This window comes from Myxine glutinosa, chromosome 4 (genome assembly GCF_964187855.1).
Source record: "Myxine glutinosa chromosome 4, kmMyxGlut1.1, whole genome shotgun sequence".
NCBI lineage: Eukaryota > Metazoa > Chordata > Myxini > Myxiniformes > Myxinidae > Myxine > Myxine glutinosa.
This window is the reverse complement of record NC_136264.1, coordinates 211,177,769-211,623,021: the sequence shown is the minus strand read 5'-3', so window position 1 is coordinate 211,623,021 and position 445,253 is coordinate 211,177,769. Positions and strand designations below refer to the sequence as shown.

The 445,253-nt window shown below is 47.1% G+C and overlaps 3 protein-coding genes and 1 non-coding gene across 12 annotated transcripts; 3 read left to right on the top strand and 1 right to left on the bottom strand.

Moving 5' to 3' along the window:
* Positions 1-170,214: 170,214 nt before the first annotated feature.
* Positions 170,215-378,752, bottom strand: TMEM184C (transmembrane protein 184C). 4 transcript variants are annotated; one of them, XM_068114361.2, is made up of 11 exons: positions 378,605-378,752; positions 364,181-364,311; positions 363,926-363,962; positions 363,565-363,770; positions 360,624-360,698; positions 360,143-360,236; positions 359,623-359,735; positions 357,285-357,384; positions 354,803-355,016; positions 352,553-352,797; positions 170,215-170,291 (listed from the first exon to the last, which is right to left on the bottom strand). In XM_068114361.2, exons 1-10 carry the CDS (start codon positions 378,713-378,715, stop codon positions 352,568-352,570), a joined length of 1,311 nt encoding a protein of 436 aa, XP_067970462.2. In that variant the 5' UTR covers positions 378,716-378,752; the 3' UTR covers positions 170,215-170,291; positions 352,553-352,567. The 4 variants fall into 4 exon arrangements, with proteins under 4 accessions (XP_067970462.2, XP_078633106.1, XP_067970461.2 ...); XM_078776980.1 differs by lacking the exon at positions 170,215-170,291 and adding an exon at positions 191,707-191,724; XM_068114360.2 differs by lacking the exon at positions 170,215-170,291 and adding an exon at positions 350,707-351,876.
* On the top strand, positions 240,473-240,544 carry TRNAM-CAU (transfer RNA methionine (anticodon CAU)). The gene has a single exon. It is a non-coding gene; the product is annotated as a tRNA-Met (tRNA).
* PRMT9 (protein arginine methyltransferase 9) lies at positions 241,379-346,711 on the top strand. 2 transcript variants are annotated; one of them, XM_068114351.2, is made up of 14 exons: positions 241,379-241,573; positions 247,394-247,542; positions 305,512-306,081; positions 309,035-309,199; positions 309,507-309,612; positions 311,077-311,177; positions 323,235-323,332; positions 323,466-323,599; positions 325,153-325,327; positions 335,654-336,433; positions 336,615-336,756; positions 337,053-337,206; positions 342,758-342,880; positions 345,817-346,711. In XM_068114351.2, the coding sequence occupies exons 1-14, from the start codon at positions 241,448-241,450 to the stop codon at positions 346,036-346,038; spliced, it is 3,045 nt and encodes a 1,014-aa protein (XP_067970452.2). In that variant the 5' UTR covers positions 241,379-241,447; the 3' UTR covers positions 346,039-346,711. The 2 variants fall into 2 exon arrangements, with proteins under 2 accessions (XP_067970452.2, XP_067970453.2); XM_068114352.2 differs by lacking the exons at positions 241,379-241,573; positions 247,394-247,542 and adding an exon at positions 298,917-299,176.
* B3GLCT (beta 3-glucosyltransferase) lies at positions 378,740-443,967 on the top strand. Of its 5 annotated transcripts, XM_078776985.1 has the most exons (14): positions 380,782-380,995; positions 387,818-387,867; positions 387,957-387,996; positions 392,683-392,792; positions 394,930-395,006; positions 409,118-409,229; positions 410,852-410,988; positions 411,608-411,671; positions 424,719-424,841; positions 425,937-426,006; positions 429,980-430,093; positions 431,779-431,881; positions 442,049-442,171; positions 443,799-443,967. In XM_078776985.1, the coding sequence occupies exons 1-14, from the start codon at positions 380,959-380,961 to the stop codon at positions 443,839-443,841; spliced, it is 1,203 nt and encodes a 400-aa protein (XP_078633111.1). In that variant the 5' UTR covers positions 380,782-380,958; the 3' UTR covers positions 443,842-443,967. The 5 variants fall into 5 exon arrangements, with proteins under 5 accessions (XP_078633109.1, XP_078633111.1, XP_078633107.1 ...); XM_078776983.1 differs by lacking the exons at positions 380,782-380,995; positions 443,799-443,967 and adding an exon at positions 378,740-378,860 and having other exon boundaries at positions 442,049-442,429; XM_078776981.1 differs by lacking the exon at positions 443,799-443,967 and having other exon boundaries at positions 442,049-442,429.
* The last annotated feature ends 1,286 nt before the right edge of the window (positions 443,968-445,253 follow it).

Below are 445,253 nucleotides of genomic sequence, written 5' to 3'. Positions count from 1 at the left end.
GAATACATGGCCGTGTAGATGGGAAATACAGTTTGTTTGAAATAAATCACAAATATCAGATGCAAGTGAAAAAAAACCTATGTGGTGTGAATGGCAATGTTCCTCGCTGAAATGTGAAAAAACTGAATTACGTGCGAACGCATAACTGTGAGATTATGGCGGCAAAGTTGGAACATCACGTGATCGCTCTGAGCGAATCAGCGCGCTGCTCTGCGACCAGCTGAGATTCCGTGTATAATGTTCCTCGCTGAAATGCGCTGAGGTAAATATGAATAAAAAATTCGATATATTTTCACTTTTACGTTTTGGCTAACTCGCTCGCGAACCTGACGAAGATCCTGAGCAAGGATCGCTACGTTATGCTAACGCTACGTTAGCTACGCTACGTTACGCTACATTCGCTACATTATGGCTAAAAATATGGATCTAAAGATGAAAGAAAAAAAAACCTATGTGGTGTGAATGGCAATGTTCCTCGCTGAAATGTGAAAAAACGGAATTACGTGCGAACGCATAACTGTAAGATTATGGCGGCAAAGTTGGAACATCACGTGATCGCTCTGAGCGAATCAGCGCGCTGCTCTGCCATTCCGGTCATAATATTCCTCGCTGAAATGCGCTGAGGTAAAAATATGGTTTAAAAATATTATGAAATAAATTTTTAGGTCGACCATGTTCGTACCAGGCTCAATGGCCATGTTTGTGCCAAATATCAAGTTCGTGAGCCTCTCCGTTTAGGAGTCTATCGGTAACATTACGCGCACACACACACACACACACACACACACACACACACACACACACACACACACACACACACACACTGTGTTTTATATATATATAGATTTCAGGATATTTCGCTCACAAGGTTCAAATATATATATGGTGGCAGCCATCTTGGATTTTGACGTGGCGACTCAATTTTCAATAGCGTTCTTCCTTATGCGTAGATACACCCACACACCAGATTAGAAGTTGGTAGTTCGTTTCTTTTTCAAGATATTTCGCTCACAAGGTTCAGACATATGTATGGTGGCGGCCATCTTGGATTTTGACGTGGCGACCCAATTTTCAATAGCGTTCTTCTTTATGCCTAGATACACCCAAACACCAGATTAGAAGTTGGTACTTCGCTTATTTTTCAAGATATTCCGCTCACAACGTTCAGACATACATGGCGGCGGCCATCTTGGATTTTGACGTGGGTTACACCCACACACCAAATTAGAATTCGGTCCTTTGCTTACGCACGCACACACGGACGGAGGGGAAAACCATAGTCCCCCTTTCGCTCCGCGGTGCGACGGGGGACAATAACCCCCTGGAATGCTTGGTGTTTTTTGTTACTCTTCTTTTCGAGTTGTTGTTGATTCCCATTATTTACCATATTATGTTCACCTAATGGTGTTTTTGTTACTCTCATTTTTCAGGTTGTTGTTATTCATTATTTACCACATAACCTTCACCTAATGGTGTTTTTGTTACTCTCATTTTTCAGGTTGTTGTTATTCATTATTTACCACATAACCTTCACCTAATGGTGTTTTTTTATTGTCCCCCGTCGCACCGCGGAGCAAAAGGGGGACTATGGTTTTCCCCTCCATCCATGTGTCCGTGCGGACGTGCGCGCGTGCGTGCGTAAGCGAAGGACCGAATTCTAATTTGATGTGTGGGTGCAACTAGGCATATTATATGGAAGAACCCTATTGAAAATTGGGTCACCACGTCAAAGTCAAAGATGGCCACCACCATATGTCCGTCCGTGCGTGCGTAAGCGAAGGACCGAATTCTAATTTGGTGTGTGGGTGCAACTCGGCATATGGAAGAATCCTATTGAAAATTGGGTCGCCACGTCAAAATCCAAGATGGCCGCCGCCATGTATGTCTGAACCTTGTGAGCGAAATATCTTGAAAAATAAGCGAAGTCCCAACTTCTAATCTGGTGTGTCTGTGTATCTAGGCATAATAGACTGGTGGAAAAATGTTCAAATTCCACTTCAGGGGGTACGGAATGTTAGGAGCAGGCATCCATGTCAGCTAGTTAATATGACCCATACTGAACATATTTCAGGTGGATGCCCATTGATTTGGGCCTTTTTAATTTTTTTATACCAAAAACAAAATGGCCGGACAAATAGAAAATGTATAACTTAGAAAATGTCTGATAACTTCAGTTGTACTGAAGCTGTGGTTCTGAAATTTGACATATATCATCGCAGCAATACCAGTAAAGTGTCCAAGAAGTATTAGGCCATTCCATAACGAATTGATAAAGTTATATACAGATCAGTCACAAAAATGTACAAAAAATCTCAAAGCTGAACTCTGTTAATTTTCAAATCACGCGACTTATCTTGACTTTTACTGTGGGTATGTTTGTGTAGTTTGGTATATTTTACTCCAGTGATACCAGTAAGATGTCCTGCAAATATCATGCCAAACTATACATATTTGATAAAGTTATGTGCATATTTATATACAATAGTCAGATTTGACTATTAAGAAAAATATGTTAACCTTTACCAAAAATATGGTTCTGAAATGTTGCATTTGTATCTCATTGATACCTATGAATTGTTCTAAATATATGAATTGTCCTAAATATATTGATGCAAAGATATTATGTTTTAATCACATGTTAAAATCATTTATTATATAATAAATTATTTTAGCATAATGTGATTTTAGCATATGTGTTTAAAACATAATTTCACCAAATCATTAGGCGTTAAACCTCTCACAAACTTGAAACTCATTATGGAAAGATTCACGTATTTTCTGTTCGTATCCACCATGTTGGGCGCGGCCGGAAGTGCCTCGTTATCAGGTCAGCTTCACTTCCGGTGTTTCCGCTTCCGTTCAGCGTCAGTGTTGCCTGATGTTCAGACCGATGACCGATGTTTGAGATGAACTTCAGCTTTTCACCAGCTATACAGGTGCAGCATTGATCTTTTTTGGCTTGAACACGGACATCTTTGCGACGGGAAAACGCTGATTGAAAAGTTTGATACCTACAGCCCGCAGTCCGGCTATCGTGAAGTCGGGCTGCACAAATTTCAATTTTTTATAGGATTCGACATTACGGCAGTAATGGGACGGCACGGTCGGGACGCCACATAAAAATGCCGGCAGAAACTGGCTATCATATTATGCAATTTCTGATGTTTGCAGGATGTGGTGAACTGAGTTGAGCTTCAACATGGAATCCAAGGTAAAATGCCAGAGCCAAAAGCGGCGTTCTGACACAAGTACTGACTGGACCCTCTGCATCTTCTGTCAAAACAGAGACCCAAAGAAACCAACGAGAAACCTCGGAGACGCCGGAATTCAAAGAGTCCGTGAAGCCGCTGCAGAGCGCAAGAAGTACAATGACTCTGAGAACTGGCACACTGTTGAAAGAATTCAAAACATTGACTTTAAGGAAATCACAAAACAGACTGAAGTCCTGAATCACAAAGACTGCTATTCGACGTTTACAAGTTCGTTCAAAATAACTCGACTCAGGAAAAAATATGAAAGCACTCTTGCCACCTCAAGCAGTGCACCTGAGACAAGTTCACCACCGAGACCATCTCTACGCAGTAAACTGTCCATTATGGACACTGATTTGTGCTTTTTCTGCCAAGAGAAAAGTTGCAAACAAACGTATTTGGTCGCTACCTTTGATGTTTCTGACAAAATTCTCCAAGGAGCTCAAACAGACCCTGTGTTGCGGTGTCGCCTGGCAGGAGTAAGTGATCTCGTGGCTGCTGATGCCAGGTATCATCTTAAGTGTTATGTACAGTTCAATAGAAAAGCATCGAAATCTAGTACAAGCACAACTCAAACGTCCAGAGATATCTGCTTTGAGAAAGTCGCATCTGAAGTATCGACTGGACTGGCCCGAGGTGAAATCTATACGCTTCTAGACGTTTGGGAAAGGTACAGGTCTTTGCTCAGCGAATTCGGCATTGACGCTGGACCATACCGGGACAATAAATCCCGCCTCAAAGAGAAACTACACCGACTTCTTCCAGGACAGATCAACTTTGTACCTCAACTCGATCCACATCAACCACAATTGTTGTTTTCCACACTGTCATCTAAGATCGCTGTCCAGACACAGAAAAGGCGTTCGGATGAAATGGAGACAAAGATAAATATGGATGATCTTAGGCCAACCCAGTTCTCGCGCTCAGAGACAGAAGAGTTGTTGACCTTGCATCACTGCGCGTTACGCATTAGAGGTGACATCAGTTCTCGTCCAGGCCTAAATAATTGCACGTCAGTTAGTAAGGAGAGTGCCGAAAAGATTGTACCGGAGAGCTTGTTTCTATTCCTCAGTATTTTGCTGTCTGGGGAAGTGGACGGACAGGCTGACGATAAATTTGTGAAGCGAACTGCTTTGAGCATAAGTCAAGACCTAGTCTACGCAGTGTCGAAGCACAAAACGCTCACACCAAAACACGTTGGACTTGGCCTAGCAATTCATCAGGCAACACGTTCAAAATCGTTGATTGAACTCATCCATCACGCAGGACACTGTCCCAGCTATGACCAGATACGTAGACTGGACACAACTCTTGGAGTTCAAAATCTGCAACACTTCGCAGATTGCAACAATACTCCTGTCCCTTCAAATATATCATCCAACAAGTTTTGCCAATACGCTGCTGATAACATCGACATTATCGAAGAAACGTTAGATGGTATGGGGACGTTTCATGCGACGCAGATGGTAGTTTACCAGAGAGGGACCCCTCAACATCAGCAACAGGAAGTACTTCCTCTTGGAAAGTCAAGGTTCTTGACGGTCCCTCCCGAACTTCATCGTTTGGAGAAAGTCACTCGCCAATCTTCTCGAGAAGATCCTAAATTCACAGCCACCTTGAATGAGACGATGTTTACCCCAGATGATCAGGTGTCTGACGAAGCTTCTGCCCGAGATATGGCCTGGATTCTCTCTCGCATCTATGGCTCTAACAGTGACGATGTGCCAGCGTGGACCGGGTTCAACCAAGTTACAACACAAGACAAACACGAGCTCTGCACAATCGGGTATTTGCCGCTCCTCAACGCCCCGGCCCACGAGAACGACACGCTGTGGACAGTTATGATGCGATGCCTGAGGATTTCCAACATTATAAATCCTGGCCAGTCCACAGTCATTACTCTGGACCAGCAGCTGTACTGCAAGGCCAAGGAAATACAGTGGGCAAACAGTAATGAATGCAAAACGATATTCTTGCGACTTGGGGGGTTCCACATTGTCAAGAATTTCATGTGTGTGATTGGAAATCATTTTGCAGACTCTGGTCTTACGGAGGTGTGGGCGGAGAGTTCCGTTTTTGGAGAGAATACAGCTCAAAATAACATGCAGGCCAAATCGTACAACCGGGCTATTCGTGCACACAAGCTAACATTTGAAGCTGTTTGGAAAACACTCTGGCCGACATTCATCGTATGGGCTAAAGATCACCAAGTAGAAGAAGTTGAGCTCCAAACATTATCAGTCCACGTCGTAGAAGCTTTGGAAGCACACAATGAGCGAGATGTGACCAGCAACAAAGTCAAAGCACTGAAAGACGCAGTTCAGCACTCCAGAATAACAAGACTGTTGGACGACTTCCAAGAGACACAACCACCCACTACCAGATTTTGGGTGACGTACATCAAAATGATCTCCATCTTGTTGCTGTTCCTGCGTGCAGAGAGAACTGGAAATTGGAACCTACATAAATCGTCCTTTGCTGCAATGTTACCCTGGTTTGCTCAGTATGACCACGCAAACTACACTCGCTGGGGGGCAGTTTATCTTGCTGACATTATGATCCTTGAAACAAGCCACCCCGATGTTCACCAGGAGTTCATGAATGGAAATTTTGTGGTCAAGACAACCAATAACACATTCAATCAGCTATCGACGGATCAAGCCTTAGAGCACGTCAACAAAGTCGGCAAAGTTGCCGGTGGTCTTGTAGGAATAACGAGATCAGAAGGAGCAAGAGATCAATGGTGCCTCACATTCAACGAACGGAGCAGAATAGTAGACGACACAAGCGCCATGTTGGACATGCATGCTACAGATGAAGACTACAACCCTTCTTATGTAAAAGAAGCCGGACCCTCAAGACTAAAGCGGGACAAGGAAGATGTTCAGAAGATTGTCGACCAACTGAAGAAATTCGGCATTTTTCAACACCAAAATCTAGCTGTCGTTAGCCTGGCCACTCGAGATGTAGCTTCTCCTCAAATAACGGAATGTCTTCTGACAGCACATGCACAAGGGCAAGACAAATTGAAAGAATTTGTGGGCTTACGTCTCATCACGAAAAAAGTGGGATTCCATGACAAGCTCAGACAGTCGAAAAGCCTGACGCTGAAAAGCATGTATCAGGTCCAGAACAAAAATTCGACTCTGAAACAAAAACTCGTCAAAGCAGACCGTAACCTCTTTCAACGCTTGCTTGTTTCAAAAGAAGCTGGACGCGAGGTGGACCTGAAGGAAATCCTCAGCCATGAACTTTCGCCGGTTCCTCTATCACTTGCAGACACATCCGGAGCAATGCGATCCACAAACAAAGCAGCTCTCGGAAATATCCTTCAGACAAGAACAACTGTAGAGAAAGAGCCGCCGACAGCAAATCTGAAAACGTGTGTAATCATCGATGGCCAGGCACTTGTTCAAGCAATCGGCAAACCTGCAAATGCCCACAATTTTGGACAACTCGCAGACTGGTTCGTAGCCTCTGTCTTCAGTCACTTCAGTGACACTTGCTCCAGAGTTGACGTTGTGTTTGATAGGTATGAAGCACATACCATCAAGGACACCACTCGGATTTTACGGACCGGGAAAACCCGGCCAATACGTCGCAAAGTGGACAACAGGGATGTGCCATTACCCGTCAACTGGAGGCAATTTATTGACCTCCCAGAAAACAAGCAAGACCTGGAACACTTTTTGAGCATGGAGCTCATTCGTCAAGCAAGGTCGACTCAACCGAATCGTGAAGTCGTGACATCTGGCGGATTCCATGACCGAACGGCGGTTGAGTCATCCCGTGGAACGGACGTCAACTCCCTCAAATCAAACCACGATGAAGCTGATACCAGAATATTGTTACACGCCAAGTCTGTGACAGATCTTGGGTTTGAGCGTCTGATCATTTGTTCCAGGGACACAGACGTCCTTGTTCTCCTCGTTCACTTTGCCAGTGACTTATCTGGAGAGCTTTGGTTGCAAACGGGAACAGCGAAGCAACGGAGCTTTGTTGCTGTGCACGCTGTAGACCTTGATCCAGCTCCCCGCCACAATCTTCCAGCATTCCATGCCCTCTCGGGCTGTGACACAGTCAGTCAATTTTGTGGCATTGGCAAAACAATAGCATGGAAAACGTTCATCAAGAACTGTCCCTTATTGGACGGGCTCGGACGCGGCACACTTACTGAAAGAACACTGACAGATGTAGAGAGCTTCATCTGCAGACTGTATTCAAACAATGATAACAACACAAACATCAATGACGTGCGTTTCAAAATGTTCCTCAAAGGTCACAAAGAACCAGAGAAGTTGCCACCAACCCGATCTTCTCTGAAGCTGCATATCAAGCGAGCACACCATCAGTGTACAATTTGGCTCTCTTCACTGATCGCACAACCAGATATATCTTCCCCGGTGGGAAATGGATGGAACAAGGACGGTACAACTGGAAATATACTTCCTCATTTGATGAGTGATAAACCATTTCCAGAGGTTTACCTCAAGCTTACACAATGCCAGTGTAAGAATTGCGAATCTCACAGATGCAGTTGTCGTCTTAAGGAGCTAAGATGTACCGCTGGTTGTGGTTGCGCTGACGGAACGTGTCGGAATCCTTTGAACAGTGCCCAAGATGACTCGGACTACACCACCGAAGACTGATGTTAATATTATCCCAACACAGTTTTTTTTTTAAATCAAACGAACTTCATCAAAGTATGTCCGTACATTTGTACAAGCTCAATATAATGCATCAAGATGTAATTTTCTTAGATTTTCAGAGCATTTTTTCATGTTTGTCTCTCCATAGGGAAAGAAATAGATAAAATATCACTTAGATCGTTTGAGGAAGATGTGTGTATTATTATAATATGTCCAAATACAGCAAATTTCATTGTTATCCTGTATAAACACAAAGTTGTGTAATTTTATTACAATCCGGAGTTTTCGGAGTTTTCGATAATGGCGGCCACTTTGTTTTGGCTGTATAATATTTAAAAAGGCCAAATTTGATGGGCATCCACTTGAAATATGTTCACTATGAACCACTTTAACAGTCTGACATGGATGCCAGCTCCTAACATTCCGTACTCCCTAAAGTGATTTCTAGGCCCCTTTTCAGATTTTGCCTCTAGTCTATAAGGAAGAACGCTATTGAAAATTGGATCGCCACGTCAAAATCCAAGATGGCCGCCATCATATATATGTCTGAACCTTGTGAGCGAAATATCTTGAAAAATAAGCGAAGTCCCAACTTCTAATCTGGTGTGTCGGTGTATCTACGCATAAGGGAGAACGCTATTGAAAATTGGGTCGCCACGTCAAAATCCAATATGGCCGCCTTGCGTCTTCCACTTTGTCAACTCACATCACTTCACCGACAGGGGACCTCGGCGTAACGCTTGTTGACCCCCGGCGCACCGCGGAGCGAAAGGGGGACTATTTGATTTTGTTTTTCAGGTTGTTGTTGTCATCCATTATTTACCACATTATGTTCACCTGATGGTGTTTTTGTTACTCTTGTTTTTCAGGTTGTTGTTCATTATTTTCCAAGTAACATTCACCTAATGATGTTTTTTTATTGATTTTGTTTTTCGGGTTGTTGTTTTCCACTATTTACCATGTTATGTTCATTTGATGGTGTTTTTTGTGACTCCTGTTTTTCAGGTTGTTCATTATTTACCACGTAACGTTCACCTGATGGTGTTTTTTTATTGCTTTTGTTTTTCGGGTTGTTGTTTTCCATTATTTACCACATTATATTCACTTAATCCTGTTTTTTACTCTTGTTTTTCGGGTTGTTGTTATCCATTATTTATCGCATTATGATTCACATGATGGTGTTTTTAATTGCTTTTGTTTTTCTGGTTGTTCTTTTCCATTATTTACCACATTATATTCACTTCATCCTGTTTTTTACCCTTGTTTTTCGGGTTGTTGTTGTTATCCATTATTTATCGCATTATGATTCACATGATGGTGTTTTTAATTGCTTTTGTTTTTCGGGTTGTTATCCACTATTTACCACGTTATATTCACTTAATCCTGTTTTTTGTTACTCTTGTTTTTCAGGTTGTTGTTATTCTTTATTTACCACGTTATGTTCACCTGATGGTGTTTTTTATTGCTTTTGTTTTTCGGGTTGTTATCCACTATTTACCATGTTATATTCACTTAATCCTGTTTTTTGTTACTCTTGTTTTTCAGGTTGTTATCCACTATTTACCATGTTATGTTCACCTGATGGTGGTTTTTGTTACTCCTGTTTTTCAGGTTGTTGTTATTCATTATTTACCGCATTATGTTCAGCTGATGGTGGTTTTTGTTACTCTTGTTTTTCAGGTTGTTGTTATTCATTATTTACCACATTATGTTCACCTGAAGGGGTTTTTTTGTTACTCCTGTTTTTCAGGTTGTTGTTATTCATTATTTACCGCGTTATGTTCACCTGATGGTGTTTTTTGTTAGTTCTGTTTTTCAGGTTGTTTTTCATTATTTACCGCATTTTGTTCACCTGACGGTGTTTTTTGTTACTCCTGTTTTTCAGGTTGTTTTTCATTATTTACCGCATTTTGTTCACCTGACGGTGTTTTTTGTTACTCCTGTTTTTCCGGTTGTTGTTACTCATTATTTAACACGTTATGTTCACCTGATGGTGTTATTTGTTAGTTCTGTTTTTCAGGTTGTTGTTTATTATTTACCGCATTTTGTTCACCTGACGGTGTTATTTGTTACTCCTGTTTTTCAGGTTGTTTTTCATTATTTAACACGTTATGTTCACCTGATGGTGTTATTTGTTACTCCTGTTTTTCAGGTTGTTGTTTATTATTTACCGCATTTTGTTCACCTGACGGTGTTATTTGTTACTCCTGTTTTTCAGGTTGTTTTTCATTATTTACCGCATTTTGTTCACCTGACGGTGTTTTTTGTTACTCCTGTTTTTCCGGTTGTTGTTACTCATTATTTAACACGTTATGTTCACCTGATGGTGTTATTTGTTACTCCTGTTTTTCAGGTTGTTGTTGTTCATTATTTACTGTGTTATGTTCACCTGATGGTGTTATTTGTTACTCCTGTTTTTCAGGTTGTTGTTAATTATTTACCGCATTTTGTTCACCTGACGGTGTTTTTTGTTACTCCTGTTTTTCCGGTTGTTGTTACTCATTATTTAACACGTTATGTTCAGCTGATGGTGTTTTTTGTTACTCCTGTTTTTCCGGTTGTTATTCATTATTTACCGCGTTATGTTCAGCTGATGGTGTTTTTTGTTACTCCTGTTTTTCCGGTTGTTATTCATTATTTACCACGTCATGTTCACCTGATGGTGTTATTTGTTACTTCTGTTTTTCAGGTTGTTGTTACTCCTTATTTACCACGTTATGTTCAGCTGATGGTGTTTTTTGTTACTCCTGTTTTTCCGGTTGTTGTTATTCATTATTTAACACGTCATGTTCACCTGTTGGTGTTATTTGTTACTTCTGTTTTTCAGGTTGTTGTTACTCCTTATTTACCACGTTATGTTCAGCTGATGGTGTTATTTGTTACTTCTGTTTTTCAGGTTGTTGTTATCCACTATTTACCATGTTCGGTTCACCTGAGGGTATTTCTGTTCTACCCTAAACTGGTCTCTTTTAAAATATAATCGAAAGTGATCATCAACATTTCACTCACTTCCGATGGTTCGCAGAAGATACGACATTCAAATCCTCAAGTCGCATTTTGATATTAATCTTCAATAAGTTTTCAGATTCGGAATTGATTACAAGGTATGTGTGTGTGTGTGCGTGTGTGTGTGTGTGTGTGTGTGTGTGTGTGTGTGTGTGTGTGTGTGTGTGTGTGTGTGTGTGTGTGTGTGTGTGTGTGTGTGTGTACAGTATATATGTAGGAACAAAGAAGGTCGACAAACGCTGCACATACAGTCTGGTACGTGGAGGGACAGCAAGTTCTGTTGGTACAATGATTGTGCTCAAGCAGCTCCAATAGTCATTAAATTCAAGATTTCTTGTGATTTAAAACAAATACACCTCATTTAAAAATATGGAAAAGATTCCATGAAATAAAGGGAGGAAAATAAATAACTCGTGTATGGCAATTGAGGGAAAGTGAAGTGAGAAAGAATGAGAGAGGGGAAGGAAGGGATTATGACAACTCTGTGGGAGGAAATTCCCGTGTGTATCAACTAACTTTAGATACATATGCAAGTTGGAACGTGGAAACAATACATTCATTAACCAATCGGCAAGCGTGTTTCCAATTAGCTCCTTTTGTCATCACTGTATAATTATTATCCATTGGTGCAACGTGTGTGTATGCCCTGCAGGGAGTGTATCCCCAACGTCCCTGCTGATACCAAGCTCTCAAAAATCAAGACACTCCGTCTGGCCACAAGCTACATCGCGTACCTGACGGAAGTACTGGCACGAGGGGAGGTAGCTGGTGGTGGATTTCGAGCGGACATACGGCGCAGCGAAGCACGTGATGAACGACGGAGGCGTGAGCTGGTATGTCATGGTTTAAAAGTCTCTGCTCTACTTAATTTATAGAATAAGACCAACTGTAAATAATAGGATGTACTTGTTAGCCCACCAGTGTGCTTCAGTAAGCCCACCATTGGTGCTTCAGTAAGCCCACCATTGGTGCTTGTTAGCCCACCATTGGTGCTTGTTAGCCCACCATTGGTGCTTCAGTAAGCCCACCATTGGTGCTTGTTAGCCCACCATTGGTGCTTCAGTAAACCCACCTTTGGTGCTTCAGTTAGCCCACCATTGTGCTGCAGTAAGCCCACCATTGTGCTGCAGTAAGCCCACCATTGGTGCTTCAGGAAGCCCACCATTGGTACTTCAGTTAGCCCACAATTGTGCTGCAGTAAGCCCACCGTTGGTGCTTCAATTGGGCCACCATTGGTGCTTCAGTTGGGCCTCCATTGTTGCTTCAGTTAGCCCACCGTTGGTGCTTCAGTAAGCCCACCATTGGTGCTTGTTAGCCCACCATTGGTGCTTCAGTAAGCCCACTATTGGTGCTTGTTAGCCCACCATTGGTGCTTCAGTAAGCCCACCATTTGTGCTTCAGTTAGCCCACCATTGTGCTTCAGTTAGCCCACCATTGGTGCTTCAGTAAACCCACCTTTGGTGCTTCAGTAAGCCCACCATTGGTACTTGTTAGCCCACCATTTGTGCTTCAGTTAGCCCACCATTGTGCTTCAGTTAGCCCACCATTGGTGCTTCAGTAAACCCACCTTTGGTGCTTCTGTTAGCCCACCATTGTGCTGCAGTAAGCCCACCATTGTGCTGCAGTAAGCCCACCATTGGTGCTTCAGTTAGCCCACAATTGTGCTGCAGTAAGCCCACCGTTGGTGCTTCAATTGGGCCACCATTGGTGCTTCAGTTGGGCCACCATTGTTGCTTCAGTTAGCCCACCGTTGGTGCTTCAGTAAGCCCACCATTGCTGCTTCAGTAAGCCCACCATTGTGCTGCAGTTGGGCCACCATTGGTACTTCAGTTGGGCCACCATTGTTGCTTCAGTTAGCCCACCGTTGGTGCTTCAGTAAGCCCACCATTGCTGCTTCAGTAAGCCCACCATTGTGCTGCAGTTGGGCCACCATTGGTACTTCAGTTGGGCCACCATTGTTGCTTCAGTTAGCCCACCGTTGGTGCTTCAGTAAGCCCACCATTGCTGCTTCAGTAAGCCCACCATTGCTGCTTCAGTAAGCCCACCATTGTGCTGCAGTTGGGCCACCGTTGGTGCTTCAGTAAGTCCACCATTGCTGCTTCAGTAAGCACACCATTGTGCTGCAGTAAGCCCACCATTGTGCTGCAGGTGGGCCACCATTGCTGAAATACATTGGACCGATATCATTATCCAGGGAAGTATGATCTGATTTCACGCTTCATCGAATAACTGTCCTGGTCGTTCATCTATTTGAGAAAGATGCTGTGAGATCTTCAGTATCCTGCACAATGGAATGCAAGCAGACAGGACAGCCTGCTTCCCGCCTCCTCCAAAGGATGACGACGCAGTGCTTCCTGCAGTTTATAAACACCTAAACCCATTCTGTTCCAGCCCGATGCAGGATGAAAGCCTCGACGCATATTGAGGGGGGTTTGCCACACCCACCATGCTCGCCACGTCCGAGTTGGCGGAGCCAGTAGCTGCGGGAATCCAACCCAGCTCGGCCAGTGAAGGACAAAAAAAACAAGTCTAACTACTAAACCAAGCACTCAGCTCTAATTGGTCATCAGCTGCCAGTTTTAGTTGCATTCCAAAAACAAGGTAGAGCTTCGGTGGGAAGATATCGACCAGATATCAGGAATGAAAGTTTTGAACTTTGTTGTTGTTTCTGGCTTCAGCTAAATCATGAAGTTTTCCAATTAACAGTTAATCCAGAATGTCTCAGATAAAGGAATGTTCGGGAAACTCACCTTTTGGAGCGGCCATGCTAAATGAAAATTATGATGGGGCTAATTGCATCCGCATCTCGTAGGCCCAAATCACCGGACGCCATCAGGATGGTCAAAGCACGACCAACCTCCAACCCGTCCTCTCTCTCTCTCTCTTTTCCTGTGACCTCCTCCCCTTAGCAAACCTCCTCCGTACTTTGCCGTTCCCCATTCGACGATCACTTAACCATTCCTTGCTTCAAGAAGGGCCCCCACAGCACGGTCGGCCTAATGCTGACCACGTGTGAAATTGAGGATTTTCTGCAAGATGTCGTAATTTGGCTCCTCGGCCTTTCGAGACTCTCATGGCAGTTTGAGACGAGCAAACACGTAATAGGTGTACCTTGCGGATACATCCATCGGTTTATCCTAATAGTTTATGAATGTATCCATCGGTTTATCCTAATAGTTTACGAATGTATCCATCGGTTTATCCTAATTGTTTACGAATGTATCCATCGGATTATCCTAAAAGTTTACGAATGTATCCATCGGTTTATCCTAATAGTTTACGAATGTATCCATTGTGTTTATCCTAATAGTTTACGAATGTATCTGTATCCATCGGTTTATCTTTATAGTTTATGAATGTATCCATCGGTATATAATAATAGTTTATGAATGTATCCATCGGTTTATCCTAAAAGTTTATGAATGTATCCATCGATTTATCCTAATAGTTTACGAATGTATCCATCGGTTTATCCTAAACGTTTACAAATGTATCCATCGGTTTATCCTAAAAGCTTACGAATGTATCCATCGGTTTATCCTAATAGTTTACGAATGTATCCATGTGTTTATCCTAATAGTTTACGAATGTATCCATTGTGTTTATCCTAATAGTTTACAAATGTATCCATCGGTTTATCCTAATAGTTTACGAATGTATGCATTGGTTTCTCTTAATAGTTTATGAATGTATTCAGTGTGTTTATCCAAATAGTTTACGAATGTATCCATCGGTTTATCCTAATAGTTTACAAATGTATCCATCGGTTTATCCTCATAGTTTACGAATGTATCCATGGGTTTATCTTAATAGTTTACGAATGTATTCATTGTGTTTATCCTAATAGTTTACGAATGTATCCATCGGTTTGTCTTCATAGTTTACGAATGTATCCATCGGTTTATCCTAATAGTTTACGAATGTATCCATCGGTTTATCCTAATAGTTTACGAATGTATCCATCGGTTTATCCTCATAGTTTACAAATGTATCCATCGGTTTATGCTAAAAGTTTATGAATGTATCCATTGGTTTATAATAATAGTTTATGAATGTATCCATCGGTTTATCCTAAAAGTTTATGAATGTATCCATCGATTTATCCTAAAAGTTTACGAATGTATCCATCGGTTTATCCTAAAAGTTTACGAATGTATCCATCGGTTTATCCTAATAGTTTACGAATGTATCCATTGTGTTTATCCTAATAGTTTACAAATGTATCTGTATCCATCGGTTTATCCTAATAGTTTACTAATGTATCCATCGGTTTATCCTAATAGTTTACGAATGTATCCATTGTGTTTATCCTAATAGTTTATGAATGTATCCATCGGTTTATCCTCATAGTTTACGAATGTATCCATGGGTTTATCTTAATAGTTTACGAATGTAGTCATTGTGTTTATCCTAATAGTTTACGAATGTATCCATCGGTTTGTCTTAATAGTTTACGAATGTATCCATCGGTTTATCCTAAAAGCTTACGAATGTATCCATCGGTTTATCCTAATAGTTTACGAATTTATCCATTGTGTTTATCCTAATAGTTTACGAATGTATGCATTGTGTTTATCCTAATAGTTTACGAATGTATCCATCGGTTTATCCTAATAGTTTACGAATGTATCCATCGGTTTATCCTCATAGTTTACAAATGTATCCATCGGTTTATCCTAAAAGTTTATGAATGTATCCATCGGTTTATAATAATAGTTTATGAATGTATCCATCGGTTTATCCTAAAAGTTTATGAATGTATCCATCGATTTATCGTAATAGTTTACGAATGTATCCATCGGTTTATCCTAAAAGTTTACGAATGTATCCATCGGTTTATCCTAATAGTTTACGAATGTATCCATTGTGTTTATCCTAATAGTTTACGAATGTATCTGTATCCATCGGTTTATCTTAATAGTTTATGAATGTATCCATCGGTTTATCCTAATAGTTTACTAATGTATCCATCGGTTTATCCTAATACTTTACAAATGTATCCATCGGTTTATCCTAATAGTTTACGAATGTATCCATTGTGTTTATCCTAATAGTTTATGAATGTATCCATCGGTTTATCCTCATAGTTTACGAATGTATCCATGGGTTTATCTTAATAGTTTACGAATGTAGTCATTGTTTTTATCCTAATAGTTTACGAATGTGTCCATCGGTTTGTCTTAATAGTTTACGAATGTATCCATCGGTTTATCCTAAAAGCTTACGAATGTATCCATCGGTTTATCCTAATAGTTTACTAATGTATCCATTGTGTTTATCCTAATAGTTTACGAATGTATCCATTGTGTTTATCCTAATAGTTTACGAATGTATACATTGTGTTTATCCTAATAGTTTACAAATGTATCCATCGGTTTATCCTAATAGTTTACAAATGTATGCATTGGTTTCTCTTGATAGTTTATGAATGTATTCAGTGTGTTTATCCTAATAGTTTACGAATGTATCCATCGGTTTATCTTTATAGTTTACGAATGTATTCATTGTGTTTCACCAGCTATAGGCAGTCGCCAAAGTTTTCTTGACTTTTGCAGTTTATTCTGTCATTAAAGAGGAAAATTAAAAGTAAGGTACATACGTATAACAGGAGGGATTATTGCTTTGCAATATATGTCCCCTACTGATGTGATATTTTCCCTACCTAAGTCCAAAACGGGTACCACCTGTGAAAAATTGACGAAACGCCTTGTAACTCGAACTTGTTCTGTAACTTATCCTAATAAAGCCATGTACCAAGTTTCAGTTGAATATGTTAAAGGGTTTGGGAAAAAGTCTGGAAAACCACAGGTGGGACGGACGGATGGACAGACAGAGAGCAAACCTATAGTCCCCTCTGGTGAGACCGGAAGGCGACTAATAAATGGATTTTGGGAATTACAAGTACTGTACATAGAGATGGGACAATCTCTGGAAAAGATAGTTAAGCTTGACGACTGAGCCAGGATTTTTCTATTTACCATTCAATCCTATCTACTTTTCCGTCATTTCTAGTGTTTCTCTCCAAATCTTAAATAGTAGCCTTGTTTTAACCATCTGGATAAAAGTGCCGCACTCATGTCATGTGCCTCGCACTCCTCTTGCAGCAAGATGAGATCCAAAAAGGAGTCGCCAAATGTAACGAGCGCAAGTCCAAGGGACGCAGCGGCTGGCCGCAGCACGTCTGGGCGCTGGAGTTCCAGCAGTGATCTCCTTCGACCCTCGACGGTCGACCTCACCCCTCGACTTCCACATCGTCGTCCTTCGTGAGAAAAGCTCCCGTGTCCTTGGCTACGGCGCGATGAGTGACGTTTCCCTTTCTGCGATGAGCTCGTGTGCGTAATGCCCTCGGCCTCGTTGGGCCCTGTGCCAACCTGACGAATGGCCTTGTCTTTCCTTCAACTGACAGCTTAACGTTTCCCTGCTGCTAACCCAAACATTCTGTATCACCTTCTGCCGTTTCCTTCATGAATTCATTGTTCCATCGTTGTGCTCCTGCTAACTGGCCAGGAGAGCCTTCTGTACAGCCTGGATAGTATTCCATGTCCCCCCCGCTTACCTGTCAACGGAATCCTAAATGAAATGTTCCAAAGCTTGGGATCCCATTCCATTATTGTTGAAGAGTTTAAAAAGTACAAATTGGGATAAACAGTTTTGTGCTAAAGGATGAAATCGATCAATGATTTGTGTACTCAGGGTTGTGTTGACAAATGCAAGTACCAGTACCAGGCCCGCACAGTATGGAGGGAGGCCCGGGGGGCATCTTATGTAATGTGTACAGGAAATTAAAAACATTTGTCTTAAACATAGTACATCGATTGAACCTTGAATTGTGTCGATTTCGATTCTCAAACGATGAGGATAGCACGGGCTTCAGTAAAACTATTCCACTTCTGCTCTTAGAATGCATGACCACTGTGTAGGTATACAGTTCGCAAAGTGTCACGTGATCAATATTTACCTTAATGTGATTATTTTATCGTCGACCTTTTACCTATTTGGACGTGAATGTATGATGTCGGTGTTCTCTGTGGCTTTGTTCGGGATTTTTGGACATTTTGTCCTATAAGACGATGTATAACTCCTCCTCACTTATCCTCCATGAATCGACAAGGAGAGATCCTTACACCTGTATTTCCACAGCTAGATTACCAAAGCAGTATTTCGATTTTAAACACAACTGACGTGTTCAGTACATACTTAAAAATCTATATTATAAATGTCACGTGTTGTATAAATATTACGTCGATAAACTTGACCGACGGTAGGTGTAAACACTTTGTGTATTTTAATTTAAAATGGAGTTTTAATTGTATGTATATTATTCATCCATTCTTTGCACACCTATGTGCGGTTTGCTGTGTTATACCTGTCCAGTTCGATGTGCAGTGATCCAAACCATAAAGTGTTAATAAAACTTTCTATCCCAAGTTACAAAGAACCTCATCTTCGTTTTTGTTTCAGTACTTTTCACACAGGTTTCCGATTGTGGTTAAAGTTATAATTCCATCTTTTCGTCGATCTTCTTGATGTACCATACTCCGACTACTTCCTCGACAATCCGAATTGTTCCCACCTTGTGGGGTCGGCTGGGGGAGGCTTTTTTGGGGTCCAGGTCTTTCATTAACCGGGTGGCTGTGCGTGACATCCGATTGAAGGTGACAGGAATTTGTGATTTGTCCAGGGTGCCGACGATAACTCGCTCACCCTTCACGAATGAAACGGTTGGATCTTCAACGTCCACCAACGACCAATACTGATGGACGAGGCTTCCGGTTCAACGGCCATCCAAGACACGGCAGCAACATCAATGGTATTTTATGTGAAACACCAGCTCAAACCCAAACCTAACAATTCAAACCCAGGATAGACGAATCAGAGGTGTGTGTGCGCACCTCCAGATCATCCTGCCAGCCACTGACTTGAGATGTACAATAAAGTTTACAAACAAGGTTATCCAGTCCCTGGGACTGAAGATTTACATGATATTATAATCCATAATAATGTAGTGTGTGTGTGTCTGCTCCATAACTCCAAAACCATGAAACCTCGTGGTCCCAGGCTTTGCATGCATACTTATCGAACTCCAAGGAAGTGCATGAGTGAAAACTGGGTATTTGGGTTAAAAAAAACCCTTTTTGAAGATGATTAACAGGGTGCTCATAACAATAAAATAAGCCTTACCAAAATGGTGGTACGCCATCTTTGTCAGCCCTCTGTGACATCGCTGGATTCTAAAGCTGCCATTTTGTTTCGGGCTATTGAAACGTGCTTTGGCTTGGAAACACTATCTACTCTCACGGACGAATTAAAGTATATAATGGAAATGTGGATTCTGATTTTATGATCGGATCAAATACATGATTAGGCGGAAGAAACAACCGTCGCAATATGTAAGACAATCTCTGCCAAGCTACCAGAATATGTACATGAGCGATTTGAGCGTTGAATCGAATACCTTTGTTGGGTCTTCCAGTGACCGATCTCACCTCGGCAGATGTGGTGGCTAACATCATCGCCACCTTGCCCTACACATCTGAAGAGCTCAAAAACCCTAGTTAACATTCCCAACAACCACCCCCTCCACCATCCTCCCACAATCCCCCATTAAGAGTCACCATAGCTAACAATCCCCATGACCACCCAAAATCCCCCCCCCCCCCTCCACCATTAACCGTCACAATAGCTAACAATCCCCACAACTACCCCACTTTCTCCTCCCCCCCCCCCTCTCCCCCAATCCCCCATCATCCGTCACCGCCCACCCCCCCCCCCCCCCCACAATACCAACCGTCATCATCAATACCCGTAAAAGCGTTTCCATCACTAATTTAGTCTTCAATCGTTTCTTCAAAATCCCACTGATCAGTTTCAACATACTGAATACTTTCAGAGTTGCTAATGACGGAGGAATTAGTATTGGAAGCCCAGCTCAAAATAATATACTGTTTCACTATGTAAACTGCCATTTGGATGAAGGTGACTTCATAATGTGACGTCACTGGCAAAATGAAAAATCAACACTCAAAGGCTATTTGGCACTTTCTGATTGGCAAAAATAATTTTTTTTTTTTAAATCATTTAATTTAAGCACGACTGTCCTTCCTCTTCCATATTGCCAAAGCATTGAACACAACTTTTTCTACTGTTCCAACAATTATGTTGAGTGAAGAAAATATTAGGGAATGAGTCCAAAGTGTAACTTTATTGAGTAAAACGAAATTAATGAACCAGTGGGAATTGAGTACAATGTACATAATTAACCAGCAGGATCGACGTCAAAGCTTCCGCAGTCCCGCCTGTGTACTCTGTGGGGACATCTCAGAGTAAGGAAGGCAAAATTAATCAAATTTTAAAAACGAATCAAAAGAACGTGGTCCTGCTCCTGCTATCGTCTATTTAATTTATGTCTTTCCTTTAAAAAGTAGAAAGTGCATCGATCGATGAACAAAGGCCTGTTTCAAATTCAAGGTAAACCTTTGGTGCTTTGGTGCAAGGTAAACTCGGTGGAGGTGTTGTCGTGTTGATGTAGTTTATGCTTTACTGCAACAGTACTTCGAACAGGCCACGGTGCACTGTAGGTGTGTGTGTGTGTGTGTGTGTGTGTGTGTGTGTGTGTGTGTGTACCCCCTGACACAGTTGGTTAAAGCAGGGACTGCCCCGTCCCAACTCCTCCTCTCAGAAACATATTTCTGTGACACGAGTCAGGTTCACTATGTTTTTTTCGTTCTAAATTTTTGGAGATGAGCAAAACTATACATTTTTGGAATATTCAGAGCATGAGGAATCCAAAAATTAATGTTTACATTTGCGTAGACACCTTTACGAAAATGACACTCAGGACAGTGATGAAGATCTGTAAAAGCATATTCCTGAACGGTATAGACCAGGTAGATCCTGTGTATAGGACTCCTAGTTCAATCTGATACTAACACGGCTGCTTTCTTGCTTTATAAACCCAAACCTATAACTTCAAAGGACTTGCAATATCATGTGTTATGTTATACAGTTATATTACAAATATAAAGACAATGGTTTTCAATTACCCTTGTTTGTTGCTTTTCTATAATCCTGAGCACTATTTTGAGGCCTTTATTGGATTCCGTGACCCAGAAAACATAGGATTAGCATATTTAATTAAGTTTCTAGGTTGACTCGAAGCCGAGATAGCGCAAAATATGTATTTTATGGTGGCCATTTTGAAAATCCAAAATGGCGGCCATGCAGGTGTCTGTGCTATGCCAACATTGATTTTCGGATTCTCCATGCTCTGATGATTCCAAATATGTACAGGTTTGCTAATCTCCCAAAATTTTGAACGAAATTATATTTGTTAACACAGTGAACCTGACTATACATTCTCTTGCTCCTTAAAACCAGAAAATCCATATTATTATAAACACACCTTTCATATTTTCTCACCTTGCTGTTGCGCATCTTTGCCCCTTCTGTTGCTAAGAAAAACGATTTTATTATATTAGATCGTACACCCGTCATTAAGGAAGTTATCAGTTCCTTGTAGTGCTCTATATTTATCGGGTTACCGTTTCAGGTTAACTGCACATCGGTACACGAGTATACATCGGCACACCCAACCGCATGCTGGGAATTAAATCCTTTCCACTTGGTGCTCCACTCGCTCGACATTGCGACACGATCCTCAAACATAACAAACTGATTTAAATACCTATATGAACTCCTATTTGAGATGTAATTCAAAAGGTGTAGTGTAGGTATGACGTCATGACTGAGCCAATTGTGAATTGAGATTGCTGGTCGGGAGGTTGAAAAAAGTTAAACCTACCAACTTGCTAAGCCAATGATATTTAATGATTCCTTTAAAAGGTAGGCCTACTCTAAGTCATAAATGTCGAGGAATGTTACATAATTGCTCTTCGGATTGCTTACCTGGAGTAGCGGCATCTCAGAAATGTATTTAAACAATCTCCAGGGTGTTCCTCTCCATTCATTTGCTCCCTCTGTTTCTTTTGATTGGTTCACATGTTCCATCCTGCCAGTGCATGATACAAGTTACCTTCCAGCAATGCATTCTGGGAGATCTGACAAACGGTACACTCCGCCACTCATTGATGCAAAGGCCCAACTGCATGGGGAGCACCAACCCAACGGTTTAAACTTGTGTCGGATATTTAACCCTTCGATGCAGGCGTCAAAAATCCTACATAAACGCAGCCATTGGGCCTCGGCGGCCCAACAGATGTATTCGTGTAATGTTTTTGTATTTTTATAGATTTATTTTCTTTCATATCCTTTTTCAATCCAAGTCGATGCTCATAGGTGTGCATTTGCTCAGAAAATGTGAATCATTGATCCTATTAGTTGGAAGAATCCCATACAAGTAATGAATATATATTTATTTTTTTTGCAAAAAAAATTTTTGGTTCTTGATTTTTAAACTATTTTTTTCTCTAAAACGTTGAGGCTCATGGAGGAGTATTTGCTCAAAAAATACGATTCACTAATCCTTTTATTTAGAATGTATATGTCCACAACTGTCAAAAATCCTACACCTATGCAGCCATTGGGCCTCGGAGGCCCCACAAATGTATTCGTGTGAAGTTTTTAAATTTTCATATTTTTGTCACTGAATTATTTGTATCCAAGTTATAGGAGCATATAATGAGACTCATATCAAGAAAATAATGATATAACATAGAAGTACAACAACATTTATGCGGGGCCTCGAAGGCCCCAGGCCTGCATTCGTGTCGGATTTTCGGGTTCTAAGTGAAGAATGAAGATTTTCCCACGAGCCTGAATGAATATTTTTTAAATGTCACTGAATTTTGTGTAACAACATGAAAGTCGGTGAAAATAAGGCTCATTCCCAAAAAAATAATTGTACAGCATAGTTTTTGCAACAAAAAAAAACCTTGTGGGCCTCCGAGGCCCAATCACTGCATCCAAGGGTTAAACAAGACTACAGACAACTCAAAACCTTAGATCTGAGATATTCTTTTGGCTCATTCAAATGGATGGAAATACATGAAAATCAGGTTTCAGCATCTTCATAAAGAAAGAAAAAATATCTGTATAATTCAAGCCAGTGGAGCAAATTACTGAATCAAAATGGCTATAAAGCCATGGATGTTTGTTTTCCATCTGTCAGCATTCATAATATATACCAAGTTTCACTCCAAAAGTACCTCTAGAGTTGAACTTTTAAGGTAAGGCCAAGGAACCCCCCCGCCCCCCACCCCCCAGCCACTAACCCTCACCGCTTTTACACAGAAATATGTGTGTAATCATGAATGCGTTTGTGACGGTGTGCCATTTTGTATACACCAGGGAAGAGAGGAGCTTGCAATAACTCAAATTACCGAAAGGCGAGAGCATCGAGTCTGGGAACTGCCAATGAACCGGTGACCCAGTGGGAAGTTAGATTAGGGTTTTATGGAAAGTATGAATCATAGGCCTGTAATACTGAGCTAATCGCAAGTGAGTTATGTGGTTGTAGCCAAGAGAGTCCAACTGTAATCACAGCATATTGAGGAAGAGTGTGCAAGCAACCTAAGGGAGAGAAAGAGAGAGGGAGAGAGAGGGAGAGAGAGAGAGGGGGGGAGAGAGGGAGAGAGAGAGGGAGAGAGAGAGAGAGAGAGGAAGAGAGAGAGAGAGTTTTTGAAGCCCTTTTATTACAAAGGTAAATAATTCTCTCATTTCATACCTGCAGATATCATCCACTTAAACTCGCCTTAAAGCAAAAAAAAAGTGCACTTTCATGACTAACACTAAACTACTCAGGCTTGTATTGCTTTGTTTGGTAATGCCAGGTAAGGAGATATATATGCTGAGAGAGGGAAAGAGAAAGAGAGTGTGCATGTGCTTCATTACCTCCGCTACCGAAGGTGGATGGAGGTTATGTTTTCACCCCTCTCTGTCTGCCTGTGAACAAGATATCTCAAAAAGTTGTGGACGGATTCGGACAAAATTTGGCAGTGAGGTCTTGTATGTGACAAGAACGAAATTATTATATTTTGGTGAAGATCCAGTTCCGGATCCGGCTGCTAGAATTTTTAAAGTGATTCTTCACCATTGAGTGATAGGGCTAAAACCGATACATAGCAGGATATCTCAAAACGTTATGCATGGATTTGGACGAAACTTGGTGGACAGGTTGTGTGTGTGACAAGGACAAATATATTCGATTTTGGTGAAGATCTGAATATGGATTCGGATTGAAAATTATTTAATTTTTAAGCGATTCTTCACCGTTGATAGATTGGGCGAAAAGTGATATATGACACTAGCAGAAGTACCCGGCGTTGCTGGGTGGGGGAGGGGGGAAGTGGAGGTGTGGGGGGGAGGAGGTAAGGGGAGGGGTGGGGGGAGAGAAGGGGGACAGGGGGAACAGGGGGGGGGAGGAGGTAAGGGGAGGGGTGGGGGGAGAGAAGGGGGACAGGGGGAACAGGGGGGGGGAGAAGGGGAAGGGGGAGGGAAGTGGAGGGGAGGGGGAAGGGGAGAGAGGGGGGGGAAGGGGAGGGGAGGGGGGAGGAAGCGGGTTCATATATATGTTGGTGGGTGAATGTGGCGTTCATCACGTTTCTGCGTTGAGTGTGATGCCGATCAGGAAAAAGAAGAAGCTGTACTACCAACTTTGTGCACTTCCAGAATAGTTTGATTTATTTGTATTCAAATGTCTGGTGATTGTTTTGTATTTATTTATGCGAATGTGTGCTTGCATATAACTGTCATTAATTTTAAAAGGCTTAGGCACGATCAAGCGATTTTTTTTTTTAAACCTCCAAAAAACCGATCTTTTTTTTTCATTATTTTTTTCCCCCTAAAACACTCCCAGGCACTCAATGTTGAACCTCTGAAAGTTTGACGAAGATTCGTTCAGCCATCTCTGAGAAAAATGGTGACACACAGACAGACAGACATCTCTCTTATATAGTAGATGATATTTATAAAAGTTATGGACGAGTTATGAATAACTTGGTGGACGAGTCGGTTAGGTGACAAGAACAAGCCGATTAGATTTTGGTTCGGGTCCAGATCCAGATCCGCCTATCAGTGGATACAAAACATAAACTGTTCACCAATGGAGGTATGCGCTCTACTGAGTGCCGTTCTAGTATTCGCATTGCCATAACCTCTGTCGAGAAAGACATTTTCTATGAATAGGTACTACGCTAATCACCTGTACTTCAACCTAAAGCACCCGGTCATACAAAGCTTATCAAAACAAGAAGAAAAGGAGAAAAATATCATAGCCCCCGTGGTTTTAGTAATGTCGTGCGATTGCCCTTGGTTAATACCGTGGGATCGCGGATGGCCAAACGAACTTTAATGGAGGCGCTCTTACCTCACGGCTGCGACGGCAGCCCTCGATCCTGTAGGAAATGAAATCAAGCGAACGAAACCCCGAATTCAATGTACAAAAAGAAACGATTTATTATGCGGAACCCGAGAACAATGGACGCGCCAGTAAATAACTATGATTCCGAAATCGGTATCCCGCACACCTCACTTCAACAACAGCAAAGGGGAATGAATTAAGCAAAAATAACCATTGTGTGCGCGTTTGTGTTGGCATATCTTTGTGCGCCAGGAATCGTCCGGTCTCAGCACGTCATCCGAACACAGCTCCGGTTGGTGCGAACTGCTCGGTCGATGGCGCGAGCTGCTCGGTCGTTGGCGCGAACCACCCTTGCTCGCTCGGCCCCGATGAAGGCCTCCGGCGCGAGGCGAACGAGTGCACAGCCTGCTCCCCAACTGTGCCCTTCTTCACGAACGCGGCACGGAAAACGCGGCTCTTCGTTCTTGGGGCTCTGCCGTTTTACGAACACCCCACACGCAGTCTCTCCTCAGTTCGCAACCACAAGTCCCATCCCGCACACAGTCGCTCACCAACGTCCGACACGAAGCGGGGAGAGTCGATGGCAGAGGAATACACGAGGGCCAAGCAAGAGTATCCAACAACGACACAGGAAGGAGAGGGATGTCGATGCAGACAGAGGCAAAATGCGACCGCTCGCTTTGGATCCAGCATGAGAAGGGTCAAAATGTCGGCTCGCCGTTCGTGGAGTCGCTTCTCCTCTGACGTCATCGATCCTCCCTTCCAATCCTTCACAAGGTGGGCGTGGCCTCGGCCTGCCTGTACGATGTCTGCCTGCCATGGTGTAACACTGCGCGGCCACTTGCTGGTGCTCTTCCGGTCAGTTTTATCGTCTTGTGGCGGAGGGGGATTTAATTAATGTGGTGCACTAAGGGCCTATCTAATGTCTATGGGATGTATTGGCATAAGGGACACTGGGATGCTCACAGAGGGAATGACACACAACGGAATTTTTCCCCATAATCCCTGTACTAATTAGCATGCCCCGCCCCCTCATACAGGGACAAAGATACAAGCTTAATCCGACATACGGGCTAAACACAGAACTTATTACAGGTGAGGTTCCCTATCACGACAGACGGACACCTACCTATGCAGATCTACCTGGATCTAGATATTCCTTTACCCCTAATTTTTATAACCGTAATTTTCCTGTACGACCGTCAGTCGGCCATCTTTGGTCGGATTAAAAAACAATCTTCTGCATATGTAAGATGCATGTCCGAGAAATGGTAAATGCAATGTCCGAGATCGGTAAATGCAATTTATATTTGTTTGTATGTTTGTACGGTAAATGCAATTTACCAATCTGCAATCAGTAAATGCATGTCCGAGAAATGGTTGAGTACATGTTCAGTATCGGATTTTTTTACAACTAAAATGGCTGCCAGTCTACCAGTCGACCATCAATTGATCAGAATACAAAATAAAACAAGAAAAAACCAATCAGAGATTGCAAACCCTCACCAGGATATATTTTCAGTGGTTTTAAAGAATTTTCTGTTAAAACAAATATGGCGCCCGAACCGCGTGACCGATGACGTCACCATTATTATTATTTTCTCCACTAATTTATTCCTAGATTATGCTCAAGAAATTTCATCTTGATCAGATGACGTTTTGTACTTGTCGAATTATGACATCATAATGGAGGCACCTATGACATCATCATTAACATATTTTATTCACCATGGATAGTTCTTTACAATGAGCCATGTCTCAATTTTGTCTATTCAGCGCTTTCAGAAATATAGAGGTGCAAAGTTTTTCGATTTTCAAAGATGGCGGCCAAACCACGTGATCTATGACGTCATAATTATCATTAAAATTCTACAGGTGGAGTTGCACCTATGGTGAAAATTTCCTGTCAATCGGCCAACGGTTGCAGAGAAAATCATATTTATTCTGTGTGGACAAACAAACAAATGAAAAATCGGTCAGAGACCGAGGACTTGCCGGAATGTACTTTTTATCGGCCATTTAGAACAAATATGGCGGCCGAACCACGTGACCGATGACGTCATCATTAACATATTTTATTCCCCATGGAGAGTTCTTTACAATGAGCCATGTCTCAATTTTTTCTATTCAGCACATTTGGAGATATGGAGGTGCTAAGTTTTTCGGTTTTTCCAAGATGGCGGCCGAACCACGAGACTGATGACGTCATCATTAACATATTTTCTTCCCCATGGAGAGTTCTTCACAATGAGCCATGTCTCAATTTTTTCTGTTCAGCACTTTCGGAGATGTGGAGGTGCAAATTTTTTCGGTTTTTCCAAGATGGCGGCCGAACCACGTGACTGATGACGTCATCAATTGGGCACAGTATAGGGTGGTTCAAAAATTAAGTAATGTTATTTTTTAGTAATCTTACTATAATTCACCAAATGTCCGTCCGTCTGTCTGTCCGTCCGTCTGTCTGTCTGTCTGTCCTTCTGTCCGTTCCCAGGTACCGCAAAAATGGCTGAACCGATCGCAACGAAATTTTGGCCGGGTAATCCTGGGACCTCCTGGAGTAAAATAGGCTACATTGTTTTTTCCGATTTCAGCTTTGGTCTCCAGCATTTTCAGGTTTGGACTCCTGCCTAATGTTATTGTCCCGGGTGCCACACAAACGGCTGCACCGATCGCAATGATACACCTCCATGCCCGTGGGATTCCCACGGGTGACCCCACTAGTTTGCATAATGCAATGCTTGGTTACCATGCGTTCTGACGGCCTTGATTAAACCTTACTTTTATTTAACATATGATTCGATTTTTTGGGGTCCCTCATCATGATAACAATCGACCCAAACAAAGCCAATGGAAATCCGACGCAACAAACCTGAGCAGTGTATAATCCGCAGAGGCCACCTGACCGAACGTGTTAGGCCCACCAAAAAACCAAGATGGCGGCCATATCATTTTGTCTTGGTATTATGTAGGGGGGAGTCGAGCGATAGATGTGGGTGTGGTCTGGCAGCTGTCTGACCAAAGGGTGCACATTTCAAAAATCACCCCCAACAAGAATCCCAATAACAACAACAACAACAACAACAACAACAACAACAACAACAACAACAACAACAACGCCAAGCTCTTGTAAACCTGGGACATGTCACAGGTAGAAATACCAAATATAGAACTAGTGGGAAGAAGTACCTGGATTTAAATCCATTAAAGTAAGGGTGCTGAAAAGACAACAACCTTTAGTGGCAGAGATAGACAAAAACAGCTCGATATAAAAGGGGAAACAGAAAGAAAAGGTCAAAAACGATAAGAGATCGAATGAGAGAAATGTTTAAAAAGTTTTTTCAGTATAACTGGTGATTTCTTTCCTGTTCGCATGATCTTATTGATACTTTGGTATTGTAGAGTAGAGATGTGAACAATCGTGCTGATGTCAGAGCAGTTTGGCCATGGGTTTCATTCTGTGTTTTTTTTTTGTTTTTTTGGTATTCAAGATCAAGGCTCATGCAAGAGCTAACATTAATGACAAAAAAACAAACGGACACATAAGACATAATAAAGGGGGCGGGAGACAAGATGGGGAGAGAGAGGGAAGCACACAAGTACAAAATTTGAGAGCAGGGACATCGGGAGATCTGAGGGAGGGAGAGGGCTTGGGGGGAGGAGGCGTGGGAAGTGGTGGGGGGGGGGGGGTGGGAGAGGTAAAAAAAACACATGGACACTGCTAGAACTTCCAGGAAAGAAGTCGCTATTTCAAAAAAGTGGATCTGGGGTGAATTAACCGGGGTAGAAAAGATCAAGGTTTTGGATGGGGGCAGATAAGAGATGGTGGTGACTGGCAGTGATATCAAATTGGTTTAAAACTGTATTGATGAGCAAGTTTCTTTTTAAGCACCAGTCCTCAGGCTTGCAATGCACATTATACTATTCCATTGTATATATTCAATTATTAGGCCTTCGGCTCTGGCCCAAGTGCTTGGGTTTTCCCATCTCACCCCAAGACCGTTTTTGAACCTCAACTGCTTTTGCCATCACCATGCGATATTTAAAAGGTGAGATATGGAGGTGAGATACGGAAAAATAAGGACAATTTTTTTCTCAAACAAATGTTGTGACAGGGAGACAATAAAAATGCTTCAACCAACAGGATGCGTCCCTCACACAGATTAGGCAAGCCATCACTGGCATCCTGGCCAAATTCCACAAATTCCTGCGCTGACTTCCCGTGTTGGATTGGCATCCCATCCAGGATTGTAGCCAATAAACTGCTTCGTGTAGAACCGACCCTCGGTATGGAGCATGATCCATGTTGATGATATTCCAGCAGGATGGCCTGATGTACTATCCAAGACTTGCATGCAGAAAAAAATCTTTAAAGGAATTTCCCTTTATCTTTGGACTAATTGCACGGTGCCTCCTTTGAGACCATCCTGTTGTGCTGCATGCTCTGGCCTGTGAAACTTGTAACATTTGGAAAACTTTATTATTTCAGTTTCACAAAAACTTCCTTCCAAACCCTTGATTTTGTAATCCCACAAGACCATACTTGCAGAGAAGAAATCATTTGTTGGCTGTTTAATGTTCCCAAAAGAGTTCTGAGTTCATGATGTTGTTGTTCCAACGTTCAAAAGCCATGCATAATGTTGTTATTGGCCATAATATATAGGCCTACACGTACTTCATGTAAAAGTAAACCGATGTTTTCTAATGTTCTTGCTCCATTTGCGAGACATGCAGAAGCTTCTCCACAATTCACTGACACTGTAAATAAAACAGCTTCTGTTACTGGGTAGTCTCCTCTAAACATCCATCTTATCTCTCATTTACTCCAGTCCTCTTTCACTCTGTCTCAACTCCGCAACACAAACAGTAAAAGCTCCAAAAAGTCCCAAATGAGCTCCAAGCAACATGATTTGTGTATACGCACCTCGTGTAAGAAAACAATAAAACACCTAAATCGTTGATGAATGCAAACCATGAAGTCCTTGTGGCTTATGCAGTGCAAGGATGTAAATTGACCTGGCTTGTGAAGGCCTGAAGCTTGTCCTGTGTTGCATGGTAATGTTTGCAACTCTGCAGGTGTAATGGCGCCAACTCAGCTCGAACTGGAGTCGTCGGTTAAAAAAAAAAAACTTCATTATGTGAAAGAACAACTGAGGCCGTCAGATCGAGGTGGAAAATAAGGGGCGATCATCATGATGTACGACAACACATGTGTGCGCAATCCCAGCATGCCTATGTATGTCTAGAAAAGGCAGAAAACTACAGGCAACAAATGGAAAAACTACATGGTATTCATAGAATACTTCCCCCACGCAATGAACCTGGTGCGAGCCAACTCTTCTCGTTTTTAAGGGTTTTTTCTTTGATCTAATATGGCTGCCAGACCACGTGGCCGATCATAAATTTACATTCTTGAATATAATTGTTGCGTTGATCACGGTCAAGAAATTTCAAACCGATCGGACGAAGCGTTGTACTTGTCGAATTATGACATCATAATTAAGACAACAATGACGTCATCATTAACAACACTTATTTCCCATGTGGAATTCTTTATAACGAGCTAGGTTTCAATTATTTCCATGGAGCGGTTTAGGACATAGAGGTTCAACGTTTTTCGGTTTTACCAAGATGGCGCCTGTACCACGTGACCCACGACGTCATAATTATCATTAAAAAATTCTACAGGAGGAGGTACTTATATGGTGAAAAATTCGTGTCGATCGGACCAACAGTTTCCGAGAAAAATTCATACTGATTGGATCAAGCATTGTACTTGTCAAATTATGACGTGTTAATGAAGGCACTGATGACGTCATCATTAACATGTCTTATTCCCCATGGGGAGTACTTGAGAATGAGCCATGTTTCAATTTTTTCCATGGAGTGGTTTCAGAGATATAGAGGTGCAAAGTTTTTACAAGATGGCACCGTTACCATGCGACCTATGACGTCATTATTATCATTAAAATATTCTATAGGAGGCGCTCGTATGGTGAAAATTTTGTGTCCAACAGTTGCATAGAAAAAAAAAATTATACTGATCGGATCAGGCATTGTAGTTGTCGAATTATGACGTCATAATGAAGGCACCATTGACATCATCATTAACATATCTTATTCCTAACTTGACAACGCAATATATTTCAATTTTTTCAATTGAGCGGTTTCGTAGACCTGGAAGTGCAACGTTTTTCCAAGATGGCACTCGTACCACGTAACCTATGACGTCATAATTATCACAAAAAAAAAATCTACAGGAGGAGCTCGCTCTTCTGATGCAAAATTTCGTGTCAAGCGGACCAACACTTGCTGAGAAAATGTAGACATGTATGTACAGCATACGTACATACCTATGCCACACGTATGTATGCAACAGATCGCTTAACCCTGCTTTTCGCTTCACGGGCGCAGGGTAATTATTACAAATTGCCATCAAATTTGGTGTTAAAAAAAAAGATAAACAACTAGAAAGTTCATAGAACACGATACCCCACAGTGTTCAAACAAAGCAGGATTCTGGGAAATCCAGACACAAAAATATGATGATGTGAGGGATCATTAATGCAATGAGGAAAGGACAGTGATGGTAATGTAAGTAGCGAGGGATAAGTTTCATAAAAGTGCATATGATCATCTGGTTGGTGGTCTATCTGTCCTCTGCCGCTCCCTTTCTGGTCTTGCACCCTCTGCTCTTTTGGTGCTTTGTCCTCCTCCCTCACTCTCCCACCTCCACCCCCCCTCCCCCCTCCAGGTATCTGCAGGGCTAACATGGTCCATCATCAACACCCTTCTGGTGAAACTACCTAAATTCAGCTCACCTCCACTCATTTGTTCCTCTTTTTCCCCCACATGTGGAATCAACTTCCATATCCTATTCAATGTCATTCTTTCCACCAATTCTTCAAGACAGCTGTTCACCATCATCTCAGATCGTCCCCAATCCAAAACCATGATCCTTTCTACCCTCGTTACCCACACACAAATCCCTCCACCTTCCAATTTTCCCTTCTTGGAGTTTCCTTCCGTATCCATCTTGTCCACCCCATGCATCATTTTGTCCACCCCATGCATCATCTTGTACACCCCATGCATTATTTGTACACCCCATGCATCATCTTGTACACCCCGGCATCATCTTGTACACCCCATGCATTATTTGTACACCCCATGCATCATCTTGTACACCCTGGCATCATCTTGTACACCCCATGCACTATTTGTGCACCCCATGCATCATTTTGTCCACCCCGTGCATCATCTTGTACACCCCATGCATTATTTGTACACCCCATGCATCATCTTGCACACCCCATGCATCATCTTGCACACCCCATGCATTATTTGTCCACCCCATGCATCATCTTGTACACCCCATGCATCATCTTGTACACCCCATGCATCATCTTGCACACCCCATGCATTATTTGTCCACCCCATGCATCATCTTGTACACCCCATGCATCATCTTGTACACCCCATGTATCATGTTGTACACCCTATGCATCATTTGTACACCCCATGTATCACTTGTACACCCCATGCATCATCTTGTACACCCCATGCATCATGTTGTACACCCCATGCATCATCTTGTACACCCCATGCATTATTTGTCCACCCCATGCATCATCTTGTACACCCCATGTATCACTTGTACACCCTATTTATCATCTTGTACACCCTATGCATCATTTATACACCCTATGCATCATTTGTACACCCCATGCATCACCTTGTACACCCCATGCATCATCTTGTACACCCCATGCATCACCTTGTACACCCTATGCATCATTTGTACACCCCATGCATCATTTGCACACCCCATGTATCATCTTGTACACCCCATGCATCACCTTTTACACCCTATGCATCATTTGTACACCCCATGCATCATTTTGTCCACCCCATGCATCATCTTGTACACCCCATGCATTTATTTGTGCACCCCATGCATCATCATGTACACCCCATGCATTTATTTGTGCACCCCATGCATCACCTTGTACACCCTATGCATCATTTGTACACCCCAATCACCCCATGCATCACCTTGTACACGCCATGTATCACTTGTACACCCTATTTATCATCTTGTACACCCTATACATCATTTGTACACCCCAATCACCCCATGCATCACCTTGTACATGCCATGTATCACTTGTACACCCTATTTATCATCTTGTACACCCTATACATCATTTGTACACCCCAATCACCCCATGCATCACCTTGTACATGCCATGTATCACTTGTACACCCTATTTATCATCTTGTACACCCTATACATCATTTGTACACCCCAATCACCCCATGCATCACCTTGTACACACCATGTATCACTTGTACACCCTATTTATCATCTTGTACACCCTATACATCATTTGTACACCCCATGCATCATTTGTAGACCCCCCACCCCTCTCTCTGCTGTTCCTTTTGTGTCCTGTTTTCGTCTGTTACATCCTGATCTGTTCAGTGTACCAGCTCTTCCACGAGCCTCGACTATGTATCCAAAAGAACAAACTGTTCAGTTTGGCGGAGGTTTGCGTTCTCCCGAGTGCCGTTCTGGTTTTCACTTGCTCTAATCCTATGTGTTGCTAACATATTGTTACATTTATTATAATGATTATTCTATTTATTGTTACATTCCGGCTTGTATATAAATTGGAGACAACACCCAACTAGTTATGAACATTGTGAAAGCTAAGAGTTAACCCTGGCAGTGAGTTACCAAAGCAATCTCAAGGAGGGCAGTAATTTGGGATCTTCAACTTCCACAACTGAATGGTCTTGTGAACATTGAGTAGATGATGTCTCCACTTGTTTGTCCAAGTATGATAATTGGTTGTTGACTAGATCGACCAAACAGCTTGTCCAGAGCATGACAGAACTCCAACATATGGTGACTTGAAATAAGAAGAAAGATATATCATAAACAAGCCAAAAATGTCCAAACATGAGCAGCGTCACCACCATGGAAGCAATGAGTAGAAATGGTCCAAGAATGGTCTTGATGGAAACTTTTGTAAACCCACGTGACCGGTCCACACTGTTTCTTTCCATTGGTGATGGTAATTCTCTGTGGAGATGAAAGACTAATCCGCTGATAAATACTCCAGGAGAGAAAGATGAGATAAAGACTGTTTGTAGCGATCTGATGGTTATAAACAAACAAACTTATCCTCGTTTTAGTATCACACAACATAAACAAAGGAATGCCATGAATCCTCATTCCAAATGAAAAAATACTCCCCAAAATAACCCATGGGCCATGCAAACAAACTTTGAACAAAACATGGAATTATAGAACAACGACGAAGGTTGTGACTTGGTATATTGCATTTAGCTGGGCGGCTTAGCTAAAAAATTCGGATCGATTGTGCCTTTTCCCTTAAAAGCATGAAACTTGGCACATGGCTAGAATACCCGAAAAGAAAGATTTTTAGTCCAGGGGGCATCCCCAATTTCACCCCATATGGCGGCCATCTTGAAATCCAAGATGGCCGTCATACAAGACCTATTTTGATGAATATCTCCATAATTAGAACAGATATCAAAATGGTTGAAGTGCCTATACCTACATTTTTAGGGTCTAGGAATCCAATGGCAACATAAAATATTCAATAGTATATGGCAGCCATCTTGAAATCCAAGATGGCCGCCATAACAGACCTGTTTTGATGAATATCTCCATAATTAGAACAGCTATCTAAAATGTTATCTGGAATGCCAACCTGTTAAGAGTATTTATATGCATTCCCAGTATGCATGATACTATGCAAAATTAATATTTTCATATGACTGCTTAATATTTTATGTTACCATTGGATTCCTAGACCCTAAAAATGTAAGTGTAGGCACTGCAACCATTTAGATAGCTGTTCTAATTATGGAGATATTCATCAAAATAGGTCTTGTATGACGGCCATCTTGGATTTCAAGATGGCCGCCATATGGGGTGAAATTGGGGATGCCCCCTGGACTAAAAATCTTTATTTTCGGGTATTCTAGCCATGTGCCAAGTTTCATGCTTTTAAGGGAAAAGGCACAATTCATCAGTTAAGCAGCCCCACTAATTCACTTGTAGAGGAAGTGAGGAAATGTTAAAATACTCTCGGACTTAGGGTATACAAAATGTTATATGAACAAGAGGCTCACAATAATCTGACGTGCCAAAAACAATATATGAGGCTTCTGTACGAATGATAAGTAATTATATACTTTCTTACAGTGTTTGCTCCTAGGAGGAAATAATAATGAAACTAGTGCTAAGCGCTAGGGGGGTCCAGGTGCTGTTCCCCCCACTGTTCTCAAGACAATAAACACAACAACCTACCCGAACCCCTTTCCAAAAACCTCTACCCCCCACCCTATTCTACTCCCCATGGGGCCTACACTATCCTTGAAAAGTTTGCTTCTTAAATATGTTACCTCCTCCCCCACTTCCAAATCCTCCCCACTCCATTCAATCTCAATAAAAACTAATAATTCTTCTTCTTTTTTTGTGTACAAGATCGAGGCTCGTGTAAGAGATAAAAACCATAAAAATATTTTATCACCATAAAAATTGTGGTCTATGTTGGCATTTATCACCATAAATTCTCCCAAAGGGCCCCATTATGTCTTCCAAATTTGGTGGACCAACAATGTGACATTCTCGAGATATTCAACATAAATGGAAGGAAAGGACAGACAGACAAACAGAACAACACAGGGCAATCAAAGGTTGCACTCCCTCGGTAGGACTTGCTTTGTGTGGTTTTATAGTACGTATTTAATAGACGTACTCACGTACATACTTTATCGAGGTATTCAGTTGAAAAAAGGAAATTTGTAAAAATTATGGTCTATGTTGGCATATTATGTGCGGACAAACAGACAGACAAACAAACGGATCCAAATGCAATATCCTCTCCTGTGGCGAAAGTAAATGGAGTCCGACAATAAGGAAAGCTTTGTGTTTGTATGAGCTTTGCCTAATGGGAGAATGGTTAGCAAACACACGGCACATGAACCCAAAATGGTGTGTCTTGGTTTATTGTGAGAACTAGCGAGGGGTGGAGCGTCATGCGGAGATTGCTTTATTATCTGAAAGGGTATGAAGTAGGAAAGTGTATCCTTTATTAAATGATTATGTGTTGTCACACACCTCCAAACAGAACTTCGCAATGGCCTGACGACAGGCTCGTATCAGTGGAGCTGGGGCAGCCAAACAGGTATGTGGATACCTGTTCTCTTAACCTCAAAAATGGTTTAACTTCGAGACTAATTGCACCACTGCGGTGAATGAGAAACACCACCTTGATTATAAATAAATAATTTATAGGCATGCAAGAACTGAATTGAAATAACCCAGAATAATAAATAACCAATAATAATCACTAATTAGAATTCTGAGGGCCACAGGGGAAGCTAAAGGCCAACTTTGGCCTTTAAGGAAAAAATAAAATCAAAACATGGTGGAAGGTCAGAGCTCCCGGAGCATTGGAGATAAAGAGCCGCTTGGAGCAAGTTGAGGGAGAGATGACGATTATCAACCAAGGTTACGGACACCATGTTATTGTTGATGTTGTTGTTGTATAGCCCCAGACAGTTCCTTCAAAATCTCCCATGGGGACAGCTGATCAATCTCCCATGAACGACGCAGAGATCCCCCACATCCAGGATGGTGTACCCCACCTTCATGAAATCAGGGCTATGACAGAGTTAGAGAGCGAGAGAACGAGAGAACGAGAGAGCGAGAGAACGAGAGAACGAGAGAACGAGAGAACGAGAGAGAGAGAGAGAGAGAGAGAGAGACTTTTGAAGCTCTTTTATTATAAAGGTAAGAAAACCATACAAGTCATGCAAATAATAAAGTCACCACAATTCAAAACATGTGCAGCCAAACAACAACAATAAAAACACCAAGCACTAAAATAAAAAACTTAACAAACCATGATCAAGTTTACAAAACCCACCCTTTGCACACCATTTTTCCACAAAGGTTTGTAAATCATCTTTCATTTGGCAAAAAGAAAATTCCAAGCGTAACCTTGCCATGACTAGAGCCTTAAACACAATTACCACATCACATAAAATATCAGCATTTGCCAGGAGCTTTGCTTTTCTTGTTTTGTAGATTGCTAATTTTCCAATAGAAATTAAGAAATTAGCAAGAGCAGTCTCAGAGCGTTTTTTATAACTAAGTGGTGTTCCAAAGATAAAAACACGTGTAGAAAAAGAAAAGTTCATACGATTAAAAAAAGTTGATAAAAAACCAAAGAAGGGAAAGAGTCTTGCACAATCTACGTAAGCATGGAAAAGGTCTTCAGAAATCATACAAAAGGGGCATTCCACTGAATTATCCTCATTAAAACGATGTAATAAAACATTGGAGGGCAACACCATATGGGCGAGTCTCCAAGCAATATCACCAGTCCTTTTAACAATCGGTGAAACATACATTGCAGACCATTGCGGATGGGAGGGAGACCCAGAAGGCAGTTTCTCTTTCCATCGAGCCCCAAAAGAAAGAGGCTGTAACGAGGGAAACCGAACTGAGATACACAAACGATACAGTCTCTTTTTATCCTTGCTGGAAAGTGGCGATGAGGATAGCAAGATAGATGTTGTGGTGCTATCAGCTGGCAGGCTAGAGCTAGCACAGATCTGTGGTGGTGTATGGTGGTCACCAATGTTGGCGGTTGAGCTCAGGCCCAGGTGCCTAAAAACACACAGGATTTCCTGTAGGACCTTGGCTACGCTCCTCAAAGATCTGATGCCAGTTCTTACTTGAAGATGTCCTGCGGAGAACCAACTGTTCCTGTTACAGTCACGAAGGTCCCGAGTCGTTTTCACGCCAGCACTCACAAAACGTTGCACAAAGGCACGTGAGCGAGGAATAGCAGGAAAGAGGGCATTGTAGAAAAGGGGTTCCCGGAGGAACCTTTCACTGTTGTATGTCTCCATTTGGCGAGTTATTGAAATGGACCGCCAGACGTTCAAGACATCTTGGTAAAAGTCAGGGAGCAGCGAAGCATCGACATGTTGCAGCTCCATGAAGAAGAGTTCACAATTGTACCCAAGCATGCCGGCTTGTTTTAGTATACAGTTTGCAGTCGATTTCCAGGGCAAGGCCTCCAGAAATATAAAACGACGAGCTGTGGAGACTCGGAAGGCCATCACCCGACAAAGAATGTCCACAAGCCCATGACCACCTTCTGCCAGTGGGAGGCAAATAGTCTCTGGCTTTAGCCAGTGTTTGCCATCCCAAAAGAAGTCAAGTAAACATTTTTGGATTGACGACACCAACGTTGCAGGTGGCTGCAAGGCAATCATTTTATGCCATAAGAGAGGGGCCACCAGGTTGTTAATGACCAGGGCACGACCTCGGAAAGACAAGGTCGACAAAATTCCTCTCCATCTGTTTAATTTGTTGCTGATTTTGTGGAGCAAACCATCCCAATTCCTTTTGACAAAGCCTGGGGTTCCAAGGTAAACACCGAGGTATTTCACACCTTCTTTTTCCCATGTCAAATTCATAGGGAGAATTGGAAGGGCAGAAGGTGGCGTACCGCCGACCCAAACTGCTTTGCATTTCGACCAATTAATTTGCGTTGTACATGCTTGAGAGTAAACCCGTAGGCACTCAAATAGCAGAGCAATGTCATTACTGCTGCGAACAGCAACACATACATCATCAGCATAGGCCGAAATGATAACGGGATTTTCTGAGGGAGTCACTGAAAATCCCATAAGAGAAGATCGTAAACGAATCAAAAGGGGCTCAATGCAAAGAGAGTACAATATTCCAGATAAGGGACAGCCTTGCCGAATTCCCCTCCCAATCCGCAAAGGTGAACAGAGACCATCATTGATTTTGATCAAGCTAAAAATGTGATTATACAATAAGGATACATATGAAATAAAGGATGCCCCAAAACCAAATTGCTTTAAAATGTGAAACAAATACTCATGATTAACAGAGTCAAAAGCCTTTTCTTGGTCAATAAAAAAGAGACCGGTATGTTGTTGTTGAAATGCACACACATCCCACAGGTCTCGTACCAAAAAAATGTTATCGTGCATAGATCTGTGCATAACACAGTACGATTGATCCTGATGTATAACTGTGCTTAGAACAGTCTTTACACGGTTAGCTAGCGTTTTGGCAAAAATCTTGTAATCTGTGCAGAGAAGAGAGATTGGACGCCAGTTCTGTATCAATTGCAGGTCGTTTTTCTTAGGGATAAGGCAAACAACTGCACGCCGACAACTAAGGGGTAACAATCCCTCACGCAGACTGTATAAAAACACCGAGTGCAAAGCAGGACCAAGCATGTCCCAAAAGGTTTTATAAAATTCAGCTGGTAGCCCATCAAAACACAAACTGTCAATTTCCCGACCCGGATTTCAGTCAACGGAGCATCTTCTCTTCTGGACTTGGTTATGACTAACTTCCCTGAAAATGTCTGCTGCTCTTCTTCTGCTCCAATCGGCTCTTCTGATCATGTGCTTGTTAAAGTGGACATCTCTCTGACCATTCTCAGAGAGCCTCCTCAGCGTCGACGAGTCTGGCATTTCACTAAGGCCAACTGGCACGGTCTTCAAGCAGCCATCAATCATCTGGACTGGTCTCCCATCTCTACTGCCTCTGACATAAATTCTTCCTGGGAATTCTTCCAAAGCAAACTGCTCTCTCTCATGCACAGATTTATCCCATCTCGTCTTCTGTTGTCATACCCTTCCTCCCGTTGTCATACCCATGGTACACGGAATCTTGTGGTGAGGCTATTGCCCAGAAACAACTTGCTTTTGTCTCCTGGAAAGCAAATCCAACGGAAGGAAATCTCATTTCCTTTCACAAAGCCCGAAACAAGTGTGTGTCCACCCTCAGGAGAGCCAGGAAACAATATCTCTCCGTTCTCAGGACCGAACTCTCTTATCTGTCTCCCTCTTCCAAATCCTGGTGGCGTCTGGTCAAATCTGTTTCTGGTGTTTGTTCCCCCTCCATCCCCTCCCTCACCTCAAATGGCCACACGGCTGACTCCGCACGTGAAAAAGCTGAATGCCTCAACTCTGTGTTTGCCTCTAAATATTGTGTCCCAAACCCATCCCTCTCTGTACCCACCGTACCCAGTCGTACCCAGCTGCTCCTGGACTCTGTGTCCTTTCCTCCTGACAAGGTGGAAAAGTTTCTGTCAACCCTCGACTCGGATTCTGCAACTGGACCTGACGGCATCAGCCCACGGGTCCTTAAATCCTGTTCTTCCGCTCTTTCACTCCCTCTCTCTGTTCTCTTCACCCTCTCTTTTGCTCAAGGTCATCTTCCATCTGCTTGGAAATCTGCCAACATCACCGCTTTGCACAAACAAGGTGCAAAAACAGATCCCAGCAACTACAGACCAATCAGCCTTCTCCCAATTATCAGCAAAGTCATGGAATCCATCATTGCTTCAGATATGAAATCTTTCCTCTTCTCCAATGGCTTGATCTCTGATCATCAATTTGGTTTCAGACCTGGACACTCTACTCTGGACATGCTGCTTCTGCTTTCTCAACAATGGATGGAGGTCCTCAATGCCAAACAGGAAATTAGAGCAGTCTCCCTTGACATATCACGTGCCTTCGATACGGTCTGGCACCCCGCTCTGCTCACCAAACTCTCCTCTTTTGGTATCCATGGAAATCTCCACGCATGGCTGGCGGACTTCCTCTCTAGTCGTAGTCAACGTGTGGCCCTGAATGGGTTTCTCTCATCTCCTCTTCCTGTTCAGGCTGGAGTTCCACAATGGAGTATCTTCTCTTCTAGACTTGGTTATGACAAACTTCCCTGCTAATGTCTGCTGCTCTTCTTCTGCTCCAATCGGTTCTTCTGATCATGTGCTTGTCAAAGTGGACATCTCTCTGGCCATTCTCAGAGAGCCTCCTCAGCGTCGACGAGTCTGGCATTTCACTCAGGCCGACTGGGACGGTCTTCAAGCAGCCATCAATCGTCTGGATTGGTCTCCCATCTCCACTGCCTCTGACATCAATTCTTCCTGGGAATTCTTCCAAAGCAAACTGATCTCTCTCATGCACAGATTTATCCCATCTCGCCTTCAATTGTCTTACCCTTCCTCCCGTCCATGGTACACTGAATCTTGTGGTGAGGCAGTTGCCCTGAAACAACTTGCCTTTGCCTCTTGGAAGGCTAATCCAACTGAAGGAAATCTCAGTTCCTTCCACCAAGCTCGGAACAAGTGTGTGTCTACCCTCAGGAGTGCCAGGAAGCACTATCTCTCCTCACTCAAGAATGAACTCTCAAACCTGTCTCCCTCCTCCAAATCCTGGTGGCGTCTGGTCAAATCCGTTTCTGGTGTTTGTTCCCCCTCCATCCCCTCCCTTACCTCAAATGGCCACACAGTTGACATCGCACGTGACAAAGCCGAATGCCTCAACTCTGTGTTCGCCTCGAAATCCTTAGTCCCAAACCCATCTCTCTCTGTTCCCACCTTTCCCAGTCGAACCCAAATGCTCCTGGACTCTGTGTCCTTCTCTCCTGACAAGGTGGAGGAGTTTTTGTCAAACCTCGACTCTGATTCTGCAACTGGACCAGACGGCATCAGCCCACGGGTCCTAAAATCCTGCTCTGCCGCTCTATCTCACCCTCTCTCTGTTCTTTTCACCCTATCTTTTGCTCAAGGTCATCTGCCAGCATCCTGGAAATCAGCTAACATTACCGCTTTACACAAAAAAGGTGCAAAAACAGATCCTTGCAACTACAGACCAATCAGCCTGCTCCCAATTATCAGCAAAGTCATGGAATCCATCATTGCTTCGGATATGAAATCTTTCCTCTTCTCCAATGGCTTGATCTCTGATCATCAATTTGGTTTCAGACCAGGTCACTCTACTCTGGACATGCTGCTTCTGCTGTCTCAACAATGGATGGAGGTCCTGAATGCCAAACAGGAAATCAGAGCTGTCTCCCTTGACATATCAAGGGCCTTTGATACGGTCTGGCACCCAGCTCTGCTCACCAAACTCTCCTCCTATGGTATCCATGGAAATCTCCATGCATGGCTTGCGGACTTCCTCTCTGGTCGTAGTCAACGTGTGGCCCTGAATGGATTTCTCTCATCTCCCCTTCCTGTTCAGGCTGGAGTTCCCCAAGGAAGTGTGCTGGGCCCTGTGCTTTTTCTGGTCTTTATCAATGATCTCTCTGACTCTCTGGAAAATCCTCTCTATCTCTTTGCTGATGACTCCACTCTCTGCCGCTCCATTCCTCTTCCCTCAGATAGGCAGTCTGCAGCCTCCTCACTCTCTGAAGACCTGGACAAAATCACAGACTGGTCAAACAAGTGGAACATGTCTTTCAATCCTGCTAAATCTCACTCTCTTACTATGTCTCTCCGAAAAGATCGACTGGACAACCCTCCCATCTACTTTCTCAACAATCCTCTCCAAGAAGTTCTGTCACTCAAGCTTTTGGGTCTCACTATCTGCCATGATCTTTCTTGGGAAAACCACATTTCCAAGCTGGCCTCCAAAGCCAGTCGCCGACTGGGCATCCTCCGTCGTGCGAAGTCCTTCCTCGGCACACCTGAGCTCCTCACCACATACAAGGCTTTCATCCGCAGCTCAATGGAATACTGTTCTCCCCTATGGGCTGGTGCTCCTGCCTCACACCTGGCTCGGCTTCACGCTGTTGAATCCAAAGCTTTCAAAATCATTGGAATCTCCCGCGATGAAGCTATCTCTGAGGGCCTTTCACTCACTCACCGCAGGCAGGTAGGTGGTCTTTCTGTCTTCTACCGACTCCTCTCCGGCCTTGCTCCCCCAGCTCTCTCCGTGCTCTGTCCCCCAAATATTCCTACAGGTCGCACAAGATCTGCCAGCAACCCTCTGATGGTTAAACTGCCGAAATCTCGGCTCTCTGCTCACCTTCACTCTTTCATTCCTCTTTTCTCCCGCCTGTGGAACAAACTCCCACACTCCCTTCAATCCCTCTCCTCCCTCCAGGTCTTTAAAACAGCTGTTCACCACCATCTCTTATCTTCCCCCATCCATAACCTTGATCTTTTCTACCCCCACTAATTCACCCCAGATCCACCTTGTTTGAAATTCCAACTTATTTCCTGGAAATCCTGGCAGTGTCCATATGTTTATACCTCTCCCACCCCCCCCCTTCACATGCCTCCCCCCCTTCACATGCCTCCCCCCTTCACATGCCTCCCCCCCAAAGCCCTCTCCCTCCCACAGATCTCTCGATGTCTCCATGTCTCTCGGTCCCTGCTCTCAAATGTTGTGTTTGTGTCCTTCCCCGTCTCTCCCCATCTTGTCTACCGCTCCCGATGTTATTTGTTTTATGTGTCTGTTTGTCTTTCTGTGTGATTAATTTTCGCTCTTTCACGAGCCTCGATCTTGTATACAAAAAAAAAAAAAAAAAAAAAAAAAAAAAAGGCAGTGTTCTAGGCCCTGTCCTTTTTCTGGTCTTCATCAATGATCTCTCTGACTCTCTTGAAAATCCTCTGTATCTCTTTGCTGATGACTCTACTCTCTGTCGCTCCATTCTTCATCCCTCAGATCGGCAGTCTGCTGCCTCCTCACTCTCTGCAGACCTGGACAAAATCACAGACTGGGCAAACAAGTGGAACATGTCTTTCAATCCTGACAAATCTCACACTCTTACGATGTCTCTCCGAAAAGACCGACTGGACAACCCTCCCATCCACTTTCTGAATAATCCTCTCCAAGAAGTTCTGTCACTCAAGCTTTTGGGTCTCACTATCTGCCATGATCTTTCCTGGGAAAACCACATTTCAAATCTGGCCTCCAAAGCCAGTCGCCGACTGGGCATCCTCCGTCGTGTGAAGTCCTTCCTTGGCACACCTGAGCTCCTCACCACATACAAGGCTTTCATCCGCAGCTCAATGGAATACTGCTCTCCCCTCTGGGCTGGTGCTCCTGCCTCACACCTAGCTCGTCTTCACGCTGTTGAAACCAAAGCATTCAGAATCATTGGAATCTCCCGCGATGAAGCTAAGTCCAAGGGCCTCTCACTCACTCACCGCAGGCAGGTTGGTGGTCTTTCCATCTTCTACCGACTCCTCTCTGGCCTTGCCCCCCCAGCTCTCTCTGGGCTCTGTCCCGCAAATATTCCTACAGGTCGCACAAGATCTGCCTGCAACCCTCTTATGGTCAAACTGCCAAAATCAAGACTCTCTGCTCACCTTCACTCCTTCATTCCTCTTTTCTCCCGCCTATGGAACAAACTCCCTCACACTCTTCAATCCCACTCCACCCTCCAGGTCTTTAAAACAGCTGTTCACCACCATCTCTTATCTTCCCCCATCCAAAACCTTGATCTTTTCTACCCCCGCTAATTTCACCCCAATTCCACTTTTTTGAAATACCAACTTCTGTCCTGGAAGTCATTGGTGTCCTTGTGTTTTATACTTCTCCCTCCACCCCCCCCCCCTTCCCATGCCTCCTCCCCCCAAGCCCTCTCCCTTCCACACATCTCCCTGCTCTCAAATGTTGTGTTTGTGTGCTTCACCTTCTCTCCCCATCTTGTTTTCCGCTCCCGCTTTTTATATATTTTGTTTGTCTGGTTGATTTGTTTGTGAAGTAAATGTTAGCTCTTTCACGAGCCTCGATTCAGTATACAAAAAAAAAAAAAAAAAAAAAAAAAAAAAAAAACCAGGAGCCTTATGATCAGCAAGGCCATCGAGCGCAGTTTTAAGTTCACCGAGAGTAATGTTCTCATCCAAGACATGCCGTTGATGCTCATCTATCTGCGGTAAATTGGTCGTAATATTCTGCATTGCAGGCACATCATTGGGCTTAAAGGAAAACACATTCTCAAAATAAGACCGAACAAAATGAACAATCTCCGTATTATCACTAAGAATATGCCCATCACTAGCCCGAAGACTAAGCATTTACTGGCTCGCCTTGGTCGTCTTCTCAAACATAAAGAAATCTTTACAACATGTGTCTGACGACAGTAAACCATTCACTCTCAGCCTGACTAAGGCACCAATACCATTTCCTTGAATTAATTCCTTAAGCAGAGTTTGTTTTTCAAAGAGGAGTTGACACCGTTTTTCATCACTGAGGACCTCAGCACCTTCCTGCAATCGTAGAATTTCTTGTTTCAAGGCATCAATACATAATTGTTTACTTTGAGAGCAATTGGTTTTGTATTGCTGACAGAAAACACGGATCTGCGCTTTAGCATAGTCCCACCACTGACAGAGATTTAGGAAACGATGTTGGAAATCCACAACCTTGTCCCAAAAAACCACAAAGGATGATTTAAAGAAAGGATCGCTCAGAAGTGAGGTGTTAAAGGACCAATACAGGGTGCGGCGTTTGAAACGAGGAAAAGAAAAGCTCAGTTTTACCAAAGAATGATCAGAGAAGCCTGAAGGGACAATAGCCGTATATGTCACAAGGTTGACAGCAGAGTTAGGAATATAAAATTTATCAAGACGAGCAAGTGAAAGATGATTTAGTAAAACCCGACACCAGCTAAATTGCTGCAGGTTTGGGTGTTGTTGCCGCCATACATCGTTGAGGTCATGCCGCGAAGTTATACTGGAAAGAGGCCTACTTGAAGCTGGATGTGGCTCTGCACTGTTCCTATCTAAAGTTGGGTTTACAGTACAGTTAAAGTCACCCCCTAAGCACAACAACGTATCAGAAGAGAGGTGTCTCAGGAAATTAAAGGACTGATTAAAAAAAGTTCCTCTATCTGTGCTATCGCTTGGAGCATAGACGTTAACAAACATAAATCGTTGCTGATTGTATTCAAGCTCTACAGAGGCTAGATAGCCTGGTACGATTTCCTTAAAGATGGGGGGGGGGGGGGGGGGGAGACAGCCAAACGTGAACTGACAAAAAAAGCAATACCCGCACTCACAGAATCTGTATTACTAAAAAACCAAGTGCCAATCAGCTGTTGCTGCCAATCAGCCATGCAGTCTGCAGTGGCACGAGTTTCTTGCAATAAAAGTACATCAATCTTTTCCCTCCTGGCTAATTGCACAGTTTGGGACCGACGCAGCTGACTGCACCCACCATTAATGTTCAAGCTTGCTATGTTCATAGAAACATAGGCAGCAACACCGGCATTACAGGTTTAATTCTTTCCTTGCTGTGACAAGGTACCTCTTCAGTCTTTTCAGTGATTGATCAGAAATATGAAGGGCCGCAGATTGTTGTACAACTTCCTGAGCCCCACTAATGAAGGCGTGAGTATCAACGAAGAAATCGCAGATTTTCACGCGCTTTTTACGGTAAGTTTTTTGTAGGAAATCCACGATTTCAGCAGGAGGGACGGAGCCTCCAGAGACATGCTCCGATGAGAAGTCGGCCTCACCATCACTCAGTGAGGCAACGGAAGAACCCCCATCAGAGTCACAATCATTGCATTGAGAGTCCATTGCTGAGGCAACAGGCTCATCGACGTGAAAATCTGAGACTTCAGCACTATCGCCCTGCTGACCATGAGCTTGACAAGGCTCAGCTGCCTCAATGGAGGATTCCACAGACAGATCACTAGTTCCAACACACTCACCACTCCCCACAGAGGGAGGGGTGGCACAATCAACACAAGCTTCAGCAGGGGACACACATGGAGGCTCAACCTCACATGGAGGTTTACCCTCAGAACACTGGAGAGACTCAGGTGCTGTCTGGCCAACACATACATTTTCAGCATTTATCACATTATCCTCAGAGTATTCTGAAGGCGGGGGAGGTTGAGCAATTTCCTCAACTGGAGGAAACAGCTGAGGAGGAGGTCGTGCTCCACCATAACCTTCACTAACCACTTGAGCGAAGGTTGGAGGACAGGCCAAGACCTTATTATCAGGCTCGTTGAGGTCGCTAGAAGGTGGGAGGGTTCTTATCCTGGTTCTCTGTTTGTCTACAATGGGGTTTGCATCAGCACCACCCATACTGTTTACCTCATCGACAACGATCTCAGTAGAGCCCTGCTGTTCATCACCATTCAGGCTAGTGACTCTATCTGCGGACTTTTTCGGGCACGAGTCCTTTAAATGACCATATTGACCACACTCAAAACAAACTAGAGACTCTGTGGAGACAAAGACCCGATAAGTGTGACCTTCGACCTTGAAGGGCAATACCGCATTTAAAGAGGTTACACCACGCGGTAAGATCATATAAACAAAACGACGAAAGGACATGACGTGTTTTAAACGGTTATTTTTCCCTCGTACAGGAACCAAAGTAACTGAAGAGACGACAGAACCAAGTTTGTTTAGTTCAGTAACCAGTTCTTTGTTCTTAAGGAACGGAGGAGCGTTAGAGAGAGAAACCCGAACTGCCGGCGTGTCGAGTGGACATACCTGAACAAACACGTCGGGAGCAAAGAATAGCCCGTGCTCGACTATTTGAGCAACCATGGGCACTGTGGAAACAAAGATTACCACATGTTTATTCATGCGAGAAGCCGCTTTTACATTATCCAAACCGATTAACTCTCCGACCGCAAGGATAATGGCCTCCACATCGATTCCCGATGGAGGTGAGCAAACTAACCCATGCTTCCGGGTTAGCGCTTCAAGAGACGTGTAACGAGAGCTATCCGCCATCGTTTGCACGTTTAAACAAAGGGTAAATGTATAAAGGTTAATGAAGCCAAAAAGCTCCAGTAAACAAACGAAAAATAAAAATATTTACGAAAAAAGAAACGGAAAAAGGATTATGATTTGTAACACGAGGCGAAAAAAACCCGAAGAGGGAACCGCCCTAAGGGGGAACCTTTACCGGTCTCACCACGTGTGCTCTCTCACTTTCTCACTCTCAAGAGGGGGGGGTATGATAACGTGGAAGGGTGACACACAAAAGACGGAACAAAGGTGAGAAAAGGTAAGTGGAGGGTAAAGATACAAACCACGAGCACGGAGCTACAATGCCAAGACACGAACAGACGCCATGACACCGCACCCAGCGCACCGACAGCCGATAGGTGTGAGAGAGAGAGTGAGAGTGAGAGTGAGAGTGAGAGTGAGAGTGAGAGTGAGAGTGAGAGTGAGAGTGAGAGAGAGAGAGAGAGAGATAGAGAGAGAGAGAGAGAGAGAGAGAGAGAGAGAGAGAGAATTTTGAATTTGCAACACCATTTATTTCACAAAAAAAACACACCAGGTCAAGTTACATTTTTACAGGAGAGAAAAAAATAGAAAAAAACAACAGTTCTTAATGTTAAAAAGAAAAGCACAAATTCGATTCATTCACAACACATAAGGCTTCATTGATACACCATTTGCATTCAAAGAGTTTGACATTTTCATTCGCCACATAATAATCAAACTCTAACCTTATTCTTGCAGACACCAGCCCTTTAAACATAGGTACAACATCGAACCCATGCCCATTATCAATTTTAATTTTCCTCGATTTATATATTGAGTATTTTGCTACAGCAGCTAAGAAGTTTAGGAGGACACCAGAGTCCTTGCAGGAGGGTCTGAAAGATACACCAAAAATAAAAGAATGTGAAGTAAAAGGAAAAGACAACTGATCAAAAAGGTGTGTGAGAATCAAGAAAAGAGGTATTAGTCTTTCGCATTTCACATCGGCATGAAAGAGATCCTCCTTCTGTACACAGAAGGGGCATGCTACTGGCACTGAGCTGTCAAGGTGATGAACAAAGGTGTTCGTAGGGAGAGCCCAATGTGCTAGTCTCCACTGGATATCTGCGAGGAACCCGTAAATAGGTAATTTGTACATATTAGGCCACAGTGGCGTGGCAGGAGACCCTGGCCCTAACCTTTCGGACCACAAGGCCACTCTTGTTACTCCGGAGAAGGGTGATGCTTGGTTTTCTCGAAGGAGCTTGTGAATACCAGCCTTTGTTGCCAAATGAAAAGGAGAGACAAGTTCACCATTCGACTGGAGAGCTGGGAGCACCTTAATTTCAGAGAAAGACAGCCGAACATCCTCGACATTGTTTATACCTTCCCAGCCAATATTTAACTCCTTAAACTTCCTCTTGACGATGCGTATAATTTGGCTGACAATACGCACGGATCTTAAACCAAGAATGGCCGCCACCCTGCCAGCAGACATCCATTTTGTCCCAGATGTATCCCTCAGGTCACAAACTTTGCCAATTCCTCCTTGAGTAAATTTCCTAATCAAAGTCGGACTATGAGGAATGCATGGAAAAAAACCGTTATAGAAAATAGGCTCTTGGATAAACATCCGGCAATTATAAGCCTCAAGGCAACGATGAACCCCAAAACCTTTCCAAACTCTCAGCAAACCCTGATAAAAAGTTGGGATTGAAACTAAGCTGACACGGTCAAGGTTCACCAGGAACAAGTGCCTATCATAACACAGGCCTCCCGCTTGTTGCAACAAGAAAAACGCAAATGAGCGCCAGGGCAGCTCTTCAGCATACAACAGACGTTGCACAGACTGTAGGCGAAAAGCCATAAGCCGGGTGGACACCTCCACAATTCCATGTCCACCCTCCTTCCGAGGATGGTACAGTATTTGCGGCCGAAGCCAGTGGTATCCATTCCAAAAGAAATTAACCAAGACCCGCTGGATGGCTGGTATCAACTCCTTGGGTGGCTGCAAGGCAATTAGTTTATGCCATAATCTTGCTGCTATCAAGTTATTTATAACAAGAGAGCGGCCTTTATAAGAAAGAGATCGCAGCAGTCCTTCCCATCGTTTCAACCGGTGTGTAATTTGTTCAATCATTCTTTCCCAGTTCTTCGTTTCTACTTCCTGGTTGCCGAGATAGACACCAAGATATTTGACTCCATCTGTTTTCCACTCTAGATTATGTGGGAGTGACGGTGGCAGTGTTAAAGAAAGGTTATCTGAACCGCACCATAAGGCTACACTCTTGCCCCAATTTACTTCGGCGGAAGAGGCCGCAGAGTAGTCTTTAAAGCAACGCTGCACCGCAGCAACACTACTTGGGCCCTTAATCAGAACACATACATCAGCATAAGCTGTGACCACAAATCTTGAACCAAAAACGGCTCCCACATCCTGAGTTATTCGCTGCCTGATGGATGCTAAGAGTGGTTCAAGGGCAATTATATACAGAAGTCCAGAAAGGGGACACCCTTGACGGATACCCCGACGGAAAGGAAAGGGGGGACATAAACTGTTGTTTACTTTCATCATGCAGAAGGTGTTAGTGTATAACAGCTTGACATAGGAAATGAAAGTTTCGCCAAAACCCATCCGCTCCAGAACAGAAAACAAATATGTATGATCAACACGATCAAAAGCCTTTGTTTGGTCAAGAAACAACAACCCAAAACTGGCACGCACGTACTTATTACAAGAAATAATATCCCTTATCAGAAAAATATTGTCATAAATTGACCTTCCTGGTACACAGTAGGTCTGGTCAGGGTGCACAATAGAGCTGATCACAGTTCCCAAACGGTTTGCTAAGGCCTTCGACAAAAGCTTGTAATCCGCACACAGCAATGAGACAGGCCGCCAGTTCTCGACTAGTTGAGTGTCCCCAGCCTTTGGCAACAGGCAAATGACTGCTCTTCTGCAGGACAGGGGAAGCTCTCCAACATGAAGGCATTCATCAAATACCTCAAGCAGGTCAGGTCCCACAAGTTTCCAAAAAGTCTTATAGAACTCTCCGGGCAAACCATCAATCCCAGAGGCTTTACCATCCTTCAAGCTCCGCATAGCAGTTTCAAGTTCAGCAGCCGAAACTGACATGTTCAATGTGCGTTGCTGGTCTTCCTCAAGTCTTGGAAGCCCGGTAGTCAGCTCCTGCAAGGTCTCATTACTTATGCTCTGGGGGGAGTACAAGTTTGTATAAAAAACCTTCAAAACAGACTTAATCTCCTGTTGGGAGGTCACTATTGGCCCATTAGCAGCACGTAGCCCATGAATCTGTTGTGATTTTTTAACAGAGTTCTCCAAACCAAACAAGGCCTTATTTGGCATATCCAACGTTAAATAACTCATTCTCATGCGTACCAGGGTGCCCATTGCTCGCTGCCGTACCAGTTCAGTCAACATTGCCTTTTTAGTCCATAGCAGCCGGTCACCTGTAGTGTCTTTCCCAGCCGTATTAATGTTTTCCTCCAGGGCTGCAATTTCAGCCTTTAATGAATCAATCGAGAGATTTTGCAATTTAGTGGCATAAAGACTATATTGTTGACAGAACGATTTGACCTGACCCTTTGCGAGGTCCCACCACAGTCGAAGGTTAGCATGTTCAAATTTGGAGGACCGAATTCTTTCCCACACGGCTCGAAAAGCCTCTTTGAATCTCATATCATTCAGCAGGTGGGTATTAAGTGACCAATACGCACTACCCCCTGAGGTCAGAGGCAAATTAAAACCCATTGAAACCAGGTAATGGTCTGTGAAACCAGTTGGGAGTATCTGGGTTGTGGCCATCACATTTAGCATTGGCTTATTCACGTAGAATCTGTCTAGCCTTGCCATTGATATCCTCCCATCATGGCATCTGCACCACGTATAGCACCGTGAAGTTGGGTGTTGCAACCTCCAAACATCTTTCAAATGCTGATTTTTGATGATGTTCTCCAAAATCCTCATAGAAGCTGGATGGGGTTCATGACCGGTCCTGTCTACGGAAGGATTGATAGTGCAATTGAAATCACCAGCAACACAGATGAAAGCGGTTGTATCCAGTCCTTTTACAAAGTCATGCAGAGTGGAAAAGAACACTCTTCTTTCCATGGGCTCACTCGGTGCATATACGTTCACAATGATGATCCTTTGCGTGTTGCAATAGAAATCCACCGCTATCAGATGTCCCTTATAAATTTCCTTAAAGACAATCTTCCGAGCAGGGATTCTATCACTCAAGGCGATGGCAACACCAGCTTTGGGTGTGGTAAACCCACTCAGCCTCCACTGCCCTCGATAAAGTTTTCCCCATTCAGCAACCAGGGTGTTCGTAGCATGAGTCTCCTGTATCAGGATGATGTCGGCTTTCACCCTCTCCATCGCCTGAATTGTCTGAATTTTTCGTAAGGGGGTACAACCCCCATTGATATTCAGGGATGCGATACATATCTTTCGCAAAGCCATTTACAAAGGTAACTCACCCTCCGCCTGCAATTCCTTATTCGCCTTTGTGACCGCTTTCCGAAGACGCTGAAATTGGGCCTCCGAGATTTCCATTGGGTCATTTCTTTGCAGGAGGGGTCTTGCAGCCCTGATGAAAGTTTTCACATCGGGAAAATGGTCTTTGATCACAACGTAGCGTTGCCTAAACGTCTCGTTTAGGAAACTGATGACGTTTTCCTTTGTTGCTTCCATCTGTTCTTCTCCCTGATGATCATTCACAGACACAAGGCTTTGAGCTTCCTCATCCAGCTCCCTAACCACATCAACGTTGAAACTCCTTTTTTGTGTGTCAGGAGCAGGCACACCTTCTGTGTCATCACCACTGCAGTCTTCTTGTTGCATCACAAGGGGCACATCTGTGCCACCACTGCTGCCTATTATAGGTCTGCTTGGACCATCATCCTTGGTCGTTTCAACCGGATGTGAGCAACAACCGTTGTCACTCAGGCCCTGGGACTGCTCGTTGTCACAAGGGACAATGGTGCCATCATCACAACCAATACTGCTGCATTGATTTTCTTCAACAAGAGCAAGGGGTGAAGTCCTACTCTCCTCTGTTTCGTCACCACCCTGCCCAGCTTGCTGAGAATCATCAGGATAGTCTGAGATACTGTTTGTTTGTACGAGTATCACTTTGCTACCTTTGTCTTCCACCTCGGCGCTCAAAAAGGTACGTTTTAGGTTCCTCTTAGCCTCGGTGCCTTTCATCAATACCTCCTCAAAGACCATATTCTCTTGAGGTTGCAGCCTCTTGTCCTCATCGACTGGGTGCACCCCTGCTGCACTAACCTCAGCAACACCGCCACCACTTTCCACACCCTGGTCTTCTGGTGTGGGCGTCTGTACTCCACCAGGCTCATGAACGGGGGGCACTGCATCAGTTACAGGGGGGGCCGACCCAGCTGCTGTAGCGTACGTCTTCTTGGCGTCTGGGCAATACTGCTTAGTGTGTCCGTGTGCTCCACATCCGTAGCAGATCAAGGTCTCGGTCGCCATGAAGATTCTATATTCATGCTCGCCTACTTTAAAGGTGTGGGAGGTGTTCAACTGCTTCGCTGCGTCTTTTAGAACAACAAAACAAAAACGTCTAAACGATTGTACGTGCTTCAACCTGCCGTTTCTCGTACGTAGAGGAACCCTAATGATTCGAGAGACGACAGTGCCAAACTCACCTAGCTTGTGTAGGATTTCCTCGTTACCTAGGAAAGGCGGAACATTGCTCAGAATGACTTTAACTGCCGGCGTGTCCATCGACGACACAGGAACAAACAGATCGTTTCCCAAGGTCAAACCATTCTGCACAACAATATCGGCCAGACTTATTTGCGAAACAAAAACCACAATTTTGTGATTCATACGAGACGCGGCACGAATGTTACTCACGTCGATCAAATCCCCAATCGCAAGCAAAATGTCATCCATTTCAACTCCCTCCGGTGGGACAAGGCACAGCCCGTGCTTACGCGATAAACCCTCATCGGTAACACGATCGGCAGGCCTTTGGCTACTCCTATTAGCCATATCGTCAAAGGAGAAACGAAGTGAAAGCAAATAGATTTGTATAATCCCAAAAAAAAAAAGAATAGAAAAAAATATATATATATTAAGTAACTAGAAACGAAAGCACGGTTTAAACCACGTTAGGAAAAAACGTGGTTCAAACAAACCCTTACCGTGCTGGCTCTCCCTCTCTCTGTCTCGAAGGAGGAGAAAAAAAACGAGGGACAGGTGGTAACGAAGCAGGAAGGGAGGAAAAAGGTCAACATACACGACAAGAGTACAAAAGGAAAAAAACCAAAGGAAGGGGAAAGGTAAAAAGGTTGGTGGGGAGAGGATGAAAAACAACACGAGCCAGGAGCTACAACACACAAGCACGAGCACGCGCCATCTTGCCACGCCCAACACACGAAACGGCCAGCAGGGGGCGAGAGCGAGAGAGAGAGAGAGAGAGAGAGAGAGAGAGAGAGAGAGAGAGAGAGAGAGAGAGAGAGAGAGAGAGAGACTTTTTTTTTTTGACTTTTGACGTCCTTTTATTCCAAAAAATATAAAGTGCATGGATGTACAGTGTATAAAATCAAAAAATCCAAACACAAGAGAAAACGATGAAAGCGAGGAAACAATAACAGATACAAGCGTTGATAAGTTCAAATTTTACCAAAAACAAATGCAATCTTCTGCAGCAATACTACGAAGTGTAGAAATTATGAACAATCAAGAGAAAAATAATACCAACTCGTTTTGGCGGACTTCACAGACACTTTTCAAACACCATTTTTCTACAAATCCATCAATTTCACCCATGATCTTGGAAAACTCAAACTCATGTTTTAGCCTTGCAGCACACAGTGCATTGAAAAACGTCATGACATTGCATTGATGAATGGGCATACCAATCCGCTTCTCCTTTCTGGACAGGTAAGTAGCAAGCTTTGCTGTATCTACAAAAAAGCACAACAGTTCATATTCTTTGTTGTGTTGCCGTCTCTTTTTGAGCCCAAAAATAAAGGATCGAAAAGTAAATCTGAAATTCATTTTGAACGACACAAAGTCTAACCATTCAAATAAAGGAAAAAGTCTTTCACAACCAATAAAAAAATGAAAAACATACTCATTTACAGAACAAAAGGGGCAACATGCAGATATTGGGGCAAAATTCCATACATATGTATTGCATGGGATGATCCAGTGGGCAAGGCGCCACTGAAGATCACCTGTTCTTTTGTTAATCAGCTTACAATACATTGATTCCCATACAGGTTCATTGGGGGGCCCGGCAGGGAGTAGCCTCTTCCATCGTGCTACTCCATTTAGCGGAGAAATACCAAGAACTTGAGATAACCACCACCTATACAGGCTCTTGCTGCTCTCAGCGTGCAATTCATTTGTCCCTGTGCTAACAGGTGGAAGTTCCTTGGGAAAGCAGTCAAAAATCAGTTTCGGGAAGGGGACTCGTTGGGGTGTCCAAAAGTATTCCAAGTCCAAAGTTTCTGTAGCTGATGACGTTTTTGAACAACTTTCCTCAAAATCATTCCAATTGTCCTGTTGGACCGAATCGCCGTCATGGTTGAAATTTCCTCCACATTCCTCCACCCGACAATGGAGTTTGGCCGAAGGTGCCATACTTTGTTTATGCCTGCCTCAATAAAGCGTTGGCACAAATGAGGACTCTTGAGAACATCAGGGAAGAGAGGATTGAAGAACAGGGGTTCAACCTCGAACATCCCTGGGGAGTAAGTGTCCGCTTTACGGCTCACGGAAAGTCTTTCCCAGGCACTGAGAAGGCTCTGGTAAAATATGGGGAGCGTTGATGTATTCACGTACTTAAGGTGAGTCAGGAATACTTCGAGACCATAGCCGAGTCTACCCGCCTGCTGTAAAATATGGCAAGCCAAGGCATGGTTTGGCAGGTTTTCACCAAATAGGAGGCGTTGAATGGAGCACAGGCGAAAGGCCATGAGACGGGATCTCACGTGAACAAGGCTCTGACCACCTTCAGATGAAGTATGGCATATTACGTTTGGCCGCAGCCAATGATGGCCTCCCCCAAAAAAGTCCACAAGTTTGGCCTGTATCCTGTCCAGCAGCACTTCTGGTGGTTGCAGGCAAATAAAGCGATGCCACAACGTTGTAGCAACCAAGTTGTTTGCCACTAAGACTCGGCCCTTAAATGAGAGGTGCGGTAGGGTTCTTTTCCACAGGTTCAGCCTCCTGTCTATTTCTCCAGTCACACCTACCCAATTCCTTTTCTCAAATTGTGTAGAGCCCAGGGACACACCAAGGTAATCAACACCATCTGCTTTCCACTCTAAGTTTTCTGGAAGAGCAGGCAGATGTGTTGAGACAGGTAGGCAACTATTAAGGTATGGCACCCAAAGAGCTTTGCTTTTCGTCCAATTAACCTTCAGAGATGAAGCCATGAAAAAGGTTCTTAAGGACTTTACAAGAGCAACAATGTCTTGGTGGTTTTTTATAATGACGCAAACATCATCTGCATAGGCCGATATAGTCATTGGTGGGCTTCCAGGAAAACAGGTCAGGCCAGAGATATTCTTTCTCAGTGTGCAAAGTAATGGCTCCATTGCTAACGCAAAAAGCAAACCTGAGACTGGGCAACCCTGCCGTACCCCCCTCTGAACCTTTATGGGGGGAACCAGTTCATTGTTCACCTTAATTACACTGGAGATGTCAGTGTACAATAGAGTTATAAAGGCCCTGAAAGTTACCCCAAACCCACATGCTTCAATAACATGGCACAAGAAAACATGGTCAATGCTGTCAAAGGCTTTTTCAAAGTCTAGAAAACATATTCCAAAATCATTTTGGTCATGGCGAGCATACATTAAATCCCGCACGAAAAAAATGTTGTCGTAAATCGAACGACTGGGGATGCAGAACGTCTGATCAGGTAAAACCAGATCACCAATGACTTTTTTCAAACGATTTGCCATTGCTTTCGAAAACATTTTATAGTCAGTGCACATTATTGAAACCGGTCTCCAATTCTCCATCCGCCGGAGATCTCCTGACTTTGGGAGAAGACTCACCACTGCTCTCCTTAGACTTAGTGGCATTACACCTTTTCGCAAGGATTCTTGGAATACAATCAATAGTTCCGGGCCCAAAATTCCATGTAAAACGCAGCTGGCAGGCCATCAATTCCTGGAGCTTTTCCAGATTCCATTCCAACCAGGGCACGCTGTAACTCATCAAGGCTTAAAGGCACATCCAGCTCCAGGCGTTGAGTCTCAGTTAGGGTTGGGAGATGGGAGGTAAAACATTTTATTTTATCCTCATATATATCTTTTTTGCAAATAGTTCAGAATAATACTTTCTAATAGTGATTTTTACCCCATCAGAATTTGTAATTTCATTCCCACTGGGGTCCTTAACTGATAAAATAAGCCGGGGAGGCTTCGTTTCAGCTTCTAAGTGAAAGAAGGCTTTGCTAGAACTATCCGATACTTTAATGCTTTTTACTCTCAGTCTAACTAGTAGTCCTGCAGCCTTCTCCTGTAATAGTTACCAGAGTTGGGTCCTTTTTTCAAGGAGCAATTTATAATTTGTCTCATTTTCTTGCTCTGCCATTTTGTTTTGCAGTTTTAGAATTTCGGTTTCCAACCATGCCAATGTGATTTGACTTTCATGAGTGATGTGGGAATTAAACTGTTGACAAAACAGTCATATATGAGTTTTCATATTATCCCACCAAAGGTTAGTGGAAGCAAAGAGGGGCTTTTTTCCAACTATAGCTATCCATAAGATGCGAAAGGCTTCCTTAAACAGGGTATCATCCAAAAGACTTGTATTGAATTTCCAATAGGCGCTCCTCCGTTTGAATTGAGGGAAAGATAGGCCCATCGTGACCATCTGGTGGTCAGAGAAGATGGAGGGGGTAATAGTTGAGGAGGTTACAATATTCCTTAATCGTGGGGTGATGTACCAGCGGTCAAGCCTCGCTAAGGATACTTGGCCATTGGAGCATCGACACCATGTAAACTGCCGGTCATTTGGGTGCATCAATCGCCGTACATCCAAAAAAGCCCCACCTGAAAGAAACTGGGAGAGGTCACCATGGGACTCGGGATGTGGTTCCGGTGAATTTCTGTCTATTTTGGGCTCTAGCGTACAATTGAAATCTCCCCCCATGCATATGCACTGATTGGGGTCAAACAAATTTAAATGGTTTATCACTTCAGTAAAGAAGGCTTTACGGTCAGTACTCTCACTTGGTGCATATACATTAAAAATAATAAGCTTCAGGCTATTGATCACCAATTCTAGGGAGGCAAAACGTCCCCGAATCACCTCCTGAAAGAGGCAAGATTCAGGTACAAGCCCTGGTTTTAACAAAAACCCAACTCCAGCAGATACAGATGACATATTACTGAAGAAACATTTACCTTTGAACATGCTGCACCAGTCATGTTCAACCTTCTCAATAATATGAGTTTCTTGCAGTAATATTACATCAACTTGTTTCCGTTTGAATAAACTATTCACTTGGATCTGGCGGACGTGACTGGCCCCACCACCATTTATATTGAGTGTTGCAAGATTAAGCGTCTTCATCACTCATGAGTAAATTTTGTCTGACGCTGTGAGTCCTCACTCTTTGCCTTTGTTATGATTTTCTTTAGACGATGAAACTGTGATTTTGTTAGGTTTAGTTCCTCAGATTTTTTTATGACTAGTTTTGCAGCCTGAATAAAGGGAGCCAAATCAGGGAAATGATCCCCAATGATGACATTTCTCTGTCTATACGTTTCATTGAGGAATGAGAGAACAATATGGGGAGGGGTTGGGGGTTGATCTGCCATTAATTGTGAATTGTGATAATGCGGTTACCTCCACCTCCTCTTCCGATTCTGATAAATCAGAAAGTGGTCCAATGGGGTCTGGGTCAATACCGTTTTCTTCTCCTGCTATGCAACCTAGCCTTCCCTTGTCTGGGGGGTCCACACAGTGCTGGGTTTGGGAAGCATCAGCACATTGATTACTGATTTGCTCAATTGGCATGAAATCATTATTCCCACATTCCTGTGGATTTATGTTTCCACCCTTATCTGCTATATTGGCAGATTTATTATGGATGTCAGCCTGTTCGGCGACATTCGTTTGGATCAATGATGCACCATTCACGGAATCGTTGCCTGATTTATTTACATCATTAACGTCGTCTGTGTGAGTAATGGAAGCGCGTTGTTTTAGCGGCTGAACCCTGATGCTCTTTTCTGGGTTTTCCTCTTTATTTATTTGGTCCATGCTTTGTAGAGAGAATCCACCAGGTGCATCCTGAAGAGTTTTTCCACCAACAGCCTGCAAATCGAGCACGACCTTTTTACCTGCTCCAGATGAGTCTATCATCCGGAGCCCTTCGTTTACTCGTCCCCAATTTACTATCAGTGTCCATTTCAACATTTTGCTGAGGAGGAATAAATACATTCGTGCTTGGAACACTGGATTCAGCCTCATTAGGAATTTTAAGCGGTGGAAATGCGTTAACCTCCCCCCCCCCCCACTGGGAATCTCAATTAGTGGAGCAACGTTAACCTCCCCCCCACTGGGAGTATTAATTAGTGGAGCAGCGTTAACCTCCCTCCCACTGGGAGTATTAATTAGCAGAGCAACCTCCTCCTTACAAACTATGGCGGTGTGACCCGTCTTGCCGCACCTGACACACGAGGCTTTGGGACAAGAACGTTTTAAATGTCCATACGCTCCACACTGAAAGCATGTTAAGGTGGTGGACGATGCGTATAGCTGGAAATTTGCCTCTTCAAAATTAATTTTGAAAGTGATCTTGAGGCCTTTGTCGTCCCCACGGTCTGGAAGGACCATATACACCTGTCTGCGGAAGCTCATTACGTGCTTAACACGTTCATTCCGATACCCAAGAGGGATTGTTGAAATCCTCGATACCATTTTACCGTACTGTGATAGCACGGTCATTAACTTGTCATTTGGGATAAATGGTGGCACGTTGGAAATAACCACTCTCGTCGCGGGAGTTAATAGCGGCGACGCCATCATAAAGTGACCGCTTTCCGTGGTTATTCCCGCACTTACCACGTCATGGACGAGTTCCTCGTCCGAAACGAACACCACCACTTTCTGTTTCATACGCGAAGCTGCACATATATTTTCATCCCCAACAATGCTCCCTACAGCGAGGATGATGTCCTCGACAGGGACTCCATCTGGAGGCACGCACACAAACGCATGCTTCCTGGTTAAGCCTTCAAAGTCATCGCGACGAGAGCGAGCATTCGCCATTCCGGCGAAAATACCCCCCCCTCCCCCCCTCCCCCCGCTTGTCCGAGCCGGACAAGAGGGTATCAAACCTAGATAAACGAACTAAAGTAAATAATAAACGTGCATTATAAGCACAAAAAAGGCTTACAACGCGCCGTCAACGCCAGTAGGCCACACCCAAAATGGGCCCGCTCTCAATCCTCTCTCTCTCTCTCGAAGGCAAAGGTGTAGAACAGATGAAAACAAATGCCAAAGCACACAGGATGGAAAAGGAGAGGGAGGGGGGGCAGGGGAAGGCAGGAGAGGGGGAAAAACTCACGACGGACTCACCAAAACACAGAGCAGTTGCTCACAGCCGCCATGACGCTACACCCAACGCACCGACAGCCGATAGGTGGCGACAGAGAGAGAGAGAGAGAGAGAGAGAGAGAGAGAGAGACTTGACTTTTATGTCCTTTTATTACAAAAGTATAAAATGAAGATTTTTTACAGTCAAAACAAAATAAACAAAACAGTTACATGCAATGTTACCATCGGGGAAGTCAAAACCAACAAACCGTTAAGCTACCAAAAAAACACAAAAGGATATTTAGTAAAAACTAGAGAGAAAGCACCAAATGACCCTCAGATATTTCACAAAAATCCTTTACACACCACATTCTTTCAAAAAGTTCAAGTTGGCTGGAAAGCGAGTTACAGTAAAAATCAAGTTTTATCCGGCTTTCGCAAAAAGCTCTGGACATGCTACAGTATCTGTACTGTACAAGTCATTCTTTATCTTTGATTTTCTGGTTTTGTAAATTGCCAATTTTGCTTGGGAAATGAAGAAGTTTGCAAGAATTGTTGCTTGGATGTTTAAGGGGCCACTTGGACCTAAAATAAACATTGGAAAATTGAAATCAATGGAAAGACGTGCAAATAGCACTTTCAAGAAAACAAAGAGAGGAGTTAAACGACTGCATTGAATATACGCATGGGGCAAGGTTTCTCTCTGTCCACAAAAGGGACACTGATCACTTGTCGCTTGTGAAAAGCGGTGAATGAGAGAATTTGTGGGTATTATCCAATGTGCGATTCTCCATTGGAGATCACCAGCACGTTTTGGCACAGGATTTTTATAATACCATCCCCAGTTTGGGGAGAAAGGAGGAGTGTGTGGCAGGACTGCAGACCACTTGCAAGGTGCTGGGGGAGACAAGGAGGGGAAAAGAGCTTTTAAACATTGGAGATATAAGGTTTTGCGGTTACCACTGGAAGAGGAAAAGGAACAGCCAAAATTTATTGGCTCTAAGTTTTCAGAGGCCGACAAAAGAAGGTTGGGGAAAGGAGAGAGGCTCGGCTCAAAGGGAGGTACAGGACGAACCAACCAAGGTTGGGAGGTACCAAGGCACGAAGCACCACCCTTAGACATCTGTCTAGTTGGCGAGATGATCTGACGCCAGTCGCCAAGGCAATAGCAGCAACACTTAGCCACTTATCATTTGCATTGTCTCTAAGGTGGCACACTTTGGTTATTGATGCAGCCACAAACTTTTGAATGAAGGCCCTGCTGCTTCCAAAACCTTCAAAAAGTGAGTTGCAAAACAGTGGCTCGTTGAAGAACATGGATCTCTCGTACGTAGTATGATCCCGATGGCTTTTGAGAGCTTGCCATGCTTTTAACAAACTTCGGTAGAAAGAGGGGAGTGAAGAGAGATCAAACATTGTCAAGTCCATTAGGAAAAGCTCCTTAGCATGACCGAAATTCTCAAAACGACCCAAAATGCAGCATGCAAGTTGCCTCCAAAGCACAACAGGCTCGTGCAAAATGGACCATATCGTGCGTAGACGAAAAGCCATGATTTGGCATTTTACATTGACAAGTCCTTGACCACCCTCAGGTATCGGCAAATTCAATCTTTCCGGTCGTAGCCAATGCATTCCAGACCAGAAGAAATGAGTGACGCTCTTCTGTATTCCGTTGATTAACCCAGCAGGTGGTTGCAGAGCCAAGACCTTGTGCCACAGAATGGAGGTAACCAGGTTGTTTATGACCAATACTCTGCCACGGTAAGACAATTGGCGGAGTAGGCCTTTCCATTTTATTAAAAGCAGTTCAATGCGTTCAGGCAAACCTTCCCAGTTATGCCTGATGAAATCTCCAGGACCTAGAAAAACTCCCAAAAACTTGATCCCATCTCTTCTCCAAGCAATATTTGCGGGGAGAAGCGGGGGTGAATGGGGGGGGGGGGATGGGGAGAATGGGGGTTGGGAAAGGGATTCGAGCCACAGTGCCTCAGTCTTTTTCCAATTGATTTTTGCTGACGAGGCTCTGTTAAAAAGTGCTAAAGCATGCATCATCTTAGCAATATCATCAGAGTTTTTGATACACACACATATATCATCAGCGTAGGCAATAGTCTTTATAGTTATAGTATGGTTTAAACCTCTCACAGTGAAACCAGTCAAAGACTTTCGAAGCGTGTTTAAGAGGGGTTCAAGGGAAAGGGTGTACAAAGCACCTGACAGTGGGCAGCCCTGCCTAACACCTCTTTTAATACAAAAAGGGGGCACAAGCTCATTATTTATGTTTAGCAGGGCAGATACGTTTGAGTAACACATATGTATACATGATAAAATAAAGGGTCCAAAACCAAATCGATTTAAGACTTCGGACAAGTATTCATGCGAAACGTAATCAAAAGCCTTCTCCTGATCTAGGAAAACAAGGCCAACACTTTCATGATGAATATCACAAACATCAATCAAATCGCGAATAACAGAAATACTGTCATGGATATTACGACCAGGAACACAATATGTTTGGTCCATGTCTACAATGTTCTTTAGGAAGGGTGAAAAACATAAGGCAATAGCTTTGGAAAAGATCTTGTAATCAGTACATAGTAGTGATATTGGCCTCCACTGGGAGATGAGTAAAGGGTCGCCTTTCTTTGGAAGCAAGGTAAGTACTGCTCTTCTGCAGCTCAGCGGGAGTTCCTTCTTTTCGAGGCTTTCCTGGAAGACTGATAGCAGTTCAGGGCCAATTAGGTCCCAGAAAGATTCGAAAAATTCTGACGGTAGACCATCGATGCCAGGTGATTTTCCTTTGCCAAGGCTCTTTAATGCGATGGAGAGTTCCTCAAGTGTGAGTGGTTTCTCCAGGCTCTGCCTTTGCTCTGGGGTTAAGGTGGAAACACCGTCAAATAAGTGAGAGACACCATTTAGGTCAACTTCTTTTGTTTTGTAAAGGTTGGAGAAAAAGAGTCTAGCTTCCCTCTTGATTCCTTCAGGGTGAGTGATGACAGAATTGTCAGGGTGTTTTAGAGCAGTAATTTGGGGGTGAGGAGCCTTCGATTCAAAATCAAAGAAGTATCGGGTTGGCGTGTCCAAAAGATTGAGCTGCTGAAACCGTAATCTTTTTAATGCCCCTTGGGTTTGGTTCTCAATTATTGTATTAAGGAAAGTTTTCTTTTCTTTCAGTCTCAGTTCTTGTTGGGGAGAAGAGTGAGTTTTTAAATTTGTTTGAATTTGTAGAATTTCCTTTTCTAAAGTAGCCTTTGTTCTACGTTCCTCTTGTGTTCTTAGGAAACAAAATTGTTGACAAAATCCTCTACATTGGGCCTTTATGTTGTCCCACCACAAACGCTGATCTGTAAACTGGTGTTTTTGATTTAATAGAACAGACCATACATCTTTGAAAGCAGCCCGAAAGGAGGGGTTTTCTAAGATGGTGACATTAAGCTTCCAGAAAGAATGGCGATTCAAGGACAGATGTGAATGGTAATTCACAGTAATTAAATGGTGATCTGAAAAACCAGAAGGCAAAATTCCAGTGGTAGGAGAGAGATTAAAAAATGGTGAATTTATATAGATCTGGTCGAGCCTAGCTAGGGATATTTGGTTGTTTGTGATCTTGCTCCAGGTAAATTGATACGTCGTGGGATTTTGTTGCCGCCAAAGATCCTGAAGCTTAAAATCCCTTATTATCTCTGCTAATAATTTAGCTGGTCCGGGATGGGGTTCCGCACCCGTTCCTATCTAGGTTTTGTTGTAGAGTGCAGTTAAAGTCACCTGCCATTACAATACACCTGTGCAGGTCTATTTGCCTCATATAAGGCCCTAATCTAGCGTAGAAGCGTTGCCGCTCAGTGCTATTTGAAGGGGCATAAACGTTCAACAAAGTAAAATTTGTGCTATTAATAACAAATTCTAGGGAGGCTAGGTGCCCTGGGATTATGTTTTCAAAGGAAAGTTTTGATGGATGGAATGGGGAAATGGGGGCTTGATATGGGTGAGAGAGAGAGAGTGAGAGTGAGAGTGAGTGTGAGAGTGAGAGAGAGAGAGAGTGTGAGAGAGAGAGAGAGAGAGAGAGAGAGAGAGAGAGAGAGAACGAGAGAGAGAGAGAGAACGCGAGAGAGAGAACGAGAGAGAGAGAACGAGAGAGAGAGAACGAGAGAGAGAGAACGAGAGAGAGAGAACGAGAGAGAGAGAACGAGAGAGAGAGAACGAGAGAGAGAGAACGAGAGAGAGAGAGAGAACGAGAGAGAGAGAGAACAAGAACGAGAACGAGAACGACAGAGAGAGACAGAGAGAGACAGAGAGGGAGACAGAGAGAGACAGAGAGAGACAGAGAGACTGACTGTTTCTTCCTTTTATTACAAGAGTACAAAAAATCAGTAATGTTCAGTCATAAAGAAACAAAGCACAATAAAAATGGTCTCAAGGAAAAATTATTATCAAATCATCATCATCAAGTGTGCATATGACATCATTAAAAACCCACTTTTCTTTAAAACATGTTAAATTCTTGTTCATTTTTAAAAACCGGTACTCTAGCTTTAGTCTTGCATTTACAAGAGCCTTAAAGGTGAGCAGTACATCATATGACGAGTCAGAAGCGTTTCCCATTTTTTTCTTTCTGGATTTATAAATTGCAAACTTGGCCTGGCCAATTAAAAAATTCATTAAAACCACATTTCTAAGGGAAGACGGTCCTAAAACACCATAAATAAAAACATTGTGATTGAAGAGGGAACCAAGCTTCACAAAGCGTTCCTGAAGGAATGTAAAAAGAGGTTGCAATCGTTCACACTCAAGGTATATATGCGGTAGGGTTTCAATGGATGCACAGAAAGGGCATAGATTAGAGTTAGCAGTAGAAAACCGGTTCAGTAAAACATTATAAGGTAAAATCCAGTGTACAAGTTTCCATTGAATATCTCCAACATACTTTGGAGTAGGCAAAAGATAAAAACTTCGCCAATTGGGGCAATTGGGGGGTATTGGGGGTAAAACATCCCGCCATCGAAGCCTCGGGTGCCCAGAAAATGTTTTTGCGTATAAAATTTTAACGTACGCGTTGTACAAAGTTTTCTTTGGAAAGGCGGGAAGGGATAATGCAGTATCATCAGGGCTGTTCAGGCCAGGGGACAGATTAAGTGGCGGGCTGAAGACTAGGAGTTTGGGGAAGTCACCCGCTGTTTCCTCGGGGGAAGGGCCAAGTTCCTCGCAGGTATTACGATACGTTGTGGATATCCCTTGAAGGAACCGAGAGATGATCCTGACAGATTTTATTCCGGTTTTTTGTGCCACAGCGGCAGCACTCAGCCGGTAGCTCCCAGACTCTGTCATGAGGTCTTTCACTCGCAGCAGCTTGGCATCAACAAAGCGTTGAACGAGTCCCCTATTATTCAAGCTGTTTTCCAGGAAGGGGTTGTAGCATAGGGGCTCATTCATCAACATTTCCATGTTGTATGTTGCCATTTCACGGGAAAAGGACAGGGCTTGCCAGGCGTTCATCACCCCTTGGTAAAAGGTGGGCAGCAAGGATGAATCGATTTGATGAGGGTTCATCAAGAAAAGTTCTCGGTCGTAACCCAGCTTGCATGTAAGCTGTAATATGCAGTTAGCCAGAGGCCTCCAGAGTAGGGCTTCATCTCCATATACAAGTTGGCGCACGATATGAAGCCGGAAGACCATAATCCGGCTGCGGATATCAATAAGACCTTGGCCACCTTCAGTGAGTGGTAAGTATGCCACGGGGGGTTGGAGCCAGTGTTTCCCGCTCCAGAAAAAGTCGACAATGCTCTTTTGCAGTGTAATAAGAAGGCTCCCGGGCGGTTGTAGGCATATCATCTTATGCCATAGCATAGAGGCGACAAGATTGTTAATGACGAGAGTTCTTCCGCGGTACGAAAGTTGAAAAAGAAGTCCTTTCCAGCGGGCCAGTTTTGCCATTACCTTGTCTGGTAATCCCAACCAGTTCTGTTGCTCAAAGGTGTTGTCTCCGAGGAAAATACCGAGGTATTTAATGCCACTTTTCTGCCAGTTCACTCCTCCTGGTAGGACAATTGGCGGGCAATCTCCAGGTCCTATCCAAAGGGCTTCACTCTTCTTCCAGTTTACCTGGCCTGAACAAGCCTGACAATATGTTTTTAGTGCTTGAGCCACCGCAGTGACGTCAGCACTATTTTTTATATAAATACAGACATCATCTGCATAGGCAGAGACTTTTAGCGGTGTGGTAAGAATTGATCCAGTGAAGCCAGAAATGTGCGTACGTAATTGGAGCAGAAGAGGTTCGATGGCAAGAGAGTATAAAAGTCCAGATAGCGGGCAACCTTGCCGTACTCCCCGTTGTACAGCAATGGGGCTACACAATACTTGATTAATTTTAAGAACACTGGATATATTACAATACAAAAGTTTAACGTACGAGATAAAAATAGGTCCAAACCCAAAATTCTCTAAAACTCTAAAAAGGTACATGTGGTCAATACAGTCAAAGGCTTTTCCTTGGTCAATAAAAAACAGACCAACATTCATATTAAAATTGTTACAAAACCGAATGGTATCACGGATAAGAAAGATATTATTAAAAATAGTACGTCCAGGAATACAAAAGGATTGATGTTCTCCTATTAGTACATTCATAAAAGGTTTCATTCGATTAGACAAGGCTTTGGCTAAAATTTTATAATCCGTACATAAAACAGAAATAGGACGCCAGTTCTCTATAAGTTGAGTGTCCGCTTTCTTAGGAATTAAGGTGGTGACTGCTCTCCGGCAACTCCACGGCAGTTGTCCATCCTCTAAACATTCATTCAATACCCGCAGTAGGTGAGGTCCAATGGTGTCCCAAAAAAACTGGAAAAATTCACTTGTCAGCCCATCCAGTCCAGGGGCTTTATCAGGTTCTAAGGCCTTCAAGGCAGCAGTGAGCTCAGGTAACCTAAGAGGATCCTCCAACTGCTGCTTCTGATCCTCCGCCAATGTTGGAAGGTTAGAAACAAGTTCCGATATTGCATCCTGGTTAATGTCATGCCGCATAAACCGTTGTTTAAAATGTTTCCGGGCACATTCCCTGATTCTGCCATCTTCATAAAGGAGTTCCCCATCATGGAGCAAGCGTGTAATCATTGACGAAGAGGCCCCCCTTTTAAGGCTGAAAAAGAATTTGGTTGGAGCATCAAGGTCGTGTATGTACCTCATCTTCAGGCGCAATAAAGCATTTTGTGCTCGCCTTTCGGATATGGAATTCAGTAAGGCCGTTTTTCCATGGATTTGTTGCCTCATTCCCTGGTAGCTCACACTTGCGGTTCCCTGAAGCTGTTCCTGTAATTCCAGGATTTCATCTTCAAGTAAGGTTGTGGTTTTTCTTTCCTCTTGAACACCATACGCACGATATTGTTGGCAGAATAGTCTGATGTGCGTTTTGGCATTATCCCACCATTGTCTGAGGTTTGAGAAATTCCCTTGGGAGGCAACCAGAATATTCCAAATTTCTGGAAAAATGTCCTTAAAGGTACTATCATCAAGTAAGTTGTTATTAAATTTCCAAAAAGCACTCTTGTGTTTCGGGCAGGGGGCAGAAATTGAGAAATGTTGCGCTGTGGTCCGAGAATCCTGATGGGCAAATTTTGGATGACAGAACGAGGCGTTCAAGTGGAGGATTAATATAAAACTTGTCCAAGCGAGCAAGTACAATATTACCCTGAATGCATCGACACCATGTGTATTGCCTGATTGATGGGTGCTGTACCCGCCATATATCTGTCAAATTCATTTGTTTTAAAAATTTGGTGAGAGGGATTGTGGAGGCAGGATGGGGCTCTGCACTGTTCCTGTCTAGTTGGGGTTGAAGGGTGCAGTTAAAATCTCCACCAATACAAACATGATTGTCTCGGTTTTTTAGGGCGTTTTGGCTGTCGAGGGACGTTAGGTGTGTCCCAAGGTCATTAAAAAAAACTCGCCGAGCTACAGGCGTACTTGGGGCATAGATATTAAAAATAGTATAGAATTTTCCACAGTAGTGGAATTCTAGGGATGCTAGGGATCCCTTGTGTATTTCGTCGAATTTAAGCGATGAAGGCGAAAACGAGGGGCTAAGAATTATTGCGACACCGCCTTTGCGGGAGTCACCGTTACTAAAGAAGGACAGGCCGGGGAAGAGCCTACACCACTCTGCGACACAGTAGTCGTTGGCATGGGTCTCTTGTAAGAGGGCAATGTCAACTTTCTTCTGTAATAAAAAATCCCTTACTTGAACTTTGCGGACAGAGCTACATCCTCCGTTAATATTCAAGCTACAAATGGAAAAACTCATTACAGCTATAAGGAGGAGTGACCACCACTCAATTTTTTGATAGCAGTTCATTCTTAGCTTTTTGCGACCACTTCTTTAAACGGTGACGTTGGGAGGAATTGAAATTTAAAACGTGGGGCCGTTTTACCATCAGTCTAGCGGAATGTATAAAATCAGGTAGCTCCGGAAAAAAGGTTTCTATTACAACATTCCTTTTTCGGAATGTGTCCTTAAGAAACCTTTTTATCTCGGAGGGAGGGATTGGAGGGATTTCTTCTTCCTTGAGGCTACCACATTCACTAACAGAGTCATCTATATCAGATGGCTCAGATGGTGTGTCACACTGGTTTTCATCATTTATCTCCTCACCGTCATCACATCCCTCCACGTTATCGGATGGGGCATAGTCCATAGAGGGGGGGGGGGACGGGGAGGGCATCTTCAGGGGAGCAGGGGGGGGGTACTAATTTTTGCGGTTCAACCATATCAGTTTCTAGGTCAGTAGACAAGGGCGAGGATTCATCCACATCTATGTCCTCCAATACCGAGAAACGATTTTCTGTGACGAGGGACAAATCTAGGCCAGAGACGGGGGGCTGTCGGTTTTCAGTTGTAGGTTTTTTAAAGAGATGACCGTTTTCATCTGTTGTTTGCAGATGTCTTTTTCCTTTTGGGCAGACTAATTGAAACTCGTCCTGGTTAGTGGGAAGAGATTGCAAGGGTTTGGGGGGAGGGGGGGGGGGAGGGAGGACGTGATCATCGGGAGGGGATTCCCATCGGCTACCACGGCGGGAGAGGTAGGATCAGTTATAGCAGGCAACAAGCTGTGATTGGACGATGTCGCCTGGGGGGTGAGATCTATAGTTAACAGGAGATGGCTGCAATTAGATCCTTCAGTAGAGGGAGGGGCCCCTGTTTCAAGGGGAGGGGAAGGGGGTACGGCGGGGGGGTTTGGATTGGTGGTAAGAGGGCTTGGGTCGGTGGTGGACAGATTGGGATCAGTGGTGGTAAGGCTTGGGTCGATGGTGGGAAGGTTCGGGTCGGTGGTGGGAGGGCTTGGTTCGGCGGCGGGAGGGCTTGGTTCGGTGGTGGGAAGGCTTGGGTCAGTGGTGGAAGGGTTTGGACCGGTGGTGGGAAGGTGGGGGGGTTGCTTATTCCCGGTTCGGAGGGGAGGTTGCACTTGTGGAGAATTCTCTTTTCGGGGGCAGTCATGCTTAACATGCCCAAATTGTCCGCAGCCAAAACATTTTAGAACGTTGGTGGACACGTACACTGTATATTCGTTCTGTTGATGTTTTAATTTTATTATAAGGTTTAAATCCTTCTGGGAATTTTTTAAAATCATAAACACTTGCCGCCGGAATGAAACCACGTGCCTTAAATCGTTGTTTCGTGACCCAAAGGGAATCATGGAGATACGAGACACGATGGTACCGTATCGGGACAACTCTTTAATTAGTACATCGTCGGATACAAATGGGGGGCAATTTGATATCACGACTTTTATCGCTGGGCTATCTAGTGGGGAAATCATTACAAATAAATCTGGATCGATTGTCAAACCCTGTTCGACAATTTGTGGGACACAATCCACGTCGGACAAAAAAATAACGATCCGCTTGTTCATCCGCGAAGCGGCAACAACCTTGTCGATCCCGACAACACGACCGGTTGCGAGGACAACGTCCTCGACACTAACCTCACGTTCCGGAGGTACACAAAAGAACCCGTGCTTACGGGTCAGGCTCTGAAAGGCCGTAAATCGAGATAGTGCAGCTGCCATGCTGGAACAGCTGCACTTACAACCCCTCCCCAACTCGGGGAGGGTGAATATATAATACAATCTTCCCTACCCGAACTCCGGGAATGGGAAGCAATCAGACCTCTCCGATTTCCCTAACTTCGGAAAAGGGAGGCAACAAAACAAACTGAAGGAAGGATAAACGAAAGGAAAAAAAGGAAATAGAGGTTTAAGATGAAGGAGCAAACACCGATCGGGCGACGCCCAAAAACGGCGAACCCTTACCAGCGATCACCCTGTGCTCTCCGGCTCTCTCTCCCGTCTCAACGTATATGGGAATCACCAGGAAGACTCCACGAACAGGTACAAGGACACAGAGGGGGGAAAACGGGAGGGGGGAGGGGGGGGATGGAGCAACAACACAGAGCACTCACAGGCCTCCACAAGCACGGAGGTATATAATAAACTGGAGAGCCAATGACGGCTGTCGGCTGAAGCTAGCGGAAGTTGCTTGGCGGCCATATTGGGAAGCCGATTGTGTCTGCGTCCGTGTTTGAATACGATGAATACGATCCAGTCATCAAAGCTTTCGCACTCACTCTTCAATTTTATTCTGCTAAAGGATACGACTATGTTCGAGAGACATTCGACTTGGCACTGCCAAGTCCATCCACAATCCGGAAATGGTACAGCGCAATTGATGGTTCACCTGGTTTTAGTGCAGTTGTATTCCAAGCACTAGAGAGCCGGTTTAAAACAGAGAAGGAGACTGGCAAGAGAACACTGTGTAGCCTGATGTTAGACGAGATGGCCATCATGAAGGCAATTGACTTTTTAGGGGACAAGGTATTGGGGTACGTCGACATCGGAAACGGAGTCCAAGATGACAGTGCTCCCCAGGCCAGCAACGCACTGGTTTTCATGCTGGTTGCACTGAATGACAGTTGGAAAGTGCCTGTAGCATACTTTATGATAAATGGATTGTCGGGGAAGGAACAGGCGAATTTGGTGACACAATGTCTACTAAAATTGCATGATATCGGTGCAGAGGTGGTTTCCTTAACTTGCGATGGACCGTCCGCTCATTTGACAATGTTACGTGAGCTAGGTGTCGACATCACGCCGCAGAATGTGAAACCAACATTTCCCCACCCAGCAAATCCCGAAAAGAAAATTTGTGTTGTACTCGATGCATGTCACATGCTTAAACTTGCAAGAAACTGTCTTGGATCCATGAAAATGATGGAGGATGGCAACAAAAAAGTCATCGCGTGGAAATACATCCAGGCACTCTTTGATCTGCAGAAGAGGGAAGGCTTGCGTCTGGGAAATAAGCTCTCCCGGAAACACATCGAGTGGAAGAGCAATGTCATGAAGGTGGACACAGCTGCTCAGACATTGAGCACTAGTGTGGCAGATGCAATTCGGTTTTGCAGGGACACTTTGCAACTATCAGAATTTCAGGGCAGTGAGGCTACCTGCCAATACATTGAAACATTGGACAAACTGTTTGACATTCTAAATTCTCGCAATCCATTGGCACGAAACTACAAGGCACCACTCATGACATCACGAGAAGGACTTTTCCTGCCATTCCTGGATACTGCCTACAGTTACTTGTCCAACATCAAAAACATGAATGGTCAAGTTATGACCAATACGCGTTTGAAAACCCCCTTCATTGGTTTCATGATCTGCATAGAGAGTGTCAAAATTTTGTATTTCACATATGTCAAACCTGCCTCATCTCCCCTGCGATACCTGCTCACGTACAAAATGAGCCAAGACCACATTGAACTTTTCTTTGGAGCGGTCCGCATTGCATGTGGAAGTGGGAATAACCCAACGGCCCGGCAGTTTGTTGCCGCATATAAGCGCCTCTTGATGCGACATGACATCAAGTCTGCAAGTGGGAACTGTTCTGCACAGGACTCAACCAGAATCCTGAATGCGGCTTCCTTCAAGTGCGTTGCAAAGCAGGCTGTGCCTGACGAGAGTCACGACATGTTGGTGGCCAGACGATACGACCTGGAGTTGAGATCGCCGGCAAAAGAGGACCACGACTATGCGGATATTCCAAATTTTGAGCAACTTTCCATCTTTACAGAGTCATGTGTTGGCTATATTGCCGGCTATGTGGTGAGGATGGTGAGGAAGACTCTGAAGTGTAGCCAATGTCTTTCTGCATTGACCAGTAACAACGAAGAATGGCAAACCACACCAATGTACAGCCTGATTGTTACCAAGAACAGGGGTGGCCTCATAGTTCCCTCGCACAGTGTTGTTCGTGTCTGTGAGGCGACTGAACGCTGTGTCAAGAGGCTCCTGGCTGTAAGCAATGGCAAAATGCCTCGTGAAAGTGGGATAAGAGCGGCAATTTCCACTTCTGTCCTTTCTGAGGTCGGTCGGTCTACATTTGCTTCCTTGGATCGGCACATGTTTGACTGTGAGGCAGACAGCAACCATGTGTTTGCTTTAATACATTCTGTATCACAATCGTACAGCAAGATACGTTTCCATCATGTTGTGAGAACACTCGATGATGACATGAAGGAAGAGCGCATCAGGAAAAAATATTGCAAACTGGTCCTGTTTGCTCACCAGTGAGGCAACACCAGAGCAAGCTGAAATATAAGAGCGACCTCATCTCTACATGGTGTGGGTGTGTTTTGTGGGTTAACTGTGAATTGTGTGGGTTAACTACATGACAGCGTTTCATGTCATTTATGTGACTGACTCACTGTTGATGTGTTGCTGACCCATGTCAGTGTAGAATAAACTCTGGTTATCATTATATCTGCGTGGTTTCTAACATCTCGGTAATAGAAACATACACATCTTAGTTACAATATAATGACTGAATTAAGTAACATCATATAACATGACAACAAATCAGATCTTTATATTGAGGAATATTATAGAACAAGCCAAAGAATGGCAAACGACGATGTACCTCAATTTTATAGATTTCTAGAAAGCTTTCGACTCCTTGCCCAGAGAAAGTCTGGGTCATAATGAAGAAATACAGCATACCTGGAAAATTAGTGAACCTTGTAAAAGCCCTTTACCAAGACTTTCAATGTGCGGTCGTCGACCAAGGTGAAACAACAGAATGGTTCAAGGTGAAGACAGGAGTTAAACAGGGGTGTAACATGTCAGGATTCTTATTCCTACTAGTGGGTGATTGGGTCATGAGAAGAACGATAAAGAACACCGAGCGGTAATTTTGGGCACTTTTTTTTCAAACAAGCTCTAAACCATTGGATTCCCCAGGAAAAATGCGTCTAGAACCAACTTCAAACTTAATGAACACCATTTCCTTAAAGAACGGGATTCTGAGCCCGAATATCAGTTCAAATATTAGTATTCTATATTAATTAAATAGTCGGCGGTCCTAAAATTCGCTCCAGCTGCATCATCAGTGCGCCACGCCTTTGCTTTGACAGGCTTACGATCGGCTTCCCAATATGGCCGCCAGACTATTTCCGGTGGCTTCACGGTGGCTAATGCTGCGAGGTGGCCAATTGGCTCTCCATATTATATACCTCCGTGTCCACAAGCAGACGCCATGACAGTACAACCAGCATACAAACGACCAGCAGGGGGCGCAAGAGAGAGAGAGAGAGAGAGAGAGAAGAGGGAAAGGGCCGCTCCATGGAGACTGATCGACACTCTCACCGTGATTGCGGCTGCCCTAATAAATCCGGGCAGCAGGAAAGAAAGGGGAAGATTTGGCCCCGGACTTGCGTTGGTGTACAACCATCATGAAGAGGTATTAAACACTCATCCAAGTATAAAACTACAACTCAGTAGAGAGCATACCACCACCAGGCTGAACAGTTTATGTTTTGTATTCCACTCATAGGCCAGATTTGGATCCGGGACTCCAAAATCCAATCGGCTTGTTCTTGTGACGCACCCAACCTGTCCACCAAATTTAATTTGAATCGGTCCACAACTTTTTGAGATATCGTGTTAAATATTGTTTTGAATTTTGGGGTAGTAATATATAGATTCAGATAGATCTGTATAGGTAGATGCTCCGAAGATCGGGGGTAGGAAGAACCATTTCGATGTACATAAGTCAGGAACCTGTTCAGCCCGGATGTCAGATTAAGCTTGTATATTTGTGGTCATACGAGGATGGCCTTGTGCTGATTATCATAGGGATTAGGCTAATTCCCCTGTTCATGAGACCTTGTGATTTATCCTTCATCCCATATGGCAACGCACATAGACACGAGGCAGGCCCAAAGGCACCACACATACTAATTAAATTCCCCACAACAATAAAACTAACCGGAACCCAGATGACGCACTTGGGCTGACAACCCCGACTTGGCAGACACACATAGCACAGGCAGGCCGGGAGCCATGCCCAGAAGGACTCACTATTGGGCAGGAGTCGATCAACCAAAAGCCAGAGTAAGGAAGGACTTGTGATTGGCCAGGGGCGGAGCAAGAAGCAACCTGCTGATTGGTGGAAGGAAGTGAAGCACTGATTGGCCACCGACCAATGGCATGAGAGAGAAGCGACGTGGCCATTGGTGGAGAACTGGGTGAAGTGCGGGTGGCCTGTGGGGGTTGGTGAAAAGGACTGATGACGTCAGGACTCGGTCGATAAAAGCACGCTCTGACGGACATTTTTCTCTCTTGCCCTGGACTTGCCCTCTTGCCTTCTCTCCCGCTTGCCCCTCACGCATTCCTCTTCCATCGACTCTCTCCTCTTGGTTCTGGACATTGGCGAGCGATGGTGTACGGGACGTGACCTGTGGTCGGAACGAGGGGAGCTGCGGATTGTTCACTCACTCACGCGACCTGCCTGGAGGGGGCATGGACGTGCCGCGAGCACACGAGTGAACGGAAGCCTAGCAGCGCGGGAATGGGCGGTTCCAGCCAATGACAGGGCGGTTCCCGCCAACGGACTGGACGAGCCGACGAACCCTGACGAGACGCCGAGTGGTTGAGCTAAGCACACACACACACACACACACACACACACACACACACACGACGCTTTTATTTTTCATATATTGTCCCCTCATGTGTGTTATAAGTCTGGTGTGGGGACATCCCAATTTAGGACATTAATTATCGCGCGTTTTATTTTGTATTATCGGCATCCGTGGCAATAAAGCCTTGTATTATTTTCACTGTACATTTTAAATCCGGTTTTCGTTTGAGTTACTTTTTGCAGGCTTTGAAGACTGCCCAGCAAGATCGCGTCAGGTAAAAGCTTCCAGATTCTTATTCTTCTTCTTTCTTCCTCCCGCGCATATATAGTGAAATCCGCATTTGGGCATCGCCTTTGGAGTTAAAGCTCGCTTTGGCTATCCGTGATTTCCCCGGTATTAACCAAGGGGGAGTCACGCGACAATATCATTTTTAGCCCGATCTCTCAATGGTGAAAAATCACTTTTAAATTCTCAGATCAGGATCCCGATCCAGATTTTCACCAAAATTGAATCGATTTATCCCTGTCACATACCAAAGCTCTCCACCAAATTTCGTTCCGAATTCATCCACAAGTTTTTGAAATATCATGCTATATAGCGTTTTTTCAGGCCTATCTCTCAAAGGTGAAGAATCACTTAAAAATTATCGGATCCGGATTCAAATCTCCACCAAAACCTCCAATCATCATTTCGTCCCTCTCACACACTCAAGCTCTCCACCAAATTTGGTCCAAATCTGTCCATAACATTTTGAGATATTCTGTTCACAAACAAACAGACATACAGGGGTGAAAAAACATCACCTTTGTCAACCTTCGGTGGCAGAGGTAATGCAGGTGTTTCAAGGAAGGAAGTGCAAAAAAGTAATTTAAATAAATGTCTGTGTGGGCGTGTAGTGCATAAAATCGTCAGTTATAAAATAAAATAAATAAATAAAAAATCATTAAATCGTCATTAAATTAAAATCGTTCGAGTTAAAAAAAATTCATAACATTGTCATAAAATTAAAACCGTTAGAGTGTCGTCTCTGAGTCTGGGAGGTCGGTGCTTTGAATCCTGGCCGAATCATACCAAACACTTTTAAAATGGTACGTGCTGCCTACTTGCTTGACATTCAGCATTTAAAAAAAGATAGAGCACTGAAAACAACCATAGGTTGGTAATAACACAGGCTTTGATAGGCCTAATGACGTCCTCCTACATCAAGGTTCTTGTAAGGGAACTCATAATTAAGAACTAGATTGCATTCTTAGAATATTTACCCTGTGCAGTCAACTTGGTGTGAGCCATCTCTTCTGCTTTTGAAGGTTGTTTTCTTATTTGATCCAATATGGATGCCAGACCACGTGAGCGATTACATCATAACTTTATATTCTCTAATATAATTGTTGCAAAGATCACGCTCAATAAATTTCAAACTGATCAGACGAAGCATTCTTCTCGTCTTCACGCTGTTGAAACCAAAGCGTTCAGAATCATTGGAATCTCCCGTGATGAAGCTAACTCCAAGGGCCTTTCACTCACTCACCGCAGGCAGGTTGGTGGTCTCTCCGACTTCTGCCGACTCCTCTCTGGCCTTGCCCCCCCAGCTCTCTCTGGGCTCTGTCCCCCAAATATTCCTACAGGTCGCACAAGATCTGCCTGCAACCCTCTTATGGTTAAACTGCCAAAATCAAGACTTTCTGCTCACCTTCACTCCTTCATTCCTCTTTTCTCCCACCTCTGGAACAAACTCCCTCACTCTCTTCAATCCCACTCCACCCTCCAGGTCTTTAAAACAGCTGTTCACCACCATCTCTTATCCTCCCCCATCCAAAACCTTGATCTTTTCTACCCCCGCTAATTTCGGTCCCCTTGTGTTTTATACCTCTCCCCCCCCCCCCCTTCCCACGCCCCCTCCCCCCAAGCCCTCTCCCTCCCACACTTCTTCCTGCTCTCAAATGTTGTGGTTGTGTGCTTCCCCTTCTCTCCCCATCTTGTCTTCCGCTCCCTCTTTTTGTATATTTTGTTTGTCTGGTTGATTTGTTTGTGAAATAAATGTTAGCTCTTTCACGAGCCTCGATTCAGTATACAACAAAAAAAAAAAAAAAAAAAAAAAATTGTCCCTGTCAAATTATGACGTCATAATTACGACACCAATGACATCATCGTTAACAACACCTATTCCTCATGTGGAGTTCTTTACAATGAGCCACGTTTCAATTTTTTCCATGGAGCGGATTTGGAGATAGACGTGTAACGTTTTTCAGTTTTTCCAAGATGGCGCCTGTACCACGTCATCTATTACATCATAATTATCAATAAAATATTCTACAGGCGGAGGCGCTTTTATGGGGACAATTTCGTGTCCATCAGATCAACAGTTGCAGAAAAAAATATCAAACTGATCGAATCAAGCGTTATACTTGTCGAATTATGACGTCATAACGAAGGTACCGATGACCATCATGAACACATCTTATTCCCCTTGGGGAGTACTTGACAATGAGCCATGTTAAAAAAAATTCCATTGAGCGGTTTCAGAGATATAGACGTATGAAGTTTTTCCAAGATAGCACCTGTACCACGTGACCTATGACGTCATAATTATCATTAAAATATTATATAGGAGGAGGTGGCTCCTATGGTGAAAATTTTGTGTCAATCGGACCAAGAATTGCAGAGAAAAAACATTTCATGCTGATCAAATCTAGTGTTCTACTTGTCGAATTATGACGTCATATATAAAGTACTGATGACATCATAAATAACATATTGTTGCGGTTTTGCGTTTTGTACAGTCAGTATAATAAAGGTTAAAATTTCCCCCTCATAGTTAGTCACACCAGCAACATGTAGCCTCGCGATAGTGTAGTTATTTCTTAGTATTTGTGAGCTTAGTCCTTTTCCTATGTTAGTTCTGCGTTGAGTAGAGTAAGGAGAATAGGTCCTACTTCTACTGACTATCCCGCCTCCCTAGCCTCATGCCCCTTTGCGCTGACTTTGGTTCATTTTGGGCGAATTAACATGAGGCAGGCCTAGGAGGGTCGGGGCGGAGCCGAATGAGGGGCGGCAGAGGAGCTGACGGTAAGCACGAGCCGCCAATCAGGGCTCAGAGGTTGTGGCGGCAGCACTGCGTCACAGGGCGTGGTTGGAAGGTTCGAGAGGTTTCAGGAAGGTTCGGGGCGTATCTATATAACCCATCACACAAAGCCCCCAAGAGGACTGAAGGACTAGCACGGGAGGACTCGCAAGGACTCGCTGTTGAACAAAGGACTAGCGCGGGAGGACTTGCCCCCGAGAGGACTCGCGCGCACTGACCAACCAGGAGGAATCGTTGACGAGCAGGAGTTGAGAGCATCAAAGAACATTGAGAGATACGCGGTGAAGAAAGACGCGCATGAACCGGAATACACGCTATTATAAAGTGACGCTCGGTTGAGGTGGAGGCCGAGCCACGTACAGTGCATTAAGTCGCACGAGTGATAACAGCTGTGTAATCGCCAGCCACACTGAGAGACGCGTATTTGCCGTTCTACCTCATCGGCTGCTCTTGTTCGGGAGACGCGCTACAAGGTTCCTTCCACCACCTGCTGCCATCTTCGCGGGACGTGCTGGGACCATGAGAGCCGGACGGGGCCGTTCCTGGACGACCACGTCAACAGGTCTGGCTGGAACATCAACCCATCTGCAATTCCCTGTGTGAGTGTGATGGGCCCGAGTCTGGGGGATAAGATAAGACTGACTAAGTGCTGCTCTGTGTCTCTGCGTCCCGAACATTGTACATACTAGGGCATGCCCGTACTATATATATATCTAAAATTATATCCCCCCCTCTATTTACATGAAATGGTTTGGTCCAAAGCGAACGGCTTGCGAGTACGGTGACAATCCCCCCCCCTCTATTTACATGAAATGGTTTGGTCCAAAGCGAACGGCTTGCGAGTACGGTGACAATCCCCCCCCTCTATTTACATGAAATGGTTTGGTCCAAAGCGAACGGCTTGCGGAGTTTGGTAAAGAAATCGCCATAGCGTGCACAAACGCGCAGGAAAGCGAAAGAATCACAAATTAGTTTTAATTAGTTTTAAAACATAGTTTAACGCCAACATAGTTTGCCAACGTGAAATAAATGAATACGCTCTCAAATGTGCCGTCCGAGGCAGAGTCTGTTCGGCACGTTCGGCACACGTGATAGCTCGCTGCTCTCTGATTGGTTGAATCGTTTTTTGGACATAGCTCGGTAACTACTTGTCCGATTAATATGAAACCCTGAAAAGGCACATCCTCGGGTCCCCAGCAATATACCTGGCAAGTTTAAAGTATATCGGACCCGTGGTTGTCGAGAAACAGCGGTCACAGACAAACAAACACACAGAGATTACTGGAATTATAGATAGATGTGTGGGAATCATAATTAAACCAGTGTTCTTCCTTTTTCCATTTGATCGTTCCTGTGATTTCCTCATTGGCTAAGCGTGGTACGAATAGAACCGCTCAAATCGGGTTCCACTACCTAAATTGCATGGACCACGTGGTACTCAATCCGCTCGGTGTACCGAAATCACACGTGGCTCGTGCAAGGCTTGCTTCCTCGCTTCCGTTGCGGCACAGGGATTTAGGTACGAGCGAGACTTGGTCCCAAAACCCTACCTTGCATTTTGCCCGGAAGAGGCGTTTCAAGTCTCTCGGTTCCGTCAAGCCCAGAAAGGACAAGGGGATTAATCCCCCCTTGGTAAGGGGAAGAAGGGCGGCAGTGAACCGTAACAATATCTTATTCCCCATGGGGAGTCCTTTACAATGAGCCACATTTTAAATTTTCCAATGGAGCGGTTTCAGAGATATGGAGGAATAAAATTTTTCGATTTTTCCAAGATGGCGCCTGTACCACATGACCTCTGACGTCATAGTTATCATTAAAATATTCCACAAGAGGAGACGCTCCTATGGTACAAATTTCGTGTCTATCGGACTAACAGTTGCAGAGGAAAATTATTTTTTCATACTCATCAGATCAAGCGTTGTACTTGTCGAATTATGACGTCATATATAAGGTACTGGTGAAGTCATCATCATATCTTATTCTCCATGGTGAGTACTTGAAAATGAGCCTTGTTTCAACGTTTTCCATTGAGCGGTTTGGGAGATATAGAGGTGTAACGTTTTTCCAAGATGGCGTTTGTACCACATGACCTATGACGTCATAATTATGAATTAAAAAAATTCTACAGGCAGAGGCGCTCCGATGGTAAAATTTCGTGTCAATCGGACTAACAAGAAAACAAGAAGACGTCATGCGGAGCACGATACTTGCAAAATCCCCCCCGCCCCCCCCCCCCAAAAAAGTTTCCATTCATACAGCAAATTATCCATTTCATGAAGATTAACATTTACGATCTTGATCAAAGCTCGGGTCAACAGGATGAAAAGTGACGATTTTTCAGATGAAAAATGACGATTTTAGAAGTTTGACCTTGAGTTGACCTTTGACCTTTTGACCTCAAAAATAGTTGGTTTTCTCATTTATTGAGGCAATGCACAAATGCTGTTCTATTTTCAAGTCAATCGGATGAAAATTTATGGGTTTTCAGATGAAAATTAATGATTTTGGAAGTTTGACCTAGAGTTGACCTTTGACCTTTTGACCTCAAAAATAGTTCGTTTTCCTATTTAGTGACGCAATTTGCAAATGCTGTTCAATTTCCAAGTCGATCAGATGAAAATTGACAGGGGTTTTTCAGATGAAAATTTATGATTTTTGAAGTTGGACCTTCAGTTGACCTTTGACCTTTTGACCTCAAAATAGTTGGTTTCCAAATTCATTGAGGCAATATGGAAATGTCGTTCAATTTCCAAGTAAATCAGATAAAAACTGACGGTTTTTCAGATGTAAAGTGATGATTGTGGAAGTTTGACCTTGAGTTGACCATTGACCTTTTGACCTCAAAAATACTTCATTTACCAATTTAGTGACTCAATATACAAATGCTATTCAATTTTCCAGTCAATCGTATTTAAAATGGCGATTTTAGAAATTTGACCTCAAGATGACCTTTGACCTCAAAATCAATAAGCCTCTCAATTGGGACGACCTATGCAACTTGGTTGAGTTTCGTGACGATCGGTTTTGAATTGTGACTTGTAGGCCGGTGACAAACAGACAGACAAACAGACAGACAGACAGAACCACAAACGCAACCGACCAATATACTTGAAAAATCTTCGATTTTCGCAAGTAATAATCAGTCGATCAGTGCAGTTTGTTACACCTGTTCAGCACAGATAGAATAAAGGTTGCAATCACTAAAGTTCAACTCAGGCATCCTCAGCAGAACACACCAGCATACATCTCTGGTTACCTGTGTCGCAGAATCCTCAATAAACACGAATTGCTGTCATCGTGTCTGGTTTGCAGAAAGACTCTTCTAACAAGTGGTGCTGAATTGGATGATCCCGCCTTGCTCTTCATTCACAACAGGGAATACCACATCCAAGTCCAACTTTCGATCTCTGATAAATCCCATCAGATGAGTTCCTCGCTTTTTGTTCACACTGTGAGGAGGAAGCGTTTCGTACTGAATTCAGTGAATCTAAGATGACGAGAAACAATATCTGTCTCCTGCTCAATGAAGCCATCATCTTGAGGTCTACAGGGGGTTTGCATGGCTGCAGTGAGTGAGGGAAATCCAGAATAGTTGCAACATTTGTACGTATCCATCATGTCCCTGTCTAGAGGAAGTGTAGAAACGTTCAAAAGGTGTCGCTCAAATAGGCACCAATATATGGACAGTTGCAAGTGGTTCTCGTAAAGACGTTGGACGATGTGCACATGTAAGGGCACATGTAAGGCACATGTAGGGACACATGTAGGGGCACATGTAGGGGCACATGTAGGGACACATGTAGGGACACATGTGGGGACACATGTAGGGACACATGTGGGGACACGTGCAGACACATGTGGGGACACATGTGGGGAGACATGTTGGGACACATGCAGGGCACATGTAGGGGCACATGTAGGGGCACATGTAGGGACACATGTGGGGACACATGTAGGGACACATGTAGGGGCACATGTAGGGACACATGTAGGGACACATGTAGGGGCACATGTAGGGGCACATGTAGGGACACATGTAGGGACACATGTGGGGACACATGTAGGGACACATGTAGGGCACATGTAGGGGCACATGTTGGGCACATGTATGGACACATGTAGGGCACATGTAGGGCACATGTAGGGATACATGTAGGGCAGTGTGGTCATCTTCATCTTGATGAAGCAGAACTTATACGGAAGAAAGAAATTAAGGTCAATTTACATACACTTGACTGAAAATTTTGGTTCATCATTTTGTTTGTATCAATAGAAACGGTAAAGTTGATGCTTGAAATTGAAGGATGTGAATAGTGGAGATTTTGTAAGTTATTTTCTTCTTAGTAAGTATTTGATGGATGGTTTAAAGAAGATAGGTGGTGGTCGATGCACTCTGAAAAAGTTGTGAGTGTAGTAAATAAAATGATTGTGGTATTTTGTAAATGTAAGACCGTAGAGAGAAAAGCCTGCCAAGATTGAGTGATTACGGAATGAGAGAGGATTGATGCGGATATAATCTCGATTATGTGAATGAAACTGTAGAGACTGAAAGTTTTGCTGTTATTGTGCACATTCCTTGGCATTATAATGTGTGTGTGTTTGTGGGGAGGGGAGATCTGTGGACACCACAAGTCTGAACATGAATACAAAAGAAGGGGAGTATGGACTGATGCCATATATTTTAACTTCCTACCCATCCCTCACCCTCAAAACAGATTATTAGAATTTTTTTTTCAAATTAAACAGAAAAGCAAATATACATCACCAAGGAGACAAGTCAACACTGTTCGAGAAATTTGCAAGTTGCAGTTTAAAGCAAATTGTTGTTTTTTTGTTCTTTTTCATTCCTTTCTTGTTACAAAAACACCGGTGATTCTACCATTAGGTCATTCTGCTGTTGTACTTGTGTGCTTCCCTCTCCCTCCCCATCTTGTCTCCCGCTCCCTTTTTAAAAGTTTTGTGTGTCGGTTTTTTTTTTGTGTGATTGATGTTAGCTCTTGCACGAACCTCGATCTTGTATACAAAAAAAAAAAAAGTCAACAAAGTAAGACATTTCACTCATAATGCAATTAACCCCATTGATTTACACACGTAAACTAACAAGAAAAAAACTGCCTTTAAATTGATATTCCTTCCCCTCCTTTGCACCAAAAGGAAAAAGAAAATCCTTCACCATTCTGTGTTACGTCAGTGACGCGGTAGTGATGGAGCGCCGCAGGTAAGTTGCTTATTAAAATGGCGGCCGCTCCACCTCAGTGCGTACTTCACTCTTTTATATGGGTTTACGGCCTAGTGGTTCATCTTGCTCTGCTCTAGTATCAATGGTACAGAGTACGATTCCAGGAACGGTTTTCAGGACGACAATAGTACTGAAGTATCTGATAAATTTATACGCCAAGAAAATGACTGGATGAAGTATGAACTCCGATAGGATTTGACTTTGTGGGGAATTTAATCCACAGGGAATTCGCTGTGAAAATTTCGGTGGGAATTTACCTCAGATCTGGTCAGATGATGATTTCACCGTCTCTGAACAAGGAAATGAAAGGAAAAAGAAACCCTACAAAACATGCCGGTACGTACACGGTACACCGTCACCAATCAGCACGGCATCAGCAAGGGTAAACATGCGGTACGTACACGGTACACCAATCAGCACGGCATCAGCAAGGGTAAACATGCGGTACGTACACGGTACACCAATCAGCACGGCATCAGCAAGGGTAAACATGCGGTACGTACACGGTACACCAATCAGCACGGTTCGTACACCAATCATGGTTCGTACACCAATCAGCGTGGTACGTTCACCAATCAGCGCGGTATGTTCACCAATCAGCATGGTACGTACACCAATCAGCGCGGTATGTTCACCAATCAGCATGGTACGTACACCAATCAGCATGGTTCGTACACCAATCAGCGTGGTACGTACACCAATCAGCGCGGTATGTTCACCAATCAGCATGGTACATACACCAATCAGCATGGTTCGTACACCAATCAGCATGGTACGTACACCAATCAGCGCGGTATGTTCACCAATCAGCATGGTACGTACACCAATCAGCATGGTTCGTACACCAATCAGCGTGGTACGTACACCAATCAGCGTGGTACGTTCACCAATCAGCATGGTATGTACACCAATCAGCATGGTACGTACACCAATCAGCGTGGTACGTTCACCAATCAGCGCGGTATGTTCACCAATCAGCATGGTACGTACACCAATCAGCATGGTTCGTACACCAATCAGCGTGGTACATACACCAATCAGCGTGGTACGTTCACCAATCAGCATGGTATGTACACCAATCAGCATGGTACGTACACCAATCAGCACGGTACATACACCAATCAGCATGGTACGTACACCAATCAGCACGGTATGTTCACCAATCAGCATGGTACGTACACCAATCAGCGTGGTATGTACACCAATCAGCATGGTACGTTCACCAATCAGCGCGGTATGTTCACCAATCAGCATGGTACGTACACCAATCAGCATGGTTCGTACACCAATCAGCGTGGTACGTACACCAATCAGCGTGGTACGTTCACCAATCAGCATGGTATGTACACCAATCAGCATGGTACGTACACCAATCAGCACGGTACATACACCAATCAGCATGGTACGTACACCAATCAGCACGGTATGTTCACCAATCAGCACGGTATGTTCACCAATCAGCACGGTACATACACCAATCAGCACGGTACATACACCAATCAGCATGGTACGTTCACCAATCAGCACGGTATGTTCACCAATCAGCACGGTACATACACCAATCAGCATGGTACGTACACCAATCAGCATGGTACGTATACCAATCACGGTTCGTACACAAATCAGCGCAGTACATTCACCATTCAACACGGTTCATACACCAATCACGGTTCGTACACAAATCAGCGCGGTACATTCAGCAATCAACACGGTTCATACACCAATCACGGTTCCTACACCAATCAGCGTGGTACGTTCACCAATCAGCACAGTACATACACCAATCAGCACGGTACGCACACCAATCATGGTTCGTACACAAATCAGCGCGGTACATTCAGCAATCAACACGGTTCATACACCAATCATGGTTCGTACACCAATCAGCGTGGTACGTTCACCAATCAGCACAGTACATACACCAATCAGCACGGTACGCACACCAATCATGGTTCGTACACAAATCAGCGCAGTACATTCACCAATCAGCACGGTTCATACACCAATCACGGTTCGTACACCAATCAGCATGGTACGTTCAACAATCAGCGTGGTACATTCACCAATCAGCATGGTACATTCACCAATCAGCATGGTACATTCACCAATCAGCATGGTACGTTCACCAATCAGCATGGTACATTCACCAATCAGCATGGTACATTCACCAATCAGCATGGTACGTTCACCAATCAGCATGGTGCGTTCACCAATCAGCGCAGTACATTCACAAATCAACATGGTACGTTCAATCAGCACAGTACGTACACCAATCAGCACGGTACATACACCAATCACTGTTCGTACACCAATCAGCATGGTACATTCACCAATCAGCATGGTTCATACACCAATCATGGTTCGTACACCAATCAGTATGGTACGTTCACCAATCAGCACAGTACGTACACCAATCAGCACGGTACATACACCAATCAGCACAGTACGGATACCAATCAGCACGGTACGTTCAATCAGCACAGTACGTTCACCAATAAGCGTGGTACATTCACCAATCAGCGCGGTACGTTCACCAATCAGCACGGACTGTTCAGTGTTCACCAATCAGCACAGTACGTTCACCTATCAGCACGGTACGTTCACCTATCAGCACGGTACGTTCACCTATCAGCACGATACATTCACCAATCAGCACGGTACATTCACCAATCAGCACGGTATGTTCACCAATCAGCACGGTACATTCACCAATCAGCACGGTATGTTCACCAATCAGCACGGTACATTCACCAATCAGCACGGTATGTTCACCAATCAGCACGGTACATTCACCAATCAGCACGGTATGTTCACCAATCAGCACGGTACGTATACCAATTATGGTTCGGTATTTCATCTCCTACCCCCACAGACGTAGCAATATCCTTTTAAATTATAAAATAAAAAGAAATGGCATTGACAAAATTATTGACACCCTAGACTTAATATTTGGTAGCACAGCCTTTGGACTAAATAACTGCAGACAAGCGCTTCCTATAGCCATGAATGAGCTTCCTCCATCTCTCTACTGGTAGTTTGACCCACTCTTCTTGTGCAAACTGCTCCAGTTCTCCCAGACTTGAAGGGTGCCTTCTCCCAACAGCTGTTTTCAGATCTCCCCACAGGTGTTCAATGGGATTTAGATCTGGACTCATTGCTGGCCACTTCAGAACAGTCCAGCGTTTTGTCTTGAACCATTCCTGGGTGCTTTTTGAAGTGTGTTGGGCTCATTGTCCTGCTGCAAGACCCATGACCTTCGATGGAGACCCAGCTTTCTGACACTGGGTTGAACATTGCACTCCAAAATGCCTTGGTCATCTCCTGATTTCATGATGCCATGCACTCATTCAAGGTACCCAGTGCCAGAGGTAGTACAGCAACCCCAAAACATCACTGAACCTCCTCCATGTTTGACTGTAGGGAAGGTGTTCTTTTCTTTGAAGGCTTCATTTTGTCTTTTGTAAACATAGAGATGATGTTCTTCACCAAAAAGCTCTAATTTGGTCTCATCTGTCCACAGGACATTCTCCCAGAAGAATTTTGGCTTGTTCAGGTGTGCTTTGGAAAAATCCAGTTGGGCTTTCTCAGCAGTAGGGTCCTCCTCGGTCTCCTACCATAGAACCCCCTTTCATAGAGTTGGCGACGGATGGTGTGAGTTGAAGCTGTAGTACCTTGTGTCTGAATGTCAGCTTGAATCTGTTTGGCAGTTGATTGAGGTGCTTTCTCCATCATTTGAAGAACAATCCTTCGCTGCAATCTTCGATCAAGTTTTCTCTTGCGGCCACGTCTAGGGAGGTTGGCTAAAGTGTCATGGGCCTTAAACTTCCTGATAACATTGCGTACGGTGGACACAGAAACATCAAGGTCTCTGGAGATGGACTTGTAGCCTTGGGATTGTCCGTGTTTGGCTACAATCTTGTGTCTGACCTCCTCAGACAATTCTCTGGTTTTCTTTCTTTTCTCCATGGTCATTGTGGTACACGCAGTGACACAAAACAGACGAATGTTCTCCTTTTCTCTATTCAAGCTGGTTGAATGAGTGATTTTTATATTGTAGGCACCTGCAACTCACCGTAGGTGAGTTCAATTCCAAAATAAATGAGAATCACCTGCTTGAAATCTAATTATTTCTAACAACTTCTGAAAGGTGCCAATCAATAATATTGTCCGGGCCATTTTATGATTTCTGTGTGGAATAAGCTAAGATTTAGTAATTTTTTCACCTTTATTGTTTTGTTTCACTGCAAACCAAAGAAATACAAATGTCGATACCAAAATATTTTTTAATTTCAACAATTTTCTGGAATAAATGGTGCATTATTTGAAAAAGGTGGAAGGGTGCCAATATTTTTAGCCACGACTGTATACAGTATGAGGCATTATATACAGTACAAGGCCTTATGTACAGTATGAGGCCTCATATACAGTATGGTGCCGTATATACAGTATGCGGCCCTACATAACAATACGAGGCCTTACATACAGTACAAGGCCTTAGACACATGACAAGGCCTCATTTTCATTACGAGGCCTCGTATGCAGTACGACGACTCATATACAGTACGAGGCCCTATATGCAATACGAGGCCTCATTTTCACTGTGACGCCCTTTATACAGTGTGAGGCCTCATGTACAGTGTGAGGCCTCGTGTACAGTGTGAGGCCTCATGTACAGTATGAGGCCTCATGTACAGTATGAGGCCTCATATACAGTACGAGGCCCTATATGCAATACGAGGCCTCATTTTCACTGTGACGCCCTTTATACAGTGTGAGGCCTCGTGTACAGTGTGAGGCCTCGTGTACAATGTGAGGCCTCGTGTACAGTGTGAGGCCTCGTGTACAGTGTGAGGCCTCATGTACAGTATGAGGCCTGATATACAGTCCGAGGCCCTTTATACAGTATGAGGCCTCATATACAGTATGAGGCCTCATATACAGTATGAGGCCTAATATACAGTACAATGCCTTATATACTGTACAGTATAAAACCCATCCGTGTTATCTGGGTGGGAGTGTGGTCCCGTCCGTATAAAGATGGTGGCTATATTCCTGACCCTTGAGGGAAAAGATGCCATTTCACGGGTGGATGAGGTCGAAGAGCGGCGAGCAGGGTTACATAAACGCCGTGCCCCCATGGCCTCCCTCTCCCTCCATCACTCCGCCTTATCGGCCGCCTGTCCGTTCCACACTCTCCCTCCGTAGCCATCGCGGGCTTGGCGCCTGCACTTCCATCACTCCATCTCAAATCCACCAATCACACTCCTGAAGAACTCTGATTAGTTTCTCGAGATTCTGGATTACAGTGATATCAATGGATTAAAACGAAATTCCTCTCATTCCTGTTGTTTCAGGACCTGGGTGGTGTTAGTATTCCCAGTTTGAAAGTAAATAAAGGAGCATACAAAATAAATAAATTGTTCATAGAGAAACGGTAAAAGGGAAGACAAGTTACAACAAATGACATGAAGTGAAAGAATATGAATGAATGATCGTTTTAAGGCCATTTTCCCCGCTAGAGCGGGGGTTAGCCTTGCGGGCCCCATGACAATCATGGTTCCCTGTTTGAGGCAATGTTTTTATGGCCGGATGCCCTTCCTGACGCCAACCCTTGGCCGCCTCTTACGATGCGCAGGGATACGGTGTACCTATTCTAAATCGGGGTACACACCGTGATCATTCATCCCAGCAAGCTGGTACTCAATTTGCCGACCTCGGAAGGATGACAGGCTGAGTCAACCCCCCCGGCGTTAATTCAGCGATCGACCGGGATTCGAATGACATGAACGGGACAATATTAATGGTGGCATGTAGTTCATGAAAAGAATAGCGTGGTAAAGCAAGGTGTGGTAAAGCACGACGTGGTGCAGCATGGTAAAGCACGGCATGGTGCTGGGGGTGAGGCGCAGCATGGTACAGCATGGTGCTGCGTGGTAAAGCTCGACGTGGTGCTGCGTGGTAAAGCTCGACGTGGTACAGCATGGTGCTGCATGGTAAACCACGGCATGGTGCTGCGTGGTAAAGCACGGCATGGTGCTGTGTGGGAAAGCATGGCATGGTGCTGCGTGGTAAAGCATGGCATGGTGCTGCATGGTAAAGCACGGTGTGGTAAAACACGGCATGGTGCTGCATGGTAAAACACGGCATGGTGCAGTGTGGTAAAGCATGGCATGGTGCTGCGTGGTAAAGCATGGCATGGTGCTGCGTGGTAAAGCACGGCATGGTGCTGCGTGGTAAAGCATGGCATGGTGCTGTGTGGTAAAGCATGGCATGGTGCTGCGTGGTAAAGCACGGCATGGTGCTGCGTGGTAAAGCATGGCATGGTGCTGCGTGGTAAAGCACGGCATGGTGCTGTGTGGTAAAGCATGGCATGGTGCTGCGTGGTAAAGAATGGCATGGTGCTGCGTGGTATAGCACGGTGTGGTAAAACACGGCATGGTGCTGCGTGGTAAAGCACGGCATGGTGCTGCGTGGTAAAGCATGGCATGGTGCTGCATGGTAAAGCACGGAATGGTGCTGCGTGGTAAAGCATGGCATGGTGCTGCGTGGTAAAGAATGGCATGGTGCTGCATGGTAAAGCACGGCATGGTGCTGTGTGGTAAAGCATGGCATGGTGCTGCATGGTAAAGCATGGCATGGTGCTTCGTGGTAAAGCATGGCATGGTGCTGTGTGGTAAAGAATGGCATGGTGCTGCATGGTAAAGCATGGCATGGTGCTGTGTGGTAAAGCATGGCATGGTGCTGCGTGGTAAAGCATGGCATGGTGCTGCGTGTTAAAGCACGGCATGGTGCTGCGTGGTATAGCACGGTGTGGTAAAACACGGCATGGTGCTGCGTGGTAAAGCATGGCATGGTGCTGCGTGGTAAAGCATGGCATGGTGCTGCGTGTTAAAGCACGGCATGGTGCTGCGTGGTAAAGCACGGCATGGTGCTGCGTGGTAAAGCATGGCATGGTGCTGCGTGGTAAAACACGGCATGGTGCTGCGTGGTAAAGCATGGCATGGTGCTGCGTAGTAAAGCACGGCATGGTGCTGCGTGGTAAAGAATGGCATGGTGCTGCATGGTATAGCACGGTGTGGTAAAACACGGCATGGTGCTGCGTGGTAAAGTACGGCATGGTGCTGCGTGGTAAAGTACGGCATGGTGCTGCGTGGTAAAGTACGGCATGGTGCTGCGTGGTAAAGTACGGCATGGTGCTGCGTGGTAAAGTACGGCATGGTGCTGCGTGGTATAGCACGGCATGGTGCTGCGTGGTATAGCACGGCATGGTGCTGCGTGGTAAAGCACGGCATGGTGCTGCGTGGTAAAGCACGGCATGGTGCTGCGTGGTATAGCACGGCATGGTGCTGCGTGGTATAGCACGGCATGGTGCTGCGTGGTATTGCACGGCATGGTGCTGCGTGGTATAGCACGGCATGGTGCTGCGTGGTATAGCACGGCATGGTGCTCCGTGGTATAGCACGGCATGGTGCTGCGTGGTATAGCATGGCATGGTGCTGCGTGGTATAGCATGGCATGGTGCTCCGTGGTATAGCACGGCATGGTGCTGCGTGGTAAAGCACGGCATGGTGCTGCGTGGTATAGCACGGCATGGTGCTGCGTGGTAAAGCACGGCATGGTGCTGCGTGGTAAAGCACGGCATGGTGCTGCATGGTAAAGCACGGCATGGTGCTGCGTGGTAAAGCAGGGCATGGTGCTGCGTGGTAAAGCACGGCATGGTGCTGCGTGGTAAAGCACGGCATGGTGCTGCGTGGTAAAGCACGGCATGGTGCTGCGTGGTAAAGCACGGCATGGTGCTGCGTGGTAAAGCACGGCATGGTGCTGCGTGGTAAAGCACGGCATGGTGCTGCGTGGTAAAGCACGGCATGGTGCTGCGTGGTATAGCACGGCATGGTGCTGCGTGGTAAAGCACGGCATGGTGCTGCGTGGTAAAGCACGGCATGGTGCTGCGTGGTAAAGCACGGCATGGTGCTGCGTGGTAAAGCACGGCATGGTGCTGCGTGGTAAAGCACGGCATGGTGCTGCGTGGTAAAGCACGGCATGGTGCTGCATGGTAAAGCACGGCATGGTGCTGCGTGGTAAAGCACGGCATGGTGCTGCGTGGTAAAGCACGGCATGGTGCTGCGTGGTAAAGCATGGCATGGTGCTGCGTGGTAAAGCATGGCATGGTGCTGCGTGGTAAAGCATGGCATGGTGCTGCGTGGTAAAGCACGGCATGGTGCTGCGTGGTAAAGCACGGCATGGTGCTGCGTGGTATAGCATGGCATGGTGCTGCGTGGTAAAGCACGGCATGGTGCTGCGTGGTAAAGCACGGAATGGTGCTGCGTGGTAAAGCACGGAATGGTGCTGCGTGGTAAAGCACGGCATGGTGCTGCGTGGTAAAGCATGGCATGGTGCTGCGTGGTAAAGCATGGCATGGTGCTGCATGGTATAGCACGGTGTGGTAAAGCACGGCATGGTATTTATATCGCCTCCAAAGGAGCAACATCTCCCAAAGTTTATCCAGTGCCATAGACACTCCACATGGGGGATTGAGATTAATCACGTTCCTTAGAACAGCAACGCTTTTCTTGGCTTGCTCTTCCCAAGTGTAAAGTAAACATTCTTTGTTTTATTCATTAGGACCGACTTCAATTACTCTCTCCCGCATCTGTACCGATAGCAAAAAATTGGGGGTAATCAGTCAATGAACGAAGTGCTCAGCCTGAACTAAAAGTCATCCAACGGAATGACTCTCTTCCCCTTTTTTTACAACTTCATTACTTAAAAAATCACTCAAAACAAATATTTAAAACTTTCAGCTGAAAAAGAATCCTCATTTCATATTCTACTTCGACATGACGTCACAAACATAGTGCGGCGTTTTCTTTGTCCAAAACACAATTGAACCATCTTGTTGTGGAGTGCAAACTGCGTGTTACACTCACCATCAGTGACACACACACACCCCCCACACCCGCCCCAAACCCCACCCCCCCCACACACACACACACACCGCCCCCCCCCCAATGATCAATGTGCGGCCCGGTTCTCCAACCTTTTGTTTAACAACCGCAATGTCCAAGCCGGTAAATTAGCGGTAACACTAATCGCTGCAATTTGGTTTTCTCCATTATCCCGTTGGTTGCGACTCCAACGATCCATGCAGTTGTGGGTTGAATTCCTAACAAGGGTCATGGTTATTTTGGTGACAGCGACAACACCATCAAGATCAGGTTAATGTAAATACTCGCGGAACTTGCAACTAACTTTTCACTGAATAAAAGAGGATGTTGAGATTAATAATGTGCGATGAAAACCACCGCGGAACACAGACATCCGAACCACCGCGAGACACAGAGATCCGAACCACCAAGGGACACAGAGATCCGAACCACCAAGGGACACAAAGATTTGAACCACCAAGGGACACACAGATCCGAACCACCAAAGGACACACAGATCCGAACCACCGCGGGACACAGAGATCCGAACCACCGCGGGACACATAGATCCGAACCACCTTGGGACACAGAGACCCGAACCACCAAAGGACACAGAGATCCGAACCACCGCGGAACACAGAGATCCGAACCACCAAGGGACACAGAGATCCAAACCAGTGCGGGACACAGAGATCCGAACCACCGCAGGACACATAGATCCGAACCAGCGCGGACACAGAGATCCCAACCAGCGCGGGACACAGAGATCCGAACCACCGCGGGACACAGAGATCCGAACCACCGCGGGACACAGAGATCCAAACCACAAAGGGATACAGAGATCCAAACCACCAAAGGACACACGGTCAGAGATCTGAACCACCGCGGGACACAGAGATCCTAACCACTGCGGGACACAGAGATCCAAACCACCAATGGACACAGAGATCCGAACCACCAAGGGACACAGATATCCGAACCAACAAGGGACACAGATCCGAACCACCGCGGGACACAGAGATCCGAACCACCGCGCGACACAGAGATCCGAACCACAAAGGGACACACAGATCCGAACCACCAAGGGACACAGAGATCCAAACCACCAAGGGACACAGAGATCCAAACCACCAAGGGACACAGACATCCGAACCACCAAGGGACACAGAGATCCGAACCACCAAGGGACACACAGATTCGAACCACCAAGGGACACACAGATCTGAACCACCAAAGGACACACAGATCCGAACCAGCGCGGGACACACAGATGCGAACCACTAAGGGACGCAGAGATCCGAACCACATCGGGACACAGAGATCCGAACCACCGTGGGCCACAGAGATCCGAACCACCAAAAAACACACGGTCAGAGATCCGAACCACCGCGGCACACAGAGATCCGAACCACAAAGGGACACAGACATACAAACCAGTGCGGGACACAGAGATCCGAACCACCGCAGGACACAGAGATCCGAACCAGCGCGGGACACAGAGATCCGAACCAGCGCGGGACACAGAGATCTGAACCACCGCGGGACACAGAGATCCGAACCACCAAGGGACACAGAGATCCAAACCACCAAGGGACACAGAGATCCAAACCACCAAAGGACACACGGTCAGAGATCTGAACCACCGCGGGACACAGAGATCCTAACCACTGCAGGACACAGAGATCCAAACCACCAATGGACCAATGGACACAGAGATCCGAACCACCAAGGAACACAGATATCCGAACCACCGCGGAACACACAGATCTGAACAACTGTGGGACATAGAGATCCGAAACACCGCGAGACACAGAGATCCAAACCACCAAAGGACACAGAGATCCGAACCAGCGCGACATACAGAGATCCGAACCACCAAGGGACACAGAGATCCAAACCAGCGCGGGACACAGAGATCCGAACCACCGCAGGACACAGAGATCCGAACCACCAAGGGACACAGAGATCCGAACCACCAAGGGACACAGACATCCGAACCAACAAGGGACAGAGAGATCCGAACCACCAAGGGACACACAGATTCGAACCACCAAGGAACACACAGATCTGAACCACCAAAGGACACAGAGATCCGAACCACCAAGGGACACAGAGATCCAAACCAGCGCGGACACAGAGATCCGAACCACCGCAGGACACAGAGATCCGAACCAGCACGTGACACAGAGATCCGAACCAGCGCGACACACAGAGATCCGAACCACCAAGGGACACAGAGATCCAAACCAGCGTGGACACAGAGATCCGATCCACCGCAGGACACAGAGATCTGAACCAGCGCGTGACACAGCGATCCGAACCAGCGCGGGACACAGAGATCCAAACCACCGCGGGACACAGAGACCCGAACCACCAAGGTACACAGAGATCCAAACCACCAAGGGACACAGAGATCCAAACCACCAAAGGACACATGGTTAGAGATCTGAACGACCGCGGGACACAGAGATCCTAACCACTGCGGGACACAGAGATCCGAACCAACAAGGGACACAGATCCGAACCACCGCGGGACACAGAGATCCAAACCACCAAGGGACACAGAGATCCGAACCACCAAGGGACACAGAGATCCGAACCACCAAGGGACACAGACATCCGAACCTCCAAGGGACACAGAGATCCAAACCACCAAAGGACACACAGATCCGAAACACCGCGGGACACACAGATCCGAACCACCGTGGGACACAGAGATCCAAACCACCAAGGGACACAGAGATCCGAACCACCAAGGGACACAGAGATCCGAACCAGCGCGACACTCAGAGATCCGAACCACCAAGGGACACAGAGATCCAAACCAGCGCGGACACAGAGATCCGAACCACCGCAGGACACAGAGATCCGAACCAGCGCGTGACACAGAGATCCGAACCAGCGCAGGACACAGAGATCCGAACCACAGCGGAACACAGAAATCCGAACCACCAAGGGACACAGAGATCCAAACCACCAAGGGACACAGGGATCCGAACCACCAAGGGACACAGACATCCGAACCACCAAGGGACACAGAGATCCGAACCACCAAGGGACACACAGATTCGAACCACCAAGGGACACAGAGATCCAAACCACCAAGGGACACACAGATCCGAACCACCGCGGGACACAGAGATCCGAACCACCGCGGGCCACAGAGATCCGAACCACCAAAAAACACTCGGTCAGAGATCCGAACCACCGCGGCACACAGAGATCCGAACCAGCGCGGAACACAGAGATCCGAACCAGCGCGGGACACAGAGATCCGAACCACCGCGGGACACAGAGATCCGAACCACCAAGGGACACAGAGATCCAAACCACCAAGGGACACAGAGATCCAAACCACCAAAGGACACACGGTCAGAGATCTGAACCACTGCGGGACACAGAGATCCTAACCACTGAGGGACACAGAGATCCAAACCACCAATGGACACAGAGATCCGAACCACCAAGGGACACAGATATCCGAACCACCGCGGAACACAGAGATCTGAACAACTGTGGGACATATAGATCCGAAACACTTCGAGACACAGAGATCCAAACCACCAAGGGACACAAAGATCCGAACCACCACGGCACACAGAGATCCGAACCAGTGCGACACACAGAGATCCGAACCACCAAGGGGCACAGAGATCCAAACCAGCGCGGACACAGACATCCGAACCACCGCAGGACACAGAGATCCGAACCAGCGCGTGACACAGAGATCCGAACCAGCGCGACACACAGAGATCCGAACCACCAAGGGACACAGAGATCCAAACCAGTGCGGACACAGAGATCCGAACCACCGCAGGACACAGAGATCCGAACCAGCGCATGACACAGAGATCCGAACCAGCGCGGGACACAGAGATCCGAACCACCGCGGAACACAGAGATCCGAACCACCAAGGGACACAGAGATCCAAACCACCAAGGGACACAAAGATCCAAACCACCAAAGGACACACGGTCAGAGATCTGAACCACCGCGGGACACAGAGATCCTAACCACTGCGGGACACAGAGATCCAAACCACCAATGGACACAGAGATCCGAACCACCAAGGGACACAGATATCCGAACCAACAAGGGACACAGATCCGAACCACCGCGGGACACAGAGATCCGAACCTCCCGCGGGACACAGAGATCCGAACCACAAAGGGACACACAGATCCGAACCACCAAGGGACACAGAGATCCAAACCACCAAGGGACACAGAGATCCAAACCACCAAGGGACACAGACATCCGAACCACCAAGGGACACAGAGATCCGAACCACCAAGGGACACACAGATTCGAACCACCAAGGGACACACAGATCCGAACCACCAAAGGACACACAGATCCGAACCAGCGCGGGACACACAGATCCGAACCACTAAGGGACTCAGAGATCCGAACCACCTCGGGACACAGAGATCCGAACCACCGCGGGCCACAGAGATCCGAACCACCAAAAAACACACGGTCAGAGATCCGAACCACCGCGGCACACAGAGATCCGAACCACAAAGGGACACAGACATACAAACCAGTGCGGGACACAGAGATCCGAACCACCGCAGGACACAGAGATCCGAACCAGCGCGGGACACAGAGATCTGAACCACCGCGGGACACAGAGATCCGAACCACCAAGGGACACAGAGATCCAAACCACCAAGGGACACAGAGATCCAAACCACCAAAGGACACACGGTCAGAGATCTGAACCACCGCGGGACACAGAGATCCTAACCACTGCAGGACACAGAGATCCAAACCACCAATGGACCAATGGACACAGAGATCCGAACCACCAAGGAACACAGATATCTGAACCACCGCGGAACACACAGATCTGAACAACTGTGGGACATAGAGATCCGAAACACCGCGAGACACAGAGATCCAAACCACCAAGGGACACAGAGATCCGAACCAGCGCGACATACAGAGATCCGAACCACCAAGGGACACAGAGATCCAAACCAGCGCGGGACACAGAGATCCGAACCACCGCAGGACACAGAGATCCGAACCACCAAGGGACACAGAGATCCGAACCACCAAGGGACACAGACATCCGAACCAACAAGGGACACAGAGATCCGAACCACCAAGGGACACACAGATTCGAACCACCAAGGGACACACAGATCCGAACCACCAAAGGACACAGAGATCCGAACCACCAAGGGACACAGAGATCCAAACCAGCGCGGACACAGAGATCCGAACCACCGCAGGACACAGAGATCCGAACCAGCGCGTGACACAGAGATCCGAACCAGCGCGACACAGAGATCCGAACCACCAAGGGACACAGAGATCCAAACCAGCGTGGACACAGAGATCCGATCCACCGCAGGACACAGAGATCCGAACCAGCACGTGACACAGAGATCCGAACCACCAAGGGACACAGAGATCCAAACCACCAAAGGACACATGGTCAGAGATCTGAATGACCGCGGGACACAGAGATCCTAACCACTGCGGGACACAGAGATCCGAACCAACAAGGGACGCAGATCCGAACCACCGCGGGACACAGAGATCCAAACCACCAAGGGACACAGAGATCCGAACCACCAAGGGACACAGAGATCCGAACCACCAAGGGACACAGACATCCGAACCTCCAAGGGACACAGAGATGCGAACCACCAAAGGACACACAGATCCGAAACACCGCGGGACACACTGATCCGAACCACCGCGGGACACAGAGATCCAAACCACCAAGGGACACAGAGATCCGAACCACCAAGGGACACAGAGATCCGAACCAGCACGACACTCAGAGATCCGAACCACCAAGGGACACAGAGATCCAAACCAGCGCGGACACAGAGATCCGAACCACCGCAGGACACAGAGATCCGAACCAGCGCGTGACACAGAGATCCGAACCAGCGCAGGACACAGAGATCCGAACCACAGCGGAACACAGAAATCCGAACCACCAAGGGACACAGAGATCCAAACCACCAAGGGACACAGGGATCCGAACCACCAAGGGACACAGACATCCGAACCACCAAGGGACACAGAGATCCGAACCACCAAGGGACACACAGATTCGAACCACCAAGGGACACAGAGATCCAAACCACCAAGGGACACACAGATCCGAACCACCAAGGGACACAGAGATCCGAACCACCGCGGGACACAGAGATCCGAACCACCGCGGGCCACAGAGATCCGAACCACCAAAAAACACTCGGTCAGAGATCCGAACCACCGTGGCACACAGAGATCCGAACCAGCGCGGAACACAGAGATCCGAACCAGAGCGGGTCACAGAGATCCAAACCACCAATGGACACAGAGATCCGAACCACCAAGGGACACAGATATCCGAACCACCGCGGAACACAGAGATCTGAACAACTGTGGGACATATAGATCCGAAACACTGCGAGACACAGAGATCCAAACCACCAAGGGACACAAAGATCCGAACCACCACGGCACACAGAGATCCGAACCAGTGCGACACACAGAGATCCGAACCACCAAGGGGCACAGAGATCCAAACCAGCGCGGACACAGACATCCGAACCACCGCAGGACACAGAGATCCGAACCAGCGCGTGACACAGAGATCCGAACCAGCGCGACACACAGAGATCCGAACCACCAAGGGACACAGAGATCCAAACCAGTGCGGACACAGAGATCCGAACCACCGCAGGACACAGAGATCCGAACCAGTGCATGACACAGAGATCCGAACCAGCGCGGGACACAGAGATCCGAACCACCGCGGAACACAGAGATCCGAACCACCAAGGGACACAGAGATCCAAACCACCAAGGGACACAAAGATCCAAACCACCAAAAGACACACGGTCAGAGATCTGAACCACCGCGGGACACAGAGATCCTAACCACTGCGGGACACAGAGATCCAAACCACCAATGGACACAGAGATCCGAACCAGCAAGGGACACAGATATCCGAACCAACAAGGGACACAGATCCGAACCACCGCGGGACACAGAGATCCGAACCTCCCGCGGGACACAGAGATCCGAACCACAAAGGGACACACAGATCCGAACCACCAAGGGACACAGAGATCCAAACCACCAAGGGACACAGAGATCCAAACCACCAAGGGACACAGAGATCCAAACCACCAAGGGACACAGAGATCCAAACCACCAAAGGACACACGGTCAGAGATCTGAACCACTGCGGGACACAGAGATCCTAACCACTGAGGGACACAGAGATCCAAACCACCAATGGACACAGAGATCCGAACCACCAAGGGACACAGATATCCGAACCACCGCGGAACACAGAGATCTGAACAACTGTGGGACATATAGATCCGAAACACTGCGAGACACAGAGATCCAAACCACCAAGGGACACAAAGATCCGAACCACCATGGCACACAGAGATCCGAACCAGTGTGACACACAGAGATCCGAACCACCAAGGGGCACAGAGATCCAAACCAGCGCGGACACAGACATCCGAACCACCGCAGGACACAGAGATCCGAACCAGCGCGTGACACAGAGATCCGAACCAGCGCGACACACAGAGATCCGAACCACCAAGGGACACAGAGATCCAAACCAGTGCGGACACAGAGATCCGAACCACCGCAGGACACAGAGATCCGAACCAGCGCATGACACAGAGATCCGAACCAGCGCGGGACACAGAGATCCGAACCACCGCGGAACACAGAGATCCGAACCACCAAGGGACACAGAGATCCAAACCACCAAGGGACACAAAGATCCAAACCACCAAAGGACACACGGTCAGAGATCTGAACCACCGCGGGACACAGAGATCCTAACCACTGCGGGACACAGAGATCCAAACCACCAATGGACACAGAGATCCGAACCACCAAGGGACACAGATATCCGAACCAACAAGGGACACAGATCCGAACCACCGCGGGACACAGAGATCCGAACCTCCCGCGGGACACAGAGATCCGAACCACAAAGGGACACACAGATCCGAACCACCAAGGGACACAGAGATCCAAACCACCAAGGGACACAGAGATCCAAACCACCAAGGGACACAGACATCCGAACCACCAAGGGACACAGAGATCCGAACCACCAAGGGACACACAGATTCGAACCACCAAAGGACACACAGATCCGAACCACCAAAGGACACACAGATCCGAACCAGCGCGGGACACACAGATCCGAACCACTAAGGGACTCAGAGATCCGAACCACCTCGGGACACAGAGATCCGAACCACCGCGGGCCACAGAGATCCGAACCACCAAAAAACACACGGTCAGAGATCCGAACCACCGCGGCACACAGAGATCCGAACCACAAAGGGACACAGACATACAAACCAGTGCGGGACACAGAGATCCGAACCACCGCAGGACACAGAGATCCGAACCAGCGCAGGACACAGAGATCCGAACCAGCGCGGGACACAGAGATCTGAACCACCGCGGGACACAGAGATCCGAACCACCAAGGGACACAGAGATCCAAACCACCAAGGGACACAGAGATCCAAACCACCAAAGGACACACGGTCAGAGATCTGAACCACCGTGGGACACAGAGATCCTAACCACTGCAGGACACAGAGATCCAAACCACCAATGGACCAATGGACACAGAGATCCGAACCACCAAGGAACACAGATATCTGAACCACCGCGGAACACACAGATCTGAACAACTGTGGGACATAGAGATCCGAAACACCGCGAGACACAGAGATCCAAACCACCAAGGGACACAGAGATCCGAACCAGCGCGACATACAGAGATCCGAACCACCAAGGGACACAGAGATCCAAACCAGCGCGGGACACAGAGATCCGAACCACCGCAGGACACAGAGATCCGAACCACCAAGGGACACAGAGATCCGAACCACCAAGGGACACAGACATCCGAACCAACAAGGGACACAGAGATCCGAACCACCAAGGGACACACAGATTCGAACCACCAAGGGACACACAGATCCGAACCACCAAAGGACACAGAGATCCGAACCACCAAGGGACACAGAGATCCAAACCAGCGCGGACACAGAGATCCGAACCACCGCAGGACACAGAGATCCGAACCAGCGCGTGACACAGAGATCCGAACCAGCGCGACACAGAGATCCGAACCACCAAGGGACACAGAGATCCAAACCAGCGTGGACACAGAGATCCGATCCACCGCAGGACACAGAGATCCGAACCAGCGCGTGACACAGAGATCCGAACCACCAAGGGACACAGAGATCCAAACCACCAAAGGACACATGGTCAGAGATCTGAATGACCGCGGGACACAGAGATCCTAACCACTGCGGGACACAGAGATCCGAACCAACAAGGGACGCAGATCCGAACCACCGCGGGACACAGAGATCCAAACCACCAAGGGACACAGAGATCCGAACCACCAAGGGACACAGAGATCCGAACCACCAAGGGACACAGACATCCGAACCTCCAAGGGACACAGAGATGCGAACCACCAAAGGACACACAGATCCGAAACACCGCGGGACACACTGATCCGAACCACCGCGGGACACAGAGATCCAAACCACCAAGGGACACAGAGATCCGAACCACCAAGGGACACAGAGATCCGAACCAGCACGACACTCAGAGATCCGAACCACCAAGGGACACAGAGATCCAAACCAGCGCGGACACAGAGATCCGAACCACCGCAGGACACAGAGATCCGAACCAGCGCGTGACACAGAGATCCGAACCAGCGCAGGACACAGAGATCCGAACCACAGCGGAACACAGAAATCCGAACCACCAAGGGACACAGAGATCCAAACCACCAAGGGACACAGGGATCCGAACCACCAAGTGACACAGACATCCGAACCACCAAGGGACACAGAGATCCGAACCACCAAGGGACACACAGATTCGAACCACCAAGGGACACAGAGATCCAAACCACCAAGGGACACACAGATCCGAACCACCAAGGGACACAGAGATCCGAACCACCGCGGGACACAGAGATCCGAACCACCGCGGGCCACAGAGATCCGAACCACCAAAAAACACTCGGTCAGAGATCCGAACCAGCGCGGAACACAGAGATCCGAACCAGAGCGGGTCACAGAGATCCAAACCACCAATGGACACAGAGATCCGAACCACCAAGGGACACAGATATCCGAACCACCGCGGAACACAGAGATCTGAACAACTGTGGGACATATAGATCCGAAACACTACGAGACACAGAGATCCAAACCACCAAGGGACACAAAGATCCGAACCACCACGGCACACAGAGATCCGAACCAGTGCGACACACAGAGATCCGAACCACCAAGGGGCACAGAGATCCAAACCAGCGCGGACACAGACATCCGAACCACCGCAGGACACAGAGATCCGAACCAGCGCGTGACACAGAGATCCGAACCAGCGCGACACACAGAGATCCGAACCACCAAGGGACACAGAGATCCAAACCAGTGCGGACACAGAGATCCGAACCACCGCAGGACACAGAGATCCGAACCAGCGCATGACACAGAGATCCGAACCAGCGCGGGACACAGAGATCCGAACCACCGCGGAACACAGAGATCCGAACCACCAAGGGACACAGAGATCCAAACCACCAAGGGACACAAAGATCCAAACCACCAAAAGACACACGGTCAGAGATCTGAACCACCGCGGGACACAGAGATCCTAACCACTGCGGGACACAGAGATCCAAACCACCAATGGACACAGAGATCCGAACCACCAAGGGACACAGATATCCGAACCAACAAGGGACACAGATCCGAACCACCGCGGGACACAGATATCCGAACCTCCCGCGGGACACAGAGATCCGAACCACAAAGGGACACACAGATCCGAACCACCAAGGGACACAGAGATCCAAACCACCAAGGGACACAGAGATCCAAACCACCAAGGGACACAGACATCCGAACCACCAAGGGACACAGAGATCCGAACCACCAAGGGACACACAGATTCGAACCACCAAGGGACACACAGATCCGAACCACCAAAGGACACACAGATCCGAACCAGCGCGGGACACACAGATCCGAACCACTAAGGGACGCAGAGATCCGAACCACCTCGGGACACAGAGATCCGAACCACCGCGGGCCACAGAGATCCGAACCACCAAAAAACACACGGTCAGAGATCCGAACCACCGCGGCACACAGAGATCCGAACCACAAAGGGACACAGACATACAAACCAGTGCGGGACACAGAGATCCGAACCACCGCAGGACACAGAGATCCGAACCAGCGCGGGACACAGAGATCCGAACCAGCGCGGGACACAGAGATCTGAACCACCGCGGGACACAGAGATCCGAACCACCAAGGGACACAGAGATCCAAACCACCAAGGGACACAGAGATCCAAACCACCAAAGGACACACGGTCAGAGATCTGAACCACCGCGGGACACAGAGATCCTAACCACTGCAGGACACAGAGATCCAAACCACCAATGGACCAATGGACACAGAGATCCGAACCACCAAGGAACACAGATATCTGAACCACCGCGGAACACACAGATCTGAACAACTGTGGGACATAGAGATCCGAAACACCGCGAGACACAGAGATCCAAACCACCAAGGGACACAGAGATCCGAACCAGCGCGACATACAGAGATCCGAACCACCAAGGGACACAAAGATCCAAACCAGCGCGGGACACAGAGATCCGAACCACCGCAGGACACAGAGATCCGAACCACCAAGGGACACAGAGATCCGAACCACCAAGGGACACAGACATCCGAACCAACAAGGGACACAGAGATCTGAACCACCAAGGGACACACAGATTCGAACCACCAAGGGACACACAGATCCGAACCACCAAAGGACACAGAGATCCGAACCACCAAGGGACACAGAGATCCAAACCAGCGCGGACACAGAGATCCGAACCACCGCAGGACACAGAGATCCGAACCAGCGCGTGACACAGAGATCCGAACCAGCGCGACACACAGAGATCCGAACCACCAAGGGACACAGAGATCCAAACCAGCGTGGACACAGAGATCCGATCCACCGCAGGACACAGAGATCCGAACCAGCGCGTGACACAGAGATCCGAACCACCAAGGGACACAGAGATCCAAACCACCAAAGGACACATGGTCAGAGATCTGAATGACCGTGGGACACAGAGATCCTAACCACTGCGGGACACAGAGATCCGAACCAACAAGGGACACAGATCCGAACCACCGCGGGACACAGAGATCCAAACCACCAAGGGACACAGAGATCCGAACCACCAAGACACACAGAGATCCGAACCACCAAGGGACACAGACATCCGAACCTCCAAGGGACACAGAGATGCGAACCACCAAAGGACACACAGATCCGAAACACCGCGGGACACACTGATCCGAACCACCGCGGGACACAGAGATCCAAACCACCAAGGGACACAGAGATCCGAACCACCAAGGGACACAGAGATCCGAACCAGCGCGACACTCAGAGATCCGAACCACCAAGGGACACAGAGATCCAAACCAGCGCGGACACAGAGATCCGAACCACCGCAGGACACAGAGATCCGAATCAGCGCGTGACACAGAGATCCGAACCAGCGCAGGACACAGAGATCCGAACCACAGCGGAACACAGAAATCCGAACCACCAAGGGACACAGAGATCCAAACCACCAAGGGACACAGGGATCCGAACCACCAAGGGACACAGACATCCGAACCACCAAGGGACACAGAGATCCAAACCACCAAGGGACACACAGATTCGAACCACCAAGGGACACAGAGATCCAAACCACCAAGGGACACAGACATCCGAACTATTGTAGTGGAAGTGGTGAGTGAGACTCAAGACGCCAATGGTCGGAAACAGGTTTTACAAAAGGTCATGACTTTATTATTAACTGGTTATTCACTTCATTCCATTACCAAATAATATCGTTTAACTCAATGGACCAGGTTAACTCTATCCGCATAGTCCTTCTTGTTCGGCTGCAGCGCCGAACTCGTGGTACGCGTTCATTCCGTCGTGCAGGGCTTCTGAGGATGAGTGCTCTCTCTCAGCGCTGTTCACAGGGTTCCGTTCCGTTCTGTAGGTCAGAGCTTCTGGTGACCAGTCTCTTGACTCATAGTTTGCTCTGGTTTTTATGGGCCTTGTCGCGCTAATCCCTTCTCCGCTAATGCCCCGAGGTCATGCATGCACCGAGTCCTGGCACCAGCTCGCTCCCCTCCTGCTGCGAGTTCCATTTACCAAACGATAGGGGGGTGCTCCAGCCTGGGGCTGTGACCAGGTGAACAAGAGATTACCATGTTCGTGCACATTCTTGGCATTCATTTACGAAATCGTCTATCTGCTTCGTTACCAGTCTTAATCAATGAGTTACCAGTGCCAATCAATAAGTTACACTGAGTTACACTTCCACAATTCCCTCATCTTTTTGTTTTTGTTTATATTAACCATTAATCTAAACATCAATATAAGTAAACAATCAATCACTACAAGTAAACATCATTACAAGTATAAGTAAATAATCAATCACTGCAAGTAAACATCATTACAAGTATAAGTAAATAATCATAACTTTGGTAATCAAATTCCCTTAGGCATACACCGTCATCCTGCAAGAATCACAAAACATTTCGTTGGTCATTGACTCCTTCCATATTGTTCAATCTATTGCATTTGCATCACAAATATATTTTCAAAACAACACTTCACCATCACCAAGATACAACAATTTCACTTCATTTTCAAGTTTTGTAAAGCATCTGCACCATCTGGCAAAAACGTTTGCCTCCACACAAATGTTGACTTTGTTTGAAAGGAAGGGCTGATCACTTGTGTTTGAATCCAGGTATGAAACATTTTCTCCTAATGTCTTCATAGCTCCTGCACTACTTCGTGTAGGATTTCGCTGTTGTGGTAACATTGCGGAGTCATAGACTGACCCTGCTCTCCTTGTAGCATTCTTGCCACTTTTTGCTGTAAACCATAGTAATTCCTGAACAAGGCCTTCACCCAGTTGTAGTTGACTTGCCTCCTCCCTCATTGTGAGTGGGCAGCAAGTATTGGTGTGACGTTGATTGGCCAGCAAGATGTGGAACAGGGATGCCGGATGCATCCACAATGATGTTGGGACCATGGTGTTCAGGTCATCCATGGTCCATACCAGGAGTGGCCCGCAGAATCGCGCACAGCTGTTGTGAAAAGGCACAGCCATTGGTTTGCAGCTCCATGCTGGCTCCCCGGAAGTTGGTGAAGTAATAACATATGTCCCCGCATTTCACAGAGGTTGCAGGTAAAATGTCGTTGTCCTGCAACTTCTGATGTGATGAATGTTCGAAGCCTTCGAACAAGAGTAAGTGATCGCCTTTCTTTCATATGTTGCAGTGTGATCCAGGCAAATGGTCACATAAATTTCCTTGGTGAAGGTAAGCATCCATCTCCAAGTTACACGGGAGAATGTCTTCATCATTCTTTGAGAAAGAGGGTGTATGCCACGTTTAACTTCATTTTTTAGCCACAAATTTTCTTTCTCGAACTTCTTCCCAATTCCCAAAAAAAAAAAAAAAAAAAAAAAAAAAAATTCCGTTAGCCCCCCTTCAAATGTGATCTCGTCTTATCCTTATGCTCAGTCACATCTGAATCTGCTTTCCACACACACTGAATCAGATAGGGTACATCTTACCATGAAATCAGCATAATCATGTATATCTTCCGACAGTTTCACATTCAACAATTTGTTGTTTTCCCTTACAACATTCAAAAAGTTATATTCATTTATATGCGTCACACAAATAATATTCAATCAGGTATGTATTTCACTACTAAACTAAGAATAGCATCCACAATTGCTTTCAGGTTAATATAGTTCAAAAATTAACTCATGCAGGTATTTTAGCACTACTCTAAGAAAATAAATTGTATATGATTACAATCACAAACGGGAATATCTAATTCCCAACAACAATTTTCCCAAACCAACAAATTAAGCATAATGTATTATTACCATAATTCCTCTCCACTTTTTCTTTTCCCTCCTTTTTTTTTTTTCTAACAGTGTGTCACTCGTGGTGATATGAGTTCACTGATATTGTAATTGACACAACTCATAACATTGTTGTTATGCCATTATCTTAATTCTACTGTATTCATTTGCAACATCACTTGATTTAATCTTTTAATCTCAGTAATTATGTCGCCATAAAAGTCTTCCTTTTCTGGTTCCACATTTCTTTCCTCATTTGTCACTTCATGCGTTATCATCGTGTTGTTGGTTACCTTATTCAAACACACCGTCACTAAGGCTTTCAAGCAAGCCACCACTAAAACAATTGCCAATATAACTACTAACCCAACAAACAAGTTTGCTACTCCTTGTATATATTCATACCTATGACATAATTATATGTCGTGACATTCAACATTATATACCAAACTAACAAGCTTCCTAAAAGGTAAATAAAGAAAATCCCTTCATATGTAACATAAATCAGATTATTTGTCTTGCCCTTATCCCCCTATCTCCCGGGGTTGAACTCAATCCCCTGATCATGAGTGTAGTTGTGATACATTTTTCACTCATGTTGTATTAATATCAGCAGGTAATTGTATGTCATGTAGGCAAATAAATGTCACTATCCCAAGTGGGAATATCACATGTTGAAAATGTAATGTTTATCAATGCAAGGGGTGTTAAAATGTAATTCAAATGACTGTAAATCACGACTATCATTTATCTGCCACTGAATGTTCTGCTGGGCTGCTAGGTGCAGCCTCATTTTCTGTGGGATCGTCCACCTTAGCCCCATGTGCTTGTTTGCAATGAGAGGCATGAATCCAACTTTATATTTTGGGTCCATATTTGTTTCTATTCTTATCAATCTCCTATGGTTTATCATTTCGTTCCAAGATACCGCAACCAAAGGTTTTAACCAAAGCTCTACCAAACTATTTCCAATTTGAACAAAAAATGCCAGTGAAACAATGATTCGAAGAATTAACTTCAAGGGGTCAATAAATTTATTCTATAGCCAGATCTAATTTTCCCATCCAATAGTTTGCCTTGCCACATGTCATATTATAACACTTTAATAAACCTTCGAAAAATGTTTCCCATCTCAACAAATTTCCTTTTTACAAATAGCCATGTGTAACTTACGTATTTAACTACAATTTCCTCTCAATTTGTTTGGCCTAGCTGGCCGCAAAAGTGGCTGCCAGCATGCAGTACCGTTTTTTATCTACCAAGGAAGTGCTCGTCCACACAAGACCTCTACCAAAATGTTGTTTGTAAAAACAAATCTGGGATTTCTGATTACATGGATGCACACTCTCAGGACATTTTCAGGCTGCTGTTAACAATCCACTACGATAAATTAATTCCTTTACCCACAATCAAATAATTAGTACAAATTGAGGATATTATCCCTATCACATTCTTTTATAGATTCATTATGTTGGATCTAATTTTTTCCAATAATTTTCCACTGCTGTAAGGAAGAACAATAGCTCTCATAAGTCTTAGTAATATCGTACTTAATTTGCCCAGCATCGAATAATTTATTTACTATCCTTTCTCATCTGTTAACCAGTGACTTTGTTTGAACTCCAGAACTGAAAACCCACAATAGTTCAAACCAGCAAAATTTTCTTTACTATTTTCCCATATCATCTATGCCTAAACCACATCCATACATACAGCACAATTTATATGCTGATAAAATTCAAGTTTATATATATAAAAATCCATGAGCAGAGTACTCTGGGAAGTCAGTGTAAGACCTCTCCATAATTTGGCTAATTTTGTACTCCCACATTTTTATGAAGCTCATATCCATAAATAGCTTTGATTCTCATATAAATTCGATCACAATGGAATCCCAAGATTACTTCCAATTTTTTACTATTAATGAATAGCTGCTCATAACTCAGCAAATCAAATCTTTATTCTCCATCTCCCTTGACAAAAGTGATAATTTTCATAATCAAATTATATTTCTATTTTTATTTTTTATTTTTATGAATTCTCTCGATATGCGATCCCTTCCCCATGGAACTATTTATTTTTCAGACAAGGCACACTGTCGGTGTCAACAATCTTGTAAGATTGATACACAAAAACAAAAACAACAAACACAAACATTGATACACAAAACACACACACACGCATGCATTATGCATATTTGTTTGCGTTGGAACCATTATTTACAGATCCGGATGGGTGTCAACTTTATTTCAATTTCTCAAAATTTGTCCTTCAATTTTATAAATGCTAATACGCAAATGGACCAAAAAGTTTATTTTTTAGAAAACCCCTATGATGTCACATTGAAATTACCCTTTCAGTTCCCACCATAATTTATCCAAATTTGACTACACACCCATTTGCATGTCAGTCGACCACTGACCTATCAATCATGTGGAACACTAGTCCGAAATTCCCACCTGATCATCATGTGACTCTTGTTACTTGGTTTCAAAAATTTGCAAAGCAATTGTTCCAACTTTGTAAATTTAAAATTTTGTGCCCAACATAAAAGATCCAATTTCGGCATTTGATCAATTAATTACTAATTTGCTTACAAACAAAAGAAAAAATGAATAATTCTTGCTCCGAAAACCTTTTCAGACACAAGAATCATCGACAGTTATTCATGTTTGTCCAGTAATCTAATCTGTTGAGGTCAATCGTCATTTGGGACCTGCCGCAATGAAGGCCTAATCATTGTCTGAGGTATCGGTCAGCACTGGTACCCTTGATCTTAGTTTACCCTATGAACTTGTCTTCCTTTTGGTATACGGACATCCTCTTTTCCAATGTCCCATCTGTCCACACTTGAAACACCGGTTTCTGTCGTTGCCTGGTCTGTGTGTCAAGTAGTAGATTTGTTATTGCCTAAAGTTCAGTTATAGACGTTGGTTGCTAATGTGTTATGATTTAAATGTTGTTTAAAAATGCTATTTTCATAAAGTTAATAAAGGGTTTTTGCTTCGTTTTAGTTTTGGATGAGGAAAGGCTCGCTGAGGTCATGCTGGACAATTGTATACGTGTGCTTTTTTCGAGGCTAGATAAGGCCGGTCGTGAAACCACGCCCACATGCGCGTGATTTTGTGTAACGCGAGTAGAATGTTTAGAGTGCAGACATAAACCTATCGTTAACCATATATATTTTGTATTAATCACAGCGACGCATGACTCTGTATAAACATGCTTTGAATTACTCATGTAAACAAACCCATAAAATATATGGGTTTGTTTGGCCAAGCATACACTCTTCTCTTTGTGAGTTACATTTCTGTTTTCTCGGAGCCCAGAGAAACATTTGGTCCGAATGATAAGGAAGGGCTGACTCCCCCGAACAGCGGATAACGGTGGGAGGGACTCTCGCCAGTCGCTTTGTTCTCTCGGAGATTTTCTGATAATCGTATTCATATATAAGTGAATGAGAATCAATGTGTTTCCAGGAAGGCTTGACTTGGCATGAAGCGGATTCTTGCTGTAGATGTCTGTCTCCTCCGGATCTGTATAAGTTGGTTTTAATAAAAAGCTGCGTCATTTTTCAGGCTATTTGTGGACTTCTTTTCCAAACGAAGAGCTGCTTCTTCACAGATGGTACCAGGAGTGGGGTCAGCACCGGACGACGGGAAACGGAGCCCGAGGGACAGGAGGAAGGCTGCCTGAGGCCGGCGCCGGCACGTTGATTTGATTAAAGGTGGGAGTTGTTTTATATCAGAGGGCTATTATTCCAAATTCGTACCTTCCTCCCTCGAGCGGTTAGAGTCTCCTTGTCTTCCGCGCTGCCTGCACTCGAACAGAAATTGTAAGTAAAGGCTCATTTTAGGCCTCAGAATGACGTGGCTTTGTTAAAGCCAGGATAAACAAGTAAGGATACCAGTAAGGACTTAACAGTAAGCTTAAAGTTACAGTTAGCACCAGGAGGGGAAAATGAGGTCGGACAGCCATATAGGCTGAAGCCAGGTGGCCAAGATTTTTCCAGGAAGGAACAGCCCAGAGACAAGATGGGGTATGCCATTGCATGCCAGGGAACGAAGGGCTGTGGCTAACTTAGATAGAAGGCCATAGGAACATAGAGGCCATAAAAACATGGCCAGTAAAAGGATTTGCGCAGGATATCGGTGAAGATAACGTTCGGTACAAGGGAAGGGGGAAAAGTGAGGTCGGACAGCCGTAAAGGTTGAGCCAGGCCGAGAACTTTCCAGGAAGGATCAGCCCAGAGCAATAAGATGGGAAGCAAGCTAAGGAAAGAAGGGGAACCCCTTAAGGGAACCCCGGCATCTTTCATGTTTAAGAGGCATCATTTTGCCGCGGTAAGACCAGTAAAGGACTGGGCTGTGTTAACTAAAGATTTAAATAATCCCTGGCCAGGGGAGGGATCGTTTGCGCTTGACAAGAAGGAAGCAAGCAACAGAGGTCCAGATAAAGCAGGCCAGGATCTGGTGGACAAGAGAAAAATAAATAAGCTCACAGGAAATGGGCCAGGTGGCCACAGGGTGAGAAGGACAGGAATGGTTTTTGAAATATTGAAATTTTAAGCATTGCAGCTATGGTTATTGAAGCTACAGGACAGAGGACAATTAAGTAAGCAGTTAAACAAGTAAATCAGCGGTTGATGCCGCTGGACCAGATGCCAGACCAAGACCCCCCACCCCCCCAAGACCTGAGCTCAGTCCCGGGGCTCTAGGCAACATCCCCCACCCCCCCAAGACCTGAGCTCAGTCCCGGGGCTCTAGGCAACACCCCAACACCCCCCGCCCTGCCTTCCCTTTTTCACCTCAACCCACCCCCGTCCAACCCGTCCCAAAAAATCCTTTTCCTTGAATGAGAGACGTAACATGAATGAGCAAAGATTGTTTGGGAGTGGCTGGAGAAAGGCATGATTTGAGTCGATCTGAGTTTCGCGCGAAGTCTGGGAGACTTCTATGAGTATATGAATGAGGAATGAATGTATATTGGGATGTTAATTGACGTGTGTATCTGGCCAATGTATTTGTCTGTCATCTGTTTGGGAGTTGTTTGGGAAGCGAATTGATATAAATCGGGTCAGGAAAGCACTCGGAGTGCCCTTGTCGACCTACTGTTGATATGAAGCGGTTTCTTGGAGATGGTTGCAGGATGGGCTGTTTTTTTCTTTCGAGCGGCAGTCGGACGGAGATTTGGAATTTGTTGAACTAAATTCAGAATTCGAATCAATATGTGTGTTTTACTTGAATTGAAGAGTTCATTCAATGGCAGATATTGTGTATTGTATGTGTGGGGTAGGCCTATATTCCTGAGGCAGCTCACCTTTAGGATGATGATGTCACATAGTGCATTTTGGGTCAGAGAGGTGGAGCGTCGGAGATCCTGTTTTTTGCGATGTTTACGAGCTAGGGATGAGTTCTGACAGCTCAATGTTCTGACAGCTCACTACATGCCAGGTCGTAGATTTGTTATGACAGCTTTTCGCACTTTGTTATGACAGCCGACTGCATGTCCCAACGTGAGGTAAACCCCGCCGTGAACGCGAATAGAGCGGCGTGCAGGGAGTGTTGGGATTCGTGTGGAGGCACGAGGGTGCGCGCCAAGACGGGGGGCGGCGTGGCGTCGTCGCGTTGAGATGGTTGTGCCAGGTCGATCGGCGATCTCTGAATTTAAATCGGATTTTTGTCATGTGTGTTGTGAAATTAAACGTCTATCCGAGAATCCTGGCAATGTTCGTTTAATTAAAGTGTGGTACAAACCTGTGTTTCCGCCGTGCGGCTCCGTGGAAGTTTGGGTAGAGGGATATTGTGCGTTCGGGCAGGAGCCGAGCGAGCCGCGAGTCACGGGTGTGCTGTATGAGACTTGCTCAGAGTGCCGGCGATAACTCGCCCACTCTCAGAGGAGGATGTGTGCCCCGAGAAGATTGTGGGTCGCAGATTGGGCACTCTGGGTGGACACGGGGGTTGCAGTTGTGTGGGCGCGAGGAGGCTTGTTGATGAAGCGTTGTGCGAACGAGGAGGGATGTGCGAAAGGTGCACCAGGTAGAGAGGTGCTGCATTGTAGAGCACGCCTGGAAGTTCCTGGGCGGATTGTGACGGTTGTTGGATTCGTAGAAGTTAGCATTTTGCAATGTGGAGCCACAATAATGGTCATCTGTCTGTCTGGATGTGGAGTTCTTGCAGGGAATGTCGCCGGACTTGTAATTGTATTAGTTGCGGAATAATAAAGCGCTGGTTACCCCAATTCGAAGTTTGACCTTTTAAAGTTTAGTTGACCTTTGTTCGAGATTTGTAAGGGAAAGAGGTCGGAGATAATTCACTAACCTTGGAAGAACGACAGGCGGAGTCAGTCTACAGGGTGTTGCTTTAACGACAGGATATATAGGACTTAAATCTGGAGAATATCGGGACATTATATTGTGGGTAAAACCAAAATCATGTACGTAATTAATGAACAGAGAATATCGAGTCCTGTTTGTCGTTGTAATTGTCGTTGATGTCCCGATTCAGGGGTCTCAAGAAATAAACAGACTTCCGGTGCCGACCGGAAGCGTCAGGTACAGTACGCTTGAGTTTAATTTAACCGGGCCGAGCACAGTGACGTGCGTGATCGAGCAATGGGGATAGTCAGGGTCAGTGAAATGGAGGTTGAAATGCAGTGAACATGTCCGATTTTGGCTTCGCGAGGCTCCGGATAGAAATTGGCATTTCGATACTGTGGATTATATTGTGCCTGCCCGGAAAGGTGATGTCCTGTGCTGGGGCTGGCGACATGCCTCTGTTATTTGTCTGTCTGTCGGTCTGATTGTAAGTCTTTGGTACTGGGAGGGCTAATTGAGTGCTTAGGCGTCATTGTTCCATGGAGGCAGGAGCTGTGAGTCACAAAATGTAAATGTAACACAGAGAGATGGACAGGACAACAATGGAGTTTATATGGACGGGTTTGGGGCAGTTTCAATCTGACGATTACAGAGTGCTTTGTTCCGTTCACGAAACATGTAAAATTCATGGAGTTGAAGTGGTTTGCAAGAAGGTAGCAGAGTCAGTACTGGGATGCAACCTCGTCCAGGGGTTTTGGTCCAGCCTGCAAGGAGTCCAGGGGCTTGTTTCAGGGCTGGGTCGCCAAAAATGGGATGCTGTGCCCATCTGGATGTAAAATTATCCATCAAGGACGGGGAATGATGTGCAGTGTGATTGATTGGAGGTAATAAGGATTTGTGTTGATTTCCTGATTTGAGTTCATCTGGAAACAAAGACAGATGGGATTAATGTGTATATCAGGAACATTTTGGAAAAGAAATATGGATATATGACATTACTAAAATATAACCAAGCAATTGAGAGTTCTTGGGTTAATGGGATATAAATAAATGCATCTACAAGTTGATGGTTTATAAAAATTTAGTTCTGGATGATACTTAAACGATGAACAATGTTGGCAATATACAAAGAATGTGACTTGTTTTTTTGGGGGGAAAACATGTGGTTTAAAAATGGTTGGCTAAGTTTTAAAGATGGAGATGTTTCGCAGAACTCTTATGATTATTTATATGAGTGGTGGACTATTCCATGGCGAAGCATTTTCCAGTTTATTGAAAGTTGGATTTTGTAAAATAATGGTTTAATATAACCACAGTAGAAAATAATATACAGATTTGGAACATTTTGTAAACTTTCGAATAATGAGAAGATTCATAAAATTCATAAAAGGTGGATACTGGGAAACCATCGATGTTGGGGGCAAAGTTATGGGTGGTTTTGGGCAAACGAAGATTAATTTAGATTTATCATAGTTAAGTTCGAGGAAGTTGATTTGAAGCCAGAATTTTATTTGGATGCCAGAAAGGAGAAAGGAGATGCTGAAAGCCAGAAAGGAGATGCTGTTGTCTACTCTGAATGACAGGTGGTGGTATCCAGGGCGCTGAGGAGTTTTGTTCACGTTGTAATGTTTGTTTATTTATTTGTTTATTTAGTTTGTTTATTGTAGAGAAGAGTGCTTTTGGGATTCCGGAGCCAGAGTGGATAATTTGAGAGTAGTAGGTGGTCCTTGTAGGCTTGGGAGTGAACTGATTTGGGTTTAATAGGCACAAGCTGGTCTAAACAGGGTGAGGAGGATGGTGTGATTGATGATGTCAAAGGAGGCGTTGAGGTGAGGAGGATGAAAATGTTGAGGTTGCCGGCGCCAGAGGAGAGAAAAGGTCGCTGGTGATTTTGAGGAGAGCAGTTTCAGTACTGTGGCTGGAGCAGAATCCGGATTGGGACGTTTCATACAGGTTATTGGCAGAGTGGTGATGTTTGAGTTGAGTGGCCACAGCACGTTCCAAAACTTTTGACAGAAAGGGTAGATTGGAGATGGGTCTGAAGTTATTTAGGGTGTCAGGGTTTAGTCCAGGGTTTTTCCAAAATGGGGGTGAAGTTTCACGAGTTTTTGGGGAAATCGGTATGTGAAGCTGGATTAAGTTGGAACTGCTTGATGAGCCATGGAGATGGATTGGGTTTTGTTGTTGGTTGTCTGGGAGTTCGGTTGTTGCATTGCCAAAGGTTTCTGTGTGGTGGACACACTCGTTGGCTGTTGTCTTGTGTGACGTGGAGGGAGATGTATGTGGCTGCGTGTGGCTGCCTGGAGTCGGGAAAACGGCTACAGTGGTTGATATTGGTTGTGGATCGTCCGGGGTGCTTCGATTTGCATAGGGGGTGAAGATTGGGATATTACATTATTTTAAGTAAGTATTGGTATGAGTAATTACATAAGTAATTATGAGTTATTATGAGTATTAGTTATGAGTAAGTGATTATTTTAGTAAAGTTACATGTTTCGCTGTGTTGTGGATCTGGGGACAAGCTAGTTTGATGGGTACCCTGGGGTCTTCGGCGTGTCTATGTGTTTGGCTATCTGTTACACCGGACTCTTGAATGGGTTTTCATGAGACGAATTTCAGACATAACAGTGAGAATCTATTTTGAGCGAATCACAGTGGGTGAGGAAAACATTGTGTGTGACCAGACACCAGAACTGACCAGAATTGAAATTGGAAGTAGACCAGGTTATTTCTATTATTTGTCTATTCGTGAAAATAAATAAATAATAGGGGGAGGTTAATGGAGGTTAATGGTGGTTTGTTTGTGTTAATGGAGGTTAATGGTGGTTTGTTTGTGTTAATGGAGGTTAATGGTGGTTTGTTTGTGTTAATTCTAGTTGAAACTCTCGCTGAAGTAATTTTCGTTTATTTTTATTTTTTGATTCGATTTGAGAGTTGAGATGATTGATTTTTTATTAATTTTATAATTTTATTTTTATTGATGTTGGAAACAGGTAATGGGATGCTGAGAGAAGGATTGAATTTAATTTGAATTGGACTGGATTAAATGGGATTGAATTTAAAAATTGAATATTGGATAAAATTGGATCCACTTGAAAAAAAGTGGATTAGGAAATTGGAGAAAAGGTGTTCTATGAAACTATGAATTGAATGAATTGAATCTATGAATTGGAGACCTGTAGACCAGGCGTTCCCAGGAGACTTGTGGACCAGGTGTTCCACCAGAGGAAAAGACCAGGTGTTCGTGGAGCACTTCACCTGCAAGAACGCCTTGGAACCAAGGTGGAAGGGACCAGTCCAGGTGTTGCTGACTACACCAACGGCAGTCTTTTGCGAGGGCAAGACTTCGTGGATCCACGCCACGCACTGTAAGTTGGCCATACAAGCACCAGACACTACACCACAGCAACCACAGTAAGGATGGGCCTAATCATAGGTACAATACTATTGATAGCGACAGCAGCTAGGGGAAACTCCGATTCCAATAGATGCGAAAACGAAACCCGACACCTCACCGTAACATGGGGACAAAGAGTATCACTACCATGTTTCGAACAGAAAGCCCTGCACACAAATTGGGTGAACATAAATTGGCTAGCACTGTCGGCAGGGCCTGGACGCGTTGGCATGGTACTACAAAAGCAACGAGAGTTCCGGGAAGATGGGCAAGCTAGCATTAAGACCTTGGCCCAACCAGGATACAAATGGGGAACCCCTGATTTTAAGCTACAAACACGCACGCGCCTAGAGAAAGGCATGACTATGCAGGTCCGGTGCAGCGTCTGGACCCCTGGCGCGGCCGGTGGCGAAAAGAACTACATACCATGCATCGAATACATACTCACGCCACAACCCCAGAATAAGGCCCCAAAGAAGGGTGAAAACACATATTGGAAAGTGGCCAGGGAAGTGGCAACAATTCAAAATAGGACACACTGCTGGTCGTGCATGCGCTTTCCCCAAGCAGGCACCACAGGAATACACATGATAGTGCTACCCTTGTCCCTCAATGACCTCTGCTCACAACCTATCGATTCCCCATGTTTAGTCACCACGCTGGAAAGAGAAGGGGTTGACAACGGCAAGAGTTGCAATCGACAATTTAATTATCGCCCGCCAATGATTGCCCATGTGGCCGAGAGGCCTGCCCCCGTCTGGGTCAAACCACAGAAAGGGAGGGTCTGCCTCCAGGGTTCCGGCCACTTGCGTATGGGAGAATCAGAATGCGCCTACACTCTCCCCGGGAAGCTGGGACAAGGGAGCTCGGGGATTACATTACGAATAGTACTGCAAGATAAACGCAACCACAACATAACGGCTATAACATTCTCTAGGGGGGTTAGTAGGATTAATGGGGTGGTAAAGGGACTCCAGTGCTTATCCACCCACCTGGTCCCACCCCATGGGACAATGTTTATATGCGGCGACAAGGCTTACCCCTATTTACCAAATAATTGGGGGGGCACATGTTATCTGGGTTCAGTCCTTCCTGACGTTGAGATACTGGATGAGCTAGACCCAAAGTCCTTGGACAGGCGTTATAAGAGGTCAGTCATGAACGAAGATGGAACCACTAAACTACACGGGAGTCTATGGGAAAAGGTGTTTGGTTTCTTCTTCCCAGGAGCGGGCACAGTCATGGATAGTTTCCGGATAGACAAATTGGCTTTGGCCCTAGAAAAGGTGGCAAACGACACCGCTACGGCTCATGACATACTATTGGATACGGTGATTCACATGCGTACAATGGTGATGCAGAAGTGAGACTAAGGGAAACTAGCCACGCCCTGACGATCGATCGGATCGCGCGCGAAAATTCTTATACATTTAGCTGGCTCACTGACTGGTTCCGGGGATGGACGGGCACCATAGTGAAGTGGTTATTGACCGCACTGGCTGTGATAATCGGGGTAGTAATTTGGGGGGCACTAATGAAATCTCTAGTCCTCCTCTGTATGAGAAAGTATTTTACAGGATGGAAAGTGAAGAAGCCGCCGACAACGACTATGGCTCTGACCACAGAGGCCGTCGACCTGAACGGGTCCTTCAACAAGGCAGTTGCGACCAACGCTCCAGAAAATTGTATTGAATTTTGTGACGACTGTGATACTTGTGTGGATCCCATGTGGGAACTGGCTGCTGCCTGTAACGGTGTATGTGATGACTGTGATACTTGTGCTATAAACCCCTTGCGTGTACTGGCTAACGCTGCTTATGTATTACAAGCTGACAGCTGCACGCCCCCTTTCAACCCAACTATGGATCTGATTGCGACGCTGGGTCTGGCGGTCGAGGGACCCGACGTGGATATCCTAGACCCGCAAGCCGACCAGGCGCCCAAGGGAGACTTTGACATAAAGGAAGTTCCTCTCTTTGCTTCATATGTATTAAGTTCAAATGCTTCAAGTGAATCGGATTTTTACGCTCTGTACCCTGACCAGGAAATTGAGACACAAGATACTGACAATATTATGTATTCCCCAGAACAGCAGCACGTGAGGGACCTCATGGGCATGATCGTTGATTAACTTCGAAGATCTGCAAGGACTGGGTCTGCAAAGGGTGGGGGGAGCAAGTTCCGCAGGGGAGGTGGTGGCCCCCTGGTGGAGCAGAACCTCATCTGGACCAGACACCTTCGTTGTGGATCCGAAACGTTAATGGACTTTCATGTTCTGAGCCCTCAGGCTCCGAGCACGCACCACACGACACGTTCGCCAAATGCACGGGCGAGGCGCTTTGGGCGCACGATATGCCCTTGGGAGATACCCGCATTACACAATTATTTTTTCAATACCCGCATTACACAATTATTTTTCAATAAAGCCCGATGTGGCACGTTGTCTCTTAAGATACTTTGTCTCGACGAGACAAGAGGAAGGAATGTCAAGTAGTAGATTTGTTATTGCCTAAAGTTCAGTTATAGACGTTGGTTGCTAATGTGTTATGATTTAAATGTTGTTTAAAAATGCTATTTTCATAAAGTTAATAAAGGGTTTTTGCTTCGTTTTAGTTTTGGATGAGGAAAGGCTCGCTGAGGTCATGCTGGACAATTGTATACGTGTGCTTTTTTCGAGGCTAGATAAGGCCGGTCGTGAAACCACGCCCACATGCGCGTGATTTTGTGTAACGCGAGTAGAATGTTTAGAGTGCAGACATAAACCTATCGTTAACCATATATATTTTGTATTAATCACAGCGACGCATGACTCTGTATAAACATGCTTTGAATTACTCATGTAAACAAACCCATAAAATATATGGGTTTGTTTGGCCAAGCATACACTCTTCTCTTTGTGAGTTACATTTCTGTTTTCTCGGAGCCCAGAGAAACATTTGGTCCGAATGATAAGGAAGGGCTGACTCCCCCGAACAGCGGATAACGGTGGGAGGGACTCTCGCCAGTCGCTTTGTTCTCTCGGAGATTTTCTGATAATCGTATTCATATATAAGTGAATGAGAATCAATGTGTTTCCAGGAAGGCTTGACTTGGCATGAAGCGGATTCTTGCTGTAGATGTCTGTCTCCTCCGGATCTGTATAAGTTGGTTTTAATAAAAAGCTGCGTCATTTTTCAGGCTATTTGTGGACTTCTTTTCCAAACGAAGAGCTGCTTCTTCACATGTGCACCTGTGCACTTGTATTGCTGGGCTGCATCTCTACATCCCTGAGTTGCCACTGCAATCTCTCGTTATCTCCTGAAACACGAAAAAATTATCTGTACCGTCCTTTTTGGGGAGACAACTGGAAATCAGATGGGACAACTGTCACTTTCATTCCTAATTTCGAGGGCAGTTGTGCATTTGTCTCCTCCACTGTATCCTGTATCCTTTTTATTTTAAGTTCTAGATCCGTTATCCGTTCTTGCTGTTCCCGTTGTCTGGATTCACCATCCCAAAGATGGAATGCAAGCCAGTCTACCGTTAAATTCTGTCTCTTCCTGGCTTTCAATCTTTGTTCCAATCTTTCCAATCGACTTCGCTCAAATGTACCATCTCTTGGAAACTCCTCATCATGTCCCTTTGTCCACAAATACCAATTCTCGACCTGCCTTATAGCTTCGGCACCATAACGGTCGTACATATGATGTGTACAAGTACCTTTTTGTGGAATCTCTGGTTGTCCTTGTGTATTCTTGCAGGCTCCATTTCCCATTTTGCCTTTTATCAAAGTAGCGTTGGATGTGTTGTAGTTTGTTCCTCTAAAGCTTCACTCGTACCTCCAGGAAGGATCTCTCCACCTGTTCAAATGGTGATTTCCAGAGAATCTCTCTCACCTGTGGCTTTTGCCCAATCCAATCTCACAGATCAGTATTTGCAGATGAGCCAGAGGGTCAGTATGAAATGGGTGAATCCTCAGGTGTCCGCTCTGTTGAAGGGGAAATCATACAATGGTAACCGCACATATATATCTATATATAAACTCACCACCTTGCTCAATTTTCCAAGGTTGTCTTCACATTGATAATATCTCACAAAGATATTAAAGCTTCTTTCTTGAGACCGCATTTTCATCAATGAAACGATCAATATATTCAATTTAATTTATTCAATTCAATTTATCCAGTTAAATTTATTCCATTAAATTCAATCAATTAGATTCAATCAATCAACAATTCAATCAATTATTTAATTTCAATTAATTCATCAATATTCATCAATAAATCAAATTAATCATTTTGGATGACTCCTTGCATAAGCCCTTTCCCCAATGATGTCAGGGCAGGTCCATCCATTGACTGAGATCGAATCTCATCGGTCGTCACCTCTGGTTCATACCTCATGTCAATTGATGAATCACCGTACTGTCCTAGGGTCATATCTGACATATTTCCCCATTTTGCCTGGTCTCCACAAATTTTCTTTGCAACCACTAAAGTCAACTCATCCTTCATTCGTGAGACAGCCAAAATGGATGGCAGATATTAAAGTTCATTGGGAAAAATATCTCATCATTTTTTTTTTAATAGTACCCAAAATCTCTTGGCAATATAAATTTCGTAAAACTCCTGAAATAAGACTGTAAAATTCCTTCAATCATGCTAAATTTTGAAACTCCATCGCTTGTAACACCCAATTTATCCCATAGGGCTTAAAAGTTCTTTCCCAAGTTCATGCAATCATTCTGCATTTGAACCCTATGATATCATTCATAATAATCATCATGATTTTATAGTCATGGTCCTATCATAATCATCTATTTAAAACGAACATTTCCTTTATCACCACAGACAGCTATGTGGTATAATCAACAATAGAATAAAACTGTACATAGCAACAGGCTACCTCATGGCCACTTAGTATACCTATTGACAATAAGTCATAACAATATCGAATAATCATTGAACAATTCAAAATCGCTTCCACTGCTCCAGCCGCAGCATTCGTCATTTTGTCTGCTCATCCGCGTGACCAAAACGAAATAAAGGGAGCTCAACCATTACACAGCGCTTTTAATGGCGCATGCCATAGGAACTCAACGCAATTTCGACTCGGCCAGAAAACGAGCAAATTTTGTAGGATGTTAACTGGAATTAGTCGTGAAAATATATCCAAAATACACAAAAATACACACCCGCAAAAATAAACAACAAAACCCAAACAAACCCAAGGTCGACCATATTACACAATTAAATTACACCTTAAATTATTCATTAAATTACTCATTAAATTACTCATTAAATTACTCATTAAATTACTCATTAAATTACTCATTAAATTACTTATTAAATTACTCATTAAATTACTCATTAAATTACACCATTTCAGCATCGTATTGATTGCTGAAATGTTCATGGGTTTGAACACACCTTAAAAGAGGTATGCTTTGCGGTGTTGCCCACCTACCACGTTGAATTAAATTACATCATTTCAGCATCGTATTGATTGCTGAAATGTTCATGGGTTTGAACACACCTTAAAAGAGGTATGCTTTGTGGTGTTGCCCACCTACCACGTTGAATTAAATTACATCATTTCAGCATCGTATTGATTGCTGAAATGTTCATGGGTTTGAACACACCTTAAAAGAGGTATGCTTTGCGGTGTTGCCCACCTACCACGTTGAATTAAATTACATCATTTCAGCATCGTATTGATTGCTGAAATGTTCATGGGTTTGAACACACCTTAAAAGAGGTATGCTTTGCGGTGTTGCCCACCTACCACGTTGAATTAAATTACATCATTTCAGCATCGTATTGATTGCTGAAATGTTCATGGGTTTGAACACACCTTAAAAGAGGTATGCTTTGCGGTGTTGCCCACCTACCACGTTGAATTAAATTACATCATTTCAATTAAAAAAAACATCGCTTCTACTGCTCCAGCCGCAGCATTCGTCACTTTGTCTGCTCATCCGCATGACCAAAACGAAATAAAGGGAGCTCAACCATTACACAGCGCTTTTAATGGCGCATGCCATAGGAACTCAACGCAATTTCGACTCGGCCAGCAAACGAGCAAATTTTGCAGGATGTTAACTGGAATTAATCGTGAAAATATATCCAAAATAAACAAAATACACCTGCAGAAATACACACCCACAAAAAATAAACAACATTTATTCCATTCAACAGAACAAACATTTCCTATATCATGACATGCATGTCTTCAAAATTATATGACCAAGAGAAAAAGTAAAACTAATTAAAACTGCGGGCAGTGATGATCCGGGGACCATACCGCTCCATCCTGATTGGACGAGTGCATGCTAGAGTCGTTAACAACGACAGACAACGAAAGTGAAACGTTGTAGCGACGTTGTGGACACGTCAGCAAAACCCAACATTTGAATGTTCCCAAAACGTTGGAGCAAAACGTTGCAACAACGAAAGTGAAACGTTGTGGCGACGTTGTGGAAACATTAGCAAAACCCAACATTTGAATGTTCCCAAAACGTTGGAGCACAACGTTGCAACAATGAACAAAAATCCTTAATTTTCATTCGATTTACTTGAAATTTGAAATTGGATTTACATATCAGTCAATTAGTTCAATTGAATTCCCAATGATCATGTCCGGCCTTGTACATTCCACGAATCCCGCACCAAATTTTCTCATACTCACTCAAATTACATCCATTTCACATATCTGTTCATGAAATTTCACAAATGATCACAAGTAATTATCACATTGCAATGACCTCTAAACATTCCTAAACCAATAAGCTAGTCTGGCGATGCCAAATACCTCACACGTCTGTCATCTTAGAAGTCGCTGTTTGCTTTAGACAAATACTTATCAAAGCCTTCAGACAAACTATTAGCAATATTATTCCTAGGATTAAAATTATTAGGATTATTATCAAATATTTATCAAAATATTAGGATTATCATCAAACCAATGAATGACTCAATTTTTTTTTTTTTTTTTAATGACTACATCCAAACCTAGATATTTTGAGTTCCGTAACTTTAATACTTCAAATTTTCCATTCCTTCCCTTCCTGATCCTTAGATGTAGGGATGGGTTCTTTTTAGGATCATGTTGCATCGAGCATTATTTTCCAAAACAGTGTGAACATTAAACTACACCATTACCTCTGACGTCCCACAATTAACATTAGCTTTCCCATGATGTCGCGATATGACCTTATAATCCCATAAAACTCTTCGTTGCTTTAACATCCAATATGAAAATTCTCATTTAATAGCAATTCTAATAATTCCGACCATAATTGAAATAAACAACGTCAGAACATCAACAAAGATATGCAACATCTTGGTTGGTCAACGTCTTTATACTCATTTTGCTTGTCTGTCTACTTTTGTTTCCTGGTAACACCTGAATACTTTTGTTTCCTAGTAACACCTAGTTTCCTTGTTACCTCTACCTATGATTTAATAACACTTTCCACAGTTAGACCCATCAAAATTTTTCTAATAATCCTAAATTATTCACCTTCATCCGTTTTTCAACAAAACTACATGTGAAAAATGGAGATTTCATCAGTACTTGAAGGTGTAAAAATTTGACTTTGAAATTTTAAATCAACAAGCATTCTGATATGTGCCTAAACTATCAACAACTATTCTGCCATATTTTGCCTAAATTATGTCCGTAAGTCTTCAGATATATTTTTCTAGGTAATTAGTATCACACCAACACCGAAAATATAATTTCATCTCATAGCAATTTTATATTAAAATAAATAGTATGTCATTTCTCTTGAAACAATCCAGCCATAAATATTATTTGGAAGTCTTCTGCTGTCAGAACACAATTTCTCTGCCGTCAAAGGTTAAAGTTTGGCCTCAGTGACTCCTCAGCTAATTGTCACTTTTTCTTGACAAAAACAAATATCTTTTATATTTATCCCATTAAAATCCCATTACAATCCCATATCTTGTCACCCTTTGCATTGTTGAAAGCAATTAATTCCATAACTCAATTTTACCTTACATCCTTACATTACATTACACCCTTACATCCTTACACCCACTTTTGTCCAAATTTTTGTTTTTAGAAGTGAAACAAAATTTGTCTGTACTTTGTCTCATAGAATCCACAGTACCAGCATCGCAACCTCCCATCTGTCTACACCTTGTCACAACTCCAATTCATTCCTCAAGGCACAACCCAGAGTGATTTGAGAACTATACCCAGAGTTCTATACACTACCCAGTTTCAGAGAGTAAACAATTATATACTTTTTCATTATTTTTCCATTTAACTTGTTCAAAGAACGTTCATTTCGCAAAATCGAACCAACCACAACCTTCGCCATTTATATATATTGTAAGCGTGCCGAATCAATAAGTATCACTTTTCCTATGAGCCTCGACCAGAGGGTGGTTGTTACTCACAAACACTCGTCGCTAGCTGTTCCATTGTCTGTTGATTTTCATTCTGCTGCCGATTTCCATTGAGCCATCAGAGTGGAATTTGGAAGTATTATTTCTCTGAGCTCATGAAAGTGGTGACCCTGTGACATTGGGTGGTTTGCCATTGCTTTTCCACAAAAGCACTTAATTATTGTCTTTCATTCAACCGTGAAGCATGTCTCAAAGGCTTAGTGATGGACCTGGACAAAATTTGATGCAATTTTCATCCAATCGCCATCTTTCATAATAATTCTGGACCGGTATGAGATGGGGTTGTCTGTCATGAATTTATTTGTTGATCAAACGAGTTTTAGACATGGCGGGAAAACTGAAAAAAAATTATTTATTTAAAACGGGTGTACACGATTGTACACGTGTACGGACCTTACCGAACCTTACCGAACCGGCAAACAAATCGCCTCATGGTGCACTTCATGAGCCGATTTGCCTGCAGACCAGAGTAAGGCTTTTAATACCCAGCGTATAATGTACATATCCTCGCAAGCTCACGAATAATAGAATCATTTAAAACGTTCCATCCTTGGATTTTGTCCGCTTATTCACTATTCCTGATTTGCCAACAAGGACCTCGATCATTCCCCGGCGTACTAACTTCCGCTTTTGTAAATGAGATTTCAACAGGATTACGACTCAAAGGAAAAAGAACGAGCAGACATTTTGTAGGACGTTACCTCGGACGATCGTTAAAATCGTTACATCTTAATCATACAAAAAAATGGTTCTTTGGGTAGTAGCCACAGCACCCGGGAGTACCAGCTCAGCAATGGTTCTTTGTGATCCACTACCCAGCACCCTAGACCAACTCAAATGGATCTCTGTGTCGCGAGCACATCACCGGAGCCAAAAGGTCTCATCTATATCTTCCTTCTGAGGGCTCTCCTGCACCAATTGTACATGGAGAAGCCCACACACCAAATCCTCCATGTATATACAACATAACTATTCCCAAGTTCGTAAATCATACTGGACAAAAACAAGACACACTCACCTTTAAAGGTCTTGTATGTGTCCAATTGATCTCAGCGGTGCCTCCATATTGTAGTGGAGGTGGTGAGTGAGACTCAAGACGCCAATGGTCGGAAACAGGTTTTACAAAAGGTCATGACTTTATTATTAACTGGTTATTCACTTCATTCCATTACCAAATAATATCGTTTAACTCAATGGACCAGGTTAACTCTATCCTCATAGTCCTTCTTGTTCGGCTGCAGCGCCGAACTCGTGGTACGCGTTCATTCCGTCGTGCAGGGCTTCTGAGGATGAGTGCTCTCTCTCAGCGCTGTTCACAGGGTTCCGTTCCGTTCCGTAGGTCAGAGCTTCTGGTGACCAGTCTCTTGACTCATAGTTTGCTCTGGTTTTTATGGGCCTCGTCGCGCTAATCCCTTCTCCGCTAATGCCCCGAGGTCATGCATGCACCGAGTCCTGGCACCAGCTTGCTCCCCTCCTGCTGTGAGTTCCATTTACCAAACGATAGGGGGGTGCTCCAGCCTGGGGCTGTGACCAGGTGGACAAGAGATTACCATGTTCGTGCACATTCTTGGCATTCATTTACGAAATCGTCTATCTGCTTCGTTACCAGTCTTAATCAATGAGTTACCAGTGCCAATCAATAAGTTACACTGAGTTACACTTCCACACCACCAAGGGACACAGAGATCCGAACCACCAAGGGACACACAGATTCGAACCACCAAGGGACACACAGATCCGAACCACCAAAGGACACACAGATCCGAACCAGCGCAGGACACACAGATCCGAACCACTAAGGGACGCAGAGATCCAAACCACCTCGGGACACAGAGATCCGAACCACCGCGGGCCACAGAGATCCGAACCACCAAAAAACACACGGTCAGAGATCCGAACCACCGCGGCACACAGAGATCCGAACCACAAAGGGACACAGATATACAAACCAGTGCTGGACACAGAGATCCGAACCACCGCAGGACACAGAGATCCGAACCAGCGCGGGACACAGAGATCCGAACCAGCGCTGGACACAGAGATCTGAACCACCGCGGGACACAGAGATGCGAACCACCAAGGGACACAGAGATCCAAACCACCAAGGGACACAGATATCCGAACCACCGCGGAACACAGAGATCTGAACAACTGTGGGACATATAGATCCGAAACACTGTGAGACACAGAGATCCAAACCACCAAGGGACACAGAGATCCGAACCAGCGCGACACACAGAGATCCAAACCACCAAGGGACACAGAGATCCAAACCAGCGCGGGACACAGAGATCCGAACCACCGCAGGAAACAGAGATCCGAACCAGCACGGACACAGAGATCCGAACCAGCGCGGGACACAGAGATCCGAAACACGGCGGGACACAGAGATCCCAACCACCAAGGGACACAGAGATCCAAACCACCAAGGGACACAGAGATCCAAACCACCAAAGGACACACGGTCAGAGATCTGAACCACCACGGGACACAGAGATCCTAACCACCGCGGGACACAGAGATCCAAACCACCAATGGACACAGACATCCGAACCACCAAGGGACACAGATATCCGAACCACCGCCGAACACAGAAATCTGAACAACCGTGGGACATAGAGATCCGAAACACCGCGAGACACAGAGATCAGAACCACCAAGGGACACAGGGATCCAAACCACCAAGGGACACAGATATTCGAACCACCAAGGGACACAGATATCCGAACCACCAAGGGACACGGAGATCCGAACCACCAAGGGACACAAAGATCCGAACCAGCGCGGGACACAGAGATCCGAACCACCGCGGGACACAGAGACCCGAACCACCAAGGTACACAGAGATCCAAACCACCAAGGGACACAGAGATCCAAACCACCAAAGGACACACGGTCAGAGATCTGAACGACCGCGGGACACAGAGATCCTAACCACCGCGGGACACAGAGATCCGAACCAACAAGGGACACAGATCCGAACCACCGCGGGACACAGAGATCCAAACCACCAAGGGACACAGAGATCCGAACCACCAAGGGACACAGAGATCCGAACCACCAAGGGACACAGACATCCGAACCTCCAAGGGACACAGAGATCCGAACCACCAAAGGACACACAGATCCGAAACACCGCGGGACACACAGATCCGAACCACCGCAGACCACAGAGATCCAAACCACCAAGGGACACAGAGATCCGAACCACCAAGGGACACAGAGACCCGAACCAGCGCGACACTCAGAGATCCGAACCACCAAGGGACACAGAGATCCAAACCAGCGCGGACACAGAGATCCGAACCACAGCAGGACACAGAGATCCGAACCAGCGCGTGACAGAGAGATCCGAACCAGCGCAGGACACAGAGATCCGAACCACAGCGGAACACAGAAATCCGAACCACCAAGGGACACAGAGATCCAAACCACCAAGGGGCACAGAGATCCGAACCACCAAGGGACACAGACATCCGAACCACCAAGGGACACAGAGATCCGAACCACCAAGGGACACACAGATTCGAACCAACAAGGGACACAGAGATCCAAACCAGCAAGGGACACACAGATCCAAACCACCAAGGGACACAGAGATCCGAACCACCGCGGGACACAGAGATCCGAACCACCGCGGGCCACAGAGATCCGAACCACCAAAAACACTCGGTCAGAGATCCAAACCACCGCGGCACACAGAGATCCGAACCAGCGCGGAACACAGAGATCCGAACCAGAGCGGGACACAGAGATCCGAACCACCAAGGGACACAGAGATCCAAACCAGTGCGGGACACAGAGATCCGAACCACCGCAGGACACAGAGATCCGAACCAGCGCGGGACACAGAGATCCGAACCAGCGTGGGACACAGAGATCCGAACCACCGTGGGACACAGAGATCCGAACCACCAAGGGACACAGAGATCCAAACCACCAAGGGACACAGAGATCCAAACCACCAAAGGACACACGGTCAGAGATCCGAACCACTGCGGGACACAGAGATCTGAACCACCGCGGGACACAGAGATCCAAACCACCAATGGACACAGAGATCCGAACCACCAAGGGACACAGATATCCGAACCACCGCGGAACACAGAGATCTGAACAACTGTGGGACATATAGATCCGAAACACTGCGAGACACAGAGATCCAAACCACCAAGGGACACAGAGATCCGAACCAGCGCGACACACAGAGATCCAAACCACCAAGGGACACAGAGATCCAAACCAGCGCGGGACACAGAGATCCGAACCACCGCAGGAAACAGAGATCCGAACCAGCACGGACACAGAGATCCGAACCAGCGCGGGACACAGAGATCCGAAACACGGCGGGACACAGAGATCCCAACCACCAAGGGACACAGAGATCCAAACCACCAAGGGACACAGAGATCCAAACCACCAAAGGACACACGGTCAGAGATCTGAACCACCACGGGACACAGAGATCCTAACCACCGCGGGACACAGAGATCCAAACCACCAATGGACACAGACATCCGAACCACCAAGGGACACAGACATCCGAACCACCAAGGGACACAGATATCCGAACCACCGCCGAACACAGAAATCTGAACAACCGTGGGACATAGAGATCCGAAACACCGTGAGACACAGAGATCAGAACCACCAAGGGACACAGGGATCCAAACCACCAAGGGACACAGATATTCGAACCACCAAGGGACACAGATATCCGAACCACCAAGGGACACGGAGATCCGAACCACCAAGGGACACAAAGATCCGAACCAGCGCGGGACACAGAGATCCGAACCACCGCGGGACACAGAGACCCGAACCACCAAGGTACACAGAGATCCAAACCACCAAGGGACACAGAGATCCAAACCACCAAAGGACACACGGTCAGAGATCTGAACGACCGCGGGACACAGAGATCCTAACCACCGCGGGACACAGAGATCCGAACCAACAAGGGACACAGATCCGAACCACCGCGGGACACAGAGATCCAAACCACCAAGGGACACAGAGATCCGAACCACCAAGGGACACAGAGATCCGAACCACCAAGGGACACAGACATCCGAACCTCCAAGGGACACAGAGATCCGAACCACCAAAGGACACACAGATCCGAAACACCGCGGGACACACAGATCCGAACCACTGCGGACCACAGAGATCCAAACCACCAAGGGACACAGAGATCCGAACCACCAAGGGACACAGAGACCCGAACCAGCGCGACACTCAGAGATCCGAACCACCAAGGGACACAGAGATCCAAACCAGCGCGGACACAGAGATCCGAACCACAGCAGGACACAGAGATCCGAACCAGCGCGTGACAGAGAGATCCGAACCAGCGCAGGACACAGAGATCCGAACCACAGCGGAACACAGAAATCCGAACCACCAAGGGACACAGAGATCCAAACCACCAAGGGGCACAGAGATCCGAACCACCAAGGGACACAGACATCCGAACCACCAAGGGACACAGAGATCCGAACCACCATGGGACATACAGATTCGAACCAACAAGGGACACAGAGATCCAAACCACCAAGGGACACACAGATCCAAACCACCAAGGGACACAGAGATCCGAACCACCGCGGGACACAGAGATCCGAACCACCGCGGGCCACAGAGATCCGAACCACCAAAAAACACTCGGTCAGAGATCCAAACCACCGCGGCACACAGAGATCCGAACCAGCGCGGAACACAGAGATCCGAACCAGAGCGGGACACAGAGATCCGAACCACCAAGGGACACAGAGATACAAACCAGTGCGGGACACAGAGATCCGAACCACCGCAGGACACAGAGATCCGAACCAGCGCGGGACACAGAGATCCGAACCAGCGTGGGACACAGAGATCCGAACCACCGCGGGACACAGAGATCCGAACCACCAAGGGACACAGAGATCCAAACCACCAAGGGACACAGAGATCCAAACCACCAAAGGACACACGGTCAGAGATCTGAACCACTGCGGGACACAGAGATCCTAACCACTGAGGGACACAGAGATCCAAACCACCAATGGACACAGAGATCCGAACCACCAAGGGACACAGATATCCGAACCACCGCGGAACACAGAGATCTGAACAACTGTGGGACATATAGATCCGAAACACTGCGAGACACAGAGATCCAAACCACCAAGGGACACAGAGATCCGAACCAGCGCGACACACAGAGATCCAAACCACCAAGAGACACAGAGATCCAAACCAGCGCGGGACACAGAGATCCGAACCACCGCAGGAAACAGAGATCCGAACCAGCACGGACACAGAGATCCGAACCAGCGCGGGACACAGAGATCCGAAACACGGCGGGACACAGAGATCCCAACCACCAAGGGACACAGAGATCCAAACCACCAAGGGACACAGAGATCCAAACCACCAAAGGACACACGGTCAGAGATCTGAACCACCACGGGACACAGAGATCCTAACCACCGCGGGACACAGAGATCCAAACCACCAATGGACACAGACATCCGAACCACCAAGGGACACAGATATCCGAACCACCGCCGAACACAGAAATCTGAACAACCGTGGGACATAGAGATCCGAAACACCGCGAGACACAGAGATCAGAACCACCAAGGGACACAGGGATCCAAACCACCAAGGGACACAGATATTCGAACCACCAAGGGACACAGATATCCGAACCACCAAGGGACACACAGATTCGAACCAACAAGGGACACAAAGATCCGAACCAGCGCGGCACACAGAGTTCCGAACCAGCGCGACCCACAGAGATCCGAACCAGTACGGCACACGGAGATCCGAACCAGCGCGGGACACAGAGATCCGAACCACCAAGGGACACAGAGATCCAAACCAGCGCGGGACACAGAGATCCGAACCACCAAGGGACACAGACATCCGAACCAACAAGGGACACAGAGATCCGAACCACCAAGGGACACACAGATTCGAACCACCAAGGGACACACAGATCCGAACCACCAAAGGACACACAGATCCGAAACACCATGGGACACACAGATCCGCCTGACCAAGGGACACAGAGATCCAAACCACCGCGGGACACAAAGATCCGAACCACCGCGGGCCACAGAGATCCGAACCACCAAAAAACACACGGTCAGAGATCCGAACCACCGCGGCACACAGAGATCCAAACCAGTGCGGGACACAGAGATCCGAACCACCGCAGGACACAGAGATCCGAACCAGCGCGGACACAGAGATACGAACCAGCGTGGGACACAGAGATCCGAACCACCACGGGACACAGAGATCCGAACCACCAAGGGACACAGAGATCCAAACCACAAAGGGACACAGAGATCCTAACCACCAAAGGACACATGGTCAGAGATCTGAACCACCACGGGACACAGAGATCCTAACCACTGAGGGACACAGAAATCCAAACCACCAATGGACACAGAGATCCGGACCACCAAGGGACACAGATATCCAAACCACTGCGGAACACAGAGATCTGAACAACTGTGGGACATAGAGATCCGAAACACCGCGAGACACAGAGATCCAAACCACCAAGGGACACAGATCCGAACCACCGCGGGACACAGAGATCCAAACCACCAAGGGACACAGAGATCCGAACCACCAAGGGACACAGAGATCCGAACCACCAAGGGACACAGAGATCCGAACCACCAAGGGACACAGACATCCGAACCTCCAAGGGACACAGACATCCGAACCACCAAAGGACACACAGATCCGAAACACCGCGGGACACACAGATCCGAACCACCGCGGACCACAGAGATCCAAACCACCAAGGGACACAGAGATCCGAACCACCAAGGGACACAGAGACCCGAACCACCAAAGGACACACGGTCAGAGATCTGAACGACCGCGGGACACAGAGATCCTAACCACCGCGGGACACAGAGATCCGAACCAACAAGGGACACAGATCCGAACCACCGCGGGACACAGAGATCCAAACCACCAAGGGACACAGAGATCCGAACCACCAAGGGACACAGAGATCCGAACCACCAAGGGACACAGACATCCGAACCTCCAAGGGACACAGAGATCCGAACCACCAAAGGACACACAGATCCGAAACACCGCGGGACACACAGATCCGAACCACCGCGGACCACAGAGATCCAAACCACCAAGGGACACAGAGATCCGAACCACCAAGGGACACAGAGACCCGAACCAGCGCGACACTCAGAGATCCGAACCACCAAGGGACACAGAGATCCAAACCAGCGCGGACACAGAGATCCGAACCACAGCAGGACACAGAGATCCGAACCAGTGCGTGACAGAGAGATCCGAACCACCAAGGGACACAGAGATCCAAACCAGCGCGGACACAGAGATCCGAACCACAGCAGGACACAGAGATCCGAACCAGTGCGTGACAGAGAGATCCGAACCAGCGCAGGACACAGAGATCCGAACCACAGCGGAACACAGAAATCCGAACCACCAAGGGACACAGAGATCCAAACCACCAAGGGACACAGAGATCCGAACCACCAAGGGACACAGACATCCGAACCACCAAGGGACACAGAGATCCGAACCACCAAGGGACACACAGATTCGAACCACCAAGGGACACAGAGATCCAAACCACCAAGGGACACACAGATCCGAACCACCAAGGGACACAGAGATCCGAACCACCACGGGACACAGAGATCCGAACCACCGCGGGCCACAGAGATCCGAACCACCAAAAAACACTCGGTCAGAGATCCAAACCACCGCGGCACACAGAGATCCGGACCAGCGCGGAACACAGAGATCCGAACCAGAGCGGGACACAGAGATCCGAACCACCAAGGGACACAGAGATCCAAACCAGTGCGGGACACAGAGATCCGAACCACCGCAGGACACAGAGATCCGAACCAGCGCGGGACACAGAGATCCGAACCAGCGTGGGACACAGAGATCCGAACCACCGCGGGACACAGAGATCCGAACCACCGCGGCACACAGAGATCCAAACCAGTGCGGGACACAGAGATCCGAACCACTGCAGGACACAGAGATCCGAACCAGCGCGGACACAGAGATACGAACCAGCGCGGGACACAGAGATCCGAACCACCACGGGACACAGAGATCCGAACCACCAAGGGACACAGAGATCCAAACCACAAAGGGACACAGAGATCCAAACCACCAAAGGACACACAGATTCGAACCAACAAGGGACACAGAGATCCAAACCACCAAGGGACACACAGATCCAAACCACCAAGGGACACAGAGATCCGAACCACCGCGGGACACAGAGATCCGAACCACCGCGGGCCACAGAGATCCGAACCACCAAAAAACACTCGGTCAGAGATCCAAACCACCGCGGCACACAGAGATCCGAACCAGCGCGGAACACAGAGATCCGAACCAGAGCGGGACACAGAGATCCGAACCACCAAGGGACACAGATATCCAAACCAGTGCGGGACACAGAGATCCGAACCACCGCAGGACACAGAGATCCGAACCAGCGCGGGACACAGAGATCCGAACCAGCGTGGGACACAGAGATCCGAACCACCGCGGGACACAGAGATCCGAACCACCAAGGGACACAGAGATCCAAACCACCAAGGGACACAGAGATCCAAACCACCAAAGGACACACGGTCAGAGATCCGAACCACTGCGGGACACAGAGATCTGAACCACCGCGGGACACAGAGATCCAAACCACCAATGGACACAGAGATCCGAACCACCAAGGGACACAGATATCCGAACCACCGCGGAACACAGAGATCTGAACAACTGTGGGACATATAGATCCGAAACACTGCGAGACACAGAGATCCAAACCACCAAGGGACACAGAGATCCGAACCAGCGCGACACACAGAGATCCAAACCACCAAGGGACACAGAGATCCAAACCAGCGCGGGACACAGAGATCCGAACCACCGCAGGAAACAGAGATCCGAACCAGCACGGACACAGAGATCCGAACCAGCGCGGGACACAGAGATCCGAAACACGGCGGGACACAGAGATCCCAACCACCAAGGGACACAGAGATCCAAACCACCAAGGGACACAGAGATCCAAACCACCAAAGGACACACGGTCAGAGATCTGAACCACCACGGGACACAGAGATCCTAACCACCGCGGGACACAGAGATCCAAACCACCAATGGACACAGACATCCGAACCACCAAGGGACACAGACATCCGAACCACCAAGGGACACAGATATCCGAACCACCGCCGAACACAGAAATCTGAACAACCGTGGGACATAGAGATCCGAAACACCGCGAGACACAGAGATCAGAACCACCAAGGGACACAGGGATCCAAACCACCAAGGGACACAGATATTCGAACCACCAAGGGACACAGATATCCGAACCACCAAGGGACACGGAGAGCCGAACCACCAAGGGACACAAAGATCCGAACCAGCGCGGGACACAGAGATCCGAACCACCGCGGGACACAGAGACCCGAACCACCAAGGTACACAGAGATCCAAACCACCAAGGGACACAGAGATCCAAACCACCAAAGGACACACGGTCAGAGATCTGAACGACCGCGGGACACAGAGATCCTAACCACCGCGGGACACAGAGATCCGAACCAACAAGGGACACAGATCCGAACCACCGCGGGACACAGAGATCCAAACCACCAAGGGACACAGAGATCCGAACCACCAAGGGACACAGAGATCCGAACCACCAAGGGACACAGACATCCGAACCTCCAAGGGACACAGAGATCCGAACCACCAAAGGACACACAGATCCGAAACACCGCGGGACACACAGATCCGAACCACTGCGGACCACAGAGATCCAAACCACCAAGGGACACAGAGATCCGAACCACCAAGGGACACAGAGACCCGAACCAGCGCGACACTCAGAGATCCGAACCACCAAGGGACACAGAGATCCAAACCAGCGCGGACACAGAGATCCGAACCACAGCAGGACACAGAGATCCGAACCAGCGCGTGACAGAGAGATCCGAACCAGCGCAGGACACAGAGATCCGAACCACAGCGGAACACAGAAATCCGAACCACCAAGGGACACAGAGATCCAAACCACCAAGGGGCACAGAGATCCGAACCACCAAGGGACACAGACATCCGAACCACCAAGGGACACAGAGATCCGAACCACCAAGGGACACACAGATTCGAACCAACAAGGGACACAGAGATCCAAACCACCAAGGGACACACAGATCCAAACCACCAAGGGACACAGAGATCCGAACCACCGCGGGACACAGAGATCCGAACCACCGCGGGCCACAGAGATCCGAACCACCAAAAAACACTCGGTCAGAGATCCAAACCACCGCGGCACACAGAGATCCGAACCAGCGCGGAACACAGAGATCCGAACCAGAGCGGGACACAGAGATCCGAACCACCAAGGGACACAGAGATACAAACCAGTGCGGGACACAGAGATCCGAACCACCGCAGGACACAGAGATCCGAACCAGCGCGGGACACAGAGATCCGAACCAGCGTGGGACACAGAGATCCGAACCACCGCGGGACACAGAGATCCGAACCACCAAGGGACACAGAGATCCAAACCACCAAGGGACACAGAGATCCAAACCACCAAAGGACACACGGTCAGAGATCTGAACCACTGCGGGACACAGAGATCCTAACCACTGAGGGACACAGAGATCCAAACCACCAATGGACACAGAGATCCGAACCACCAAGGGACACAGATATCCGAACCACCGCGGAACACAGAGATCTGAACAACTGTGGGACATATAGATCCGAAACACTGCGAGACACAGAGATCCAAACCACCAAGGGACACAGAGATCCGAACCAGCGCGACACACAGAGATCCAAACCACCAAGGGACACAGAGATCCAAACCAGCGCGGGACACAGAGATCCGAACCACCGCAGGAAACAGAGATCCGAACCAGCACGGACACAGAGATCCGAACCAGCGCGGGACACAGAGATCCGAAACACGGCGGGACACAGAGATCCCAACCACCAAGGGACACAGAGATCCAAACCACCAAGGGACACAGAGATCCAAACCACCAAAGGACACACGGTCAGAGATCTGAACCACCACGGGACACAGAGATCCTAACCACCGCGGGACACAGAGATCCAAACCACCAATGGACACAGACATCCGAACCACCAAGGGACACAGATATCCGAACCACCGCCGAACACAGAAATCTGAACAACCGTGGGACATAGAGATCCGAAACACCGCGAGACACAGAGATCAGAACCACCAAGGGACACAGGGATCCAAACCACCAAGGGACACAGATATTCGAACCACCAAGGGACACAGATATCCGAACCACCAAGGGACACACAGATTCGAACCAACAAGGGACACAAAGATCCGAACCAGCGCGGCACACAGAGTTCCGAACCAGCGCGACCCACAGAGATCCGAACCAGTACGGCACACGGAGATCCGAACCAGCGCGGGACACAGAGATCCGAACCACCAAGGGACACAGAGATCCAAACCAGCGCGGGACACAGAGATCCGAACCACCAAGGGACACAGACATCCGAACCAACAAGGGACACAGAGATCCGAACCACCAAGGGACACACAGATTCGAACCACCAAGGGACACACAGATCCGAACCACCAAAGGACACACAGATCCGAAACACCATGGGACACACAGATCCGACCGACCAAGGGACACAGAGATCCAAACCACCGCGGGACACAAAGATCCGAACCACCGCGGGCCACAGAGATCCGAACCACCAAAAAACACACGGTCAGAGATCCGAACCACCGCGGCACACAGAGATCCAAACCAGTGCGGGACACAGAGATCCGAACCACCGCAGGACACAGAGATCCGAACCAGCGCGGACACAGAGATACGAACCAGCGTGGGACACAGAGATCCGAACCACCACGGGACACAGAGATCCGAACCACCAAGGGACACAGAGATCCAAACCACAAAGGGACACAGAGATCCTAACCACCAAAGGACACATGGTCAGAGATCTGAACCACCACGGGACACAGAGATCCTAACCACTGAGGGACACAGAGATCCAAACCACCAATGGACACAGAGATCCGGACCACCAAGGGACACAGATATCCAAACCACTGCGGAACACAGAGATCTGAACAACTGTGGGACATAGAGATCCGAAACACCGCGAGACACAGAGATCCAAACCACCAAGGGACACAGATCCGAACCACCGCGGGACACAGAGATCCAAACCACCAAGGGACACAGAGATCCGAACCACCAAGGGACACAGAGATCCGAACCACCAAGGGACACAGAGATCCGAACCACCAAGGGACACAGACATCCGAACCTCCAAGGGACACAGACATCCGAACCACCAAAGGACACACAGATCCGAAACACCGCGGGACACACAGATCCGAACCACCGCGGACCACAGAGATCCAAACCACCAAGGGACACAGAGATCCGAACCACCAAGGGACACAGAGACCCGAACCACCAAAGGACACACGGTCAGAGATCTGAACGACCGCGGGACACAGAGATCCTAACCACCGCGGGACACAGAGATCCGAACCAACAAGGGACACAGATCCGAACCACCGCGGGACACAGAGATCCAAACCACCAAGGGACACAGAGATCCGAACCACCAAGGGACACAGAGATCCGAACCACCAAGGGACACAGACATCCGAACCTCCAAGGGACACAGAGATCCGAACCACCAAAGGACACACAGATCCGAAACACCGCGGGACACACAGATCCGAACCACCGCGGACCACAGAGATCCAAACCACCAAGGGACACAGAGATCCGAACCACCAAGGGACACAGAGACCCGAACCAGCGCGACACTCAGAGATCCGAACCACCAAGGGACACAGAGATCCAAACCAGCGCGGACACAGAGATCCGAACCACAGCAGGACACAGAGATCCGAACCAGTGCGTGACAGAGAGATCCGAACCACCAAGGGACACAGAGATCCAAACCAGCGCGGACACAGAGATCCGAACCACAGCAGGACACAGAGATCCGAACCAGTGCGTGACAGAGAGATCCGAACCAGCGCAGGACACAGAGATCCGAACCACAGCGGAACACAGAAATCCGAACCACCAAGGGACACAGAGATCCAAACCACCAAGGGACACAGAGATCCGAACCACCAAGGGACACAGACATCCGAACCACCAAGGGACACAGAGATCCGAACCACCAAGGGACACACAGATTCGAACCACCAAGGGACACAGAGATCCAAACCACCAAGGGACACACAGATCCGAACCACCAAGGGACACAGAGATCCGAACCACCACGGGACACAGAGATCCGAACCACCGCGGGCCACAGAGATCCGAACCACCAAAAAACACTCGGTCAGAGATCCAAACCACCGCGGCACACAGAGATCCGGACCAGCGCGGAACACAGAGATCCGAACCAGAGCGGGACACAGAGATCCGAACCACCAAGGGACACAGAGATCCAAACCAGTGCGGGACACAGAGATCCGAACCACCGCAGGACACAGAGATCCGAACCAGCGCGGGACACAGAGATCCGAACCAGCGTGGGACACAGAGATCCGAACCACCGCGGGACACAGAGATCCGAACCACCGCGGCACACAGAGATCCAAACCAGTGCGGGACACAGAGATCCGAACCACTGCAGGACACAGAGATCCGAACCAGCGCGGACACAGAGATACGAACCAGCGCGGGACACAGAGATCCGAACCACCACGGGACACAGAGATCCGAACCACCAAGGGACACAGAGATCCAAACCACAAAGGGACACAGAGATCCAAACCACCAAAGGACACATGGTCAGAGATCTGAACCACCACGGGACACAGAGATCCTAACCACTGAGGGACACAGATATCCAAACCACTGCGGAACACAGAGATCTGAACAACTGTGGGACATAGAGATCCGAAACACCGCGAGACACAGAGATCCAAACCACCAAGGGACACAGATCCGAACCACCGCGGGACACAGAGATCCAAACCACCAAGGGACACAGAAATCCGAACCACCAAGGGACACAGACATCAGAACCTCCAAGGGACACAGAGATCCGAACCACCAAAGGACACACAGATCCGAAACACCGCGGGACACACAGATCCGAACCACCGCGGACCACAGAGATCCAAACCACCAAGGGACACAGAGATCCGAACCACCAAGGGACACAGAGACCCGAACCACCAAAGGACACACGGTCAGAGATCTGAATGACCGTGGGACACAGAGATCCTAACCACCGCGGGACACAGAGATCCGAACCAACAAGGGACACAGATCCGAACCACCGCGGGACACAGAGATCCAAACCACCAAGGGACACAGAGATCCGAACCACCAAGGGACACAGAGATCCGAACCACCAAGGGACACAGACATCCGAACCTCCAAGGGACACAGAGATCCGAACCACCAAAGGACACACAGATCCGAAACACCGTGGGACACACAGATCCGAACCACCGCGGACCACAGAGATCCAAACCACCAAGGGACACAGAGATCCGAACCACCAAGGGACACAGAGACCCGAACCAGCGCGACACTCAGAGATCCGAACCACCAAGGGACACAGAGATCCAAACCAGCGCGGACACAGAGATCCGAACCACAGCAGGACACAGAGATCCGAACCAGCGCGTGACAGAGAGATCCGAACCAGCGCAGGACACAGAGATCCGAACCACAGCGGAACACAGAAATCCGAACCACCAAGGGACACAGAGATCCAAACCACCAAGGGACACAGAGATGCGAACCACCAAGGGACACAGACATCCGAACCACCAAGGGACACAGAGATCCGAACCACCAAGGGACACAGAGATCCAAACCACCAAGGGACACACAGATCCGAACCACCAAGGGACACAGAGATCCGAACCACCGCGGGACACAGAGATCCGAACCACCGCGGGCCACAGAGATCCGAACCACCAAAAAACACTCGGTCAGAGATCCAAACCACCGCGGCACACAGAGATCCGAACCAGCGCGGAACACAGAGATCCGAACCAGAGCGGGACACAGAGATCCGAACCACCAAGGGACACAGAGATCCAAACCAGTGCGGGACACAGAGATCCGAACCACCGCAGGACACAGAGATCCGAACCAGCGCGGGACACAGAGATCCGAACCAGCGTGGGACACAGAGATCCGAACCACCGCGGGACACAGAGATCCGAACCACCAAGGGACACAGAGATCCAAACCACCAAGGGACACAGAGATCCAAACCACCAAAGGACACACGGTCAGAGATCTGAACCACTGCGGGACACAGAGATCCTAACCACTGAGGGACACAGAGATCCAAACCACCAATGGACACAGAGATCCGAACCACCAAGGGACACAGATATCCGAACCACCGCGGAACACAGAGATCTGAACAACTGTGGGACATATAGATCCGAAACACTGCGAGACACAGAGATCCAAACCACCAAGGGACACAGAGATCCGAACCAGCGCGGCACACAGAGATCCGAACCAGCGCGACCCACAGAGATCCGAACCAGCGCGGCACACAGAGATCCAAACCAGCGTGGGACACAGAGATCCGAACCACCAAGGGACACAGACATCCGAACCAACAAGGGACACAGAGATCCGAACCACCAAGGGACACACAGATGCGAACCACCAAAGGACACAGAGATCCGAACCACCGCGGGACACAGAGATCCGAACTACCGCGGTACACAGAGATCCGAACCACCGCGGGCCACAGAGATCCGAACCACCAAAAAACACACGGTCAGAGATCCAAACCACCGCGGCACACAGAGATCCGAACCAGCGCGGAACACAGAGATCCGAACCAGCGCGGGACACAGAGATCCGAACCACCAAAAAACACACCGTCAGAGATCCGAACCACCGCGGCACACAGTGATCTGAACCAGCGCGGAAAACAGAGATCCGAACCACCGCGGGCCACAGAGATCCGAACCACCAAAAAACACACAGTCAGAGATCCGAACCACCGCGGCACACAGAGATCCGAACCAGCGCGGAACACAGAGATCCGAACCACCGCAGGACACAGAGATCCGAACCACCACGGGACACAGAGATACGAACCAGCAAGGGACACAGAGATCCAATCCACAAAGGGACACAGAAATCCAAACCACCAAAGGACACATGGTCAGAGATCTGAACCACCGCGGGACACAGAGATCCTAACCACTGCGGGACACAGAGATCCAAACCACCAATTGACACAGATATCCGAACCACCAAGGGACACAGATATCCGAACCACTGCGGAACACAGAGATCTGAACAACTGTGGGACATAGAGATCTGAAACACCGCGAGACACAGAGATCCAAACCACCAAGGGACACAAATATCCGAACCACCGCGGCACACAGAGATCCGAACCAGCGCGACACACAGAGATCCGAACCACCAAGGGACACAGAGATCCAAACCAGCGCGGGACACAGAGATCCGAACCACCGCAGGACACAGAGATCCGAACCAGCGCGGACACAGAGATCCGAACCAACGCGGGACACAGAGATCCGAACCACCATGGGACACAGAGATCCGAACCACCAAGGGACACAGAGATCCAAACCACCAAGGGACACAGAGATCCAAACCACCAAAGGACACATGGTCAGAGATCTGAACCACCGCGGGACACAGAGATCCTAACCACCGTGGAACACAGAGATCCAAACCACCAATGGACACAGAGATCCGAACCACCGCGGGACACAGATATCCGAACCGCCAAGGGACACAGAGATCCAAACCACCAAGGGACACAAAGATCCGAATCACCAAGGGACACAGATATCTGAACTACCAAGGGACACAGAGATCCGAACCACCTTGGGACACAGAGATCCGAACCACCAAGGGACACAGAGATCCGAGCCACCAAGGGACACAGAGATCCGAACCACCAAGGGACACAGAGATCCGAACTACCAAGGGACACGGAGATCTGAACCACCAAGGGACACAGAGACCCGAACCACCAAAGGACACACGGTCAGAGATCTGAACGACCGCGGGACACAGAGATCCTAACCACCGCGGGACACAGAGATCCGAACCAACAAGGGACACAGATCCGAACCACCGCGGGACACAGAGATCCAAACCACCAAGGGACACAGAGATCCGAACCACCAAGGGACACAGAGATCCGAACCACCAAGGGACACAGACATCCGAACCTCCAAGGGACACAGAGATCCGAACCACCAAAGGACACACAGATCCGAAACACCGCGGGACACACAGATCCGAACCACCGCGGACCACAGAGATCCAAACCACCAAGGGACACAGAGATCCGAACCACCAAGGGACACAGAGACCCGAACCAGCGCGACACTCAGAGATCCGAACCACCAAGGGACACAGAGATCCAAACCAGCGCGGACACAGAGATCCGAACCACAGCAGGACACAGAGATCCGAACCAGCGCGTGACAGAGGGATCCGAACCAGCGCAGGACACAGAGATCCAAACCACAGCGGAACACAGAAATCCGAACCACCAAGGGACACAGAGATCCAAACCACCAAGGGACACAGAGATCCGAACCACCAAGGGACACAGACATCCGAACCACCAAGGGACACAGAGATCCGAACCACCAAGGGACACACAGATTCGAACCACCAAGGGACACAGAGATCCAAACCACCAAGGGACACACAGATCCGAACCACCAAGGGACACAGAGATCCGAACCACCGCGGGACACAGAGATCCGAACCACCGCGGGCCACAGAGATCCGAACCACCAAAAAACACTCGGTCAGAGATCCAAACCACCGCGGCACACAGAGATCCGAACAAGCGCGGAACACAGAGATCCGAATCAGAGCGGGACACAGAGATCCGAACCACCAAGGGACACAGAGATCCGAACCACCGCGGGACACAGATATCCGAACCAACAAGGGACACAGAGATCCAAACCACCAAGGGACACAAAGATCCGAATCACCAAGGGACACAGATATCTGAACTACCAAGGGACACAGAGATCCGAACCACCGTGGGACACAGAGATCCGAACCACCAAGGGACACAGAGATCCGAGCCACCAAGGGACACGGAGATCCGAACCACCAAGGGACACAGAGATCCGAACCACCAAGGGACACGGAGATCTGAACCACCAAGGGACACAGGGATCCGAACCACCAAGGGACACAGGGATCCGAACCACCAAGGGACACAGATATTCGAACCACCAAGGGACACAGATATCCGAACCACCAAGGGACACAGAGATCCGAACCACCAAGGGACACAAAGATCCGAACCAGCGCGGCACACAGAGATCCGAACCAGCGCTGGACACAGAGATCCGAACCAGCGTGGCACACATAGATCCGAACCAGCGCGGAACACAGAGATCCGAACCACCATGGGACACAGAGATCCAAATCAGCGCGGGACACAGAGATCCGAAACACCGCAGGACACAGAGATCCGAACCACCAAGGGACACAGAGATCCGAACCACCAAGGGACACAGACATCCGAACCACCAAAAAACACACGGTCAGAGATCCGAACCACTGCGGCACACAGAGATCCGAACCAGCGCGGGACACAGAGATCCGAACCACCAAGGGACACAGAGATCCAAACCAGCGCAGGACACAGAGATCCGAACCACCGCAGAACACAGAGATCCGAACCAGCGCGGGACACAGAGATCCGAACCAGTGCTTGACACAGAGCACCGAACCACCAAAAAACACACGGTCAGAGATACGAACCACCGCGGCACACAGAGATCCGAACCAGCGCGGGACACAGAGATCCGAACCACCAAGGGGCACAGAGATCCGAACCACTGCAGGACACAGAGATCCGAACCAGCGCGGGACACAGAGATCCGAACCAGCGCGGGACACAGAGATCCGAACCACCGCGGGACACAGAGATCCGAACCACCGCGGGACACAGAGATCCAAACCACCAAGGGACACAGAGATCCAAACCACCAAAGGACACACAGTCAGAGATCTGAACCACCACGGGACACAGAGATCCTGACCACCGTGGGACACAGAGTTCCAAACCACCAATGGACACAGAGATCCGAACCACCAAGGGACACAGATATCTGAACCACCGCGGAACACAGACATCTGTACAACCATGGGACATAGAAATCCAAAACACCGCGAGACACAGAGATCCAAACCACGAAGGGACACAAAGATCCGAATCACCAAGGGACACAGATATCTGAACTACCAAGGGACACAGAGATCCGAACCACCGTGGGACACAGAGATCCGAACCACCAAGGGACACAGAGATCCGAACCACCGTGGGACACAGAGATCCGAACCACCGAGGGACGCAGATATTCGAACCACCAAGGGACACAGATATCTGAACCACCATGGGACACAGAGATCCGAACCACCGTGGACACAGAGATCCGAACCACCATGGGACACAGAGATCCGAACCACCAAGGGACACACGGTCAGATATCCGAACCACCAAGGGACACACGGTCAGAGACCCGAACCACCAAGGGACGCAGAGATCCGAACCACCAAGGGACACATGGTCAGAGATCCAAACCACCAAGGGACACAGAGATCCGGACCACTAAGGGACAAAGAGATCCGAACCACCAAGGGACACAGAGACCCGAACCACCAAGGGACACAGAGATCCAAACCACCAAGGGAGGTACGGGACACTTGGAATCTCCCGCGATGAAGCTATCTCCGAGGGCCTTTCACTCACTCACCGCAGGCAGGTAGGTGGTCTTTCTGTCTTCTCCCGACTCCTCTCCGGCATTGCTCCCCCATCTCTCTCTGTGCTTTGTCCCCCAAATAGTCCTATAGGTCGCACAAGGTCTGCCAGCACCCTCTTATGGTTAAACTGCCGAAATCTCGGCTCTCTGCTCACCTTCACTCTTTCATTCCTCTTTTCTCCCGCCTCTGGAACAAACTCCCACACTCCCTTCAATCCCACTCCTCCCTCCAGGTCTTTAAAACAGCTGTTCACCACCATCTCTTATCTTCCCCCATCCAAAACCTTGATTTTTTCTACCGCCGCTAATTCACCCCAGATCCACCTTGTTTGAAATTCCAACTTCTTTCCTGGAAGTCCTGGCAGTGTCCCTATGTTTTGTACCTCTCCCACCCACCCCTTCCCATGCCCCCCCCCCCCCGCCAAAGCCCTCTCCCTCCCACAGATCTCTCGATGTCCCTGCTCTCAAATGTTGTGTTTGTGTCCTTACCCCTCTCTCCGCATCTTGTCTACCGCTCCCCATGTTATATGTTTTATGTGTCGGTTTGTCTTTCTGTGTGATTAATGTTAGCTCTTTCACGAACCTCGATCTTGTCTCCAACAAAAAAAAAAAAAAAAAAAAAAAATGGGATACAGCGATCCGAACCACCAAGTCACACAGAGATACAAACCACTGCGGGACACAGAGATCAGAACCACCAATGGACACAGAGATCCGAACCAGTGTGTGACGCACGGTCAGAGATCCGAACAAGCGTGGGACACAGATATCCGAACCATAAAAGGATACTGAGATCTGAACCACCAAGGGACACACGGACAGAGATTCGAACCAGCGCGGAACACAGGGATCCGAACCACCACGGGACACATGGTCAGAGATCCAAACCACCGTGGGACACAAGGTCAGAGATCTGAACCACCGCGGGACACACGGTCAGAGATCCGAACCACCAAGGGACACAGAGATCCGAACCAGCTTGGGACACAGAGATCCACACCACTGCGGGACACACGTTCAGAGATCCGAACCACGGCGGGACACACGGTCAGAGATCCGCAACCTCCTTGGGACACACAGTCAGAGATCCGAACCACCAAGGGACACAGAGATCCGAACCAGCGTGGGACACAGATATCCGAACCAGCGTGGGACACGTGGTCAGAGATCCAAACCACCAAGGGACACAGAGATCCGGACCACTAAGGGACAAAGAGATCCGAACCACCAAGGGACACAGAGACCCGAACCACCAAGGGAGGTACGGGACACTTGGAATCTCCCGTGCGGGACACATGGTCAGAGGTCCGAACCACCGCAGGACACAGAGATCCGAACCAGCGCGGGACACACGGTCAGAGATCCGAACCAGCACGGGACACACGGTCAGAGATCCGAACCAGCACCGGACACATGGTCAGAGATCCGAACCAGCGCGGGATACACGGTCAGAGATCTGAACCAGTGCGGGACACATGGTCAGAGATCCGAACCAGCACGGGACATACAGTCAGAGAGCTGAACCACCACCGGACACACGGTTAGAGATTCACGGGGCATACGGTTAGAGATCTGCCGGATATGCGGTGAGAGACCCACGGGACACACGGTTGGAGGTACGGGACACACGGTTGAAGGTCTGGGTCACACGGTTGGAGGTCAGGGACACACGGTTGGAGGTCAGGGACACACGGTTGGAGGTCTGGGACACACGGTTGGAGATTGGGGACACACGGTTGGAGATCGGGGACACACGGTTGGAGATCGGGGACACACGGTTGGAGATCCGGGACACACAGTTGGAGATCCGGGACACACAGTTGGAGATCCGGGACACCCAGATGGAGATCCCGCACACACGGTTGGAGATCCGGCACACACGGTTGGAGATCCGGCACACACGGTTAGAGATCTGGGACACACAGTTGGAGATCCCGCACCCACGGTTGGAGATCCCGCACACATGTTTGGAGATCCCGCACACATGGTTGGAGATCCGGGACACACAGTTGGAGATCCCGCACACATGGTTGGAGATCCCGCACACATGGTTGGAGATCCGGGACACACAGTTGGAGATCTCGCACACACGGTTGGAGATCCGACACACACGGTTGGAGATCCACGGGGCATATGGTTAGAGATCTGCCAGGTATGCGGTTAGAGATCCACTGGACACATGGTTATAAATCCGGGACACACGGTTAGAGATCCACGGAGCATACGGTTAGAGATCTGCCAGGTATGTGGTTAGAGATCCACTGGACACACGGTTATAAATCCGGGACACACGGTTAGAGATCCACGGAGCATACGGTTAGAGATCTGCCAGGTATGCGGTTAGAGATCCACTGGACACACGGTTATAAATCCGGGACACAAGGTTAGAGATCCACGGAGCATACGGTTAGAGATCTGCCAGGTATGCGGTTAGAGATCCACTGGACACACGGTTATAAATCCGGGACACACGGTTAGAGATCCACGGAGCATACGGTTAGAGATCTGCCAGGTATGCGGTTAGAGATCCATTGGACACACGGTTATAAATCCGGGACACACGGTTAGAGATCCACGGGGCATACGGTTAGAGATCTGCCAGGTATGCGGTTAGAGATCCACTGGACACACGGTTATAAATCCGGGACACAAGGTTAGAGATCCACGGAGCATACGGTTAGAGATCTGCCAGGTATGCGGTTAGAGATCCATTGGACACACGGTTATAAATCCGGGACACACGGTTAGAGATCCACGGAGCATACGGTTAGAGATCTGCCAGGTATGCGGTTAGAGATCCATTGGACACACGGTTATAAATCCGGGACACACGGTTAGAGATCCACGGAGCATACGGTTATAAATCCGGGACACACGGTTAGAGATCTGCCGGATATGCGGTTAGAGATCTACTGGACACACGGTTGGAGATCCGAAGATTTGCTGTGAAATTGCGAACATTTCAACATGTAGGAAATGTTGAAGTCGATTAGCAATGACTTGTTGCCTGCTGTGTTCCTCGGACCATCTTTTAAAAATTAAATGTTTTGTGTGAAGCTTTTCGTCGATGAATCCTCGTTTAATAAAATTAATGATTTGCCAATTAAAAGTGTGCCCAATAAATACAGTTGTTATTCTATCAATAATCCAGACATTTAAAAGCTGTGAGTTTTTTTTTTTAAATCACGTGTGATCATTAAGTCCATGGCTTGATGTGAAAAACCCATTTAATGAAACTGTTTTTGTTTTGACCTGGTTCATTTACACCAATTCTAACCTTTGACCATCCATCCATGCACCCTTATTTTACCGCTTGGTTAAGCTATTAACTTACTGATCAACTGTTTTTGAGTTGTCAGAGTGCAGGTGTGCGTGGTGTCGGACGTAAATGAATGTATTAACGGTTACGAGCAGGTATGCAACAACACCAAAAAGAATGCATTATGTCGATCACAAGCCGGAGTGAAAGTTGAGCTCTTCCATGAGCCTGAACTTCGTTGAAAAAAAAAAGCTCTGGTAATTTGAAAGAACAGTTTAAATCAAAGTGTTCCACGAATGTTTTGAATGTGCAAACTTGTGACGAGCGAATGCAGTATTGGACTAGCACGTACTGTGCTTGTCGAGCATCAGCCGAATGAATTATAATTCCGATAATTATCCGATAATTAATCGATAATTATCGATAATTATAATTCCGAATATAATTATTATAATTCCGATTATCAGCCGATAATTATCGATCATAAATAATCGTCAGACAAGAAAATGCCTGTAAAAAATCATTGCAACAAAAGATGACATTGCTCGCAGGAAAACTTTAAAGGATGACGAAATGAAGCAAAACACAAATCAACATTCCCTGAACACGTGGAAATGATCAGTAACAAACGCAATTGGAACATCATAGACATATTAAAGCTGCAAACTTTGAATTATAAAAGAATCCTTAAAATGATCTTGTGCATTGTGTATCTGTAAATTTCGATGGAATGAAGAAATCATTCAGAAACTATTTTGTTATTCAATCTTTGTGAAAGTATTCCGAATTCAAGCATTTCCATGAAACTGAAACTTCCTTTTAGCTTCATGCATGTAATTGTTGGAACCCATCTGTGGATCGGTCCCATCGGCCGATGGGTCTGACCCATCTGTGGATGCACGAGAAATGACAATGCAGACCCATCGGCCGATGGGTCTGCGCCATCTGCGGATGTGTTGCTCACCTCGAAGGAATGTGTATGCATCAATGGTGGATGAGTATGTTTATTTGAACCTAAAAATAAGCAATTGATGTCATAAATGTTTATAAAGCAGTCCGTGACATGTGGTTTGTCGATAAGATAAAAATAAGATAATATTTTTAGGTTCAAATAAACATACTCATCCACCATTGATGCATACACATTCTTTCGAGGTGAACAACACATCCGCAGATGGCGCAGACCCATCGGCCGATGGGTCTGCATTGTCATTTCTCGTGCATCCACAGATGGCGCAGACCCATCGGCCGATGGGACCGATCCACAGATGGGTTCCAACATAATCATTCATGTTCGAATCGTGAGAGGCATTCATGTTTGCACTTCTTGGACATCATGACGTCATGTTGTGTACATGACGCTGCAGCTTTGTTTGCAGCCGTTGCATTTGTTTTTGTAACCTATTAGAAAGTAGGAAGCAGCTGCAAACCAGGAATAGCATTTCAGAGTTTCCAGCAGATTGCGGAGTCTATATGAGCAGCCTAATGATGCACACCATGTTCCATGGATTCCACGGGACCCTGCGTATTGAACAATTCCCAACTATTTCGTCCTGACAATAGCTCGGCCATCCTCAAGTGCTTTCGGACAATCTTACGTGATCTTGTACCTCCAGTGTGCTGATGTTCGGTTGTGATGGAAACACGATGTCTAGATATCGCACGTTATTGTCAGGGAAGATTGAGGAGGGCGTGGGGCCACTGATTCATGATCCCTCTTAAATATTTTGGGCCAGGGTCAAACAACTTTGAGGATTCCTTTTAGTATCCGGCTTTTTAAGGCAGGCGTCATGGGTCATAGGTCGTCTGATAATTGAGGAGTTTAGGCCGCCCCTCCTCCTACAGCTCACGTGTATGTAGAACTTTCCCTCCTCCTTCCAGATCTGACACTTAAAGGAGAAAGACTAAGTTACAGACTGGGGCACAATAGTCATGTTGGAAACGCAGCGCAAACTTTGGGGAATACAAACTTAAACAGGTAACCTTGAACAGACAAGTCCTGTTAAGGGCTCGTTTATAGGTAAATGCACATAAAAGGCAAAACGTAAACATTGTATAATCGTGTAAGACGATATATTGATCCATATATTGATCAGTTTGTTCACGTCACACACTCAACCTGTCCACCACGTTTTATTCAAATCCCTCCGTAACTTTTTTAAGACATGCCGCTCACAGACAAACAGCGCAGACAGACAAACGGGGGTGAAAACATGACCTCCTATTACCTTTGGTGGTGCAGGTAAAGATCATGTGTGTCGACTGAGTTGGAAAATCTGTGTTCAAATCAAGACGTGAGCATTGGATTTGTCAAATTTGGGACAAAACTTCAACTGAGAGTCAAATGCAAAAGCAAGAGGAAGGTAAACAAAGGTATAAATAACACGGATATTTTAATGCTCCTTGAGTGTGACGTCTTTGTCTAATATCACCGCATCTACTGTTTTACTCGTCTTCATTGAATAAATAACTTTTTGTGATGTAAGGCAAAGTAAACTATTAACATCGGATTCTTTGCTGTTCCTTGTGTCATTTTCTTCTTGTGATCTGTGCACCGTGTATAATTATGCTTTTGCAAATAATCTGAAAATATTCAGAAAAAATGTAAATGGAAAATATAAAAGTCTCCTGAGACACAATTTCAGTTGTTGTTGTGGCTTTATGTACTATAGAAACTAAAACAACAATAAACCTTTCTATATTCAAGTAGAACTACATATACAGTGCATTCAGAAAGTATTCAGACCCCTTCACTTTTTTCACATTTTGTTATGTTGCAGCCTCATGCTGAAATCGTTTAAATTCATTTTTCCTCATAAATCTACACTCAATACCCCATAATGACAAAGAGGAAACAGGATTTTAGAAAGTTTTGCTAATTTATTAAAAAGAAAATACTGAAATATCACATTTACATAAGTATTCATACCCTTAGCTATGACACTTGAAATTTAGCTCAGGTGCCTCCCATTTCTCTTGATCATCTTTGAGGTGTTTCTACACCTTGATTGGAGTCCACCTGTGGTAAATTCAATTGATTGGACCTGATTTGGAAAGGCACACACCTGTCTATATAAGGTCTCACAGCTGACAATGCAAATCAGAGCAAAAACCAAGCCATGAGGTCGAAGGAACTGTCTGCACAACTCAGAGACAGGATTGTGTCGAGGCACAGATCTGGGGAAGCCTACAAAGAAATTTCTGCTGTGAAAATTTCTGCTTTCTACTTATGTAAATGTGATATTTCAGTTTTTTCTTTTTAATCAATTTGCAAAACTTTCTAAAATCCTGTTTTCTCTTTGTCATTATGGGGTATTGAGGTTTTTTTTTTTTTTTTTTTTTTTGGATACATAATCGAGGCTCGTGAAAGAGCTAACATTTATCACACAAACAAATCAAACAGACAAACAAACAAATTATATAATAAGGGGAGCGGTAGACAAGATGGGGAGAGAAGGGGAAGCACACAAACACAACATTTGTGAGGGACATCGGGAATGTGTGGGAGGGAGAGGGCTTGGGGGGAGGAAGCGTGGGAAGGGAGGGGGGGGGGGAATGGGAGAAGTATAAAACACAAGGACACCAAGGACTTCCAGGAAAGAAGTTGGTATTTCCAAAAAGAGGATTTGGGGTGAAATTAGCGGGGGTAGAAAAGATCAAGGTTTTGGATGGGGGAAGATAAGAGATGGTGGTGAACAGCTGTTTTAAAGACCTGGAGGGAGGAGTGGGATTGAATGGAGTGGGGGAGTTTATTCCAGAGGTGGGAGAAAAGAGGAATGAAGGAGTGAAGGTGAGCAGAGAATCTTGATTTTGGCAGTTTAACCATTAGAGGGTTGCAGGCAGATCTTGTGCGACCTTTAGGAATATTTGGGGGACAGACTTCAGAGAGAGCTGGAGGAGCAAGGCCGGAGAGGAGTCGGTAGAAAATGGAAAGCCCACCAACCTGCCTGCGGTGAGTGAGTGAAAGGCCCTTGGAGTTGGCTTCATCGTGGGAGATTCCAATGATTCTGAACGCTTTGGTTTCAACAGCGTGAACACGAGCTAGGTGTGAGGCAGAAGCACCAGCCCAGAGGGGAGAACAGCATTCCATTGAGCTGCGGATGAAAGCCTTGTATGTGGTGAGGAGCTCAGGTGTGCCAAGGAAGGATTTCGCACGACGGAGGATGCCCAGTCGACGACTGGCTTTGGAGGCCAGATTTGAAATGTGGTTTTCCCAGGAAAGATCATGGCAGATAGTGAGACCCAAAAGCTTGAGTGACAGAACTTCTTGGAGAGGATTATTCAGAAAGTGGATGGGAGGGTTGTCCAGTCGGTCTTTCCGGAGAGACATCGTGAGATTTGTCAGGATTGAAAGACATGTTCCACTTGTTTGCCCAGTCAGTGATTTTGTCCAGGCCTGCAGAGAGTGAGCAGGCTGCAGACTGCCGATCTGAGGGATGAGGAATGGAGCGGCAGAGAGTGGAGTCATCAGCAAAGAGATAGAGAGGATTTTCAAGAGAGTCGGAGAGATCATTGATGAAGACAAGAAAAAGCACAGGGCCCAGAACACTGCCTTGGGGAACTCCAGACTGAACAGGAAGAGGAGATGAGAGAAACCCATTCAGCGCCACACGTTGACTACGACTACGACTACGAGAGTTGAGTTGAGATTGAGATTGATTAGAGACAAAAATGAATTTAAACGATTTCAGCATGAGGCTGCAACATAACAAAATGTGGAAAAAGTGAAGGGGTCTGTATACTTTCTGAATGCACTGTATGTATATAGGAATATACATACATTATATATACATATATATATATTGTTGCGGATCTCGGGTTACGGCGCTCCCTTTACCGAGGGGGGGTTAATCCCCTCGTCTATTAAGCTGGCCGTCCGAGTCCTGGAGCTATGACGTCACTTCCGGTCAGCGCTGAATAGGGTGGTAGGCCAATTGCTCCTATTACCTATTTACCAGCGCCTTCCGGTAAGCGAAGAAATGAGCCTCGCCCGAGCCGCGGCTGTAATGGACACGCTGAGCGAAGCGAGCCACGGCTCAGGCCGTTAACAAAGACTAGACCCGATTATAGCGGTTCCTATATCGTGCCACAGGTTTTCAATTTGGGACAGGACGAAAGCGATCGGATGAGAAGAAATCAGGTAAAGAAAGAACATAGGATTTATTATACAAGAATGAAGAGGAAACGAAAGGGCAAGAATATACAAAAGAGGAAATAAAAGGACATAGGGCAACCTTATACATTCTTATATTATCACTCCCAGGACAGAACAAACACACTTACACGAATGGGGTGGTGGTGGTGGGAAGGAAGAGAAGGGTCCAGGCAGCTGGTATGCGTCGATGGTAGGCGGTGAGGTCCGGCTCCGACCTCGCGCTCCGGTCCACGCTCCGGGTGTTCACTCGTACCGCGGCAACGAGCGGCCGGCAGCTTCGCGTGGCGTTTAACGTGAGCGGACAATTATATCGCGGGGGGGGGGGGGGGGGGGGGGAAGACTGGGATGCGGCGTACGTAATAAATTGACCCTTAGCCTTCGGCCAGTTGTGCGCCTCGAATGGTCGGTGACAACAGCAAGCAGGGACTCATTCACCACTCTCAGGTCTTCCGTGTCTGCCGTCCTCTTTTGTATCACTCATCTCCCTAAGTAGTCCCACACGCCCGCTTATATTGGCCGATCGCGTATTAAGCTGCTTGCCTTTTTGGATACGCCCATCGGTGAGCTGCCTCGGCCCTTATTGGTCGTGAGGGCTCACCGGTCCGCCCCTTGATGGTGTGTTGGTGGGCCACGCCTCATTCCTGGCGCTCCTCCCTTCTTCTCCAACTCTGCCACGTGGCTTATGGTGGCTTGCGGGATAGAAGACCACTCGCACTGATGTTGAAAGGAACTTTGGGGCCTACTCTTATTTAATTAATACAATGCAGATTCAACTATTGGAAACAGATCCTTACCTGAAACACATACTAATGAAATAACTAAAGAAGAGCCTATGGTGTCCTACGTGTTGCAATATGACCTAACTAGGGTGCGACCTTTGACCTTTACACAAAAATGGGAATATTTAAAGGGGATTATTTATAAGGGATTATTACAAATATTTACAAAGTGGAGGGTTCGAAAAACCGCAACAATATATGTATGTATGTATGTATGTATATATATATATATATATATATATATATATATATATATATATATATATATATATATACATATATATTGTTACGGTTCTACGCCGCCCTTCTTCCCCTTACCAAGGGGGGATTAGTCCCCTTGTTCTTTCTGGGCTTGGCGGAACCGAGGCTTGACACGTCCCTTCCGGGCAAACGCAGAGTAGGGTCTCGGGACCAATTCTCACTCGTACCCCTTTCCCTGCGCCGCCACGGAAGCGAGGAAGCAAGCCTCACACGAGCTACGTGTGGTTTGAGTATGCCGAGCGGATTGAGTACCACGTGGTCCTTGCAGTCTTAGTTAGTGGAACCCGATTTGAGCGATCCTATTCGTACCACGCTTAGCCAATGAAGAAACCACAGGAACGATCAAATGGAAGAAAGGAAGAACACAGGTTTAATTATTCCCACACGTATGTACAATGATCGGGGACGCAGAGACACAGAGCAGCACTTAGTCAATCTTATCTTATCCCCTGGACTCGGGCCCATCTCACTCACACAGGGAATTGCAGATGGGTTGATGTTCCAGCCAACGCGTCGACGTGGACGTCCAGAGATGGCCCCCGTCCGGCTCTCCACGGTCCCAGCACGTCCCGCGAAGATGGCAGCAGGCGATGGCAGGAACCTCGTAGCGGGTCTCCCGAACAACGGCAGATGATGAGGTGGCACGGCAAATGCGGGACTCTTAGCGTGGCTGGCGATTACACAGCCGTTTTTCACTTGCGCGTCTTAATGCACTGTATAGTGATCGGCCTCAAACTCAACCGAGCGTCACTTATAAAAGCGCGTATTTCGGTTCATGTGCGTCGGGTTTTGCCCGCGTATCTTGCACAGTTCTCGGACGCTCACAACTCCTCTTCCTCGATCCATCCAAGCTGGTTAGTGCACGTGAGTCCACGGTCCCAGCACGGGCCCATCTCACCGTGAGTTCTCCCGTGAGTGAGAGTTCTCCTGGGGCAAATCCTACCGAGTCCTTTGTTCATCAGCGAGAGTAGGTGAGTTCTCCTGGGGCAAATCCTACCGAGTCCTTTGTTTATCAGCGAGAGTCCTCCAGTTCTCACCAATCCCTTTCATGCGAGTCCTATCGAGTGCAAGTCCTTCACTTCAGTCCTTTTGAGGGCTTTTCATGATGGGTTATATAGGTACGCCCCCGAACCTTCTGGAACCCACTCGAACCTTCTCACCATGCCCTGTGACGCAACGCCGCCGCCACCACCTCTGAGCGCTGATTGGCAGCTCGTGCTTACCGTCAGCGCTTCTGCCGCTCCGCCCTCGGCTCCGCCCCAACCCTCCTAACCTGCCTCGTGTTAACTCGCCAAAATGAACCAAAGTTAGTGCAAAGGGGCATGAGGCTAGGGTAGCTGTGGGTAGAAGTGGGTCCTATTCTCCTGACTCTATTCAACGCAGAACTAACAATGGAAAAGGACTAAGCTCACAAATACGAAAACATAACTACACTATCGCGAGGCTACATGTTGCTTGTGTGACTAACTATGAGGGGGAAATTTTAACCTTTATTAAACTCACTGTACAAACTCAAAACCGCAACACTGCCCCTCGCAAAGTGCAGCAGTGGTGCTGCACAGGTGTCGCAAGGAAACATTTGGTAGTAACATTTGGTAGTCAGGAGTGGGGATTTGGAACCTGGACAAAAAATTTTGGACAAAATTTTGGACACCAATTGTACATATTGGCAGTAACAATTAATGTCCGGGAGTGGGATTTGGAACCCTAACCAATTTTTTTTGGACGAATTGGCTCCAAATTACGAGCGACCAAAATTTAGTTTTTAAAACCAAAAATTGTAAATTCGTACCATGGCTAGCCATGATGGTCGAATGCCGGTGGGGGTAGATAAGGTGGAATTTATGACCCAGGACGAAATGCAGAGACAGTTGGTAATGGAAGTAGAAGAGGGGCCAGCAGCAGGGGTAGAAAATGGCGGTGCCTCGCACGTGGCAGCGGCAGCCAAGCCCGCTGTGCGAGCCTTTTCTAACATTGAATTGCTCCTAATCCAAATGGAAGCGAAATTGGATGCCCACGGTGACAAATCCACCAAACAAATGAAAGAAATGAAGAGCGAATTGAAAGAAAAAATGGGCGCCCAAAAGAATGACATGGATAAAATAAATGAAAGAATGGACACCTGAGGGGAGTCATTAAAAAAGATGAAGGAGGAATCCAGGTGTGATATGGAAAAATTGGGGGAGAGCATTGGGCGCAGGTTGAGAGAGGAGGTCGCCTTGGTACGCGACGAGGTAACGCGGTGTGAGGAACGCGTAGAGAGCGAGGTAGAGCAGAGCGCAGATAAATTGACTGAGGGGATAGAAATCGCGACACGGGGTGTAAAAGAGCCGACGGCCGCCGAATTGGATGGAAAAAATTCATGCGTGCCGGCGGTCGTCGAGCTAGAAATAAAAGAAATGATTGGGGCCGAAGAGACGGCAGAGATATAAATTAAATCTAGGGTAGAAATCGAATGCACACAAAGTTCGTCTTCACATTGTGATGCCGGTGATGCCGGGCACACAAAAGGTGTGCGAGGAAAGAGGTGTGTGAGACAAAAGGTGTGTAAAATAATTGGTGTGCGAATAAATGGTGTGGAATGCTTGGTGTGGAAATAAAAGATGTGGAATGCATGGTGCGAAGGAGTGAATGGGGGGGAGATGGACCCATTCCCGAAAGCCCGGTGGGGGGGGGGGGGGGGTAGTGTAGAACCCAGGTAGAGGGCTTAGGTAAATCGTTTGGATATTGACACCTGTGGTGCGAGTAGTGGCAAGTAGTGCTTTGGAGGGTGCATGAGTCAGTGAAATGGCTGGGCGTTTGGCTGAATTGGTGAGTATGGTTATTGGGGCACTCCGCCACTGGTAGTTTGTCGGCCAGGTGAGGCCGCAGGTAGGCTCTGGGAGCCGGTCAGAGTAGTTGTGAGTTGTTTAGTGGGGCCCGAGGATCCAAGGGAAGGACCCGGGTAATCCAATGCCAAGGAGGGCATCAGAGGGGTAAAGAGCCAGGAGGGGCCTTCCCCAGTTTAGGTAGTCGCAGGAGCAGGTATGCTCGGGTGGTGACTTCAGTGGCGGAGGTGCACAGGTAGTTGGACCTGCTAGTGGAGCCACACGACCCAACCCCGAAATTGTGCAAAGGCACAGTATGAAAAATTGGGGAGTGAGTGCCAAATTCGGATGGCATCAGAGGTGGGCAATGGGAATTCGGTTTTTAGAACCACATAGTTTAAAGAGGCCAATTGGCAGGGTACGAAACCGGGTAGTGTAAATGAGTAAATGTCAGTAGTGTAGTTAGGAAGAGGAATCCCCTTCGCGCCATCCACAACCATTCACCAAGGAGGACGAAGCTCCGCACCAAGATCAAGTGACCTGTTGAGTGTGTAAGATGCATGATGACGTGATGAGACATTGTGTTTGTTCCATCCCTTTCTTCCTGGGAGGGATTGGGAGACGAATTTGGTATTAGAGGGGGATATGGGAGACAAGACGTAGAGACGAATTTGAATTTGTAAATACCAGGAAGGGCTAAGGTAATGTAAGCTGACGTTGTGGGGTACGGACGGATCGGGACGAGCTTGCTCTGCTCGCTCTTCCGCGCCCCTCATGCTGCATTACCTTGTATTGCTGTGTACCTTTGTGCCCTTTCCGCTTTGCTGGTCGTGCTTTGTCTCTCCCCCCACCCCAGCACCATTTTGGAGGTGGGACTGTGCAGCACCATCGACCTGTGCAGCATTCCCATACAGCTGCACTTTGCTGCATATGTGCAGCTGAACTGCACGGCACTTTGCTGCCATATCCTTTTCATTTGTTATAACTTTGCTGCATATGTGCAGCACCCTGCTGCCACAAACACTTTGCTGCACATTATCACATTACACCTATGGACCACAAGTTTTGTGGCCTTGCACCTCACCTGTGTAGCACTTTGCTGCAAACTCACCTTGCATCTTCGGACCACTTGTTTTGAGTGGCATCAATGTCACGCAGTCGGACCACATAGGGTTGGCCCTGCTGGCAGAATTAAACGAACACAATTGTTGTGCATTATTTTTATTATTGTGTGCTTGGGCCGAGAAGAATTGTAAGGTTATTTAGCCCCGAAGAGCAGTAATGGCCTTTATGCCGGTCCGGGGGCTTTCCGGTTCGATAGGTGCACACAGAAGATAGAAGATGCAAGACACCAGCAGCAAAAATGTGAATTGACTTTTGAAATGTGTATTTGTGCTTTGCTGTGCTTTCTCTCCCCTCCAATCTTCTTTCCAAAAAGGACAGGTCCTGGGTCATAGAATTGTAAATAAGGTTAGGTTTTTGTGCTTGTATATAAAAATGCTGCTCCATGGCCATATGTTTAGTTCGAAAGTTTGAAAGCAATTCCGCAATTTGGTTAATTGTGGGCGTGAGTCTGTCAGAGTAGCTACTCAACGCAGTAGGTGGGACATATTTAGTGTTGTAAAACTGTCGCATACACGGGTTAGAGTAAATGTTAGGGAGAATTTTATTTTTATTTTTATTTTTATACTGAATCGAGGCTCGTGAAAGAGCTAACATTTATTTCACAAACAAATCAACCAGACAAACAAAATATATAAAAAGAGGGAGCGGAAGACAAGATGGGGAGAGAAGGGGAAGCACACAAACATAACATTTGAGAGCAGGGAGATGTGTGGGAGGTAGAGTGCTTGGGGGGGAGGAGGCGTGGGTATGGGAGGGGGGGGGGGTGGGAGAAGTATAAAACACAAGGACACCAAGGACTTCCAGGACAGAAGTTGGTATTTCAAAAAAGTGGATTTGGGGTGAAATTAGCGGGGGTAGAAAGGATCAAGGTTTTGGACGGGGTAAGATAAGACATGGTGGTGAACAGCTGTTTTAAAGACCTGGAGGGTGGAGTGGGATTGAAGAGAGTGAGGGAGTTTGTTCCAGAGGCGGGAGAAAAGAGGAATGAAGGAGTGAAGGTGAGCAGAGAGTCATGATTTTGGCAGTTTAACCATAAGAGGGTTGCAGGCAGATCTTGTGCGACATGTAGGAATATTTGGGGGACAGAGCCCAGAGAGAGCTGGGGGGGCAAGGCCAGAGAGGAGTCGGTAGAAGACGGAAAGACCACCAACCTGCCTGTGGTGAGTGAGTGAAAGGCCCTTGGAGTTAGCTTCATCGCGGGAGATTCCAATGATTCTGAACACTTTGGTTTCAACAGCGTGAAGACGAGCTAGGTGTGAGGCAGGAGCACCAGCCCAGAGGGGAGAGCAGTATTCCATTGAGCTGCAGATGAAAGCCTTGTATGTGGTGAGGAGCTCAGGTGTGCCAAGGAAGGACTTCGCACGACGGAGGCTGCCCAGTCGGCAACGGGCTTTGGAGGCCAGATTTTAAATGTGGTTTTCCCAGGAAAGATCATGGCAGATAGTGAGACCCAAAAGCTTGAGTGACAGAACTTCTTGGAGAGGATTATTCAGAAAGTGGATGGGAGGGTTGTCCAGTCGGTTTTTTCGGAGAGACATCGTAAGAGTGTGAGATTTGTCAGGATTGAAAGACATGTTCCACTTGTTTGCCCAGTCTGTGATTTTGTCCAGGTCTGCAGAGAGTGAGGAGGCTGCAGACTGCCGATCTGAGGGATGAGGAATGGAGCGACAGAGAGTAGAGTCATCAGCAAGGAGATAGAGGGGATTTTCAAGAGAGTCAGAGAGATCATTGATGAAGACCAGAAAAAGCACAGGGCCAAGAATACTGCCTTGGGGAACTCCAGCCTGAACAGGAAGAGGAGATGAGAGAAACCCATTCAGGGCCACACGTTGACTACGACTAGAGAGGAAGTCCGCCAGCCATGCGTGGAGATTTCCATGGATACCAAAGGAGGAGGGTTTGATGAGCAGAGCGGGGTGCCAGACCGTATCGAAGGCACATGATATGTCAAGGGAGACAGCTCTAATTTTCTGTTTGGCATTGAGGACCTCCATCCATTTTCGAGAAAGCAGAAGCAGCATGTCCAGAGTAGAGTGACCAGGTCTGAAACCAAATTGATGATCAGAGATCAAGCCATTGGAGAAGAGGAAAGATTTCATATCTGAAGCAATGATGGATTCCATGACTTTTCTGATAATTGAGAGAAGGCTGATTGGTCTGTAGTTGCTAGGATCTGTTTTTGCACCTTATTTGTGCAAAGTGGTGATGTTGGCTGATTTCCAAGCAGATGGCAGATGACCTTGAGCAAAAGAGAGGGTGAAGAGAACAGAGAGAGGGAGTGAAAGAGAGGAAGAACAGGATTTTAGGACCCGTGGGCTGATGCCGTCAGGTCCAGCTGCAGAATCAGAGTCGAGGGTTGACAGAAACTTTTCTACCTTGTAAGGAGGAAAGGACACAGAGTCCAGGAGCAGCTGGGTACGACTGGGTACGGTGGGTACAGAGAGGGATGGGTTTGGGACACAAGATTCAGAGGCAAACACAGAGTTGAGGCATTCAGCTTTTTCACGTGCGGAGTCAGCCTTCTGGCCATTTGAGGTGAGGGAGGGGATGGAGGGGGAACAAACACCAGAAACAGATTTGACCAGACGCCACCAGGATTTGTAAGAGGGAGACAGATAAGAGAGTTCGGTCTTGAGAATGGAGAGATATTGTTTCCTGGCTCTCCTGAGGGTGGACACACACTTGTTTCGGGCTTTGTGAAAGGAAATGAGATTTCCTTCCGTTGGATTTGCTTTCCAGGAGACGAAAGCAAGTTGTTTCTGGGCAACAGCCTCACCACAAGATTCCGTGTACCATGGACGGGAGGAAGGGTATGACAACTGAAGACGAGATGGGATAAATCTGTGCATGAGAGAGAGCAATTTACTTTGGAAGAATTCCCAGGATGAGTTGATGTCAGAGGCGGTAGAGATGGAAGACCAGTCCAGATTATTGATGGCTGCTTGAAGACCGTGCCAGTTGGCCTGAGTGAAATGCCAGACTCGTTGCGGCTGAGGAGGCTCTCTGAGAATGGTCAGAGAGATGTCCACTTTAACAAGGACATGATCAGATGAGCCGATTGGAGCAGAAGAAGAGCAGCAGACATTTTCAGGGAAGTTAGTCATAACCAAGTCCAGAAGAGAAGATGCTCCGTTGACTGAGATCCGGGTCGGGAAATTGACAGATTGTGTCAGTCCCAGTGAGTCGCAGAAGTCCTTTGCTGAAGAGCCATGGCTGGTGAGAGAGGTACCCACACCCAGCCAACTTGCATGGTGACAATTGAAATCACCACATATGAGGAAAAGAGAGTTGGGATGGGTAGATAGAAGTTGGTCCATATTATCAGACAGAGAGATGTAGATGGAGTCATCACTGTTTGGTGGACGGTACAACACAGATATGAACAAAAGGTGGGAGCGAAGGGGAAGCCATAGCCAAAGGTATTCCTGGGGGTGAGGTGGAGAGAGGGCAGTGCAGGGCGAGTGAGGAAGAGAGTTTTTTATAAAGATAGCAACCCCACCTCCAGGACGAGGCTCAGGTTTATCATACCGGAGGAGGGAGTAACCTGGGAGAGATACCAAGGAATCAGAGACATCATGAAGGAGGAAAGTTTCTGTTCAGCAGATCACGTCTGGTTTGTCAGAAGCAACCTGTATGGAGAGATCAGTCAAGTTTGAGCGAAGGCCCCAGATGTTTGAGGTCCATACCGTTAATGAAGAGGAAGGGGGAGCATCAGTTACAGAACAGGGGGGGGGGGGGGTAGCTAAGATGTGGAAGAGGAGGAAGAGGTAGGGAGAGCTGTTGAAGGTGTGTCAGAGATTTTAGAATAGCTTGGAGAAAGGGAAGAATTGGGCGGACTAAAGGTTTGATGGTGATTGGGTCAGGCACAGTGAGGTGTAATTTGAGGAGGGGGAAGAGCGAGGTAGAAGGTTGGGGGAGATGAAGGTAAAAGTTGGAAGGGGGAAGAAGCGGGGAGGACGCTTTGAGGAGGAGGGGTGAGAGGGGAGTCTAGGAGGGGAGGAGCGAGGGAGAGTCTCGGAGGGGAGGGGTGTGGGGCGATTTTAGGAGGGAAGGGGCAAGGGGGGAGATTTGAAAGGGATGGGTGATGGGGAAGATTTGGAGGGGATGGGCAAGGGGGAAGATTTGAAAGAGATGGGTGATGGGGAAGATTTGGAGGGGAGGGGCAAGGGGGTAGATTTGGAGGAAAGGGGTGATGGGGAAGATTTGGAGGGGAGGGGCAAGGGGGAAGATTTGAAAGGGATGGGTGATGGGGAAGATTTGGAGGGGAGGGGCAAGGGGGAAGATTTGAAAGGGTTGTGTGATGGGGAAGATTTGGAGGGGAGGGGCAAGGGGGAATATTTGAAAGAGATGGGTGATGGGGAAGATTTGGAGGGGAGGGGCAAGGGGGTAGATTTGGAGGGGAGGGTTGATGGGGAAGTTTTGGAGGGAAGGGGTGATGGGGAATATTTGGAGGGGAGGGGTGATGGGGAAGATTTGGAGGGGAGGGGCAAGGGGGAAGATTTGAAAGGGATGGGTGATGGGGAAGATTTGGAGGGGAGGGGCAAGGGGGAATATTTGAAAGAGATGGGTGATGGGGAAGATTTGGAGGGGAGGGGCAAGGGGGTAGATTTGGAGGGTAGGGGTGATGGGGAAGTTTTGGAGGGGAGGGGTGATGGGGAAGTTTTGGAGGGAAGGGGTGATGGGGAAGATTTGGAGGGGGAGGGGTGAGATTGGATTTTGAAAAGTGTACGATTAATGGGAAACGAACATTTATTGCAAAATGAGTTTCTTGAGACCTTCAAGTCAAAAATACGTTTGAGGACGCTGAAGGAGGGGTGGAGTGCAGGAGAGTTTCGGGAATGTAGAAAAGAGGAACTGTAAGAGATGGAATTTTTTTTTGGAATGAATAGATTTGGTGAGCAAGTCGAAAGCATCCTTTTATAGAAGAAGAAGAAAAAGGTGTTATAATATACGACAGAATACAGTTCTTCAGGGGAAAGTTTAAACATTTTTAACAACGTGATCACGTGATCACGAACAACGTGGTCGAAGAACGAACAAACACATAAGAACAACGAATAAACGAATAAGAGCAGAGAAGGAAATTTTTTTATTTTTTTTTGAGTTGAGATTTTAAACAAGGAAGTATGGGGTGAAAGACTGGGACTAAAAACAGAGAACGAATGTAATTGCAGCGCAATCGATGAACCGCTGAGAGAAAAACAAAGCCTCAAGGTCGGACACGGAAGCCTACTCGGCCTCAGAATACGCGACACGAATTAACCTACGATTTTGTATACAGGTGTGAAAAATTAACACCGAGAATGTTACTAAAGACACAATATAAGTACACACACCGAAAGATAGATACAGTTTCGACAAAAACACAATTGTAAAAAAAAGTTTCTTAACTTCGAAAGCGTGAGCGCATGGACAGCTTCAACGTGGTCTGCAAAGACTTGGGCGCATGCGCAAATGGTAGCAGTGGATCTACATCTGTATGTCACACGTAAGTAAAAGTTAGTCCCAGATCTTTCTCAAAACCGGTCGTTCCAGTTTTTGTAGGTTCGACTCGGGGACGAGTCTGACGAGGGAGAGGGGCAGTGTTGCGGTTTTGAGTTTGTACAGTGAGTTTAATAAAGGTTAAAATTTCCCCCTCATAGTTAGTCACACAAGCAACATGTAGCCTCGTGATAGTGTAGTTATGTCTTAGTATTTCTGAGCTTCGTCCTTTCCCATTGTTAGTTCTGCGTTGAGTAGAGTCAGGAGAATAGGCCCCACTTCTACCGACTTTCCAGCTACCCTAGCCTCATGCCCCTTTGCGCTAACTTTGGTTCATTTTGGGCGAGTTAACACGAGGCAGGCTAGGAGGGCCGGGGCGGAGCCGAGGGCGGTGCGGCAGAAGCGCTGATGGTAAGCACGAGCCGCCAATCAGGGCTCAGAGGTGGTGGCGGCGGTGTTGCGTCACAGGGCATGCTAAGAAGTTTCGAGTGGGTTCCAGAAGGTTCGGGGGCATACCTATATAACCCACCACGAAAAGCGCTCGAAAGGACTGAAGCTAAGGACTTGCACTCGATAGGACTCGCGCGAAAGGGATTGATGAGAACTGGAAGACGCTCACTGATGAACAAAGGACTCGGTAGGATTTGTCCCAGGAGAACTCGCGTGCACTAACCAGCTTGGAGGGATCGAGGAAGAGGAGTTGTGAGCGTCCGAGAACTGTGCAAGATACGTGGGCGAAGCCCGACGCGCATGAACCAAAATACGCGCTTTTATAAGTGATGCTCGGTTGAGTTTGAGGCCGATCGCTATACAGTGCATTAAGACGCGCAAGTGAAAAACAGCTGTGTAATCGCCAGCCGCACTGAGAGTCCCGCATTTGCCGTGCCACCTCATCATCTGCCGTTGTTCGGGAGATGCGCTACGAGGTCCCTGCCATCGCCTGCTGCCATCTTCGTGGGACGTGCTTGGACCGTGGAGAGCCGGACAGGGGCCGTCTCTGGACGACCATGTTGACGTGTTGGCTGGAACATCAACCCATCTGCAATTCCCTGTGTGAGTGAGACGGGCCCGATTCCAGGGGATAAGATAAGATTGACCAAGTGCTGCTCTGTGTCTCTGCGTCCCCGATCATTTACATATGTGTGGGAATAATTAAACCTGTGTTCTTCCTTTCTTCCATTTGATCGTTCCTTTGGTTTCTTCATTGGCTAAGCATGGTACGAATAGGATCGCTCAAATCAGGTTCCACTAACTAAGACTGCACGTGGTACTGGTACCACATGGTACTCAATCCGCTCGGCATACTCAAACCACACGTGGCTCGTGTGAGGCTTGCTTCCTCGCTTCTGTGGCGGTGCAGGGAATTAGGTACGAGCGAGAATTGGTCCCAAGACCCTACTCTGCATTTGCCCAGAAGGGACGTGTCAAGCCTCAATTCCGCCAAGCCCAGAAAGACCAAGGGGACTAACCCCCCCTCCCCCTCCCCCCCCTTGGTAAGGGGAAGAAGGGCGGCGTAGAACCGTAACAATATATACATATATATATATATATATATGTATGTATATATATATATATATATATATATATATATATATATATATATATATACATATATATATATGACCTTCAGAAAGTATTCACACCCCTTGACTCCTTTCACATTTTGTTGAGTTGCAGCCTGAATTTTAAATGGATTAAATTGAGATTTTTTTGTCACTGATCTACACATAATACCCCATAATGCCAAAGTGAAAACGTGTTTTTATAAATTTACAAAGTGTGAAGAACTAAATTGTCCACCACCTGGATAGACTATAAGAAAGCTTATGACAGTGTCCCACATTCGTGGATGATAAAATGCATGCAAATACACAAAATCAATCCCCAAATAATCAAACTGATTAAGAAAGCAATGGAGCTCTGGAATACCACGTTGATATTACAGCACTCAGAAGGAAAACTTGATGTACCAGATGTGAAGATACGGTGTGGGATCTTCCAGGGAGACAGTCTTTCCACCATTCTGTTTTGTCTGGCTCTGTACCTACTAAGTAACCTCATCAACGAACAAATTCACAGATTTACCCCAACAACCAAGAGACGAACATCCAAAGAAATAGGAAAGGTTTAAATAAATGGATGATTTATAGCTCTCATCACCAAATGACAAAAATGGACAGAACAACTCAAACTCGTAAAACAGTTTTCCAAGGACATTCAAATGGAATTTGGATTAGACAATGCACAAAGTGCACATTTGTACAAGATAAACCAACAAAAACAGACAACATAAAAATTGACCTTGAAACAACAATACAGCAGTTAGAAAATTAATCATCATACAAATACCTCGGAGTAGAAGAGGGCCACCAAATATGTAATAAACAAATGCGCAAAAGAATTGCCAAAGAATACCTACGTAGAACGAAGGTGATCCTGAAAACATACCTCTCCCCAAGAAACAAAATCAAAGCCATAAACCAGCTCGCAGTACCAGCGTTCCAACACAGCTGCGGAATAATAAACTGGGCCCAATCAGAAATCAACAAGTTAGACATCAAAACAAGAAAACTCCTCACCATCCACAAAATGTTTTACAAAAACTGATGCATCCCGAGAATGTACCTGCCAAGACGAGAGGGAGGGAGTGGCTTAATGGAAATCAACCAGGTGCACAGAGCGACGAGTGTAGGACTAGCTATGTGTGTGAAATGCTCAACAGAATATCGGATGCAATTTGTAAACAAACATGAACACAACAAACCTGAAAAAGTATCCCTAACTCACCTTGCAAAGAATTTCCAAAAACAGGTGCGAATAGAAGATGCCTCACAGCATCTTCACACAGGTAAAGAGAACTTGGAAGCTGAAGAGCATCAAAATTGTACCTGTGATAATTGTAGCAACAGGAATGATGAAGAAGAACCTCACTGAGATTTTAACAACTATCCCCGGGAATATTACCACAAATGAACTACAACTGGAGGCAATACGGGGTTCGGTGACGATCCTGAAAAGAGAACTTGGAACAAAACGAGGAAAAAGTTGAACACCTTGGTCCATGAACCGTGATCCCTTACAGGTGGATACTTTGGGTCCAGGGAGGACTCCGGTCCACCTCCTGAAACCCACAAATGGAGATAACAATCAATGACACACACACACATGTACACACACACACACACACACACACACACACACACACACACACACACACACACATATATATACATATACACACACACACATATATACATATACACACACACACACACATATATACATATACACACACACACACATATACAGACTTGGCATTTAATATGGAATATTTTTTTTGTGGGGGTGAACTTACTTTTCAAGATGTTTTAGAACCAAAAGTTCATTGGAATTATGTTGAAATTATTCTAGATTTTGTTAATGTGACCTTTAAAAGAAACAAAAACCACATTTGACATTTCGAAACAAATAAATTGATTCTTGAAAGTGATGTAAACTGATATCGAACTCAATTCATGGACAGTACTGTGTTAAACTTCTGTACGTTTTCCAGAAGTATCTCTTTATTTTGCACATTAGCCAAAAAATGTTTAAACCAAAACAAAAGTTAAATTACGACTGGGATTACGGACAGTAAAATTACAGTTCAGTACTTCGTGTGACCCCCACGAGCATTCAGGAGAGCACGTACATGTTGAGGCATGCTGTTCACGAGATTTGCCAAGGTTTGGACAGGAATCGCTTGCCATGCAGTGACAATAGCCTGCTGCAATTCACGCACAGAGGTCGGCTGCTGGTCCAAGTGGTCGATTTGACGCGTTAATTCTGCCTACAAGTTCTCTATCGGATTCATATCCGGGGACATGGCAGGCCACTCCATATGCTCTACACCACGGTCAGCAAGAAAGTGTTGGATCATGCGAGCACGATGAGGCCGTGCATTGTCATCTTGGAAGATTCCTCGAAAGGAATCCTCGAAAGGCTGCACGAGCAAATGGAAGCAATGTTTCTTCCAGAATGGCCCTGTACTTGAACTGGTTCAGGTTTCCATTCAGAACAACCAGGTCAGTTTTGCCCCCTGCATGAAAAGCAGCCCAAACGGTCACCCCACCACCTCCAGCTTGGACTCTTGGCACTGTAGAATCTTTGTTGTAGGCTTCATGCACTTGTCTGCGCACTCGGACGCGGCCATCTTGACGATAGACCAGAAATCTAGACTCGTCACTGAAGATCACATGATTCCAGTGTCCTGGCTGCCATTGACGGTGCTCTCTGGCCCACTGCAATCGGCGCTGGCGGTGTTGTCTGGTCATCCATGGCTTTCTCAGGGGACGCTTGGCACGATAGCCTGCTTGAACCAGTCGTTGGTTGATTAGCCTTCTGGATACAGGCACATTTGTCAGTTGCTGCCACTCAGCCCTAAGCCGATTAGCTGACTTGGTACGGCCATTGCGGACTAACCGGTGCAGGTGGCGATCATCCCTCCTTGTGGTTCTGCGGGGACGTCCTGGCCTCGGTATTGGAGTAGGGACACCCCTCTGAGCATTTCGTTTCAAGATCTTTGACACCTGACTTTGAGTGACGCCATACTGCCGAGCAATAGCACGCTCTTTCATGCCGTAATTTCGTAAAGCCACCACTCCATGACAAACAGCATTGTCGAGTTGACGGACCATCTCCAGAGGAAGCGGCAATAACTTTTGGAGACGTGCAGCAGTTGTTTTCCACTAATACAGAACGCAACAACCCTTGTATACCCGACTGTGAAGCCAATCGTCAAATGCACCTGTCCGTACATTTTGCCACGCCACCTGTGATATAATCCTGTTGTTGACTTCTTGCTGCGACAGACAATCAGTGACATGGTTCTTTTAACAACTAAATCACAAAAATGTAAAAGAAACTCACCAGATTGATATACTGAGTTAAGAAGGTAAACCCGTCAAGAAAAAAAATATATTCCATATTAAATGCCAAGTCTGTATATATATATATATATACAGTCACGTGAAAAAGTAAGTACACCTCATGTAAAGTTTTGACTTTTTCAACATATTTCAACATACAGCTATTTGATCTTCATTTCAACAATATTGATAGATAAAGGTGATATAATATAACAAATATCATGAAACATTTACATTTTGTAGTCCATTGTATAATTTAAATAAACATAAATGCAAATTTCGCATGTGGAAAAAGTAAGTACACCCTTGGCGCTAAGAGGTGGTATTGCCCCCTTTGGCAGAAACAACCTCAAGTAGGCGTTTCTTATAACTGTCTACCAGTCTCTGACATTGACTGGGAGAAATTTTTGCCCACTCCTCCATGCAGAATTCTTTCAGCTGTGCGATGTTTGAGGGGTTTCTTGCATGCACAGCTCGTTTCAAATTCCCCCACAACATCTCGATGGCATTTACTTGGCCATTCCAGAACCCTCCATTTCTTTCTTTTCAGCCATTCCTTGGTGGATTTACTGGTATTTTTAGGGTCATTGTCATGTTGCAAGGTCCACCTTCGGTTGAGCTTCAACTTTCCGACAGATGGCCTCACATTATCCTCAAGCACCCTCTCGTACAATGAAGAATTCATAGTGGATTCTATGATGGTGAGCTGCCCAGGCCCTGATGCAGCAAAGCTGCCCCAAACCATAATAATTCCACCACCATGCCTTTCAGTTGGTATCAGGTTCTTGTGGTCAAATGCTGTCTTTGGTTTTCGCCAAACATGTCTTCTGGTACTGTGGCCAAATAGCTCTACCTTTGACTCATCTGTCCAGAGCACATTGTTCCAGAAGTGCTGGTCTTTGCCTCGGTGTTCATTGGCAAACTTTATTTTTGCCCTGATGTTCTTTCTGGACAGCAAAGGTTTCCTCCTGGCACACCTCCCATGTAGATCAAATTTGTGCAGTCTCTTTCTAATGGCAGACTCGTGCACTTTGACATCAACAGTGGCAAGAGCTACCTGTAGGTCCCATGATGACATTCTGGGGTTCTTAGAGACTTCTTTCAGCATCTTGCGGTCTGCTCTCGGGCTGAACTTGCTGGGGCGGCCTGGCCCGAACAAGTTGGCAGTTGTTTGGAATCTTCTCCACTTGTTGATGATCTTCCGGGCAGTCGAATGATTGATTTCAAATTGTTTGGAGATCTTTTTAAATCCCTTCCCAGATGCGTAGGCATCTATAACCTTCTTTCTGAAGGCCTCAGAGAGCTCTTTTGATCTAGGCATGGTGACGGCACACACTTCACCAACAAAGAGCAAACCAAACGAAATGTCTGAGGTTTAAATAAGACAGGTTCCTCCAAGATCTTCTCTAACAATGTTTTAATCATTTGCACCTGAGCTGGTGCACCTGATTCTAATTTTATGTATTTGAAGTAGTGATAAATGTAGGGGTGCACTTACTTTTTCCATATGTGAAATTTGCATTTATGTTTATTTAAATTATACAATGGACTACAAAATGTAAATGTTTCATGATATTTGTTATATTATATCACCTTTATCTTTCAATAATGTTGAAATGAAGATGAAATAGCTGTATGTTGAAATATGTTGAAAAAGTCAAAACTTTACATGGGGTGTACTTACTTTTTCACGTGACTGTATATATATATATACATATACACATACATATATACATATGAACATACACACACACACACACACACACACACACACACACACATACACACACACACATATATATATATATATATATATATATATATATATATATATATATATTGTTGCGGTTTTGAGAACCCACACTTGTTGTAAATATCACATCATTAAAGGTTAAAGGTAGCACCCCATAGATAGGCCACAAGCAACACGTAAGTCACCATTGCACATCAGTATTTCATAATATGTGTATAGATAAGGCCATTTTTCCAATAGTTGAATCTGCGTTGCATCAATCAAATAAGAGTAGGCCCTTCCGTCCATTTTGCCAGCCTCCCTCCAAGCGACGCCATTAAGCGTGCTCCCCAGTCTGTGCCCCATGGCCCCTCCAAATTTGGTGCGCTCCTTGGCCAGCAGCCTTCACTGCCCGTGAGCTCGCTCAACGCCGCCAGATGCCACGAGGTAAAGCCCGGAAAAAGGGGGTGGAGCGCCAGGGAGGAGGTGTGGCCACGTCACCCAGCCGTCAGGGCGGGGCCGGTAAACAATAACCAGCCAACCAGGGCTGGAGTGACATCGCCTGACAGGCGTGGCTTTTGGGCTTGCGGAGCGTTCGCTGGCTTGATTATAAAAGCGCGAGCGCAAAGCCCTTTTACAGGACTGCCAAGGACTACTGTGATTTGAAGGGCTTGAGAGGACTTACCGGGGAAGCTTGCGCTAACAGGACTCGAGAATATATGCGCTTTGTGGGAGGATTCGAGAATATATGCACTTGTGAAAGGACTCTCACAGAGGACTGTCCAGGACTGCTGCGATTTGGAGGACTGTGCGAAGGTCGACCTTAGGACGGTGCGGAGAGGACAGGACTTGCACAATTGGCGCTTGCATACAGGACATTGGAGAGGGGGCGTTTGGCGCGAGTCGTGCAAATATTACGTACGCCGCCAGTATACCAGCCTTCCCCCCGTGATATAATTGTCCGTTCGTGTTACACTGTGAAGAGCTGCCTGCCGGGTTTTCCATCACCTGGACCAGAGCCGGACTGGAGCCTGGACATGCTGGTGACCATCAACCTGTTCCTCTACAATCCCCGTGTGAGTGACTGTGTGTGAGACAGGCCCGTTTGTCGAGGGAATAAGTTAAGCCTGTAATTAAGATTGCCCTGTGTATCTGCTTCTTCCTCTTCCTTGTACATTCCCTTCTTTCTTTTCCTCTTCTAATTGTACAAATTGTTAAGAAATTGCCTTGTTCTTTCTGGTTTCCTCTTATCCGATCGCATCCGTCTTTTCTCTAATTGGGTAAGCGTGGCGCGATTCGGAACCGCTACAATCGGGTCTAGTCACCTGTTAACAGCTCGGATCACGGATTGCTATCCGCTCGGCATATCCCATCAATATCCGTGGTTCGAGCGGGAGTTATTCCCTTGCTTTACGGTCGGTGGTAGTAATTTGGTAATAGGACTAAAAATCGACCAACAACCCTATTTAACACCGACAGGAAGGAACGTTATAACCTCCAGGACTTGCGTCGGCCAGATAAAAGACAAGCGGATTAACACCCCCTTGATAAGGGGAGAGCCGACGTCGGAGATCCGTAACAATATATATAATATATATATATATATATATATATATATATATATATATATATATATACACACACATATATACATATGAACACACACACACACACACACAAATATATATATATATATTGTTACGGACGCGGTTAGATGTTATGATGGGCCGAGCGGATGGTCCACCGCGACCTAACAGTTCCCCCGATTCTTCCCCAACTCACCCGATTCCACCCGAACGTTGGCCAAATCGCGCTACGCTAAATCAATGATTGGAAAGGACACAACGACTGGGATAAATGAAACGACGCAAGGGGTACAGTTCTCAAGACCTCCGGAGGAGGGTATAATTAGTGGTGGAGAAAAGGGGTAGATTACAAGGTAGAGTGAGGTAAAAGACACAGAAGAGATAGGCACTTAAATACAATCTTATTTTATCACAGACAGACCACACACAAATGGGACAAGGCTGACTTACACAGGGATTGATGGCAGGAAGGGACAGGTAGTTCGATAGCACAAGGTGCACCTTGGCTCGGGGACAGGATCAAGCACGGTCCAAAAGATGCAGGGAGGCCTCACAGCGCTCGGAGGTGGCGTCTTTCTTTCTCCAAGCTCAGCGCGCATCTGACGTCACCTCCGTCTTCCTGCGCATGCTCAGCAGGGAGTGACACGCCCTCGGCTGGTTGGCTCCGCCCCAGATGGGACCGGTCCGCCGCTTCCATTGGGTGCGGGGGTTACCGGGCTCCGCCCTTGACGAGGAGCTGACAGGGAGCCCCTATTTGGTAACCCCGTCGAGCACATGTTCGATGGCGGCTCGCTGGGAAGGCCTCATGCCCTCCCAACACCCCCTACCAACCAAGCCGGAGTGAGGACGCGCACTCCCCGCGCCCGCCGCTGCCGTTGCTGTTGTTGTTGTTGTTGTTGTTGCTGAACCGTGAGGAAGAGCTGCGGGGAGGTATTGGGAGGTCCTAAACTTCCTAACGGTGCCATACAATCACATTCTGGTGCAACGAAGAGTCAGAATTAATGGAAACGAGTCCTTAACTGACATAGACTAAGAATAACTAGCAAGATGTCCTATAGTTGTCTTACATGAGATGCGGTGAACCTGGGTGCGACATTTAATGGGGGAAATAGGGGGAGGTCGGGTCTACAGAGTGTTGTTTACAGAAAATGGGACTAGGGAATGGGGGATTGGGGATAGTTGGGAAGTATTGAGGAAATAGGGGAATATTTACAAGCGGATATGGATGGATGCAAATCCCATATCCGCAACATTGCACCCTTCTCTACCTCGGGGCGTCCCGACCCGATAAATTTTTACCTACGTTAGTGTGGCACTCAGATGTAGTTCCCTCTACTATTAACTCAACCCTGAGTGCGACAGTTTTACAGATGTTCACAAATGAGTAAATATGTCCCCCTGCGACGTTGCACCCTTCTCCTAACAGAAACACACCCACAGGATAACCGAATCGCGGAAAGCATCCTCAAACTAAACATACAGCCGGTAGGGAGCATCATTTATACAAGACTGATATTTACACTACGATCCAGGACCTGTTCTTTGAGGAACACATGCAGATGTTATGCATAGGGAGAGCACGCATGCCAGCATCGATACACCAACCCACGAGTGCCCTGTGGCCCTACGGCCTTTAATAATGTGCAGAGCACCCCTTCCAAGCACCAAAAGCACCACCCCATTATGCACAGTCAGCACCATCCGGTGCACCAATAAAGTGTTCAATAAAAAAATGCACAATCAAGTGTCCATGGTCACCGGTGGTGTCGCAGCCGGCCGATGTTCTGCCGCTGGTCTTGCCTTCATGGAGTGCACTTGGCCTTCTGGCTTCTTTAGAAATAAAGAAAGGCGCCAACCGCGTCCATTTCTAAATTGTGGCCGTCAGGGAGGCCAACTAAAAGTGGTTCACCTGTATGGCATAGGTGCCACGTTGACCCAGAGGTCCATCCACGGGTGGTGCTTGACCGCAAAAGAACTGCGGTCCATTGTGGGCGGCCACAAAAATTGCGGTCCATATGGTGTATCGATCCAGGCAGCAAGCAGCGGAAGTACAGGCCCACAACTGCGGAGCCAGCACCTCTCTCTCCTCTCTCTCTGCCCCAAAGCCAGATCCTCGGAGGTGGGAGACAAAAGAAGACAAGTGAGTAAGGTGGTAAGGGCGCAAAAGTGCACGCAATTCAAGGTAATGCACACTGGGGGCACATGGGAACCAGGTGAGACAGGTACGTTCCTACCGTTCGCCCCCCCCCCCACCAGGTAACCTACATTGCCCCTCCCTTACCCCTTACTGTATCCACAAAACACAACACTACCCACAAACATCTACTTTACACATCAACAAACGTCCCTACTGTCTTCCCCGTTCCTCCCATAAACCAAATTCGTCTTCTCTCCCCCTAACCAATCAAATTTGCCATTTCCAACTCTCATCCAAATTTGCCATCTCCAACTCAACATCAAAATTTGCCATCACCAATTCATCATCAGTCCCTCCTAAGGAGGGAGAGATGGAATCACCCCAATGTCTCATCCACGTCGTGATGCATCTCACAAATCCACACAGCAATTCTCCTTTCCTGCAACACAGAACAAAGGAACACAGGTGTGGAGTCATCATCATCACCTCAGGTAAGTGGCTGCGTATGGTGCGACAGGTTCATCAATCCTAACTATTTCCTAAATGACTTTAACAACTTTACATTACCCGGGGTCTTTCCCTGCCAATCCATTGGCCAACTTACACTATGGGTTCTAAAAACCAATTCCCATTGACCAAACTGTGGTGCTTCTCAAGTTGGGGTCTCACTCCCCCGATTCATCACTCGGTGCCCCCGCACAATTTCGGTGGCTGGGTCGTGTGACGCTCCCATCTGGTCCGCCCACCTGCACACCTCCACCACTGTTGTTGCCTACCGAGCTCACCTGCTCCTCACCCTAACCTAACTAACTGGGGAAGGCCCTCTCGCACTCTCACCCCCTCAGTGCCCTCTCTGGCACGGCCTGCCCGATCCACACCCGGGATCCTCAGGCACCCACTGACACTAACGGCTCCCAGAGCCCACCTGCGGCCTCACCTGGCCGACATCTAACAGTGGCGGAGTGCCCAACCATTCACACTCATACTAACAGGCCACACGACCAGCCAATTTCACCACACCAATGCACCCATCCACAATACCATTCTGCAACCGCACCACAAATGCCAATATCCAACCACAATTTACCTATACCTTCTAACTATTCTTTAAACTACCCTCCCCGGGTACTCGTGAAAAGGGGTCCACTCTTCCCCCATCCACACCTTCGCACCATGCACACCACTCCGTACCACTTACTCCAACTCTCTCCACACCACTCATTCTCTGCTCCATATATTCCACACACCTGTACTTGCACACCTGTGCTCTCATACTTGGTGCCGCCTGCACCCTTCTCTCCCCCAAGCGCATTTGCGCTGATCCACAACACTCACTACTCATACACTGCTCCACACACCTGCCCAGTTCTCACACAGCATCATCTCATCTAACTACTCCCCTCTGAAACTTGCGCTTCCCAGTCGTCCCTTTAAACTATTGCGCTCCCTCGTCATTATCATCCACTCTAATCTACCTGCGTCGCCTCTACAGGTATCCTTGTCACTAACTAACCTTAACGTTACCTAATGTCATCTTCGCTAGGTCCCTACACACTATATCCTAACCCACCCGGGCTAGTTTTCACTGCCATAAACCCCATAATCTATAGCGCATCTGCCCCCATCATGGGAAGGGTGGCAGGGATGCCACCCTTACCCACCGTTATACGGCGCGAGTGGGACCTTGTGGGACCACCTCGTATGCGAGTCGTTGCCCGCCTGCCGGACCCCGTGCGTCGCCCCTTGCGGGGTCAGCGCGGGGCCGAACCGGCCGGGCCCCCACAGCACATTACCCCCAAGGGGCTCTCGTGCCTCCCCTGTCCCTCTAAAAACTACCCCTGTTGGTGTCGATGCATGGGTCACACTTCCGCAACCCGCTACCCATTCCATACCACCACAACCTTGCTCACTCACACCTCGCACCTCTCCCATCACCGGACACTCTCGCTCGCACCCTCGTTCCATACCCTCCGGACCAGCCATACACCTCACTCTTGGCCTCTCACGAACATCCGGGTCCATCTCGACCCCCAAGCTTATTAAATCACCTGGCGCATCATACGCACGACCATATTGGTCACCACTTACACCAGGTCCTCTTTCTCTTCGCTTCTCCTCCATCACCTGCGAATCCCTCATCCGGTTAATGAGCACATCATCACGATCCGAACACAGACTTTGGACCAATTCTTTTACTTCCTCCTTTATCTCTTTCTTATCCTCTCTCCGTCGCTTCTTAATTTCGCTCACCCCTTCTTCCACTTCTTCTAATTTCTGCTTCACCTCCTTCATCTCCTCGTGCGCCCCCTTAAGTTCTTCCTCTAACTCCACCTTATTTTTTTCTATGTGCTCCCGCACCTCCCGCTCTTTAACCTCCATCACCTCTACCACCTTGTTCATTTTCCTCGTCAGGTCCTCATGTACCGTCTGACACTCTTTTTTAATTACCCCTACATCCTTTTTCATCTCCTTCTGTGTCGATTTTAAACCCTCTATTACCGCTGTGTTCTTCTTTACCTGGTCCCCCAACTCCTTTTGTCCCACTGTCAGTTGTTCTACTCCCAGCGTCAACTCCTCTATACCACCTTGCAATTTTACAGTCCCCTTTCTCACCTCCTTCTCCATGCGCTCCTTACAGTGCCTCACCTCCTCGCGCACTCCTCCGACCTCCTCACTCACACCTCTTCTGATCTCCTCTCCCATCACTTGCATCTCCTGCCCAGATGCCACCCTCATCTGCTCCATTTCCTCCCTGTGAGCATCCAATTTAGTTTCTACCCCCATTCGGACCCCCTCTATCTGCTGCCCCATTTTTTTTAACTTCCCTTTCCGCTTGGTCCCTCATGTCCCTCAATTTGCCTTCCATACTGTTTTCTAACCCCTCTAACCCCTTTTTCATCCCTTCCATTTGATTCTCTTGAGCGGCCATTCTGTTTTCTACCCCCGTTAACCCCTCCTGTATTTCCCCTAATCTATTGTCTAATCCCTCTATTCTACTCCCTAACCCTCCGATCTGGGCCCCCATGTCATCCCTTAAACCCCCGATCTGGTTTCCCATGTCATCCCTTAAACCCCCGATCTGGTTTCCCATGTCATCCCTCAATTTCTCGCTATTGGACCCCATCCTTTGTTCTAACCGTTCCCCCATTTCTCCCATTTTGCCCCCCATTCTGCCCCCCAATCGCTCACTATCAGCCCTCATCTCGTCCTTCTGCAGGTTGAGGGATGCCTGCATTTGTACCATAAATTGCTCCATGAGGGCCTGCATTTGGGCCATCCCTCCCACTTGTGCAGCAGGTGCAGCCGCCGTAGCCATGTGCGAGGCGCCATTTTGCGTGCCCGCAACCTCGTGCGCGAGAGCGCCATCTTGCGAACCTGCCGCCCTCACTGCTTCGCTCTCCTCTTGTCCCTCAATTTGGTCCTGGATCGACCCTGCCTCACTCTCCTCTACCGGAACCCAGCCGTCTTGATCTGCCATAGCGCGACTTTCAAAATTCGTTTTTTTTTTGTAAAACAAAACAATTTCCAACTGCTTGTAATTTTGAGCGCGTTAAGCGTGCTTCGGGCCTCGTATCTCACTCCTCGACACCAATTGTTACGGACGCGGTTAGATGTTATGATGGGCCGAGCGGATGGTCCACCGCGACCTAACAGTTCCCCCGATTCTTCCCCAACTCACCCGATTCCACCCGAACGTTGGCCAAATCGCGCTACGCTAAATCAATGATTGGAAAGGACACAACGACTGGGATAAATGAAACGACGCAAGGGGTACAGTTCTCAAGACCTCCGGAGGAGGGTATAATTAGTGGTGGAGAAAAGGGGTAGATTACAAGGTAGAGTGAGGTAAAAGACACAGAAGAGATAGGCACTTAAATACAATCTTATTTTAGCCCAGACAGACCACACACAAACGGGACAAGGCTGACTTACACAGGGATTGATGGCAGGAAGGGACAGGTAGTTCGATAGCACAAGGTGCACCTTGGCTCGGGGACAGGATCAAGCACGGTCCAAAAGATGCAGGGAGGCCTCACAGCGCTCGGAGGTGGCGTCTTTCTTTCTCCAAGCTCAGCGCGCATCTGACGTCACCTCCCTCTTCCTGCGCATGCTCAGCGGGGAGTGACACGCCCTCGGCTGGTTGGCTCCGCCCCAGATGGGACCGGTCCGCCGCTTCCATTGGGTGCGGGGGTTACCGGGCTCCGCCCTTGACGAGGAGCTGACAGGGAGCCCCTATTTGGTAACCCCGTCGAGCACATGTTCGATGGCGGCTCGCTGGGAAGGCCTCATGCCCTCCCAACACCCCCTACCAACCAAGCCGGAGTGAGGACGCGCACTCCCCGCGCCCGCCGCTGCCGTTGCTGTTGTTGTTGTTGTTGTTGTTGCTGAACCGTGAGGAAGAGCTGCGGGGAGGTATTGGGAGGTCCTAAACTTCCTAACGGTGCCATACAATCACATTCTGGTGCAACGAAGAGTCAGAATTAATGGAAACGAGTCCTTAACTGACATAGACTAAGAATAACTAGCAAGATGTCCTATAGTTGTCTTACATGAGATGCGGTGAACCTGGGTGCGACATTTAATGGGGGAAATAGGGGGAGGTCGGGTCTACAGAGTGTTGTTTACAGAAAATGGGACTAGGGAATGGGGGATTGGGGATAGTTGGGAAGTATTGAGGAAATAGGGGAATATTTACAAGCGGATATGGATGGATGCAAATCCCATATCCGCAACAATATATATACATATATATATATTGTTACGGAACCCAACGTCGGCCTCTGTTCCCCTTATCGAGGGGGGATTAATCCCCTCATTTATGACTGACCGACGTGGTCCCTGACGCTGCCCAGCTACCTCCGGAAAGGCAGGTGCACAGCCCCGTTCGTACCCCGGACAGATGTTTAATTGCCGAGCGGTTTTAGCAACCGCGGCACGAACTATTAACAGAAACTAACCCGATTCCTTGAACGTTGGCCAAATTGTGCCACAGGTTTTCAATGGGGAAAAGACAAAGATGAACGGATGTGAAGAAGAAGAAGGCAAAAGGTAGGAAATACGAATAGGATTTATTACTATTATTTACACAATCAAAGAAACCAAGGAAGAAGGAAAGATAAGAAAATAAAGGCAGAAAGAGGGACGGACCAGAAGGACACAGTGCAATATTAACTTATTCTAAACAGGCTTAACTTATACCCCAGGACAAGACACACACAACAAACTCACGTACACAAAAGGATGGAATGGCAGGAATGGGTGGAGGGATGAGAAGGTTCAGGTCTGTGCAAACGGCAGGGCTGGAGGTGACAGCTCCGTCTCCTCGCACTCTGGTTTACAGAACGGGCGACAGGGAGATCCGAAGACCGCGGCACTTCGAGGTTCACGTGCCCGCCCTGGTTGGTCTTCAGGGTGCTGGTTGGTATCGCGAGCAGGGCGTGCCGATTCTTACTCGCTTTCCTCTCCAGAGCTCACTCTCTCCTCCTCAAATGAACTCTTACGCACTTCCACTCTGCTGCTTCTCCTCCACTGGGCTCAACTCCACTCTCGGTGGACTGCTCTTCCTCCACTGAGCTCTGAACTCAACTGGTGGACTGCTCTTCCTCCACTGAACTTTCAACAACAACCACCCATGGACTTCTTACGCACTTCTCTCTCCGACGCATCTCTGGGGCGAAAAGGCTTCACGTGCGCTTTTATATCGCCTGGGGCGATCAAGCCGCCGGCCTCCAGGACATGCCTACTGGGCCGCTCACTGCAGTGCCGGTTGGCTGGCACAGGCTCTTTTTCTCCACCCCTGATGACGATGGGCGACCACGCCCTTCTTCTCCGAGTTTACCTCGTGGCTAATGGAGTCTTGCGGCGAAAACCGCAACCCCAAAGCAGCAGCGGCGAATGCAGTTGGCAATAGCTGACAAAAGGGGATTGGAAGGGAATCTACTTCATTTGAATTCGGTGCAATGCAGTGTTAACTAGTGGGAACAGAGCCTTAACCTACATAGAATAAGGAGATAACTGTATAGAAGGATATATGATTAGCTACGTGATTGTATATGGAATAACTACGGGAACGACCTTTGACCTTTATACACAACAAATGGAGGAAGGAGGGTGATATTTTACAACAATTAAACACAATTCTCATATCCATAACAATATATATATATATATTATATATATATTATATATATATATATATATATATATATATATATATATATATATATATATACAGTCACGTGAAAAAGTAAGTACACCCCATGTAAAGTTTTGAATTTTTCAACATATTTCAACATGCAGCTATTTGATCTTCATTTCAACAATATTGATAGATAAAGGTCATATAATATAACAAATATCATGAAACAATTACATTTTGTAGTCCATTGTATAATTTAAATAAACATAAATGCAAATTTCGCATGTGGAAAAAGTAAGTACACCCTTGGCTCTAGTAGGTGGTATTGCCCCCTTTGGCAGAAACAACCTCAAGTAGGCGTTTCTTATAACTGTCTACCAGTCTCTGACATCGACTGGGAGAAAATTTTGCCCACTCCTCCATGCAGAATTCTTTCAGCTGTGCGATGTTTGAGGGGTTTATTGCATGTACAGCACGTTTCAAATCCCCCCACAACATCTCGATGGGATTTAGATCCAGGCTTTGACTTGGCCATTCCAGAACTCTCCATTTCTTTCTCTTCAGCCATTCCTTGGTGGATTTACTGGTATGTTTCGGGTCATTGTCATGTTGCAAGGTCCACCTTCTGTTGAGCTTCAACATTCAGACAGATGGCCTCACATTGTCCTCAAGTACCCTCTGGTACAATGAAGAATTCATAGTGGATTCTATGATGGTGAACTGCCCAGGCCCTGATGCAGCAAAGCTGCCCCAAACCATAATATTTCCACCACCATGCTTTACAGTTGGTATCAGGTTCTTGTCGTCAAATGCTGTCTTTGGTTTTCGCCAAACATGTCTTCTGGTACTGTGGCCAAATAGCTCTACCTTTGACTCATCTGTCCAGAGCACATTGTTCCAGAAGTGCTGGTCTTTGCCGAGGTGTTCATTGGCAAACTTTAGTCGTGCCCTGATGTTCTTTCTGGACAGCAAAGGTTTCCTCCTGGCACACCTCCCATGTAGATCAAATTTGTGCAGCCTCTTTCTAATGGTAGACTCGTGCACTTTGACATCAACAGTGGCAAGAGCTACCTGTAGTTCACGTGATGACATTCTGGGATCCTTAGAGACTTCTTTCAGCATATTGCGGTCTGCTCTCGGGCTGAACTTGCTGGGGCGGCCTGGCCTGAACAAGTTGGCAGTTGTTTGGAATCTTCTCCACTTGTAGATGATCTTCCGGACAGTCGAATGATTGATTTCAAATTGTTTGGAGATCTTTTTAAATCCCTTCCTAGACTCGTAGGCATCTATAACCTTCTTTCTGAAGGCCTCAGAGAGCTCTTTTGATCGAGGCATGGTGACGCCGCACACTTCAACAACAAAGAGCAAACCAAACGAAATGTCTGAGGTTTAAATAAGACAGGTTCCTCCAAGATCCTCTCTAACGATGTTCTATTCATTTGCACCTGAGCTGGTGCACCTGATTCTAATTTTAGGTATTTGAAGTAGTGATAAATGTAAGGGTGTACTTACTTTTTCCACATGCGAAATTTGCATTAATGTTTATTTAAATTATACAATGGACGACAAAATGTAAATGTTTCATGATATTTGTTATATTATATCACCTTTATCTATCAATATTGTTGAAATGAAGATCAAATAGCTGTATGCTGAAATATGTTGAAAAATTCAAAACTTTACATGGAGTGTACTTACTTTTTCACGTGACTGTATATATATATATATATACATAAACACACACATATAAACATATGAATACACACAAACACACACACACACACACATATATAAATATACACACACATATAAACATATGAACACACACACACACATGCTAATTTAGCTAAATTTATAATCAGGTAGACTTGGATTCCCCAGATTAACAAATATACATTATTGGTAATATATGAAACCACACCTGAGTTTATTGTCTGACAAATGAAGCACGTGATATGAAATATTTTTGATGTAGCAACTGAAGTGTAAAAAACCAAGTCATGCTTGTGATTTTGGTTTATCAGTTTTACATGAACAGGCCAGATTATGCTAGAAAGAGATCCGAAGTGATATCTATCATACGAGGACCCACATGGAACCTTTCAGATTTTTCTATGAAGTAGAGAAGAGTTGGCCTATGAGATTCAAGGGGGGCGCAAAGCACCCCCCACCCCTTAATATGGAACGGTTTCTCTTTTGACTAAATGTATATGCTGCACATTTAATATGATTTGAAATCCTATTTGTAACATATATGAAGTGCAACATGCTGATAAGAATGCCTTGTAAAGAATCCATTTCCATTTCCATGGTCCTAAGATGAAACATACCACGATCATACCATGATCGGATGAAACCAATGGAGACGTCCATGTATTAGTTACATATCGGTATCGAATACGTCTCTGGACGATCAACTTCAACCAAGCTGTCAAACCAAACCCTCGCAATGTAATTGGCGACCTCTACTGGCTTTACAATGTAATGACGCCGATTTATCGATTACTGACTACATGCCCTCTAAAACTCAAGTCACTCAAGTACAATGTGGGTCCCATATACTGTACATCAATCAATACATTATCGGTACGTATGCCGACAGCTCATTGACCATTTAGGTGTGTATGTCTGTTTGTAGATGCATATCTATATACACATCTGTGCAGTGTCTGTGTTGTCTTCTCTTGTCACTGAACTATCCCTTCAAACTTTTGAGAATTCGTATCAAAATTCCGATATGCACCTTTCTCTCCCGTGTGTATGTCCTAAGACCTAAGATTTTAAAAAATCTTTTGAAAAAAATGTTTTTTAAACTTCAATCTTCAACTTCAATTGTTTATAAAAATGTAATCTTCCTATAATCTTACTATAATTCACCAAATGTCTGTCTGTCTGTCTGTCCGTCCGTTCCCAGGTACCGCAAAAACGGCTCAACCGATCGCAACGATTTTTTGGGTGGGTAATCCTGGGACCCCCTGGAGTAAAATAGGCCATATTGTTTTTCCAATTTCCCCAATTTTCCAGTTTTTCCAAACACGATGGAATAATATTTCCCGATATGAACAGTGATGTGGCTTTTATTGAAATTCTACAAATACTGTTTCGATTTTGATGATTTGCTTGTGATATGATTTAACGGATGTTTATATAAATTGTTTAAAATAAAAAAAGCCTTCAATTTCTGATATTTTGCCTTTTCATTTGGGCCTCCCAATTGAAGCCCCGCCCCTAGGACGGGTACCGTTGCTCGTATCACAAATATTACAAATAAATGTGTGGAAAATAAATATTTGTATTATCATTGGTGTAAGTCATGACAACACAGCAACTCACGTACATTCATTATCCTCAGGTAAACCAAGGTATTTATGTATGTGTGTGTGTATATACAATCACGTGAAAAAGTAAGTACACCCCATGTAGTGGGGCAACTTAGCATAACAATTGTGCGTTTTGGGAGGAAAGCACCAAATTTGGCACACTAGTAGACGATCCTATTATGAACAGATTTGGATATTGGGCCATCTCAAATTCAGCCCCTGATGGCTGTGGCAGCCATTTTCCAAAATGACACCTTCAGCTTGTTCCGACGAATTGCATCATCAATTGGCTTGGTCCTTTCCACCAGGCATTCTCTGGTGAAAGCCTGGAACTGCTCTTGGCCAATCTTCTTCACATTCCTGACAGTCTCAACTGCAGCAGGACCTGCAATTTCCTTTGTGTCAAGGACAACCAGATCCATGCTCTCTTCCTCAAAAGGGTTGCCAAGCTCATCGATGACGCTGACAAGGGCACGGACATCCTTGGCGAAAGAGGTCTGCACACTTGGTGTCTGGTCGTGATGACGTGTGTCCTCTCGCCTCCCCCAGTGTTGATGGCCATCTTGGAACTCTTCTATGGCCCTGGCAACTTCTGGCCCGGCAATCATCCAACGCCGCAGGGCACTTGGGTTGTCAGTGAGGCCGACTGCTCCACCATCTCCTTTGATGCAGGCGTTATTCTGTTTATGCGCCTGGTCGATTGGGATCGAAGGGAACACCTTCTTCGTCTTCTGTACAGTGAAGTTGCCAGCGCTGAATTCTCTGGCTACATCTGGGTGCTTCAATGGGAGTGCAACCATGTCCCTCAGGTGAACAGGGACCCACCTGGCATAGTGTGTGTGGTCTAAGGCATGGAACCATGGGACCAGTTCCGTCAGGGCATCAAGGTACATGGTGAATGAAGCCTGCCGCAGAGAACGCACATAGACCAGTACCAACATCTCTAGTTCCAGCACAGTTGCCCAGTACTGAAAGTTGGGAATGTCTTCTCCTCTCTGGTGATACCAGTCTTCGACCTCGGGCAGGTCTTCTGCATCATCAGCATATATGTCATACAGTGGCGTTCATACGCACGGTGTTGCAGGATGTGCAGTGCCACTGCAGTGATTTGATGAGCTCTTCTTGTGCGGGTGACGTGGGCAGCTCGCAGGAAGGAGTCGGCCGTCCCTGGCGTTGCAATCTCAGCTTCCAAATCTGCAAAATCTGCAAATCTTGCAAAAATCAAATCTCTGAATCTGAGATGGCCCAATATCCAGATATTTTCATAATATGATAGTCTACTAGTGTGCCAAATTTGGTGCTTTCCTCACAAAATGCACAATTGTTATGCTATATTTAGCTTAGCTGCCGGACTAATGTAAATTTTTGACTTTTTCAACATATTTCAACATACAGCTCTTTGATCTTCATTTCATCAATATTGATAGATAAAGATGATATAATATAACAAATATCATGAAACATTTACATTTTGTAGTCCATTGTATAATTTAAATAAACATAAATGCAAATTTCGCATGTGGAAAAAGTAAGTACACCCTTGGCTCTAATAGGTGGTATTGCCCCCTTTGGCAGAAACAACCTCAAGTAGGCGTTTCTTATAACTGTCTAGCAGTCTCTGACATCGACTGGGAGAAATTTTTGCCCACTCCTCCATGCAGAATTCTTTCAGCTGTGTGATGTTTGAGGGGTTTCTTGCATGCACAGCTCGTTTCAATTCCCCCCACAACATCTCGATGGAATTTAGATCCAGGCTTTGACTTGGCCATTCCAGAACCCTCCATTTCTTTCTTTTCAGCCATTCCTTGGTGGATTTACTGGTGTGTTTAGGGTCATTGTCATGTTGCAGGTCCACCTTCAGTTGAGCTTCAACTTTTCCGACAGATGGCCTCACATTATCCTCAAGCACCCTCTGGTACAATGAAGAATTCATAGTGGATTCTATGATGGTGAGCTGCCCAGGCCCTGATGCAGCAAAGCTGCCCCAAACCATAATATTTCCACCACCATGATTTACAGTTGGTATCAGGTTCTTGTGGTCAAATGCTGTCTTTGGTTTTCGCCAAACATGTCTTCTGGTACTGTGGCCAAATAGCTCTACCTTTGACTCATCTGTCCAGAGCACATTGTTCCAGAAGTGCTGGTCTTTGCCTCGGTGTTTATTGGCAAACTTTAGTCTTGCCCTGATGTTCTTTCTGGACAGCAAAGGTTTCCTACTGGCACACCTCCCATGTAGATCAAGTTTGTGCAGCCTCTTTCTAATGGTAGGCTCGTGCACTTTGACAACAACAATGGCCTGAGCTACCTGTAGGTCCCGTGATGACATTCTGGGGTTCTTAGAGACTTCTTTCAGCATCTTGCTGTCTGCTCTCGGGCTGAACTTGCTGGGGCGGCCTGGCCTGAAGAAGTTGGCAGTTGTTTGGAATCTTCTCCACTTGTAGATGATCTTCCGGACAGACGAATGATTGATTTCAAATTGTTTGAGATCTTTTTAAATCCCTTCCCAGACTCGTAGGCATCTATAACCTTCTTTCCGAAGGCCTCAGAGAGCTGTTTTGATCTCGGCATCGTGACGCTGCACACTTCAACAACAAAGAGCAAACCAAACGAAATGTCTGAGGTTTAAATAAGGCAGGTTCCTCCAAGATCCTCTCTAACGATTTTCTAATCATTTGCACCTGAGCTGGTGCACCTGATTATAATTTTAGGTACTTGAAGTAGTGATAAATGTAGGGGTGTACTTACTTTTTCCACATGCGAAATTTGCATTTATGCTTATTTAAATTATACAATTTTTTTTTTTTTTTTTTTTTTTTTTTTTGTATACAAGATCGAGGCTCGTGAAAGAGCGAACATTAATCACACAGAAAGACAAACCGACACATAAAACATATAACATCGGGAGCGGTAGACAAGATGGGGAGAGAGGGGGAAGGACACAAACACAACATTTGAGAGCAGGGACCGAGAGACATGGAGACATCGAGAGATCTGAGAGAGGGCGAGGGCTTTGGGGGGGGGGGGGCATGGGAAGGGGGTGGTGGGAGAGGTATAAAACATATGGACACTGCCAGGACTTCCAGGAAAGAAGTTGGAATTTCAAACAAGGTGGATCTGGGGTGAATTAGCGGGGGTAGAAAAGATCAAGGTTTTGGATGGGGGAAGATAAGAGATGGTGGTGAACAGCTGTTTTAAAGACCTGGAGGGAGGAGTGGGATTGAAGGGAGTGAGGGAGTTTGTTCCAGAGGCGGGAGAAAAGAGGAATGAAAGAGTGAAGGTGAGCAGAGAGCCGAGATTTCGGCAGTTTAACCATCAGAGGGTTGCTGGCAGATCTTGTGCGACCTGTAGGAATATTTGGGGGACAGAGCACAGAGAGAGCTGGGGGTGCAAGGCCGGAGAGGAGTCGGTAGAAGACAGAAAGACCACCTACCTGCCTGCGGTGAGTGAGTGAAAGGCCCTCAGAGATAGCTTCATCGCGGGAGATTCCAATAATTCTGAAAGCTTTGGTTTCAACAGCGTGAAGCCGAGCTAGGTGTGAGGCAGGAGCACCGGCCCATAGGGGAGAACAGTATTCCATTGAGCTGCGGATGAAAGCCTTGTATGTGGTGAGGAGCTCAGGTGTGCCGAGGAAGGACTTCGCACGACGGAGGATGCCCAGTCGGCGACTGGCTTTGGAGGCCAGCTTGGAAATGTGGTTTTCCCAAGAAAGATCATGGCAGATAGTGAGACCCAAAATCTTGAGCAACAGAACTTCTTGGAGAGGATTGTTGAGAAAGTAGATGGGAGGGTTGTCCAGTCGATCTTTTCGGAGAGACATAGTAAGAGTGTGAGATTTGTCAGGATTGAAAGACATGTTCCACTTGTTTGACCAGTCTGTGATTTTGTCCAGGTCTTCAGAGAGTGAGGAGGCAGCAGACTGCCGATCTGAGGGAAGAGGAATGGAGCGGCAGAGAGTGGAGTCATCAGCAAAGAGATAGAGAGGATTTTCGAGAGAGTCAGAGAGATCATTGATGAAGACCAGAAAAAGCACGGGGCCCAGAACACTGCCTTGGGGAACTCCAGCCTGAACAGGAAGAGGAGATGAGAGAAACCCATTCAGGGCCACACGTTGACGACGACTAGAGAGGAAGTCCGCCAGCCATGCGTGGAGATTTCCATGGATACCAAAGGAGGAGAGTTTGGTGAGCAGAGCGGGGTGCCAGACCGTGTCGAAGGCACGTGATATGTCGAGGGAGACAGCTCTAATTTCCTGTTTGGCATTGAGGACCTCCATCCATTGTTGAGACAGCAGAAGCAGCATGTCCAGAGTAGGGTGACCTGGTCTGAAACCAAATTGATGATCAGAGATCAAGCCATTGGAGAAGAGGAAAGATTTCATATCCGAAGCAATGATGGATTCCATGACTTTGCTGATAATTGGGAGAAGGCTGATTGGTCTGTAGTTGCTAGTGGTTGCTATTAATGGACTACAAAATGTAAATGTTTCATGATATTTGTTATATTATATCACCTTTATCTATCAATATTGTTGAAATGAAGATCAAATAGCTGTATGTTGAAATATGTTGAAAAAGTCAAAACTTTACATGGGGTGGACTTACTTTTTCAGTGACTGTATATGCAGCATTATGCCCCTTTGGGACCGAAAGGATAAGTAATATATATATATATATATATATATACAGACTTGGCATTTAATATGGAATATGTTTTTTTGTGTGGGTGAACTTACTTTTCAAGTTGACTTAGAACCAAAAGTTAATTGGAATTATGTTGAAATTATTCGAGATTTTGTTAATGTGACCTTTAAAAGAAACAAAAACCACATTTGACATTTCAAAACAAATAAATTGATCCTTGAAAGTGATGTAAACTGATATCGAACTCAATTCATGGACAGTACTGTGTTAAACTTCTGTACGTTTTCCAGAAGTATCTCTTTATTTTGCACATTAGCCAAAAAATTTTGAAACAAAAACAAAAGTTAAATTACGACTGGGATTACGGACAGTAAAATTACAGTTCAGTACTTTGTGTAACCCCCACGAGCATTCAGGAGAGCACGTACACGTTGAGGCATGCTGTTCACGAGATTTGCCAAGGTTTGGACAGGAATCACTTGCCATGCAGTGACAATAGCCTGCTGCAATTCATGCACAGAGGCCGGCTGCTGGTCCAAGTGGTCGATTTGATGCGTTAATTCTGCCCACAAGTTCTCTATCGGATTCATATCCGGGGACATGGCAGGCCACTCCATATGCTCTGCACCACAGTCAGCAAGAAAGTGTTGGATCATGCGAGCACGATGAGGCCGTGCATTGTCATCTTGGAAGACAAAGTTTCCTCGAAAGGCTGCACGAGCAAATGGAAGCAATGTTTCTTCTAGAATGGCCCTGCACTTGAACGGGTTCAGGTTTCCATTCAGAACAACCATGTCAGTTTTGCCCCCTGCATGAAAAGCAGCCCAAACGGTCACCCCACCACCTCCAGCTTGGACTCTTTTTTTTTTTTTTTTTTTTTTTTTGTATACTGAATCGAGGATCGTGAAAGAGCTGACATTTACTTCACAAACAAATCATCCAGACAAACAAAATATATAAAAAGAGGGAGTGGAAGACAAGATGGGGAGAGAAGGGGAAGCACACAAACACTTGAGAGCACACAACATTTGAGAGCAGGTAGATGTGTGGGAGGGGGAGGGCTTGGGGGGAGGAGGCGTGGGAAGGGGGGGGGGGGAACTCTTGGCACTATACAATCTTTGTTGTAGGCTTCATGCACTTGTCTGCGCACTCGGATGCGGCCATCTTGACGATAGACCAGAAATATAGACTCGTCACTGAAGATCACGTGATTCCAGTGTCCTGGCTGCCATTGACGGTGCTCTCTGGTCCACTGCAATCGGCACTGGCGGTGTTGTCTGGTCAGGCGTGGCTTTCTCAGGGGACGCCTGGCACGATAGCCTGCTTGAACCAGTCGTTGGTTGACTAGCCTTCTGGATACAGGCACATTTGTCAGTTGCTGCCACTCAGCCCTAAGCCGATTAGCTGACTTGGTACGGCCATTGCGGACTAACCGGTACAGCTGGCGATCATCCCTCCTTGTGGTTCTGTGGGGACGTCTTGGCCTCGGTATTGGAGTAGGGACACCCCTCTGAGCATTTCGTTTCAGGATCTTTGACACCTGACCTTGAGTGATGCCATACTGCCGAGCAATAGCATGCTGTTTCATGCCGTAATTTCGTAAAGCCACCACTCCATGACAAACAGCATTGTCGAGTTGACGGAGCATCTCCAGAGGAAGTGGCAATAACTTTTGGAGACATGCAGCAGTTGTTTTACACTAATACAGAACGCAACAACCCTTGTATACCCAACTGTGAAGCCAATCATCAAATGCACCTGTCCGTACATTTTGCCACGCCACCTGTGATATAATCCTGTTGTTGACTTCTTGCTGCGACAGACAATCAGTGACATGGTTCTTTTAACAAATAAATCACCAAAGTGTAAAAGAAACTCACCAGATTGATATACTGAGTTAAGAAAGTAAACCCAAGTTAAAAAAAAAAAAATCCCATATTAAATGCCAAGTCTGTATATGTATTGTTGTGGATATGAGAATTGTGTTTTTTTATTGTGTAATGAATTGAAAAATATCACCCTCCTTCCTCCAGTTGTTGTGTATAAAGGTCAAAGGGTGTCCCTTCATTAGGTCATATACAATCACGTAGCCAAATCATAGATCTCCCTGTTTAGTAGTTATCTCCTTATTCTGTGTATTAGGTTAAGCCTCTGTTTCCAACTAGTTAACACTGCATTGCATCGAATTCAAACAAGGTAGTATCCCCTTTCAATTTCCCCAGAACCTCCATTGGATGCCCCTTTTGTCAGCCGCATTACCAAATTCCTCTGCGCGGTTTGCTGCATTACGCTGTTCTTTGGGCTTGTGGTTTTCGCCGCAGCTGCTTGGCGGTTTTCACCGCGACTCCATTAGCCACGAAGTGGGCTCGGAGAAGAAGGGGGAGGAGCCGCCGAATCCAGGGCATTGGCCGCCCCTCATCATCAAGGGTGGAGCCAAAGGAGGCCATGCGAGCCAAACGGCACGGCAGTAAGCGACCCGGTAGGCGTGCCCAGAGAGCTCGCGGAGAGAGGTCGAGGTGCGCGATAAAACGGGTGCGCATGCGTCAGGAGAGGGAGTTGGTTGTTGGTGGCTGAAAGAAGAGACAGCAAGAGTTCTAAGAGTTGAGTGAGAGGGTTCAAGAGTGGCTGAAGGAGGAGAGTTGCGCTGGAGAGTTGCTGAGTTGCGTAAGGGAAGGACGTTGAGTGTGGCGTGAAGTGGCACTGAAGTGGGGCTGAGGAGCCCGGAGTCCAGCACGAAGCGCCAATCCGCTCGCAGTGAACGATACGCGCCGCTGGACACCAAGGTTTTCCCGCCAAGAACGCGAGTCGACTCCTGGAGCCGGACCTCGACGCCTAAAGTGGCCTGGGCCTTCCCATTCCTCCTTCCAGCCAATCCACTCTGCAATTCCCCGTGTGAGTCTGTCTTTGTTTGTGCTGTCCCTGGGTTAATTAAGACTGTAATAGATAAGCTAGCATTTTCACTGTGTCTGCTTCTTCTTCTTCTGTTTTTATTTTATTATCTTTTCCTACTCCTTGGTTGCTTTCAATTGTGTAAATAGTAAATAAATCATATTTGTATTTCTTACCCTTTGCCTTTCTTTCCTCTACATCCGTCGTTGTTGTCTTTTCCCTCATTGAAAACCTGTGGCGCGATTTTGGCCAACGTTTGAGAATCGGGTCTAGTTTCTGTTAACGGTTCGTGCCGCGGCTGCCAACCGCTCGGCAAATTAACATCTTATCCGCGGTCGCGAACGAAGCTGCTCACCTGCCTCTGGAGGGAGCTTGTGCAGCTTCAGGACCCACGTCGGTCAGTCACAAATGAGGGGACTAATCCCCCCCCAAGAAGGGATCCGAGGCCGACGGAGAGATCCGTAACAATTGGTGTCGGGAGCGAGATTCGGACCTGAAGCGCTTAGTGTGCTCAAATTACGAGTGGCCCAAAAATTGTGTTTTATAAAATCCTAAATTTAAAAATCGTGCCATGGATGGTCAAGGCGACGGGATGCCGGTGGGGGAAATAGAAGAGGGGTTAGGGGTAACCCAGGACCCCAGGGAAGAAGTGGGAATAGTGCAAGAGGAAAGCAAAGAAGGTGCGGTCGTGGGGGTTACAGGCACATGAAATGGCGGCCTCCCGTACGGGGCCTTTTGATGATGCATTTCGGTGCCTCTCTGATGGGTGACAGTAAGGGATTTGATGCAATGATGGCTACCCAGGGGATAGACATGGGAAAAGTGAGGCACAAAGCAAGGTCCAACCCGGAGGGATTTCAGGAGCAAATGAACGCCACGGCAAAAAGAATACAGGAAGACATTGACCGCGGGTTGAGCGAGCAGGTCTCAGGGGTGCACGAGGAGGTAAAGCGGGTCGAGAAGCGCTGGTTGAGCGAAGCGGAGAAAAGCGCGGGTAAAATGACGGGGATAGAGATCGCGACACGGGGTATGGGGCAGCCGGCGACCGATGAGGTAGAAGAGGGAATTTTATTAAAGCCAACGGTCGACGAGGTGAATAAAGAAAAAGTGCTGGGAATTGAAATTGGAGAGACCGGGGACTTAGAAAAGCACTCGCGGCAGGAGGAAGGAATGGATTGTGCACAAAGTCTAAGTTCACATCCTGATGCCGTACTTGCTAAACTTATAAAGAGTTGCAGGTGCGCGCGGAGAAGAGAATCCCCCAGGTGAGTCGTGCTGTGTATTGTGCGGGGAGATTTTGTAGGAGGATGTTTGACGACAAAAGATTTTTCGCGCGATTGGGGTCAATATGGCACCCGGGCATTGGTGAAGGGTCCCTTGTGAGTGGAAATGGCGCGCTTGTGGAAAAAAAGTGTGCGTCGGCGAGTGAGCGTGTTATAAAGTGTGGGAGTGATACCGAGTGTGAGCGAGAGTGCACGTCGGGGTGTACGGAGTGTGACAAAGGGAGTGAAAGCGATACGGAATGTACGTGCGAGGGTGAGTGTGACACGGAGAGTAAGGTGGTGGTGGAATGTGTGCGAGGAAGCACACCTGAGTTGGTTCTGGCGCGGGTGTGGGAGAGCCCATCAGAGCGCATTAGTGGGTGGATGCAAGAGTGCACGCCCATGGTGAGTGGTACGGAGTACGTACCGAGGGAGAGTGCGCAAGACGGTGCGCGAGGTGTGTTAAGGGAGGGTGCGAACGGCGAGTGTGCGCGAGAGGTGTGGTGTGTAACAGGGAGTGCGTTGGTGGAAGGGACGGAGTGTGTGGAATGTACGGACGGCGTTGGAACGCCGGGCTTTGTGAGTGTGAAACGGGTCACGTGGTGTGAGCATGCAAGTGAAGCATCGACGTTGACCGGGTTAGCAGTTAGGGCGACGGATAGCGGGCGCTCGGTGCGCGGCGCGCTTTGTTGGATGCGAAGCTTCGCGCAGATCGCGCTTTGTTGGATGCGAAGCTTCGCGCGGATCGATGCTGCGTCGCCCCGCTTCGGAGCGTCGCGCACGATTCGGGCCTGGCCCCGCCCCGCACGGTCGAGTCTGGGCCTTGTCGGGTGAGGCGATTGGTCCGGTTCAAGGGCGAGTAGGAGGAAGTGGAACTGTGCCCCCTGGCGGGGGCGGGGTTCCGACCGGGCAAGATTGAGCCATCGGGCCCAGGACCGCAAGGTGCCGCGCCGAGATGGTGCGTGGAATCTCGGCCCGACCAAACCACCCCCCCCCCCCCCGCCCACCCCTGAACCGAATGCCGGACGGATTCAACCTGCAGGCGACCAAACCACCCGCGTTCATTGCTCGGCTGTGCGAAGCCGGGCTTTGGGAATGTAACGACGCACCGAGGCTCAAGTTTAATGGACGGTGATGATGATAGTGTTTTTGATCCGAAATTTAGAAAAGTGAATAGAATTGGCAGATAATTGGCAAATTTTTGATTGATTGCAATTGGATGAGCCAAATTGGTAGTGAGAGATGCCCGATGTGGTGGGATGGCAACTATGCCATCCCTCACAGCGGGGGCAAAGGAGCACTAGTTATGGGGTTGGCAGTGAAAGCTAGCCCGGGAGGGTTAGGATAATGATAGGGATCTAGAGAAGATGACCATAGGTAACGGTAAGGTTAGGTAGTGACAATGATGCCTGTAGTGGGGACGCAGGTAGATTAGTTTGGATAATAATGACGAGGGAGCGCAAAAGTTTAAAGGGGCGACTGGGAAGCGCAAGTTCCAGAGGGGAGTAGTTAGATGAGATGATGCCGTGTGTTTGAGAATCGAAAGTGTATTGAGCGTGGAAGTGTATGGAGCAGTGAGTGAGGAACGATTGAGATTGCACAGGTGTGCAACTGAACAGGTGTATGGAGCAGTGTATGAGTGAGTGATGGTGATGTGTGTTGTGTTGACCAAATGGTACAGGGAGGAAGGAGGGTGCAGGTGGCACCAGGTGAGATTGCACAGGTGTGCAACTGCAGGTGTATGGAGAATGGTTGTGTGGAATATATGGAGTATGGAATAGATGGTATGGAGTGAGTATGGTGGAAACTGTGGAGTGGAGTGGATGGTGCGAAGGTGTGGATGGGGGAAAGGAGGATGGACCCCATCACGAATACCCGGGGAGGGTAGTGTAAGAGTTAGGTAGAGGGTACAGGTAAATTGTGGTTGGATATTGGCATCTGTGGTGCATGTGGAAGAATGGAGTTTGGATGGGTGCATTAGTGACGTGGAAATGGCTGGGCGTGTGGCCTGTTAGTGTGTGTAGTTGAATGGACACTCCGCCACTGTGAGGATGTCGGCCAGGTGAGGCCGCAGGTGGGCTCTGGGAGCCGTTAGAGTTGTGGATGGGGCCTGAGGATCCGGAGGACGGACCCGGGTAGCCCAGTGCCAGAGGGCACCGAGTGGGGAGAGGGCCAGAGGGCCTTCCCCAGTCGATAGGTTAGGTTAAGGAGCAGGTAAGCTCGGAGGCAACTACAGTGGTGGAGGTGTGCAGGTGGGTAGACCTGCTGGGAGAGCCACACGACCCAGTCCTGAAATTATGCAAGGGCACAGGGAGTTGAACCAGGGGAGTGAGACCCCAAATTGAGAAGCACCACAGTTTGGTCAATGGGAATTTGGTTCTTAAAACCGCATAGAGCAAGATGGCCAATGGTTTTGCAGGGAAAGACCCCAGGTAGTGTAAAGTGTGTTAAAGTCATTTAGCTGGTAGTTAGGTTTGAAATCTCCTTGCACCATCTACGTCCATTCACCTGGGATGACGTACCTCCACACCATGCCAGGTTGTTTTTGTTATTTTGATTGTGCAAATGTTTGGAATGTGAGATGCATCATGACGTGGGTGTGACATTGTGCTGTGTTCCATCTCTCCCTCCTTATGAGGATTGATGATGAGTTTGGGTGATGGCAAATTTTGGTTAGAGGGATTGTGGGGACGAATTTGGTGTAGGGGAAATATGGGGAAGACGTGACAGTCGTGACGAATTTGTAAATGTGTAGATTTTTGTATATATGGGGTAAGGGCAAGGGTAGAGTAGGTAACAGGGGGGGTGACGTACGGTAGGGACGAGCTTTTCTCCGCTCAGTCTCCAGACGCACCTCACCTTGCATTGCCTTTATTGATGTGTACCCTTGTGACCTTACTCCTCGCTCACCTGTCTTCTTCCCCCCCCTTGTCTCCCACCCAAGGACTGTGCACCACTGGGCGCCGAGGGGAGCGTGCGGGAGTCCGCCATTGTGCGCCCGAACTCTCGCAACCACAGCTGTCTGCATCGATGCACCACGTATGGACCACATGTCTGTGGCTGAGCACCACTTATGGACCCCATGGGTTGGGGCATGGCCCCTCTGCTGGAACTGGCCATGAAGGCCCGAGATCTTGCTGGTGGACCTTGGTCACAGGGCACCTATGCCACACAGGTGAACCTCAATAGTCGGCCCTGTGGGCCATAAATAAATAAAAATGGACACGGTTGTGCACTTTTATTATGTCCAAATAGGCCGCCAGTAAGAAAATGAAAAAAGACAACATCTGGAAAAACGACAATAGCCGGCAGAGGGAGCTGAAGAGGAAGACCAGCACCAGGGTTTGATGGGTTCATTTTTTATTATTGAACTGTGGTGACTGTGCACCGATTGGTGCGTTTTGGTGCTTTGGTGCATTTTGGTGCTTTCTGGTGCATCAATGCAGCGCAGACTGTCTCCCCCCCAAAAGAACAATCACAGGTCCTGGGTTGCGTTTTGTAAATAAAATAGCGTCAACTGTAAATAATGCTCCCCCATCGTTCATGTTTTAGTTTGAAAACCATTCCGAAATTCGGTTAGCTGTGGGTGTGAAACTGTTAAGTAGGGTGCAATGCAGCAGGGGGACATACTTATTTGTGTTTTAAAACTGTCACACTCAGGGTCAGGTTAAATGTAGAGGGAACTACACCTACGTGCCACACTAAAAGTAAAAGTAATAGGCCCGGGACGTGCCTAATAGGAGGAGGGTGCAGTGTTGTGGATATGAGAATTGTGTTTTTTTATTGTGTAATGAATTGAAAAATATCACCCTCCTTCCTCCAGTTGTTGTGTATAAAGGTCAAAGGGCGTCCCTTAGTTAGGTCATATACAATCACGTAGCCAAATCATAGATCTCCCTGTTCAGTAGTTATCTCCTTATTCTGTGTATTAGGTTAAGGCTCTGTTTCCAACTAGTTAACACTGCATTGCATCGAATTCAAACAAGGTAGTATCCCCTTTCAATTTCCCCAGAACCTCCATTGGATGCCCCTTTTGTCAGCCGCATTACCAAATTCCTCTGCGCGGTTTTCTGCATTACGCTGTTCTTTGGGCTTGTGGTTTTCGCCGCAGCTGCTTGGCTGTTTTCACCGCGACTCCATTAGCCACGAGGTGGGCTCGGAGAAGAAGCGGGAGGAGCTGCCGAATCCAGGGCGTTGGCCGCCCCTCGTCATCAAGGGAGGAGCCAAAGGAGGCCGTGCGAGCCAACCGGCACGGCAGTAAGCGACCCGGTAGGCGTGCCCAGAGAGCTCGCGGAGAGAGGTCGAGGCGCGCTATAAAACGGGTGCACATGCGTCAGGAGAGGGAGTTGGTTGTTGGTGGCTGAAAGAAGAGACAGCAAGAGTTCTAAGAGTTGAGTGAGAGGGTTCAAGAGTGGCTGAAGGAGGAGAGTTGCGCTGGAGAGTTGCTGAGTTGCGTAAGGGAAGGACGTTGAGTGTGGCGTGAAGTGGCACTGAAGTGGAGCTGAGGAGCCCGGAGTCCAGCACGAAGCGCCCATCCGCTCGCGGTGAATGATACGCGCCGCTGGACACCAAGGTTTTCCCGCCAAGAACGCGAGTCGACTCTTGGAGCCGGACCTCGACGCCTAAAGTGGCCTGGGCCTTCCCATTCCTCCTTCCAGCCAATCCACTCTGCAATTCCCCGTGTGAGTCTGTCTTTGTTTGTGCTGTCCCTGGGTTAATTAAGACTGTAATAGATAAGCTAGCATTTTCACTGTGTCCGCTTCTTCTTCTTCTGTTTTTATTTTATTATCTTTTCCTACTCCTTGGTTGCTTTCAATTGTGTAAATAGTAAATAAATCTTATTTGTATTTCTTACCCTTTGCCTTTCTTTCCTCTACATCCGTCGTTGTTGTCTTTTCCCTCATTGAAAACCTGTGGCGCGATTTTGGCCAACGTTTGAGAATCGGGTCTAGTTTCTGTTAACGGTTCGTGCCGCGGCTGCCATCTGCTCGGCAAATTAACATCTTATCCGCGGTCGCGAACAAAGCTGCTCACCTGCCTCTGGAGGGAGCTTGTGCAGCTTCAGGACCCACGTCGGTCAGTCACAAACGAGGGGACTAATCCCCCCCCCTAGAAGGGATCCGAGGCCGACGTTGGGTTCCGTAACAATATATATATATGTGTCCTCAATTTCTGATCATTCATGATTTCAGGGTGATAAATCAAAGTGTACCTCGGATGTGTCCCCGGATGGATGTTACACTAGGCATCTGTCTGCTAACATTATTTACCGGACACTAAACATCAGATTGTGTTTTTCGTGAATCGTAGTCGAGTTATCACCAGCACCCATGTCAAATTGCAACTTCCTGCTCTGACTAGCTTCATTTGAACGTCTCACCTGGCCAGCTGGTTCATGAATGACTTGGGCCAAAACAAATTCCCATTAAACATCTTTTAAATTAATGTATAAGCAATTCACCTGTAAGGCTTAATCATTGAAGGTATCAGAACATTGTTCTGTCTGGCAGGTATTAAGTTGCTGCTTTTAAACGAGTGAGTGTCGTTTATTATCTCAAAAATATATATTATATTGTAGCGGTTACCGCTGGATGCACACAATCGCCTTGCACCGGCCAGAACACGGCCAGACGCGCCTCTCCCGGGCATGCCCGGACTCACTGTTCCCGGGCACGCCCGAACCTCCCGGGCACGCCCGGTCTCGTCTTTCCCGGGCATGCCCGCTCTCGCCTTTCCAGGGCTCGCCCAGAGCGTCCGGGCATGCCCGCTATCGCCTTTCCAGGGCTCGCCCAGAGCGTCCGGGCATGCCCGCTATCGCCTCTCCAGGGCTCGCCCAGAGCGTCCGGGCATGCCCGCTATCGCCTTTCCAATGCTCGTCCAGAGCGCCCGGGCACGCCCAGCCTCGACTTGCCAGGCCGCAGCCAAACACGCCCGGGCAGGTCCAGACTCGCCTTTCCAAGGCTCGCCCTTGACACCCGGGCATGCCCGGTATAGCTTTTGCCGGGCAAACTTCCCGACATAAATGTGTATATATATTGCTGCCCGATAAACGGGCTTTTGTCAGAATACCTGAGCTGTTTTGTTTTAATAAAGCAACTCGGACGAATTCCGTCTTTGGTCGCGTCACTTCTTTCGACTCGCGTTGGAGCGCAGCTCCCTCACTGGTGACCTACCGACATGGACACGGCAGTGACTCTTAAACTGCCTACCTTCTGGGAGGCTCACGCGGCTGTTTGGTTCGCCCAGGCGGACTCCCAGTTCGCCCTGCGAGGCATCACCGTGGACGACACCCGCTTCCACCACGTCGTGGCAGCGCTCGGTTCCGCCACTGCGGCCCGCGCCCTGAGCCTCCTCGAGCACCCGCCCGCTGCCGACAAGTATGACGCGTTGAAGACGCTCCTCCTCGACGCTTTCGCCCTCTCACCGGCGGCACGCGCACGGCGCCTGCTCGACCTGCCCGAGCTCGGCGACACGCGCCCGTCCGTGCGCATGGACTATATGCTCTCGCTGCTCGGTGAGCACTCTCCGGATTTTCTGGGTTTTTTTTTTTGTTTGTTTGTTTTTTGTTTTGTATACAAGATCGAGGCTCGTGAAAGAGCGAACATTAATCACACAGACAGACAAACAGACACACAAAACAAATAACATCGGGAGCGGTAGACAAGATGGGGAGAGAGGGGGAAGGACACAAACACAACATTTGAGAGCAGGGACCGAGAGACATGGAGACATCAAGAGAACTGTGGGAGGGAGAGGGCTTTGGGGGGAAGGCATGGGAAGGGGGGGGGGGTGGGAGAGGTATAAAACATATGGACACTGCCACGACTTCCAGGAAAGAAGTTGGAATTTCAAACAACGTGGATCTGGGGTGAATTAGTGGGGGTAGAAAAGATCAAGGTCTTGGATGGGGGAAGATAAGAGATGGTGGTGAACAGCTGTTTTGAAGACCTGGAGGGAGGAGTGTGATTGAAGTGAGTGTGGGAGTTTGTTCCAGAGGCGGGAGAAAAGAGGAACGAAAGAGTGAAGGTGAGCAGAGAGCCGAGATTTCGGCAGCTTAACCATCAGAGGGTGGCTGGCAGATCTTGTGCGACCTGTAGGAATATTTGGGGGACAGAGCACAGAGAGAGCTGGGGAAGCAAGGCCGGAGAGGAGTCGGTAGAAGACAGAAAGACCACCTACCTGCCTGCGGTGAGTGAGTGAAAGGCCCTCAGAGATAGCTTCATCGCGGGAGATTCCAATGATTCTGAAAGCTTTGGATTCAACAGCGTGAAGCCGAGCCAGGTGTGAGGCAGGAGCACCAGCCCATAGGGGAGAACAGTATTCCATTGAGCTGCGGATGAAAGCCTTGTATGTGGTGAGGAGCTCAGGTGTGCCTAGGAAGGACTTCGCACGACGGAGGATGCCCAGTCGGCGACTGGCTTTGGAGGCCAGCTTGGAAATGTGGTTTTCCCAAGAAAGATCATGGCAGATGGTGAGACCCAAAAGCTTGAGCGACAGAACTTCTTGGAGAGGATTGTTGAGAAAGTAGATGGGAGGGTTGTCCAGTCGATCTTTTCGGAGAGACATAGTAAGAGTGTGAGATTTGTCAGGATTGAAAGACATGTTCCACATGTTTGACCAGTCTGTGATTTTGTCCAGGTCTTCAGAGAGTGAGGAGACTGCAGACTGCCGATCTGAGGGAAGAGGAATGGAGCGGCAGAGAGTGGAGTCATCAGCAAAGAGATACAGAGGATTTTCCAGAGAGTCGGAGAGATCATTGATAAAGACCAGAAAAAGCACAGGGCCCAGCACACTGCCTTGGGGAAGCGAGTTGTTCCTTCGCCAGCTGCCTCACCCGGTACGCCTCGCCCTGGCTGGCACGTCGATCACCGATCCCCGCGCCCTCGCCAGGGAAGCCGATAAGATCTCCTCGGCGGGCCAACACATCGGCGCGGCTACCTGGAGCCTGCCGCCGTCCGAGGCGACGCCCACGACGCCCGAGCACCCTGCGCGGTTGGAGGCCGAACTGCTGGTGAAACTGGCGGCCGCCACGCCGCACCGACCGCTTCCGACACGATGGCCGGGGCCTCCACCTGACCAGGCGTGGTGTTATTACCACGCCAGGTTCGGACACAAGGCTCGGACGTGCCGACCCCCGTGCACTTTCGGCAAGTCGGGAAACGGCCGGGCCGGCGTTCATTCCCAGCCATGAGCGCCGGCCACTCGGGCAACTTGCTTTTTATTCGGGACAAAGCGTCCGGGTGGCGTTTCCTTTGTGACACCGGCGCCCAACTGAGCGTCATACCCGCCTCCGAGCAGGACAGGCGGGACGCCGTTTGCGGCCCCTCTTTGGTCGCTGCTAATGGCTCGGCCATACGCACTTTCGGCCCGCGCAACGTCACCCTCTGCTTCAGCAGCCAGCACTTTCAGTGGACCTTTGTGACCGCCTGCGTCCCTATGGCTTTGCTGGGCGCCGACTTCCTCTGCGCACATGGGCTGCTGGTCGACGTCAAACGTCGTCGCCTTGTCAACGCCGAGACCTTCAGCTCCCTGGCGTGCACGATGAGCAGCTCCGCGCCGACCGAACTGGCGTGCGCCCTCCCGACGGCGAACGAGTTCGCTCGCCTGCTCGCGGAATTCCCGGCCCTCACACGGCCGACGTTTTCGGCCGTCGCAGTGCGGCATGGGATCAAGCACCACATACCCACTACGGGCCCGCCGGTCTACGCCAGGGCCCGCCGCCTTGACCCGGCCAAGCTCGCCGTGGCAAAGGCCGAGTTCGACGCGTTGGAGCACCTCGGCATCGTGCGGCACTCCAATAGCGTGTGGGCCTCACCACTGCACATCGTGCCAAAGCCGGAGGGCGGATGGCACCCGTGTGGCGACCACCGCTGCCTCAACGACGCTACCACCCCCGACAGGTACCTGATACCGCACATCCAGGACTTTTCCGCCCGTTTGGCGGGACGGGTCATATTTTCCAAAATTGACCTGATACGGGGATACCACCAGGTACCTGTCTGGGCGGCCGACGTCCCGGAGACGGCCGTCATCACGCCGTTCGGCCTGTTCGAATTTTTGAGGATGCCGTTTGGCCTCAAGAACGCGGCCCAGGTGTTCCAGCGCTTAATGGACGGCGTGCTGCGCGACCTGCCATTTCTTTTCGTCTATCTGGACGACATCCTCGTCGCCAGCACGTCCCGCGCCGAGCACCTCCTCCACCTCCGAACACTGTTCGGTCGCCTCAGCGAGCATGGCTTAATTGTCAACCCGGCCAAATGCCACTTCGGCACGACGACCGTTGACTTTTTGGGCCACCGCATCACCAAGACCGGGGCCGTGCCGCTGCCGACCAAGGTCGAGGCCATCACCACGTTCCCGCGTCCCCGTTCCATCAAGGCCCTACAAGAGTTCCTCGGCATGGTGAATTTTTATCACCGATTCGTGCCCCGCGCTGCTCAGCTCATGCGGCCCCTTTACGAGGCCCTCCGGGGCAAGCCGGCCAAGCATGACATCGTTTGGTCCGCGGCCATGGACGCGGCCTTCGCGAGCGCAAAACGGGCCCTCGCCGACGCAACGCTACTGGCTCACCCGGTGCTCAACGCGCCCATCGCCCTCACTACGGACGCCTCCAACTACGCGGTGGGCACCGTCCATGAACAATGGGTGGACGGGGTTTGGCAGCCACTCACTTTTTTCAGCCGGCAGCTCTGGCCGAACGAGTTAAAATACAGCACGTTCGACTGCGAGCTGCTCGGTCTATTCCTGGCCGTTCGCCATTTCCGACACCTCCTGGAGGGCCGCCCGTTCACGGCTTTCGTCGACCACAAGCCGTTGGTCTACGCAATGGCCAAAGTCACGGAGCCGTGGTCGGCCCGCCAGCAGCGCCACCTCTCCGCCGTGTCGGAATTCACCACGGACATCCGGCACGTCGCCGGCAAAGACAACGCTGTGGCCGACTGTCTTTCTCGGGCCAGCGCGAACGCGGTCCACCTCGGCATGGACTTCGCGCTCATGACGGCCGACCAGACCACCGACACCTCGGTGCAGGCCCTCCGGGCGGCGGACACGGGCCTCCGCCTGGCCGACATCCCCTTCGCGGGCACCGTCCTGCTCTGCGACGTCTCCCAGGGCCAGCCTCGCCCCATCGTGCCCGTTTCCTGGCAGCGCCGCATCTTTGCCTCCATCCACGGCCTTTCTCACCCGGGCCGGAAAGCTTCTCAGAAGCTGGTGTCGGCGCGTTTCGTCTGGCACGGCCTTCGACGGAACGTCCGTGACTGGGCCAACGCCTGCACGGCCTGCCAGCGGACCAAGGTCCACCGCCACACCCAGGCCCCGCTGGCACCTTTCACCGTGCCTGCACGGCGTTTCGACCACGTCCACGTGGACCTGGTGGGTCCCCTGCCCCCATCGCGGGGGTTCACCCACCTGCTCACCATGGTGGACAGGACCACCAGGTGGCCGGAGGCCGTGCCCCTCACCTCCACCACCACCGCCGACGTGGCGCAGGCGTTCATCGCCACCTGGGTCGCGCGCTTCGGCGCACCGGCGGACATCTCGTCCGACCGCGGCCCACAGTTCACGTCCGAACTTTGGGGCGCGGTTGCCCGCTCGTTGGGGGTCACGCTGCACCGCACCACGGCCTACCACCCCCAAGCCAACAGGTTATGCGAGCGGTTTCACCGCTCCATGAAGGCTGCACTCATGGCCGGCCTTCAGGACGACGGTTGGACCGACCGGCTGCCGTGGGTCCTTTTGGGGCTCCGCACGGCCACCAGGGAGGACCTCCGGGCGTCCGCTGCCGAGCTCGTCTACGGCCAGCCGCTCCGCGTCCCGGGCGAGTTCGTGCCCGATGCTACCAGTCCCTGGTCCGCCGCACACCAGCGCTCGGACCTCCAGGAGGCGGCCCGCCGATTTGCCCCCGTGCCAACGTCCCGCCACGGTGGCCCCCAGTCCTACGTCCCCCCGGCGCTTCGCACAGCAGAGTATGTCTTTGTGCGTCATGACGCGCACCGGGGGCCACTCCGGCCGCCGTACGACGGGCCCTTCCGGGTCCTGCGACGGAGCGACAAGTCCTTTGTCGTCGACGTTGGCAGCCGGTCGGACCGGTTCTCTGTGGACCGCCTCAAACCGGCGCACATGGACGTCGACCGACCACCACGGTTGGCCCTTCCTCCGCGACGAGGCCGCCCCCCGTCCACAGTTCCCCCCGCTCGACCACCCACCACCACGTCGGACCCCTCCCCACGACCCTCCAGGGGTCGCTTCGGCCGGGTCATCCGGACCCCCCTTAAATTGACCCTGCCGGTGCAGGTCGATTCTGGAGGGGCGTGTGTAGCGGTTACCGCTGGATGCACACAATCGCCTTGCACCGGCCAGAACACGGCCAGACGAACACGGCCTCTCCCGGGCATGCCCGGACTCACTGTTCCCGGGCACGCCCGAACCTCCCGGGCACGCCCGGTCTCGTCTTTCCCGGGCATGCCCGCTCTCGCCTTTCCAGGGCTCGCCCAGAGCGTCCGGGCATGTCCGCTATCGCCTTTCCAGGGCTCGCCCAGAGCGTCCGGGCATGCCCGCTATCGCCTTTCCAGGGCTCGCCCAGAGCGTCCGGGCATGCCCGCTATCGCCTTTCCAGTGCTCGTCCAGAGCGCCCGGGCACGCCCAGCCTCGACTTGCCAGGCCGCAGCCAAACACGCCCGGGCAGGTCCAGACTCGCCTTTCCAAGGCTCGCCCTTGACACCCGGGCATGCCCGGTATAGCTTTTGCCGGGCAAACTTCCCGACATAAATGTGTATATATATTGCTGCCCGATAAACGGGCTTTTGTCAGAATACCTGAGCTGTTTTGTTTTAATAAAGCAACTCGGACGAATTCCGTCTTTGGTCGCGTCACTTCTTTCGACTCGCGTTGGAGCGCAGCTCCCTCAATATCATATCTCAAAAAGTTATGGACGGATTTGGACGAAACATGGTGGACAGGTTGGGTGTCCGACAAGGAAGAATTGTTTTAATTTTGGTGAAGATCCGGATGCAGATCGAGCCTATCAGTGTGAAACAAAACGTAAACCGTTCACCTGGTGGAGCTGTGTTTGACCGAGTGATGGAGGTGCCATTCTAGTTTGATCGTGTGTTTGACTTTGAATTAATTGATAGATCTGGGTTTGATTCCAGATGGAGGAGAATCTGAATATTAAATTTGAATCTGATGCCTTGCAGGAAGAATCTTGCATCATAAACGATGCCATTTTGATGGGACATGAAGTCTGTTGCACCATATGCTGGTGTTTACTTGCGAACGTTAAAGACAATTGTCCCAGAAAGACCAACGTTCATTTTCAATATGTAAGTATAATTAGAAAGAAGAAATATTTCCCCACAAATTATACATAATTTATTGAAAGGTTGGATTATCTCGCACCATCGCATGATCTCTTTCCGAGAACATTGTGAACGCCATTTGCAGTCCTGGCTGGAGATGAGAATGATGGACGACATCCGAATACGATCTTTATTTGAATGAAACGATATCATTTATGTTGATCGTGTTGCCTCAAATTAATTTTAGTGTTAAAACATATTTTTACCTCGTAAAAATCCTTTTCGGTCGACGTGCAAGTAAGTTTAAATAAGTAACTATAATCGTTGCGACTTGTTTTGTTTCGGTGTACAAAATGACACGTTGAGGGTAGGATAGTGTAGTCAGGAGCCGGATGATAAGTCCTCGTCCCTTGGGATCTTCCGAGGCCACCCATAGCTGGTAACAATCCCACCCAGATGGAGAAGGCGCCCATTTCAATGTTATATGGTCCAGCCTCCTACAGTCATTAGAGCAACCCGTTTGCCCTCGAACACAGCTTCGTGGCTCCAATCTGTCTGGCTGCCTCTAATCACTCCCCATCGACCCTCAACCCCATGGACCACCCCTTCCCCCTTTCCCCTTCCTCCATTCTAACCTCACTCCCCTCATTATTCCTGCACCAAAGCTTAATGTCTGTAATTTACATTGTAAATCTACCTGCACTGCTTCTCAGCCGGAAAAGAAAAACAACACTTCACTTGGACGAGGAATATTCTTATAAATACATTAGTTATTTGACGTTGAGCTGCCATTCCTGGATTCAAATTTAGATGTAAATCTGTATAAATGGTGCACAAGAAGGTGCTTCAAACGTGCTGCACATTGAGGGACATGTCAAGCTTGCTGATGTCGAATGTGTTTGTATTATTTTGTAGACATTGTACGTGCTCCTCTTCTTGGATGGCACTCCAAAGTCTGCCAATATTTATCGATTAGCCATAAGTTTATCCAAAGTCTGCCAATATTTATCGATTAGCTGTGAGCTTATCCAAAGTCTGCCAATATTTATCGGTTATCTCTGAGCTTATCCAAAGTCTGCCAATATTTATCGATTAGCTCTGAGTTTATCCAAAGTTTGCCAATATTTTCGATTATCTCTGAATTTATTCAAAGTCTGTCAATATTTATCGATCATCTCTGAGCTGATCAAAAGTCTGCCAATATTTATCGATTAGCTATGAGTTTATACAAAGTCTGCCAATATTTATCGATTAGCTATGAGTTTATCCAAAGTCTGCCAATATTTATCGATTAGCTATGAGTTTATCCAGTCTGCCAATATTTATCGATTAGCTATGAGTTTATCCAAAGTCTACCAATATCTGTCGATTAGCTCTGAGTTTATCCAACGTCTGCCAATATTTATCTATTATCTCTGAGTTTACCCAAAGTCTGCCAATATCTATCGATTATCTCTGAGCTTACCCAAAGTCTGCCAATATCTATCGATTATCTCTGAGTTTACCCAAAGTCTGCCAATATTTATTGATTAACTTTGAGTTTATACAAAGTTTGCCAATATTTCCCATTTAGCTCTGAATTTATTCAAAGTCTGCCAATATTTAACGATTAGCTATAAGTTTATCCAAAGTCTGCCAATATTTATTGATTATCTCCGAGTTTATCCAAAGTTTGCCAATATTTATCGATTAGCTCTGAGTTTATCCAGTCTGCCAATAGTTATCGATTAGCGATGAGTTTCTCAAAAGTCTGCCAATATCTGTCGATTAGCTCCGAGTTTATCCAGTCTGCCAATATTTATCGATTATCGATTAGCTATGAGGTTATCCAAAGTTTGCCAATATTTATCGATTAGCTATGAGTTTATTCAAAGTCTGCCAATACTTATCGATTATCGATTAGCTATGAGGTTATCCAAAGTTTGCCAATATTTATCGGTTATCTCTGAGCTTATCCAAAGTCTGCCAATATTTATCGATTAGCTCCGAGTTTATTGAAAGTTTGCCAATACTTATCGATTAGCCATGAGTTTATCCAAAGTCTGCCAATATTTATCGATTAGCTGTGAGTTTATCCAAAATCTGCCAATATTTATCGGTTATCTCTGAGCTTATCCAAAGTCTGCCAATATTTATCGATTAGCTCCGAGTTTATTGAAAGTTTGCCAACATTTATCGATTAGCTATAAGTTTATCCAAAGTCTGCCAATATTTATTGATTAGCTCCGAGTTTATCCAAAGTTTGCCAATATTTATCGATTAGCTCTGAATTTATCCAGTCTGCCAATATTTATCGATTAGCGATGAGTTTATCAAAAGACTGCCAATATTTGTCGATTAGCTCTGAGTTTGTCCAGTCTGCCAATATTTATCGATTAGCGATGAGTTTAATAATAATAATAATAATAATAATTCATTTATTTTGTATAGCGCTTTTCCAGAAGCCCAAAGGCGCTTTGACAGAGTGGCAAACATAAGTTTGTATAAAGTTTGTATAAACAAACAAGTTTATCCAAAGTTTGCCAATATTTATCGATTAGCTATGAGTTTATCCAAAGTCTGCCAATATTTATTGATTATCTCTGAGTTTATCCAAAGTATGCCTATATTTATCGATTAGCTCTGATTTATACCTCCCTTGCCTGCCGCTTTGCTCATTTATAGTAACCACAGGAAATATTCATTAATGAAACGTGATGACAGTAGAATGACTTTGTCAATGATAACAAAATAATAATATTAGAATCACTCAACGTTGAAACCTAATATATGCATTATGTTGCTTCGACTGAATCCACAAATCACATTGAGGAGGCATCATCGTGTCATCCATTCTTTATCTCCATTTAAAACAACCACGATTGTCTTAATCCCAACATGCATACAGAAAATTCAATTTGATCCTAACTTAAACTCCCAACTGTTTATGATTGATTTACAGCTTTGATTCAGCACAGCAGCCACTGATGGCTTATGCAATTTAAATTGAATAAATTAAGTATATGATGTAAATAAAACCTAACAGATGTTTGTGTGCTGTCATTTTTTGCATTCTTTGCACGTTTTTTTGTGGTATCTAAAATGAAAAACCTTTCTTTGATTAATTCTTTACATTAATTAACATACATGAATCCCAGGGAATCCTAGCAAATGAAAGAGGCCGGGAATCCCAGGATAGTATTCGTATGAAACACAAGTTCCCTTTGGGAGAGTAATACCCCCTCCCTCTGGCGGGGGTCAGTAAAGCACTTGCATTTTGCCACGTGGACACCAGTGAAAAATTGCAATTATCTCCAAAGCTCACTTGTAACCCTCTTCCACCACCACCACCACCACCACCACCACCACCACCACCACCGGATGGCGCTACGTGATACGTGATACACATTGCGATTGATGAAAAATATATATATATATTCATAATATTAGGGTTACACATAATATATTTCTTGATTTCACGTTGTGTATATATATTGTTGCGGTTCTGAGAATGTACATATTGATTAATAAAGGTTAAAGGTTTGCCCCCATAGTTAGTCCACATGCAACACGTAGGCCACCTTAGAACATTAGTTATGTCATAGTATATGTGTAGAATAAGGCCATTCCCAGTAGTGATACCTGCATTGTGTAAAAGAAATAAGAGTAGGTCCCATTCATTTTGCGGCCCACCCTCCAAATCTACCTCGTTGGGCAGCATCCAGTCCGCGCCCCATTTTTGCTATTGCCCTCGCATTGGGATGCTCAAACCAGCCAAATGCCACGAGGTAGGCCTGAAAAGGGGGAGGAGCGTGAGGTCGGGGTGTGGCCACATCACGCAGACGTCAAGGGCGGAGCCGGTAAGAGCCAACGACCAACCAGGGCTCGGGTGGAATGGCGTGAGGGGCGTGGTCAAAGCGCGGCTGGCAAATTCGAGAGGGTTCGCTGGGCGGCGCTATATAAACGCGCTCACAAAGCCCTTCCACAGGACTGATGAGCGAGGGGCTTTATAAAGAGGACTTACACAAAAGCGCTGGTATCAAGAGGTGAAGAGGACTCCCATGCGAAAGGACTGGCCAGAAGGGGTATATGCGCTTTACCAAAGAGGACGATTGGGAGAGGCGCTTCGCCATTTGAACTGTTGGAGCGCATATAGCGCCGGTTCGTTTATTACATACGCGGCTGAGCCGCGAAGTAACCGCCAGTCTAGCGTACCTTTCCACCCGATAATTGTCCGGTCCGCGCCAACGACACGCGGGGAACGCCTGCCGTCTGTCCTACCATCTTCTTCACGGCAAGTCGGGGACCGGGAGAACGAGCTGTGGACATCATCCCTGGACCATCAATCCTGACCATCTACATCCCCATGTGAGTGTGTCTTTGTGTGCGGGCCCGTTTGTCCAGGGGATAGGTTAAGACTGTTCTTAAGGCTGCAATGTGTATTCTGCTTCTTCTTCTTCATTGTACAAAGTGTTAATAAACCAATCTGTTCTTCCTTTCTTCTTAATCCGACCGTATTAGTGATTTCTTCCATTGGGTAAGCGTGGCACGATTCGGCACCGCTCAAATCGGGTTAGTTCCTGTTAACAGCTCGGATAACGGCTCGCTATCGCTCAGCGTTTCCACCTAAAACCGTGGTTCGGGTGGGGTTATTTCCTTGCTTCCTGGGAGGCGCTGGTAATTAGGTAATAGGAATAATTCGGCCTACCACCCTATTCAGCGCTGACCGGAAGGAACGTAATAGCTCCGGATCACGTCGGATAGTAAAAGACAAGGGGATTAATCCCACCTTGGTAAGGGGAAGGCCGACGTTATAGATCCGCAACAATATATATATATATATATATATATATATATATATATATATATATATATATATATATATATATATATATATATATATTTGATGGTGATGTGTGTTGTCACTTTCGATTAATCTCTTCCAAATGAATGGACAAATCTGCACAGAGAAGTGATTAAAGTGATAGAGGTGTGTGCGATCCCTCTCTAGGTACAGTAAATGCAAGTTGGCTGCAGGTGCAGTAAATGCAACCTGAAGTCTGATGCACATATGCGCAGCAGACTGGCTAGGTCGTCGATATGATTACGGCTGCCCTTGATGTCCATAATGGACACAGCTGACTACATATGCTGTGCAGTGATGCCTAAATTGGTGCCACCACTGACTTTCATTGGCACAGTTATCCACGATGTAGCGCTGCCCATGCTGACCGACACTTGCGGTATAATATCTGTGTGTCTTTCATATCGTCTTAGCCTCAAGAGGCTTCCCCCACAAGTCGGTGGGGATCCGTTACCCTGGACAAGGGGGACAGGGGCCCATACCAGGTACTGTCAGCTAGAGAGCCAGCTGAGCTCAGAACTCCCATAGGGAAGGGACGTCCCTCCCTGAGGTAGCTGAAAATAGCTATCTTGCTATATATATATATATTGTTACGGACACGACTCAAGATGTTGCTTGACCGAACGGAATGGCCGCCGTGTTCGCACAGTTTACCCGATTACCCCCAACTCACCCGATTCCACTCGAACGTTGGCCAAATCGCGCTATGCTAAATCAATGATGGAAAGGACACAACGACTGGGATAAATGAAACGATGCAAGGGGTACAGTTCTCAAGACCTCCGGAGGAGGATATAATTAGTGGTGGAGAAAAGGGGTAGATTACAAGGTAGAGTGAGGTATAAGACACAGAAGAGATAGGCACTTAGATACAATCTTATCTATCCCAGACAGACCACAGACAAACGGAACAAGGCTGGCTTACACAGGGATTGATGGCAGGGAAGGACAGGCAGTCGATAGCACAAGGTGCACCTTGGCTCAGGGACAGGATAAAGCGCGGTCCAGTCCAGAGATGCGGGGAGGTGTCACAGCGCTCGGAGGTGGCGTCCTTCTCTCTCCAAGCTCAGCGCGCATCTGACGTCACCTCCCTCCTTCTGCGCATGCTCAGCGGGGAGTCACACGCCCTCGGCTTGTTGGCTCCGCCCCAGATGGGACCGGTCCGCCGCTTCTATTGGGTGCGGGGGTTACCGGGCTCCGCCCTTGACGAGGAGCTGACAGCGAGCCCCTACTTGGTAACCCCGTCGAGCACATGCTCGATGGCGGCTCGTTGGAAAGGCCTGGTGCACTCCCAACACCCCCTACCAACCAAGCCGGAGTGAGGACGCACACTCCCCGCGCCGCCGCCGTTGTTGTTGTTGTTGTTGTTGTTGTTGCTGAACCGTGAGGAAGAGCTGCGGGGAGGTATTGGGAGGTCCTAAACTTCCTAACGGTGCCATACAATCACATTCTGGTGCAACGAAGAGTCAGAATTAATGGAAACGAGTCCTTAACTGACATAGACTAAGAATAACTAGCAAGATGTCCTATAGTTGTCTACGTGAGATGCGGTGGACCTGGATGCGACATTTAATGGGGGAAATAGGGGGAGGTCGGGTCTACAGAGTGTTGTTTACAGAAAATGGGACTAGGGAATGGGGGATTGGGGATAGTTGGGAAGTATTGAGGAAATAGGGGAATATTTACAAGCGGATATGGATGGATCCAAATCCCATATCCGCAACAATATATATATATATATATATATATATATATATATATATATATATATATATATATATATATATATATATATATATATATATATATATATATATATATATATATATATATATATATATATACTGTGTGTGTGTGTGTGTGTGTGTGTGTGTGTGTGTGTGCATGCAGTATGGCCCGTGTGTTCCTGGTAGGTTAGTTTGCCATGTTACAGGGACCTGTCAGAGTAAGTCGCTTGTTGCACGTGACACTGAGGAGGCAGCATATGTAATTTATAGACAAGTTAGACCTTAATTTGTGGGTGTAAACACCTCATGCTAGTAGGTGAGGCTAGTAGTTGAGTACTTCCCATGAGAGAGGCACATGTCACGTGTGTAAAAAGCCATCACGATTTGTCTGAACAGTGCGTCTCAGCAATGGTGGCATAATGTGTTGTGGAGCCGGAAGGCACACCATGCATTTTTTTTATTGGCACCACCCCGTGGTCCAGACGGCAGTAGGAGAACTCTGCCCAGAATGAAGAAGAGAATATGAGAGACCTTGCTTGCAGGGAAGAGAACAACAAATACCTCACTTCGAGTGAGGAGAACAAGAAAGAGACAGGTAAACAAGGAAGAAGAAGAGGTCCTGTGTGTTCAGAGGAGAGATCAGAGAGCCTTAAGTGGAAGGAGGACCAACAAATACTCATGGAGGAGTTTTGGAGAGGACTGATTGTAGCTTTGTCTCTGGGCGAATTGACCCAAGCCGAGATCACCATGTGTTTTTGGAGGGAAAGGAGGAAGAAGATGGAGGGCAGAGCAGTAGGCCTCGATCACTTGGAGGACAAAAGGGCCCACAAAGCCTGGTGGAGGAGGCCAATCATCGCGGAAATTCCTCATGATTTTCATCATGCTTGTTTTCGATTTTGGCATCTTTGGAGCTACTCGTCACTGGCTCCCGTCTCATGTCTGGTTTCCAAAGATATGTCCACCATATGCATCAGAGAAAAGGGAAGTCTTGCCTGCATTATTACTCCCGCCAGGGAGTAATGCATTTGATCGTGTGCATGTGTGTGCGTGTGTGTGCGTGCGTGTGTGTGTGTGTGTGCATGTGTGTGTGCGTGCGCGTGTGTGTGCGTGTGTGTGTGCATGTGCGTGTGTGTGTGTGCGTGTGTGTGTGTGTGTGTGTGTGTGTGTGCATGTGTGCGTGTGTGTGTGTGTGTGTGTGTGTGTGTGTGTGTGTTTGTGAACAAGATATCTGGAAAGGTTCTGAACGGATTTGGATGAAAGTTAGTGGGATGATTGCACTTGGGATAAGGAAGAATTGATTAGTTTTTGGTGAAGCTCAGGAAATTATTCCGGATCCAGGAAGTTTTTTGTGGAATTTTTTTTTCTGTTTTCCTTTAAAAAACATTTTCTCTGCAATAATTGGACCAATTTAAAGCAAATTTTTACCATAGGAGGGACTCGGTCTGCAGAATATTTTAATCATAATTATGACGTCACAGGTCACGTGGTTCGGCCGCCATATTGTTTTGAGTGAAAAACACTAAAATCCAATTTTCTCCAAAACGCCTGAACAGATCGAGGCCAATCTTTTCAGGCAGATCGCATACCCATGACGAACGAAAAAGTCATCTAGCATGAGGTCATGCATCACATGGTTTCAGAGTTATGACGTTTTTAAGCACAAACATTTAAAACCTAGCTCCTCCCTCATTTGTGATCCAATCGAGGGGAAACTTCAAAAATCTGTTCAGCATATCAGTCTACGAAAATGCCCTTGAGCCACCTTCTCAAAGTGTAAAAAAAACTTGGCTACCTCCTTTTCATTGAAGGGTGGAACTAGCCTCACATGCCTACCAATGTCCCAAGTGTTTTGACTAGTTGTCGAACTAGCCTGCATGGATACTACTTCTCTCCGTTCTCCAATTAATTCCAGCTCCTTGAGTTTAAGTTCCTTCTGATACTCCATGTCACGTTCCTTTAACTCCCTTTCGGCTCTCCTTTCCTCTGCTCTTTCCTCTGCTCTTCTTTCTTCTTCAGCTCTCCTTTCCTTTGCTCTTCTCTCCTCAAGTTCTCGTTCCTGTACTGCTCTTCTTTCCTGGAGTTCCCTTTCAGCTCTCCTTTCCTCGGCTCTTCTCTCCTCGAGTTCGAGTTCCTGTTCTGCTCTTTCCTTTTCTGCTTTCCTTTCCTCTGCTTTTAACCTTTCCTAGCTCGGCAGTTGCATCTCCATTTTCCGGAGCTCCACATTTTCTTTTTCCTCGGGTAACCAATCCAAGGCTACCTCTTTCCATGTTCCTTGTCCCACCAGAGATTCTCCCACCAATGTCTGCATCTCTGCTTTCTTCATATGAGCTCGGACCTCCAAGTTAAAATATTTGGCCAATATCAAGAGTTCCGATCTTTTTAACGCTTGGACCTGTGCCTCATTCGGAGATGCCGCAAACCTTTCTGCGTCAAACACCATGGTGACTATTAGTTAGCACCTGTTAACCTTCACACAAAAATTTTCCAATTTTTTTGAAAAATTTGGGAATGTTAGAAAAAGTCCAAATTTGGGAATCTTGGGAATGTTCGAGAATTTTATCCCGGATGAAATTTAAGGAATGTTGACAGCAAAGACAAGCCCCCAATTTCTATTTGGGCAAATTTTGGACGAGCCCCCAATTTCTCGGACGAGCCCCCAATTTCTGTTACGTGCTCCTCCCCAACCCCCGGTCACGATGTACCTCCGAGCCCCGAGAGGAGTCACGGCAGAAAAATGTGTTATTCTGTATGTCAAAGATCAATGGTGAAGCCACACCAATTGTTACCAACAAACAAATATTGTATTAAGATCACACAAGAATAACAGTACAACAACAATAGTAATCACTTGTACAACCAATATATATTTCCTATGATGGTACCATCAGGTTCGTACAATATAACTCACTGTGCTCCAAGTGAGTGAAAAGAAGAACATTCCCCAATGTCTCTATTCCGGCATCAAGCCCAAGTCGATCCGCTCCAGCGATCGTCAGAACGATGTCCAATCGAGACCAGAATCCCGTTTGGATGACAGTCACAGTCACGCGGCCAAAGCTGCGCCAAGGCGCCCTCCAGGCGACTGGGAAATCCAAAGGCGCCCTCCAAGCGACTGGGAAATCATACCCTCGGGTATGGATGTTCCACGGCTCACAGTCGGCGAACCGCAAATTAACCTTCAAAAGCCACGTTGCACACACACACACACATACACACACACACACACACACACACACACCAGATTAACGTCTGAATGCGGTGAAAATGGTTGAAGCGAGATGAAACCTTGAGCGAGAGCGCAAGTCCTGCGCGAGTCAAAATGGCCGACAGACCGTTCTCATGGCGTAACGGCACTCTGATGATTCTCTCCGGAATCAACCACAAAACCTGTCACGCAGGTTGATCTGTCACATCGATAACAACTCTGTCGCAGGAATCCCTTTCCCGGGAAACCCAAAGTTCACTCGTGACTCTCGGTCGCCAACGTTCGCTCCAGACCTCAAAGCAAATAGGCTTCCTTGTCGAACTCACTCGCTCCTCCTCCTCCTCCTCCTCTTCCTCTTCGTCGTCGTCCGGTTCCGGTTTCATTTAAAACATTGACTTTTTTACCTTTTAAAAATAGTAACCTCTATCTCCCTTAAACGACAACAATAATAGTACATGGAATCAAAAATATTTACAGTGGATGAAAACCACAACAACGGAAGTGACGAATCTGTAACAATACACACACACACACACACACACACACACACACACACACATATATATATATATATATATGTATATATATATATATATATATATATATACAGTATATATTTATATATATATACACAGGGGGCTGCAAAAGTAGGTATACAGTAATGAAAAACAAAACGTGCGCACAAAACGTATTTTATTGATTATACAAGCATATTGTTACAGACGTGGCTTAGATGTTATTTACCGAGCGGTTTTGGTATGACCACGTCTGCACAAGTTACCCGATTATACCCGAACGTTGACTAATCGCGCTACGCTAGATCAATGAAGGAAAAGACACACAGCTGGGATTAAAATGACGCGACACCAGGGATACGGTTCTCAAGACCTCCGGAGGAGATTATATTAGGGCGGAAGGTCAGATTACAGGGACGAGAGGTACAGCATAGAAAGACAAGCACTTAGACACAATCTTATATTAACCCCAACAGACGACAGATAAACGGGACAAAAGGCTGACTCACACGGGGATTGATGGCCAGGAAAGGCAGAATCGATGGCTCAAGGTGCACTCTTGGCTCAAGGACAGGGTACTGTACGGTCCAGTAGATGCAGGAGGTTTCACAGCGCTTGAGGTGGCGTCTTGTCGTCTCAAGCTGGGGGCGCATCTGACGTCACGTCCGCTACGTGGCCGCGTATATCCGGCGGGGAGTGACACGCCCTCGGCTCGTTAGCTCCGCCTCGTGGAATCGGCACGTTGCTTCTCATTGGGTGCGTGCTGGGGGTTTACCAGGCTCCGCCCTTGACGAGGAGCTGACAGCCAGCCCCTTTGTGGTAACCCCGTGGAGCGCATGGTCTGGAGCGCATTGTCTGGAGCGCATTGTCAATGGCGGCTAACCGAGCCGGTGTCAGGACGCACACTCCCCCCCGCGCAGCGCCGTGCCCCTCTGTTGTTGTTGTTGTTGTTTGGAGAAGAAGATGGGAGGAGGTATGGGAAAGGTCCTAAACTCACTACTGTTGCCATATAATCACATTCTGGTGCAACGAAGAGTCATAATTAATGGAAACGAGTCCTTAACTGACATAGACTAAGAATAACTAGCAAGATGTCCGAAAGTTGTCTACGTGTGGTGCGGTGGACCTGGGCACGACATTTAATGGGGGAAAAAGGGGAAGGTCGGCTCTACTGATTGTTGTTTACAGACAATGGGACTAGGGAATGGGGGATTGGGGATAGTTGGGGAGTATTGGGGAAATAGGGGAATATTTACAAGCGGATATGGAGGCCAAATTCCATATTCGCAACAATATCAATAATAACATATTGTGGCGGGCACAAGGGACAATAATTCCGCGCACCAGTGGGTGGCGCGAGCGTCCAGGCGGGGAACGAAAACGCATGCCCCACCTTTCGACCGATCGGCCACGCCCAGGGGCAAGGCGTGGCATCAGGACATATATGCGGGCTCTAAGCTCGAGCCCGCCCAGTGCTGAAGTGCGAGCTCTTAATAAAGACTCTTTGTTTGTACCAACGCGTTGTGGCCTACCTCTCTGGCAATCGAGTCGTGTATGCACAGCACCACAATATCAATAAAAACATATCAATAATAAACATATTAATCCCTCAAATGTTCAAACTGTTCACTCTCAATGCCCTCCCCCCCCCCCCCCCACCGTCTTGAAATTCCTGGATCCGCCCCTGACATCAACTGTCAACCACAGAGTCTGCAGTGAGCACTTCATGAAGGATGATTATGTACGAGGTAGGTAGGCACGCAAGCCACGTTCTGTTGATGCCATGATTCAGTTCATACGGGAGGCTTGCCAGGAAATTGATGCTGATACAGACCTTTGTGCCAGAGTGTGCATTGGTGTCCACACTCGACTAGTGGAGTGTGTGAATCCCGGGGCAAACAGTTTGAACATTTGAGGGATTAATATGTTTATTATTGATATGTTTATTATTGATATGTTATTATTGATATGTTATTACTTATTATTGATATGTTATTATTGATATGTTATTATTGATGTTATTATTGATATGTTATTATTGATATGTTATTATTGATATGTTATTATTGATATGTTATTATTGATATGTTATTATTGATGTTATTATTGATATGTTATTATTGATATGTTATTATTGATATGTTATTATTGATATGTTATTATTAATATGTTTATTATTGATATGTTATTTTTGATATGCTTGTATAATCAATAAAATACGTTTTGTGCACACGTTTTGTTTTTCATTACTGTATACCTACTTTTGCAGCCCCCTGTATATATACACACATGCACACACACACACTTCATCAACATAGTTATGACATTTTAAACAAATGATACCTTGACGTGGCCTTGCACGAGTGTTTGCATTACCTGGATATCATGAAAATTTGAACTGTATAATTTATTATTGGCAAAACAAAGCTTTCTTGGGCCTGACAGTGATAAAATGCTTGTACTTTTCATTCAGTGACATCATGTTCAAAGTTGGGTGTGTAATCCCCCGTTTCAGATTCCTCGTCCAAATTTCCAGGCTTATGCGAATTAATCATCATCTAGTCACCCTTGTGTTTTCCTGAAACCAGAAAATTGCTGGCCAAACTAATCGCTTATAAAGCCAAACAAACACAATCAAGTCTGTTGTTGGTATTAAGCTGGGAAAACAAGGAAGCTGGTTATAGCCATTAATCAATTCAAACAGAGCACTGGAGAAACCGAGGTGCACGAGGTACATGGGGCATTCAAAAGGTTATCGGAATGAGACACTCACAATCGTCCAACGTCTTTGGATTCCTCGATACACAAGTAGGCATATACAGCATAAATATACAGTCGTGGCCAAAAATATTGGCACCCTTTTGCACTTTTTTCAAATAATGCACCATTTCTTCCAGAAAATTGTCAAAATAAAAAAGATCTTTTGGTGTCCACATTTGTATTTCTTTGGTTTTCAGTGGAACAAAACAAAAAAAGCTGAAAAAAATTACAAAATCTTAGCTTATTCCACACAGAAATCCTAAAATGGCCCGGACAATATTATTGGCAACTTTTAGAAGTTGTTAGAAATAATTAGATTTCAAGCAGGTGATTCTCCTATACTTTGGCAACGAACTCACCTGTGGTGAGTTGCAGGTGCCTGCAATATAACAATCACTCATTCAACCAGCTTGAATGAGAAAAGGAGTCATTCTGCTGTTGTCACTGTGTGTTCCGCAATAAGCATGGAGAAAAGAAAGAAAACTAGAGAATTGTCTAAGGAGGTGAGACACATGATCGTAGCCAAGCATGGACAATCTCAAGGCTACAAGTCCATCTCCAGAGACCTTGATGTTCCTGTGTCCACCGTACGCAATGTTATCAGGAAGGTTAAGGCCCATGGCACTGCAGCCAAACTCCCTGGACGTGGCCGCAGGAGAAAACTTGATCGAAGATTGCAGCGAACGATTGTTCTTCAAATGATGGAGAAAGCACCTCGATAAACTGCCAAACAGATTCAAGCTGACATTCAGAAACAAGGTTCGACAGTTTCAACTCGCACCATCCGTCACCAACTCAATGAAAGGGGGCTCCATGGTAGGAGACCCAGGAGGACCCCACTGCTGAGAGAGAGACATAAGAAAGCCCACCTGGAATTTGCCAAAACACACCGGAACAAGCCAAAATCCTTCTGTTATTGTGAAATTGTGAGTGTGGAAGAAAATTGTGAGTTATTTGAAAAAAGTGGAAGGGTGCTAATATTTTTGGCCACGACTGTGTATATAATATACTGAACATGAAAAGAAACTTATCCCTTTCATTTTTTGAAATGTGCAGCTTTACAAACACGTTTCTTCAATTGTAATGGCTGTTTATGTAATGGGAACTTCAATTCAATCACCTGGTTGATCAACAATGGCGTGCTTGAATGGTTCTGTATAGGGATCTTTCCCTTTAAATAATGACCCTCATAATGAAATCCTTCAGTTCTCATGGTTAGACATTCATTTACTGCTGTCTATAGTCACTCTGGAGGCTTCTGACAGGGAAAACAACAAGAAAATTCAGATGCCACATTTCCTGGGATGAAAACCACATTTCCATTTCCATGGATGCCTGCGAAAACCACATTTCCAAGCTGGCCTCCAAAGCCAGTTGCCGACTGGGCATCCTCTGTCATGCAAGGTCCTTCCTTGGTACACCTGAGCTCTTCACCACATACAAGGCTTTCATCCGCAGCTCAATGGAATACTGCTCTCCCCTCTGGGCCGGTGCTCCTGCCTCACACCTAGCTCAGCTTCACGCTGTTGAAACCAAAGCTTTCAGAATCAATGGAATCTCCCGTAATGAAGCTAACTCCAAGGGCCTTTCGCTCACTCACGGCAGGCAGGCTGGTGGTCTTTCTGTCTTCTAACCACTTCTATCCGGTCTTCTCTCGACTCCTCTTCGGCCTTGCTCCCCCCGCTCTCTTTGTGCTCTGTCTTTCAAATATTCCTTCAGGACACACAATATCTGCCAGAAACCCTCTTCTTGTGAAACTGCCAAAATGAAGACTCTCCACTCACCTTCACTCTTTCATTCCTCTTTTCTCCCACCTCTGGACCAAACTCCCACACTCTTCAATCCCACTCCTCCCTCCAGGTCGCGTACGTAAACAAAATGGCGTACAAGGCCCACGTGACCAGAATTTTCCGGACCCGCCACGTCGTGATCCTCTACATTTCAGTACTTTCCCCTCTCCGTATTTCTTCAGATATGTCACAGAAGACATCTTCCTCGGTATGATGCAAGTGAGAGAGCTTTTGTTGCAATTTGTTCTAGGTTATACATGGACGATAGTACAAAATACGTATATATAATGCCTGTACTAATGAGGATGTCGTGCTGAGCGAAAAATGTGTTCCTCCACGAACACACTCACAATATAAGTTATTTAAGTATAACTATAAGCAAACACTATTGAATCATTTTGAAATTGTGAGGAATTTAAAATGTTCCTCGCAGTATGTAATTAAAAATGTACAAGAAACGTAAACTTTACAAGTGAAAGTTGTTTATTTCTGGAGCTGGGGTTGCCCCCCGTCCCGTATAATACGAGATCGTCCCGTATTAGAGAATAAAATGCAGTGTCCCGTATTGAGTCAATACGGGACGCGATTTGTCCCGAATTTTTATGCACACCATACTTTCATAATACACTAGGTCTTCACAATGGTTAGAATGACATGATAGTTAATAAAACCAAAACCGTTTGGCAAGACATAACGTAGATGTTCCGAATCAAAATTTGCGGAAGAGAATGGCAGGCAAGTGCCGACGTCACCGTTGCCCTAGTTACGGAGACTCAGACGCACGTTTTATTTTAAATGTCGGCCAGTGCCAGTGCAACAAGTCCGCCGGTGAAACGTAACAAGCTGTCAAAGTACACGTCTGAATGGCAGACGGAATACGAGTGGGGCAGTCCTTTCAGTGGGGACGATTACAAAGCAAATTGTATGGTTTGCCGTCGAGCTTTTTCGATCGCCCATGGTGGACTGTCTGACGTGAAGCAGCATGCAGCAGGTGACTCACTCCTCACTACTCTTCACCCCCCATCCTCACTCCTCACTCCTCTTCACCCCCCATCCTCACTCCTCTTCACCCCCCATCCTCACTCCTCTTCACCCCCCATCCTCACAACTCTTCACCCCCCATCCTCACTGTCCTCTCTAACCCCACCTCACTCCTCCCCAATCCTCACGCCTCTCTACTCCAACCGTCACACTTCTCTCCTCCTCACTCTCCTCCACTTCCTGCCCCCTGCCCCTTCTCTACCTTCCCTCCTCCCCCATATCTTCATATTCCCACCAGGAAGCGACTCTGTTACCCGGCAACGCCGGGCACTTCAGCTAGTATTCTATATTATTTATATTTTCTTACATAAAAGTATTCTATATTATTTATATTTTCTTACATACAAATATTCTATATTATTTCTATGTTCTCATTCTCCATTCCCATATTTGTATATATACCACTGTACATACTGTATTGGTTCACGAGTTATCAAACAGTGACCACTCTATTCGTCATGGGTGTGTGTCTGTGTGTGTGTGTGTCTGTCCGCAGCATAACTACCCGATGATATCATCCCATCTTGATGAAACTTGGGTGGGAGGTTGATATCATGATCTAGTTGTGTCCTGCCTAGAGTGGGCGTATTGCGCCCATTGTGGGCAGAGCCACGCCCCAAAAAGATGTCTTTTTAGGGGGTAATCGAGTTCAAGCTACATCTTCTCCGAGGGGTTTGATGGAATCTGACGGGGTTTCGGTATTTGGTTAGGCCAATGTCATGTGTCTAGCCCCACGGAGCTCGATTTTTCATTTTCGCCCCAAGGTCAAGGTCACAAGGTCACGAAATTTAGAAAAGTCGATTTTTGATGGTTTTATTACATTGTTCGCTTCCTGATAGGGTGAAATGTCGTACATGATCTTATATTATCACATACATCATGAAATACAAGTTTTCCATCAAATTTCAGAATCTTCGACCTTTGACCTTTGAAGGTCATAAAGGTCAAATTTTCAAAGTTGTCGGAATCGAACCGAATTTTTGGTATTGTGTAGCTAACTAACCTGATAACTGATTATACATTATTTTCTATCTCATTTCAAGGTCAGCAACCTTCGTTTTGACATTTCAAGGTCACAAAGGTCAAATTTTCAAAGTTGTCGGAATCGAACCGAATTTTTGGTATTGTGTAGCTAACTAACCTCATAACTGATTATACATTCTTTTCTATCTCATTTCAAGGTCAATAACCGTCATTTTGACATTTCCGTGCCTGGCCTGTCCGGGCCTGTTTTGGTTATAGTCCGTCCTTTGTCATTGAATACCGCTCGCTCGTGAACCGTCGTCGTCTCCTGACTTGTATTATATTTATTCTGTATATTCATAATATTCTCATTTATAACACTATTTTGCACTTTCTGGTTAGATGCCAAACTGCATTTCATTGTCTCAGTGCTTGTACTCTACACAGTGACAATAAAGTTAAATCTAATCTAATCTAATCTAATCTAGTCAAGCCTATAGGCTAGGCCCAGGCTTAATCAATTCAGTGGAAATTCATAATGCTGCCAATAGCCTACTAGCCTACTCCATCCATTATGACAGGTTTTGGACTGAAGGTTCCAAATAAGATTTATTTTATAATGCCTACAGTAGACTATATGATAGTTTATATTGTTGTGGTTTTCCGAAGCCCGTTCCCTTACAAAGGGAAATTAAGCCCCTTTTTCTCCTTGGGTCTTCGAAACCGCGAGACTGAGTCGCCACTTCCGGGCAGACGTGGAAAAGGGTCTCGGGACAATTTCGCACGTACCTTGAGTACCCACGCCGCAGCGGCAGCGGGGATCAAGTCTCGCACGAACCACGCGTGATTGCGTACGCCCGAGCGGATGGCGTACCATGTGACCCGTGCTGTTACCTTTCTTATAGAACCCGATCAGAGCGATCTAATTCGTACCATGCTAAGTCAATGATGGAAAACACAAGACAGTCGGATCAAAAGGAAGAACAGATTTATTACACTATTTACAATGATTTGGTAGAAGAAGAGACACAGGGCAGTCTTAATCAGTCTTACATATTCCCCAGACAATGGGCCCACTTACACACACAGGGAGATGGAGGAAGAATGTCCGTGCGCCGAACGCGCCTGCTTCGGTCGCTTCAGGAACAGCTCACCCGGCATGGCCCTCTGGCGGTCACAGCACGTGTCCCGGCGAAGGCAGGCAGGCGGGAAAATCTTCGCGGCGCGTATATCGGCAAAGGCAGGCAGAAGGAAATATGCGCGTCTGTGGCCTGGCGCGGGTCTCTCTTTAGTCTTTACAGTCGTGATTAATACTGCGCAGAGCGCGGGGAGCAGGGCAAGTTCGTATACGCGCGTCTCCCCTCGTAACTTCAGCTTATCACTCAGCGCTCAACTCCAGGTGGGAACTCAACTCACATATTCTGCCAACTCCAGCTCATAACTGAGAACTGAGGTGGGGGCTCTGGGCACATGGTTATATTGCCCTGCCCTATCCCGAATCGAATGTTCCAAACTCCGCCTTTTGCCGCAGTGGTAAGTCACTCCCCTCGAGCCCTGATTGGCGGCTCGTGCTTACCGTTGGCTCCTCCTCCGCCTTCCTTCGGCCTCGATCGACTTGTTCAGGCCTGCCTCGTGGTATTTCGCGCCAAAAACAAAAGCATCGAAGCATCGTAAGGGCACCTAATTCTCATTATCCTACTCAACGCAAAACTAAACACAGGAAAGGTCTGCGCTTACATTTACTATGAAATAACGGAGCTTAAACAAGGCTACATGTTGTAGTGTACTAACTAGGAGGGGGAAATTAACCTTTATTATAAAAACACAAAACCGGGGAAAACCACCGGTTGGGAAAACCACATTTCCAAGCTGGCCTCCAAAGCCAGTCGCCGAATGGGCATCCTCCGTCGTGCGAAGTCCTTCCTTGGCACACCTGAGCTCCTCACCACATACAAGGCTTTCATCCACAGCTCAATGGAATACTGTTCCCCCCTCTGTGCTGGTGCTCCTGCCTCACACCTAGCTCGGCTTCACACTGCTGAAACCAAAGCTTTCAGAATCATTGGAATCTCCTGCGATGAAGTTAACTCCGAGGGCCTTTCACTCACTCACCGCAGGCAGGTTGGTGGTCTTTCTGTCTTCTACCTACTCCTCTCCGGCCTTGCTCCCCCAGCTCTCTCTGTGCTCTGTCCCCCCAATATTCCTTCAGCTCGCACAAGATCTGCCTGCAACCCTCTTATGGTTAAACTGCCAAAATCTAGGCTCTCTGCTCACCTTCACTCTTTCATTCCCCTTTTCTCCCGCCGCTGGAACAAACTCCCCCACTCCGTTCAATCCCACACCTCCCTCCAGGTCTTTAAAACAGCTGTTCACCACCATCTCTTATCTTCCCCCATCCAAAACCTTGATCTTTTCTACCCCTGCTAATTCACCCCAGATACACTTTTTTTTTCTTTCTTTTTTTTAAATTCCTACTTCTTTCCTGGAAGTCCTTGCAGTGTTCATATGTTTTATACCTCTCCCACCTCCCCCCAAGCCCTCCCCCTAAAACATTTCTCCCGATGTCCCTGCTCTCAAATGTTGTGTTTGTGTCTTTCCCCCTCTCTCCCCATCTTGTCTACCGCAACCCTTATTTTTTGTGTTTTATGTGTCGGTTTGACTTTTTGTGTGATTAATGTTAGCTCTTTGACGAGCCTCGACCTTGTATACAAAAAAATAATAATAATAATAAAAAACCGCAACAATATTCTATGAGCCTAAATATGACAATTTACAAATTATAAATAAAGTATTGTTACGGTTTTTAGAACCTTCACATGTACATTTAGTAGTAAATTCCCTTATAAATGACCCCTGTGTACATGTCCCCTTAATTGGCTGTTAATTAAAGATTGCACCTTAGTTAGTCCATGTACAACACGTAGGACACTTTAGGACCTCTCTATAGTTATGTCATTATTATGTGTTCCAGGTAAGGCTGTGTTTCCAATAGTTGACTCTACGTTGCATCAATCAAATAAGATAGGCCCCCTTTCGTTTTCTATCCCAGCGGTGCGAGTGGTTTTCTATCCCAGCGGTGCGAGTGGTTTTCTATCCTGCAAGACGCCATTGGCCATGTGCTCTGTCTCGGAGAAGAAGGGGGGAGGAGCCGCCAAATCACGGGCGTGGCACCACCTCATCATCAAAGGTGGAGTCAGAGCGCCCTTGCCAACCAACCATCGCCGAGGTGAGCCCACCGGTAGGCGTGTCAGCGGGGCCGGCGGCTTGATATGGCCAAGGCCAATAAAAGGGACTGCGAGGGACTGCTTATGCAGATGAGTGAGGACAGGCGATCAGATAAGAAGGAAGAGGCACTCGGCGAGTTCGCTTGAGATGAGAAGGGGGTCACGCATCGCGAGCGAATGGTTTTGGGGGAGTGCATTGAGTGACTGAAGAGCGCATTGTTCGCGGTTCGCTTATTACGTACGCGGCTGAGCCGCGAGGGTAACTGCCGAAGCCGGCCTACCGTTGCCCTGTGATAGTCCCGCACACGCCAAACGACACGCGGAGAGCTCCTGCCATTTGGTTCATCTGCTCGCGGTGCGAGTTGGGGACTGGAGAACGAGCTACCTGGATGCCATACCTGAACCATCTCCTCCAGCCATTCCTGCCTGCAATTCCCTATTCGTGTGAGTCTGTCTGTATTGTCCTGTGGGTATAAGTAAGACTGTTTAAGGATTTGCGCTGTCTTCTTCTTCTTCTGTATATTGCTTTCGTTCCTTCTCTTTCTTTGGTTTTGTATAGTAATTAATAAATACCTGTTCCCTCCTCTTACTTTGGTTTCATTCTCATCCGATCGTTTTAGTGATTTCCCAATTGAGTACCTGTGGCGCCATTTTGGCAGAACCGCTTATAATCGGGTTTAGTCCTTTGTTAACGGCCCGCATCGCAGCTCGCTTAGCTCAGCGCAATCCATCTATTACGCTGCGGCCCAGGCGGGAGTATTTCCTCGCGTACCGGAAGACGCTGGTACTTAGGTCATAGGAATAATTGGCCTACTACCCTATTCAGCGCTGACCGGGCGTGACGTCATACCCCCAGGACTGGTCGGACGGCCAGCTTAACAAGACAAGGGGATTAACCCCCCCTTGCTAACGGGAGTGCCGTCCCCCGGATCCATTACAGTATTAATAAATACACAGCGATCAAAACATAACCTTCCGCTTTTGCGAAGGTAATAAATAGCACTATCAGTCTGTTATATATTATAATTCATAAATATGGTATTGTGTATTTAACTTTAAAAAACCATTAACATTGTTTAATCTAATTAATGGCGCCTCCCTTCCAGGTAACAGCTGCAGAGTTGCTCATGTGTATCACACTGTCAAGCATAACCATGTCAAGGAAGGAAAAGAGAGATACCGGTATGAGAGATGAGAGATGAGAGGGATTTGCCAAACGTCTTTGAACGGAAGAGAAGCCACCGAATCTAAGCAAGAAAACTCGTCTTTGGAGCCCAGGATAAAGAGGTGATGTCTCTTCTGTAAATGTGGAAGGCAGACAACACAACAACGATTCATGTGTCACAGAAGATTCAAAATGTGCATCTGCAAAGGAAGGTTCTGATGATATTCACATGACAAACAGAAGTGCTTCCTGTTTTGCAACTGGACTCCGACTTCCGGTCCCTCGAGCGACGAGGCTTGCTTCGATCTCTCCATGGCATCAAAGTTTGAGTGTTCTCCCGTTCGTGTCTTTGTCAAATTTCCGCTGGGTATTTTGTTGTGTATGTGTTATTGTGTGTTTCTATTTGGTTTTGGTTTTGTAGTTGTTGCAAATTTTGTGTGTAATTAGTCGTTTTTTTTGTTTGCGCATCGTGCGCCTCATGCGCCCTCCTCGTCTCGACTTGTGCCCCGCCCCCTATATCTCGTTTTCTTCCACCTCTGCTCCTGCTTTCTCAAATCCACGTTCTCACTTAGAGACTTTTCCCAGATTGTTTTTCATGGTTTTGTTTAAATATTATTTAAATATGTTTAAACTGCAGCCGTGATGCTGACGCCGCCCCCCCCCCCCCCCCCAGAATTTCCATGTTTTAAACGTTTCCCAGTGTGTACCCTGGATTAGAATAGGTACACCGTATCCCTGCGTGTTGTAAGAGACGACTAAGAGGGTTGGCGTCAGGAAGGGCATCCGGCCATAAAAACATTGCCCCAAAAAGAGAACCATGACAATTACAACGACATATGGGCAGGGTACAGCCCGAAGTGGCGATCGGTTTCTGAGGTTTGGGACATGGAATGTAGGGACAATGACAGGAAGATCAGGAGAAGTGGTGGAAGTATTGGTCAGAAGAAGAGTGGACATATGTTGTGTGCAAGAGACGAGATGGAAGGGAAGTGGTGTGAGAATGGTGAAGGGAAGGCAGGGACAGAAATACAAGTTTGTGTGGCAAGGGTGCCTGGAGGGCGTGAATGGTGTTGGTGTCCTGTTTTCTGAGGAGTTTGTAGACAGTGTGGTGAGTGTGACTGGAGTGAGTGATAGGTTGATGATGGTGAAAATGATGATTGGAAAGCTCTTGGTGAACGTCATCTCGGGATATGCTCCGCAGGTTGGTCGAAGCGATGAAGAGAAGGACAAGTTCTGGTGTGCGATAGAGAAGCTGATGGAAAACGTGAAAGATGAGGAAGTTGTTGTGGTAGGAGGAGACCTAAATGGACATGTGGGGAGGAGTATGGATGGTTTTGACGGAGTTCATGGGGGTTACGGATATGGTGTGAGAAATGGAGAAGGTGAAAGGATTTTGGAGTTTGCTGATGGAGCTGATTTGTTGATTTGTAATACTCAGTTCCAGAAAGAGGATAATAAGCTTGTTACATACACGTCAGGTGGGTCGACGACAACCGTTGACTACCTGATGGTGTATAGGCGAGATAGGGGGCACTTCCGGGACACAAAGGTGATCCCGGGGGAGGAGGCTGTTTCACAGCACCACTTGGTTGTCTGCGACATAAGGGTCAAAGGTGCGAGGAGAGCTCGGCGGGTGAAGTACCAACCGAGAATGAAGGTGTGGAGGTTGAAAGAGGTGACAGTAAGGGAGGCATTAAAAGAGAGGCTGAGTATGGTCGAGGATGATGTGGTTGAGCTTGAAAGTGGTTGGGTGTCAATGAAAGCTAGTCTGTTGGGAGCCGTTGGTGAGGTATGTGGATGGACAAAAGGACCACCGAGGCACTCGGAAACATGGTGGTGGGATGATGAAGTTGGAAAGAGGATTGACGAGAAGAGGAAGAAGGTCAAGGAGTGGCAGAAGGTGAAGGGTACGGGAGCAGAAACAGCAGAGCATGAAAGTTATAAGGCAGCCAGGAAGGCTGCAAAGAAAGAGGTAGCAAAGGCACAGGAGGCATGTAGGAAAATGTTCGGAGAACGCTTGGATTCGGAAGAGGGTTAGAAAGCAGTATTCAGGATTGCAAAGCAGATAGCGAAAGAGAGGTGTGATGTGATGGGGGTGAGTTGCTTGAAGGATGAAGTGGGCCAAATCGTTGTCGACCCAGATGGAATTAAAGGAAGATGGAAAAGATATATGGAAATGTTGTTGAATACAGAGAATGAATGGGATGGCAACATAGAGAGTAACCCAGTTTTAGGACCGGCAGAGAAGATAACTGAGAAGGAAGTTGAGGAAGCGATAAAAGCAATGAAGGGTAGAAAGGCGGGAGGGCCGACGGGAGTTGTGGGAGATATGTTGAAGGCAGCAGGAAGTTGGGGTGTGAAGAGAATGACAGAGATCTGTAATCTGGTGGTGAAAGAAGGCCGCATTCCAGTGGATTGGGAACTGAGTACCCTCGTCCCTCTATACAAGGGGAAAGGTGACCCTCTGGAGTGTGGCTCGTACCGAGCGATAAAGTTATTGGAGCATGGAATGAAGGTATTGGAAAGGGTGTTGGAGAGGAGGATAAGGAAAAAAGTGAAGATCGACGAAATGCAGTTTGGATTTATGCCAGGAAGAGGAACGACAGACGTGCTTTTCATTGTGAGGCAGTTGCAGGAGAAGTACATGGAGAAGAGGAAGAAGTTGTTTCTTGGGTTTGTTGATCTGGAGAAAGCATTCGATAGGGTTCCACGCAAAGTATTGACATGGGCATTGAGGAAGTTAGGAGTGGAGGAATGGTTGATCAGAGTAGTGATGGCTATGTACAAAAGAGCGCGCACATCTGTAAGGATGAAGGATGGGAACAGTGGTGAGTTTGAGGTGAAGGTGGGAGTGCATCAGGGGTCGGTACTAAGCTCACTACTATTTGTAGCTGTGATGGAGGTGCTGGCTCACAACGTAAAGGAGGGTTTACCGTGGGAGTTGTTGTATGCAGATGATCTGGTGTTGATTGCGGAAAGTATGGATGGACTGAAGGAAAAGATGAACAAGTGGAAGGAATGTTTGGAGACAAAAGGTCTGAAGGTGAATATCGGAAAGACGAAGGTGATGGCAAGTGGTAAAGCATGTGGTGAGGTGGAAAGAACTGGGAAGTGGCCCTGTGCTGTGTGTAGGAAGGGTGTCGGAGTGAACTCCATTCAATGTACAATGTGCGCTGAGTGGGTTCATCAAAAATGTAGTGGTCTGAGAGGGTCATTAACCAGTGTGGCAGCTACATTCAAATGTAAGGTGTGCACAGAGGGAGCTGCAGATGGAGGAAATGTTGAGTTGGATCTTGGAGACGGCGTGAAGCTGGAAGGTGTGAAAACATTTTGCTACCTCGGAGACATGCTGAATGGAGAAGGTGGATCAGACTCGGCAAAGGTTGCTAGAGTGAGATGTGCATGGAAGAAGTTTCGGGAACTGAGTGGCGTGCTGATGATGAGGGGAGTGTCGTTGAAGCTGAAGGGAAAGGTGTATGCTGCATGTGTGAGAAGTGTTATGATTTATGGGAGCGAGACATGGGTAATGAACGTAGAGCAGCAACGAAGGTTGGAAAGGGTTGGAAATGCGAATGGTTCGACGGATGTGCGGAGTATCGTTAAGAGAGAGGAAGACAAATGATGAATTGCGAAAGATGATGGGAATAGAGCTTGTGATTGATGCTGTGAAGAGGAACAGGTTGAGATGGTTTGGTCATGTGTTGAGGAAGGTTGAAAGTGACTGGTTGAGAAGAATGATGGAAATGAATGTAGAAGGAAGTAGAGGACGGGGAAGACCGAGAAAGACTTGGCTAAAGATGGTGGAAGAAGAAATGCGGGCAAGGGGGTTAACAAGGAGAGATGCAGAAAATAGGGCAAAATGGAGAAGATTGTCATGGGGACCGCAAGGCTAACCCCCGCTCTAGTAGGGAAAATGGCCTTTAAAATGCATGTTGTTGTTGTTTGTAGAGATGAGAGGGGGGCAGGGGTGTTCAGAGCACTGAGGTGCTACACTGCAAATATTTATATGTAAATATTTTAGGCCTGTTCAATCGGCTTAATTAAAGTTCTTTAAATTATACACCATATGGGTAGTTGGTCTCATGGCAACACTTGTGCTGTGTCTACTTTTCTTTAGTTCAACTGATTGAAATAAAAATCTGTAAATTACAATAGTGTGGTGCTGTGCACACGCAACTCGTTTGCCAAAAAGGTAGGCCACAACGCGTGGTACAAACGAAAGCACTTTATTACAAGCTCGCACATCAGCACTGGGTGGGCTCGACCTTCGAGACTGCATATATGACCCGAGGCCACGCCTTGCCCCCGGACATGGCCGATTGGCGGAAAGGCGGGGCACGTATCTCAGTTCCATGCCCGGACACTCGCGCCACCCACTGGTGCGTGGAATTATTGATCATTGTGCCCGCCACACGCGCCCCCCCAGAATTCCCGCGCATCTGAAGGGTGAGTTTGCGGGGAAGCCGGATGACCTGGCCGAAACGCCCTCTGGCGATGCGTGCAAGGCTGGGGGGTAGCGGGACGGCGGGGCTGGAGGGAGCTGGGGGCCTGACCGCCGGGGGGCGGCCTCGAAGCGGAGGCAGAGCTGCTTGCGGGGGGTGGTCCAGATCGAGGTGGGCCAGCTTGAGGCGGTCCACGGAGATGGATGGAGCACCGGTGGAGCACCGCCGATGTCCACGGTGAAATGTTTGTCCCCGGTCTCCAGCACGCGGAAGGGCCCGTCATACGGGGGCCGCAGCGGTGCCCGGTGGGCGTCGTGACGGACGAAAACTTACTCCGCCGTGCGAAGCTCCGGGGCGATGTGGGAGGACGGGCAACCGTGGTGTGCCGTCGGCACCGGGGCGAACCTCCTGGCGGTCTCCTACAGCGTGGAGCGCTGTTGCGCCGCGGACAAAGGAGCCGTGTCGTCGGGGATAAATTCGCCTGGCACCCGCAGCGGTTGTCCGAAGACCAGCTCCGCCGAGGACGCGCGCAGGTCGTCCTTGGGCGCCGTCCTGAGGCCCAGCAGGACCCAGGGGAGCCTGTCGGCCCAGCTGCCGTCGCGGAGGCTGGCCCGGATGCGGCCTTCATTGAGCGATGAAAGCGCTCGCACAGGCCAATGGCCTGGGGGTGGTAGGCCGTGGTGCGGTGCAGTTTGACGCCGAGCCCTTGCGCCACCGCTCCCCCGAGCTCCGAGGTGAACTGGGGGCAGCGGTCGGACGAGATGTCCGAGGGGGCACCGAACCGGGCAACCCACGTGGCGATGAAGGCTTGCGCGACGTCAGCCGCAGCCGTCGCCGCCAATGGCACGGCCTCCGGCCACCGGGTGGTGCGGTCCACCATGGTGAGGAGGTGGGTGAACACCCTCGAGGGGGGCAGAGGTCCCACCAAGTCGACGTGGATGTGGTCGAACCGACGCTCGGGCACCGTAATCGGGGCCAAAGGGGCCTGGGTGTGGCGGTGGACCTTTGCACGCTGGCACGCGAGGCACGTCCTGGCCCAGTCGCGGACGTTCTTCCTGAGGCCATGCCAGACGAACTTCGCCACGACAAGCTTCTGGGAGGCCTTCGTGCCCGGGTGGGACAGGCCGTGGATGACGTCGAAAACCGGGTGCTGCCAGCCAGCGGGCACGATGGGGCGAGGCCGGCCGAGGGAGACGTCGCACAAGAGGGCGTGCCCGCGACGTCGAACGGCACCTCGGTGACGCAGAGGCCCGTGACGGCGGTCCGCAAGGCCTGGACGTCGGGGTCGGCGGTCTGGTCCTCCACCATCCGGGCATAGTCGATCCCGAGGTGGACCGCGTGTGCGACGGACCGGCAAAGGCAATCCGCCACCGGGTTGTCTTTACCCGCGACGTGACGGATGTCCGTCGTGTACTCGGACACGGCAGAGAGGTGACGTTGCTGCCGGGCCGACTATGGCTCGGCGACCTTGGCCATCGTGAACACATGGGGCATGTGATCGACGAAAGCCGTGAACGGGCGGCCCTCGAGCAGATGGCGGAAGTGTCGGACCGCCAGGTGGAGCCCGAGCAGCTCGCGGTCGAAGGTGCTGTAGCGGCGTTCGTGCGGTCGAAGCTGCCAGCTAAAAAACGCCAGCGGCTGGCAAGCACCACTCACCCACTGCTCGTGCACCGCGCCCACCACGTAGTCCGACGCGTCGGTGGTGAGGGCGATTGGTGCATCGGGTGCCGGGTGCGCCAGCATGGTGGCGTTGGCCAAGGCCAGCTTTGTGCCCGCAAACGCCGCGGCCATCGGCTCCGCCCAGGCGATGTCACCTTTGCCCGGCTTGCCCCGGAGGGCCTCGTGCAAGGGGCGGAGGAGCTGGGCGACGTGGGGCACGAAGCGGTGATAAAAATTCACCATGCCCAGGAATTCCTGGAGCCCCTTGATCGTGCGGGGGCGCGGGAAACTCCTGACCGCCTACACCTTAGCCGGCAAAGGGATGGCCCCGTGCCTGGTGATGCGGTGCCCCAATAAGTCGATGGCGGTGACACCGAAACGGCACTTCGCAGGGTTGATTATCAGGCCGCTCTGACCCAGGCGTTCGAAGAGCGTGCGTTGGTGGAGCAGGTGCTCATCCCGGGACGCGCTCGCGACTAGGATGTCATCCAGGTCGACGTAGATGAAAGGTAAGTCGCACAAGACGCTGTCCATGAGCCGCTGGAATGCCTGGGCCGCATTTTTCAACCCAAAAGGCATCCACAGGAACTCAAAGAGGCCAAAAGGGGTGATGACGGCCGTCTTTGGTACATCGTCCGGTTGCACGGGGACCTGGTGGTAGCCCCGGATGAGGTCCACCTTGGAGAAAACGGTAATGTTTGCCAACCGGCGGAAAAGTCTTGAATATGCGGGACCGGGTAGCAGTCGGGGGTGGTGGCATCGTTGAGCCGGCGGTAGTCACCGCACGGCCGCCATCCGCCGCCGGGCTTGGGCACAATGGACGTCGGGGTCTCATCGTCGTCGTCGTCTCGTCGTCGTCTCATCCTTCATCCCCCCTTTCCCCTTCCCTCCAAAACTCCCCCCTTGCACCTCCCCTCCTAAACTCCCCCCTCACTCCTCCCCTTCAAAACTCCCCCCCAATCCCTCCCATTCAATTCTCCCCCCATACCATTCCTCTCCAATTCTCTCTCCTCCCCCCTCCTCCTCCAAGCTGCCTCCTCCCCACTTCGTCTCCCTTCTATCTCATACCTCCACCCCCCCCCAAACCTTCTACTTTCCTCTGCCCCCCCTCAAACAACCCCTCACTGTGCCGCATCCCTTCACCAGCAAACCTTTCATCCTCCTCATCCTTCCCTTTCTTGGAACTCTTCTGCAACATCTGAAACACTATCAACTGCTCTCCCTACCTCCCCCTCTCATCCTTCATCTTACCCTACTCCTCCCCTCCCCTGTCCTGTACCCGATGCTCCCCCTCTCTCTTCATTAACGGTATGGACCTCAAACATCCGGGGCCTTCGCTCAAACCTGACTGATCTCTCCATACAGGTTGCTTCTGACAATCCAGACTTGATCTGCTTAACAGAGACTTTCCTCCTTCAAGATGTCTCTGATTCCTTAATATCTCTTCCTGGTTACTCCCTCCTCCGGTATGATAGACCTGAGCCTCGGCCTGGTGGTGGGGTGGCTATCTTTGTCAAAAACTCTCTTCCTCACTCTCCTTGCACTGCTCTCTTTCCTCCTCACCCGCAGGAGTACCTCTGGTTACGGCTTCCTCTCCGCTCCCACCTTTTGTTCATATGTGTTCTGTACCGTCCCCCAAACAGTGATGACTCCATCTACATTTCAATGTCTGACAACATGGACCAACTTCTATCCACTCATCCCAACTCTCTCTTCCTCATATGTGGTGACTTCAACTGTCATCATGCCACCTGGTTGGGTGTGGGTTCCTCTCTCACTAGTCATGGCACCTCAGCAAAGGACTTCTGTGACTCACTGGGATTGACACAATCTGTCAATTTCCCGACCCGGATCTCAGCCAATGGAGTATCTTCTCTTCTAGACTTGGTTATGACAAACTTCCCTGCTAATGTCTGCTGCTCTTCTTCTGCTCCAATCGGTTCTTCTGATCATGTGCTTGTCAAAGTGGACATCTCTCTGGCCATTCTCAGAGAGCCTCCTCAGCGTCGACGAGTCTGGCATTTCACTCAGGCCGACTGGGACGGTCTTCAAGCAGCCATCAATCGTCTGGATTGGTCTCCCATCTCCACTGCCTCTGACATCAATTCTTCCTGGGAATTCTTCCAAAGCAAACTGATCTCTCTCATGCACAGATTTATCCCATCTCGCCTTCAATTGTCTTACCCTTCCTCCCATCCATGGTACACTGAATCTTGTGGTGAGGCAGTTGCCCTGAAACAACTTGCCTTTGCCTCTTGGAAGGCTAATCCAACTGAAGGAAATCTCAGTTCCTTCCACCAAGCTCGGAACAAGTGTGTGTCTACCCTCAGGAGTGCCAGGAAGCACTATCTCTCCTCACTCAAGAATGAACTCTCAAACCTGTCTCCTTCCTCCAAATCCTGGTGGCGTCTGGTCAAATCCGTTTCTGGTGTTTGTTCCCCCTCCATCCCCTCCCTTACCTCAAATGGCCACACAGTTGACATCGCACGTGACAAAGCCGAATGCCTCAACTCTGTGTTCGCCTCGAAATCCTTAGTCCCAAACCCATCTCTCTCTGTTCCCACCTTTCCCAGTCGAACCCAACTGCTCCTGGACTCTGTGTCCTTCTCTCCTGACAAGGTGGAGGAGTTTTTGTCAAACCTCGACTCTGATTCTGCAACTGGACCAGACGGCATCAGCCCACGGGTCCTAAAATCCTGCTCTGCCACTCTATCTCACCCTCTCTCTGTTCTTTTCACCCTATCTTTTGCTCAAGGTCATCTGCCAGCATCCTGGAAATCAGCTAACATTACCGCTTTACACAAAAAAGGTGCAAAAACAGATCCTTGCAACTACAGACCAATCAGCCTGCTCCCAATTATCAGCAAAGTCATGGAATCCATCATTGCTTCGGATATGAAATCTTTCCTCTTCTCCAATGGCTTGATCTCTGATCATCAATTTGGTTTCAGACCAGGTCACTCTACTCTGGACATGCCGCTTCTGCTGTCTCAACAATGGATGGAGGTCCTCAATGCCAAACAGGAAATCAGAGCTGTCTCCCTTGACATATCAAGGGCCTTTGATACGGTCTGGCACCCAGCTCTGCTCACCAAACTCTCCTCCTATGGTATCCATGGAAATCTCCATGCATGGCTTGCGGACTTCCTCTCTGGTCGTAGTCAACGTGTGGCCCTGAATGGATTTCTCTCATCTCCCCCTTCCTGTTCAGGCTGGAGTTCCCCAAGGAAGTGTGCTGGGCCCTGTGCTTTTTCTGGTCTTTATCAATGATCTCTCTGACTCTCTGGAAAATCCTCTCTATCTCTTTGCTGATGACTCCACTCTCTGCCGCTCCATTCCTCTTCACTCAGATCGGCAGTCTGCAGCCTCCTCACTCTCTGAAGACCTGGACAAAATCACAGACTGGTCAAACAAGTGGAACATGTCTTTCAATCCTGCCAAATCTCACTCTCTTACTATGTCTCTCCGAAAAGATCGACCGGACAACCCTCCCATCTACTTTCTCAACAATCCTCTCCAAGAAGTTCTGTCACTCAAGCTTTTGGGTCTCACTATCTGCCATGATCTTTCTTGGGAAAACCACATTTCCAAGCTGGCCTCCAAAGCCAGTCGCCGACTGGGCATCCTCCGTCGTGCGAAGTCCTTCCTCGGCACACCTGAGCTCCTCACCACATACAAGGCTTTCATCCGCAGCTCAATGGAATACTGTTCTCCCCTATGGGCTGGTGCTCCTGCCTCACACCTGGCTCGGCTTCACGCTGTTGAATCCAAAGCTTTCAAAATCATTGGAATCTCCCGCGATGAAGCTATCTCTGAGGGCCTTTCACTCACTCACCGCAGGCAGGTAGGTGGTCTTTCTGTCTTCTACCGACTCCTCTCCGGCCTTGCTCCCCCAGCTCTCTCTGTGCTCTGTCCCCCAAATATTCCTACAGGTCGCACAAGATCTGCCAGCAACCCTCTGATGGTTAAACTGCCGAAATCTCGGCTCTCTGCTCACCTTCACTCTTTCATTCCTCTTTTCTCCCGCCTGTGGAACAAACTCCCACACTCCCTTCAATCCCTCTCCTCCCTCCAGGTCTTTAAAACAGCTGTTCACCACCATCTCTTATCTTCCCCCATCCATAACCTTGATCTTTTCTACCCCCACTAATTCACCCCAGATCCACCTTGTTTGAAATTCCAACTTATTTCCTGGAAATCCTGGCAGTGTCCATATGTTTATACCTCTCCCACCCCCCCCTTCACATGCCTCCCCCCCTTCACATGCCTCCCCCCCTTCACATGCCTCCCCCCCAAAGCCCTCTCCCTCCCACAGATCTCTCCATGTCTCCATGTCTCTCGGTCCCTGCTCTCAAATGTTGTGTTTGTGTCCTTCCCCCTCTCTCCCCATCTTGTCTACCGCTCCCGATGTTATTTGTTTTATGTGTCTGTTTGTCTTTCTGTGTGATTAATGTTCGCTCTTTCACGAGCCTCGATCTTGTATACAAAAAAAAAAAAAAAAAAAAAAAAAAAAATAAATGTGCAGACGAGAGGCCCATGCGCTGTTGGAGCGCCGTACAATGCCCAGCCGCTCCAGAATGGCGAACGCCGCTTTCGCCATGGCGAGCTTCGTGGGGTCGAGGCGGCGAGCCCGGGCGTAGACCGGTGGGCCGACGGTGGGGATGTGGTGCTCCACCCCATGTTTGACGGCCACCGCTGAAAAGGTGGGCCGCGTGAGTGCCGGGAAACTGGCGAGGAGGCGGGTAAACTCGTCCGCTGCCGGAAGTGTACAGACTAACCTCACCGGGACGGAACCATTCAGCAAGCCGCTTGGCAAGCCGCTCGGTGAGCCGCTCAGCGAGCTGCTCAACGAGCCGCTCAGCGAACAAGCGAGCGAGCTGAAGGTTTCGGCCTGGAAGAGACGTCGACGCTTGACGTCCATCAACAGCCCATGCGCACAAAGGAAGTCCGCACCGAGCAGGGCCATTGGCACGCTGGCGGTGACGAACGACCATTGGAAGTGCTGCCCTCCGAACGGCAGTGAGAGGCAACGCTTCCCGAATGTGCGGATGGGTGTTCCGTTGGCGGCAAGCAAAGCGGGGCCCCGGCCCGCGGCTTGCTTGTCGGATGCGGAGGCAGGGAGGACGCTTACCTGCGCTCCCGTGTCGCACAGAAAACGACGACCAGACGAGGTATCCGTGATGAACAGGAGGCTGCCAGAATGACCGACGCTCATGGCCGTAAGTGAGCGCCGGCCCGGTCGTTTCCCGACCCGTCAAAAGAACACGGCGGGCGGCACGTTCTAGCCTTGCGGCCGAACCTGGCATGATAGTAGCACCAGGTTTGCGGCGGTGGCGGCCGCGTCGGCCGTGCCGGCGGCGGTGGTGGTGGCGGCGGCGATAGTGGGCGGGGCGTAGCAGCGGCCACGAGGGAAGCAGGGGGCGCTGTAGCCTCCGCACCGGGATCCACTACGGCAGCACCGTACACCGACCGCGTGTCACAGGCCGCGAAAATCTTGTCTGCCTCTCCGGCCAGGGCGTGGGGTTCCGTTATTTTTTAACCGGCCAGCACGAGGCGCACCTGTACAGGTAGCTGGCGGAGGAAAAGTGCTCGGAACAGGAAATCCGGGCGCTGGTCTCCAAGAAGGGACAGCATAAAATCCATCCGAACGGACAGTCGGGTGTCGCCGAGGGCGGGAAGGTCCAGGAGGCGGTCGGCGCGTTCGACCTCCGTGAGCCCGTACGTGACGAGGAGGAGACGTTTGAGCGCCGCGTACTTGTGGTCACCCGGCGGGCGCCGAAGGATGGACACGATGCGGGCGGCAGTGCCGGGCCCGAGGGCGGCGACCACGAGGTAGTACATGGTCTCGTCCGCCGTGATGCCCCGGAGTTGGAATTGAGCTTCGGCCTGCACAAACCAAACGTCGGCTTGCGCTTCCCAGAACTCCGGGAGTTTGACGGCGACGGCGTTGGTAGCCATGGCGCGTTCGGGGGTCAGCGACGGCTGAACCGGTCAGGGTTACCAGTGTGGTCCTGTGCACACACAACTCGTTTGCCAAAAAGGTAGGCCACAACGCGTGGTACAAACGAAAGCACTTTATTACAAGCTCGCACATCAGCACTGGGTGGGCTCGACCTTCGAGCCCGCATATATGTTCCGAGGCCACGCCTTGCCCCCGGGCGTGGCCGATCGGCGGAAAGGCGGGGCATGTATCTCAGTTCCACGCCCGGACGCTCGCGCCACCCACTGGTGCGCGGAATTATTGATCATTGTGCCCGCCACAATAGTGAGTTGTTTTGTCAGTCAATTAATTGATGTGGTATTGAGTAAAAGGAAAACGTACACAAATCTGCTATTTAGGAATGTACATATGTGAGATTTAACTGAATCTCATTATCTATACTGATGCTCAGACAAGATGTATTTTCATTGATCTGCCAACAATGTGGGACAGCACGGGCTACACAGCCAATGTATGAGTCTTATACGTCGGTAAAATGCACTTTCTGATCCGCAGCCGAAGCAGTGGAGCTGAACCTATGAAGTTTCTTTCATATCCACAGAACTAGTCCTACTCATCTGCTCACACTTTACGTAGAGAGATATATAATATGTCCATAAAAGCATGAAAAATGGCTTAAAAGTGGCAACAATTTCAAAATGTTAAAGTGGGGGGCAGGGGCCGTGGGGTGTCCCTTATTTTTCCACATTGAAGTGGCAACCCCATCCGAAACATGTAACTTGTTAGTGTACTGTGAGATTACCCTTTAATATTTTATCTTTAATCATTCCGAGAGTGTAAGCAGAGTGGCGCAGCGGAAGCGTGCTGGGCCCATAACCCAGAGGTCGATGGATCGAAACCATCCTCTGCTAGTTTTTTTTCTCATATTTACCCTGCTGAAGATAGTTCGTAAATCTTTCAATTACAAGTAAAACGGCCGTTTCTGTTAAAGAAACATGTCTTCGGGTCGCTTAGAAATTGTTTTGGTTCCATTCTTGGGATATACCACGTCAATTTTTAATGTCAAGGCTGGTTCCCTCCCTGTTTCTTAGCATCTTTTCATGTTAAATAAATAATGTGCATGTTATGGTGACATTTTCATCTGCTCACATTGATCTGAATGTACAATGCGAGTCCTGTTTGTCTGTCAGAGCCGTTTTCAAAGGTACCGGTAATGAATGTGCAGTGAATATTAATTTGATTAATTGTATCATTCCTCAGATCTATTTGGGATTCTCTTTGTTTCTCGATTGAAACATGAAAATGTGACGTCCTGATCCCGCGCCGTGCGCATGTTGAAGCAATCTGTGTGAAATGTGAGGTGAAGACGCCGCACATGGTCCGCGGTCCCCAATAGTAATACAAGTATTACCCATAGTAAAATAACGCAATGTCGTATCGTCCGTGATCGATTTAATTTACATTTCGCTAAGGTTTAACTGGTTTCCCTTCACTTAGTCGAATATGTGTTTTTTCCGACCTCAATACATAATTTATTCATTGATCAATGACAACGATAGTCAACCTTGTGCAATGAGCGGTGTAATAGCTTGCATTGTTTGCATGGCTGATTTGTTTTTTCATGTTTTAGCGCGAAAATGACGTCGTTTAGTCGTTACATTTATTTAACGGATAATCTATACATTATCTGCTAAAATATACTGTAAAGTAATTTAAAAAATAAAACACAAACATTTTCCAATGTTCTTCCGGGTTAGCGGAGGCCTCGCCTACAAAAGAGATCAAAATGTGCTGTTATTTCTGAAAGGAACGAAATGGAGGAATTCGTTGGAGAAGCAATGGAGCCAGAGGCAGAAGACTCCGGGTTCGATGCTGGAGATATCTTTGCCAAAGCTGTCCTGGTTCTCACTCTGCGTCCAAGGTTACGTAGTGCATGGCAGGTGTGGTAAATCGGCAACTCATTCATCATCATCAACAACAACATTCAAGCATTAATTAATATCAACAGCAAAGAATACCGCACGATTATTGTTGTGAAACCAATGACTTTCAAACGGATTCTCACCTAAGCTGTCATTCTCGAGCTGTGTCAAAATAAAAGGGAGGTCCCCACAGGGAATTTACCGTGGCCACCACCAGCACAAACACCACCAGCACAAACACCACCAGCACAAACACCACCAGCACAAACACCACAAGCACCACCCACCAGCACAAGCACCACCCACCAGCACCACCAGCACAAACACCACCCACCAGCACAACCAGCACAAACACCACCCACCAGCACAACCAGCACAAACACCACCCACCAGCATCACCAGCACAAGCACCACCCACCAGCACCACCAGCACAAACACCACCCACCAGCATCACCAGCACAAGCACCACCCACCAGCACCACCAGCACAAGCACCACCAGCACAAACACCACCCACCAGCACAAGCACCACCCACCAGCACCACCAGCACAAACACCACCCACCAGCACAAACACCACCCACCAGCACAAACACCACCCAGCAGCACAAGCAGCACCACCAGCACAAACACCACCCACGAGCACAGACACCACCCACCAGCACCACCAGCACAAACACCACCCACCAGCACCACCAGCACAAGCACCACCCACCAGCACCACCAGCACAAACACGACCCACCAGCACCATCAGCACAAACACCAGCACCACCAGCACAAGCACCACCCACCAGCACAAGCACCACCCACCAGCACAAACACCACCAACCAGCACAAGCACCACCCACCAGCATCACCAGCACAAGCACCACGCACCACCAGCACAAGCACAATCCACCAGCACAAGCACAATCCACCAACACAAGCACAATCCACCAACACAAGCATCAGCACAAGCACCACCCACCAGCAACACAAGCACCAGCAGCCATAAGGATAAGGGAGAGAGTGCAATGGTTACATGAATGTTTCCAAGGTCCCAGTAACACGCAAGGGTTAGCCAAGGTTAGAGTATTTTTTATATTTTTATTGTTTTCCCAAGCGTGGACGACACGGTTTGCCCAAGCGTGGACGACACGGTTTGCCCACGCGTGGACGACACGGTATGCCCACGCGTGGACGACACGGTATGCCCACGCGTGGACGACACGGTTTGCCCAAGCGTGGACGACACAGTTTGCCCAAGCGTGGACGACACGGTATGCCCACGCGTGGACGACACGGTTTGCCCAAGCGTGGCCGACACGGTTTGCCCAAGCGTGGCCGACACGGTTTGCCCAAGCGTGGACGACACGGTTTGCCCAAGCGTGGACGACACGGTTTGCCCAAGCGTGGACGACACGGTTTGCCCAAGCGTGGACGACACGGTTTGCCCACGCGTGGACGACACGGTATGCCCACGCGTGGACGACATGGTTTGCCCACGCGTGGACGACACGGCTTGCCCACGCGTGGACGACACGGCATGCCCAAGCGTGGACGACACGGTTTGCCCAAGCGTGGATGACACGGTTTGCCCAAGCGTGGACGACACGGTTTGCCCAAGCGTGGACGACACGGTTTGCCCACGCGTGGACGACATGGTATGCCCACGCGTGGACGACACGGTATGCCCACGCGTGGACGACACGGTTTGCCCACGCGTGGACGACACGGTTTGCCCACGCGTGGACGACACGTTATGCCCAAGCGTGGCCGACACGGTATGCCCACGCGTGGACGACACGGTTTGCCCACGCGTGGACGACACGGTATGCCCACGCGTGGACGACACGGTATGCCCACGCGTGGACGACACGGTATGCCCAAGTGTGGACGACACGGTATGCCCAAGCGTGGACGACACGGTATGCCCACACGTGGACGACACGCTTTGCCCACACGTGGACGACACGGTATGCCCACACGTGGACGACACGGTTTGCCCACACGTGGACGACACGGTATGCCCACACGTGGACGACACGGTATGCCCACACGTGGACGACACGGTATGCCCACACGTGGATGACACGGTTTGCCCACACGTGGACGACACGGTATGCCCACACGTGGACGACACGGTTTGCCCACACCTGGACGACACGGTATGCCCACACGTGGATGACACGGTTTGCCCACACGTGGACGACACGGTTTGCCCACACGTGGACGACACGGTATGCCCAAGCGTGGACGACACGGTATGCCCACACGTGGACGACACGGTTTGCCCACACGTGGACGACACGGTTTGCCCACACGTGGACGACACGGTATGCCCAAGCGTGGACGACACGGTATGCCCACACGTGGACGACACGGTTTGCCCACATGTGGACGACACGGTATGCCCAAGCGTGGACGACACGGTATGCCCAAGCGTGGACGACATGGTATGCCCAAGCGTGGACGACACGGTATGCCCACACGTGGACGACACGGTTTGCCCACGCGTGGACGACACGGTTTGCCCAAGCGTGGACGACACGGTTTGCCCAAGCATGGACGACACGGTTTGCCCAAGCGTGGACGACACGGTTTGCCCACGCGTGGACGACACGGTATGCCCACGCGTGGACGACACGGTATGCCCACGCGTGGACGACACGGTTTGCCCACGCGTGGACGACACGGTTTGCCCACGCGTGGACGACACGGTATGCCCAAGCGTGGACGACACGGTATGCCCAAGCGTGGACGACATGGTATGCCCACGCGTGGACGACACGGTTTGCCCACGCGTGGACGACACGGTATGCCCACGCGTGGACGACACGGTATGCCCAAGCGTGGACGACACGGTATGCCCAAGCGTGGACGACACGGTATGCCCACACGTGGACGACACGGTTTGCCCACACGTGGACGACACGGTATGCCCACACGTGGACGACACGGTTTGCCCACACGTGGACGACACGGTATGCCCACACGTGGACGACACGGTATGCCCACACGTGGACGACACGGTATGCCCACACGTGGACGACACGGTTTGCCCACACGTGGACGACACGGTATGCCCAAGCGTGGACGACACGGTATGCCCACACGTGGACGACACGGTTTGCCCACACGTGGACGACACGGTTTGCCCACACGTGGACGACACGGTTTGCCCACACGTGGACGACACGGTTTGCCCACACGTGGACGACACGGTTTGCCCACACGTGGACGACACGGTATGCCCAAGCGTGGACGACACGGTATGCCCACACGTGGACGACACGGTTTGCCCACACGTGGACGACACGGTATGCCCAAGCGTGGACGACACGGTATGCCCACACATGGACGACACGGTTTGCCCACACGTGGACGACACGGTATGCCCACACGTGGACGACACGGTATGCCCACACGTGGACGACACGGTTTGCCCACACGTGGACGACACGGTATGCCCACACGTGGACGACACGGTTTGCCCACACGTGGACGACACGGTATGCCCACACGTGGACGACACGGTTTGCCCACACGTGGACGACACGGTTTGCCCACACGTGGACGACACGGTTTGCCCACACGTGGACGACACGGTATGCCCACACGTGGACGACACGGTTTGCCCACACGTGGACGACACGGTATGCCCACACGTGGATGACACGGTTTGCCCACACGTGAACGACACGGTTTGCCCACACGTGGACGACACGGTTTGCCCACACGTGGACGACACGGTATGCCCACACTTGGACGACACGGTATGCCCACACGTGGACGACACGGTATGCCCACACGTGGACGACACGGTTTGCCCACACGTGGACGACACGGTATGCCCACATGTGGACGACACGGTTTGCCCACACGTGGACGACACGGTATGCCCACACGTGGACGACACGGTTTGCCCACACGTGGACGACACGGTTTGCCCACACGTGGACGACACGGTATGCCCAAGCGTGGACGACACGGTATGCCCAAGCGTGGACGACACGGTATGCCCAAGCGTGGACGACACGGTATGCCCACGCGTGGACGACACGGTATGCCCAAGCGTGGACGACATGGTATGCCCAAGCGTGGACGACACGGTATGCCCACGCGTGGACGACACGGTATGCCCACGCGTGGACGACACGGTATGCCCACGCGTGGACGACACGGTATGCCCACGCGTGGACGACACGGTATGCCCACGCGTGGACGACACGGTATGCCCACGCGTGGACGACACGGTATGCCCACGCGTGGACGACACGGTATGCCCACGCGTGGACGACACGGTATGCCCACGCGTGGACGACACGGTATGCCCACGCGTGGACGACACGGTATGCCCACGCGTGGACGACACGGTATGCCCACGCGTGGACGACACGGTTTGCCCACGCGTGGACGACACGGTATGCCCACGCGTGGACGACACGGTATGCCCACGCGTGGACGACACGGTATGCCCACACGTGGACGACACGGTATGCCCAAGCGTGGACGACACGGTATGCCCACACGTGGACGACACGGTTTGCCCACACGTGGACGACACGGTTTGCCCACACGTCGACGACACGGTATGCCCAAGCGTGGACGACACGGTTTGCCCACACGTGGACGACACGGTATGCCCAAACGTGGACGACACGGTATGCCCACGCGTGGACGACACGGTTTGCCCACGCGTGGACGACACGGTATGCCCAAGCGTGGACGACACGGTTTGCCCAAGCGTGGACGACACGGTTTGCCCAAGCGTGGACGACATGGTTTGCCCAAGCGTGGACGACACGGTTTGCCCACGCGTGGACGACACGGTATGCCCACGCGTGGACGACACGGTATGCCCACGCGTGGACGACACGGTATGCCCACGCGTGGACGACACGGTTTGCCCACGCGTGGACGACACGGTATGCCCAAGCATGGACGACACGGTATGCCCAAGCGTGGACGACACGGTATGCCCAAGCGTGGACGACACGGTATGCCCACGCGTGGACGACACGGTATGCCCAATCGTGGACGACACGGTATGCCCAAGCGTGGACGACACGGTATGCCCAAGCGTGGACGACACGGTTTGCCCACACGTGGACGACACGGTATGCCCACACGTGGACGACACGGTATGCCCACACGTGGACGACACGGTATGCCCACACGTGGACGACACGGTATGCCCACACGTGGACGACACGGTTTGCCCACACGTGGACGACACGGTATGCTCACACGTGGACGACACGGTTTGCCCACACGTGGACGACACGGTATGCCCACACGTGGACGACACGGTTTGCCCACACGTGGACGACACGGTTTGCCCACACGTGGACGACACGGTATGCCCAAGCGTGGACGACACGGTATGCCCAAGCGTGGACGACACGGTATGCCCACGCGTGGACGACACGGTATGCCCAAGCGTGGACGACATGGTATGCCCACGCGTGGACGACACGGTATGCCCACGCGTGGACGACACGGTATGCCCACGCGTGGACGACACTGTTTGCCCACGCGTGGACGACACGGTATGCCCATGCGTGGACGACACGGTATGCCCACGCGTGGACGACACGGTATGCCCACGCGTGGACGACACGGTATGCCCACGCGTGGACGACACGGTTTGCCCATGCGTAGTCAATAGCTGCACCGAAGTTTTGTCCGCACGATGAATAAATAACTGTGACGCACACTGTACATCACATCACTGTGCTGATGGCAAATGTGCAAACATCTTGGTGGTGAGCATGCTGAGTTTGCACATTTACACTATTCCCTTATTTTTTCTTTTGAGTGATCCCTAAATATTGCCTTAAAATGTAAATCTCCTAGGTAGCCTTTCGGCAGATTTTGCAGGCCTGGAGGAACGAATTGGTGGCACTTGATCGTGGGAGAGATGCATTGGACTGCTATGACCTGGCCATCCGCCTGTTTCCAGGTGATCCTCATATAAGCAACAGCCTGGGTGAACTCCTTTTTAGGTAGGATTCAATCCTCATCATCATTCTTCTTCTTCTTGAACCTTTGTTGGTGCTTTATTGTTTTTTATCTTCATATATTTTTTTACTTTGGACATTTTTTAGCCTCTTGCTATAATTTATTTATAAGTTGTGAATGGGTTCGTGCTGGAGTGGTTAAAGGTGTGTGGGTTTGGTTCTCATTGATTGCACAGTGGACATTTCCATACGGGTCTTTCACAATGTCAGTTTGTGTGTTTGTACAGATGTCTGTCCCCTTCATAAGGGTAGGTTTTAAAGGCCAATATTTTGACACGAATGTGTGTTCACTATGGTCTATTTTGAGGGTAAAGCAAACTCGAAAAGTATTTTCCATAAAAGAGTAATTATGTCTTTTCTATTGGAATTGTAGACGGTGCCTTGAAAACCGAGCCTCAAGGGTGGTGTACAGAAGCGTTTAAAAAAACAAAACAATAAATACAAGGTTTTGGGAGGTGAAATTTGCAGCATGTGATGTGCAACATGCACAAAGTAAAACGAGTGTTCATTTCCATCGGTATGATGTCGAATAAATAAATAAAGATATAAGCACACCTGACACGAAGCTGAGGCTTCAGACTTTGGCATGCTCACAAGGCTGGACTGTCAAATGAACTGTTACAACCCGTCATATTTGACAGGCTATATATATATATATATATATATATATATATATATATATATATATATATATATATAAATAACTGTGAGAAATAGTAGAAACTCCACAGTACGAGCAGGGCGTCTCATTTGCATTAAATAAATAATCGGGAGATTAAATCAGACGCGGACGTAGCTTCAGGACGGTCGATCTTTATTTCTCGACAAGCTTTCGACCAACAAAGGTCTTCTTCTTAGTCTTCAGAAACAACAGGCATGTATATCAGACAAGTATGTACAGTGATATGTGTGTAAGATGTGTGATATGTGTAGAAGATGCATATAAAAAGAAGAGCCACGTTAAAGCTGACTCACCGTCCCCAAGTTCAGCGGAAGTGAAGCGCAGCTTACAGTTATCGTTCACGTTACAGTTTGTGCACGTGCATATTCAAATATATATATACATACATACATAAACACACAAGCATATATTCATATACCATTTATATTCATATAATATATTTATATATTTATTTATATATTTATACAAATGACATATAAAGGTAGAATGAATGTGAGTGAATGAGTGAATGAATGAATGAATGGGTTACGGTTAATGATTTGATTGGGTTGATGTTGAAACATGCTTTAATCATCAAAATTTATGCCATGAGGGATTTTTGTCCAAAGTTTATTTTTCAAAAGGACTCACGTTTCAGAATCGTGGTGTGTGATAGATTTGATTTGTGTGATTGATTCAATGGCAGAGATTTGAATGTCATTTATAGTGTGATCCGGTTGATTAAAGTGTGTCGTGTAAGGTAGAGATTTGCCCTGACTGGTGTGGAAGTTGTTGATTTCTGACTGGGTGTTATTAAATCGTGTGCAGAGTGTATTCTCAGTTTTTCCAACATATTGTTTGGTGCACTTTTGGCAAGTGATTAGGTATATGACCCATGTAGATTTGCAGTTCATATAGGAGGTGGTGTTGAACCCTGGTGTTGGGCGAGCGGCTAGGGTGCCAGCTTAGGATCCTAGGATCCTGGGTTCGAATCCCGGTCGATCGCTGAATTAACGCCAGGGGGGTTGACTCAGCCTGTCATCCTTCCGAGGTCGGCTAATTGAGTACCAGTTCACTGGTAATTCCCTGTTTGTCGTTAAAGGCGGCAAAAAGGGTTGGCGTCAGGAAGGGCATCCGGCCGTAAAACATTGCTTCAAAAAGGGGACCAAAAAACAACAACAACCACGGTTCCCGAAAAAGGCCAACCCCTGCTTTGCGGGGAAAAATGGCCTCTAAAGGTGGTTTTTTTTTTGGTTTTTTTTTATAGGAGGTGTTGCAGTCTGGTGTTGGCTTAGCGGCTAGGGTGCCAGCTTAGGATCCTAGGATCCTGGGTTCGAATCCCGGTCGATCGCTGAATTAACGCCAGGGGGGTTGACTCAGCCTGTCATCCTTCCGAGGTCGGCTAATTGAGCACCAGTTCACAGTTAATACCCTGTTTGTCGTAAAAGGCGACAAACAGGGTTGGCGGCAGGAAGGGCATCCGTCCGTAAAACATTGCTTCAAAAAAGGGGACTAACAAAAACAACAACAACCACCGTGCCCGAAAAAGGCCAACCCCCGCTTTGCGGGGAAAAATGGCCTCTAAAGGTGTTTTTTTTTTATAGGAGGTGATGGGGAATTTTTGTCCAGTGCTAGAACTACAAAATTTGTTTCCTTCTAGTAAATGTTTGTGAATAATACTGTTGCGAATATGGAATTTGGCCTCCATATCCGCTTGTAAATATTCCCCTATTTTCCCCAATACTCCCCAACTATCCCCAATCCCCCATTCCCTAGTCCCATTGTCTGTAAACAACAATCAGTAGAGCCGACCTTCCCCTTATTCCCCCATTAAATGTCGTGCCCAGGTCCACCGCACCACACGTAGACAACTTTCGGACATCTTGCTAGTTATTCTTAGTCTATGTCAGTTAAGGCCTCGTTTCCATTAATTCTGACTCTTCGTTGCACCAGAATGTGATTATATGGCATCAGTAGTGAGTTTAGGACCTTTCCCATACCTCCTTCCATCTTCTTCCCCAACAATTACAACAACAACAGAGGAGATGGCGGCGGCGCGGGGGAGGATGCGTCCTCACACCGGCTCGATTAGCGCCATTGACCACGCGCTCCACGGGGTTACCACGGAGGGGCTGGCTGTCAGCTCCTCCTCAAGGGCGGAGCCTGGTAACCCCCCGCACCCAATCAGAAGGGCGGACCGATTCCATCTGGGGCGGCGCTAGCGAGCCGAGGGCGTGTCACTCCCCGCCGGATATACGTGGCGACTGACCGGAAGTGAGAAGAGATGCGCCCCCAGCTGGAGAAAGAGGTACCTGCGAGCGCTGAGTCAGATGCGCCCCGCCTGAGAAAGAACGTTGCCTGCGATCGCTGAGAGAGAAAGACCCGCCTGAGAAAGAACGTCCCCTCCGAGCGCTGTGACCTCCCCGCATCTTTGGACCGGACTGTACCCTGCTTTGAGCCAAGAGTGCACCTTGAGCCATCGCTATCTGCCTTTCCTAGCCATCAAACCCCGTGTGAGTCAGCCGTTGTCCCGTTTACCTGTCGTCTGTCCGGGGTTAATATAAGAGTGTGTCTAAGTGCCTGTCTTCCTGTGATATACCTCTAGCCCCTGTAATCTAACCTTTCCGTACGAATATACTTGAGAATCGAAACATTGGTGTCTGTCATTATAATCCAGCCGTGTGTCTTCTTTTTCCTTATTGAGCCAGCGTGGCGCGGCTTCGTCAACGTTCGAGTACAATCGGGTAATTTGTGCGGACACGACGGCCATTCCGCTCGGCCCATCTTAACATCAAAGTCGTGTCTGTAACAATTGGTGTCGAGGAGTGAGATTCGGACCCGGGACTAAATTAGTTAGGCCCAAATTTTGGGAGGGAAAAATCGAGCCGGAGCGCGTACGGCGCTCGACAAAATCGATCCGGAGCGCGGTCCCGCGGTTACTGCGCTCGCCGAAATTATAACGAAAAAAAAAAAAAATTTGGATTTGTTTTACGAAACTCGAATTTTGCAAGTCGCGCTATGGCGGATCAAGACGGCTGGGGTCCGGTAGGGGAGAGTGAAGCAGGGTCGGTCCAGGACCAAAGTGAGACACGTGAGGAGAGCGAAACAGCGGGGGTAGCAGACGCGCGAAATGGCGCCTCGCTGGTCACCGCGCCGGCGACCGTGACAGCGCCCCCGATGGATTTGAACTTGTTTTTTTTACAAATGAAGGCCCTTCTGGCCCAGAAGAACGAGCGAATGGAAAAGAATAGTGAGCAATTGGGAGACCAAATTAGAGGTTTGAAAAGCCAAATGGGGGTAATGGGAAACCAACTGGGGGTAATGAGGGACGAAGCGAGGGCTCGGAGTGAGCAATTGGGGGTAATGAGGGACGAAGCGAGGGGTACTGGTGAGAAGGTAGACAAAAATTTTGAGGGGTTAGACAATGGGATAAAAGAGGTGAGACATGGGTTAGAGGGGGTAGAAAATAGAATGGCTGCCCAGGAGAATCAGATAGAGGGAGTGAAAAATGGGTTAGAGGGGTTAGAAAACAGGATGGAAGGCAAATTGAGGGACATGAGGGACCAAGCGGAAAGGGAAGTTAAACAAATGGAGCAGCAGATAGAGGGGGTCAGAATGGGGGTAGAAACGAAATTGGATGCTCACAGGGAGGAAATGGAGCAGATGAGGGTGGCATCTGGGCAGGAGATGCAAGTGATGGGAGAGGAGATTAGAAGAGGTGTGAGTGAGGAGGTCGGAGGAGTGCGCGAGGAGGTGAGGCACTGTGAGGAGCACATGGAGAAGGAGGTGAGAAAGGGGACTGTAAAGTTACAAGGGGGCATAGAGGACCTGACGCAGGAGGTGGAGCAGCTGACGGTGGGACAGACGGAGTTAGTGGAGCAGGTTCAAAGGAACACTGCGGTATTAGGAGGGTTGAAAGCGACACAGAAGGAACTAAAGGATGACTTGGTAGCGACGAAGAGGGAATGTCAGATGGTACGTGAGGGACTGACAACGAGGTTGGTAGAGGTGATGGAGGTTAAAGAGCGGGAGGTGCGGGAGCACATAGAAAAAAATAAAGTGGAGTTAGAGGAAGAACTTAAAGGGGCGCACGAGGAGATGAAGGAGGTGAAGCACAAATTAGAAGAAGTGGAAGAAGGGATGAGCGAAATTAAGAAGCGACGGAGAGGGGATAACAAAGAGATAAAAGAGGAGATAAAAGAATTGGTCCAAAGTCTGTGTTTGGATCGTGATGTGCTCATTAACCGGATGAGGGATTCACAGGTGATGGAGGAGAAGCGAAGAGGAAGAGGACCCGGTGTAAGTGGTGACCAATATGGTCGTGCGTATGATGCGCCAGGGGATTTAAGAAGCTTGGGGATTGGTTTGGATCCGGGTGTTCGTGAAAGGCCGTTGGTGAAGTGTGCGACAGGTCTGGTGTGCGAAAAAGGAGGTGTGCAAGAAAGTCCGACTCTGGGGTGTGTGAGGAAAAAGTGCGTGCCAAGGAGTGAGGGTGCTGGCGAGAGTGAGTCGGTCGTAGCGTGTGTGCGAGGGAGCACATGGAAGCGCGGTGTGGTAAGTGTTACAGAGGGTGTGACGGGAGAGTGTGCGCAGGAGTGTGCGCGAGAAAGGTGTGTGACGGACAGGTGCATGAGGAAAGAGTGCGCTGTCAGAAGTAAGGAAGAATGCACACCTGTGGTGAGTGTTACAGAGGGTGTAACGGGAGAGTGTGCGCGAGAAAGGTGTGTGACGGACAGGTGCATGAGGAAAGAGTGCGCTGTCAAGAGTAAGGGTGAGTGCGCTGTCAAGAATGGAGGTGAGAGTAGTGAGAGTGACAAGGAGAGTGAGTTGGTTGTGACAGGTGAGCGAGGATGTACACCTGGGATGGAAGGATGCACACCTGGAATGGTAGAGCGTGAGTGGGAATGCACGCTGGAGTTGGTGGTGAGGCACGTGGTTGGGTGTGCGAATGAGGGCACACCTGTGATTGTCACAGAGGAGGTGACCGAGGAGGGGGCGCGAAGCGGTGTATTGGTGAGGTGTGCGAGCAACGAATGTGTGCCAAAGTGTTCGGTGGTCAGGTGTGTGACCAAGGCTGTGAGTGGAATGGGTGTACCTGGGTGTGTAAGGAAAGGTACGAGGAGCATGGGCACGGCTGGATGTGTGAGCAAGGAACGGGCTGCGGGGTGTAAGCGTCCAGGTGAAGCATCGACGTTAGACGGGGTAGAGTTTAGAACGACTTATAGCCGAATCGGGCCCTCGGTGCGTGCTGGGCCTCGCTTTGAACGGCCGCGTCCGTGCTCCACTAGGCGGAGCGGGCAGCCCGATAGAAAGGGTCGTCATGGCGACCACTTTTTGTTGAGGCAGTCCGGCAGGTCGAGATCGGGACATGGGATGGCTCCACGCCGAGGTGGTGCGTGGGATCTCGGCCCGGGTAAGCCCCCGTCCCTGTACCGAGTGCCGGACGTATCCAGCCGCCGGCACAGAACAACCCGCATTCATGGCTTGGCTTTACGAAGCCGGGCTTTGGACAGGGATTGGCGCACCGAGAGGTATTAGTGAGTAGACTGGGTGATGAGGTTAGTGTTTTGGACCCAAAATTAGAGAAAAACAAAATTTGATGATTGGCAAAGGATTGGCAGTAATGATTGGCAGATGATGGGCAGTGATTGGCAAATTTTTAGTTTGTTGAAATTTGATGTGCAAAATTGGTAGTGAGCGATGGGCCCGGTGGGTAAGGCTGGCATCCCTGCCACCCTTCCCATGTGGGGGGCAAAGGAGCAATAGCTTATGGGGTGTATGGCAGTGAAAACTAGCCCGGGTGGGTTAGGTTATATGTGTGTAGGGCCCTAGAAGAAGACATTAGGTAACGTTAAGTTTAGTTAGTGACTGATACCTGTAGTGGGGACGCAGGTAGATTAGTATGGATGATGATGACGTGGGAGCGCAATAGTTTAAAGGGACGACTGGGAAGCGCAAGTTTCAGAAGGGAGTAGTTAGCTGAGATGATGCTGTGTGTGTGAGAATTGAACAGGTGTTATTGCACAGGTGTGCAACTGGACAGGTGTGTGGAGCAGTGTATGAGTAGTGAGTGTTGTGGATCAGCGCGAATGCGCTTGGGGAGAGAAGGGTGCAGGTGGCACCAGGTGTGAGAGCACAGGTGTGCAAGTACAGGTGTGTGGAGAGAGTTGGAGTAAGTGGTACGGAGTGGTGTGCATGGTGCGAAGGTGTGGATGGGGGAAGAGTGGACCCCTTTCACGAATACCCGGGGCGGGTAGTGTAAGTGTTAGGTAGAGGGTATAGGTAAATTGTGGTTGGATATTGGCATCTGTGGTGCGGTGACAGAATGGTGTTGTGAATGGGTGCATTAGTGTTGTGGAAATGGCTGGGCGTGTAGCCTGTTAGTGTGTGTAGTTGGTTGGGCACTCCACCACTGTGAGGATGTCGGCCAGGTGAGGCCGCAGGTGGGCTCTGGGAGCCGGTAGAGTTGTGGATGGGGCCCGAGGATCCGGAGGATGGACCCGGGTAGCCCAGTGCCAGAGAGGGCACCGAGTGGGGAGAGTGCCAGAGGGCCTTCCCCAGGTAGTTAGGTTAGGGCAAGGAGCAGGTAAGCTCGGAGGCAACTGCAGTGGTGGAGGTGTGCAGGTGGGTAGACCCACTGGGAGAGGTACACGCCGCAGCCCGGAAATTGTGCGAGGGCACCGGGAGATGAATCGGGGGAGTGAGACCCCAAATTGAAGCGCACCACAGTTTGGCCAATGGGAATTGGTTTTTAGAACCCATAGTGTAAAAGGGCCAATGGTTTGGCCGGAGAAAGACCCCGGGTAGTGTAAAGTTGTTAAAGTCATTTAGGAAATAGTTAGGATTGATGAACCTGTCGCACCATACGCAGCCACTTACCTGTGGTGATGATGATGACTCCACACCTGTGTTTTCTTTGTTTTGTTGCAGGAGATGAATCGCTGTGTGGATTTGTGAGACGCATCACGACGTGGATGAGACATTGGGGTGATTCCATCTCTCCCTCCCTAGGAGGGACTGATGATGAATTGGTAATGGCAAATTATGATGTTGAGTTGGAGATGGCAAATTTTGATGAGAGTTGAAAATGGCAAATTTGATTGGTTAGGAGGGAGAGAAGACGAATTTGGTATATGGGAGGAACGGGGAAGACAGTAGGGATGTTTGTTGATTTGTAAAGTAGATGTTTATGGGTAGTGTTGTGTTGTGTGGATACAGTAAGGGGTAAGGGAGGGGCCATGTAGGTTACCTGGTGGGGGGGGGGGCGTACGATAGGAACGTACCTGTCTCACCTGGTTCCCATGTGCCCCCAGTGTGCATTACCTTATATTGCGTGCACTTTTGCGCCCTTACCACCTTACTCACTTGTCTGCTTCTTTTGTCTCCCACCTCCGAGGATCTGGCTTTGGGGTAGAGAGAGAGGAGAGAGAGGTGCTGGCTGCGCAGTTGTGGGCCTGCACTTTCGCTGTTTGCTGCCGGGATCGATACACCATATGGACCGCAATGTTTGTGGCCACCCACAATGGACCGCAGTTCGTTTGCGGCCAAGCACCACCCGGGGATGGACCTATGGGTCAACGTGGCACCTATGCCATACAGGTGAACCACTTTTAGTTAACACCAAGTGCACCACAAGAAGAGCAAGAGACACCTGCAGGGTTAGGGGTTGTCGAATTTATTTTTATTCCCATGAACAATGGTGACTGCACCGGATGGTGCTGACTGTGTGGTGGGGTGGTGCTTTTGATGCTGGGAAAGGGTGCTCTGCACGTTATTAAAGGCCGTCGGCCACAGAGCACTCGTGGGTTGGTGTATCGATGTTGGCAAGCGCGCTCTCTCTATGCATAACATCTGCATGTGTTCCTCCAAAAACAGGTCCTGGATCGTAGTGTAAATAGCAGCGTAGTCGTGTAAATAATGCTCCCTACCGGCTGTATGTTTAGTTTGCGAATTCTTTCCGGATTCGGTTATCCTGTGGGTGTGTTTCTGTGAGGAGAAGGGTGCAACGTCGCAGGGGGACATATTTACTCATTTGTGAATATCTGTAAAACTGTCGCACTCAGGGTAGAGTTAATAGTAGAGGGAACTACATTGCGTGCCACACTAAAGTAGGTAAAAATTTATCGGGTCGGGACGCCCCGAGGGTAGAGAAGGGTACAATGTTGCGAATATGGAATTTGGCCTCCATATCCGCTTGTAAATATTCCCCTATTTTCCCCAATACTCCCCAACTATCCCCAATCCCCCATTCCCTAGTCCCATTGTCTGTAAACAACAATCAGTAGAGCCGACCTTCCCCTTATTCCCCCATTAAATGTCGTGCCCAGGTCCACCGCACCACACGTAGACAACTTTCGGACATCTTGCTAGTTATTCTTAGTCTATGTCAGTTAAGGCCTCGTTTCCATTAATTCTGACTCTTCGTTGCACCAGAATGTGATTATATGGCATCAGTAGTGAGTTTAGGACCTTTCCCATACCTCCTTCCATCTTCTTCCCCAACAATTACAACAACAACAGAGGAGATGGCGGCGGCGCGGGGGAGGATGCGTCCTCACACCGGCTCGATTAGCGCCATTGACCACGCGCTCCACGGGGTTACCACGGAGGGGCTGGCTGTCAGCTCCTCCTCAAGGGCGGAGCCTGGTAACCCCCCGCACCCAATCAGAAGGGCGGACCGATTCCATCTGGGGCGGCGCTAGCGAGCCGAGGGCGTGTCACTCCCCGCCGGATATACGTGGCGACTGACCGGAAGTGAGAAGAGATGCGCCCCCAGCTGGAGAAAGAGGTACCTGCGAGCGCTGAGTCAGATGCACCCCGCCTGAGAAAGAACGTTGCCTGCGATCGCTGAGAGAGAAAGACCCGCCTGAGAAAGAACGTCCCCTCCGAGCGCTGTGACCTCCCCGCATCTTTGGACCGGACTGTACCCTGCTTTGAGCCAAGAGTGCACCTTGAGCCATCGCTATCTGCCTTTCCTAGCCATCAAACCCCGTGTGAGTCAGCCGTTGTCCCGTTTACCTGTCGTCTGTCCGGGGTTAATATAAGAGTGTGTCTAAGTGCCTGTCTTCCTGTGATATACCTCTAGCCCCTGTAATCTAACCTTTCCGTACGAATATACTTGAGAATCGAAACATTGGTGTCTGTCATTATAATCCAGCCGTGTGTCTTCTTTTTCCTTATTGAGCCAGCGTGGCGCGGCTTCGTCAACGTTCGAGTACAATCGGGTAATTTGTGCGGACACGACGGCCATTCCGCTCGGCCCATCTTAACATCAAAGTCGTGTCTGTAACAATACATTTGTTTGCTGTGCATTTATAGAATCCAGGGATCCTAGTTTCTTTGTTGTGGGGCTGTGGGTGCTTTGCTTTTACCAAGAGGTCCCTGAGTGTCCGACCACGTCAAATGATGTTAGTGGAGGTTGAGGAAATGTGGTGCCGAGTGTTTCTGATTGATGGAGGAGAGGAAGGGCCTTATTCAGAATACTTGGCAATTGGGATGAGGTAGGAGAGTAGGTGGTTACCAGTGGGACATGGTTAGTTGCAGGTTTGGGTTTGTAAGTCAGAAGGTCTGCTCTCGGTATGCGTTTTGCTCGGGTTATTGCTTCTTTCACAGAGTGAGGGTCATAGTTTCCTGCAATGAAGTGTGTTTCTAATTGGCAGAGAGAAGTTTCTTCTGCCATTTTGTTGAGCAAATGCGTCTTACTCTGAGTGCTTGACTTTAGTGTATGCTTGCAATTGTATGTTTAGGATGAGATGAAGAAGGGAGAAGGTAAGAGTGAGTGTCTGTTGGTTTGGTGTATAGTTCTGTTTCGAGTATGTTATTTTGAAGCATGAGTGATGTGTCTAGAAAGTGAACTTCGGACTGTGAGCTGTCGAATGTAAACTTGATGGTCGGATGAATCAAATTTAATTCATTTTGGAATTGTGTGAGACTACGGGGGGATTTTGACCAGATGAACTGGATGTCATCAATATAACGTACCCAGGATTTTCCCAAGATACCGTGATGAGGTTGTGCATAGATCTTGGCCTCTATCATTCCCATGAAGATGTTAGCGTATGACGGTGCAACAGGGGTACCCATAGCGGTACCTTGAGTTTGAATGTAATGTCGTCCGTTGAATTGGAAATTATTCAGTTTGAGTGTCAGTTGTAATAGGCGCATAAGGTCTTGAGTAGGTGGCATTGGGACTTGTCGTGTATCTAGTGCTTTGCGGCATGCAGACAGGCCTTCTGAATGTGGAATATTGGTGTCGACGGATGTAACATCTGCTGTGACTAAAATGGTTTGGGAGTTGAAAGGTGAGTATATTCTGTTCAATCCTTGGATGTGGGTCAGAAAACTGGTTGTGTCCTTGAGGTATGAGGAGAGCTTCAACGCGAGAGGACGTAAATGACAGTCAACAAATTTTGATATTAGAACAGTTGGACATGTGCAGCCAGATACGATTGGTCTACCTGGATTGTTTACCTTGTGTATTTTAGGAAGGAAATAAAGGTTAGGGCAATGAGGATCTTTAGGAACCAAGTGAGATTTGATGGTTTTATCCACCCGAATAGAATCTACTACCCTTTTAACCTCTTCAAGATGTAAAAGGGTAGGGTCGGATGGGAGCACTTTGTAAGTATCACTTTGTAGTTGACGATTACCTTCTGCAACGTAATCGGTAGTCGACATAATGACAATGGCCGTACCTTTATCTGCTGGCTTTATGATTAGATTTTCAATATTTTGGAGATTGTGAAGTGCTCATCGCTCTGCCTTTGTAAGATTGTCCTTATGTCTGGAACAATTATATTTTTGTGCCACCTTTTCAATTTCATTGCTCACTTGTTCCACATAGACATGTAGATATGGATTGTCAACACGTGGTGTCCATGTGCTTTTTGGTTTAGGTAAAGTGAGATCTTTACCTTTACCTAAAGTGAAATTTTGATCTCGCGAGATCTTGGAGACGGCGGCAGGGATTCTCGAAGCTCCACACGGTCTCCACGTTTTCAAAGTTAAGTCTGTTCACAATTGTATTTTGTCGAAACTGTATTTATCTTTCGGTGTGTGAAGTTATAGTGTGCACCTTGGAAGTTTCTCGGTGTTTATCTTTCATAAATTGATCGTCTGTTTGCCGCGTCGCGAGCAAGGCCTTTGCCGCGTCGCGAGCGATTTGAAATCGAAGTTAAGTAATTGTTCCCATTTGTATTTTCGTTATAACTGTATTTATTTTATGGTGTGTGTACGTATATTGTGTCCCGAGGAAGATTTTCGGTGCAAATCTTTCATACCTGTATTGAAAATCGTGTTAATTCGTGTCGTGTCTTGAGACCTTGTACAGTGTACAACCTTGAAGCTTTGTTTTTCTCTCAGCGGTCCGTCGTTTTGTGATCCAATAACTTTCGTTCTCTGTTTTCCCAGTCTTTTCACCCCATAGCCTACTTCCTTGTGTAAATCTCAACTCAAAAAAAACAAACAAAAAAACATTTCCTTCTCTGATCTCATTCGTTTATTCATTCTTATTCGTTCGTTCGTTCTTCGACCACGTGTTTCTCCCCCATTTCCCCAGATAGTTTTCACTGTTATTAACCTTCAATGTTTACACTTTCCCCTCAAGTTATGTATTCCGTCATATATTATAACACCTTTTTCTTCTTATTCTTTAAAAGGCTGCTTTCGACTTGCTCACCAAATCTATTCATCCCAAAAAAAAATTCCATCTCCTATAGTGCCTTTTTTCTACATTCCCTAAACTCTCCTGCACTCCATCCTCCATCCAGCGTCCTTAAACGTATTTTTAACTCGAAGGTCACAAGAAACTCATTTTGCAATAAATGTTCGTTTCCCATTAATCGTACACTTTCTAAAATCCAATCTCACCCCTCCCCTCCAAATCTTCCCCATAACCCCTCCCCTCCAAATCTTCCCCATCACCCCTCCCCTCCAAATCTTCCCCATCATCCATCCCTTTCAAATCTTACCCCTTTCCCCTCCCCTCCTAATCCTCCCCATCACCCATCCCTTTCAAATCTCCCCCCCTTGCCCCCTCCCTCCTAAACTACCCCCTCACCCCTCCCCTCCAAGACTCCCCCTCGCCCCTCCCCTCCTAGACTCCTCCCTCACCCCTTCCCTCCAAATCTCCCCCATATCCCATCCCTTTCAAATCCCTCCCCTTGTCCCTTCCCTCCCAAACTCCCCCCTCAACCCCTCCCCTTCAAATCTCCCCACCCTCATTTCTTCTCAATTTCCCCCCTCTCACTGCCCCTCCTCAAAGCGTCCTCCCCGCTTCTTCCCCCTTCCAACTCTCACCTCCATCTCCCCCAACCTTCTGCCTCGCTCTTCCCCCTCCTCAAATAACACCTCATTGTGCCTCACCCAATCACCATCAAACCTTTTGTCCGCCCCATCCTTCCCTTTCTCCGAGCTATTCTGAAATCTCTGATACACCTTCAACAGCTCTCCCTATCTCTTCCACCTCTTCCACATCTTACCCTACCCCTCCTCCCCCCTGTTCTGTATCCGATGCTCCCCCTTCCTCTTCATTAATGGTATGGACCTCAAACATCCGGGGCCTTCGTTCAAACTTAACTGATCTCTCCATACAGGTTGCTTCTGTCAAACCAGACGTGATCTGCTTAACAGAAACTTTCCTCCTTCATGATGTCTCTGATTCCTTAGTATCTCTCCCGGGTTACTCCCTCCTCCGGTATGATAGACCTGAGCCTCGTCCTGGAGGTGGGGTTGCTATCTTTATCAAAAACTCTCTTCCTCACTCGCCCTGCACTGCACTCTCTCCACCTCACCCCCAGGAATACCTCTGGCTACGGCTTCCCCTTCGCTCCCACCTCTTGTTCATATGTGTGTTGTACCGTCCACCAAACAGTGATGACTCCATCTACATCTCGCTGTCTGGTAATATGGACCAACTTCTATCTACTCATCCCAACTCTCTCTTCCTCATATGTGGTGATTTCAACTGTCATCATGCCAGTTGGCTGGGTGTGGGTACCACTCTCACCAGCCATGGCTCCTCAGCAAAAGACTTCTGCGACTCACTGGGACTGACACAATCTGTCAATTTCCCGACCTGGATCTCAGTCAACGGAGCATCTTCTCTTCTGGACTTGGTTATGACTAACTTCCCTGAAAATGTCTGCTGCTCTTCTTCTGCTCCAATCGGATCATCTGATCATGTCCTTGTTAAAGTGGACATCTCTCTGACCATTCTCAGGGAGCCTGCTCAGCGTCGACGATTCTGGCATTTCACTCAGGCCAACTGGCACGGTCTTCAAGCAGCCATCAATCATCTGGACTGGTCTCCCATCTCTACCACCTCTGACATCAACTCATCCTTGGAATTCTTCCAAAGTAAATTGCTCTCTCTCATGCACAGATTTATCCCATCTCGTCTTCAGTTGTCATACCCTTCCTCCCTTCCATGGTACACGGAATCTTGTGGTGACGCTGTTGCCCAGAAACAACTTGCCTTCGTCTCCTGGAAAGCAAATGCAACGGAAGGAAATCTCATTTCCTTTCACAAAGCCCGAAACAAGTGTGTGTCCACCCTCAGGAGAGCCAGGAAACAATATCTCTCCGTTCTCAACACCGAACTCTCTTATCTGTCTCCCTCTTCCAAATCCTGGTGGCATCTGGTCAAATCTGTTTCTGGTGTTTGTTCCCCCTCCATCCCCTCCCTTACCTCAAACGGCTACACAGCTGACTCCGCACGTGAAAAAGCTGAATGCCTCAACTCTGTGTTTGCCTCTAAATCTTGTGTCCCAAACCCATCCCTCTCTGTACCCACCATACCCAGTCTTACTCAGCTGCTCCTGGACTCCGTGTCCTTTCCTCCTGACAAGGTGGAAAAGTTTCTGTCAACCCTCGACTCTGATTCTGCAACTGGACCCGACGGCATCAGCCCACGGGTCCTAAAATCCTGCTCTGCCGCTCTATCTCACCCTCTCTCTGTTCTCTTCACCCTCTCTTTTGCTCAAGGTCAACTGCCATCTGCTTGGAAATCAGCCAACATCACCGCTTTGCACAAAAAAGGTGCAAAAACAGATCCTAGCAACTACAGACCAATCAGCCTTCTCCCAATTATCAGCAAAGTCATGGAATCCATCATTGCTTTGGATATGAAATCTTTCCTCTTCTCCAATGGCTTGATCTCTGATCATCAATTTGGTTTCAGACCAGGTCACTCTACTATGGACATGTTGCTTCTGCTGTCTCAACAATGGATGGAGGTCCTCAATGCCAAACAGAAAATTAGAGCTGTCTCCCTCGACATATCACGTGCCTTCGATACGGTCTGGCACCACGCTCTGCTCACCAAACTCTCCTCCTTTGGTATCCATGGAAATCTCCACGCATGGCTGGTGGACTTCCTCTCTAGTCGTCGTCAACGTGTGGCCCTGAATGGGTTTCTCTCATCTCCTCTTCCTGTTCAGGCTGGAGTTCCCCAAGGCAGTGTTCTGGGCCCTGTGCTATTTCTGGTCTTCATCAATGATCTCTCTGACTCTCTTGAAAATCCTCTCTCTCTCTTTGCTGATGACTCCACTCTCTGCCGCTCCATTCCTCTTCCCTCAGATCGGCAGTCTGCAGCCTCCTCACTCTCTGAAGACTTGGACAAAATCACAGACTGGTCAAACAAGTGGAACATGTCTTTCAATCCTGACAAATCTCACACTCTTGCTATGTCTCTCCGAAAAGATCGACTGGACAACCCTCCCATCTACTTTCTCAACAATCCTCTCCAAGAAGTTCTGTCGCTCAAGCTTTTGGGTCTCACTATCTGCCATAATCTTTCCTGGGAAAACCACATTTCAAATCTTGCCTCCAAAGCCAGTCGCCGACTGGGCATCCTCCGTCGTGCGAAGTCCTTCCTCGGCACACCTGAGCTCCTCACCACATACAAGGCTTTCATCCGCAGCTCAATGGAATACTGTTCTCCCCTATGGGCCGGTGCTCCTGCCTCACAACTAGCTCGGCTTCACGCTGTTGAAACCAAAGCTTTCAGAATTATTGGAATCTCCCGCGATGAAGCTATCTCTGAGGGCCTTTCACTCACTCACCGCAGGCAGGTAGGTGGTCTTTCTGTCTTCTACCGACTCCTCTCTGGCCTTGCACCCCCAGCTCTCTCTGTGCTCTGTCCCCCAAATATTCCTACAGGTCGCACAAGATCTGCTAGCAACCCTCTGATGGTTAAACTGCCGAAATCTCGGCTCTCTGCTCACCTTCACTCTTTCATTCCTCTTTTCTCCCGCCTCTGGAACAAACTCCCTCACTCCCTTCAATCCCACTCCTCCCTCCAGGTCTTTAAAACAGCTGTTCACCACCATCTCTTATCTTCCCCCATCCAAAACCTTGATCTTTTCTACCCCCGCTAATTCACCCCAGATCCACCTTGTTTGAAATTCCAACTTCTTTCCTGGAAGTCCTGGCAGTGTCCATATGTTTTATACCTCTCCCACCCCCCCCCTCCCTTCCCATGCCCACCCCAAAGCCCTCACCCTCTCTCAGATCTCTCGATGTCTCCATGTCTCTCGGTCCCTGCTCTCAAATGTTGTGTTTGTGTCCTTCCCCCTCTCTCCCCATCTTGTCTACCGCTCCCGATGTTATATGTTTTATGTGTCAGTTTGTCTTTCTGTGTGATTAATGTTCGCTCTTTCACGAGCCTCGATCTTGTATACAAAAAAAAAAGAAAAAAAAAAAAAAGTGAGTTGTGGTGAATTAGTATCGGTGTATGTGATTGTATGCGTGTTTGTTGGTGTTTGTTGTGGTGCTGATGGTGCTGGGTGTACTTTAGCAAAGTGTGCCTTTAATGTCATTCACCTGCAGAAATCTTTTAAATCATCTTTCAATTGTAATTGGTCTATTTGTGGAGCGATTGGGCAAAATTTAAACCCTTAGAGAGCAGGTTTATTTCCGCCTCACTGAGGGAATGATTGGAAAGATTGATGATCCCGAGTTTCGGTAGATCCACAAGTTTGGTTGTAGTAGAAGTTCTATTGTTGTTGGTTTGACTATTTTCAACCTCAGCTGTGTTTATTTCCATGGAGGAACGGTTCTGTATGTGATGATGTCTGCGGTTTGTGGATTGTTTTTTTACGATAATGTCGATTTTTGTGTTTATGCTTAAGTTGGTCAGAAGTGGTTGGATGTGGTTGGAAGTGGTTGGTTGGAAGTGGTTGGGGTGGTTGGAGTTGGAGTAGTTGAAGTGGTAGAGAAGTGGTTGGAGAAGTGGTTGTAGTGGTTGGTCAGAAGTGGTTGGAGTGAAATGGTTGAAGTGGTTGGGAGTGGTGGTTGGAGTTACCTGGTTATTGTTTACAATGGGTGTATTCTCTTGAGATGGTTTTATATGCCTGCATTAACATTTCATCACGTTTAAGTTTCCTTTCCTTAACTTTAACAATGTAGTGTTTAGCAGCCATTAGCTTATCATTTGGAAATCAGCCAACATCACCGCTTTGCACAAAAAAGGTGCAAAAACAGATCCTAGCAACTACAGACCAATCAGCCTTCTCCCAATTATCAGCAAAGTCATGGAATCCATCATTGCTTCGGATATGAAATCTTTCCTCTTCTCCAATGGCTTGATCTCTGATCATCAATTTGGTTTCAGACCAGGTCACTCTACTCTGGACATGCTGCTTCTGCTGTCTCAACAATGGATGGAGGTCCTCAATGCCAAACAGGAAATTAGAGCTGTCTCCCTCGACATATCACGTGCCTTCGACACGGTCTGGCACCCCGCTCTGCTCACCAAACTCTCCTCCTTTGGTATCCATGGAAATCTCCACGCATGGCTGGCGGACTTCCTCTCTAGTCGTCGTCAACGTGTGGCCCTGAATGGGTTTCTCTCATCTCCTCTTCCTGTTCAGGCTGGAGTTCCCCAAGGCAGTGTTCTGGGCCCCGTGCTTTTTCTGGTCTTCATCAATGATCTCTCTGACTCTCTCGAAAATCCTCTCTATCTCTTTGCTGATGACTCCACTCTCTGCCGCTCCATTCCTCTTCCCTCAGATCAGCAGTCTGCTGCCTCCTCACTCTCTGAAGACCTGGACAAAATCACAGACTGGTCAAAGAAGTGGAACATGTCTTTCAATCCTGACAAATCTCACACTCTTACTATGTCTCTCCGAAAAGATCGACTGGACAACCCTCCCATCTACTTTCTCAACAATCCTCTCCAAGAAGTTCTGTCGCTCAAGATTTTGGGTCTCACTATCTGCCATGATCTTTCTTGGGAAAACCACATTTCCAAGCTGGCCTCCAAAGCCAGTCGCCGACTGGGCATCCTCCGTCGTGCGAAGTCCTTCCTCGGCACACCTGAGCTCCTCACCACATACAAGGCTTTCATCCGCAGCTCAATGGAATACTGTTCTCCCCTATGGGCCGGTGCTCCTGCCTCACACCTAGCTCGGCTTCACGCTGTTGAAACCAAAGCTTTCAGAATTATTGGAATCTCCCGCGATGAAGCTATCTCTGAGGGCCTTTCACTCACTCACCGCAGGCAGGTAGGTGGTCTTTCTGTCTTCTACCGACTCCTCTCCGGCCTTGCACCCCCAGCTCTCTCTGTGCTCTGTCCCCCAAATATTCCTACAGGTCGCACAAGATCTGCCAGCAACCCTCTGATGGTTAAACTGCCGAAATCTCGGCTCTCTGCTCACCTTCACTCTTTCATTCCTCTTTTCTCCCGCCTCTGGAACAAACTCCCTCACTCCCTTCAATCCCACTCCTCCCTCCAGGTCTTTAAAACAGCTGTTCACCACCATCTCTTATCTTCCCCCATCCAAAACCTTGATCTTTTCTACCCCCGCTAATTCACCCCAGATCCACCTTGTTTGAAATTCCAACTTCTTTCCTGGAAGTCCTGGAAGTGTCCATATGTTTTATACCTCTCCCACCGCCCCCTTCCCATGCCCCCCCCCCCCCCCCATAGCCCTCGCCCTCTCTCAGATCTCTCGATGTCTCCATGTCTCTCGGTCCCTGCTCTCAAATGTTGTGTTTGTGTCCTTCCCCCTCTCTCCCCATCTTGTCTACCGCTCCCGATGTTATATGTTTTATGTGTCGGTTTGTCTTTCTGTGTGATTAATGTTCGCTCTTTCACGAGCCTCGATCTTGTATACAAAAAAAAAAAAAAAAAAAAAAAAAAAAAAATTTAATGAGCACATTATGTGGTGGTATTGTCCAGGATTCACATTCTTCCACATCTTCTCCTTCTTTTGGCTGATGTTCTCATTCAATTTGATTAATTTTATTTTTACTTGTGTTATTACAATCTCCAGTAGTTGTTGAGCAGTGTTCCATCGCAGTAGATACCAACGCGCAGCGATGACGTCATCATCAGCACCACAACAGAACACCAAAAAACATGCATACAATCACATATACCGATACCAATACACCACAACTCACTTTACCTAAACCAAAAAGCACCTGGACACCACGTGTTGACAATCCACATCGACATGTCTATATGGCACAAGTGAGCAATGAAATTGAAAAGGTGGCACAAAAATATTATTGTTCCAGACATAAGGACAATCTTACAAAGGCAGAGCGACGAGCACTTCACAATCTCCAAAACAATGAAAAGATAGTCATAAAGCCAGCAGATAAAGGTACGGCCATTGTCATTATGTCGACTACCGATTACGGTGCAGAAGGTAATCGTCAACTACATAGCGATACTTACAAAGTGCTCCCATCCGACCCTACCCTTTTACATCTTGAAGAGGTTAAAAGGGTAGTACATTCTATTCGGGTGGATAAAACCATAAAATCTCGCTTGGTTCCTGAAGATCCTCATTGCCCTAACCTTTATTTTCTTCCTAAAATACACAAGGTAAACAATCCAGGTAGACCAATCGTATCTGGCTGCACATGTCCAACTGTTCTAATATCAAAATTTGTCCAAGTTTAGTTAGTGACTGATACCTGTAGTGGGGACGCAGGTAGATTAGTATGGATGATGATGACGTGGGAGCGCAATAGTTTAAAGGGACGACTGGGAAGCGCAAGTTTCAGAAGGGAGTAGTTAGCTGAGATGATGCTGTGTGTGTGAGAATTGAACAGGTGTTATTGCACAGGTGTGCAACTGGACAGGTGTGTGGAGCAGTGTATGAGTAGTGAGTGTTGTGGATCAGCGCGAATGCGCTTGGGGAGAGAAGGGTGCAGGTGGCACCAGGTGTGAGAGCACAGGTGTGCAAGTACAGGTGTGTGGAGAGAGTTGGAGTAAGTGGTACGGAGTGGTGTGCATGGTGCGAAGGTGTGGATGGGGGAAGAGTGGACCCCTTTCACGAATACCCGGGGCGGGTAGTGTAAGTGTTAGGTAGAGGGTATAGGTAAATTGTGGTTGGATATTGGCATCTGTGGTGCGGTGACAGAATGGTGTTGTGAATGGGTGCATTAGTGTTGTGGAAATGGCTGGGCGTGTAGCCTGTTAGTGTGTGTAGTTGGTTGGGCACTCCACCACTGTGAGGATGTCGGCCAGGTGAGGCCGCAGGTGGGCTCTGGGAGCCGGTAGAGTTGTGGATGGGGCCCGAGGATCCGGAGGATGGACCCGGGTAGCCCAGTGCCAGAGAGGGCACCGAGTGGGGAGAGTGCCAGAGGGCCTTCCCCAGGTAGTTAGGTTAGGGCAAGGAGCAGGTAAGCTCGGAGGCAACTGCAGTGGTGGAGGTGTGCAGGTGGGTAGACCCACTGGGAGAGGTACACGCCGCAGCCCGGAAATTGTGCGAGGGCACCGGGAGATGAATCGGGGGAGTGAGACCCCAAATTGAAGCGCACCACAGTTTGGCCAATGGGAATTGGTTTTTAGAACCCATAGTGTAAAAGGGCCAATGGTTTGGCCGGAGAAAGACCCCGGGTAGTGTAAAGTTGTTAAAGTCATTTAGGAAATAGTTAGGATTGATGAACCTGTCGCACCATACGCAGCCACTTACCTGTGGTGATGATGATGACTCCACACCTGTGTTTTCTTTGTTTTGTTGCAGGAGATGAATCGCTGTGTGGATTTGTGAGACGCATCACGACGTGGATGAGACATTGGGGTGATTCCATCTCTCCCTCCCTAGGAGGGACTGATGATGAATTGGTAATGGCAAATTATGATGTTGAGTTGGAGATGGCAAATTTTGATGAGAGTTGAAAATGGCAAATTTGATTGGTTAGGAGGGAGAGAAGACGAATTTGGTATATGGGAGGAACGGGGAAGACAGTAGGGATGTTTGTTGATTTGTAAAGTAGATGTTTATGGGTAGTGTTGTGTTGTGTGGATACAGTAAGGGGTAAGGGAGGGGCCATGTAGGTTACCTGGTGGGGGGGGGGCGTACGATAGGAACGTACCTGTCTCACCTGGTTCCCATGTGCCCCCAGTGTGCATTACCTTATATTGCGTGCACTTTTGCGCCCTTACCACCTTACTCACTTGTCTGCTTCTTTTGTCTCCCACCTCCGAGGATCTGGCTTTGGGGTAGAGAGAGAGGAGAGAGAGGTGCTGGCTGCGCAGTTGTGGGCCTGCACTTTCGCTGTTTGCTGCCGGGATCGATACACCATATGGACCGCAATGTTTGTGGCCACCCACAATGGACCGCAGTTCGTTTGCGGCCAAGCACCACCCGGGGATGGACCTATGGGTCAACGTGGCACCTATGCCATACAGGTGAACCACTTTTAGTTAACACCAAGTGCACCACAAGAAGAGCAAGAGACACCTGCAGGGTTAGGGGTTGTCGAATTTATTTTTATTCCCATGAACAATGGTGACTGCACCGGATGGTGCTGACTGTGTGGTGGGGTGGTGCTTTTGATGCTGGGAAAGGGTGCTCTGCACGTTATTAAAGGCCGTCGGCCACAGAGCACTCGTGGGTTGGTGTATCGATGTTGGCAAGCGCGCTCTCTCTATGCATAACATCTGCATGTGTTCCTCCAAAAACAGGTCCTGGATCGTAGTGTAAATAGCAGCGTAGTCGTGTAAATAATGCTCCCTACCGGCTGTATGTTTAGTTTGCGAATTCTTTCCGGATTCGGTTATCCTGTGGGTGTGTTTCTGTGAGGAGAAGGGTGCAACGTCGCAGGGGGACATATTTACTCATTTGTGAATATCTGTAAAACTGTCGCACTCAGGGTAGAGTTAATAGTAGAGGGAACTACATTGCGTGCCACACTAAAGTAGGTAAAAATTTATCGGGTCGGGACGCCCCGAGGGTAGAGAAGGGTACAATGTTGCGAATATGGAATTTGGCCTCCATATCCGCTTGTAAATATTCCCCTATTTTCCCCAATACTCCCCAACTATCCCCAATCCCCCATTCCCTAGTCCCATTGTCTGTAAACAACAATCAGTAGAGCCGACCTTCCCCTTATTCCCCCATTAAATGTCGTGCCCAGGTCCACCGCACCACACGTAGACAACTTTCGGACATCTTGCTAGTTATTCTTAGTCTATGTCAGTTAAGGCCTCGTTTCCATTAATTCTGACTCTTCGTTGCACCAGAATGTGATTATATGGCATCAGTAGTGAGTTTAGGACCTTTCCCATACCTCCTTCCATCTTCTTCCCCAACAATTACAACAACAACAGAGGAGATGGCGGCGGCGCGGGGGAGGATGCGTCCTCACACCGGCTCGATTAGTTAGCGCCATTGACCACGCGCTCCACGGGGTTACCACGGAGGGGCTGGCTGTCAGCTCCTCCTCAAGGGCGGAGCCTGGTAACCCCCCGCACCCAATCAGAAGGGCGGACCGATTCCATCTGGGGCGGCGCTAGCGAGCCGAGGGCGTGTCACTCCCCGCCGGATATACGTGGCGACTGACCGGAAGTGAGAAGAGATGCGCCCCCAGCTGGAGAAAGAGGTACCTGCGAGCGCTGAGTCAGATGCACCCCGCCTGAGAAAGAACGTTGCCTGCGATCGCTGAGAGAGAAAGACCCGCCTGAGAAAGAACGTCCCCTCCGAGCGCTGTGACCTCCCCGCATCTTTGGACCGGACTGTACCCTGCTTTGAGCCAAGAGTGCACCTTGAGCCATCGCTATCTGCCTTTCCTAGCCATCAAACCCCGTGTGAGTCAGCCGTTGTCCCGTTTACCTGTCGTCTGTCCGGGGTTAATATAAGAGTGTGTCTAAGTGCCTGTCTTCCTGTGATATACCTCTAGCCCCTGTAATCTAACCTTTCCGTACGAATATACTTGAGAATCGAAACATTGGTGTCTGTCATTATAATCCAGCCGTGTGTCTTCTTTTTCCTTATTGAGCCAGCGTGGCGCGGCTTCGTCAACGTTCGAGTACAATCGGGTAATTTGTGCGGACACGACGGCCATTCCGCTCGGCCCATCTTAACATCAAAGTCGTGTCTGTAACAATACATTTGTTTGCTGTGCATTTATAGAATCCAGGGATCCTAGTTTCTTTGTTGTGGGGCTGTGGGTGCTTTGCTTTTACCAAGAGGTCCCTGAGTGTCCGACCACGTCAAATGATGTTAGTGGAGGTTGAGGAAATGTGGTGCCGAGTGTTTCTGATTGATGGAGGAGAGGAAGGGCCTTATTCAGAATACTTGGCAATTGGGATGAGGTAGGAGAGTAGGTGGTTACCAGTGGGACATGGTTAGTTGCAGGTTTGGGTTTGTAAGTCAGAAGGTCTGCTCTCGGTATGCGTTTTGCTCGGGTTATTGCTTCTTTCACAGAGTGAGGGTCATAGTTTCCTGCAATGAAGTGTGTTTCTAATTGGCAGAGAGAAGTTTCTTCTGCCATTTTGTTGAGCAAATGCGTCTTACTCTGAGTGCTTGACTTTAGTGTATGCTTGCAATTGTATGTTTAGGATGAGATGAAGAAGGGAGAAGGTAAGAGTGAGTGTCTGTTGGTTTGGTGTATAGTTCTGTTTCGAGTATGTTATTTTGAAGCATGAGTGATGTGTCTAGAAAGTGAACTTCGGACTGTGAGCTGTCGAATGTAAACTTGATGGTCGGATGAATCAAATTTAATTCATTTTGGAATTGTGTGAGACTACGGGGGGATTTTGACCAGATGAACTGGATGTCATCAATATAACGTACCCAGGATTTTCCCAAGATACCGTGATGAGGTTGTGCATAGATCTTGGCCTCTATCATTCCCATGAAGATGTTAGCGTATGACGGTGCAACAGGGGTACCCATAGCGGTACCTTGAGTTTGAATGTAATGTCGTCCGTTGAATTGGAAATTATTCAGTTTGAGTGTCAGTTGTAATAGGCGCATAAGGTCTTGAGTAGGTGGCATTGGGACTTGTCGTGTATCTAGTGCTTTGCGGCATGCAGACAGGCCTTCTGAATGTGGAATATTGGTGTCGACGGATGTAACATCTGCTGTGACTAAAATGGTTTGGGAGTTGAAAGGTGAGTATATTCTGTTCAATCCTTGGATGTGGGTCAGAAAACTGGTTGTGTCCTTGAGGTATGAGGAGAGCTTCAACGCGAGAGGACGTAAATGACAGTCAACAAATTTTGATATTAGAACAGTTGGACATGTGCAGCCAGATACGATTGGTCTACCTGGATTGTTTACCTTGTGTATTTTAGGAAGGAAATAAAGGTTAGGGCAATGAGGATCTTTAGGAACCAAGTGAGATTTGATGGTTTTATCCACCCGAATAGAATCTACTACCCTTTTAACCTCTTCAAGATGTAAAAGGGTAGGGTCGGATGGGAGCACTTTGTAAGTATCACTTTGTAGTTGACGATTACCTTCTGCAACGTAATCGGTAGTCGACATAATGACAATGGCCGTACCTTTATCTGCTGGCTTTATGATTAGATTTTCAATATTTTGGAGATTGTGAAGTGCTCATCGCTCTGCCTTTGTAAGATTGTCCTTATGTCTGGAACAATTATATTTTTGTGCCACCTTTTCAATTTCATTGCTCACTTGTTCCACATAGACATGTAGATATGGATTGTCAACACGTGGTGTCCATGTGCTTTTTGGTTTAGGTAAAGTGAGATCTTTACCTTTACCTAAAGTGAAATTTTGATCTCGCGAGATCTTGGAGACGGCGGCAGGGATTCTCGAAGCTCCACACGGTCTCCACGTTTTCAAAGTTAAGTCTGTTCACAATTGTATTTTGTCGAAACTGTATTTATCTTTCGGTGTGTGAAGTTATAGTGTGCACCTTGGAAGTTTCTCGGTGTTTATCTTTCATAAATTGATCGTCTGTTTGCCGCGTCGCGAGCAAGGCCTTTGCCGCGTCGCGAGCGATTTGAAATCGAAGTTAAGTAATTGTTCCCATTTGTATTTTCGTTATAACTGTATTTATTTTATGGTGTGTGTACGTATATTGTGTCCCGAGGAAGATTTTCGGTGCAAATCTTTCATACCTGTATTGAAAATCGTGTTAATTCGTGTCGTGTCTTGAGACCTTGTACAGTGTACAACCTTGAAGCTTTGTTTTTCTCTCAGCGGTCCGTCGTTTTGTGATCCAATAACTTTCGTTCTCTGTTTTCCCAGTCTTTTCACCCCATAGCCTACTTCCTTGTGTAAATCTCAACTCAAAAAAAACAAACAAAAAAACATTTCCTTCTCTGATCTCATTCGTTTATTCATTCTTATTCGTTCGTTCGTTCTTCGACCACGTGTTTCTCCCCCATTTCCCCAGATAGTTTTCACTGTTATTAACCTTCAATGTTTACACTTTCCCCTCAAGTTATGTATTCCGTCATATATTATAACACCTTTTTCTTCTTATTCTTTAAAAGGCTGCTTTCGACTTGCTCACCAAATCTATTCATCCCAAAAAAAAATTCCATCTCCTATAGTGCCTTTTTTCTACATTCCCTAAACTCTCCTGCACTCCATCCTCCATCCAGCGTCCTTAAACGTATTTTTAACTCGAAGGTCACAAGAAACTCATTTTGCAATAAATGTTCGTTTCCCATTAATCGTACACTTTCTAAAATCCAATCTCACCCCTCCCCTCCAAATCTTCCCCATAACCCCTCCCCTCCAAATCTTCCCCATCACCCCTCCCCTCCAAATCTTCCCCATCATCCATCCCTTTCAAATCTTACCCCTTTCCCCTCCCCTCCTAATCCTCCCCATCACCCATCCCTTTCAAATCTCCCCCCCTTGCCCCCTCCCTCCTAAACTACCCCCTCACCCCTCCCCTCCAAGACTCCCCCTCGCCCCTCCCCTCCTAGACTCCTCCCTCACCCCTTCCCTCCAAATCTCCCCCATATCCCATCCCTTTCAAATCCCTCCCCTTGTCCCTTCCCTCCCAAACTCCCCCCTCAACCCCTCCCCTTCAAATCTCCCCACCCTCATTTCTTCTCAATTTCCCCCCTCTCACTGCCCCTCCTCAAAGCGTCCTCCCCGCTTCTTCCCCCTTCCAACTCTCACCTCCATCTCCCCCAACCTTCTGCCTCGCTCTTCCCCCTCCTCAAATAACACCTCATTGTGCCTCACCCAATCACCATCAAACCTTTTGTCCGCCCCATCCTTCCCTTTCTCCGAGCTATTCTGAAATCTCTGATACACCTTCAACAGCTCTCCCTATCTCTTCCACCTCTTCCACATCTTACCCTACCCCTCCTCCCCCCTGTTCTGTATCCGATGCTCCCCCTTCCTCTTCATTAATGGTATGGACCTCAAACATCCGGGGCCTTCGTTCAAACTTAACTGATCTCTCCATACAGGTTGCTTCTGTCAAACCAGACGTGATCTGCTTAACAGAAACTTTCCTCCTTCATGATGTCTCTGATTCCTTAGTATCTCTCCCGGGTTACTCCCTCCTCCGGTATGATAGACCTGAGCCTCGTCCTGGAGGTGGGGTTGCTATCTTTATCAAAAACTCTCTTCCTCACTCGCCCTGCACTGCACTCTCTCCACCTCACCCCCAGGAATACCTCTGGCTACGGCTTCCCCTTCGCTCCCACCTCTTGTTCATATGTGTGTTGTACCGTCCACCAAACAGTGATGACTCCATCTACATCTCGCTGTCTGGTAATATGGACCAACTTCTATCTACTCATCCCAACTCTCTCTTCCTCATATGTGGTGATTTCAACTGTCATCATGCCAGTTGGCTGGGTGTGGGTACCACTCTCACCAGCCATGGCTCCTCAGCAAAAGACTTCTGCGACTCACTGGGACTGACACAATCTGTCAATTTCCCGACCTGGATCTCAGTCAACGGAGCATCTTCTCTTCTGGACTTGGTTATGACTAACTTCCCTGAAAATGTCTGCTGCTCTTCTTCTGCTCCAATCGGATCATCTGATCATGTCCTTGTTAAAGTGGACATCTCTCTGACCATTCTCAGGGAGCCTGCTCAGCGTCGACGATTCTGGCATTTCACTCAGGCCAACTGGCACGGTCTTCAAGCAGCCATCAATCATCTGGACTGGTCTCCCATCTCTACCACCTCTGACATCAACTCATCCTTGGAATTCTTCCAAAGTAAATTGCTCTCTCTCATGCACAGATTTATCCCATCTCGTCTTCAGTTGTCATACCCTTCCTCCCTTCCATGGTACACGGAATCTTGTGGTGACGCTGTTGCCCAGAAACAACTTGCCTTCGTCTCCTGGAAAGCAAATGCAACGGAAGGAAATCTCATTTCCTTTCACAAAGCCCGAAACAAGTGTGTGTCCACCCTCAGGAGAGCCAGGAAACAATATCTCTCCGTTCTCAACACCGAACTCTCTTATCTGTCTCCCTCTTCCAAATCCTGGTGGCATCTGGTCAAATCTGTTTCTGGTGTTTGTTCCCCCTCCATCCCCTCCCTTACCTCAAACGGCTACACAGCTGACTCCGCACGTGAAAAAGCTGAATGCCTCAACTCTGTGTTTGCCTCTAAATCTTGTGTCCCAAACCCATCCCTCTCTGTACCCACCATACCCAGTCTTACTCAGCTGCTCCTGGACTCCGTGTCCTTTCCTCCTGACAAGGTGGAAAAGTTTCTGTCAACCCTCGACTCTGATTCTGCAACTGGACCCGACGGCATCAGCCCACGGGTCCTAAAATCCTGCTCTGCCGCTCTATCTCACCCTCTCTCTGTTCTCTTCACCCTCTCTTTTGCTCAAGGTCAACTGCCATCTGCTTGGAAATCAGCCAACATCACCGCTTTGCACAAAAAAGGTGCAAAAACAGATCCTAGCAACTACAGACCAATCAGCCTTCTCCCAATTATCAGCAAAGTCATGGAATCCATCATTGCTTTGGATATGAAATCTTTCCTCTTCTCCAATGGCTTGATCTCTGATCATCAATTTGGTTTCAGACCAGGTCACTCTACTATGGACATGTTGCTTCTGCTGTCTCAACAATGGATGGAGGTCCTCAATGCCAAACAGAAAATTAGAGCTGTCTCCCTCGACATATCACGTGCCTTCGATACGGTCTGGCACCACGCTCTGCTCACCAAACTCTCCTCCTTTGGTATCCATGGAAATCTCCACGCATGGCTGGTGGACTTCCTCTCTAGTCGTCGTCAACGTGTGGCCCTGAATGGGTTTCTCTCATCTCCTCTTCCTGTTCAGGCTGGAGTTCCCCAAGGCAGTGTTCTGGGCCCTGTGCTATTTCTGGTCTTCATCAATGATCTCTCTGACTCTCTTGAAAATCCTCTCTCTCTCTTTGCTGATGACTCCACTCTCTGCCGCTCCATTCCTCTTCCCTCAGATCGGCAGTCTGCAGCCTCCTCACTCTCTGAAGACTTGGACAAAATCACAGACTGGTCAAACAAGTGGAACATGTCTTTCAATCCTGACAAATCTCACACTCTTGCTATGTCTCTCCGAAAAGATCGACTGGACAACCCTCCCATCTACTTTCTCAACAATCCTCTCCAAGAAGTTCTGTCGCTCAAGCTTTTGGGTCTCACTATCTGCCATAATCTTTCCTGGGAAAACCACATTTCAAATCTTGCCTCCAAAGCCAGTCGCCGACTGGGCATCCTCCGTCATGCGAAGTCCTTCCTCGGCACACCTGAGCTCCTCACCACATACAAGGCTTTCATCCGCAGCTCAATGGAATACTGTTCTCCCCTATGGGCCGGTGCTCCTGCCTCACAACTAGCTCGGCTTCACGCTGTTGAAACCAAAGCTTTCAGAATTATTGGAATCTCCCGCGATGAAGCTATCTCTGAGGGCCTTTCACTCACTCACCGCAGGCAGGTAGGTGGTCTTTCTGTCTTCTACCGACTCCTCTCTGGCCTTGCACCCCCAGCTCTCTCTGTGCTCTGTCCCCCAAATATTCCTACAGGTCGCACAAGATCTGCTAGCAACCCTCTGATGGTTAAACTGCCGAAATCTCGGCTCTCTGCTCACCTTCACTCTTTCATTCCTCTTTTCTCCCGCCTCTGGAACAAACTCCCTCACTCCCTTCAATCCCACTCCTCCCTCCAGGTCTTTAAAACAGCTGTTCACCACCATCTCTTATCTTCCCCCATCCAAAACCTTGATCTTTTCTACCCCCGCTAATTCACCCCAGATCCACCTTGTTTGAAATTCCAACTTCTTTCCTGGAAGTCCTGGCAGTGTCCATATGTTTTATACCTCTCCCACCCCCCCCCCTCCCTTCCCATGCCCACCCCAAAGCCCTCACCCTCTCTCAGATCTCTCGATGTCTCCATGTCTCTCGGTCCCTGCTCTCAAATGTTGTGTTTGTGTCCTTCCCCCTCTCTCCCCATCTTGTCTACCGCTCCCGATGTTATATGTTTTATGTGTCAGTTTGTCTTTCTGTGTGATTAATGTTCGCTCTTTCACGAGCCTCGATCTTGTATACAAAAAAAAAAGAAAAAAAAAAAAAAGTGAGTTGTGGTGAATTAGTATCGGTGTATGTGATTGTATGCGTGTTTGTTGGTGTTTGTTGTGGTGCTGATGGTGCTGGGTGTACTTTAGCAAAGTGTGCCTTTAATGTCATTCACCTGCAGAAATCTTTTAAATCATCTTTCAATTGTAATTGGTCTATTTGTGGAGCGATTGGGCAAAATTTAAACCCTTAGAGAGCAGGTTTATTTCCGCCTCACTGAGGGAATGATTGGAAAGATTGATGATCCCGAGTTTCGGTAGATCCACAAGTTTGGTTGTAGTAGAAGTTCTATTGTTGTTGGTTTGACTATTTTCAACCTCAGCTGTGTTTATTTCCATGGAGGAACGGTTCTGTATGTGATGATGTCTGCGGTTTGTGGATTGTTTTTTTACGATAATGTCGATTTTTGTGTTTATGCTTAAGTTGGTCAGAAGTGGTTGGATGTGGTTGGAAGTGGTTGGTTGGAAGTGGTTGGGGTGGTTGGAGTTGGAGTAGTTGAAGTGGTAGAGAAGTGGTTGGAGAAGTGGTTGTAGTGGTTGGTCAGAAGTGGTTGGAGTGAAATGGTTGAAGTGGTTGGGAGTGGTGGTTGGAGTTACCTGGTTATTGTTTACAATGGGTGTATTCTCTTGAGATGGTTTTATATGCCTGCATTAACATTTCATCACGTTTAAGTTTCCTTTCCTTAACTTTAACAATGTAGTGTTTAGCAGCCATTAGCTTATCATTTGGAAATCAGCCAACATCACCGCTTTGCACAAAAAAGGTGCAAAAACAGATCCTAGCAACTACAGACCAATCAGCCTTCTCCCAATTATCAGCAAAGTCATGGAATCCATCATTGCTTCGGATATGAAATCTTTCCTCTTCTCCAATGGCTTGATCTCTGATCATCAATTTGGTTTCAGACCAGGTCACTCTACTCTGGACATGCTGCTTCTGCTGTCTCAACAATGGATGGAGGTCCTCAATGCCAAACAGGAAATTAGAGCTGTCTCCCTCGACATATCACGTGCCTTCGACACGGTCTGGCACCCCGCTCTGCTCACCAAACTCTCCTCCTTTGGTATCCATGGAAATCTCCACGCATGGCTGGCGGACTTCCTCTCTAGTCGTCGTCAACGTGTGGCCCTGAATGGGTTTCTCTCATCTCCTCTTCCTGTTCAGGCTGGAGTTCCCCAAGGCAGTGTTCTGGGCCCCGTGCTTTTTCTGGTCTTCTTCAATGATCTCTCTGACTCTCTCGAAAATCCTCTCTATCTCTTTGCTGATGACTCCACTCTCTGCCGCTCCATTCCTCTTCCCTCAGATCAGCAGTCTGCTGCCTCCTCACTCTCTGAAGACCTGGACAAAATCACAGACTGGTCAAAGAAGTGGAACATGTCTTTCAATCCTGACAAATCTCACACTCTTACTATGTCTCTCCGAAAAGATCGACTGGACAACCCTCCCATCTACTTTCTCAACAATCCTCTCCAAGAAGTTCTGTCGCTCAAGATTTTGGGTCTCACTATCTGCCATGATCTTTCTTGGGAAAACCACATTTCCAAGCTGGCCTCCAAAGCCAGTCGCCGACTGGGCATCCTCCGTCGTGCGAAGTCCTTCCTCGGCACACCTGAGCTCCTCACCACATACAAGGCTTTCATCCGCAGCTCAATGGAATACTGTTCTCCCCTATGGGCCGGTGCTCCTGCCTCACACCTAGCTCGGCTTCACGCTGTTGAAACCAAAGCTTTCAGAATTATTGGAATCTCCCGCGATGAAGCTATCTCTGAGGGCCTTTCACTCACTCACCGCAGGCAGGTAGGTGGTCTTTCTGTCTTCTACCGACTCCTCTCCGGCCTTGCACCCCCAGCTCTCTCTGTGCTCTGTCCCCCAAATATTCCTACAGGTCGCACAAGATCTGCCAGCAACCCTCTGATGGTTAAACTGCCGAAATCTCGGCTCTCTGCTCACCTTCACTCTTTCATTCCTCTTTTCTCCCGCCTCTGGAACAAACTCCCTCACTCCCTTCAATCCCACTCCTCCCTCCAGGTCTTTAAAACAGCTGTTCACCACCATCTCTTATCTTCCCCCATCCAAAACCTTGATCTTTTCTACCCCCGCTAATTCACCCCAGATCCACCTTGTTTGAAATTCCAACTTCTTTCCTGGAAGTCCTGGAAGTGTCCATATGTTTTATACCTCTCCCACCGCCCCCTTCCCATGCCCCCCCCCCCCCCCCATAGCCCTCGCCCTCTCTCAGATCTCTCGATGTCTCCATGTCTCTCGGTCCCTGCTCTCAAATGTTGTGTTTGTGTCCTTCCCCCTCTCTCCCCATCTTGTCTACCGCTCCCGATGTTATATGTTTTATGTGTCGGTTTGTCTTTCTGTGTGATTAATGTTCGCTCTTTCACGAGCCTCGATCTTGTATACAAAAAAAATTAAAAAAAAAAAAAAAAAAAAATTTAATGAGCACATTATGTGGTGGTATTGTCCAGGATTCACATTCTTCCACATCTTCTCCTTCTTTTGGCTGATGTTCTCATTCAATTTGATTAATTTTATTTTTACTTGTGTTATTACAATCTCCAGTAGTTGTTGAGCAGTGTTCCATCGCAGTAGATACCAACGCGCAGCGATGACGTCATCATCAGCACCACAACAGAACACCAAAAAACATGCATACAATCACATATACCGATACCAATACACCACAACTCACTTTACCTAAACCAAAAAGCACCTGGACACCACGTGTTGACAATCCACATCGACATGTCTATATGGCACAAGTGAGCAATGAAATTGAAAAGGTGGCACAAAAATATTATTGTTCCAGACATAAGGACAATCTTACAAAGGCAGAGCGACGAGCACTTCACAATCTCCAAAACAATGAAAAGATAGTCATAAAGCCAGCAGATAAAGGTACGGCCATTGTCATTATGTCGACTACCGATTACGGTGCAGAAGGTAATCGTCAACTACATAGCGATACTTACAAAGTGCTCCCATCCGACCCTACCCTTTTACATCTTGAAGAGGTTAAAAGGGTAGTACATTCTATTCGGGTGGATAAAACCATAAAATCTCGCTTGGTTCCTGAAGATCCTCATTGCCCTAACCTTTATTTTCTTCCTAAAATACACAAGGTAAACAATCCAGGTAGACCAATCGTATCTGGCTGCACATGTCCAACTGTTCTAATATCAAAATTTGTCCAAGTTTAGTTAGTGACTGATACCTGTAGTGGGGACGCAGGTAGATTAGTATGGATGATGATGACGTGGGAGCGCAATAGTTTAAAGGGACGACTGGGAAGCGCAAGTTTCAGAAGGGAGTAGTTAGCTGAGATGATGCTGTGTGTGTGAGAATTGAACAGGTGTTATTGCACAGGTGTGCAACTGGACAGGTGTGTGGAGCAGTGTATGAGTAGTGAGTGTTGTGGATCAGCGCGAATGCGCTTGGGGAGAGAAGGGTGCAGGTGGCACCAGGTGTGAGAGCACAGGTGTGCAAGTACAGGTGTGTGGAGAGAGTTGGAGTAAGTGGTACGGAGTGGTGTGCATGGTGCGAAGGTGTGGATGGGGGAAGAGTGGACCCCTTTCACGAATACCCGGGGCGGGTAGTGTAAGTGTTAGGTAGAGGGTATAGGTAAATTGTGGTTGGATATTGGCATCTGTGGTGCGGTGACAGAATGGTGTTGTGAATGGGTGCATTAGTGTTGTGGAAATGGCTGGGCGTGTAGCCTGTTAGTGTGTGTAGTTGGTTGGGCACTCCACCACTGTGAGGATGTCGGCCAGGTGAGGCCGCAGGTGGGCTCTGGGAGCCGGTAGAGTTGTGGATGGGGCCCGAGGATCCGGAGGATGGACCCGGGTAGCCCAGTGCCAGAGAGGGCACCGAGTGGGGAGAGTGCCAGAGGGCCTTCCCCAGGTAGTTAGGTTAGGGCAAGGAGCAGGTAAGCTCGGAGGCAACTGCAGTGGTGGAGGTGTGCAGGTGGGTAGACCCACTGGGAGAGGTACACGCCGCAGCCCGGAAATTGTGCGAGGGCACCGGGAGATGAATCGGGGGAGTGAGACCCCAAATTGAAGCGCACCACAGTTTGGCCAATGGGAATTGGTTTTTAGAACCCATAGTGTAAAAGGGCCAATGGTTTGGCCGGAGAAAGACCCCGGGTAGTGTAAAGTTGTTAAAGTCATTTAGGAAATAGTTAGGATTGATGAACCTGTCGCACCATACGCAGCCACTTACCTGTGGTGATGATGATGACTCCACACCTGTGTTTTCTTTGTTTTGTTGCAGGAGATGAATCGCTGTGTGGATTTGTGAGACGCATCACGACGTGGATGAGACATTGGGGTGATTCCATCTCTCCCTCCCTAGGAGGGACTGATGATGAATTGGTAATGGCAAATTATGATGTTGAGTTGGAGATGGCAAATTTTGATGAGAGTTGAAAATGGCAAATTTGATTGGTTAGGAGGGAGAGAAGACGAATTTGGTATATGGGAGGAACGGGGAAGACAGTAGGGATGTTTGTTGATTTGTAAAGTAGATGTTTATGGGTAGTGTTGTGTTGTGTGGATACAGTAAGGGGTAAGGGAGGGGCCATGTAGGTTACCTGGTGGGGGGGGGGCGTACGATAGGAACGTACCTGTCTCACCTGGTTCCCATGTGCCCCCAGTGTGCATTACCTTATATTGCGTGCACTTTTGCGCCCTTACCACCTTACTCACTTGTCTGCTTCTTTTGTCTCCCACCTCCGAGGATCTGGCTTTGGGGTAGAGAGAGAGGAGAGAGAGGTGCTGGCTGCGCAGTTGTGGGCCTGCACTTTCGCTGTTTGCTGCCGGGATCGATACACCATATGGACCGCAATGTTTGTGGCCACCCACAATGGACCGCAGTTCGTTTGCGGCCAAGCACCACCCGGGGATGGACCTATGGGTCAACGTGGCACCTATGCCATACAGGTGAACCACTTTTAGTTAACACCAAGTGCACCACAAGAAGAGCAAGAGACACCTGCAGGGTTAGGGGTTGTCGAATTTATTTTTATTCCCATGAACAATGGTGACTGCACCGGATGGTGCTGACTGTGTGGTGGGGTGGTGCTTTTGATGCTGGGAAAGGGTGCTCTGCACGTTATTAAAGGCCGTCGGCCACAGAGCACTCGTGGGTTGGTGTATCGATGTTGGCAAGCGCGCTCTCTCTATGCATAACATCTGCATGTGTTCCTCCAAAAACAGGTCCTGGATCGTAGTGTAAATAGCAGCGTAGTCGTGTAAATAATGCTCCCTACCGGCTGTATGTTTAGTTTGCGAATTCTTTCCGGATTCGGTTATCCTGTGGGTGTGTTTCTGTGAGGAGAAGGGTGCAACGTCGCAGGGGGACATATTTACTCATTTGTGAATATCTGTAAAACTGTCGCACTCAGGGTAGAGTTAATAGTAGAGGGAACTACATTGCGTGCCACACTAAAGTAGGTAAAAATTTATCGGGTCGGGACGCCCCGAGGGTAGAGAAGGGTACAATGTTGCGAATATGGAATTTGGCCTCCATATCCGCTTGTAAATATTCCCCTATTTTCCCCAATACTCCCCAACTATCCCCAATCCCCCATTCCCTAGTCCCATTGTCTGTAAACAACAATCAGTAGAGCCGACCTTCCCCTTATTCCCCCATTAAATGTCGTGCCCAGGTCCACCGCACCACACGTAGACAACTTTCGGACATCTTGCTAGTTATTCTTAGTCTATGTCAGTTAAGGCCTCGTTTCCATTAATTCTGACTCTTCGTTGCACCAGAATGTGATTATATGGCATCAGTAGTGAGTTTAGGACCTTTCCCATACCTCCTTCCATCTTCTTCCCCAACAATTACAACAACAACAGAGGAGATGGCGGCGGCGCGGGGGAGGATGCGTCCTCACACCGGCTCGATTAGCGCCATTGACCACGCGCTCCACGGGGTTACCACGGAGGGGCTGGCTGTCAGCTCCTCCTCAAGGGCGGAGCCTGGTAACCCCCCGCACCCAATCAGAAGGGCGGACCGATTCCATCTAGGGCGGCGCTAGCGAGCCGAGGGCGTGTCACTCCCCGCCGGATATACGTGGCGACTGACCGGAAGTGAGAAGAGATGCGCCCCCAGCTGGAGAAAGAGGTACCTGCGAGCGCTGAGTCAGATGCACCCCGCCTGAGAAAGAACGTTGCCTGCGATCGCTGAGAGAGAAAGACCCGCCTGAGAAAGAACGTCCCCTCCGAGCGCTGTGACCTCCCCGCATCTTTGGACCGGACTGTACCCTGCTTTGAGCCAAGAGTGCACCTTGAGCCATCGCTATCTGCCTTTCCTAGCCATCAAACCCCGTGTGAGTCAGCCGTTGTCCCGTTTACCTGTCGTCTGTCCGGGGTTAATATAAGAGTGTGTCTAAGTGCCTGTCTTCCTGTGATATACCTCTAGCCCCTGTAATCTAACCTTTCCGTACGAATATACTTGAGAATCGAAACATTGGTGTCTGTCATTATAATCCAGCCGTGTGTCTTCTTTTTCCTTATTGAGCCAGCGTGGCGCGGCTTCGTCAACGTTCGAGTACAATCGGGTAATTTGTGCGGACACGACGGCCATTCCGCTCGGCCCATCTTAACATCAAAGTCGTGTCTGTAACAATACATTTGTTTGCTGTGCATTTATAGAATCCAGGGATCCTAGTTTCTTTGTTGTGGGGCTGTGGGTGCTTTGCTTTTACCAAGAGGTCCCTGAGTGTCCGACCACGTCAAATGATGTTAGTGGAGGTTGAGGAAATGTGGTGCCGAGTGTTTCTGATTGATGGAGGAGAGGAAGGGCCTTATTCAGAATACTTGGCAATTGGGATGAGGTAGGAGAGTAGGTGGTTACCAGTGGGACATGGTTAGTTGCAGGTTTGGGTTTGTAAGTCAGAAGGTCTGCTCTCGGTATGCGTTTTGCTCGGGTTATTGCTTCTTTCACAGAGTGAGGGTCATAGTTTCCTGCAATGAAGTGTGTTTCTAATTGGCAGAGAGAAGTTTCTTCTGCCATTTTGTTGAGCAAATGCGTCTTACTCTGAGTGCTTGACTTTAGTGTATGCTTGCAATTGTATGTTTAGGATGAGATGAAGAAGGGAGAAGGTAAGAGTGAGTGTCTGTTGGTTTGGTGTATAGTTCTGTTTCGAGTATGTTATTTTGAAGCATGAGTGATGTGTCTAGAAAGTGAACTTCGGACTGTGAGCTGTCGAATGTAAACTTGATGGTCGGATGAATCAAATTTAATTCATTTTGGAATTGTGTGAGACTACGGGGGGATTTTGACCAGATGAACTGGATGTCATCAATATAACGTACCCAGGATTTTCCCAAGATACCGTGATGAGGTTGTGCATAGATCTTGGCCTCTATCATTCCCATGAAGATGTTAGCGTATGACGGTGCAACAGGGGTACCCATAGCGGTACCTTGAGTTTGAATGTAATGTCGTCCGTTGAATTGGAAATTATTCAGTTTGAGTGTCAGTTGTAATAGGCGCATAAGGTCTTGAGTAGGTGGCATTGGGACTTGTCGTGTATCTAGTGCTTTGCGGCATGCAGACAGGCCTTCTGAATGTGGAATATTGGTGTCGACGGATGTAACATCTGCTGTGACTAAAATGGTTTGGGAGTTGAAAGGTGAGTATATTCTGTTCAATCCTTGGATGTGGGTCAGAAAACTGGTTGTGTCCTTGAGGTATGAGGAGAGCTTCAACGCGAGAGGACGTAAATGACAGTCAACAAATTTTGATATTAGAACAGTTGGACATGTGCAGCCAGATACGATTGGTCTACCTGGATTGTTTACCTTGTGTATTTTAGGAAGGAAATAAAGGTTAGGGCAATGAGGATCTTTAGGAACCAAGTGAGATTTGATGGTTTTATCCACCCGAATAGAATCTACTACCCTTTTAACCTCTTCAAGATGTAAAAGGGTAGGGTCGGATGGGAGCACTTTGTAAGTATCACTTTGTAGTTGACGATTACCTTCTGCAACGTAATCGGTAGTCGACATAATGACAATGGCCGTACCTTTATCTGCTGGCTTTATGATTAGATTTTCAATATTTTGGAGATTGTGAAGTGCTCATCGCTCTGCCTTTGTAAGATTGTCCTTATGTCTGGAACAATTATATTTTTGTGCCACCTTTTCAATTTCATTGCTCACTTGTTCCACATAGACATGTAGATATGGATTGTCAACACGTGGTGTCCATGTGCTTTTTGGTTTAGGTAAAGTGAGATCTTTACCTTTACCTAAAGTGAAATTTTGATCTCGCGAGATCTTGGAGACGGCGGCAGGGATTCTCGAAGCTCCACACGGTCTCCACGTTTTCAAAGTTAAGTCTGTTCACAATTGTATTTTGTCGAAACTGTATTTATCTTTCGGTGTGTGAAGTTATAGTGTGCACCTTGGAAGTTTCTCGGTGTTTATCTTTCATAAATTGATCGTCTGTTTGCCGCGTCGCGAGCAAGGCCTTTGCCGCGTCGCGAGCGATTTGAAATCGAAGTTAAGTAATTGTTCCCATTTGTATTTTCGTTATAACTGTATTTATTTTATGGTGTGTGTACGTATATTGTGTCCCGAGGAAGATTTTCGGTGCAAATCTTTCATACCTGTATTGAAAATCGTGTTAATTCGTGTCGTGTCTTGAGACCTTGTACAGTGTACAACCTTGAAGCTTTGTTTTTCTCTCAGCGGTCCGTCGTTTTGTGATCCAATAACTTTCGTTCTCTGTTTTCCCAGTCTTTTCACCCCATAGCCTACTTCCTTGTGTAAATCTCAACTCAAAAAAAACAAACAAAAAAACATTTCCTTCTCTGATCTCATTCGTTTATTCATTCTTATTCGTTCGTTCGTTCTTCGACCACGTGTTTCTCCCCCATTTCCCCAGATAGTTTTCACTGTTATTAACCTTCAATGTTTACACTTTCCCCTCAAGTTATGTATTCCGTCATATATTATAACACCTTTTTCTTCTTATTCTTTAAAAGGCTGCTTTCGACTTGCTCACCAAATCTATTCATCCCAAAAAAAAATTCCATCTCCTATAGTGCGTTTTTTCTACATTCCCTAAACTCTCCTGCACTCCATCCTCCATCCAGCGTCCTTAAACGTATTTTTAACTCGAAGGTCACAAGAAACTCATTTTGCAATAAATGTTCGTTTCCCATTAATCGTACACTTTCTAAAATCCAATCTCACCCCTCCCCTCCAAATCTTCCCCATAACCCCTCCCCTCCAAATCTTCCCCATCACCCCTCCCCTCCAAATCTTCCCCATCATCCATCCCTTTCAAATCTTACCCCTTTCCCCTCCCCTCCTAATCCTCCCCATCACCCATCCCTTTCAAATCTCCCCCCCTTGCCCCCTCCCTCCTAAACTACCCCCTCACCCCTCCCCTCCAAGACTCCCCCTCGCCCCTCCCCTCCTAGACTCCTCCCTCACCCCTTCCCTCCAAATCTCCCCCATATCCCATCCCTTTCAAATCCCTCCCCTTGTCCCTTCCCTCCCAAACTCCCCCCTCAACCCCTCCCCTTCAAATCTCCCCACCCTCATTTCTTCTCAATTTCCCCCCTCTCACTGCCCCTCCTCAAAGCGTCCTCCCCGCTTCTTCCCCCTTCCAACTCTCACCTCCATCTCCCCCAACCTTCTGCCTCGCTCTTCCCCCTCCTCAAATAACACCTCATTGTGCCTCACCCAATCACCATCAAACCTTTTGTCCGCCCCATCCTTCCCTTTCTCCGAGCTATTCTGAAATCTCTGATACACCTTCAACAGCTCTCCCTATCTCTTCCACCTCTTCCACATCTTACCCTACCCCTCCTCCCCCCTGTTCTGTATCCGATGCTCCCCCTTCCTCTTCATTAATGGTATGGACCTCAAACATCCGGGGCCTTCGTTCAAACTTAACTGATCTCTCCATACAGGTTGCTTCTGTCAAACCAGACGTGATCTGCTTAACAGAAACTTTCCTCCTTCATGATGTCTCTGATTCCTTAGTATCTCTCCCGGGTTACTCCCTCCTCCGGTATGATAGACCTGAGCCTCGTCCTGGAGGTGGGGTTGCTATCTTTATCAAAAACTCTCTTCCTCACTCGCCCTGCACTGCACTCTCTCCACCTCACCCCCAGGAATACCTCTGGCTACGGCTTCCCCTTCGCTCCCACCTCTTGTTCATATGTGTGTTGTACCGTCCACCAAACAGTGATGACTCCATCTACATCTCGCTGTCTGGTAATATGGACCAACTTCTATCTACTCATCCCAACTCTCTCTTCCTCATATGTGGTGATTTCAACTGTCATCATGCCAGTTGGCTGGGTGTGGGTACCACTCTCACCAGCCATGGCTCCTCAGCAAAAGACTTCTGCGACTCACTGGGACTGACACAATCTGTCAATTTCCCGACCTGGATCTCAGTCAACGGAGCATCTTCTCTTCTGGACTTGGTTATGACTAACTTCCCTGAAAATGTCTGCTGCTCTTCTTCTGCTCCAATCGGATCATCTGATCATGTCCTTGTTAAAGTGGACATCTCTCTGACCATTCTCAGGGAGCCTGCTCAGCGTCGACGATTCTGGCATTTCACTCAGGCCAACTGGCACGGTCTTCAAGCAGCCATCAATCATCTGGACTGGTCTCCCATCTCTACCACCTCTGACATCAACTCATCCTTGGAATTCTTCCAAAGTAAATTGCTCTCTCTCATGCACAGATTTATCCCATCTCGTCTTCAGTTGTCATACCCTTCCTCCCTTCCATGGTACACGGAATCTTGTGGTGACGCTGTTGCCCAGAAACAACTTGCCTTCGTCTCCTGGAAAGCAAATGCAACGGAAGGAAATCTCATTTCCTTTCACAAAGCCCGAAACAAGTGTGTGTCCACCCTCAGGAGAGCCAGGAAACAATATCTCTCCGTTCTCAACACCGAACTCTCTTATCTGTCTCCCTCTTCCAAATCCTGGTGGCATCTGGTCAAATCTGTTTCTGGTGTTTGTTCCCCCTCCATCCCCTCCCTTACCTCAAACGGCTACACAGCTGACTCCGCACGTGAAAAAGCTGAATGCCTCAACTCTGTGTTTGCCTCTAAATCTTGTGTCCCAAACCCATCCCTCTCTGTACCCACCATACCCAGTCTTACTCAGCTGCTCCTGGACTCCGTGTCCTTTCCTCCTGACAAGGTGGAAAAGTTTCTGTCAACCCTCGACTCTGATTCTGCAACTGGACCCGACGGCATCAGCCCACGGGTCCTAAAATCCTGCTCTGCCGCTCTATCTCACCCTCTCTCTGTTCTCTTCACCCTCTCTTTTGCTCAAGGTCAACTGCCATCTGCTTGGAAATCAGCCAACATCACCGCTTTGCACAAAAAAGGTGCAAAAACAGATCCTAGCAACTACAGACCAATCAGCCTTCTCCCAATTATCAGCAAAGTCATGGAATCCATCATTGCTTTGGATATGAAATCTTTCCTCTTCTCCAATGGCTTGATCTCTGATCATCAATTTGGTTTCAGACCAGGTCACTCTACTATGGACATGTTGCTTCTGCTGTCTCAACAATGGATGGAGGTCCTCAATGCCAAACAGAAAATTAGAGCTGTCTCCCTCGACATATCACGTGCCTTCGATACGGTCTGGCACCACGCTCTGCTCACCAAACTCTCCTCCTTTGGTATCCATGGAAATCTCCACGCATGGCTGGTGGACTTCCTCTCTAGTCGTCGTCAACGTGTGGCCCTGAATGGGTTTCTCTCATCTCCTCTTCCTGTTCAGGCTGGAGTTCCCCAAGGCAGTGTTCTGGGCCCTGTGCTATTTCTGGTCTTCATCAATGATCTCTCTGACTCTCTTGAAAATCCTCTCTCTCTCTTTGCTGATGACTCCACTCTCTGCCGCTCCATTCCTCTTCCCTCAGATCGGCAGTCTGCAGCCTCCTCACTCTCTGAAGACTTGGACAAAATCACAGACTGGTCAAACAAGTGGAACATGTCTTTCAATCCTGACAAATCTCACACTCTTGCTATGTCTCTCCGAAAAGATCGACTGGACAACCCTCCCATCTACTTTCTCAACAATCCTCTCCAAGAAGTTCTGTCGCTCAAGCTTTTGGGTCTCACTATCTGCCATAATCTTTCCTGGGAAAACCACATTTCAAATCTTGCCTCCAAAGCCAGTCGCCGACTGGGCATCCTCCGTCGTGCGAAGTCCTTCCTCGGCACACCTGAGCTCCTCACCACATACAAGGCTTTCATCCGCAGCTCAATGGAATACTGTTCTCCCCTATGGGCCGGTGCTCCTGCCTCACAACTAGCTCGGCTTCACGCTGTTGAAACCAAAGCTTTCAGAATTATTGGAATCTCCCGCGATGAAGCTATCTCTGAGGGCCTTTCACTCACTCACCGCAGGCAGGTAGGTGGTCTTTCTGTCTTCTACCGACTCCTCTCTGGCCTTGCACCCCCAGCTCTCTCTGTGCTCTGTCCCCCAAATATTCCTACAGGTCGCACAAGATCTGCTAGCAACCCTCTGATGGTTAAACTGCCGAAATCTCGGCTCTCTGCTCACCTTCACTCTTTCATTCCTCTTTTCTCCCGCCTCTGGAACAAACTCCCTCACTCCCTTCAATCCCACTCCTCCCTCCAGGTCTTTAAAACAGCTGTTCACCACCATCTCTTATCTTCCCCCATCCAAAACCTTGATCTTTTCTACCCCCGCTAATTCACCCCAGATCCACCTTGTTTGAAATTCCAACTTCTTTCCTGGAAGTCCTGGCAGTGTCCATATGTTTTATACCTCTCCCACCCCCCCCCTCCCTTCCCATGCCCACCCCAAAGCCCTCACCCTCTCTCAGATCTCTCGATGTCTCCATGTCTCTCGGTCCCTGCTCTCAAATGTTGTGTTTGTGTCCTTCCCCCTCTCTCCCCATCTTGTCTACCGCTCCCGATGTTATATGTTTTATGTGTCAGTTTGTCTTTCTGTGTGATTAATGTTCGCTCTTTCACGAGCCTCGATCTTGTATACAAAAAAAAAAGAAAAAAAAAAAAAAGTGAGTTGTGGTGAATTAGTATCGGTGTATGTGATTGTATGCGTGTTTGTTGGTGTTTGTTGTGGTGCTGATGGTGCTGGGTGTACTTTAGCAAAGTGTGCCTTTAATGTCATTCACCTGCAGAAATCTTTTAAATCATCTTTCAATTGTAATTGGTCTATTTGTGGAGCGATTGGGCAAAATTTAAACCCTTAGAGAGCAGGTTTATTTCCGCCTCACTGAGGGAATGATTGGAAAGATTGATGATCCCGAGTTTCGGTAGATCCACAAGTTTGGTTGTAGTAGAAGTTCTATTGTTGTTGGTTTGACTATTTTCAACCTCAGCTGTGTTTATTTCCATGGAGGAACGGTTCTGTATGTGATGATGTCTGCGGTTTGTGGATTGTTTTTTTACGATAATGTCGATTTTTGTGTTTATGCTTAAGTTGGTCAGAAGTGGTTGGATGTGGTTGGAAGTGGTTGGTTGGAAGTGGTTGGGGTGGTTGGAGTTGGAGTAGTTGAAGTGGTAGAGAAGTGGTTGGAGAAGTGGTTGTAGTGGTTGGTCAGAAGTGGTTGGAGTGAAATGGTTGAAGTGGTTGGGAGTGGTGGTTGGAGTTACCTGGTTATTGTTTACAATGGGTGTATTCTCTTGAGATGGTTTTATATGCCTGCATTAACATTTCATCACGTTTAAGTTTCCTTTCCTTAACTTTAACAATGTAGTGTTTAGCAGCCATTAGCTTATCATTTGGAAATCAGCCAACATCACCGCTTTGCACAAAAAAGGTGCAAAAACAGATCCTAGCAACTACAGACCAATCAGCCTTCTCCCAATTATCAGCAAAGTCATGGAATCCATCATTGCTTCGGATATGAAATCTTTCCTCTTCTCCAATGGCTTGATCTCTGATCATCAATTTGGTTTCAGACCAGGTCACTCTACTCTGGACATGCTGCTTCTGCTGTCTCAACAATGGATGGAGGTCCTCAATGCCAAACAGGAAATTAGAGCTGTCTCCCTCGACATATCACGTGCCTTCGACACGGTCTGGCACCCCGCTCTGCTCACCAAACTCTCCTCCTTTGGTATCCATGGAAATCTCCACGCATGGCTGGCGGACTTCCTCTCTAGTCGTCGTCAACGTGTGGCCCTGAATGGGTTTCTCTCATCTCCTCTTCCTGTTCAGGCTGGAGTTCCCCAAGGCAGTGTTCTGGGCCCCGTGCTTTTTCTGGTCTTCATCAATGATCTCTCTGACTCTCTCGAAAATCCTCTCTATCTCTTTGCTGATGACTCCACTCTCTGCCGCTCCATTCCTCTTCCCTCAGATCAGCAGTCTGCTGCCTCCTCACTCTCTGAAGACCTGGACAAAATCACAGACTGGTCAAAGAAGTGGAACATGTCTTTCAATCCTGACAAATCTCACACTCTTACTATGTCTCTCCGAAAAGATCGACTGGACAACCCTCCCATCTACTTTCTCAACAATCCTCTCCAAGAAGTTCTGTCGCTCAAGATTTTGGGTCTCACTATCTGCCATGATCTTTCTTGGGAAAACCACATTTCCAAGCTGGCCTCCAAAGCCAGTCGCCGACTGGGCATCCTCCGTCGTGCGAAGTCCTTCCTCGGCACACCTGAGCTCCTCACCACATACAAGGCTTTCATCCGCAGCTCAATGGAATACTGTTCTCCCCTATGGGCCGGTGCTCCTGCCTCACACCTAGCTCGGCTTCACGCTGTTGAAACCAAAGCTTTCAGAATTATTGGAATCTCCCGCGATGAAGCTATCTCTGAGGGCCTTTCACTCACTCACCGCAGGCAGGTAGGTGGTCTTTCTGTCTTCTACCGACTCCTCTCCGGCCTTGCACCCCCAGCTCTCTCTGTGCTCTGTCCCCCAAATATTCCTACAGGTCGCACAAGATCTGCCAGCAACCCTCTGATGGTTAAACTGCCGAAATCTCGGCTCTCTGCTCACCTTCACTCTTTCATTCCTCTTTTCTCCCGCCTCTGGAACAAACTCCCTCACTCCCTTCAATCCCACTCCTCCCTCCAGGTCTTTAAAACAGCTGTTCACCACCATCTCTTATCTTCCCCCATCCAAAACCTTGATCTTTTCTACCCCCGCTAATTCACCCCAGATCCACCTTGTTTGAAATTCCAACTTCTTTCCTGGAAGTCCTGGAAGTGTCCATATGTTTTATACCTCTCCCACCGCCCCCTTCCCATGCCCCCCCCCCCCCCCATAGCCCTCGCCCTCTCTCAGATCTCTCGATGTCTCCATGTCTCTCGGTCCCTGCTCTCAAATGTTGTGTTTGTGTCCTTCCCCCTCTCTCCCCATCTTGTCTACCGCTCCCGATGTTATATGTTTTATGTGTCGGTTTGTCTTTCTGTGTGATTAATGTTCGCTCTTTCACGAGCCTCGATCTTGTATACAAAAAAAAAAAAAAAAAAAAAAAAAAAAATAATTTAATGAGCACATTATGTGGTGGTATTGTCCAGGATTCACATTCTTCCACATCTTCTCCTTCTTTTGGCTGATGTTCTCATTCAATTTGATTAATTTTATTTTTACTTGTGTTATTACAATCTCCAGTAGTTGTTGAGCAGTGTTCCATCGCAGTAGATACCAACGCGCAGCGATGACGTCATCATCAGCACCACAACAGAACACCAAAAAACATGCATACAATCACATATACCGATACCAATACACCACAACTCACTTTACCTAAACCAAAAAGCACCTGGACACCACGTGTTGACAATCCACATCGACATGTCTATATGGCACAAGTGAGCAATGAAATTGAAAAGGTGGCACAAAAATATTATTGTTCCAGACATAAGGACAATCTTACAAAGGCAGAGCGACGAGCACTTCACAATCTCCAAAACAATGAAAAGATAGTCATAAAGCCAGCAGATAAAGGTACGGCCATTGTCATTATGTCGACTACCGATTACGGTGCAGAAGGTAATCGTCAACTACATAGCGATACTTACAAAGTGCTCCCATCCGACCCTACCCTTTTACATCTTGAAGAGGTTAAAAGGGTAGTACATTCTATTCGGGTGGATAAAACCATAAAATCTCGCTTGGTTCCTGAAGATCCTCATTGCCCTAACCTTTATTTTCTTCCTAAAATACACAAGGTAAACAATCCAGGTAGACCAATCGTATCTGGCTGCACATGTCCAACTGTTCTAATATCAAAATTTGTTGACTGTCATTTACGTCCTCTCGCGTTGAAGCTCTCCTCATACCTCAAGGACACAACCAGTTTTCTGACCCACATCCAAGGATTGAACAGAATATACTCACCTTTCAACTCCCAAACCATTTTAGTCACAGCAGATGTTTACATCCCTCTACACTAATATTCCACATTCAGAAGGCCTGTCTGCATGCCGCAAAGCCCTCGATACACGACAAGTCCCAATACCACCTCCTCAAGACCTCAGCGCCTATTAGAACTGACACTCAAACTGAATAATTTCCAATTCAACGGACGACATTACATTCAAACTCAAGGTACCGCTATGGGTACCCCTGTTGCACCATCGTACGCTAACATCTTCATGGGAATGATAGAGGCCAAGATCAATGCACAACCTCATCACGGCATCCTGGAAAAATCCTGGGTACGTTATATTGATGACATCCAGTTCATCTGGTCAAAATCCCCCGTAGTCTCACACAATTCCAAAATGAATTAAATTTGATTCATCCGACCATCAAGTTTCCTTTGACAGCTCACAGTCCGAAGTTCACTTTCTAAACACATCACTCACACTTCAAAATAACAGACTCGAAACAGAACTATACACCAAACCAACAGACACTCACTCTTACCTTCTCCCATCTTTATCTCATCCTAAACATACAATTGCAAGCATACCATACAGTCAAGCACTCAGAGTGAGACGCATTTGCTCAACAAAAATGGCAGAAGAAACTTCTCTCTGCCAATTAGAAACACACTTCATTGCAAGAAACTATGACCCTCACTCTGTGAAAGAAGCAATAAACCGAGCAAAACGCATACCGAGAGCAGACCTTCTGACTTACAAACCCAAACCTGCAACTAACCGTGTCCCACTGGTAACCACCTACTCTCCTACCTCATCCCAATTGCCAAGTATTCTGAATGAGGCCCTTCCTCTCCTCCATCAATCAGAAACACTCGGCACCACATTTCCTCAACCTCCACTAACATCATTTCGACGTGGTCGGACACTCCGGGACCTCTTGGTAAAAGCAAAGCACCCACAGCCCCACAGCAAAGAAACTAGGATCCCTGGCTTCTATAAATGCACAGCAAACAAATGTATTATTCACAAGCATTTACTAGAAGGAAACAAATTTTGTAGTTCTCGCACTGGACAAAAATTCCCAATCACCTCCTATATGAACTGCAAATCTACATGGGTCATATACCTAATCACTTGCCAAAAGTGCACCAAACAATATGTTGGAAAAACTGAGAATACACTCTACACACGATTTAATAACACCCGGTCAGAAATCAACAACTTCCACACCAGTCAGGGCAAATCTCTACCTTACACGATACACTTTAATCAACCGGATCACTCTATAAATGACATTCAAATCTCTGCCATTGAATCAATCACAAATCGATCACACACCACGATTCTGAAACGTGAGTCCTTTTGGATACATAAACTTCGGACAAAAATCCCTCATGGCATAAATTTTGATGATTAAAGCATGTTTCAACATCAACCCAATCAAATCATTAACCGTAACCCATTCATGCACTCATTCACTCATTCATTCATTCTACCTTTATATGTCATTTATATAAATATATAAATAAATATATAAATATATTATATGAATATAAATGGTGTATGATATATGCTTGTGTGTTTATGTATGTATGTATATTGTTGTGGATTTGAGAATGGTGTTGTGTTTTTTTTATTATCGTTGTAAGTGTAATGAAGCTTGTTGTAAATATCACCCTCCAGTTTGTGTATAAAGGTCAAAGGTCGTCCCCTTAGTTATTCCATATACAATCACGTAGCAAATCATAGATTTCCTTTTTTAGTAGTTATCTCCTTATTCTGTGTATTAGGTTAAGGTTCTGTCTTCCATTAGTTGACACTGCATTGCATCAAATGGGAACAAGGTAGCATCCCTTTTCAAATTCCCCAAAGCCTCCATTTCCAACCGAATTCCCCTTTTGTCAGCCATTGCCAACTGCATCGGGCGGTTTTCTGCATTCGCCGCTGCTGCTTTGGGACCGTGTTTTTCGCCGCAAGACTCCATTGAGCATGCGGTCAGATCGGAGAAGCAGGAGGAGGAGCCGTATGAAGGGCGTTGGCCGCCCATCATCATCAAAGGTGGAGCGAAAGAGCCCGTGCCAGCCAACCGGCACTGCAGTGAGCGACCCGGTAGACGTGCCCTGGGAGCCGGCGGATTGATCTCGAGGCGCGATATAAAAGCGCGCGCGCAAGCCTTTTGGGAGAGACGGCAGATGCGTGAGAGAGTTGGCAGTGCACCGGAGCCCAGTCGAGTCCAGTCCAGTTGAGGAGGAGCAGAGAGTCCAGTGGAGCGGCTGACCAAGGAAGCCCCCACAGCAGATGAGTGAGGAGTCCACCGCTGCTGAATCCACCGCAGCTGGGTGGGGTTGAGTTTTAACGGCAGTTCGACCCGCGGCCGCGAGGCAATGCCGCCGGACGAACGAGAGTGTGGAGAGTCGGCGGCTGCTCCCTCCCGGCCCGATCGTCCTCTGGTCCGAGCTGAACCTTCCCCCCTTTCCAGCCACTCGTGCCTGCCTTCATTTCCCATTCGTGTGAGTCTGTCTTTGTTTGTTTCTGTCCTGGGTTTCTAAGTAAGACTGCGGGTCGAGAAGCGCTGGTTGGGCGAATTGGAGAAAAGCGCGGGTAAGATGACGGGTATAGAAATCGCGACCCGGGGTATGGAAAAGCCGGCGACCGCTGAGGTAGAAGAGGGGATTTTAATACAGCCAGCAGTCGTCGAGGTGAGTAAGGAAAAAGTGCTGGGAATTTAAATTGTAGAAATGCAGACGTAGAAGAGCAACAGTTGGAGGAAGGAATGGAAATTGCTCAAAGTCTGAATACACATCCTGATGCCGTACTTGCTAATCCTTATAAAGATTTGCAGGTGCGCGTGGAGAAGAGAATCCCCCAGGTGAGTCGTGCTGTATGTTGTGCGGGGAGATTTTGTAAGAGGATGTCTGGTGCGAAGAGAATTGTCGCGCGATTGGGATTGCGAAAGCACCCGGGCGTTCGTGGACGGTCCTGTGTGTGTGGTGTTAAAGCGAATGGCACGCATGTGAGGAAAAAGTGTGCGTCAAAGCGTGTTACAAAGCGCGAGTGTGAAACCGAGTGCGAGCGAGAATGCACGTCGGGGTGTACGGAGTGTGACAAAGGGAGTGAGAGCGATACGGAGTGTACGTGCGAAAATGAGTGTGACACGGAGAGTAAGGTGGTGGTGGAACGTGTGCGAGGAAGCACACCTGAGTTGGTTGTGGCGCGGGTGTGGGAGAGCACATCGGAGCGCGTTGGTGGGTGGATGCAAGAGTGCACGCCCATGGTGAGTGTTACGGAGGACGTAAAGGAGGAGAGATGTGGAACGAAGTGTGCGAACGGCGAGTGTGCGCGAGAGGTGTGGTGTGTAACGGGGAGTGCGGTGGTGGAATGGACGGAGTGTGTTGGATGCACTGGAGGCGCCGAGACGCCAGGTTTTGTGAGTGTGGAACGGGTCGCGTATGCGAGTGAAGCATCGACGTTAACCGGGGCAGCGTTTAGGGCGACGGATAGCCGAGGCGAGCACTCGGGGCGCGGTGCATTTTGTTTGCAGCGAGGACCGGCCGGGACCATAAGCGCGTTGCTCTTCGGAGCGTCGCGCACGAATCGGGCCGGGTTCCGCACTGAATGGTCGGTGCCGCGTCAGAGCGGCGATCGGCGCGATTCCGGGGGAGGGGGGCCTGGTCGAAGGGATCGGAACGGTGCCCCCTGGTGGCGGGGGCGGGGTTCCGACCGGGCGAGATTGAGCCATCGGGCCGGCGACCGCGAGGGTCCGCGCCGCGATGATGCGTGGAATCTCGGCCCGAGCATGCCTCCTCCCCAGAATCGTGAATGCCGGACGGATCCAACTGCAGGCAACAAACCACCCGCGTTCATTGCTCGGCTTTGCGAAGCCGAGCTTTGAAAATATAACGACGCACCGAGGCTCAGATATAGCGGACTGTGATGATGATAGTGTTTTGATCCGAAATTTAGAATAGTGAATAGGATTTGCAGGAATTTGATGAGCGAAATTGATAGTAGAAGATGCCCGATGTGGTGGGATGGCAACTTTGCCATCTCTCACAAAACCGGGGGCAAAGGAGCAATAGCTATGGGGTTTGGCAGTGAAAGCTTGCTGAGGGAGGGTTTGGATAATGAATAGGGACCTAGAAATGACCATAGGTAACGGTAAGGTTAGGTAGCAACATTGGACAGGTAGTGGGGACATAGAGAGGGTAGTTGGATGATAATGACGAGGGAGCGCAATAATGTAAGGGGCGACGGGGAAGCGCGAGTTTCAGAGGGGAGTAGTCAGATCAGATGATGCCGTGTGTTTGAGGATCGAAAGTGTATTGAGCAGTGTATGAGTGGGTAATAGTGATTGAGTGTTGTGTTGAGCAAATGGTCCTGGAGGAAGGAGGGTGCAGGAAGCACCAGGTGTGATTGCACAGGTGTGCATATGCAGGTGTATGGAATATATGGAGTATGGAATGGATGGTGTGGAGTGAGTATGATGGAAACTGTGGAGTGGAGTGGATGGTGCGAAGGTGTGTATGGGTAGGATGGACCCCATCACGAATACCAGGGGAGGGTAGTTTAAGAGTTAGGTAGAGGGAGTAGGTAAATTGTGGTTGGATATTGGCATCTGTGGTGTGTGGTGGAAGAATGGTGATTGGATGGGTGCATTAGTGACGTGGAAATGGCTGGGCGTGTGGCCTGTTAGTGTGTGTAGTTGAATGGGCACTCCGTCACTGTTAGGATGTCGGCCAGGTGAGGCCGCAGGTGGGCTCTGGGAGCCGGTAGAGTTGTTGTGGATGGGGCCGGAGGATCCGGAGGACGGACCCGGGTAGCCCAGTGCCAGAGAGGGCACCGAGTGGGGAGAGCGCCAGAGGGCCTTCCCCAGGTAGATAGGTTAGGGTAAGGAGCAGGTAAGCTCGGAGGCAACTGCAGTGGTGGAGGTGTGCAGGTGGGTAGACCTGCTGGGAGAGCCACATGACCCAGTCCTGAAAGTGTGCAAAGGCACAGGGAGTTGAATCGGGGTAGTGAGACCCCAAATTGATGAAGCACCACAGTTTGGTCAATGGGAATTTGGTTCTTAAAACCGCATAGAGTAAGATGGCCAATGGATTGGCAGGGAAAGACCCCGGGTAGTGTAAATTGTGTTAAAGTCATTTAGAGGATAGTTAGGATTGAAGTCTCCTCGCACCATCTACATCCACTCACCTGAGGTGACAGAACGCCACACCATGCCGTGTTGTTGTTTTTATTATTTTTGTGCAGATGTTTGGAATGTGAGAAGCATCATGACGTGGGTGTGACATTGTGCGTAATTCCATCTCTCCCTCCTTATGAGGATTGATGATGAATTGGGGATGGCAAATTTTGAATTAGAGGGATTGTGGTGACGAATTTGGTATAGGGGAAATTTGAGGAAGACATGACGTTAGTAACGAATTTGTAATGTGTAGGTTTTGTGTACATCTGGGGTAAGGGCAAGGGTAGAGTAGGTATCAGGGGGGGTGATGTACGGTAGGGACGAGCTTTCTCACTTCACTCTCCATACGCACCTTGTCTTGCATTGCCTTGTTTGATGTGTACCCTTGTGACCTTACCCCTCGCTCACCTGTCCTTTCTGTCTTCCTTCCCCAACCCATGGATCGTGCTCTCTGGGCACCGAGGGGAGCGTGCGGGAGTCCGCCATTGTGTGCCAGAACCCCCGCAACCAGCTGTCTGCATCGATGCACCACTTATGGACCACATGTCTGTGGCTGAGCACCACTCATGGACCCCACGGGTTGGGGCATGGCCCCTCTGCTGGAATCGGCCAGGTTGGCCAGAGGAAGATCTTGCTTGCGGACCTCGGTCACGTGGCACCTATGCCTCACAGGTGAACCACTCCTAGTCGGCCCTGTGGGCCATAAATAAAAACAATGGACACGTTCTGTGCTTGTTTTATTATGTCCAAATAGGCCGCCAGCAAGAAGAACATGAAGAAAGACAACATCAAGAATAACAATGGCCAGCAGAGGGAGCCGAAGAGGAAGACCAGCACCAGGGGTTTGTTTACTGTTTATTATTGACTGTGGTGACTGTGCACTCCGGTGCGTTTTGGTACTTTATGGTGCTGGTTATTGGTAATGGTGCGTCGATGCAGGGCAGGCTGTCCCCCCCCCCCCCACCCCCCCCAAAAGAACAATCACAGGTCCTGGGTTAGTTTTGTAAATACCAGCGTCAATTGTAAATAATGCTCCCCATCGTAAATGTATAGTTTGAGAACCATTCCACAATTCGGTTAGCTGTGGGCGTAAATCTGTTCGATAGGGTGCAATGCAGCATAGGGACATACTTATTTAAGTTTTTAAACTGTCACACTCAGGGTCAGGTTAAATGTAGAGGGAACTACACCTACGTGCCACATTAAAGGTAAAAGTTTAATAGGCCCGGGATGTGCCTAAGAGGAGGAGGGTGCAGTGTTGTGGATTTGAGAATGGTGTTGTGTTTTTTTTATTATCGTTGTAAGTGTAATGAAGCTTGTTGTAAATATCACCCTCCAGTTTGTGTATAAAGGTCAAAGGTCGTCCCCTTAGTTATTCCATATACAATCACGTAGCAAATCATAGATTTCCTTTTTTAGTAGTTATCTCCTTATTCTGTGTATTAGGTTAAGGTTCTGTCTTCCATTAGTTGACACTGCATTGCATCAAATGGGAACAAGGTAGAATCCCTTTTCAAATTCCCCAAAGCCTCCATTTCCAACCGAATTCCCCTTTTGTCAGCCATTGCCAACTGCATCGGGCGGTTTTCTGCATTCGCCGCTGCTGCTTTGGGACCGTGTTTTTCGCCGCAAGCATTCAGAATCATTGGAATCTCCCGCGATGAAGCTAACTCCAAGGGCCTTTCACTCACTCACCGCAGGCAGGTTGGTGGTCTTTCCGTCTTCTACCGACTCCTCTCTGGCCTTGACCCCCAGCATTCTCTGGGCTCTGTCCCCCAAATATTCCTACAGGTCGCACAAGATCTGATCTGCCTCTCTGCTCACCTTCACTGATCAGGTCGCACAAGACCTGATCTGCCTCTCTGCTCACCTTCACTCCTTCATTTCTCTTTTCTCCCGCCTCTGGAACAAACTCCCTCACTCTCTTCAATCCCACTCCACCCTCCAGGTCTTTAAAACAGCTGTTCACCACCATCTCTTATCTTCCCCCATCCAAAACCTTGATCTTTTCTACCCCTGCTAATTTCACCCCAAATCCACTTTTTTGAAATACCAACTTCTGTCCGTCCTTGGTGTCCTTGTGTTTTATACTTCTCCCAACCTCCCCCCCGTCCCCCCCACGTCCCTTCCCACGCCTCCTCCCCCCAAGCCCTATCCCTCCAGAACATCTCCCTGCTCTCAAATGTTGTGTTTGTGTGCTTCCCCTTCTCTCCCCATCTTGTCTTTCGCTCCCTCTTTTTATATATTTTGTTTGTCTGGTTGATTTGTTTGTGAAATAAATGTTGGCTCTTTCACGAGCCTCGATTCTGCATTCAAAAAAAAAAAAAAATGCAAATTTCGCATGTGGAAAAAGTAAGTACACCCTTGGCTCTAATAGGTGGTATTGCCAACCCAACCTCAAGTAGGCGTTTCTTATAACTGTCTAGCAGTCTCTGACATCGACTGGTAGAAATTTTTGCCCACTCCTCCATTCAGAATTATTTCAGCTGTGCGATGTTTGAGGGGTTTCTTGCATGCACAGCTCGTTTCAAATCCCCCCACAACATCTCGATGGGATTTAGATCCGGGCTTTGACTTGGCCATTCCAGAACCCTCCATTTCTTTCTTTTCAGCCATTCCTTGGTGGATTTACTGGTATGTTTAGGGTCATTGTCATGTTGCAAGGTCCACCTTCGGTTGAGCTTCAACTTTCTGACAGATTTTTTTTTTTTTTTTTTTTTTTTTTTTTTTTGTATACAAGATCGAGGCTCGTGAAAGAGCGAACATTAATCACACAGAAAGACAAACAGACACATAAAACAAATAACATCGGGAGCGGTAGACCTCCCCCCCTTCATCGGGAGCGGTAGACAAGATGGGGAGAGAGGGGGAAGGACACAAACACAACATTTGAGAGCAGGGACCGAGAGACATGGAGACATTGAGAGATCTGTGGGAGGGAGAGGGCTTTGGGGGGGAGGCATGTGAAGGGGGGGAGGCATGTGAATGGGGGGAGGCATGTGAAGGGGGGGGGGGGGTGGGAGAGGTATAAACATATGGACACTGCCAGGATTTCCAGGAAATAAGTTGGAATTTCAAACAAGGTGGATCTGGGGTGAATTAGTGGGGGTAGAAAAGATCAAGGTTATGGATGGGGGAAGATAAGAGATGGTGGTGAACAGCTGTTTTAAAGACCTGGAGGGAGGAGAGGGATTGAAGGGAGTGTGGGAGTTTGTTCCACAGGCGGGAGAAAAGAGGAATGAAAGAGTGAAGGTGAGCAGAGAGCCGAGATTTCGGCAGTTTAACCATCAGAGGGTTGCTGGCAGATCTTGTGCGACCTGTAGGAATATTTGGGGGACAGAGCACAGAGGCCTCACAGATGGCCTCACATTATCCTCAAGCACCCTCTGGTACAATGAATAATTCATAGTGGATTATATGATGGTGAGCTGCCCAGGCCCTGATGCAGCAAAGCTGCCCCAAACCATAATATTTCCACCACCATGCTTTACAGTTGGTATCAGGTTCTTGTGGTCAAATGCTGTCTTTGCTTTTCGCCAAACATGTCTTCTGGTACTGTGGCCAAATAGCTCTACCTTTGACTCATCTGTCCAGAGCACATTGTTCCAGAAGTGCTGGTCTTTGCCGAGGTGTTCATTGGCAAACTTTAGTCATGCCCTGATGTTCTTTCTGGACAGCAAAGGTTTCCTCCTGGCACACCTCCCATGTAGATCAAATTTGTGCAGCCTCTTTCTAATGGTAGACTCGTGCACTCTGACATCAACAGTGGCAAGAGCTACCTGTAGGTCACGTGATGACATTCTGGGGTCCTTCGAGACTTCTTTCAGCATCTTGCGGTATGCTCTCGGGCTGAACTTGCTGGGGCGGCCTGGCCTGAACAAGTTGGCAGTTGTTTGGAATATTCTCCACTTGTAGATGATCTTCCGGACAGTCGAATGATTGATTTCAAATTGTTTGGAGATCTTTTTAAATCCCTTCCCAGACTCGTAGGCATCTATAACCTTCTTTCTGAAGGCCTCAGAGCGCCCTTTTTATCTAGGCATGGTGACGCCGCACACTTCAACAACAAAGAGCAAACCAAACTAAATGTCTGAGGTTTAAATAAGACAGGTTCCTCCAAGATCCTTTCTAACGATGTTCTAATCATTTGCACCTGAGCTGGTGCACCTGATTCTAATTTTAGGTGTTTGAAGTAGTGATAAATGTAGGGGTGTACTTACTTTTTCCACATGCGAAATTTGCATTTATGTTTGTTTAAATTATACAATGGGCTACAAAATGTAAATGTTTCATGATATTTGTTATATTATATCACCTTTATCTATCAATATTGTTGAAATGAAGATCAAATATTTGTATGTTGAAATATGTTGAAAAAATCAAAACTTTACATGGGGTGTACTTACTTTTTCACGTGACTGTAAATCAAAACAACCCTTAAATCAAACATTAAATCAAACGAATCACAACATAATTCAAATAAATAGATGAAAAACAAACAAACTTGAATTATTTATTGCTTCAAGTGATGGTGGTAATTTAAATCAATTAAGCTAAACTAAACAGATATATTGTAAACATAAAAGTAATGGCCTGAGATACCAGAACGACTGTGAAATAGTGTTAGAAAAGGGGGGCGGGGGGAGGTTGAGAGGTGGGAGGTGGGAGGGACATGGAGGGGTGGGGCTAAATGTGGAGATGCATATAAAGTAACAATGTACATCAAAGTGACAGCAAACGAGGTACTAATTTATGTACTTGGTAATGTAGTTTCTCTGGTATGTTTCTGCATGCGAGGGACAAATGCTCGTGGTAAGTCAAGCACCTCCTGTGTGGGAGATACAACAGATTCCTCCACATGCCATGCCTCCAAAATCCTCCTCTGCGCTTACTGGGGGTTGTACCCAAAATGTTGGCATTATCCCACAGGGGAACATGGCCAGCCTTCAGACCATGTTTGGCAATTGAAGATCTCTTTGGATAGTTGCTCTCGAAGGCCTTGCGATGCTCGTTGACACTTTTACGCTAAGTAAACTAGACATTTAGAACATTACGACAATAGGTGAATCGATGAATTTGTGTGCATTATCAATTTCATGCACAAACACATTGCTGTAATTGTTCAGGTGGAGTGGTTGTGTGGCTGCAGTGGTTGTGTGGCTGCAGTGGTTGTGTGGCTACAGTGGTTGTGTGGCTGCAGTGGTTGTATGGCGACAGTGGTTGTGTGGCTACAGTGGCTGTGTGGCTACAGTGGTTGTGTGGTTGTGTGGCTGCAGTGGTTGTGTGGCTACAGTGGTTGTGTGGCTGCAGTGGTTGTATGGGGACAGTGGTTGTGTGGCTACAGTGGCTGTGTGGCTACAGTGGTTGTGTGGCTGCAGTGGTTGTGTGACTGCAGTGGTTGTGTGGCTACAGTGGTTGTGTGGCTGCAGTGGTTGTGTCGCTACAGTGGCTGTGTGGCTGCAGTGGTTGTGTGGCTGCAGTGTTTGTGTGGCTACAGTGGTTGTGTGGCTACAGTGGTTGTGTGGCTGCAGTGGTTGTGTGGCTGCAGTGGTTGTGTGACTGCAGTGGTTGTGTGGCTGTGCAGTGGTTGTGTGGCTGTGCAGTGGTTGTGTGGCTGCAGTGGTTGTGTGGCTGCAGTGGTTGTGTGGCTGCAGTGGTTGTGTGGCTGCAGTGGTTGTGTGGCTGCAGTGGTTTTGTGGCTGCAGTGGTTGTGTGGCTGCAGTGGTTGTGTGGCTGCCGTGGTTGTGTGGCTGCAGTGGTTGTGTGGCTGTGCAGTGGTTGTGTGGCTGCAGTGGTTGTGTGGCTGCAGTGGTTGTGTGGCTGCAGTAGTTGTGTGGCTGCAGTGGTTGTGTGGCTGCAGTGGTTGTGTGGCTGCAGTGGTTGTGTGGCTGCAGTGGTTGTGTGGCTGCAGTGGTTGTGTGGCTCCAGTGGTTGTTTGGCTGCAGTGGTTGTGTGGCTGCAGTGGTTGTGTGGCTACAGTGGTTGTGTGGCTGCAGTGGTTGTGTGGTTGCAGTGGTTGTGTGGCTTCAGTGGTTGTGTGGCTGCAGTGGTTGTGTGGCTGCAGTGGTTGTGTGGCTGCAGTGTTTGTGTGGCTACAGTGGTTGTGTGGCTGCAGTGGTTGTGTGGCTGCAGTGGTTGTGTGGCTACAGTGGTTGTGTGGCTGCAGTGGTTGTGTGGCTGCAGTGTTTGTGTGGCTACAGTGGTTGTGTGGCTGCAGTGGTTGTGTGGCTACAGTGGTTGTGTGGCTGCAGTGGTTGTGTGGTTGCAGTGGTTGTGTGGCTTCAGTGGTTGTGTGGCTGCAGTGGTTGTGTGGCTGCAGTGGTTGTGTGGCTGCAGTGTTTGTGTGGCTACAGTGGTTGTGTGGCTGCAGTGGTTGTGTGGCTGCAGTGGTTGTGTGGCTGCAGTGGTTGTGTGGCTGCAGTGTTTGTGTGGCTACAGTGGTTGTGTGGCTGCAGTGGTTGTGTGGCTGCAGTGTTTGTGTGGCTACAGTGGTTGTGTGGCTGCAGTGGTTGTGTGGCTTCAGTGGTTGTGTGGCTGCAGTGGTTGTGTGGCTGCAGTGGTTGTGTGGCTGCAGTGTTTGTGTGGCTACAGTGGTTGTGTGGCTGCAGTGGTTGTGTGGCTGCAGTGGTTTTGTGGCTGCAGTGGTTGTGTGGCTGCAGTGGTGGTGTGGCTGCAGTGGTTGTGTGACTGCAGTGGTTGTGTGGCTGCAGTGTTTGTGTGGCTACAGTGGTTGTGTGGCTACAGTGGTTGTGTGGCTGCAGTGGTTGTGTGGCTGCAGTGGTTGTGTGGCTGCAGTGGTTGTATAACAGCTGTTGAAGTTGAGATTCCACTAAGACATTTTGCTGTGAGTGAAAAGTTGGTTTCTTTTTTAAATTTTAATTGTTCAAAGTGGAATTGCAAATTTTCAGTGATTGTTGAGAGTACAATTTGAGTAAAAATAAATGGTACTGTACTTGTTTTAGTAAATGACCAAGAGTTATTTTTGCTTTCTTCTTTGCTCTCCCCAGTCTTGGCTTTTGTGATGAGGCTGCCGCATGGTTCTTACGGGCAGAGCGGCAAGGACAGCGTCAGAGGAGAGATCCTGCCAAGACACGCGTGGTCCAGCTGCGATCTCCATCTGGATCAGAATCTACTTCTGACTTGAGTTCAGATTCCGATCCTAACTTCAAATCGGAGAGGTCCGAGAACCTCGTGGAGCCACGGACGAATATGAAAGTCTTTTCGGAATTTGATACGCAGTTGGCAGAGAGTCATAAATCCGACTTGGAGGCGAGCGCATTCGGGATGCTGCTGGAGAATGCCAATTCAACTCGTATGCTGAATTCAAGGCTGCAATTTGATCTTGGAGATAACAAGGGTTCGAAGTCGGATTTTGGTTCAGGAATACCCACTGGGTTAAGTATGAAGCAGGCGAGGGAAAACTTTGAGCGTGCGGCTGGCTGTCTCGTTCAGCGCTGGCACTTCCTCATGCTCAACGACCATCAACGCAACGTAGCATTTCGTGATGCTGTTCGTGCAGCTGTACGAGCTGGAGCACATACGGTACTTGATATTGGTACTGGCACAGGTTTGCTCAGGTATGCTGCTGGTTTGTAGTTTTAACCAATGTGGCGTGATGTAACAAATGTAGCTTTCATGTTGCCCTGTGTACGCTGCAGCTTCACGATATCCATGAAAGTCAAACATTCAAATTTATTACCACGCACACACAAAGGGCAAAGCGGGGTTAAGAAAAGGGTTCATGTCCGTCCGTCCATATGTCTGTAAATTCAGTTTACTAAAAACGGTACCCGCCCCCTGGGCGGGGCTTCAATTGGGAGGCCCAAATGAAAAGGCAAAATATCAGAAATTGAAGGCTTTTTTTATTTTAAACGATTGATATAAACATCCGTTAAATCATATCACACGCAAATCATCAAAATCTAAACAGTATTTGTAGAATTTCAATAAAAGCCACATCACTGTTCATATCGGGAAATATTATTCCATCGTGTTTGGAAAAATTGGGAAATTGGGGAAATTGGAAAAACAATATGGCCTATTTTACTCCAGGGGGTCCCAGGATTACCCACCCAAAATTTCGTTGTGATCGGTTCAGCCGTTTTTGCGGTACCTGGGAACAGACGGACGGACGGACAGACAGACAGACAGACATTTGGTGAATTATAGTAAGATGACCGAGGAACAACTCTGAATTTGACCCGATCGCCCATTCACAGACAGGATTACGCTGATACTTTTTTTTTTTACTCTGTCTGCCTTCCTGGCAGCTAAACAAAATTAAAACTTATTCCAACCAGGAAACTTCCTGTTTTTCAGGACGTTATAAAGGACGCAAACAGAAGGCATGAAGATCTAATGTAACATGTTAGATAGGGTGAAGTAATAGACACTGGGTAAAATGGCGGTAAATTCAGGGATTTTTATTTATACGCCTTTTACAATCTTTATTTTATTTATACTAGTACACCCGCTCCCTATGGGAGCAGCAGGAAGCATCATCTAGGTCACCGGCATCTAATTAATTCCAGAGCGGCAGAGAGTGATGCAGCCGTCATCTCGGTCTGTCAGTGGGATAGGGGCACTGTGGAGATGGTAGGCTTTTGTCTCAGGACCGTTTGCAGTCCCTGCCAGTTGGCCTGTGCAAACAATCCGATTCTGTAATGTTGACGTCACTGTATGTTTGAATGGCACAGAAAGTGATAAGTAATTAAATAAAATACTGGAATCGGACCTGGTGTTGGTGTTGGCTTAGCGGTTAGGGTGCCGGCTTGGGATCCTGGGTTCGAATCCCGGTCGATCGCTGAATTAACGCCAGGGGGGTTGACTCGGCCTGTCATCCTTCTGAGGTCGGCAAATTGAGTACCGGCTTGCTGGGATGAATGATCCCGGTGTGTACCCCGGTTTAGAATAGGTACACCGTATCCCTGCGCATCGTAAGAGCGCGACCAAGGGTTGGCGTCAGGAAGGGCATCCGGCCATAAAAACATTGCCTCAAACAGGGAACCATGATTGTCATGGGGCCCGCAAGGCTAACCCCCGCTCTAGCGGGGAAAATGGCCTTAAAACGATCATTCATTCATTCATTCATTTAATCGGACTCATTCAACATGTGATGCCGCACCAATTAACCAATTGGCTTCAGCTGCCAGTGACTTAAGTCAGGCTGGCCAAGCCTCTTGTATATTATGTGGGAATGTCACGTAATGATCGTTGGTGACGAACGTCACATGATTGATGCTGAACATCACGTGAGCTTGGCTGTGCCTCTGCTTTGCAAGTGCCCAGTTTGACGCACGTGATAAATTGAAGCGAAGTCCTCCCTTGTTGTTGAGCGTTGGCACAAACACACTTTCCCAATTAGATTCCTTTACTCGTGCTCAAACCACTTTTTCTCTGTCCATCATCATTGCTTCCCTTGGTGCTGAAGGTGTGGCTGGTGGTCGGTAGATGAGAATTCACCGCCGAGTCTCGTACGGCCTAAAGTGGTACACCAATAGTCCACCGTTCAAATCGGCCATGAAAAATGAGCTTTGGTCACCATAACGTAGCCATGTTGTTGGCTTATCGGGCAGGGTAAGGATTCTTAAAGCAGCCTGAGAAAACAACCGGTGCATGGTAAGGATCAGTGCCCCAAGGAAAAGGAAACTCCAATTATGGTACAAGATTCGATTGGAGGGATTGCAAGGATTATTATATCGGGAAAACTCGACAGTCTCTGGAAGCACGGATCAGTGAGCATTGTGGGCCGAGCTCCGCAGAGTGTATTTCAGACCTAGTCGTGGTGTATCCTCATCTGCAGACCAATAAACATTTTTTTTTTTTTCAATCGATGAAAACAACTTTAATGTCGCTGTGTACAGTAAATCGAATGAAAAATTTAAGCTGTGGGGAAAAAGTACTTTTCCTTTGGAATGCTGCCAAAAATGCAAGGTTTGTAGTTTATACTCGAGTAAAGGAAATGTTTACATTCTGAGGAAATTTGTGCATCAACCAAACTGTATTCTCAAAGCATCCAAGTATTTTAGGAGAAGAAGAAGAAGTGTGTTGGTTGGTGCTGCCAATAATTCCGCCAATGTGTGACGTATCTAGGCCTCTCTGAAGTGAAATGTTAAAGCTTGCATAGTATTTTGGCAAAAGATAAATAAAACCAAGATAGAGCACTGTATAATGCGTTCACATCTGTAGAATACAAACACCTTTAGAGGCCATTTTTCCCCGCAAAGCGGGGGTTGGCCTTTTTCGGGAACCGTGGTTGTTGTTGTTTTTCGGTCCCCTTTTATCTGTTTATTTGTATCTGTAGAATAAACAATGTAATTATTTGTGAAAAGAAAAAAAATTACCCCTCATGAAATGGAACGTGCATATTGCCCATCTACTTTTACTTGCTGGAACGGATGACCGCATGACACACTGCTGGTTTTGCTGCTCTCTAAAATATTTTTGACGCACTCATCCACTGCAACGCGCTCTTTCAAATACATGTAATTTCACTCATTCACCACCGCCTTCGATTTGTTATTCCATTAGCCTATTTGCGGCGGACGAGGGTGCTGCGGTGTGGGCGGTGGAAGTGTCCGTGCCGATGGCCCGACTGGCCCGGCATGTGACGAGTTTTCACGGCTTGGCGCACAGGGTCCGCGTCCTCGAAGCGCACTCGACTCAGCTGACCATACCTCGAGACCTGCCAAAAAGGCATGTCGCCCGGTTTCGCGTCCCTCGGGGTCACCTCTTTCATCTTCATGCTTCATCTCACGTCGATCTCTTCTGATTTCTCCAGGCTTGGAGCACTTTTTTTGGTACTGAGGTTTATGGAAGATGTGGAGAATGTATTTCACTTAATTTTTTTTTTTTGAAGATATCGATCGCAGTGAAGTATGTAGCATGATCATGATGCATGATCGCTATGATTTTCAGTTACCATGCGTCGTGCTTCAGAATATTGTAACATCGTTTTGACGAAGGTGTTTTTCACTCTGATCAAACCCTTTCCTGCCGGCAGGGTCTCGCTGGTTGTAACTGAAACGGTGGATGCAGGCCTTCTTGGTGAGGGAATCGTGGAGACTCTCATACATGCTTGGAAATATCTACTTCTGCCTCCCCAACATGTAATGTCTCCACATCTGCCATGTGAAAATGAATGAATGATCGTTTTAAGGCCGTTTTCCCCGCTCGAGCGGGGGTTAGCCTTGCGGGCCCCATGAGCTCATGGTTCCCTGTTTGAGGCAATGTTTTTATTGGCAATTTGAGATTGTTGAGGCAATCCCATAATCCCTCAAAAATCTTGTTTACTGACCCCATACACATACATAATACTTGCCGACCTCACCAAATCACGCGGTTGCTTACGGATTTGAGAACAGCAAAATAACTGTACGATGGATTTATTTTTCGGCCATGGCTTGTACAATGACGTACCAGACACATCTCGGTACTGCGAAACACAAATGCAAAGATTGTCAAGAAGAACCTTTCGGTGCCGTTTCGATGCACAAAGCAAGTGGTGATGATATTTCAAGGATTTGTAATCGATAATAACTTAAAACTCCTCTTAGCCACTTCAAGTCCATTTTCATTACATGGAGGAATACTGTGGTGACTGATTATTGTTGTCCAATTGGTGCTTGGTGTGGCCATTGGAAGCCACTTTTGTTTGGAGGAAAATATCAGCTAGTCTGTCATGACCGCGGGTTTTCCAGACCGATGCACTCGGAAGGCACATTCTCTGTATCCATAGCACGCTGTGTAGAACAACAACAACAACAAGCATGTTAACGCCATTTTCCCTGCTAGAGCGGGGGTTAGTCTTGAGGTCCCCATGACAATTTTCTCCATTTTGCCCTATTTTCTGCATCTCTCCTTGTTAACCCCCTTGCCCGCATTTCTTCTTCCACAATCTTTAGCCAAGTCTTTCTCGGTCTTCCCCATCCTCTACTTCCTTCTACATTCATTTCCATCACTCTTCTCAACCAGTCACTTTCATCCTTCCTCAACACATGACCAAACATTCTCAACCTGTTCCTCTTCACAGCATCCATCACAGGCTCTATTCCCATCATCTTTCGCAATTCATCATTTGTCTTCCTCTCTCTCAGCGATACTCCGCACATCCACAAATCATAACACTTCTCACACATGCAGCATACACCTTTCCCTTCAGCTTCAACGACACTCCCCTCCTCGCCAGCACGTCACTCAGTTCCCGAAACTTCTTCCATGCACATCTCACTCTAGCAACAGTTGCTGAATCTGATCCACCTTCTCCATTCAGCACACACTGTGTCTAACCCATAAAGTGCTCGACTGGTTAGTCACCTAGTTAGTTACCCCAAGTATTATACATTGCAAGAAAGGTTGTGATTCATTATTTGGGTGGATGACCATATTTGGTAGGGCCACGATCGTGGCCTGTCGACCTGTGCGTGTCGGCCACGATCGTGGCCCGACGCGCTTTATGGGTTAAACCATGGTCAATATTTTTGCAGTTGGGCTTTATGGGGAATAAAATGTTGCATTCATTATAGTAAGATTACGTATTTTGAGTGTGAAATGAATCCCATTGTCATTCACAGGACGGGACGCCAGATTTTGAGCATTATGGCCGTGTCATCCCTGCAGGCGCAACTGTGTTTGTGTGTGGATTGGAATGTCCTGCCATCAGACGCCAACACAGGTTTTCCTCATTATCTATACTAGGGCATGCCCGTACTATATATATATCTAAAATTATATCCCCCCCCTCTATTTACATGAAATGGTTTGGTCCAAAGCGAACGGCTTGCGAGTACGGTGACAATCCCCCCCCTCTATTTACATGAAATGGTTTGGTCCAAAGCGAACGGCTTGCGGAGTTTGGTAAAGAAATCGCCATAGCGTGCACAAACGCGCAGGAAAGCGAAAGAATCGCAAATTAGTTTTAATTAGTTTTAAAACATAGTTTAACGCCAACATAGTTTGCCAACGTGAAATAAATGAATACGCTCTCAAATGTGCCGTCCGAGGCAGAGTCTGTTCGCCACGTTCGGCACACGTGATAACTCGCTGCTCTCTGATTGGTTGAATCGTTTTTTGGACATAGCTCGGTAACTACTTGTCCGATTAATATGAAACCTTGAAAAGGCACATCCTCGGGTCCCCAGCAATATACCTGGCAAGTTTCAAGTATATCGGACCCGTGGTTGTCGAGAAACAGCGGTCACAGACATACAGACATACAGAGATTACTGGTATTATAGATAGATTATAATATGCTTGTGCTTCCATTGGTCCATGTGAAACACTCATTCCACCCATTGGTTGGACAGCTGGCCTGACTCCACCCACATTGTAAACTGAAAATCATATGGCTGCCATTTTGGTGGTATGCGAAGCGAAATACTTCTTCAGAGCTGTCATATTCACAATCACAATGCCCTCCCTTTAATTTTTCTGTTCAGTGTAAAACAGCCAAAGCGAATATTATAAGGATAATCAGATTTCAAAAGGTTGGAGCCGATAGGTGTCACGGGCCTTGGGGAGGCGACAGTACAGCTAGGCCTCAGGCTTCAAGCCTTTGGGCTTCAGGCCTCTCGTGTCAACCAATGTGCCAGTGCAATTGGAATTTTCTGAGGTATATAAGCATGATGTATTATTTATGTGCATAAGCAAGTCGGCATGTTTTTGCTTCATGTACGTCATGAGTTATTTTTATTTTTGTGAGTGATTGAGGCAGCTGTCTGTTGCCTATACACCACTCAAATAAAGACCAATATAATGTAACAATTTTAATTGCATCCAAGCGGACTTCTGACTTTATGTACATTTGAAGACTGTACAATGCATCTTCTATCATGAAAGAAAGGTACGTTTCAATTACAACACTACAAAGTAGAAAAATATATATTTGAAGTTTTTAATTAAACAACTCCAACCCGTCATTTTGACGACGTTTTATGCTATACGTCAGCAAAAGAAATTACGGTTTTTGGTTTGGTTTTTTTTTTTTGTATTATTTATTTATTTTCTGATTTTCGGTTTTGGCCTGAGTTTTCAAGGCTGAATGATGTGAAAATACATAAGGGTCGCTCATCATTTTAACAGGCTTTTCTTCTCAGCGCACTCTCTTCTCACACTGACTAATGCGTATTTTGTGTTGTTGGTGTTACATTCTGAATTTGGTCATAATATTTCACGGAATATTCATATGCCTGTCATAATAATATTTTATGCAACCTTGGCCTTTGACCTTTTGTTCTAAAAAAACCAAATTGACACTACAAAGAATTTCAGGAATGAAGTCGGGGGTTGAAAGAGGTGGATTTGGGGTGTATTAACGGGGGTAGAAAAGATCAAGGTTTTGGATGGGGGAAGATAAGAGATGGTGGTGAACAGCTGTTTTAAAGACCGGGAGGGAAGAGTGGGATTGAAGAGAGTGTGGGAGTTTGCTCCAGAGGCGGGAGAAAAGAGGAATGAAAGAGTGAAGGTGAGCAGAGAGTCTTGATTTAGGCAGTTTCACCAGAAGAGGGTTGCTGGCAGATCTTGTGCATCCTGCAGGAACATTTGGGAAACAGAGCACAGACAGCAGGGGGAGCAAGGACGGAGAGGAGTTGGTTGAAGACAGAAAGACCACCAACTTGCCTGCGGTGAGCAAGTGAAAGGCCCTCAGAATCAGCTTCATCGCGGGAGATACCAATGATTCTGAAAGCTTTGGTTTTGACAGCATGAAGCCGAGCTAGGTGTGAGGCAGGAGCACCAGCCCAAAGGGGAGAGCAGTATTCCATCAATCTGCGGATGAAAGCCTTGTATGTGGTGAGGAGCTCAGGTGTGCCAAGGAAGGACTTCGCATGACGGAGGATGCCCAGTTGGCAAATGGCTTTGGAAGCCAGCTTGGAAATGTAGTTTTCCCAGGAAAGATCATGGCAGATAGTGAGACTCAAAAGCTTGAGTGACAGAACTTCTTGGAGTGGATTGTTGAGAAAGTAGATGGGAGGGTTGTCCAGTCGGTCTTTTCGGAGAGACGGAGTAAGAGTGTGATATTTGTCAGGATTGAAAGATATGCTCCACTTGTTTGACCAGTCTGTCATTTTGTCCAGTTCTGCAGAGAGTGAGGAAGCTGCGGACTCCCGATCTGAGGGATGAGGAATGGAGCGGCAGAGAGTGGAGTCATCAGCAAAGAGATGGAGAGGATTTTCCAGAGAGTTGGAGAGATCATTGATGAAGACCAGAAAAAGCACAGGCCCCTGAACACTGCCTTGGGGAACTCCAGCCTGAACAGGAAGGGGAGATGAGAGAAATCCATTCAGGGCCACACATTGACTACGACCAGAGAGGAATTCTGCAAGCCATGCGTGGAGATTTCCATGGATACCATAGGAGGAGAGTTTGGTGAGCAGAGCGGGGTGCCAGACCGTATCGAAGGCATGTGATATGTCAAGGGAGACGGCTCTCATTTCCTGCTTGGCATTGAGGACCTCAATCCATTGTTGAGACAGCAGAAGCAGCATGTCCAGAGTAGAGTGATCTGGTCTGAAACCAAATTGATGATCAGAGATTAACCCTTTGGGTACGGATGACGTCCAGTGCCGCAACCCGTGAAAAAGTTTTGTGTACGGATGACATTACTACACGTCATCGACTACACCTATAAATAGATCGTCAGTACGTGATTGCATTCCCGTAATGCCAAATTAATCCCGTACCGGGGGTATTTTTATTTTAAAAAGTCCCGTATTCAAAGGGTTAAGCCATTGGAGAAGAGGAAGGATTTGATATCCGAAGCAATGATGGATTCCATGACTTCGCTGATAATTGGGAGCAGGCTGACTGGTCTGTAGTTGCAAGGATCCGTCATTTTTTTTTTTTTTTTTTTTTTTGGATACATAATCGAGGCTCGTGAAAGAGCTAACATTTATCACACAAACAAATCAAACAGACAAACAAACAAAGTATATAAAAAGGGAGCGTTAGACGAATGGGGAGAGAAGGGGAAGCACATAAACACAACATTTGAGAGCAGGGACATCGGGAATGTGTGGGAGGGAGAGGGCTTGGGGGGAGGCGGCGTGGGAAGGGGGGGGGGGGGGGTGGGAGAAGTATAAAGACAAGGACACCAGGGACTTCCAGGAAAGAAGTTAGTATTTCAAAAAAGTGGATTTGGGGTGAAATTAGCGGGGGTAGAAAAGATCAAGGTTTTGGATGGGGGAAGACAAGAGATGGTGGTGAACAGCTGTTTTAAAGACCTGGAGGGAGGAGTGGGATTGAAAAGAGTGAGGGAGTTTGTTCCAGAGGCGAGAGAAAAGAGGAATGAAGGAGTGAATGTGAGCAGAGAGTCTTGATTTTGGCAGTTTAACCATAAGAGGGTTGCAGGCAGATCTTGTGTGACCTGCAGGAATATTTGGGGGACAGAGCCCAGAGAGAGCTGGAGGAGCAAGGCCAGAGAGGAGTCGGTAGAAGACAGAAAGACCACCAACCTGCCTGCGGTGAGTAAGTGAAAGGCCCTCGGAGCTAGCTTCATCACGGGAGATTCCAATGATTCTGAACGCTTTGGTTTCAACAGCGTGAAGACGAGCTAGGTGTGAGGCAAGATCATCAGCCCAGAGGGGAGAGCAGTATTCCATTGAGCCGCGGATGAAAGTCTTGTATGTGGTGAGGAGCTCAGGTGTGCCAAGGAAGGACTTCGCACGACGGAGGATGCCCAGTCGGCGACTGGCTTTGGAGGCCAGATTTGAAATGTGGTTTTCCCAGGAAAGATCATGGCAGATAGTGAGACCCAAAATCTTGAGTAACAGAACTTCTTGGAGACGATTATTCGGAAAGTGGATGGGAGGGTTGTCCAGTCGGTCTTTTCGGAGAGACCGTAAGAGTGTGAGATTTGTCAGGATTGAAAGACAAGTTCCACTTGTTTGCCCAGTCTGTGATTTTGTCCAGGTCTGCAGAGAGTGAGGAGGCTGCAGACTGCCGATCTGAGGGATGAGGAATGGAGCGGCAGAGAGTGGAGTTATCAGCAAAGAGAGAGAGAGGATTTTCAATAGAGTCGGAGAGATCATTGATGAAGACCAGAAAAAGCACAGGGCCCAGCACACTGCCTTGGGGATCTCCAGCCTGAACAGGAAGAGGAGATGAGAGAAACCCATTCAGGGCTACACGTTGACTACGACTAGAGAGGAAGTCCACCAGCCACGTGTGGAGATTTCCATGGATACCAAAGGAGGAGAGTTTGGTGAGCAGAGCGGGGTGCCAGACCGTATCGAAGGCACGTGATATGTCGAGGGAGACAAAAAGGTCTTTGCACCTTTTTTGTGTGAAGCGGTAATGTTGGCTGATTTCCAAACTGATGGCAGATAACCTTGAGCAAAAGAGAGGGTGAATAGAATAGAGAGAGGGTGTGAAGGAGCGGCATAGCAGGATTTTAGGACCCGTGGGCTCTTGCCGTCTGGTCCAGTTGCAGAATCAGAGTCGAGGTTTGACAGAAACTTCTCCACCTTGTCAGGAGAGAAGGACACAGAGTCCAAGAGCAGCTGGGTTTGACTGGGTAAGGTGGGTTCAGAGAGAGATGGGTTTGGGACACAAGATTTTGAGTCAAACACAGAGTTGAGGCATTCGGCTTTGTCACGTGCGGAGTCAGCTGTGTAGCCATTTGAGGTAAGGGAGGGGATGGAGGGGGAACAAACACCAGAAACAGATTTGACCAGACGCCACCAGGATTTGGAGGAGGGAGACAGGTTTGAGAGTTCAGTCTTGAGACAACAACATGCATTTTAAGGCCATTTCCCCTGCTAGAGCAGAGGTTAGCCTTGAGAGTACAGAGATAATGCTTACTGGCTCTCCTGAGGGGAGACACATTTGTTCTGAGCTTGGTGGAAGGAACTGAGATTGCCTTCATTTGGATTAGCCTTCCAAGAGGCAAAGGCAAGTTGTTTCAGGGCAACTGTCTCACCACAAGATTCAGTGTACCATGGACGAGAGGAAGGGTATGACAACTGACAACGAGATGCGTAAATCTGTGCATGAGAGAGAGCAGTTTAACTTGGAAGAATTCCCAGAAAGAGTTGATGTCAGAGGCAGTCGAGATGGGAGACCAGTCCAGATGATTGATGGCAGCTTGAAGACCATGCCAGTCGGCCTGAATGAAATGCCGGACTCGTCGACGCTGAGGAGGATCTCTTAGAATGGCCAGAGAGATATCCACTTAAACAAGCACATGATCACAAGAACCGGTGGGAGCAGAAGAAGAGCAGCAGACATTTGCAGGGAAATTTGTCATAAACATGTCTAGAAGAGATCTAAAGCTCCGTTGACTGAGATCCGGGTCGGGAAATTGACAGATTGTGTCAATCCCAATGAGTCGCAGAAGTCCTTTGCTGAGATGCCATGGCTGTTGAGAGAAGTACCCACACCCAGCCAGCTGGCATGATTACAGTTGAAGTCGCCACATTTGAGGAAGAGAGAGTTTGGATGAGTTGACAGAAGTTGACAGAAGTTCTTCGACCATCTTCGAGTTGGGATGGGTAGAAAGAAGTTGGTCCATGTTGTCAGACAGCGAAATGTAAATGGAGTCATCACTGTTTGGAGGACGGTACAAAACACATATGAACAAAAGGTGGGAGCGGAGAGGAAGCCGTAGCCAGAGGTACTCCTGGGGGTGGGGTGGAGAGAGGGCAGTGCGGGGAGAGTGAGGAAGAGAGTTTTTGATAAAGATAGCAACCCAACCACCAGGTCGAGGCTCAGGTCTATCATACATTTCATCAATCTTCACTTTCTTCCTTATCCTCCTCTCCAACACCCTTTCCAATACCTTCATTCCATGCTCCAATAACTTTATCGCTCGATACGAGCCACAGTTCAGTGGGTCACCTTTCCCCTTGTATGGAGGGACGAGGGTACTCTTTTCCCAATCCACTGGAATGCGGCCTTCTTTCACCACCAGATTGCAGATCTCTGTCATTCTCTTCACACCCCAACTTCCCGCTGCCTTCAACATATCTCCCACAACTCCCGTCGGCCCTCCCGCTTTTCTACTCTTCATTGCTTTTATCGCTTCCTCAACTTCCTTCTCGGTTATCTTCTCTGCCGGTCCTAAAACTGGGTTACTCTCTATGTTGCCATCCCATTTATTCTCTGCATTCAACAGTATTTCCATATATCTCTTCCATCTTCCTTTAATTCCATCTGGGTGCACAACGATTTGTCCCACTTCATCCTTCAAGCAACTCACCCCCATCACATCACACCTCTCATCACACATCACACCGGAGGAGGGAGTAACCTGGAAGAGATATTAAGGAATCAGAGACATCATGAAGGAGGAAAGTTTCTGTTTAGCAGATTACGTCTGGTTTTTCAGAAGCAACCTGCATGGAGAGATCAATCATTTTTGAGCGAAGGCCCCGGATGTTTGAGGACCATCCCGTTAAGGAAGAGGGAGCATCGGGTACAGGACAGGACAGGGGAGGGGTAGGGAAAGATGAAGTGTGAGAGGGGGAGGTAGGGAGAGCTGTTGATAGTGTGTCAGAGATTGCAGAAGAGTTGGGAGAAAGGGAAGGATGAGGAGGGAAAAAGGTTTGATTGTGATGGGATGAGGTGCAGTGAGGGGTTGTTTGAGGGGGGGGGGGGGGGCGGGGGCGGCAGAGCAAATTAGAAGGTTATTGTGATTTTCAAGTCAGAGATCCGTTTCAAAACGATAGAGTGGAATCTGATAGAGTGGAACGTTAAGAACGATAGAGTGGAATCTGATAGAATACAACAACAACAACAGGCATTTTATGGCAATTTTCCCTGCAAGAGCAGTGGGTTAGCCTTGCGGTCCCCATGACAATCTTCTCCATTTTGCCATATTTTCTCCATCTTCCCTTGTTAACCCCCTTGCCCGCATTTCTTCTTCGACCATCTTTAGCCAAGTCTTTCTCGGTCTTCCCCGTCCTCTACTTCCTTCTACATTCATTTCCATCACTTCTCAACCAGTCACTTTCATCCTTCCTCAACACATGACCAAACCATCTCAACATGTTCCTCTTCACAGCATCAATCACAGGCTCTATTCCCATCATCTTTCGCAATTCATCATTTGTCTTCCTCTCCATCAACGATACTCCACACATCCACCGAACCATTCGTATTTCCACCCTTTCCAGCCTTCGTTGCTGCTCTACGTTCATTACCCATGTCTCGCTCCCATAAATCATAACACTTTTCACACATGCAGTATACACCTTTCCCTTCAGCTTCAACGACACTCCCCTCCTTGTCAGCACGCCACTCAGTTCCCGAAACTTCTTCCATGCACATCTCATTCCAGCAACCGTTGCCGAGTCGGATCCACTTTCTCCATTCGGCATGTCTCCGAGGTAGCAAAATGATTTCACACCTTCCAGCTTCACGCCGTCTCCAAGATCCAACTCAACATTTCCTCCATCTGCAGCTCCCTCTGTGCACACCTTACATTTGAATGTAGCTGCCACACTGGTTAATGACCCTCTCAAACCACTCCATTTTTGATGAACCCACTCAGCGCACATTGTACATTGAATGGAGTTCACTCCGACACCCTTCCTGCACACAGCACACGGCCACTTCCCAGTTATTTCCACCTCACCACATGCTTTACCACTTGCCATCACCTTCATTTTTCCGATATTCACCTTCAGACCTTTTGTCTCCATACTTCCACTTGTTCATCTTCTCCTTCAATCCATCCATACTTTCTGCAATCAACACCAGATCATCTGCATACAACAACTCCCACGGTAAACCCTCCTTTACGTTGTGAGCCAGCACCTCCATCACAGCTACAAATAGTAGTGGACTTAGTACCGACCCCTGATGCACTCCCACCTTCACCTCAAATTCACCACTGTTCCCGTCCTTCGTCCTTACAGCTGTGCGCGCTCTTTTGTACATTGCCATCACTACCATCACCATTCCTCCACTCCTAACTTCCTCAATGCCCATGTCAATACTTTGCGTGGTACCCTATCGAATGCTTTCTCCAGATCAACAAACCCAAGAAACAACTTCTTCCTCTTCTCCATGTACTTCTCCTGCAAATGCCTCACAATAAAAAGCGTGTCTGTCGTTCCTCTTCCTGGCATAAATCCAAACTGCATTTCATCAATCTTCACTTTCTTCCTTATCCTCCTCTCCAACACCCTTTCCAATACCTTCATTCCATGCTCCAATAACTTTATCGCTCGATACGAGCCACAGTTCAGTGGGTCACCTTTCCCCTTGTATGGAGGGACGAGGGTACTCTTTTCCCAATCCACTGGAATGCGGCCTTCTTTCACCACCAGATTGCAGATCTCTGTCATTCTCTTCACACCCCAACTTCCCGCTGCCTTCAACATATCTCCCACAACTCCCGTCGGCCCTCCCGCTTTTCTACTCTTCATTGCTTTTATCGCTTCCTCAACTTCCTTCTCGGTTATCTTCTCTGCCGGTCCTAAAACTGGGTTACTCTCTATGTTGCCATCCCATTTATTCTCTGCATTCAACAGTATTTCCATATATCTCTTCCATCTTCCTTTAATTCCATCTGGGTGCACAACGATTTGTCCCACTTCATCCTTCAAGCAACTCACCCCCATCACATCACACCTCTCTTTCTCTATGTGCTTTGCAATCCTGAATACCATTCTCTGACCCCCTTTCAAATCCAAGCGTTCTCCGAACATTTTCCTACATGCCTCCTGCGCCTTTGCTACCTCTTTCTTTGCAGCCTTGTTGGCTGCCTTATAATTTTCATGCTCTGCCTTTTCTGCCCCCATACCCTTCGCCTTCTGTCACTCCTTGAACTTCTTCCTCTTCTCGTCAATCTTCTTTCCAACTTCATCATCCCACCACCATGTTTCCGAGTGCCTCGGTGGTCCTTTTGTCAATCCACATACCTCACCAACGGCTCCCAACAGACCATCTTTCATTGACATCCAACCACTTTCAAGCTCAACCACATCATCCTCTACCATACTCAGCCTCTCTTTTAATGCCTCCCTCACTGTCACCTCTTTCAACCTCCACACCTTCATTCTCAGTTGGTACTTCACCCGCCGAGCTCTCCTCGCACCTTTCACCCTTATGTCGCAGACAACCAAGTGGTGCAGTGAAACAGCCTCCTCCCCCGGGATCACCTTTGTGTCCCGGAGGTGCCACCTATCTCGCCTACGCACCAGCAGGTAGTCAACGGTTGTCGTCAACCCACCTGACGTGTATGTAACTAGCTTATTATCCTCTTTCTGTAGCTGAGTATTACAAATCAACAAATCAGCTCCATCAGCAAATTCCAAAATCCTTTCACCTTCTCCATTTCTCACACCATATCCGTAACCCCCATGAACTCCCTCAAAACCGTCCATACTCCTTCCCACATGTCCATTTAGGTCTCCTCCAACCACAACAACTTCCTCATCTTTCACGTTTTCCATCAGCTTCTCTATCGCACACCAGAACCTGTCCTTCTCTTCATCGCTCCGACCGACCTGCGGAGCATATCCCGAGATGACGTTCACCAAGAGCTTTCCAATCATCATTTTCACCATCATCAACCATTCACTCACTCTAGTCACACTCACCACATTGTCTACAAACTCCTCAGAAAACAGGACACCAACACCATTCACGCCCTCCGGGCACCCTTGCCACCCAAACTTGTATTTCTGTCCCTGCCTACCCTTCACCATTCTCACACCACTTCCCTTCCATCTCGTCTCCTGCACACAACATATGTCCACTCTTCTTCTGACCAATACTTCCACCACTTCTCCTGATCTCTCTGTCATTGTCCCTACAATCCATGTCCCAAACCTCAGAAACCGATCTCCACGTCGGGATCTGATAGAGTGGAATGTTAAAAACGATAGAGTGGAATCGATAGAGTGGATAGTAGTGGAATGAAGGTGAGTTCAGAGAATGTAGGAATGAGGAACTGTAATAGATTGAATTTTTTTGGAAGTGGAATGAATTGAGAGGAAATTGAAAAAAGCCCTTTTAAATAGGAAGAAAAGCAGCGTGTTGTAATAAACCACTAAATAAAACATTGCAAGGGAAAGTTTAAACATATATAAATAATATGTAAACAAAACCGTGAAAAACAATCTGGGAAAAGTCCCTAAGTGAGGACGTGGCTTTGAGAAAGAAGGAGAAAGGGTTGAGTGAGTATGGAGGAAACTGGAGTTGGACAGGCTGGAGAAATAGGAGATAAAGGGGGCGGGGCACAAGGCGAGACAAGGGGGCGGGGCACAAGGCGAGACGAGGGTGCGGGGCACAAGGCGAGACGAGGGTCAAGAGAAGAAGCACGTGTCAGCGAGTAATTAATATGGAATTATTTATTTATTTATTTTTGTATTTAAAACGTTTGACAAAGGATAAGATGTTCGTGGGAGGTAGGGGGAGAAAAGAAAATCAAAGAAACGAGCAAATACGGCGAAGGAAAGAACTTATATTCACAATATACCGATGGGGGGAGGGAGCCACGAGAGACCAGGCCGCACACGAGGTGCGAACAAAAAACGACTAATTACACAAGTTTGCAATAATTACAAAACCAACTAGAAACACACAATAACACATACACAATAAAACAACCAGTGGAAATTCGACAAAGACACGAATGGGAAAATACTCAAACTTCGATGTCGTGGAGAGATGGAAGGAAGCCTCCTTGCTCGAGGGACCGGAAGATGATGTTCGGAGATGATGATGATGTTAGGAGATGAGATTACGGAGATGAGATTATGGAGATGATGTTCGGAGATGATGATGAAGTCAGGAGATGAGATTACGGAGATGAGATTACGGAGATGAGATTATGGAGATGATGTTCGGAGATGATGATGAAGTCAGGAGATGAGATTATGGAGATGAGATTATGGAGATGATGTTCGGAGATGATGATGATGTTCGGAGATGAGATTATGGAGATGATGTTCGGAGATGATGATGAAGTCAGGAGATGAGATTATGGAGATGAGATTATGGAGATGATGTTCGGAGATGATGATGATGTTCGGAGATGAGATTACGGAGATGAGATTATGGAGATGATGTTCGGAGATGAGATTACAGAGATGAGATTATGGAGATGATGTTCGGAGATGAGATTATGGAGATGAGATTATGGAGATGATGTTCGGAGATGAGATTACGGAGATGAGATTATGGAGATGATGTTCGGAGATGAGATTACGGAGATGAGATTATGGAGATGATGTTCGGAGATGAGATTATGGAGATGAGATTATGGAGATGAGATTACGGAGATGAGATTATGGAGATGAGATTATGGAGATGATGTTCGGAGATGAGGTTACGGAGATGAGATTATGGAGATGATGTTCGGAGATGATGATGAAGTCAGGAGATGAGATTACGGAGATGAGATTATGGAGATGATGTTCGGAGATGAGATTATGGAGATGAGATTATGGAGATGAGATTATGGAGATGAGATTATGGAGATGATGTTCGGAGATGAGATTACGGAGATGAGATTATGGAGATGATGTTCGGAGATGATGATGAAGTCAGGAGATGAGATTACGGAGATGATGATGTTAGAGGATTTGAGGGGGTTATTGTGTTAGCGGCCCATGTTAATTCGGTGAATAAGTGTGAAAACCTTGCCCCAATGAGTTAATCACGACAAAGTGAATCCACGAAGGGGAAAAGCACGAACGGCAAGGCCCTCCTGTATTACTATTAGATCTGTGCGTGGGGATGTCGTGCAACATCTGTTTCACAACTATGTGCACTATGTGTGCAGATTATGCGTGCAGAACGTGTGCGGCTTGAAAGTTCCACCGAGAATGTACTTCCAAAGCATCGTTTGTGGAAAAGACATGTTTCTCGAAGCATTTGGAGGTAAAGATAAAATGTCGTAAATGGCTCGACCGTCCATCGTAAGATGTAGTTGAGCGTCGGTTTCGGAGCGCAGCTTATTGTGCTTCACAAACTGCGATTGTAATTCATACCCTCGTCATTCATGTCTGGGTAGATGATGAAGATTGCGACCTGGACAGCATGCGCTGGGAACCTTATACCACGGAGAGGTTGAGCCGTGTACCTGGAGGCTTTGTTCCTCTCTTCCAGCCCACCGCAGCCCTCTTCGTGGACTTTAACAGCCTGACGGTGAGACGTTGAGAACCCCGGTACAATAAATCTTTTTACATCATCTCTTCATCAACTTGGGAGTTTATTTCGGAAAAAAAAAATTCAACCAGATATTTAACTCTGCAGTGATCTACTGTAAATGGACGAGGTAGGGGTGTGTGTGTGTGTGTGTGTGCATACGTGTGTGTGTGCGCGTACGTGTGTGCGTGTCGTGTGTGTGTGTGTGTGTGTGTGTGTGTGTGTGTGTGTGTGTGTGTGTTTTTGGTTTGGTTTGGTTTGGTTTGGTTTGTTTTGGTTTGTTTTTGTTTGTTTTTGTTTGTTTGTTTGTTTGTTTTATAGTTATGTACATACTATTGAAATATACCTCCTAACCTTTTAGACTGCTGAAACCCCTTTGACCTTTGAAAACGCAAAAGACCCCAAGGACTCAAAATACCCAAAAGCCCCAGATGACCCAAAAGTCCCTGGGGGACCCAAAACGAAAGATGACCCAAAAGTCCCTGAAGACCCAGAAGATCCTCAGCCCTCCCCCCCCTCCCAAGTCCGGCAGGCAGGTATGCTACAAGGCAGTAAAGACCATTGAAAAATTTGGTACAACAGACCAACTGGCCCACTGGTGGCTATAAATGGACGAGGTACGTTACTAGCTCAGAATGTAAAATTGCTTCAAGGTGCTTCGAAGGGTATACCCAGGTTATAGAAGCACACCAATTGAGAGAAAGTCATTTGGGGAGCTTGGCACATACTGGAATGATTAGGCTGTCGTTTAGGCATTGCGCAAGAGTTTCCTCACGATGAAGTGCACGTTGCGCAGCATCACACATGATGTGCACGTTGCGCAGCATCACACATGAACGCATTATTTTGCCTGAACGTTGCCCGATTATCTGTGCCAAGTGCAGTGTGCTCTTCCCTCCGAGCCGGTGATGTGAAATCCGCTTTTCTCACAATTCGGGGAGTGGTCGAGAGATTTGGTGAGCATGTAAGAGTTTAGGTGATGAAGCTTGTGAATCTGAAAGATGGGGTAACGTCTTCCATGATCTTTTTTTTTTTTTTTTTCTTTTTTTTTTGTATACAAGATCGAGGCTCGTGAAAGAGCTAACATTAATCACACAAAAAGACAAACCGACACACAAAACACGGACACACACGGACACACACAAATCTCGGACTAAAAAAAAAACCACCTTTAGAGGCCATTTTTCCCCGCAAAGCGGGGGTTGGCCTTTTTCGGGAGCCGTGGTTGTTGTTGTTTTTCGGTCCCCTTTTTGAAGCAATGTTTTACGGCCGGATGCCCTTCCTGACGCCAACCCTTTTTGTCGCCTTTAACGACAAACAGGGAATTACCAGTGAGCTGGTACTCAATTAGCCGACCTCGGAAGGATGACAGGCTGAGTCAACCCCCCTGGCGTTAATTCAGCGATCGACCGGGATTCGAACCCAGGATCCTAGGATCCTAAGCCGGCACCCTAGCCGCTAGCCCAACACCAGGGACTAAAATTGATAATTTAATTATAGGAATAAAGAAAGTGAGCCTTTCTTATAACTTTGCCTCATTTGTTGGTGTGCAGGATCTGGTCGGACTGTTGTCCCGGGCCCCCTGGCATTCACTCATGGAAGTGGAGCGTTCGGGAACCTTGGATGTCCTGGCAGCCTGGTTCAACCTGCAGCTCGATGACGAGTTTTCTTTGTCCACCGAGCCCGGGACCAACACGTGTTGGGAGCAAGCGATCTTTCCGATACACGGTGAGCTGCTAAGTGACCTCATCTCTGTACACTACGTACCAGATGTCTATCCTGGTGAAAATCATCATCGTTTATCCCACCAAAAACTCCTGCCATAAGCACGATGGTCGTAGAAATACCTTCACCTTGGAACCAAAATCCAAAGGTCGTGTCTGCCTATAGCAGCAAGTGTAGAACAATCGTTAAGACACTCCTGGTTCAACCATCATTGACAAATCAGCTTCTACTGATATATTTTGCAGAGTTATTGCTGCTTTTTATTTTAATTTCCTGCTGACGCACATCTGTAATAACATAAAGTTATCGCATCAATAATGCCATAGTTTGAAAGGTAAGACGACATTGGTGGATTGGATATGCTCAAATGATTGTTAGAATCACTCATGTAGAAGGGAGGATTGAACCAGGAAGCTGCAGTGTTTGAGGCGTGTTGAGATTATGGCACATGGGATGGGATGGGATGCACATGGGATGGGATGCACATGGGATTTGAGATGCACATGGGATGGGATGCACATGGGATTTGAGATGCACATGGGATGGGATGCACATGGGATGGGATGCACATGGGATGGGATGTACATGGGATGGGATGTACATGGGATGGGGATGCACATGGGATGGGATGCACATGGGATTTGAGATGCACATGGGATGGGATGCACATGGGATTTGAGATGCACATGGGATGGGATGCACATCGGATTTGAGATGCACATGGGATGGGATGCACATGGGATTTGAGATGCACATGGGATGGGATGCACATGGGATGGGATGCACAGGGGATGGGATGGGATGCACATAGGATTTGAGATAGCATATTTTAGTAACCCTAGCTTTACACGACCATGTGACTTTCTAGAACAGCAAAATAGCAGTCAGTAGTCATGTCTTGATTCTCGCATACCATATTTTGACCTTCCATACCACAACGTCTTCACTAGAATCAATATTGCTGTCTGGTTTAATTGGGCTAATCAACACTTCATGCCTCCGTTGACGAAGTCACTGCAGGCATTATGTTTTCGGGTTGTCCATCCGTCCACCCATGATGGATCCCTTCAGCCGTTCTTAAGTTATCGTGGAAATGAAAACCTAAGTCAAACTTGGTGCAGGTATGTAAATGAGGTAAAGATAAACTAATTCGATTAATTGGAACAGCTGAAGGGATTTAAATCAAACTTGGTACAAGTCTGTAAAATGATGCAATAGTGTGAGTGGAGGCATATCGGTCAACGTCGTGACGTCAAAGAGTGTCGTTCTTGTTACCTCCGCCACCGTAGATGGATGGAGGTTATGTTTTCACCCCTGTCTGTTTGCGAACATGATATCTCAAAACGTTGTGGACAGATTCGGACAAAATTCGGTGGAGTGGGATTTTACTAAATTTTACTAAATGTTTTACTAAACTAAAACAAGGACTAAATGATTCGCTTTTGGTGAAGATCCAGACCCCGATCTATAATCAGAGAATTTTTTTTCAGTGATTCTTCACCATTGAGTGATGGGGCTAAAACAGATACACTACATGACCAAAAGTATGTGGACACCCAAACATCACACATCTCATTCCAAAATCATGGGCATTAATATGAAGATTGGTCCCCCCTTTGCTGCTATAACAGCCTCCACTCTTCTGGGAAGGCTTTCCACGAGATGTTGGAACATTTCTGCGGGATGTGCTTCCATTCAGCCACAAGAGCATTAGTGAGGTCGGGCACTGATGTTGGGCGATTAGGCCTGGCTCGCAGTCGGCGTTCCCATTCATCCCAAAGGTGTTCGATGGGGTTTAGGTCAGGGTTCTGTGCAGGCCAGTCAAGTTCTTCCACACCGATCTCGACAAACCATTTCTGTATGGACCTCGCTTTGTGCACGGGTGCATGGTCATACTGAAACAGGAGAGGGCTTTAAAACAGCGCCAAACCATTAATCCTCCTCCACCAAACTTTAGTTTTTTTTTTTTTTTTTGTTTTTTTTTTTTGTATACAACATCGAGGCTCGTGAAAGAGCGAACATTAATCACACAGATTAATCACACAGAATTAATCACACATTAATCACACAGAAAGACAAACCGACACATAAAACATATAACATCGGGAGCGGTAGACAAGATGGGGAGAGAGGGGGAAGGACACAAACACAACATTTGAGAGCAGGGACCGAGAGACATGGAGACATCGAGAGATCTGAGAGAGGGCGAGGGCTTTGGGGGGGGGGGCATGGGAAGGGGGCGGTGGGAGAGGTATAAAACATATGGACACTGCCAGGACTTCCAGGAAAGAAGTTGGAATTTCAAACAAGGTGGATCTGGGGTGAATTAGCGGGGGTAGAAAAGATCAAGGTTTTGGATGGGGGAAGATAAGAGATGGTGGTGAACAGCTGTTTTAAAGACCTGGAGGGAGGAGTGGGATTGAAGGGAGTGAGGGAGTTTGTTCCAGAGGCGGGAGAAAAGAGGAATGAAAGAGTGAAGGTGAGCAGAGAGCCGAGATTTCGGCAGTTTAACCATCAGAGGGTTGCTGGCAGATCTTGTGCGACCTGTAGGAATATTTGGGGGACAGAGCACAGAGAGAGCTGGGGGTGCAAGGCCGGAGAGGAGTCGGTAGAAGACAGAAAGACCACCTACCTGCCTGCGGTGAGTGAGTGAAAGGCCCTCAGAGATAGCTTCATCGCGGGAGATTCCAATAATTCTGAAAGCTTTGGTTTCAACAGCGTGAAGCCGAGCTAGGTGTGAGGCAGGAGCACCGGCCCATAGGGGAGAACAGTATTCCATTGAGCTGCGGATGAAAGCCTTGTATGTGGTGAGGAGCTCAGGTGTGCCGAGGAAGGACTTCGCACGACGGAGGATGCCCAGTCGGCGACTGGCTTTGGAGGCCAGCTTGGAAATGTGGTTTTCCCAAGAAAGATCATGGCAGATAGTGAGACCCAAAATCTTGAGCGACAGAACTTCTTGGAGAGGATTGTTGAGAAAGTAGATGGGAGGGTTGTCCAGTCGATCTTTTCGGAGAGACATAGTAAGAGTGTGAGATTTGTCAGGATTGAAAGACATGTTCCACTTGTTTGACCAGTCTGTGATTTTGTCCAGGTCTTCAGAGAGTGAGGAGGCAGCAGACTGCCGATCTGAGGGAAGAGGAATGGAGCGGCAGAGAGTGGAGTCATCAGCAAAGAGATAGAGAGGATTTTCGAGAGAGTCAGAGAGATCATTGATGAAGACCAGAAAAAGCACGGGGCCCAGAACACTGCCTTGGGGAACTCCAGCCTGAACAGGAAGAGGAGATGAGAGAAACCCATTCAGGGCCACACGTTGACGACGACTAGAGAGGAAGTCCGCCAGCCATGCGTGGAGATTTCCATGGATACCAAAGGAGGAGAGTTTGGTGAGCAGAGCGGGGTGCCAGACCGTGTCGAAGGCACGTGATATGTCGAGGGAGACAGCTCGAATTTCCTGTTTGGCATTGAGGACCTCCATCCATTGTTGAGACAGCAGAAGCAGCATGTCCAGAGTAGAGTGACCTGGTCTGAAACCAAATTGATGATCAGAGATCAAGCCATTGGAGAAGAGGAAAGATTTCATATCCGAAGCAATGATGGATTCCATGACTTTGCTGATAATTGGGAGAAGGCTGATTGGTCTGTAGTTGCTAGGATCTGTTTTTGCACCTTTTTTGTGCAAAGCGGAGATGTTGGCTGATTTCCAAGCAGATGGCAGTTGACCTTGAGCAAAAGAGAGGGTGAAGAGAACAGAGAGAGGGTGAGATAGAGCAGCAGAGCAGGATTTTAGGACCCGTGGGCTGATGCCGTCGGGTCCAGTTGCAGAATCAGAGTCGAGGGTTGACAGAAACTTTTCCACCTTGTCAGGAGGAAAGGACACGGAGTCCAGGAGCAGTAGGGTACGACTGGGTATGGTGGGTACAGAGAGGGATGGGTTTGGGACACAAGATGTAGAGGCAAACACAGAGTTGAGGCATTCAGCTTTTTCACGTGCGGAGTCAGCTGTGTAGCCGTTTGAGGTAAGGGAGGGGATGGAGGGGGAACAAACACCAGAAACGGATTTGACCAGACGCCACCAGGATTTGGAAGAGGGAGACAGATAAGAGAGTTCGGTCTTGAGAACGGAGAGATATTGTTTCCTGGCTCTCCTGAGGGTGGACACACACTTGTTTCGGGCTTTGTGAAAGGAAATGAGATTTCCTTCCGTTGGATTTGCTTTCCAGGAGACGAAGGCAAGTTGTTTCTGGGCAACAGCCTCACCACAAGATTCCGTGTACCATGGACGGGAGGAAGGGTATGACAACTGAAGACGAGATGGGATAAATCTGTGCATGAGAGAGAGCAATTTACTTTGGAAGAATTCCCAGGATGAGTTGATGTCAGAGGTGGTAGAGATGGGAGACCAGTCCAGATGATTGATGGCTGCTTGAAGACCGTGCCAGTTGGCCTGAGTGAAATGCCAGACTCGTCGACGCTGAGCAGGCTCCCTGAGGATGGTCAGAGAGATGTCCACTTTAACAAGGACATGATCAGATGATCCGATCGGAGCAGAAGAAGAGCAGCAGACATTTTCAGGGAAGTTAGTCATAACCAAGTCCAGAAGAGAAGATGTTCCGTTGACTGAGATCCGGGTCGGGAAATTGACAGATTGTGTCAGTCCCAGTGAGTCGCAGAAGTCCTTTGCTGAGGAGCCATGGCTGGTGAGAGAGGTACCCACACCCAGCCAACTGGCATGATGACAGTTGAAATCACCACATATGAGGAAGAAAGAGTTGGGATGAGTAGATAGAAGTTGGTCCATATCATCAGACAGCGAGATGTAGATGGAGTCATCACTGTTTGGTGGACGGTACAACACACATATGAACAAGAGGTGGGAGCGAAGGGGAAGCCGTAGCCAGAGGTATTCCTGGGGGTGAGGTGGAGAGAGTGCAGTGCAGGGCGAGTGAGGAAGAGAGTTTTTGATAAAGATAGCAACCCCGCCTCCAGGACGAGGCTCAGGTCTATCATACCGGAGGAGGGAGTAGCCCGGGAGAGATACTATGGAATCAGAGACATCATAAAGGAGGAAAGTTTCTGTTAAGCAGATCACGTCTGGTTTGACAGAAGCAACCTGTATGGAGAGATCAGTTAAGTTTGAACGAAGGCCCCGGATGTTTGAGGTCCATACCGTTAATGAAGAGGAAGGGGGAGCATCAGATACAGAACAGGGGGGAGGAGGGGTAGGGTAAGATGTGGAAGAGGTGGAAGAGATAGGGAGAGCTGTTGAAGGTGTGTCAGAGATTTCAGAATAGCTCGGAGAAAGGGAAGGATGGGGCGGACAAAAGGTTTGATGGTGATTGGGTGAGCCACAATGAGGTGTTATTTGAGGAGGGGGAAGAGCGAGGCAGAAGGTTGGGGGAGATGGAGGTGAGAGTTTGAAGGGGGAAGAAGCGGGGAGGACGCTTTGAGGAGGGGGAGTGAGAGGGGGGAAATTGAGAAGCAATGAGGGTGGGGAGATTTGAAGGGGAGGGGTGAGGGGGAAGTTTGGGAGGGAAGGGACAAGGGGAGGGATTTGAAAGGGATGGGATATGGGGGAGATTTGGAGGGGAGGGGTGAGGCAGGAGTCTAGGAGGGGAGGGGCGAGGGGGCGTCTTGGCGGGGAGGGGTGAGGGGGTAGTTTAGGAGGGAGGGGGCAAGGGGGGAGATTTGAAAGGGATGGGTGATGGGGAAGATTTGGAGGGGAGGGGTGATGGGGAAGATTTGGAGGGGAGGGGTTATGGGGAAGATTTGGAGGGGAGGGGTTATGGGGAAGATTTGGAGGGGAGGGGTGAGATTAGATTTTTGAAAGTGTACGATTTATGGGAAACGAACATTTATTGCAAAATGAGTTTCTTGTGACCTTCGAGTTAAAAATACGTTTAAGGACGCTGGATGGAGGATGGAGTGCAGGAGAGTTTAGTGAATGTAGAAAAAAGGCACTATAGGAGATGGATATTTTTTTTGGGATGAATTGATTTGGTGAGCAAGTCGAAAGCAGCCTTTTAAAGAAGAAGAAGAAAAAGGTGTTATAAAATATGACGGAATACATAACTTGAGGGGAAAGTGTAAACATTGAAGGTTAATGAGTGAAAACTATCTGGGGAAATGGGGGAGAAACACGTGGTCGAAGAACGAACGAACGAATAAGAATGAATAAACGAATGAGAACAGAGAAGGAAATGTTTTTTTTTTTTTTTTTTTTTTTGAGTTGAGATTTACACAAGGAAGTAGGCTATGGGTGAAAAGCCTGGGAATACAGAGAACGAAAGTTATTGGATCACAAACGACGGACCGCTGAGAGAAAAACAAAGCCTCAAGGTTGTACAGTGCACACTGTACAAGGCCTCAAGACACGACACGGCAAACAGACGATCAATTTATGAAAGATAAACACCGAGAAACAACCAAAGTTGCACACAATAACTTCACACACCGAAAGATAAATACAGATTCGACAAAATACAATTGTGAACAGACTTAACTTCGAAAAAACGTGGAGACCGTGTGGAGCTTCGAAAATCCCTCGCCACCGTCTCCGAGATCTCGCGAGACTTTTTTCAGCTGAGTTGGCACTATGCATTCGGACAGGTGGCGTTCTCCTGGCATCCGCCAAACCCAGTTTCGTACGTCCTCCTTCCCATACAGCATTCTTTTATATCCACTTCTTAATGCCATCCCACAATCGGATCTTCTTCTTCAAATTTCATCACAAGTTTTTCATGTTTTATCCAATGAAAAAAGTACGTACGTTCCTGTATGCCTGCCATTCCTTTCTGCGTCTGACCAACCTCTCTCTCATGCTTGCATGATTTCACATTAGACCACAAGATGTATTTAAAAAAATTAACCTTTTTAGTGACGGATCGTTTTAATTTTGCATTTTTATTGTGGTGTGCAGGTCATCTAACTATAGAGAATGAAAAAAGGGTTTATGCACCGCCTCAACATTGGTCCCCTGTGATACTTCATTCACTCTTTTATAACAGCCTTGTGATACTTCATTCATTCTTTTATAACAGCCTTGTGATACTTCATTCACTCTTTCATCGCAGCCTTGTGATACTTCATTCATTCTTTTCCCACAACGTTACCTTTAGATACTTCTGCGTGCGTACTTTTATAGTTTGTACTTGTGTGATATGTTTTGTACACTCACTTTTTCCCTTTAACTTTTATGTTTGTAAACGTGGATTTTTTCCATGGGTATCCCTCGTAAGTATATATTGTGAAGCAAAGATGAGCTGATTAGATTTCAGCATCAAGAGGTCAAAGGTCATGTCAGGTAAAAATGTGATACTTGAGAACAGCTGAAGGGATTTAAGTCAAACTTGGTGCAGGTATGTATAGGCCTAATATCAATATAGGCTAAAGCGCTGTCTGTCTGTCCCACCCTGAAACACAGAAATGCTCCTCGGACAGAAAAAATTATGAAGTAAAAGTAAATTAGGAAGTAAATTCAAATTCATCCAAACCCACGGGAAAATTATAAGTTTTTCATTTGGAACATAAATTGAACCTGGGCGGTGTATAAGGCAACAGACCACTACTTCGAACGGTCCCAAACCTTTTTCAAAAATATATTTGCTGTTAAGAAATATGATGATTTTGGAATTTCACAATACTCCATACATTTATTGGGTATTTATGTATTCATTGGGTTAATACTGTCTGTGTGTTCCTCCCTGAAACAAGCAAATGATCCTCAGAGACAATAAGTGATGTGAAAGTGAGGCCTACTTCTAATTAATCCACACTTATGGGAAAATTATAGCCGGCGAAGCCGGTGTTGTCAATGAACGTGTACGTATTATGTTGAAAAAACAGATTATGCTGGATCCCTTGGCTTGAGAATTTCGAAGCTTTGACGCACCAAATCGCTCAATGGAGGCCGCCATCTTGCGGATGCGGAAGTATGCATAACAAATTTGAAAAAGTTCCATCGGAGTTTCTTTCACCCGTCTTTGTTTGATTCATAATCTTATGCACCTCTAATTTGTAATTCAAATACTTTAAGACCAACCTCGGCCCGCACGGGCCTGGTTATCTTCAACGAAAATCGTCCCCAAACACGGAACCAATGAGATTTGAGCATTTGAAAAAATATTTCAAAAACCAAATCACTCAATGGAGGCCGCCATCTTCCGGATGCGGAAGTATGCATAAAAAAAATTGCGAAAAAGTTCAATAGGAGTTTGTTTCACCCGTCTTTGTTTGATTCACAATCTTATGCACCTCTAATTTGTAATTAAAATACTTTAAGACCAACCTCGTTATCTTCAACGAAAATCGTCACCAAACACCGGAACCAATGAGATTCGAGCATTTGAAAAAATACTTCAAAAAAGCTTATTACGCGTTTCGGAGGGTGAAAACGGCGTCAGATATTCTAAAATTGACGAAGAATTATTTTTTAGAAATCTCGCGGCCATAGGGGATAGTTTTTCACGGCAGGAAATATCCGAAGTTGAGACGGAATTCACCGAATTAATCAAGAAGTAAATTTTATCAATTTTAATCTCATCCAGAATGCAAATGGTGTCATTTTATGTCTGAATTTGCGAAATTTTGTGAGCTGACCAATCAGCGATCAGCTTAGGTCAGCCAATCAGCGCCATTGACACGGTTTGATTAACGACAGTCACACATTGCCGTTGAAACGGCGCTATCGTCTGATCTGTCGGCACTGATCTTACTGCAAGCTAACTTCTTCTGGTGGAGGAAGCCGCAGTGCCCGGAGAGAACCAGTCCTGACAGCGAATGAAGTTAGAAGACGACACACATACTGTGAAAATGTATATTAAGCCCAGTTAAAGTTTCTTAAAATAGGCCCTAAGCTCGCACATCGTATAGTTACTTCCTTAAGCTTCTTGTGACATTTATTGTATGTAGGTATTGGGGAGGACTGTCTGCTCTTCTCTTTTACCAAGTCTTACCAGGTACGGTACCTACTACACCTACCTACTACCAACTACCTAACCCACTGATGCCATCGTGATGGGTAAAATAGTGGCAAGAGGCTTTGGCTTCGCCGGCTCATTGTGGCTTTGCAGTCGGGTACTAGTAATTATTAAGTAAAGGTTTCTTCAAATTAATGCAAACATACAGGAAATTTAAAATACTGCCTGAATTTCGCGAACGGTAAAGAAGAAGTAACGCCACGTGTTGGACGGCGGAATGGCGGTTGTACCACGTGACTCGACGTTCTGCTACATTAAAAATCATCAGTTAAACACTTGTATGAAGAATGTTAAGATTTGTAACAATCGCGTCATGCTCCTTTGAAACGGTATGGATCTCAATTTTCAAGAAGGCATCTGGTATAAACTGCGGCAGAGGGGAGTGGGAGGGGAGGTGTTGGGGGTGGGGGGGGGAGGGGAGGTGGGGGGGGAGGGGCGGTGGGGGAGTGGGGGTCTGGGAGGTGCGGTGGGGGCAGATTTGGGGGCTGGGAGGTGTTGGGGGGGGGGGCGGTGGGGTCTGGGAGGTGCGGTGGGGGCAGATGTGGGGGCTGGGAGGTGTTGGGGGGGGGGGCGGTGGGGTCTGGGAGGTGCGGTGGGGGCAGATATGGGGGGAGTGAGGGCTGGAAGGTATGGGGGCTGTGGGGGGTCTCAGAGCACGGGGTGATGGTCTGGGGAAGGATTGGAGAGTCTGGGAGGGCTTGAAGGGTCTGGGAGATGTGGGGGGGGGGGGGGGGGGGGCAGATGGGGAGAATGGGTGGCGTGGGGTTCTGGGAGCATGGAGTGATGGTCTGCGGAGGGGTTTGAGAGTCTGGGAGGGGATGAAGGGTCTGGGAGATGTGGGAGGGGCAGATGGGGAGAATGGGTGGCGTGGGGGTCTGGGAGCATGGGGTGACGGTCTGGGGAGGGGTTGGAGAGTCTGGGAGGGGATGAAGGGTCTGGGAGGGTGGGCTGAGGAGGGTCTTACAATGGGTGTCCCTCCTCACCAGGTAGGGAAATTTTGTAATCCAATATGAACCGAACATTGGTACTTTTAATTGTGTGAAATGAACAAAGGTATCAATATGAACCGAGGATGTGCTGCGATATCTTTGTTGTTCAGAAATGTGATTTTAATTGTTTGAGCTCTTTCAATCAGGGCAAGAATAAAAAGTCCTTTTTAAAATTCTTTTTCTGTCGTGGTATTTTACCACGGGCTTCCAGGTCGTGATGTAATAATGTGGGCTGATGCATATCGGTCGACGTCACAACGTCAAAAGTCTAGGTCATTGTTATTTTTAAATGATACGTTGAGTGTGATTTAAGAATTCGGGTTCAGTACATTTCAATGATTTTCTTTTTCTACTCTTCCCTCCAGGCCCACAAATGTGTGTGCAAGCAGGTGACTCCGTGCAAGTATCCACGTCATGCCAGGATGGTTACCTGCAGGTGACGTGTGAGGGGATAGCACCACCTGAGAAAACTTCCCAATGTTTTGATGATGACCCCAATTCGTCCTCCACTCTCACTTGGACATTGCCACCGACCGAGGCCTCCGTGCCTCAGAGTACCGCCGACTTCACCGTGATATTACAGCCGTGGGAGCTCCTACGTCTCAACGATGTTGAATTTTGGGAATGTGCCAACCTTGCTGTGGAGGATGTTTTTGGAGAGAGGAGGCGAGGACATGTGGATGGGAAGCACTCGCCAGTGGTACTTGATCTTACTGAGGGACTGTCACTTTTGCCGCTCCTGATGGTTCGCTGTGGTGGATGCGTGGTGTCTGCATACCCTAGACGACAAGATTCCATGGAGGCCGTTTTCAAACTGGCGAAGGCCAATGGCTTGCCGACAAACAACCTGCGTTTCTTGGACCCTTTGGACATGGATGACAAACTATTCGGAATAAATATTTCTGCCAGTTCCAGGAAAATAGAAAGGTTGATGCATTTTAACTCTTTGCAAAGTTTCTTGGAGATCGACCAGAAAAGTAACCTCAACGCGCAGGGTATGGAAGAGGTCTCGGCTTCAGCAGCTCCAGACAGTCGAGCTTTAACGCAAGATGGAAGTTCAGATGCACACGGATCTCTGAGTGCAAACCTGGAGGCAGAAGTCGGTTCGTCAAGTCAACAGCCCTTGAACTGCGGAACCATTTCTGGTGATTGCAATCCGAAACACGGTGCAACTGTCCAACACTCTCATAAATCGAAGAACTGAACCAGATGCTCCTAATTACACACAAAATCCTGACCTTAATTTGCAGGTCCGGGGGAATGCGAGTTCAGCTGTTGGTGAATGTGACGATCAAACGGAGTTTAAAGTCCCCTTTGTGCCCCCAGGCAATCCTATCCATGAAAATGGCGATGTACCACAAGGAAGCAGAGAGGGAATTCAGGACCTCTGGGACGTTGTCGTACTCGACGCTGTGGAAACTTGTGGAATTATTCGGGAGGGGATTATACAGAAGGCCATCGTAGCTCGGTGCGAAAACTATTTACACTACATCATCATTGATATTATCAACATTAAACATGAGACACGGCTTTGTTCTCCGAACCACATGGACGCACGGAAGTGGAAAGCATGTAGATGCTGCCACAGGTTTTGAAGAACGAGGTGTTATTTTAAAATTCACTTTTGCTATAACAACGAATGACATAAGTTGCCAAAACTGTTTTGAGAATCCAGTTGCAACTTCGGTTTCTTGCAGGAGAGACATTTGCTGTAGCTCATATGCTTGGTAGGTTGTTCTCCATCTAAGGTCTTCCTTGTCCCAGGAGCATGTTGAAGCCCGGAGGGCGAATCTTCCCTCACTGCATTGTGGTCATGGGTCAACTCGTCCAATCAGAGGCCCTGGAGAAGCAAGGGGCCGTTCAGGGCAAGAATCCTACACTGGGGTACAATATTGCCCCTTTTGTCAACCTTTATGCGGTAAGACCTGGGGATTTGAGAAGAATAGAAGGATTGGGGGTGGGGTGGGAGGGGGGTGCTCATTTTTATTACAAAATAACTATACACTGTGCACTGCAAACTACACCATGGTTTATATTGGTTTATAAATACCACATCTTGATACATTTCCATTGCTGAGTCATTCAAAAGGGCTTAAACTGTTGTTACAAAGTTTAAGAATTACTTAAAAATGGATGGAGGGGATAAGAATATGACAGTTAACTGGGAAAGAAACCATTTAGTTAACAATCGATAACCATTTTGCTTGGAGAGAAAAACAGTTTAACAGATGGAAAAAGAAAGAGCAATCAGAGATTGCGGCTCCTCGCCGGGACGTGCTTTTAGTGGTTTTTAAGGCTTTTGTGTTAAAACAAAGATGGCGGCCGAACCACGTGACCAATGACGTCATCATTCTTCTCTCCACCAATTTATCCTTAGATGACACTCAAGAAATTGTATCTTGATTGGATGAAGTTTTGTTCTTGTCGAATTATGACGTCATAATGGAGGCACCTATGACATCATCATCATCATCATCATCATCATCATATTTTATTACCTCCGCCACCGAAGGTGGACGGAGGTTATGTTTTCACCCCTGTCTGTCTGTCTGTTTGCTTGTCCGTTTGTGAAGAAGATATCTCAAAAAGTTGTGGATGGATTCAGATGACATTTGGCAGAGATGTAGCGTATGTGACAAGGACGAAAGGATTAGATTTTGGTGAAGATCTGGATTCGGATCCGGATACTAGAATTTTTTAAGTGATTCTTCACCATTGAGTGATGGAGCTAAAACCAACATATAGCAGGATATCTCAAAAAGTATCGATGGATTTGGACGAAACTTGGTGGAGAGGTTGGGTGTCTGACAAGGACGAATCGATTCCATTTTGGTGAAGATCCGGATCCGGCTAGTATAATTTTTTAAGTGATTGTTCACCATTGGGAGATAGGGCCAAAAACTATGCATAGTAGGATATCTCAAAAAGTTGTGGACGGATGATTTTGATTAAATGTGATTCTTTATTGTGATTTTCTGGTCTACTCTGGGATACAAAATGTAAACTGTTCAGCTGGCGGAGGTGTACTCTCTACAGAGTGCCGTTCTAGCTCCCCATGGAGAGTTCTTTACAATGAGCCATGTCTCCATTTTTTCTATGCAGCGCTTTCGGAGATATAGAGGTGCAATGTTTTTCGGTTTTTCCAAGTTGGTGCCCGTACCACGTGACCTATGACATCATGATTGCCATTATAAAATTCTACAGGAGGAGGTGCATCTATGGTGAAAATTTCCTGTCAATCGGACTAACAGTTGCAGACAAAATCATATTTATTCTGTGCGGACAAACAAACAAACAAGAAGACGTCATGCGTAGCACGATACTTGCAAAATCCGCCCTCCCCCAAAAGTTTTCCAATGATACATGATGGCCTATGTTGACCTTTTGGCCTATGGTGACCTCAAAAATACTTGGTGTTGAATTCAGTAACCAGATATGCAAGTCCTCTTCAAATTTCAAGTCAATCGGATGAAAATTGAGGATTTTAGAAATTTGGCCTATGTTGACCTTTTGGCCTATGTTCACCTAAAATATAATTTGTGGTTGAATTCAGTGACGAGATATGCACGTCTTTTTCAAATTTCAAGTCAATTGGATGAAATTTGAGGATTTTAGAAATTTGGCCTAGGTTGACCATTTGGCCTATGTTGACCTCAAGAATAGTTGGTGGTTGAATTCAGTGACCAGATGTGCAAGTCCTCTCCAAATTTCAAGTCAATTGGATGAAACTTGAGGATTTTAGAAATTTGGCCTATGTTGACCATTTGGCCAATGTTGACTTCAAAAATTATTGGTGGTTGAATTCAATGACCAGATATGCAAGTGGTCTTCAAATTTCAAGTCAATCGGATGAAAATTGAGGATTTTAGAAATTTAGCAAAGTTGGTGACCTTTGGCCTATGTTGACCTTTTGACCTATTGACCCCAAAAACAATAGGCTTCTGGCATTTGACCAACTCTACCACTTGGTGAAGTTTGGTTGAAAATTGTGACCTGTAGGCCGGTGACAAACTAACAGAGTCACAAACACAACCGACCAATATACTTGAAAAATCTTCGATTTGCAAGTAATAAACAAACAGACAAACAAATGGGCTCAAATGCAATATATTCTCTTCTGGCGAGGGCTATCTGAATAATGAAATTACAGAAATGATAGCAGAGCAGACAGGTGCAAGTGAACAGGCAGGACCCACCTGAATATGGAATGAAAAAAATGACCATAAGAGCAGGTGGTTAAAGTAAAACTTATAGAACAGGAAGAAGAAACTAGAGCTTCCAGGGAAGCAGAACTCAACTGAACTGACTGGACAACTTTAAAGTAGGTCAGTTGTCTGTACTAGATTTGACTTAAGATAGCAACCTACCTTGTGTGGTAAGAGTCTCACACACCAAGTTTGATCAAAATCCATAAATATTTGTGGAGGTTAAAGTCTTAACGTCGTTTCGGAGCTGAAAACAATATGGCGGCCATTTTGTGACGGATCGGGTTGGAATGCAATAGTAACCTACCTTGTGTCGTAAGGGTTAAACGTTCTAAGTTTGATCAAAATCTGTTAATATTTGTGGACGCTAGAGTGTTAACGTCGTTTTCATGACCAAAAATAAAATGGTGGCGTAAGTCTGCCATTTTTCAATGGATCGGGCTGAAATGTAATACCAACCTGGTCCTTGGGGTAAGGATGCTGCATGTCAAGTTTGATCAGAATCGGTTGATATTTGTGGACGCTGGAGTGTTAACGTCGAAAAGTTAACGGACGACAGATGACAGACGACGGCGACAGACGACGGACGCCGGTGGGTATGTGATGAACTCAACTGGACGGTAGTCCAGTTAAGTTAAAAAGAACATTCCAGTGTTGCTTTGTCTGTATGCTTGGGGTCATTGTCCTGTTTGAACATAAATCTTTGCCACAGTCTAAGGTCTTTTGCACTCTGAACCAGGTTATCCTCAAGGATTTACCTGCATTTGGCTCTATTCATCTTTACAAGTCTCCCAGTCCCTGCCGCTGAAAAGCATCCCCATAGCATGATGCTGCCACCACCATGCTTCATGGTAGGGATGGTGGTAGGTGGGTGATGAGCTGTGCTCGGTTTCCACCAGACGTAGCGCTTTGCATTCAGGCCAAAGAGTTCAATTTTCATCTCATCAGACCACAGAATATTTTACGTCATGCTCTGAGAGCCGTTCACATGCCTTTTTGCAAACTACAGGTGTACTGTCACGTGCCTTTTTCTCAGGAGTGGCTTCTGTCTGGCCACTATTCCATAAAGCCTCGACTTTATGGCAAGTTCTCCCATCTCAACCAAGGAACTCTATAGTTCTGTCAGCATGGTTATTGGGTTCTTGGTCATCTCCCTGACCAAGGTCCTTTTTGCCCGGTTGCTCAGTTTGCCCAGACGGCCAGCTCTAAGAAGGGTCTTGGTAGTTCCATATTCTTTACATTTCCTAATGATGGAGCTTCCTTTGCTCTTGGGAACTTTCAACACTAGAAATTGTTTTATACCCTTCCCCTGATCTATGCCTCCTCACAGTTCTATCTGGGAATTATATGGACAATTCCTTGGACTCCATGGTAAAGTTTCTGCTCTGACATTCACTCTCAACTGTGGGACATCAGATAGAAAGTTGTTTCTTTCGAAATAATGTCCAATCAATTTAAATTGGCTACAGGTGGACTTAAATCAAGTTGTGGAGACATCTCAAGGATGATCAAAGGAAATTGGATGCACCTGAGCTCAATTTGGAGTGTCGTAGCAAAGGGGTTGAATACTTGTTGATGCAAGACATTCCAGCTTTACATTTTTAATTATTTCGTTAAAGTTTCTTGAAACAAAATTCCACTTTAACGTGTTATGGGTTATTATGTGTAGATCAGTGACAAACAAAAATCTCACTTTAATCAATTTTAAATTCAGGCTGTAACACAACAAAATGTGAAAAAGTCAAGGGGTGTGAATACTTTGTGAACGCACGGTATATCATGGTACTATCATGGTATATCATAGAAGTATTATGAAGGCGATTTGTGTTCTACAGTGTTCAAGTGTATAATTCAAGTTAAATAGATTTAAGAGTTTTAAAGGCATATAATAATTTCTGGGTGTTACCGTCATTTTCCCCCGTGCCTATTACACCACCTTATCGGACAGGTTATGTTAGTTATTCGTGCCTGTTGTTTATGTGCTTTATTACGTCCTTAAAAACAGTACCTTTCCTGTTTAGAATGTTTTTCAATTTTGTTTCACTACCAGAAAGACCAAAAAAAAATGCCGCTTTTACGCAAATTACATGCACAATCGGGATGAATTCAAAGCCAAGGTGTGGGAAAAAGGAAAATTTGTTTTCCTATTCATGTTCCGATTCGTGTTCAAAATATACCACTCAATTAAAAAAAGTTGTTCCTCGATCATAAACTGATAAGACAGACAGACGATCATGAACCAATTACTTAACCCCACTTTACGCTTCGCATGCGTGGTGTAATAACCAAAGTAATTGCAGGAACTCGCTTGTTCCATTTAAAATTATTAAACCTGTTTTTTTAAAGAGTGTCAGGAGAAATCGCCCCGTTGTCTTGTGGGGCAAAAAAAAATCTATTTTGATTAAAATACATTGTTGTAATCCTTGAATTTGTACATGATATAAATTTAACAAAAATGTCTCGAGGCCTTGTGAAATGGAAAAAATTAATTTATCATAAAGAATTCCTCTGAAGTGGTGCTGCACCCGGATGTAAACACCTTGTGCTCGGAGCACCAGGTTGGTGGATTGTAGTCGAGCCCTAGTCTCTTCCAGGTTTGAAACTTCGTTGATCGAGATGGTGAACGGTATTCGCCCACATTCTAGTAGCCGGATCCCGAACTTCACCAAAATGTTACTATTTCTTCCTCGTCACATACGCTACCTCTCCACCAAGTTTCGTCAAAATCCATCCACAACTTTTTGAGATATCCTGCTCATAGATAAACAGATAGGGGTGCAAACAACCTCCATGCATCCACCTTTGGTGGCCGAGGTAACAAAGTGGAAGTACGACATGCGTTTGTCAGAAATGATCTCATTACTTTACTTGACGAACATTATCCAGATCACTGTCCAGATCGTTTTGTCCCAATTTCTAAACCGATACACAAATGCTGTGCGACCAATAGACCATCACTCTGCACATTGACACCAAAATAAAGTTTACAAAGCAAAATGCCTGTTTAATAAACTAGATAACGTGATATTTTTCACAGGTTTCAGCAACGGCCATTCGGTTTACACCTTGTTTATTGAACGGTTGGTAAGCGCAGGTAATAGCAGGTGTGAAGGCAATAGTCTGTATGAGATGGAATATGTGGCTCGTAATAGCCAAACCTGCATTGGGAAAGACGATAATAACTGTGTTTTCGTCAGACATTTGAGTCTTGCTGTTGAAATAAGGTTCACAAAAAAAGCAAATTTGTACGTGTGTTTAATACAGGTGCCGCTGCAACAGAATGTGCACCTGGACACGCTGCCACACCGTGCTCTCAGCCACCCAACCGTCCTCCTGCAGCTTGACCTCATGGTGTGCCGATCGACCTTGATGGAACGGACCACCAAGGTAAATGATGACGTGAACTAAGCCATTGAAGAAGCGATTTGTTTTCATCTTCCCTTTGATTTGAACATGTAAAATGTGATAGAAATGGAAATCTTGTTCCGCAAGTGTTTTTTGATTGTGGTGGTCGCTTTTAAAACGAGCAGACACATGGCATCCGTGTGTAAGATAGAGGAACAGGGACCTCGTTGTGCATTATCATGGCATCCGTGTGTAAGATAGAGGACCAGGGACCTCGTTGTGCATTATCATGGCATCCGTGTGTAAGATAGAGGATCAGGAACCTCGTTGTGCATTATCATGGCATCCGTGTGTAAGATAGAGGACCAGGGACCTCGTTGTGCATTATCATGGCATCCGTGTGTAAGATAGAGGACCAGGAACCTCGTTGTGCATTATCATGACATCCGTGTGTACGATAGAGGACCAGGGACCTCGTTGTGCATTATCATGGCATCCGTGTGTAAGATAGAGGACCAGGAACCTTGTTGTGCATTATCATGGCATCCGCGTGTAAGATAGAGGACCAGGAACCTCGTTGTGCATTATCATGGCATCCGTGTGTAAGATAGAGGACCAGGGACCTCGTTGTGCATTATCATGGCATCCGTGTGTAAGATAGAGGACCAGGAACCTCGTTGTGCATTATCATGGCATCCGTGTGTAAGATAGAGGACCAGGAACCTCGTTGTGCATTATCATGGCATCCGTGTGTAAGATAGAGGACCAGGAACCTTGTTGTGCATTATCATGGCATCCGTGTGTAAGATAGAAGACCAGGAACCTTGTTGTACGTTGTCCTTTCTCCACCATTCGAACAATCCTTCACTGCAATATTCGATCAAGTTTTCTCTTGCGGCCACGTCCAGGGAGGTTGGCTACAGTGCCATGGGCCTTAAACTTCCTGATAATATTGCGTACGCTTGACACAGGAACATCAAGGTCTCTGGAGATGGACTTGTAGCCTTGAGATTGTCCATGCTTGGATACAATCTTGTGTCTGACCTCCTCAGGCAATTCTCTGGTTTTCTTTCTTTTCTCCATGCTTATTGCGGTGACGCAGTGACACAAAACATCAGAATGCCTCATTTTCTCATTCAAACTGGTTGAATGAGTGATTTTTATATTGCAGGCACCTGCAACTTCACCACAGGTGAGTTCAATTCCAAAGTGAAGGAGAATCACCTGCTTGAAATCTAATTATTTCTAACAACTTCAAAAAGATGCCAATAATATTGTCCAGGCCATTTTATGATTTCTGTGTGGAATAATTTATGATTTCTGTGTGAATAAAGTTTTAGTATTTTTTCACCTTTTTTGTTTTGTTCCACTGCAAACCAAAGAAATACAAATGTGGATACCAAAAGATTTTTTAATTTCAAAAATTTTCTGGAAAAAGTGCAAGGGTGCCAATATTTTTGGCCATGATTGTAGCCTTTTTTTGGTGCCCGCACCCCTTTGGTTCTCAGAATATTTTCTTGCACCTTGTCAAAAATTGATGACTAAGGACAGGTTTCAGAATTCGATTCTTAGCACTTCTTTATTTTTGCAGCAAAACGATACATACAGCTTGTTTCACACCCCCAGAAATGACGTTTCACACTCCCAGAGGGTGTGTGCACCCCAGGTTAAGAACCACTACTCTAGGCCAGTCGGCCATCCTGTTGCTATCACCTTTGAGTTGGAAGCCGCACTTACCTGTGGTGCATTGGACTGGCTGTGAAATTTGTGCATCCCCCAACCTTTTGGGGAAACATTTTGTTTGAACTGTTGGGAAGTATCTCACTATAATTCACCAAATGTCCGTCCGTCCGTTCCCAGGTACCGCAAAAACGGCTGAACCGATCGCAACGATATTTTGGGTGGGTAATCCTCAGACCCCTTGGAGTAAAATAGGCTATATTGTTTTTCCAATTTTTTTTCCCAATTTTTCCAAACACTATGGAATAATATTTACCGATATGAACAGTGATGTGGCTTTTGTTGAAATTCTACGTACCAGGAGAGAGTAGATCGACTCCTGACGAACTCTTCCGATATAAACGTGCGGCTCCGAAGTAACACGGAAGCGTGTGCAAAGCGACTAAGAAACATGTGTAGCGGCCGCTTTCGTGTTAGATTTGGCGCGCACTCTTCACACATAAACGTGCGACTGAGAAAGACGTGTAGAGGCCGCTTCCGTTTTGCAGATTCGGCGCGCACTCTTCACACATAAACGTGCGACTGAGAAAGACGTGTAGCGGCCGCCTCCGTTTTGCAGATTCCGCACGCACTCTTCACACACAAACGTGCGACTGAGAAAGACGTGTAGAGGCCGCTTCCGTTTTGCAGAATTCAATCTTTTTTCAAAATGGGCACCATGTACTGTTTAGATTTTAATGATTTGCGTGTGATATGATTCAACGGATGTTTATATGAATCGTTTAAAATAAAAAAAGCCTTCAATTTCTGATATTTTTCCTTTTCATTTGGGCCTCACAATTGAAGCCCCGCCCATAGGGCCGGTACCGTTGCTAGTAAATATAATGCACCTGTAACGGCCACCTCGCGCTCTCCTCTCATGTGGCTGCACTCGTTCCATTAAGATGTGATGTATTTGAGAAATTTCTCTTCCATAACAGGAGAAAACCGTAAATGAGTTTTTTTTGCATTATTTTTGAGAAATGCAACACAAACTGCAAGGCAGATGCATTCAACACTAGTGATCTAACTTCGAGTTTTAAAAAGCGGAATGAACTAACTGGTGGAAGTGTGTCATTGCTGCGCACCACTTGTGGCACACGGACGAGCACCGTTAGAGGGTAGAGGTTTTGTCACTCCGCATTGGAAACACCCAAAAGGTCCTCGTTATAAAAGATAGTTGACAATGAAGCAAGGTGGTTTCGTTTTCTTTATTTTCTCTTATGAAGTCTGTGACACCTTTTGTGTTTGCCTGTCAGGTGTGCATCACTGCAGCTGGGAAAGCTTCAGCCATTGCCCTCTGGTTGGACCTCGGTCTTAGCTCCAACGCCCCCCGGATCTCAGCTTCGCGACCGAGTTCTCACATTCTTCAGACCGCTACTCTTGTCCAACCAGAGTGGGTGGTTTCACCCGGCCAGTCCATCCATGTGCGGACGACGTGCCGCGATGGCTGCTTGGATGTACAGCTGGACACCATCTAGTCTAGCACATCATCGACCTCGATTCGTGAGAACCAATGGTTTTTAACCAATATGATCGAAACACACAAGCCACTTGGAATTAACCACTTCCTGACTTTATATGTTTCCCTTGTTTTCAAAAAATTCAACTGAATAAGTTGTACAATCTTATGGCTTATTATCCATTTTATCCAGGTTATGCTTCAAATTATTTTATTGTTTGACATGTACAGAAGCCTTATCTCCATTTCATTAATCTCACAATGATACTGTCAACGCAGCAACACTTGACACTTCCTGAAAGCAAAGCTTAATATAATAATTGCTATTATGAACTAATCTGGACATGTAGAATGAAGACCTCGTCTTGCCGATGAAGGTTGGTGTTGATCTTCAGCAGACAGAGCGATGGATGGAATCGACATGGCATTGATCGAGGAATGCTATCTAGTGTGGGAAGCTGGGAAAAGGTGACGTTTTGGGCGATAACCCTTGGTCGGAGTAAAAGAGAGTGGAGGGTTAACGCCCGAAACGTCAATGTCCCCTTCTTTCTGCTTCCCACGGCGGTTAGCCTACCTGGGTCGATATTCTGTTGATTTCACAATCATCTGGACATGGTTTGATCAATCAGATTTGGAAGTGCTTTGGAATATTCTGCAAAAGGCAAATAAATTTGAATTGTTTCAAACATTTACCCCCTGCTGCTATCATTTTACTAACAGAGTCCCCCCCACGATATTGCTCCAAGCATGCAACATGTTGTTATTGCAAGTACCTTTATTTGGGTGGTGTATAGACAACTGACAGCTGCATCAATCTTTCCCGAAGCTGCATCAATCACCTCTCCCCCTGCCCCACCGCACGACCGACATCACCAGCAAAGAGAAAACACCCCGATACACAAATTGGGGTCATGCTGTTCCTAGGGATTGGAGGCCACCTTTGTTCTTGCGTACCCATGTCCTCTACTCGTACAGTAAGTGTGCAGCCCTCAATGGAATTGCACAATCTCCTCTCCCAGTAAAAGCTGATATTCCCCAAAGCAGCGTCCTGGGCCCGCTTTTGCTCCTCATTTACTTAAGTGTCCTCTGATGTTCTGAGTAACCCTGGGGCTTCCTCACTGTACACTATCCCAACAACAGGACAGCAGCAGCTGCTCCCGTCTCCACTAATCTAGAAAGGATCACATGATGGTCTGACAAGTGGAATATCAATCAATCGAGGCAAATCTCATACTCTTACCGTGTCTGGAAGGATCATCAAAAACCCACCAATATATTTACATAATCAACCACTGGAAATAAGTTGACTATTGAGCTTCTGGGCCTCACCATCTGTCACCCTCTTCTGGGTAATGTATCCCTACCATATTTCATGGACCGATGTGTATTTGTTTGTCGCGCTACTCCTCCTACAGTTCTTGGCTGATTCCATCCAGACTTGCAACATAGGATCAGCATGACCCCAATTGGTGCATAGAGGTGTTTGTATCTTTGCCAATGGCCTTGAGGGGTGGGGGGAGAGAGGGAGGATGAAAATTCTCTATGTAAATGTGTATTGTGTAGCACCACCTCCAGGTGGGAGAGGGTATTACAAGTCCCTACCCTTTAAGGTACAGCACCCACATTTTCCATTATATTCTTTTTTTTTTAAATTGCACATTTCAATAAATATAACATAACCCCGCTCACCGCTCCCATCGGGAGTGGGTACTTCTAGTGTATGTAATGCTTCAAACGTCAATCGCAAACTGTGCTCCATCGCGCCAATTTCCTCTTTGGCGAATCTGTATTTCTCGTGGTTGACGAGAGCTTCGTCTGGAGCTCATTGTAATACTGCTCTCCTACGGAGCTGATCTGGATCTCCCACTCTTCACCTCTCTCACAAAGAAGCTGAAGCATAAGGCCTGCTACTCTCCCCTCACAGACAGGTTGCTGATGCGTTTTCTACCACCTCTATTACTCCCTCTGTTTTCAACCCACTGATCCTCCCAATTTAGAGGATGAAGGTGTATTTAAAACAACCCCCTCTTTGTTTAATTTCCAAAATCCAGACTTACTGCTCACCTCCACTTCTTTGTTATTCATGCAAGAGAAAACTTGATCGAAGATTGCAGCTTAGGATTGTTCGAATGGTGGAGAAAGCACCTCGATCAACTGCCAAACAGATTAAAGCTGACTTTCACACAAGGTACGGCAGTTTCAACTCGCACCATCCGTCACCAATTCAATTAAAGGGGGTTCTGTGGTAGGAGACCCAGGAAGACCCCATTACAGAGAGAGAGAGAGAGAGAGACAGACAGACAGAGACAGACATGTAAGAAAGCCCGACTAGACTTTGCCAAAACACACCTGAACAAACCAAACTCCTTCTGGGAGAACGTCCTGTGGATAGATGAGACCAAATTCGAGCTTTTTTTGTAAAGCACATCATCTCTATGTTTACAGAAAACAAAATGAAGCCTTCAAAGAAAAGAAAACCTTCCCTACAGTCAAACATGGAGGAGGTTCAGTGATGTTTTGGGGTTGCTGTGCTGCCTCTGGCACTGAGTACCTTGAATGAGTGCATGGCATCATGAAATCAGGAGATTACCAAGGAATTTTGGAGCGTAATGTTCAACCCAGTGTCAGAAAGCTGGGTCTCCGTCAAAGGTCATGGGTCTTGCGGCAGGAGAATGACCCCAAACACACTTCAAAAAGCACCCAGGAGTGGTTCAAGACAAAACGCTGGACTGTTCTGAAGTGGCCAGCACTGAGTTCAGATCTAAATCCCATTGAACACCTGTGGGGAGATCTGAAAACAGCAGTTGGGAGAAGGTACCCTTCAAATCTGGGAGAACTGGAGCAGTTTGCACAGGAAGAGTGGGCCAAACTGCCAGTAGAGAGAGATGTAGGAAACTCATTCATAGCTATAGGAAGTGCTTGACTGCAGTTATTTTGTCCAAAGGCCGTGCTACTAAATATCAAGTCTTAAGGTGTCAATAATTTTGTCAATGCCATTTCTATTTATTTTCTGATTTAAAGGGATATATTAAGTTCTGAATCAAAAACAAAGGTTCTATAATATTAACAGTGAAATAAAGAATTGTTCAACCACAAAGAGACCAAACAATTTCAACTTATTTTTAGAGGAAATTGTGAGTTATTTGAAAAAAGTGCAAGGGTGCCAATATTTTTGGCCACGACTATGTTGCCTTTATTCCCTTCCTGCTCTTCCATGAGCCTAACCTTTGTATAAACAAGAGTAGCTTTCCAACTTAACACCATTAGAAGTACCGGTACAAGTTATGGCAAAGAGGTAAGTAATTGACCTTCAATAAAGACTTACCAATTATTAATAGCAAACATCTACACAATATGGCACTTTCAAAATGGCACAATCCACCCAGAATGCTCAGTGCACATGCGCAAAAACCCCAGGAAACTGGCGTGTTTGGGGTGGAATAAAATATATTGTGTCTGGAATAAGGATTGTTACTTGGAATGGCTCACCAAGCTTATGAAAGAAGCCAAAAATACTTAGAAAAGTACCTCAGAGAAAGGGTTATGCCTCTGCACAACGAAAGACTCAGATAACCTTCTCAGTTCGCCGAACGTGCAGCTGGTCGTAGCACTGGCTCCTGACCACGTGGGTCGGTGCAAGACCCGAGTGGATGTACATGTGCTACACAACCCCCATGGCGGATCACTACCAGTCCAGTGAATGGATTCACTGGATTCTGGAGTGAATGCATCTGGATTGGATGCTTCTGAACACCAATGGGAAGGACGTATCTGGGGCTTGTGCATTTACAGGGTAAGTTTAAAATGATGATATTTACTAATATGGCCCTACTGCAAAGCCGCAATGAGCCGGCGAAACCAAAGCCTCTATTGAACTTTTTCGCAATTGTTTATGCATACTTCCACATCCGCAAGATGGCAGCCTCCTTGGAGCGATTTGGTGCATCAAAGCTTCAAAATTCTCAAAGGATCCAGCAAAATCTGGCTTTTCAACATAATACGCGTTCATTCACAACACCGGCTTCGACGGCTATTAATCATGTTGGGGAGGAGAGGGAGTGGGGAGTTACACAAGTTGTGCGGGCCATTACTACTCCAACTACAGTTCTGGCCAGATAACATTCAGATTGTCTACATCGGATCAGCATGACCCGAGTTAGTGTATGGGGGTGTTTTTATCTTTTCTGGTGGTCTTAGGGGGATGTCAGGACGGGTGGGGGGAAGGGGTGACATATTTTCTACGTAAATGTGTATCGTGTTGCGCTGCCTCCAGGTGGGAGAAGGCATTATAAGTCCCCACCCTTTACAGTACCGTATTCCTGTCTGCATGTCTTCCAGTGCAGTGAGGTGTTTATTACACAGCAAGAGTTATTTGGAGAGTTATTTTGAATTACAAGTTTGAATAAGGATAATAACATAACCCTCCCTGGACACTCCCATAGGGAGCGGGTCCTTCCAGTATATATACAGACTTGGCATTTAATATGGAATATTTTTTTTGTGGGGGTGAACTTACTTTTCAAGATGTCTTAGAACCAAGAGTTCATTGGAATTATGTTGAAATTATTCTAGATTTTGTTAATGTGACCTTGAAAAGAAACAAAAACCACATTTGACATTTCGAAACAAATAAATTAATCCTTGAAAGTGATGTAAACTGATATCGAACTCAATTCATGGACAGTACTGTGTTTAACTTCCGTACGTTTTCCAGAAGTATCTCTATTTTGCACATTAGCCAAAAATTTTTTTCAACAAAAACAAAAGCTAAATTATGACTGGGATTACAGACAGTAAAATTACAGTTCAGTACTTCGTGTAACCCCCAGGAGCATTCAGGAGAGCACGTACACGTCGAGGCATGCTGTTCACGAGATTTGCCAAGGTTTGGACAGGAATCGCTTGCCTCTACACCACGGTCAGCAAGAAAGTGTTGGACCATGCGAGCATGATGAGGCCGTGCCTTGTCATCTTGGAAGACAAAGTTTCCTCGAAAGGCTGCACGAGCAAATGGAAGCAATGTTTCTTCCAGAATGGCCCTGTGCTTGAACTGGTTCAGGTTTCCATTCAGAACAACCAGGTCAGTTTTGCCCCCTGCATGAAAAGCAGCCCAAACGGTCACCCCACCACCTCCAGCTTGGACTCTTGGCACTATACAATCTTGGTTGTAGGCTTCATGCACTTGTCTGCGCACTCGGACGCGGCCATCTTGACGATAGACCAGAAATCTAGATTCGTCACTGAAGATCACGTGATTCCAGTGTCCTGGCTGCCATTGACGGTGCTCTCTGGCCCACTGCAATCGGCGCTGGCTGTGTTGTCTGGTCAGGCGTGGCTTTCTCAGGGGATGCCTGGCACGATAGCCTGCTTGAACCAGTCGTTGGTTGACTAGCCTTCTGGATACAGGCACATTTGTCAGTTGCTGCCACTCAGCCCTAAGCCGATTAGCTGACTTGGTACGGCCATTGCGGACTAACCGGTGCAGCTGGCGATCATCCCTCCTTGTGGTTCTGCGGGGACGCCCTGGCCTCGGTATTGGAGTAGGGACACCCCTCTGAGCATTTCGTTTCAGGATCTTTGACACCTGACCTTGAGTGATGCCATACTGCCGAGCAATAGCACGCTGTTTCATGCCGTAATTTCGTAAAGCCACCACTCCATGACAAACAGCATTGTCGAGTTGACGGACCATCTCCAGAGGAAGCGGCAATAACTTTTGGAGATGTGCAGCAGTTGTTTTCCACTAATACAGAACGCAACAACCCTTGTATACCCGACAGTGAAGCCAATCATCAAATGCACCTGTCCGTACATTTTGCCACGCCACCTGTGATATAATCCTGTTGTTGACTTCTTGCTGCGAAAGACAATCAGTGACATGGTTCTTTTAACAAAGAAATCACCAAAGTGTAAAAGAAACTCACCAGATTGATATACTGAGTTAAGAAAGTAAACCCAAGTCAAGAAAAAAAAAAATTCCATATTAAATGCCAAGTCTATATAAATACTGTATTCCTATGAACATTGAAATTGGTTCCACGGCCACAAGAGACGTATGTGTGCGTGTGCATGTGCGTGTGCGTTCCACGGCCGACACTAGAACGTACGTACTAACAGGAAATGGTACGAACTTGACATCTCTCGTCCGTGGATATTTCTCATATTCTCGTGAGTCCAATTTGCATTCACTAACAGAACAATTGTGTTTACCATCTTGAAATTGCCACTCTTCCGTTTAAAAGACCATTTGAGTCGATTTTGTGCTCGTAACAGCAGGTTACAAGAGCCCCAGCGAGCAGAACCGAGTCACAGTAAACACACACACAGGACATGCGCAAAAGGCCTCGTTTAGCATTCATACATCGCTTCGAAAGTCACGTATTGTATCTGACTGTGCATGTAACATGTGATCGATACAGTATATGATTCCTGATGGGAAGCAAAAATATTCGGACTGTTGTTGCCATTGCATAAGAAAGGGTACAATTTCAATCTCGGTAATATTTACAGAATATCGTCAAAACGTGGCAAACCTCTCTATTCCCTTTTTAGGAAGGATAGTCCGGGAGGCACTGGTCCAACATTCCAGGAACTTGATCATTGGGTTCCGGTGTTGTGGGGGTCTGACAGAGGCTATGGTAATGACCACCTTCACTTGCTGTGGGGCTAGAGGGTTCACTTCCTATTCTGTTGCCCCCCAGCAGTGCTGCTTTCTCCACTTCTTCTGGGGAAGGTGCTGGAACCAAGTTATTTGGCCTTCTGTTGAAAATGGTTTGCCCTGGAGAGAAGGGGAGAGGGGAAAGGGGGGAAGAGGGTAGAATTTGTGAACAGAAACGCAACTCAAAACATTTGGAAGAACTACAAGTAACTAGAACAGCCATCATAGAGCGCATACCTCCGACTGACTGAATAGTTTACATTTTATATCCCACCGATAGGCCGGGTCTATATCCGGACCTGAACCAAAATTGAATCAATTTGTCCTCGTCACACTCCCAACATGTCCAACCAGTTTCGTCCAAATCCATCCATAACCTTTTGAGATATCCTGATCACAGAGACAAATAGACAGACGTGAAAACACCTTCGGTGGCAGAGGTAAAACAATAGTTCTCAGAAAGGATGGTTTTGTTGCTATTTTGGCTTTGTCAATCTAAAAATTGTAAAAACCCATTTTGTGGCTTCATTTGTGCACCAAATGCCCCTGAAACTTGCCATTTTTCACTGTGATGAGCATCCTTGCCATAAAAACTGATTCATTCGGTTTTGTTTCGACCTATTTACGGTTCCATTTTTCCTGCTGAACCTGATTGGGTTTTTCGCAAAATCAAAACTTCAGAAAAGTTTCTCGCTACAGGTCCATGGATTAGTATAATGAGCCAAATCTGTGTAAATGTGGCACAATACGCTATCCAAGGGAGCAATCTTAAAAAAAAACATTTTTTGAGGCTCATGGAAGACTGAGGTGATAGAAGGTAAAAGGACAAAAAACTGAGAGTGGGGCAACAGTTTGATATTGAGGGAATGAATGAACAGGAAAGGAAACTAACGTCCAAGTAACATGTGGGTCAGGAAGGGTCAATTGGGGCAGAAAATATTGTGAGTAGGGGATGGATGACATGAGATGGTGGTGCACCGTCTGCTTGAAACCTCGGAGGAGAGAGGTGGATTGGACAGCCGCATAAAGGTGGATCCACAAACGGGGAAAAGAAGAACAAAATAGTTAAATGCAGTAAGCTTGGATTTTGGGAGCTTCCAGTACCCCGAGCTGGTTAAAAGCAAGTGCATCCTGGAATTTCTGGGAAGAGTTGGAGAGCAGAGCATAAGAAGCGAGACTAAAGGAGAGGTGCTAAAAAAACAGCAACCTCTGATGAGAAAGCAAAAGGTTTTGTGCTTCGACCTCATTGCAGGAGATGTCAATTATGTTGAGAACTCCAGATTCCAGGAGACAGATGTGGTGATTGGGTGGCAGCTCATCAGGGAGAGCAGTACTACATTGAGCAAAAGCTAAAGGCCTTGTAGGCTGCAAGTAGTTCTGATTTTACAACAAATGATTTGGAGCGATGGAGGATGACCAGTCTGCAGAAGGCTTTGGAGGCCAGCTTTGCTATATGGTCAGCCAAGGAGAGGTGGATAAAAAAGGCCGAGAAGTTCAAGTAAACCTCCTTCAGTGACCGATCATCGACGTGGATCGGTGGGTTTGATGTTGATTTTGAGGTGATAGACTAGATGGATTTCTGAGAAATGTGAATGTTAGGTGCATTTTCGGGTAAAAGTTGGGAACCTCACTTTTTAACATAATTAGGGTATGCTGAATTCGATTAACCCGGTTCCCAAGCCGAATTTTGAGTTTTTGACCTTTTAATTAGCATAAACAAAATGGCCACCAAATTGCCATTTTTGGACAATTTGTTTGAACAAGCATTTATATATCATGTATATACATGCAGCTCTTTTACTTTAACTTTGCAACTTTTACCCCAAAATGCACCTAGAAGCTTATACATGGCCTTTTTCCATAAATCCGTCTAGTCTATGACTAGAGATTTAGTCTATGACGTCATAGACGTCTAGTCTATGACTAGGTGAGAACTGAGATTTGCTAGGATTGAAAGACATGTTCCATTCTTAGATCGGCATACGATTCCAGGTTGTTGCATAAAACAAATATTCCTATGAACATTGATATGGGGAAGCATCGGGAGTGGGAGATGAGGGAAGGAGGGGCAGTATGCAGCATTTGGAGAAGGACATTTTGCACGTCATCCCCATCTAATACATACTTAATGAACGTGCTTGCTCCATCATGTCCACCCGGACGTCTCGCACATCAAACATGGCCAGGAAAGAGAACAGGTAAGATTGTTCATTCTGGGTGGCATGCTCATCAGGACAGCCTTCTGTAACCTCCCCAGGTTGGCGCAGAAAGGGACCATACGGAAAGCTCAGGTGATGTGCCACAGCAGCTATGGCCATCTCCCCACAAATGATGAAATCCTGCCAAAGGGTAGAGCACAAAAAAGACAAAAACAGCTTTCTTATCATTTTTTGTTGGAAAAAACTGCTTATAACACGATTATGTTTATGTCGAAGATGGTGTGCATTTGTCCAGGTTTTCCTTGTCATACCCACAAAATCTATCTCCCCCTCCTCCCCTCCCCCTTCTCCTCCTCCCTTTATAAGAGGTGAGGTCCAATTACACCAATATACTGCCCTACCTTGATTGACTACGATACTCCTTCACCCCTCCCCCCCCCCCCCCCCCCCCCCGTTCTCATCCAACTCTCTCTCCACTCTCCAACCACCCTCACCTTATTGATATACCTGCTTGCACAATCTTCCAATCTCAACCACGATCTACCTCTTTTCCTCCCACCTTGTTCCCTCAACCTATCCGCTCTCTTTGCCACTTTGGGAATTCTGATAATTCTGATGATCCTTAACTCAGAGCCATTTTAAGTTTTAATTTCCTTTAAAAAAGATTTTCTCTGCAATAATAGGGCCGATTGAGATCAAATTTTACACTGTAGGGGGGACTCGGTCTGCAGAATATTTTAATGGTAATTATGACGTCACAGGTCACGTGGTTCGGCCGCCATATTGTTTTTCATGAAAACACGAAAACACCTTTTTCTCTGCAACGGCTGACCAGATCGAGGCCAAACTTTGCAGGCTGAATCGCATACCCATGTCGAACAAAAAAGTCAGCGAGCATGACATCATGCATCACATGGTTTCAGAGTTATGACGTTTTTAAGCATGAACCTTTAAAACCAAGCTCCCTCATTTTTGATCCAATCGAGGGGAAACTTCACAAATCTGTTCAGCATGTCAGTCTACTAAAATGTCCTTTTGGAATTTGCGATAGGGCACGTGGTTTGGCAGATATCGTTAAGTAAACGAAAATATTTAAAAAATGGATATCTGTTGAATCGCCAGTACCTCAGACCGTGAGTTGGTAATTATATAATTCACACAGTGCAATACGTGCCGGCCGCTCCATGGAGCGACCTTGCGGGCTTATCAACGAGGCGAGGCGTGACACACATGTGTCTCAGCATACCTTAGATCAAGTTTGAAAACCAGCATCAACCGTGCATAAATTTGCATATTCGATCATTTTTGACAAAGTTATGGCACTTTGAACTTTGCTAGGGGACGTGTATTGCAGCGCAATACTCAGAACGCTTGTTTGAGATTATTTTTCATCCAAGTTACATTTTCACTTCTTCTCTTGTTTGTGTTTTCCAAATATTCACGCTTATACTTTTACCTGATTATGCAACCACTTTCATCATGATTGGTGCACTGGCAACAAAGCTGAATCAATGAAGAAGATTGCACTTCCATTTTTAACTCAAAGATAATACATGACCAACTAGAACGGCACTCAGTTGATAGCCAGGTGAACAGTTTACGTTTTGTATCCCAGAGTCGACCAGAAAATCTCAATTCAGAATCACATTGAATAAAAATCATCCGTCCACAACTTTTTGAGATATCCTGCATTGTATCGTTTTTTGGCCCCATCTCCCAATGGTGAAGAATCACTTAAACAATTATACTGGCTATGAATCTGGATCTTCACCAAAATCTAATCATTTCGTCCGTGTCACATACACTACCTCTCGGCCAAATTTTTCACAGACAAACAAAAGAAAAATCACTCATAGAGCGACACTTGGCAAAAGAGAACAAAGTAGAATGGCACTCAGTAGAGCATCCTTTTGACCTCACAAATAATTAGTGGTTGAATTCAGTGACCTGGTATGCAAATTGCCTTCAAATTTTAAGTTAATCAGATCAAAATTGACAATTTTAGAAGTTTGGCCTATGTTGACCTCAACAATAGTTGGTGGTTGAATTCAGTAAGCTGATATGTAAATCCTATTCAGTCAATTCAAGTCAATCGGATGAAAATTGAGGATTTTAGAAATTTGAAAAAAAAGTGGTTGACCTTTGGCCTATGTTGACCTTTTGACCTCACAAATATATAGGATTTTGTCGGACCACGAATTCTACCATTTGGTGAAGTTTCGTGAAGATCGGTTTAAAATTGTGACCTGTAGGCAAGTATAAGTGAGTGGACAGACAAACACACACACAAACACTTAAACCGGAGTGATCAACATACTTGTCAAATATACATATTTTTTTTTTACTAAGTAACAGACAGACAGGGGTGAAAACATAACCTTCATCCACCTTTGGTGGCGGAGGTAATAACTTGGGACTTACAGCTGTTACGTCCCATCAACCATGTACCTGCAGGCCCTTGGCGACAGCACCAACACTGCTCCAACCCCATGTGTTCTTGTCCGAGATCACATGTAACTTCACGAGCATGGCAATGAAAGCTGCCTGCCTGTATCAACGGCACATTCCCACGCAACTGCTGATCACGACATGCACATTATCATTGCTCCACCACATACAGACACGTGTACACTCCGCCATACAATAACTTTACACTTTCACCAACCTAGAAATGCAACACTATGTATGAAATCGATTGCAACGTAATGCAACACCAATGCTATGTGCATGGGAAAAGGAGGCCTCTGGTGGTGTAAAAGTGGAAGATAAATCTTCACCGTGAGTTTTTGTGGCGTCTGCTCTGTCTTGTGACGTTGTGGAAATGTAACTCATTGATTGGGACTGGTAACTCATTGATTGGGACTGGTAACGAAGCAGATAGACGATTTCGTAAATGAATGTCAGGAATGTGCACGAACATGGTAATCTCTTGTCCACCTGGTCACAGCCCCAGGCTGGAGCACCCCCCTATTGTTTGGTAAATGGAACTCGCAGCAGGAGGGGAGCGAGCTGGTGCCAGTGAGGCGACCGAGTAACGTTTGCGGAGAACGGATTAGGATTAGCGGAGGAAGGATTAATACTGCGGTGCCCATAAAAGAGTGAACATCTCCTTGACTCATGAGCACTTGCCACGATAACCCCTGCCCGACGGAACGAACGAGCACGCAACGGGAAACAGAAAACAGGAGAGCACCGGTGAACGAAGAAGAACCAACGACTTGAATTACTAAATTCGTTATAGTATTGTAGTTCTTTATTGCATTGAAACAAGTAAATTATTAGCTAATAAAGCGTTGCTTTGTAAAAGCCCTGTTTAGTTATTTTGTATCCTCCTGAGTCATATAACTATTCCCGAACAACGTCATGGCTGGGCCGTGTAGCCATGTGCATGAGACCATTTACTAATCACTTAGAGCCACAGACGTCCCATAAGCCTGTGTCCCCGCACAGGCCGAGACTTCATCCCCTAAAGGGCTCCATCTCCATTATCCCCTGTTATTCTCTTCTGCCCCGACTTGAGAATTATTTTGAACCCTTAACCCATTCCTTGTTGCCACTACGCTTGTGGCAATATCTAAAGTTAAGATATGTCATACGTGTTTGTCTTGAAAGGACTCCATCTATATATAATTTGTGCCATTGGGTGGTGAAACATCCATTTTGTGTACCAAGTTACCGATTCATTGCTGTGACATGCTTTGTTTCATCGTCACCAGTTTCTTTTTTTGTTGAACTCTTTATTAAATAACCAGGTGGAGGCGTCGAGGCGTCTCTTCCCGCCATCACGCTGTCAGAACGTTAGGTAATCGTTAAAAATTGTGGGATTCTATTTCTCACGTGCAGTTTCAAATTCGGCCAATCACTGTTCGGTTGTCTGGGGCCGTGCCCACGTGTAAGGGGCACAAAGCATACAAGACGAATCCAGTGTTGATGTGGTTAGAGTATCCACTCTGAGTCTGGGAGGTGGACAGTTTGATTCCCACCCTGGTCGAGTCAAACAAAAGACTCTAAAAATGGTATGTGCCACTTCCTCATTGGTGCTCAGCATTTGGAGGATAGAGAATGGATACACGTCGCGGTTTGGCATCACTCGGACGGGGGAGCGGTGGGGAACAGAAGGTGGAGATTTCTCCACAATCCAATACTGTGAAGAGTAAAGTGGTACCTCGTGGTTTCTTACTCCCTCTAAGGCCAACGGCTGTTTGTCTGCTAATGCCAACTAATGTCTGCTCATGCAGGGCTGTTTGTCCCTGTGTTGTCGTCTGGTCTGTGTGGACGGAGTCCTCAGGATTCAAAGTATCCACCGCCGCTTCGTTAAGGGATCACAGGTCATGTACCAAGCCGTTCAACTTTTGTTGTTCTCAGAGTTTTGTTTCAGAGGCTCTTTTCAGGATCAGCAAAGAGCCCCATACGCCATACGGCCTCCGACTGTAGTTTGTTTGTGTACAAGAGTCCGTACACCTCCCCCGCTGCAGTCTATGTGAGGTGCGTCAGAAAGCGAACTTTGGAAGTGTAGTCCCAATGTTTGCAAGAGCATCACTGTCTCTCTGTGTTGGTCTGTGTTTTTAATCACAAAATTACCAACTTTATAAATCGCGAATCGGAAAAGGAAACGTCATATCTATTTTGTAGGGTATGAAGGGATAGATTAACGTCGAGGTGGTCTGAGTGTTTGGGTTCCCCTTTAAAAAGCTTCAACCCGAAAAAAGGAAACTTTGGAATTACTATCTGATACACCAGCAATGTAATCTCAATGGGTTCCATATGTTCACCACAAGCCGCTTACCAAAATGAGACAAATACCACCATCTTGACGCACAGGAACTTGCCAATGGGATGGAGGGGTGCGAGTTCCTCACGCAGTGTGCGGTAAAACAGGATGAGGCAGTACATGGCAATCTCGGGATGCAGACAGACAGAGACAAACCGATTTCTGATTTATCTGATTAAACAGACACCTGTACCAGTGAGTCATACATAAAGCAACGGCTCATTAGCCGAGTATGATGACATAATTCAGGTTTTTAACCTTGAAACTCAGTACCTCTAGGAAATGACTGGTTCATGAGAATTCTGTGTCCATCAAAGCCAAGACAAAAGGGAGTGTTACATTTAATACAAACCTCATACTTATATACAATATGTCAATTATTTATTTAACAAGTTTTCCTTTTATAAACTGCTCCACATCATGAAAGACAGCTGACCGACACAGAAGTTTCAGTTGAAAACAACTGATGAAAACGCATTTCTTCTTTAAATACTTGTTTGTGAGAAAGCGTGTTTGTGCAAAAAGGCAAACTTACAATTTGAGAAGCGTTGTTGATGACGACGATGTAGCTCCAGGCATTGTTGAAAGCGAAGTTGCCTTCATCGTACACGTTGTATAACTCGCACACCCTAATGATAGCAGCGCATGCACACGCGAACATAGGAGTCGGCTTTAACCCTCGCAAAGCACTGAACAAAGGTTTTGTTTCAATGTTTGAACTCCGGATGGTTTGCTTTGGGATTGGAGTAAGGGGGGGCGTTAAAGTTTGCTGAACCAATCAGCATTCTACAAATGCGCAAAAGATTTCTATTGGATATTTTTAATAGGGAGGTTAACTTCCGTGAAACAACGTCAATGTTTGGATTGCGACAAAATTGCTGTGGATTCTCCGAGCAAATGTATCACGTGACCGCACCACTGCAACAACTCATACGAATACCCTCCCCTGCCCTCCCACTCCACTCTCTCCCCCACCAAAGAATGAAATATCAGAATGGAAAGAATGTTCGACTTACAAGGCGATGGCGGTTGTAACAAGTCGAACCAAAGTGTATTGCAAAACTCCGAGCTTACAACGCGATAACAGCACCCTGAAGGGTGGGATGTGGGAGTAGAGGGTGGAGTTGGGGGTGGGATGTGGGAGTGGAGGGTGGAGTTGGGGGTGGGATGTGGGAGTGGAGGGTGGAGTTGGGGGTGGGATGTGGGAGTAGAGGGTGGAGTAGAGGGTGGAGTTGGGGATGGGATGTGGGAGTAGAGGGTGGAGTTGGGGGTGGGATGTGGGAGTAGAGGGTGGAGTTGGGGGTGGGATGTGGGAGTCGAGGGTGGAGTTGGGGGTGGGATGTGGGAGTCGAGGGTAGAGTTGGGGGTGGGATGTGGGAGTAGAGGGTGGAGTTGTGGGAGTGGGATGTGGGAGTGGAGGGTGGAGTTGGGGGTGGGATGTGGGAGTAGAGGGTGGAGTTGGGGGTGGGATGTGGGAGTAGAGGGTGGAGTTGGGGGTGGGATGTGGGAGTCGAGGGTGGAGTTGGGGGTGGGATGTGGGAGTAGAGGGGTGGAGTTGTGGGAGTGGGATGTGGGAGTGGAGGGTGGAGTTGGGGGTGGGATGTGGGAGTAGAGGGTGGAGTTGGGGGTGGGATGTGGGAGTAGAGGGTGGAGTTGGGGGTGGGATGTGGGAGTAGAGGGTGGAGTTGGGGGTGGGATGTGGGAGTAGAGGGTGGAGTTGGGGGTGGGATGTGGGAGTAGAGGGTGGAGTTGGGGGTGGGATGTGGGAGTAGAGGGTGGAGTTGGGGGAGTGGGATGTGGGAGTAGAGGGTGGAGTTGGGGGTGGGATGTGGGAGTAGAGGGTGGAGTTGGGGGTGGGATGTGGGAGTAGAGGGTGGAGTTGGGGTGGGATGTGGGAGTAGAGGGTGGAGTTGGGGGTGGGATGTGGGAGTAGAGGGTGGAGTTGGGGGTGGGATGTGGGAGTGGAGGGTGGAGTTGGGGGTGGGATGTGGGAGTGGAGGGTGGAGTTGGGGGTGGGATGTGGGAGTGGAGGGTGGAGTTGGGGGTGGGATGTGGGAGTAGAGGGTGGAGTTGGGGGTGGAATGTGGGAGTAGAGGGTGGAGTTGGGGGAGTGGGATGTGGGAGTGGAGGGTGGAGTTGGGGGTGGGATGTGGGAGTGGAGGGTGGAGTTGGGGGTGGGATGTGGGAGTGGAGTTGGGGGTGGGATGTGGGAGTAGAGGGTGGAGTTGGGGTGGGATGTGGGAGTAGAGGGTGGAGTTGGGGGTGGGATGTGGGAGTAGAGGGTGGAGTTGGGGGTGGGATGTGGGAGTGGAGGGTGGAGTTGGGGGTGGGATGTGGGAGTGGAGGGTGGAGTTGGGGGTGGGATGTGGGAGTGGAGGGTGGAGTTGGGGGTGGGATGTGGGAGTAGAGGGTGGAGTTGGGGGTGGAATGTGGGAGTAGAGGGTGGAGTTGGGGGAGTGGGATGTGGGAGTGGAGGGTGGAGTTGGGGGTGGGATGTGGGAGTGGAGGGTGGAGTTGGGGGTGGGATGTGCGAGTGGAGGGTGGAGTTGGGGGTGGGATGTGGGAGTAGAGGGTGGAGTTGGGGGTGGAATGTGGGAGTAGAGGGTGGAGTTGGGGGAGTGGGATGTGGGAGTAGAGGGTGGAGTTGGGGGTGGGATGTGGGAGTAGAGGGTGGAGTTGGGGGAGTGGGATGTGGGAGTAGAGGGTGGAGTTGGGGGAGTGGGAAGAGATTGAGGAGTGACAATAAACAAATAAAACCACCATCTGTAGTTCTTTGCATTAAATGTTCAATGCATTGTCATTTTGTCTTGCAACTCTTGAGCAAAAATGAAAAACTGAGACTCTCCTTAAAATACATTGTTTTCGATATATTTGGGTAATTTGCCATTTATATAAAAAAAAAAATTTGTATTTTTAATCAAAATTTGTCCAAAAGATTTCATTTTGAAAGATTCTACTTTGCCCAAGAGATTGGTTTTGCTACACCTGTAGCTCTACTCCCCGGACACTGTCAAAATTGAAACCCGAGTGAAAATCTTCTTCTTTAACGGCCACAATTATTCCTGCGTTCTTGCCGAGTTGGCTGGGGGAAGCTTCACTCAAGTCCTTCACGAACCAGGTGACCAAGCCTGACGTTCAAATGAGGTTAGGGTAGGAAGTTTTTTCATGGTGCCGGCGATAGCTCACCCACTCTTCACAAAGGACACCGTGGGATCTTTAACATCCATCGACGAATGTTGGCAGACGCGATGCCAAGTTTAACGTCCATCCGAGGGATGGCACACACATTGATGAACCATCCGGCCTGTGAAACGCACCGGGATGACAGTTTGTAGCCGTGTCGGGATTTGAACCCAATCTAAGGTTTTTCACGTCAAAATCATTTTCTCCAACAATTTGTTTTATCGTAGATACCGGTACAATTTGGGTCACGAGGCGAATGCAATTTCAAATTTTGGGTCATGGGCAAAAAAACAAACAAACAAAAAAAACTTCGGGAACCACCGGTCTAGGCCATCCGGTCAGCCCTAGGCAAACAATAAAATCCTATATCCTGACTCTACTAGCTCTGGTGTTGGCTTAGCGGCTAGGGTGCCGGCTTAGGATCCTAGGATCCTGGGTTCGAATCCCGGTCGATCGCTGAATTAACGCCAGGGGGGTTGACTCAGCCTGTCATCCTTTCGAGGTCGGCTAATTGAGTACCAGTTCACTGGTAATTCCCTGTTTGTCGTAAAAAGGCGACAAAAAGGGTTGGCGGCAGGAAGGGCATCCGGCCGTAAAACATTGCTTCAAAAAGGGGACCGAAAAACAACAACAACCACGGTCCCCGAAAAAGGCCAACCCCCGCTGTGCGGGGAAAAATGGCCTCTAAAGGTGTTTTTATCCTGACTCTACTCCTCTTAACAAGGCCGTTGCAAACAACTGGTTACAAGTTATACAGAATGCGTTCAAACACACCTGCCCATCATCCAAGGTGGACAACAGCAAAAAGGAGGCAAGTGTTGGGGCGTAGGCCTACTCTCAAGGGTGCTTTCGAGGTGGGGGAACTTTTCTCCGAGATAACTCAGCAGGTAGGCCATGAAGCTGTAAATGACAAATGCCTCGTAGCATTCCCGGCAGGTGTTGATGTAGATGGAGACCGAAGAGAAGCGCAGAGCGAGCCACTGTGGGATCCATAATGTGACAAAAGTTGAAGGACTTGTGGAGACGAGGAATTGAAAGAAATACAAAAGTGAATTTTCTTTATCATCCGAAATCAAACCAAGAAAGATTTGCTCCCTATCGGTGCAGAAGAGGAAGATTTTCCACAGGTACTTACACTGTCCAGGCTATAAATTGGAACCATCCATAAGATCCTGAACATGCAAAAAATGCACAAACCACGGTCAAAGTGAATAAGAGCGCAAAGGAGAACAATCGAGAGACGAGCATCAAAAGATTAATAAACATCATTTTCCAAATTTGAACTTGATCAACATCAGTTGTTATATTGCAATCGGGTCGAAGAGTGCAATGTTCACGAATATGGGATGAGCATTGTGTCGGATCGTATGATTTATCCCGTTATCCTCACCGGATGATGTGTCTCTGCAGGTGCGGCTGCGTGTAGTTTACAATGTGATGGATGATGTCCCACAGAGATATTGGCAGCGTCAGGAACATGAAGATCATGGCGATGAACCATGTCACCACTTGGGCCTGTTTCTGAGGAATGGGAAACGCGACAATCTTTAAAAAGAAAGAATCATTTAAGGACAAATAGAAGTACCGTACTGTACAAAGAGTAATGCGATGGCAACATTGGGACCAACGTGTAAACCAGAGAGGTGAGAGCTTCCGCACCAGATGGGAGGAAAAGCTACAACAACATTTGATGGAAAGGATTCGATAACTTTTCAGATTTCAGATTTCCAATGACACCAAGGGCTGCGACTGATTATATTGTTACGGATCGCGGATTAGATGTTATTTACCGAGCGGTGGTATTGCCGCGACCGTTACAGGATCCCCAATTGGCCCGACTCCCCCAACGTTGACCAGATCGCACCACAGATATTCAATCGGGAAACCTCTAAAGCGACCGAAAGAGAAGGAAGAGAGAAGAAGACAGAGTACGGAGGAATAACAGGATTTATTATGTATTTTCACAAGCCAGAGCAACGAGAGCAATCGGTTATATTCAGCGAAGGGAAGGAGCGATCAAAATTATTTACAAGCAATGGATGGAACTGGAAGAAGCAGTCACACAGTGCATCGTTAGCTTATACTAGTCTATTTACTTAACCCCAGGACAACGATTAGGACAGACGACGTTCACACTTACACGGGGGATATTGCAGGCAGGTATAGCTTGAGGATGGATGGTTGTTTTTGGGAGGCAATGGAGGGTCCAGCGTCGATTGCTGCCTGGCGCGTCCTGTTCGTGGCCTGCGGCCCCTTAGCTGCCCCCTTAGCTGCAGCGCAGCTGGTCGCACGATGGCTCGCACACACCTGCTCGTTCAGGCGTCTTCCTTCTCCCCAGCAACAACGAGGGACAGCAAGCAAGAGGACGGGGTCAAAGCAAGAGCTTGGAGGACGCAAGAGCAAGAGGAGCAAGAGCTGGAGGGCAAGAGAGTGGAGTGCGTCCCGCGGCGACTTATATTGGTTTTCTCCCCGAACCTTCGCGCACTTTCTCGGGGGTTCCCGCTCCGCCCTCTCTTAGCCAAACCCCTTGTTCTGGGTTGGATGAGCGGGGCCGCCTTACTCCTCCCCCCTATGACGAGGGGGGTGACCCGTCTTCTCTAGCCACTCCCCTTGTTCTTAATGGCCGCAAATGGCGAAAACCGGTCAGCAGCTGCAGGTAAGGCGCCGTCACTTTGCTCATCAGTTCAGTACTGCAATAAACGTTTGCTGTGAAAGCTCAAGTGGGGGAATCCCTGGCACTTGAGCTTTCATGGATCATCGGAGGGGCCTACGCTTTATTTCGTTTGATGCAATGCAGAGTCAATCTAGTGGGAAACACATATTTAGCCTACATAGAATAAGGAAATAAACTATTTAAAAAGATATATCGTGGCCTGTGTGTAAGTTTCATGGAATTAACTAGGAGGACGGCTGCGGCCATTATTTACATTACGAGGGTGTTACACACAACAAAACCATACTTTTCACATTCGTTACACTTTCTACAAAATTGTTACACTTCTCAAAACCGTTACCCTTCTCAAAACCATTACACTTCTCAAATTCGTTACACTGCACCCTCCTTTCTTCAGGCCCGTCTCGGGCCTACAAAACTTTAACTTAGTGTGACACGTAGGTGTAATTCCCTCTACAATTAACCTGACCCTGAGTGTGACAATCTTAAAACACAAATAAGTATGTCCCCCTATTGCATTGCACCCTGTCTAACAGACTCAAGCCCACAGCTAACCGAATTACGGAATTGTTCTCAAACTATACATTTACGGTGGGGAGCATTATTTACAGTCACGTTATTTCTTATTTACAACGCAACCCAGGACCTGTGTTTTTCTTTTTCTTTTTAGGGAACAAGAAAAAGAAATTCCTGTTGGGAGGGAGGAGACAGCACGCATTGCATCGATGCACCAGTACCAATACCAATACCACCAAAGCACCCAAAAGCACCAAAAGCACCACTCGGTGCACAGTCACCACGGTTCATAATAAACACAACAAAACAACTGGTGGTGGTCTTCTCTTTCTCTGCTGGGCCGATGTTCTTCCCGACGTCTTCTGGCTTCATGCGGCCTACTTGGAAATAATAAAAAGCACAACTTGTGTTCATTTTTATTTAGGGCCTCCAGGGCCAACTAAGGGTGGTCCACCTGTTTGGCATAGGTGCCGCCTTACCGAGGTCCGCAAGCAAGATTCCCTGGCCACTATGGCCGGTCTCCAACAGAGGTGCCCTGCCCCAGAACCTGGGGTCCATCAAGTGGTACTTGGCCGCAGAACAGCGGTCCATAAAGTGGTACATCAACGCAATGCATGCTGGTTCTGAGAATCTCGTGCGCACAATGGCCATCTCGCGCACGCTCCCCTCGGCACCCAATGGCGCACAGGTCCTCAAGTGGGAGACAAAAGGGGGGAAGACAAATGAGCGAGGGGTAAGGTCACAAGGGTACACGTCAATAAAGGCAATGCAGGGTGAAGTGCGTACGGAGAGCGAAGTGAGAAAAACTCGTCCCTACCGTACGTCACCCCCCCCCCCCCCCCTGTCACCTACACTACCCTTGCCCTTACCCCATATTTACAAGAATTTACACCTTTACAAATTCGTCACTACGTCTTGTCATCCTCATCTTTCCCTTCTACACCAAATTCGTCTCCAATCCCTCTACTTCAAAATTTGCCATCACCAATTCATCATCAATCCTCATAAGGAGGGAGAGATGGAATTACGCACAATGTCACACCCACGTCATGATGCGTCTCACAATCCAAAACATTTGCATTAATGAAAAATAATAAAACATGGCATGGTGTGGAGTTACCTCATCTCAGGTGAGTGGATGCAGATGGTGCGAGGAGACTTCAATCCTAACTATCCTCTAAATGATTTTAACACACTTTACACTACCCGGGGTCTCTCCCTGCCAATCCATTGGCCGACTTACACTATGGGTTCTAAAAACCAATTCCCATTGACCAAACTGTGGTGCTTCTCAATTTGGGGTCTCACTCCCCCGATTCATCTCCCGGTGCCCTTGCACAATTTCTGGGCTGTGACGTGTAGCTCTCACAGCAGGTCTACCCACCTGCACACCTCCACCACTGTAGTTGCCACCCGAGCTTACCTAGCTCCTCACCCTAACCTAACTAACTGGGGAAGACCCCTCCTGGCTCTGTCACCCCTTGGTGCCCTCTGGCACTGGGCTACCCGGGTCCGTCCTCCGGATCCTCGGGCCCCATCCACTACAACTACCGGCTCCCAGAGCCCACCTGCGGCCTCACCTGGCCGACATCCTCACAGTGGTGGAGTGCCCAACCAACTACACACACTAACAGGCTACACGCCCAGCCATTTCCACAACACTAATGCACCCATCCAAAGACCATTCTTTCACCCGCACCACAGATGCCAATATCCAACCACAATTTACCTGTACCCTCTACCTAACACTTACTCTACCCGCCCCGGGTATCCGTGATGGGGGTCCACTCTTCCCCCATTCACACCTTCGCACCATCCACTCCACTCCACAATTTCCACCATACTCACTCCACGACCATCCATTCCAATACTCCATTTATTCCACACTACCATTCTCCATACCTGTTGTTGCACACCTGTGCCCTCACACCTGGTGCCACCTGCACCCTCCTTTCTTCCTGGACCATTTGGTCATCACAATACACATCACCATCACTCACTCATACACTGCTCCATCCACCTGTTCAGTTGCACACCTGTGCAATCACACCTGTTCAATCCTCAAACACACGGCATCATCTCATCTAACTACTCCCCTCTGAAACTTGCGCTTCCCAGTCGCCCCTTTAAACTATTGCCCTCCCACGTCATTATCATCCACACTAAACTACCTGCGTTCCCTCTACAGGTATCAGTCACTAACTAATCTTAACGTTACCTAATGTCATCTTCTAGGGCCCTACACACAATATCCTAACCCACCCGGGCTAGTTTTCACTGCCATAAACCCCATAAACCTAGTGCTCCTTTGCCCCCCCCCTGTGAGGGATGACAGAGTTGCCATCCCACCACATGGGGGGCGTTCCCACTATCATCCCCCCCAGTCCTCTGACGCTACGAGCCCCCGTCGCAAGAGGTACTGGGTCCTGCCTCGGCATCTAGAGCCGAGGCGATCCATGAGGGCGCCTGCTCGCCGGCATAAGGTCTTATCCGGTCGGCATGGACGATCCGAGGGGGGGCCCGTGGCCCCATTTTGATTTTAATGACCACGTCACAGATTTGCGACAGGACGACTCCCGGGCCTTGCCAGGAGGAGGTGAGTTTTGGGCACCTGCCCTTCCGCCTCCGGGGATTAAAGAACCAAATCTTCATCCCCGGAGCGTATTGACTCCCCTGGCTCCGGTCTTCGTACCTACGCTTCATCTTGGCCCCCGCCAGATGGAGCTGGCGGCGGGCGAAGGCATGGACCCGCTCCATGCCTTCCTCCAGGTGACGTGCGTAACCCTCCCTCGGCGGTGTATCCGTGGTGTCTGGCACGGGACCGCATAGCAAGTCGGCGGGAGCCCGTAACTCCCGCCCATACATAAGCAACGCTGGACTGCATGCGGTGGCCCCGTGCTGGCTAGTTCGGTAGGCCATCAACAGGTACGGGAGATGTTCGTCCCAGTCATCCTGACAGGTGGTGGTGAACAATGCCAGTTGATGGATCAATGTTCGATTGAACCTTTCCACCATCCCGTCAGATTGTGGCCGCAAGGGCGTGGTCCTGGTTTTCCGAATTGACAGGAGTCTGCACACATCTTTTAGCAATTGACTTTCAAAATTTCGACCCTGATCGGTGTGCAGCTCCTGTGGAATCCCGTGTCGACATACAAATCCTTCTACGAAGGCCTGTGCTACCACCCCTGCTTCTTGGTTGGGGAGGGCATAGGCCTCCGGCCACTTGGTGAAATAGTCCATTACAACGAGGATATACTTATTACCTTGGCGGGTGTGGGGCAGCGGTCCTAGAATATCCATAGCCACCCGCTCAAGGGGGGCCCCCACCTGATATAATTGGAGGGGGGCCCTCATCCTCCGTGCTGGTCCCTTTTTGGCAGAACAGGCGTCGCATCTCCGACACCAGTCCTGTATGTCGCGCCCCATATTCACCCAATAGAACCTCCGGCGGACCCGAGATATTGTCTTTGTCCTGCCCAAATGGCCGCCGGAGCGGGTACCATGCACCTGTTGCAATATGACGTTCTTGAATTTGTCAGGGACTATCACCAGCCAGGAAGTTCTATCAGAGGGAACCTCCACCCACTTGCGATACAAGATGTTGCCTTTCAATTCCAGGGTCTGCCACTGAGCCCAATACGCCTTTGTTTGCGCCCCGAGGGGGGTGACCTCTTCCCCCTTTGGTCTTTGCCCCAATTTGACCCATTGGAACACCGGCCCCAGAACAGGATCCTCCTGCTGGGCCGTGCTCCAAGCCAACTCTCCAAATTCCTCGTCCGCGGTTAGTGGCAAAATTGGCCCTCTCACCCGTGTTGCCCGGACGACGAGAATCGGGGCGGAATCGCCCAATTGCTCCCTCTCCTCGTGTCTCGCACAAAATTTACAGTTTCCCCCCAGACAAGGACGCCGAGAGAGTGCGTCCGCATTACCATGGGCCTTCCCGGCCCTATGGGCCACATCAAAATCGTACTGCTGCAACTTTTCCAACCACCTTGCAATTTGGCCCTCCGGTTCCTTGAACCGAAGGAGCCATTGCAAGGAGGAATGGTCAGTTCTAACCAAAAATTTCCGCCCGTACAGGTACGGGTGGAAATGGTTCATGGCAGCCAGCATAGCCAATAACTCTTTGCGAGTGACACAATAATTTCACTCGGGCCTACTTAAGGCCCGACTATAGTAACCAATCACTCTCTCCACGCCCTCCTGTGTCTGAGACAAAACTGCGCCCAATCCTTCCTGGCTCGCATCCGTGTCCAGGGTAAATGCCCCGTTGCTAGTGGGGTAAGCTAGAAGGGGTGCGGATGTTAGACACCCCTTCAATTTTTGGAAGGCCTCGTGGCACTCCCGTGTCCAATTAAATCGCGTCCCCTTCTCCGTAAGCCGGTGGAGGGGACGGGCCAACTCCGCAAATTTCGCCACAAAGCGCCGGTAGTAGGAGCAGAGTCCCAAAAATCCCCGCACCTCCTTGATGGTACGTGGTGCGGGCCACTCCTCTACCGCTTTAATTTTGTCTGGGTCCGTTTTTACCCCCTCGCGGCCGATCACGTGACCTAGATAGGCCACCTCTCTTGCAAACAAAGTGCACTTACTCGGGTTCAGCTTCAACCCTGCCTGTCTGAGGCACCCGAACACCTGGTCCAAATTAGCTACCGCCTGGGGGAAGGTCTTGGCATGTACTAGGACGTCATCCAGGTATACCAGGCATGATTGCCATGGCATGCCGCCTAGTACATGTTCCATTAATCGCTCAAAGGTGGCGGGGGCGTTACACAAACCAAACGGCATCACAGTGAACTGATACAGCCCCTTACCTGTGGAAAATGCCGTTTTCTCCTTCCCTGCCCTATCCATCTCCACCTGCCAATACCCACTCTTGAGGTCCAAAGTTGAGAACCAATTTGAGCCCGCAACGGCATCGAGGGTGTCATCAATCCTTGGCAGGGGATATGAGTCCTTGAGTGTCACGTTGTTTAGCTGGCGATAGTCCACGCAGAACCGCGTGGTCCCATCCTTCTTTTTGACCAGCACAACAGGTGACATCCAAGGACTTCCCGAGGGCTCGATCACACCTGCGTCGAGCATTTTTTCAACCTGCTCGTCAGCTTCCGCCCTCTTGCTCCAAGGGAGCCGTCGGGCGGCCTGACGAATAGGCCGGGCCTCACCGGTGTGGATCTGATGTTTCACCAGGCCCGTACGTCCAATATCCTCGGTGGACAAGGAGAAGAGGTCCAAATGGGACCCAACCAGTTTGTGTAAGGCCTCCCTCTGGGTACCTCCCAACTCTACACTACTACGATTTACCATCTCGCAAATGGGATCGGGTCAATTCCTAGAACTTATTGAAGGCTCCCCCTGGGGCCGGCTCGGCTGGACGTTCTCGCCCCTCACTGACGCGACTTCTCTAACTGGGGTGCAGCCAGCTACCTTCGTGCCCCTCACTATAGTGCATGGTTCTGTGCTAATATTAATTACTCGGACGGCCACCACCGGCCCGTCCGTTTTTATAAGGGTACGGCCCACGATTAAACCAGGTATGGATAGCGCTGCCACCGGTTCGACCAGGCCGCAGGATTCCTGCCATGTCGGGCGAGCTGACCATCGGGCAGGCACTATGGCCTCGGCCCCCGGAGGGATGGTCACGGCCTCAGGAGCCTTCAGCTCCACCCTCTCGGCCGTGCTCACCCCCTCCAATGGTAGCTCTTCCACTCCCCATCGCAGGATCCCCCGACTCAAGTCGATTTTACAACCGCTGGCAGTCAACAAATCCAACCCTATTAAGCATGGGTCGCACACCTCCGCCACCCAAACCTCTATCTCTTGCTTTACCGATCCCAACTTGAGGGTCACAAAACCACGCCCTATGATCGGAGCCGTTGCCCCGGTAGCCAACTGCAAACTATGATTTTCCAGACGCTGGATTTTACCCCAGCCGTCTGCACTCGAATTAAGGACCACGGGGCTGATGATCGTGGCGCTGGCTCCCGTGTCCACCACGGCGTCTACCCCCACGCCGGCAATTTTGCACCGAATTGTTAAACTACCCGTCCCAATTCGGCCACAATGAATGACCTGTCGCGTCAACGAGGGCTTCTCCCCATCCCCTACTGCCGAACACCGCCCTGCATGCCCGGCACGTTCTAGTTTCCCGGGCCCTGGCGGGGGGGTGTCTGAGGTCGGCTAGGCCGATCTATACGGGGCGGAGTTGAGGGCATCGGTTGGCGGGAAACGTCCCGGGGCGGAGCTCGACACTCCCATGCCCGGTGACCCATCCGAGCACAATTATAGCACCTCACCTGGTAAGGTGCTTGCCTCCGGTATTCCAAATTCCCCCCCCCCCCTGTATGTCCGAATTGGGGTACTCTGTCGGGGACTACCGGGTGCCACCGCTGGGGCCGCCTGCCATGGTCCAGGTCCCGCCAGGCGCCGATCCACTAACCTCCGGACCATGCTCTCCAGGTCAGGGCCCCCGTCGGGGGCGGGCCCCCTTGGGGGGCCGCCCCCCATCACGGGCCCCATCTGACGCACCGCCACTGCGTGGCGCTCGCCTCCCCGGGCCAGGGGCCTCGCTGCTTCCCAACGGGCTGCAGCGTCGTCCGCCTGACTCATGGTTTGCGGGCGCCACATGGCGAGCTGTTGCCGGAGCTCCAGATCCGGAAGGGCCTGAATAAAGTGATCCAGAGCCAGGCTTTCCTGGGAACTCGCTGCCATGTCCGCGTGTGCGATCCCGACCGCGCGGCGAATATCGTGAGCAAGTTCCTCGATGGTCTCCTGGGGCTTGCGTTTTCGCTGCGCAAGTTGAGCTTTAACAAGCTCGCTTTGCTGTTCAATGCCGAACCGATTAATTAATGCCGCACGGAGGGCTGACAGGGTGAGAGCACCCGGTGGTAAAGCCGTCAGCACCTCCGCCGCCGCACCGCGCAGTGCCCCCACCAGGTGTACTCCACCTTCGTCCTGATTCCAACCGTTGCCTTTACACACGTACTCAAACTGCGCCAGGTACGCCCTAAAATCACTCTTGCCGTCATACGGCGCGAGTGGGACCTTGTGGGCGCCCGAAGGTCGGACCCCGCGCGTCACTCCTTGCGGGATCAACGCGGGACCAACCCGTTCGGGCTCCCACAGTACGCTATTCCCGGGGGGCTCCCACGCGTCCCCCGTCCCTCCAAACACTACCCCTCCTGGTGTCGATGCCTGGGTCGCCCCTCCGCAACCCGCTACCCACGCCATACCCCCACATCCTTGCTCACCAGCACCCCCCTCACTCCCCATAGCCAAACCTCCTTGCACACCTCCCCTGTCCATCCACTCCGGACCAGTCATACATCTTACCATTGGTCCCTCACGAACACCCGGGTCGACACCACCCCCCAAGCCGACTGAATCTCCCCTCACATCATATACATTGCCACTCACCTCCGTACCTCGTCGTCGCACCTCCTCTGCCACCTGCAAACTTTTTATTTGGTTAGTGAGCACCTCATCATGATTTGAACACAGACCTTGTACATATTCCATGACTTCCTCCTTTATCTCCCTCTTAGTTTCCCTCCGTCTCTTCTTAATTTCACTCACCCCCTCTTCCACCTCCTCTAATTTTTCCTTTACCTCCTTCATCTCCCGGTGCGCCACCTTAACCGTTTCTATGTGCGTCCTCACCTCTCGGTCCTTCGTCTCCATTACTTCTGTCACCTCCTCCAACTTCTTCGTCAACCCCTCATGTACCATCTGACATTCCTTTTGTGTTGCTATTAATTCGTTTTTAATGTCCTTTTGTGTCGCTTTTAAACCCCCGATGATTGCAGTGTTCTTTTCCACTTGGTCCGCTAGTTCCCTTTGTCCGACTGTCAGCTGTTCTACTCCCTTCGTCAGACCCTCTATGCCCCCCTGTAACCTAGCCGTATTATTCCTCACCTCTTTCTCCATACGCTTCTCACCTCGCTTTACCTCCTCGCATAGTCCCGAAACCTCCTCACTTACACCTCGTCGTATCCCCTCTTTCATCTCCTCAATCTCTTTTGTAGATGCCACCCTCATCTGTCCCAATTCATCCCTCTGAGCATCCAGTTTACTTTCTAACCCGATTTGCACCTCCTCTATCTGGTTCCCCATTCGTTTGATTTCCCTGGCAGATTGTTCCCCTATTTCCCGCAATTTGTCCTCCATCCTATTTTCTAACCCCATTAACCCATTTTTCACCTCTTTTATCCCGTTGTCTAACCCCTCAAATTTCTTGTCTAATCCCTCACCGGTACCCCTCGCTTCGTCCCTCATTACCCCCAATTGCTCACTTTGAGCCCTCGCTTCGTCCCTCATTACCCCCAATTGCTCATTCTGAGCCTCCATCCGGTTCCCCATTTGTCCCATACTGCTTTCCAAACCTCTAATTTGGTCTCCCAATTGCTCACTATTCTTTTCCATAAGGGCCTTCATTTGCATCATAAAAAGGTTCAAATCCACTGGTGGCGATGCTACGGTCGCGGGCGCGGTCGCCGTGGCCATGTGCGAGGCGCCATTTTCCGCGCCCGTAACCTCGTGCGCGAGAGCGCCATTTTGTGCGCCTGATACCCCCTCAACCACATTGCCAATGTTCTCCTCCTCTCTTTCCTCCACATACATTTCCCCGAGGTCCTGGGTTACCCCTAACCCGTCTATCTCCCCCACCGACATCCGATCGCCTTGATTGTCCATGGCGCGATCTCAAAATTCGGGTTTTATAAAACAAAATTTCGGCAGCTCGTAATTTTGACCAAAAAAAATTTTTTTTCCTACACGTTTTAAAAATTTGGTTCGGGCCTCTAATCCCACTCCCAGACATCAATTGTTACGGATCGCGGATTAGATGTTATTTACCGAGCGGTGGTATTGCCGCGACCGTTACAGGATCCCCAATTGGCCCAACTCCCCCAACGTTGACCAGATCGCACCACAGATATTCAATCGGGAAACCTCTAAAGCGACCGAAAGAGAAGGAAGAGAGAAGAAGACAGAGTACGGAGGAATAACAGGATTTATTATGTATTTTCACAAGCCAGAGCAACGAGAGCAATCGGTTATATTCAGCGAAGGGAAGGAGCGATCAAAATTATTTACAAGCAATGGATGGAACTGGAAGAAGCAGTCACACAGTGCATCGTTAGCTTATACGTCTATTTACTTAACCCCAGGACAACGATTAGGACAGACGACGTTCACACTTACACGGGGGATATTGCAGGCAGGTATAGCTTGAGGATGGATGGTTGTTTTTGGGAGGCAATGGAGGGTCCAGCGTCGATTGCTGCCTGGCGCATCCTGTTCGTGGCCTGCGGCCCCTTAGCTGCCCCCTTAGCTGCAGCGCAGCTGGTCGCACGATGGCTCGCACACACCTGCTCGTTCAGGCGTCTTCCTTCTCCCCAGCAACAACGAGGGACAGCAAGCAAGAGGACGGGTGTCAAAGCAAGAGCTTGGAGGACGCAAGAGCAAGAGGAGCAAGAGCTGGAGGGCAAGAGAGTGGAGTGCGTCCCGCGGCGACTTATATTGGTTTTCTCCCCGAACCTTCGCGCACTTTCTCGGGGGTTCCCGCTCCGCCCTCTCTTAGCCAAACCCCTTGTTCTGGGTTGGATGAGCGGGGCCGCCTTACTCCTCCCCCCTATGACGAGGGGGGCGACCCGTCTTCTCTAGCCACTCCCCTTGTTCTTAATGGCCGCAAATGGCGAAAACCGGTCAGCAGCTGCAGGTAAGGCGCCGTCACTTTGCTCATCAGTTCAGTTGAGTACTGCAATAAACGTTTGCTGTGAAAGCTCAAGTGGGAGAATCCCTGGCACTTGAGCTTTCATGGATCATCGGAGGGGCCTACGCTTTATTTCGTTTGATGCAATGCAGAGTCAATCTAGTGGGAAACACATATTTAGCCTACATAGAATAAGGAAATAATCTATTTAAAAAGATATATCGTGGCCTGTGTGTAAGTTTCATGGAATTAACTAGGAGGACGGCTGCGACCATTATTTACATTACGAGGGTGTTACACACAACAAAACCATACTTTTCACATTCGTTACACTTTCTACAAAATTGTTACACTTCTCAAAACCGTTACCCTTCTCAAAACCGTTACACTTCTCAAATTCGTTACAATATGTACAACGTATGTGTGTGTGTGTGTGTGTGTGTGTGTGTGTGTGTGTGTGTGTGTGTGTGTGTGTGTGTGTGTGTGTGTGTGTGTGTGTGTGTGTGTCTGTCGTGTTTTGTACAAATCAAGATATTAACCCATTCAGTGATGACAAAACACGTTGATTTAACATTTGGGTTAATTTGGCCCTGAAAAGGGTAACAGTTTATTCTTAAAGTTTGCATAATGGGTTGCACTTTGACCTGCAGATTGCATCATTCCTAGAGGGGGGGGGGGGGGGAGAGGTAAATATACTGTTGATGATGCAGTGTGCCCTGAAAGTTCGCCCAGGACCTCGTCCTTTGCTCAGGGTGCCGGCAATGACTCGCTCACTCTTTTCTCAGATCTTGACACCGTGGCATCTTTAACGTTTCCCGGCCGACCCAGGAGGAAGAGGTATAATTGGGCCCGTTAAAGAAGTACAGCAGTAGTAATGTCAATAAAACGAACAAGCAAAATAAAACTCTCGTGTCGGCCTAACTGTTAATGTGGCTGGCTTGATATCCTTGGGTCTCGACTTCAAGCCCCCGTCGTGCCGTTGAACCAACATCAGGCGGGTCGACTCAGCCCGTCATCCTTCCAAGGTCACCATCTATTCCTCTTCTTATTCTCACCCCTGCCCTCCTCCGTCACTACCACTCCTCGTGACCCCCACTCTAAATATATATCTGATGCTGCATAACAAAAGTGACAATTTATTTACTATACTAAAAAATGGTCACTTTTTGACCGCACCCGAGGGATAAGGGTCCAGTACACTCTTCCTCCCTTGCCTTACCTTATTCTCTTTCATTCTCTCCCCTTCTTTTACTCTCAATCTCATGATATTTTCGTTTTTCATTATGCTCCCTATCCTACCTAAATCCCATACGATGCTCCTTCAATCCCGGAAAATCTGTCCCACCTACAGAAGTATCATCAAAATAACCCACCTGTCTTAGTTCCATGGCCAGCCTTCTGAGTTTCAGTCTCTTGAATTTCTAGGCCTCCCCATCAGCTATGACCTCTCCTGGACCAATCACATAGCAAAGATGTCGTCCAAGGCATCCTCCGTCAGTCCCAGTATTTGGAAAATCAGAAGTACTCAATGCACAAAAGCCTTGTCCACAGTTCAAAGGAGTGCTGCTCTCCTTTATGGGCCACTACTCCAGCATCATGTCTCTCTCTCCTGCATTCGGTGGAATCTAAAGCTCGAATTTTTTTTTCAGATCTCCCACGATGAGGCCGAGGCAGAAGTTCTGTCGTTTTTACATCGCAGGCAGGTCAGTGGTATCTGTACTTTACCGGCTCTTTTTCAATATGTCTCCCTCCGTTCTCTCAGTTCTCCGACACACCTCATCTCCTCAATTATGGCTGCATCGTTCCAGTAACCGTTCCTCGTAAAACTTCCAAAATCCAGGCTTGCAGAACACCTCGAACCCTATATATTCCCTGCTTCTCCCGTCTGTGGAATCCCTTCCAGAGATCGTTCTTCCCCACACTTTTTTTTTTTTTTTGTATAGAAGATCGAGGCTCGTGTAAGAGCTAACATTCATGACAAAAAAACAAATGGAAACATAAGACAAAACAAGTTTGAAATCATTAGCATTAAGAGTTTAGAAAAAAAAGTCCGGAAAACTGTTCTTTGCGTGACGGACTGACGGACTGACAGACGGACAGACGGAGGGACGGAGTGCAAACCTATAGTCCCCTCCGGTGTACACCGATAGGGGACTAATAAAGGGAGCGGGAGGCCAGATGGGGAGAGTGGGAAGCACACAAGTACAACATTTGAGAGCAGGGGCATCGGGAGATCTGTGGGAGGGGAGAGGGCTTGGGGGGGAGGAGGCGTTGGAAGGGGGGCGGGGGATAAGGGAGGTAAAAAATCACATGGACACTGCTAGGACTTCCAGGAAAGAAGTCGGTATTTCAGAAAAGTGGATCTGGGGTGAATTAACGGGGGTAGAAAAGATCAAGGTTGTGGATCGGGGAAGATAAGAGATGGTGGGGAACAGCTGTTTTAAAGACCTGGAGGGAGGAGTGGGATTGAAGAGAGTGAGGGAGTTTGTTCCAGAGGCGGGAGAAAAGAGGAATGACGGAGTGAAGGTGAGCAGAGAGTCTTGATTTTGGCAGTTTAACCAGAAGAGGATTGCTGGAAGATCTTTCCTCCAGGGCTTCAAGCAGGCAGTGCTCCCCTACCTCCTATCCATGATCTTCATTTACCCCCATTAACCCCTTCCTAACCCAGACCCTCTTGCCGATTTCAGTGTTTCCGGTCCTGTTCATGCTTCCCCTTGCTGCTTGTGCACAATCGTTACCCCGTTACCCCCACTGTATATTTAACATTGCCCTTCCGCGAGCCTCGCTCTCATGGAGGGGTGGAGTGGAGGGATGGGGGCTGCCCCCCTCGGGTAAATTAAATAAACACCGCGTGGAGGAATGGATTCACAGTGACGTCATTTGACGAACAATTGGTCGTGGCGACAATTCCTCACCTGCCTGTGTATCAGCTCCAGAACACCCAGCGGCAGAACAACAAGCAAGCAGATCAGGTAAATGGCCGAAACGATCGGGCCGAGCCAGTGGCGCCACGAAGGGCAAACCATGACCAACGATGCCGGAATCCACCACAGGGAGACGGATCCGCCGCGCGGACCGATGACCAAAGGCGGGAAACCGGATCAAAACATCACGGGACTACATGATGGACGAGGTGTGAGGAGAAAAGAAGAGATGAAAAGAATTAATCAGGTAAACATGTATGCAATTACAATGGATTCAAACCGACAGGTATATGCAGCATGCACCTGACTGAAACTATAGATAGAAGAGGAGAAATTACCTGAATAAGGCGAATTCAAGATTGATCAACGTTCGACAACAAACACTTCCGCATTCACTTCCTCAACAAACGACTTTTGCTGTTACACGAACCTCGACTTTTGCTGTTACACGAACCTCGACTTTTGTTGTTACACGAACCTCGACTTTTGCTGTTACACGAACCTCGACTTTTGTTGTGACACGAACCTCGACTTTTGCTGTTACACGAACCTCGACTTTTGCTGTTACACGAACCTCGACTTTTGCTGTTACACGAACCTCGACTTTTGCTGTTACACGAACCTCGACTTTTGCTGTTACACGAACCTCGACTTTTGCTGTTACACGAACCTCGACTTTTGTTGTTACACGAACTTCGACTTTTGTTGTGACACGAACCTCGACTTTTGCTGTTACACGAACCTCGACTTTTGCTGTTACACGAACCTCGACTTTTGTTGTGACACGAACCTCGACTTTTGTTGTGACACGAACCTCGACTTTTGCTGTTACACGAACCTCGACTTTTGCTGTTACACGAACCTCGACTTTTGCTGTTACACGAACCTCGACTTTTGTTGTGACACGAACCTCGACTTTTGTTGTGACACGAACCTCGACTTTTGCTGTTACACGAACCTCGACTTTTGCTGTTACACGAACCTCGACTTTTGCTGTTACACGAACCTCGACTTTTGCTGTTACACGAACCTCGACTTTTGTTGTTACACGAACCTCGACTTTTGCTGTTACACGAACCTCGACTTTTGTTGTGACACGAACCTCGACTTTTGCTGTTACACGAACCTCGACTTTTGCTGTTACACGAACCTCGACTTTTGCTGTTACACGAACCTCGACTTTTGCTGTTACACGAACCTCGACTTTTGCTGTTACACGAACCTCGACTTTTGTTGTTACACGAACCTCGACTTTTGCTGTTACACGAACCTCGACTTTTGCTGTGACACGAACCTCGACTTTTGCTGTTACACGAACCTCGACTTTTGCTGTTACACGAACCTCGACTTTTGTTGTTACACGAACCTCGGCTTTTGCTGTTACACGAACCTCGACTTTTGCTGTTACACGAACCTCGACTTTTTCTGTTACACGAACCTCGACTTTTTCTGTTACACGAACCTCGACTTTTTCTGTTACACGAACCTCGACTTTTTCTGTTACACGAACCTCGACTTCGTACACAAAACAATATCCTCAGGAATTCAATGAAAACGCACCCAATCACTTGGTCCTCTTAAACTGGCGCAATGGCTGTAAATTGTTCTCGCATTTAAGGCCGATGCATGAGCATCGAGGAGGTTTTCATGTTGAAATACACTTTCTGGTTCATTTCTCGATTCATCTTCGTCAGCGAGCTGGAATAGCCCTTTAAAGATCCCCCAAGAAGAAGAAGAATACCACGGCCCCTCAGGTGACGCCTGAATATGCATTTCCGGTATAAGGTTTATTTTCATTACAACTACGAATCGAGGTTGGTAAATAAATTCTGATAAAAATAAATTTGATTATGATATATCGAATACATTACTTTAATTAAGCATAATAGTCATTGCTTTAAGTTTTACGAGACTCGAGGTTCATAGATTTATTCAGCTCAGCATTTATTCAAAATGCATTCTTCGTATTCTTTGTCTAAAAGTTGAGATCTACATAATTTAATGCTACTACTTTATTGATATTGCTTTTTTTAAATTGGTGGCTGAGATATAACTTCTGTATTCTTCATTATGGCTTTTATTGAAGTTTTCCTACATATTCAATTTTTAAGCGCCATGACAACAGAGTGCGCAGCAGTTAATATTTTAGGTTTTTTTTCTTTCTTTTCTTCCCTTTAAAGCGGAAATAGGCAACCTCGAACCCCTGTAATTTAGCAAATTGTAAACACTTTGTAAAGTGTTAGGTGCACATAGATCCTTTGCAGTCGTGAAGCGTCATTGTATCTGTATCATCGTGACAGGAATATTAAAGAAGAGAGCGACCTGTTTATTTGCGCGCCGATTCCATGGCTGTTTGGACTTCGGGTTATGTCTGCGTGCTCGGTGAGATGAGATGAGATGAGATGAGATGAGATGAGATGAAACGAAATGCGTTTGTATGAAACATTTTTTTTCCCCCTCACAATTTATCATTAAATATCAAATGGAGACATTCGAAAGAGTAAGTTACAACAACGCGTCATCGTGAATGACTTTGGGAATAAATTATACCAATTTATTAAAGACCAATGCTAAATTAGTTAAAGAATGCACAAAGTCTGAGGACTATGAAATTGCTTCACTTTCATCAATAATAATATACAATACAGTCCATTGTTACCCGTGCACGTGAAGCAAAAAGTGGGGTTAAGCAATTGGGTCTGTCCGTCTGTCCGTCCGTCCGCTCCTCCATCCATCTATCCATCCATCCATCCATCCATCCGTCCGCCTGCTCCTCCGTCCGTCCATGCGCTCCTATGTCCATCCGCCTGCCCATCAATCCGTCCCTCCGTCCGCTCGTCAGTCTGTCCGTCTGACCGCCCCTCTGTCCGTCTGACCGCCCCTCTGTCCGCCTGACCGCCCCTCTGTCCGTCCGTCTGTCCGTCCGCTCCTCCATCCATCTATCCATCCATCCATCCATCCGTCCGCCTGCTCCTCCGTCCGTCCATGCGCTCCTCCATCCGTCCGCCCGCTCGTCCGTCCATCCGCCTGCCCATCCATCCGCCCCTCCGTCCGTCCGTCAGTCTGTCTGACCGTCTGACCGCCCCTCTGTCCGCCTGCCCTTCCACCCATCCATCCGTCCGTCTTGTCATTTTATGATTGTCAGTTTATGATTGAGAAACAACTTATTTAAATTCAATGTTAGATCTTGAACACAAATCCGAACATGAATAGGAAGACAAGGTTGCTGTTTTACCGTAGATTGGCTCAGAATTCGTCCCGGTAACTCAAGCGCAGGGAGGAGTGAGCTGATGATATTTTACTCCGTCTGCCTGGCAGTTAAACAAGATTTAAAATCATTCCAAACAGGAAACGTACTGTTTTTAAAGATGTTATAAAGGACACAAACACCAGGCACGAATAACTAATGTAATATGTTGGCTCGAGTGGTGTAATCAACGCTGTGGAAAATGGTGATAAACCCCGCAATTAATTAATTTATATGCCTTTAAATCTTTATTTAAATTTAATTATATATTTGAACACCATAGAACACAAATTTCCTTCATCATACTACCGAGAACCTCCAGTTTTGTAGGGGTGTGTTCAGTCACCAAGTTTTGTGTAGAGCGCTCGCCAAGAGGCCAAGCACTCAAGCAAGCGCTCCATTCGAAATCGTTAAGGAACGGCTGGCTTGTCAAGCACTAGGTCTACAGGTGGACTGTCTCACTAAAAGCAGTCAATACCTGTCCAATGGTAGAGTCATGATTTCATGTTTAACATCACCACTTCCTGAAAGCAGAGACATCTCACGCTCGCCGCTACTCCAAGGTGGGCCTATTACAGTATTACAGTAACCACACATTCTAATCAAAGGATCTAAGGTGTTGCATCTGGCTACCGTGTCCACAGCTGTCAATGACTATCTTCTTGTCAGACTTTGATGATTACCTCTCAAAAAGACGAGACAAAAAAGGCCAAAAAAAGGGAGAAAAACTTGAAATACAGTCGTGGCCAAAAATATTGGCACCCTTACACCTTTTTCAAATAACTCACAATTTTCTCGAAATATAAGTTGAAATTGACAAAAGTATTTGGTCTCCACAATACCTTTGTTTCACTGTTAATATTTCAGAACCTTTGTTTTTGATTCGGAACTTAATATATCCTTTTAAATCAGAAAATAAAAAGAAATGGCATTGACAAAATTATTGACACCCGAGACTTAATATTTGGGAGCACAAAATTTGGACAAAATAACCAGTCAAGCGCTTCCTATAGCCATGAATGAGCTTCCTACACCTCTCTACTGGTAGTTTGACCTACTCTTCTTGTGCAAACTGCTCCAGTTCTCCCAGACTTGAAGGGTGCCTTCTCCCAACAGCTGTTTTCAGATCTTCCCACAGGTGTTCAATGGGATGTAGATCTGGACTCATTGCTGGCTTCTTCAGAACAGTCCAGCGTTTTGTCTTGAACCATTCCTGGGTGCTTTATGAAGTGTGTTTGGGGTAATTCTCCTGCTGCAAGACCCATGACCTTCGACGGAGACGCAGCTTTCTGACACTGGGTTGAACATTGTGCTCCAAAATGCCTTGATAATCTCCTGATTTCATGATGCCATGCACACATTCAAGGCACCCAGTGCCAAAGGCAGCACCACAACCCCAAAACATCACTGAACCTCCTCCATGTTTGACTGTAGGGAAGGTGTTCTTTTCTTTGAAGGCTTCATTTTGTTTTCTGTAAACATAGAGATGATGTGCTTTACCAAAAAGCACTAATTTGGTCTCATCTGTCCACAGTACATTCTCCCAGAAGGATTTTGGCTTGTTCAGGTGTGTTTTGGCAAAGTCTATTTGGGCTTTCTTATGTCTCTCTCTCTCTCTCTCTCTCTCTCTCTCTCTCTTTCTCTTTCTCTTTCTCTTTCTCTTTCTCTTTCTCTTTCTCTTTCTCTTTCTCTTTCTCTTTCTCTTTTTCTCTCTCTCTGTCCTCCTGGGTTTCCGACCATAGAACCCCCTTTCATCGAGTTGATGATAGATGGTGTGAGTTGAAACTGTCGTACCTTGTGTCTGAAGGTCAGCTTGAATCTGTTTGGCAGTTGATTGATGTGCTTTCTCCACCATTCGAACAATCCTTCACTGCAATCTACAATCAAGTTTTCTCTTGCGGCCACGTCCAGGGAGGTTTGTTGTAGTGCCATGGGCCTTAAACGTCCTGATAACACTGTGTATGGTGGACACAGAAACATCAAGGTCTCTGGAGATGGACTTATAGCCTTGAGATTGTCCATGCTTGTCTACAATCTTGTGTCTGACCTTCTCAGACAATTCTCGGGTTTTCTTTCTTTTATCCATGGTCAATGGTCATTGTGGTTTTATCCTCGCATGTTTTTTTTTTGTTTATTAATGGTCATTGTGGTACACACAGTGACACAAAACAGCAGAATGACTTATTTTCTGCATTCAAACTGGTTGAATGAGTGATTTTTATATTGCAGGCACCTGCAATTCACCACAGGTGAGTTCAATTCCAGAGTAAAGAAGAAATCACCTGCTTGAAATCTAATTATTTCTAACAATTTCTAAAAGGTTCCAATAATATTGTCCGGGCCATTTTAGGATTTCTGTGTGGAATAAGCTAAGATTTAGTAATTTTTTCAGCTTTTTTGTTTTGTTCCACTGCAAACCAAAGAAATACAAATGTGCATACCAAAATATTTTTTAATTTCAACAATTTTCTGGAAGAAATGGTGCATTATTTGAAAAAAGTGCAAGGTTGCCAATATTTTTGGCCACAACTGTATGTGTTTGAACCCTGAGAAGTCCTCCCACACATTCATTCTCTCTTCTCCCAAAGGACTGTACCGCAAACTCTCCCGTCTACTTTCTCATCAACCCTCTTGGAGAAGTTCAGTCATTCATATTATTGGGTCTCAATGAGCCATGATCCTTCTTGGGCAAACCACATTTCAATGTCACTGACTGAGCATCCTTCGTCATGCAATGTACTTCCTTGGCACACCTGAATGCCTATCCACCTACAAAGCCTTCATCCACAGCTTTATGGAGCACTGCTGTCCCCTCTGGGCTAGCTCTCCTGCCTCGCATGTTGTTGTACTAGATTCCGTGGAAAGCAAGGTTCTGAAAAATCATTGGACTCTCCCGCGACAAAGCAAAGTGTCTATGCCTGTTACTTTCGCATCACATGCAGATAGTTTCACATCTGCATCTATTGCACTCTGACATCATGTCTGATGTCCGAGTGCAATATATCCTGTATCGTATCCCATTCCTAACTTCCATATCCTCATAATCTTACTTTCGTTTTCCCTCTCATTCCTAATTATTTCTCTTTCCTTCAGCCATCTATCATTTTTAGCTCATCTACGACAAAGTCGGGAATAGCTCTTGAAGCCATAATGATGTCCAGTCAGTAAATCTGTCAGTCCTTTCTTCCGGCAGTGGGTCCATGAACATTTTTCGTTTTTTCCCTGCTTATCCAAAGCGACTCAATGGATCGTTTTGAAACTCGACTTGATGATTCATGATGTCAATGCTCAAAAACGAATGGAGCCCTTTTTCATCTGCATCCACGTGGTGAGATAATTAGCTAATTTAACTCAAAATGTTATCTATGTTTGTATGTCCATCACATATCGTGAGATTCCCTCATCAATGTTGCCTCATTATTTAATTTTAACCTCTTAATCGTCTTCATTTAACCTCTTAATTTAATTTGATGTTAATCATTATTAATTTAACCTCTTAATTTTATTTGATCTTAATCCTAGGACCTCATATATCACCTAATGCAGCCTGACTTCGACCACCCTCCATGCGGAGACGAGCGTCTGTCCCACTTGGGACTATTTATTATAATTCTCCCTGTTTTGTCGATAGTTCCTCGCTGTATGTCATATTCGGCCAAGGTCGAGGCGTTTATACCTGATACGTGAAACATCCAGCAACCGATGCCTCCAGACTTTTTGGAATGCTTGCCACATTTTCCATCCAATCATAATGTAACTTTGTTTAAAAAGAAATTAAAAATTCCAAAGGTAGGTGTAAAAGTCGCGGTGGAAGGACAAATAAGCGAGGGCCTCGGCCGACGTTCACAACATGCTGTAGGATGGTTGTGGACATCTACTACTAGTGCTGTATTTTATATGCGACAAAGTTGCAAAACAAAAGAACAAATCTGGACTTAGTTAAATTATTGCTGATAATTAACTTGGTACAAGGCACTCTATATTTAGGGTCGTTTGAGGGTTATACCCGACAAGCTACTACATCTCATGATTATTGTGTGGCCATTGGCAACTCAAGGGTGTGCAGTTATCATGTTTGCTTCTTCCCCCTCCACTGCCAAACTCTGGAACTCTTTACCTTCTCATGTCTTTCCAAACACTGAACGACATTCCCCTTTTCAAAAAGCAGATTTTTTTTACTTCCTCAAAAACTCAGACTATTCTCTCTTTCTTCACTTTACTATCAATGCAGCTCTTTTATTGAAGGCCTGACCTCGATGAGGACTATATAGTCCGTGACTGGAGCCTTCAACATTAAAAAAAAATGTAATCAACCTCCAAAGTTCTGCGTCTCCAATTTGAGGCATTCCACTGCCATAATAAAATGTCTGGAATTCCAGGCATGTTCCAGCAGAGTTGAAAACTGACATAATAATCCCAATCTACAAATGCAAAGGCCCCCGCTCTAACTGCAGCAGCTATCGCCCGATCACCTTGCTCTCAGTCCCGGGAAGGTATTTGCTCATGTTCTTATGAACCGTATTCACCACCTTCTGCTGCAACGTAGACGCCCCCAGCAATCTGGTTTCACCCCAAACAGGTCTACAATGGATACCACAGTAGCACTACATATTCTTGCAGAACTTCATCAGGAATTTCAGCGCCCATTAAATGTAGCGTATATCGACATTAAGGCCCCATTTGACTTGGTTGATCGGACATCCCTATGGGAGGTGTTGAGAGGCAATGGAGTTCCGTTGTCACTTCTGAACATGATCTGGAACCTCCACCAAGATACAACAGCCTGCGTTAGAGTGGACACTGACCTATCACCACTTTTCCCACATCTTCTGTATTTCATCAGGACTGCATTCTTCCTTCTTCCTTCTTCTGCTGCACCATGAACTGGATAGTGCCAAGGTGTGCAGATCGGCTTGGAATCAATATCGATAGAGAAGTCATCACAGATCTACCCCATTTTTAAGGGACCCTGTCCCCTGGCTGGTCGTATTCAACTGCTTTGAATTGATTGCTAAAAGCCTAGGCCTTAAGCCTTCATGGGGGAAAAAAACAAGGTACAGATTGTTGCCATTGGTCTCTACCCCTATCAGTACCTATCCCTGGCGTAGTTGTGGAGTCAGTGGACTACTTCACCTATCTGCGCTCCAACATTCGTTCATCTGGATACTGCAGCCCTGATGGGCGTATACGAATCGGCTGGCTCTGCCAGGGGGCAACCATACGCTGTCTGGAAACAGCACCGTCTTAGTTTACCATCAAATGCTCCTCATTTACGCAACATGCATCCTACCTGATCTCCTCTATGGTTGTGAGACCTGGATACTTTTGAACAAGGACCAAGACACCCTACAAGCTTTCCATATGCGATGTCAACGCCGCATCCTTGGGGTTTGATGTTATGACCGAGACTTGGCCTGATAACACTCAATATTGCAAGGAGACGCTATTCCTTGTTTGGACATGTCCGCCGCTTAAGTAAACATGTGCCGACTCATATCTCCCTGTAATTTGCAACACAGATCCCTACCACGGTCACCCACCCGGTCTAACTCGGCGCCGTCTTCAAGGATGCCTGAGGCTCTATTGTTTACACCAGTGTGCCAATTCGATTGGCATTAGCCCATGTGAATGTTGGCAGAAGGCGGAAGACCGACAGTTATGGGGATCGCTAAGTCCCTTAGTCGTCCATGCGGATTGGTGGTGGTAGCAGCAGCAGCAGTAGTAGTAATAATAAATCAACCTGATATTTGCATGATGTTTCGCTAGATGTTGTAAGCTCAATGACGATGTACTTTTAATTTGCCTTGACCATAGTTTACTAATCTCATGACGCAATGAGGGATGCTGTCGATAGCAGGGTTTTTTCCTCTTGACATTGATAACCATAAGCTGTTAACCATGAATTCCATTTATTTGGTGAGGTTTACCTTTAATCATCTGTGTTTGTTTCTCTACAGTACTATATCTTGCCAGATTTAAAGTGAGTATGGGAAAGCTGCAAGAACAGGTAAATTATGTTATTTTTTTGTAAATATAGACACAATGATCTTTTTCTTCCGTTTGGAGTAAGTTAATGTTTTATTCTTCTGTGTAAAGGAAGGAAAGACTTCTGCTGGAAGGCAAAGTGCAACACTGAGTGAGTTTCAGAATTATTTTGATGGTATTGTAAAACATACCTTCTTTTATTCATTCCTATGTTTGCCTGCTTTATTGTGGTCAAAATATCATGCACAAATGTCTGTATTTTCCTTTTTGTATACATAGTGTAGGCCCGTGGTAATGCAAGGGGACAGAGGGAAAAAGGAAATGCACTGACCTTGGGGCAGCAAGACAATGTGGATGCAACAAAGAGAGGAACAAACAGGCCGAGGAGGAGATTAGAGAAGGGGGAAAGAAACATGGCAACCTGCAAGTATATTGGGGAGAGGTAGGTAGAGACTTGATTCCGATAGAAATAATTTTGGGTAGCTGTCGCCCATGCCTTCCGCCATTTTGGTTGCCATGCCGGCTATCTCGTCCTTCATTTGCTGCTGGCCGATTTCCTGTTAACCTCTAAATTGGCTCAATTAGCCTCTATTTTGACCCAAGGCCCTGAAACGTTGCCATTGCTTGTGCTGAGAGGTCGCCCACTTGGGACATCATTCCAGCGCTAGTGCTCAGGACTGGGCATCTTGGTGGGATTGGCTGTCGGGGTTAACTCTACATCGTCCTCTCGTGGCTCCTCCACCTCCATCTCCATTGAAGTCCCTTTGGTATCCATAAAATGCCCATCGTCCTTTGGGCTACATTAATCCTCCTTAGCGTTTTCTTTCTTTTAAAAACACCAATTACACCTGATTCAAATGCCTGGTGAGTTGAATAGATTTGGCACTGAATCGCACTCGCTTTAGAATTTAAGTTTTTAATTCTGGCAACTCTCCTCACCCGAACCCTCTCCCCTGCTTTAATCCTGATCCTGTCCAACAATTTGTAACGTACTCGGTCTCCCTAATGGGCGATGTGAGACTGCCGGAGATTAACTCCTGAGCAGAGGCGTTCCGCAGCACATGGTGGCAACTCCACGGTGTGTTATGGTTGAGTTATTAGTCCCCTACCGGTGTACACCGGAGGGGACTATAGGTTTGCATGCCGTCCCTCCGTCTGTCAGTCCGTCAGTCTGTCAGTCCGTCACGCAAAGAACAGTTTTCCGGACTTTTTTTCTAAACGCATAATGCTAATGATTTCAAACTTGGCACATGGTTTCCTCATGATAAGTTACAGATCAAGTTCGAACTTCACGACGTTTCGATCATTTTTGACAAAGTTATGGCACTTTGAACTTTGGGAATTCTGATAATTCTGATGTGATCTGAATTCTGATAATTCTGATGATCCTTAACTCAGTGCCATTTTAAGTTTTAATTTCCTTTAAAAAAGATTTTCTCTGCAATAATAGGACCGATTGAGATAAAATTTTCACCGTAGGGGGGACTCGGTCTGCAGAATATTTTAATGGTAATTATGACGTCACAGGTCACGTGGTTCGGCCGCCATATTGTTTTTCGTGAAAACACGAAAACCCCTTTTCTCTGCAACGGCTGAACAGATCGAGGCCAAACTTTGCAGGCAGAATCGCATACCCATGACGAACAAAAAAGTCAACGAGCATGACGTCATGCATCACATTGTTTCAGAGTTATGACCTTTTTAAGCATGAACCTTTAAAACCGAGCTCCTCCCTCATTTTTGATCCAATCGAGGGGAAACTTCACAAATCTGTTCAGCATGTCAGTCTACTAAAATGTCATTTTGGAATTTGCGATCGGGCACGTGGTTTGGCAGATATCGTTAATTAAACGGAAGTATTTAAAAAATGAATATCTCTTGAATCGCTAGTACCTCAGACCGTGAGTTGGTAATTACAGTCACGTGAAAAAGTAAGTACACCCCATGTAAAGTTTTGTCTTTTGCAACATATTTCAACATACAACTATTTGATCTTTATTTCAACAATATTGATAGATAAAGGTGATATAATATAACAAATATCATGAAACATTTACATTTTGTAGTCCATTGTATAATTTAAATAAACATAAATGCAAATTTCGCATGTGGAAAAAGTAAGTACACCCTTGGCACTAATAGGTGGTATTGTCCCCTTTGGCAGAAACAACCTCAAGTAGGCGTTTCTTTTAACTGTCTACCAGTCTCTGACATCGACTGGGAGAAATTTTTGCCCACTCCTCCATGCAGAATTCTTCCAGCTGTGCGATGTTTGAGGGGTTTCTTGCATGCACAGCTCGTTTCAAATCCCCCCACAACATCTCGATGGGATTTAGATCCGGGCTTTGACTTGGCCATTCCAGAACCCTCCATTTCTTTCTTTTCAGCCATTCCTTGGTGGATTTACTGGTATGTTTAGGGTCATTGTCATGTTGCAAGGTCCATCTTCGGTTGAGCTTTAACTTTCTGACAAATGGCCTCACATTATCCTCAAGCACCTTCTGGTACAATGAATAATTCATCGTGAATTCTATGATGGTGAGCTGCCCAGGCCCTGATGCAGCAAAGCTGCCCCAAACCATAATATTTCCACCACCATGCTTTACAGTTGGTATCAGGTTCTTGTGGTCAAATGCTGTCTTTGGTTTTCGCCAAACATGTCTTCTGGTACTGTGGCCAAATAGCTCTACCTTTGACTCATCTGTCCAGAGCACATTGTTCCAGAAGTGCTGGTCTTTGCCTAGGTGTTCATTGGCAAACTTTAGTCTTGCCCTGATGTTCTTTCTGGACAGCAAAGGTTTCCTCCTGGCACACCTCCCATGTAGATCAAATTTGTGCAGCCTCTTTCTAATGGTAGACTCGTGCACTTTGACATCAACAGTGGCAAGAGCTACCTGTACGTCCCATGATGACATTCTGGGGTTCTTTGAGACTTCTTTCAGCATCTTGCGGTCTGCTCTCGGGCTGAACTTGATGGGGCGGCCTGGCCTGGACAAGTTGGCAGCTGTTTGGAATCTTCTCCACTTGTTGATGATCTTCCGGACAGTCGAATGATTGATTTCAAATTGTTTGGAGATCTTTTAAAATCCCTTCCCAGACTCGTAGGCATCTATAACCTTCTTTCTGAAGGCCTCAGAGAGCTCTTTTGATCTAGGCATGGTGACGCCACACACTTCAACAACAAAGAGCAAACCAAACTAAATGTCTGAGGTTTAAATAAGACAGGTTCCTCCAAGATCCTTTCTGATGATGTTCTAATCATTTGCACCTGAGCTGGTGCACCTGATTCTAAATTTAGGTATTTGAAGTAGTGATAAATGTAGGGGTGTACTTACTTTTTCCACATGTGAAATTTGCATTTATGTTTATTTAAATTATACAATGGACTACAAAATGTAAATGCTTCATGATATTTGTTATATTATATCACCTTTATCTATCAATATTGTTGAAATGAAGATCAAATAGCTGTATGTTGAAATATGTTGAAAAAGTCAAAACTTTACATGGGGTGTACTTACTTTTTCACATGACTGTATATAATTCACACAGTGCAATACGTGCTGGCCGCTCCACGGAGCGACCATGCGGGCTTATCAACGAGGCGAGGCGTTACACACATGTGTCTCAGCATACCTCAGATCAAGTTTGAAAACCAGCATCAACCGTGCATAAATTTGCATATTCGATCATTTTTGACAAAGTTATGGCACTTTGAACTTTGGTAGGGGACGTATTGCAGCGCAATACTCAGAATGCTTGTTAATTTAGCCCTGCGGAGGTTTCACTGTGCGCTTACAGTTTCAAGGGGAATTTGGTTCCACTGAAGGGCGGTTACATAGCTCAAAATGCACAGAAATACACTTTAAAAGTAATCGGTTTAATAAATAATGAGGATGGGGGCACAGTAATATATCAATGACTAAATATGATACAGGAATGGAAACCCGCCGTAGCTTAACTTAACTTAACTAGACGCAAATGGTGCCTCGTCTAGGCCTCAGGCTCTCCTGTGTTCATGCGGGATGTCATGGGTGCTGACTCGATATGGTGTCCGTGTGAGGGCTGTGCACTGGCTGTCCTTACTCATCCCAACTTTTGAACTCTCCCTGGTCCTTTCCTTGAGCAGATGACACCTGGCGATTACAGCAAGTCCTAGTCCTCATTGCTTCGCTCCCGGTGTTTAGCGCTTCACTCCATTTTGCGTAGCTCTGCTGCTTTATCTAGCCAAAGTCCCCTAACCTCGTCCGGTGAGGCTTTACTCCGCCTCACAAGGGTCCCGCCAACATCATCTTGTGAGACGAAGTCACACAGGTGTTGGCCTCGTCTCATCGGAACGTGTTGTATTCATACATCTGGACTCGCCATATTCTGTGGACACATCATATTCACTGGCAGAACATGTGGGGGTGGTTAGAAAGGACAATGGGCCTTGATATGACGGTGGGCATTCATTACGGAGAGAGACAGACATGAGGAAGGGGAGATAGGGAGATAATGATGTCCCATACACCCGATCGTGGTCATTGCTCATTGGGGTTGCAAACACTTACACTAACATTCATTATTATATAACTAATTAATATTTAACCCCAAAGTCGTTTTAGTAACAATCTATTGCATGTCACCACAAGTGTTAATAATAGTGCAACTTGCACTTGACCCACAAAGGGAGAAGAGGACAATGCACAACATTGTTGGTTTCTTTTGCCTTCACATGATAAATACTTTGCTTGGAATGACCTGTAAGTCTTCGTTTCACACTTTTATGTGGAGTACATTTGGGAAATGTCTATTTATGACAAGGCTTTTGTCTTTTGGTTCCCACTTATCACAGCTGCACACCAGATCTTGTTCGTTGTTCAAAGTCAAAGAAATAGACATCATGTTGAAGAAGCTGAGAAGCTGCGGGACAACATACTAGGACAATCATTAGAACTAGGACAGGTTGGTGGCTTGTTTTGCTTCATTATTCATTCTAATGATGATGGGGTTAAGCACTTTGATTGGGTAGTGGATTCGGATGTAATAGTCTCATGGCAAAATAAATTACACAACTCGAAGAAGAAACCGAATCTCCATCACCGAGTGAAACGTCTGTTTTGTTTGTCTAATTCCTCCATTTCATCTTCCTATTACTTTATAATTGCTTCTTCCGGAGTCTCTCCTGGTGTGCCTGTCACGTGACAAATAAATTTACCGGATGGGTGGAGGAGGGGTAAAATCTACCATAGGCGGTGCTGTTGTTCCAAGTGGCTCACATGAACAAAAGTGCAAGTAATTCAGAATTAAACTAGAACGGCACTCGGTAGAGCGCATAACTCCGCCAGGCTGAATAGTTTATGTTTTCTATCCCACTGATAGGCCGGATCTGGATTCAGACCTGAACCAAAATCGAATCGGCTTGTACTTGTCACCTAACCAACTCGTCCACCAAGTTTAGTCAGAACTCGTCCACAACCTTTTAAAATATCATGTTATTTGTCGCTTTTCGCCCGATCTCTCAATGGTGAAGAATCGCTTCAAAATTAAATAATTATCGTATCCGAATCCATATTCAGATCTTCATAAAAATCGAATCTATTCGCCCTTGTCACACACACACAACCCCTCCACCAAGTTTCGTCCAAATTCGTCCACAACTTTTTGAGATATCCTGCTGTGTATCATTTTTGGTCCCATCTCCCAATGGTGAAGAATCACCTAAAACATTTTATTAGCCAGATCCGGATCCGGATCTTCACCAAAATCTAATCATTTCGTCCTTGTCACATTCGCTACCTCTCTGCCAAATTTCGTCCGAATCCGTCCACAACGTTTTGAGATATCTTGTTCACAAACGGACAGACAGGGGTGAAAACATAACCTCCATCCACCTTCGGTGGCGGAGGTAAGGATATGGGCACGAGCCTCCAGCATCTGAAAGGTTTACCCCAAAGGGGTGGGATAATCCAGTTTGAACCATATCGTGGTCTTCAGGAGGATTTTGCCAGGACTGTGTTTCTGTGATAAATGAGGAGTCATCTTCCGCAACGTCACCGCTTCCAGTGCATGTAGTGTTGTGCATGTGCTGTGTTGTTTTACCTCATTCATCGACGTTCACCTGTGTACCTCTGCCACCCAAGGTGGACATTTTCCCGAGGTTGACGGAGGTTATGTTTTCACCTGTGTCTGTCTGTCTGTGAACGGCACATCTCAAAAAGTTATTACAGATTCGGACAAAACTTGGTGGGCAGGTTCGGTGTTTGACAAAGACGAACTTCCTCGATTTTGGTGAAGATCCGGATCCGGATGTGAGAATGAGGGACCAAAAACAATAGATAGCACTATATTTCAATAAGTTGTGGGTGGATTATGACAAACCTTGGTGGATGAGTTGGTTTGATGACTAGAAGAAGCTGATTAGATTTTGGTTAAGGTCTGGATCCAGATCCGGCCTTTCAGTGGATAAAACGTAAATTGTTCAGCCTGGCGGAGGTTTGCACTCTACCGAGTGCCCTTCTAATTTATTGATGCATTGGTTGCAGTGATATCCTTCATGGTGAAGACGCTGGACTGGCATCCCAGAGGTTGTCAGTTCAAATGTACCGAAAGTCACTAACAATAAGGATGTATCTTCTAAGCTTTTGGAAAGCGAGCCAGTTCATGAGAATTGCTGCCACTACTTGATTGTCAGTAAAAAATGGAGTTAATCCTGCCCCATCTGGTCTGGTCTGTTCTACATGTGCTGCCAGTCTACACGTAGGGGTGGACTGTTTCTGCAACTTCACCACCTTTCCAAAGAAGGATTTGCTTACATGAAGTTGTGCTAACCTTCGTTACTGGATTCGGCTGTAGGGGAATGGAGAAGGAAACTTCTTTTCTTCCAGTGAAAGCCCTTCATGTCCCCCCAAAACGCCATTTACTTTCACCCAAACTACCTTTACCAACCACATATGTATACGTATGTTAATGGCCCCGGTAATGCAGCAAACGTATGAATAATTATGTTTCCTTACAAATTCCGTATTTCATCAGTTTACACCTGGCTCTGTGTACATTTCTGATATGTCTGCCCATCAATATGGACATTTGTTTTCATCAGGCTTCTCCTGAGATTCTCTTTCTGCATAAGATCGAGGAGCCTGCGGGAGCATGGACTATTCTGCCCATCCTTCCCAGGTGTTGCATTTACTTGGACATTGCTTTGTGTATACACTAACTTGTTAGATGGGTACATTTGATTTTACTTCGATGTACCATACTCTACTCTTCTGAGAGCGTTGGTGCTGCCGAAGCAGTTTCTTGGCAACGGGTTATACTGGGTGATTTTCCATTGCCTTCCCAGCATTGTTTTTCATGCTCTGTTCTTTTAAATGCTGAGTGCCAAGCAATGAAACAGCAAGTAGCATCATACTAAAATATGCCATTTGTGTCTGTCTGTCTGATGAATTTTTGACGCCAATACATTCCGTTGTTACTTATCCAATCTCAACCAAACTTGACAGGATGACGAAGGTTTACATAATGAAGGTTGTAGCGCATTCATTTGCCACCCACCCAAGGGGGTTTTCTCCCCCCGAGCGAGTTTGCCCGCCATTGCCGTCATCTCAACTCAAAAAAAAAAAAAAATGATAAAAAAAAAATTTCCTTCTCTGTTCTTATTCGTTGTTCTTATTCGTTTATTCGTTGTTCTTATTTGTTCGTTCGTTCTTCGATCACGTGTTTCACCCCTGTAGTGAAATTATACCAAGGTGAACCCAGGGTGTGCTCGCTACGGAAGGGGCGTCTATAAGACCCGGGACAACAGGGGCGCGCGGACACTCCAGCGGAACTCACTGTGACATAGTCCTGTAGTTTGAATGGTATGTACGCCCCTAAATGCTGCGCTGACTGTCCTCTCTGTAGGACCATTGTTATATTGAATCAACCATTGCTGCTCATGAAATACTCTGAGCGCGGACGGACACTCCAGCGGAACTCACTGTGACATAGTCCTGTAGTTTGAATGGTATGTACGCCCCTAAATGCTGCGCTGACTGTCCTCTCTGTAGGACCATTGTTATATTGAATCAACCATTGCTGCTCATGAAATACTCTGATTTTAATGCCTGTTGCATGCATGTATTCTTACAGGATGTACTACAGATCTAAATGATATTAAACCTACCCAGAGGTCAAGTCGTGTCTGAGCTTGATTTTCACGACATTTAATATCATTTAGATCGCCGGAATGGCTGACCACAAGATGATCGTGGTACCGATTCTCGGAGCCGACCCTCAAGCTGAGGGATCAGCATCGGAGTTCGCTCACTGGCTCAACACGCTGGAGAATTCCTTTGCTGCTCACGAAACAGAGCCCACCGCTGCGATAAAGCTGTCCGTGTTACAGTCGAAGGTCTATCACACCGTCTTCCGGAACATTTCTCGATTTGGGACGTACGCTATGGCTCTAGCCGAGCTGAAGCGCCTCTACGTAAAGACACGGAGCGCTGTGCACGGCCGGCATCAACTCTCTCAGCGGCGACAGCAACCATCTGAATCGATCGATCACTTCGCGCAGGAGTTGCGCTACCTGTTGGCAGACTGCGTGCAGGACGTCCGGACCCACGAGCAAGTGCAGGACGACTTGCTCCGAGATTCATTCATCTCCGGAATTAATTCTGGAGTCTTGCGGCTCCGACTCTTGGAGGTCGCGGATCTGACATTTACAGAAGCACTACGGCTGGCACGCGTATACACAGATGCCCGAGAACAATCGACCACATATGATCACCCACGAGTCATGGCGGGGACCTAGCAACTCGCGCGACCGGAGAGGGCTACCGCCGAGGATACGGAGGGGGACCCGACCACTACGGCCGAGTCTGTGGGAGCTCCTGAAGCGGACTCCGCTTCCGGCCTCACTGCTGCCGCCGCTGCCCGGCCACGGCCTGACCGGTATGCAAAATGTTATTTTTGTGGGAATCGGCAGCACCCTCGCTCTGAATGCCCGGCCCGGGAGGCGACATGCCACCTGTGCTCCACCAAGGGCCATTTTGCAAAGGTCTGCAGGAAGGCCGCTCAGGGCACGCGTCTCCGCGCGACCTTGAATGGGCTCATCGCGGAGCCAACGGATCGAGCGCCGGACGGGGCGCCTCACTCGGCTTTGAAGAGCCGCTCTCCTTCTCGCGGGCCTCTGGCTGCACGCCCGACCTTGGTGAGATACACCGGGCCGCCGAAACAAATGGCGTGAACGCGACCGGCCACAGCGCGACCGACCTTGACTGGCGTTCGAACGCCTACTTCAAACAAGCGACATGCTCCTGCTTTGGAAACTCCTCTCGAAGTGCGGCAAACGCAGCACGTGACTTGAGCCCCATCTGACGGCGGCTTTTTCGAATTACATGCACCCACTTTGGCATATGAATCTGCAGACGGCAGAGATCTTTCTCACGTGGCTCGAGCCCCATCTGCCGGCGGCTTTTACGAATTACATGCACCCACTTTGGCATATGAATCTGCAGACGGCAGAGATCTTTCTCACGTGACGCGAGCGCCATCTGGCGGCGGCTCTTACGAATTACATGCACCCACTTTGGCATATGAATCTGCAGACGGCAGAGATCTTTCTCACGTGGCTCGAGCGCCATCTGGCGGCTGCTCTTACGACCAACACACACCCACTCTGGCAAATGAAACTGCTGATGAGCCAACTGACTTCAATGCTCCTGCTGAGGCCCCACCTGCCGACGATGCCCGAAGGATTGCAGCCGGCGTGGGATCCACCCGCGAGGCGCGATCTTCTCGCCCGGCCGGTACTATACCTGCCGGGTCTGCCGGCCTTGCGCAGGCCATCATTCCGCTCACGGTCGCGGGCGTTTTTGCGCAAGCTTTGATTGACACGGGGTCCACGGATAGTTTTATCGATCAGCGACTCGTGCATCAACATGGGTGGCCGGTTCTCGGGACAACCCGCCGGATCTTCATGGCCTCTCAGGGACTTCGGTTGAGCACAAAAGGGGCGTGTCGATTGAAACTTGTGATAAAGGGACGCACGTTCCTGGACGTGTATCTCATGGTATTACCGGCTTTATGCGCTGACGTTCTGTTAGGACTTGATTTCCTTAAGCGGCATGGACGTTTGGAAATAGACTTCGGAGGGCCGGACACGCTCGCTGTGTGCGCCCTCGCTCAAATGGACATGGAGCCACTCTCACTGTTCCCCAACCTGACCACTGATTGTACCCCTGTAGCCGTCAAATCGCGGCGCTACTCTCGCGCGGACGCGCAATTCATTGCGGAAGAAACGGCCCTGCTCTTAAAGGACGGTATCATAGAACACAGTAGGTCACCGTGGCGGGCCCAAGTCTTAGTGGTGCGGAGTGAGGCCCACCGCCGGCGTATGGTAATCGACTATTCACAGACGATTAATCGTTTTACACAGCTGGATGCCTACCCCTTACCGGGGATGGACGCCCTGGTACGCCAGGTGGCCCTGTATTCCGTTTATAGCACTCCCGATCTGCGTAGTGCGTATCATCAAGTCCCCATCTCTAGGGCTGATCGCGTCTTTACAGCCTTTGAATCGGGTCAGCGGTTGTACCAGTTCACGAGACTTCCCTTTGGGGTAACGAACGGCGTCGCTTGTTTTCAGAGGGCTATGGATGACCTCGTTGCGAAGGAGGATTTGACCGATGTCTTTGTCTATCTGGACAATCTTACGGTTTGTGGGTATGACCAGGAGCATCACGACGCTAATCTGAAACGCTTCCTCGAGGTCGCGCGGAAATATCGCCTAACCATGAATGCGGCTAAGTGTCGATACTCTCTACGCACGGTAGACCTTTTGGGGTACACCATGACCCATGGCTCCGTCTCTCCGGATAAGGAGCGTCTGCGCCCTTTGCTCGATATGGCTCCGCCTAGCGACCGGGCTTCGCTGAAACGCGCTCCAGGGCTGTTCGCCCACTACTCAAAGTGGGTGCAAAATTTCTCCGTGAAGCTCCGCCCCCTAGTGGCCTGCGACACTTTCCCCTTGGGCCCGGCCGCCCTGGCGGCCTTCGAGGGCCTTAAAGTCGACATCGCTGGCTCCGCTGTCGTGACGATTGACGAGAGTGCCTCTTTCGTTTTGGAGAGTGATGCCTCGGATCATGCGATAGCGGCGACTCTCTCCCAAGGAGGCCGCCCTGTGGCTTTCTTCTCGCGGACTCTCACCTCCGCCGAGCGGAGGCATTCGTCTGTCGAAAAGGAAGTGTACGCGATCGTCGAATCAATTCGGCGATGGCGGCCGTATCTGCTTGGGCGGAGTTTCCAAATCGTCACGGACCAACAGAGTGTTGCGTTTATGTACGACACCTTACATGCTCAGCGCATTAAGAATGAGAAAATCACCCGTTGGCGTATCGAACTCGCCGACCTCTGCTACACCATCAAATACCGCCCGGGGAAGGATAATCTGGTCGCTGACGCCTTATCGAGGCCGGCCACTTGCGCGGGGGTTGTAACTTTGGAGGGGCTGCGCACTTTGCATGGCACTATGTGTCATCCCGGAGTAACGTGCTTCGCGCATTTTGTGCGCGCGGGCAATCTGCCGTACTCGATTGAGGACATCCGCCGCATCTGCCGTGATTGCGCGATCTGTGCGGAACTCAAACCGCGTTTTTATAACCCCCCTATGGGGACACTCGTTAGGGCTACTAGACCGTGGGAGCGCTTGGCGATGGACTTCAAAGGGCCGCTGCCAATGTCGAGCAACTCTCGCTATCTGCTCACTATCGTCGATGAGTATTCCCGATTCCCCTTTGCTTACACGTGCGGGGATATGTCGGCTGCCACGGTTATTCGGTGCCTGCAGAATTTGTTTTCTATGTTCGGGTATCCGGCCTACGTGCATACCGATCGGGGTGCGGTGTTCCTGTCCCAGGAGGTGAGGGGCTACTTGCTCCAGCATAATGTCGCTTCGAGCTACACCACCCCGTACCGGCCCCAAGCGAATGGACAGATCGAACGCTTTAATGGGATTATATGGCGGGCCGTCATGCTAAGCCTTCGGACCCTCGGCCGAGGCTTCGATAAATGGGCGTGGTCACTACCTGCCGCTCTAAACTCGATCCGGGCTCTCCTATGTACTGCCACCAACCAGACTCCTCACGAACGACTGTTCCACCACCCTAGAAGCTCCGGCAGTATCCAATCTTTACCCAGCTGGCTCGCTGAACCGGGGCCCGCCTATCTCAAACGAGCGGTTCGCGCTAGCAAGTACGACCCCCTTGTTGACAAGGTGCAGGTCCTCCAGGCTAATCCCGAGCATGCTCGCGTGTTAACGGCGGATGGCCGCGAGTCTACTGTCTCCGTACGCCATCTCGCCCCATGTGGGGACGACGACAGGGATATCGACGAACCCGTCTACGAGTCTATGGACTCTATCGAAGCTTCCCCTATGGAACTACCCCTGTTACTCCCGTCGTCCACCACTCCCATGCCCGAAGGCGCAGGGGCGCCCCCTCCGACTCCCACCTCCGGCGGCTATTCTGACGCGGGGGACTCCGGGCTTGGGGACGCCGTGCCCGGTAGATTCCGAACACGAACTGGCAGGGAGGTTCGCCGCCCCGACCGCTACGGGTGGACCGACTGACGTGGATTGACGTGACCCATTCGTTTATTGCTGATGCTTGCTTGCAACCTGCCGAGCGGCAGTATAGTTCTAACGGCGGGGAGAATGTAGTGAAATTATACCAAGGTGAACCCAGGGTGTGCTCGCTACGGAAGGGGCGTCTATAAGAACCGGGACAACCGGGGCGCGCGGACACTCCAGCGGAACTCACTGTGACATAGTCCTGTAGTTTGAATGGTATGTACGCCCCTAAATGCTGCGCTGACTGTCCTCTCTGTAGGACCATTGTTATATTGAATCAACCATTGCTGCTCATGAAATACTCTGATTTTAATGCCTGTTGCATGCATGTATTCTTACAGGATGTACTACAGATCTAAATGATATTAAACCTACCCAGAGGTCAAGTCGTGTCTGAGCTTGATTTTCACGACAACCCCCATTTCCATTTTCCATTTCCCCAGATAATTTTCACTGCTCAATTTAAAAAATGTTTAAACTTTCCCCTGAAGAACTGTATTCTGTCATCTATATATATAAAACACAGTTTGTGTGTGTGTGTGTGTGTGTGTGTGTGTGTGTGTGTGTGTGTGTGTGTAATGTTACCGATAGACTCCTAAACGGAGAGGCTTACCTGCTTGATATTTGGCATAGACATGGCCATTGAGCCTGGGACGAACATGGCCGAACTCAAAATATTTGACGATCCTTATTTTTTTATTCATATTTACCTCAGCGCATTTCAGCGCACGGAATCAACGGAATCAGAGCAGGTGGGCGCTGATTCGCTCAGAGCGATCACGTGATGACGCTATGACGCTATGAACGATATGAACGCTATGAACACTATGACGCTATGACGCTATGAAAAAAAAAATCGCTATGACGCTACGAAACGCTATGAACGCTATGATGCTATGAACGCTATGACGCTATGACGCTATGAAAAAAAAAATCGCTATGACGCTATGAAACGCTATGATGCTATGAACGATATGACGCTATGACGCTATGAAACACTATGACGCTATGAACGATATGACGCTATGACGCTATGAAAAAAAAAATCGCTATGACGCTATGACGCTATGAACGCTATGACGCTATGAACGATATGAATGCTATGACGCTATGAACGCTATGACGCTATGAAAAAAATAATCGCTATGACGCTATGAAACGCTATGAACGCAATGACGCTATGAACACTATGACGCTATGGAAAAAAAAATCGCTCGCTTTACCAAGGGGCTCGCTCTCCCCCCGTTCCCCTCCCCTCCCCTTCCCCTTCCCCCTCCCCCTCCCCTCCCCCGCCCGGCAATGCCGGGTACTTCTGCTAGTATATTATAACACCTTTTTCTTCTTCTATAAAAGGATGCTTTCGACTTGCTCACCAAATCTATTCATTCCAAAAAAAAATTCCATCTCTTACAGTTCCTCTTTTCTACATTCCCGAAACTCTCCTGCACTCCACCCCTCCTTCAGCGTCCTCAAACGTATTTTTGACTCGAAGGTCACAAGAAACTCATTTTGCAATAAATGTTCGTTTCCCATTAATCGTACACTTTCTAAAATCCAATCTCACCCCTCCCCTCCAAAACTTCCCATCACCCCTCCCCTCCAAAACTTCCCCATCACCCCTCCCCTCCAAATCTACCCCCTTGCCCCTCCCCTCCAAATCTTCCCCATCACCCATCTCTTTCAAATATTCCCCCTTGCCCCTCCCCTCCAAATCTTCCCCATCACCCATCCCTTTCAAATCTTCCCCCTTGCCCCTCCCCTCCAAATCTTCCCCATCACTCCTTCCCTCCAAAACTTCCCCATCATCCCTCCCCTCCAAAACTTCCCCATCACCCCTCCCCTCCAAATCTACCCCCTGCCCCTCCCCTCCAAATCTTCCCCATCACCCATCTCTTTCAAATCTTCCCCCTTGCCCCTCCCCTCCAGGTCTTCCCCATCACCCATCCCTTTCAAATCTCCCCCCTTGCCCATTCCCTCCGAAACTCGCCCCACACCCTTCCCCTCCGAGACTCTCCCTCGCTCCTCCCCTCCTAGACTTCCCTCTCACCCCTCCTCCTCAAAGCGTCCTCCCCGCTTCTTCCCCCTTCCAAGTTTCACCTTCATCTCCCCCAACCTTCTGCCTTGCTCCTCCCCCTCCTCAAATAACACCTCACTGTGCCTCACCCAATCACCATCAAACCTTTTGTCCACCCCATTCTTCCCTTTCTCCAAGCTATTCTGAAATCTCTGACACACCTTCAACAGCTCTCCCTACCACTTCCTCCTCTTCCACATCTTATCTTACCCCTCCCCCCCCCCCCCTGTTCTGTATCCGATGGTCCCCCTGCCTCTTCATTAACGGTATGGACCTCAAACATCGGGGCCTTCGCTCAAACTTGACTGATCTCTCCATACAGGTTGCTTCTCACAAACCAGACGTGATCTGCTTAACAGAAACTTTCCTCCTTCATGATGTCTCTGATTCCTTGGTATCTCTCCCAGGTTACTCCCTCCTCAGGTATGATAGACCTGAGCCTCGTCCTGGAGGTGGGGTTGCTATCTTTATAAAAAAAACTCTCTTCCTCAATCGCCCTGCACTGCCCTCTCTCCACCTCACCCCCAGGAATACCTTTGGCTACGGCTTCTCCTTCGCTCCCACCTTTTGTTCATATGTGTGTTGTACCGTCCACCAAACAGTGATGACTCCATCTACATCTCACTGTCTGATAACATGGACCAACTTCTATCTACCCATCCCAACTCTCTCTTCCTCATATGTGGTGATTTCAATTGTCACCATGCCAGTTGGCTGGGTGTGGGTACCTCTCTCACCAGCCATGGCTCCTCAGCAAAGGACTTCTGCGACTCACTGGGACTGACACAATCTGTCAATTTCCCGACCCGGATCTCAGTCAACGGAGCATCTTCTCTTCTGGACTTGGTTATGACTAATTTCCCTGAAAATGTCTGCTGCTCTTCTTCTGCTCCAATCGGCTCATCTGATCATGTGCTTGTTAAAGTGGACATCTCTCTGACCATTCTCAGAGAGCCTCCTCAGCGTCGACGAGTCTGGCATTTCACTCTGGCTAACTGGCATGGTGTTCAAGCAGCCATCAATCATGTGGACTGGTCTCCCATCTCTACCGCCTCTGACATCAACTCATCCTGGGAATTTTTCCAAAGCAAATTGCTCTCTCTCATGCACAGATTTATCCCATCTCGTCTTCAGTTGTCATACCCCTCCTCCCGTCCATGGTACACGGAATTTTGTGGTGAGGCTGTTGCCCAGAAACAACTTGCTTTCCTTTCCTGGAAAGCAAATCCAACGGAAAGAAATCTCATTTCCTTTCACAGAGCCCGAAACAAGTGTGTGTCCACCCTTAGGAGAGCCAGGAAACAATATCTCTCCGTTCTCAAGACCGAACTCTCTTATCTGTCTCCCTCTAACAAATCCTGGTGGTGTCTGGTCAAATCTGTTTCTGGTGTTTGTTCCCCCTCCATCCCCTCCCTCACCTCAAACGGCTACACGGCTGACTCCGCACGTGAAAAAGCTGAATGCCTCAACTCTGTGTTTTCCTCTAAATCTTGTGTCCCAAACCCATCCCTCTCTGTACCCACCGTACCCAGTCGTACCCAGCTGCTCCTGGACTCTGTGTCCTTTCCTCCTGCCAAGGTGGAAAAGTTTCTGTCAACCCTCGACTCTGATTCTGCAACTGGACCTGACGGCATCAGCCCACGGGTCCTAAAATCCTGTTCTTCCGCTCTTTCACTCCCTCTCTCTGTTCTCTTCACCCTCTCTTTTGCTCAAGGTCATTTGCCCTCTGCTTGGAAATCAGCCAACATCACCGCTTTGCACAAAAAAGGTGCAAAAACAGATCCTTGCAACTCCAGACCAATCGGCCTTCTCCCAATTATCAGCAAAGTCATGGAATCCATTCGGATATGAAATTGCTTCGGATATGAAATCTTTCCTCTTCTCCAATGGCTTGATCTCTGATCATCAATTTGGTTTCAGACCAGGTCACTCTACTCTGGACATGCTGCTTCTGCTTTCTCAACAATGGATGGAGGTCCTCAATGCCAAACAGGAAATTAGAGCTGTCTCCCTTGACATATCACGTGCCTTCGATATGGTCTGGCACCCCGCTCTGCTCACCAAACTCTCCTCCTTTCGTATCCATGGAAATCTCCACGCATGGCTGGCGGACTTCCTCTCTAGTCGTAGTCAACGTGTGGCCCTGAATGGGTTCCTCTCATCTCCTCTTCCTGTTCAGGCTGGAGTTCCCCAAGGCAGTGTTCTGGGCCCTGTGTTTTTTCTGGTCTTCATCAATGATCTCTCTGACTCTCTTGAAAATCCTCTCTATCTCTTCGCTGATGACTCTACTCTCTGTCGCTCTATTCCTCATCCCTCAGATCGGCAGTCTGCAGCCTCCTCACTCTCTGCAGACCTGGACAAAATCACAGACTGGGCAAACAAGTGGAACATGTCTTTCAATCCTGGCAAATCTCACACTCTTACGATGTCTCTCCGAAAATACCGACTGGACAACCCTCCCATCCACTTTCTGAATAATCCTCTCCAAGAAGTTCTGCCACTCAAGCTTTTGGGTCTCACTATCTGCCATGATCTTTCCTGGGAAAACCACATTTCAAATCTGGCCACCAAAGCCAGTCGCCGACTGGGCATCCTCCGACGTGCGAAGTCCTTCCTTGGCACACCTGAGCTCCTCACCACATACAAGGCTTTCATCCGCAGCTCAATGAAATACTGCTCTCCCCTCTGGGCTGGTGCTCCTGCCTCACACCTAGCTCGTCTTCACGCTGTTGAAACCAAAGCGTTCAGAATCATTGGAATCTCCCGCGATGAAGCTAACTCCAAGGGCCTTTCACTCACTCACCGCAGGCAGGTTGGTGGTCTTTCCGTCTTCTACCGACTCCACTCTGGCCTTGCTCCCCCAGCTCTCTCTGGGCTCTGTCCCCCAAATATTCCTACAGGTCGCACAAGATCTGCCTGCAACTCTCTTATGCTTAAACTGCCAAAATCAAGACTCTCTGCTCACCTTCACCCCTCTTTTCTCCCGCCTGTGGAACAAACTCCCTCACTCTCTTCAATCCCACTCCACCCTCCAGGTCTTTAAAACAGCTGTTCACCACCATCTCTTATCTTCCCCCATCCAAAACCTTGATCTTTTCTACCCCCACTAATTTCACCCCAAATCCACCTTTTTGAAATATCAACTTCTGTCCTGGAAGTCCTTGGTGTCCTTGTGTTTTATACTTCTCCCACCCCCCCTCCCCCTTCCCACGCCTCCTCCCCCCCAAGCCCTCTCCCTCCCACACATCTCCCTGCTCTCAAATGTTGTGTTTGTGTGCTTCGCCTTCTCTCCCCATCTTGTCTTCCGCTCCCTCTTTTTATATATTTTGTTTGTCTGTTTGATTTGTTTGTGAAATAAATGTTAGCTCTTTCACGATCCTCGATTCAGTATTAAATTTTTTTTTTTTTTTTAGCTCTATTGTGGCGTATTTCCAAAGAAAAAGATTTATCATGGCGTTTTTCTAAAGACGCTTTCATTAACAGAATTAATGATAATCGCATATTGTTAATGTTATTAAATAACCACCTTTAGAGGCCATTTTTCCCCGCAAGCGGGGGTTGGCCTTTTTCGGGGACCGTGGTTGTTGTTGTTTTTTGGTCGCCTTTTTGAAGCAATGTTTTACGGCCGGATGCCCATCCTGACGCCAACCCTTTTTGTCGCCTTTTTTTTTTTTTTACGACAAACAGGGAATTACCAGTGAACTGGTACTCAATTTGCCGACCTCGGAAGGATGACAGGCTGAGTCAACCCCCTGGCGTTAATTCAGCGATTGACCGGGATTCGAACCCAGGATCCTAGGATCCTACGCCCTCACCCTAGCCGCTTGCCCAACACCAGGACTAATGATATTACAATTAATATTAATATTAAGATATTGTTAATGTTATTACAAAACAATATTATACTAATAATGTCCCACTTCCCCAAGGCGTTATTCCTGCAGTGATAACGTGTATAAATAGATTATAGTTATAATGGCATTTCCGTGGGAGCAATGGCTTCTACAGGAAGTAAAAATATTATACACCACAAACACGTATGCTTAGCTTTTTAAACAGTCACTAATGCTCTTTACTAGTACCCGACTGCAAAGCCGCAATGAGCCGGCGAAGCCAAAGCCGCTTGCCACTATTTTACCCATCACTATGGCATCAGTAGGTTAGGTAGTTGGTAATAGGTAGGTGTAGTAGGTACCGTACCTCGTTCAAAATTACACCATTTGCATTCTGGATGAGATAAAAATTTATAAAATTTCCTTCTTGATTAATTCGGTGAATTCCGTCTAAACTTCGGATATTTCCGACCGTGAAAAACTGTCCCCTACGGCCGCGAGATTTCTAAAAAATAATTCTTCGTCAATTTTAGAATATTTGACGCCGTTTTCAGCGTCCGAAATGTGGTAAAAAGCTTTTTTGAAATATTTTTTCAAATGCTCGAATCTCATTGGTTCCGGTAATTGGTGACAATTTTCGTTGAAGATAACCAGGGCCCGTGTGGGCCCGGGGAACGAGGTTGGTCTTAAAGTATTTTAATTACAAATTGGAGGTGCATAAGATTGTGAATCAAACAAAGACGGGTGAAACAAACTCCTATTGAACTTTTTTCAATTTGTTATGCATACTTCCACATCCGCAAGATGGCGGCCTCCATTGAGCGATTTGGTGCGTCAAAGCTTCGAAATTCTCAAGGGATCCAGCAAAATCTGGCTTTTCAACATAATACGTACGCGTTCATTCACAACACCGGCTTCGCCGGCTATAACACTAAACGAAGAAATTTGGAGGAATCCCGACATCCGTGAAGTAAGGTTTACTTACAGAACTGAGCGAAGATCTACTGTACTCTATATAACCCACAAATGTTGGGTTAATAACATGGCCCTTTCTGGCGCTACCATGGCATTTTTCGTAGCGAACTTTTGAAACTCGCTCTTGCTGTTTCATACGAAACTGAAAGGGAGAAGCTCGGGTTGTGCTATTTTACCAAGCAGCGAGCTAGCACTTGCCAAGCCAGCCGTTCCTTAATGGTTTTGAATGGAGTGCTTGCTCAAATGCTTAAACCACTCGGCGATCTCTCCACAAGAAACTTGGTAAATGAACACACACCCAATGTTCTTGAGCTCCGACCATAGATCGACTGTAATCTATATACCCCAAAGAGGAATGATCCTTCTTGCCCCTCCTGGAGTCTGCGGGTGTACTAGTTTATTAAAATGAAGTCTTTGTATGACTCACCTGGGGTTTGAAACACCAACCTCCCACACTTGGAGCAGATGCTCTAATCATTACTCACATAGTTGACAAGTACATAGACCTTGTTAAAAAAACAAAACACCGTTGCTGTGTCCAAATAGCCACTGGTGTGTTTAGGTTATCTTACAGGTGTATTTTATGCAACTAGGTCATGCTTTTGTAAGGCACGACCGAGTTGTGTGACATTGTTTCTTGTGATTCTTGCTGTGAAAACGCACATGGCATTTGCCAAGTTAATAAAGATTAAGTGTAGATTTTCCAAGGTTTTGTTTCTCCAGAACAAATGATTGAAGTTTTTTGCACGAGCTTGTACGTATATCACATGCCGAACAATAAACTTTTACATGAAGTACAAAGGCATTAGTTGACGATGAATGAGTTAGCGTAGTAGTGCGTATGGGATGTGAATCTTTGATCTCAGCATTTTGAGTCACGTGCTCTGATTGGAATGTCAAACAATTTCTTAGCTTGAAAATGCTCATCATGCCTTGAAATGAATGATAGCATTGTCTTAGCTCGAATGTATGAAAGTTTGTTAAATTCTCAGGAATATCAGATTATGTTTGAGTATCTTCAACTATCATTTGTTGAGTTTGTGTTGTGTTTGTGTTGTTGTGTTGTGTTGTGTTGTGTTTGTGATAAGTTTGTGTTGCTTTGAGTATTTACCTATTGATTTTTGTCTTTTTGCACTTGTTTTTTGTACTCTGTCAAAGCGTCTTTTGGCTTCTTTAAAAGCGCTATATAAAATAAATGTATTATTATTATTATTATTGTTATGTTCCATGCTCCATACAGAGTGCCGGTTCTGCCGAAACATTTTCTTGGCTATGGTAACAATCCTGGACAGAACGCCACTCCAGCACAAGAAGTCAGGGGCAGGGATTTGTAAATTGTTCAGGGTGCCGGTGATAACTCGCTTACTCTTTGTAAAGGACTACCGTGGGATCTTTAATGCCCCCCAACAGATGCCGGCAGACTACACCCAATTTAACGTCCATCCGAGGGACGGCGCACATTGAAGGATCGCCTTGCCTGTGAAACATGGGGATGACAGTTTATAGCTGGGTCAGGGATGGAACCCAGGTTACACAGCTTCGAGGGGAGTGTGCGTACCTCTCGGCCGTCTTCCCAACCTTCTCAGGAATATGGAATATATACTTATTTGAACTTTTTATTGGAATTTTTGAACTTTAAAACAACCATTCACTTCATTATTAATGTCTAATTTGAGTTTGTCAGAGATCCTCTGATGGGGGTGATGGGGAAGGAGTTATGTCCGGATCCTGTGCCCCAATGTAAGTTTTGTCCAGTTTGACCTTTTGAAGATAAGTGAATTATGTTGTCATGCAGACTGGCATCTACTCGTCATGGAAAGCCTGCTTGGCTGTTTTTTTGCACCGAAGAGACTTTGGTGGACTTGAAGCATCTGGTTCATTTACTTTCTCAATATGACCATCAACAAGTGAGTCTTTAAAATCAGAGGAGCAACTTCCTAAATACACCTTCAAATTACTCATTTTTAAATTATATTTCTCCATATGGAGTTGAGGCTTGTGTAGGAGCAAAATGGTCTGGGGTTTAGGGACAAAGAGGACTTCCGGGTCAATAAGGGGAGCTAAAGGGGACCAGGTAGGCATTGGACTTGTACACAAGGGATATCTGATTTTGTACACGTGATTGAAGGTTATGGAAGAGCTTTTTTTTTCTTTTCTTTTTTTTGTGTACAGAGTCGAGGCTCGTGAAAGAGCTAACATTTATCAAACAAACAAATCAAACAAACAAGCAAACAAAGTATATAAAAAGGGGAGCGGTCGACAAGATGGGGAGAGAAGGGGAGGAAGCACACAAACACAGCATTTGAGAGCAGGGACATCGGGAGATGTTTTTGGAGGGAGAGGGCCTGGGGGGAGGCAGGATAGGTATAAAACGCAAGGACACCAAGGACTTCCAGGAAAGAAGTCAAAAGTCACCTAAAAAAAGTGGATTTGGGGTGAAATTAGCAGGGGTAGAAAAGATCAAGGTTTTGGATTGGGGAAGATAAGAGATGGTGGTGAACAGCCGTTTTAAAGACCTGGAGGGAGGAGTGGGATTGAAGAGAGTGAGGGAGTTTGTTCCAGAGGCGGGAGAAAAGAGGAATGAAGGAGTGAAGGTGAGCAGAGAGTCTTGATTTTGGCAGTTTAACCATAAGAGGGTTGCAGGCAGATCTTGTGCGACCTGCAGGAATATTTGGGGGACAGAGCCCAGAGAGAGCTGGGGGAGCAAGGCCGGAGAGGAGTCTGTAGAAGACGGAAAGACCACCAACCTGTCTGCGGTGATTAAGTGAAAGGCCCTCGGAGATAGCGTCATCGCGGGAGATTCCAATGATTCTGAACGCTTTGGTTTCAACAGCGTGAAGACGAGCTAGGTGTGAGGCACAAGTACCAGCCCAGAGGGGAGAGCAGTACTCCATTGAGCTGCGGATGAAAGCCTTGTATGTGGTGAGGAGCTGAGGTGTGCCAAGGAAGGACTTCGCACGACTGTGGATGCCCAGTCGGCGACTGGCTTTGGAGGCCAGCTTGGAAATGTGGAAGCTAGAGTAGAATGGAAGAGAACATGAGATGGTGTTGAGCTGCGATTTTGAGGATGGACAAATAATTCCAGGTTGAGTGTGAAGTTTGACATTCGAAGGTTAACAGAGAGAGGTAAATATTTTTGTCTTGGCAAGGACGAATACATTCATCCAGTAAACTCCTTTCCGATTTATCCTGTAATACTCCAGGAATTGTGAGTAAATAACAATAAAAGTGATTGCAACGGGGGATTAAACAATTTTTTTTACTTTTATGTAAACAGCTGCTCGATGCCACATGCATGAAGTTGTTGGTTTGGGAAAAGTTAATTGTGTTTGCAGGTGTTATTCAATAAAAACTGTGTTCAAATCTTGTTTTTCAAATAAATAAATAAATTATCAGAGAGGAAGATAAAATAATTGAGCTATTCTTTTTGGAGTTTTGACTCTGAGTAACATTTCAGTAAAGTTGGCTTTAGTTTTGTTTGACTAACGGATATTCAAGAATCCTCTGTCTTCTTTTTTCCTTTTGACAGGAATGGTTTCTTGGGCACCCGTTGTACGATGAAGAAGCCACTATCATCCATCACTTTGCCTTTCATGAAGGTTCTACTTCCTTCTTGTACCCCGACTTTGAAGCTGGCTGGGCGCTCAGCCATGGCCTTGTTGGCAGGTCGGTTCCTTTCCCCTGATTGAGAAACTGATAAATTTGTTCATATTCTCTGGAGTTAGAACTCTTTGGCCTGGCAGCAGCACCGTGGCCGAGGACATTAATCTTTACGATTGAATATATCACCGTTATTCATGCCAGGATAAGTTGTTCATGCCAGGATAATGTTCATATCCAGGATAAGATAAAGATAAGACAAGTCCTAGCAATATGCACTGCAGAGTAGCAATGGATTTGAGGTTAAGGATGCGATGTGAGCTAAGTTACAGCAAAGTGTGAATGTGCCAGGCTTCCTGATTGTGGATCCTTGGATTGCAAAGTTAGTTGTACATTCGGTGATGGTTCTGATACATAGAGACAAATGATGTGCAGAAGACTTTTTAGTAGTGTCGACAGTGGCACGACCAAAGGCCTAAGCCTAAGAGTTAGGATGGCAGTAAGACAGAGAGTGATCTTTCACCCATGGTGTAGTTAATGCACTGATTAGTTTCCCTGGAAAGGTCGTGGCAGTTAAAACAGTAAATAGGTTGAAATGTTTTGGAAACTTTTACCGTCACGGAAACGGATTTAATTTTTCCCGTTTTATTTGCATCATTTGTATCACGTTTGTTTTATCCCGTAGACTTGCCAAGAAGTGGGACTTGACCTCCCATGATTTAGACTTCACAATTGACTTAAAGCATGAGGTATGCGGCGAAGCAGGTTACACTACTATTGAGTATGCAAACATGAAGTACCACGATGGAATTTGTTACGAACCATTCCCACGTTGGTAAAAGTTTTGCCTCTGCTCCCTTCCCATACATTCTCTTTCCTTTCCTTTCTGATCTTTCCATTCGTTTTTATGCCTCCGGCGACTTTTCTGGTTGTCCATCCGTACGGGCTAAACCTCGTTTTTCTCAGCAGCCATATGTCTGATTGAGACAAGCCTTTGAGAGTAGGAGTGACACCCATGCAGAATGTTTTTATGATAATTGTGACGTCATAGGTCACGTGGTATGGCAGCCATCTTAGATTAAAAGCAAATAATTAAAAAATTATTTCTTGGAAACCACTGAATGGAAAAATTTGAAACTTGGCACATTGTCAAGTACGCCCAATGGTGAACAAAAGCATGATAATGATGTCATCATAGGTGAAGTGGTATACCACCCAAAAATGTTTTAATCAAATTCCTTATCCTAAAAATCAGAAATTGCATGCACATGATCTATGACCCATTTGTATTGAAATATTAAATTTATGACATCATAGGTCACATGGTTTGGCAGCCATATTATATTGAAGGAAAATATTAAATAATTATATCTCTGAAACCGCTCACCCTATCGATGCGAAATTTTACAAATATCATCTAACAGCACTGTTGCATATAGTTTGAAAATGATGACGTCATAGGTCACATGCTTTGGCAGCCATCTTGGATAGAAAAACGAACCTCATCCGATCAACATGAAACTTCACAAACGTGATCCCCTACCCATACATATGCAGAGTGATGGCATATACCCGCTGTGGGACTATGAAGAGGCATATTGGTGACACAGTCGCATTGTTCTAGTTTAACCTTAATTCTTTCCCTTCCTTTTTAACTAACTAATCCTCCCTCTTTCCTGTCTTCCCTCTTTTCTGTAATTTCCTCAAATTACTTTTTTTTCTTCGATTCACCCTCTTCATCTCTGGAATTTGATGCATTGTACAGGTATTCTTCCACAATAATTGCCATTGCATGCATCACATGCATGGATCTCCCTGCATTAAAATTGGGAATCGGCATCATGTTTCTTGGAGGCAATAACCATGTATCATAGATTTCAGTAATTGTGGTGTTTCTTTATTTAGTTATGATAGCGGCACAAGAGTATTGTTTACAAAATCTGAATACATGAAGCACCTGGTGTGTGCTGATGCTCACCAATAGTGCAAATAAGTAATTAAGTCAATCTCACTCAGTAATAAAATTGTACAGATAATACCCTGCGCTCAGGAAGCGAAAAGCAGGGTTAGGCATTCGGTTGTGTATGTGTGGCATGCAAGTCTGCATTTTTAAAATTCACTTTCTCAGGAACTGTTGGTCCGATTGATACGGAATTTTACCATAGGAGTGCCTTCTCCTGTTGAATATTTTAATGATAATTATGACGTCATAGGTCACGTGGTACAGGTGCCATCTTGAAAAACTTCGCACCTCTATATCTCTGAAACCACTCCATGGAAAAAAACTGAAACAAGGCTCATTGTGAAGTACTCCCCATGGGGGAATAAGATATGCTAATGCTGATGTCATTGGTGCTTTCATTATGGCGTCATAATTGGACAAGTACAACGCTTGATCTGATCAGTATGAAAAAAAAAATTCTCTGCAGCTGTTAGTGTTCATCCAATGGACACTAAATTTTCACCATAGGAGCCTCCTGTAGAATTTATAAATGATAATTATGATATCATATGTCATGTGGTACAGGTGCCATCTTGGAAAAATCAAAAGACGTTGCACCTCTATATCTCCAAAACCGCTCCATGGAAAATAATTGAAACGTGGTTCATTGTAACTCCATATGGAGAATAAGTGTTGTTAACGTTGACGTCATTGGTGCTTTAATAGACGTCATAATTTGACACAGACAAAGCTTAGTCTGATCAGTTTGAAATTTATTGAGCATGATCTTTGCAACAATTATATTAGAGAATATAAATTTATTATGTAATCGCTCACGTGGTCTGGCAGCCATATTGGATCAAAGGGAAAAAAACGTTCAAAAATAGAAGAGTGGGCTCGCACCAAGGTGATTGTGCAGGGAAAGTATTGTCGCGCAACTCAGGTTAACACCAGAGTCGCGGATAGCCTAAACGGTCTTATTCGGAGGCAACAACCCAAACACGGATTGTACTATTAGCGGCTGCAGTCGTTTGCCGCTGCGTTTGCCGCTGCGTTTGCCGCTTTGCCTCCTCGACCTTGGCCTCGTACTCGTCCCTTCGCTCCTGCCTGGCATGGCTCTGAAGTACTCCGCCGCAAGGCTTCTTCTGCTCAATACCCGCTCCACCCCATCATGCATCTCTGCCATCAAATCAAATGGACTCCTCCGACGACCCAGGTACATTCACCGTGGCTCCGGTCGCAAGTTTGTTTATTTGCAATCAGGTCACTCCATCCCCGTCCTCTGGTCGGCTCAGCGCACTCTCACTCTTCGTCCCAGCGCACCTGGTCACAGCAACCCACACGATCGCACCTCTTGCCTACGAACCCTGGCTAAATCACCTGAATTCATCCCTGCTGTTCAAAACAACATCAAGCTCACCCTGTTCAACACCCGGTCCCTCAACAATAAATGCCTCATCCTGAACGAATACATCCTGGATAACAAACTGGACTTTCTCTGTCTCACCGAAACCTGGCAACAACCTCTGGACTACTACACACTCAACCTCACCACACCCAATGGATATTCCTACGTCAATAAACCACGCTCGGAGGGCCGAGGTGGTGGAATTGCCGTTATCCACCGTCAAGACATCAAGACCAACCTCATCTCCATCTCATCTGCTCCATCATTTGAACACCTGGCTTTAAAACTCTCTGGTCACACGCAGTCAGTCATGGCTGTCGTCTACCGCCCTCCCAAACCACACCCATCATTCCTGTCTGACTTCTCCTACTTTCTGACCCAGCTATGTTCCCTCTCCCCCTCAATCCTCCTCCTTGGTGATTTCAATATCCACATGGACTCCACTGACTCCACAATAACCACTGACTTCACTGATTTACTCACCTGCTTTAACCTCACTCAACATGTCGACTTTCCTACCCATATCCGTGGTCACATTTTGGACCTTGTCTGCTCCACTGGATTAAATTTGCACCATCTCTATGGCTCCGACCTCACCCTCTCTGACCACTTAGCCATCACTCTGACCATCAACATCCCCGCCCCAACACCAAGGCATTATCGCACAATCAACTTCCGTAAGCTAAACGCTCTTTCACCTACCTCATTCTCATCCACCCTCTCTGAAAAAATGTCCACTTCTCCCTTCATTGACCTCCACACCCCTTCCGACCTCACTGACTACTACAACCACACTCTCTCCTCCTGCCTTGACCAGCTTGCGCCTGTAAAAACCAAAACAGTTTCTTTCACCCATTCTGCTCCCTGGTTTACCCCTGAACTCCACCTGATGAAAACTCGTGCTCGCCAACTTGAAAGACTCCGCAATAAAACGGGTCTCACAGTTCACTCCCAAGCCTACAAGGACCACATACAACACTACAAAGATGCCCTCTCCCGCGCCCGCTCTGCCTACTACTCTCAAATTATCCACTCTGGCTCCGGAAACCCAAAAGCACTCTTCTCGACAATAAACAAACTCCTCCGCCCCCTGAACACCACCACCCAGTCATTCACAGTAGACAACTGCATCTCCTTCCTCTCTTTCTTCCAACGCAAAATTGACAACATCTACAACAGCTTGACCACCGCCGCACCCGCTCCCCCTCCAACCACCTGCCCCCCCTTGTCCTGCCATCCCCTGTCTCGGTTCTCCCCAATCTCTCCTACTGACCTCTCTGAACTCCTCATAGGAATGAAAACTGCCACCTGCACTCTTGACCCCATCCCCTCCAGCTTTGTCAAAGCCTCCCTCCCTGCTCTCTCTCCACTTATCATTGCAACAATAAACTCCTCCCTGTCTACAGGCATCGTCCCACCTTCCCTCAAAATTGCTGCTGTTACCCCCATTCTAAAAAAACCTGGTCTAAACCCTGACACCCTAAACAACTTCAGACCCATCTCCAACCTACCCTTTCTGTCAAAAGTTTTGGAACGCGCTGTAGCCACTCAACTCAAACATCATCTCTCTGCCAATAACTTGTATGAAACATTCCAATCCGGATTCCGCTCCAACCACAGTACTGAAACTGCTCTCCTCAAAATCACCAACGACCTTCTCCTCTCCTCTGACGCTGGCAACCTCAACATTCTCGTCCTCCTCGACCTCAGCGCTGCCTTTGACACCATCGATCACACTATCCTCCTCACCCGACTTGAATCCACCTTTAACGTCACCGGCACTGCCCTCTCTTGGATTAAATCATACCTCTCTGACAGATGCCAGTTCATCTCCATCAATAACTGCAAATCCCCCACTGCTCCCCTCCCCCAAGGTGTCCCCCAAGGTTCAGTTCTTGGCCCCCTCCTCTTCATCCTTTACCTGTCCCCGCTCGGTCACTTAATCCGCCGTCATGGTCTCCAATTCCACTGCTTCGCCGATGACATCCAGCTTTTCATCTCCACCAAGTCCGTCTCCACCGACACCCACTCTATCCTGACAAACTGCATCACTGAAATAAAATCCTGGCTTCAAATCAACTTCCTCAAGCTTAACTGTGATAAATCTGAAATAATCATCATTGGCCCAAAAACGCTCACAAAATCCACCCATAACTTTGCCCTCAACATCGACGGTATCCCAGTATCCACCTCCCCTCACATCCGGAATCTTGGCGTCATCTTTGACCAAACCCTTTCCTTCGACAAATACACTAAACAGATCACAAAGTCAGCCTTCTTTCACCTGAAAAACATTGCCCGTCTCCACTCATCCCTCTCCTCCACGGCTGCAGAAACCCTCATCCACGCCTTCATCACCTCCCGTCTGGACTACTGCAATAGCCTCCTCTATGGTTCACCCTCAAAAATCACCAATAAACTCCAATACATTCAGAACTCCGCTGCCCGTCTACTCACTCATTCCCGGACCCGTGACCACATCACCCCCGTCCTTTACAAGCTTCACTGGCTCCCCATCCCCCAGAGAATCCAGTACAAAATCCTCCTCTTGACATACAAAGCCCTCCATAACCTGGCCCCATCCTACCTGGCTGACCTCCTCTCCAGACACACTCCCACCCGCAACCTCCGCTCTGCTGGTACCAACCTCCTGACCCCCTCCATCCGGACCAAATTCAGATCCTGGGGGGACAGGGCCTTCTCCATCGCTGCTCCCACCCTCTGGAACTCACTACCTCACACCATCAGAGACTCCTCCTCACTCACCACATTCAAAACATCACTAAAGACCCACCTGTTCAACGCTGCATTCAACATTCAACCCACAGCATTTAACCCCTGACTATCTCTTCTCCTTCTCCCTCCTTTTGCTTTAAATATTTCCCTATTGATTCTTGTCTTGTCTTTTTGATTCTTGTCTTATATATATGCCGTATATCGCTGCTGTTTGTTTTCTTGATTCTTGTCTTTTTGCAATTGTTGTTTTCATGTATTGTTATGCATTATGTTTTCCACTCTGTCAAAGCGCCTTTGGGCTTCTGGAAAAGCGCTATACAAAATAAATGAATTATTATTATTATTATTATTACTATGTGTCGCACGGGAAGGAGAAGGAAAATGGAGGCTGCGTAAGTGCTTACCTTCTGCGCGCCGGCACAGCTTCGATCCACTCGCCGCCCACGAGGTCCATGCACTAGCACCACGTGTCCAACGCAGGCCAGCGAGCTCCACACAAGGTCGACCCTCAACTCGAGCACGAACACAGAACGACAAAGAACGGCAAAAAGGGGAAGAGAGCGCGAGTCCACTGCATGCCAAGTGCCGCTTCGAGCCAAGTTCAAGCCAACGAAGCAACTCTCACAATTCTCTCCCTGTCCGAACTCCACTGCTGGCCAACTCCTCTATTTGCCAACTCACTCTCTCTTCGAAAGTCTCAAGACTCACTGCCAGAAGCAACTCTCCGAACCAACTACCGCGCAACTGCTCTGAACCAACTGCCGGGCAACTGCTCTGAACCAACTGCCGCGTAACTGCTCTCAACCAACTGCCGCGCAACTGCTCTCACTCCACGAAAGTCCTGCCGCCCCTCGTATCACTCCGCGGCGGTGATGTCAGCCTTGGCGTGCCACCCAATCAGTGGCCTCCACCGAATCACAGGCCTGTGGTGTGGTCATAGCACATGGCACTCGAGGTGGATAGGCCTGTCGGAGGTGTAAATGGCGGTGGCCATTATCGGCGGTGTCCCGGCCTGGTTTCCTTTCACAGTCATGTCAGGGAAGGGCGTTATTTAGTGTTGCAATAAAGATCCTAACTAAGTGTCTAAGTGGTGTGCAGTGCCAAAAGGGACAAAGGTTTGGCTGACCAGGTGAGACTTACAGGGGTTTATTCTTAATCCCTACACTATTTATCACTCGAACCTCCTGGTGGATTCACAAGTATACATCTTAACCCGACAAACGCCTACACATGAAGAACTTATTACAGGTAGTTTTCCTTACCGTGACACACGAAGCATGTTACCTACTCAGGTCTATCTGCTCTACATATCACTACCACATCGACATAACAGTATTATATGAATACCATCTAGTTGATTAATTAGCTTCCTGGTTTGTTGGAGCTGGCAAAATTTGCTTCTCGTCTGCCTCCAGAGTAAGATTCTGCAAGTAAAAACGTTTTCTTACTTTTGGCCCATGTATCCCCTTGAGGGTGCATCATCAATGGAACAAAGTAAAGGTCAGGTTCATCTCCCTGGAACATGTTTTAGGCATTCGACATGGTCTGGCATCCTGCTCTGCTTGCCAAACTCGCTGCCTGGTGGAATACAAGGTCGCCGTCGTGCCTGGTTTTCTGAATTGTCAACTACTCAAGCAGTCAGCTCGATCAACGGAACCCTCGCTTCTCTTCTACTACTGGAGGCTGGAGTGCTCAAGGCAGTGTCTTGGGTTCAGCCTCGTTCCTCATCAACATAAATGATCTCTCCAATGCTCTGGAATCCCCCCCCCCCCCTTCATTTTGCTCTGGAATTCCCCTATTGTGTCAGCTGGGGCATTGTCTGTTGATCTGGAATTGATTCTATTCTGGTCTGATAAATGTAACATGTCTTTCAATGCTAGAAAATCTCACAGGCTCCCCTGTTTTACCATGAGGATTGTCAAATTGACCCAACTATCCATTTCCATGGTCAGCCACTGGAAAGGTTTAGTCTCTTGTATTTCTCGGCCACACCATCTGCCATGACCTTTTCTGGGTTGACCATATGGCACAGTTCTTCTCCAAAGCCAACAGCACACTAAGAATCTTCCATCATTCCTTGAAAAATCTGAACTCCTCACAGCCTACAAGGCCTTCACCCTTAGCTCAATGGATTATTGCTCTCTCCTATGGGCTTTCCCTCCAGCATTACATCTGTCTCTCATGGATTCTGTTGAATCTAAAACTTTCATCATCATTAGCATCTCTCTCAAATGAAGCTGAAGCACGAGGTCTGTTGCTGTTACATCATAAACAGATTGATGGCCTCTCCACCTGTCCAGCTCACGTTGCTCTCTCAACCATACGACTCTTCGCAGCTCTTGAATAGCACACGCATTCTTCCAGTAACACACTCCTGGTTAATCTCACAATCCAGGCGTTTCGGTCACCTCCACTCTTTTGTTTCTCTTCTCCTCTGTCCATCAAACTGCCATCCAGAGATTGTTCAATTAAACACTCTTTCCTCCAGAGCTTCATGAAAGTGAGGTAATGTCATGCCATCCCCCACCTTGCTCAGTTTGATGCCCTGGGAACTGGAAACCAAGGCCTTCAAGGTTATTGTAATCTCCCACAATGGAGGTTAGTCTATGGGCCTATCACATTCCAATTGTAAGCAGGTCTGTGGTCTCTCTGTCTTCTAGCGCCTCCTTTCTGGTCTTGCATCCTCTGCTCTTTCCGTGCTTTGCCCCCTTCCTCTCCCCCCACAGGTTTCTGCAGGGCACATATGGTCAACAAGCAACCCCCTTCAGGTGAAACTCCCAAAATCCAGAATCACTGAAAAATTTATATTCTGTAGCGCTTTTATTTTCTCATATTTCTAAAATCAAGGAAGGACATTGACGTCACAGAGCCTGCAAGAAAATCCATGGTTATGGAAGAAATTCAGTGGAAACCAACATTCTCGCACTTTCAAAGGAACACCCATTACCTGTTCATTTTGTGAGACTTGTTTCTCTGAAAGGTGATGGAATATGTACCTTTTGGTGCTTTTAACAGAAACAACTATATTGTAGCGGCTACCGCTGGGTTTTCACAATCGCCTTGCACCTATCAAGGACGCGGAGCGATCACCATGCCGGGCTCGTCCAAGATGCCCGGGCAGGCCCGCGCTCAACTTGCCAGGCCTCGGTCGGGACGCCTGGGCATGCCCGGGCATGCCCGGGCAGGCTCGCCCTCAACTTGCCAGGCCGCAGCCAGGATGCTCGGCCACGCCCCCTCTCGCCTTTCCTGGGCAAAGGCTCCGGGATAATGTGTGTATATATATTGCTGCCCGTTAAACGGGCTTTTCAGAGTACCTGAGTGTTTTGTTTGAATAAAGCAACTCGGACGAATTCCTGCTTTTTGGTGCGTCCATTCTTCCGATCGACGTGGGAGCCCGAGCTCCTTCATTGGTGACCTACCGACATGGACACGGCAGTGGCCCTTAAACTGCCTACCTTCTGGGAGGCTCACGCGGCGGTTTGGTTCGCACAGGCGGACTCCCTGTTCGCCCTGCGAGGCATCACGGCCGACGACACCCGCTTCCACCATGTGGTAGCAGCGCTCAGTTCAGCCACCGCGGCCCGTGCCCTGAGCCTCCTCGAGAGCCCGCCAGCCGCTGACAAATACGGCGCGATTAAAAAGCTCCTCCTCGATGCTTTCGCCCTCCCATCGGCGGAACGCGCACGGCGCCTGCTCGACCTGCCCGAGCTCGGCGACACGCGCCCTTCCGAGCGAATGGACTACATGCTTTCGCTGCTCGGCGAGCACTCTCCGGCATTCCTGTTCCGGGAGCTGTTCCTCCGTCAGCTGCCTAGCCCGGTACGCCTCGCCCTGGCAAGCACGACGATCACGGATCCCGGTGCCCTTGCCAGGGAAGCCGACAAGATCTCCGCCGCAGGCCAGCGCATCGCAGCAGCGACCTGGGGCCCACCGCCGTCCGACGCAACACCCATGGCGCCCGAGCACCCGGCACGGTCGACGATCGAACTGCCGACGCAATTGGCGGCCGCTACACCGAGCCGACCACCTCCAGCACGACGACCGGGGCCTCCACCTGACCAAGCATGGTGTTAGTATCATGCCAGGTTTGGACAGAAGGCCCGGACATGCCGACCCCCGTGCACCTTCAGCAGGCCGGGAAACGGCCGGGCCGGCGTTCATTACCAGCCATGAGCGCCGGCCACACGGGCAACTTACTGTTCATCACGGATAAAGCGTCCGGACGGCGCTTCCTGTGCGACACCGGCGCCCAAATGAGCGTCATACCCGCCTCTGACCAGGACAGGCAGTCCGCGGTTTGCGGCCCCTCCTTGGTTGCGGCCAACGGATCGGCCATCCGCACCTTCGGCCCGCGCAACGTCACCCTCTGCTTCGGCGGCCAACGCCTTGCTTGGACGTTTGTAACCGCAAACGTGCCCATGGCTCTGCTAGGCGCCGACTTCCTCTGCGCACACGGACTGCTGGTGGACGTCCAACGGCGTCGTTTAATCAACGCCGAAACCTTCAGCTCCCTGGTATGCACATTGAGCAGCTCCGCGCCGACCGAGCTGGCATGCGCCCTCCCGGCGGCGAACGAGTTTGCTCGCGTGCTCACGGAGTTCCCGGCCCTCACGCGGCCGACGTTTTCGGCCGTCGCAGTACGGCATGGGATCGAGCACCACATACCAACCACGGGCCCGCCGGTCTACGCCAGAGCCCGCCGCCTCGACCCAGCCAAGCTCGCCGTGGCCAAAGCCGAGTTCGACGCTTTAGAACACCTCAGCATCGTGCGGCGCTCCGATAGCGCGTGGGCTTCGCCACTACACATCGTCCCAAAGCCAGGGGGCGGCTGGCGCCCATGTGGCGACTACCGCTGCCTTAACGACGCTACCACCCCCGGCAGGTATCCGATCCCGCACATCCAAGACTTCTCCGCCCGTCTGGCGGGACGGGTCATTTTTTCGAAAATTGATCTCATACGGGGATATCACCAGGTACCTGTCAGGGCGGCCGATGTCCCTGAAACGGCAGTCATCACGCCGTTCGGCTTATTCGAATTCTTACGGATGCCGTTTGGTCTCAAGAACGCGGCTCAGGCGTTCCAGCGCTTGATGGACGGCGTGCTGCGTGACCTGCCGTTCCTTTTCGTTTACCTGGACGACATCCTCGTCGCCAGCACGTCCCGGGCCGAGCACCTCCTCCACCTCCGAACACTGTTCGGGCGCCTCAGCGAGCACGGCCTCATCGTCAACCCGGCCAAATGCCACTTCGGCACGACGGCCATTGATTTTTTGGGCCACCACATCACCAAGAACGGGCCGTGCCGCTGCCAACCAAGGTTGTGGCCATCACCACATTCCCGCGTCCCCGCACCATAAAGGCCCTGCAGGAATTCCTGGGAATGGTGAATTTTTATCACCGCTTCGTGCCCCGCGCTGCTCAACTCATGCGGCCCCTCTACGAAGCCCTCCGGGGCAAGCCGGCCAAGCACGACATCGCCTGGTCCACAGCAATGGACGCGGCCTTCCAAAGCTCAAAGCGGGCCCTCGCCGACGCAACACTGCTCGCTCACCCGGTGCTCAACGCTCCCATCGCCCTCACCACGGATGCCTCCGACTACGCGGTGGGCGCCGTACATGAGCAATGGGTGAACGGGGTTTGGCAGCCACTCGCTTTTTTCAGCCGGCAGCTCTGGCCGAACGAGCTCAAATACAGCACGTTTGACCGTGAGCTCCTCGGTCTACACCTGGCCGTCCGCCATTTCCGCCACCTCCTGGAGGGCCGACCTTTCACGGCGTTCGTCGACCACAAGCCGTTGGTTTACGCAATGGCCAAGGTCACGGAGCCATGGTCGGCCCACCAACAGCGCCACCTCTCCGCCGTGTCGGAGTTTACCACGGACATCCGGCACGTCACCGGCAAAAACAACGCCGTGGCCGACTGTCTTTCCCGGGCCAGCGCGAACGCGGTCCACCTGGGCGTGGACTTCACGCTTATGGCGGCGGACCAAACCACCGACACCACGGTGCAAGCCCTCCGGGCGGCGGACACGGGCCTCCGCCTGGCCGACATCCCCTTCGCGGACACGGTCCTGCTCTGCGACGTCTCCCAAGGCCAGCCTCGCCCCATCGTGCCCGTCACCTGGCAACGCCGCATCTTCGCCTCCCTCCACGGCCTTTCCCACCCGGGCCGGAAAGCTTCCCAGAAGCTGGTGTAGGCGCGATTCGTCTGGCACGGCCTTCGTCGGGACGTCCGCGATTGGACCAGCACCTGCACATCCTGCCAACGGGCCAAGGTCCACCGACACACCCAGGCCCCGCTGGCACCTTTCACCGTGCCCGAACGATGTTTCGACCACATCAACGTGGATCTGGTGGGCCCCCTCCCCCCGTCACGGGGGTTCACACACCTGCTCACCATGGTGGACAGGACCACCAGGTGGCCGGAGGCCGTTCCCCTCGTCTCCACCACCACCGCCGACGTGGCGCAGGCTTTAATCGCCACCTGGGTCGCCCGCTTCGGCGCACCGGCGGACATCTCGTCAGACCGCGGACCACAGTTCACCTCCGAGCTGTGGGACGCGGTCGCCCGCAACCTGGGGGTCAAGCTCCCCCGTACTACGGCCTACCACCCCCAAGCAAATGGGTTGTGCGAGCGATTCCACCGCTCCATGAAGGCCGCGCTCATGGCCGGCCTTCAAGACGGCGGTTGGGCCGACCGGCTGCCGTGGGTCCTTTTCGGCCTCCGCACGGCCCCCAAGGAGGACCTCCAGGCATCCACCGCCGAGCTTTTCTACGGCCAGGCGCTACGCGTCCCGGGCGAATTCGTGCCCGACGCTACCAGTCCCTGGTCCGCAGCTCACCAGCGCTCGGACCTCCAGGAGGCCGCCCGACGGTTTGCCCCCGTGCCAACATCCCACCACGGTGACCCCCAGTCCTACGTCCCCCCAGCACTTTGCACAGCGGAGTATGTTTTTGTGCGTCGCGACGCACATCGGGGGCCACTCCGGCCGCCGTACGACGGGCCCTTCCGGGTCCTGCGACGGGACGACAAGTCGTTCGTCATCGACATCGGCGGCAGGTCGGACCGGATTGCGGTGGACCGCCTCAAGCCGGCGCACGTGGACGTCGACCAACCACCACGGGTGGCCCTGCCACCGCGGCGAGGCCACCCCCCATCCACGGTGCCCCCCACTCGACCGCCCACCACCACACCGGACCCCCCCCCACGACCCGCCAGGGGTCGCTTCGGCCGGGTCATCAGGACCCCCCTCAAATTGACCCTGCCGGTGCAAGTCGATTCTGGGGGGACGTGTGTAGCGGCTACCGCTGGGTTTTCACAATCGCCTTGCACCTATCAAGGACGCGGAGCGATCACCATGCCGGGCTCGTCCAGGACGCCGGGCAGGCTCGCCCTCAACTTGCCAGGCCGCAGCCAGGACGCTCGGCCACGCCCCCTCTCGCCTTTCCTGGGCAAACGCTCCGGGATAATGTGTGTATATATATTGCTGCCCGATAAACGGGCTTTTCAGAGTACCTGAGTGTTTTGTTTGAATAAAGCAACTCGGACGAATTCCAGCTTTTTGTCGCGTCCATTCTTCCGATCGACGTGGGAGCCAGAGCTCCTTCAATATTGCATTTCCTTGACATATTTCCACTTTGTGTTTAAATATGTTTGTATCTAGCAAGTTTAAGGCATAATTAATTAACGATGATGTTTGCCTGTTTTCAGGTTGCCCTTTATATCTGGGATGGTGGCAAAGGCATCAAATTGACTCCAGTGCCTGAATTTTGTACATTGAACGAGACCGGAAAAGAATGTGCCACAGCTGTGAACACCACCTTCCCGACTTGTGTATGTTGTACTTTTTGTTTAACTTAATATGCATTACTCAAGAGGGTTATGTTGGCCTGGAAGTTAGCTCTTCTTTTTGCCTCTAAATTGATCGATTTAAAATGTGTTTTCTTTTTTAAGAAACCCACCTCCAAATCCCGCTCCTGGCTGGCACTCTGATGGTAGAAACTCAACCTTTAACTTTTCATGTTGCACATGTGCTGTGCTGAAATATTTCGGTAATTTCAGCCATTTATTGCTCTCAATCCTCACTGACGTATCTTGTACTGTATTAATGTTGAAGAAGTTGTGCCGTTACTATCCCTCTCGAAATGGCTTCTAACAGTTGGGCCACTGTTGTAACAATATTATTATCAGACTTTTTAGCTCTTTAACACAAGAACCCCCGAAGCGGTCAATTTGACCGCAAGCACATGTTTGGTAGCTGACTATGAGTGTAATTTTTTTTTGTTCACAGTTTTGATTTTCCTTGACTTTTCTTGATTCTGGGTGTTGGATATTCATACAAAATATTGACCTCCTGACTTCAACCACATTTGAGTTATAGGTTATTATACCTAAAACAGCCACTGCGGTCAATTTGACCGCTAAGGAAATGTATTGCATAAAACACATGGGTTCAGCATTGATGAATTGTAATTTGAGATTAGTTATTATCAATACTTGTTCCGATGAGATTTCATCTCTGTGTGCCGAATCTGCTAAGCAGGAATTGCATGCAAAATTTCCAAAATTTTCATTCGTTCGTTCATTCATTCGATTTCAGACAGTGTACTGTATTCACGCTGTACAGTAAACATGTCACGGCGGCCAGGACTCACGGACAAAGAGATTTTTGAGCTATTAGGTAGGTGGGTGAGGCTGGTAGTTCTAGTGTTAAATCATCTGCTACTAAAAATGGGCAGCAATAACTATCAAAATAGTCTTTGCAGGAAATTCTCTGGCCTATGTCTTGCACCTATGGTGAGCAGGTACTGATATGATCAGCTCTATCATTACCCAATAGGGCTACAGATGGGTGATGACATCAATGCTGAGATTAACCTACAATTTTAACATCAGTTGTGTGATTAACCTGAATTTTTTGTTTGTTAGGGAAAACCTGTCCCTATTGAAGACATATTCTTTGCAGTGAAGACATGCAAGAAATTCCACCATGACAGAGGTAATGTTACATTGTCACTCCGCTGTGAGTGGCCCTATCCGTTTTGTGTTTATTTAACTTCTGTAATGTTTAATCTGTATTTGTGATTCATTGCATTGTTTCCTAATGCATTACTGATAGCTGGAATTTGCAAGGATGAATCTCTAGTGCTTGAGGGTATTTTTTTTAGCTGTTTAACTGGTGTTGAAGTACATTCCACCAAAAGTATCCTTCCGCCACCATTTCGAAACTTTGTCGACTTCATATCATCTAACTAAAGAACTGAACTCTTCATCATCATCATTGTTATCAACGTCAACATCTACCATGCTCTATACAGAGTATCTGTTCTGCCGAAGCAGTTTCTTGACTATGTTACAATCGTGGATGGATCGCTAGTTTGACACAGGAAGTCAGGGCAGGAATTTGTAATGTGTTCATGGTGCCAGTGATAACTCACATCCTTTTCACGAATGACACCATGGGATCTTTAATGTCCACCAACTATTGCCGGCAGAAGGGACAACCAGTTTAATGTTTATGATTGATCCACATGTGAAACACCAAGATAAACCAAGATTTATAGATTTGAACCAAGACTCAGAGGGGAGTGTGCATAGCAGCTCATAGAGGAGTGTGCATACACAAAGACCATCCTGCCAGCCCACTAAGGAACTATTATTTTAAAAAGTCCACATTTTAGTTAATTCCCATTTAAAAATTTTTTTTGTGTGTACTAGGTCGGGGCTTGTGTAAGAGCTAACACATAAAACATATAATAAAGGGAGTGAGAGACAAGCGGACGAGAGAAAGGGAAGCACAGCAACAGTAGAGAACAAGGACATCGGCAGATCTGTGGAAGGGAGAAGGCTGGGGTGGGATACATGGGATAAAGAAGATGTACACTACTAGGACTTTCAGGAAAGAAAACTGAATTTGAAAAAGATGGATTTGGGGTGCATTAATGGGGTTAGAAAAGATCAAGGTTTTGGATGGGGAAAGATAAGAGATTGTGGTGAACAGCTGTTTTAAAGACCTGGAGGGAGGAGTGTGATTGAAGTGAGTGTGGGAGTTTGGTCCAGAGGTGGGAGAAAAGAGGAATGAAGCAGTAAAGGTGAGCAGAGAGTCTTGATTTTGGCTGTTTCACCAGAAGAGGGTTGCTGGCAGATCTTGTGCATCCTGAAGGAATATTTGGGGGTCAGAGCACAGACAGAGCTGGGGGAGCAAGGCCGGACAGGAGTCGGTAGAAGACAGAAAGACCACCAACCTGCCTGCGGTGAGCGAGTGAAAGGTCCTCAGAATTAGCTTCATCACGGGAGATTCCAATGATTCTGAAAGCCTTTGTTTCTACAGCACGAAGCCGAGCTAGGTGTGAAGCAGGTGCACCAGCCCAGAGGGGAGAGCAGTATTCCATTTATCTGTGGATGAAAGCCTTGTATGTGGTGAGGAGCTCAGGTGTGCCGGGGAAGGACTTCGCACGACGGAAGATGCCCAGTCGGCGACTGGCTTTGGAGGCCAGATTTGAAATGTGGTTTTCCCAGGAAAGATCATGGTAGACGGTGAGACCCAAAAGCTTGAGTGACAGAACTTCTTGGAGAGGATTGTTGAGAAAGTGGATGGGAGGGTTGTCGAGACGGTCTTTTTGGAGAGACTTAGTAAGATTGTGAGATTTGTCAGGATTGAAAGAGTGAAAGAAAGATGTAAAGACATCAAATATACCAGATGTAAATGTACATTTTATCTACACATTTTTGCCTTTATTGAACACACTTTATGCATTCACTATTTTGATCTTGGTTATTTATGCATTCAATCATGCAACTTCATCATGATTGAACCTTCTCCAAAATTCTGCCAAAAATAACAATTCAAAATCAAAGGGATTCCATTCATTTGTTGTAGTGCAATCCCAGCTCTAACTCATTCTCTTTTGATCCTCATCCAATGTTTCAAATATATGATTATGTGATATATTATATGAGTGTTATCTCAAAAGATATGTCAAGCCACTTCAGTGCTCAACACTAACATTTGGGAGTAAAGGGCGTTGCCCTGCACATAATTTTGGTTGCCTGGAAAAAAAAAGTCACTCGTTTTGTGAATAGCTTTCAATGCAACAAATGGATAATTATACACGCCAGTAGCTGTAAAATGTGAGAGAGAGGTAGCAGTGCTCGTCGAAGCAGATGAACATGATGGATGAGCATGAGAAACCTCTTCAGCATTCTGTCTATTGGCAGGAACACTATCAATGTTCTGCTTCAACGTCTCATCTTTTAGCAGGTGCAATCCGAATTGAGACTGTATTTTCTGACTCATCATTACTTCGGATGTTGAAAATGATCACTCGAGATGAAATGAAATTTCGCTTTGCACAGGTTGCATCTCATTAATTATATTCACCCTACCCCTTACATAAAATGCTCCCCGAAACACACTTGTTTGAGCAAACTAGAACAGCACTCGCAAGAGCGCATATGTACCTCCGCCAGACTGAACAGTTTCATTTTGTATCCCACTGCTAAGCCGGATCTGCATCCAGACCTGAACCAAATTCTAATCGGCCTGTTCTTGTCACCCAACCAACTGATCCACCATGTTTGGGCATAACTCATCCACAACTTTTTGAGATATGCTATGCATCGTTATGGCCTTATCTCTCAATGGTGAAGAATCACTTAAAAAATTCTCGTATTTGGATCTGGATCCAGATTCAAATCTTCACGAAAATCGAATCGATTTGTGCTTCTCACACACCCAACTTGTCCACCAAGTTTTGACCGAATCTGGCCATAACATTTTGTGATATTGTGCTATACTGTATATAGTTTTTTGCCCTATATCTCAATGATGAAGAATCACTTTAAAAGTTATAGCATCCAACATCGGATCTTCAACAAAATCTTCAATCAGAACCCAGAGTCAGATCAGAATCCGGATCTTCACCGAATACGTGTGTGTGTGTGTGTGTGTGTGTGTGTGTGTGTGTGTGTGTGTGTGTGTGTGTGTGCGTGCGAGTGTGTGCATGTGCGTGCACGCGTGCATTGTTGGTTGTTATCTCTGATATATGCAGGTTTCAGAAGGTGGAACAGAGCCTTCCCATGCCACAAAGTATCCACCTCCATTAATGTGTGTTTGTGTATGTGCCTGCGTGTGTCAGCGTCTGTATATTTTCGCTTTAAAATGTTTTTCTCGACAACTGCCTGTCCGATTGATGCAAAATTTTATACATCGAAGGGACTCCCAATGCAGAATAGTTTATTGCTAACTCCGACGTCATAGGTCACATGGTATGGTAGCCATATTGGATTAAAGGGAAAAAATGGATATCATTTTCTCTGAAACCACTCAACGAAAAAAATATAAACTTGGCGTATGTCATCAACTTGCCATGCGGCAACTGTTAATCTCGATTCTTGCTCCACTTGTAACCTTTTAAGTAAAAGGTCAACGAGATCACAAAATTCCTTATCTACTGCCTCTTTATTTCCTGATATCTGGTAAATATCAAGTTTCTCACACTTTTGTTTCTGGAGTGAAAATAATAACATCTAGTACTAACGTCTTAGCTGTGGCAAAAAGCTTCATTAAAGGAGACATCTGCACTCTTGTTAAATTCATTGCACTGCCGAAGAATATTGTTCACGAAAACATCCACAAAATTTCACACTTCCCCCAAAATAAAAAATGAGGTTCGGGGTAGAAATCTTACATCCACTGAAGAGGGTAACATAGCAAGCGTCCACTGAATGAACGATACTTCAGCAGGAGGACTTCTGTGCTGGGACAATCACGTTGGTTGACTACTGGACAAAATGCATTGAAGAGGATGGAGATTATGCTGAATAATATGATAATATTTATACAATTTGTTAATGGTTCTTTGTTTTTTATGTTCCTAGGTGACAACGTTTGGGATGATCTTCATAATTAATAGCACAACATCTGGAAGTATCATCGTAATTTATTTTTCTGGCCCTTGTTTGTTGACCAGTTCCGATTGTATGGAAAACTTGGGGTCCACAAGCAAAGCACATCGAGTTTTACAGCGACGAATCAGATCCCAGCATCCCAACTATTACCCTTGGTGTTCCGAACACCGAAAGAGGTAAATCAAGATAAACTCTTCTCACAAAACATTATTTTATTTAAGGCCTGGCCTCGATGTGGACTATATAGTCCGTGACTGGAGCCTTCAACATTAAAAAAAAAACACCATGATATTGCTTGAAAACTCTTCTATAACATCTAAGTTGACCATAGCTTTCAACTCGGGAGAATGTGAAGTGTTTCTTTTTGCTAATTTAGACCTTCTCTACAATTGTAAAACACATATATATATATATATATATATATATATATATATATATATATATATATATATATATATATATATATATATATATATATATATACACACATATAAATATGAAGAAATAAAAGCTGGCCTTCTGTTCTCTTGCCTCATATTCATATTTCGATCTCAAATCAAAATTTCTCAAGTATAAAGAGCAACAAGACAACACAACATGCATTTTAAGGCCATTTTCCCTGTTAGAGCGGGGGTTAGCCAGGGGCGGTTAGCGGGGGTCAAGTATAAAGAGCAACAACACCACACAACACAACATGCATTTTAAGGCCATTTTCCCTGTTAGAGCGGGGGTTAGCCAGGGGCGGTTAGCGGGGGTCAAGTATAAAGAGCAACAACACCACACAACACAACATGCATTTTAAGGCCATTTTCCCTGTTAGAGCGGGGGTTAGCCAGGGGCGGTTAGCGGGGGTCAAGTATAAAGAGCAACAACACCACACAACACAACATGCATTTTAAGGCCATTTTCCCTGCTAGAGCGGGGGTTAGCCAGGGGCGGTTAGCGGGGGTCAAGTATAAAGGGCAACAACACAACACAACACAACATGCATTTTAAGGCCATTTTCCCTGTTAGAGCGGGGGTTAGCCAGGGGCGGTTAGCGGGGGTCAAGTATAAAGAGCAACAACACAACACAACATGCATTTTAAGGCCATTTTCCCTGTTAGAGCGGGGGTTAGCCAGGGGCGGTTAGCGGGGGTCAAGTATAAAGAGCAACAACACAACACAACACAACATGCATTTTAAGGCCATTTTCCCTGCTGGAGCGGGGGTTAGCCAGGGGCGGTTAGCGGGGGTCAAGTATAAAGAGCAACAACACAACACAACACAACATGCATTTTAAGGCCATTTTCCCTGCTAGAGCGGGGGTTAGCCAGGGGCGGTTAGCGGGGGTCAAGTATAAAGAGCAACAACACAACACAACACAACATGCATTTTAAGGCCATTTTCCCTGCTAGAGCGGGGGTTAGCCAGGGGCGGTTAGCGGGGCAAGTATAAAGAGCAACAACACAACACAACACAACATGCATTTTAAGGCCATTTTCCCTGCTAGAGCGGGGGTTAGCCAGGGGCGGTTAGCGGGGGTCAAGTATAAAGAGCAATAATAACAAATTTGACTTCACTGTTCCAATACTTATGGAGGTCATTGTATCTTCTCTCAATGCTCAGTTCTCCATATTGCTTTAATTAAGGCTCGTCATACCTGAAATGTTGCTTCCCATTCTTTCCCACGGTTCTTAGCACACCTCTCAACGTTTGGTTGAGAAAATTAGTTATCCTTATATTTTTGCCAATGCAGACTGACTGTAGTCCTTATAGACACCAGTGTTTTTTACTTTCCTTTCAGCCTGATTAACTTTACCATTTACAGCATACATGGTACTGGTTTATTTTATGTAGTTTGAATGGTTGTTTTTACCAGGTCATTGTGGGAAGATGTTTGCTATTCTTAAGAGAATGAGTTCACACCACGAGCTGAAATCCATACCTTGGCTTGTCATTGTTGATGATGACACCTTGATTAGGTGAGGTTTTATATATTTTGTAATTACCCCTTGCACTATCTCATAATAAATGCATTTGTCACATTGCCAGGATTGTACACATACTCTGTCAGGTGATAAGTACAAGGGACTGAGATATGAGTTATTAGTCAGGTTCACTATGTCAATAAATTATATTTCGTTCAAAATCATGGTAGATTAGAAAACCTATACATTTTTGGAAAGGTTATACCATAAGGAAACTAAAAATCAATGTTTACATTTGGAGAGATACCTGTATGGTGGCCATTTTGGATTTTCAAAATGGCCACTGTAAAATACATATTTTGTTCTATTTCTGCCTCTAATTACCCTAAAAACTTTTAAAAATATACTAAACCTATATTTTCAGGGACAAGGAATCCAATGAAAGTATTAAATTAGTGCTATGGGGAATGGTAAGACACGAATCAAAGGTTTTGAATTGCAAAATACTGTCTTTATATTCGCGATAAGTTGCATAATCAAATGCATGTTATCATTTTGTACAGGCAGTTAATAACATCAAAATGTGTCACAATAATTCATATCACCAAACATACACAGGCAGTCAGCAAAATCATATATACACATGCAGTCAGTATAACTTCACATCTACACAGGCAGTCAATGACAAAATATACACAGGCAGCCAATGGCATCAAACATACACGATTACAGAATATGCCATTTAGAGTTCGTCATCACTGTCCTGTGTGTCGTATCCGACAATATAGTCCGCATCGTTTTCACAGTCCGTTCCACACAAGCAAAGGTCGGTCAAATTGATTGGCAAATCGAATTGGTCGAATGGTCGATCGAATCGAATTCGATGAATCGTATCGAATCGAATCGATCGAATTGGTCGAATGGTCGAATGGTCGATCGAAGCGATTGGTCGAATGGTCGAATTGGTCGAATGGAATTGGTCGATTGGTCGAATTGGTCGAATCGAATTGGTCGGAATTGGCAAATGTAAACATTGATTTTCAGATTTTCCATGTAATAACGTTTCCAAAAATGTATAGGTTTGCTAATCTACCATGATTTTGAACGAAAAAACATAGTGAACCTGACTATCTATCTATAATTCCAGCAATCTCTGTGTGTGTGTGTGTGTGTGTGTGTGTGTGTGTGTGTGTGTGTGTGTGTCTGTGTGTCTGTGTGTGTGTTTGTTTGTCTGTGACCGCTGTTTCTCGACAACCACGGGTCCGATATACTTGCAACTTGCCAGGTATATTGCTGGGGACCCGAGGATGTGCCTTTTCAAGGTTTCATATTAATCGGACAAGTGGTTCCCAAGGTATGGTCACCGTACTCGCAAGCCGTTCGCTTTGGCTTTGCGAATGGACCAAACCATTTCATGTAAATAGAGGGGGGGGGGGGGGGGTTCTACCGTACTCGCAAGCCGTTCGCTTTGGCTTTGCGAATGGACCAAACCATTTCATGTAAATAGAGGGGGGGGGGGGTTCTGTGGTCGTTACTGCCACGTGGTTTCAAAGTTTTTTTTTGTTGTTGTTGTTTGCACGCATGTTTTTTTGCACCCACGTACGGGCACGCCCTAGTATGGTTAATTACCCTTATTAATTCATCGTATTAAGCTAGGTGTTGGCTTAACGGTTAAGGTGGCAAGCTTATGATCCTAGGGTGAAGATTTCGAGCCCATATCATGCCGTTAAATAACACCAGGTGGGTTGACTCAGCCTGTCATCCTTCCGAGGTCGACAACATGAGTACCAGTTTACTGGAAACGGGGCACGGCGTTAGCGGCACAGCCGTGCTCCCAGCAATGATGCAACCAGCAGCCAACATACACTGCATACAAAATGATGATGAACTCTTCCGAACCTATCCCTCTTAATTATAGATTGCAGTGTTTACTCCACCTCCTCTAACTCCTCTCTTCTACAAACAAAGATGATTTATGAACATCTTCGGGCATCTGAAGTTGATCGAAAAGGAACAAAATTCATCCTCGACCTTGACCTAGCTTTTGAAGAGTACATCATTTTCAAATCGATTACAGTACAGTGTACTGCTTCCAGTACTTTAAAGTTAATTTGCATATTTGTATAACAATTCTTCTTCTTCTCCTCCTCATCCCTTTATAAGGAGTGATGTTCAACGGTACCATGCTCCTGCCCTGCCTTGACCACTATACTGCTCCACTGTACTCTGTCTTCAGCGAACTCTCTCCACCCTCCAACCACCCCCACCTTTCTGACATCCCTCTTCACACAATCCTCTCATCTCAACCACGGTCTATCTTTTTTCCTCCTACCTTGTTTCCTCAACCTATCAGCTCTCTTCCCCCATCTGCACCAAGTGTCCAGCCCACACTTTTCATCACACACTTTTCATCATACACTTTTCATCACACACTTTTCATCATACACTTTTTGTCATGCACTTTTCATCATACACTTTTCATCATACACTTTTTGTCATGCACTTTTCATCATACACTTTTCATCATGCACTTTTCATCATACACTTTTCATCACACACTTTTCATCACACACTTTTCATCACACACTTTTCATCATACACTTTTCATCACACACTTTTCGTCATGCACTTTTCATCATACACTTTTCATCATGCACTTTTCATCATGCACTTTTCATCATACACTTTTCATCATGCACTTTTCATCATGCACTTTTTGTCATGCACTTTTCATCATACACTTTTCATCATGCACTTTTCATCATGCACTTTTCATCATGCACTTTTCGTCATGCACTTTTCATCATGCAGTTTTCGTCATGCACTTTTCATCATGCACTTTTCGTCATGCACTTTTCATCATACACTTTTCATCATACACTTTTCATCATGCACTTTTCATCATTCACTTTTCGTCATGCACTTTTCATCATGCACTTTTCATCATGCACTTTTCATCATGCACTTTTCGTCATGCACTTTTCATCATGCACTTTTCATCATGCACTTTTCATCATGCACTTTTCATCATACACTTTTCATCATGCACTCTTCATCATGCACTTTTCATCATGCACTCTTCATCATGCACTTTTCGTCATGCACTTTTCATCATACACTTTTCATCATACACTTTTCATCATGCACTTTTCATCATGCACTTTTCGTCATGCACTTTTCATCATACACTTTTCATCACACACTTTTCATCATGCACTTTTCGTCATGCACTTTTCATCATGCACTTTTCATCATGCACTTTTCATCATACACTTTTCATCATGCACTTTTCATCATGCACTTTTTGTCATGCACTTTTCATCATGCCCTTTTCGTCGTGCACTTTTCATCATACACTTTTCATCATACACTTTTCATCATGCACTTTTCATCATGCACTTTTCGTCATGCACTTTTCATCATACACTTTTCATCACACATTTTTCATCATACACTTTTCATCATGCACTTTTCATCATGCACTTTTCATCACACATTTTTCATCATACACTTTTCATCATGCACTTTTCATCATGCACTTTTCATCATGCACTTTTCATCATGTACTTTTCATCATACACTTTTCATCATGTACTTTTCATCATACACTTTTCATCATGCACTTTTCATCATGCACTTTTCATCATGCACTTTTCATCATACACTTTTCATCATGCACATTTCGTCATGCACTTTTCATCATACACTTTTCATCATGCACTTTTCATCATGCACTTTTCGTCATGCACTTTTCATCATGCACTTTTCGTCATGCACTTTTCGTCATGCACTTTTCGTCATGCACTTTTCATCATGCACTTTTCATCATGCACTTTTCATCATGCACTTTTCATCATGCACTTTTCATCATGCACTTTTCATCATGCACTTTTCATCATACACTTTTCGTCATGCACTTTTCGTCATGCACTTTTCATCATGCACTTTTCATCATGCACTTTTCATCATGCACTTTTCGTCATGCACTTTTCGTCATGCACTTTTCATCATACACTTTTCGTCATGCACTTTTCGTCATGCACTTTTCATCATGCACTTTTCATCATGCACTTTTCATCATGCACTTTTCATCATGCACTTTTCATCATGCACTTTTCGTCATGCACTTTTCATCATACACTTTTCATCACCCACTTTTCATCATACACTTTTCATCATGCACTTTTCATCATGCACTTTTCATCATGCACTTTTCATCATACACTTTTCATCATGCACTTTTCATCACCCACTTTTCATCATACACTTTTCATCATGCACTTTTCGTCATGCACTTTTCATCATGCACTTTTCATCATGCACTTTTCATCATGCACTTTTCATCATGCACTTTTCATCATGCACTTTTCATCATACACTTTTCATCATGCACTTTTCGTCATGCACTTTTCATCATGCACTTTTCATCATGCACTTTTCATCATACACTTTTCATCATACACTTTTCATCATGCACTTTTCGTCATGCACTTTTCATCATGCACTTTTCATCATGCACTTTTCATCATGCACTTTTCATCATGCACTTTTCATCATGCACTTTTCATCATGCACTTTTCATCATGCACTTTTCATCATGCACTTTTCATCATGCACTTTTCATCATACACTTTTCATCATGCACTTTTCGTCATGCACTTTTCATCATGCACTTTTCATCATGCACTTTTCGTCATGCACTTTTCATCATACACTTTTCATCACCCACTTTTCATCATACACTTTTCATCATGCACTTTTCATCATGCACTTTTAATCATGCACTTTTCATCATGCACTTTTCATCATACACTTTTCATCATGCACTTTTCGTCATGCATTTTTCATCATGCACTTTTCATCATGCACTTTTCATCATGCACTTTTCATCATGCACTTTTCATCATGCACTTTTCATCATGCACTTTTCATCATACACTTTTCATCATGCACTTTTCATCATGCACTTTTCATCATGCACTTTTCATCATGCACTTTTCATCATACACTTTTCATCATGCACTTTTCATCATGCACTTTTCGTCATGCACTTTTCATCATGCACTTTTCATCATACACTTTTCATCATGCACTTTTCATCATGCACTTTTCATCATACACTTTTCATCATACACTTTTCATCATGCACTTTTCATCATATACTTTTCATCATGCACTTTTCATCACACACTTTTCATCATACACTTTTCATCATACACTTTTCATCATGCACTTTTCATCACACACTTTTCATCATACACTTTTCATCATGCACCTTTCATCATACACTTTTCATCATGCACTTTTCATCACACACTTTTCATCATACACTTTTCATCATACACTTTTCATCATACACTTTTCATCATACACTTTTCATCATACACTTTTCATCATACACTTTTCATCATGCACTTTTCATCATGCACTTTTCATCACACACTTTTCATCATACACTTTTCATCATACACTTTTCATCATACACTTTTCATCATACACTTTTCATCATACACTTTTCATCATGCACTTTTCATCACACACTTTTCATCATACACTTTTCATCATACACTTTTCATCATACACTTTTCATCATACACTTTTCATCATACACTTTTCATCATACACTTTTCATCATACACTTTTCATCATACACTTTTCATCATACACTTTTCATCATACACTTTTCATCATACACTTTTCATCATACACTTTTCATCATACACTTTTCATCATACACTTTTCATCATGCACTTTTCATCATACACTTTTCATCATACACTTTTCATCATACACTTTTCATCATACACTTTTCATCATACACTTTTCATCATACACTTTTCATCATACACTTTTCATCATACACTTTTCATCATACACTTTTCATCATACACTTTTCATCATACACTTTTCATCATACACTTTTCATCATACACTTTTCATCATGCACTTTTCATCATACACTTTTCATCATGCACTTTTCGTCATGCACTTTTCATCATGCACTTTTCATCATGCACTTTTCATCATGCACTTTTCATCATGCACTTTTCATCATACACTTTTCATCATGCACTTTTCATCATACACTTTTCATCATGCACTTTTCGTCATACACTTTTCATCATGCACTTTTCGTCATGCACTTTTCATCATGCACTTTTCATCATGCACTTTTCATCATGCACTTTTCATCATACACTTTTCATCATACACTTTTCATCATACACTTTTCATCATACACTTTTCATCACCCACTTTTCATCATACACTTTTCATCATGCACTTTTCATCATGCACTTTTCATCATGCACTTTTCATCATACACTTTTCATCATGCACTTTTCGTCATGCATTTTTCATCATGCACTTTTCATCATGCACTTTTCATCATGCACTTTTCATCATGCACTTTTCATCATGCACTTTTCATCATGCACTTTTCATCATGCACTTTTCATCATGCACTTTTCATCATACACTTTTCATCATGCACTTTTCATCATGCACTTTTCATCATACACTTTTCATCATGCACTTTTCATCATGCACTTTTCGTCATGCACTTTTCATCATGCACTTTTCATCATGCACTTTTCATCATGCACTTTTCATCATACACTTTTCATCATGCACTTTTCATCATACACTTTTCATCATGCACTTTTCGTCATGCACTTTTCATCATGCACTTTTCATCATGCACTTTTCATCATGCACTTTTCATCATGCACTTTTCATCATACACTTTTCATCATGCACTTTTCATCATACACTTTTCATCATGCACTTTTCGTCATACACTTTTCATCATACACTTTTCATCATGCACTTTTCGTCATGCACTTTTCATCATGCACTTTTCATCATGCACTTTTCATCATGCACTTTTCATCATGCACTTTTCATCATGCACTTTTCATCATGCACTTTTCATCATGCACTTTTCATCATGCACTTTTCATCATACACTTTTCATCATGCACTTTTCATCATGCACTTTTCATCATGCACTTTTCATCATACACTTTTCATCATACACTTTTCATCATGCACTTTTCGTCATGCACTTTTCATCATGCGCTTTTCATCATGCACTTTTCATCATGCACTTCTATTCATGCACTTTTCATCATACACTTTTCATCATGCACTTTTCATCATGCACTTTTCGTCATGCACTTTTCATCATGCACTTTTCGTCATGCACTTTTCATCATACACTTTTCATCACACACTTTTCATCATACACTTTTCATCATACACTTTTCATCATACACTTTTCATCATACACTTTTCATCATACACTTTTCATCATACACTTTTCATCATGCACTTTTCATCATACACTTTTCATCATACACTTTTCATCATACACTTTTCATCATACACTTTTCATCATACACTTTTCATCATACACTTTTCATCATACACTTTTCATCATGCACTTTTCTTCCTCATTTTCACTCTTCACCTTTACATTCTGTGTCTTATATTTCTCTTTATGCAGTTGTTTTATTTAAGGCCTGGCCTCGATGTGGACTATGTCGTCCGTGACTGGAGCCTTCAACATTGAATGAAACACCATGATCTTGCTTGTCAACTCTTCTACAACGTCTAAGTTGACCTTAACTTTCAACTCGGGAGAATGTGAAATGTTTCTTTTTGCTGATTTAGGCCAGATGACATCTCATAGGATTATATGTTTCCATATGTATTCCCTATGCTATACATAATTAACCACTTAAGTGTTTATCTAACCTTCACCTTCTTTCTTGGGTTATAGCCCCCTTATATGTTTGCCTTGGATTATAGAACGGTTCCCATTGCAATCCTGAAAGTTGGCATGTTTATTGCCCGTTGCATCAGCTATGGTTGACATCACAAAATGGAAAAAAGGATTCCAGGTTTTATTGCAAAAAATGGTGAAAATCTGAAATTTACCATTTAACCTACTGAGATCAAAATTGCTTCTCTCAGCATTATCACAATATATGAAATATGAATATGACAAACAGAAAATTGATCTCCAAGGCTCTGCTAATTTGGGTAGTTCTCCTAAACAGCAGTGCAGATATTCACCAAACCTAATGATGATCACCCCATTGCAAGAAGGTGCGAGAGCAGTGCCATTTTTTACCAGCCCCATGGGGCGGGTCAAAAGGTCATTTACCGAAATATATTGAATTACCAGCACATTTTAACACTTTTTAAAAATGAAACTTTGTATGTGCAATCAACATTGGGTATGCATGAAATATGTATGAAATTTTTGGATTTGATCCCCAGTTCATGCTCCAGGATGGGGGGAGGGGGGGCCTTGAGATAATAGGGAGAATATTTTCTAACTCAAAATTTGATATTGGGTCATTCCTGATGGAACGTTTTGCCTCTTTCGACGTTGCTTTAGGTGGGAAGCACGGAGATTTGCGATGGTGCGCCATCAACTTCGCTCTTGTTGGTATTTTGCCGTAGCTCCCCCCATCCATTTCCCCCAAAACAGTTTAAAGTTGCACGATACACTGGAAGGGAATTGTAATTGAGTGCTCAAATGCTTGTCTTTTCAAATTAACGTGGAGTTTGGGGGTGGCTATGTAGCACATTTCCATACAAGTGGAGGTGCTAATCTCTGATGTTGACAATATAGTATCGGAGTGGAGATTGTCGTTTCCACTGCCTCCCTCAGGCCCCGACGGTGGAACGTGCCTGCTTTACAGTTAAAAAGGAGGTAGAAGCGAAGGCATTTGTGTTTTCCTGCTCTTGCTGTTGCTTGGCTCTATAGCATCAGTCTAGTTTGTTGCATTGCATAAACGAACCATTTCGTTTGGCTGCTGAAGACATCAAGTGTGGAACTGCAACATCGAGTCCTATTATTGATATGGATGGAAACTTTGGCCAATCCACATGATTATACACACCTCCTTCGTTTGTGGGTAGTCAATAGCGAATGCAGGGTGGGATGGGGCGCACCCAGCACCACCCCCACCGCTAAACTCTTCCCCACCTATCAAACGCGATCAATTTTTATGCCATCTCATCTCGATTCTCAAAGAGTTGAACTTGTAAAATGGGGCATGATGTCCATATGTCTGTCCGTCCGACCGGACGGTACTCCTCCCTTATCATCCAGCCGATTTTTCTGAAACTCGACACATGAATACAAGACAATAGCCCACACAATCGCTCAGGCTTCGACTTTTCGTTTTCCGATCATGGGGGCTCTTAGGGTGGAGATGGAGTTACCCCCTGAAATTTCGGATCCCTACTCGTCCCTTCTTTACCAACCGATTGCTCTGAAACCTGATACAGCCGTTCTACTCGATGGTCCGCAGGATCACTCAGTCTTTGATTTTTTATTTCAGATCAGCAGGCGTCCCAGGGGCAAAGGTCTGAACTACAACCTCAAGAGATGACCGTCGGCCCACTCTGGGCTATTTATTACCTCCGCCACCAAAGGTGGATGGAGGTTATGTTTTCACCCCTGTCTGTCTGTCTGTCTGTCTGTTTGTTTGTTTGTTTGTTTGTGAACAGGATATCTCAAAAAGTTGTGGACGGATTCGGTCGAAAATTTGGTGGAGAGGTTGGGTATGTGACATGGACGAAATGATTTGATTTTGGTTAAGATACGGATCCGGATCTGGAGCTGTTAGGGTTGAAGTCAGCTATCTGGAGCTGACGACATCTCAACAAGCGTTGAAGACGCTAAAACATGGCCACTGATGTACCCAAATATCACCAAATCCTAAAATTTGTTGCTCTTAACATCTGTGACCTCCAGTGGTATTGAAAGGGCAAACCCGTCACTGAAATCCATAAAGAAGCCTCCAGGAGTAGAATGTGGGGGAAGTCAATTCAATGTTTTGGTGTTATATGTGCATAAAGATATTGGGGGTTAGACAGTGAGAGGGTATAGTGGACATGTATGCAAAAACCTCCCTGAAACGTGTTATTCATGAATCCTCTGTCTGGTTAAATAGATTTAATCACACTATCGCAGTGATGTCACACATCAACTTTATTGACCTAATGGTTATTAGCGTTGCAGTTTACGTAGGAACAATTGCTTTGTTTTGATCATTACGTCATTCATTTCATTATATGCAATGTCTGTTTTTCATTCAATTGGATTTTTATGATGAGACGGTAATTAAAATAACTTTTCAATTTTTAGCAGAGCCTCTCCTTTTCACTGAATGTCCGTTTACATCCATGGCTTTCTTGTAGTGTGCCTCGCCTGGCTGCATTGCTCAGCTGCTACAACGCCAATGATCCAATATACCTTGGGGAACGTTATGGTTACGGACTGCATACTGGAGGTGGTTATAACTACATTACTGGTGGAGGCGGGTACGTGCTTTATCCTTTGGTGAATCTTATTTTAAATGCAAAATGCATATACTGTTGTCGTTGTTGTTGTTGTTGTTGTTGTTGCATAGCCCCAGACAGTTCTCTTGAATAGCTGACTGCTCTCCCAGGAGCGACCCAGAGATCCCCCACATCCCACCTTTGGCCCGCCTTTGCATATAAAGTAGGACCCCGACATTCGCAGGATATACCTTCCTGAAAACTACTGCAAATCCAAGATTGTCTTTTCTGCTGCAAACTACTGCAAATCTTGTCAAGATGTCAAGATTGACTGATGTCTTTGACTGCTTGTCGTCATAGATTATGTCAGCAAGCATTGATGGTGCAGGCCTTAACTTTGTCCAGCGAGTCCTTGATGGCTCTGATACAATGGGCTATGTTGAAGTCCTTTTAACATTTCCTGATGCCAAGTTCGGCTTCCAAACTTAGCATGGGGAAATTGGTCTCCATAGCCTCAAAGATGGACGGAAGGTGCAGCAGGTGTAATATGTCTTGAAGGTGGAAATTACCCCTTGGTCGAATGGTTTGGACTAGGGAGGTGGTGTTGGGTGGCAGGAAAATGACCTCGACATTGGGATGGGCCATCTTCAGCTCCTTGGGGTGGCCTGGTGCGGGGTGACCAGGTGTATTGTCCACCAGCAGGAGGACCTTGAAGGAGAAGTTATTTTCTGCCAAGTCAGTTATGGAACCATCCATTAATATGGCAGCTGTCACCCACGCCTTTTTGTTTGCCCTCCAAAATGGTGGTGGATGGTGGAAGGGAATTGTAGTAGGGGATGGTTTATGCTTGCAAAAAAAACGCGAATAGCTGGAGCACAGGGGCAGCAAATGTAGAAGCAGATCACATTTGATAAACCGCGAATAGGCTAGTTCCGCAAACGGTGAACCCGTGAATGTTGGGTTTCTATGGTACTGTAGTTTTAGAAGGCTCACAGGTCCAAAACAGTGTTACCTTTGCCAGTGAGGTTGCCATTATGAATGGGTATCGTGCCGTCAGTCACGTAACTTAAATGATTGGCCAAGCGGAATCAAGTCACATGCTGTGATCTTAACTAGAGTCCACTCGCCTGATTAACCAATCACCAATTTCCATACTCTTGCGCTGGGAAAGACAGGATTCGTCATAGTGGGGCACATAGCCAAACCAATTGTAAATTTTATGATCAAAGCATGAAATTTTCCACAGAGTAACCTGGGACCATAATCTTTATTTTGAGGTTGGAGGCATCCTGGATCCTGCCTGTAATGGCTGTCTACGGGTCATCTTGCTGAGCAACAGTAGCATGTTTAGCAATTGGTTTAATATGGCTCCAAGGAGAAAAGGCAACACACTCACCATCCCTAAAGTGATATCATGGGTTAGCATGCATGGTACCATTAGTCATTTCAAAACACCAGCCCGTTGCATAGCAACAGACTTGGGTTCTGAGACTTCCTTAGCAACGGGCTGCCCACAAAGCTCGCAACAAGTGTGTGTCTACTCTCTGGAGAGCCAGAAAACTGTCGAATTTCAAGAATGAGCTTTCAAACTTGTCTCCCTCCTCTAACACCTGTTGGCACCATGTCAAGAATTGCACCCTCTGCTCTCTACATGCTTTGTCCCTGTCAGGTATCTGCAGGATGCACGCAGTCCAGCAGCAACCCGCTCATAGAGAAACTGCCTAAATCCAGAACCACTGCTCACCTCCACTCATTTATTCCCCTTTTTCCCACCTATGGAACCACCTTCCGTACTCGCTTCATTCGCATTCTTCTCTCCAGGTATTCAAGACAGCTGTTCACCATGAATTCGACACCATCTCAAGTCACCCCCATCCAAAATCATGATCTTTCCTACACCTATTAAACCACCCCCCCCCCCCCCCTCCCAAAAATGTTGCTTATGTATTCATCTTGTCTATTCTTTGCGTTCTCCCTTACCCATCATCGTAACCTGTATCCCTTGTTTGTCTGTCTCTGTCTATTTATTCCTTCCGCACTGCTGTTGGCGTTTCCCCCTTTGTTATGTTCCGTCCTGATTTGTTCTGTGTCATAGATCTTCCATGAGCTGAGGCTTCTCTATCAAAGTCCGGACCCAAGAGGCAAAATGTCCGCCCTCCAACTCTTTTGTACTCAAGGCTCTGACGTCATCTGTGCCTGCTCCACCAATCCCATATCCCATCTTAGCAGTCCTTGCACCAATCAATCCCGGACCAATCACTGCTCTTCAGGGCGTGGCCCCACGGCCTGCCTGCTTGTGTTGCGATATCACGGCTGTGGCACCAGCGGTAGTTGAATGTCCCAGTTCCGGCTGGTTTTATTTTGTGCGATAAATGCACGATTGCCTGGCTATGTGTGTGTGCTGCTGATGTCATAAGGAAAAGAGGAAAAATAACAGAGGCCATTACATACAGGGGGTTAATTACCCATAATCCCTAACTAATTAACATAACCCCACCACTAGTGATGGGAACAAAGATACACGCTTACACGACATATGGTCTACCGGATCCCTACTTATGTACATGGGGTTTCTTCTTCTTCACGACAGTCGGAGTACACTACCTATTCAATTTTACCTGGACTAAGGTAATGATTGCCTACCCCTACAAACGTAACAATATGGTAGGTATATTTGTAAGCACCCCGGTGATGTCCCTGTGCCTGTCCCAATGTTTTCCTCCCCACTCCTCCTTCACCCTCATGTCACGGTGTTGATATAGCACAGGCATGATGGTCCAAATAGCCTCCTGCATCAAAATTATTTGTACATCTGTGTATACAAATGTTCGTTCTTATTTCTGCAACACAAGACTAAATCCGGTGTGCAGTATTATTAGTCACGGTTTAATTTAAAAGCAATATAATCAGTTTTCTCTTTGAAAAGCTAAACTGACAAAATAAGTCATTTATTAATTTATTTCTCAGCGCAGTGTGATTATTATTCATTTGTTGAACATGTTTTACTAAGAATCTCCTCCCACAAAAAATAGAGGGTGAGAGAATGCACATTGCTCCCCCTTCTGAGAGCACTGAACAGTGTTTGGGAGACGTCAATAGGAGATTTGTTTTTGGATTTCACTTG

Excerpts from the sequence above, each read along its gene's own strand:
- PRMT9 (XM_068114351.2), top strand. The coding sequence starts at position 241,448 with ATGGAGGAATTCGTTGGAGAAGCAATGGAGCCAGAGGCAGAAGACTCC. Across the intron at positions 247,543-305,511 it reads CTGGGTGAACTCCTTTTTAG|TCTTGGCTTTTGTGATGAGG; the intron begins GTAGGATTCAAT and ends TGCTCTCCCCAG. Across the intron at positions 342,881-345,816 it reads TGATGGAACGGACCACCAAG|GTGTGCATCACTGCAGCTGG; the intron begins GTAAATGATGAC and ends TTTGCCTGTCAG.
- TMEM184C (XM_068114361.2), bottom strand. The coding sequence starts at position 378,715 with ATGGTTTGCCCTTCGTGGCGCCACTGGCTCGGCCCGATCGTTTCGGCC. Across the intron at positions 363,963-364,180 it reads CTGCAGAGACACATCATCCG|GATCTTATGGATGGTTCCAA; the intron begins GTGAGGATAACG and ends TTGCATGTTCAG. Across the intron at positions 352,798-354,802 it reads GGAGCAAGCACGTTCATTAA|GGCAAACCATTTTCAACAGA; the intron begins GTATGTATTAGA and ends CCTTCTCTCCAG.
- B3GLCT (XM_078776981.1), top strand. The coding sequence starts at position 380,959 with ATGGCTGTTTGGACTTCGGGTTATGTCTGCGTGCTCG. Across the intron at positions 411,672-424,718 it reads CAATTGACTTAAAGCATGAG|GTTGCCCTTTATATCTGGGA; the intron begins GTATGCGGCGAA and ends GCCTGTTTTCAG. Across the intron at positions 431,882-442,048 it reads GATGATGACACCTTGATTAG|TGTGCCTCGCCTGGCTGCAT; the intron begins GTGAGGTTTTAT and ends GCTTTCTTGTAG.